The 576716-nt window shown below is 37.0% G+C and overlaps 1 protein-coding gene across 2 annotated transcripts; it reads left to right on the top strand.

The window, feature by feature from the left end:
* The first annotated feature begins 211909 nt into the window (after window positions 1-211909).
* On the top strand, window positions 211910-456787 carry SEMA3A (semaphorin 3A). 2 transcript variants are annotated; one of them, XM_059847452.1, is made up of 19 exons: window positions 211910-212013; window positions 220834-220904; window positions 291667-291864; window positions 339442-339599; window positions 342291-342353; window positions 358764-358883; window positions 389631-389724; window positions 396336-396455; window positions 419027-419169; window positions 420317-420431; window positions 420534-420603; window positions 421674-421818; window positions 427480-427699; window positions 432815-432906; window positions 435595-435636; window positions 441093-441250; window positions 445331-445398; window positions 451096-451238; window positions 452480-456787. In XM_059847452.1, exons 3-19 carry the CDS (start codon window positions 291753-291755, stop codon window positions 452933-452935), a joined length of 2319 nt encoding a protein of 772 aa, XP_059703435.1. In that variant the 5' UTR covers window positions 211910-212013; window positions 220834-220904; window positions 291667-291752; the 3' UTR covers window positions 452936-456787. The 2 variants fall into 2 exon arrangements, with proteins under 2 accessions (XP_059703435.1, XP_059703436.1); XM_059847453.1 differs by lacking the exons at window positions 211910-212013; window positions 220834-220904 and having other exon boundaries at window positions 291579-291864.
* The last annotated feature ends 119929 nt before the right edge of the window (window positions 456788-576716 follow it).

Here is a 576716-nt window from a genome sequence, read left to right as displayed (position 1 = left end):
TCCCTCTTTTTGCAAGGAAAGATGTAAGGAGAACTTTGCTTAGGTATGACTGCAAAAAGAAGAACATCAGCAGTAAAGGTTATTGAGCTTAAATACAAAAAAATCCTGTACATTTTGATATACCAGTACTTATCTACAATAGTTATAATCTTAATAAATTAATTCAACTACAACTAGAAAGTGAAATTCTTTTTTTTTAAAGTGCTCATTTTATACAACCAATACGGTTCACAAATTTTCATCTTCAGTTTTGCATTTCCTTCAGATAATAGCACTAAATTAATATAGAAAAAGGTTTGTAGATCTAGATGGAAGCATGTAGATCAATGAAAAGGAAAAAAATAGTAAACCTGGTGTTTCTTAGGAGCTATTCTAAAACAATTAAAACTTTATTTCTAATTCCAAAGTCATATTTCTTAAGTCTAACTTTACAAAACTGAATTATTGCTCATTTTTTATTGTTACTGCTTTTTATGTGTTTCAGCAAACTGCCATTGCCAATTATGTAAATTCAGAACAGATACAAATAAAGCCTCTCACATCACCATATATTAAATCTAAATGTACTGTAAATATAAATAGTACTTAATTTGGGTTCACACTATATTCATGGCTGAAAGACATCTTGGTAATGATTGAAGAGGTGCAGCACATATTCTCCTTTGCCCACTTGAGCTGAAAGACTTTTTCTGTCCTTGGAGGGTACTCTGAGGAGCCAAGATTCTCGTGAGCTCTGAGAAGCCTCTCCAAATACAGGAGAGAATGGGCCAAAGTCTCACAGGGTCAGCAAACACAACATGGCCATGTTCAAAATTATTAGTACTCTTCTAACAGATTTTTAGAACATTTAGTAAAAAGCAATTTCAGGGTAAAATGAAAAGATTAGTGTATGTACTGAGTCCTTAATGCCAAGGCTCACAGTGAAATAGGTAGAGATGTCGAAGACCTTTACATTGTCCCTGGGCTTTAAAGGGTTTTCTCCATAAAAATCTATTCTCCCAGTAGATCTCTGATGAGGTGGTACTCCAATCAGATGCACAGAGTAATTATTTCTCTCTCTGGAATCCAGAATGCAAGGTGAATATGGTGATTAGGTTTTTTACCTTTCATATTCTGTTGCAATTTTAACACCTGGGCTACCCTTCATTGTCCTAAAATTACACATTTTTGCTGTTGATGTTTATTTTTTCCTGAGTCAGGGCACTGACCCTGATATTATTCAATAGCTTGATGGAGGGCAGTATCACTCACCCCATGGCCAGGCTATAGGTCAATTTCCTGAACAAAGCCACTGGTGATATTTCCTTTTGTCTCATTCCTTTATCCCACTCAAATGCTGAATCCACTGGGTCTGGAAGTAATGAATTAGATTTGGCCTCTCAGGCTTGATGGATTTGGAAGTATACTAATCCAAAGGGAGTTATAGCACACTGTAAATCATAAATACCTTGAGAAAGAGGAGAAACGTGTAAAATTTGTAGAAGACATGAGTTACAGCACAGTTGTCTTCATAGAGTCAAGTCCTCTTTAGTATACTCTCTTGCAGTATTTCAGTGTGAAAGCAACACTACCCACACCTAATCTGAAATGCATGTAGGTGGTTGTGTTTCAGTTTTATTTCTATTTCACCCACCAAAAGAGGAAAAAATGAAATTTTTATAGGGCCAAGAAATGAGAAATATATTTAAATTGAAAGAAATAGCCTATGTCCATTGTGAATTTAGATGCACAACTGAAATTTTCAGTATGACCATTATCTAACTATTATCTATGGTTTTAATATTTCAGTAACAGCTGTAGTGTGAGTATATATATATATATATATAAACATGTACATATAAATATGGCCTGAACTAAATCATAAACCTACTGCATGAATTTACCTGCATTGAACTTATATTATTGAATGAGGTGTTTTTTACCTTGATTTGCTAGATTAAAGGTGTCTAAAATGCTTGATGCACTCATTTCATGCTTCCTCAACTGGAATATGACCAGGTAAGAAAATGTAGAAGAAAAATAATCAGATTCTGTTGCAATCTGTTTCACAAGAAAAAAGTCACTCCTATTGATGCTTGTGTGATTTTATCACACTATTTAGGAACAGTAAAGCTGTTTTAACTAAAATTTACTTCACTGTATGTAGCATGCCATGTGGAAATAATATGGGGGCATTGTGTCTGGGTAGGCTTCATTGTGTAGGTGGGAACGTGATACAAGGTAGAGTCACACATAATTTTATCTTAACATTTGGTGTAAATTCCCCAAGCAAAGCATGCAGTGGTCACCAGAAGATGCTGAATTCTCAGCATTCATGTAATTTTAGAAAAGTATTACTCTCTTAAACCTTTAGGGAAGGTTATTAACTCAGATCTCATGAATTTCAGCTTTCTTTTTTCAGTTTTTAAGCAGTGATTCTTTCATTCACAACCCCAGAAGGGTAAATAAAAATCAGAAAAAATGTGATCCAGTGTACAAAAAGAATTTAATTCCCTGCATGAAGTGTCCTCCCACACCTTAAAATACATATATAAACAGACAAACATGAGTCATAGCTGAGGGTTTTTTTTCCATATAGTAAAGATTAATCATTATATTTCTATTTTAAATAAGAACTCACCCTAGAGGACAGAAAAAGAGTCACTATGATTATCCAGTACCTCTTTCAGTATTCTGTAACCTTTTCTGCTCCTCTGATCTTTCTTTCTTTAAAAAATCAAAGCCTTTCAAAAATACTCTCCAAACTCATTCTTTCTTTTTGTTCCATGTGTTTGCCCTGTTGGCAACATGGTTCTATTAATTAACCTTTACCAACCTTTCATAGATCTCTTTTCTGAACTTAAACACCAAATAAGAGAACTGTTCATGGAACGTTTAAGGGAGAATTGACTGAAACAAGAGCTTGACATTGTTTTCAATAATGAATTTTACACTGAAGTATTCAACTGGACTTGAGGAGATTTAAAGCACATTCTAAGTTGTGTTACTGCGGTGCAGTGAAATGCTTTTCTTCAGCAGCTGTTGTTTACACCTGAAGCTATTGTACAAATCTAGGATCTCATCAGTTTGGGGGTCTTCTCCCATCATTTTCTTGATTTCTTTTTTTTTCCTTCTGACAAATGAGGCTTTTATAAATTAACTCAGCTGGTGCACGTTTGACCCCAATTTTTGAATGTGTTCTCTGGGTCAAGTACTTTTGTGTGTGAGACTAGAGTCATTCACCTCACCCTGAGGCAACCAGAGTACTCAGGCATTTAACTTACCATCAACACGTTCTTAATCATAAATAATTTTCTACATGTTTAATCTAGGCAAACAAATCATGCTAAAAACAATTACAGGCAATTGCACTTCATTTTCTAGCCTCTGCTTACCATGTTTAACTATGTGCTGAATAATAAATTGCAAATTAAAATCTGTAGAAGATCTGGTATGTTTCAGCATGTTTAAGTGAAAAGTTGTTTTACTCTGAAAAATCCAGTGAATCTTACCCCCTGACCTTTATGTAAATTTAAGAATTATATTCTTGTATCTTTACATCTCTCTCTTCCCTACTTTGTCTTATCAATTCCTTCCATGGCTGGAAGTTTTGCTTCCTCTACCTAAGGGCCAACATATGGTTGCATTCTGTAACATGAACTCATGGCTAAGTCTATGAACTCCATTCCTTGGTCTCCACCTTTGGGACATCAGTAGGTGGTAATCTCAGCAACCTGGAGGTGATATCACCATTGTGGCATTTTCATTGACACTGCTCTGCTACACAGACCCCTTTGCCCCCCAAGTATAATTCCTGAAGAATTAGCCTCTCATTACACACCATTAAATCTCTTGTCACTCAATCCTGTAGGTTGATGGAAGCATAGGGTATGCTGTGGGGGCAAAAGCTCCCCTAAGAGTTAAACTTGGCACCTCCCTGCTTGGTGATACAGACTCTGGATGGGTGGTCCCTCTGGATCTCCTTTCAATAACAGGTTCACAGGTAGACAGGAGCTATAGACAGGATTAGAAAGCTGGAATTCAACAACTCCCAAATTACATGAGATTTGAAGAGCCAACTGTATTATTCTTAAGCTTTTTAAGTTTGGCAAGGTGAAAGAATTGCATGTGATAAGAGTGTAGTTCTTTATTTATTATTTTAAAATATCTAAGGAAAGCTTCCTTCCCTCCTGGGTGGTTTGCCTTTTCCTAACTTAAATTTCCAGTCAATGTTTGAGTTGCCCCTTCTATCCTTCTTGTGGTGATTTAGGTTTGGTGAAATCTAAACAATGTGTTTCATATTTCTTATATGCCAAGAGGGACTTTCAGGGCAAGGCTGAAAGAAAGCAGTGCTTTTGGTTAACATCTCCCATGAAGGCAATATATCTAGAATAATTGTCCTGGGAAAAGCAAGCCAAAGAAATTTGCTCAGCTGTAGACTGACTGAAGAGCTCAACAAAGTGATAAATGGTTTACCTTATCTGAGTACTGAATAATGTCAGCCAGTATATAGAAGCTTTGATAGTCATGCAAATTGTTATCACATTTTGGTAAAGAAGAAAGTTCTTCTAGGAATGCAAATGTTAAAAATGTTCCCTCTCCCTACAAAACACTGGGGATTAGAGTTGAATACTAAGAAACAATTGTTTAATAAATTCCCTCTGGAGCTAAAAATTTTTAGAAGAAATTTTAAAATTTCAATAAATATTTTTGTCCATGTTTCAAGATGCTAAGAAATCAAACAATAATAAGATAATTAGCATAGGAATTATCAGAGAGAGGTGAGACAAAAGATACAATGCTTTGTTCATGGTATCATCAGGAGGTGGTAATTTAGGACTGCAGTTCAGACAGTGTTCAAGGATTTTTCAGAAAACCTAGTCAAAGTCATTGCTATCTCATAATTTGAAATAAAACATGAATTTTGAAAGCAAATAAATTGCTTACTTTTGCATTTGACTGGCAAATTATAATGACATTAACAAAGCAGCCCTGCATTTTTGAAATCAGTTTTTACAGACACATTTTATTTAAACTGTGTTTAAAGTCTGCAATAAATCGCCACAGAAACTGAAGAGAAATAAGAATCCCTGTTTAATTCAGGTAATCCAAGGATCCAATATTTAATTGACTGTGCCATGGGTGGATTGACTTTGACTATATCATCAGCATTTAAATGCATAATTTATAAAAATGAGTAAGAGAGATATTTATTAACCTTAAAAGACAAAAAAATAATAACCCAATAAGCTACATTCAGTTTTTTAATACTGATTCCTGAAGTGGAAGGGCACTCTTTATCATCTATCATCTCCTGACTTGCAGTTTAAATTAGAAGGTCTTACAGACCCCCCCTATGAAAAACCCCCAAAAAACCATATAGACCCCTGTATTTCCAGGTTCTGTTGCCTGTTGGCCACCCCAGTTGGAAACAGCCTTTGGAAGAGATTCCTTCCCTTGAGGTATCACAATAATTTTTCAAGCACAACCACTTGCTCTCTCTGGAGCCTCTTTGATTCCCTTCCAGCCTCTCAGTACAGATGTAAGGCACCTTTTCAAAGCATGTATCAGCAAAATTCTTCTCCTGGCTTTTCACCTACTAATTGCAAGCAGGGAGCAAGTTCTCCTTTTTCAAACAAAGCCACAATTTTTGGATCTTCCCTCAGTATAACTGTGGCTGTAGAGCCATGTACTGCATAAATTGTGATCGTGATAATGTGACACTTTCATCTTAGCTTGAAATAGCATCTGTCTGCTGCAGCATCTTTGAAATCTTGATTGATAAAGGATTTAGACCTGGTTTTAATTATCATCTTATGTACTTGGCAAAGGTTAATATTTTGCATGGGGGAAAAGATCAGGCTATAATTCCTGGATTTAAAGCAAGAGCTCCAGAATTTTTATTAACTATGACTTCCAACGCTAGAGAAAACTTAAATTTTTTAAATGAATAATTTTACTGTTTGTTTGAGAAATATGGAAGGGTTTTTCCATGGCTTCTTCAGTTTATAAACAGACATTTTCAATGCTATGAAAGTAGGAACAAAAATAATTACATGATAAACACAAACTTTTCTGTTTCACATGTATTTCAAATTCATTAGTGAACTAAAGTCGTGGTCCCAAAGTGAAAAAAATTTCACTAGCTCTCATTTGGCCATATTTTTCTGGCAATCCTAACTTGATCAGTCCCAAGCAAAAAAAAAAAATCAAACAAAGTAGTAAACTCACTTTTGTTTCTTCAACTGCTGCCAATTATAGGAAACAGACAATTAAATCTTACTGTGTCATATTAATGCTGGTCATGTCCTAAAATATAGCTTCTCAAGATAAATTTCTTCTTTATTTTAGCTTTCAACATGCCTTAAGTATTAGGGTTTGGGGTTTTTTTTTAGTATGGTTATTTTTTGCCAGATGGATCTAGATCAAATTCCTATATATGGCCTGGATAGGTATTACATGGCATTAGTATTTTAAAGAAATAACAAACCATAAGTAAGAAAATATGAGTTTATATGACAGAAATGTAGTTGAAATATCACGCACTGAGTTAATTTTGCTGTACAAAGATTTTTTTTAAAGTTTAGAAAAATCATGTGCCATGCTTGCTTTTAAAATGTTTCTTGAATTGCTATGGCTAAGAGGACTGATAAAGTGAATAACTGATGTTGAATTCATAGGTTTCTGTTGTGGGTGTTTTGTTTTTTGATTTTTTTTGTGTATTGATTTGTCTTGGGTTGGGATTTTTTTCTTTGTTTGTCTGTTTGTTGTGGGATGTTTTCTTTAGTTTTTTTGGGGTTTTGTTTTGTTGGTTTTGGTTTGTTTGTTTTATTTTAATCAGTATCTCTCAATACTCAAAGTCATCATCCAGACAATATGGCTTTCATAATCCCTTTCCCTGATCTTCAAAAGGAAGCAAATGGGAGCGGAATGGAAGTAGACACTGCTATCATCTTCCCAGTCTCAGCAGAGAGAAAGGAGCAATTTGACATAGAAAACAAGGTATCTTTTGTTCTGTAAAGATGATCTGTCCTCATTTGAAAAGAAGATTTCTAAGAGTTTAGTGTGATCAAATTGGAATCATCATCAAATTACTTGTAAAAAAAAAAATTAATTACTACAATATGGAGTGGGTGGAAGTACTACTTCTTACACAATTTAGTGTGTAATATGATGTCTTCACTCCAAACCTTCAAACTGACTTGCACCAAGTGATACCACTCAGAGACTATGGACTATTTTTAGATGATTGTAGTATGAATGCTTGTGATCTGTTTGCTAAAGGGCTGTGTCTCTACTAGGGTTAGTTTATTCTGAACATGGGAAAAGCTCTTTAATTGAGCAAATATCAAAGTTTTTCAGATGCTTTTTTAACTCTTCAAAACATACAAAACAGGCTTATTCACTGTGGCAATTTCCCAGTTTTTGTGGAGTAGAGACCTGGGTTGATGAAGTCTTTGGTTTCCAGATTTAGCTTGATTCCTTTTTTATGTTTGTCTCAGACTTCTAGATGGGCAAACTCATATAATTCAGTAATTTTGATTCTTTAGCTTTTGATTTTCGTTAATCTTATGTGATATCACACAAAACACATGCATAGAGTAATTTTTTGTTTTATTTAAAATGTGGTAGGTGTTTTTTGTGTTTTTACAGAAGATGTCCTTGGCTGGCTGACAGTTTAGTTGAACTGTTTTAACTACTATGTTAATAAACAGTGCTACTTGCAGATCATGGCAATATGCTTTGCATTTTCATTCCCTGTTTTTGTATTTTTGAGGGATGTAATGAAAACAGTATATGGGGCTGGGTTTTAGGCATTTATTTTTAACTACTGTTTATGGCTCCAAATTCATTCCTTGTGTAAGATGTGCCTAGCAAAGCAATGAATATGGATGAGACTGACCCATGTTCCTATATTTTCACATAATTTTTGCAAAAGACAGTTGTCTGTGCTGGTCTCTGTGGGAAAACTGTATCACATGTTAACTTTGAAAGAGGATTAAAGAGATGATATAATAGTTTTTCTAACTCTAGCTCAATGATTCTTTATGATGTGATTATGAAGTGAGCTGCCAAAAGATAAATAAATCAGGGATGAGCTTTTAAAGGAATAGCTCTTGTTCATTTAGTTTTTCAAAGAATATGGAAGAAGAAATCACATCACTTCATGCATACACAGCAATTCAGGAGAACACAAGCTTCTCTTAAATGCTGAAGGAGTTTTTAGATTTTACTATCCATATTTGTTGTGGAAGTGTCCCTTGCTTAAACTTGCATTTTTCCAAATACTAGGGCAAGAAAAGTCTTTCTCATATCTTAACATCTGTTTCACTGCATCTAAAGAGCTTTTTACCCATGAGCTATTAAATAATTAATTTTTTTATCCATAGAATGTGGTTAAGAACAAAGTCCGGGAAAGAGGGACCAAATTAGAATAAAACCCAAACACAGGTAAAAAGGAGCACAATTTGACTGGTTTTCACTGTGATTTTTTTTTATCTTTGAAGGTTCTCCTCCATACTCTCTCTTAAATGTTGAATCATTTTCCATGAAGCATCTTTCATTAGTCCTGTTTCCTCTAAGATTATCTGCCACCATTCTAAAATTAAACTGTTAATGCAAAGAAAAATGATCATTCCAATTGTGTGGTCTTCTGCAATCTCTGCTGTGAGGCCAATAAACCTGAAATAAGCATTTGCAAAAATGTGCTGCAAAACGCTCCCCAAAACCACTGGTGCCAGCTAAAAAGACATTTTTTACTCTCACAGATAAAGAAAAGCACTTAAGGAATGAAAAGTTTAGTTTGCTGGTTTTGTGCTAACTAAAGCTTGGCTCTAATGGTGAATATTTCAGTATTGGCCTGAGCAATAGAAAGACATTTGACACTTAAACTTCCATAATAGAGCTATTTCAGGGATGAAGCTATTTTGTTTATTGCACAGTATGAAAATCATATGGAAATAGCTCTCCAGGAAAATAATAATAAAGAGAATATCCATATGCCATCAATAATTCTTTACTATATTGTGGAAGTAGAACCACTCCACAATTATCTTAGGCTTGCAGAATTCCTAAAAAGTAATCCTTAGTTATAATAAAGTTGGCTTGTGTGATGATGTCGTGCAATATGGTCTAATTACAGCTAGAATAAACAAAATGATGGTTAATCCGGGCAAAATGTCCAACAGTTTATAGGATTTGGCTTCAGTCTTGCATTCTGAAGGAGCAGAAGCTTTCAACAAAGTCCAATGCTGCTGCATTTGCCCACAATTCTCTTCGAGGCCAGTGTATACACAGTGACCGACTCTGCTCAGTAAAACAGCTTCTGCTGGCAGAGCCTGCATTTGGAGGATGTTCTGCCTTTTATGGGAAAAAAGCAACAATTTTTATGTGGCTCATGAGGAGAAAGTAAAATAGAGAGCTCCTGCATTGTGGTTTTCTCTGGTTTTCCTGGGCTGACAAACCAACACTTCGTTGAAGTTGCTGAGGTGATGTCCATAGACAGCAGGCATAGTACCACTAATGCAGGTGAAATCTCCCTTAACCACATCCAGAGATGAGTAAGGGCTCACAAGAGGAAAGATGCATTTGAAATACTTTTTATTACTTTTTAGTTTATGTTTCTGTGGGGTTTTATCTTTGTTTGTTTGTTTCTGTTGTTATTTTGAATTTTTTTGTGTGTCTTTATATCATTATTATTATTCTAACAGGTCCTTCTGGTCAGAAATGCAATGGAAAAATGGTAGAAGACATAAAATTAGCCTTTTGAATGCATGCCTCATCTCTGGATTTCATTAGGTAATAGATTTTATAGTGTGGTGGTTTATACTGTTTTAATTTAATAGAATTTAATGTTAAAAAGAGTGCACTTTTACTCTATAACCTATGCTGAAAACACAAATAAAGCTTTACATCTGAAGATTTGCCATGCCCTAGTATTTTTGATTGCCTCAATCACTAGTAGCTTACTTTTATTAATAGAAATATTTGAGAAAACCAAGAAGTAATAACTAACAAATGTAGATTTCTTTTCATTCCCACTTACAAAGTAGTTAGAATTCATTCAAGCCATCTATAGTTACAGGGATAGTATGTAAGATTATCCATCCTGTCGCTGTCTTGGCACAAAAGAATATGTTCAGAATATAATGAGCTTAATAATTTTGATGATAAGCAGCTGGTGATTTTTGCAATCAATACAAGAAGAAGTATCAGAGGGAAAATAAATGGGAAAAGAAGGAAAAACTAAAAGAGAAAATTAAAATGAAGAGTTGAATTACTTTTTTTTATGCATATCTGTTTTTTTTATCATATCTTTTAAATGGTTTATACCCTGAGTGTTGAGAAAGCAGAATACTTAACTGATTCTTTGACCTCTTCAGAAATAATTTGTAGTTATCACTGAGGTCTATTCTTATTATAACATCAATGGGTAAAAGCTTGCAAGTAAAAAGAGTTTTATGTTCTTGTACTATTTTCACAATTTTTCATCTTTTCCCTCCATGATTTTCATATTGTTGGATCTTGGGTTAAGATTAAAGGCTGATCCTCTGATGAACTTGAAGAAGATTCAGCCATTATGCTCACTACATGCAAAAGAAATTATAAATAAGAAAATAAGCCAAAACAGTTAGGGAAATGGCAAAAAACCCCAAGCAAACGGATGAAGCCCTTCCTCACCAAAACAAAACTATACAAAAAAAGACCATCATATTTCCCAAATAATGACAGAGATAGGTTATCAAGTGTTTGTAGAAGAAACTTTTATGTACAAGGAAGTTATGAAAACATAAACCTCCCTAAAAACCTAAGAAATTTCCTATGTAATTTAAATGTTTTTAGTTATTAAGATTGATAGGGGTAAAATATACGTAATTGAAAAATCTTGAAAATGGAAATCTGTGTAAGAGAGCAGACTGGAACTGTTGAAAGAGAATAAACATGTGATGTTTAAAAAAAGTGATATTGCAAACACCAAAAGGGTAATAAAAATAGAACAAAATAGAATGATGGAAATTTAAGATGCATATATTTATTCAAGCACTGCCCATTGAAAGGATATTTTATGATGAATGCTCCATTACTTGAAAAAATAGTAAGTAGTGGAATAGTAATAATTTCTGATTTTAGTGCAGTGGGGTTTTGTGTTTTTATCCTAATTTAAAGAATTTATCTAGAATGAGAGCAAGCCCCCTCAGGAACTGAATATAAGCTGAAGCTTCTTAGCAAACCTACAGATCAGATCCTGAGTAGGGAAATAGGTCATAATCCTATAATTATACATGAACACAGCCTTTTTTTACGTGTGGAGGGAGTCCCAACTTATTTTAGCAATTTAAAATTTATCTTCTGATAGCACCTTGGGAGCCTCTTATGGTCAGTAATGGAGCCAAAACCCAAAGTATCTTAGTCCTCACTCAGCTGTATTCTCATTAGTGCTCATGATTTACTCTGACTGTAGTTTACAGCAGAGAGGAGCTGAGATAGTGTTCCATTAAGGAAAATAATTAACGTTTACTTTTTTAGCTTGTCACGAATATGTCTTTTGAATATATGAAGAGATTCCTTCCACCACATGTGACCTCTTCATCTTTCATGACCTCACTGCAGCTTGGAACAGAAACCAGTACTTCCATGATTTAGAGAGTGTGAGGGGGAGATGGAAAAAGAACAACTACTGTAAATATAACTCAAAAAATCATGACAAACTGGGAGGTTTAATGATTCTGTGGTTTCAGTAGACAATGTTCTGTCTGGCAAAAAGCTTTGTCAGAAGAAAGCTGTTACCACGTAGCTTGTGGTAATGCCTTTCACTCAGTATCAGGTTTTTTGTTTGTTTATTTCCTGGGGTTTTTTTGGGGGGGATGTGGTGTTGAAATTAGTTTGGGTTTTTTTCCCCAAAGATTATGTGGACAACATTTGTAGGCTGTCCTGCCTAAAGGCAGATGTCACTCTAGTGTAAAACAAAACTGGCCCAGACAATGGGAATGCTCTTCCTGAATCAAATGTTGGCTTCAACTGCAGCTTAGCTCAGTTCTCAGAGTTCATGGAACATCATGAATCTGCTCAAGGCCTTGGTTTAAATGCACGTTAGCCACAGCAGGGATACTCCCTTTCTCCTTGCAAGGGTACCTTTAACTGCTAACAAAATGGAGCTAAGGAATTCCCATCTCCACATCACACTTGATGTTTGTTCCCAGTCACTTCCCAGAGAAATAACAGCATTCTACATGCTGGTCTTATCATCATCACAAGGTCAATCATGCCTATGTTAAAAAATTACAGCAGAATACTAAATTCTGTGGATGTGAATCTTGTTTTCTGATGCTGTTATTTTCTGATTTAATATTTTAATGAAAATTTATATTGAAGTTCAATATAAGAAGATGCTTATGGTAGACTATTTTCAAAATTACCATAAATATTGTATTCACTCTACAAATAGAATTGTTTAATTTATTAAAAATATTAAATATTGTCTAGTTTATAAAAATGGATTTCACTCAGTTAATTGAATAGGATTATTCAGCTAAGGAAATGTGTTTAATTGTGTTGATTGATTTGAACTTGCAAGATTGGAGCAATAGCCTGAACATTGTCAGACACAGCTGCTCTGGATGCTGCTTTTGCTATCATGGATGGGTGGAGGCAGTTGAATTTTGCTCAGGGTGATGTCAGCATGATGGTGACTGATCCAGTGTCCAGCCATTTCTACAAAAGAATCCAATAAAGCCCTTCCTTGATCTAACTCATAATTAGAAGCATGGACTCTTTTGCACCACAGACATTAGCAAGGATAATTAAATAGTCTTCTTTGCTACTGACACTCCTCCAACAGAACTAAAAACGAACCTTAGAGTTCAAATGCAGCAGTGTCTTTTTCCTCATTATTGCAAATGAGTGTAGGCACAAAGCTGATAATTTTACTGACACATGTGCTTGCATGCATTACCCCATTGGTTTGATTACTCTGTGTACAGGAGGGGACAGGCATGATCAAAGCAAGGGATCAGTAACTTGCTCTGAGTTATTTATGTTCTTTGAAACAAGACACTGTACTTGGAGCTGATTTTTGTGGGAACAAGAAAAACCATTTTTAAAAGTGCCTAGTAGAGGGTAGAAAGAGGAGTTATATTTCTCTATTTACTGTAAAAATAATTTTAATCTCTGTATAACCAAGAAAGACAACATAGTTAAGCTTTGGATGTTGATGACTGGAGCAGAAAATTTCACCTGAATTCAAGTTACTGATCCTAAACTTTGAGACTAAATCTACTTACAGATAGCAGTTTAAAGGAATCCAACTTTTATAAATTTCGGGTGTCTGTAATATTTTAATAAACCTAGGGTGCATGGTGACATGCAGTCTAACCACAGATTAGCCCATCATGCTTTAGAATAAAAAAAATTTACTATACATTTTTTTTGTTGACCTGAACCTGGAAGAGAACACACAGATTTTTGAACTATTAAGAGTAACCATAACCTACAACAAATTGTACTCCCTATGTACTTTTATGGTGTTTTTCCCCTAATTAAAAATACATTCCTGATTAACCTAAATTAACATACTGACATTTTCTAAATACTGACTGATGAAATCTCATCCCTGGAAGGTGAACTAGGATAGCTCTATAAAATAATACATGTAGGCACAGATGAAATATGTACCAAACAAATCTCTGTGTGCCCCTTGGTATCTAACCAGGTCCTGAGGAATGAAGGTTGTATCTTAGAGTCTTTCACTGTTTGTTACTGGTATAAATGTAACAGGTTCAGCCTAAGCAGCGTCTAAGATTTATATTTTTAATCAGTTGTAAATTTATTTTCACATTTCTTCAAAACATCTGTAACTTTTAAGTATTTTTTTTATTTGTGACTTGACAAAAAATGCTGTGTAAAGGCTTTGTTTGAAGAGCTCTTCTCTAAATTAATGTTTTAACTCCTTGGTTCATTTTGCTGTGATGTAGTTCCCTATCCATGCTAAGAATTGTACCTCTGGAAGGAAAATGAAATTGCACATGTGTGTGTCATACTACATGAAAGAAAACATAGAAAAATGCTACACATAAACTAAAGATCCTTTACTGCATGCCATAGCTAATAATTCATGTAAGATTAATGATTTTTTTTACATATATGGAAATTGAAAAACAAAGATGTAGGCTTGGAAAATGCATCCTAACTTATGCCAGTTATACAAGAGTGGGTAAAGAATGTATTTACTTAATCAGAAAATGTGACTAGTGTTGAAAATGTAAAATTAGCTGTCTAGGTTCAATCCAAATTAAAACCAGCAAGCAAAGCACCAAAAATCCTAAGAACAGGGTACCTTGATATCAATACCAGGGTAAGTAGATAAATAATTCTGAAGAAAATATTCTTCTGAGTTTGTAGAAAATTAACTTGGAAAAAAAAAAAAATGTCATCCTGATTCATTGTGGCAGAAGGCAGAGAGTGCTGGAGAAGAGGATGAGGAAAGAGATTTTCTCTATTGCTTGTAATGGCCTTTAGAAATCTACTGGGAGCAATTTTGTTTTCTTAAACTAACTGCTCTAAACTGCCTGACTGCAATCCTGACCTATCATCATAGTAACAGATAATGTCATAACACAGATCCATCACAATTTATTATCTAAATATATTACATATCTTTTACTCTTTTCTCTCAGTGTTCTCTAGCAGTCTGAAGCTGCTTTTGACGACAGTTCTGGAAAATGAAAAAGTCGTGGAATGTGTGGGAACCAAGAGCCTGGGACACTACTAAAATGTCATAACTTGAAAACTGTGTCATCCGTGAAATAACACATGCCCCAGTTTATATTGCACTGTTTAGATTAAAATATAAACTGTAGCACATGGAAATTTCTTCCTATGCACTGTGTGCCAGTGCCTAGGATTAAAGCTGGAGGCTCAGCTCTCCAAGTCTGGGACTATGAACCTCAAAATCTCACTCAGACCTCACTTAGCTCTCATCTTGAAATTAAATAACTGATTATTTTTTACACTGAGGTTCTCCCATTGCTTTAAGTTCCTTCTCTATAATTCAGAAATTGGATAGCCCACGGTGCTTACCTTGTCCTTTTATTTTAATTATTTCCTTTTATTTTCTTTGACTAAATAAATTGTGAGTTGAAGACTGTGAAGTTCTGAATAGGAAATCAGAATCTGTAAATACTGTAATGTGGATATAGTGAAGCAACTGGTAATAACTGTATATTATCATGGAAGTCTAGTGATAACTTGAACAGGAGTTAGAAGTAGAAAAATCGGGTTTGTATTCTTATCACCAGTCACTACTTTATTTGTGTCTCTGGATAAATTGCAGAGGCAAAAGTTTTAACAGGAGCCAAGTTATAAAATGGAGATGAGAGCACTGCTCCACTTTTGAGAAACTCTGTGAGGTCAAAACTACAAAAAATTTGCAAGTAGTTTGGAAGGTGACACCTCAGGTCAGGATTGTGCATTGTGCATTCTTAGATGCTTAGAAGGCAGCCTGATTTTAAGTACTTCTCATTGTCAGGCCTCAAGGTAAAGTTTTCATCAGGTAATTATGGCAAAAATTGCCCAGCTCTTTCTCATTCTGAGACTTGGAATTAGAATCATGTGGAGACCAGAAGTTACCTTCAGGAAAGGATTTTGAGGCATTAAAATGTGTATCATTGGGAATCAGAATCATCCCACAGAAATGCTGGTGTTGTTTGGGAATAATAATAAGAAGGGATTATTGTCCTTATGTTTTCTGGTTGAGAAGTTCTCTGTTATCAGATTTCATCAGGAAAGAATGTTTAATCACTGATCATGTCACTGCTTAACTTTCAATTTTGAAAACTAAACTAGTCTTATGATTGTTTTTTTTTTTTTTTTTTCCTTCTGTAAGAGATGTTCTCCAGTCCTTTAATCATATTCCTGGACTTCTCTAAGCCATTTATAATTTTTCATCATCTTTCTTTAAACACATAATTGGACACAATAATCTAGCACTTATGGCTTCATTGCCAATACAGATGTAACATACTCTCTTCACATATACTTGGCATTTTCTCTACTAAAACTTTCAAGGACTTTTGTATTCCACAATGAAAACTCATGTTCAAGTAATTATCCATGCTGACCTCTAAGTCACTCAATATTTCTCTCATTCCTTAGAATTCCCAATCCTGAAGAATGACTTACATTCCTTATTCATAATGATGTTCTTTCCACTTGGCAATGTTGAAACACACATCACTTTCCCACAGTGTGTTTACCAAGAAACTGAGTTCATTCTGCATATGGGACATAGTCTTTTTGCTGCTACTGATTCTCTTGATCATTATGTCATTAGAAAATTTTATAATAATATATTTATATTGTCTTTTCTCAAGTGATTAATTATTAAAGTTAAATAGTATGTATCCACGAATTGAAATCTACAGGCTGACATTAAAATTATTACTTTATGACAGTAATTCTTAATTTTAAACATATTTAGTTTGTCTTGACATTTTAAATGTGTAATACTGCCTATTAGTTATCAACATGTGTCATCATATATGTTTCTTAAGTTTTTTGCTAAATATTTATCACTATCACATCTTCCTCTTTTCTATCATAATTATTAGTTAATTAACTGATATTTTCAGCTTCCTTGCATGTCTGTTGTAGCTAGCACAGTTTTCTTCCTCAGCAGAAATTCTGACATTTTTGGCACTTTAGGAATTCCCAATTATCCATCACATTTAATTACTTTCTCCCAATAGACTTTGCTCATAATTGTTATCATGTTCATGAAGCTGGCTTATAAAATTTAAATGAACTGTAAATATGGCGGAGGTTGGGAAGCTTCAGACATAATTGACTCCTTATATCTTGTACTCTACCAGTTAAATTTTGCCCTGAGATTAATTGTTCTTTCCATGTGAAGACAATGTACATTGGTTGTCACATTCTTTTCTGATAAAATTTTATAATTTTATAAACTGTGAAATTACTGAGGGGCTCCTTGCATTTGACTTCTGACATGTCTCAGTAAGAATTGAAATCCCTGACAATAATACATCTTCAACCTACACATGATGTATTGGTCTTCAAGAAGTTGATCATCCCATTCTTTAATGTGTTTTGGTGATCTGCAGCCACACACTTACTGCTTTTCATTACCTCAGTAATTCCTAATTGGTAAAGCTTGTTTCATAAGGCTGCTAACTTTGAAACAGTTCAGATTATTTTTAACATATTGTATCTTTCCCTTCTTATCTTTTTCCCACAGATTTCTTCCTGTTTAGGTTATAATCATCAATGGAAAGACTTCAGTAATGTGAATTTTATAGCATGATTTAATTTAGGAATGGGTGAGATATTACAACCCAAATTCAGTAATTTTGAGGTAGGACATACTCATCTCAGACATAAGAAATTCAATTTTCACTTGTTTATTACCTAAAATAGTTTCTCCTTTGTGTCTATTTGAGGCTTGGTGGTGCAGGATCCTTATTTCATGGTTTAGATCCAAGTGCATAGGTGTGCATTTATATTTTTTCACCTCTTCTCTTTCTTACCTTTATCCCTCCTGGCTACTTTAACCATACCATTCATGGAAGATTGATTCCAGGAAGCTCTAACAAGAGCACATCCTTCTTTTGCTGTACAAGGAGGTTATAACTTCTCCTGACCCTTGACTGCTTCTGCTCATCACGTGGGATGAATCTCTGGGAAATGCTTTAATGTTTTTCTTCTTCAATCCCCTTGGAGGTCTCCAAAGTCTTTTGCAATTAGTCATGTATCATGCTATCATTTGTGGCCATGATCATGCTTTTAGGACCACTCAGGCCTGCAAGACCTTTTCCTGGCTACCTCCAAAGCAAACTGGAGTAATTCCAGTCTTGTGATTGCATCTTCTGTCCTGGCCCCAAGGGAAAGCACAACATTCTTTTCTTGGCCAGCTCCTCACAGCACACTTATTATCTTCTTGTAGGACAAAATACCAATGTTGGGTGTTTTCTTTCCTTGGGTCATTGATGACCTTTCTGTGTCCTTTAAAAATAGCTTCATGCCTGTTTGTAACCCCCAAATTCCAGCAGTGGAGAAGGTCTAGAAAGTTCTACCTTCAAGTTAAAATATAGGGCATTCTTTGATGGTGTGTTTTAGCAAGGCCCAGGGACACAGGTTTAACTGAGAAATAGTAACCACTGATTGAGAATGAAACACATGAGGTGAGTTCTGTGGTAAAGATAAAAAGTGACATGAAGTCCAGACTTAATTGCATAAGAATACAATCTGGGTAAATGTGGGTTATATTAAAGACTGAAAACCACATACATGAATAAATAGTACTTGAAAGATCAAATTAATATAATCTTGCTTCTTCAGATTGAAATTTTGTATTCTCTTGTTTAATAATACTAGTGGTGCTAAACAGTAGATTTTATTTTTTTAATAAAAAATTAAATGTAGCTATTAAAATAAATGGTTGTCATTGTTGGTATAGCTTTGATCAGGGTCACACCTAGTAATTTTCTTCTGGAATCATTCCTTACTTCTGTGGAGGGGGTCAAAACTATGAAAAGTACTAACCACCTTGAGATCATTAAAACAAAAAAAGAGGAGAAAGAAATTAAATATTTTCACACACGAGCAATTCTCTGCAGACTTCAGAACTCCCTTTCAGCATATAGAGTCTCTAAGGCCTAGCATTTCATATCCTTTTCTTTCATTTTTGTATGGCTAAAACAGTGCATTGCACTAGAGAATACCCTGTGATTTATCATTGCTGGTTTAATCAGGGAACTGCTCTTTCAGATAAACTGTTTGCCTGAAATGCTGTCCCTGATGTACTATTTAGTTAGATTGGAAAAACAGTGGCAGATTCTGTAGCCCTTTTCAGGTTAAAAACCTGATAATTTTCCATTTCTTTCTAAGTCCTTTTCTAATAAATTTCTGTGTCTGCTTCTCACATTACTCTCCAGCTTCACATTTTGTCCTAGAAGGTGGTTTAATTAGTTGAGGAGCTAACAAGGTGAATAGGTGCCTAAACACTCAGCTATTAAATGTTGTTCCAATAATATCAAATTTTACAGTCAATTCCAGAATGCTCTCTAAAAGTAGGCTTGCCATTCTCAGTCTTTCCTGAAAATGCAGGGAGTGAAGAAGAAGATGAAATTTAAGGTACAGGTTTTAAAACGTCCCTTTTTTTCTGTAGACACGTAAGTATCAATGGAGACACAATTTTTCCTGTCTTGGTACCTGCCCTGTCACCTACTTGGCCAGCTACTGACTATATGAAGTCAACAGAATACAAACTTCTTTGGTTTATGTCATTTTTCTTTATGACCAATTTGATCTGCTGGTACACACTCACTAAAGTCTTATATTGAACATAGTCCTGATTTCCCTTTTTCTCAAAAGAGTATCAAGTGGGTCAAACTTCCCATATAGTTTTATTTCTATAAAATTCAAAATCCCTTATGAACACACAAGTTTTCTGCTTTTACTGCTGCAAGTGCTTACAAAAATTTCAGTTAAATGGCTAAGTAAGCATTGGCCCTAACATGATTGGAGAGGTAAATGGTGCAAGGGAGAGACTGGAGAATTTCCCTTACTGCTTTTGAGCTGTATCTCAGCTGAAGGCTGGCTTAGTAACAAGAAAATTGATGTGATCCTCTAGGTAATGAAGCTTTTAAGCCAAATTGTTAACTACTGAAGTCTGGGAGACAACTTGTGAAGTCAAATAAACTGACTTCCAATTGCACACCCATATTCTTGCTTTCACTGAGACTGACTTTGTGGTTAGAATTGAAATATGTCCTTTCCTAGTTCAGCTTTTAAAGATTTCTTTCAAATTGGTGCAAGTCCCTTATGTTGACATTTTTCATAAGTTTTAACTCTTAACTTAATTGGTTTAGTTTGAGATGGTAAAATAGGAAATGATTGCTTAAAGGAATAAGAAACTTTTTAAAGTATATTTTCACATAGAATTTCCTGTGAAGTTGGACATTAAGCTATTAGAGAGCATCCAAAGGAGGGTTATGAGGACAGTGAAGTGTGTGGAGGGGATGCATTAGGAAGGGTAGCTGAGATCACTTGGTTTGTTCATCCTGGAGGAGATGAGCAGAGGCCTCATGGTGATTTTCAACCTCCCCACGAGGGAAAGCAGAGAAACAGGGTCAGGAGTGGGACTTGATGATCCTGATGGGTCCCATCCAACTCAAAATATTCTATAATTCTATGAAATGTAGTTTAAAATGATCCAGCTCTTGCTGAATGAACAACAGCTAAATGAGGTGTAACTTTGTGGCACCTAGACTTAGTCACATATGTCAATGATTTAGGATCATGATGAAAAACATTTGAATTCGCTATTATTTTTGTTTTAGACAGTCCAGAAAATACAGAAAATATGCATCAAGTCAGAAGCACAAAACATGTGCCAGACCTTTCATGCTGTGTTGAATAGAAAACAAGTGCTAATATCAGGCAGTGTGGCTTTCCCCAAACCTCCAGTAGCATGTCTGCCACCCAAATTGAAAAAATGTGTGTGGTGATATCATTTTAGACAGCAATACTTTGCCTGTAAAACATTACTGCCTGGGAATTGATTTCAATGGTACAAATAGAAGGAGTTATAATAATAGTAAATTAAGTGGGGATTTTAATTTTACTGGGGAAGTGTCTAAGAGATGCTTAGGTCTCCTGTGTCATCTCCTTCATTAATTTTCAGTGAAATAGTTTTTCTTGAATATAAATTACTCTTATCAGCAAATTAAGCTGTTACTAAGGAATGACAAAGGCTCACAGAAAGGAACATCAAGCCAAGAAAATAAGAGTTTGGTCATCTGTCCTAATAAGAGGTCATTGAAACTGGTGTAAAGGAAAAGTACTTTGATGAAGCCACAATTTTATAAATGGATCAAAAAACATATTCTGAGTTATGTGTGGGGATCTCACACTGAAATTCTGCATGGAAATTAAAGTAGGACAATATTTTGTAGGACTAAGCTCAGATAGAGATGGCACTCACTAATCTAAACAGAATTACACCAGATCTGAAAACAGCAATAGACCAGAAGTTATCAGCAGGGTATTTTGTAAGAACATTGATTATTATCAAATTTTAGTACTATACACAAGAATAAAGTTACATTTTTCTTAATGTTGTGTTCTCTGAAAGCCTAAGAATCCTCATTGTGCTATTACTTATAGAATGAACCTTAGACACCAAAGTGAAAATAATTAGGAAACTTCTTCTCTGGGCTTTGGGTTTTCATTTCAGTATCTTTGTTCCCTTTGACACTGCACTGAGGAATGTTGTGAGACCTCAATGAGCTGTGAATCTGGTGCACCAATTCTAATACCCTTAGAAGCATATTCTTTGCATTAACCTCCATAATCCCTTCTGAATAGTTTTTTTTAGTCTCTGCCTCCTACACATTCCCTATCTGTTCCAGCAGCACCAGAAATACTCCACTTGTCAAAGTGATCTGTCACAGTAATGGTAATGTAATCATGGACTAATAATGTTAGATTGCTACAAGTAACACTGTTTACTAGAAGTCTTCATTCAAAACACAAAGAAAAATAAAAAAAGGGTAGTTAGTTAATATGATACAAATGGGTGATGATAAGTTCCTTCCTAGCCTATACAGTTCTGCTCCTTGTCAGAGAAAGTACTTTCCTCAAGCTCCCTCACCTGGTTTTGCTGGCATCTCACTCACTTTCCTGGAGGATGTGTGGGAGTTGCTGTCCTGTTTTCAGCAGAGAAGCTCAATACAGACGGTGAATTTTGTTTGTGGACAATCCTTAGAGTTGTGCTTCAACAAGAAAAAGAGGATTCAAAAATCTACCAAGAAGAATGACCCAATGTACCAGTAATATTGTTGGTTTTCTCTCCTGCTCGTGTGTGCTGTTATTCAGATGCTGAGGGGCACTGGGTGCCTCAGCCTCCAGGGAAGTAGGCATGAGTTTCACACCTACTCTGAAGGCAGCAAAGCAAAAAGTGATCCCTTTGCCTTGTGCTCCCATTTCTCTCACTTCCTATTTCTCTTTCTCACTCATTTAATTTCCTCCTGCTTCTTTCAGCTTGATAGGGCATGACTGACTGGGAAGTGTACATGAATGGACATGAGGTGCTGAATGTCCACTGCATAGATCACTGCATGTCAGTGTGCAAAATTCACTTCTGGATGGGAACAAGATCTTTGCACAACAGAAATACTGCAGCAGACATACTTTTAAATAGATTTGTCATGTTGATAAAAACATTAAAATATACCCAAACTGTATTTCAACAAGAAAAACATATGGTTTTATAGTCTTAACACTGAAATACAACTTCTGTGCCTTTAACTCAGTTCAGTTCTGCAATTCCTGCTAATGTTGTGTAGTTATGTGTTGTTAATTTTTAGTGTGCTTCCAGCTGTAATCACTCTCACATAAAAAGTCAATTTCTACAAAGCTGGCATGCTTCTGTTGTTAGTATTATGAATTCTAACACACTCCACATGGACTGCTCCCATGCCATTGTCAAATATTTGCTCACATCAGAGCTGTGTGTTTAATTGTTTTTCCAGTACATCCATAAAGCTTGAAAAGGAATCCTTCTGGAATGAACTAGTGTGAGTTTTTCATTGCTATCACCAAACCAAGCAGCTTCTGGTTCAGATTGTGTACTTGGACCAAAAAAAAAAAAAACTAATTTGAGACAAAAAGGAACTCATCTGAATATATTTAATAAAACAAAAATAGTTTGTGGACTTTCACAGAACTCAAAAAATAATGATACTTTCAAGTTACAAAATAACTTATATCTGTAGCATTTCCCTATGCTTATGGAAGAACATAGGTTCAACATCCTGCTCTGCTTGAGGAATTTTAAATCAAAGTATGAGAATGTTCTCAATCATCCTGCTTTATATCTGAGATTGAGCTATTTTAGGTCTTTTCTGTTTAAATTATTTCATTTTGTGTAAACTACTTGGATATTCTCTAAATCTGAGACTGTATATCACATCTCTAGGATAAGTACCCTAAACACTGTGTGGCAGATGAATTATCTCACAGTCCTGTTTTGTGCTTCAGTGAACATCTGAATGTTCTGTATGGATGAACTGAGGTAAACAGCTTAAAAGTGTTACCCATACAGTCTTGTGAGTTAAGAGTTCAAATGACTGCTCTTACATGGATATTAAATCTGTAATTGGTGTTTTTGCAGCCTATTTTACCACTTTAGCATAAATTCCTCTTAGTGGGAAGGTATTCAGGTTGTGCATGAAAATCTGCTGACTTTGGTGTCCACCTGAAATATAGGAAACCAGCTTTCTACTCTATATTTCAACTATGAAGAAATGTCAGCAGAAAAACTTGAAACGGAGTTTTGCCTCTAGTATAGAGCCCATAACTCAGCCCTATGTAGATTCTCTTTTTTCCCTCATATGGTTACAAAGTTGTACAGCAATGTCATGGTGAACAGACAGCACACAGGCTCCATTCCTGCTCATGAATCCTCCTATGAAACCCTTGAAACAAATACAGAATGGTTTCTTTTTTTTTCAAGTGTAGAGACACAACAGTGAAAGTTTACACTCTGTTCCTCCAAAATTTCACTGCAGAAATCCATGTGGACTTTATCTTATCTGCCCATGGGGATGAAGGGGATGATACAGTTTACTTTACTTTTTTTTTAATAGGTTCTCATAAAAGTAAGCACTGTGTCAAATGTTTGAAAAACTTGGGATTCAATCCTCTTGTAACCTATATTGGTGCAGATTTGGAATCACTTTGCTGGAGTTTCAATGACAGAACTGTGCCTATAAATTTCTCTAAGTGCCTGAAAAAGTATGTTGCTTAAGAAAGAAAAATACAGTCTAGTCAGCTAATCCTCCACTGTTGTCTCTTCTAAAAGAAGCCTTTGTTTGCCTATGTTGTAGCAATAATTTAGGTAATATGCAGAAACATTCTTAGACAGTTGAACATGACAGTCTCTATTTTCAAGATCTTAGAATATTTCCTGAGATTATTTTGGGAGGTGTCAATTGTCCACTCAGAGAATTTCCAGGCCTGTTCAGAAGCTGGAATTTCTTGTGGACTAAAATCCATGGTTTTTATAGAGCCAGCCTATTTAGAGGCTGAGACGTGGATGAGCACAGATAGAAGCTGTTCTGGGTCATGCAATCTCTGGTTCAAAAACAATTTCAGAACATTTAATTTATTAACTAAATGAACATAGTAAAGTCACATTCTACATGCAGAAGTCAGTTAAAAATTTCCCTTCATTGTCAGAAAAGTTGAAAAGAAAAAACAAACAAAAGCCACTCTCAAAACTTTGGTGTGTATCATGTATTTTTTAAAGAAAAATGATTGGAGGTTTTATAATTGAGTGCATGAAAGACTTCTTTATGTCTCCACAAAAAAAAGCAGGGTCCATCCATTTGCAAAGCAATTTGCATTACAGCACATCCTATGGTCAGCCTTTTCTGCTCCCTACAGAGGTCTGAGAGCGTCGAGGCTTCCACATGTTGGTGTTTGAAAGAAAAACACATTCTCACAGTCATCTCATGGATGAATCTCCATAAATGTGCATGATAATGTCTGAAGGATAACAGTTCCTTGTCTTGTCATTGTATGAGCTAAATTTAAGAGAAGTATATATGAATATATATGAATATATGAATGTGTTTATTGTAGCTTGGCACCTTCACTTGGGTTTCCTTACAGCCTTCCACTGATAAGGTAATAGGGGCAAGTGAAGGGAAGGCCACTGACAGAAGTGTTAACAGAAACACTTCTGTAATGCTTCAGTCCTACAAAAACACATGAACAGCTCATGATTCCAAGATTCATTTACCTGTTTCAACACTGTACAATCAGAGAAAAAGTCTCAATTTTGTGCTAACAACTTTGCTTATATGAACCAGGAGAGGAAGTTGATGTATTTTTAGGAATAAAGTTGCATTTTGATTCCCACAAGATGAGTATAAAATATCTGTATGGACATTAAATGTCTGATTTAGAGAACTCATGATCTGTTGAAAAAGTGAGTCTTTTCCTCTTGAGGGGTGGGGTGCCCCTGCACTGCCAGGACATCAGCAAACTTCAACACTGCCTGGTTATTCCACCTTCCTCACACAAATGCTGTAGCCATAGCAATACATCATTTTGTGATTCCAAGGCTCTGCCATTGTGGCCTTAGCTGAAGGTACAGATGCCTTTTATAGAGAAGGTAGGACTTTATATATGATCTTTTCTGATACTGGTCATGCTACAAATAATTTTAAATTTTGGTGCAGTGTTAAGATCATAGTGATCTTTTTGAAACACAATATCAATGTGTTTGAAAAATGGTTTTTAGTTCTTCTCTGAGAATCAAAGCCCAGGACAGCAAAAAATTGAATCAAATAGCATATATTTGAAAAATGTGTATTCAGGATTCAATAAAAGGATCTAAAATTCTGGGTATGCAGTTCTAATTGACTTAACTGGGAACTTAACCCTAACCTTAAACACATTCATATTTTATTGTTGTTGTTTTCACCTTTAAAGGGGATCCTGCCCAAGCCTACAATACCTCCCAACTCCCAACAAAAAATAAAATAAAAATTTGGATGGACCAAGCACAAAAAGCTTGTAGTTACAGCACAAAATATAGAGGGTAATAACTTCCCCTGTTGCAAGATTGTCTTTTTTTAATGCTATTTTTGACAAAGCAATAAATGCTTCTAAGCACTTACTAAAATTAGTAAAATTGTAAGATTATAAAGGAATGTGAAACAGTGGTGCTGAGAGATCTTTGCAGTTTTTTCTCTTTACAGCCTTTATCAACCTCCAATTTTCCAAGCTGCATTGGAATGCCAAAAATGAACTGAACAGTTCTCTTTTGTACTTTATTTCCACTTGTCTTTTCATATGGCACTTAGTTTTCCCTAGAAAGCCAAAAACTTCCAGATGACAGAAGAGCTGGACATTAATATGGATCATTCCTAAGACAACTGATTGGGGTACATTTTTAGCCAGTTCTAATGAAAGCCACAGCAGTAACAAATAGAGATCTATGTTTATACAATAATTTATGGTTCTAATAATGCCACTTATATGAATAACATGTTTCTTATAAACTGGATAATAAACTATATGCTAAGACCATAGCAGGCCAATGGCACATTAGTTCCTGCATTTTTAATCAAATGTGACTCGGGGGACTAGGCACTACAATCCTGATTTTACATCCTTTCATGGCTGGGCAGGGGGTGAGGGAGGGAAATCACCCCAAATCATAAAGGGAAAGTGTAGAGCAATATTGCTTAGCCTGAAAGCTCACTGAATCTTTCATTTCTATGTCTTTGCATCACAGGAAAGAGAATATAAAGGAACTGTCATTTGGATATGAATGACCTTTGCATTGAAGTAATAAAAGCAAAGTTTTTCAGAATCCTTCCAGATGAAAGATGCTGTGTGTGTAAAAGTAGGATTGTTAGTGGTGGTTTGCAGTTGTAGTGACACTGCTTAGTTATGAGCTAGAGAAATTGGGGAGGGATTTGGGTATTTGTGAACTAGTTTGCCACAAGCATTTTTAGATATTATTGCTTTACAGATCCAAACATTAATAAAATCTTTGCAAAATCTTACTGGAAAATGATTACTCTGGAATTTATTTATTATTCTACAAGCCCATGTATATCTGCAAGGAAAAGATATGAATCATGTAGAAATGGAAGACGTGTTTTGTGGAAGTTTTCATATGGAAACAAAGAAAAAGTACTCTGTCCCATCTCACTGCTCTGAAATAGTTGTAATTCCAGTCTTAAGCTGCATTTTTACAAATTTAAACTGACATAAATAATTTAGCAATAAAGTTTAGAATCGTTTTTCTTTACAGATTTTTTACTTAAAAAATATTGTTATCAACTAATTTTCCCGTTGTTTTACAAAGCTCATTGAAAAGAGTTAGTTTGAACTGATAAAACATTCTCCAGGAAAACCTTGATTCTGATGAAGATTCATTTAAAAGAGGAAGGATTAAAAAAAGTTGCTTTTAAAATATTGCGTTAGGAATTTCTGCATTATTGCTTTCAATAATTTAATTTCAAAACAAATAAAGCAAGTAAGGCCTTGAAAATAGTTCAGTGAATATAACTGAATAGAAGGTGACAGCTAAGTTTGTTGCAAGTGTATAATCCACAGGCATATGTGCCTTGTTATGGTAAAAAATAATATCCATAGGTAAAGTAAGCCTGTTTTAGCATTTTTGTAGCATTTTGTAACTCTAAACTAAGGATAGAAAAATGTGACTGTAATGCATATTTCTTCTAGAAATTTCTTGCCTGACCTCTTAATTTTATTTCATTGTAGTGCACAGGACCTGACAGATTGTGCAAGACAGAGAGTACCTGAGAAATAGTCAAAAATTAACATTGCTTTTTCTTAAAAAATGGAAAATGTGTTTTGTGCTTTTTTTGACTTCTTATTGAAAACCTTTTTTTTTTTTTTAATCAGTTGCTGGCTATGTAAGAATTCTTAAAAATTTCCAAACTGCTGCGGATAATCTGCCATCCTCCATCTAAAGAGCTTTCTGAATATATGAGTTTTTAAAATCAGGATTGTCTCTTGGAATCTCAGGATTTTACATCAGAACCAAAAGTGTAATTGTTGTAATTGTTACTTAGTTTTTACTTTATTAAATTGTTCACTTCTTCCTGGCAAGTAACTGTTGTACATTTCTGTAGGTTGGTATCTTCTGAGCTCTCATGCCCCACAGAGGCATAATTCAGTTAATTTTTATTCTTTTCTATCTAGATACCTGCTGTCCTTTCCCAGCATCTTTCCATTGCTTCATTACCCAAGCAACACTATGAAATCTGTGTAGAGACAATAAAGTCAATTGGTCAGAAAATGGCTCTTGGTTTGCCTAATGCTGCAGGTAAGACCAGAATATTTAATTACAGGATTGTCAAAGTGCCACTTTAGAAGGACTGCAAAGCACAAAAAGAAAAAAAAGTTTCCAAAATTTAAACTGAAATATGCCTAAATGTTACGTCTCGGCTTCCATTACCAATTTATTCTTAAATGAAATTATTTCACCCTAGTTCATTCATGACTGTTTCAGATTTTTTTGCAAGAGTAAATAGCATCCCTATAGCTGAGCTAATCAATCATGTCAGCAAGTGAAGTATATTATTGCATCAATTAGAAAAGATAATTATGGGAAATGGAAGTTCAGAAATTGTGAAATTTTCTGTTTCAGCAGGATGCCTTCCACCATAAAGTAGGTTATAGTTTGTAGGCTGAAGCAAGGCCAAACCCATGGGTTTGGATTGAATTCATGCACCAATAATTGCCATCCTATGTTAATGAAAACTCCTTGAGTGAAGATAATCACTGATATGCCATTATTTTTCTTCTCTTTTGTGTGTGACACATCATTACTGGAAGCCTATTCCCTTTGCCTCATAATTCAGATTCTTGGCACACCATGTTGAAATTTATGGTTAAGGGTAGTGCAAATCATTCACAGCTGTCTGTTGGTTAGGTGTTCTCTGGGCTTAAAAATAGACATCTTGGTGTTGCTTCAACCCAAAATTGAGAATTGCAAGTCTCTGAATTAAACATGCCAATTTTCATACCCAATTTTCTTCTTTCTTTACAATTTTGGACATGTGACAGACACTTTGCAGGCAGTGTTGTCCAAACACTGATGCCTGGAGCCAAACTGGGTCTGAATTAGTAGTCAACAGACATTGCCCCGATGGGAATATTCGTTTAGTTTTCCATTATTGTACTCTTTCTTCAACAATATAGACTTTAATTTCCAATCAAGGTAATAACCATAACAAAAGATTTGAATTAATGGTATTTAAAATTTGGAATGGTGCAGTTGCAATGGTTAGTTGTAAATCCTTTGAGCTTACATTTTGAAATTTGTCTGAGCTCCACTGGCAGTACTTATCCAAATAGATAATTGCTTTTCTTTCCCTTGTGTTGGCAAATTGTAAGCTCTATTTCTAAGCAGAGATATGACAATATAGCCTCCATTTACCATCTATTTATATTTTGGCATCTGTCTGGGTGTTGAAAAGTCCATTTGGACTTACATATGCAGGATATTTCGTTAGGCCTTTTTAAACACATTCCAGCTTGTCCTTTCTCTGATGTTCAGTGGAGCTGTCAGTTGCCCATTTCTGTGCCTGAGATCCAACATCAGAGGCTGTAAAGCTGTGGATCATTTGGCAAGAACACACAGCATGCAGGATGCCAGCTGACTGTAGCCAGCCTGGACTGTGGCTAGAGCTATTAAGAAATAAAACCTGCTTAGGGGTGGCTCTGTGAGGTCTGTGCCTGCTGCAAAATCTGAACCAGTAGCAATCTGAATGGAGATTTATAGCTAATACCTGCTGCCTTGACACGCTTCAGGAAGTGCAAAGGAAATTTCATGAGGGCAGAAATGACTTCTCAGTCAATGAAAAGGGGTCCCATGTTCACTGTTTCTTGGTGGCTCCTGGTCAAGCTTGCTCAGATTACATGCTAAAGGACAGGCTGAGTGGTTTTGTGGGTTGTATTTTAAACTTTCTGCTCTACCAGCTTTGATCTGTGATGAAAAAGTCAACTTGTGGTCTCTCTGGTTCTCATGACTTCTGGAGATATGAAGATTCTTGGGCTGAAACTTAATTGCTTGAGGCTTCTGTGCCAGTAAAAAATTCTGCCTTGTACATACTTTTTGGAGAATCTCTGAAAAGTTTGCCTTCTGGGGGATTTCTGCCCAACTTGACAATGGTGAAATATTTTCACACTTTTGAGTGCTTTGTCAATTAGCCTAAATTAGCAAAGTTCCTTACCGACATCTTTCAGGAACCTAAATGAGAGCCATATATGCTGTCTGAAGAACTGGTTACCAAGTCATTTGGTCTGCAAAGCAACTCCTACAGAAACAGAGTGAATTATTGTAAATGTGTTTTTAAGCTCTTCTACTCATAAAACCCATTATAGTCAGAGCAAATATTTATTGACAGCATGATTTTTTTTGAAAACAATTTATAAAAAAGACAAATTTCAATACCAGAAGAAAACAGTGCCTTTGTATATAAAGTGAGGAGAATGGTGTATATCACTCTAGGACCATGCCTATTGATTTTCTCAAGGGTACCTTTTATCATGGCTTTTCAGTACCTGCATTTGAACCAAATAAATCACTTGCAAAATTTCTAAGATGGAAAAGTTATTCCACTGTTCCCTCTGTGTGTGCCTAGATTGCATCAACGATGGCTCATGCTTCAGTGGATTTCCTATTGAACTCTTCAGTTGGTAGTTGCCATGATTTAGAAAGCCATCCTTTTATTTAACAAAGCACATTTCAAATATGCTACGGTCTTCAAGATCATTATTAAAGACGTTGACATCCTGCTTTTCCTTCTCAGCAGATTGCTGACCTCTTAATGCCTGACAAGCTCTTTTGCTTTCACGGGTATGAGCATCTTGCTTTAGACCATAAAGTGTAAAATATTTTGAACAGATGGACATAGCAGTACAATGGTCTATTGAAGTCCAAAATTATTTAAGATACTTGAGATTTAGTCTTATTCATCTGCATTGGAAAGTGTTTCCCAATTTAATCAAAAGTTCTGTTTATTCACAACTCAGTAAAAAGATAGGTAACCTGGCTGCCATTAGTGTAGGCAATTTACACATAACTCAACTCATAGAAATTAATGAAAGAGAAGGAAATAAAAAATTTGCAAAAATATTAACAGTCAGTATTGAAGAAAAATGCAGAAATAGTTTGAAAAAAAAAAAGAAATGTATCGAAATATAATTTTAAGGTAAAGCATTCACAGAAGATTTTTTGATTGAAAATAGCTTTAGGGATTTCCAGAACAGTTGTTATCAAAATTATATTTAGTCCAAACATATTGCAAAGAGTCTATATTTTTTAACAATAAAAACTCACTTTATCTTTCTTATAATTTTTTTTTTCATAGAAAATAGAAAATTGCATACATGACAAAAAGGTGACACTTTTACCAATTCAGGCTAGAAATTCAGTCTCAACATATCAAAGCCCATTTAGAACTTTGGCCAAGAGGTCAAAGAGGTCTGCTAAGTATTGTAGACCCAGGATCTCATGCTGCTTTTCCTTGTAAGTGCAAGTCAGAGCAATGTAGAGAAACAAGCAAACATTCAAAAATGGGAAAAAAAAAAGAGAGAAAAGAAGAGGGGGGGGGAGAAAAGGAACAGCTTTGAAGCATTTTCTTTCGTCCCCATGTGGATCAGGACCACTCAGAAAATTATCCTTTTCAGGCTTCACTCTTACTCAAAGCAGCTGGATAAACAAACTGTTGAGTCATGAAAAAGGGGGAGAAGGTATATCAGCAAAATTCTTTAATCATCAGAGTTGAAATTAACTCCCCAATAATCTGAGACAAAAGAGGACACAATAAGAAAATTATATTCCTATTCCCTTTATTTCTTGTTAAAATCTTGGTAGGCACGTCATTGTTTCTATCTATTGCTTACAACTGGAACTGAGGATTGGCATTGAAAATTCAGTGAAATTTTGGAAAGAAATATTGCAATACTTCCAAAATTTAGATGAAATCAACATGGGGTTTAAAGTTTACATTCTCATAAATCCTAACAACAATTTATGTATTTATTTTATACTGAACAAATAATTTAAAGTTCTCAACACCATCCCCAAAAAGAAGAGAAACAATCAATGGTGCCTTCAATGAAATAAATATTTTGGGACTGTTGAAAAAACTCTGCTTCTTAAAATGGTGTGCTGGCCCAGCCCTCAGCTGATTCACTGTTTTACTACTGCCATAAATATGGTAGCGCACCACAGAAAAGTTCAAAGAACAGCTGCATATTTGTGCTCTAATCCAGTGATGGGGCAAAGGCAGTCCACAATCAAAGCAAATGAAGGATGGCTAGTATATTCTACAGGACTTGCTCACATTCTTGGAGCATCAGTCTTCAAATAAATTACTGTGATAAACCTGTAACATGGACCCTCCTTAACAGTTACATCTCTGTGAACAGCAGAGAGAATGGCAGAGCATTAAGCTAACAAATGTTCCACATTAAAGCTTCAGGATCAATAACATTTTTAAGATGTTATCAAACAATGCATTCAGTGTTGGAAGTAACAGCCTCAGCCCTATGCAGATAAAAACTGTAGCAGCCTCAGTGTCTCTGCAGAAATGCTGCTGCAGAGCCAAAATTCCCATTGTTCCTTAATGTTTATTTTGCACTATAATGAGAAGATGCTCAATAGGAACTAAAATTAATTGCAGATGGGTTTACAAGGAAGAAAAGATACATACAGGTCCTATAACAACCCTTTTCTGCTTTGTGGAAAGAAGCAGTCTTCCAAGTGTGGAGTACAGGCCTTTCTACTTGGTGCTCTTAAGGGAAGAAGGAGATTCCTCCGTGGCAAGGTTGGATGGGTCACTGGAATGCTGAAGTGTGGGTGACACGTGCCATCACTGTCTACCAGCTGCACAGATCCAGTATTGTCAGATTAGTGAAGCATTGCTGCTTCAGTCCTTGGAAGGAAAACCCTTTCCAGCTGCTGGAATGAACTGATGGAATAAGATTAATTAGAAGCAGAGAACAGTGTCAGCTTCCTGAGACAGAGACAGCTGAACTGTTCTGGAGATGAGATTATGTCCTTGTCTGAATGAATTAGAGGTCTATATGGAAATGGCACAAAAGATTAAATCTGTGTACAGTGCACAAAAAATGCTCTACAAACTCTGTGTGTAATCATTTGGGGTGGGATTCAGCCCTGGATTTAGACACCTAAAGAGACATCTCATGTTCCTTAGGGATGTCTCCATATATGGCCAAAATGTCTCAGTTCCCTTTGTAGTCAGTGCAGACTCATTGATGCACTTTAAGTCTGAAGAACAATAGTGCAATGGAAGCCCAGCTTCTACCCTTGCAGTCAACATTTCTCCCCTATTCAGTGCCCAAAATTTATCTCCTTCATTAAAAAGATAGAAGCTGCTGTAGCGTTAGACTCTCTGTATGTTCCTTTTTTGACAACAACAAAAAAAGATTATTTCAAAAACAACAACAAAAAAGCCTATATATTTATCTGAAATTTTACCTGCAATCAGGAAAATCATGACAGTATCTGAAAAACTTCAAACAATTATTTGCTAAAAAATGATTGTAACAGAAAAGAAATCCATCTTCTCTTTATCTTCTTTCCTTCCCTTCCACTTTCCTGTCTTCCTTTCTCCCTTTAGTCTTTCCATTCACAGTTCATTTTTTCTCTTCTTTGGAAAAAGATAAAAACGTATTTGTCCAGACCTCAGTTTTCAGTAGTCTGGTAATACTCCTTCAAAATTTTACCATTTTAATCTTATTGAAAAGGCCTTCATCTGATTAAAAATTCAGGATAATGCCATGCAAAAAATTCTTCAATTAACTAATTCACTCACTGACTGGTAAGAGATCCTGGTGATTTTCCTTGTGCAAGGGTTAGTAAAAAGGAAGCAGGGCAAAATACAGGACCTGAGAAAAACATGTTCTGAGGAGAAGATTGGTTCAGTAGTAAAATTTTAAAAATTCATAAATTCACATTTGTTTTTCAAGGCTGAAGAGTAGGAAGCTAATAAATTTTAGAAGGTAAAATTAGAATCTATTTTGTTTCTCAGGTACAGTGCTAGAAACAGATTTGTACCCTGGCCATTGATTCCCACTCCTGACTGCATGTCATTTTGCACACCTTTGAAATGGAGATAGTGAAACCCTCTCGCCCCATAGAGTCCAGTTTTATTTGAAATGAGAAATCTTTTGATGTGTTTACTATTGCTGTTTCCAACATTAAAAAAAAATTAAATGCAACATTTAATATTTACATTTCTCAAGTCTAATACTAATAGATACTCTGGTGTTGTATAAATTAAAAATGGATAAATGTAAAAAGTGAAATTCACAAACTTCAGTCCTCTCCCTTTTCCTCTGGGTGGTATGACTAACTTTTGATCAGAAGGTAGGCACTTACTGTTTCTTATTATAAAGGAATATAACTTTTGCTTGACAGTAAAGAATGAGATTTAGAAAATTGCAGTCTCTCAAAAGTCTGTGTTAATTTTCTTAATTAAATTCTGTCTCACTTTAAAGGTTACAATGTCTCTTTATTTACAGAACAGCTTATTCATTCAGCTCTTTTTTCCCCCTCTTGAGCTTGTCAGAAGCTGTTAATGTTGATACAGTTTGACATTTTGCCCAGACTGCATCAAACCACAAACCTGAGAATAGAATGTAGCCATTACCAATTTAATAACCTGTTGCAATACTTAATTTTTTTCCACATCAACAGTGTCACACTTGATAATGGTATGGTTTTTACCTTTCCTGAATGAGAGGAGACTATTTTCTTTACGTGCCATGGTTTTTAAATGTGCTTCAGGACCATAACTAGTCAGAGGTTGCATTTTTGAGTGCTGGCCCATTGGAAATGTCAGAATCCATAAATATACTTGAGCTGAGATTTTTGAAAGGCAAAAGTTTTGTCTGAGGAATAGACATGAAAGTCTTGATTCCATACAGTAGATAAAGAACAGGAATAATCTGGGTCATATGAAAGCCTTTGACATCAGTGGAAGTGCTTTCACACATAATCTTGGGGTATGATAACATGGTTAAATATAAAAATTATACTCATATCTTAGTCTTGGTAAAAATCATTAAGGCCTACAGAACTATTTCATTGATTTCAGCAATCTTTGGCTCTTCCATTGTAATTATAAACATAAAAAGTTTATGTAGAACAAGGTTTTTAGAGCAGTTTCCATTATTAGTGTGCAACAGTAGCTTTTGGCTATAACAATAAGTGTCTCAGGCAAACCATGGCTGAGATAAAGTTCATGTTATTTCTGATGGTAGATTTGCCAAAAAAGATTGAAGCTGACATGAATATTTTCAAAATATTTTGCGCTCCGAGAGTGCGTGGGGGGAGCAGAAATGTCTGTAGAGGCTGTCCAATGTTTTATCAGTGCTTAATATAGGCCATTAATATGGCTGTAGCAGGCAGTGGTGGAGCTTTCTCCTGCCTTTGGAGTGGTTTTTTCCCCTGGTGATACTTAAGGGAAACTTTTACAGATCATTTGTAGTCCAGCACAGCCTGTTGCACCCAAACCTAATCCAGTGATCACAGTCCATTTTCCAAATATTAAAGCTGCTGTAGTCTGAAGGAGCTCATGCCTCTGTATTGTTTCAAATGCATTTCCATAGACTAACATCTGATCTTGGTTATACCTTTAAAAATTCACAATAACTCAATTGGTTTTCATGGAACTCTTGCTAGTTTATATTGGTCTCGCTGCATGCTTTGGCCACATTAGAAGCAAATCTAAAAGGTCTTCTTCCTTTTAAGGCTGGGAAAAGCTTTAAATACAGCTTTTTAGGTACACTTAAAAATTCTACTCCTTTCTAGTCACTGACTCTTAGTGTGATGCTGACTGCTGCATTAAAGTTTGTCATGATATCCCTGTTTTCTCTAACTACATATTTGCTCCTTTGCAACTTTTTGTTATGTATGCTAATTGATAATCTACTTCCTTGTGACTTTTTTTTTAATCAATATAAAAAATATCAGAAAATTTCTTTTGGATTCTGCTGACTGGACATCCTTCTTATACGAAGAAATCTTGCTTCTTTGAGAAGTAAAGAGTGCTAATATTTCTACAGAGAAATAAGTTTTCTTTCTTTCTTAGAAGAAACTAAGAAAAAACCCTGTCAGCCTGACAGATAATACTATAATAAATTGTCTATTTGGAATACTTTTTTTAAGCTTTCAAAGTGGAATAATTTTTGACTTTTATTTTATTGTCAGTCTGTTCTTTCATATTTTTGTGCTTATTTTTGGTAGAGTTCTGTGAAATTCTCTGCAGAGAATCTCTGCAATGTTCATTGCAGGATCATTTTCTTAGATGTGAGATTTGCAGAAGAGTGTTCTGGTTTCAAAATTTCCTTGGGTTTTACAGATTTGCACTCTTGTTGACTGGCATCACCGCCTGAATTCTTGCACTTTCTGTTTGAAGTCATTCTTTTTAGAGGTAGTTAGCATAGAAATAGACAGCAGAATAAAATCTCCCAAGAGATAAAATAACCCTGGACTCTATTATTTAAAGAACGAAAGATGAAGGTCATAATTTCTTTCACTAGCTTCCTCACAAATTGAAGTATTGACCTAAAAAATACTCATTTCCATTTATGCAAAAACATGTACTGGATCCTGTCACAACAGGCTTTTTTTATGAAACACTTTCACAACTTCTGAAATGTGATGTTAATATGAGATTGCATGAGTGCGCCTCTGTGTTGATATCAAAAAGGCAGTCCTAGATAGAAACTTAAACTCATGACTAAAAATAGATAGCTGATTAAAATTAGATTAAAATTCTTCTACTCACTTCTTCAATCACTATTTTCTCACCTTGTGAAAATCTTATCAAAATTTGCACCAAAATGCCTTTAAGTGTAGAGGATAGCTCAAATCAGCTGAGAAAATTGTGAAGCTTCAGTTTAAAGATATTTCCTTTCTTTGTTTGTTGGTTTTGTTGTGGTGGTTTTTTCCCCAGGTTTTTCTTTTAGATTCAATGTGATTTGCCTTGAATTCCTGTTTTGAAAATATCTAATTCAGCAAGCAGGTGCTGTAAACGTTTGGATGATGTGCCTGGAAAGGCACTCAAGAATGCACAGTGCAGTCCTGCCATTTTAGTACATTGGTATTTGTTGTTCAGTATGAACCCCTTCAATAACTGTTCACAAATTTGAACCTTATTTTACAACTCCATTTTGTCTGAGAGACACGGGATCTCATTCAAGGCTGTAGCAGAGTTGATGGCTGCTGCAGGACCAATAAAATACAATGTGTGCTTTAGATGCTTTGTTTCTCTGACAGAGCATTCCTTCAGGACTTAGCAAATTTGTCCATTGTTTTACAACTTAGTTTTGTGTAACACAAAAGACCTTGGCCTGAAATGGGATGAACATTCTCAGACTGCTTTTTGGATTTGTAAATTTGTATTTGCCTTCATAGCACCTTGATGAGATCATAGAGATGCTGTGTTCTGATGTCAAGAGGAATTTTTGTGTCAGTTGAGAAACAGCAACACCTCAAGAACATTAGGAAAAATAGACAATATGATGTATCTCCCCTTGTACAAGCCATGACATCTAGAGTTGCCATTAGTATTCTCTAATACACAACAAAGTTAAAGGTTATCATCTGCTGCAGATTTAATGGATTGCATTAGAATTACAGCAAATGACCCCTGCAGCTCCTTTAAACTTGATCGATCACAATGTAATTGTCAAGGCAGGCTAGCAATTAATTTTCATTAGTCAGGGAAGTCATTAATGCTTGCAGTTAGGGAAAATGACTATTAGATTGGAATGGAAGGGATTCAATAATTTTTTTACAATTAAAAATGTTGGCCTAATTTGCTGGTTCCATATGTGCAGAAGAATCATTGTGGCTCTGTTACCATGTGCTGTTCTTGCTGTGATGCACTGGTTCCAACAAAGAGTGGAGTACATCCCTTTTCATACCAAAAAGAGAGACATTTATTACCAAATTTCTACTGGGAATACTATTTTTAAAGAATGTTCCAACAATATTTCTTTTTCTTTTGCCTTTAAAGACAGGTTGGAATTTAATGCTATGGTGAAAGGCATGCTTCCTCAAGTCAAAGTGCTATTTGCTTTTCCTTTGACATTTGGGGCTTTTTTACTGAATAAGACAGAGGAGTTGAAAGATCCCAGGATCATTCAGCTGCCTTGATAAATACTAAATTGCTTGGTAATGACAATTAGCTGTGATACAGCTGCTCAACATCATGGGTGATAGAACAATGCTCTTCATTCATGGAGTACAACTCATCTGAGAACTTAAAAATATTTTTTCAAACTCTACCTTCTCCTAGACTAGTAAGTCCTAGTCAAATATGAAAGTCAAATTGAAACAGAAAATCAAACACCTAAAACTCCAAGATGAAATTTTTGTAGATGTTTAGTCTTGTCCAATTTTACTTTGATAAATTGGTACTGTTTTGCCACATCCTTGATGTCAGAATACACTTTGCTAAGTTGTTTTTGTTATTGTAAAAGCATTATGTCTTTCAAAGCATCTTCTTGAATACCTTTGTAAATGTGTTTGATGGAGCATTTTTAAAAATAATTTGAGTAGAAAAAAAACAAAACTATCTAGGCTTCATGCAGTCCCTCTGAGACTGAATTCCACCAACATTTTAGGTGCCTAAAGAACAGCTCTTTGCTTTTTTTGTACATACTGCTGTTCTTTGTAAAATAAATGCTAGAAAGCAGTCCTATTCAAACATTTTCATAAAATTGCCTATCTCAGTTTAGGTCAATAAATAAGTTGAACATGACGTGGCTCTAAAGACTTTCAAAAACACTTTATGCTTTTCCTTGAGTAAAGGAATTTAGGCATTGCAATGAGTAACTCACTTAAAATTTATGTCCTTAAAACCTGCAAAAATTTGAGTAAATTGGCTCTTATCATGATGACTAAAACATATTGAAGAAGATATATTAATATTGCTTATTATACTGAGAAGGACTTAGAAAATTTAAAGCCAAGCATGAAAGTGTAATATTCTCAAACATACCTAAGGGAATATGCAGAGGGGTAAGTTTTTAGACTTCAGAAGTTCTGTAAGCTTTTGGAAAGCTACTGAATAACTAAAATTCCATTTATTTCATACATGGACAAGTTGACTTTGATAGTGCTTTATTTTTTGTGTATAAAGTGTGTGAAAGAGAATAAAGTACTTAGCTTCTTTTGTAAATGGCTCTAAGAAACTTATTTTCATTTTTAGCAATTTTCTCCTTAGAACAGGTTTCAGATAAAGTAATTCAATGTATAATAGGTTTTTCAATATTCAGTGAAGGCAAAGAGCCATGCAGGAATTCATCTGGAATTCATCTGATTTATTTTGATGTCAATGCCACTCAGAGGGAACTGGCATCCTAACATCATCCTATCATTTCTCTGCTAATTTAAAAGAAAACTGGAATGACTATCTCAAACCTAGATGTCTACATCACATGTGTGTAAACATGAGAGCCCCTCTACTGGTGTGTATAAATCTGACCTTTTCTTATTCAGGAGCCTGAAACAATTTCAAAAGCTCCCGAACTCAAAGACGCCTAAAAGTCCTTGACGTGATTTACTTGAATCAAGCTTCGAAGTCACTTTTGAAAGGTTCCCCTTTGCTAAAAAGTATTTGCTTTCTCACTTGGAGGATTTTCAATAGCACTTTCATTGCATAGAGTGTATTGTTCTGCAGTTTGATGAATTGCCTCTTTTATAAAGCAAAAATATGTTCAAGATGTGATATCTATTCCTGGTTTTAGGAATGTGACAATCAAGGTGCTCCACTTTTAGAAGAATATTTTCGAAGTTGGGATGTAAATCAAAGTTCTTTCTAGTGTTCAGTGATGGCCAACATTCAGTGTTTCTCTTAGACAATGAAGTTCAGCAATTTTGAATGTTGAATATTTGGGAAACTGAGGCTCCTTACGTCATTAAATACTTTAATCATACATTATATGACTAGACATTTAAGTTACTTTAAAAAATGACACATCTTTTAGCTGGTACTTTACTGAAAACTACCAAGTTGTAACTGGTACAGCCAAATGGTTAAGAAAAAGAAAATTATTAAGATGAGCAGGACTATGTTCTTTGGAATTGATGGAGTGTTCAGATGGACTCAGGTTCCTCACTTGGGTATATCCTTCAGTTTGAATGCATTTCTGTTGCCAGATTGATTACTGCAAGTCAAACTTCCTCCTAGCATTTATCTGTCACTCAGAAATGACTTCTCAAATCATTATGCACATTTTACTTTAAACATTTGTGGTTTCTAAAGAAAAAATTGAGGAATGAAATCTGGCATTTCATTCAATGTATTATATGGTATGCATTAATGGTAAGGCAGTACGTTGTAATCAAAAGATTCTGTGGGAGATGGTGTGGGCAGACTTTTTGACTGGATAAATCCTTTTCTATTATTTTATTTTTTTCATGAGATGAAACACATATAAGCTGCCATAAATCATATTTCATAGTATTAAAAAAAGGAGTAAGACCTTTGCCCTCGTACTTTTTTTACTTTTATTGTTTCTAACTTTTTTTCTGTTTAAAGACTTAATTCTTGCACTACTTAACAATTTAACTCTCTTTTCAGAACCACCATCAAAACCCAGGTATTTGTTATTGTGTTTGATCTAAAGAATCCTACTTATTAATACTCTTATTATTTGAAATTAAAAGCCACAAGATATAGGTCCTTGGACGCTTGTTACACAAAATCTTGAAGGGAGACCCTATTTGTTGTTCTTTTCTATTTTCTAAAGATAGGAAAAGCTTAGGTATAGAGCTATGTCTAAAATTTTGTTGTTTTTCAGAAGCAGATTTTTGCACTCCTGAGTATAGGAGGACTTTCAGAAGCAGAGGGTTGTAGTCCTCCTGGGTTAGACATATATAAAATCCAGATATTAAAGCTTTGATCAGGTGCATCTCTTCATTTGACATCTATCAAATATATTTGGGCCACTCTGAATTAGTACTGGAGGAAAAGAAAATTATAAACCTTAAATTTGGATCAGAGTTTTATTTCTGGAGCATTGACTCTTCTTCCTTTGTCATAAGAAGCCACCCTTCTCATTTTCTATTCTTGTTGGGGACCTAGGAATAGAAGTGATGTATTGGTATTGTAATTACTTTGAAAATATTTAAATATTCCTTTCATTGCTGTATGGACTTGGATATTTAGTTGCCATTGAGATTCAGAGAAAGTTTAAGAAGCTACAATTGAAAATGGAGCATTAATCAGAAACTTTGAGTCAGTTTCACTTCTTAAAAAAGTTTCCATTCCCCAATTATTCTTTCTGTTGTTCAGATCTTCTAAAGAAAGGATATTGAAAGTACACTTTATATCTTATTGCAGAATTCTGTTTCTTCACAGATCTGCTCTACTTATATTTTCTTCTGGTGGCATCTGCTTCTAGTGTGGTCTACTGCTGCTGAAACTTGGGATTTTCTCTTCTGGGTAATGAGAAACACTAATGAGGAAAACCATGTAAAAAGTCAAAAAGTTGCAAAGCAGAATAGGATGTTTTTACAACTTTGGTTTGGTTTAAGTTTTGGTCTTTGGTTGAATGGTTACCTACTATTTTTCCATATAACTCTGAGCAGTAATATTGAGTTAAAAAAGCAGTACTGTAACTAGTTTTTCTTCATTATCTTCACTTCTCACTACCAAAGGCACCCAGCTTTTTCCAGAGATTAATGTATGATAGTTATTTCTGTCATTTTTTAATACTTCAAAAACATTAATTTTCTTTGAGCCAAGAGAATGATGTCTTGCATATGTTTTAGATCAGAAGAGTGAGGATAGAGAGATTAAAGGTCAAAAAAATTTGCTAAAATATAATAAAAAATTTGAGATGTACATGGCCTAATTTTTTGCAAATATATGACAGGAAGGAATTAAAGAATTTAAATCTCCTCAATTTACATTGCAATTTTCAAGCTTATTACTTCTTCAAATACTACTCCCTGGTCTTACAAGGGTCTTCCAGCAAATGGAGAATATGGTGCTAGTGAGCACCAGCTGTAAGTCTGAGGTGAAGCATTTACTTACACATACCTTTGTGGCAGAAGAAAAGATGCAATTAATTATAGGGGGTGGTATCCAGCTCCCTTTTTCTCTCTGGCTGGCTGCTCTTTCTTTGTATATGTGAGTACATTCATAATTTACCAGAGCTAAGCACACTCCTTACAAGAGTAAATGTATTAAAACTATCTATGTGATGAGAAGAATTTTCATGCTCTTCCTGGAGAAGCCAAGGAATATTACTTTGTTTAGATAGATAGATAGAGTTAATATTTATATTGTGTAAAAGCAGATTTGGGAAATTAATTTTACCCATAGGATTGCAAGCTGTGAATAAGAGGCAGAAGAGAAAAAGCAGGGAAGGTGCTGAACTGCTGAACCCCTCATGCCCTGTATGAGTTCACACTGAAACTGCCCCTAAACCTGTTCCCTGCTGAATGGCAAGGTTACCTGGGAGCCCAGTTTCATTTTGGGGTCATTCCATAAAGGGTCTGTGACTGTAGGTCACAAAGGTTCCTGTAGGTTCAGGCTGTAGGTACTCTTTTCTTCAGATACAAACAGGTTTATTTTCCTTGCCAAACTATCTTCTTTCTATTTTAGCAGAAGAGGTGGTTATTCAATAGAATAACTTAGGCTGAAGGTAATCTAAGCCCCTAACTCAAAGCAGGGTTAACATCCCAATTAATCAGGTCACTCCTGCCCTCCTTCAGCAGAATTCTGAGTATCTCCAAAGGGGGAGGTTCCATAGACATTTTGGGCAGTTTGTACCATATACAGTCTCCATGGATTCCTTGAAATACTGTCTTTTTAAAAAATGAAATGCCTTGGTTTTTACACAAACTGATTTCAACTACAGATATTATTTACTCAACTATTTATGGTAATGCAAATTTAGAGATTAATTTATTATAAACAAGAGATTGGTTCCTTTTTAAAATTTGTTTCCAGTAGAAAGGAAAAAATGTCCTTTCAAAGTATAAAAAACAATTAAAATACTGACTCTCTTTCTGTAAAGCTTCTAGCATAGCCTTGAATATAAGTGTAGTGGTGAATGTTTTAAGCCCCCAAGACAGTGACCTAAGGTTTTTAAAGGATTAAGTTTGAGTAGAGGCTGGCACTATGAAGGAATGTCATCCAGATGCTTTGCTTCATATTCACTGCATGCAGTCCCATTCTTAGGTGCATTGGATGTGAAAAATTAGCCACATAGGTCTGAAAATATTTTTTTCTTCTTTTTAAAGTATTTTTGGTCATAATTTGCATTTGAAAATGTTTCCTGATTGGTGAAAGCATTTGTGAAAATAATCTCAATTAGAAATAGATTTCTGTTTTCAACATGTGCTTTTATAATGTGCTTAAGCATCATATTTCCCAAGTAGATATCCCCAAAATGTTGTCAAAACAACTTATCATGGCAGCTTGTTTTCCACAGTTGTTTATAGCTCATGCTTTTATTTTTTTCTTAGACCATGAAGCAACTTGTCCTCATGATCTTCCCAGCTGGTCCTCATGTCCAATACTTGTGCACTAGTAGCTTTTAGTTGCTATTTATATTTAGACACAATTTCTTTGAAACAAGGCACTAGAAAATTACTGCTACTTGCTATTTAGTGCATTAAAAGTTAAAAGAGATGTGCAAAAAAACTTTGCTTAAGGATTAATCACATCTGTGACCCAGGGGATAAGGGATCCTCACCTGTCAATAAGGCTTATCACTACTTATACCAGCTGAGCCTGAGTGTTTAAGTACCTTCTTGTGAAAGTGACTTTTACTTGGTGGGAGCTGAAATGAGGATTTCTCTGGCCCCTAAAGTTATATTTTACAATGAAGATTTCATAGAGAATGGTAATTCTCTATGAAACTCTTTACACTTGATAAATCACATTTTATGTAAAAGTAAAGTAGAATCCCCTGTAAAGCTATTTTTCAGCGTGAGCTACTGCTGTCATTGCAACCACAATACTTCAGGATGAGGAATGGGACAGGGAATCGATTCATGTAGCTGTGACTAGGGAGGAACACAGCCCTCTGGTACACAAACCCATTTTTCTATTAAGGTCTCATCTATTCTAGAACTGCAGGTTCAGTTCACTGCATAAATCAGAGACTCCTTGTATCATTTTCCCTCAACTCCCTTCCCAATTTGAACTGTAGGCCACTGCAAACTCACTTCACCTTTCAAGGATACTTTCTTTTTTCCCCATTTCCATCAATTTTCTCTCTTCTTTAATAAGTCACAGTTGCTGTGGGAGCTCAGCACATCACTCCTGATGTCCAGAGCTACCGAGAGAACCCTTGGGGGGGCTCGGAAGTCTTGGAACGTTGCCAGAAGCACTTGGTGGCTTAATTTTGATCCATCTAGGGGTGTGTCACCTGTGTATGAGGAAATGAAAGCTGTGAGAATCACTCGGGTGTGAATAGTTAAGGGAAGACATAATTATGGGTTAAAACACAGATTTTGGGGTTTTGGTTCAGGGGGGTTATGGAGACAAGATGGAGGAATCAGGGCATGTCACAAGGATCTTCTTTCTTCTTCTTGTCATCCATCTTCTGTGGTGATGTTGGCACTTGTGGATTGGTCTGTGGTGAAGGTGCACGTGGTGACGAGGGTGATAGGTATTGGGAATGAAGGGTAAATATGATAGATGTAGTTTTTACTATAAAAGACGCTACTGCCCCGTGGGCGCTCAGAGTGCCTTTGGCTGCCCTGCTGGTTGGATCCAGGTCAGGCAGAGAAGGAACTTTGTAGATAAGAAATAATAAACAATTCTGAAGACCGAAAAAGCCAGTGTCCAGACTCGTCCTTTGAGGCGCAGAGTGCAAAGAACCATCCTACATGTGTGTGGGAGAAGAGATGGATGACCAAACCCCATAAGTTGTCTTTTCACATTAGCATTGGCACATGACCTAATTTCCACCTAGAAGAGGGCTCTGGGAGCACTTGGGAACTCCCCAAGACTTCACACTATCTATGCACACACCTGTCTCCCTTGCTTGCTTCCTTGCAAAAACTCCAGGAGCTGCTGCTATGACGCACCTGGGTCTGGATGTATCTGGGGTGATAGGAGCAGAGGGATGCCCAGAGACTGGGGAAAAGAACGCCTCCTTTGCAGCCCATAGCTGTATCCTGTCTCTGAAACATGAGATTTTGAGGTTACCATCATTTTCAAACTGTTTAGGGAGGATTCACAATATGAATTAATGGCCTTAATCAAGCTTTTGTGGGTTGGGATGCAAAATCACAGAGGCAGATGCAGCATCTGGTACTGCTAACCTGTCTAAAACCCTTTGTATCCTTCTAATTTTGGTCTGGTTTTCTCTAAAATTGAAAGAAAGACAACAATAAAGAACTGATACTTGAAATGTGAACCATCCTTTCTCTTTGTGTTCTCTCAATAGACATCTTTTATTCTTTTTGTTAAAACCACTGGATGTTCTGCACTCACAGGTCAGCAGAGCAGTAACCTTTGAAAACTTTTAGACTGACATTGGGTAAGTCATTCTTTGTCCTCAAACAATGAAAAAACATACATTAATGCTCTCAGAGGAGGTTATTTATTATTCCAGTGGTGTAAATGAGGGCAGGATTTAGCCCACAAGCAATAAAAGAGGAGTAGAGCGTGTAATTCTTCACGCCATTGTGAGGAAAACTCTGTCCAGCAACAGTAAATTATCTGAAATTCTTTCAGGGTATATGAATGAGTCCATGGTCAAAGAAAGCTTGTGAGGTTTAAAGCATAAAAATGACAACTATAAATAAAGGTGGAAACCCCTCATCCCCCCTGAAATGAGAAAACATAGCATTCCCGAGGCACTGGTGTCTTTGGAAAATGCATTGCCTGGCTGACTGGAGGAAGGGGAGGAGGGAAAGGAAACCCATCATCCTACTTAGGGCTTTGTCTTCCCAAAGTAAAGCTTAATGGTCTTGCAGAAAATGACAGTTTTCTCTGGAAAGATCCATCCTATAAGGACATGCATTTACTGAGTTTGTAAAATCACCAATCAACAACTACATGAACCTGTATTTAACAACTAAGTTTGCCCAAGTGTTTAACAAATGGACAAAATACAGAGAATTTCCACATTATTTACTCTGTAGGGTGCAAGGTAGGAACAAAGAACAGTAAGCATTTTCATAGCAATGAGGCAGTGCATATAGTTTATCCTGGGAGTGTTAAGCTTTCTAGAAAAATGCCTGCTGTACTCTGGACATTTTCAATATCTTCGTTGTGCTAGCCTGGTTGCTTTAATGTCAACATTATTCCACTTCATTGGCATAGTACTGCCCACTGTAGACAATGTAATAAAATAACTTCTCAAAATATGCATCTTGGAAAGTAAAAATCTGCAATCCCTGTTTTGATCTGGCATATTCCAAAAACTTTGGCACGACTGCAACAACAATTTAGAGGATGGAATGAAAATCCATTAGCACTGTGTAAACAGTTCCATAATCTCAACATGCAGACCAATGCTGTGTTGAGTTTAAATGCATTATGATGCTATGGATATGACACTTCTTGCCATCTGATTATGCAAGAATGAAATTTTAACTTAGCAACAAGCTGTACTTGAGCTCAAGCCAATCACAGGAAAGACTTTTGTCAATGATTTCCCATGGTTACAGTAACAGAAGTGACACGTTAATTTTTAAACCAATCACAAAAAAATGAAAAGGTAAAAACACTAAAGAGTGAGATAATTTTTGTAGATGAACAGTAATCAGAGGCAGACTCCCAGTGAAACTTTGTCTGTCTGTCTCCTTTGGTCACAGATGGTCTAAGCTGACACCGTAGTTGCTCTGCAATCCACACCAGGGATCTGTGTTCAGCACCTCATGGAAATGGGCAACTGACTTGATTTAAAACTCTGAACCAGAGATGTTCACATGCCATGCCTACACAACTTTTGGCTCCTTACAAAACCACTGACCATGGTCCACTGAGCCTATGACGGCCTGTGATGAGAGCTGCTGTGATGTAGGTCAGATGTTAAGGAACTAATAAAATGACACAGCAGGTTCACATTAGTCTAGTCCCTATTTCAGCATACATAATTTTTCAACTATTTGTCATGTGCTTAGTCTCAGTATAGAAGTTGTATAAAATTGTGTTGCTTCCTTACTGAAATGTCCTTGTCTTTTTGCACAGATTCCTTTTACTGTATCATATACATAAACATTTATATGCACATATCAGAGAGAACATCCTAGATATAAGAGGTAATGTTGTTTTATAGGAATATTTTTAAAAATTAGTAGAACTGAATTTTTATTCAGAGTTTAGTCTCAAACAATAGACTAACTATAACAAGAATAAAGCTCTTTACTCAGATTTTGAGATTTCTTGCTTTCCTCTTTTTAAATGATCATTGTATAAATATGATTCAAGAGTAGAAACCAGCAGGAAACATCAGTTTTGTTTTGTTTGCCACCTGAAAATTTTACTACAGGTGTCTCCTTTTTCTTTACTCTACTTCCCAAGGTAAAGCCCTCTTTACTGGGAAAGGCAATATTTTAAAAGTAGAAAATAAATTTAAATGTTTGCCTGAACATACTGATTAAAAGAGAGTGGATGAAAATTAGTGTTAGTTTCATACAGCGTGAGTACTTTTTTATATTCATTATCTTTTGATTCAGACTTCAAGAAAATGCTGGAAGGCACTATCATTTTACTGACATGCTGATTTTTTCGTCTTTTCAGAAAACAAATATAATAGAGAAGCAGTATATGATACACCAGCTATGGGTAACATGTTTTTAATTATGTGTTATTATTCTGGAAGGTCTTCCAAACACAGATGGGTCCCTGTGGGATTTTTATCACCATTTGAGACATCTCACTTGGTTCCTTTGCTTTATAGAAAGACATTGGGCTGAGAATTCCAAGTGGCAGTGGGTTTTCCTCTCAGCTGCACCACTGAGTAGTTTAATGCATCAATCTTTGTAATAAGTGCATATCATTCAAATATAATTTTCACTACTATATCATACTGAAATTACTGTTTAGCTAGTGCACATCATCATCTTTAAATACTGAAATTTCTGGAGAAATCTGTCTAGCCAGTACAAATCAAAATTATCAGTATTTTAAATATTTCTTTTAAAATTGAATGCAAGATAACAATATCATGCAGTGGGATTATTGTAATGATGAAGTCCTTTTTTCTGAGTCATTTTTTTGGCTAATTTAGACAAAGACATATGTTGGCCAAGTAATTATCTTATCACACTGAAATTCTTATTAAAACAGACTCGCTCTTTTGATTCATCTAGTATAAATACTATGGCTAAAACTGTAGAGGCCATGAGCTTGAAAATTAGAATGACTTCAAATTTTGTGTGCCTCTTAAATTATTTTATAATATAAATACAGAATAATACAATAAATAATTTCTAATTTCAATATTATGCCAAGAATAATTTTGTAACAGGTTGCTAATACAGAAACAAAAACTATTATAATGGTGTTACTTGAGGAAAAGGATAAAAATTTCAAAACATAAGTTTCAATTATTTGAAAAAATTATGTATGGAATAATTTTGTAAAATTATATGTGATTGGGAAATAATATAATAAAAATATTAAAATATATTATATATAGAAATAGATCTAGAAATACATTTAGAAATAAATGTAAATATATATGATCTATTTTTGCCACTTAGCTGGAGAAAATTGCTGCATTGAAAAATTTATAAATTAGTTAGGTAAGAGGTTGAAGAAAGAAAATACTGTCTTCAGTTTCTAGACACAGCACAAGGAAAAATAAAAACTGAATGCAAGGTTTCAAGGTGCATACACAGAACACAGAGAGGAAATCAACAGGGACCTGCATTTATCCAGGTAGTTTGCCAAATCCCACATGACTGCAGTGACAGTTTATCTGTATATGAAAGCAATTTGCTTAATTTCCAACAGAAATCTATGTCAGAGGCACTTTGTTGCAGCTACCAGAATGTGATGCTGGTGTCTTTCTGGGACAAGCACACACTGTGCTGACATGATTGCACAGAAAAATTATTTCTCTGCTATGAACACTCTGGTTTACAACAAAGGTTAAGTTTTGTAGATGGATGAAAGTCAAAACAGCCCATAAGTGTATTAATCATGGAATCAGACCTTCAAATAGAGCTCCTTGTGCACACACAGGGAAGGAGCTGCCCCCACACGAATTTCTTGTGGGTGTTGACCGATAGTATGATATCTTTGGTCTCACATGCTATGATTAGACAGGCTTTCCTCTTTAAGCACTTTAAGTTCAGAAGCTTAGTGCATTATCTGCAAAAGCTATTTTGAAATAGACCTAATTTAAAAGGATAGGTTTTAGGAAGGAAATAGGAAGGAGGTGTCTTCAGGAGGAGGTCTGAATCCTTGACTTCAGAGCCGAGCATTAACTTATTTTTTCAAATGCATCATTGTTCTTGAAGACCCTATATCAAATAAAGAGTCTTCCACACTCTGCTGCCGAAGTTTATGGCTCAAAAGAAACCATCCCCAGGCTGTAACACAGTCCATATGGCTGGCTGTTTGAAGTGTGCTTAGTGCTCCATTAGGGATTCTCGATTTGTACTTCTCAATCTGATTTCGATAAGACACAGGTTTCCTTTAGTGGCCTGACCTGGTGCAAACACATAATAGATTAATTCTATAATAAATTATGGTGGCAGTAAAGCTTTCTGGACCATTTTGCCTTTTAAGCAACAATTTTTTTTTATGTACTCTTATAAAGCTGAACCAATGTTTCATTTGTAGCTCACTTTATGTATATACAGAACTACTTGAAGCTTGGGAATGTAATTCTGTGCTGTGTGCATTACCTCTGAGTGTATTCCATTTTATTGTGTTTCTGGAGCTACTGACATGTTGAGGAATACTAAGAGCTTTATGAAACAACATTATGCCTAGAAATGTGTTGAACTGCTTTTCAGGAAGTTCCAGCTGGTTTCTATCTTAACAATGGCATAACCACTATTTCTATATGCAAAACTGCATTTCCAAAAAGTCCATTATTATCTTCCACTTTTATGTATTGTTTTTAAATGATACCATTATTTTTAACTATCAAGTTTATTTTAGATTTATTATATACTTGGCACTTTCCATAGTTCTGCTGCCATTTCTAATATCTCTGGTACAGAAAGAGTAAAAGATGTTATTTTAAGTATTGCTGCTAGTCAGAGTTGAGGACCACAGGGTGCTTGCTGTCCTTGTCTAGGAGCCTTCTAGTTATTTCAAAGGAAGGCTCCTAGAGATAAGGGACAGAATGAGAGCAAAGTACTGCAGTGCTTTTAAATATCTTGCCAAGGAGTGACAAAGGGTGTTAATCTGTCAGCTTTTATCACCCTTCCTTTTCAGGCTCATGAGCCCCATGATATCTCTCCTCTTATAGACACCTAAATCCACTTCCTAACTTTACCTCAGGCCTTCTCACAACTGATTATGATGGTGAGGCAGGAAAGAAAGAGTCTGGAAAGCTTTGCAAGGGACTAAATAGTGACTCTTAACCAGAACTAATACACAAAATGCGTGTTGCAAAAGTTTTGATGTTTCTTTTTCTGTTTCTTTCAGGCCACATGCCCTGGAAGACACACCTCTGAAGGCACAAAAACCTCAAAATACATCAGCCACGAAGACAAAAATCCCACTTACCCATGCAGTGTTCCTGGCAGCAAGAAAATGCTGAGATGACCATCTACTGTTTCATCAGCTGTCTGCCAAGACTTACTTGTACACATCAGAAAAGTTCATCCACACCTTACATGTGAGGAGATGAAAAAGCATGGAATGAATGAAAGGGAGGCGTGAACATTTTGGGTTCTGTGGGAGGACAAAGAAAATGTAGATATAGAGGAAGCTAGATGGAAACTGAAGAAATAGGAGAATGATGTCAGATACAGGCAGAGTATTTCAGGGGCATATGGTATGAAATTTCAGGCTCCCTGTATGCAAGGAAGAAGTAGATAACAAGGATTAAAAAAAAAAGAAGGAAAGAAAATACATAGGAAATTAAAATCAGAAAATTAAAGAAAAAAATATAAGATTATATATAAAAGTAAAGGGAAAAAATCTACCAGAGCACGAGGATACAAGAATCCAGAAGAATTAATTGGAAAATACTGATGTAATGTACTAAATATTTCAGTTTACCTATAATGAGAGACAGGGAACATAAGCTTTTTATTATTGGAGAGGAATAAAATAACATAAATAGGACTAAAATAACATAAATCCAAGTACATAACTTACGATTTTCCAATGAAATTTCATAAAGAGAAGCAAAATGTTGTTGCAATAAAGAAAATTAGCATTTTAAATTAATTTAATCTTAATACCAAAATTCAATAATCAGCTGAAATTATGTATTCGCAGATGGAAATGCTTTTTGTTTTTGGGCTAATGGCTTTCAGAAAACTTTGACTTTTCTTATTAAGTAATATTTATTTCTTATTTGAGCTTTAAAAAAAAGCCTCAGTTATCATTACAAACAAAAGGACACTGGCTGGCAGTAATAAGGAAGGATTTTTGTGGATCACTTACCCATGCAGGTAAAGGAAGGCTGAGAACATTCCTTGCCAAATCCTCATCTTACAAAGTGTCATTTCATGCATGAGCAATACAATGAACCCATGGTATTTATCCCAGTAAAAAGATTTTACAGAGGCAAAAAAAAAGGTTGCATAACTCTTTTAAAATTTCCACTCTATAAAAAAGACCCAAAACCCAACCCAGAAAGCTCTAGTTTACACATCATCTTCAGTAAAGATTGATATTATCACTTGCACTGATTAGATTAAATTGATTTACTTTTCAAAGCAGCTAAATATATATATTTATTTATAGTACTAAATAGATATAACTGCATAGATACCTTTCCCAAGTTCCTTGCACTTAGACATACTTTGCCAATTAATTCCAAACTTCAACAGAGCTGTCTGATGACTCAGCATCTACTGTGGAAAATTACTTTCCATCATCCAGATTCTCGGCTTTGTTCATAGCCACTCTCTTTGAGATGACTTTGCCTTTTGCCTGGAAAGTAATCAAGTGAATAAAAAGAATAATCCCTTGAACAGGATAGTGAAAAATAGAAATTCTTTCATTATTTTGATTTTTGAGTGTCAGATATTGAGGTGGGCAAAGCTTACACGTGCTTTCAAAAATCGAATTTCCTTATCTTGAAAGTATGAGATCAAAGCAACACAGAAAGAAATTTTAAACTAAAATAGAGATCCATTTTTAGTATGTGGGATAGTTAAACACTATACTAGCTAAGTGGTTTTGCCACTCAAAACAATCAAAATTATCATTTCAATGGTACATGAGACAAGGGAATTTGTGAAATAGTTCTCACCTCCTACATACAAGTGAATTATTTCTGTATAGTGAAGATACCACAGCCTGATTCAATCCTGCCTAAAATGAGCAGCCAATGAAGTAATAAAAAGAACAGTAATTCATGTTCTCCATGGGAAAGGCAGTGCCTGTCTCTGCAGGTCCCTCTGGGGACCTGGGGCAGGTGAAGCAGCTGTCTCAAAGCTTCTCACCTTTGACCAGGTGCATCAGACAGGCCCTTAAATTGTTGCCATAATTCCAGACCAGTTTCATCTAGAGGTACAGGGGAAATCATGTTTTGCACATTTGTGTTACTAGGTTTGTTTTCATTTTTTTCTCTCCTATGAAGATAAAATGGACTTTGAAAAAAAATTGCACATTTCAGTTCTAAAAACTCCTAAACTAAAAAACTCTTTCAGTTCATATATGTTGTCAAAACTGAAGTATTGATTTTCTCCTTTCAGTTTGGGGTCACAAATACATATTACTGAATGAAACCCACTGTTAAATTATTTCCTCTAAAGGATTCCTGATAATAATGGCAATGATTGGGCAAGTGTGTTTAATTTTTGAGCACAAAATTTGGGTCACTTAAAGCTACCTCAGTGCTGTCATATTGGTTCCTTCTATCTTTTTAATATGTGTGTCAGCACTCCATTTTTGCACACAGTTTGTTCTAGAATTTCCTTCCTCCCTCAGAGAGAAGATAAAGATTATCTGAAGTAGGATAATTCTGATTATCTCAATATCAGAAGATGCTTCAGAGAATGCATCTGCAAACTAAAACATTTTTCAGGTGCTCTCTTTGAAACTTTTTTATTTGAAACTGATTTTAATACGAAACCACTTCTTCTGGGTGACAAGATATCCATGGTTCCATTGCAGGGACATTCCTTCTGATTGGAAGCAGCCTCTGTAGCTGCATCTTCCCCTGGGAACAATGGAGGAAACTCGCCTAACCGGCAAATTTTGAGCCATAACTCTCATTTATGGATCAGGCTTAAAGATTGTCCTTATCTCTCAGCTGGCTCCAGACCAGCTCAGAAATAGATTCACTAATCAGAAATAGTATGTGTCTTAGAAAGCCAAAGTCATTACAGTGAACTTTGCTGAGTCTACAGCTGGGGATAGCAATGTCACATAGGACAGAGCATCTTCTGGCTGCTGACTGAATAAATGGGTACAAAAAATGCCAACATATTCCTGGAATTTCCTTGGACAAGTAAATTAAAATTATTGTTCCTGCGCAATTAGTCATATTTTTTATCACGTTTCTAGACAATTTACTAGTAATTAAAATTTTAAACTGAATAAGTGTATCCCTTTTTAATGTCCAGATTTAAACCTTTATGAGTTTTTAAACCCAGGATTGTTTAAATAAGTTTTCCATTAAAAAGGAGGTGAAATACAAACATGTAAGTGATTTGAGGAGGGGGAAAAATGGGAGCTAGAATTTCCAAATACTCAGAAACCTGGTCTCAGGTATGGTTCTTAAAATTATTTCTTTCATAATCAACCAAAATCTTATCCATCCATTTGCACTGAGCTGTGCAAAAAAAACCATGAAGTTTTTTCTGAACTCATTGCCATAATATAATCATTATATTAATATGCCAAAAGTTTGGTCTGTTTTCTATCCATGTTTAGACCTGCAGAAATACTGCAGGCTTGTAATAATATTATTGAGGATATAGTTTATTCTAATCTGTTTTTGTTCTTTTTTTCCTAAACTGCATTTGGCATCACCAGGTAATGATGAAAGAATCTGGAAGATTATTTTTGCATTTTGATGATTATTTATGCAATTTAGCTGGAGCTCAGAATTCTTTGCTTAAAGAAAATGCTGATGAACTGCTGAGCAAAATTAAGTATTTAATACATGTTTTGCAAGGAAACTCTGAAAAGTGAACATTTAAAAAAATGGCTGAATAGTGAAGATTAACTTTGGAGAAAATTAATAGAGCTGGCATCTTAGACCAGCCTCTCCCCACAAAATCAGTAATATCCAGTGACCTACTGGGAGAAGTCCTAAGTTCCCACAGCAGTGACTGACTCTTGTAGTAGCTGTGGGTTCTACACACTTTTTCCAAATCAAGAGCACAAACACTTTAGGCCTGGAGCTAAGTCCTAAAATTCAACCTAGGTATCTCAATGACAAAAACAAATATTCTGCAGAGCTTGCTTTTTCTGACATTTATAGAATCCTGTCCTTGATTAGCCTCACAAAAGGAAGTGATCACAAAATGTAGCAAAATATAAAAATATGAAGCATTTTTATGCTTTTTCTTGAAAACCATGATGCTAATCTAAACAGAAAATTAAAAGAAATCTAACCAGAGAAAATGGGAATCCATTACTAATGAATCTATGAAATCTAAAATCAAAAATCTCAACTTTAATTTTAATATAAGATGAGGAAGCTTTTCAAGATGTAAGTATAAGTTAAATCAAGTTAGATTATGAGGACATCTAGGCCAGTACCTGTCTTCATTGATGTCTAATTCACAGGTACCTACAGGAGAATACAGCATTTCTCCAGAACAGCCACACAGCTGTAAACAAGTTTTGCATCAGGGACTTCTTTAGCCAGCAACTGTCTTATGTCAAAAGCCATTTTATGTACATTTTAATGCAATGAAGAGTGACTCCAGAATTTCCTCATCTCTTTTTCTGTAGACTTCTATCACACTGGGTTTTGTCTTTCTTCTTGTGTTTTACTTTATTTAATTCTTTCTATCAAATATTCTTCTAATCTTTCTAGTTTTTCTGTTTTTCCAGGAGGAGGGAACATGAGAGATACCTAGACTTACATCCAGGATTTCTCTTTGGTTATTCTCCATCTCTTCCCTAATAATGTTTATAGGTTTTGCCTACTTCTGATTACTGAGACCTTATTTTCATAAAATACATATCATACTTCTAAGATCTTGCCCCTGGGGGACAAGAGACCATTACTTTATTAGCAAGGTCAGAATTGTTTTTCTCATGTGCACCACTAATGAATTGGTCCATCCATCTGCAATGAATTTTGTCTGCCATTCTAATGTTCACTCCCTTTCTCTAGAAAGGGTCTCGTGCAGTTCTGCTCCACAGATTTTTGTCTGTTCTGCTCTGAATAATTTAGTGCCATCAGTAAACTTTATCATCTCAACAGTTGCTTCCTTCTACACAGTTTCTGAATGTATGCAAACCACAAGGAAAGACACCAAGTTTCACGCAGAAATCAACCTGCAATTTTTATTCCTGACAAAACCTGACCATTCACTCTGCTTCATATTTAAATTAATTATAAAACTATGTGAGAATTTTCCATTTTATAATATTTTAGTTTTCCATCCTGTACAAGCTTTGCTGAAGTGTTTTTTTAATAAGTTTCTGAAATCCATGTAATGCACAAAACAAACAGGTTTTGCTATTGAAACTCCTAATTGCCAAGGAAATGGAAAATTTGTCCAAACTTTGTCAGCTCATAAAAAAATCTGGTATAACAAACTTTTTTGGTAGTCAAACCTTTTTTATGGTCTGGCATTCAGAAATCCCCTGATAGTTAGATGCTGGAAAAGAGATAGAAGCACCTAATCTAACGGAGACAAGAAGAATATTTGCCAGGAGCATAATCTCCTGAGACTGTATAATGAGAGTAGGGAGGTTCTGGGAAGGTCGTCAAAGTCAATAATGAGTTAACAATGAAAGAGTTGCTTCAAGAATGCTGCAGAGGTCACAACAAATTATTCTCAGACAGCATAAAAGTAAATTTGAGAGCTAGCAAAATATTTTTAGTGGAGCAAGCAAAGATCAGAATTACAGTGGTGAAAAACCAAAAAAATTAAAAAATGACACTTGGGAATGAAGTACAATAGAAGGACAAGGACTTGGCATTAGAAGATAGAACACAGTGGGTTGAAGAAAATAGGCAACTAAGAAATTTATTAGGGAATAAATGACTAAAAATGTGAGGGCAATCAGCTCTGCAACAAGTAAGGTAATTAAACATTAAACACTCAAGAGTGGTAATTTAAAGTATTTGAGATCAATTACACAATTAAGCAGTTGATAATGAGGCAATTTAGGGAAAATAGAACCAGGGACTATAGAAATAGCTGTTTCTAATCAGATAGTTAGTTATACTGGAATCTAAGAGGAGCAAGACACTCAGCAGGTAATAGTCCTTAAAGGGGAATATGGAAGGATGTCAATATATGGGGCTATGCCCTCAGTGCTACATGGCCCTATAAAGGGTGAGTCCCAGAAGAGGGCAGTGGTGCTCCATAATGGCCATGAAACAATGGTGGCCAAGGGTTTTAGTGACTGTTCTGCTGCCCTTCCTAAACAAGGACTTCCTACATAAGACTGGAGGGAGGAATAAGGAGCAGCAGAGTCATGTCTAAACCTTGCTTCTCCTGGAGGTGCAAGGTTCTCCTCTAGCACAGAATATAAAATACTTAAGCTTTCTATCCTTTGATGTATCTTTATTTTTGAGGGGTAGCACTTTGAAAACGTGGTGAGCTATTGGGCTTCCATACCACAGTTGTGCTTATCTCATTTCTCCTCGTGCTTGTCTAAAGAGACTTGATTCAAAATGACTTCCAGCGTTTGGCCTTCATGGGAGAAATGGTTCACTGAGATTCCTGGGGTCCCATTATAAGTTATAGCAGCTGTAATTTCAGCCACTTTATGGAGCAGTCCATTTGTGTCTGCTCCAGTTCCTAATGCTACCAGCCAGTCTGTAAGATGATCCTAATCTATTACATTTAAGTCATTTGAGTCATCTTTTTGAAGATTGTTGAGAGCAGAGATACCCATAAGGAAACAATGTGAGTTTTCCATATACCGCATATGTTATATGTCTGGTGAGACGTACTGCACACATTTAAAAAAGTGACAGTATTAAAAAACTGACAACTTTTCATGACCTTTTGTATTATAATGTATTTTAAACATATGGCAGGATTCTGGTCTTCTCATGGATGTGTCAGATACAGTATGAATATTTCATGAATTGTCTGTGTATGTGAAAAAAATGTACAAGAAACAAGACATCCAAGAAAACACATTAGCCTTTTATATTTAAAGTGGGAAAATAGCTACTGGTTAAGTATATTATATTGAATATTTATATAGAAACAGTGACTATTTCTTGAGAAGCAGTGAAAATCAAGAGGGAAACAGTAAAACCAAAATTATAGTGTATTGGCATTCTTTGCTTTTTGCTCTAGTTTTAAAATACAAGCTCTATAAACTTTGACTTGGGTACCTTGATCTTCTTACCTGATACCTATCATACTCAGTGAAATTTAAGAGTAATTACAATTAGATGCTTCTCATACCTCAAAGTATTTTATGCATATACTATGGGATTCCCTCTACTAGACATACAGCAATAAAAAGTTAGAATGTGTTCTCTTGTCAGTGTTGTTGTACAGAACCTATTTCTTACATTTTGTTCTTCCAGCTGCATATTAGACAATGCCCAGCGAGTTTTAGTTAGGCTGCTTATACTGAAAAGAGACAAGCAGAATGTAGATTTCTACACTGAGTACTGATTTTTGAGGTCAAATTTGCTTCAGATTAATATGAGAATAATTTGACTGAGTTTTTGGAGGAAGTGTTACTGCAGAATTTATGATTTAGAAAACACCCATAAGAGAATTAAGATCTCAGTGTTTCTCAAGTTTCTTTTGAAGCTATTTTTTTCTCAAATTCTCTAAAATGTAATTTTGAAATACTGCTTGACTTTTAAAATAAATCTAGAGAATAGGAAAGATCTGTGTTTTTTTTAAATTGAAAAGTGTAAATTTTTTTGACAGATGTAAGTATTTTGAGATTCATGTAACGATGTCAACTTGTATTTGGTTGGAATGGCAAGGTTTGCAGGGGTGGGATGAGGGGCTACAGGGGGTTTCTGTGAGAAGCTGCCAGAAACTTTCCCCATGTTTGAGGGAGCCAGTGTCAGAGGGCTCAAGGCAGGTCTGCCACTGGCAAAGGCTGAGCCCAGCAGGAACATGCATAGAATCTCTGGGACAGCATAAGGGGGGGAAAGCCCAAATAACAACACATCAGTTACAACCAGAGAGAGAAGAGAGAGAATATGTAAGAGAAACACCCCTGCAGACCCAGGTCAGTGTAGATGGAGGGTGAGGAGGTGCTACAGGAGCCAAAGCAGAGATTCCCCTGCAGGTGGTGAAGGTTAGAGGGCTGTAATACACAGTACAGGAGAGAATGAGTGAACTACCAGGGTAAGAGAAGGCTGATGGGGGATATATTTGTTTGGTTCAAGTAACATCAAAGGTCCAGTTGGATTCTGTCAGCAGAAAGTCATCTGTGCCAGTGAAAACCTAAAGCCAGCAGGATGAGGGTGGGAGTCACCTGATCCCACCGGGAGGTTAACCCTCTTCCGGAGGGTTGGAGTCAATCACTTCCAGAGCTTCCTCAGCCCCAGTTCCTGCTGTGGTTCCAGGGCTCTATGAGGTAATATCCCAATGCAAAAAGTTTTATCTCTATAATTTCTCTTCCTTAATGTCTGAGAGCATGTGGATGGAAAGGTAGATAGACTGATCTGGTCTTACAGAGAGCAAGGTATAAATTATTGTATGTATGGCGCTCATATTGGGTGGAATTTTCTCTAAAGATAATAATAAAAAATGTGTCAAAACAATTGAGTAATTTCAAACTTTAATAATGCATGAACTGAATTAAATGTTGATAATGAAAAAAATATCATTTTTGTGTAGTTATTGATTCCAGATGGATTCTTGGCAAATTTCTTAGCACTTAGAATACTTAATGGTCTAATCACACTTGACAATCCGTGTTTGGCTATAAAATGGCCAAAAAGCCCTGCAAACCCTAGTAGTAATTTCAGTGTTTGCAAACAATGAAACTTTGAACATATTATGTATTTATGTTTATTCTTCTACCTCTAGTGTCTGTAGCTTGTGTGCATTTTCAGGAAACACCTGCCATGTTTGGAAGTTCTAACATAGAAGACATAAATTATAATCCCTGAAAAGGTCTACTTCTAAAAAAGAATTTTACTTTGTTTAACTCCTGTAGTATAGCTTGTGTTACCTTTTATCTTGCCCGTTCAAGCAAGACCTCTGCTGCTAATTAGATGAAAATCACATTGATAATTCTTTTGGAATTTATTTTCCACTTGTAATTGCAATATAACTTCTATTATCTTTATGCTCCTCGTGCTTTCACTTCAGCTTCTGTGTTATGGCAGTCTTTCATTTTCACAACTCTAATCAGTTTTCTATTACTATTTTAATTACTTTAATACAGTAAGAATGTGCCAGCGACTATAGATGTATTTTGTTAATCAAAGCAGGCTTTTTAATAATGGTTCTTGTCTGGCTATTTCAATTATGCAAATTTTCCAACTCTGTATTGTTCAAGGCTTTGTCCTGAACACTTTATTGGTAATTTTTAAATTTGTGGAATATATACCAAGCAGTTTTAATGAAATACATTGATATATGCAGAAAGTATTAGACCTTATAAAACTGGATAGAGAATGGAAGAGTCCATAGAGAGCTTGTAGATCATCTCTGAGAAGTACTTGGAAATCACAGTCTGAAAGAACTAATAGATAAAAAAATAATATCTCCAAAGTAGTCACAAAACTCCTAATAATGCTGATGAGGTAAATACATGGATAGCACAGCTGTGGAATGAAAGAAAATATAAATGCACTGTCTAAAGGTCGTTGGTTTTCTTGCCCAGAGAGAATCACATGGACTGGGAAGCCACTGAAATGTGTCACAGGTAAAACTCCAGGAGCACATCTGTTGAGTTGGTGAGACCTTCCCTGATTCAGCACAGAGGACTGAAGAGGATTTTGTCTGGTTTTGTCTGAGACAGAGTTAATTTTCTTTCTAGTGCCTGGCACAGTGTTGTGGTTTGGATTTAGGATGAGAATAATGCTGATATCACACTGATGTTTTGGCTGCTGCTGAGCAGAGCTTACTTTAGGTCAAGGACTTTTCAGCTTCTCATGGCTGCCTGCAGGTTTTTTTTTCTCTCAGGTTATTCTTTTCCAGAACCAGTTATTTAGAATGTTGTCAACTGCAGAGGAAGACACCTGAGGGAAGCTAAATTTAAGCTCTGTAAAGAGAGAGGGAGAAAATAATTTAAAAAAAATTCTTTCCCAATGGCTACAGTTTTTCTAAAGTAATCCTAAATACAAGTAATTTCAATAGAATAGTGTTTGAAATAATTAAGAAAAAGCAGCTTATATGCAAATTGTTTTCAATGACTTTCATAGGGGACACTTGGCAAGGAATTGAAGAAAGCAATTTTCAGGGGAATAGCTCAGAAAAATCCTCCCTTATCCTACTTGGACATCTGAGATATTTGTCTTCCTTGTTTTGAACATCTAAGTGCTCATCCCATCCAGTGTTCAGCCAGGCCATAACCCAGTACCTAATTCTGTGTAGCAGCCCAGCCTTCTGTGTGAATTCTAAGTAACCCTTGGGAGATCCATGCACACCTTGCAGAGCAGGATCAAGCACAGAAACTTTTCAATTTCCTCACTAATATCTGGACTTCCTTTAGACCTGGGTAATATCTCAAACTTCCTTTGGACTATTCAGTGTAAACTCACAAGTTCATGGTTACCCCTTTCTTAATTAAGGGTTACCATTGTGGGGGGAATTACCTCATGTTAGGAGCATCCCTTTTTAATCTGTCCTCAGTGTGCATGGGACTGAAGCTATGTAATCCTTTGGCTGTAACTTTGAAAAGTGCTTTTGGCTCACTTTATTGCAAATCCATTAAATACAAGGAATCACCATAACACTATAATATGTTACTAAGGCAAATTTCAACTTTGGGTGCATATCCATTGTTTAGAATATAGAAATATGAATAGTTTAACTATGGAAACATGGGAAAGATTGGGAAAGTAGAATTTTGCCTATTTGGGAGCATGAAGAGAAAGGATTAATCCAGCCATATAATCTAACTGTACATTGACGTGCACTGTTGTATTTTATGTTTCTGTGCTTGGACTGCCCTGGACATAGGTAATGCTTATAAAGGGTTATAATTAGCACACAAAGGTCTGCAAAGACTTTTCTCAGTGAGCTAAGGCTGGACTGAAGATTAAATCAAAACAGAGCTCCACACCTGAGGAGCTTCAGGCATTTTTATAATTTCTCTATTTATATAACTGAAGATTCTGGTCAGAAAAAATGAAATACAATTGTTCTTTCTTATTTTATTTTCTTCTAGTGAAGTATTTATCCTTTTAAAAATAATGAGCTTTTAAAAAAGTTCAGAGGGACACTGGTTTTCTTGGGGTGTTTTGCCAATATTAATATTTTTGATAATGTTAAAATTTAACAGACTGAGTGCAAATTGCTTATCCTTACAAATACTAGGGACTGTTTCTTGATTCATTTATCATGAAATAAGTATCCATGCTTTACCTAATACCCTTTCTCAGAAAACATCCTGAAAATGTTTTTATCTTGTTTTAAACTTCCTATAGTTTTAGAACATTTGAAGAGTGAATTATTGCTTTATGAATTAAAAGTATCCTACAATCTTTGAAAATCTCTGGGCAGATATGACATGCAGGGCAGTCCATGACCAGTGAAGCCCAGTGCCTGAAAGCAAAGAAAGTATCAAACCACTGCAGTGGAACTTTGAACCTCAGGAGTATGATTGAAGATCTTGGCAGGTTTCATTTACTGTGTCACTCACCTTGAAGTTTCCCTGGCCAGACATGTGGTTACTTTACTAGCAAATTTCAGACTGCCAGGGTAGACAAATGTTCTGTCTCTCCAGCTCACTCAGCGCATACATCCAAATTTATATTTGCCCCCTTGGGCGAAAGTCAGTGCTATTATCCATCTGTCCTGTATTTTCTCCTTGACCTCTTCATGCTCACTTCCTGCTCCAATGGGATAGTTTAACTACCTGTGCAATTTCCTTTTATCAGCCTTAGAAATCTTACATGCACTTTTCAAATTCAGAAAAGCAAGAAACTGGAATCAGATCTACTAGCTGATAAATAATTCTGCAGTTAATGGCACGTTTGACATGAAGCATAAAGGACTTTACCTTTAAAGTTATATATGCCTTAATTCAAAAAAGCATACAGTTATATATAATGTATATAAAAGTAAAATCTATAGTTACATGTAGCTTTATTCTTAAAGCATGCTGCCAGCATTTGGCAAAAAAAAGCTAACAGAGATGGTACACTGCTTTGTGTTAAACTCACACCAATTATATAAGTTCTTTTACTCACAGAATTACATTATTCTTTTTTGAAGAGCACAGCATAAAGAGCTATTGCTCATGTGAGACCTGCCCTTATTTCCTTTTGGCGTGCAGGACTTTGGTGAATCTGTTGTGATCACCATTTCCTATTGAACTGTCATGACGGACTTGCAGAGATACCATCCAGGATGCAGGTGTTCAGGGTCAAACCAGAGAGAAGGAAGTTCAAAGGCATTCCCTCCCACAATTCCTGATGCTGTAATGCCAGCACACTGTGTCACGGGAAGTCTCTGAAACACCCATGCGAGGGTGTACTCACCCAGTGAAACAGACATATTTCATTGCAGCTGAAAGTAAAAAAAAAAAAAAAAAAAAAAAGTGAGGTGGTTTTTTTTTTTTCTGTTTGGTAACTGAAAGAAGGCAACTTGTTCAGATAGACTAGGAAAGCCTGCTCAGTGATAAGAGTCTTATACCTTGTCTTCTAGGAGTCAACCTCATCATCCTATCCAGATTTTCTCTCTAAATTGCATTAAAAGTTGTTGTACAATAAGATTGTCTACCTGGCTTTTATCTGATTGCATATAATAGCTGGAAAACTCTTGAAACTCCTTACATCCCTGTTGTTATCAAGAAAGCTAAAATTCTTTAAGATCTCCTGGGGTAAAGAGAGTTGGAATTAATTCTTCCTCCCTCTTCTCCCTGGAGACACACATCGCTTGTGCGGGTTTAATGAAATTTGCTAAGATTTCTCTGTGTGTCATTAAGCAGCTCTGTGAAACAATTGCCACCTTGTGCTGGGTGGTGCACAGCTATCAGTCATGGCCAAACAAGCAGGCAGCTCCTCAGCTCACACCAGCAGGTGACCTGTGTGGAGAAGCCCTGCTCTATGGAGGACTGTGGGGGCTGCAGGGTAATGCAGATGTAAGGTGTTGTTGGGATGCCACTTTAAATGGAAGCCTTTATGTCATCCAATAATAATCCCTATTGAGGCCGTGGGCACTGGTGTTAATATCAGCACGTGGGTAGTAGCTACATATAGGATGAGAAAACATGAAAAGCAGCACTAGAGCAAAGCATGTGTAATAAATAACTTCTGTGTAAGTAATATTTTACAGATACTGAGCCCAGAGGGAAGATGATGCTTACCTTGAGTAGTAGGACTTATTAAAAAAAACCCCAAACAATTTTTACCAAATATTCTATCAAAACATTCCCCGTGCTGTAAAATAGCAAGAAAAAAAAATCCCTTTAAATCTTCAAATGTTGTGGAGAGGCAAAATCACTTCGCTTTTTTTAAACTATGGCTAGTCCAGATTTTTTAAGGTACTCTTTTAGTGTGATCAACTGTGTGATCATGCATTTTATGTTCAACTTCCAAAGCAGCACCTTAATGACCACTGCCCAGGACTGTTGGCTTTCTCTAAATGTTCCCTGGAGTAACGTTTCACTTATAAGCATCATTTTAAATGTAGCCTTCTGTAGCACTTTCCTTGTGATCCTCAACCTCTGCAAAAAGGTTATGCTTTAAAAACATGTGGCAAATGCTGGCCACCTGTTAAGAGCTAATGATGCTGAAAGAAAGCCTGTTATGTCAGGACATTTTCTTAGGGAAGGCAATAAAAAAGACAGAAATCCTTCAAGCTGGAGCAGCATTAACTTTAACCCATTTTGGACTCCGCCCTTATAAAAGCTACTTCAAAGGTAGACATAATCCTCTTGAAAGAAATGGGAGAGGGTAAAAACGGGAGGTTTTGGCATAATAATTGCAAATGTGCAATTTTCTGTGCACGTTTTACACTCCTATCTAGAAGGGAGATTTATTTAATCTTCCTTTTCCTCTAGAGAGTGCTGGATAATAAAAAGATCTATAGGCAGATTAAGATTAATCTGTTCAGTAACCATGGGTCAGTCTTTTCTGGTACTCTTGGCATCCAACATTGTCAGCAAAACAGAATGGACAGTTTCCAAATCCACTTGAAAATGATACCACTCTGGTGGCAGAGATATCCTTAAATTAGCAGACAAGAGAGACCGATTTACATTAGCAGAACTAAATAAATGGATAAGACATTATAAATAAGGATCAAAATAAAGGTAAAAAAATCACTCCCATTTCCCCAGTCTCCCTCTTCAAGACTATACTTTTGAAAGAGTATCAAGCAGATATTTAAATAGTGTCTGCTTTAACTTAATAAAAATGCAGGATAAGATTTTTTTCAATGTATATAAATTTAAGTATGCAATCAGCAGATTTTAAGAGAAAAAAAGAGGTGGGGTTAGGTAGAATTACTTATTTCTGGAGAAACTGGAGCCATAATATTATAAATTTGGCTTCAAAATACATTTTTTCCTTGTCTCCAGATGCCACTAGCAAAATGATAGTTTTGATCCACAAAGAGAAGAAAGGGTATACTTGTGCCAACATGTGTTTGACATCCTTATTTTTGTTTGGCACCTTGAGGAACCAGTACTTCTCATGGGACTCAGAGTTCAAAGTTAGGTGCCACTTCTGTAATTACATACAGATGCATAAGCAGGATTGCAGCAGGCAAATGAAGGGCTCCTTTACATAACAAGGTGCATTTGTCTGTATTTCTTACTAATCAGTTGCAGGGATCACCATTGTTTTAAGCACAAGAAGAAATTACAAACTCAAAGAATGTCTTGCCCAGTAACCTTTTGGAAACTTTTTTTCAGAGTAATCAGCTAAATAACATCCACTTATGTAAAGGATCCTTTTGCTTTCTTGGAGAATTCATGTCTGGATGTAGGTTGTGTCATTCTCTCATTTGTATTCATCCTGAGTAAAACTTTCTTCCATGCCAGTCTAAGTGACATTAGCTATGTAGTGATGCCAGTTAGATTATGATTGATAAATGCTTCTCCTCAAACTTAATGAATAATTCAGAACATAAACATGAATATACTGCAAATTCTTGCTTGTATAAAATAAAGCTAGTTCAAAGAATTTTCCTTTCTTCAATGACCTTCATTTTCATACAGGCCAAAAAATTCCATTTTTGTTTTATTAATATCATATTCAGTTTAAAACAGAAAACAAAGACAACACATATGGCATTAGTATAATCCATAGAAATGCTGCCCTTTGAAGCTCTAAGAGTTCTGCAAGTGCTTTCAATGGAGGTATCTGTTCATAACTATAGATACTTGGGTTTGGAAGTAAAGAACAGTAGCATTTCAAAATGACATTCTAAAATTACACTTGCTGAAACATAAGCAAAGATGCATTATTACAACACCAGCAAAGAAACATTATGATTACTATTTTTAGCAGAAAATATGACACCTGAGCCTGCAATTGTATCTTGACTGCAGCATTGTTCATGGTATCAAAATGTTACTCATTAAATTAGAACTCATTAAAAAGTTTTACATTGCAGTACTTTGAAAACTGAAGTGGTAAAAAAAAATATATAGGAGAAAGTTGGTCTTTAGAAACAAATTAATTGTTCAACACGTTTATAAATACTACAGCTAAAAATTTGCTAATATCTACCTTATTTTTCTGCTCACCTCTTTTCCCAGCTGAGTTTCAAGATGTTTTATATGCATCATTTCAGTGAATTTATATCTATTTTCTGTGGGCAAGAACACTGAGTCTGGAAAGTTCCTTAGGCTCAACACAAGAATTCAAATGTTCCCCCTTCTCTGCAGCCACCACCAGCAGAAGAAGTGAGGAGGCTGCATTTTCCTGCTCTGCACTGGGTGCTGTCAAAATTGGCAGCCCCAGCAGAGGGACCACTGATCCCCATCTGAACAAAAAATCAAGTGGGGAAATCTTCAACATCAGCACATTTTTTACAAAATGTTTTTAACAGGAATACTATACACACATATATAAAACAAATATATGATACAGCATGCATATACAGCAACAAGCCCTGAATTTTTAGCTAAAATAAGTGCTGAATGCCAAATAGGTTTTACCTAAGTGTATATTACCTGACTTTGTCTGCAAGAATCCCCCATTAACTGTTGAATTCTTGCATAAGCAGTGTATTAAATTTTCCACTGAAGTTAGTGTAAACTATTCTGTCTATTATGTTGAAGTGGCAATTTAATGATGTAAAACTCTGTAAGAACATCAGCAATAAGTTTGAAAGAATGGGAAATTCCTGTCTCAGTCCAGCAAATGAATGATGCTTCTGTTAAATATTATTTTAAAATCGATGGAAGTACTATAAAAGAACAAGCAATCATCTCACACTAAATTCTAGACAACAGAGGTTGCTCAGAGCCTAAATTTCACTTGAGCAGAATTTTAGGCCATCTAAAATGTGAATACATAAATGCAACAATGTGATTTCCAGAAATCCTCCTCTGAGTTTCCTATCTATGTATGCTTGCATATTTTCTGTGAGGTTATACTTTTCAATAAGGGGAAAGAATGTAACATCTTCTAAAAGCATTAAATATCTTCTAAAAGCATTTAATTGTCTCCATTTAATGCTTAGAACACTTAGGCATCTGTCTGATTTTTCATGGACCAGGTGTCCAAGGCTAAGTCATTTTTGTGTTCAGAGCCTTAATACCTAACTTGCTAGGTAAATCCAGGAATATACTTTGGGCCTTTGTATTGGCCTTTCAGCAGTTCTAGTTTTACCATGTGCATGTGTTAGTGACTGAAAATTACAGTGAAAACCTATAACTGTAGTAACTATTTCATTATTTCAACCACCTTACCTAAACATTTCCCCTAAGGTATCTGCCTTGCCTCATTTTGTGATAAAACTTTTAAAAACATAACATTGTTTTCTGCAATATTGTCTAACTAAGGAATGCACATTTTATTGCAGGTGTAATAAATCAGATCAGCATTTATGTTGGGAAGTAATATTTCATGGAAACAGTAGCATAGAGACCTATGGTAAAGTTCAGCCTTGTAACTCTTTTTCTCCTTGGTCTTTTTTTGCTTAACAAAACAGGTGTCATTGACATTTGGAGCCAACATTCATGCCTGAACAGCTACTTTCTAAGTACATTTAAACAAAAGACAAAAGCAGTCATTACTTTGGCGTTTCTTTTTTTTTAATGGATTCATACCTTCTGGGGACAAGAGATAAATGAAGGTAAGATAAAACCTTTAGATGTTGTCTTCATCAGTGTTGACAGTCTTCCTTGGGGGCTGACAGCTGCTAATGAATTAATTTTAAACATGACACACAAGAAGAACAAAAATGCTGTTTTGGTTTGGCTTCATTCTTGTAAAAAAATAAGAATAGCAACTAGCATTGATCATAATGTGAAAGTTAATCTGTACTAATTTGTGATCAAATAAAAACATGAAGAGAGTCACAAAGAAATCTTCACATTTTACCAACAAATGAAATTAAGTAGTGACTTTTATTCCGACTTGGATATTCTTGTTCATGCAAAAGTGTTGTAGCTATGATCAAACCAGAGATACAGCCAGATTTTCAAATTTGCTAAACTAATTGCCAGAACTCAGGTATCTGCTGTATTCCCTTCACTTAACAAAGTCCTTTTATTTGGTTCTATTCTCCATCACTAAACCTTTTATATTGAGAATTTTTCTTCTGATATAACAAAAACATTTATGAGGCTTTTGCTTTTCAATAAAATTTGAATTCTTTGTTGAAAACACAATGGTCCACATCTGTAACTATTTGGGATTGCCACTGAAGTTCTCTCAGAATCATAATTTCAAACAAAAAGTAACTTGGTCTTGTAAATTTTTTGCAGTTTGTCCCTGTCAGCTGAGTGTCATTGTTGCCATGAATCAAAGGTCTGACTGGGGCCCACTGGCCTTCTCTTATTGGTAACACTTGGGTGTTTATCTGCACACTGTTCTCTAGCTAAATGAAGGACACAGGATCACAATATATTCCTGAGAAGAATTGTTAATGGCTTTTGACTGCACTACCACAATATACTTAATGGGCAGTACTGATTCCAGCCTTGTCTTCAAAACCTTTTTCATAAGACATGGATAATATGCAAATATTTCACACAGTCAGCAGTTTTCTTAATTCTGTGGTTTTCAATGAAATTCAGGATGAAAAGAATGAGTTAAAAACTTGAGAATTAATTCTGCTGACAGAAATTGCTCACAATTTACTTAAATGTCTTTCTTTTTTTTCTGCAATGTAAATTGTAAATCCAATCAGCAAAGGAGAAAGTATGTTTTCACGTTCCCACTCTTTTCTTTTCGTTTCCCACAAACAAATCTTGTATGTGGGTAGTTATTCTGTGAACTCTGTTTCAAAAAGGGCTCTTTCTCTTTCTGATACTCTGCCGTTAACAGCAGATCCTGCAACAAATTTGATTCACAAAGGTGCCATTTAAACAAAAAATGTTTCATAGGGATATTTTTATATATATTTCTGTTTTTTGTAGAATGCCATTTCTATGTGCAGATACTGACTTTTACAAGTCTGTTATTTCCTTACTATTAGCTCTGATCTACATCCAATGTTTCTGCAACTTTTTGCCATCATTTGAAGGGAGTTGCAATTTTTCCTAAGCAGGCACAATTGATGTAAAAAGCTGTGTGCTGGACTTGCACATTTGATAGAGATTATTTTGTGCCCCTTTTTATTGCCAACAGAGACACCAAGTAACAGCAGCTGTTATTAGAGAGAATGGAACATAAAATAAACTTTTTATTGCTCTAGGAAGAGTTTTTGATTCTTACCTTTCCATAGTGATACATGAGATTTATGCGTGCTTTGGCAACAGATCCCTTATAAAACATTGATTTTTTCCAAATATCAGGCATTGTGCTAATATCTGCAAAAAAGAATCATATACAGTAAAAAGCTAAGCAGTTAGGCAGCATTTAAAGGAGCAGTTCTATTCTTTTCAAAACAGCTGTACTCTTGTCAGCTGCAGGAAAATTTACTGCTAAGGAAAAGTGTCAGGCATCACATCTATTGCTGTTAAGCTTCATATAAATGAGATCACACTTTCTGATCTCTTCCTAGTGATAGTGCCAGTGCTTAACACTTTGCTCAGAAGTTGGGACAGGACACAGTATGATTTTACATTCACACAAGCAATATTATAATCTCTCCCCTCGAGGACAAAAAATCATGAAAATGTAGATTATTTGCAGACAGGTATTCCTGAGTCAAGGAGAAATGTTACTCCAAAAAAATGAAATAAAGGGAATTTTTGTCAGGAGACACAGAATCTTAGCCCTCCCCTTGCATGCATTGGGATTGAGCCTTTAGTATTGAATAGATATGATGCAGAAAAGTTACTCCTAATTTCTTGCCCCCAGAATTGAGTTATAACATTGAATATACATTCACCTTGTTTCCTACATCGTGTCACTCAAAACCCAGAGCACCAAAATAAACAAACTGTCTAAGATCAGTCAAATGCTATTTTTCTCCCCCTCTCCTCTTTCACTCTCCAAACCTTACACCTTCATTCACTGCTACTCTCACTCCTCACAATCTTTCTGCCCTATGCACTGAGATTCAGATTTTGAGAAAAAGCTCCCTTTGCTGTTATGTCCAGTGTTCCTGGTGTTTAAGAGCCCCAAGGTAATATCTTTTAAATAAGAAAGAATCCTTTTCACAAAGATTGAAAGATTATAAAGTCTTAAAGACAGCAATAATTTAGCAGTAGGACATGGGAAGATATTAGTGGCAGTAAACAGAAAGTGGTTTGGGGCCTTTGCCTTTCCTTTTTGCCTTGCCTTGTCTTTCTATCCTGTACTATGGGGCTGAAAGGACCAGTTTAGCTATGAAATCAGGGAGAGGAACATATGAGGCATAAAGCAAGCTGGTGTTCAAAAGTCTTTTCATCAACTCCTGCAGCTGCTCTGCTGAGTTTAACTTCCATTTAGCTTGTGACTGCCACTTCCACAGTTTTGCCAGCTGGGAACAAATTGTTCCACTCTTTGATGTGGGAACTTCAGGTACCACAGAGCATCCTGCATGATCCAGGACACATAGCAAAAGAGAAGACAGACCTTCTATTTGGACCCCATTTTACTCCTGCCTCTCTCCCATTACCGTTGACTCAATTAATTTTCTAACTGTAGTGTTCAGGCTCAGTCTCTCTACTCCCTACATTTTATTTTATCTCTAAGCCTATGCTTTCATTTCATTTTTTAAAGCCATAATAAAAGGCAGAGGCTTACTTTCCACTGAAGAAAAACTGGAGGAGGGAAATGTGTCAGGAAATATCTATGTGGCATCAGTCCTTTCCATGTTATAAATAGCACACATCCTTAGTGAAATAAAGCATTTACGCCCTCAGAAAGAAATCTGATCACTCGTGGATTAAAAGGAGACATCTCCTAAACTTGCCAGAAAGTGGCTGATATAAAAAATAAAAATTTTGGGGTGGAGATAGAAGTTCATTCCTGGGTTAGATTCCAAATGCAATGTAAAATCCTGAAAAGTATTTTACATTTATCTTTCACGGCTAGGACAGTGTTCTTGCTGCCTGTATAAATCTTTAATCTTGAAGACTGTAATTCCCTCTTCCACACAGGTCTTGTCATTAGTTGTTTTTAGCCCAGTGACTTGTGTGTTTAACATTGCATTTTTGTGGAACAATGAGACTCACAGTGATCTTATTTAAACTGAGAAAAAAGTCGGGGGCAATTCTATTAAAATCAGTACCAGTATGACAGTAAAAGACATAGATGAAAAAACCTCCTGGATTTTAATGTTAAAAACACACCTTCAGTTGTGCTAGCATATAAGAAATAAGATACATGGGTGACACTGGAAAACAGAGAGTCTCATGTATATAAAGGGATTACAGTTTAGATTTTCAGAATACTTGATGTGGATTTCATGCGAGATAATTTCTGCCAGAGAAAGTCAAATTGTAAAAGGCCAGTGAGACAGCAACTGTGTTCTGTGCCCAGGGACATGATAATTGCTGCTAAACTGCTTCTTCTTGTCCGGTTTTCAAATCTTGTGTGATTTCCTCTGGTCTATTGCTGGTAAGAGAAAATGTATGTACATCAGAGAGCAGTTTTGGTACAGTTATCAAAATGAATCTGTTTTGTTTTAATTGGACAATTTCATCTTGGGTGAGTGGTCAAAACAAGTTCAGGTCCTTTTGCAATGTCATTTTTTACTTCATCTGTGATCTTGGGCCTTTATGCTGTTGTGTGATAGTAGGTAAAGATGATGCTGATGTTTTGTGTTTCACCATCAGCATCTATCAGCTCTCAGACCTAATGGATGGACCTGCAGACTTTTCCCTCAGTGAATGGGGGAGCAACTCAATCCTCACTTCCTAAAGAAGAGGAACGAGATCTCTTACATGTATTTAGCAAGTGGACTTAATATGTAGGCAAAGATAATGTAAAAACAAGCTCTAAAGCTCTAGCACAGTGTTATCTAATGCTTTCTGTGGCATAAATTTCTGTAAATCTAAGTTAATCCTCCTACGGTCCCATTAAAGTCAAAGAAGAGATACACAACAGACAGAACTTGGTTCCTCTGGCCTGATCAACACATTTATCTTGGGATTGGATGAGCTGCTTTTTGGAGTGAGTCTTTTATCTGCACTGACAGTGAAAGGGACCTAGGATCCCTGGCTCACGCATTTCAGCATTTAATTTTTAGATACCTAAGATATAACACATGAGTTTCTTCCATTATCTCTACTTCTGGCATAAAACTGTTGGGTTTCATTGCTTCACCATCATTCTTTGAATATTTGTCATTTTTACATTGTTATTATAACCTTTTCTTTCCCTAACATATGGAATTCTCCAGTAATGACCTGAATCTACAGGGAGACATGCTAGTAAATGCAATTTGCTGCAATTTTTCAGTGGAATATTGTCATTATAAAATTCACATTTAACAGCTTTTACTCAATACTTTCCCTGCTAATTTCAGTAGTCAGCAAAGGTTTTCTGTGCTCAAATCAAACCTGAAACACTCTCTTGACCTGTTTGTCATTGGAATCCAAGTGAAATTACAGACCACCAATTAAAAATCATTTAAGTGCACTGGTTTATTTTGCTTTGTGGGGTTTTTTTTGGTGTGTTTTTGCACAGTCACAGTCTTAAATACATGTGGTTTTGTAATTGCAATACGCTGGGAAAGTTCAGAGTGCTCATTGGCCTTTTAGCTCCTACTTCCACCTGTGTTCTCATACATTCAGTGTTAATAACTTGGGCTGTGAGTCACACCAAATAGCTGGCTGGAAGCTTGCATTTGTGTTTTCTTTGAATTTACACCATGTCAAATCTTTCCTTCAATTGCTAAGACCCAACAATAAAATATCACAAGAAGTGAAAAACTACCAGGAATTGTCCTCTCAGACTGATTTTTACTCTTTGACTACATTTTTTTCCTCTTCATGTGAACTATCCACTCCTCAAAGCAGAATGCAATGAAGTTTTTGTACCCTGGGTAGCATGTTGAAGGCCTGCTTTTCATAAGGGACTTTAAATTTAGATTAACAGTAATAAACAATCACAAATACTTCCTATAGTTAATAGATTATCCTTGATTAACCAAGTAATATTTATTTAACTACTTTTGAAGACAGAAATAGAAGAGGGCCAATGAATCACGGATCAGTACATGCACTTGGGATGTGTGAGACCAGAGTGCAGATGCATCCCTCAAACCAGAGAAAGAAGGGCTCTGTGTGCTTGCACAGCATATACTGGATAGATTTTGCTTCTTTCTCTAATCAGATATGAGATTGAAACATTCCTGCCTATGCTTCTTTTGATTGTCAGTACCAAATGTATTCATAAAAATGCAATTTAATCTGTGCCCAGATGACTGTTTCTGCCTGTTTTTCTTCCTTATTAATGTGAAATAATGCAATTCTAGGAAAATTGAATGCTATTTTGTTTCAATATTCCAAAGCATGTGAGTCCTAAAGACCATACACAGAGACTGTATAAACACTGTTTTAAAACATTAAGATACATATTGGATAAAACATCTATATATATAATTTTATCCCTCAGCAGATAAAGTCTGGAAAATCAGTTGATCTGACCCATTTCCTTTTAACCCAGTTCACCCTAGACCTTAATAAAGACATTCACACTACACATGGACTGACCAATTTCTTAGTCCCTAGGTATTTTGTAGTAAAATTCAGTTTTCCATCAGCAAGCTGTTAGAATGTCCACCTGCTCTTCTGTGGTCCTGTAAAAATTGCCTTAACTGAAGACTTTATTCTTCACAACCTCTCTTCCAACTGCTTAGCTTTAACCCTCTATCCTGAACACAGCAGTGTCACATGGGGAGTGTTTTCCCTCTGCAAATATTCTATAAAACTACTTTTCAAGGTATTTTTAGTGCAAAACTAATTTTTGCTTTCTATTTTTTTGCAGTTTTACCTATGTCATGATTACTGCTATTGATTCTGCTTTGATTACATTAGACAGTACTGTGTTTTTTCAAAAAGAATCAATGAAGCCTTGCAGGAACCACATCAACTCAAACTTTGCAAAAGGATGCAAAGAGGGTATTTTGTACAGTAAAATGTACAGCAGTGCTTTAGTGTGCAAAAAAGCACAGAAGTGCTTTTAAATGCCATGGGTCACACAATCTCTGTCATATCTATTCTTGGTTATTGAAATTACTCTGTACATATCCTGTAGTAGTTGATTTTCTGTAGCATAGCAGTACCTACAAAAAATTCTATGAAGACATAAATTAAAATGGAAAACCTTTTATCCACATGAAAGTTTAAAAAAACAAATTTAGACGTTATAGCAATATTAGGTGTCTATAAATGGAATTAACTCCTCCTGCAAGAATAGGACACTAAAGAAAATTTAGATCTTATGACCTAGAGAAACATGCATAATCCTGATGTACCCTAGGCAGCCAGATTTTTTATCAGTTTGTGTATCTTATCCTGTGAGCATACTCCATCCAAAGGCAAAAGCTGTTTGCAAAACCTTGAAAAGCTTTTGCCCCATAATTGTGGCTTCTCTTTCTTCCTTCCAGCTTTGACAATGCTATTACTTTACTAATTACATACAAGGAAAACGTGTACAAAAAATTTACCATAAATATTTAGTTTTAGCAATGTATCTTACTTGGAAACCTTATTACTTAACTTTCATTGATAACTATTATTTAAGAAACCAAAGCAGGGAAAATAATTCTGGCCCAAATCTTCAAAGTATTTCACTCCTAATGAAGAATATAGTTCACTCCTTTCCCGGAGAACTACATTCTTCATTAACTCAGATCAGTTCAGTTTTGTTTGAGCCTGTTAAAATGTGGAAACTGAAATTCTAATCTTAATTGCCTTTCTGTTGCTGCTTTTTAGATAAGGCTGTAATTTATCCTCCCTTTTTGGAGCTGAATTAAGTGCATTGTGAGCAAGCCTGTACTACTTAGTGAAAAAACGTACTGGACCAGACTTAGGGAGTTCCTATTCCCAGCCTTGGCATTAGAGTGAGTGAAAAACCCACAGATTTTTTAACTCTTAAATTAAAAATTCTTTTTCACCTGTCAATTTTAGTTTTGTCATTTTGATTTGCAGAAATCATTTGTCACAGTATAAAAACAGAAGCCTAAGGAAACACCTGCATCATAGGCCCTCATTGCTCCTGATTAAGTTACTGTTTCCTCCAGGGTATTCCAGTTTAGTTGTTCAGGGTGGATGTTGAGGATGACAGTGGTGTCTGGACTTCTAGATGATTAATGAAGAAATATTATTGATATTCTCATTCTGCTCAGTTTTTGACATCTCCCTTCCTTTAATAAACAGTTTATCCCAGCGAGGAGCTGGCGAGTGGTCAGATCCGTTCTGCTCCGCACACTAACTGTGTCAGGGATACACTTCCCTCCAGCCTGTCAGCATACAGGGCTCAAACTTGAGTCAGGCCTGCCTCATTCTTCAGCAAAGCAGGAGTAGCTCCTTTGAAGTCAGTGAAATTCTTCTGGTCTCATGTATGGGAAAATGAGAGAAGAATAAGGCCTTTTGTCTTTTTCCAGGGCAGCCATGCTGCTTAATAAATCATTATATCAGCAGTTGTTTTCCACTGGGGAGCAGCACAATAATTGATGCCACTGTCCAGAAATCCACAGAGGCTATTGATCAGGCCAGCTTGTTAGCATTGCTGTAAACCTATGGCATAGGGCTGGAACAAATAGTATTGGAAGAAATGAGAATATAATCACACAGTCATTTGCAAAGTGTATTTTAAAAAGCTTCAAATAGAATTGAATTACCACTTCTGTTTGTATTTTCTGTTTTGTTCCTGTAAATATATCTCTCTACTCACAGAGGGCACCACAGCCAAAATTAACATTTCTGCTTACAAAGCAGGAGACCCTGTAAGCATTTTACTCTGTTTACTCATTGTGAAGATCAACAATTTAGACCTGAATGATCAAGCACATGCTAAGCAATTAAAAAAATAAGAGGAACATGTATTATGAGACTGTCATCTTTTGAAAACAACAGCTAGGGGAAGTTTCTGACTTAGGAAGAGCACAGTTTTCTAATTCAGTCATATTTTCCCAGGCTTTTCATTAGGAATTAATCTGATTTGTAATAAAGCTTATAAATAATATTTAAACAGAGCATGTAAATTCTCTTGAATCCCATCTATCCACCACTATATCTTGAAGACTAGAGGCTATCAAGATTTTTTTTTGCATTTCTAGAAATATCCAAATAACTGCTACTATCCAGTGCTATCATAATACTGCTATTTCCAGTGAAATGTAAAGATAAGCTAGTTTGTCACTGATCAACAATGTTGTAAGAGAAATTTTGACTATTCAAAAAATTCAGTGTGTGTAACACATATAATTAGTAAAACCAGAGAGTGGGTAATAAATCATTTAGTAGCAGTATGTTTAGAAGAGATCTGTGACTTTTTGATGATGTGGTTTCATTAGAAAGATCTGAGATGGAAGCAAGGAAAATTAAATTAAGCAAACAGGACTCCTTCAATATTGTGGTAAAAGCATATATATTCATTCTATAGTTAAGCATTTAAACCACTTCCTTTGAAAGGGTGTCCTGCCTGCCCAGAGAGGATGTGAATGTGATTCTCTGTCCCATATATATGATTCAGGTGTCAGTCTTTTGCTACTTTGCAGTAAAATAGAACTTTGATTCATTCTGCCCCTTCCAATGTTTTTTTATTTTTTATTTTAAATGTAAGCAGACATGACATTCATATTTAAAAAAAAAATTAACATTCATTTCTCAGCTAACAATAGAAAATGAAGCAGAAAATAGCTGCCTATAGGTGAAATTTATGGTCAGGAAATCACTGTTTTCACTTGTGCAGTAGAGCAGGGTCTTATAGGTGGAGGAGGAAAAGAATGCTCATTGGTCAAACATTATCATTGAGCATCCTGGAGGAGAGATTTATTAATTTTTTTTAATATTGTTATTCTGAAACACAAGCCAGAAGATAGTTCTTGCTTGATCCTGTCTCCTTATTATGGAGCTGTCTGTGACAATTTATGAAGCAACACCTGTGCTGATAACTCGCTGTCCTCCCACTTCCTTCCTCCACTTGGCTGTTGGCTCACCTGTTACTTGGTATCGAGCTCCCCATTTAGAGATCTCAGAGACTACAGTTTATTTTTGTTTGTTTTAATGAAATACCATGGTTTATTTTTGTTCATTTTAATGAGATTCTTAATAGGAGACTTTTAAACAGGATTTCCATGGACTCTTGCAAGAAATACAATATAGCTGTTTCTTCTGCAGCAGAAATAAATGTTACAATTAAGGATAAAAATTCAGAAAACCTAGTCAAGGAATTTATTTAGTAAAAAATAATGAAGGAATGAATAGTAATCATAACTCCAGTTTTCCTGGTGTTTTGATATATAGCACACCTGCAAGCAAGAAAGCCAATGGAAATAATAACAATTACAGAAAAAAACTTTTTTGGGTGCTGCAAGGAAAAAAGCATTTATATTCACTCTCTCTGTGAAATCACTGCCTGGACCAGTGTGTTGTATGAACAAATAGTTCTCTGTATCCTCACTGAGCTTTAGTGCATTCTGACAGTTCATGTTCCTGATTGCAATGGAGCTGAGTAGCTTTTTGCAGCTGTTTGTTCAGCAGACCCCAAATCTCTCCTCCCAGAGTCATTACTAATTCAAACAAGCCACACTCAAAACCAATTACATGTCTGCACCTTGGAACAACACAGACCTAATTGTAGAGCTACGTGCCTTCTAGGCTGAGGGAAGGAAAAATCTAAAACATGTCAGTATGGACTCTCCCTGCTCCATGTGAAACCCTGGGCTGTTTTTACTGTGTATCCCAGAGGCTGCACCAAGTGGATACAGAATTCTTAATGGGAGAAAGAAGTGGAGCAGGTGATGTGGAATTGCATGTGTTTGGAGCTGCCTCCAGCTGCACTGGGAAAGTGCTCTGTGTGGGCTCCCTGGAGATGCTGAACACACAAAAATACTTGGTCTTCTTATGGATCAACAATGAGACTCCTCACAAAATAATTAATGGCCAAGCTCTCCATTTCTGACAGCTCACATTAAAATTGCAGGCAGCTGGCACTGCTGGCATGTCTGGGCAGAGGGGATAAAATGGATACGGCCTGCCAGAAGATTGGTGAAAGGATATAGCACTGGAACAGTGTTTGTGCAATAAAGATAGTAAAAAATACAGTTGTAAATAAAACCCAGCTATAAACCTAACTCTAAAGATAGTTTTGTGGTAAATGTCATAGAAGAGTGAGCTGTAGGAAAGAAAAGAATAAGAGTACACTAATTAGAAACTCTGTGTGATATATTAACTACTTAGTAATCTTTGCACCTAACTTTTGTTTTTGTTTGACTTCTGTTATATAGAAAAAATAAAATGTGTGATCATATGGTTCATTGTTCTTATTTATGTTCTAAAAAGAATGAAAATATAATGGTGTAGTCAGAATGGAATGACTTGCTTGTCCACTAGTACACAAGTGACCATCACAATCGGTGACCACAATTTTTCAGGTTTACATACTTTTATTTTGATAGAATTTGTGAGGAACATAGATTGTTACAAGCCAGAAGGTCTCTGAATTTGGGCTGTTTAGAAGAGAGAATTTTTTTTTTCCACTTTTCTTCTGTCTCTGGTTTGGTTTTTCACTTTATCACAAACTTTGTGGTAGTATTTTACCTCTTCATTTTTTTTACCTGAAATTCATTTTGTCCCAGTTACTGATAGTGTTTGGTGAAATTTTACAGAAAGATTTCAGGGTATTCCAAAAATGTTTTTATTGGCCTAAAAGTGTGCTTTTGCTATACCTCTACTGGCCATAAAAAAACCCAAAAATCTGTGCAACAATCCTGAGATTTTCCATCCTGGATTTTTACCTAGCTCACTGCAAACGAGACAGTTTTGAGGGCAATACAGAGGTGATGCTTTCAAAAAGGATATGTGCTGTTTGTAGGGTCCCAGGAGTCACACACAGCACACACCTGTGCATGGAGTGACAAAATTGCAGACTGAGGTAGCTACAGAAGGTGGTAGCCAGAGCACTTGCCTCCATAGCAAACTGCAAACATCAGTTTGCAAATGACCAAAGGATGAACTCTCTTTAGAAATGCAGGGGAATATTTCACCATCATTTGCTGCTGGTTTGGAGAGAAGGCTACCAAGACAGATAAACTTGTCAAGCATGTTAAGTTCCTTTGATCTTGTGCCATGGCATAAATGTACAGCTTAGTGATTAACTCTTTCTTCTTATTAGTCGTTTTATTACCTTTTCTTCCTTTCATATCCTGATTTGAACAGTTTCTCTCAAAATTTATTGAAAGTGGGCTTACAGAAACAGTGCTCAGTTCCTGAACTGCTCAAAGACTAAGATTCTAAATTTGCACTTCAGGAAAATCCCTGGGGAAGGGACTTTTTTCCTACCAAAAAAAAAAAAAAAAAATACAAACCAAAACCACCCAAATAAAACCCCCAGAACAAAACAAAACAAAAAGCTAGTAGAAGCTAGCTAGTCCTCTAAGAGTTATTTCTTCATATTCTCTTTGCAGTTCCTTTCAGAGCATTTCTGATGTACCACACTAAATCTGACATCAAGTTTGCTTCTCGGTTGTGGATCAATTTTTATCCAGTTTACTGATCAAGCCCCTCGTAATAATTCATTTTCTACAAAAGATACAGAAGCTTTGTAGTCAGTTGGATGAAGTGATAGAAGAACTTCTGTAAATTAGCTTTATTTCTTTTGCCTGCATAATAACATTTTTGTTTTCTGTTTCAGGGAAAAAGAAAGTGGTCTAACGTCAACATTTCTGGTTTATACAAGAGCACTGCTCTATGTTTATATTTCTCACAAAATCTCTGCTAACTTGCAGACTACTTGACATACATGTTTATTCACATTCAATTTTCCAAATCAGATTTAGTTCAAGCCAGAACAGAACATGGAAAGTCAACTGTTCTTGTCAGGTTTTCCTTCAGCAATGGTCTAGACAGTTAAAGGAAACAAAAGTTGTTCCAAATTTGTATTTGTTGGTATGTGAAAGAGAACGATACTGAGGGATGACATGGAATTCAAAACTGATGCATAAAAAATATAAAATATATCTTAGAAAGAATAAGTTAAATCCCTTCGTCTAAAGAATGAGAATTTATACGCAAAGATTGGATAAGAAGATATACAAACCCAATATGGGGTTTCATTTGGATTGTGAGTTAATAGTACAAGGAAGTTCAATTTCAGTTCTGGCCTGTTTTTATAAGAACTTTGAGAGGGTTTGGTGATGCTAAATATGCCAGTCTTGCCAGTATATGTATATATGATGAACATGATTATGTTGAAAATAAGTTTTCAATTCTGTTGATTGTTTCAAGATTCTTGAATATTCTGTGAACAGTGAATTTTCTCTTACTTGGTCTGATCTTGAAACTGTTGTAATTCAATACTTTACAGACAGTAACAGTCTTTAATCAGATTCAGAATATGAGGGGAGCAACTACTGTATCACCACAGAGAATAATAAATCTTGATTTCCCTTAGTTTTTATAGTTACATATTCTTCTATGAAGCAGGTGATATTTCAGGCCATTTAGTTAAGTCATTGTTTTATCATTGACAAAAAATATGTGGTTGAATTTTAAATTTAGGGAGTTGAATGTAGACAACTATGAAAGAATTTGATCTGATGAGTTAAATCAAGTTAAATGCAATTCAGGAGAATCTGTCAGATTTTTAAATTTAATCTCCCTAAACTGCCAACTTAAACTTGGTGATCTTCTACATTTTAAAAAGTTTAGCCAACAGCCTAGTAGGTATCTCTGTTTCTTTCAATAGTTCCTGAAATCATCTGTATGGCAAATAACATCATCTGGGAAATGGCAGAAGGACATGCTAACTTCTCCCAGCAGTAAGAAAACAGGGCATATTTGAGAGGTGATAAAGTGGGGAAAAGAAACCAGAGTAGAGAGAAGAAATGGCAAAATATGGATAAGAGAACATGAGAATACAGATTGATTTGGAGATAAATTTCATCATATATTTCAGTTTCTTCTTTGGATTGCATGCAGGAATTGTTAAGTAGATTTGGACTAAAGACTCATTTTGGTATGTCTCATAGAAAAAGCCCCATTTTCATGGTGGCTAGTTTGTAACATAATTTGAAGAATCAGAAGACTCAGTTTTGTGGAATGCTCAATTCCCCCAATTCCCAATGGGGAAAACAAACCCCAACAAAACCCAAGAAATTTCAGCATAAAAGAGTCTCGGAATCTGGAGACCAGTCCCTGAAACCTGAAATCCACATGCTTCTATTTCATAAAGCTATATCATAAAAAATTAAATGGATTTCTCATAAATTAACATTAATTTTTTTATGAGATATCCCCAAGGAGGGGACTTTCTTCATCCTTACTCCTTTTGGAAGGATGTGTGTTCTGTCCCATCCTCTCCTTGCTTGTACACCACAATTGCAAATAGTCATCTGTTGAGTATTCAGTGCAAGAATAAACCAGTATTATCACTTCCTTTTCATGACCAAGATCTGCTATCACATTATTGACATGCTCACCCCATGTGTTAATACTCTGCCACCTTACTCTGCACAGCAAAGGGAAAGCAGATTTTAGGGTAAGGATGAAATGAGGGGCAAGGGAAGATAATTAATAAAATCTTCCTTATGAAGGCAGAAAGGGGGCCTTTATTGTGAATAAATGTATTTCTGTGGGGATGTGTAAAGGTTAGAGCTATGTTAATGATAATGCCTCAGTTCTACTTCATAGTAGTAATAGAAATGGGCTTCATAAAATTAAAGTATATGAAACATTAGGTTTAAAATGCATGTGTGTGTATATATATACTGATAAGTCTACACAAGAGTGTGCTGTGTATCCTTGTTTCCCAATCCCATTCACTGAGATATCTTCAACCCTTTCACCACAATTGTATGCATCCCCTTTTCAGACATATAAAACAGGAGAACACACTTGGGGGAAAGAGGAATTTCTTCAGACTCCCCTAATGTTTCACAGATTGGATTTCTGTGGCTTTTTCCCAACTTCCTTTTCTGGGAAACAAGGTACCAAGTAAAGGGGATGTTTTAACTCTGCATTTATCTGACAAGAATCTAACCTGCATGGCAAATTGTTAATGTCTAATAGGAGTTTGTTCCAAGATGTTTTATGTCAGTTCTACTATACCAGAGCAAGAGAAGCAATGTGACATTGACACTGCAATGTTTTAGGTCCCCTCTTTGCACGGGATCAGATTAAGTTCACTGCATAATTCATGGCTATGTGTTCCATGATTGCCATGTAAGAGTGGGTCTTTTGGTTCACCTCCACCTCAGTTTGTTATATCAAGCAAGTCATACTTGCTTTTGAATTGCAAGCGAAAATTGAGTGAAGAGGAATGCAGAAATACTTTCTGGGGACCTTTTATTCTTTAAAAGGAAGCATGAAATCAGAGTTTTGATTGCTCAAGTGCTGTTTACCATTTCATCTATCTTGATAGTGCAGTAATTTAAGAGTTCTCAACATCTTGCTTCAGACACTTAAAGACTTTGAGTATTTGTGTCCCAGCTGAACTTTTTAACTCATGCAAGGGGCACAAAACAGTGACCTACCCCTGAAATCATCTTTTTAAATCAGAAAAATGTGCACTAGATGACTGGAAAGAGAATTTTCTGAGTATCGAAATGGGAATTATGAATCAAAGCTCATGGGCCCCAGTTTCCTCTAAATGAATAAGCAACTGCACACGACAGGATGTGCATCAGCTGGCCAGCATTTGTGAGATTTGGGTGCAACATTGTTCCTTAATAGAACATGTAGTGTGCATATATTGGATTATATAAACAATCCATGGACTTACAAAAATTATATTTTATGTTTGGAGAGAAAGAAAACTGCATGTAAATTTAGAAAACAATGTTTAAAAGCTGGCTTTAGAAATATGCAAACTGTTCTCTAAAGAAGGGTGCTAAGGAAAATAGCAAAGTTACTTCTATGTATGCTAAAAATGTATCACATTGTTTTTCCTACTCCCTCTACACCAGCAGTGCTTCAGATTCAAGTTACTTATACAGTTTTTCCCTCCAGTTCCATTCTGCCTCTTACCTCCAGTGATTGGGAAGTGAGCACTCTTAGAGCAGATTTTTAAAAGCAGAAGTTTTGACTTCATAGAAGCACTGAGGAATAAGAGGGTTAAACTAGATTATCTCCAGAGGATTTTCCAACAAAAAAATCCTGTGATTTTCTGAAAAATCAAAAAGTGTCCTTGCTTGGATGTAGACTACATCCCCACATGCCTCAGAGCTGTAGGAATGCACACCCAATCACCTTTCCTGTTCCACAAACACTCAGCACAGTGATTTATCCATTAAAAATGGGAAGTTTCCGCACAATTCTTAACCTAAAACAGTCTTAAAAACTAATAATGTCAAAAATTAGAGCTAATAAAGGGTTGTTAATATTCAGATAAAGAATTGTTTCAGTTACTGATTTCAATTATTGATTAAGAAACAGATGTAGCCAAAAACTACTGACCTGCCGAAGTCAGAACCGTGCATACGATTCTATTTCCCTTCTTGCATAGCTTTTCCAGTACTTCACTTTTTAACAACTAACAACTTATTTTCAGGAGAAAAACTAAATTTCAGGTTACAATTTTTCATATAAACAAAGCTACATTAAATTGCATTCAGTCATCTTTGAGTATTCCTTCTCTTCAGGTGTAAATAACCAATGTTTTCATGTGGACTTGAAACAGTTGCTGTTGAGGAGTTCTGCAGATTTTATTTTTCTCTTTTACCTTATACATGTTGATATTAGCACTAAATTTTAATTATCACTGCAAAGATATTGCCTATTAAAAAATCTACTTTTCATAATAATAACAGACAAGGAAATATAGACAAAGGTAGCAATATTAGTAATGTAGAAATGATATTCATTGTGATGATTTTATCAGTGAAGAGTATCTCTAACTGTAATTACAAGGGAAAAATTATGATAATTATACATATAAATCACCCCTGCAATCTAAGATTTTTCTCCTTCATTCCAGTTAAATAGAGAAGATATAGCAAAGCACTGCTAGTGCTTTGAACCTAATTCACCTGGATGAGGGATATACAGGCAGTTGAAATATTCTAAACCTGTTGGTTGCTCTCATTGGAGCTCCATGTGCTCAAAGTTTTGATGATATCTCTACCATAAAATGAGATTATATTTCTATCATGTGAAAAAACCAGGAAACCATATCCAATAATGTGTCCAAATGTTTAAGACTTTTCAGACACTGAAACATGAAGAAATTCCAGACTTCTGAGCACTCAATCCTACTGCAAAGGCTGCAGGCATTCTGATTTGAGGTCTCTGGTCATGCATTTATTTCTTCATGACCTCTGTCATCATCCATGATCATAAAATGGCAAAAAATTGCCACTTACTTTGCAGAGAAATTATAAATAATCTCCCATCTCCAAATATTTGTGAATTATTATTTTTTAACTTTTAGTTTGCAAAGAAAGACTGAAAACCCATAGCATATTCTCATCTGTTGAGCTGGCATGAATTCAGATTAAATCCACTAAAATCAGTGAAGTTTCTGTGAATTTTCATCACAGCTTTCAAGGAAAATCCTCTCAGAAATCAGGAGACATTCAGCACTCTATCATCTGAAGTGATTTGGTCTGCTCTCTATCTGTACAACAGGACAGTGTAAAAACTGGTTGCATTTATCTATGTAATATATAGAGATAGACAATTAATATTAGAGACTCAATGGCACATTCCTGTTTTTGCTGGGATAACAACATCCACAGTGGGGAATTCTCTCTTAATAAATAGCCTGCTGTTGAATACAAGCCAGTTAGCAGATTGACTACAAAGATGCCATCAATTTGAAGCTAGGGGATGCTTTTACAAGCTGCAAATGTTTCCTGACTAATTTCTGACTCATTAAAGCTTTTATGAATCTTGCCAGATGTTTAAGGCCTAAGGGAAAGTCAAATGTACATTTAAAGATGATGAAAGAAAAACAGGTGGAAAGAAACACTGAGAATTATGTTTAGTGGAAGCTGGCTTACATTGTCACAGCTTTCAAGAAGGGCAAGAACAAGGATACCTGTCAGTCTCACCGAATGCACAGTAAAATCATGGAAAAGACTATTCTGGGAGGTATTGGAAAAACACCTGGTGGACAACACAGTCATAAGTCCAACAAAACTGATTATTCATTATCCCTTCAAAATTCATCTAAACATGTTTTATCAGAGAATTTTAGTGAAATTCCTTTGAAATATACAGTATTGCTATTTTCATTATGTATTTCTGGAGCAGCACTGTCACAGCACTCATGGGTGCAATGCAGGAGTCAGGTCCTGAAGTTTAACTCTGCTGCCGTAGAGCGCAGAACACTCCCACTAAGCTTGAAATGCAGAATGAGTCGGCAGTTCAGAGCTTGTGTTAGGCATAGTGGTCTCCTGGTTGTTGCAGACAGACAGTATTTTCAAATCAATTAATCTCAGCAGTGGAGGGGCACCCAGCAGGCTCAGAGGAGTGCGGGTGGCAGCACAGCCTGCAGGAACACGCGGAAGGTGCTTGACGCCAAGGAGATGGGCTCATGCTAAGGCTGTGGCAAGGAATCTCCCTTCCTGCAGCTCAAGAGCACAGAGCCAAAATACTCTGGCTCCAGACTCCAGTAGAATTCAACATTTCCTCTTAAATGATCCATAAAGAGCCAGGAAAACTCTCGCCAGCACAAGCCAAAAAAGAATTGGATGATTTAAAGGATAAAGCAAAAGAGTTTCTGCAGTGTTACAGTGGATATTAATACTTCCATGCTAGGCACAGCTTTGAATTTACTACAGTAGCTTGATTACTTTCCATCTCAGCTAAATCCAGTCAGAATTGCAATAAAACCTTTTAGTCAAAGAAAAGAGGTTTAATATCATATGTCTTTTGCAGCTGACAAAAACCTATGTTGGAGCAGCTCCTTCCAGTGAGGAAGAATGGGATTAGACACTAGTAGAAAATATGTCCCTAGAGAACATCTATAAGACCACAGCTCTGAAGTGATGAATGCTGCATTCCAAGAAGATATTTTACACTAAATAATTAATGCACAGCAACACAAGGTGATAGAAAAGCAATAATTACATTACATTTCTTAGTAGCCTGTTCACTTTTGGTAAATATTTTAAGTCTAGCGTGGGCTGTACTAAACATGTATGTCAAATATCAAAAAACTGTCAAACTGCTTTTCACATAGGAAGTTTTGTGTTAGATTTTGGTGTGCTTCTTTCTATATATAGCCCTTTCTAATCTGGTCTTCTGAGAGAATTCTATTTGCCAAGAAAGATAATTTAAGTAAACCACACAATACTATGGGCAGCATGGTGTAGAAAATAGGGAATTAAACTGAAATGAGGGTCTACTTCAATCTTCTTTATCAATCAGCCTAGAAACAGAAGGCAGCAGCTCATATAATTTGATTCATATGTACAGCACTCTCAGCAAAATAATTAAATGCATCAGAACAGAGTACTGGATAATTACTTCAACTATTGGAAAATCTTGGCATAATAAGTTGTAATTGGAACTATTAAAAGCAAAACTTTTGATTATTGAGAAAAAAAATATGAAGAAAGTTCATATGGTAGGAATAGTTGCACAGACAGACTGGGAGAGACATAATTACTGTCCCACCATTGTCTGTGTGTGAATACTTTATGGCATTAATTACTAAACATATGTAAATGTATTTTTACAACTACTTTAATTGAGAGCATTAAAACCAAAACCACTATACAGCATTTATGTGCTGTTTTTGGCCTGAAATCTTATCTAAGGCAGTTTTCAGAAGTTTTATTTATTTATTTATTTAGAGGGCTAAAGGGTTGACTAGAGGTCATGTAAAGTCTTTCACCTTTAAAGCTGCATTTTGAAATACTCTTTTGCATTTATATTCAGACACCTCATCAGTCACTGCTTGTCCAATTGCATGCATGAATTCTTTTTCTGGTTTCTCCTCTCCCTACCTTCCCTCACTTCAATATGCCTGGGTGTGATTTTAGGCTGTAATGTGAAACAAAAGAGAGTTTCCAGGTCTGGAAGTGCAAAGACTACAATGGCTTCGTGCCTTTACTGTCCCTTTCTCTTCCAGGGATATTTCCAGAGTAAACAGTAACTCCAGCTTCAATTTAAGCAGCACTGAGGGCTCATTTGCACTGTAGCAGTCTCCTCATGCTTTCCATAATACAGTCACTCCAGCAGAGTAGGTTTTTTGACAATATATTCACAGTATCCAGGTTTCCCTTAATCTGGTCTGTTCTTTCTCTTGTTCTTGAAGAGATGGAAAGTGTCTCATCCTTCAGCTTCTGACTCTTTTTCCTAGACCAAAATTATAATTGCAATTACTGCACCAAAGTATTTTTCCTCACATAGCAGGGCCAATATTGATAAAAAGGAGCAGTAAGGAAGTGTCTCACTCCTTTTGAGGTGGATCAGATTTTGGGGGTCAGCTTAGATTTGCTTCAGGTTTATTTTGACTCTGGAACTTTCCAGAGCCAGAGAAAATAGAAATTGTGAGCATGATTCCAAGATTAGTTCTATGTTTTATTAATTTTTGTTAACCAGTGCCAGAAAAAAACCAGTGTTTTTTTTCTTCCCCTAACTTTTATTACAGAATTTTGTTTCAGATGACTTTGGAAACATTAAAATTTCAACCTCCCAAACCCCCACCTCTCTATCCCTTGTTGCCTTTGCCCTGGTACCTGAGGTTGTGTCTGGGTAGAGATACATTAAACAGAATCCTGTGATTCAAAACTCATTTGGGATGGAAAACAACAGGGCATCCTCAGCAGCTGGAAGTAAATTCAGCTTCTGTTCACAGCAAAGGAATTTCTAAGACAAAGTCTGGGGAATCTCTGCAGCCTGATAGACACTTACATGCATACCTAAACCTCTTCCTCTGCTGATCACTCTTGCAAGGATTTTAACAATGATGTGCTCTCGCCAGCGTTTTAGGATGCAGGTTTAAATAGCTTGGTAAAGAAGAAATTTGCTAAGGGACAGGCTCCTCTTCAGAAATCCAAGGAATCATTCCTTACTTAACACAGATGAATGAGCAGAAAACTTTTTAGGCTCAAGCAGATGTCAAAGCTGTCTCACAATTGCCCCGCACACTTCCAAAAGTACACATGGTGCTGGAGGAGTTATAAATAGGATTCAGTTGCATAAAATATCAGGAAAAAAGCTCCCTGAACTATTTTGGAGAATAAAATGTATTTTTTCCTCTAAAGTTCTGTGTTGCTTTGTTTTACAACTGCATGATGTTTTTGTATGAACCTATCCACTGCAGTCTTATTTTATTTTTTCAAATATATTTGCCTGAATATTTGAAGTGAGCACTTTGGTGTTTTAGATTTAATTCTTAATGTGACCTTTATTTTGATTTTATTTTGCATTCTATCTATTTTGATACTCTGTATTAGGCAAAAGAGGATGCTGAATACCCACATAATTAGATACTTAGTTCATTAATAAGCAATTTATTTTAAAATATCATTCATTTAGAGGCTGCCACTTTTTGGGAACATTTTCAAGTTGGAGTCCTTTCGCCCTTCATGCTTACAAAAGTGTGAATGCTCTGTCCCAGAAACTAAATTTAAATAGATACAAAACACAAATGTATTAAACATAACTTTTAATATAAGAAATTGAGACTGAGAAGTGAAAAGATACTTGTCTAACATCACAAAAAGACCTAAAGATATCTTGACCTTTGATGAAAACTTAGTGGTTAAATAGTGAGAGGAACCCTAAAACCAGCCAGAAAAGTGACCAGTTGTTAGTTTATAAAAGCTGGTTCAGGTTTCCACTCTTCACAGAAGCACATAGTAGTCTGGGTTGGAAGAGACCTTTGAAGTTCATCCAGTCCAACCCCCCTGCAATGAGCAGAGCCACCTTCCACTGGACCAGGTTGCTCAGATCCCAGGGCAGCCTGACCTGGAATGTGGCTTGGGCTGGGGCATCTACCACCTCCTCCAGTGTTTTACCAGCTCATTGCAAAAAAAAGTCTTTATCTTATCTGAATTGACCCTTCTTTAATTTAAAACCTCCACTCCCTGTCCTATCACAACAAGCAATTGAGACTGAGAAGTGAAAAGATACTTGTCTAACATCACAAAAAGACCTAAAGATATCTTGACCTTTGATGAAAACTTAGTGGTTAAATAGTGAGAGGAACCCTAAAACCAGCCAGAAAAGTGACCAGTTGTTAGTTTATAAAAGCTAAGAAATATAAGAAATTGAGACTGAGAAGTGAAAAGATACTTGTCTAACATCACAAAAAGACCTAAAGATATCTTGACCTTTGATGAAAACTTAGTGGTTAAATAGTGAGAGGAACCCTAAAACCAGCCAGAAAAGTGACCAGTTGTTTGTTTATAAAAGCTGGTTCAGGTTTCCACTCTTCACAGAAGCACATAGTAGTCTGGGTTGGAAGAGACCTTTGAAGTTCATCCAGTCCAACCCCCCTGCAATGAGCAGAGCCACCTTCCACTGGACCAGGTTGCTCAGATCCCAGGGCAGCCTGACCTGGAATGTGGCTTGGGCTGGGGCATCTACCACCTCCTCCAGTGTTTTACCAGCTCATTGCAAAAAAAAGTCTTTATCTTATCTGAATTGACCCTTCTTTAATTTAAAACCTCCACTCCCTGTCCTATCACAACAAGCCCTGCTAAAAAGTCTGTCCAGTCCTTCCTGTAATAAGGTCTTCCTGGAACTTTCTATTCTCCAGGCTGAAAAATACAAATTTTCTCAGTCTTTCTTCATAAGAGAGGTGCTTTAGCCCTCTGATCAACTTGTTGGCCTCCTCTGGACTTGCTAACATCCCTCCTGTGCTGAGGACCTCAGAACTGGAAACAGCACTCCTGGGGTCTCACCAGAGCAGAGCAGAGGGGTAGAGTCAGCTCCCTTGACCTCTTATGCTTCTTGTGATGCAGCCCAGGACAGAGCTGGCTTCCTCCCATTCTGTTTAAGAAGCAGATATGAAATGGCAGAGATAATTGAGTTACCATGAAGTTCTGCAGGTACTGCAATCTAAAACAGCCCATGAAAAACTTTGGGATTGAAATATTTCTATTCCATTCTTTATTATCCTACAGTAGCCTCACTAAGCAAAGGATTTCTGTGATTTTTTTTTTTTTTTTGTTCCTCTTTCACTTGACTTGATTCTGGTGACAGAAAAGATACTGGTTTATGAAAAGTGTGTTATCAGAAAGGTATACAGAGCAAAATGTCTAAGCAGTCCTTTGTTTTGAAACAAAGACACTAAAATCTAGCCCAGTGACCACTTTTGTATTAACAACATCTTGTGAAAAAATGAGATAGTCCTAAAGAAGAATTCCAGAAATCAAGTTTTGCAAATCTGCATTTGCAACTTTATCTCATCTGAAGATTACTTTTGTTCACAAAATGGAATTCCTAGACTTATTACAAAATAATCTGGAACAAATCTCTAAATACTGTGACAAGGTAAATTTTAACAAAACAAAATGTTACTTTACTATTCAACCATTGCTATGTATGAGGCTTCTGTCTGTCTCTGAAAGCTGTTCTAAGAACAAACAGCTTCTAGGCAAATCCTTCTGTTGACTTCTAATTTCCTAGTAGTGTACACTTTAAACACTGTTTATATCAGAATCCAAGGGACTGATTCTCCGCTTAGTTACTCTAATGTAAAACATACTTACAAGAGATTCTATAACTCCCATTGGTAAATAATGTTGCTTTATTTTGTTCTGGAAAGATTTTGTATCTGGAAGATTTGATTCTTGATAATTTTTTCTTTATCCAAAAATATTTTAAAAAGGTTTTAAAGTCTAAAATCTAGGTAATTTTTTGCTTACAGTGGTAGATTTTATTCTACTTTATTCTATTTTATTCTACTCTCATAAACTATGTAGCCAACAGCTATCACAGAAAATAAGTGAGGTTTTTGGTTTGTTTTACCAAAAGGGTCCTAAGACTTGAAGCTTACAGCAGGCCCTGCAGCAAACATAGTGAGTTTTGCTCTAGGGATTTTGAACCACAGGTATTATTTAACATTTACACCCAAAATTTATTCTACTGAGATACAAATAGCATCACAGAAGCTTCCTGTGGGAAAGGAATTCCTGTGGGATTCTTGTTCCCATGAAGAGCTGATATTCAGTGTCTAATGTGGATTCAGAGGGTTTAGAACCATCCTTCCCAAATGGAGGTTCCCATACTGAGCTTTGTTACTCACAAAGTAAATACAGTTTCCCAGAAAACTGATAGCCCAACTTCTTCACCCACCTACTGAAACCAGATTACTGCAGATAATAATCTTTTGGATATCAGGCTTAACTAATTTCCTGCCATTTTGGGTTTAATTGTTGTAACTATCATTTCCTGTGATGCAGTGCTATTGTAACACCTAGGTCGAACGGATGATGTCAAACATGTTTTTGGTATTTTCAGTGGGTGTGCTACTGAAAAAATAACCGGAACACATATTTCAGCAGGTGTGTTGGTCTTGGCTATTTTTCCAATCTGTATTTCCTGATGGCTTTTGCTGTTCCCACATCTCATGCCATCTCCCACCCTGGATGTGCTCTGTAAGAAGGGGCAGCCCTTTCAGGGAGGAGCGCGGGCGCTCTGACCTTTAGAAGGTTTAGTAAATGAAAAGGGACATGCGAAATCCAACGAGGGATTTACAGCGTTTCTGGCATTGCAGGTTAAACAAATACTGAACAAACTCAAAACAGAGCTGCACAGTTTAACACTTCAGCCCTGCAGAGTGACTCAAGGGAGACTGTTGGAGGGGTATTTGCTTACTCTGGTTTGAAGTATGGATTGAGCGAAGCGATGCCGGAGATTGAAAGGCTGCCTGAGTGTGCCTGCAACGAGCCTCCCTTTGCCAGCCCAGGTCAGGCTCCGTGCTTTGACACTGACACTCAGCCTGTCACATGTGACCATTTCACACCCTCAGCTCACAGTGCTGCTTTCAGCAAAATGAAGGTACAGGAAAAAGAGTAGGGACCACTCCAAATATTTTATTTTGCTGAAACATGAAAAAAAAAAGTATCTCTGTAGTTAGCCATGGCAAAGAGACTCTATTTAATGATGTATTTGAACACAATTTTTTATTTATGACTGGGTCAAAATAAGTGTGTTATAGGGTTTGTGCTCTAGGAAATGTCTTGAGAGATTTCAATCCAAAAATCTATTTTATTGAAATAGATATACCTGAAAACATGCTGCTCTCAGAGCACTTCTGACACACTTGGCAACATTAATACAAACTGGGACTTAGACATTTTTCAGGTTTGGATGCAATTTCAAATTATGACTATGAATTTGTTTAAAGTCTTAGGATCTCAATACAAACTCCATTGAAAATGTATGTGCCCTTATATTACATCTCAGGAACTAATAATTTAGAAGATATTAGTGAACTTTGTAGCATGAGTGTTTCTACAAAGAGTAAGCAATAGTCAGAATGGAATTTTACAATAGCAGAGAGCAAAAGTTTAGGGACTGAGTAATCCTTTCACTCATGAACCTCATAGGGTCATTTTAGACAGTAGAATTTAACTTCCCAAAAGGAAATAAAAAGTAACAACACATGGAAGAATGTTTATCATTGAATATTATTATAGATCTTTACTGTGCTCAAGAGGGGGCTTTATTATTGTCCCAGCAAGATACACCAAAAAGAATTGCCTAAGTGTAATAGAGATCTGTAATCTCATCTATTCTTACAGATGTGAGCTCTCAAGAACAGAGGAAAAAACAAACAAATTTTGGCTAAATAAACTAGTGCATACAATGTACAAGAGCAAACAGACCATTCCCCAATCATGAAAAAGTCTAGGGCATGAAACTCTTTCTTTTATTACTCAAGCTCCCAAAAGGACTGAAGCGTTTACACATTATTCTGCTGATGCTATCAACTTATTCACATGTGCTCAACCTGCTGTGCCAATGGCAAACTTATCTTAAGGTTAAAGGCAGAGTTTCTGACAAAAGAGCCACATTATCTGAGCTTTCCTTTTTTCTGTGTCATTCCTTTGGCAAACTGTAGTTTTATCTGTCATGGCAGGAAGCACCACTGGGTTTTGATAAAACTTCCAATGCAGACATTGAAACACATTGAATGTGCAATTCACATTTGGGAGCCCTGGCTTCAAGGTGTGAGTTGAATAGATCTGTGGGAGGGTGCTGTGTCAGTACATACCTGACACAAGAGTGAGTGCATCTGAGATGTTACCTCTGAGAGACACATTCAAGCCACATTTCTACTACACCTTTCTTCAGACTGGGTTAGGATGACAATTTAGTGATGATGCATTGTTCTGTATTTTCCTCCCAGCTGGGAAAGAAGACAGAACATTCCAGATATTCCTGCAGCCCTCTTACCTTCTCTTATACAGAAGACAAACATGCAAATTTGTAATTTCTGGATTTCATTGGGTCAATGTTCTGGAAATCTGTCAAAGGAGACTGAGTTTCCAATATTCTCAGTAATATTTTTTTTAGATTGAAGTTTTTCAAATATTCAAATAGATTTGGTTTGATTTATACAGTGGTATATTTTTGCTCAATTGTCCACTACCCAACGATGGCAGTTCTGTTATTTACCTTAGGCCTAAACTGGGAAATTGTTTTAAGACAATGAAGAAGATGAAGAAGACAATTTAAGAAGATGAAGTGACTAAGTTAGTGGTGTATTTCTCATTGATTCTCTGCCCACTCTTGGGTTTTTTACATGCTACTGTATGATATACTACAAAGGAGTTGTTTATTATTTTTGCTGTTTCCTATTTATTAACAGTAAGTTTGACCTATGCAATACTGTGGTCAATTTTCTAAGGTCTGTTGTATTTTCATGACTGGTAGGTTATGAGAATAACCAAGTTTCTGTATTTTTTTCCTCTATTATCAAGGGGACATGAGTTATAGATATAGAGGTACCTAAAATTAATAAAATTAATACTTCTGGCCTTTCTGGAGAGATTTAGATATCGTTGTTAAATTTCTTTTGAAGATTCTGTTAAAATGCCTGAAATTCTTGTTGGAACATTCAGCAAATAAAGAATATTACAAAGGATAATCAGCAAACCAACTGACTGAGATTTATGTTCCACTAAAGACTTTGATGGTAAAACCTGAGCATTTTGTTGACAGTCTCCTGCTTTCATTTCCAAAACCTTTGGTTAGCCTTTAAAACTAAATACAATGAAAAATTGCACAGTTAGGTATAATCTTTTGGACAGAGCCTATATGACAAGCCAGTTCAATAACAGATTATTGGATAAGTCTATAATTAAATGCTGGCCTTCAAGAAATTGTCTTTCTTGTTTTTATGCTTCAAGTTCTCTGAAACATAATCCAGCAATGAGTAACACATAAATCTCATAATATACCTGTAATCCTGTTGAGGTAATCTTATCTACTGTTGTATTAAAGACAGAATGTTCTCTTCTTATAGGCCCTTAATATAAAGGTGTATAATAAGTTTTAAATGGCAATCAAGTCGTTTCTCCCAGCTACTCATGGCTGATCCTCCAGGTTTAGGAAACCTTTTTATCTAAATTCTTCAATCTAACATTTTTTGCTGATTTAGCAGACTTCAGCTATTTCAGCATTATTGTCTGCATTGTGCTTTAGGAATCCATTGCTCTCTGAATCATGTGGGAACGTGCAATGCATCAGCTGTTGATACTGATGAATGGAAAGCAGTGGGCAGAGGTCAGGCCAATTTTATAATTTAGCTTTTGACTCAAAATCTGAAAAATAATCCCAGTCCTATTAAAATTTTCCTATGTACTCTTGAGCATATCACTTAATGCAGGATTTGTTGATGCATTAGGTCTAATGCATTAGGTCTTTGCAGACAAAATGTTGTCTAAGATACTTAATTAGATTCTTTACATAGTCTGGAAATCAGTATCTCCAGGATGCAATCCATCTCACTTAATTTAGATCCTTCATTCAGTCTCCCAGTAAATAGATATTTTGAGGATTTTAAATTACCTGATCAAAATTAAAACTCAGCGTTAATAAAAAATAATTTTGAAATTTCACAGCTTGTCAGCAGGTGTTACTAAATAAATATGCTGATTTTTTTTATTTTTCAAATCCTGCCATTTCTTCTACAATATGTATCTGCATTCAGACTTGCAGTTGGACACCACAATTCTTCTGAGTCCCTTCCAACTCAAGATATTCTATGATTCTGTGATTCAGATCACAGCAGAATTTGTGAGGAGGATATGCAGGACACTCTAGACAGGATTTTTGGGATAGATCCACCTGGTCACATCAATGGCTGCTCAGTGGGTTGAATTGGGGGCCACTTCATTTATTTTCCTTCCTGCCTTCATTCCACTCTTCACAGTCTTATCTCAAGCTGAGAAATGGTAGCCCCAAAGGGAAAATAGGGGGGTGGGAGGAGGAAAGAGTGTTTAGACAGGAATTCACAAGGAAATGCTAGTGAAGGTGAAGAGTGTGGTGTCCTGCTTTGTGGCTCAGCTCCTTTCAGCCACTCCAAATTTGGCAGGAGTGGTGATGCACAACAGAGAAAATCAGTGAGGAGGCTGAAAAATGGATGGTGGATGAAAAAACTCACTGAGGTACCATCTAGATTTTAATCTTATTTGTACATTTCATTTCTATTACTTTCAGTAAAATTGGATGGTGGTTTAAACACACTGATTCATATTTTGTCTTTCTTTTCAAAACAGTTACTTTAAAGTCTTTTCATTGACAAAAGAGTCCCTTTACCGTGCTAGGTGAGCTTCTAGAATTTCAACCTAAATTTTCAGTCTGACAAAACCCAAACAGATTTTAAATTGGAACAAAAATTCTTAAATATCATGAAATAAAGCAATTTGACTGAAATCACAAAAATGTTTCATTTTAACTGTGACATTTTTCTTACATTGTTCAAACTTTTACCTTTTAATATCTGTAAATTATAGATATATTTTGTGTGATACCTCTGTTCAACAATATATAATATGGAGCTGAATTAAGCATATTCACTTTATCTATCAAACCTCTGTCATTGACAGTGATGCATTCTTGGACAGTATTTTTATCTTGGTTGAAAAATACTCTCCTGAATTTTTAACTAGGTTTAATTAGTTTCTCTAAACTATCAAAATAATCCTACAAGCAAGGATGGATCTTTTGGAGATTGGTATTCAATTTAAAGGCAGCATCAATGGCTTTCCCACAGCCTGCAAGAAAATTATTTATTTGCTCCATATTTCATTTTTTCTTCCTTAAAATTGGATTTATGCAAAACAGATACCCAGGTAAACTATTCAGGTGCTCAAGATAAATAGTTTAACACATTTTTACTTTGAAATTTTCAGATTTATATGGTCTGATGAACTGTTCATAGATATTCATATAGACAAACAAATAAACAATTTAAATTAGTAGCATGAAAATGTAGCTTTTTTTCTTCAGCCAGCACTCCAGTCCAGTCATTAGTGACTGAAAATTGTTCTCATATGTAGGCTGAGAAGTGCACTGTTTAGTGGTCTTATTTTATTTCTTAATGGACAGAAGTTTATATCATTAAAATATCTTTCACAATTAGCACTAATTGGCATCAATATTGAAAAATTACCTGGGCTTTGAGACCAAACTTCTTCTAAATGGTTAAGGTGAATTCACTAGAACAGAAATGAAAAGTAACTGTGGGCCACCAAAGGAATTTTCCTTCTCTGTTCACCTGCTCAATTACAGATTTCAGAGTGCAGCACAAACAAATTGAATAATTTTAAGCTGTTGACGTGCATCACAAAAAGAACTACTCAGATTTCAGAGAAATATCCCATTCCTTTCCACAGAATTCTTGAATCTATAATTCCACCAGGAAATAATTATTTCTTGCTGCTGGATAAGTAATGCAGTTTAGCATATACTTTCCTTTTTAAGAGAAAGGGATTTTAAAAAATTATTATTATCATTATTATTTGTTGCATTTTTATAACAGTCTCTATTATTAAGCCATCTTCCATTGTAAACAGAGCCTTTCAGGAAGCTATGCCACAAAAGAAAATACAATGCTTTCATGTCTCAGAGCTGGCTAAGCCTTTTTATTTTATTGACTTTTTATGGCACAGTGTTTGGATGAGATGAAAATAATTCAATGGTTAGTATTAATAAGGGTCATCCTTTAACAGTTTGCTTTCTAAAATGACACTCAGCCACTTTCTTCCCTTGAAACATTGATACTTAGAGAAGGCAAACAACTTCAAAAAATGTCGAGGAAATATATCACATTTATTTATAAATATTTATAGCACCAAATATATCCTCCCAGACCACTGAAAGACAGCACTATTATCAAGACAGTTTATTCTGAGGGGTATTGGCATTAGAGTGTAATTTTGGTGAGAAATACTTGGGCAGGATTAAATTGATTAATTTTAACCAACACCATGCTCAGTAAATTAAACCAAAATATTTTCCAGTAAACCTTAATAATTATGGATCTGTCATTAGACACCTAATATTTCTATGCCTTGCAGACAGAGCAAAATAGTTACTGAGTTAAGTTGGTGGGATTTTTTGTACACATTTTATGCATATGTAAATGCAGACTGTATAGTAATTAAATGCCATTTCTTATATTCTGTCACTATGCATCCATTTCTGCACAGGGCAAAGAGACCCTCCATGGTCCCCCAGCACTGGTGATACAGATGATACAGCTGCACAAGGAGGCTCAGGTGCATATGCTACTTTTAAAAGTGGAAGAGAGATGTTTGAGACCGCTGGATTCTTCAAACATGTTGACACTCAATTTATTATTGAAGTTTTTACCTTACACTTAAAATAGATTTGTAAAATGATTTCTTTTTTTTGGAAAAACAAAGCTGCAGGTTGCTTTCAATTTCAGTCTTTTTTTTTTTTTTTTGGTGAGTCAAGACTGCAGAAACAATAGAGCGTCTGCAGCATCCATCTGTGACACAACACCTGGGTGCTCCTACAAGGATTTCATTTTGGCTATGGATTTGGTCATCAAAGCCTTAAATAAATTGGGTCATACCTGCCCTAGACATTATCTCACTCATATTTTGGAAGCAGGAGAGGTAAATTGTAGATTCTTGCACTTTAAAATTTGTCTGAAGTTGAGCCTTCTTTATATTCCAAATTTATTCCTCATGAGCGTGTTTGGATTAATTACAATGTAAGAACAGAACAAGAGTAGAATGATCAGCTATGGTTCTGATTGATCATTGGACTCTCAATGTAAGGAGAAAACTAACGTGGACTTAAATCTGGCACAAGATATAGAGTTTTGTTCAATATAGACTGTAAGATGGCTTGGTTTGTTGTAAATACTGAATATTTGATGTGTGCTGTAGTGGCGTGAAATGATGAATCAGGTTTATGGAACTAACATTCAAAAAGAGGATATTTATAAATAGTAGTTTAAGGAGAAATTAAGAAAATTAAAATCCTGAAAATCATCCGGGAATTTATTCAGGAAATATGGGATCCCTATATTTCTCAAAAAATATATATTTGAGTCCATTGAAAGGAAACATAAAGAGATAAAATAGATAAATTATGTGTGCAAGATTGAGATGTAACATATCCCAGTTTAAATTCTAGAAAGACAGGAGAAATAAAGTTAGCATAAAGGAATGTAAGGGTTGAAAAATAAGACGTAGAAGAAGGTTAAGAAAAAAACTGAAGACATAAAGAAATTCTTTAAATTATCCTGACAAATCAGAAGTATTGCAGAGGCAGCCAGTGGGTCTGCTGGTCTTTCAGAGTAGAGAGAGCCATTCAAAAAGCACAAGATTGCAAGGAATATGAATGGTCTCTTTGCAACTGTCTTCACCACAGTAGGTGCTGGAAAGATGTCTACATCACAGCTGCTCTTTCCAGTTAATTTGATACACAGGGATCAAAAAGAGGGGAAGAAAAGCAAGGATTGGACTTTTAAAGGTTCAGTTATGGGCTACAATCTAAAATGCTGTACTAGAGCAATCTACTATTTGCTTTTGGTGAAAAAAATTAAATGAGGTATTTATTGCTCCTTAGTACAAGGTGTTCAGGTGAACACAGTGAAAATAAAGCAGATTCTTCTCTGTTGTTGCTGAAGCACCTCCAAGGTGTGTCCTCCAAAAGGAATTTTGCATGAAGCTAGGAACATCCATGAATGCTTAGTGTAGGATAATAATTATTCCACATTGCCTTTATAGCCAGTGTTGAGAGAGAGGCAAACTGCACTTCCATTTGATTATTTCCTGAATAGTCTCCTGGAACTGTTTTTTGTAGTAATTTCTAGTTTGCATCTTCAGAATCACAGTCAACACTTTTTTCATTTTGATGGTATTTTTGGACCTGAGAAATTGTTGCAACCAGACCAGTCAGAGAGAAAATAGCTATGAAAGCATTGCAGCCTTGAGCTATACAAACCCTAAATATTATGGATCACCACCAACATAATTTCTTAGGTTTTCTGGAGTGTTTTTTCATGAAATTTTGTAGACAGTGTCTAAGTTTTACCTCTACAAATAGGAGGGTAAAATCTGGAATAATTTAAATTTTAGTTATAGGAATCTAAAAGAATAATGACATTTTCAGTTGGCACCATTCCTTTCATACTGTTGCCCATAAAAAGAATTTCATAGTATTTCCAAGGACCTCCTAGTCTATTTCTCTTAATGTTGTTTGCTGAATAATTTCATTAAAGTGTAGAGAAAATGCCATGACAAGTGATGTTTTATTTTGGAAGATGGCATTCAAAACTGGCAAAAGATAATAGAAAGGATCCAAATGTTGTAAAATTCATTAGTGCTCAGTAGAAGTTCTTATTCAACTTCCTCTTTCATAATCTGTAGTGAATCTAATTTTAATGAGTTCAGCAGGCCTTCTTTAAATAGTGTAAGGAAAGCTGTCCCCATTATATGGACAAAGAACAAGAATGTTTATGTTTATGCAAATTGTTTATAATTTAAACAAATTATTTAAAAGTAAATGAATTCTTTTTTACTTTTTGATGTAAGTAAATATTAAAATAAAATAAACCATAATAACAATATTAGAGCATAATATTATATGTATAAATTTCTCAACTCTAGAGACAAGTGAGATGGATTGGAGCTGGTTCCTGTTTGGCTGTTATTTTATTCAATTTTATTTGCCCCTATGCTGGTTCTTTCAAGGTCATCAAAATTTTGATTATTTTAATTAACATTCAGCTGTCTATTAGCATCCATGGTCTGTATCAGAGACCAGACCAAGCTGCCAGCAATAAGGAGGGACCACACATTTTGGGGAAGAGTTTTTACGTGTCTTCAACATTTTTTTATGGAATGAAGAATGAGACACCTGCCAAATTTGCACAGTGTTAGGTCAATTTTCATGACTCATAAGGCTGAAGGAAGACAGGGTCGTAGCATTTCACTTTCTGACTGTTGACCTTCTTCATGTCTCAGCTCTCCCCAAACCAGAGGCGCAGAGGATCACAGCTTTGAACCTGAGCACACCTGCTTGATGCACACAAGAAAACACGTTTATTCATTTGAAATAAGTCAAGGGAACAATTGCATAGCACTGTCTGGATCTGGCCAAGGAGGAATTGCTTTATTGCTGCAGCATGTGTTGGATCTTTATTTTCTAAACATCCTGCTGGGAGACTTGCAATAAAACCCTTTTGCAATCGTTCCTCTCTCCATGGCGCTAAGGGTTCCCTGTTCCATCCCATTCCAAATAACACATGTGAATGCCTTGCCTTTTGTTTTTAAGTTAGGACAGCTCCACAGGGCACATATTAACACACATTAATGAATGGATTATGGGCTTGTCAGAGCTTCCGGTGCTGAATTGAGAGCCCATTAAAGACGAGGCCCTGATTGCACTGGAGACTGTAGCTCTCTGTTTAATCCCTGGCAGGTGGGCACTGGTGCAAGCTTCACCATCTTGCACCAGCAGTGAACCTCGAATGTGACCTCTCCAGAGGGAGAAGGGTAATTCATTTGCTGTGTTTACTTTATCTTCAGCTTCTTTTCAGAGGGAGGCTTCTAACTGTGCTGGATTGTTCTAAGCGAGGAGTGGCAGATGTGTGATGTGGCTCATGTTTTTGAAGGATTCTGTAGCAGTCTCTGTATGCTTGACCTCCAGACAGTTTAAAGTCAAGTCCCCATGGCTAAGAAATGAGTGTATATTATGAGGTCTGCTAAATTAACTGTAGCTTTCTTGGTGGACTTTCACTTACAGCACATACATTAAAATTACACTCCTGCACAGTGACTTAAATTTCTGTTAGGCGAGAGGACTGGTCAGTTATTGCAGTGCTTTTACAAAATAGTACCTAATACAGGGTGAAAACACACCAAATCAGGACAAACCTGAAATAAATATAATTTTTTTTTTTTGTTGCATACTTTCTTTTCTAACTTCCAATGAAGTCCCAGGCATCCCTTGGATACCGTAGTAGTAATTAGATTAAAAAACCCCAGCCAAACAAAAAGGCTCCCAAAAACAAGAAGGAGGAAGAAACTATTACCTATGAAGTCTAAAGTTTATTTCATGCCAGACACTTCTCCTAACCACCATCAGATACTTTTGTCTTGAGTTTGAAGAGATAGATCCACATCTGGTCCAGGCAGCTGCAAAGGTTAATGAGAAGAGAATGTAGTCCATTGCTCCTTAGATAATTAGAAGGAAGAGCTCGAAGATGGCACGTACTTTCTAGAACCTCAGTGACCAAATTCAGAGATTTTCACATCTATGCATGAGGAATGAATGCTTTATTCATATACAGCCATTAAATTCACACTTAATTCTACCAGATTGAAGGAAAGTGAAATTAGAATTATTTTCTCACAAGAGCCAAAATAGATAATAGTCTTACAAAATAGCAAGGGTGGAAATTATATATGTGAGGGACTGAAAGTATGCTCAAATTACTTTAATCCTATAGCAAATTCAAATTACAATGTTTTTCTTTCTTCCTCTTACCAAGTTGATTTTCTCCTCTTTTGTGACTTAATAGTTGTCATGTTTAACTCTCAACTTTTGGTGATAATTTCTCTCTTTAAGTGACTTTATCAGAGAGCACCTGTGCTTGCAGAAAGTTAACTCTCATGGACTGTTTGAGGTATTCTAGTATATATAATTTCTTCTGTAAAAACTCTCAATTTCCTCATTAACCATGAAAGATGCTTCCCAGATTTCTTAGTTAAAAAAAAAAAAATTAAATCCTTTATTTTGATATTAAAAGTTTGAAGGCCTCTTTTTGTTAGATCAAGGACTTTATGTCCTTATCAATACCTTTACCAAAGAACAAAACTCCTTTTTTTTCTTGTTCTTTGGGGATATTTGGTCACATTTTTACATGGAATGTACCTTACAATGGACTTCATGTCTGTATCTGTGTGTGTTAACCAAGAGATTTGATACAAAACCCTGAACAGAACACATTTATGTCATTCAGCAGCTGGTTCTTGACAGAGGTGAGACGAGGCAATTCACTCTCCCTCTAGTCATGCTACCAGTTATTTTGGGTGATTTTAAGGTATTATTTTCCTTTTAATAAAAATGTCAGACCAAAAAAAAAAAAATTAAAGATGTCAGAAATAAGGACCTGTTCATTTACTTGGAAAGAAAACAAACTGTAACAAGGAGGTATAATGAAACAGGAAATGCCACTCCAAAATATAGATCATCCTAACCTTTTTTAAATCCAACGTTTAATTAAAAGAGTTAATTGTTTTAACTTACACTTTCCTCTTTTCTGTAAGCCTGTCCTTCCTATTTGTTCTTGTTCCCTTTGTTTTCCTAATTGAGACTGTAACTTGATTGAGATTCACTTCTGCAAATAACATCAGCATAGATGCTGAGAACAAATGTTGGCGCAACACACTTAGACATCCAACAGATGAATATCGTGTGGAATTTGTAGCTGGCTCTGGGGAAAACAGGTTTAGATGGAATCTCTTTTGCTCTTCTTTCACTCAGGAAGAGCTGAATTTGTTGAGGCACTTTGATAGGTCTCTTCATGCCATCAGTACACAGTTACAGTTACAGCCATGCATTTCTTTTTCTCTGTGAGGCCATGTACAAAGAACACCAGAGAGCTCTTGCCCACCAGAGATTTGCATTGTAAGATGCTTAAGGGGTTTTAAGTTCCCTGTGCCTCAAGCCTTCCTCTGCTTCCCAACAGCTGGTTAGAGGTCTGATCTTCGTCCTGTTCAGAGATGTTTTATCAGATCTGAACTGGAGCTTAATCAAAGTTTATCTAAATACTGACTTGGAAGCTGTGAGGTAGAGAACAAATCAGTCTATCTTGTGTCTCATTTCCCTTCCTTCCTCTGGCACTGACCTTGTTGATTTCATCACTTCCAATTTCTTAAGAGCATTTCATGTTCATTTTGTGTCCAGAGTCATGGGGGTTTTTCTGTTCATGAGAACAAGTCTGCTGGAAGATTGTATCATTCTTAGCATCTGTCCAAATTTATTAACCTATATAAAAGATTCAGCAGTTTGGAGACATTCAAAGTGTGCAATTTTAGTTCAGTTGATTAGGTGTGAGATACATGTCACAGTGGACTACCTATGCAAGGTGAATGTCATCCCCTGCACCTGCAGGAAAGGGGATTTTCTTTGGCTGAAGGTGCAGGGCCAAGAGATGAAGCTCCGCTGCTCCATCTCGTGGGTGGAACTAAGCACATCATGATGCCCTTGTCAGGCAGATTCAACATTTCTGTAGCCTCTTTAACTGCTCTGAGTAAAGAGATAAAACCTCTGTCTGCTGTGCAGGCAGAGATTCAAACAAGAGAAACAAGTGACACAAACCTGGCAATGTTCTCTGTAGGTGAGTTTTCACTCACATACAAGATTCTTTAAGTCCCCTTTCACATTCCTCAAGAAATTAAATTCCAGATGTTGTAGATGTAGGAACAAAACTAGACCAACCACCTCTACTAGCCTCAGTTAATATGTGGTACCTAAGAGTTCCTGCCTTGTAGCTCTTTTTTAGCACCCAGACTCTCTAACACCACACAATCCTGTGTCTTACATCCTCACCCAATCTTCTGGAATCTATTAAAACTTCATTTAATGAAATCAATGGCAGTCAGGTGATTTTCATGTCATTAATGGTGGTAAATTCTACCTTTGTTCCACTGCTTTCCTTCCATTTGTTTCTAAATCTTCATGTTCCTTTGATCACAGGACAGATGTCTGCTCCTTGGGGTGTGAGGCTTTTGTGTGATTGATTGGTAATGACAGATCACTGTCACAGGAACTCCTCTGTGCTGATTTTACCAGTGACAATTCCAGTAAACTCCCTGTTTCACTAGCATGGATCTGCACATCCCTCAATGACTGTTCTTCAGAGTCCAGCCAAACATCTCAGTGGGATGGAATTTTCCATATAATTCTGTTGCTTAAAAAGTATAAAATGGTTTTTTGGTTTGGTTATTTTGGTAAGAAAGAAATTCCAGCTAATACAAAATTTGAGGGAATAAGTTAAAAATAGTAAAAAAATGTTTACACCTAGCATTCTTAGAAAGACATGAAGTCTCCATACACACCAACACACACGTTCCTTTTGACAAGAATCTATTTCCTCAGTTGCATTTTAATGTGCATCTACATTAATGCATACATAATATATATACATTAATTTATTCCATTTAATGTTAGTTTTAAACAAAATTGTGCAGTCTTCAGTATTGTCTTCAATGTGATCAGATGAAACCATGGAATATTAAAAGGAAATTCAATGTGTTTTTTATATTCACCAATCCTTCAGAAGAGAGTCCTGATTTAAGTAAATATACCATGTAAGCAACTATTTTCCCTTGAGGACTGAGAGTGTAAGGCCCTCAGAATGTATTATTGAGAGGGAAATCAGCTGAACAGCCTCTTTTACCTTAGTCAGGGAGGAATACCATGAAAGCCAAACATGAATATTTTACAGGGGAAGGGAATGACAGTTTGGTTTGCTGTAACTTATTTATGAGTTAAATTTCCAAAGCTTTTTAAGACACATGCATGCTCTTTGGGTCACACTCTGCTTTCATTACATCAATAGAGAGAATAATTGCATTGTCTTCAGTGAGATCATTACACATTTACACATTACTCAGGTATTTACACAGCCATGAAATAAATAAATATTATTAACCAGCTTTGATCTAGATCCTTTCTTTTGCTTAATCACACAAGCTGAAAGAATATCATAGCTTCAGATGTTAGATGTCTTCAAGAAATTTAACACCTCAGGTCTAATGTTCCCCTGTGTCATCCATAGGGAAAAGAGTTTGTGTTTTGCCATGATCTGGAAATATCTTTGTCTTGCCTTCCAACTCAATGAAAGCATGGTGTGGTTGCACTAATTAGTTATAACAAGGTTTGACAAGGATTAGAATTTCCCCCCCCAGTTCAAAAATCTGCCTGCAATTCTCTGACCTCTAGCATGGCATAGGCTGAAATCTGTGACAACCCCATGACACACAGAAAGAAATTCTTGCATTGTTACTTGTACTTGCAGTACAAGTAATGGTAAAATTTGAACTTAAGATTGAAGAACACCTGATGAAAAAGACCTCTAAATTCACCAAGACTTACTTTTTTTAGCAGTGAGTTTATACGGAGGAGGAATTTTCAAATTCTGAGATGTTAGTGAATGATTTATTAGGTGTCCAAAAGCAAACCTGTAAGCCACAAGATATAAAGAAAACAGGCCTCAAATGGTCGGTCCAGATTTCCTGCTAAAGACTGTTATATTCATTAGGGAATCTAACAAAGAAAAACATTACAAGTATCAAAACCACGTCTGATCTAAAGCTGTAAAAGCAGGAGCTTAAGAAATTTCAAGATGGGTGATTTGTTAACATTTGCATTGCCTGCATGACATTGTGTAATCTCAGTGTCACACTCTTGAATGACAACTCTGAAGATCAAACTGGCCCCTTTGCCTCATGCTGGCTTTCCCATCCATTGCTAATTATGATGTTTGCCTTTGTGGGGCTTTTATGTGGTTGGCATTCAAATGCTTTTTCCACTTGTGACCTCAGCTGGTGTGATCCTACTTCAACAGGAAGGCATGAAGCAGGGCTGGTTTCTGTTTCCATGTTTCTCTTTCTGTGCTTTCACCTGCCTGCTAGAGGCTGATGGAATTTTGTCAGAAACACCAGAATTCCCACTAGGTCAGTAGATAAATACTGCGCTCAGGAATATCCCTTACCTACCCTGGGTTGTGAGATTATTAGCTAATGTCTGCAAAGTGCTCCAAAATCCGTGGATGAAAGACAGCATGAATGTGAGAAGTGGTGCTAAATGTGCAGAGAGAATTCTGAATGTATCTGTGTGCATGCTTAAGCCTAGGTACATATGTGTCCCATACACACTTAGGATCACTGCATTTAGGTATCTGTAGCTGCTGCCTATCAACACCTTCCAGGAGACTTCTTGCCACCTCTCCAGAGCCACACAGGAGCCTCCCCTTTTTTGTAGTCAGGGCTGTGATGTGCGTTTTTCCTAAGAAAGCCTGTCCAGAATCTTCACAGGGAAGAGAGTGGAGTTCATCACTGCTACAAAAACTGAAAAAAAGAAAAAAAACCCTTAGCTTTTATAATAAATTTAAATGTTCAATTAAAGAAATTGTAGTCACACCCCTAGAGTTCCATACTCCAGCCTAGAAATCTCCAACAAAAACTCTTTCCTCTTAATTGCATTCATTTCAGACCATACCTCACCTTTGCCTAGGGTGAACTGATTGTGTATCTGAATAGCAGAGAAATGCTCATGTACCCTTGCACAGATGCAGCTGTGCACCCATGTCCTCCTGAACATATAGTCAGATATTCCCCCTTTTTCATTTCTACTAGACCTCAAGTGGTTTGAGATTTCCCTGAGTGTTTCTTGCATACCAGCATCTGTGACTGCAGCATTCTTATTTGTAGGGTCTTTACATTGATCTGGTCTTCTAAAAATTCTGACTTAAAAAAAATCAACCTTTGGAATGTAGGAAAGGGTGTGCTTATGAAGTGGCACTCTTTCTGGATTAATACCTAACAAAGATATAATGGTTTGTTTTACCATTAACCATTTTTCTTAAACTTTTCTTTATTAAAAAAGTTATTTCCAATTCATTTGCAGCCAGTAAATGGAGCACATTTCACATCCTTTCAACTTTTTTTTTCCTCCTCTCAGCATCAGTTCTAGTCAGTAACAGATGTTGTTATGTTTCTTTTGTATCAAATTTGGAAAGTACTCTTGCCTCCTTTGGGATGAAAACTGCTTTATAAATGTAAGCTTATTGTTATTTCTTTATGAGAATCTTTGACAGTTCACTGCTGTTGCCCATGGAACTTTGCCCTGGTAATAAAGCTGTTAATAATACACTATCAGTCAACCTTAAGGAAGTAATGCAGTATTTATTAGGTTAGCATCAATGTTTATCATTCTTGATTCAGTGATATAAATTACTTGTGTTGCATTTCTGATGGAGAAATAGGGTTGCTGGTGAAAAGAGAGGCTTGATTCTGCAGAAGGTTTGGTACAATCTTTGAACAGAAATACAGTATTTTCTTCTTTAGGTGTGATAGTCGTTAGGTTGGGGCTCATTGTATGTGCATCATTTACACACAAACTCAAGCTTGTACAAACAGGACAGCATTCTTCAGTAAATAATGCTGGGATGGAGTGGGAAGAAACCCCCTCTCTGAACATTTGTTGTTTATTGCATGATGATTTTGAAGCTCACAACCCTCAATTCAAAATTTCCATACTTTGGTGCTTTGACAGATCCTTAGGGAGCTGGAGAACTGAGTATAGGAGCAGAGTATAAGAGACTTTTATTTTCAGCAGTGTAGTCTTTAAAATTGTACTGAAATTTTTACTCCTGTTTGGTTGATCAAATTTTTACTCCTGTTTTGCTGACCAAATAATCCACATGTCCATCTGCCCAGACTGCAGCACTGTATCACAGAATAGGAAAGCAGTATGTAACAGAAACAATTGTCAAACTGCACTTTTCTGCCTGCTCAAACTGAACAAAATCTTTTAAACGCTTTTATTGATTTTGTTTATGCAGTTTCCATTTTTACCTTCCTTCTGCTATCACACCAAATGTAACAGAGATGAGATGTCAGTGCCCTAGATGCTTTAAAAACACGCAGATCAAAGACAGCCATATAAAGAGATACAAAGAATGGATAGGCCAAAACAAAAAACAGAAGACACAATGCAAGTTCAAGAATGACATGTTTTAATTAGCATGGAAGTCAGAGTTTTAAGAGAGAATTTGAAAAGGAAAAAATTACATAGCCTTGTCTATCTTTATAAGTAACATAAGAAGCAGCATGGGAGGAAGTAAGAAAATGCCTGTCTGAAAATGTAACACATAGATAGGAGAATAAAGCACCACAAGCCAAAGCCTGTTGCCAAATTCTTGACACTGAATGAGATCATCTTCTGTCCTTGTTTCAATTATTTATCCATAAATCATAAACTCTTTTGTTTCTCCTTCCAAATAGACAATAATGCAGAAATATTTACATTTGCATTGATGTACGCTTTCTTTCATTCTACACCATTTCCTTCTTCCACCAGGAAATCTTCTTCTGACATTAGCTATGGTAAAGCTCAGTTGATCTAAACCTTTTATTCTTGGTCTTTGGGGAATGTACACTTCAGGGACTCAAGAAAGGAAAATAAACATATATTTACAATACAAATGTAAATAGTATTGTAGAAGTATAAAGTGAAAAAGGTTGGAAACTTCTGATATGAAGAAATCACACTCTTCTTTTGTAGAAGTGTAATTAAGAATAGTTTCCAACTGTGATCTCTGCAGGCTTTAGATTTCCATTGAATTAAAACTAGGTCTACCATGTCCAGCTAAGTGAATATCACTGTACTGGAGTTACAGAAAAGCAGAATAACAGACCAAAGCAACATCAAGAATCTTATTCTCCAACTTTTTGGTTTTACATTGTTCCACATAATCTTTGTTGCCATGTGCTTGCTATTATTTAATTCAATTCCTTCAGAACCATCTAACCAGCAAAAAGCCTTGGTGTGCTTGCATGTAAATCCTCATCATTATTTAGTCATTACTAGATGTCAGCATGGAGGACTAAATACAAACTGCACTCTGAGAATGGAAGGAGAAATTCTAAAGCAGGATATATTTGTCATGTGGTCTCTTCTCCATCATCTATAATTTGCCAATACTTTTGTCACAAACCAATAGAAAGTACTGCTCTTTTTATTTTGTTTTAGAAGCCAAGATGGTTCCCTTTGGAAATAGGTTTTTGACAGACCTATTCCTTACATTATTTGGAATGAAGTCCATTTTAACTGATGTCACTCCCTATAATTTTTCCCTTTGAAATTCTCTTCACCTTCATAAACCAATAGATCTAAAATGTCTTAAGACTGATGTAATGGAGAAAAGTTTAAACACAAGTGTGTAAAACCTGTGATTTCATTTCTGTAAACCAAGTTTGTTTCCAGCAGTATAGCTTTGCAATTAAATCTGTTCAAAGTTTCTTGAGAAGAGGTTGTCTGGAAAGCTTGCCTTTATGGTTAAAAGATTTTTTGCTCAATCATTTTAGCCTTGAGTGATGGCTTGTCACTTTCCATCTAGCATTGTTTAAGAAAAGCTCTGATAAAGAATTATGGTAGGGAATCTTGTTCTTAAAACTGTAAAGAGTCCAAGAGAAACAGGAACTATACTTTAATAAACTTCATCACCTATTTAACAGTAGCTTTTTTCATGTCTGAAATACAAGAGAGTTAAAGAAAAGGAAAAACAGAAAAATGTTAAATAGAACCGAAAAAGATACTTTTGTTGTGGATTTTCATTGATATTATCTCTCGTTTTTTTTATGCCAAAATGAAAAAAAAGTTTAACTCTACTAAGACTATGTTACAACAAAGAAAGCTTAATATTTCTGTCTGTCTTAACAATGAAGATATGAAGAGAAAACCACCACTTGATTGCGTTAGAATAAAATGGCAGCTGATATCACTCAAAAAAAAAGTCATTCTTAGTGTTGAAAGATGGTTTTGCTAAGAGACTTTCTTGTTCATTTGTACTGAGATCAAGTACAATGAAGTTTTGCAATACATCATATCGCCCCAACCCACCAGAAATTAAAACAAAAGGAATTCTTTGTATCTCATTGGTATTCAGACCATACAGAATGGTGTCAATTACATAGTAGACCCCAGCTAAAATATCTGCTAACAAATGTAGAATGTAATGGAATTCATAACACAGTAAAGTTCCATCTCCAGGATAAATAACTGTGGTACAGGGAGAGAAAGAAACAATAAAAATCATGTTTCATGCTGACTGATGATAATAGAAACAAGGCACATGGATGCCTTGGAAGCATGGATGCTTTCAAGGTATTGCAGGCTACATAAGCATGTAGTTTAAACTCCTTTTATTTTGTTTTGTTTTGTTTTATCTTCTGGTCTTTCTCTTCTGTTTTCCTCTCCAGTTAGATCAGGGAAATTTTTTGTTGTCACCTGCAGCCAAAAAGACAGCACAGTGTAATAGTTATTGACAACTGAAAATGGATGGATGAAGATAATTTGGAAGGGTGCAATCCATCAGCAAGTAAAATAGATAATGATATTGGTGAGAGAGAAGGTTATTGATATTCACCTATCTCAGGAACTATCCCCCATTTGTAGTGTGATACACTAAATTTGTAGACCCTGGAGAAGTCTCATTGCATAACAAAATCTTTCCAAAATGAATATAGATCTCACTAGGAGGCTTCCTCATCAGACAAATCAGAACAAGCAGGTATAGAGGGTTTAGGTAGGATGAGGCTGGGAATGGTGAAAGAAAAGAAAAAGATGGAAAATGGAAGAAAAAGTACTGAGATAATGAATAACTATAATTGCAAAAATAGTTTTTAGCGCTGTAGATATTGAAAGACAAATCAAATTTATAGAAAGACAAGTCATATTTGGTAGAAAATTCTGCTAAAAAGACCACTAATTAGCAATGTATCTTTTCCCAGATGAGCAGTGATTTTGTTATGGAAACCAAATGTGTCCTGCATTGTTTCCAGCAATGAGTCTAATTTTCATTATATTGCAAGGTAAATAACATTGTCTTTAATTACTAGGGATTATAGTGGCCTGTGTTGCATGGATATGTTCCATACTCTACCTCATGGTACCTGATTTCTTCACCCCAAATTCATTACAATAACCTTTAGAAACCTCTTGCACAGGGCTGGGGTTTTGTGTACTCATAGAATAAGGGGAGATGCCTTTAAACAGAAACAGAGTATATTTAGATTGGATATTAGAGAGAATTTTTTCCCTGTGAGGGTGGTGGGACACTGGAAAAGTTGCCCAAAGGAGCTGTGGATCCTTCATCCCTGGAAGTGTTCAAGGCCAGGTTGGATGGGGCTCTGAGCAACCTGGTCTAGTAGAAGATGTCCCTGCCCATGGCAGGGGTGTTGGAACCCAATAATCTTTAAATTCCCTTCCATGATTCCATGAAAATGTTGCCCTTGACCAGAAACTGAATGCAAGACAGCCTCCTGCAGCAGAAAATATTTCCCAAATAGCAAACTGGAAAAATTAATAGAAAGAAATATTAGGACAGACCATAATACACTTCTACTTGGGGTAAAGGATCACCATAATGAGGAACACACACACACAGACTCAACCCAACAACCCCCCACCATAATCTCTGGTGCTAAACAGTAATCCTTCATTAAAAAGAAAAGATATTTTGGTGTACATTGTTGAAAGATTCTCCTGGAGTCAGCCTGCTCATGATTTAATCTTTTATTGCCTTTGAGGAAACAGTGCAATGCAGTTTATCACATGTTGATGCTGTCAGATTCATATGTTGTTTAAAGACACCATGATTTCTGGACAAGGCAGAATTAAATGAGAAATTTTATAGAAAAAGATAATAGGGGGGAAAAAGTAGCTGCAGCAGTGTCAATCAGAGGCATATTGCAAGTTTTATCATCAGATTTTATGAAAAATATTTGAGTATCTGACCTGCCTATGTAATAACTGGAGAGATACGTGTTCCTAACTTAGGTACTTAGAATTAGTACTTGAAACACTGATGCTGCCTGGGTGCTGAAACTGGACCCACTTCTCTAAACTGGGTCACTGAATTTGGAAAGTACCAAATGTAGTAATTTGAGAATGTTAATTTTCATTTGATATATAGTTAAATTGTGTAGTCTGTTGAAATTACAGCTCTCTGAAAATCTTTTCAAATTTCCTGTTTTTCAGGTGGTGGATAGAATGCAATAAGAAATTAAGGTCCAAAAAGACATAAATAAATAGTAAAAAAGGGTAAAAATTTCATCTTAGTGCTTCTTTTTCTTTCTTTTAGATGAATACACTTGAATATCAAAGGTTTGGTAACAGCATATCATAAGAAAATTTCTTCTCATCTCCAATGCAATAATACCTATTTATCTTTCTGTCTGCTGAGAGAAGTAGAATTTGAAATGGCAAATGTGCACACCAGGTAAGTATGCTGGGTTAATGAGTTAACTTGTCTCTTGTGGTTGCTTTTACAAACAGAAGCAACAGTGAAGAAGGTGGATCAAGTGAAAGGATGGATAAACAGCCTAAGACAATGAAAACAAATGGGTGAACATAGCTGCTGTGTAAAGACCAGTAAAATATAGAAACAGGTTAAACTTTAATGATTTTATCAATCTGTTTTGTAAAAAAGCCAAACTATCAGCAGGTCTGAATGACTCAATTCATCCCTTATGTTTTATGGCTTCTTAACCATACATTCCTCAGTCATGTTTTTGCTTTCTAGTGTAGTGTACATGCCTTCACACCAACAACGTGAAGTATGTTTTCACTTTATCACTGGAAATATAAGCTATTAAAAAACCTATTGGACTGAAATTCAAGAAAAAGATTGGAAATTTCTGTGTCGTTCTGCTTTTCAAAAACCTTTAAAGGATAAGGCCCTTGGAGATATTTCATTTGTGATCAAGGATTTTTTTTCCCCTACCTGGAATAAGTTCTTTTGGCAGAATCATCAGCTAAGCTAACCTGAGTACTGCTAAACTGCTTAACAGCTACTTTCTTTCATATGACAGGTTAGATGAGACACTCTGAAGATGAAATCCATTTTTCTCATTAAAGACAGTATTACTGTCTTAAAAGCAGTTAACCACACCACATTTGATGCTTATTACCACTTATCTGCATAAAGCCCAGAAAAAGCAAACTCACTTCTCAAGAAGAAATCAAATTTTATATACCAGATTAATTCCCATGACATTCAGTGAGGTGTCCTACAAACTTCAGAAGAAATTTCACTAAAATAGTTTAAGCAAATTGCAAAGGAGTTCCCACATCTGGCTTGAACTCATCTATCATTCATTGTAACACGAATAAATGAAGACATTCATCACAAAGCACGCAACAGAAATTGTGTTCTCCTATTGATATAATTAAATACTCATAGAGGGCTAAATGCATAATAGCTTCCAGATCTTTTATTTCATGCCAGAATTCAATGGCTCCATACTCATATGTTCCTAGTCAGAATCATTGTGAACCCTCTCCAGTTTCTAAACATTTATTGCTAGTGCAGTAATAATAAACATCTTGCATTTATAAAATGTAATGTTGCCTAGAATTTTTCATTTTTCAAGAATGTAGATCACACTGTCTAATGGCTCTCATATGTCCAGCATGCCCACGAACAATTTGTCTTCTCAGTGGAGTGTTAATCTGACACCTCAAGGACAGAGCCAGTTTCAAGAAGACTCCAAAAAAAGCTGGAATATTTCACGTCTTGCAATAACTACTGAAAGTCCAAGTATAGTTACTCTGGGATTACCCAAAGCTCTGGATTATATTACTTATGCTTTTCAGTGTTTTATTCAAATGGGAATTATTAAAGACGCCAGGAGATCTGATTTTTTTTTTATATATGCCAAAAATAATTAAGAGAATTTCGTAGTAATAATGACATTTATTGTGAAGTCCTGAACTGGATTTAGGGAAGGGCATGAAATAGGTTTGCTGGATTTCTAAAATGCTCAGACGCACAAAAAAGTGACACACCAAATTCAAACCTCTGAACACAGGGTGTCTTCTGGGTAACAATGAAAATCAAAACATGTTCTATCATGCATGTCTTCTTTTTCTAAAGGACCAAAGGATGGACTGATCTTCCCATCTCACTTCTCATGTCCTTCATGAAATTTGTTCCACTCCAGCAATAATTGCATTGACCTGATCAAAGATCTGTGTAGTTCTATGGAAAGTTGTCTGCTGTCCTTACTGGGCTTTGAATCAAATGCTCCTATGCTTTTAAAGCTACTATTTTATCCATAATAACACTAATCTTATTTTATCCATAATAACACTTATCACTTATCTGGAAAATTATATGTGCTTTACATTTTAGTTAGCAAATAATAGAAAGCAAATTGAGATGTAATGAAAATTAAACTCAGTTAAATAGGAAAAATATTCTGTCCTTCCAAAGTGACATAATTACCCTGCTTGAAGAATGATTTCTCTAGGCTTGTTTGCGTGTGGTCAAATTATAAATGTGAATGCTTGCTTTAAAGAGGGCCCGAAACAGCTGGCAAACAGATCAGCTCATGGGCCAAGGAGCTGAATCACTATTTCTTGCCAGCAACAGAGTCTTTTGTACCAGACAGCTGGTGACAACATCCTGGAATTTTATCACGGTCACGTTAGCCACTGGCTGTGATATGGTCTTGTTCAACCTTAGATGTCAAAAAACCTCATCTACAGTGCAGATCACATAATTTATTGTTGGATATCTTGTTTGGGATGAGATGAATCATTGCATCCATGTTCCTGCTTCTCCCCATGGACTGTGAAGCGAGCCTGGAGTGACAAGCTCAGGAGTGGATATTTACCTGGAGCTACCTGGCCCTTGCTTTGCTTCTCCTGAGTGACAGTAGCAGTAATGGTTACATGTCCATTTGATATTCATACAGAGCTTTCTTCTGCTTTGAAAGCAGAAAATCCATTGTTTGGCTGGGGAAACTTTCTACCCTGATGGTGTAAATTGTATGTTAGCTCTGATCATATAATCCTTTCAAGGAGAGTATAATCTTTCTGACTTTATTTACAACTTTGTAATTAATTTGAGTTCTATTTTCTAGACTTTACTGCCACAGAAACTGCTGACATAGGAGAAAACAGAGGAATGGATTGTAACTGGAGAAGTTTTGTTTTATGAACTGCTCACTTTCTTGTAAGGGCAAGGACAAAATTAATATTTTAGGTATTAAGCTCTTCTCACATGGAAGGCAAAAGAAACTTCTTCATGTTCTCCAGACCATGTATTACTTTATCAGTGGAATTCCAATGTGATATTTCGAAAATCCATAGGTCAATGAGACACAGACATTTAAGAGCTCAAGTCCTTGTTGAACATTAGAGTAGTAGTGTGACAGTCAGGTCATTTAGTTGTTGTTTAAGTGTTAATCAAAAACATTTCTCACTAGCTGCTCTATAAAAGAGTTAGAAATTAATTTAGATTTCTGATTCTAGCTCCGGGACTTCAATGACAAAAATATGTTCCTGAATAACTGGCAAATTTGTATTCTTAAATTGTTTTAAAACACTTTGCATGTTTTCAGTCTTGGATTTCTCATTTCAATTCATCATCTTTTTCTTGCCAAGAAGTCCATTGTCTTTCTAGGGGAAAAAATGTTTATGTGAAGCTCAGATTTTGTTGTTAAAAAAGTGGTTTGATCTAAAAATTCCATTCATGCATGGTCTTTTCCCCAGACTCCATAGAATCCAGAAATTTACACTCAACTGGACTTTGAGATTGTAATTCATATATCTCCAATTAAAGTAAATAGACTTTAATATGACTGCTACAATTTCTTTCAATAAATTCACAAAAAATGCAACAAAGTAAATTGTCTCAACACTCTACAGTGGTGTTTTTAATCACATTTTATTCTGCTTTTAATTTATCTGCTTGCAGAGTTAAGTATTTGTCCCTCTCCTTTTGTTTCTCTGAATTTGTTTTTTGTCTTCTGTTTCTTTGATTTTAGTAGAACTTTTGGTATCAAATCATACTTGAAAAGAACAAAGAGCATACACAGCTTAGACTGAAACTCTGCTTAGGTGTTACATGTAAATGTACCCACAGGAATTGCAGCACTTGGAAAGATTTCAAGTATGAATTCTAAATCACAGCCTCATACCATTTATATTCATGTGATTCTTGGAATACCTTTTCCTTGCCATGATCCTACACTACTGACAAGCAATATTTTGGGTGCTCTCAAATCTCAGGAGAGGAATCTATACAGGATGAGCGTGCACAAGGAATAATTTTATGTGGAGTTTTTCCTTTGAAGTAGGCATAATCTGAATGATTGTCAGTGGCTTAAAATAATTACATATGAGGTTAGTTCAAACAGTTTGGGTCCAAGATATGGCTGAGGGGTGATCTGTGATGTGTCTCCAAAGAGAGCACCTGGTCACAGGGACCAGCTACAGCACCCTGGGGTGACTGGAGTGTAGATGATCTTGACTTAATTTTTTTCCCCCAGTTCAGCACTTGGAGTGTAGCATTTGCATGAAATCTTCAATAGCTTTTTTATCACCTGTGAAAACTCTTTCTGTAATCCATGACCACCTTCCTATGCCAGCTAAAATATCCTCAGGAGGTTTGTCTGTGTTTTATACTCCAGTCATTTCTGCATCCTTCTGGAGAAGCCTCGACCAACTGCTGAACAGCAAAATTGCCACTCAGTGATGTGCAATGTTCAGTAGACACACTCTCCTTATGCTCACTTACTTTCCTGATTTAATGTGGTATTTGCTGGTATTACAAGTGTTTTACACTGATGTCACTTCAGATTTCCCTTTTTGAAGAGAAAGAAGAAAGATTTGCCTAAGTTCACTGTAATAAAAAAAAAAAAAATAGGCATCCTAAAAATGAAAATTTAAGTCTGATAATCTCTGTAGTAATTCTCCTCTGTCTGATTCATTGCTTTATAGGCCAGAAGAACGAAGCCATGAAATTTTTAAGACAGTTGCCATAATGTCATTTCTAGTAAAGGTGTGACATGATAGCCTTTAACATTAAATACAGGAATTTCAGGGGTTTTTGCTGGTGTACAAATTCTGGAGTTCAGGCATTTACAACAGCAAAGTTATAAAGTCAATACAAACCTTAAACCATAATACACTAAGCTGATCTGTGCTACTATAGTCATATCATTTAAGTTCTTCTGGAGGTGCAATTTTAACCATGACCAAATGATTATTAAGATATTCAACTTCTCATCACTAAAAAAATAGTTGGATTTTTTTTTGGTGGAGAATAAGGAAAAAAGTAATATTGAAAGTTTTTTAAATAAAAATTTTAAAATAAAGTGAAATATTCAAAACTATTTTTACAATTAATACATGAGAATAAATTATATATTTGAAAACTTTACCTCTAGTATAATGGGCTATCAGGTTTTTCTAAAAATGATATTCCTGAGATAACCTCAATCCATCACTAAAACTGTAAAAATTATTATAGCATGTAAATGCTCCCTACAATATATTTTTTATTATAATGTCAGACAAAGAATATTCTAATAAAGAAAATGGAATATTTCACATTCATTTTTCATTTTAAATTCTAGGAAACTGAGTGCTTTCCTTTTGTGTCTATTTCCTGATGCGAGTTACATTCACTGAAGATATTTACAGTGAGATTTTTACCTGCAATTTTGAATTATTTTTAATAAGTCTCAATGACTCCTTAATCAATGGACAGAAATGGGCTCTTTGAAGAGAAAATTTGAGAAAGTTACATTGCATTTTTATTCTCCAGCAAAATGATTCAGGGCCTTAAAGAATCTATTTCTGTCTCTTGGTTGTAACTTCTGCACAAGTTTACATGAACATGGTTACACGGCACAGACCTACTCAAGGCTGTAGAATTCTGTCTGACTTTCCATAAAGGTCATTTTGTAGTAAATAGATTTTTTCCATAAAAAAAAAAGGACTGGTTTTATTTGTAAAACAGAATCCAATTTTTGATATTTTTTTGTTATTAAACTAGTTATTTAAAACTAGATTAAAACAACCCCAAAATTCTTTCACCATTTATTCTTTTTCCTAAAAATTGTCTAAAAATTATTCTTCAAGGATTAAGAGAAGAATTACTTGTTAGGTGCTTATTCTGCCAGCAAAAGTGCACTTTTTTTCTTACAAGAACTACTTTTCTATATGTTTGCTTACATCTATTTGATGTTAACCTTACAAAGATATTTGAAATTCCACAATTCAGGAAGTAATAATAGTAAACAATTTGTGAAGGTTTATAAAAATCATGATATTTCAGGTTTTATTGAAACCTCTACCTGATAAAACTAAAATTTTTATTACTCAAACCACGCACAAGAATAAATTCAGGAATTAATTTAGCTGCACATGTTGTACTATGATATATTAAACACAGGCCTAAAGATGTTTTGATGAGATGTATTGATAGTTTCTAAAGCTAAACACTCATGAAACCTCGACAGAAATACAGATCATTACCTAAACATTTGAAAAATTATTTGCACTTGCAATGCACATATATGGTTTCATTTAAAAGCTCTTTGATATCTTGAAATTTCTGAAACACAAATTCAGGCATTTGCTCTGCATTGAACAACTTACAGACCCCAGGAGTTCCTTACTCTTTTCACTCTTAAGGCTACTGTATTTCATTTAGCCTCATTATTTTCAATTACATGGCATAAAAGGGATTTCCAGCATGACACATGGGAAGACAGGGACACAGCTCCTATAACTTGTGAGTGTACAAAGGGCATATAAGTGCTATTTGCCTGATGTTACACTGCAAAGAGTGATGGTGGTGGGATATCTTGTATCTGAATGGGTAGTAAGCTTCAAAATTATTTTCCATTTCCCATCTGTTTCTGTTTAAATTTGCAGATGTATTAGCACAACTCCAAAGTGTGCCTTGTTATTTTGACCCATTGCACTGTAATTTACATGAATAGGGAACAGAAAGAAGCTTCAATCAATAACTGGAATCAAAACAACCATGAAAATCTGGATCCAGATGCTCTTCTCCCCATTGCTATAGAATAAACTCCTCCACATACAATTAGCCTGCAATTTTAAATATTTGTCTCTTTAGATCCATTTTGCACTATCCTTCAGACAAGGATACCTGTAAGACATGAGGAACTACTCTGAAAATCCACCTAATACACAGGTCCTTTATGTGACTCTTTTAATGATATTTGTGGTAGATTGAACCCAAGTTTGTACAATTATGAGTTTGCAGTAAAAATAAGTAAAGCTCGTTAATAATTCACACCATGTGGACTAAAAGAAAATTTCCTAAAAAAATAAAGCACTCTTGTCTCAGTTTCACAATATGAACAGGGATAAAAGCAGTAGCAAAATAAGCAAATATGTTTCTAATTGTGACCATTAGCAATAAGTAAAAAGAGGATGAGGTAAACCACTAATGAAACCAGAAGATTTTGGAACAATGAGTAGTTTCTATGTAAACTTTTCCTATGTGTTGATTCAATTAGAGGTTCATCAAGTCTTTCTTCTGAATTGTCCTTTGGCTTTTTCTATGGTCAAATAATTTCAGATTGTTGTAGATTTACATAAATGTCACAGGTTAAACTGTTTCTTAAGCTTGGAATCAAATCAGCCTGTCTCTTACTGTATCTTTATGGCACTGCAAAGTATTTTACTTAGGGAGTTTGTAAATATTTGAGTCTTCATTTGGCAAAACAAAATGCATCAGAAACTGTCTTCAGCTTACTGAGACAGGAGTTTTGAGTTTGGGCAAGGGTACAAGGTTTTCCAGGTCCTTTCTACAAAGTGAGTCAGGATCTCAGATTCTGAATATCTCCAGAAAAGCACGGATTTACAGATTCTATAACATTAAAGCTACTGAGTATTTTATTTCAGTGATACTTGAAAAAGGAAGAAGGTAAAAACAGCAAACCCCCAAGGCTGTACTCTGTCTATATATACAGTATATGACTATATATACATATACACACACATATATACACATATAAATGTATGTATATAAATCCTTACACACTTCAAAGAGGAAAATGGAATAGCCTTTAACATAGCACTTTCACTGCTGTCAAGCAAGAAAATTGCTTGATCCTTCATGAAAGACAATTTGACCTTGGCTCTTTCCTGGCAAATTCTGTTGTGTTAGCAAGTTGGCATTTCCTAAAGAAATGTTTTCAGAAGGTTTCTAGTTAGAACACCAAACTGTGTCCCAGGTTATAGGCACAACTTCTACCAACTTCAGCAGGAGTTGGAAGTGTCCATTTATACACTTAAGAATGAAGAAATAAAAGTGCTGGAATTTTGCAATTTACTTTTGTTGCACATGCAGCCCTCCTGCCAGGTGTTAGTGGTAGTAACCAGGACTGGGTTCAATAACATGTCTAGAGGACTCCCTCTAAAATAAATATAAATTGTGGCTTGGTCCCCCACCTAAAACACCAACATTTAGGAATTTAATAATTTAACCTTTTACAGGTGTTCTTCTCCCGTTGTAAGTATGCAGGAGTTCAGAGAATATTAAACCTCAAAAAACTTTTATATAGGAAAATATAATAAGTATATAGTTTCAAATAGTAAGGAAAACCTACATAGCATGTTAGGGGTATTGACAGCTTCACAGGTCCATGTGTTAGTCACACAGCTCTTTAAGGTGTAACACTCTTTTAAATGGCAAAATAGCCAAACATCAGCTTGGACCTTAGATGACATTACTCTACAACACTTTGTCTTTATGAACGATCTGCTCTGCTCTTGTCATGGTACCAGTTTGGGGTTTTGTTTATTTGATAATTTGTTTTAATTTTGTTTGGTTTGGGTTTTTTTTGTTTGTTTGTTTGATTTATTGGTTCTTTGGTTCATTTGTTTGTAATTGTTAATTTTTTTTGTTTGGTTTGGGGTTTTTTTGTTTGTTTTCTTTTGTTTTGTTTCAAATAAAAAAGCAGGACATGAACCTGCTGGAACAAGTCCAGAGGAGACCATGTAGATATTCAGAGGACTGGAGCACCTCCAGAATGAAGACAGGCTGAGGGAACTAGGTGACCTTTAAGTTGCCTTTCATCCCAAACCATTCTATGATTCTATGTCAGATATTACAGTTAGAGTGTCACTTTTTGTTCGTAGATGCTGCTGTTATTCTGCTCATGTTAATTAATATCTCACAATATTGACTATTGGAAGTACTGTACACCACTGCCCAAATTTCCTGCTAAAAAAAAATTACATAAAGAAATGGATAATTACAAACAGTTAAAACAGAAGAAACAGTTGTTTCTCTATAAGAATGGAGGATTTATTAAACTATAAAACAGCATTCTATTTTAGGGAATACAAGTTAGCAGAATTGTCTTGCATGTGCTGCTGAGTTTTCTTTCTTAATTTCTATTGAGTTTTTTTCAAGATTCCATTCATTTTCTGAAAAATGGAGTGAAAATATTAAAATTATTATTGTATGTTACAGCGAAATAATTAAAAGGAAAAAGCAGTAAAAAAATGAGAAACAGAAAACATTTTGAGAAATGAGAAATGTCTGACAGGAAATTATAAAACAAAGTTCAGTTAGACATGAATTCTAATGTGCAAAAGGAAAATTAATCAGACACCCCCATTACTTGTAAAGAAAGAATAATGAAAGAGTACATTTCAAAGGTGTTTGACTCAGATAGGAATTCATAGCACAGCGTGATGGCTTAGGTGGGTGTGAGATTGGTCTGTCTGGGAGCATCCCGTTGTGTCTCCTTGAATAAAAGTGATCACACTGCAGCACAGGGACCATTCAAAAGGATGCAGACAAATTGGAAAGGACTTCACAGATGTGAAAGGAAATATATGAGGCCAGATGTTGATTAAGGATTATTGTGCTTTTGTTGGCTCACTTTAGAATTAAATCCATACACATACAGCATAAATACATAAGCACAAGAGGGAAGAATTCTTGTTTGCTGAAATACAGAAAAGTACAGTTGAAAGTGCTTTAGAAGGGAGTTAAAGATAAGAGGAACAGCAGGGAATATCTCTCACACTAGAGGAGTCTTGTGGGTGAGATGAAAGGGTATTTTTCACCTGAAGTACTTAGAACATGCTTGCATGGAGAGAGGTAGTCTCACACCCCTGTGGTTTCATGAAGGAGAGAGTTTGGGAATTTTGGACCAAAATTCTATTCAATAGAGGAATGGTGTTATCAGATAAGGGCATCATTTAGGGGCCTGGGCATTGTTCCAGGGCAGATTTGGAATAACTTTGCTACAAGCTGAAATTCTCTCACCCTTATTTATCCATCTTCGAGTGACACTGAATGATTTGTCAATGTGAAAACAGCAGATCCATTAATTATTATGGATTTTTTTTAGTTATACTCATTTAAGCAGCTAATGAAAGTGACTGGGTTGCCATGTAAACCCTGATGGACATATAATGCTAGCAGAGAAGTCCAGAGTGCTGCTTGTTGTCAGTGATTGTTGTTAAATCTACAGGCAGCTGGATGGGCTGTGGGGCTGACCCTGGCCTGAAATGATGTTAACAGAACAAAGCAAAGCAAATTGCTCAATGACATGAGAAATTGCTTGACATCGAAGGTAGCAATGTAAGAAGTTCAAGAAAATAGCAAACAGTACTGGGAGAAGGGCTGGCTTTCATAGGTGGTTCAAGGGGCATTTTGTGAGGAGCAACCAAAATGAGATAATCAAATTATGTCTGGACTGGGTACTAATCCAGTCTTTGGGGAGGAGTCCTGCATTTGATTGTCACAGCCTTAGCAGTAAAATAAATCCAAACTGTTCTTATGACCTTGTCACATCAGTTGAATCTTCTTCCATGTTCAGAAAGGCTGGAGGACTACGGGGAACTTTCCCAAACTATTGTCACCAGGATGGTGCCCACTACAAAAACACTGATATCTATTCACTGCTCTCTAACACCTATCAGTATAGGAGACAGCCAAATTAAAGCTTCTTCTGTTCTGATTGCAAAATATATTTGCCCTAAACGTCAGATGGAAGTCACAATGTGGAAGACTGAATCCACCCTCAGTTTCAAGACATCCTTGAGGATTTAGAACTTGTTCTGATTTTCATATAACAGTATTAGAGATATTTCTAAGTCTGTCATCTACAAAATAGTGCCAGCAAGTGCTAGAGCAGTAAGAAGAATAATAACAATAGCAACAGCAATAACAATAAAAATGGAAGAGCATCAGCCACCATTAACCACATAAAGAAGAATTTTCAAGACAACCAGAGTTCAGAGGCAAGAATTAAAAGGGTTAAATCACTGGGATAGTAGAGAGCCTCATTTGATCACTCTTGTCTTTCACCACTGTCCATCAACAATTTAATCTGTAAGGCTGAGCTCCATGCACACATTTGCACCTCACTCAGCTATTAGGCTACTCTGGGAAGTTGGTTGAGCAGAGTAGGGCTGTCACAGAAGTTTTTATTTGGCTGACTGGCATTTATACCTAGCATGTCCCACAGGCTTTATAAAGAACACTGTTTAGTGCCAGTAATGTTAGATCTTGGTGGGTGAACATGACACAGCCATGGTGAAAAAGAAAAATAGATTAAACCACAACTTTGGAAATAAATCCTATTTTTCTGGAAAGAATGATTTTGTCCCGGATTATCCTGGGGAGAATCAGTTGTCTTGGGTTTTATTTCTTCCTTTTTTTCCCTTAAATAAAATTAAAAATGTGCTGAGTTCTTTAACTTCCATCTGAAACCACATCAGAGCTGAGCAGAGGCAACCTTGTTTTTTATCAAGATTTGATCTTAAGCAATCAGGGGAGATATCTGGGTTACTGATCAGAGCTACTCCATTGCTCAGCATAACACATTTGTCTGTGTTCCATTTTGTAGCTATTGGCCTTCATCCAACTTCAAACTAAACCATCCTGAAATTATTCTTTTTTTTTCGTTTTTTTTATTCTTTTTTTTTTTTTCCCAGAAAATACAAGCTGTATGAATTTACAGTAAGAATCATGGCATTATTTTAGAATAACCTCCACGTTCCTGGATCAGTATTCTGAAAGGAATGCCAGTAATAAGTCTAATGCAAACCCCTTGATGTCTGTGGGGATCCTTCCTCAGAGTACATTAAGCCTTAAATCAATCCCATTGGAGAAATGTGCATGCTTTTGCACTATGCATTTATGCCTAGTCACAGTTTCCTAAATGCTGCCTTCACTTTTGAAAATATGTAAAAAAGCTGGTTTGGGAGGTGAAGTTTGTCTGGATGCCATTCTGTTACAGACAAAGCCAGAAAAATCCTGAATGAGCTCCAGGAAGAGTGAAATTTGCCAAGACACTAGCTGAAGCAGGAGGTTCCAATTTGTTTGGACACTGAAGTAATAAGTGCATGAGAGCTTCTGAGGGAGCAGGAAGAAGGGAAGAGAGCATGGGGTACTCAAGGATGAGTGAATACAATGTTTTTCTTATCTCATTGAAGTTTTTGGCTCCATTAAAATATAAAACAGATCCCTGGCTGAGCTGATGGCAGTACAGCCATTGAGGTGGTGGCAGCTGCTGTGTCTCTTCACAACCTGTTTGCAAGAAGAGAAGACAGGTGCATTGATAGCCCAAAGCAGGAAAGCAACCAACCTGGAGCTAATGTCTGGATAGTCTAGAGATGGATAATTACAGTGTAATTTTTAGTGGGAGCTTTGCCTGAAGTAGGTTTAGAGACCATGAAACAATGTGAATTCACTGCTCTGGGAAGGTAGGGTAGGAACACTGAAGAAGGGACAGGGAATACATTGACTTCTGAGGCTTCCTCATTCTACAATTAGAAGAGAGCACTAAGCTTCCCAGAGGATTATTAATTCCTTATAAAATAGGTATTCTAGATGTATGAGGAGCTTTATAGCCCATGCCTTTTCTCCCCTCTGTGGAGGAAAATTTGACATCTTGCTTAGATTTACCAGATGAGTTTGGAACAAAGCTAGTGTTCAAGACAAACTATTTGAATGAAATGAGGTATAATTAGCTGGCTGTTTTCTCCCTGGCATTTTCTTATTTCTCTGGAATCATGATCTGTGAAAGATTTAGAAGTATTTCACTGAAAAGATTCAGAAGTATTTCACTGAAACATAAGGTTAATGCATTCCCTGGAAAATCATATTTGATTTATTTGAAACCCTCTGAAAACTAAGCTTTTTCTGTGAAGAGCTTTAAAAGAAAGAAGCATGGCTAAATGTGCCTGGTGAATCCTGTTTTTCATGGATGTACTGCTTTGGTGGGGTAGTAGGAGAGAAAGGGCTGAGGAGGGTGAGTGAACCATTTTGGTTTTACAAAAGGATGTAACTGCAATGACTGGGCATTGATTTAAACTGTGACCAAATTTAGTGTTTAGAAGTGTGGAGTAATGAAAAGAGGATAAGCCCCTCTTGGCTACATATGTATTTCCACAAGGGGGTCTGAGCTAGCTCTTATGTCAGTCAGAAAAAAAGTGTGGAGATGTTTGAATCTTACTTAGAAGAAATTGAAAAGGAGATGGAATAGAAAAACTTTCAGGAAAGAACAGAGAGGAGCATAGGATGTTTTCAAGTCTCTGATGTTCTTGAGCTTGGAATGTCCCATCTTCTCCTGCAATGAAGATGTCAACTAAATTAAGAAAGGTGTAAGAAAAAGCAGTAAGGGTGAGCAAGATGGTAAAGGCAAATGTAAGTGAATAAATATAGTAATGACATCTTTATTTGTGTGGAAAAGATACATGCTATTCTGAAACAAAAAGCTTCAATTTGGGCAGACTGATACTGTCATGAACTACCATGAAGACTTAAAGTTGAACCCATGAAGAAGTTGCAGACATGAAAAGAAAAACTTGTGATAGATACAATAATTTAATTTTTGAGTGAACGAGCCTTATTTCCCTCATAAACGTTCTGTGTTTTGGCATGTGATTTTTTTTATCAAGCTTACATTAACCTTTTATTTTTCATTAAAAAAAAAAAAAGAAGAAATGGGGAAAACAGTTTTTGTAAAAAACAAAATAAGTAAGAAAAAAGCTGAAAACTTTCTTCAGGAAAATAAAGTAATCTTCATAACTGTAATTTTCATGAGGGTTAAGAGCAGATCTTCAATACTTTAATGTGTTCTGGCATATTCTTCAGTGGTTTTGCTCTATGGTAGTGATCCACAGAGATTTTTTTTTTTCCTGTGTCTTAATTCTGAAGACTTTAAAACAGCATGTATAAACTACATATGGAAAGTTATAGCTGCAAAGCAGACAAATCTTATGGCTGATCACTTGAGATTCTTTTAGCTCAAAAGGTAGAGGTTTCAGCTCCAGGTTCAAAAAAAAAAACCTGTGTGTTAAAACAATTCAGGGGAGGAAGAGGGAGCAAGATATCAGTGAGCAAGAAATTGAAGAATTAAAGCTTGAGTGAGAACAAGGAAAAAAGAGAGCATAAAACAGAGACAAAAATTATGCCTGAGACGTAAGGACAAGGAGAAGGGGTGAGTAGATGAGTAGGAATTGGAGCTTGCATTTAAAACCTGAATGATATCATATAATGATAACAATGTAAGAGATCTTAAAAATGAGTGTAGTCCAGAGCTACTCAGAAAAAATAATCAAAAGGCTGTGATAAGATCTGAGCAGAGCTGAGATGAATCTGAGCCCATTCAGTCAAACCACCAATTCCTCTTGGAGCCTGAGCTGAATTTGGAGTAAATTCCAAACCCTAAGTTTTTCATTTTGGTTCCAAAATAAGATCTGGCAACTCTCAACAGGAAAGGATTTATTTTCTCCACTACCCCCAACCAGGGAAAGTCAAAATGTGAGGGCAGAGCGTGGGATGTTGAAGGAGAATTGGCCAGTGGAAAAGCAGAAAATAATTTGGTAGAAGCTGCAAGTATAAGGGTCAAAATGAGAAACCTCAATGGGAACCCAGGCAGTAACACACCACTAAATTATGAATGGGGAGAGAGAGGCAAATGTTATGTTAAAGAAACTGAACTTCCTGTGCTTTCAAGTTGTGGTCATAGCAAAATCTGGACTTACTAAATAGGTTGCATTTGCCTTGTAGGGTTCCACGACATAAATTAAATGACACATGTAACATGCCACTCTGAAATGTGAAATTATTGTAGAATGAGAATTTGAACAATGAGAAACAGCTTCCGCTTCCACTTGAAATTTCCTGTGCAAAAAGGCCTCAAGATTTGTTTCTTTTTATAACAGTTACATGCAAATAGGCCCAAGTGTCTTAATCAAAGTTTCTTGTTCCATAAACTTCAGTAGTTCACATGTGCAAAGTTTTTAAGTAGGGTTAAGGAAGAATTATTCATTATGATTTTATTTACAGAAATACCAATATTATTACTTAAAGGACCAATAGAGTTTTCCCCGACAGCATCAAAGAAGTGGATCTTCAAAGAGACAGAGAATTCCTATGTATAGTAAAACTGATAAAATCCCAATTCTTAGCTAGTAGAGCTATGCTAATTTGAAATAGTTAGAAGTTGGCCACTAATTTTGCTCTCCCCTTGCAGATTTTTGCCCTTCAAGAATTACAGAAAGTACATTACTGTTGAAAAATATGTAAAGCCCTATTGAAGTATGCATCTTGTGACATTTACTGAGCTTGTGGAAGTCCCACCTTGTAATGTAATTATAAAAACTACTTCTTGTCCTGAATTTGCCATCTATAAATCTCTAGCCACCTTCCTGGAGGACAGTATCATTGCCTTTTGACAGATGGTGAGACTAAGGAGTAATAAAATAAAGCAAGTTACCCAAGATCACCCCAAAAGAACACCAACTCCCACTGCTTGTCCAGTTCAGAAGTCATTTTAGAAAAAAATACAGGGGCAAGACTGCAGGGGTGGTCTGAAACATTCTGTCTGCAGAGTTATTTCTGCAAATTCATGGTGGAGATAGAGAGTTGTATGCATAAGTTTGGACTGAGAGAAAAGGCTCTGCTCCTCTGTGCAGACTAGACCCATCCTATTAGTCTGGATTTCAGCCACTTTCACAGAAAAGAAATATATTTAACAGGGGCTACTGAAGGAGGAGAAGTGGGAGGATTAGATGCATGAATCTTAAAACATACTAACTAGTTTTATATACATTTTCACTCTGAAAGCTGAGCTTTCGGTTTTTTGATGCAACTGGTTTGTGGCAAGAGCTGAGCAAGTGACATTTATCAGCACTGCTAAGAAGCCCAGCAATAAGTCACTACAGAAATATTTATTACCTACTGGTAACCACTGGTAATTGCTGAAAAAACAACCTGGAAGACACGTCTATGCTCTTGCTGGAACGACTCACCATGATGTAATTCCCCAAGCACCTCCACTAGGAGACAGTAGTAAAAACTTATGAACATGTTCTCCCTGTTAACATTCTTTCCTTCTCCCTTTAATATAGCTGAAAGAAAAAAACCAACTTTGTGAACCATAAATTCACTACAAAACAAAATCAGTTGCTCTAAGTGGGCACAGCATGAGTACATGTTAGAAAGTCCTATAATGTAACAGTACTGCAATTTTTTTCATCTTCTGTAGTCAAGGAACTTATTTTACAAATATATTTCCCATTTAGTGTTTAAAGGCATTAGCACAGAAATAGAACCAGTTCTCTAATTGCTGTCATTGTCAATCCTGTAGAGAAGCTACTGCTGAAATAATACAAAGTCCCTGGTTTGGGCAATATTCACGTGGTATTTGAGAAAGCTCTCAAGAAATTAATATATCTTTTGAAGCAGTATGAAAAAACAAAAAATTGAATCTTGGTGAGATGCTGTTCTCCACTGTCTGCGGCCTACAGTTCCTTCCTTCAGTCCCATTCAGTAAAAGGAGCAAAGATACCTCCATGTTCAGAATAGCCAAAATATCAGACTGGCCAACATTTGGGCAAAATCACAGCTGCAGAACATGGTCTGTTACCTCTCAGAGGCAAACTGTTCTCCTAACAGGGCAAGTCTTTAATTACCATTCTTCCTCCCCCTTTTCTCCCCCCCAAGAACACTCAGTAATTCCCAGCTCATCTGGCTAGTTTCAAACCTATATTTACACCAACTGGTTAGTTTTGTTCTATTAGCTCCCAGACCATTTAAACCATCTGGTTTTCCTCTGCATGTCCTAGACCCCTGACCTGAGTGATCTCTACATTTGATGTTTGCCCATGTCTGAAGTAACTGTTTTTAGAGGTGACAATCCCAATTTCACTCACTGGTGTGGGCATGGTCCCAGACCATGCTGTGTGGTTACATGATGCCTGTGCATCTTCTCCTCTGCACCACCTCCTGCCACATCTGACCTGGGTTATACAATCCCTACACATGGTACATCAATAGGGAATATGCACATTTTGTAACCACAGAAATAATCTTGAGTTCTAGTGTGCTTTATGTCTCCTATGCTATTTAACTAGGTACAAAATTGTGATATTTTTTCCAGGAACAATCTCACAATAGAGTGTGCCTGGGTTTGATTTCTAGGGATTCTTGCTAAAATTCTTATGTGACATCATCTCAGGCCCTCACCCAGAAACCTGGGAAAATAAATTGCCCTGTCTGGCTGTTCAGAAAAAGAAGTAATTCCTCATTTAAAAACAATAAGTTTACATAAAGGGAGTTAAATGAACAGTTTTATCAGGGGGACAGGCTTTCTAAAACCTTACCTTGGGAAAATTAAGTAGCTAACAGAAGGTGAGACTACTGTCCCCAAGGCCCAGCCCTGGCCTTGAACTTTTCCTTCAGCAACATGGGCACTGTCCTCCCCCCCTTCAGTTACATCCAGCTCACACAACTCATTATCCAGACTCAAAATCCAATTTGAGGGCAGTTAAATCTTCTGGCCCAAGTCACAGGCAGTTTGTAGTACTGTGTGGGCTGTATGGGATCCTCAAAGGCAGGTTCTTGTACCATAGGCAGCCTAGGAGCAGGCAGGAGGTAGGATGAATTGTTCTGGCAATGTTGAAGTTTGTCCCCCAACATTACATTTTCCCTCCATTGCAATTTTCTGCATCCTTCTCCCCATGAGTTCTTCGCTTCTGAGAAAAGCACACAGCTTTGCTGGACACAGATGCCCTCACTCAGTGTGTAACCTGAAATTCTGGGACTGCTGGCTGGAGCGTGACCAAACACACAGATGTGGAAGAGATGTGTCACACAGGCTTCTCCACTGCTGCTTTCAGGGAGTCAGCACCCACCCTAGAAGGCTGTAGCTTCTGAGTTGTGTAAGAGTTCAGAGTTGTATTGCTTCTGTGAGCTTTTCTGCCCATGCCCAATAAAAAGATCAGGCTCCCCTTGCCACAGAGGAGGTGTCAGTGAAACCCACAGTCTGACAGCTGCTCAAGGTGAATTCCACCCTTACACAACCAACTCACTGAGACTCTTCTACTCGCCACCTCATCTCCTCTTGCCTTCCCATCAGAGCCATATTTTGCCATGATTCTGCTGCCAGAGAATCAGTCTCCCCTAAAATACAAATGTCCAATGGGCCAGTTCTTACAATTTCTTGAGAATTTTAGATAGGAATCAGAGATATCTTATGGGAAATATTGACTGAAAATTAGGTTGTTTGGTTTTTTTTCAAAAGACACTTGAATCTTTTAGTTTGCAGTGAGACAGCTGTAACCTGAAGTGTTTCACTAAAGGGAGTATATGGACCCAGTTTCTAAAAATATTTTGTTCTTTTTTTCTTCTTTTTTATTCTGCCAACATTTTTATGAAAAAGGTATTTTCTACATCCTGTAATTCAGGTAAATCTCAGTATAATTACATGTGAAGGAAAAGCCCTTTTCTGGCCCGGGAGAAAATCAAAATGGGAAAAATCAAAGGTTTTTTTGCCAAAAAGAAAAAAAGTGAGAATATTTCCATACAAGGTCACCGTTACCTAAATAAATCACAGCCAGCTTCACACTCCAGACTGTATTTATATTTTGAGCCAGGGAACATCTGTTTAATAGTGGGTGGTCATGTAGCAGTTTCATAGACAACAGGACCATCCAAATACTCTTGGAGATGTCAGAAAGGGACTTACCCTGAAGTCAGTGAGTTGTAAATGGGAGAAAAGTAGACCCCACTGTTCTGGAAGGTTCTCTTTTCAGAAGCTGAGGAAAACTATGTGCCAGAAATTACATAGCAAAAGACAGATTGTCCAGAAAAATTCTTATTTAAAATGTAAAGTACAAACTAGAACTCCACAACAGTTCTTCAGTAATAGCTGCAGTATTTTCTGCATAAATCCACATGAGAGACCCAAGATATGTCAGTGGCTTCCCAAGGCAGCAGAGTGCTGTCTACCAGCATCTCCCAATGGTTGGATGAGGAGCACAGGGAGGGCACAGACCCTGGTAGTTTTCAGCTGTACCTTATACAGGTCAGTCACCTTGGTACAGAATTAGCACAGAGAATAAACACAGCATAATTTTGAGACAAAGAGCATACATATTACTAGAGCTATACACTGTTATTGTCCCCAGTCTGTTTCTACCAGTCTGCTGCCACTTGTAGGCACATCTAATTTCACTGACTACTGAGGGACCTTAGTAGGGCTATATCCCTTTCCACAGCTCCCAAGGAACCAGGAACATGAGACGCCACAGGAAATAGAAGAAGAGATCATTGTTGAACACTTCCTTCTGTGTATCTGAGATGCCTCATTTATTAGTCAGATTGTGTCTTCCATCTTTTAGATGGAAGTCTATGTCTGCTTATTTCACTTCAGGAGGTCAGAAAAGGCAGGAAAAAGGCAAAAATGATGCCTGTAACAGAGATAGATGCCTTTCACTCTAAAATATTTATGTTGAAACCCTCTTCTGAAATATAAATATCCTTATCCTTGGTCCTGTGCTTTCTCTTCCTGAAGGGATTAAATCCATCCTGTCACAGATGGTCAATGTCTTTTTCATCAAACTGTCTTTGATTAATCAGTTTTTAGTAAATAGAAAAACTTAGATTTTCCATCACTTTTGCCTCAGGTGAGTCCCTGTTACCAAGCTAAAGAGTGCAGATTTCCCATGTCAAATCTGAGCCAGGTAATTCTTTCCTATCTCACCCAAAGTGCAAGCATTAAAAACATCTAATTGCAGATAGCTTCTTGCTATTAACTGTACAGTAGGGTGGTGAATTAGGATTGGTTTTGCTGTCTTGGAAATTGGGAGACCATTTCCTACAAGGCTACTCTGCCAGAATTTTAAGAAAATGTTTCAAGACTGAAGATAAACCCTTCACTTTCCAAGATTCCCAAAACTGTAGGCATGAAAAGGACTGCAAACTGTTCAGTGTCATGAGGCCTGAGGCATTCTGCTACTGCAGACTCAGAACTGAAAATTTTTTAGATGTAGATGTCTTTTAACTTTAGGTACAGGTAAGTCTCTTTCATATATGTGTTTTAAGTCTCATTAATCCCTAAATCTTGCTTAATTTCTTTTGTGTGACAGAGAAATTTCATTAGAAGAAAAGAACTTGCCAACAATCTACCTTCTTATACTGAGGGAGCAGTGAAAAATACACACTTGTGAAACAATTCCACAGGGTGGAAAAAAAAAAAGAAACTGCTATGAGAGGAAAAATATTTGTCCATTTTTTATGTTTCCTTTGCTGTTTCAGTTACCTGGATATGAATGGCCCTTATTGAAAAATTAATAATAAGAGCTTAGATGGGAAATATCCATAGGATTTGGTATATAAACCACTCTTGTCTAAAGGTCCTGATCAAACAGCTGGTAGATATTAGGGACCAGCACTCCCTATACACAATAAATAAGTACTGTAGTATCCCACACTGGTATCCTAGAACACTGTAGTAGCATTGTTTTGGGCTGCATGAGGATAATCTCAGTTCTTATAAGACATTGTAACTATATTGATCAATGCTGATTTAAACCAGTTGTAGATCAGGCACAGGGAGAGGTGGATTTACCTTATTAACTCAAAAGGAGATGCCACAATCATCACCAGGAACAAGATGCAATTTGCTCAACCTCTTTTAGATTGCAGATCTTTTAGATCTCTCCATAAGCTCAGACTTGTTGCCTTCTTGCAGTGCCTGTTTCTCACCTTTGACCATGAAGGCATCCCAGGGTGATCATCAGCCCAAATACAGGCATCTGCACTGTGGGATGGAAGTGAAAAAAGTGAAGTCAAGGTTCACCAAGAGAATTGTATCAGGCTCATCATTTCTGAGTAGAAGTCCAGTAAAGAACAGGTAAGCATTATTTAAGTTCCACTTAAACCTCAAAGCAGACAGCCGGTGCACACATGAGCTCACACATGGGAGCCCTGCACTTGGGATCATTTCAGCACTGCACAAGTAGCCCTTCTCTCCTGCCTGCGTAGGAGTGTAACGTGTACTATTACAAACATTGTTGTGATAACAGGGATTCTCCAGCCATCTGCTGCGGCCAAGTTTCAATAACCTGGGAGAAGCCACATGACAAAATCACCCCTGACATGTACTGGTGCGGTTAGGCTGATTTTGGCCCTGTGTATGTCAGACAGAAGTTTGTAATAAGGTTTCCTTGTTCACTTCTCTGACAATCTGCTTCAACCATTCTCAGAAATAACTGCTAACGGCAGATTCACTCCCACTCTTCAGCTTCTCTTTTTCTTTTAAACTGAACCAGACATGAGAGACAATGTAAAACCCTCAAAGTTACTCTAATCCATTTCCAAAAGATGCTTCAGATTGTACGGTAGCCCAGGATTCTGTTTTGAATAAAGCCACGCTCATGCTCTTTGCAACTGAGTATTTCTCATGTAAGTGCCTGCGAGGAGGAGGGGAGAGAGGTTCATTAACAATCATGATGGTTTCAGTATTGTTGCATAACTCGGTCAGTTTGATCATCCTCTGGGCTTTATCAGGTTTGTTTTATTGCAATTTGCTTGTGCCTGTGCAGTTCCCATTTTGGGGAGTTGTAGTTCCTGGGAGCTTTCACGCTATCCCACTTCCAAGCGCCGTAAAGCGGCGGCCTGCTGTTTTAATCACGCCTCTCTTTCTCCAATGTTGTTTGCGCCCTGGTACAACCCATCTGCCTCAGATCGAGTGCTCCTCTGGGGCTGCACACATCTGCCAGCCAGATTACCTTCGTACACAATTACTCAATCCACCGTAAGGCTCTTTAATAGGAAACAAGTGTGACAACGGCAAGCCTTTTTTCTCTCTCTCTCTCTCTCTCTCTCTCTCTCCCTCTCTCCCCTCTCTCTTTTTATTTTTTTTTTCCTTTCAACCACATAGTCAAACTGCCCTAATAGAGATGAAGCTTGATAGATCCACCCAGGTGTAGGTGAAATGGTAGAGCCTCAAGCGTAATAGATGCCGTGCTCTTGTGCTGAAGTTCAGCCCTGTGTCCTGAAGGGTTGTCTGGCAGCACAGAGATGGGTTGCTCTTTGCACAGTTAAAAAGTCAATGTGCTCCCTCCAGCTCACATGTATGACTAATTTAGAAAGCAACCTGGATCTAGGTGAGCGCTGCAGAACTGCCTCTTCTCTTCAGTGCACGGACAAAGCACAGCACACAGTAAGTGGAATATTTGTATTTACTTCTTTTACTTGGGAATTAATTAACTGTGTTTACTTTTGAGGGAATCCTCCAAAGGCCGGTGCAGAAATGAAGCAGAATAATGTTTGCATGCAGATCCCTTGTGTATATCTTCCTGTTTCATTTTACACTGTGCCCTTGTCCTGCCACTTCAGCCTGATTACTCAGCCCATACAGCTGGGCTGAAGCAACTTTCTTATCTAAAACTGAGCTATAAATGGTATTGGTAACACTGGATCTCTCTATTAAAGTATTCATCTGTACAATATCTGATTTCTGACCAGATATAGTGTTTAATCACTTTTATTAAAAAATGAATAAATGAAAATATTTAAACTAAGAAAGTGAAATACTTCAAACCTCCTCTTTTTTCTTTTTTCTTTTTTTTTGGGGGGGTGGGGGGGAGGAAGGGGTTTGAGGGTGAGGAGGGAAAGAGGAAACAAGAATTAGAAATTTTAGTTATTAAAAAGGGATGACATTTAATTTAATGTAAAAAAGAAAGCCACATTATTTTGTATACCAAACCATTAATTCAAATATACTGAGAATGTTGCCAAACTCAAAAACTGTATAAACTACAGTGATAGTAAAACTTGAAAAAAAGAAAAGAAGATTGCTTGTCTAAAATGCAAGAGGCATATTAGAACCAGATGTACAGAATCTCAACTTTGAATACTCAGTCTTTCATGCTTGGTTTAAAGCAGCCTTAAAATTGCCTTTACTTTGCATTTACAACTTTAGATTCGCTGTTAAACTGCACTTGAACTTGAAGTCAAGATTTGATCTTAGCAAGCACATATTATTCGAGCCTCCTACCAGAGATTTACTTTGCTATTGGGAGTCTGTTTACTACTGTACTGTATATCCTGAAGGACATTAACAAGCTTTCTGTGATGGACTTTCAGGTGGAATGTAAAATGTAAAAGAATGTGTCCATTGCATATACAGAATGTTCTCTCTGAGAAATAAACACATTCATTATAAAAGGGATTTGCCATCACCTCAAGCAGATGATGATACACTAAAAGAATGCACACAAGTATGTCTGAATTTATTTTCGGGGGGACCCAATGAGATGACACTTCTCACTTTAGACTTAATTTATTCTGAAATATTACTCAGGTTGGAAGCTGTTGTCAACACTGGAAGTGGAAGAAATGAGTCTGCACAGTTATGCCTATAAAATGTTTTCAGTAGTCTTCCTTTCTGCAGAAGAGTTATTCTCTGTGCTCTTGGACAGACAATTATATATGGTTCTTTTAATTAGCCGTGGCTTGGGGCTGCTACAGTTATCCTTTGTGCATGATAGCCATTAGCCTGATCTGCTGCTGAAAACATCCAGTCTGTTAACACCAAGCTTCTAAATATGGGACTTCAAAAGTTGAGAATTTGGAAAGGTAAAATAACCATTCCAGATGAAATATTTTGACCTGTAGTTGCTGGCATCAGGCAGTGGTCAATGTCTACCCCCTACAGGGAGAGAATCTAATTTCATTGTCTCCGTTACTCATGAGCACTGTAAGAGTTCCAACTCTTATGCTCGAGTACTGAAGTTATTTTCTGGCTCCAGCAACTGCCTTGTAATGGCTGGGACAGACTGTGATTAGTAGAAAGTCATTTACAAAGAACTAATAAATAGCATAACTAATAAATAACAGTAGGCGCTTTCTCTCTCTTAAATTGAACCCAGTGAAAAATGACTTTTAGACTTCAAAAGCCATGGTAAGCAGTGCCTTCTTTCATAGTTGCAAAGTGCAAGAATGAGTTCACAAAACATCTCTGCTTACTTTAAATTGAGGAAAAGTCTAAAATTCTCAGCACCCAGAACTCCAACATTAAGTCAGCTGCAGAATGTATGGATCTCGAATGCAACTTTGCAACAAGGCACAGATAATATTACCATGTAAATCATGGCCCGAGACGTGGCACTATAGATGTGAGGTTAAGGTACAACCTACTACAAGTGAGGTGACAGAGTTATGGGACAGATAGTTTGGGTCAAATTCACATCTATTCTAACAAATTTTGAGTGGTATTTCATAACTGGCTTTCAAGGCAACCCATTGCTCTGTAAGGCGCTTACGCCTAGGAAGAAAAAAGGATAATGATGCTACCAACTTATGTTTCAATTTATATACACATACCTGACAAAACTTATCCCAGTTTGCTGGTTTATTTATTTCAAGAAAGCTAAAGAAGCATCATGTGTTTTGATCATAGTGCTGCGTTAGCTATTGTGCTTTACCCAGTTTTTAATTCAGACATTACACATTTGCATTTAAGTTACACCACCATTTACTACTTTGTAGTGCATTTTTGCAACAGAACAACTTTTAAATATTTTAAACAGGCATCATGTGCTTCCCCCTCTTCCCGTTTATCATATTATGAGTTTTGAGTGTGTGCAGAGTAACAATCTAACCTACTTTTCCTCTTTCACCATCTTTCGGATATATGCACCAACAAACACACACATATAATCACAAGAAATGTTATGCCCTATGCTTCTCACCACTTTGAAATGGAATTCTGGATCTTTCAAGACCTTTTCTGTTGGCTTCAGTGCCCAAATTAATTTCCACAAAAAAAAAATATGGCATTTCTATATTATAAAGTTGAATCCTGACCTCAGCTACAACTCATGACTAACAGAGTTTTGGGTTTATGCCGTTATTATCCTTACTCAAAAAAGAGCAAGGATCTGAAAAAGCCCCATCCAGATCATAAAGCAAATGTTATTTACTTAATTGTTCAGACCTAAATTTTTCTTTATTAGGCCTTTTGTTTAAAGGGATGAATACAACACTGGGTGGCTTAGTTTAGGCAAAGACATTTGAGATTTTTTTGTTCTATGAGTTCCATGTTCAAAAAAGAGCCCAATGGCAAATTGGCAGTTATACTTCAGCTTTATAATGGAAGCATAATGCCTAACACATCAGTTAACTATAGTAATAAAGAATTTGTTAATTACTCAGTAGTCATTTTGAAAATTTTGTTAATAAACATAATCTTACCATACTGTTTACTAACTGAACCACTACAGAAAGAAATATTAACCACATCTTTTTTCTTTCTATAACTAACATTTCAGCAGAAGGCTTTAATTTCACTCCCACTTGCTAGTGTAGTGGAAGCTATAGGTATTGTATGACAAAATGAATCCTGTTTTATCTTCTTTGATACTATTACTCATGGCTGCTAAAGATTTAATGAGTCTTAAACTGAAAAAGATGTAGAAAAAGTGCTTATAGGCATAACAATGTGTTACTGATGAGCATCAAAAGATTACCAGGACATTAGCTAGGGTTACAGGAAAACCTCAAATAGTGTATGTTCCACAAATCTAAAATATTTTCCATAAGCAATCACTGATGAAAGTTTCTCTTCATCTGTATTGTTATTCTTCCTATAAAGAATCAATCCTAAGCTAGTTCAGATCCTTTTTCTGCTAAGTCCAATTTGTTGCAGGTACAGTCAGCAAGCATTGCTAGTGCTATCAATGTTAATAATTCATCAATCATTTGCACCAATGCACTGCAAACTTGAAAATTTTACTTTCCAAAGTCTTGGGTGTTTCTGTGAATTTATGTAGGGGTGAACACAGTTTGATTTTCTTTCTTCTTACATTAAGTAAATATCAATGCTGATTTGATGCATGAACTGCTACTTAAGAGGGCATTTTGGATACTGCCATGGAAACTAAGCCTTTGATCCAGAAAGCTTAAGTCCAGTGATAATTAGGTTTATGGTAGTGAATGTCTGACACATACTTTTCAAATAAGGTTTAATACCAAGTAGGTCTGATTTAAAGATAAACAAATATTTTAGGAATCTGGATACAATAAGATTTCTTGCTGATGTCTATATTAAAACTAAATCATCTTAACTATAAAAAAATGCTTTTCAAAATTTCTAGTAGATTCAGGCAATGTTCTATTTTGTATCTTGCTGCTTTATATCAACATGAAAGCTTTAAAATGCCATAAATCTGTTCTTTTTGTTTATTTAACTCATTGGTATCACAGTAAAGAGGTGTTGATTTGTTGATTGTTGATAATTTTGTTCCTAATATATAGACTTGCAGATGTTCACATAAAGTGCTTGTATGAAATAATGCTGTCATTCTGATTTATCATTCTGATACTTTAGTACCAGTTCGTGAAGTGGTCTTTCTCATAATTAATGGTAGGCTGATCTTCAAAGGAGCTTAGATGCTGATGGCAGCAGGTAAAAATATTCAGGAATAATGGAAGTTAAACTTCAGGAAGAAATAGAAAATCATGCCTTTCTAGAGACAAGCTGCATACTGCCCTTTTTCTCCTATGAGGCATTGGAGTGCAAATGTTATTAAAACAAACAGCAAAGGAGTGCATTTTAAGAGCAACATGCCTCTCTCCTTCTCCTAAAAATGTGACTTCACTTGAAATGATTAATGGGAAAGGCTTTCTGGGGTTTTTTACTGCTGTTCTTTAAAGGGTGATAAAGATATATGAACCCCATGATATGCACAAATCCCATGCACTATGACTATGAGTTTGATTCAGTAGCTTGCACTCTGGTGTAAAACCTCAGAAAACAGTGGTAAGGAAACCATGAATCAGAATAATTTATTTTTCATTATTTTTTTTCCTTTAAATTTAAGAGGGAAAAAATATTCAACTAGACTAGATTATTTTGTGTTTTTTTACCAAATCTTATTTGGGATTTACTATTTTAAATTCAGTTAAGGTGTTATCTCAGTTTCTTCCTTGGGCTTAACAGCAGGGCACAATTTTTATTTTGACTGGTTTTAAAGTAACACCAGCTATGAGTTTTGTTGCTCTGACAACTTTGAAAATCAAAAACCTGTAAAATTGGGACAAATTGGCCAACAGTACTGCACAAGGGAAGGACTGAGGTTAAAAATTAGTTTGTTACATTTCCAGGATGTTGTACTGGACTTTAAAAGCTCCATGAATGTAAACCAGTCTTTCAAATATCCACTCAGCAAACTCACATGGTGCGTGTCACAGATGTGGGTCATACCTGTATAATAATATTAGTGTTATCCTCAAAAATTACATTGAATAAAATGAAAGGCATTGTACAAGGTAATGTGATTTCCACTGGAAGTTTTTTTACCAGGGTAGGTTTTCTTACAGTGCAAATACACCCTTACCTCTGGGGAAATGATACATGACACACTTTTAGTAATGCTGATTTTTAAATCATAGGCCCTATACATCCACACAAACATGGACTTTTCAATTCTATTACAGTGTGAGGGGAAACTCCCCCCTTGTTTTTCTAACTCTTACTTTATAAAATTCCTAAGGAACTAATTTATTATTTAAGTCTGAGTATATTCCTGTTCAATAGGAGGTCTTGTATTTGGCAGAGGGAGGGCAGTGCCTGGCAGACTTATTCTCCTAGGAAAGATTCTGAAGAAGAAAGGCCCTCTGTAAAGACACATAAGTTACATAAGAGTATGTCACCAGCAATACCATCTCTGTCCCATGTGAGTCTTTCAGCATCATTCCAAAAAGTTTTCCTAGTCCTACCTGCCCTAACACAAAATGGAGGATTCACCTCCTGATCCCAGACATCATGCATTAAAACGCCATTTAAGCAGCTGAAACACAGCCTTCACATTATTTCACATGAATCAAGATGAAAACAAAACTAAAAATAATATATTTTAGGGTCATGGTGTTGCCATGTAAAGACATCTGCCTCTCCAAGCCAATGAATAAGCAGAAGGTTTATGAACAGGGTCTGAAGGCAATGGTTTGCAGAGCTTTTTGCTCTGTAGGGAAAAGCATGTTTTGGTTTGTTTTGATCACTGAGACAAAGACTCATCCCTAACAAATCTTCCATTGGCTAATGCACAGCTGAAAAATGATACAGCACTGTGGTGTGGATGGAGAAGGATAAGATAGAACAGAAGTAACAGATGACCACAATTCCAACTATTTAGTGGGAAAAAACCCCACCCTTAATTTAAGAGAGATGGTGTTAATTTCCCTTTGATGAAACAGAGATTTGAGAAGGCTGTGCAGATGGCCAGCACTGCAGAGAACAACTCTGTCAGGGCTCCTTTTGCATCCACAGGAACACAGCTTGCCAACAAAGCTTGATGGTCCATGGATCAGTGCTTCCACCTCCTCACAGGCCAAATTTCCACAGGCTGATGAGTGCATGTATGAGGTGGCAGGGATGTAACAAGCTAAATAAACCCTGTTTGTTGTTTCATGGAACTTCTTGTGGCTCACCATTTCTCCAGGTGACCTTACTTGGCAGCCCTTTTAGCAGAAGAAAGAATTAATGACATGTCAAGTGAGCTACTCTGTTATCACTGCCATGGCTCTTCACACCAAGTTTAGGCACATTTACAGGATATTGTGGGAGAGCAGACACAGCTGATGCCCATGCAGGATTGGATCTGTGAAAAAAAACAGATAACTGCTGTCTCCAGAGGGAAATTTCTGCCAAAATACACCAGCTTCAATAATGTGTGGATTCAGCACACGTTTTTTATTTAGCACCTTTATAAAAATTTAAATCTATATATACTTGCATTCATGAAATAATATGTCAATCACACTTCACATTACTAGATTTAAGATCTTGTAGGCTACAAATTTACCTATTGTTAGCATTTATCAGCATTTTCATGACCAATCACAAATTTGATGAGGATTGACAACACCCATTTGCAGCAATTAGTACAATCTCACAGAAAACACGGGTTTATGAACCTGACAATCTCAAGTGTTTTGGATTTGTTTGGGTTTAAAAGTGCCAGTGGCTACTTGTCAAACTTCATTTGTAAATCAAAACTGTTTTTCAGTTCTACACCTGCAAAACAAGTGTTCAAAACTTGTAAACTTCTTTATGGATATATACTCTTGGCCTTCAGATATAGTGGAAAGTGTCCAAGACAATTTTTTATGGCTGAATTATAAACACCTGAAAAATGGAGTTTGAAATGAAAATGCTGACACAGCTTTAATTATTGCAGCATGAATGATTTTATTATACACTATCCACAGTGTCTATACATACAAAGAACATGCTCTAGTGTTCTAATATTTCATTTAAGAAAAAAGCAATTACTTAGCAGATGTAGAGACCCACGCATAAATGGGCTAAAGCAATACCTTTATGCTGTTTGAAAACCTATATGGAATGTTATTACCACATAAAAGGGTTTATACTTTAGAAGACTCAAAGGTACAGAGAGCCAGCTAAAGCAATAAACTGCTCTGGTGTGCTTAATTAAAAAGCTTCATGTTACTGAAGTCGATTGAAAAACAGAAGGTTTGATTCTTTAAGGTAATTTTGTCCTTTTCTATTAAGTGCTTATCAAGTGTTAAAGAATTAAAATGCTGTCCCAGCAGTTTAAATTGAGAATAATTTGCTTTTCTTCTATTGAAGGCAATTCTTTATGCTGTCAACCTAGACACATGTAATAAAACGGGCAATGTGAATGTAATTGGGTGACATGGTTGGATTTAATTTACCTTTAATTAACCAGAATTGTAGAGGAAGCAGGGAAATCAGTATTGAGACATTTCAGAAAGTAATTTTTTAATGTTACATAAAGCTGGAGAACTTCGCAAAAAAAGAAAAAAATAAACCAGAGAGGATTGCTAAAATGTATTACAAGTTTAAAAGCAGAGAATGTTAGAGTGGATATTGACTCAGTCACATAAAAGACCAACCTCCAGGCTGGATTTGTTAGTGACACTGGAAGGCCTATGAGAAATAATGGATTTCTGTGAACTCTACACTCTTCTAGTGATGTGCATGATCCATTTTAAAGAAGTCAGTTTTTTTCTCTGTTTTTTTTCCTTTTAATTTTTCTTTCTAAAGTGGTGGTACAACTTCATGAAAATGTTTCTTTTTGGGAAGTCTCAGGCTTGCATGCACTTTCTCAACAGATGAGTGTGGGATGGATATGGCTGCATGAAGGCTCTTGTGGCTCCTTTTCTTGGGTGAGCTCTGCATTGTCCTTGGTGTGGTTTGTGCTGTGGGGTGATTCCAGGGGATCCCAAGAGCAGGCAGAGAGCAGCAGCGCCCTGGGTCCCGCTCCCAGGACAGGCTCAGGAGCCCAAAGCCATGAGGTGGTTTGGGTTCCCCAGGGCAGGTCTGATCCATGCTCTGGGAACATCCACCTGGAGAGCTGCCAGTCCCAAAGGCTTTATGTGGAGTGCTCAGCACAGCACAAAGAGGCAGAGCAGAAATCTGCTTCACCTGTAAAAAATAGGAATTACATAGGAATTGTTGCAGTTTCTATGTCTGCTGTCTGTGTTCAAAATTCTGCACGGTTTTACTCTCTAGAACATGTAAAGAGAATCTAACATTCAGATAACACTGACATTAAAAGTGTTAGGAACACATAAGTACACAGTTTGTGGCTGGCTCAAAAGAATGTTTAGGTCCCATCTGGTTCCAGCATGATTTTATGTCTTGAAAGAAGTACAGAACAGGTCTATTTTTAATTTTATTTTATTTTTATTTCAATTATATTTTTATATTTTTAATTTTAACTTTTAATTACTTGGAAGGAAGGGGGACAACTTGGTGGCAGTCAGTTATAAAGCTGTTTAATCAAACTTGTGGGATATAGGTTTACATTCATTCTGAGTTCATTTCTGTTTCAGATCTAATAGTCAGAGAATTAAAACATTTGATAAAAAATTCCAGATTACTACAACAGTTAATTACCATTGCTGAATTACTGAGTTTAATTTTTTCTAACTCCAGTTTCAACTATTCATTTTTGTAACATTAGTGCCCATGCAATTTGAAGTCTTCATATTTTTTTGTTTTCTAAATGTTGTGGTGTTTTTTACAGATACTGGTCCCAGATAAATTTTAGTTCTATAGCCTCCTCTCTATACTCACCAAAGGCAGGTAAGGACCTCCACAGAATAATTAATCTTTTAGGTTGACACTGTTCCCCTCTGGACATAACTCTTTCCTTGCACTGAAAGACCAGTAGAACTGCAGAGGGGCTCTGCAATACTCCATTCCACACTGGAGATGCCTGTATTAGGTGCCTGATGACACACATGATAAACCTGGAGATGGATTCAATACAATGTCATACGTCATATTCTCCATCTCTTTTCTCTCCCATGGAAATCCTCAAGCATGGGCACCAGAACTGGAAACACCATCCAATGGCAGTTACACAAAGGGAAAAAAGTGCAGAAGTAATTTAATTTCAATTTCAGCAATCCGTATTTCTTCCTTTGGTTTTGATTACAGCCCCTCTTTTCATTTCAAGACAATGAAAACAGTAATCCTATCAGTTCTGCTTGTTGTAGAGGTGTGGCTTGACTGGTTTTTGTGTGACTCACATTTTACATCAGATCATGTAAATCAGAATCAGGCTCTGTATATATAAAATTTTAGGTCTCAATGAGTTCATATTTCATTTAGTCCTAACCTTTCCCTTTAATTAACTGCATTATACCCATACTACATAATGCAGCATAATATTTCAATCTTTAAGCTAGTTTCATGAGAGGATATTATGTTTCTTCTGCATGATATATATTAGGTGAAATCAAATACAGTAAAATCCTATATAGTTCACATTCAAAATGAATGTCTACCAAGCAATCTAGCAATCTAACTTGTAACAAGGATGCTGACTAAATTTATAAATAATTTCTTCATTATTGTCAGAATGCTGGAATGCAAACCAGCAGCGGGGCAAATTTTCAAGTACAGTATGGATTTTACACACACTATAAACTAGGGGAGGGGGAAAGAGCCTGGTGAATTCAAGGCAGCAATATGATCTTAACACAGAAAAGAAATTTCCTGTTTTTCAGACAGGTACATTTAACAGTTGTTACTATTTCACTATAGTCATGTACTGAAAAACTTATGGGTACAGAAAAATAAGTAAAGCTTACTTCAGAATACTTAAAAGCAAGCAAAAATTTAAATAGTGTGGTAGCCTAATATTTAATTTTCCAATGGCTACAGTGAGTGTACGAGGAGGTCAGTAAGGAACAATGAATCCATCCTTGTGTTCTCAGTCACCCTGGTGCAAATGCAGAAGTACTTCTTTCCTGCAGAGCTTAATGCCAGAGACCAGCAATGCCATCAAACCCCTGGCATATGAATGAGCCAGAGTCAAGCCTCAAAACAATGAAAACAGAGAGAAAGGGGGCCAATTAGTCATATTATTGAGAAAATTAAATATGACACAAATAGAGCTAATTATGTCCTTGCTCTCAATTCAGATTTTATTAGTTTAGGAACCCTTGGAGGTAGCCTAAATTACATGTATTATGTTTAGTTTGATGGGAATTTTTACCCTGTTTGCTTTATGTCCTCATGGGCTGGATCCCCAGCTGGCACAGAAGGGTTGCTATTACCTTCAGTAGAACTGGGAGCATTTACACAGAGGAGGAACCCCAGCTGGATTTGTTGGCTGAATAACTGGACCCTTGGATAATTTTTTTCTTCTTCTTTTTTTTTTTTTCTCTTTTTTTTACATATGAAAGCATTTAGGTTTTAATCTCACAGTGTTTCTCTGCAAGCTTGAGAAAAATGAACATTAGCATACAACTGCTTTGAAGGAAAAAGGAAAACTAACATCTTAGTCTTTGTAAAAGATGAAAAAAGAAGCTGGGAAAAAACCAAAACCCTTTTATTCTGCAGCAGTGCAAATGTGCTCTGTAGCACAACCTTGATCTCTTGGTTTCCAGATTCTGGAACTAGTTACAGTTCATGACAGTCTTTATTTAGCATGTGCCTTTCCCACACAAACAGAAACACAGACAGGCAGGGGATGACTTGTATCCAGTTCTGGTATGAAGTAGCTCACTTTTATTGTGTCTACAGCACACAGCACATGGAACCAGTGATAATAGGTCTCAGCTGGCACTTTAGTAATATTAGTTATAATTACACCCCCGAAAGATGCATTAAAAGAACATTATTATTATTGTTATTGTGGTGGAGTTAATCACTTCTCTGCTGCAATATCTGGAATCAGTGTCACTTGCTCACATCCCCCTCATGGTTTGCATTTCATGTGTGGTGCCAACTTTGGGAAGACAATTTTCAGTGTTTATTTTTCTCATCATCGCTTCTGTGGATGGATGCAGGACATTGTATAAGTGCAATATCAAATATACTTGCTTTGATGACAGAACTGTGAATATGTCTGTGGGTCTTGCTTCTCCATTATGCCATAAATATAAAGACAAATATGTCTTTATATTTACACCTCACTTTTCAAATAGAAAAGTGCCATTAATCCAATTAAGGAAGGATCCTTCATCAGCAATATGCTCCTCCAGTTGATTTACACTGTACAAAATGTGCATTAGATGATATTTGTAAAAGGCAATTCCTCTTACGGATTTGTTATGTCCTCAAATAATGTATATAACTTTTGCAAAGCATTAACTAAGTTTGTAAATTTTAATCTTGGAGAGAGTCTGGAGAATTCTGAATTGGTGTAATTGTCAAGAACAACCACAATTCATTGATGTTGAATTGTTACATAGAGGTCAGTGGGTAAAGTGAGGATCATACAACAGCACTCCTTGCCCAAATCCATACATGTGACAGAGGATATAGTGGTCAGTCTTGTAAGAGACCAGCTGAGAAACAATGACACATTGGAGAAATTTTAAATCAGTTAAGGCGCAATACTCTTCACCGAGAACCAGCCACTGAATGAACTGTGGTTGTTGAAAGCATATCTTAAAACAAGAGAATAAAGTGAAGAGATATGAGGACAAATGATAAAATCAGATACATTAGAACGAGTACAAGGTTGTGTCAAGAGAAAGAAATAAGAAACAGCATGGGTACTTGATCAGATTCCTTTATGCAAGGGCACAGAAAGAAAAGAATGTTCACAGGGAACTTTCTTGAACTTTTTGCTGCTGTAAATTAAACTTTCAAATTTTCATTTCTAGGTTTGGTCAAAAGCTCCCTAAAACTCCATAAAATTAGTTTTTCCATGGGTTTCAGCAAGTTTTGGATCAGAATCTTTGAAAGTATTCTCTGCACCAGGTAGACTGACAGCAGATGACTTCCTGTAGGATGAGTGAATAGATGAGGAGGGATATTCTAAATTTGAGTGATACATACAGAGACAGAAGTTTTGAGCTTCCACCATCAATCCTTTCCCTTTGAACTATTTTATTCCTGATTAATTACAGAACTGGGCAATGAGGCAATTACATTTTATTGCCTTTAAAGAGATGAGGTTAGGCATTGCAAATGGTTGTATGCCATTTTTAACACCTGTGGAAAGTTTTTCCTAGCTGATCACAAAGGAGGCATTTTCTGCAGATGTTGTTTTCCTGAAAAATTAATAACATAATCTTCCCATAATACCAGCAGCTGTAATAATACCATTAATAACCACTTGACTGCTTAATACACATTCATGGGTTAGCAGCAGCTTTCCACAATGTTTTTTGAAATGATTTAGCACAAAGGTTGGCAGGAGCTTTTTGACAGATTTTTTGTGTGAAGAAAATGCCAACTTCTCTGAAGTACTTTCGAGAGGAACATGTCTCTGCTGGTGACAGTCTAACTAGAACCCATACCTCAAAATAAGGGATAGGATGGGAGGTTGTGTGGAGCAAAAATGTAGAGATAGAAAAACACACAAGTTTTTTGGGTTCTCAGTTCCTCTCTTTAGGATGCTGTTTAGCTTGCTAAAATTTCTGCTCTTCAGGTGAGAGGTTCAGAGATAACTTTCTTTCCACCAGCCAAAGGCCTCTGGAGGGTCTGTGTTGGGTGAGGATGTCTGTTCTGTCTATCCTGATATCCCTCAGCTCAGGCTGGCTGTGGGAGAAAGCATCTCATAGCTTAACCAGTGTATCTCATGGACTTTACACATGGCTTTATTGCTTCTGGAATTGCTTTTGGATGTTACGATTTGAGAATTTAATCTTTTTTGACCTGAAACATTGTGAAATGAAATCACTGAAGAAAAAGATCTGAGAATCCCATGGTTTTGTGTGAGGTTGTTGCTATGTGAGAATTTTTTCCCAGGTGTTTAAGCTATATTTTGAATCCTCCAGTCTTTATCCCTCTTTGTGGAGGCTTCCTTTCAACCAATACCATTCCTAGATTGCCTCTTGCAAAGTACAGTGCCGACCTGGTGAGCTGATGTGCTAATTTCCAAAACTTCCCATCTTGATAAAAAAGAGACACTTTGTTTAGGCTGAATATCTTTTAGAGAAAAAGTACAAAACCTTTAGAAAGAGAAATAAATATGTTATGATTTACCCTCTTTTGCGGCAGCAGATCATCACAGCAGGACCTGGATGTATTGAAAATGTTTAGCAGGAAACAATCAGCTAAATGTAGAATAAGATCTATTTGGTAATTAAAATGATGAATATTTGTACTAATAGGAAGCTTATGGAAAACTCCAATCATTAGAAGGAAGGTGGTTTTATTTTTTGCTGTTCATGATGAGCATAATCAAAATCAGTAATTCTTAAATACCAGAATACTCCTATTGATCAGTGGAAATATTTATATGCCTGATGTGGCTGAGCCCCAGTGAGCTGCTAATCCCCAAGCAGCTCCTCACTCAGGAGGCAGAAGCGTGAAAGGGAGAAACTCATTGGCTGAGATAAAGACAGTTTAATAAGTAAAGGAGAAATGGGCAGAAGCAGAAAAAAAGAGATTGATCCTTGGGCAGACTTCATGTGTTCCTGAAAATTCTGTGGAAATGGCTGCAGCAAATTCTTATCCTAATTCTTTCACTTCATTTTAGATATTTTTAGTTATGTAGGGATTACTTTGGTAAAATGAATTGCTTTAATTACAAAACTTTTATGGCAAAATCAAGATTTTTAAGTAATATTTCCTTAAATCTGAATGACTATTAGACTACAATCATGGACCTGTTAACATACCTAATTTGGAACACTGCAAGATTTTTTTTTGGTGAAAGTCTAATAAATCTTCCAAGATTCTAAGGTGTTTATTGTTTTCATTGTCCTTAGGACAATTTAAACTTTTTTTATGATTGCAGTGCAAAAAAGACATTACTTGATTTCACTTTCTGTCATCAGATTAAGAGCAACCTAAAACATCTCTGGAGACAATAGATTATGAGCAAATGTAAACCAAAGATAGGGTGAGGGACAGAAATTTTTACATAAAAATTTTGAAATCTAAGCCTGAAAATTCTGAAAAGCATCAGTATGTCTTCGACTTTCAGAAGTCTTGATTCCCTTGATCTTGCATTCTCTCACTGGAAGTTTCTTGAATTTCTGTAGCATAAGCATCATTCAGCAGTTATTAATGCCTAATTAAAATCACAGCCATGAAGAAGTTCCCTGAAGAGCTCCTTTAGGGATACCAGTGTATCTGTTCCAGACTTGTGTCTCTTTCTGCTATTTCTGAGATGAAGATAGCTGAGTCACAGTGAATGCTAATTTCTGTAATGACACTGCCTCATGCAGAGGCATTCCCTCTGGAGTGAAGAACTGACAGTGCTGCAAATGCATCAGCTCATTTAGAAGGACTTGAAGCAGCATTAACCTGTCATGTCCTCCAGGAAACACCAGGTAAGGGCAAAAGAAAGAGAAAAGTCACCTCAACAGACAAGCTGTTTTCCATGAAAACAAGCCTGCTTTTGCTTTTCATTTCAACACTTTGGGTCAAAAGTGACCCAGGAAAACATAATCAGGATTTTATTTTAAATTATTTTTTTCTTATCACATTTCATGGACTTCACAGTCTTCCTTCACTCTGTCTCATGCACCTTCTTAATTTCTTTCTCTTCCACTTTTCTGGACTCTACATTTATGCTTTACTGCCGTTATCACATATTTTGTGTCTTTTCACATACTTTTTTTTTTTTTTTTTGTAGCCTTCCTTATGCTCCTTCTTAGCCTCCTTCTGTTTATCTTTACTTTGACTTTACTGGACAATTCTTTTCCTGTTTTCCTGGTTTCCACCATAGTTTGTATGAGATCTCACTAGCAGGATTTTTGATTTCTTATGTTATTTCTTGGTTTTTCCCCTGCTTCTCAGATACCTCTAAAAATGTCTTTATCTTTCCCACCTCTGCCATTTAAAGCTTTCATTTTCGTATCTTTTCCTTTATTTTTATGCCATGAAATGTCTTATGGTGAAGAATTTGCAGCAGATTCTGAATAAGAAAATGGTTAAAGTCTTTCTTTAAAACCAAGGATGTTGGTATTATGTAGGGGGAAGGTGCAGATGAGAGGTGTAAGGACTGAATTAATGTTTCTGGAATAGTTTCTCCTTTAAACTCTTTGTCTTCCTTGTTTAGAAAATACTCAGTGTTTGCACACTATTTACTATGGTATTGGTAATAGTAAGGAACATGGGATGAAGGACAAAGTGACACTTTTATATGCACTGAGAACTGAGCTTCACAAAAGATAGTCTCACAGAACTGTGACATATTACTTCAGCCCCAAGTGTTGGTTTTGCCTCTCTAAATTCCTAAGAATATTCTTATTCTTCCTTCCTTGTCCTAATTTCTTGCATATTGGTATATATACTGACAGGCAGTTGCTACATTTCACCTCAGGGATTTCTGTACTTCTGTGCTTGATGAAGTAATCCCTTTGTCTAGTTTCTATTTAAAATCTCTGGGGATAAAAGGTAACACATGAAGATGTGTAGAATTACACTCATTCCAATCTAGCTGTAAAAAATTGAAAGATATGATAATACAAAAAAAGGTGCAGACAATAAAATTCTGTGAGCACGAGATATTAGGAAAAATTACTGAATTGTCTAATTCCAAAATAACATCCATCCACACCTTTATTTTTAAACAACCTTTTCATTGGGTGACTCATCTGTAAAGTGCTGAGGTCAGCAAATAACATTAACATACAGTAAAAATTACTAATGACCACCCATTCCATGTAAAGTATTAACGTTTTGCTTATTGTATATGACACAGAAGGAGGAAGTAACACAACCTGCATTTTATTACTTGAATCAGATGCAAAAGGTTTTCAAAACTTCAAATTCAACTGAAAGCAGCTGTTGGGAAAATATCATTACATTATACCTTAAGCTACAAAAGCCAATTTAATGGTGACATTTTATTTTATTCAGATGGTCCTTTCTTTTATTCTGTCTAACCCAGTAAAGCCTGTGGAAATTGTATCTGGATGAAATCACCAGAAGGTGAAGGGCCCATGACTAAAAACATTCTTTAAAGATTATTCAAGGTTGCAGTCAAATGGAATAGCAGCACTAACGAGAGCAAAGGTCTCCATAGCTACAGGAAGTAATATTACATCGTTTAGTAGGGCCTTTAGGAAAACACAGTCTTGTTACTAGTTTTGGTTAAATGTCAATTAAAGTGCTGAATGAAACCATTAGATGCTACAGAAAACACAGGTATTGTGAAATGTGGGGATGTAATTTCTCCAAATCAGTGTAGAATGGAGCCTGCAGGTGGAGTTACCTCACATCTGATTCTGTACCAGTTATAGCCATTGCACCAGTTTAACTAACTCTTCCTCTCATTTGACCAAATTATTTTTCTATCTGTCTCTCATCTTGGATAGTAATACATTCATCCTACATGGGGACTGATCATAACTTTAACTTCAATAGATATGATAAAAACTTGAGGGCAGTTGTTCAAATCAGCAGAGATTTGACCTGTGCTGTGTTCAGCCCTGGACTGCCCTCAACTGAGGACCCTTCCAGGAGTGTGAGCACAACGTGCCCTTTGGCACCTCCCCAGGCACTGCAGATGCTTTTGGCAGCCCTCAAAAAAATTTGCTGCCATGGGGCTGTGGTTATTACCTTCTGTAACTAGTTTAGAATTTTCATTTTAAGAAGACTCTGACAGTCATCTTAGTAATTAAAGTTTTCATTTTATGAAAAGAAATACCTCTTTCTTCTGTTTTTAACCTGCTGCCAGATACCTTCATTTGGTGCCCTGCTGAACTTGTTACAAGAAATGCTGAATACTGTGTAATCAGCTATTAAGATCAGAAGAGATTAAAATATAAAACCAAATTAGTCTTTCTTTTATCCTAAGGAGGCAAATCCTGATTAATTTCAAGAACTGAGCCCAAAGGAATAGAAATGCACAAGTAAACTAGATATACAGCTCCTTTAGGAAAGAAAAAAAAATAAAAAGAAAAGTAAAGTAGCAAAGTCCAGAGGCACTGCTGGATAGACAAATTTGTATATCTGCATCTTCATATACCAGATCCAGTAATGCCAGCAGTCTGAAGAGTTGCCTCAATAATGAGAAGATTCTCTTACATGTACATTCTGGTTATTTGGGGCATTTGTAAACTCTTCAGAATAAAATAGTTGACACCCTTATTTAATAGAAAACTGAAGATGCGGGAACTCTGAAGCTTGTCAGGAAATTATCATAGTTGCATTAAAACATGGTCATAACAAAACATTCAAGAGCATATGAACACATACATCTACCCTTCTGCAGATTCATTGTTATCAATATCTAAATTGTGTTTTAATATATTGGTTTCACTTTACTAACATTCTGTGTTAAACAAAAGATAGCAATGAAACCATGCTTTATTCACAAAGCAAACAAAATTATTTAATCTCAATTAATTAATTGATCAAAATTATTGATCCTACAAATTCTATCCCCTGAAATTATTAAATCTTGAGATACCTGTTACTTTTAGTTTCTTTGAAATTCCCCCAAAACAAAGAAAATCTTATTAGATCTGTTAGTCTTTGTAATCTTCAAAAAGTTTCCACATACCTTGAACTTCCTAATTCATAGTGAATAGCTCTGCATGAATCCAACCAATGTTTTCTGGAAGACCTTGGGAAAACAGCTACTACAGATTACAAGCAACTCTGTATTTTCAGATGTGTCCTGAGAAATAGTTGTCCAGTCAGTAACCACTTTCATATGTATTTTACAATGAACTTGAATATAACTGTTCTTTAGTTGTGTGCCTGCACAATCAAACTTTAAAACAGATTTTTTTTTTGCTCATCACAAATACCTTTCCAAACATAAGCATACCAGAAGCTTAAATATACACACACAAAGAATTCTGAGGAGGTTCATGAGAGTTGGTGCTGTTAAAGAAATTTTTGTGAAGAGAACAACCTTCATTCCACTGAATAAAAGTGATGCAGAGGTGGGAGAATTCTTCAAAAATCCTTTTTGATCCAACTTCTTTCTTTGTGGTTAAAAGTTCATTGGAGTGGGGTTTGAACTGATGGATAGATTAGAAGGACAGAATCACTGTCGAAGTTCTGCAACTGTTATGAAGCATAAACATTAGGAAATTAATTTATTTCTCCCAACTGAATTGCATATGTTGTGCAGTGTTTGAGTTGGCAAGGCATAAATAGGTTGGTCATTTTGAATTAGATCATAAAATTTCTCCAAATTATTTTTTTTCCATTTCCCAGACGGCATTCCCATTATTTGCAAAGCCAATGTGGTTTTCCCTATTGTTTTGGAAGTCTTTGTTTGATCAAAAAATACAAAATCATATTTCTTCATGCATGACATGCATCTGTTGACTTATGCATCTGTTCTAATGACTGGTTTAATGCAAAAAAGATGAAGTGAAATAAAAATGAAATTGATAATTTGTGTGCTTTTATACCTTCCAACACATGCCTTTGTTGAAAAATACGGGAATATTCAACTGTATTAAGCTAATTTGTTTATACAGACACTGCCCTGTGCACTTACTGCAAATGATGCACACATTTATAAAACTGGAAAAGTAGATTGACATGTGATGAAAGACTATCTTACCAAAAGCTCTTCCTAGTTCAATTTTTGAGGATTTATAAAGCAATTCTAAAGCAAAAGTATCTCTCACTGAAGACAACATGCATTTGTCAGCTTTATGTTTCACAGTAACAAGGGATCTAATAATGGGAACTGGAAGGAAGGGAAAAGTTAAAAAGATCTACTAAACCAGAATTTTCCTACTATCTTGCTAGGTTGGGGGGCAAGTCTTACTCAGCATTTCTATGTGCAGTAAGGAAGTTTCCCCATGTTCAAACTTTTTTTCTAGCTGACACATTACACAGCATGCATAGTTTGTATTTCCCATAATCTATATTTGATGACTTCCATCGTATGCTGTAAAGGCCACCTTTCTTTGAAGTATTTACAACTCTTGGATAATATAAAGGGTTGTGGATTGTTAGAAGGACAAGAAAAGAAGTTTTAATTTGTCTATTTGCTGCTTGTAGTGAATGCTGTTGACATGAGGAATGTCAAGTGGCTTTTATGTTCATATCTGCTAGCAAGAACTCCAAGCTACTTTTCTATAGAAGTTTTCTTACAGCCAGCTAGAAGAATATTTTAAAACATTGCTTCTAATTAACTTCAGTTTTGAAATAATTCTGCCTGCAGTGACCATATTTTAGTAGAAATCACTCTCAAAGTATAATGAATAGTTTAAAGTGGGTCTGTTTAGAAAAGTTAGGAAAAATCATGTGGCACCTTTTTATAGTTTTGCAATGATTTTCAATCATTTAATCCAAGAAGAAACTAGACTGCTCACCTGAACCAGAGAGAACTTCTAAGTCAGAAATCTCATTACAGAACCAAGACTTCCATGTTATGGATGGTATTCCAGTCTGTAGACAGAAATCTGTGCTTCAGAATATGTGCAAGGTGTGTTCAGTCTGAATCCCACACTGTAGCAGAGGTACAAAGAGTTATATCTGATGCATGCCCTGAACCATCTACAGCTGTAGGTCTTTCTTAAAAAACTGTTTCTAAAAAGCAACAGATTAACATGTGCCAATGGTATGGAGAATAATTTCCTGCCATTAAATTCTTTCCTGCCCCACTTGAAGAGGATGTAGTGGATGATGGAACCTGAACATAACCCAGAATTCTTGCAGCCTTGCCTTTCCTCTCCCCCATCACCACTGGGTGACCAAAAGGAGGTGGAAATTCCTTGAAATCTTTCCTGCAAAATGCTGCTTCCCAAGAAATGGTGACAGCTAGCAGTACTGTGCTAGTCTGTAACAAGGACAAGCTAAAAAAAGGCTGTAATTACTCTTGTGCTCCAGCTTCTGCTGCTAAAGGGCAGATATGGCATCAATACTGGGGCAGGAACCATACAGACTTTGCTTTCTTCCATGTAAGGAAATCCTTTCCCTGTTGTTTAATGGAACAAATGCAACTCCAAATGCTTCCTATTCCTGTGCTGGTGTGGCATAGCATCTGGCCTGTATTTGTTAATTCCTTCATAAATTACAGACTCAGATTTTTAGAGGTTGTTGGGATTTTTACACAAATAGGGTGGGATTGTTTCCCTTGAACACTCTTAATTGTTTTTGGCGTAAAAATTATTTGACTGTGATCAGGATCAGACCTAGAAATTTGAAGTAATGAAGCCTACAGACAGCTGGCAAAAGCACCATTTCTCCTTGCACATTTATCTTATTCAACTTGGGGGGCCTGGGGTTAATTAGAAGAAGAAAAATTCTGTTCAACAAGGCTTTGTAAAGTAGATCTGCGTTCTTCCTGGATTTAAAACTCATTGGTTCTACTCTCTGGATAAGCATAAAAGAGCCATTCAGCTCTTGGTATACTCATTTCATCTCACCATTGACATTCAAGCAACTCAAACACAGCATGAAGTCAACCTTTGGTGATGAAACACTAATGAATCTTTAAAAGGACTGTTGATGTAATACTTTGCTGATTGGATAGTGAAGTCTTTATTTTTGTTTTCTACTTATATACATGCTGATTGATGGAATAGTTCTTTAAATTCCTTAGGAATCTGAGGCTATTTTCTTGCTGAATTTTGATTTTGAAGTTTAGTTTTCTATTTTAGTTAGAAACTGTTTCCTAGCATGTGAGGGAAATGGAAAGGGTTCAGTACCAAAATAAGATGGAGCAGCACTAGCTTTGATAAAAAAAGGACAAATTGAGCGAGTAAACAAAAATCACCGTGAGTCATTTCTTTTTTATCACAAACATTTTCCTACTTATATGGTAAGATTTTAAGCATAATTCCCCACTGAAAATTAATGATTTGGCTGTTCAGTTTCTGTAAACTCATTTGTTCTGTCCTCTTCTGCACTGATGGGTCATTCACATCTTTTGCTCAGAGAAGAATAATATTTCGTGGCTAACAAGAAAAGTTCAAAAAAGGGTAAGAGTTTCACTTTTCCTACAGTAGTAAATTGGGTACATAGGGTTGCTGCATACTGACAATTTCTGCTTTTGCTCCTTTGTAGTACTTTAGAGTAGTTTTGCTCTTGTCCCTCCTGGCATCTTATTGAATGGGAGTTGATATACTCTGTTTTAAGAAAGGATCAAAATATGCCTCCAGTTTGGAAAGATTAGAATTGTGAAAGAAAGTGTCACAAATCCTTAGAGGTTAAAGCTGTGCTATAATAAATGTTTACATAGGTAGAAATCTGCCATTTTCAGCACACAGCCACTCTAACATCAGTGAGAACGGAGCACATACGACAGTGGAAACTGTTCCAATATCCAAGAACAAAAATATTTAGTCAATTAAAACCCACTGGTGGAATGATATTTCAATGGCAGCCAACTGTCTCACTTTGGACACTTGAAGGAATCAGGACTGTTTTAACAAATCAGCACCTTGACAGCTTCCAAAAATGCTCTACTAGTAATGAAATAATATTTATAGAAATGAAATATAAATTAAAACCAGGACATTTTTCAACAAATGCTTACTCTAACAAGTAAGTTATTTTTTCCCAAAGGTTTTTGTATGAAAGACCATGTAATTTGAAAAAAAAATTTAAAAATGATGAGCAAAACAAGAGAAGATTTTCTGAATTGAAAACGTATTTTCAGTTCTATTTTCAAGATGATTAGAATTAATACAAAGGGTAAAATAGTTTGGCACAAAATTGAATGTCCTTCATAGTTCAAAAAACCACAGCCCCTTTATCGATTGAAAAGGCACTTGAGAGAATACAAAACTGGACACCATAAAAAAATACTGCATCCATTCACATTCATAAATCTATTTCTGTATTAGTCCTGCAAGGAGACTCTTCTCAAGTCTGAGCATCTTTCCTAGCATTAGTCAGAAAATTTTTATCTTTTTTTAGTAACATAGTGCCTTTCCTTTGTTTTTAATTTTCTATTATTCCACCAAAAAGAAACCAAACTTGAACATTTTAATTGGATTCAAAAGTCTGAATGTGTATACTGATTTAATATGTTACATTTCACTCCATAGAAAATACAATTTCCAGGGAGAAAAGGTCTTCAATCTTTTTAAAGTTTTTCTTAAGGCAAAAGAAGACATCTTAAATTACACATGCTATAAGATGGCTCTGAAAATTCCATGGAGTCCGCATATGTTTCGGAGTCTGTGTTTAAAATTAATTCTAAAGTGTGAGGCTTGGGAATTTTTAGCAAATCTCATCAAAACATTAAAAGAATTCCAGAATGTGATTTCTTATTGTTACATATGGTATATAAAACCCAGATTCTTTTGATGTAATACTCTTAATGCTGAGAAAACAGTCTGATTATCCTCTAAACTTTTATACAGCCCCAATCTAGAGTGAGTCTAGAAAATAGCACTTTCTAACCCTTATGAAGTAAGTTTTTTATTCACTAACAGTTATGGCAGGAAAAATAACAACTTCTTTATTTAAAGATGGTGCTTAATATAAGTTTAGATAATACAGGTCTTATATACAGCCTCTGCAGTAACAGAGGATTCCTTTTGTTAATAGATGAGGTTTTGTCCAGCGCCACATGCCTGGTTTCCTAATAAATCCATTGATATCTATTTTCAAATAATGGTTTCTCTTCTATAAAATACAATATATTTAAGGCATAGTTTATTTAATTTATTGTGTATCTCAAATTACATCATCCCTCATCACATTTTTAAATATCCAAGAAGTTATATTGCTGTGTACATCCACTGGGACAAATTCTCCTCTAGTATGCATACCAAGAGAAATCCTGTATGAGGAAGTCTACATCGAAGTCAATTAAGTGGCAATCATTTGCAGCACTTAATTTTGCCATTAAACTCTAAGCAGGGACCATAATTTTCCAAATGTGTGTAGACATGCTATGATCAGGAGGTCTCGGTTGGTTAGGGATTAGTTCTAGGAGTTATTGAAATACAAATACGTGACATTCATAGAACAGAACAAGAAGAATTTTTCTCAGTGAGTTTCACCCACAGTTAGTAATAAACTTTATTATGACAGGTACCAAATACAGGCTTACCTTCCCTTCTCCCTCATACAAAACTATTTCATTTACATAGCATATTTGAAAAATAATCTGTGTGAGAACAAACTATTCCATTATGTCCAAACTAGTCACATGTTAATGTCTGGTTCTCTCCTACATGCTACTTAAAGCAAACCAAACCAAAAATAAAACAGCCTGAAAAGTCTCTAAATATTCTTTATCTCTAATCATGTGATAGATAATTTCAGATTCATGGCCATGTTAGCTTAACTTGATAAAACTTCTATACATGCTTCTCTACGAACACCAGCAGAAGAAGGGAAATATGTGACAGTTGTTAAGGATTTATTTCAGAAATTGTGCTTTTCTTTTCTTTCACAAATGGTCAGAGAGAGTGATGAGTGACCTCTTGCTCTGGGTTCAAGCCAGTTGCAAAAGGCAAAGAAAAATGCTACTGCTGGTCACTGAGAGATGAACTTCCCATTTGTCAATACAATTTATTGGGAAAGCAGGTAAGAGCCTTGCCAACATCACTGACAGACTTCCACATCAGCTTTGGCCCACGGTACCTCTGCTTTGCTTACAACTACTGCAGAAATGAGTAATTCAACCTTTGGGCATTCTCAAGAGCTAACTTCATTAATCCTATTGATTATCATAAACTACTGCTGAAGTTTATAATACTGTGTTGGCAAAGAAGGATGGAATCCTGAAAAAAAGGATAATGAAAATATATGTGGAGTAATACTTGGAGTTGCAGAACTGAGTTGTCTCAAAGTACCAAATCCCTCTGAAACTTAGAAAAGGCAGAGACTTAGATTCAATAGTAGCTTTCTTTAACTCCAGTTTTTACTCTAAGCTAAAATCCAGGCTGCCAGATTAGTTAGATAAATCATTACAAATTGATATATTCTGAATTTCATTCAGCTGTTTGACAAAGCCACTCACATGTTTGACAGTTACAGCACAGCAAGATGGAAGGAAATAAGCAGTTTCCTCCTATCATTGCATCCCACCACTCTCCTTTCCAGACCTTCTAGTTCTTTCTTCCATCCTTCATGAATTTAGTTCATACCTCTTCAGTCGTTTCCAATTTTACATTTCTCTTTAATAGCCAAGTATTAAACTAGTAATACTGGGAACTTCTTCAACAGCAGCCTCTAAGGCTCCTTATAATCATCAGCATCACCCATTCAAGACAGTTGTCCCCCCTGTTCTCACAATATTCTGAAACCTTCAAACTCTCTTCACAGATTCACCATTTAGAACAGTCCTACAGTTCTTTCATCTGCACAGATATGAGTCATGACAAGGAGAGTCAGAGAGGATTAATGTTCAGTATTGTATGTTGTCTTATCAGATAATAACATCAATTCCAATCTAGAATGGCAAGAGATCCATCCCATTTGCACGGCTTTTTCTTCTGTGAAAACAATTTTGGTCTCTTTCCACTTCCCAGGGGACATAAGGCTGGTTCCAGGTCAGTTCAGAAGTAGAAGCTTGTCCCACCATTTTATGCAAGACCTGTTAAGTCCACCTCTGCCTGACACTTCTCTGTCTGTGTTCTAGTCCTTGAGCAGCATGCGAAGCTGCTCAGACATTCTTGATTCCTGAGGCTGCTGAGGCAGCTGGGAATCCCTATTTCTTCCCAGTCCTCTCTGTTGACCTCACATTTAGCTGTTTCTTTCATGATGTAGCTCACTGTAGCTCACATATTCTGCTGCCTGGCATTGCCTAACAAAAAGACATTCTATTCGTTGGGTCAGAAAAAAAATGATGTGTCCGTGTCTGGGACTCTAGTAACATTGTACTTTTCATGGATTTACCTATAATACATCATTTAGAATGGTACAGTTGAGACAACATTTTCAATGAAACAGTTTGCTGCAAGATTCCAGAGAATATCAACGTAGTATCCAGAGGATCTGTCTAAACTGTCTGAAGGGGTCCTGCCTTGGGAGTAAGGTAGAAAGTACAGAAATCTCGGGACTATGTGAGCTGAACACACTTACTTGTTAGTCAAACATCATTTTGAAGAGAAGATAGAAGAATACAGTAGGATGCAATGTTATGTTAGGAGAGCTTTATTACACAGAATCACAGAATATTCTGAGTTGGAAGGAACCCATAAGGATTATTGAGTACAACTCTTAACTGGATAGCCTGTACAGGGATCAAACACACAACTTTGGCACTATTAACACTGCTCCACCCAGCTGAGATAATCTCAGGATCTGACTGGTGGAGCAGAATTCAGCAACCCTCATGGACAAGCCTGCTGCCAAAAGGTGCACAAATTTGTCTTTTCTTGTACTCAATCTGCTGATCCAGTGGGGCAAGGTTTTTCCCCATCCTTATCAACACCTCCAGCACCCCAGGAGACTAAACTGGCCCTGAAGTGATAGCATTGAAGTGGCAGCACTGAAGCCAGCACAGCCTCAGTGAAGGTTGTAGTGCTAGCACATAGTGAGGGAGGTGACACTATCCAAATGAAAATTTCATTTTGGCTCTCCTGGTAATCCCTAGCTCTTCTTCCCCCACTACAGCACTGAGGACTTGCAACTTCCTCCTGTTTCAGGTCTTGTCAGCTTCCTGACCTTGGGCACTGTCTGTGGAAATGTGATGAGAAGTTGCGGTGCTGGGCAGTGCCAAAGTGTCCAGGCTTATCTTATCTGTGATTGTGCCCCAAGATGGGGCATGCCCCTGTCACTTGATGCAGTGGGTGGGAGAGAAAAGCTATCAGCCAGCTCTGGGTTGTGACTGTTCCTCAACTTGCTGCAAGCCTTGCAGGGAGAAGCTCTGGTGACCCAGTAAAATGTGTTATGTGTGTATCACAGAGAACAACTGGAAACAACCAGGCATGAGAACATAAAAGTTTTGGAGTTTTAACACAGAATACTCACATATATTACTGTATCTTTGTCTAGACCTCACATACATACTTAGAGGTTCAATATTAATAAATAAAATAAAAGAAGTAGTTATGTACAATTTTAAATTTTTTAACTCCAGTAATTTGCAAACTTGTGAAATCTATATTCCATACAGGTGCATATAGTCCATCATCTTATCAGTGAGTAAGTAGATAGTAGATTCTTTTTTATTTTCTTATTGTTTAGGCCATTTTTACATGTTTTTCAATAATTTTTAATGATCATAACAGACTGTCAACAAAACAGTCATTTATTAATATGGTAATGTTTAAAGTGATGTGAAAATGATCTTAAGATTTTAAATGATTTTAAGAGAGGTCTTTTTAAAATTCATTTAATTCCTTTCATACTACCCTAAAATCAGCACAGGAAGGATACATCTTCATTTGATAGCCTTAATCTAAATTTTCTTTGTGGCTAACCTCTGATGGCCTTTTTGGCCTCTGTTTAGAACCTCATATCAGACCTGTCCACTCTTCTAAATATACCCTGATCCATGTCTCTATTTTAGTACACAGCCCAGAAATTACCTTTCAAGCTCTGTACACTGAGTTCAAAGGTGTTAAACCAGCAGGATCTGCTCACAAGTAGAAAAAAAGCTGCAGGAAATCTAAAGACAGAACAATAGAGAAAATAAGTGATTTGTATTCAAAGGAAATAGAAAACAGTTTTGAATATATTAAGATAAATAATTTTGAGAAAGGTGCTAATTTTTTTACCTTTTTGAAGTTCTCTGTAGAAACAATCCCATCCCCCTCAAAGGCGTACAGTGAAATCTGATAAGAAGGGAACTTAATCTTTCTTTGAATCCAGATGGATTTGCAAGCATTTATATCTGATTGAAATCTGATTGTAATGTCACCAAATAAGCTTTAAACTTACTCTCCCTACAGCAGTGGTAGCCCTCTTGTCCTTTCTCCATGAGTGTATGTTAGGGTTTCTTGGTACAATATGCTTTTCCATTTGGCCTCCTTGAACATAACCCCGAATCCTCCTACAACAGATAAACCTGACCACAGTTTCTGTGGTGGTTTCTGGGTTGATGCTGTGGACATGTTCAGCTTGAACCACTGGTCCAGCCATACCTGAGATCACCAGATAAGGTGGTATGTCCAGGTGAAGCATCACCAAGTTTACGTGGAGAGAAAACCTCATTTGTGAACACCTACTTGTGCCAACCCCATCTCATGCTGAATCAAGTGTCAACCTGACATTATTGCCACGTCTTAGGGCTCCCACAGGCAGGTTATTCAATGGACACTCTACTATGCTGTTTACATGCAGATGTAGCCTCATGAAGAAAGTTTGGGGCAAAGCAGCTGACTCAGCTGGGTATCCTGACTCACAGCCTTGTGCTCTGCCTCTCTGGATAGTGGGTCACTCTCTTTCTTCCACAGATCCGGCTGTTTCTAGTTTTCCTTCAAGGATCTCAACCAAAACCCATTGAAGTGAAAATAAAGAATCCCGCTGCCATCTGTGGGCTGTGGGTCACTTCCAGACCAAAATAAATTTGGCTTTCAGTATTTGTCCTGCATTATTTCTTATTAAAAACACATTTTTTTATTTTTTTCGCTCTCTTTTCCATCTGTCTATTTGTTGGGCTCTCTCTCTCTGTTGACACAATACTGGCTGAGTATGATTAGTACTGTGCCTTCTCCAAGTAGGTCACTCCAAGAGTAGCACTGCAGAGTTTTGGACATCTTTGAGATGAAATTGGCAGCCTGCTTGCCCCAGTCACATACAAAGGATAGAGCAGGACTTGTCTCTTCAAGATGGTGCTTGCACCAAAAATTGTGCAGAGTAAGCAACCTTTGATTTCACACATGCAGAAATAACACTGTGTTGAGTGCTTTAAAGAGGATGTTTGGACTTTGGCAGTCTAGAAAAGCCAGTTGCAATCTTGTCTTTAGAGAATTCTCATCTTTACTGAGGATTTCTTTCCAGCCATACATACGATTCATAGCGTTCACAGTTCACACTGCATTTGTTAGGTACATACCACAGCATAAATCACCTGGAACAGAAACAGTACCACGTGGTGGACTGAGAATCTCCAAAATGAGCTGTTCATAAATGAACTGCAGACCATGGCTTTTTTTCTGGGGGGAAAAATTGTGAACATTTTTGAATTAGAGAAGGAATAAAAATTTTGTGATCTCTTCATGAATACACACAAGAGGAAGGATACTAGGGAAGGCAGCTTTTTCAAATTTTTACTGTGCTTAAAGTTATGAAATTTATCGATATCTGTTACATTTTCTGAGTAAATAACATTAGAGAAAAAGACTGTGTATGAAACAAAAAAAATAAACTTGCTTCACTCAATTTTCACAAGGGTTTGATCATCCATCCTGTTTACAAATGGCTATGTTAATCATTGCAATCTGAGAATTCAGTGACATTTTAGTATAAATAGTTTATGGGTCTAAGCTTTCCTTTAGACCTGGTTCTCATAAACAGTTGGCCTAATTGCCTTTCAAGTGTTCCTGTATCTTCTGACTAATGAAAAATCTCTTTTGTGGCTTACACACCCCTTGTTTCAAACCCAAAGACAAAAAAAGAAAACAAAATTCTAATATTATACATCCTAATGTCACAGACATTCACTTATTCTAGTCTAGAAAGCACTTAGGCACACAGTTTACAGTCCTATTTACATTTTTATTTCTGTTGAAATTAAGCAGGTGCTTAAGTGAATATGCAAGTATTTTTCTGGATAAGAGTGGGTTTTTAATGAATCACAGCGCTTTCAGCTGACGAAAACAGAAGTATCTTGATTGCAACAGTGTTTAAATATAGGATAGATCTATTACTGCACTCCAGACAGCTGGCAAGCCAGACTAGACGTAATCAGAGTGGTCACCACATAAACAGGAAGAACATCATAGCAGTTGATAACATGAATCCATATGATTTTTGCTGGTATATTTAGGTGTGCAGCAAAATAGAAAGGAATTAAGTGAAGTGACATAGTTTGGAGGGTAGAATAAGGTAAAGACGACAAGAAATACAGGGTGAAACTGGTAAGGAAGGAATTTAGAGAAACTGGATAGACAAAAACTGAAATACATTCATTCCCAGTACAGTGAACCTAATAACGGGAGTGAAATTACATGGAGTCTTGCACTAAACTTTTTTAAAGCTGACAGAAGCACATTTGTGGCTTCACTGAAGACATAGAATTTTTTTCCCAACAAGAATATAACATTTCCTCCTAACGACAGATATATCATCACCACCACAAAGAGAAAGTGTAACCTTATTCTGGCTTCCTGTGTGTGCTTTTGAGGTTACACTTAACAAAAATACAAGTAATTCTTTGGAATATTTGGTACCTCTGAAGAATTTTGAAACCTGGAATTCCCAAGGCCAGCTGCTTTCTGAGATGCAAGATGGAATTTTATCTCCTTTTATTTAGAATATTTTCCTTTATAAAAAGTATAAATTTTCTGAACACTGCTGTGAACTCAAACTCTGCCAGTGTCTGCCTTGTCCAATCTGACCCCAATTCAAAACTCTAATCTACATTCTCTCCAGCATGTTTGCTTTCTCCCTTTCAACTTTGATAACTTTGAAGTTGCAAACAACCATAGTTTCGTGGAAAGCTGCAAACTCCATATTAAAAACTGTATCTCAGTCTAAGGGACCAATTCCGTAATTTCTTTTCTTTAAGTCCATCAGTGGAGGGAACAGTCTCTAAGACATCTCATCTGAATGTGTCTTCAATTATAAAGTTCAGTTTCTTCTTCATTGATGACTTTTTTTCTTGGAGCTCATCTCCATTTCAGTTCCTTTTCACTACCAGCAAAAAGATATTATGTGTAAAATTAGAAAAAATTTAATATTTCACTTTATTGTAAACAAATATAGAACTATAATACTTCATGCTAACTCTCTTTGCTTAACTGAAAGCTGTTGAAACTAGTTTGCTTTTTGAAAATTACTGTTTCTTCATGATAATCCATCTACCACACATAAATCTTGCATTACAGGACAGAGGAAATGATGAAAAATGTAGGGCTAAATGAGAGGAAGGAAATGTGTGGGGGTAAGAGAATAAAGTAACTCATCAAACAGCACCAAAGAAAACCATTTTATTGTAGATGAGCATCATATTACTTTACAATTTGACAATGAGAAAAATTACTAATGACTAGGAATTTGTTTATTGGTGTATAAAACACTAGTGAGTCTGCACGTGAACCATGCATACAGACTCTCACCCCATTGCTCTGAATATTCCCTTTAGTGGAGGCCACAGAGCCTCATCCTGCTCAAACTGTAGTCCTAAGGATACTGAGTAACTCCTTCATTGCTGAAAGAGTTATTCCAGGTGCACTTTGTCATAATCCAACAAAACCTTTGACTAGACCAAAGTCTCTTAAATCAGGCTTAATATAGAAAATTTACTTTATTTTTTAAACCAAACAGTTGCCAATAAGTGGAGAAGTAACACAGACTGTGTTACATCAGCTGTGACATCCATAAGACTCAATCTAAATGGAATATGAAGCAATTGGTAGCAACATCCAGAGTTCAACAAAAATGCAGTACAGCAAATTAGCTTATAAATCACTATAATATCTATTATTGCATTTGCTCTAATCACTCTGAAAAAAAGTGTCAGTAATTATCAAGGCCAAAATCTTAATATAACACATTCTGCAGACTTCATTTTCTAAACAAAGGAGCAAAACTCCCAGATTTTTAGAATAGGTTGGATTCATTTATGGTGTAATTGAAAACACATGGTCTGCCATGGAAATGAGTCTGGTTGCTTGTGGTTGAACCCACTTGGAGAATCTAGAGTCATGTCTGTTTAATGCTAGATTCTACATTAGCACGAAATAGTGGAAATGGAAGTCCCATATGTGCTTAGATTAATAAATAGTCTCCAAATAGGTTTATGTCTGGCATATTCAAGAGATATGGAACATGTCCTTACAGCGTAGGGGAAGTCCTAACGGATGTGTTAATTGTAAAACAAACTCAGAAGTAATTGCCTAACAATGCATTTACCATCTAAAGCATTGGTGCTAATGTAGTCTAAGAGAGCGTTCTTAAGTCAGGTGTGACTAAATAGAGAAATTACATGTTTCATATTAATCATCAGCTATGTTGGTAGCACAGAATTTTTCTTCTCTTAATAAAACCAATTCAGGCTTAAGTGACACTCCACAGTAAATGTTATTAATTGTGTGCTTCCTGAATTGACTCCATTTACGTGTAAATATTAATGTTTGAGTATGTTTTATTTACATAAGATCACCCCTTTTTTTTTTTCCAATGGAAAAGCAGATTACCATACCAAGCACAAAGCTACTCAGACATTGCAAAGTGCAGACTGATAAATGAATTGGACTGTTGTATATGACTGAGACCAGGAAATTAAGATAATATCTACCAAGGCCCTGTTGTTTCAATTATGGGTAAGTCAGCTTTGATTCAAAGTATGGCTGTGAACAAAAATGCCTATGCAGTGAGATTCAGCCTCAATTTATTAATCTGTTTTTTATGTAGACAAATTTTTATTATCATATAACCAGGATTCATCCATGCCTTGCATTCCAGTACTGTTGCTACCTTACAGCTCTGTTCTTGAAAATATTCAGATTTTTTTTGTATAAACTGGACTAAGTTGATCTGGGAGTAACTGAGACAATAAATAGAGGAACAAGTGTAATTTTCAAGATCGTTTTTTAGTTATGAGTGTATAATTTCATTACATACAGGAAGTGTTATTTTGGTGTCTAAATACAGCCTAGGAACTGGAGTGTTTAAAATTTCCCTATAACTGAATAAATTCAGATGTACAGACAGTTTATTATATGACACTAAAGGCACTGAATATTGCTCATAAAATAATGGTAGAAATAGAAGGTCTGTAGAATACCTTTTGATAAAAGAAAGGAATAATTTACTTTTTTCATTACAATAGATACATTCTTATATTTTTACACATATGGGGTCAAGTTTTGTTTTCTGATCACTATTGCAGTGTGTTCCACCCAGAACAGTCCAGTTTCTGGGAATCTCTGATCTCCCGACCCTTGTCTTACTGACCACAAAAAGCAAAAAGATTTCCTTGTGAAGTGAAATATTCCCAGCTGAACCCACTATCAGGGACTCTGGATTGTAAAACTGATCATAATCCAAATCAAATACTTACTACTTATTTCAAGTGCTCTCTTTTTATGTGTCAACCTGAATTGGAATTCAAGTCAATGGCAAAACTCCCATTGACTTTCAGGAAAAAAGATTAAACTCTGTAATGTGTATTAAATGTTTTGTTCTGGTACTCAACTCAGAACTGCTGGGTGGGCTCAGGAATACATCACACAAAAATTCATCCATATTGAAGCACGAAAAAAAGAAAAAATATAAAAGATGCTGAAAAATCCTTTGCTCCATTGGAGAGATGTCTGTCATGTAATCAATGCCATATGAAATTTTTGATAAAGAATCTTAGCATTCTTGCTTGTGAGCAAAAAGGAAGCTCAGTAACACAGAAATATTTTCCCAACAGCACATTTATTCACTGTTTTTCTGATCACATGGGAAGCATAATGTTAATAAGAAGATAAATCATTTAAGCACAGTATTAAGATAAATGGTTTAAGCACAGTATTGAACTTTCATTATATTGCCAAGATAATAAGACATATCTTTAGAATGCCACTATGTGTTGCTTAAATTATTTTCTTACTCTTTTTATATTGTGTAGACATGAGGTGGGTAGAAACCCTAGAATGTTGTTCCCAACTCTATAACTATAAATGCATCCATGCAGGATTGAAGCAAAAAGTGGGCTTAATATAGCAGCTATGAATTTACATATCAGAGCCATTTCACTGAGATTTCCAGGGCTGAAATCCATGTAAAATTACAAGGTGTATAAACACCATGAGCTCAGTTGGTTTGAGCATGGTGCTAATAATGCCAAGGTTGTGGGTGGCCATTTACCTAAGAGTTGGGCTCAATGATCCTTTTGGATCCCTTCCAGCTTAGAAAGTTCTGCAGTTCATTATTTCAGCAGGATTGGGTCATTCTTTTGTGTAGCAGGGGTTTAGGCTTGGGCTGGGGGTGACACCAACGTTTATTTTCATTACCAATTCAGACAATATGAGATGAACAGTATCTGGACAATATAGAAGGATACACAAGTTTGTTTTAATTTTTTGTTACATTTTATTTATTTATGATTTTGTATATTGTTTCTAAACCAGAAACTTAGCTGGGTAAACTGCCTGCCCCACTGGCTCTAATAGTGAGCTACACTAGTGAAATACCTGATTCTTTTACGGTATTTCCATCTTGCATTTTATTAAAATGTACATTAAAAAAGTTGATAAATTCCGTTTTAAATGTAAAAAGACTTTTTTTTCTATTTTGAAAGACAAAAAGCATTTGAAGAAATGAAACCTCACTTGTTTGTCCTTTCTCTTTCTCTTTTCATCTAAAAGCTGATTTTCCATCCACCTGAGAAACTGAGAACAGAGCCAAAGCTGTGCTGAAAAGATATTATTTTAAAATGCACTTTGAAATTCTATCACCTCTCAGAAGTGGTGTTTCACTGCTGGACAGTTTGTATGTTCCTGTCCCTGCCTAAGTTCTCTTATGCACAGCTTTAAAATCACCCACCCAGCCCCAAAGTGCACAACAGGGTCAAACAGCCAGGCTGTGAGCAAGGCCAGTACTAAGTTGCCTGGATGGTGATGCATTCTGTCTTGTCATAAAATGTTATGAAATGATAAATTCCTGAATAGCAGCCAGGAGAACATGAAAAGAAAAAAAAGGTCTCATTTAAAAACCAGGTAAGTGGCTAAAGTGGTAATATTTCTAAGAAACATTTTGGCAGAAATTGTATGAGACAAATGTCTTTGCCTTATTTTTGCTGTGCTCTGTAAAGAGGGGTGAATTTTATTTCCTTAAGTTCTTTGTAACAGTTCAAAAATATGTTGACCAAAGCATATTTTGACACCTTCTGCAGGACTGGAAGGCTCCTCTGGGAAATAATTGCATGAACTGAGTAACCCTTAGCTGGACAAACACAAATACTCCTTGACTTGAGAGGGCTGGAGCAGACCAGGCATCACAGGTTTGGAATATTGTTTTCAGCAGACCTGTTCACCTTAATAAAGCTACTTTTACTGAGTAAATGCTGGAGATCAGAGGGAACATCTTGGCACACACTCAATAACAGCTTGTGTATACATGTCTAGATCTCAAACATCTTTAAAACACCAGGAGTATTTGTATTGATTTCAGAGTCTTTTCCCCTGAGCTTGCTTCAAGAAGTTCAAGAAGTATCAGTAGGTTCAAATTTCCGTGACATTTTGAAGGATTTGTGTCACAATGCAAACCAAATTTTAAAAAGGTGTCATTTTTTGACTGATTTGTCATTCTTTTATTCGTCTTTTTAAAATGAAATTAAAGGTTGAGGTAGGTCTTTGATTCAGGACTGGTAATTTTACATTCCTCTGTGTTTTGTACAGCATGTTACAAACAGGTAGTGTTTAGCACATAAGTCATATAAGAAAAATATGTATTATTTCTCTTTTGACTCTGTAAGTCTAAAGGGGATTAAAAACTATAAATAATAACATCAGTCAAGTTTTCATCAGGTTCATTTGTTTTGAAATGAAAAGAAAGATTCTCTCAGATGAGATTTTTTTTTCATTCCAAGGAGTCTGACAATAACTTTTGAAGCTTTTATACAGAAAACAGCTAAGGGTGGGATTAGGATACTCTGCTCAACTTCTACATTGGTTCAATGGGTGGATCACCTATTTTATTCACCTGTTGCTTACACTACTGCAGAGCAAAAGCTGTCTTCAGGTTGCTGATGCAAAGGAAGGAATTTTGGGGGGATTTCCAAGTGACAAGCGCCGTTACTAATAAATTGCTTCAGAATGTAAAAATGTGACCCTCTCAGTTGGTTCAGCCACAGTGTTTGCAAACTGTGAGCAAGTATCAGATTCCTGCCTTTTTGCTTAGCACTTGCCATGGAACAATGTGACTTCTTGCTCCAGCTCTGGTTGTGCAGACCGTAATTAAGGATTTGGGTGAGGATGAATGGCAGAGAATGCCACTGTGCAATTGGCTGTAACCAATGCCACCTAAACTGATCCTAGATCTGGGGGAAACAAAGGGAAGAAGAAAGAGAGAGAAGGAGGGAAAAAAATGACCTCTTGTACCCTCTTCCGTGATCCGTGTATGTAGTTAGCACGGACTCCCCTGCCAGGCTTTTCATCGCCGTGCTTTTAAAACCATTAGCTTGCTTTGTAGTCTTAGCAAGACATACATTTTTGAGCTATCATAAATGAAATCTTAGAAGATACCTTTCAACATATGCCAGGCATAGTTAAAAAAGAAAAAGACCATTATGGCTCTTTAAAGAAGGGGGAAAAAAACCTCAGGGTGAAATGGTGCAGACGTTTTGTGGAATATGGAAAGTTTGAAAGAAGTTAACATATAATAAAGGGATACAAGAAAACAGGGTTGTGTTACATAAAGAGCTGACAACCTGGATAGACTATAGGTTTAATAGGATTCTTTCTCCCTATATATTAGTTTTCATCTTCTATGGTAAGTCAGGTGATGCCATTTTGTCTCCTACTAACTTGCCCTTGATATTCTTTTCTTTAATAAAAATCAGAATACATTACCAATGTGTTGTCTGGAACAATCCAGCTGTTATCTGCTGCCACTGCAGAAATACATGACTGGAAAGAATTTATATCTCGATTTATTTAGGAAAAATTTGGTTTACAATTTTTCCAGTGAAAGTTGTATGTGGCATTTGAATAGCATTGTGTGGAACAGATCCAGCCTCCCATCTCCCAGATTTCCTCAGTATACAGAGAGATCTGCCAAAACTCTTTATCTGAATTCTGGGCTGCCGAGTCTAAACTTAGACCAGATGTAGAACTTTTCTGATTGTGTTGGTTTTGTCTGGGATACACATAATTTTCTTCAGAGTACCTTGTATGGGACTGTGTTTTGGAATTGTGATGGAAAATATGTTGGGGATATTTTATAATTCAGGGATATTTTCTTTATTACTGAGCAGTGGTTGCACACACTCAAGACCTTTTCTGCTTCTCACCCCACACCACCAGCAGGTAGGTTTGGGGTGCACATGAAGCTGGGACCAACACAGCCAGGACAGCTGACCCCGGCTGATCCAAGGAATATTCCAGACCCATCACACTCAGTATAAAAAGCTGGGGGAAGAAGAAGGGAAGGACAGGGGGGCATTTGGAGTGATAGATTTTGTCTTCCCACATCACTGACTTGTGTGATGGAGCCCTGCTTTCCTAGGGATGGCTGAATACCTGCCTGCCCAAGGGGTGAAGAAATTCCTTGCTTGCTTGTGCAGCTTTTGTTTTGACTATCAAACTGGTTTTATCTCAATGCACAGGTTGTTTTCTGACTTTTATTCTTCTGGTTTTCTCCCCTATCCCACCAGCAGGGAGTGAGTGAGTGGCTGTGTAAGACTGAGCTGCTGTAAAAATGGTTCAGACTGACCATGAAGGGGAGTTTTATTGCACTAGAAATATTTTGTCTGGACTTTGAAGTTGGCACACTGTGAACTGGGGGTCAAAACTTTGCTGCACTCCTACACTGAAAAACAAACAGGCAGATTTTAATATTTTAAATCCTACTTGTATCCAGGAGTGATAGAAATCAAGTTCATTTTGTAGCAGAGAGAAACATACATATCAGTGATGGATGTCTGGGGCACACAGAATCAGAGTGGGAAGGATTCTGAGCTCTTTTCATCTTTTTATAGTAAAGAGCTGGGAAATGTGGAGGAGTCAGGGCCCCTCATGGTAAAGATGCTTCTCCCTTAGAGCAATAAACAATAAAAATCCTGTAAGAAAATAAGTAGTTGTTTTAACTGAAAGAAACACAAATAGTGAATTCAGTGAGACACAAAAGCAAAGCCTTGAACAAGTTCATTTATAGAATAGTTGTATTGAATTTTAATGTATAATACTTTTAGTGTATAATACTTTGATTTCATTTTTCTGGTTTTATTTCCCTTTGATACTTTTGTTTTCTTTATAAGTCATGCCTATTTAATGAGTGTGAGGAGGGGAAAGAAAGAAAACCCAAAATGCTTTCTCTTACTGTTTTCTGCCTGTATGGAACAGACACTGCCGTAAAGTCTTGCTCTGCTTATGCTCTGTAATTGTATTTGATTTAACCATGTCAATTCCCTGGAGTTAAATACCCTTTAAAAAGAACACCTTGGGCTTAGGACTCCTGACCTCTGATCTCATGCAGACTGTTCTCTACATGGGATATATCCACAGAGGGAAAAAATTTCCCACTAAGTGATGTTCTCTTTCATGTCCTCTTAGCAGGAAAAGGGCTTTCAGGTACAATTGCACTGGAAGAAGCTTTATCTTAATATAAGAAAGAAATTTTTTTCAGTACAAACAATCAATCTCTGGAACAACCTGCCCAGGAATTTGGTATAACTCTCATCAGTGAAGGTTTTTATGGTATGACTAAACAGGATGATAGATGATCTCATGTAGGATTCCCTTCCAATAAAAGGTGGGACCAGATGATCTTCCAAGGTCCCTTCCAACCTGAGATCTTCTGTGATTCTCTGATTCTCTTTCTATTTTTGAGTCCTTTAGTCAGTGAGGAAGACATTTCTATAATAGTATTATGATTTTTCTTGTTGACAACATCAATGAATTAAATCAAATCCTTATTAGAAATGTTTGTTTCTATGATAAATTTGTGATTTTTGTTTTTTTAGGACAGATGATTAAACTAGATAAGTGAGAGCTTAGAATAGAAACCCGACTCATAGCTTCAAAACACAGATTATTTTTATGCAAGTGCTAAGAGGGTACTCTTGATTATGTTTGAAATGTTGTGGCAATCAGGAGAGGTTTTCAGGACATGAAAAAGGAAAGAACCCCATTTTGACCTCAGGAAGACAAGAAGGACAAAGGGGACTACAGGTTGGTCAGTCTCACCTCAGTCCCTGGGAGGGTGATGGAGCAAATAACACTGGGAATCATTTCCAGTCATGGAGATCAAGAAAGTGATCAGGAGCAGCTAGCATGAAATCAGAAAGAGGAAATCATGCTTCACCAACTTGGGGGCCTCAACAATGAAATGACTGGCATGGTGGATAAGGGGAGAGCAGAAAGTAGCTTCTATTCATTTTTGATAAGGTGTTTTTTCTTCACAGACTGCACAATATGCTGCTACCTAAGTGAGGTGGATTGGAAGTTGGTAGAACCAACAGGATCAAAGGGTTTTCACAAATGTTGCACCCAAGTTTTGAAATGAGGGCAGAATTATTTACTATTCCCTAAGGAATTATTTACTATTTAGTTAAATTATTTACTATTCCCTAAGGAGATTGCTGATGAGATCAAGTGCTCCCTCAGCAAGTTTGCAAATGATATAAAAACCAGGGGAGTTGCTCATATGCCAGATCTGTGTTGCCATTCATGGGACTCAACATGTTGGAGCAATGGACTGACAGAAACCTTCTGAAATTGAGCAAAGGAAAATACCAAGTCCTGTCCATGGGAAGCATACCCCCATGTACACACTGGGGACCAGCTATGTGGAAAGCAGCTCTGCAGAGGAGGACCTGGTAGTTCAGCCAGACAACAAACAAAAGATGAGCCAGCAATGAGTATTCTTGGCAGGAAAGACCAGAAGCCTCTAGGGATTCTCTAGGCAAAGGATTACCCTCTGGGCCGGAGAAGTGATTGCTCCCCTCTACTTGGCACTGGTGGGACCTATCAGGAATGCTGGGTCCAGTGCTGGCCTCCCTGGTGCAAGAAAAATACTCATAAAGTGGAGAAAAACCAAGGAAGGGCTACAAAATTATTAAGAGGCTGAGCTGTCATTTGATGATGTTGGGAGAGCTGGGGTTGTTTAGCCTGGAGAAGTAAAGGCTCAGGGAGCCCTTGCCTGAATAACTGACTGGGGCAGTGAAGAAGACAGTCAGGTTCTTCTCAGTGTTGCCTTGTGACAGGACAAGAGACCATTGTCATTATTTAAAAATGGTGTTGTGAGAAACTGACTGCAGAACTTTAATTTTTTTGCATTGTAACATTTACTGCATGCGAGGTGGTGATGGGCAGCCCAGCTTCTTAACAAATCATGCATTCATGGTAAGCAGGCAAACACAAGCACCTGGCTTACACACTGCATGTGTCAGAGATCAGCTTGCTGAACTTGCTCAGTGAAGTACATATAAAATCCTTCTTATAAAAATAACTTAAAACAGCCTGAAGAAAAAAAACCTGTCCATTTTATTTAACTACCCACCTGTGAAATATGAAAGAACATCCTTAAATACTTTAGAGTGACTTACTGCTTGTTTGGAAACTAGAAATGTTAAAGAGCCCAGCTCAATATAGTGCTTAACACTATGCTTAAATGCAATTACATGTTTAAACCCTGTTTTAACTTATTTTCAAGTACCTCAGTGGTACTTAAAACATGTGTAATTGTGCAATTAAATGCTTTGCTGAAAAGGTGCCCCTGACATTTCTGAGACACCATATAGTCCAAGAAGCTAAATAATGCTGTGATTTGAGAAATGGTTTGTAAATGCAACTACCAGTAGCTATCTGCTGTGCTTAATGACACCAATTTAAAATTACATGGAAGATTTGATCAGTATTTGAGTGTATTTTAAAGGCTGGTTTTCCTACTGTGAGATTCACAGTCAGTTTTCACTAGGATTCTTAACAAAACTGTAAAATCCCATTTTGCACTTAGCATGGACATTATTTCAGAAAAATAAAAAGATGGAATCATGCTTGGGATGTAGAAATGGAGTTAGTTGCTAGGAATACAAGACAGTACAAGAGGCAGTAAGAAAAGGAGGTTCAGTTTCCTGTAAAGAAAGGTCTAGAATTATTCCTTTATTTTCTCAGCCTGGCTTTAATAAACATAGTGTGTATAAGGTAAAGGAGGGTTTGTTCCTTTTGAATTTTTCAATGGACATTGAAAATGTCTGAAACTTATAATATTTTTCCAGCAACTCAAAAAAATCAAAAATTGAAAGAAATTCAAAAGCAAAACCAAACCCCAAACCTCTGAACTAATTACTGAACTTCATTTATTAAAACTGAAAAACACAAAAAGCTGTGTTTTAGCTAATTTTCTTTGTCTATTATGTTCTGTTGTGGTTTTAAATCCCACAGTTTTTAGGTGGAATAATCAATCCATGACTATTTTACACGCATTTTGAACCCCATCTTTGTAGAGAATGAAGTTCCTTTTGAAAATGGTGTTAAATCATGCATAGATTAACAGAGCCCAGATGTTGGTACAGCTCTGATTCCAGCTGAATTCTCTTCCACAGATACAAGCTGATGTGGGCAGGTGGCCTGTGCGCAGCTCACACCTTCACCACTGCTCTTTGTGTTGCAAAGGTTTTCTTCAGAGCCCCTTGTGTAAAGCAATAGCCCAGACCTGAGTTGTGGATTAGTATCATGATTTTCCTTTACATAAAAAGCTGGACTGTGTAGCACACAACCTCTTCTAACATCTCAGCAATATCGCCTGTGATCCCCTGCTCTGTTCTCTCTCTAGGAGTGCTAATTACATGTTTAATGATTAGACTATAAATATCCATCCTGTCAATGACAATTAAACACCTTCATGGACCTGAAGCTAATTTTTTTTTTTATGTCTGACACTTTTTTTTTTTTGTTTTGTCCTTTGATTGTCTTGCACAACAAGGCAGAGTTTATGCCTGAGTTGTGGGTATATTTAGTAACAGTACAATGAGGTTCTGACTGAGGGGGATGTGTGTGTGTGTATTTATCTTAACTAAAAAAATTCAGGAATTTTATTACATCTGCTGTGACTGTATCTTCACTCTCTCTTTTTGTGTCTCACCACCCATTTACTTTTAATTTAAATTGTACTCTCTAGAAATTATCATGAATTTTTCCAGTGACAATAATTGGAACAACTTCAAGCCCTCAAAGACAAACACATTAACTTTCTTAAAACATTTAAATCCAGAAGAGCTTAGCATATCAGGTAGATGTTTTCAGATGTATTTTAAGAGTGGATTTCCCATTTAAAACTAATCCCATCTGTCACCTGAAAAACTTCCTAAAGTGGCCCATTTCTGAAGCATGTTTGTGTATTTTTAAAGCACGCTAAGTTGTGTTTGGAGTAATTCCTACCCTGGGCTTGATGGAAAAGAAACCTTCTGCAGGAACACAAAAACTCTGTGTATTCTGAGTAAACACAATTGTGCCCCTACAATTATGTTGGTGAACAGAAGAAAACTATTGAGCTATGTTTGCCATTAAAATTATTCCTTTAAATGGGTTGTTTCCATTGTGCACAGGTGGTAAACTTATCTCACATGTTTTTTGTATAAAAGTCTGAAATAAGTGAACACTGGCAAACAGAATCTAATGGTGTCATTAAAATGATTGTAAACATGCCTGTTGTTGCAGATGTGTGCTTTCCTTCTGTTGATATACATTCGGGTTGTTGGTCAGGATCAAATACAGCAGGCTTTCAGCATGTCAAAAATGTCTGTATTCTAACAGGTTCTGTTTGGAAAGAAATCTGTTTCCTTAGGGTCAGAATAGCTATAAAATAACCAGACTGCCTGATCAGATCCAATGTCTACTCCTATTTTCTTTGATTAGGGCTGTGTTCCCTGTATTCTCTGCCATCTACGGTTTCAGCTGAACGAGAGATTATGTGTTGCATCATTATGGTTTGAGGAAATGTTTCAACAGAGAATGTAGAGAAATATACAAAACTCAGGGCCAGGAAGTCATCAGCTTTTTCCTCTCTCTAAAAATGTTACCCTTTGCTTAACTACAATTGTCAGCTTTGCAGTGATTATTTACTCTACTACACAAGGTAACACAAGCATGGATGTTGATATCCACCAGAGGATAGGATGAACTTAAACACATTTCCTCAGAGCCAAATTCTCCTGCCTAAACCAAAAGTTGACGGGCAGCTGAGAATTCAGCAGAACCATGTGCTTCCCTCCTGCTTGGAGCAGGAGCTGTGCTCCTCAGCTACTTGCAAGGAAAAGTGCAGCCCTGCAGTGGCTCAATCCGCCTTCAAGCAAAGATTCCTCTGGAGTTTGGAGTAAGGCTCCTGGGGAAAGGAGCCAGAGGATTTACATCCATCTGTCTGTACCCTCCCCTTGGGAAAATGTCTGTGCAGTAGTTATATGTCCCAGATGGGGGATTCCTTCTCAGTGTTTTTTTCAGGCAACGCCTTCTATAAGAAAGGATTGGTTTAGTCATCCAGGCTATAAACTTCTGTTTATCCAGAATAATGCTCAGAATCCTTAAATGTTCACGGTGTCACTAGTACTAAATCCTAGTATTTAGGCTTTATAACTTCAAAATAATTTAGCTCCCTTCAGTGAGCCAAGAAACATTGCTGTAGCCTAACCCACCTCTTATACACTGGCTAACAGCTCACATCTCTGCTCAAGTGCAAAAGGAAATCAGACCTTCACTTTGAGTAAGTGTCTGTAGCTCTACAGGCAGTGATGGTGCTATGCCCAACACAGAAGAGACAGCTGGTTTACAGACAGCTACAGTCACGTCTTGGAAGTTAAGAACTTCTGTGTCAGGAATATACCAGATTTGAGATGTGGGGCCCAAATCTCTTGGCATCAACATCAGTAGAACTCCAGCACAGCTTTGGAATTATGTAGGTGTAATACTGATGACTAAGACAGCAAAATCCATTCCATACAGCGCAATGAATCTTTAGAAATGGTAAAAGGCATACAGTGTCCCTTTCTTGTTAAAACACACAGGGCTTTTTACCTTAAAAGTCTCAGACATCTTGACTTCTTTCTGTGTGGTACACTGCCTGAATATAGCTTGCTTGCAGTGTAACAGATTGCTCTGGCTGGACTGGAGGCCTGATACCAAAGCAATCAGTACCAGCACAATATCTCTATCCAGTTTGCTTGGCTAATGGAGGCACCCTCTATGTTCTGTTAACCAGATGAAGCACAGAAGATCACTCAGGGAAAGTTTCCTTAGCTCAATGTGAACTTCAGTTCCACAATAAAATCTTTTATTTGAGTGCACCCTCAGCATAGATGAAGAATAATGTCAATGCAATTATTTTGCACATTCATTCATCTGAATAAGGATTTGGCTCTTTATAATGATTTCCACTTCCTTACATTTAAAAAACAAGTCCTGCCTCAGTTAAAAATAGCCATGCACAAATTTAGAATGAAAACACTTACCATTACTTGTGGCTTTTGTGTTTCTCTGTTTACAACCAAAATTCCTAAAGAAAAAATGTGGTACATTTCTATATTTAGTAAATTGCTCTGGTGGAGAGAGAGCTAATGAGGCTGTCCATCCACCTTGGTGCACAAATTGCCTCCTTGATTGATGATGTGGAGAGCAAACCTGCACCATGGGTCAGCGCCCAGAACAGCCCTGAACAAGACACATTGCAGAGTTCCTTGTGTAGGTGGAGACACTTCCTACCCCACAGCATTCAGACACATTAGATCTCTCCAGGAGCAAGCTGAGGATTTATCACAATGGAAGTAAAAGTAAGTAATTTTTCTTAATCTCATCTTGGTTTTTAACCTTTTTTGCTTTTTTCTTATGTCATCTTTGGTTTAGAAGATTGAAGCTCTACTTGTCATAATGCTAAGTCATTTAAGAGTAATTTTCTGAATGTTATCTTTCTCTCAAGCTACTAAGAGTCTTATCGTCATTTTGTGCACAGTACAGGATAACTTTTTTAAATAGTACACATCAGCCAGAGAACTACCTAGCTAGAGGTGCTGAGACTACCTACTCCTGGTAATGCAGTATGTCTTAGCAAGAAAGTTTATTACATTTAATTTAACAACACTTCTTTCATTAACTGAGTACTTCTGACTCTCTGTTGCTGGGTAATTCCATATGACAATTTTCTAGGCAGCAGCACCAGTAGCTTACCTGCATAGGGAGGGTTGCCAGCAGCAGCTGGATGATCAGGTAGGCTGCACTCCATATCTCTTGTTGGAGCCAGGCTGTGTCCTTCAGCAGCACTGACCCAGTGCAAAACACTCTGTCCCATCACCACTGTGCCTGCTGTACTTGCTCTGAGAATTTCTTGTTTGAGCTGGGCTGTGTCCTTCAGCAGCACTGACCCAGAACAATGCATGGTGTCCATCACAGAGAGCCTGCAGCCTGAAGGAAGCTGCACTCTGGAGCACTAACACAGTCACTATCCCTGCAGTATGTTCCAGGAGCAGGAAAGAGGTGCTTAATGTAATTACAATGCATCTGAATGGTTTCCCTGCCAGGCTACCAAGGTGGGGATGCTGCTTTAACTGGGAAACTGGTGCAGCTGAGCTTTGTTTCTGCTGGTTCTCTGGCTGTCATTGGCATTTTCTGCTGGTTCTCTGGCTGTCATTGGCATTTTCTGCTGGTTCTCTGGCTGTCATTGGCATTTTCTTAGTCCTTGGTACCTTACATCATTGACAGCCCAGCAGGGAACAGTGCAGGAGGGGTTCAGGCTCCTCTCCTCTTCTCCAGAACAGATCACAGCTTAGCAACCTCTTCTCTGAGGAACAGATTTCAAACTGCTGGATCAGGAAGGATTGCATCCAAGTTTCCCAAGTGAAAATAGAGTTGTAGCCATGAGACTGTTATGGCAAAAACCCAGCCTCCACCTCTCATGCTCAGCTCCAGGCTGCTCACAGTGTGTCCATGGCTCCTCTGTGGGGCTCCACAGGTCAGGTGTGTGTGCCTAAACTCTGAATCCCAGACAGCCTTGAACAGGAGACAGTCATAGCTGCATGCTTAGTTCAGACTAAAGATGCCATTTCTGGTAATTCATACAGTAATAGAATTTTAATTTTTTTTTTTTAAAGAAGTAAAAATTATATTTAGAAAAGTATCAGCTGAAGAATTTTCATTGTACATTTTAGATTCATTGGCCATATTTGTACATTTTTTTGATACTTTATAGAAACAGTTCTAGGTATTAAATTTTTTTTTCAAATTTTGATAGTTGATACTCCTTGTCTTATTTTCTTTTCTTTTTCCACAATGTTAGGTTGTTGAAAGAAGGAAACTGCCTCAAATGAAACCTCCAAAAAGAATTTAAATTTTTAAAAAATTGGCATGCATTTGTAACAAGGCAACAAGCACTTTAATTTTCTCTCAGTTATTTTTCATGGAAAAAATGTCAAGATGAACATTTCTGTGGAAAAAAAAAGTGATGATTATGAAATAGTAGAAAATTGCAAAAGTTTTATGTTTAAATGAGTAAGGAATATGTCACTTATTATTTCAGGATTATCATAATAGTGAATATTCAACATAGACACTTAGAAGAACATATTCCTCATACAAGATATTCTGCTGCTGTACAGATTAACTAACTAATAAATAAATTAATTAATTAATTTTAAAAGTCCAGTCATAAAGGAAGAATTATGTGCCAAAGTCTTACTGTTTGATTCAATTTTAGGTGGCATTGATTTGGAGGGCGGGGGGGTTGTTTATTTGTTTTTTAGTCTTTAAGATTTGTTTTGGTTTTGTCATTATTTTTTATGGAAGCAAATGTTGACTTGCTGCAATATTTGAATTGTTTTCTCCTTTAATAGACCACTTGCCTCCTACAAGTGCCAAAAATACTCTTGGAATAGCTCTGCAGGGAATAGTTTAAAATTACTTTAATCACAAATTGAGATTTTTGGATGCATGTAATTTTTTTAGATTTTGGTCTGGCCCAACAAATGATTATAGTCTAATCCTGACTTCAAGATTATCTTTTTACAAGTGTTTTTTTTTTTGTGAGAGTGAAAAGAGCAACAGTAGTATACACTAGTCATAAAAACCATTGGTCTTCAGCAGAGTAAGATGAACACTGATGTTCTGGTATGGGTGAAGAGTCAAAGGTTAAATGAAATACAGTTTCTCATCACTGATGTTGATGAGTCTTTTTGGTTGGTGTTTTTGGTGGTTTTAGTTGGTTGGTTGCTGTTGATTGTGGGGTTTTTGTTTTCTTTTTTTTTTTTTTTTCTTTGTCCAGGATTTAATATTCTTTGCTGTTCTAAAAGCATCTTTATTTAAAAAAAAATTAAATAAATCACCTTTCTTCTACAAAACTGAACTCTGCAAGTTTGGGTTTCATTAGTTCTTTACTTGCATCCCTGGAAGACTGTTAAGAGGAAGAACTTGTTAAAAGAATAAACATCTGCTGCAGAACTCCAGTAACCAGTGCCTCTGCAGTTATGGCTTTGCATTTTACAGCCAGGAAGTTCAGAAGCTGTCATGTGGAAATGTAGCACTCTTTGCATCCTTCGAGTCAGACCTGTGGTGCAGGACTCAGCCCTGAGCTCTGCTGGGGAGGGAGCACTAAGGAAACCCGTTAATACTTTGGTCTGTGAGCTTTCAAAGAGAAAAGGTGGGAGGTAATCTCTATTTCTTTTATCTTTTTCCCTGTTGTTCCTGTGTATGAAGGCAGTGACTGTTCTTGCAACTCTGACAGAGTGGGACTAAGCCTAGGCTTTGGAATTCTAAAGGGATATACTTAAAATTTATCCAGTATAGCAAAATCTCATCCCTGGACACCTTCAAATCTGTTACTTACTGTCTGATGATGACCTATACTTTAAAATGGACATACAATAAATTAAAATAATTTTGTCACCAACCTAGGCTGCAAAATTGCATTCCTAGTAGAAGATAATTTAAAGAGGAAAGAGCACAGGAAATGATTGGATGTAATTTCAAAAAAATATACCATATGTCTAAGGCATTTTCTTTTCTGAAAAAAACATGATTGTTATCCATACTTAGATTAATTCAGATCAGTGGAAATTTTTAAATAAAATATAATTTTCCTCCCAAATGAGACAGACTCCCTTGCAGGAAAAGCATATGGCCTTACAAGCATCAGTAGTCATGGTTGGTAAATATTGGCATTAGAATAACAGGAAAGTCTCAGTAAGAAGTGAGGTCAAAGCTGGGTGCTCTGCTCTGCAAACATCTGAAGGCACAGAGGTTTTGCTGTCAGACAGTGGTAAATAAATGAAAGGTCATTATGTTCCTGTATAAAGTAGATGACTTTTTATTTTTTTAATCAGAGGGGCTGAACCTACTTAACCTTTAAGGCTTATGTTATCCTCTGTTTTATTCTAAATGTTTCTGCCTCTTCACCTTACATTAAACTACAGTTCTTGAGTTCCCATCCACCAGGAAGAAAAGCAAAAGGAAAATAAGAAGAGAACCTAGTCTCTGCACTGGCAGAAAAGGATGTTAGCAACTTATGAGCTGTGGCTCTTTGTAGTGAAATTGAAATTATTCTAGATATTTTTTGGTGTGGGTATCTCCCCCAGCCCTAAGATGAAGCTAGTGTCCCCTTTTAGGGAAGCCTCCTGTTGGTGCTGTCTGTGGGGTATAGAGCAGGATCAGAGGCTACACAAACTCACAATATTGTGTTAGAACAGGCTCAGTGGATGGAAACATTCTGAAAAAAGACACTTGGCACCATGAAAACTCCTCTAAGGATTTATATGTGCACAGTGCCTTTGCCCTACACACACCCCATGTATAATGTCCTGTAATTTCCTCTTTGCTCTCCCCTCCCAAATTATGTGCAGAAACATCTAATAAACTGTCCTGCTAGGACATACTGCATAACCAAGGAACGTGAATGAGAGAAAAATAGTGTTAAGAAGAATATTCTGTGCTGATGCTTATGTGGACTTGACTTTTCAGAAGGAATGACCTCAGCCTCATTCCTCAAGGCTTCCCTTCTTTACAGTCCAGGAATCTGAGTCAAAATTACTGGGACTCAAATGCCAAACTAATCTAATTTAATACTTTTAGCAATAGCTTGAGTCATGCTCTGAATGCTCTGCCTTGCTTCATTTAATTAAAAAAACAACACAAGGCAAAAATAATACAAAAACAAGGCTGCCAAAACTCTGCAGTCTGCTTGTTTTCCAAGTGGGGTTTGTTTACCAACTTTATTCTTTATATAGAGGACAGTTAAACTGTTTTCACTAACTCGTTTCTAATACTACCACTTCACCCAAACTAAAGGCTATGAACTCTCCATTTCTCCCAACCAAAGAAGGCAAATGGTAGTTTATAATATATCACTGTTTCAAAAAAAAAAAAATTATTTATTTAATTAGGTACTATAACAGTATTAACACACCATCACAGCAGTACAAAACCTGTGTATTCATGTGTCTATTTTCATGGAGGAATTAACAAAAGAACAGAAAGACTAAAACATAGGGAAAGAGTATAGTACATTATTAAGTTTTTCACTTCTCCGAGTACTGAGGAGATCATAACTCCAGTAGAAATTGTTGTGAACCTCCTTTGTTAAGTGGGATTCTCATCCACTTATTCATTTATATCCAATCCCTTATTGTATGGATCATCAACACACCATTATCTGGTAGAGGGTAAGGAGAAATGTCCCACTGAAAATTTCTTGGATGGTTGTCTATTAGGCAGCTTTATACACTTGTTGCTAAATATCTGTTCCTGTCCAATGTCTCATACTAGATGATGATTTAAAGGACCATGCCAACATTTGCACCCATGTAGAGAACATACAACCATAAAAACATTTGGCATTTGGATGTGTACTTGTGGTATCTGCATTCTCTAAAGTTTCAGGCTTAGGTTTTGTAGAGTTATTTTGTGTAAGCTTTTGAAAGAATAACTCCACTCACCTTTAATTCAACTTAGTTCCAGTCTCATCAAATCATTCTAAGTCACTGTGAATATCTTCTGCACAAATTTTGGGATTCACCTGACCCAACATTAAAATCTTACAGTGTGGATACATGTGTATTAACTAGTGTCAAGGCTTCTTTTGTAGACTAACAGAAAAATTACTTCTAGAAAGTGATCTATCTGATCTATTTTAAACAATATATTTACCAAGGGATTACTCATACCATACAACTTTCTACGCCTTCCTTTTGACCATAACAGAATCTAATTATTACTAGCTCAAAAATTCACTGTAAGAGGAATCTTAGCCAATCATGTCTGTAGTCTAGGTGAAGGTGTCACAAGATTATGTTGACTGCAGAAATATTCGTACCTAAGCTACAAAGAGGAGGAATATTTTGATAGCCAAAAGCACCTATCTGTACTTCTTTCAACAGGCAAAGTAAGAACCAAGTTGCAGAAGTTGTGGCACCCTTTGGTTGTGGCACATCTCCCACCTTTACAGCAATCCCTGCGTGTTTCTCTGGGCTGAGCGGCCATGGCTCCCTGGCCAAACAGCTGTTCCACATCTTCTCCTGGGAAAAGGCAGGGGGCCAGATATTTTTCTGCACATACTTTGAAGTAGCTTTACCACTGCTGTTGGTATACACACCATGATTTGATTTAAACAATTTGTTCTTGAAAAAGGAGCTACGGCCAAGTCATATGCAGTTAAGGGAAAATAGGACAATATAATCATTTCCTATTTATTAGAATGAACTTGGATGTCCTCATACTTCAGAAAAACAGTGATATGGATCCAAGCCTGAACTTAGTGGCAAACTCAAGTTCTGTTGTAAGCAATATAACTATATGTCCGAAAGTTCTCAACTTTGGCCAAACAAATTGGATCAGATAATAAATTTTAATTTTTAGGGTCATGTCTTTCTATAAACAAGACTTCAGTTTACACTATCCATGATTGCTGAAGTTTTAATTTCATTACAGAAGGAAAAGTAATCTCTAGTTCAGTAAAACTCAAGATAGATGAAAATATTTAATATTCACCACCTGCAAATGCTTCCTGAATTAAATAACAGGTCTGAAATCTATTTTCATCTGTGTACATCCCTGTCTGGCCCATTGGTAAATTCACTTTGACTCAGCTCCTAAAATCCATAAAACAGACAGAGATAAAAACATTTCTTCCTCTTCTGTGTTTAAATTATTGACTAGGGAAACCACAAAGCAGAAGCAGGTAAGTTAGAGGGCAGCCAGACACTAACTGTAATTGCATGTGAAATATTAGAAAATACTACATAACCATGGCATGGACTTTTGAATGTCTAGTTTTGTTTCCACTGAGGTTTTGTCCGGGCTCCAAAAATACATTCACTGAACTGCTTAAGCACATCTACTGAGCCACAGGTGACAGAAATAATCAGCATTATTGTTAAAGTCTTTTTTGGACTTAAAGCAAACAACATTGTAACCAAACAGAAAAAAGAGAAAAATAGGTATGTGTTTCTAAAGAACATGACTGAATGGCTGGTCAGAAAAACTGTATTTAAGAACATGTGAAAATAAGAAGTACACAGCTTAAAATCACTGGAACTCAATCTGCAGCTATGTTACCGACATGTTTTATAAAAAAATTTTTCTTTAAGATTTTTCTTCTTGAGAAGCTGAAAGGCTTCAAAAACGAAATGTAAACAATAGTTATCTGCTGCTGTAGAATGCAACAAGGAAATCTGTAATTAGTCTCATCTAGTTGTTTCTAATTATTATCCAATCACAGTGCAGCTGTCCAAACTGTCTCTGTCAGAGACAAACCTTTGTTATTCATTCCTTTTCTATTCTTAGCAAACCTTCTAATAAAATCCTTTCTTCTATTCTTTTAGTATAGTTTATAGTATAATATATATAATAAAATAATAAATCAAATCTTCTAAACATAAAGTCAACTTTCTCATCTCTTCCCTCATCCTAGAACCCCTGCGAACATCACCACATTGTCAACTGTCTGTTATGGCTAAATCAGAAGCCCCAAGGACTGCTTTGCAGTCCTAGTGGCCATTCATCCTTGATGAACAAAAATATAAGGGCTGGAAACCATTCTGAAAGCTGAACTTCTTTTAAAAAGCATTACTTTTTCCACCAGTCTGGCCAAATCTCTGCTCACCAAGAACTTAGAGCATAAACATCAAAACCTGCTTTTCCAGACAGGCTCGTAAACAATTACAGCTCCTAACTAGACATTGACCTCACTTGCCATATCACTGTACCACTTTTATTATTCCAAACTATTGTCAAGTGCCAGTAGGCTTTATTTTTACTGCCATATTACTCTGTGATTGCAGTGTGCTGATGTTATTTGAGTTATAACGATTGGTGGATGGAGATCAAAACTCTGACCTCTGAGTCAAATGACCATTCATGAATAATGCAAGTACTATTTGTCTATTGCTTTTGTTTTTAAGTATTATTCCTCATTCTTGTTCTTCCCTATTTCTATGTCACGGCATGCCTCTTATTTAGAGGCAGATAAGCAACTAAAAAAATTCTACTTAGACTGAAAGATTCTTTCAGTTATTGCCATAAAAATACTTTGCCAGTGAGATTTCCTGCTCTTGTGATTTCTTCCTGAAACACGGAGTACATTCCAATATTTTAGAAATAGGTCTTGAATTGCCAATAAAATGAAATCTCAATAATTCTTGACTATCCCCTAAATATTTGAGGGAAATTAATATAAATATCTATGAATGTCAAACCCTCAGCAATAGAAGCGTTTTAATCTAGAACAGCATTTAAAGAATGCAAATGCTAGAAAAGCCATCATCTCTCTCTACATATCCAGCTGTCACAAATCTATGCTAATATATTTTCTCACTTTTAATTTCTTTCCTGTCTCACAATAAATATAATCCAGACCCTTGTATTTCCCTGTAGATATTGCTAAATTCTGCTCACAGGGAAAAAGCAAAAGCACTCTTCTCATTTCAGATCTGGCATTGATATCATCTACTTAGCAGTAAGTACACTATCCCTAAGGGGAAAGCATAAACTACACCATCATACCAATTCATCTTATGGATTTTCTGGCTGGATATACTTTTTCTCTCTTTCTATTCTTAAGACATTTCTCACCTTGAATTCACCTTTATTCCCTGACCTAGCATTTCCAGTCATCATCTGTATTTTGCACCCTAGTAGGTGACACTAAAATCTATAAGAAAAATGTGTAGAACAATTGTGCTTTCAGTGTTAATCTGCTTTTAATGGTGTATTTGCTCTTAGGAGTCTGAAACCATCTCCTTGGCTTGATCTCTTGTTAATCTAATGCATCTGGAGAAATGGAAAAAACTTCACTTTTGTAAATGGATAAAGCATTCCTTGCTCATCTTCTGTGTAGGTGCATTGGAGTGGATTGTATTAATTTCAATTCAGTATTCTGGTAATTCCAAAATTCCAAAATGTACCTAATTGTTTGGATAATATTATTACCTGGCCCATTTGTAAAACTCCTTTGCTTACTCCAAAAGTACCATTTCTGTCCATTTTCATGGAGCAGGAACTTCCTTGGGCATTGTCTGAAATTGACATTTTTGTTTTTAACTAAAGTTACATGAGTAATTTTTTGTGAATTTTTTTAAAATCTAAGTTAACCTTTAATTTCAATCCAATGAACTTTGTTTTAGTTACCATTGCCCTTCAAAATCTTACCTTCATTTTTCTTGGCTCAGCTCAAGAAATTCTGAGCAACTGTCATAAGATAGACTGCTGCACATGGATAACCCATTTTGTAAGAGCAGAGAAATATCTGAGTAGCTAGTCAAGGACTTGATTCTGCAGTTTCTCTGAATGCTGAAATTCCAAAACACTGGCAGGAATTTCTAAATAGATAAAGAATCTTATGCTAAAACAGTATTAGCAACAAAATTGCTGCTTTATTTAGCATGTAACTAGATATTTACAGGCTAAATCAGAATGTCAAATGACTTCTGAGCTGGTGACACCCTGGATAATCAGGACTTGCCAATACATGACTAATTATCCAGTACAAACTGTGCTTGCCTAATTTTTCAGCTGTATAGGGTTTTTCCACATTAATTTTTTTCTATATTTTTTCTATTTGAACTTCTCTGGACAAGCAGCTGTGCATAGCAGGACGCTGGCTTGGTTCAGCAGGAGTGATTTATAAAGGTATTGTACAAAGACACAAATGTCAGGGCCCTTAATTTTTACACAACTTCTCAGACAGATTCTTATTATAGTTGCTGCACACTGTTAAAATATTTAGCTGAAAGCATATTCATTAACTGAATTTTGTGTTACTCTTCATGCAAAACATATCCCTAGTTACCCCCAAAATATTTAAACACTTACAGACATGAATAGTTCCTTTGGTTGTTATTTTATCTCACTGGCTCCACTGCACTCCTGCTTTAAAACAGTGCATTTCAGAGGACCCCTCTGAAGTCAGATGTTTAAATACCTTCCTGATGTACAGCCTGTTCCTGTCCTTGTTACACGACATGTAATTCTTCTGGTTTTTAATCCACAGTAATTCTTTTACTGCCAACCAACATGTTGCAGATGAATTACTAAATATCATTTCTCATCTCCACTTCATAAAAAAAATTCATTGGTGTCACAGCTCTGGGATCCCTTTTAAAGACAATTGCTCTAAAGTGGTGTGTTTAACTACCAGCACAGTGGCACTTACCCATAACTAAGCGATTGCACCGTTTTGAGTGGCAGTTTCATAAACTCTAAAAAAAAATCCGTTTCAAAAATGGCAAGATGAGAAACAAAGCAGTGAATTTTTTAAAAAAAGGAAAGAACAAGCCATGAAAATAATATATATAAATATATATTTATAAATAAGTTCTCCCTTCAACTGCTTCTTTGGGAAAAATTTTCATCCCTTGCTTGCAGTACTTCATTCTTAAAATGAGGAAGGAATTAAGCCAAGTGCTTTCTGCTGCTAACAAGATTTCCTTGAAATGGAAGGTGTTGGAAGAGCATAGGTATGGGTCCATATAACTATGCTTTATGCTGAAATGGAGGAGTTTTGAACTTGATACCTCTTTAGATGTCCTGGTGTCATGTTCCCAGGACATCCAGACGCAAGGCTGGGATCTGTGAAGCAAGACCAGATGCTCAAGAAACAGACATCCTCCAGGCTGTGCAGAGGACAGATTTTCTCAATGTTTTTCTGTCCTATTGCCCAATCCACTGTGTATTGCAGAGCCCACTCTCAGCTGCCAAAATGTCTCCGTTGACTGAGACAAACTTGGGAGCCCATCTGTGAAGTCTATTCCCATCACTAGGCACCTATATTTAGGGACTGTCACACTTATGAGTGCAGAAAAATCTGAGGGGGTTGATTTTTATTTTTTTTTTAATATTTGTCAGGTGGATCAGCACTTTACCTTAACTTTTTAACCAGGTTGTACAGATTTTCCTTTATCTTAAAAAATATTGGGACATTTAAGTACTCTTTCCTTTCATTGCTAAAATCCTGTTCCAAGGAATTTGAAAAAAAATTATATATAAAATTGTGGGACTCAATCAAAATTTCTCGACTGTTCTTTAGTTTTTCCAGTATATACCTGGTTTTAATGTTCTTTAGAATAATTTTTAACCATTTGAGACAGTCCTTTTCAAGCTGGCAAACATAGAAATAAGAAGATAAAAAGTTATGGATCTTTCACTGAAATGAAAGGCACTTTCCATCTTCCCAAAACCTGTCTGTCAACACAGAAGAAATATGTGAAAAATGTGAGACAAACAAGCCATATGTTTTGCTTTTCATGCATCTGGCAAAAATGTGATTTCTTTTGCCATGTTTCTCCTGTGATGAGAATTTATTTCACAAAACTGACATCACATGTTTCCTCTCATTTCTTTCTGAGTCCTTATATTTACCTAAATCTGCTATTCCATGCTGTCCTTTTTTTAGTGTCCTAGGTGCATTTTCTTTAAGGTCATCAGAAAATTTTACTGGTTCATGGCATTTTTAAAATTGCAGGACAGTCTTTCATCCAGTGGAAAATGGATGTAAGAGCTGAAATTACAAGAAAAATAGTATAATAGCCTAATAGGGTAGTTTATTAATAATCTAGGTATTGCTCTTCATCATGATGAGTCTTTTATGATACCTTGCTGAAAGATGTTTACTGGTTCAATCAAAAATTTTGGGGAGAGTGCAAAATCATTGGCTTAATTCTTCTGTTTATGATATGAGAGTTTAAAATGGATAACATCAGCAGTCTCTATTGGTCTTTAAATATTATAAAATAGAACATCTCCAACTATCCTTCAGAAAAATTAGATCATGCCTGATCATCTTAGATTGCTACTTCCTCTCTGAAATGTAGGAATCATATTTTTATTTACATGGTACAGTACCAACCTATTTATTCCCTCATTTGTCTCCTCTTTCATAGCTGGGATATCACATTCATTTCTTACTTTTTCTACTTTCAGTGCTCAGTATCCCCAGACATAGGGTATATTTCACTCTGTTCTATTACATTTTCATGGTTCAAACCCAGACTGAACTCAACCCACACAGTCACTCATCCTCCTCTGGTGGAATGGGAGAGAGAATCAGAAGAGTAAGTGTGAAAAGTTGTGAGCTGAGATAAAGACAGTTCAATAGGCGAAGGTTTTCCAAGCAAAGCAAAGCAAAGCAAAGCAAGGAATTCATTCCCCACTTTCCATGGGCAGGCAGGTGTTCAGCCATCCCCAGGAAAGCAGGACTCCACTGTGACATGTAGTTGTGACTTGGAAAGACAAATGATGTAACTCTGAACTCCTTTCCTTCTTTTCCCACTAGTTTTATATGTTAAACATGACTCCAGATGGTCAGGAACACACTTTTGGTCAGTTAGGGTCAGCTGTCCTGGCTGTGTCCCCTCCAGCTCTTCAGGCACCTCCAATTTACTTGCAGGTGGGGTGAGGTGAGGAGCAGAAAAGGCCTTGGCTGTGTGTAAGTTCTCCTCAGCAATAACAAAACCACCTGTTTCTTGTATGAATCCAAAACGTAGCCCCATACAATTAAAATGGTGGTACACAATTTAAAAAGAAAATTCTTAGTCTTTATTCCTTGAATAGAATCCAAAACACATCACTAAGATGAAATAGATAGTAATTTTATTTTAAATGTGAATTAATAATCACAGTCATAGTAATTATACAGAGAGTAACTCTACATGGCAAAGCAAGTTATAGTAGTTTTTAGGATTTAGTTAGATGGATAAGTTTAGAACTCAGCCATGATATTGCTAGGATCTTCTTACAAACTCTATTATCCTGTTCTATATCATCTGTTCATACCATATGCTGCAAAACATTCATAGTTCAGAAATTTTAGGTTGACTACCTCTGAATTGAGCATGTTTGCAAATATTTGTAAGACAGAAACTTAATTTTAAATGCTAAAATTTTCACACTTTGAAGCTTTCTTCCTTCAGAGCAAAAGCTTCTGGGCACTCAATCAAAAAATTAACTAAAACAACATTTCTAACATTGTTATAGCCCAAATAAAGCAAGAAAAAAGAAAATTAAAGACGCACATAAGGAAATAAACTGTTTTTGTTGACTAAAGTGACACCACATGTGGAGGATGAAATAGCTCAAGCAGAGATTTCTTTCTGTTTCCAGTTCCTCTGTATTTCATCTCTGCATTTGCCACACACCAGCAACAGCCCACAGTTTTGGCATATGAAATTGCCAGACTATTTGGTGCAGTCCTGAGGGCTCAACTCAAAATGAAAGCACTTTTATTTCACAGACTATCAACAGGCAGAAACTGGTGCAAAGAGCTCAATTCTCAGTTATAATAAAATGGCATAATCTCATTGATTTTAAGGGAAATGTGACAGTTTATGCCAGAAGAAAATGTGACTCATTCTTAATAATGAAAATACAATTCTAAACTCCAGAGAAATATTCTGTAAATTTACTGATTTCTGATAGAAATCCAGTATTTCGTTTAAATGAAAGCCTTCCAAACTTCATGCTGCTATATACCTCAAACCTATATCCTTTGGATACAAAAATTTCCTTTGATAATCTAATTAGTTGGAACAGCTAAAATCTGAAAAAGTGCATTGAATATCTGAAAATCTGAAAAGGTCATTGAATACATAAACTAACAACACTGAATCACTAAATTAATGCTTGCTATAAATAAACTCATCCTGATAATTCAGACTGAAGGAAATGCATTTTTTTTCTTACCAACTCTTAGAATCACTGTACCATCAAGGACAGAAAAGACCTCTAAGATCATTAAGTCCAATCATTAACCCAGCTCTGCTGTTTACCCCTAAATAGTGTCCCCAAGTGACACATCCATACACGTTTTGTACACTTCCAGGGATCACCATTTCCCTGGGCAGCCTATTCCAATGCCTTACCAGCCTTCCAATGAATAAAAATTTTTCCTAATATCCATTCTAAACTTCCCCTGGCACAATCTGATTCCACCTCTCTGTCAGTCACTTGCAACCTGTGAGAAGAGACCAATATCCATGGGTAGAATTCATTCACTCCTGAAAGAAATGGGAAAATGACCCCACTTTTTTTGCATCAGGTGTGGTGAGATTGGAGATGTCTGGCTAAACTTGCTACCTGGTTTTTTCACAGCTGCTTTTTGAGGAGGTGAACCCAAGCTTAGACAAAAGAACAGTCTCAGTGATCCCAGATGCATATCATTAAGTTGTGGACAAATGGGTCTCCAAATTGACTTGGGAAGAGAAAAATTATTTCAGTTGTAAATCTACTCTCCAGTTCTCTTCCCTGCTTCTCAATATTGTAATTAAACTTTTTATGAAATTAGTGTGCTATTTATTGCACTTATAATCTTGGTCTTAGTTTGCATTACATATTTGTTATTACAACTAAAGAATTGTACAATCAATCAATTCATATTGCAAGTATACCCATAGACAATAATCAAGACTTGGACCACATATAATCATGGAAAATGCAGCAATTGTACTGGAATTGACAGCATGCATCTGATTTGAAATGCAGGAGATTTACTAGCTTTAGATAAGGTTGGCTGGTATCAAATATTTTCTGAACTATGTAAAAATACATAGTTTACTACTTCTCCTCCTTAAATTCAGCAGAAAATAACCACAAGGGTTATAAAGTGTACATCTGAGCCATTTGTTCACATCTGGGCCTTGTCCTGCAGAGTGTTTTGGGTATACACAACTGCCCAGGCTTGTTTTCATTATATTTATTTTGGAAAACCAATCCTCCACCATGGCAGTGTTACAGGAGAACCAGAACAGTAATTCCACCCTGAGCTCAATATTCTGGAAACCAGGTGGTTTAGAACTTCTATAAGTTCAAAGTTGTGCTGCCATTAGTTTGATCATATTAAACACTGACATGTCTTTGTTTTCTCTATTTTTATCTCAGTAAATGCTGACACCACTCATCATTTGTGAGCCTCCTTAGTGAACACATTACAATTATAATATGAACACATATTATATTGGTTTTACCAATAGCCTGCCATGTGGACTCTAAGTAGTAAACAACAGAAAGGAGTGATGTTTTCTGTAGCCCAGTACATCTGGCACTCATGTATTCACAGCACCTTTAAACATATCGGTCTGATTTGTCTGAAGCTTGCAAAGATATTTACAGTTTCAAATTTTTGCAATACTTTCCAAATGGATCATATATATGTATTTAGTAATTGATAGGAATGGCATTTGGCATCCTTTTCTTGGACAAGTAAAGATGCTGAGACTTTAAAAATAAATTCAGCCTGCAGAAAAATACTATGAATGTGGGATACTTGGAAATACCTTTCTAAAGTAGTTTTAGCTATTAAATTTCAGAGATGGCGTGTTGGAATGTCAGATGGGAAAAGTGGTTTCATCACCATCCTACAAGGGTGGGCAATGCAGTGCAGGCTACAAATATTAACCAGATTTACTTTTGTGGAGGTTAGTCTCCTGGAGCTTTGCCTAGAATGGTTTGCTTTGCTGACTGGGTGAAACAGGACAAAAGCAAATTTCACACCTCTGCCTTACTAGAAAAAAAAATGAGATACATGGTAAGTGTGAACAAAAGATATGAAACAGGATAATTTCTTTCAGGATTTGCTTTGTGGGTTTTTTCTTCTCAAGAAAATCTAAGCACCATTGAGAAGGGAAGGAGTGTTAGAGAGTAGTTTTGCATAAAAGCTGGAGGGTTTTTGGAAAATAAAATTCTACAGAGGAGGTATGGTTTTCTTCTAAGTGTTTCTCAATCTACTTCCATTATACCATTCTGTGAGTAGGTTTACCAATGTTTAAAATATTTTTTATTATTTTACTTTTAGCACTTGAACTATCTCAATGGTTTCTTCCCTTTGTTATCTGAGACAGTGAATTGAATAGGCAGATGCAATGTGTAAACAAGTGTTCAAGCTGTAAATTGAGGAATAAAATATGAATTAATCTCACCAATGCCATAAGTAAACCAGAAAACTTTGCTGCCTTCTAAGAAAAGTTGAGAATGTTGAGAAAATTCATGTAGTTAATTTTCTAATCAAGAAAAAGTATAAATAACAATTTAAGGTCAGAAATTTTTACCTTCATCAATCTAAATATGGTTTTCATATAGTATCTATCTTAAACTATTGTCTAAAAATTTTCATACAGTTTTGTATTGGAAGAAGGTGGTTCTTTGGGAGCCTGTTTTTTTGGTCTTTTTTAACAAGTTGCTCTGTATTTTTAACAAAATTACAATAGAGGAGATAAATTTGCAACAGGAGTGCTGAACTCAATAGCAGTAAATATTGCTAGGATATGGAGATTTTCCAGAAATTCCCTCTATTCAAGAGCTGATTGGGAGCAAGGATTATGAAGGAAATATTGTAAAAGTTATTTTATGTATTGTACTTTTCTCTCGTTAAAATATATGTTGAATAGATCTTTATTATGTGGTTTTGTTTCAAGGAGTCATATTTACATTCACCTAGCGGGGTTTTGGTGACTTGCTTGGAATAATGAGAAAACACATTTCAGAAACTCTCCTATCAAATGTGATTTTCCTTGTTGGAAAACTCCACTGTATGCAAGTTCCTCTTCATCAAGCTGCTGGTAGCTTTAGATGCAATTTTGTTGTGCAGCCTACATTCAGGAGTATTAACATATATTACACTTAGTAAAAAAATATTAATAAATCCCCTGGAAGCAGTAGAATATGTATGATCACTATTATTCTTCCTTTTTAAATCAAAACAAAATTAAGTAGAGCAACCAAAACTCAGAATATCTTCTTGCTAGGAACAGAGGTTGAAACTTATGCTGGTTTTTTTCCAGACTCTGAATTAATGCTCATCTTGGGTTGGTGCCAGTTCCCTAAAGAATAAAAGTAATTCAGAGATATTCTCAATTTAATGCTTCTTATTTTCTCATCTGCAGGGATTTCTCAATATAAAAAGTCTTGGTTGTCTGGTTTTATCTGTGGGGCTCTTTAAGGAATATTTCTTCCTGTGATACACTTTAGATAATTATCAGAAAGACTCTATTGCCTGCTTAGGCTCTTTAGCCAAACTTTTTGCAAAAATATCCTGCATAGGTGAACCAGTCTTTGCCATAGGTGTGATTCAGTCAGTTGATTTTTGAGCCATAGGTGTGATTCAGTCAGTTTATTTTTGAGCACTTCCAGTCTTGCACTGGGTACTGCAAACCCTCCATGTATCCTTTCTTTCTTGCCTAGGGTCATTAAATAATATTGTTGCTGAGGAATGCACACACACACACACATATGTGTATATAAAATAGTACTACTACATACATATGCTAATAGTACTGTTATTTGTTTCTTTCTGATCATAACAGAAATACAGATAAAACCACTGGGGCAGGCAAAGCCCCCTGGGTAGAAAAAAATTTCTAATTTCTAAAAAATAATTTCCTTGGAAATTACTTAGTTCATTCAGAGGGTACAAGATTTCAGAGACTGAAAGCTGGCCAGCAAGGAGTCAAACATCATCGAAAGGTCCCCACAAAACTGAGTGGGAGAGCTTGCTGAGAGGAGCAACAGGCAGAGACAACCAGGGATCAGAACTGAGGAAAGAAAACATCCCCAGGGCCAGAAAGAGCTGTGCCAATTTTGCTGCAATTCAAAGCTACTGAGCTGGCCAGAAGCTGAGAGCATCCCTGCAGAGGCACTGTGGAGAGCTGTGCATAAACCCTTTATTCTGGACTGAGTTGTGATGAGCTGTATTTACAGAGTCCTAACATGTATTCTAATTAAATCTGGCTTTCTTCAGGTTAAAAGTCTTCAGAAGTCTTCCACACTGTCTATGCAGATCTATCTCAAAGCATTACCTGACTCAAGTATCTTCAAAATGTCAGAGGCCCTTATTGTAAAAATTCTGTCAGGGTTTTTGTGCAAGAATGAACCTTAGGCTGCACAGGCTTGTATGTATGGGTTTATTTAGGAGAATATATGTGTTTCTGACACATTCAGCCTAACTTTGGAGAGTTCCCTTGGTTGCAGTTTGTCTGCAACAGCAGAAATTTTGTGCAGACCAGCTTTGGTTTTTTTAAAGACCTGCCTTATCTGCCCAGCTATGATTCAAATGCAACCATACACTGCTCTTTTTCAATACACAAAGCTACAGATGAGAAGACACTACCATTGTATGAGAAATATTGTCTTTTGCTGTCCTATATTTTCACTCCAAGCAATACAAAAACAGTTTCACATACATAATGGAGTCTTTTTAAGTTTTTGGATGGTTCTACAAGAAAGCACCCTGTGGAACTGCACTCAGAAAACTGAGCCACATGTAACCATGTACAGAATTTTCAATGCAGTCAATGCTCACAATTCTAATTCCTTAATGATATTTTGTATTCATAATGTCGTAGTAGCAGGGGGTGGCAGTAATGAGTGACTATTACATAAATGATCTATTTATCTGGTTTGAATTTTGCTTTAACTATTTCTTCACAGTAAATCAAGGATTCTTAGCCAACCTCATTCAACATGCTTGGGAGGAGAGCCAGATTTGACCATGCTTATTCACTGGGAAGTAAGGACAGCCCAGATAACTCTTTGAAAACAATAGTGCTAGTTGCCCAGGAAGGGGCTGCCTTAGGAGTAGCTGAGGTCTGTAGAATCCAGCTCTAAAAGAATAATGAATGAGAGCTAAGAATGGGATTTTAAGGGTATGAAAAAAGCTGATTTCTGATCAATCACCAAAATTCCTTTCATATTATTCAAAAAACCCAAAAAACCTCAGCATGTCCACGCACTGGTTTACCTTTATCCACAATAGAAACCTATGTCTCTGAAAAACCTTGCTTTGTTGCAAATCAAGGATAACCAGCTCACACTTAAGTATCAAACCTCAGATGGCTAAAATTTGAAGTGCATCCTACCCTAAGCTACACATCCATGGGAATGATGCATTCATTGGAGATTTGAAAGTTGGTTGACAAAGAAGGAAGCAACAGTAACAAGAAGACTTATATAAAAATTGTTACATCCTCCCTGCTTTGTATTGATATTTTTAGTTCATTAACATATATAACAGTGAAATGCAATACAGATACAGCAGATCAAATCTTTTGAAAGAAAATGCCTACAGCCAGTTCTGTACCCCTTCCTCTAAATTAGCATCTGTGGCCCAGCTGCATAAGCAGTTTTTCTGGCCAGGATTGAAGACTCCTTCCCACTACCCCATTGTAATTTTTGTGGAGCACAGCCATTTAGCACGGGCTTTACTTCTGCAAGGGCTGGGCCCAAGGCCTCTGACAAATTTTGCATTTGCAATTGATTTGCTCCCTCCTGGGCTTGAGAATAAAAAGCAATGGATAATGCCTCAAAATCAGACTTTTCATGATGAAATAATAAGGATTGGATGAACTGACAGCTTTTCTTCATAATGCTCATTAAGCCAGACATTGTTTTGATTTTTTTATTGAAAAACTCATTTGCAAGGACTGTAGTCAGAAGAAAAAGAATTGGATGAGATAGATAAGTATAGTCAAACTTGCATTATGATCAGATGAAGGAGCCAAGCATCTCTCCCAAGCAACACAGAAAATTCATTTTTATAATGGAGATAGAAGTCCCTTTCATTGAAACTCCAGCTGTTTTGTTGGACTCATGCTCTAGAAAATATCAGTTAAACTTTGTTCTTTCTTTTGGAAATGAAATTAAAGTTACTTTCAATCTCAGTATTTCACACCCTTTTGCAATGAAACAAACAATAAACTGTAATGTCCCATGGACCAGTTGTGAAATGAAAACCCCATGGCACTTTTAGCAAGAATAGGTGAGTTTGTTCCAGTGTGGTTTTGACAATTATATGCTCTCTGGTTTCAGCAAACTTAACATTCAGCTATAAAAAATATTTTCTTCACTTTCTTCAAAGTTCCATGCCATGCTTCTGCTCACTACTGAACAATCTCTGCCAAGGCCAGACAAGAGGGAAGAAATAAAATAAGCAAAACTTTCTGAAATAGGCATGCTGCTAAACCCCCAAATTCTGCAATTTTCACTTCCTTTTATTAAGTTTGTACATCGTACAATATAAGTTTATAATCAAAGTATTGAGACATTAGTATGAGGATCATCTGGTGCTTATGAGTAGGGAACAAAGCTGACTAAAAACTAGATTTTTATCTATTCTAGCTCTTTATAAAGATAAGAGTCTTAAGGAATTATTTTATCAGAATTGTTATGTAGTTCAACAGCCTTTGTCTAAGAAATAACCAATTGGTCTAGTTCTAAGGGAGGCATAAGTGAATATTTTATACATTAATATCAATTAGATAGGTATCAGATATTATTTTAAAACATATTGATATTATTATTAATTTTCTTTGTGTAGGTTTCAGTTGTCTCAGAAGATTAGCAAAAAAAAAAAAAGGCATTATATAAAGAAGAAATATTAGCTAGGTTAATGTGGCAAAAAATCAAAAACTTCAACTGAATGGGAAGAGTGTCTGAGTTAAGCCCTTTCAAGGAAATATTGTGACCTGCACCATAGGTGGGGTGGTAAAATCTGCTGGAAGACACATGCTGCAGATATCCTCTGCATTCCTTTTACAGCCATGGACTCTAGAGAATTTGTTACTACATCATTACAAGTCATATTTTACGTTTGAAATATTTATAATTTTATTTTATTGAAGCTTAATGTTCAGGTAGGACACTGGGACATTTTTATACGCCTCCATTTTCACAGCCTTGCGTACACAGACTACGCCTTCAGGGCCAGTTTTATTGTGCCAGTGTAACATATGTTCCCAATAGGTAAGTGACACATGAAAGGAAAGGAATGTGATTTAATGTTTCAATTTTACTGCTTGCAATTTAACATATGGCAGTGAAGAAGATACAATCAATAAAGCTACATGAATGTGAAAGCACACAATAAAAGATACCTCAGAAGGAAGGTATGATTTAAAGATTTATTGAATTTAACTAGTCAAATAATTCAACACAAAAATTGTATTTATGGTCTTGGGCTCATTTGTTGTTGGCAGCTTGCTAGTGCACAGTTAATGATTTTGCAAACTTCTTCCAGAAATTGGGTGCACATTTTGTACTTCGCCTATTTCCATTTTGCATGCATAAGGAAATTGTAACCCAAATCATCAATGCACTACCATATTTGATTTTATTCCTGCAGGAGGTTAAAATTTTCATTTTCTCATTTTGTAACCTCTTTCAACATTCGTTAATTTTCCTGACCTTCTCTTCTTTCTCCTCTAAATCTCTCCCACACTAACCAAGAATTCTTTCATCAGTTTTGGCCAAAAAACATCCAATAAAATAATATTTCCATTTCTACATTAGTTGTAAATTGCAAAGACCTTTTGAAAAAAAAAAAACAACAACAAATTGAGATACAGAATCAGATATAAAAAATAAAGCCCCCTTTGTTCAAACAAAGAACAATAAAAAAATTTAATCTGATTTTGCAAACATCTCTGATTTTACTGAAAAAATACAATGAAAATTTAAGTTTCTAATGAGTTTTGCAAAAAAATTTTTTTTTTTCCAGAGGTAGAATATCTTTTTTTCCCCAGAATAAGCATCTTGATAAGAAACTGTTTTATTGATAAGGGAAAAAGAAAGAACATTTTGAAGTTTTGTTCTTTAGGTTTCAGATAAGTTAGATGTTGATTCTGAATCTCTTGTTTGCTTTCATTCATAAGTTTACTAAGTTTTACTAAGGACAGCATTTACTGTATGTTATTAAAGCACATTCAGAAGTTAACTCTCCTATAATATTTCACACAATTAACCTGGTTACAATGAACTGAGTATAAACTGATTATGATAGGGAACTGTTAAGACAGTATATTTTTAAAGGTAACCAAAAATTTCCCTGTGCTTTCCCTCCCCTTCTGTAGTAAATTTTTACTTTGTGGAAGGAGAGATATTTTCTGATCCATTTTCTCCTCTATTTATTTTATTAATATTATTTTAGCATGCGTATATGAATGTTTGGTACACACTGTTTCTCATGGTAAGAACTTTGGGGGATGCATGTAGGTGGTTCAATGAGCCTATTACAGCCATACCTGAACAGGTAGCAGCATTTTATGGGAAACCAACACAGTGCCAGCCAGATTTCAGATTTATGGGTCTGCTTCTCCAGCTGCCTCAGTTTATAGGAGGTTTATATGCCTACATTGCCTGTCTCTTGGTGCTGAACATAGCTTGAGGCCAGCCTTAATTGCCTTTCTCTCTAACATCAGTCTCCATGAATCTTCTTCATTAACATTTTCCCCAATCCACTTCCAAAAGCCTAGAAACTGCTATTTTTCCCCCTTTCAGTCACGTAGCCATTAGAAAAAACTGTTCCTAAATCACATTAAGGTCTTGGCATATGGGGAATTTATATATGAAATAGGCATTGAAAATGCACATAACTATTCTAACAATTCTAGAGTTTCTTCATGCTTGGTATAACCTGAATCCATGCAGGTATATCACTGTGATCCCTGAGTGCCTGTAAATGTCTCTCCCATGACTGTGTAGAGCACATGGTACCTATTTGCTTTGTTGTCACATTTTATGGTTCATGAAGCTCCTTAGGATATGTCTTGCAATAAAAGTTCTGTTTAAGAGAAGATTGTAATTTTATATGTATGAATGTGCATATATACACACACAGAGGAGGAGAGAGGAAAGACATTTGTTAGACATCATCTGCATTCATGTGTATAGTCCCTGTCATAATGGCACTAAGGATTATCCAAAACATTTGTAAAATCTGTGGGAGAATGGCATAACTGTCAGGAATTTCCATGAGGTTCCTGTTGCTACATATCACTTCCTCTCTATCTTCTGGCTTTGGTTGACACAAAGACTGCTGGATTCATTCATCCTCATCTATCTTTTAAATCCTGCTTTGTTTACCTTTGCCACAGTGGTGGGAGGTAAGACATGAAATATGTTCAGCACCAAGAGAAGTCGTAGGCATATACACCTCCCATAAACTGATGCAGCTGGATAGCTAGTTCCATAAAACTGCACTGTGTGGGTGCCATATGGAAAAAAATCTCATAATCTGTGCATCATTTAATTTGTATTAAAATTGTCAATGTATATCTTCTACACTTATCTGTAGAAATGAAAATTCCTTACAATGTAGCAATATCATTTTTTTAATTTGTTTTCAATTTGGTCACTCGTGTTTCAGGCAACCACAGAAGACCAGAGTGAAAATAGAATCACATAAAGGCAATTTACATTTGCACAAAAAAAGATACCCAGTAGATTTCTGGACAAATCCCATGTGAGAAGTTTTCTGTCACCATATACCTATATCATTCTCTGCCAAGCCTAATCATCCAGCTATTGGCTAAAAATAAGTCCACTGCACCATGGTAACTGCCTAGAGTTGCAAATAATGTTGCTTTTGAGATCTTAAAGGTCAGCAGCAAAAAAACACTGGGCCTTCTTCACCATGATAAAATTAAAACAAAGTCATTGGCTTATTTGGGATAAGAAAAGAACCTTCTCTTTCTCTCTTAATAAATTGGGAAGTTCCCTTTCATCAGCCTATTATACTTACCCACACGTCTTTGAATAGTGCTTTCCCCAAAATTATGAGTTTGACTGAAAATCTGACTCAGCCTCAGGTGCTGGGAGCCTGAAACAGCAAATGTAAAGCATGAACTATTTGATTACAAACATTCTTCCATGCCTGACCTTATAAGACATATCAAGGAAAATGGCTGAAAAACAAACCCCTCAATAGTTTAGCCACCATCTCTGAAATGCTGACTGCCTGTTAGTTGCCATGAAAATGCCCAGGCTGCCCAACAAAAAATCACCTCAACTATTCACCACATGTGACCAAAGCCACAGCTATGGAAAAAGCTTTATAGAAATTCTTTTCACTACCTTCTCTTTTCCACAGCCCTTGCCAGCCTTCTACACAGTAGGACCCCTGGAAACAAGCTCCAAACCCTCTTCTTGACACATCCATGATGAACAGCTGTAACTCCTTAGGCACTGATTGCAGCTGTCTTGAGCTGCACCATTGAAATAATCCAAAAAGGCAGCAAAAACTGGAAATGTGTTACTGAGTACATGGTTAGTGGTCTTTGTGCATCAGCTAGATGGGTGGCTTCCAGTTTGTATTGCTGCTGGAAATCAGGCACGGAACACAAGCCCGATTCCTTTATCAACATTTTCACTCCAGTTATTTCTGGGCAAGGAAAAAGGGAATAGATCAAACAAGAGTATAATGTTCCCTTCTCTTCCTTCTTGGTTAAATTCTTTATTGATATTATTCCTAAAATTTTACTGTCTTCAAGGGAGCTCTGACTGCATCCAGGAGCTCAGGTGGTGGACACACTTACAGGAGTTCTGTGCTGTTCCACAACATTCAAAGATATTAGGATGCAGAGGGTAGAAGAGGTGCTTTAACATTGCTTTCTGGCTAGGCTAACTGGTAGGCAGGTGAGAAATCGGTTATATCAGCTGGGAAGAGAACTTTATGAGCAACACCTGTATTCTTTCCAGCTCCTGAGGTAGCTCAAAGAGGATGGTGCATTGCTGTGTTGGTATATCCCACATCAGATTATGTTCTGATTTGAATTACTGGTGAAAAAGAGCTTGGCTGTAGGTAACACAGCTGCCCTGAGCTCAGCTTAGCAGGGTATGCAGGCAGGCTTAGGCCTGTACACAGAATTTTATGAAGCTCTGATTTGGCTGGTTCCCTGTGAGGCCTACAGCAATTCCTACCACCAACATTGCAAGGAAATAAAATAAAAGACAACTGTGTGAAAAAAAAAGAGAAAGGATAAAAGCTATTTGAAAAAAAAAAAACAATGCCCCACAGTGTTCTATTCATGGCACAAAATCATCCATCTGGGAAACCTTTGCATGATTATTGCTTGAAAACATTCTTCCTATCTGATCAAGTGTTTCTTAGGAATTTCTTCATAGGCTGGGGTCATAAGACAGGTTCAGAGAGACGTGCTGCTGCCTGGTGCTCAGCATGGCAGCTCCAGCCCAGAGAAAGGACTGGCTCTCAGCACAGGCAGCTCCTTTATTAACACATGAAAGGTATCTGAATTTCAGAAATTAGGGAAGTGATGGAGATATTTCATTTCCTTTTTTGGTTCTATTTATATGAAGCAAGAAGGATATTTCAATGTATATTCTACAGTTTATTTTACCCTTTCCTTTCTGGCAAGAACACCAAATTATTTTGTAGTTCCCCTTTCCTCTTTAAATTCAAGTAAAATAAAATATCTCACTGTATATGGTTAATTTTCTCTTCAGTTGCTGAAATGCTTATTCTTAAACATCCTTTCAAGTAATTCTCTAGCAGTTTCAAGTAGGAAACAGCCAATTGCCTCCCAAAGTAGAGCTGGGAGTAAAAAAATATCGAGTGCTACTTCTTGAGAGTGTAAGTGCTTCTTCAACGTAAGTTACCAATAAAGCAGTACTAAGAAATAAGAAGACAATAGGAGATTTTTTTTATTTTTGCTTTGGGTGGAAGTTCTTTGGAGTTTTCATAAAAGAAATGGAAGGAGGACACATTTGAGTATTTACTTTATATGAAGAGATATTTCTTGATAATTTTTGGAAACTGATAGTTGGAAGATTATTAATTTTTCACTTTTCTTAACTAGGAATAGTACTTTTTCTTTGCTTTGTTTTCACTAGGCCATGAGCATGAAGTGTTAAAATTTACCAAACAGTGAAGTAAATTAAAATAGACTTGTAACTTGTCATCATCACAAAACCAATATATCACAAAACTAAGTTCAGGCTCTCCTTAGGATCAGTATGGCAGAAGCACAAACCAAGGTTCATTGACATGTAAAAGTGCAGTGACATTTTAAAAATGTGCACTGACTTTTTAAGAATACTCATGCAGAGTGGCTAGGAAGGAAACAGATCTGTTAGGGTCCTGTGAACCAGCCTTTCAGTTAGGTGGTGGATGCAGGATTTAGGCACGGGCTCACATAGTTCATTTAAAAATCAGTAATTTTGCTTGTTAAACTGAAGGCAAGTAAAAAATATTTTTTGCTGCATTTGGGTTGAAAGATGAAAGTATGGGATTCATGATTAACTATGCATCTGCCTTGAATAGCAGACAAGAAAGTAATGACTTCTTCTCACCATATAGAACACCTTCCAGAAAAGAAAATCACAGTGGCCTGCAAAACCAGCACATCTTTATAATACTTCAAAGAGTTCTTTCCTAAGAAATACTATTTTCTCTATTTTACAGGTGGAAAACCACAGCAAATAATAGCTACAGTCAACCTTTTCAGCCATTAATTCCCTAAATTACTCCTGTTTGTCAGTCTTCAAGTCTTATTCCAGCACCTGTCAGAATAGTAGCCAAGCTCCTCCCCTGCTAACCCAAAATGTTGGGCGTATTTCAGCCAGACATCTATAATTAGTACCTAAGCAAGTAGAACTGTGGTCAAGTCATCTGTGGTTATTCATCATGAAGCAATCAGGGCATGCTTTAAAGCACCTACATTTACATTTAGAAATCTTCTGGCAGAAGCCAAGTAAAAGAGGAAACTTTTGGGAGTGCCTTAAAGTGTTTGAGCCTGCATCTCACAAATACAAGATCATTCTCCCTTCTGAAATAAAGGATGCAACAGTGCAGAGAATTACATAAGACAATAAATGGACCATAAAGAATGTTTGCAAGTGCTTTCAAATGAATAAATTAAAATTAATAATCAAGAAAATATTTCATAATTTGTTTTGGTACAGAACACAGTGAACAAAAAAATTAAAATAATTTCTGACATTGTACTTGAATACTAAAATGAATTCTATTTATTTTTACTTGTAATTATATTTCTATTATAACCCTCTGGGTTAAATGATTGTTATTACATTCAGGTACATTTTTGGCACATTTAGGATTGAAAATCTTTTCTGATCAAAGAAACTGAGCAATGGGAGAGCTAACTAGTGGAACCAGACAATGGAATCCAAGGTGCTGATACAGACAATAATTCCTAAGAGCTGCCCTACTCTTTTTAGCATTACAATATTCATCAAAGAGAAACTAAATTTTAGAGATTCTCCTGGGGAAGTCACATAGTGTAAATTACTATTGGTCAATTCTCTTAAATTTTGTTGGAGAAATCCCATTAGTATTTTCAGAAATGGGCATAAGTTACTGACCTGGAAAACAACAGTTGCCTCTTGTTCTGCTAATTAATATCCATAGCTAAGCCTTTTTAATCCACATGAGTTATTGTATCAGTGTGGTGCTTGTTTCAAGGTGGGATACCTGGCAGACATTTTTCAATAAATATCATGGAACATGATATTTATTGGAAAACTGGACATTTTTTTTCTCTTGAAGTTGAGGCTGAGCCTCCCAAGCTGTAATTTCTGTTGTTTGCCCCTTACTTTGCTCTCTGCTGCTGCCAAGACACATTTGTCTCCACTGTCAGTGGAACTCCTGTTCACCTCCCATTGTTTTTGTTGCTGGGTCTCTCCCTTTGGCTCTAACACTGCTGACTCTTTCCACTACTGACTTTGATTCTATAACAGTACATTTGAATAAGAAATCTCTGTCCTATCAAATTCTACAGTTCTACAAATGTTTTATATATTTCTATGGATTCTGTTTCTACAACACATGTGCACGTACATACATCCATAAAATTAAGGTATATTTGTGCAAAATGTCTTTCAATATTGACAGCAATTGAAATTTTAGTCTGGAGTGGTCATTTATCCTTGCTGTTGATGATGCCAGATATATAACTTTCAGTTCTTATCTCTTTTTTTAAAAAATATATATTAGAACTGGAAACCGTATACAAACATAAGCATGTGCATATAAACATACAGATGCTCATTCCATATGCACTCCAGGCATGCCAGGCCTTAAAATATTTTATTCAGTAAACAATTTCAGCATGAGATCTGTATATTTTTCCCACTGACAAAGTTGCTTCTTGTCAGTGAGCAATGGCCTGAGCAAACTTTTGGCTTGACAGGCACCCATGGAAACATGTGCAACTATTTGTGACTACAGTGGGAATCATTTTCCTCTGGGCAAAGAGATTTTTGACTAGAGATGGACATCAGCCATGCAGATCAGATCCAAATAAGGATTTCAGGAGATTGAAACTTCCACTTACTGAATGCTGGATCCAGGATTTTAATTTAACGCATTACAAAGATAGGGACTGTTTATGGAATACATGTACTGATCCATCTGGATGTTATTTGCATCTGTGATTTAGTTAAGGGTCTCATTTACATTTTATATTTGAATTCAAGAAAATCTTTAAAACACTTAGCCTAGTACCACTGGGATGGAGAAATTGTTCCACCAGAATAGTGTAAAAAGGCAGAAGGCAGAAAAATTATAAAATCATTAAAATAGTTCAAGCGACTACTGCAATATTTTATAAAAATCAGAAAAAACTTGCTCAGAACAAAAGTCACTTTTAAAATATGATGCAGTACATATTTTCTAGGTATGGTGAAAGAATTTTGAAATCTTTGAATAATGAAACAAACATTTGTTTCTAGAAATAAGCCTAATCCTTTCCTCCAAGTTTTTCTGTGGATGAATGAAAAACATAATCTATCTAAATTTTTGGTTACTCATGAGTAGAGTAATGATCTTTTTTTTGTTGTTTTTCTGCACAAAACCAGACATTGTTGTGTGCTACAAACACCACATTTTTGTCTGGAGTCCAAGGGCTATTTTATTAAATGCTGAAGCAGAGAGTAATATATATGGAGAATAGTTTAACATGTATAAAGACTTTTTTTCCACTAAAGAGAAGGATGATGCCTTAATTTTCAACAGCAGAACTTACTTTCCTTCATCATCAGAAAAATTAATATTTTTATCTTCATTTTACAGGGGGAGTTTCTAATGTCAAGAAAACCAATTAACTCTAATTACACTACAAAACTTGTCCTGTGATTAAGTATTGCCCCATCCCATATGCCATGTGATGATATTTTTAGCATTGTTCTTTAACCTTGCTTATTCTCAGACATTGTCAGTAAAAAGACAGTAAACCCCTCATTTATTACATAATTTACTACTACAATAAAAATTAGTAACAAAATCCTGGAGGAACTTAGCATATTAACGGAAAATACTTTCAATCCAGTGAACCATGCATTAAAAATCTCTCCAATTTTTCAAGGAATGGCCTCAAGAATATGAAAATCACGTGATATATCATGGCAGGACTCAGTAATTATGCAATTTCTGCAGGAAAAAATGCCAGCTTGTGGTTTGCAGCAGAAGTTGCAAGTCTTACAAAGCAGCTTAGTGTGACTCATAAGATCCTAGTGAAACTCTAGGCTAAATTGTAGCTTACCATCACAGAAATATTTTTCAGTGTAAAACGCCTGTGTTTATCCACTTTGCACATCCTGTCCTCCTTCAATCCCATGGATGTCCCTCAGGGCATTAGTAGCACATTTTAACTTTCAATATTAGTTGTACACTGATCTTTGTATTTCTGAGATTAAAAATATCCCCTTAAATAGACAATTATCCCCACTTATAGCTATTGCATTAAGTTTACAGCATAATTTTTAGAGCATAATAATGTAATTCCATGAGTTTTCAAAAAATCAACACTGAAATAGGGAATATATAGAGATTTTTGTCTCTATACTGGGACGGACCACTTTTTAAAAGAACTGAAGATTATACTTTTTTTGGGATCATATGAGAGACACTGAATGAATTTAGAACAAAACGATGATTTATTTTCAAAAATTCTACCATATTTTTTGAAGGAATAACACACAAAAGAGAGAGTCCAAGGAAACAAAGATATACTAATTAGCACCGTGACCAGCAGTAACAACTTGCAACATTGGAAAAAATATAAAGAACAGCAATATTTTTTAACAATTTCTGGCTGTAAAATTATTTACTTTCACAAAAAAACAAACAAATAAACAGAAAATAAAATCTATTAACAAGAACCCTGTATGTTAATTGCCATGTTTTGTTTTATCTGTGATAATATATTGAGATAAATATAAAGAGATATAATATTTAATCGCTATGTACATCAGCACAAAGTAAGAAACTTATTTCTCAGATTTATATTACACATAGGAAAAAAAGTGCTGTTTTTCTGCACTGGTTTTGTCCTCAAATTTTATCAGAATTGATATTTCAGAAAACTCAAATTTTGGCCTAGATATTTTTGAAGACAAAGAAAATAAGTTTATAAAACTAGAAAAAATAACAAGCTCCTTCAAAACTCATTAAATAGGCAGAGTAAGACCTGTAAGAAAGAAACAACTATTTCATTTGTGTGTCCATAAGATTAATACCATATAATGAAAATAAATCCAATGGAACTGCATTGATAAGAAAATACAGACATGAATGTTACATGGTCTGGTCAGGGATAATTTAAACAACTTGACCTTTAAGAAGTTATCATATTTAGTGAAGATCAGCGAGTCCTTGAGTGACTCTTACTTAATGGAGAAAGGATCTACCATTAAGCATCTAAGTTCTCTTAAGATCTCATTCCACTTAACACACATTGAACTTGCCAGCTGATATTGGCTTTTCTCTCATACCTCATTTGATACTGATTTCAGTTTGTCTCATGCCTAAATGGACGGGTGCATGGTAGATTTCCTCTTGCATACCTTAGAAGTGATTCAGTTCAATAGGTTTGTCTTGTGTATTGCATCATAGAGCACTGAAATTGACAAAATTTGCATGACATTTACTCCTGTTAGCTTTATGCAGTGAACAAACATAGCTGGGTAATACAGTTATGAAAAATAACTGCAGGGGAAAACTGCAGAAAAAAATCAGTGGCTTAATGCTTTCCTTTCCCATTACAAACTACACCCTGCAGGTTAAATGTGCAGCACTTCCACCATTTGGGGAAGTTCTGATTTCTGCAGGGTCAGAAGGCTCTGAAGAGGGATCTGGACAGGCTGGAACAATTTGCTGAAGCCACCTGTGTGAGGTTCTACAAGACCAAGTGGCTGGTCCTGCTCTTGGGTCGCAACAACCCCTGGTGGCACCATAGCCTGGGATAAGAGTGGCTGGAAAGCTTCTCAGCAGAAAAGGACCTGGGGTCCTGCTCAACAGTGGCTGAACATGAACCAGATGTGCTCAGGTGGCCAAGATGATCAGTGACATCCTGGCCTGTGTCAGCAATAGCCAGCAGGACCAAGAAAGTGATTGTGTTCTGTACTCAGCACTGGTGAGGCCTCACCTCGAAAACTGTGCTCAGTTTTGGGCCCCTTATGACAAAATATACATTGAGGTTCTGGATAGAGACCAGAGAAGGGCAACATAGGTGGGGAAGGGTCTGGAGCACAAGTGTGATGAGGAGCAGCTGAGGGAGCTGGCAGTGTTCAGCCTTCAGAAAAAGGAGGCTCAGGAGGGACCTTATCAATATTTACAACTACCTGAAGGAGGGTGCAGCCAGGTAGGGGGTCAATCTCTTCTCCCAAATAACAAGGTAGAATGAGAGGAAATTGTCTCAGGTTACGCCAGGGGAAGCCTAAATTGGGTATTAGAAAAAAAGTTAAGAAGTGCATTGACAAGCACTGGAACACGCTGCCTATGGAAAGGGCAGAGTCACCATACCTGGAGGCATTTAAAAAACAATTGCTCAGAAAAGCCATGGATGCCCCATCCCTTCAAGTGTTCAAGATAAGGTTGGATGGTGCTTTGAGAAACCTGGTCTGGAGAAATGTGTGTCTGCCCATGGCAGGGGGATGGAAACTCCGTGATCTTTAAGGTTTCTTTCAACCCAAGCCATTCCATGATTCCATGACCCTATGGGGTGCTTAGGTTAGGGATATGGTTTCCTGATGTGCTTGGCAGTGTCAGGTTTATGGCTGCCCTCAATGATCTGAAAGGTCTTTTTCCAACCAAAATGCTTCTATGACTCTATGATTATTACTTAATTGAATTCCCACCAGAAATAATGTCAAGATGAAAAGGAATATGGGGAAAAGCAAGTTAGAGAAGCCAGAGATTAAATCATCCCCTCCCTACAGCCTTTTTTTAAGAGAGTGAAGTCAGCAAAGGAGCAACTGAAGGAGAATATTGCTAGTAATAAGTTTTCTCCAGAAGGGGATTGAGATGGACTGAGTGTCTACATCTGCTCATTGGTTACAGAAATTTCATTAGAAGATATGGACATCTATTTAAGTTAAAGTTTCATGATATGGGATTGAATTGTGGTTTCTGTGGGTCTGTGGCATGAAGAGTAGGAAAGGCTGCTCTGGGCTGAGAATTGAAGCATTCTTTTTATGCAGTGTCAGCACATTAACAAAAAGTAGACATCTGATGTTCATTATTTTATTGCAAGAATTTTTACAAAGAAAGCAAATTATTTTATATGGTGCAATGCATCCAGCAATGTTCTTGCTTAGGACTGGTAGGATGGAATCTGGGGAAGGATTTGTTTTAGTATGACAGATAGTCCAAGGCATCAAATGCTTGAAGCAAAGTTCTGCAATCACTTTTGAAGGAAGTTAGTCAGAGAGTGTGTTCCTTCCACCAAGTGGTTACTATAAATCTCAGGGGATGTGCAACTGAGAGCAGGATGCCTGTTCTCAGCTTGTGGAGCTGGCAGAGCACTTCTGCAGTGACATAAATCCAGGGGGACCTCAGAGAAACTGAGCATGAACATACATTTTAGGAATGACTGAGTGGGAGCAGAGCATTTCACCACACCCACCCTCTGTATTTTAAGTCATCAATCTGAAAATGCCCAACATAAACAAAGCATGGGCCATGACATTCAAATAGGTCAGTAAAGATTTTAAATTCCTAAGTTTTACTACAAGCTGACAGACCAAGAAATTCCTACTGACTTGTGTGCTACAGCAATAAAACCACTACTCATGCAACAGGCAGAGGCTTGGTAGTGAAGCTTGCTTCTTGCATCATATTTCAAATGCAATTTTTCCAGGCAAAACCAAGTTCCCTGTCTGGCAGCTGGCTGCATTCAGATAGCTCAGCATCATTATAAAGGTATCTGGGCACCCACAGAGCTGGTGTTAAGGCTCTGGACTTGACCATTTGCTGCAGGGTTTGGTGTTCTCATTCTGATACCCCGTGACTCAAATCACCTCAAGTAAACTGGGATCATTTCATGGGGCTCTGGGAGCACTGAATGCCTGATCTTTGTTTCCAGGTTGCTGGTGCTGAATTCATCAGCTCTCTGTGCCACACAGGGCACATCCACTCTCTGACTACACTCAAAGCCAATCCACAGGTGACTGCCAAGGCTGGACTCTGTTTACTGCAGGGGAAGGTGCACAGAGAGATGTTTTTCCCTGTTGGAGTGAGTGATCACTCTGTGTTTGGTTGTGCTGCTCTCAGCATGGCCAGAGAGGGATGGACAGAGCATGAGATTATCCAAACCAGGGCTGCCCTCAGACACGTGTTCATTGCCAGGGCACGTCAGTAAGGATTAAGCACTGTTAGCATGGCAGTTTGCACAGCTGCTTGAACTAAATGTCATCTCATCTAAGGCTTTTGGGGAAGATGTGGAGAACTTCAGCAGGGAAAATAAATGTCTGTGGCATTCAGTGAGGAAGTGTTACTCTTGGTTAAACTCTCCTGACCTGAGCAGAGCTTTGACTTCAGCCTTGATCCCTTGGCTCTGATATTTTGCTTAGCAGACTGAGAAGCTGATTTCTTTAGGATTCTTCTTTTGGGAGACCTCAACCTCAGCTGAGATGAAATTAGCTTTGGAAATATATCTTTAAAAATCTGAAGTAGCAGAGATTGCCCAGCTTCCTTCCAATGGCAAAGCTTGCAATAAAATATTTCTTTGAGCAGAGCTCCTATTGCCAGACCATTTGCAGTGACCTTATAGACCCAAAAGTCATTTATCCAGGCAAGTGTATTCACTGGCACAAAGAAGGTCAGAAAAATAGACATTATGTTCTCTGCATCATCAGTTAGACCTACACTGTAGTTAATTTTAATATTCAATTTCTACTGAACAGAGAAAGAAGGTGATTAGGCTGTAGAATGAGATGCAGTAGATACACCGGTTCTTCTTGTGTTTCAACCAATAAGAGGTTTCAGCAGGGATAAGTGAAATAACTCAATCACCTGTTTACTTTCTGATTCCTTCAGATAGCAAAATGCATCCCTGTGTTAGTGGTTAAGGTACCAGAGACTTTGGTATTCAAACAACATCAACATAAGGAAAAAATAGGCCAAGAACTAGGCAGTGTAGTTTGCTTCCTTATTTTTATATTATCTCTTTTTCTTTGACAACTGCATAGCTACACCCAGGGAAGTAGTAATTATATCCAGAACCCAGAGAGGTCCATCATAACATGAAAATGTTGTGACATCATAGTCCTTGGTTAGGGAAATTATAATGATGGCAAAGGTTAAAGCCACAGTGTAGGACAGGCAGAGAAACAGAAGAGCCTCAGAGGAGAGTTTCTTGCTCAAAGAAAGGACAAAACTCTCCCATTTTGAAGGAGAATTGTCACAAGGTAAGCCACCTTACTTTTAAAATGCTTTTTTGCATGGGGATGTTTTTGCAAAAGTTGTTCAATTGTTTAAAACCACTCATGGGTGAGGTGGAGGAGAGGAAATAATGAGAAACAAATTCAGTGGAAAAACAAGTGTTGATGGTGTGACAAGGCAGTGAAGTAAATTTATGAACTGATTTGATCATGGATATTAGCACCTCCTTTCCTTCCAATATGAGTCAGAATGAACATAAACATCAGAGCTACATGGAAAAATGTAGCACTGGGTGGGGGGGGAGGGGAGCAAAGGACAATTAAAAAGACCTTCCCTTTTTTGCAAGTTTTTCCATTTGCATTTTTAAAATATTTACTACAAAAAGAAACACAAACTCTTGAAATAGCTTTCCCATTTCTCTTCTGACTGGGAGGAGAAAATAAGAGGACTAAATGCAGTTTGTGACACACCAATAAATTTCAAAGATAAATGCTACTAAGACATTAGTGTTATTTTTTCTTCGATATGCCATGAGCCAGTATTTTCTATGCTGTGAATTGTATTATGACAGGACAAAAGTACTTCGTATCACATTGTATTAACTTTTCAAATACTCTTGGATTGGTATTTCTCCAGAAATAACAGAATATGCTAAGTTAGAAGGCTGCTATTTCAATGATGAATTAGATGTTCACTTTGGTTTTCATTTTAAGGAACTAAACTTAATTTGATAAGTTTCAAACATTGATGTACATTGAACCATTTCACTACGAAATGTTTGTCCTCAGACAAATCTTAGATTTCTATTGTCTCAGCCATGTGCTTGTGCCTTTGTGCAATATAACAACCTTGTTTCTCTAAGTTCATTGGAACTGGCAAGAAACAAAGGAAGCTTGAATTCCAAAGCACACTCAAAATTTGCTTTATAACCATGACTAATGTCAAATCTGAACTCTATCTAATAGAAATATTGAGCAACTTCATGCTGATCTCTTCTTGATGCCAGCTATGACTGGCTATAATAGCTGAGGTCAGACCACTATCCCTGATGTGTATGCTCTGCTCACAGAATTTTCTTTTGTAAGGAACTCTACTCAGGAAGAATAGTTCAAGCTGGCCTAATGCAATGAAATTAAAAACATCACACACATCCTGACATTTAATAGTCCTCAAGACTCCAGGAATTCAACAGGGCTTAATTATTAAATTGGTATCTATCCAGATACGTTCATCTATACATATATTCTAAGATTTTTTAAAATATAAAATGTAGACATGTGGATAGCAGAATACGCCATGAAAAATTTTTATCATTATCTTAACCCATATGAAGACTTCCCCCAAAATATGTTCTTAGAAAGAGAACAAGCAGACCCAGCTATGATTAGATTTTTCTTCATAAGAGCAGAAAATTGCATGATGTAAATATTGTTTTTATTGTACAGATGTGCTGTAACAAAGAAAAATGCATGCAATATTGCATTTTCTCTACTAAAAAATGAAAAAGTTACTATAAAAAAAGAGTAATCCTTAGCCTGTGTTATATAAACTTAAAGAAATGGTAATCAACCTTGATGCGTGGCTAAGGCACACATCTGTCTGTATGATTTATGACAGAACACAACCAGAGAATAAACTGCTCTTTTTTTTTTAAAAAAATCCTCCCTGTAAGAGGATATTCTGCTCTACAATGAAGCATAGATATTTTTTCCCTTATTTTCTTTTTCACCAAGCTAAGAATTGTTATTATACATCTACGAGATGCAGTTTCTTAGCAGTCATTATAGAAATCCTTCCCAGTCTTTTCTGTATAGAAGTTGAGAGTTGTTCATGAACAGAGAAATGATTCAACCTGTTTTATTACAAAAGGAGAAAAAATCTTCTCCTGAAAAAACATAATTATAATTAATTAAATGAATTAAACTTAAGGAAGTTAAGTCTCTTTTTATTTCTATCAAAAAGATTAGTGTATGGAAATAGGGCTAGATATTTTCATTATTACTATGTTTTTTTAATGCTCCTTAGTTTGAACAGGACATTTCAAAGGGCTAAAGAGAGTTTCAGCTTCATGTTTATTTGATAAAATTTCCAATCACAGTATCAGCCATAGTAAAGACAACATGGACATTATCAGTACTGGAATTTAATGAAGACCACCTAACTAAACCAGTATAAGCTGCTGAACTATCACAAAGAGATTAGTTTTCTTTTTATGTAGTTATAGACTGTATTTAAAGCAGTAAAACTTTTCAGTTTTTTTGACCACTGAATTTGATTATGAATACAATTTTACTTGAGATAGAGCAGAAGGGCTTGAGCCACTTACATGGACTCCAATGACAAGACTTCCACTATGTTCAAGTGTAAACTAATAAGCAATTTAATGTTTTCGATGGCCTGCAGTCTTATCATCAACCTAATTTTAGATCAAGGTCATTAATGTGGGTTGAAACTTCTTTTACTGTAAATCAGTTACCATCTCTTCAGTGCAGGAAATAACATGACATGATAGCAGAACATTCCACTGAATTTAAAAAAACCAAACCCACTCAGTGAAGAGCCTAAAATCTTTCCCCCAGTATTGTTCTTTGTTTAGAGTTGTAATGAAACACTTTCAAAGGTATATCTCACCAAGTCAATTTATGCTACTGGTGCTGGCTGGACCTGACAAACTGGCTGGCAGGGAGAATGATGCAAGAGACTCCCGTGCAAAATTTCTGGATTCCTGCCTCAGGGAGGAAGCAAAGAGTGCTTATGTATTTGTCACATTTAATGGCCTTTTCAGAAGGAAATTGTGTGTCCTGTGACATCTGTGGGCAGGAAAGGTGACCTAATAGAGAAAGGGAAGGTCTAGCATTAGTGAGAACAGAGTGGCCAAGTAGTAATTCTAGAGTCATGGCAAAGCTATGTGATGATGTTTATGCAATACTGGATTTAGATGGGCCGGGAGGAAGCTTAAAAAGAGTAGGAGGCATGGGAGATGGATTCAGGCCCTGCCTCTGCTTTAAGTCAAACACCTTATAGCATTAAGTTATGTTACTCTACAATTGTATCTGTTTCTGCATCTCTTTCATTCTTCCTGCAACATTTAACACAGAGAGATCAGAAATGTCTTAAGCAATTTTGCATATGGAAGAAATGCAGTTGCTCCGCTTAAAAGACTTTTATTTGGAAGGCATACACCAAAAGAGATCAAAAAAAGAATAGATTTCACAATAAATGATTTGTTTATATGACACCAAAAAATAAATGTAAAACACCTAAACAAAGACAACAGTTTGGAAACTACTCTCTATCCTTTTAAAATCTGTAACATGCCTTTGGAGAAGATTTTACTTTTTCTTCTATCTCCAAATTCTATTATTTGTCACTGTACTGAAATGGCATGAAATTTATACCAGAATGACAAGACAATTGGGAAGGAAATAGAGTCATCATATTATTGATGACTCTATTTCCTTCCCAAATACCATAATATTTAATTATCATCACATCTTAAAAAGAGGAAAAATGTGTGTATGCCTACATAGAAAAATGTAGTAGTACAGAGAGCAGTGCTGGTAGAAGAGACAAAGATTTTAAAAATATGAGTTAGATGCAGAATGTCAGATTCCACAAAGTCTTAATTGCCTGATAGTAAGACAGGGCTACTGCCAGTGCCAAAATATTAAGTAGAGTGGAGACCTCTGCCCAAGGATATTACAAAACCTATTACAGTCAGTTTAGACTCTCTGCTGATAAAACTTTCAGTTGTGCCTCATCTCCAAAGCAATCTTGCATCAGTTCAGGGAATGAAACTCATAGAACCACTTCACTTTGAGTCAGATTTTGGAAGTGCACAATATTACTCCACACCAACTCAAGAGAGAATATAGCTCCTCATGGACTCCAAAGTGGCATCTTGCTTCTGTGGCTGTGGGACCCAAAGGTGGCCATGAGACTTTTTTTTCTTCATTTTTTTCCCTTTTTTTTTTTTTAATGTATCTAGATCATAAACCAGGTTTTTATTTTCTTAGAAGACCACCCATGATGTTTCCTCTTTCTCTTTTACCAAGCTGTTTTTCATTGGGAATAATATGTTTGCCCTTACATGTACCAGCCAGGAAAAGCTTTTCATTAATAAGTGCAGTTCAGAAAATGCCTGTGTTCATTTTCACGAATAAGTTGTAAGATAAGGAAATGTTTCTGCATCTCTTTCCCGGATGGTGGGTTACCAAAATTTTATGCACACATGGAGCAGTATGCATAAAATAGCTTCTGAGAATGTTTATGTCAGCTGGAGACCACAAAACCTGACTAGCAGGAATTCTATGAACTTTCTCCAAAGACACACTGGGACTTTGCCTTTCTGCGAGTCTAATTTTTAAAGGCCAGGTTTTAGAAAAAACACCTTTGCAGGTGACTTGTAGGGTAAAAATGATATGTACAATAACATGCCATTTCTCCATTATTAGAATATTTGCATTCAAATGCTATCACTCACCACGTAATTATTATGTCTGGCATAAAGTTTATTTCTGCAGAAGACAAAAATATGCTTTACATAACTTGCTATCTCCTTGCAGCTTATCTCAAGGCTTTGTGACAAACACTTCCAGCATTGGTTTAAAGCCAAACATCACCTCTTAGGGCTCCTTGCTTATGCAAATACGGATGTTTATGTCAATGGGGAATATTTTTATGAAAATGTATTCACTCGCATCTTTTGTTTTTTGTACTTGTTGAGATGCTATGACAGGACACTTAAATCAGGCATAATTGTGATATGAGCCTCTCCAAACTTTTCTTAGAGTGAGGAAAAAAACCCCAGACCTTCAAAGCTGCATTTGATTTAATTAAAAAAAAAAAAAAGCCTTGGAGAAAGCTCATAGATCATAGGTGAAGGAAATTAAAGTAAGCTGGTTTGAAATCTCCCTCTTGCCCAGTATAGCTTTCAGATCAAGATCTTGTTCCCAGTCAGCACTGGGATTCCCTTCACCTGGGAGAAATCTACTTTTTCCTTTTTCTCCATATTTCCTCTCTGCTACAAACTCAGTCTTCCTTCTTATGCTTCCTCCATCAATCCAGAGAACTTCTCTGACCTTGTGGCATAGGTATGGACTCCTTCATTTGCTCTCAGGAAACAGACTCTCCTTCCAGGGGCTCCTGTCTCATCTCAAGCTCAGTAGCTCAGAAAATGTGTGCTCATGGAATTCCCTCTTAGCTATCACACCTTTCAACAATACATTTTATATAAAATATAATAATCACAGAGTGAAAAAAAAAAAAAGTTCAAACAAGGAAGAGATGTTTCATCCAAATTTATTTATTTCAAGTGTGGTGTATAAGCCCACTAATAAAAGAGCTACCAAAACTAACACTTTGTATGTGGAGTATTCCACAGATGAAACTAACTTAGTGAAGTGTATCTGAAATATCTGCCTTACTTAAAATTGCTGTATGTCTGCAAAAACTCATGGTTGAACAATTTGTTTCCAAATTGGACTTTCAACTGAGTAAAAGCTAATCACATCCACAAAAGGTTCCTCTCTGCTCTCTCTCTTCCTTTTGTCTTGTAAGAAATAATAAAGTGAACAGAATTTCCTATTAAATTTTTGCTGGTTCAACAGGGTGGTCTACTCCTTTCAACCCTAGAGCAGTTGTTAGGGGAGCAGGGAGCTAGAACTGGACTTGGCTGCTTGTATTTGATTATCAGAGCCAGCTGGAAAGGGGTCAAACAGTGCCTATAAAGGACTGAGAAACCTCAGCTGTAAAAAACAGCAGGAGGTAGTTTGGCTCCTGTGATTGGCCATGAAGTTTTGGGAGCACACAAGGAAAAAGCAGTGAGGATTCTACACATTTTTAAATAATGATTAGTTTTTCTTTCTTCATACCTGTGTGTGTACATGTGGGTGGGTGGGTTGGTTGATCTTCACATCGCCATCCCTGAGACATTAAAGCACTTGTGAATTAAAATGTCTGAAAGAGGTACAAGAATGTTTCCAGTCAGTCCTGGCAAGATGACTATGAAAGATGAAAATCAGTGGTACTTGTTCTATTTATTACTGGGATGTTTACATTGAGCTTCATATGCATTAGAAAGAAGTGCATGCACCTGCAATCTGAATTTCACTAGGGATTAATAACATCGGGTGCTTAAACTTTCAATGCCCCTCCTGAGAATCTGAAAAAAACCTGACATTTTCTTCTTTTTTTTTAGTGTATTTTCTGTGATGACAAAAAGTCAGTTTTAAAATTAGGGAAAAAATCTCAGCAGTAAATAATTTATTTAATGGGGCTTTTGTGGCTTAGAGATAAACTGCAGATCTTTTCCACATCTGATCTAAGAAAGTATAGTCTTTTAAACACAGAGTTTTAATCAGAAACTTTTGTTTGGAGAATGCTCTTTTGACCAGATGATAAAAATATAAATATACAGCTGCTACTATATCTCAGGAAAGTGTTGATAGAGCTGTGACAGAAGCATCACCCAAATTCTGCTGTAATTAAGAATATGCTTTATTCAGCTGTTGCATGTTGAAGTCAATAGTTTAGTTAAGTGCATACATATTGCAGGAAATAGAAACTTTGAATATGAAGTGGTTTAAAACCAGTTTGTTTTGGGATGGGTGTTGTACAGCACTGTACAGAGACTGGATTAGCAGGATGGTTACAGAGCTTGTGTAGTGACTAAGAAAACTAGCAGAATTGGAAGGGTCAACCTGTTTAATACTCAGGATACTCTGCTGTCTTCCCAAATAATGGTTTAGAGTCAGGTTAAGAAAAGACAAAAAATAAGAATCCATAGAGCTATATTCTATGGCTTCTGTGCCAGTTTGCTTCTTCAGTAATGTCTTAGCCTCCCCAGATCTAGGCAGTTTGGTTTGATGGTTTTGCATCAAATTTGGGTTTTGTTTCCAGAGACCATTGAAATGTCTCAGTTGGGTTTTATCCAGGGTTTAACACGGGGCAGAATAAGGTCTGAAATTAGTCTTTAGCCTGCAAAGAACACCAGTAGGAAAGGAAAAAAAAAAAAAATTTGCTCTCTGGAGATCAGATCAGCTATTGTTCCCTTTAGCAGATAAAGTAATTTATTTCATTTTGATTCACTGACAGTCTAGGTTGCAGAAGATCAGCTCTTTTATTATTGAGATATTTAAATATTTTTCCTATTTACTTCAATTGTGTGTGCTGTCTTCTGTTTGACACTCAATGTGGGCAAGATCTCAGCACTGTTTTTTCCCACTGGATGAGTTTTCCTCTGCCAGCTCTTTAAAACTAGAGGCTAGAATGTCTCTCTTATAATACATTTGCACAAGAAAATTGTCCCGTAATGTCATTTGTTTCTTCCTTATTTCAAAATATTGTAGCATAGTTCCTCCTGTGTCACTCATATTTATAAAGCCAGAGCATTTCAGTGAAACTGTAAATCATGATGCAAATATAGAAAATTTTTTTGAAAAGCATGTAGCAAACAAGCCCTTGTTTAATTTTACGTGAGAATGTTGCTAGCTTATTTGCCAAGGAATGTTAGGCATTGTGCAAGCACATATTAAAATACAAACTGTATCCTAGAAATCTGTAGGGTCCCATAGCATCTGCCATCAGAAATATAACAAAGTGAACCAACACAGTCTGTGTGTTCCAAACAGAAATCTTTAATTTGAAATTTTCAGTGAAATGAGTCAACTGCAGACCCAACTGGGTTTGATTCCATTTGGACTTGATCTTTCATGGATACATTCCATACAGAGAGTATTGAAAAACCTTTTCTCTGCTCATCCATAGCCCTGTCACTCTCTAGAATCTTGACAACCAGGGTGTTTTCTAAGTCCTGGAGCAGGAAATGACATCCCAGGGTGTCTGTGTTCATGTGATGGGCATCACAGCAGGAAGTTTGTGCCAGTGTCTGAGAAGTCCATTTATGTGAGCAAATTTCTTATAAACAAGTTGCAGAATTTCTTAAATATTTTTTCATTTACTTTATCTTCTTCCACATTTTCAGGTTTAAAATAAAAAGGGGCAGACTGGATGGAGAGCAGATATTCATATAGGTGTAGAAAGTTTAATTATTTGAGTTTTTCCAGTCAAGTGTGTTTCTCTTTTACAGCTGAAGCTTAAACTGCTCTGAGCTATTCCAATTTGAACTTGGCTTTCTGATTAATGTCCTTAGCTGGAGCTTTTGTGAAAACCCACATACATGTCTGAGTAGATATTAAAGTCTAAAAAGTGCCCAGGAGTTCTGCATGCCCCCAGGCATTCTGTGTTGCAGAGCTCTGGCAGAGCAGGTTCCTGGTGGGTTCTCCTGCAGGCTGCCCCTGCCACGGGATGGTGCTTGCAGTGAGCCTTGGCCTTATCCTAAGAGAGATTAAGTGGGTGGGCCATGGTAAAACTGCACTGAAAAGTTTCAAAAAGTGAAATATTTCAATATCATTTATCTAGGCTTGCCTTTATAAGTAGATATAACTTCATTCCAATGAAAATCAATCAGAGATTTGGGGGGATGGAGGAGGTTCCTTGGGTTGGAATTTTTTTTCCAATAATGAGACAATCCTAACAGACCCCAGTTGCAAACCAAGAGGAGCTCACTTAATTACAGCAAAAAAACCCTGAAACTTTAAATAAGTGCAATATGACTGTGTTTCCTCAAAAGAACCCTGCCATGCACTATCCCAAATCTTACTGAATTAAGAATAGTACCTGTTACACAGTCAAGACTTTGGATGCTTTTAAATGATGCTTCTAAACAGTGCTGTAGTAATTGATTATGTTCCTATTTACTGTTCAGAAGTAGGTAAATTTTTATGTTTTTTTTTTTTTTCTGCAAACTGGTTGTATTTTTTAAATATAAAATTATTTTCCTTTAGGAGTATCAAAAGAAACATCAATCAAACTGGATAAATTTGCTTTGACCACTAAACTCTTGTGGCTGTGTGAGGTAAGATCTTTTGCTCTTCTTCTTTTTCTATTTTTTTTTTCCTTTTTTGACATACATTTAAATAACTTAAATCTAACAGTTCCTTCCTGCTTGTTTCTCAGGGATTAAGAATTCTGTGCAAATTTAATATGTTGCTAAAGGGCCTAACTAGTTCTCTGAAATTCATTTAAGTGATTATAATACTGGCTTTGTTTAATTTTCTGTTAAAATCTCAACTAAATTTTCATCCAGACACTACTGATCTGATGGAGACAGATAGATACTTGTAAGAAGGGACAGGTGTGTCCTGTGTCATGATGTGTCCTATAGTTTTGGTGCTTGATTTGTGTCCTGACAATGTCACGCCTGCTTGTTGAGGTGGGACCTGGCACAACAGGACATTGCTTGTACATTTTGATTTAATTTCAGTGAAATTTCAGTGAAATTTCAGTGGATGGCCACACCAGGGGCCTTCCTCCCGTGGAGCTGGGAATCAAGACTGGTATTTCTGCCTCTGGGTCAGAGATGCCCATGGTATGAAAGTGTGATAGGATGGTAAATACACTACTGCTCTGAATTGTAAATGTTGTTTTCATACCTGGTAATCTTCTTGTTCTGGAAGAAGCACCATTTACAAGAGACCACCCTTGCAGGCTCAGCTCTTGGCTGGATACTTGGATATCTGAAATAGTTTCAGGTACAAGAGCTCAGTTACTACACCTATGATTGATTTGACCAGCACAAATTTTTAAAATGAAAACTTCAGATGGGAAAGGAAATCCATTAGGTTAATACCCTTGTGGTTTTTAAAGTTCCCTGTTCTATCGGAATTGTGACTAGGGGGATAAGTTTCCTTGCGTGGACTCTGGAGTAGTAACAATCACTGTTTGTGTAGGTTCTTCTCACAGAGGTTGGCTTTGAGTACTAGTTTTATTTAGATATTCTGAATTCTTTTAGGAGTGTCTCTTTTACCTAATTACACTGTACTTTTTGCATAGATGCAACTTAATATTAAATGGTGCAAATACTTGTTTAGAGTTGCATCCTTCCAGGATATGCTTCTGTGAAAGTATTAAAACACTTCACTGTTTTCTTGGAGAATTTTTTCCTCACCCAATGTATCAGCTGTTGCATATGGAGCAAGGTACACAAAGGTCTTCTCATATTTCTGTCCTTTACCCCTGGAGTTACATTCACAGTGGGGAGAAAGGGAGAGATTTCTCCCCCCTTTACACAACCAAGAAAGAGTTCTAATAATTTAGCCCTAAGTGTTTAAGCCATGCTCCAGTGCTGCTGAATCTGAGTTTGGCATCATTTGAAGGAGCTTGCTGAAGTGTGAAAGGCAATGATGTGGGTATGATTAAAAAGTATTGAAAAATTATAGACCACACTGCAAGAGGCCTTTGTTCAGGTGGATGAGGTCAAGGCAGGTTAATACACAAGGAACACTTTTGTAGCTGATGCCTGTGTATGTCAGGCAAAGGCATATGAAGAGTTGTTTCATCAGGTGTATAGTCTCCTTCACCTTACTGGCCAGACTGCAATTGGCAGAACAAATTTTGCAGTAATAGAAGCTGATCTCACAATTCATAATTTTAGAAGGCATTGCTTCTGCTAATACATAACCTGTACTTAATTGTCTCTATTCTATGTATTTGATGTATTTCATTTCTGGCTAGCTGAGAATGTGAGCAATAACGGAGAAGGAAAATTGAGAGTGGGGTATTTTACATAACCCCACAAAAAACTCAGGTGACTAAAGTCTGAAAGGTATGATAAATTTTAAAGGGGTTCCTGCTTCCTCGAGCAACTCTTTCCATATCTTAATTGAACCCATTAAAACTGTAATATAAAGGTTTTACTTTGGGTTGATTTAAAAGTAAAAGCAGCATGTTAGCAAGTGGCAAACTTCCAAGATAACCACACACTTTAGGATGGGATGAATGTCATTTCCAACACTCTGGAACTATGACTGACCCCAATTTATGGATATTTTTTGATACTAAATAATATTTTAGTCCTATTTTCATGGCTGTATCCCAGACTATAGATGAAAGCTAAGTATCTGTTTTCTTTTTTTGGCAAACAATGATGTCCTGATTTTTCCAATCTAAATTGCCCTCCAGGGCACTAATAAAACAAGTCATGGCTCACAAAGTAAATTTCCTGTGTACTAATTGAAAACTGTTTCAAAATTTATTAAGGTTTCAATCATCTTCCCAAGATCTAATGCTTGCACTCATGGTTCTCAATCTGACTGCTAATATTCTTACCTGAAAGGGGAAAGAAGCATTAAAGATACTTCTCAGGTATTTTAAAATAAAGTGGGGGGGGAAAGGGGAATGAAAATAACAATAACAGAAAACCACACATCTCATATTGTTGAATGTGGTTTAAGACAACATCTGAAACTAAGCACTCATTCTCATGAAATATTTGGGTTTATTGTACTTGCCAAAACCTCCCCTATACGTGTTCCCAGACAGGGTTGTAATGCATGATCTACTAGGATTTGCTGCTAGTCCTCATTCTAAGGTGGTAGAAAAGGCAGAAAAGCCACAACATTGGTTTCTTCTTTTTTGCTAGGCTTTCTGTGTCATTGCTGTGTAAACTGCAGGAGACAGAGAGGGAGCAGGGCTGTTGAAATGTCCCAACTTTCTCCCCCTTCAAACCACATCACAAAGAAGTGTAAGTGCTGTGCAAACCGTCCCACAGCAACCCGCAGAGAGCCTTCTGCTCTGGGCTTCCTCTCTCCAAAATATTGTGCTGGGAGGGAAGGCACTTGTCAGATTTTCTGGCAGCACATTTCATAGCAGAGTTCCTCTAGCAAGGGAACCACAACCTCTTGTGCAGACTGAATTAATAACGTGACAAGAGCATTTGTCCTCCATGTGGATGAGGGCTGGCTGGAAAACTAGAACTCTGGCTTCTGAAAGATTTCAGGGTTTAGAAGTTTGTTTTATTTCCTTCATCATGCTAAATCAAATTGTGTAAAGGAAAAACAGGGTAGGAAAAAATCCTCAACCCCTATGACCTTATTTTCCTAAAAATACCAATATATCAATGCTCTAAAATAGTTAAATTGTTATGAAGATCACCTCTGATTAAAAAGCAAAACAAAACTCTATTTCTCTCATGTCTCAAATAAAACCCAGGATAAAATCAGACTCTTTTCATTGTTTTTACTGCAATTGTTTTGGTTTGTGCAAATACTTAAATATTGGAAAATAGACCAAATGGCTTGATGGGGATATAAAAATGAAATTTCTATGGGCAACTGTTCTGTGTCTCAGGGAATATGGGAGACCACAGCTCAAATCTCAAACATTTTTTGGTTCATGGTGATCCCTCAGGAAGAAGATGGTGAGGTAAAACTGTGATTGTGAAGTGTCTCCAAGGATGTCATTTTGTGCACCCTACGTCCTTGGAGAGATACAGTCTTTCTGATTGTCATTGCATATTTATACAAAATTATCTTCACTGGACCATGACACACATGCATTAATTCTCTATCCTCATGTTTTGTCTAAGTAAAAGTACAGTCAAGGCAAACATACTCCCTAGGGATAGTCTGTTATGGATCTATCTGAGAAAAGTTTCAAACAAAAACCTTCTCAAAAACTATTCATTTTCATTATAAGTAATAATAAAAAATGTTCTAGCAAATCATAATTTTTGGGTAGGAAAGGGACTTTCCTGGAGAAGTCCCATCCATCTGCAATGCAGATGGCCTTTGTTCAAGATCTGAGCCCTGAAAGCTGCATGGAACAGCAGTAAATCCTCATGAGGTGGATTCCAGCAGCAGCTGTGTGTTTGTGCTGTACCTACCATACCTTTCACCCACCCTGCCTTTCCCCTTCCAGCACAAGAAGCAGCACTCAAAGTCTCCCACCCCTGCTCTACTTGGCTCCAATTCTAAATGGCTCCAATGCTAGAGAGGTGTGTTCTCTGCTAGCATACATAACGGGACCACATTAATGTCTGATAGCTATTTTATCCAGCCACAGATTCTCTGTCAAGACTCATGTTCATGGCAGAGGCAGCAGAAGAGCAGATGAGCAGCCGTTGCAATGCTATAAACTAATTCCCAGATGTAGAAGAGTCTAGTTGTAATGGCTGTACTGTACATGTGGAAATTAAGTCTAAACATACTGCAGTCCCCATTCGCTTGTGAGCCAATTAAAATGTCACTCATGACAGCAGCATAGTAGATACTGTGTTTCTCCTTCTGTTCTCTTGTATGCATATCATCTTGGTATGTTCATGATAATTTATGGGAAAAAAAGATAATACAGACATTTCACCATCATATGGTTTTTGCTATGCTGAGTACAATACTACACTTAATTCCAAGAACTTTAAGAGACACCTATTGAACCCCAGAAATAACCATTCTTTTCAAACTGTTCTAAGCAGCAGTTGCACTTCTTCAGTTTTTTCCTATAGTAGTTTCCTTCAGTTTTACATACTATTATTTTCCTATAAAAGCTGCAGTAGATAATTTGTCATTTTACAAATAATATATCATCCATATTTTATGCAGATGCGTCTTTTTCTTGGCAGGATTGTACTCCATGATTCCAATCAGAATCATGATGTGATTATGAAATCTGTCAATAGTCAGATAATGTCTAATGAAAAAAATCTTGACAGCCATTCTGTAGAATCCTTCAGATATGAGCCGAGTTTTGAAGTCATAGCAAAGATACGTTTTAGTCTAATAGACAGTTTGTACAGAGATGATAACATATCTGATTTTCAGCTTTATTTCTCATCAGTATGAGAGAGTAAAATATATTCAAAGTTACATAAATTGGGTCTCCTTTTGTACAATTGCAGTGATGGAAGAGAATAAAGCTAGTTGCTGCCTGGGTTTTTTAATTTAAAAATCCTAATGTTAAAAGCTCAGTCCTCTAACACAGGTAATTTTACATTCAGAGAAAGTAGTATTTTTGATTCTCCTTTGCAAATATTCAGTTTCCCCATTAGCTTTCCCATGAGAAAGAGAAGGAAAAGAACATTAATTTAGAGGGCACTGAGGCTGAGAGAAGAAAGAGTCACTGTCCTCTAAAGTACCACGCATTGATGGGCAGGACTGCTGTGTTTAGTGACAGGCCTTTATCTTTCAGTGAAGTTTAGCTTTATAAGCAAGTTTGTATTTTCTTTGTCTTTAGAAGGGAAGTATTCTCAGACCAAAGTTCCTTCACCACATTTGGTTACTTTTTTGGAGTTCCTATCTCCAATCTAAATTTACATGAACACTGACTAAATCTCATTTCTGATGACTTTTTCAAACAAGATAGGAAAATTACAATGACATCAAGCATTCTGAATAGCACATGAGTTTGGTTTCATAGGTTTGCTCTAGTACCTTTTTTAATTACTTAATTCAATTAGCTTCCTCAATGTTATGAAATTCACTGAAGGAGAACCCCTTAGATAAACAAAGAATTGAGTTTATCCCCAGATATCATAGAAAAATAGCTAGATGTCACTTCAAAAGATTTTAGTATTTGGAAGCAACACTTAAGAATATTAAAAATTGCTGCGAGGTCACCAGTGCATTTCTGTTCCTACAACACTTCTATTTGTTCCAGTGGGGGTCCAAATATTTTGGAAGCTGAGTTCCATACAAATGGTGATTAGAGAACTCTAAAGCAAATAAGCTATACCTTATCCAATTACTTTGGAGCTCTCACAAAGTATTTCCCCCAAGAAAAACACACTCACCAATCCATTTAAATTTTATAATAGCACTTTAATGATATATTAGGCACAGTCAAAAATGGATGAAATAACCAAAGGAAGAAATAAGGGTTCCAATTTAGAGCACAAACTTCTATAAAGTTGCTTGGAATAACTTTTGCTAGATTTATCTCCCTATTGTGTTTCTTTTTGTCTCTGCATTCCTGTGCTAGGAATTAGGCCTGAGAGGGAAAGCTATACTTCTAGCCTAGCCAGGGGCCAAGTACCAATCAGGCTATCTGAACATTCCTCTTCTGTTAAAGGCAAACCTCACTCTAATAGAAAATTTCAGCTATGTCCCAGGACAATGCTACTTCAAAGGTCAACATGTCATTCATGTCTAAGCTCGGGGACATAGTAAAACTGACATTTGAAACCACAAGCCACAGTGTTTCCTTGAGATTCTTCCTAACATATCACCAGGAAAGGCTGCAGAGTCACACAGTCAGAAATAAACTGTGGACTCTGTGAGGACACAGGCATCCAAAAGGAAAGCAAAAGCAAGGCAATGTGTGCAGCAAAAAAATATTTCTAAAATGCCAAAAGAACATAAGTTGCTATTCTGTTCTCAATATATGGTAGCTTGATTCAGGGGGGAAATATAGATTTTTAGGAATGTCAGCATGAAGATAAACATCACACTCATAGGTCAAGGGGTTGAGGAAGAGGATATGTTCACCACATTTTCTGGCTTTCTGCCCTACCTATGAAGCTGAACATAGTTGTACAACAAGTTATATGTGGTTATGATAATCATATTTAGAGACATATTGGCTATTTTGTTATTTAAAAAGTACATCTGTATCTTCCCAGGAGGAAATGCAGATTTGTTTCTGAGCCAGCTGACATAGCAAAATGAAAATCTGGACTGTCCCTTACTCAGCTGCACAGACATCCTTTTCTCCCTGCCTGCTATTTTAAGTCAGTGTAGGATGAACTTTGCAGTTACTAAATTTGTGTTGATTGCTTTGAAGAACAGCTTGGATAGGTCTGTATGGCTTTTTTACTGAATCGGTGTTAAGGGCCTAATTTTTCCTTTTTCATTCTTTTAGTAAATTTTCTTAGTGTTACATGATTCATTATACCATAAAAAATATTGAAAAATTTCTGTGGTACTCAGAGCTTATTTGTATTGTACATGTATGTAATTTATCCTATAACATAGAATATACATCACATATAAATATATCACTTTGCTTTGAAGAGGTATCCGCTCAGAATTCAATGTCATCAAAATTAGGGAGGTTTCAAACTGAGATACTATTTTGTACCAGAAAAAGATCTCTGTGATTAGATGTAGGGATTTTTTTTTTTTTTTAAAGAATGATTAGAAGGGGTTTTCTTGTTGTTGTTTGGTTGGTTTTTTTAAATGGGATTTTTTTAAAATGTTCTGATCTTGTATTTTCTTCAGTTTCAAGTGTTCTTCTATAGGGCATTCTTTATGCATTTTCATCTGTACCTATAGCTGACCATGGTTATTGGAAAAAAAACTAACAAAACAACCTCCACTTCTCATAATGAGAGTCATGTAGAACAGATATATGGGGCAACCTGTGATTGCTTCTGCTATAGATTTTAGCAATTACATGGACATCAACTCTTCCCTTTCTACAATTACAGACTGGGAAATGAACTGTCCATAATTAGACACAATGATCAAGAAACAATCTATTTATGCAGAAATCTCTGTATCTCAGTCTGCTATGGATAGTAAGTAATGATTTAGGAAAGCTGCACAAACAAATGAATACACATTCTCAACTCCCCTCTTAATGAAACAGTGGCAGTCATCGATTCCCTTTACTCCTCTTGACTTCTGAATTGAAATAGACAATTAAGCTATCTTAGCTTTCTCAAAAAGCTTGTCTTCCCAGTTGGAGCAGTGTGAAAGGAAGCTGTGAGAAATATTAAGAAAAATAGGGCAAAGAAAGAGATATAAAGATTGATTTCTCTTCCCTTAGTGAGTGTTAGCAATTAGGTAAACTGATTTTCAGTGAGGTCATCTGTCACAATTGGAAGCTAATTTGAAAATGGATTAGCTTAGGAAGTAGCAATTTCTGCTCCATGGGATTCAGCAGCAAGTGATTCAATTCTGTAACAGAGATCATAAACTGGCTGAGATCAATGCCCACCTAATGTGCCATTACCCCGGGCACACTTCAGTGACAGCACAGGCAGCCCTGGCTGCAGGGAGTTTCCCTGCTGGCTTTCCCCTGCTCCACACTCGTGTTCCACAGGTGTGTTAGCTGATTATTTTGCCTAAGGGAATAAACAGTTTAGGAGCATTAGAAGGGGTGAAACTGTTTCCCCTCTCTTGAGAATGAGCTTTGTAGTCTGAGATCAGTAGCAACAAGTGAGAAGGATTAGGTGGCACACCCTTTTCTTAGGAAAGGGCTGCATCTGCTATGTGAATGCAGGATTCTGCAGCAGCACAGCAGAGACTAATACACAATCTCCTGGAACTTCCCGTGACAAAGGACCTGAGTTTGGTCAGATTTCTGGGCCTGTGTGAGCACGCAGGTAGATAAAGAAAATCTCCTGCCCTGTCCCTGCCTTGTTCCAAGAAGACTCCCAATAGCATTCAGTCATCTTCTCTGAACTGTTTTGTCTCTTGAAAATCACTACAGCCCAATTGCCCCATCTATCCCTCTTTGCTGCCCATCCTCTTTCCCAGCCAAGCTCAGGTGCAGCTGAATCCCCCAGCTGCAGGTCCCAGCACTGTGATCCAAGCCGGTTACAGAGACTGGAGCCTGGGACCTCACATGGTCAGCAAGCAGATGGTGATGGCAGTGACCTGAAGTTGCTCAGGCGTTCACCACCAGTTACCTCTGATGAATATAGAGACATTTGTGTAGCTGTTCAAGAGAGAAACTGACTGTGTTAATTGCCATCAATCCAGGGATGGTGACCCGAGAAGGTCTGAAGGGATTCAGGTGTATGGTTCAAGCAGGCTTTGCTGGGACAAGATTGAAAACCAGAGCCAAGGTCCTCATGGGGAGAAACATCTGAAAGAGTTTTGTACACTGCCAGTGGGAGGAATTCTAGAATTCAATATCACATAGAATTATTAAGCCTGGAGGCATATAGTTCTCTTACCGTGAGAATTTTTAATATTTTGGAGAACTTTTTTCTCTAAGCTTGGTCAAGATCTTTGGGCCAATACATTTAGAATTTCATATTGAAAGTTCAGCTGGATAAATGAAGAATCTTTGTTGTGATATTTGTACAGTGTTTCCTTGAAATTAATTCTGATATCTTAAAATGCTTACAGGATGAGTAGCTTGCTGTGGAAGACCAGATTTTGAAATGGAAATTGATCCTGAGAAAAGGGAGGGAATCTTTCACTTAAAAATGTGAAAAAGCCAACAACACGGAAACTGAAAAAGAAAGTCTAGAACAAGCTCAGCAGTTTTCTGAGAAAGACTTTTAACAAGCTTTCTAAACCATAGAGATAAATCATGATGATCACCTAGTCATTTAGCTGTAGTGACAATATAAATTTGACAGCAAAAAATGGTGAATAATTGAAGCAAATAAAATATTAAGCTTCACACCCTACTCTCAGGGCATGTGCAATTTATGATTTCATTTTACAATGGAATAACCAGACACAATGCAAACACCAAGAATTAAGACTTCTAAAATTGAGACTCTGTTCACCCAGATATTTGTGGTTGTATAAATACCACAATCCCACATACAGCAATGAATCATAGTTTTCCTTCACATCCTTAGATACAGTTGCTAACACTTCTTTTGTCAAATAATTATTCAGAAAGATGCAATAGAAATCTTAGGATAAAATTCAAATAATTCTTCAAATGGGCTCCTTAGGAATATGAAACATTTCTATTGTTAGACTTTAAACTCTTAGGAGCCCATCTGATTACTGTCTTTTTTAAGGGAAATCAGACAACTAAGTAATATGGCTAGAATCTGGTTCCCCATGACCAAGCCATTTTTAAAAGTGAATTTTAATCTGAAAAGTGGCTTAGATGCCTATCAGAATTTTTTGGGGTATTAGGGAAAAAAAATAAAATAAACAAAATCTGGAAAAAGAGAGTTAATATGGTCTCTGTCTAAAGCATCAGAGCCATCTAAAGATGACACTCAAGTGCACTTCCTTCCTTTCCGTGCTTTCCTTGGAAAGGAAGCACATCCACCTGGAACAGTGCAGAGTCATGGTGTGCTCTGCTATGTCTTGCTTAGTAGCCAGCTGAGGCATCAGGGTTCCATTTCATGCAGTCTAGATACATGCTTAGAAATTGTCTCTTGTGCTATTTTATCTTCTATTTTCCTATGTCAGTAATAATTTTAATGCAGAAAATTTAACAATTTCATGGAATTTCAGAGCAGATGTTTCATATAAGTGTGAAAAGATGTAGTTTCTTTGTTTTAATTGTATTTTGACCTATTGAATCAATGATAATGTCAGGTTTCAGAAACAGTTATTCCATAACACTCTCTGAAAGAAAAATTAGTAGTATCTTGACCCTACTGTGCTTGGAATTTACCACTGAAACAAAACACCAAAATACCAAACAGAATGATGAAAAAAAAAATGGAAATCAAATATTAGGGGACAAAAATCCAACTAATTTTAATGTGAAGCTTTCCAAGTTTCTAAGAGAATTATATTGTGTCAATGACTGAAACAGAAACAACAAAGATGCTGACACTCAGGATTCTCTCTGGTGCTTTGTACCCAGCTGTGCCTTTCTTCATCTTCACAGCAGCAAATACACTTTTTTTCCTGTTTCACTATTTCTTCATAGTTTTTTCTAGTGTGCTAATTTTAGAAAGAACGATAAGAACAAATCCCTGAATTTGATTTCTGAAGCAAATACTATGTATTATTTCCAGAGCTGGTTTTGCAAAGGCTATGTAACCAACAAAAACCCTGTGGCCCTCATTAAGATGTCTTTCTCTTAAAAATTAATAATATCACTTAGAAGTTCTTAGGCTCACCTCCTGTCACACTGGTGCAACATTCAGCTTGACTTTAGCAGTAGAGTGTTGAGTTTAGCAATTGGATGGGGCTGCAGTTGTTTTTAGTGCAAGAAGGGGCATTATTTAAGTCAAACCTAACCTACCAGTGATTGCTATGGCTGGACTGTGGGGTCATTCTCACATGGCAATTGTATGTCAACATACAGTTAATAAACAAAGTGACACTTTGTGATTATTGCACAGCAAGTTAGAAGTGAGGTGAAATTTCCTGCCTTTTCTGTGGAAGAAAATCTATGATGTCAGTGACACCAGCTCGCATTTTTTTAACCATAAAAACTGAAAGAGGCTGGTTGGGTGATTAGATGTAGGAAAATTAGTTTTTGATGAAGTGTTGGCTAAACATGCCAAGTAAAATTCAACCCTACTCTATGTCCATTGAGCACATGGGAATAACACCAAAGACAAAATTTTTCTAACCTTAAACCCAACATTTTCTTTTACTTCTTAAATCTATCCTTCAAAAATCCTAACTGAAGTTCAACTATTCAGTGTGCCTGACTCTTCTACGGAGTGAAAGAACTTTGCAGCAGTGACTTTGAGGCAAATTGGCTTTTTAACACAAAGTGTATTAGCAGATGAGAAATTCTGTTGTCCTTTGTTCATGAAAGTCACAAGTGCTCAAGTATTTTGCTGACATCTTGCAGAATGGAGCCATCAGCAACAGTGGAGTGGGAACATCCTTCTCCACATCAACAGCTGAGGCTTTATTACTCTTTACAGATGGGCATTGTGTCCATGGCATTTCTCAATCCTCCTTCTAGGCAGGGAGCATTTGGGATACTCAATCTGTAACTAACTGTGACTCACCAAATCTTTAACTTATCAAGAGTGTTGTCAGATGTCCTGGAGACACATCCACAACTCAGGATGTAAAATGAAATACACATGCTGCCTGATCCATTTTGCAAAGAAATGAAGGTGCCCAGCTTGTGTTAGCTGACCAAGTTTCACTGAGGTATATGGAGGTGGGATGATCTATAGCATCAGCATGTAGTCTTTGTGGTGTTTAGATTGAACATCTGGGCTTGTGTACTTATCAGAGGTAAGAAAAATTAATAATTAATCTGAGATCTAGCTATACTGTAGTATACTAGCCATGTGCTATATGTGGTAAATGCTGAAGCTTCAAAAAGAATGAAGGAGTTCAAGCCAGCCTAAATGCCTCCTTACCCAAAGAATGTGTGTGACTCACTCTGTAAATCAGGTTGGAACTTTTGTCAGACAGGTTGGCACTTTTGTCATTTTACTGTGAGTACCACCATATTTCACGGAGACTGGTCATCAAATTAGGCTTCCACTGACTTGAAATATTATGGAAGGAATGAAAACATATCACATGTCATAGCTGTATGAGCTCTGCCATACCTTCCCACCAGCTAACCACCCTGAAGATATGTGTGTTTCCTAAGATATTCTAAAGTCAAATTCTCAATGTTATTGTTCTGGTGGGTTTTTTTATTTATTGTGCCTAGCAACTTCAAAGAGAGAAATTGTATCATGGCTGTTTGCATAAAAAATATTTCAGCTTCATATACACATGGAAATATTTAAAATGAAATACTGGTTCAGATAGCTGGAGAAACACCAAGTTCTTGTTATGTACGCTTCTTGGATTCTCTGTACAAACACAAATCTAAAGCAAACCAATAGGCATTTGTATATGAGTTTTCCTCTGAGCTTCTTTAGAGACCATTTCAAATCCACTATGTGTATTAAATTATGAACCATAACTGCCTTCCCCATATCGAATCCAACATCCACAAGTAACTGTTCCGTTATTTAACGCAACTCAGATGAAAAAAACAGCACGTCTTATTCATGTCAAAAAGTATCACTGGAGAAAATACTCCCCCACACTCAAAGGCAGCAGAATACTCAGCTTATGTTGATGAGTATAACTCAGTATAACCCTGTATCCTCCTGGATCACAGATCTTATAGGACCATGAGAAATGCATTCTGGCTAGTAGACATTTTTAAGCAGTTACAACTCTCCTTCTTAATAGGAGAAGAGTACACTTGGCTTCAGAAGGCAAAATGCAGAGACATTTCACTGACACCAGTTCCCCCAAACTCTTTCTTTTAACATCCCCTTGGATGTTTTCATTACTTGAAGGAAAGCCAATATTCATACACTCGTTATATCCTCCTTTACATCTGAGGAGCCCAGAGGTATAGTTTTTACTTGATTGCTTTTACTTTAGTAACTTCACAAAGTTTGTTTTAGGGATTTAGCTTGTAGTCACTGAAGTCTTCTTGGATAGCCACACTTGATTTCTTGTAAATAATGACTCACCATGTTTAATCCTCTGACAGATAGTATTGAAAGTACACTAAGTGGAATCAGAAACCAAGATGTTAAATAATCACCTATTGGATTCATGAGGGACTTCCAAGAATCTAGAACACAATCTAGTCTCTTTCCAACAGACTCAACAGAGTCAGCCAAAAGATTTACACATCAAGATTAGATATTGACTGGGTGTCCAATCCATAGTTACTATCTAAATCAGCATCCCGTCATGTACAGAATGGATAAACACACCACTCCCAGTACTCAGCCTAAGCACACACAATACAGTCAGGCGAACTTCAGATTGTTTATACAGTGATTTTCACATGAATAAACTCTGGAATCTGCCCTGAGATTAGCTCTTCTGATTTAAAAGAAATGTAACAAAAATCCTTTATCCTTCTTCACAGATCATTTTTTTTTCATTCACCCTAGTGAGTCAGAGCTCTGGCGTGCACCCTCAGGCCTCCCATAGCTATGTTTAACATGAGTCTCTAAGACTGGAGGACAAAAGTGGGTTTTTTTCTTAGTGCTTAAGGAAGAGCTTTGATACCAGCAAAGACAGAATTCAAATCCCACAGTCTGGTGGCTTTGTTAGAAGCGATGTGTCAACTGGGTTTAAGTGGCATGTCCATTAATCCTGGATGTGTTCAGCTGACAAACTGTAAGATAGGCAAAATTTTCCTAGCCAGGCAGGTCCATAATGGAGCATTACAAACTGCCTTCAGGTCTGCTCTCCTGAACATTTCTGCTGCCATGTGCTTGGGAACCTGCTGTGTTTTCTGCACGTGTACAGCCATAGATTGTCCAGAATTTACAGCACATGCTTGCCTTGCCTGCCCTGCATACTTTATCATGATGCATGTAATTACACAGGTCTTTTAAAAGGTAAATTTGATATTTTTAATAAGCCCTTTGAATTCACTACTTCAGGTGATTTTCTAGTTATTGGCTGTTTGTTCATTATTTTGGGTACCTCTTTTAAAAATTATGACTGCTATGCACTTGCACTGCAATATTTCGTTTAGTAGTGGGATTTTTTTTACCTGTTCTATTAAACACACTCTAAAATATAACTTTGTTTCCCCTCATGCAGGTGTTATGAAGGTTATTTGTATCCTAAAGCTGGTTATAGTATATACCTGATTGAAATTTCATATTCTCCTCTCCTTCCAAATTAAAAAAAAGATTGTTATTAATCATGGTTTAAATTTGTCTATTTAATACATCTCCCAGGAACTTGAAACACCTGCTGTGTTAACCTATGCCTTATAAGAATAGAGAGGTTATATATTAGATTTAGGCCTGTGGATTAAAATAAAGCTTTTCTTTATAGGAGTTCCACCTGGGAATGGTTGCTCTACAATTCTATAAAAACCATGAGAAAATTTGTTTCCAGCCCAAATGACTTCACAAAATAGAAGACATTAACATGAAAATGTAACTGAAACAAAATTGACAAAAAAACTAAGTGCCATGGGAGAATCACAAATTTCACCCTGCCAATAACATTTTGAGACCTGCTGGTTTTCCTCTAGGTGTCCACATGGCTCTGATTTTCCCCTGATTAGAAAAAAACATAAACATTGGCAAAGGTAGTGAAGAAAGAGTGCTGACCCCACTCTGTGAACTAGCACTTGATGCTGTCTGCCTTGGTTGAGTCTCAGTTTGACTATAAAGATATATTCATTTGGTTTTAATTTGAGGAAATTTTATATTTCAATAAAATCAAAATTAAACTCTCTTTGTTCAGATCAGTAAACTCTGACAGTTGAGTTTTACATAGATTTGTTGACAGTTAACCATGGCTCTGTCACTGCTTCAGTCATGTTTTTTCCTTAATCATAATTTTGTCAAGAATATACAAAAAAAAAAGTAAAGAAAAATGGAGGAAATCTATGGAACAGTAAATCAACACTTTTCAATTTTCTCTGTAGCTTGTGTACAATGGGAGAATCAAATTTAAGGTCATATTCACTTCTGCAGGCAGCTACTTGCAAGAGACGAGGTGACAAATTCAGTCTTAGAAAACTTTGGCCTCCTGGTATTGTGGCTGCAGTTGCTATTTGGCTAAGTTGTGGTGTTGGCAGTGAGAACAGATTTATGCACATAAAGCTGCCATTCTATCAGGGCTTTTATAACACAGAGTGCACTTCTCAAGTTGTACCTTGGTCTGAAAGAGCTGAAAGAAAGAAGCAATTGAGCACCAGGAGAATGGTACCAGATGCTGGCCTTTTGACACCAACCAGTGGGCCATGGCTGAGCACTTCCTTAGCAAGCCCTGCTCTCAGCCACTTCAGCTACCTAAAGAAATCCTCATAATAAAAAACACTATCAAAACTAAGGAGTTTCATGAGCTCCCTGTGACAACAAAAAGAAAAGGGCTTAACTAAACAAGAAGGTGATAAAACAAAGCATGCTGCTGTATTTGGTTTCCAAGCTAGCTGTAGGTTTTTAAGGGACTATTTTTACCTTTCTAACAGCAGTAAAAATCAGTAATTAGACTGAGCAGTGGGAAGATTGTAGAGAGACTCCGCTAACTAAATTCTCATCTAAATTAAGCACTTGGGATGGTCTTTAGGAGATCTGCCTTTACATCCCTGCATCTGCTGCTCCTTTTCTGTGCATCCAAAACCAAATGTGTTGTTCATGTTTGAGATCTTTCTCTGTAAAATAGGGATGATAATTTTAAATTTCTTCTGGCCTTTCATCTGTACTTTCTGCTCAGATGTAAGTTCTTTGGGGCTGAGTGTGTTTTTTATTTCTCAAATTCCACCAGGGCAAGGTGAAAAACCTGCTCATAAACACAGAGATAGACATTAGGAATTGACTCCTGTAATTTCAATTAACTTCTTTACACTTTTACAGTACCTTTTAGCCAAAAATCTCCAAGTAGTTTACAAACCATGACAATGCTGTGTTCAACCTCACAATACTCTTATGAGCTCATTAAAAATTATTGCAGTTCTGTAGATGGAAAAAAACAGGGATACATAGTCTGTGACAGAAAAATCATTAGGCCACAGATTTTTCAAAGTGCTCTGTGATAGTGAATGCTAAAAAATCTGCCATCCCTTCTCTCTTGCCCCCTGCCAATGTATTTGCAATGTAATTGTATGGAGAGAGAGTAGACATGTGTCAAACCACAAGTGATGCTCCCTCTCTAACAAAACCCATCAGCATACATTGCTACAGTATTACACCATCAGGATGCAAATTCTGAGTCATGAAATATATGGAAATTAGTTTCAAAGGTAGAAGTTGAGCACACCCTTCCATGGTTTTGACAGAGAGAGAGTGTGGTAGTCTTCTTTGATGTAGTAAAGGCTCCTTTATATAGTTATGTCAATTTTATCCTTAGAATTAGAGGAGTAGAATGAAGTGAAAATGGTGACTGAAGGGTAAAAACAGAGTGAAGGTTGAAGCATCCAGTTTCTAACTGTTGGAGAAGTCTTCAACACTATTCTATAGACACCTATCCCAAAATGGATACAGTACTTACTTTCTTCCCCTTCTAAAAGAAATTTATTTTCAGAGATGAGATTAGATCATTACATTTCTTTGTTATACAATACATTCTTCATAACGTATGCTTCATTATATTACATATGTCTATACCTTGGTTATATATTTTGCACTATATTACAGAGCGTTTCTTTAGGGAAAGAAATGATGTCATACTGAAAGCTGAAATCTTGAGACCTGGGTTAAGTTCCTGCCTCTGCCAAGGGCATCTTATGTCACTTAATTAAATCCTCTCAGGTTTTGTTCTTTTTTAGCTCCATATATTACATAATTCCTTTGAAAATGCCATAGCCAGTTAAAGCTGAAAAATATTTCCTTCTGCTAAAGAGTCCATTCCAGAACAACTCTAAATATGTTCATGTGTATTTACCCATATATTTATCCATATTTATCCCTATCCAAGCAATCAGCACAAAAACCCAGGCACATAGGTGTGCACGTCTGAAGAAGTTTATATATTATAGATAGAGACCATTGACTCCAATGGGGAAATTTGGCCAGCTCTCAGACACAGACTGGGAGATATTTTCTGCTGGCAATGTTTCTCAAGGAAGAGAAAGTGAAGAATAGCTTCTACAGTTAGGACCTCTTGTAGAATTTAAGGCAGCATGATATCATTACGTAAGCTGGAAGCAAGCCAGGACACTGGGGTTAACACCCCTGCTCAAGTGAAAGGAGCCAGGGGACCATTCACAGCTATAAAAGTGGTCAAGAGCCATGGTTTTAGGTTACATCCTAAATACAGGTAACTCAAGGACATTGCTAAATGCATCACTGAGTACAAGCTTCACTGCTGTAGACTGGCATAGCATATTTTTAATACTTATGAATACTTGAAGAAAGCTTTTTCAGTCATTACTGTTTGGGATATATAAAACTGAAGTTAAAGGCAGAAGGAGAAGCTATGTTAAGTCCAAGCAAGCATTCAGTTGTGATTCTGGTGAAACCACTGGGACATTTTCCTACTATTGAGAAAAGCATCTGATATGGTTTCAGCTTTATTGTTCACTGTTAGATGCCTAGCAAATAGAATGTGAGTCTTTCTGTATAGACATCTCTGCATGATGAGTATGTTTTCAGTTTTGTTTTCTCTCTTCTGTCTGTTTTCGAAACACATACAAAACTTGCTTGGGAATAATATGTTTTTCTGTTAAAAGTGGCTATACAGTAAAACTTCAAAGCATTTAAAATTTTTATATAATGTTTGGGAAAGAGATTCGTTGCTCTGTTGAGTATTTTCATTAACTTTCTTGCCTTTGCTCAGGTGAGCTAAGATTTTTTGTGGTTCAGAAAATGCATGCCCTAAATGAAGTATACTCATGGACTTGTTAGACACCTTTAGATCACATCTAACTAGACTAAATTAACTTAAAGCAGTATTGGCACAGGTTCTGATGCAATTGGCAATCATTGCAGTATTGCTTCAGGAAAGACAGGAATCCTTGTTTCCACACCACAGTGGAGTGCCTTCAGTCACTGTCTTTTGTGATGTGTTCTGGGTGAAGGGATTTTTTATCTCTCCCAATGGATTATGACCAGCAAGGCAGGAACAGGGGGTCATGATTCTTAGGTGCCCATATCTAGAAATCAGAACACTCAGCTGGGAAATGGAGTCCTGTTTCTATGGCAAAATCTGCTCCTCACTGCCTATGCTGTTTTCTTCAACCTAGTGATGTGAAATGAGAAAATTATTTATGTAATACATTTAATCCTCTCTAATCAAATAGCTAGCTTTTACTGAATAGTACAGGGCTTCCTTAACTACCTGAGTGATTTTGTTCTGCAGAGGATGCACAGCACTTCTGTGCTCTGTTCCAGAGCCACTGGCTAACATTAGTGTTGCCTATAAAGTGATGGGGACAATAATATCTCACAGTGAGACAGCTGTTTCCTCAGGGGAAGTCAGATCACAAGTTGCATAAACTGTCTGTGGAGATGTGCAGAACCAATTGTACTGATGGAGAACAAGGGATGATGCACATTTTCAGGGAGGAAATGACTGTGCAGAACTCTTTGGAAAATGTCAGTGAGTGATGCTTGTCCTCCATGGATTTGAACCTCATTGAATTTTGCTGCCGTTCCCTTCTTTCCCAGTCAGAAAGGATCAGCGTGGCAGCACTCTGGCATGTACATCATGGAAACTTCTGTAGTAGTCCATGTACAGCTGTGCTCAGCACACACACAGGTGCTTCTGCCTGTACTTTCTGTCTTGCCAACACTGGCAATGTATTTTTAAAGGCATTTTTGGCAATCCCACTCAGATTTTCTGCAGCTAAACAGTGAGTGGAGCCCACCCAGCAAGAACAAGTGAAATCATCCTTCTTCCTCACTGACTTCCTGGTCACTCTCAGCCTTTGAGGAAGAAGTCAGAGGGGTCAGTTGAATCATTGAGAAAATGTTTCTCTATTAGCATGCTTATTTTGCTGTTTTGTAGCTTAGCCTGGAAGGCCTGGGCACAGCATCTGGTGTGCAGTGAGGTCCTGCCTTTCCCCAGCAGTGCTGTTGGATTGCAGAGGTTCACAGAGGTCAAGAGACTGTCCACAAGGTCATCCAATGACTCAATGCCTCAATTCAAACTCAGTCCCAGCATATGCTTGACTCTTGATTTTTTGTTCTGACCAGGAGACTCACCCGAAATTAATTGGTGGAGAATTCAGTGCTAGTTGGATTAAGCAGGTCCTTTTATGTTTGTGACAATAGTATGTCAGTGCTTTCACAATGAATAGAGGAAATCTGGTATGCAGCATCAATCCTTACAGAAAAATGCAGTCCTATTAGGATGATCAAGCTTCAGAAACTCAAACAACAACACATACACAAACAAAGGAGAGACAGTCTTGGGGCTATTCATTGATTCAGTCAAAGGCAAGTTTTCTTTGCTAATAGCTCTTGTGCTTCTGAGGCATTTTCTGCTGTGACCAAGGTCAGCATAACATGGCAGAAATCACTCTGGTAGGAAAGAACACTGTCAGTGCTGGTTTATATCTTTCCCTTTTTCTTTTCTTGTGGTGTTTTGACCCTGGATGGATGCCAAGTGCCCACCAAAGCCTCTGCATCACTCCCCTCCTCAGCTGGACAGAGGAGAGAAAAATATAATGAAAGGTTCATGAGCTGATAAGGGCAGGGAGGAATCACTCATCAATTACTGTCATAGACAGAACAGACCTGACTTAGGGAAAATTAGCTGAGTTTATTACCAATGAAAATTGGAGTAAGATAATCAAAAGTAAAACAAATTTTGAAAAACACCTTGCCCTGCCACTTGCTTCTTCCTAGGCTTAAGTTTATTCTTGGTTCTCAGCCTTGGGCAGGGATGGGTACATCTTGAAGCCAGCTGGTATTGGCTATGTTGGACATGGAGGCAGAGAAGCCACCCCTGGATCTCCCTTCCTCTCATTACCAGACCCTTGCTGTGGAAATCAAATATATTTCTAAATTTTTCTTTTTACTCTTTCATTCTTTAAAATTACAAGTTACACTGAAGTTATGTCTAAAATCCTTCTTAAAGTCATGAAAATGTGAATTGTCAGAGTTTGAGAACATAATGCTTCTTCTCAAAAGAAGTCATTAAGGCACAGAAAAAAAAGTACTCACCTTGATTTATAGGTTTGTTATATAGTTTTATGCCAATACACAGCTCTGTTAAATGTGGGGTTGAGTTGTTATTCCACCAACAAGCTGATATCGTCCAGAACAAATTGCTAAAGAGAAGAAGCTAGAACTATTTTTTTTATTAACAGAGTTTCTTGAAGTCTGCCTTTTAAGCCGTTAGACCTTTGAGGAAACCTGGACTTTCAATGTTACTAATATTTATTTGTTTTTATTTAGTGAATGCTTTCAGATTGTTAGTGTCAGTTGGATATGGACAGGAAAGAGTTTTTGGGAATGGGAGTTCCTAAGAGGATGAAGTAACTTGAGGTCATGGGGTGTTTTTTCATCACCAGCTCTCTCACGAGAGAATTGCACAGGTTCACCATGTGGTACTGAGGACATAGCACCTTATATCAAGAATATTTGTTTCTTTTGTAGGAGGGGTAGGTAATCTTACAGGCCTTTAAATACCACCTTTTCTTTCCATTTTTGCTGGAGCCAAAAAATTGAGCTCTGTCCTAGATTAATCCCAGGGTGTAAATTACATGCACACAAACCATGAGAAATCTCACTCCTTTCCACTCTTTCTGGCAGTACTCCTCCCTGCCTTACTCCATAGGTTTTGAACAGTGTGGGCATTTAAAACTCTCACAAAGCAACACAGCACAGACAGTTCTGGGGGGAAAGCAGAGAGAAGTCACCTATAGCAGGTGTCTGTCATATTGCCTGATGCTATTTGGAGACAGACTAAGTTCCTGAAATGATAGGTGTCAAGAGCTTAGAAAGACTATGGCAGAGTTTCTAGGCCTTTGCAACCTACTTTAACAAATAGATCATTTTGATCATAGCTTTCAAACACATTTTTATGGTTTATTTTTTTCTGCAACCACAGCCTACAACCCCTTGTTATCCTCCTGCTTTTTAAAGAAGATTTAATTTTGAGATATGTGACTAAGTTTCAAAAAGTTAGAAATATCTAAACTTTTTGTATTCTCAGATGATCCAATGCATAAATACTTTTCCCTCTTTAAATAAGTATTTTTAAGCAGTTTCTCATTCAAATTTTTACTAGCTGTTTTTAAATGCCTGGGAATGAAATAGTCTGCTTGCAACTAAGTGGCAGCACTTGTCCTGGAAATGAAACTCACATTGCTAAAGTGTTTATGGAATACCTGGAATGAGAGCATATAAGTCATGGTCTCTCTATGTACAGTTCAAAACCAGTAATTTTAAACATTGCAGATATTACAGTGAATTGTGCTGAAAAATAAGGCACCATTTCATGAAGTCAGGTGGGATGGTACAGACAAAATTCTTACCATGTGTACAAAAAAATATCTAATTTTATGTGGACCCAAATAAAGAATACACTTGATCAAACTTCACTTGAAACCTTGTTTTAAAACTTCAAAGATACCACTTATCACAGCACTGAGACATTGGTGGTCTGAAGATCACACAGTCTCAATTAGCTCTTCACTTAAAAAGTGAAAATAGAACACCTTAATTATAGTAACAGAAATAAGTAAATTTCCATGAAGAGTGACTCAGAGTTGAACAATTTTTTTTACTGTTCTTAAGTTGGGAAAGCTGTCAATTAGTTCTAATCTTTTGATTAATTTGATTTTCCTAACAAAAAACGCAAGTGGTCAGATGAGATTATAATGATACCTATTCCACTGAATTTATAAATGAATTATACATTTTCCAGAAATGGTGTACAAAGCCTGGTTTTGTGAAGGCAGCTCTTAGCAGCCATAACCAGATGGAAAGAAATAGAAGTTTCAACAGGTAGAAAATAGAAATTATTTGTCACAAATTTCATATTTGAGACTCTAAAAGAATGAACTCCACTGTAGACATAAATATAACTTTTTAAGGTATTGCTTCAAATAGCATAATTAGTTTATACTTTTGAACTAGAAGATTATATAGTCTGGTTTTTGATTCTCCTTATCTTCCATTTTTTATAAAAACGGACTGCAGTTTCAGGCCAAGAATACCTGAAGTCAGTTTCCACATGCTGTTCTCAATTGCTGCTAGATAACTGTGTTCAGCAGGAGAGTATTTGGCTTCTCACTGTACAGTACATAAATCTTATGCAATTGCTGTTTCGATTTTTCTCCTTCCTTTGAACTTTTGAATGGAGGGAAAGAATTTCTTAAGGAGTTCAGTAGGAATGTCCCATTAAGAAACATCAATCATCAAATGCCTATTGTACATGGAAAGTGAGGTGACTGTAATAAAATTGACATAACTAAGCAAGCAGCATCTGACCTTTAGGAGCCAGAGCTTATGATCAGAAGACCCAGTCTTCCAAACCTTTAGGAGTTAAGAGTTATCATCTCCTGCAAAAAATACCTCAGTAAATGAAGTGCTACATATGAATGTATGTGATAAAAGAGGTGGAATAAATTTTTCCCTGACCCTTAGTAGGGGAGTGTTGACAGAACAGAGGTAGAGAGTGATTTTTGAAAGGAAGGAAAAAAGGAATGTATCTTTGGGTCTAGATGGGAGCAGCTGCTCCCCTTATCCTAGATCAGTGTTAAAGTAGTTGCTGCTCCTGCCGTGTCAGCCACGTCACAACACAGCGTGCAAGGCTGCCTGCAGCTGATCCAAAGAAAAGAAGCAATGGGTACCATGAAAATGTTTTATCCACAATAGGAACATAAATCTTTTGCTTTGTCAACCTGTTTGCTTTTGTCTATGCTCTGTTTTCCATGTAGCATGCTGTCACTACCATATTAGTCTTCCTTAGCTTGCCAGTTCTCCAAGTGTTTTGAGGGCTGATTAGAGGAGACAGAGCCACTCAGAGTTCTGAATCAGCATCAGGCTGCTGAATTAATGTCTTTTTTGTGCCTGATTTTTTTTTTTGTTTAGTTTCTCCCTCCTTGGCCATTTTATTTAAGAGGAGTCAATTACAAACACAACTGATGCAGCTGATTAGTGCAAACCAAAACATTCAATGTTTTAAACCTTAGTAGAAGGCCCTCAGCTATCCCTGGAAGGGATTGATCTTCCCATTCAGGTGCTTCATGCTTCTGTAAAAGTGAGTGACCACAGAGCAGGTTCAGTTGACTTCATGCATATACTTTGTCAAGAACATAAATTTTACAGGGTTATACCAGTCTCCTCCTAAAGCTTTTGTGTATATTTATATTATTGGTCAAATGAAAATGACAGGAATTTAGAATTTAATATTTCCAGAAATCCTTGAGACAGTTCTCTCCCCACATCATGGAGACCCTTCTTAACTAATCTCTGAGTCAAATGTGTTAACTTTTGATTAGATAATCCATTAAGCCAATAAACAATAGAGTTGAACTGCATAGGGACTTTCACAGTAAAGTAAAAGTTTCAAACATTTCAAAAGTGCTCAATTCTTAGAACAACCTTACAAAAAAAAAATCCTCCAAAAGTTAGATTTTGATGTGAGCTTGATATTTATTACTTCTCTTAGGTTATTCTCTTAGAAATAGTTTGGTGATTTAGGATGACTTGACTACTAGCTTCTGAGGCAGTAAGCAATATTTCCTTATTTCTCCTTGATCTGTGAAAGAGGATGGAGATACCAGAGTGAGAAGTAAGTAGTAGCAGTTAAATCTTTCTATTCTTCTACCTTGCTCTGAGAAATATGAAGTGCAAAGAAAGAAAAAGGGTAGGTTGCCCTCTCTGTGTTTTTGCCTCCATCCCTCTGTCTCCATGTTTACACCACATCCACTCCTGTGGTACTACAGGAGGATCTGACAGTTCACATAACAAATTCAGAGAGCATTTTCTGGCAGAGAGTTACTATGGTCTCTGTTTTGCAAACAGGAAACTGGAACTAAACTGCAGAGCAGATCATCCAAGTAGGCCATAAACAGAGCAATACATTAAATTCTTCCTTGGTCCATCAGTAAATTTCTACTTAAAAGAGCATTTCAGGAAGTGCTTATCTGGTGCTCTCTCTATTTTTTCCCCAAACACACTTTTTTCCCCATGGAGCACAATATTACAAAAAGGATCTTTCACTTGGCCTGGCTTGATAGTGTTTGTGTTCAGGGCAGATTATTAAGTTTCAGAATTAAGGATATTTATATCTCACAAACAAGTTTATGAGCAAAACAAAAAGGGGAACTAACCATATGCCATCTTCCCGTTTGTGTTTTTAGAGAATGCATTTCCAAGAGCTCTTTGAACTTGAGAGCTAACATGCATTTTTTACTCTGCAGATGTTCCAGCAAACTGTAACCCAGCACTGCTTCTCTGGAGTGTGGTGTACTGTGGCTTTAATTCAGCCAAGTACAGCATGTCAAATGTCAGCTTGTTATGACAGCAATAAACTTGTGATTCCCTTGAAGCAGATGTTTTAATTTGTTAGGTGTTTTTTGGGGGAAAAAATCTGCTTGCATTTAAATAGATGTTCAGATTGAGAATGGAATTTTCTTGAAAACATCTTTTCCACCTGTATGAAAACTGTATCAGGGAGGCTTATGACACATGTGTGAAGTGGTGAGAGAAATCATCACAAAGATGGCCAAAGTAGCGAAATCTCCTTCACACCTGAAAGATGACCTTTCTGAAGTCACTTCAGTATAGGAGTCAGATCTGGACCATGGAGGACCCAGTATAATGCATTTCATATTGCAAAAGAGCACTGAAATCCAGAGTCTGCTGAGGCATCTTCTTCCTGAGGTGGTCCTTGCTGCTGTGAATTATCACCATACTCTTCTGATCTCTCCCTTTTTAGTGTGCTATTGGTTTTACCCCTTTTTGTAGTGATCAGTGAGGACTACAGTTTTAAAGCAAATGCCAAAAGAAAAACCTTTGATGGTTTGCAAAGACTAGGAAGAATTATGCACCTGTCTGAGCTTCAGGTAAAGAATGTTACAGCTGTGAGAACACTATTTCAAATAATTAATTGATCTCACTTTGCAGTAAAATATTGGACATTAGTCTGTCCTTGGTAAATGGTAGGATTTACCCCAGGCATAAATTTGACATTAAAGTTCATATCTTGCTGAATCCACATGGAAAGCAAAAATTTAGGGGACACTTTGCCACATTAAACAGTACAGAGACAGATGCACTCCAAAGATCAGTCTAGATTTCCTCTTTTTCTGGGATTCCATGCTTCACATGTGTTCATTATTGTGTCATATGTGTTTGCAGTTCACATTTTTTGCTCCAGTTCTTTATACGAGCTGGTGAAGCCCCAGTTGCTGAGGAACATATGCTCTTTAAATTTCAGACTTTTTTCATTTCTAAAATCTGGTAACTCAAAAAAAAAAAAAGTAAGAAAATTTAAGCCTAATACCAGGCATGAACTTTTCTAGAGTTTCCTTGAAAGAAACACAAAACAAAACTAAACCCTCCTTTGTTTAATGAGTTTCTTCTCTCTGATAAAGTTTTTAGGAGTTCACTCCAGTCCACCTAGGCTTAAAGCAATTCAGCAACTGTACAAAGCTAAAGCCCCACAAACTAACATAATTTAGCCCAGTGTTGACTGATCCCAGAATCACACACTCAGCAGAATTGTAAGGGCAATGTAGACCCATCAGCAGTGGGAGTACAAGAATTTCTCCACATTACTTTGATTTATTTGTTGATATGTCTGCCTACTAGATACTCTAATAACTAAACAATGGGCCAAATTACATGGCTGAATATATATTTTTTTAATGTTTAAAAAATTCTTGCATGTTCTTTTAATCTCAAAACTTCTGACCATTCATACTTGAAAGGAATGGTTAAATCCTGCAGCAACAGCCCCAGAGCCAGAATAGCCAAAGGCTTTGAAAACAAATTTACCTTTTTCTTCTTTTGAAACATGTTTGAAAGAAGAATTTGGGTAATCTGAAGCACTAATATTAACTTAATAGCAATTTTCTTTGGAAACTTCATTTCACCACACAATATAGCTAATAATATATTTCCAAAAACAGCAGACTTGACGAAAGACAGACTTTAAGGAGAGGGAATTCTCTCTTTTCTGATTTCTCCCCTACCCAGGGATGCCCACACATCTGTGGGAGGTTGAGGATTTTAAAACTTTTCTAAATGGATGGCCTCACAGATCCATGCATCATTGCTGTTTTGGTGTTAGAGTGTTTATAATTAAAAATCATGACATGTGACCTTTAGTCCATGGCCACAGCATAATTAAATTCACCTTATGTTATTTATGAATGCAAATCAAGTCAATTTAATTCAGCAATATGATTACTCTGCATATTTTTAAAAGACATTCCTTGCCACAGCATGTCTTTCTCCCAGCCTCCTGCACGTTGTGGTAGTTGCAGAGCACGCTGTCACACTGGAATTGCAGGTATGGATAGTTTGAGTGGGGATGGAGTTTGAGTGGTCTGGAGATGCCTTGGATCTGTCAGCAGCCAAAAGTGATGAGGGCATTTGAATGGCACAGCTTTTTCCTTGGATGGCTAACAATACTCTAGAACATGCTTTAATGAAACTGATATACCTTGGCAATAAAACAAATCCATCTCAACTGAAGTTTTTGTGCTAGTCAGGGAACTAACTCCCAGCTTGTTATACAAGAGAGGAGACTGCAGGCTTTGGAAGGCTCTGCCCCCAGAACTTGTCTATGGAAAGCCATTCTTCATTGTGCCTTTGAACCCACACCGTGCCTCGAGGTAAACTCCTCCCAAGTGCCAGTGGATTAAATAACCCTTGTATGGAGGTGCACAGGGAAAAGCAAGGGGAATTTCAACTGGTCGTTATCAATCACAGAGCACAAACAGTTTGGAGAAGTAATCAGTCTCTCTGTCCTTCACACAAAGAGGTTTACAACACCAGAGGAGTTTATTATTATTGCTGGCCTAAGATCATCAAAGTCATTTTGTTTCGTCTTGAACAGTAGTCAGAGGGGTTAAAGGGAGGTTAAACTGCCTAAACAAAATGGAAGCAATTACACAGTGGGATCATGGATGACTGTTTGCTTTAACCCTCACTGACAAAAAAGGTACTATAAGAAAAAAGTTTCCCCACTCTTCAGAATCATTAAAAGCATCTGTCTATTTAAGTTCATGCCAAGCTTCTTCACCTAAATCTTTGGGGGAATGTCACTGCTTTAAACACTATCAGCTTCCCCACAGCTCCCCACACAGCCCCCATTCAGTGTCTGATCCTTGCAGCATTGTCATCACTTTCCAAGCTGCTGTGCAGGGCAGGACTTACATGGTGCTAGCGATGTGCCTGTAAAAGCTGTGACTTCGCTCTTCTGCTCAGAGACTTGGCAGGAAAAGACAAAGCTCTGTGGAACAGCAGTGTGATGGGGAATGCAGATTTGGCCAGCTCCAGACTTTAGATTGCAAGAAGGGGAATTGACTCTTCTACTCCATTCAAGGTTATATCACAGCTGAGTTGTCAAACTTGGCCTTCCGCTGACCTGCATCATGTGAGGGGATGAGATCTGCCCCTCACTAGCCTTGGTTTTTCTGTTCCTCAAATATGGAAGGTAGTAGCATAAACAACTTTCACTTGCAGCATGAACACTGCTGCTATTGTGGGGCTAAATGCTGCTTTGAAGTCTTTATTCCCTGTAACTCCACCACTGTTAAGAAGAAAAACACTTTAAATAGTCCTGAAAACATGATGTGCTTAAAGAAAGCATAGGAAAAAAGTTTTAATTCCATAAGCAGGCATTGAAACACTGTTTATTGCAACTTGTCTTTCTGAAAGGTAACTAGGGCTTCTACAGATAACCCAAGTGAAGAATTGCATGTCTAATTTTATCATTATGTAAGACACTTGCAAAATGTACCCTGAAGGAATGCTACTAAAATTGCTTCTTTATTGATGTAAATCTTTGCAAAGTTAATGGTGAAATATTTCTGTGATCCTGTGTCACACCTCCAAACATGAGGTGACTCCTTCAAAGAGTTCTCTGTATCCTGTGAAGTGTTTATCTTGTTTGAGCTTGTTGCAAGGCTTAAGGAAAAAAAATCATCAGGGAATAGGATAGGAGGAAAACACTGGGTTTACAATTTTAAAAGAGCTTGCAATTATATGACATATCTTCTGTTAAAAAACAAAAAAAAACCAACAAAACAACAAACAAACAAAAAACAACAAAAATAAAATCCCAACAAGCAAGCAAAAAAAAAAAAACCTCAAACCAATCTGCTTTTTTAATAAAGAGAAAGCAATAAAAACAGCTTGTTGATGGAGCCAAAATATTCAAGCACAAAAAAGATTTAATAGATTCACAGTCATAGAAAGAGGTTGCACAGGGATGGAACAGGCTCTTACTTCTCAAAACATTACTGTAAATGGTAAAGACTAAATAATATTCTTAGACAAATATATATCTATCTCTGATAATTAACCACAGCTTGCACATGAAGGAACATATTTTAGTCTGTCTTGCTTCAGATTTAAAGGAGTGGAAAGCTGTCAGAGTCAATGGGACTATTCTTTGGTTAAAACTCTAAAGCTGCATTGTGCTGTTAGAACAGGCTTATTATTTGTGAGCATCTGCTATGAAAAGGTTGAAACTATAAATAAAAATACAGGTAAAGTCATCTAAAAGGCCACTGATTTGGCTGAGGTTCTGAGCAAATGGAGGAAAATACTGGCACCTGTCCTAGGTTATATGTTAAAGAGAATAAGAGTGATTTTTTCTGACTTGTCTGAGACAAACAGTATGAAGGCCTAGTGGAAATGTTCTTTCTGTTACAATTCAGAAGCATTTGAATCTGAATAGTTAATGCAAAAATGTCTGTTGACTGTGTAACAGCAATGTAGTATGCCACTTGCTTCATTGAATAAATTTCCTTCCCTTCCCCCAAATTAATAGACTACTGGACCATGTCATGATTTATGTATCCTCTAATGCTGGCTCCCTAGATGCAAGAAGGACAGAAATGTGATAGTGCAGGCATTTTTTTACAGCCAAGCAGACAACTAGATATGAGAACACAAATAGGAAATGCTTCCATCATACAATGAACCTGATGTCAAGATACTTGTTTTCGTGTCATGTCAGTGTAGTGTAGGGGAGAGTCTTATTCTTTTTTGCCTCCAAAAGCAGGATATCCAAAGATGTGTGAACCTGAGTTAAGAAACCTGCACAAGCTCATATTCAGCAGCTTGTTTGTTTAATCACAGGATCTTTATGTCATATTTGCATCAATGCTTTTTCCTTGTACAGCCTAAAAATATATCTTTTATTAGCCAGAATAGAACTGATGGCTACCCTGGAAGGTAATTCAGCCTGGCAGGGGTCAGTGGTGCTTAGTGATGTTCAGACTGTAACTTATTGCCACTGTCTCACTGCTGACAGCAGAAAAAAGAGCTACTGAATTGCCCTGCATCTTCCTGTCACTGCTGCACCTCCTCCTGCTCAACCCACCCCCCCAGTGCTGCCTTGCTTAGGTAGAAGGCCACTGTAAATTGCTGTGCTGTATAAAATAAATTCAAGTCAGAATAGGATGCACCAGGAAATGCTGTTGTACAGACTAAAGTTACAGGCAGGAATCAATTCTTGAGGCAAAAACCATCTCAAGAAAAGCCTGTGTACTCCAGTCTCCCAAAGATGAAATTTCCCAAACTTTCACTAAGGAGAGCTGCTGGGTATGTGAGGCTGCAAAATCAGGTTCCTCTCCACAAACACTGAGTGTTACTAATTTTGCTGCTCTGTATGAGCTGGACATCCATCTTCTGTAAGCAAGAGATCAGAGGGGTTGTGCTGCATTCAGGATGAGGGGCAGCACTTTTGTCCTTCATTCTAGCACCAAGAGGATGGATTTACTTAGAAGAGAAAAAGAAGGAGTAATTTTGTCATTTGAGATCTTTATTCCTGAGGCATACTAGCTTGTGCAGAGAGGACTGATGAGACTTTTGGACTGCTCCCCAATAATTTGTTGGGATTTCATTCTTTCCCCTTAAATGGGCAGGGAGAACAAGACTGATAGATATTTTCAGGGCACTGCTTTGAATTAACAGTTTCAGTAGCAGCTATTATAAATAGCCAGTCTGGATTAGGATTTCTGATATCACTTTCTCTTTAGAAGCTCTGAGGCCAGCCAATCTTTTTCTTCTTCTTTTCTTTTTCTTCTTTTATTTTTTTTAAATGTTTTATTTCCTTTCACAAACTAATTCCAAAGGATTCCTAAACTATAAAAATGAAATTGCTCCCTATAAAATATAATTGGAGCTGTATTGTAGTTCAAGTGACAACCAGATGCTGGAAAAGAAACCAACAAACTGTCAGTCCAATTATATAAGTTTCTTAGTACTCACTGCACAAACTCTGGTTCAAAAGAGACTTGCTTCTCCTAAGAACTTGCTGGTAATTTTTATTCATTCCTAACAGCCTTTTTGATAGATTTTCTCCTTCAGTATCTACATGTTTTCTCAATATTCAGACACTAAAACCTGTGTGTGTCCTGTAGGCTGGGAAGCAAATTCAGAAGTGCAATAGGTATGAGAGCAGTTTATATAGAAGCAATAGTGGCAGCTACAGGGGCTGTATTCTCACCATCCCTCAAAACACACAAGCTACTTCACCAGGTCAATGAATTTCCATTCCCATCTAATAAATGCAAATTAAAGAAAATCAAGTCACTTATGTCTGCAAATCTGCATCTTTTTATTGAATGAAAAAAAAAAAAGTGTGGGTTTCCTGCTAGTTAAATGCAGTGGGGTTTGCTTTTGTGTTCTGTGAAGAATTCCAGTCTCTGGCTTTGAGTGGTTGCACCATCCACCTAAACTCTGTTACAACTTATCTAGTTACCCAAGCTGAAAACAGAATTAGAAAATTTTCTTACTTCCAGTGGCTGGCAACAAGCTGAGCAGAATGGTTGCCCTGGCATTTTTAGCATCACCGAGCTGGTGGCAAACTTGTTTTCCAAATACTTGGAGTTTGTGTGTTCAGCTCTATCACTGGATGCAGGTATAACAGAATGCAGCTGAAATGGAGATTTTTGGACTTCCTGCTGTCTAACTCCAAGTTCCTTCCATTTGGTCATTGTAGGAATTAGTACCTTGACCAAGGTTAGTGAAAGGGGCTGTAAAAACTATACTCAATTTAAGTACGGGGAACATTTTGATGAGAGAACACAGTAGATGTGATAAGGCTCTTGCTGCCCAAGTCCAGTGACAGCCAAAGTGAAAGTAAATGACCTTTCTTCAAGTGATAATTTCAAAGTCACATTCTTCCAGTAGTCCAGTAGACATTATCTGTTTCCAAATGTCTGAAAATTATGATAGATGCTCTATTTATCTATTTTTTACTTCTGGAAATGGGAATTACAAAATTCCCATTTCCAGAAGTTGGTTTTTTTTTCCTTTTTTATTCTGTGAAATCTTTTAATGAAAGTGTTTATGTATTATGGCTTTTTGAGCTTCAGTAACAGAAATACTGACTCACATTACCTAGGAAAGTATGTTTATTTCTTTGGAACCTCAATACCTCCTTCTGTTTCTTGCAGGACAGCACTGTACAAATGACCAGGCTTCTCCAACAACTGGTATTACCTAAGGTCAAAAATAAAATACAAAAATATAGCCTGGAATGCTTCAATTTGTACTTAGTATCAAATTTGCTTCTGTATTACATATTTCTTGTAACACTGCATTAGAAGCAGTTTCAGAGTGCTTCATGGGCATAGTCAGAGATGAAGAGCTTAGTAATAATTCAGTTTTAAGTCAATAAAGACACGAGTAGTGGTTGGATGGTTGGAGTCCCAAAGCAGGTGTCCCATCCTGTGCCTGTGCTGAGCACGTGGGTGCCCTTTGCAACCACTGGTCTTTGGATACACAGTTTGCTGTGCTCAGTGGGCAAGTTCAAAGTCCTTTGGAGAGCTCAGGATTTCATCCTTCTCGTTGACTGAGTGTTCATACAACTCTCCTGTGTCTCTTGAAGAACACAGAGCGACCACAAGGTCTTTCAGTCCCTGCTGGCCTGGAATAACTTTTTTAATGAGAAGGGAGAAAATGTTAAAAATGGGTGAATGTAAAAAGAGCCTTTGGATGCTTACCTTGGGCTGCTTTTGAATGAACTTTAACCACCAGGACTGCAAAACCACAAACATCCAACTAACAATGAAGAAAAATCAGAACCACTTGTTTTCTGGTGACTGAGGTGACTTGGTATCTGCTGTTAGAAGCAGCATTAAAACAGGAAAAATAATTTAAAAAAAAACAAACCTAAACCAAAAAAAAAAACCAACAAAAAAATCCCAATAAAACAAAACAAAACAAAAAAAACCCAAAAAACAAAATAGAGCCACGCAAACAAAAAAAAACCCTAAGAAGAGGAAATTGCTTTGAATGGTCAACAGGGTACATGACATTTCTTTGCAAATGTTTATGATCTATATGATATAGACCATCTGCAGCATGGGATGTAAACAACCAAAAGTGAAATTCGGGATGCATTTGCTGTGTTTTTACAAGGACTTCTTGAGCAGTTTTTTATTTCATAGTTCTTGATCCTTTGAACAGAGCCACTTGTAACCAGCAGTGCAGAACAACCCAACCCTATCAAACACTGACACTGGAAAGACATTGTGAGTCCAGACACACATACACTTTGTACCTGACCTGTCTTCCTACGTCCCTCCAAAACTGTGAAATTTGAGCTGTAGCACATTTAGCTATGTTACATACACTTCACGTCCCTGCATAATTGCCCAGTGTGTCCCTGGGAATCTGTCTTCCACAAAACACTCTCTTGGTAAGGGTGACCAGGGACAATGACCAACCCTTTGGGGGTTGGCCTAAATGAGCATTAATGATGCAGTCCAACCCAAATCATCCTATGTTTCTAAGCAAACAAAATCAGGGAACTCAGAATATTCAAAGCATAATTTGGTATTTATTTTTAGGGTCACAGCATTGGCACCTGCATCTGGCTGGAAGTTTGAAATTTATATGTGGAAAAAGATCTTGCTTGACAAAATTTAATGATCATTCTGTTTACTTCCTTAAAGTCTCAATGGTGAATGGTAGACATTTTTTCATTTGTCTTTTCTGATTCCAAGTGCTGCTACTGTCTTCAGCTTTCAGGCACAAGCAAGTACTTGCTTTGATATTTGTAGGTCTAAAAAAAAGTCTCAGGCACTAATGGTTCAGAGGTTTATATTGCAAATTATTTGGGGCAGGAATTCTATATTCCTTGGTGTGTGTAACATCTGAGTCTCTGAGGACCTGGGTCCCAGTGTTCAGTGAAAACAATTGGAATATAATATTTTGCTCAACTGGGTTTTAGACGAGGCTGTCTTGTTAACTGAAATGCAAAATACAAATAGAATTGATATTTTTTTCACTCGCCCTTTCCAAGGAGTGCCTATAATCAGAATTTTCTTTGTCTTAAAGTCAGTCATAAATTTTATGACAGCATACATGCCAGAGAGCTTTGCACATGGACACGTTTCTCTGTTGTCAATAGTGGTTTGTGTCACAGTGGGAAATTTGACTGCTGTCTTCAGCACTCAAATATAAGTGGCAGAACCACAATTCACAGTCATAATTTTATGAATAAATTTACCTTCTCTTCAGATCTCAGGGAAATTACTTATTTTGTTTGGACTGAGCACCAGCTCTTTTGGATGGCTTGTATTTAAATTCAAGGCAGTTCATTCATATGCAAATACTGTGCCAGGGGCAAGTACAACAAAGTAGCTGACATCCTGCTTTGCTACCCAAAGGCTGGTCCATGAGGCCATGTTTCCATTCCTACTTAAGAAAAATGTTCCTCTAGCACTTGTTTCAGAAGTGAGCATACCATTCTCACACTTAAAAAATACCTGTATCCTTCCCTACATTCTGGTATGAACCACATGCCACGGACTGATGGCAATCCTTTTCACAGGTCATCCTAGAATACACAGCTTCCGAAAGCCACATCCTTGTGCTTTCCATCCCATAAACTCACAGTGCAGCTGAAACACAGAACAACAGAAATACAATATATCATCAAGATGGTTGTGACTGCCACAAAATATAATATCTTGGTATGAATCTATCCAGGATCATTTTTCCCCCTCAGACATCCACAAATGCATCAGATAGAAACTCTTTCAAGTATTTGCCAAGTGAATATAAATATGAACAGCTGGGGCCAGGGAGGGAACCTTTCCTTTTATTTTCCCCTCTGTTATGCATCAGTATTTGATTGGTTTGTTTATCTGGTTTGGGGCCTTTTGTTTTGCTTGTTTGTAGATGTATGAATTTTAATGAACAGAGCGCTCTGGTATGAACAAAATATCTGGAGAAAGCACAGAGCTGTGTTTAAGAGACACTGTCTGTGTTAAGTTGTTTAGATGCCATTTCAAGTCCTCTCACCTCTGAAAAATCTGTTCATTCTATTCTAAGCATATGCCCATCACCAGTCTTTCTCTCATTTCTGGTTTTCCTTATGGTGTTTCCGACAATTCTCTTTGTCCCAACTTTTTGCTACACCTTGTTCCACTGTTTGGCCTTTTCTTGCCATGCCCAGTTCAAGTCTTTTTACACAAGAAGGTATAGATAAAGCTAAATTTTTCATCACCTAAGGCTTAGGAGACCGCAGCAAAATTACCAGCTAATACACCTTTTTTTAATGAGGTATCTTTTTGCACATCCATAAAAGGCATAATTTGAAGCTCAATGCTACTGGATTTTGAGCCAAATAAGTAAAGAATAAATGGGATAAAGCAAAAAACCACGGAGAAGAGCCCTATCAGCTGTGCCCTCAGAAAATCTGATTATACTCTTCTGGGAGGATGGTTCCCTTTTTCTTTCCACTTTTCTTATAATATTTCCATAAATGTCTACTGATGTCTTTCACAGAAAGGAACTGGGCTCTCTTGATCTGAACAGCTATGGCAGCTTTAAAAGTTTTAAGTACAGAAAGATTAGAGGAAAAAATTCAGTGATCAAGGTGAGGAAGACATTCTATCTTCATTAAATAGCTATAGGAAGAAATCTTGCAAGAAAAACAGAGCAAAGGGAAGAAAAATTACAAGGCTCCACCAAAGAATATTCCAGTTGTCTTGTCACATACCAGTTTAGACTTATTCCTGCCAATAAACTTCTTATAAAGAGACCAAACTGAAACGCAGATGTCCCATCTCATCAAATGTATATCATGACTGGCCTTAAGCCATGCTGGAGTCTTACTCATAACTGATTGGGCATTTCAGAAATCCCTGTGTCTCAATTGGAACAAACAGCTTTAGGAGTAAGAATTTGCGTGACCGGGAGCTGCCCTTCAAATACTGCTGCTGGCTTTTTTCTTGCAGCGTGCATGTGAGGCCAACCACATCCTGAACCTGAAGACACAGTGAAGCTGAAACCTGGAAGTTAAAACCTGCACAGCCCGGACAAAGCTGTGCCTGGACTGTGCAGTTCAATTTCACAGCACTTTTTCAATGACAGCAGGAAAATATATTGTTTGGCTTTCCGTGTCTTTGCTGAAGAGTATTTGAGAGAACTTGTTCTCACTCCCACTCTTTGGATAGGCTGGGCCTGCAGTACACAGCTGACTTAGTGGCTCCTATGAGTTCAAATGTCTTACAAGAGGTTATACAGGAGCAGAAACTTTTTTTTTTTTTTTTTTTAATAATAACATGATTATCGGGGTGAACTTTTGCAGCACAAATAGTGCTTTTGTGGGGATAGAAAATGCCCCAGTAGGTTTCTCTAATCCTTCTTGAGAGAGACATCCTGGGGCAATCAACTCATTTATACATTCTCTACATTTTTTCCCCCCCTTTTTCTTGAGGAAAAGGGCTGGTTTGCTGCCAAGACCTGTTTAAGTGGTAACCTATGCAATTCATTCTAAAAACACTCATTTATCATACCCAAATTAATCTTGTAACAGGATAGCTGCTCTTATTTTCATTGTCATTTTGCCTTTGGATAAGAGATCACAAACACACAGATATCCAACTCAAAGGCTCTAAAAAGCATATATAAAAGAAGGAAAATAGGAATGGCATTGCTATAATTATAAACAGAAACAAGTAGCCATACATCTTCATTTCTCACATATCACATCTATTAATAATAGAATGAAATGTAATTTGTGCTGAATATTGCTCAGAGTCTTGTGCCAGAAGCATAATTGTTTTCAATCAGATTGGTAGTTGGAAGGAAAAGGCTTTTTTTAAACCCACAGTAAACACAATTTATGCAAAATGATTAAAATATTATATATTCCATTTTTTTCTGGAACACAGAATTCATTTTGACATGAAAATTTATATATAAACAGTGAAGAGTTTGGTATGCAACTACTGTACAGAATTTTAAAACTATATATGCATGCTGTTGTGTATAAAAAATAATATCTTGGCACTGGCAAGAACAGCTTGCTACAATGAAAAAGTTATAGATGTAATTTTTTACTGCAAGCACGCAGCCTTTTTAAACCTATGTCTTGTAAAAGCATTGCAGACAAATTTAAACGAAGGGTCGAGGTTCCTGTGGCAGTCTTGGACTCTCGATTCTTCCTTTTTTGGGGGGGTGGGTGTAAAATTTTATGGGTTCTGCTCACACACTTAGAGGCTTTTCTCTCAAAGGACTTTCTTGTAGAGGAACACACTGCAAAATGTGTGATTTCTGACACCTCTCCTGTTCCCAGAAGCACAGGCCTAAATTTATGTTCTCTGTCCTGCATCCCACTCTGTAGGGACATGAAGAAAATAATGTCTTATTTTTCCTTCATTTCCCCACACACCCCCTTTTCCCTTATGTGCCAACATATATCTTTAAACTGATTTTCCTTGTCTGTGGATATTGAATATCTCTAAGTGTTTAGGAAAGATGGTCCATCTCCTTGCATAGTTGAAAGGGTTTGAAATTGTGGTTTTACAAACAGACTTGAAAGCGGGAAGCATTCACACAACCCACTAAACCGTGATTCTTTCCATTGACTACAATGAGCTTCAGACCAAGACTCAACCATCATTCTTCACTGTCAATTTCTTTAAAAAATTAGTTTCCTCACTAAGCTGTGAGTTTTGATTCTTTAAACAGTTTATACAAACAATTTTAAGCTCATCGATATTTTATTTATTTTATTTGCAAGTGAGAATTTGCTTTCTTTCTCCATCATTGCTCACTGGTTTGTCTGTGATGGGTTGCTGAGGTCAGTGGTACTTTTTCTGCTCCATGAATGGAACGACTCAAGTGTTTGAAAGAGACTAATGACTCTAATAGCCAACAAAGGATGAATTTGCTTATGTATAAACATCTTTGTTTGTGTGCCAGTTGGGACATTTATGCACAGTACATCTATTCTCCCACCATAGGTGTATGCAAATTGAAATAAAGCTGGGGGGGAAATGGCAAATGGAGCTTGAATTTCAGATGGAGAGACTTGGGAGCAGCCCAACTCCCTGGCGTGGTACAGTAGGCGCCTCCGGTCCCCCTGTCTGCGCTCTGGGCTGCCCACAAAAGAAAATTGCTGCAGGTCCCCTCCAGTCTGCATGTCGCAACAAGTCCCTAGTTAGGGTGTTTGGAGCAGAAGGACTGCAGGGCACAGCACCACACAGGCCCACAGGTCACATTATAATGAGCTGGAGATGATCAGAGAGATAGACTGGACACCTCCAATTCCCGAAAACAGCTTGAGCGTGTTTCTGATGTGCATTAGAAAAAGAAAAAACAAGCATAAAAGCAAAAGCCTTTCAGAAGTCTCTGCCATACCTCCAGAGCTGAAATTGCTGTAAAACATATTTTCCTATCATAAGGATCTGCTTTTCAGTACTTCCTTCTTCTTCTTCTCCTTCTTCTTCTTTTTTTTTACTTCTCTCATCAGAAAATGACCACAGAAACCTTGAAATTTTAAAATATCATCAATACAGAGATGCTTCTGTGAAACATCTTAAATAAGCTAGCACATATTGACTAAATTCCCTTTGAGTGAAAGTGTTCCAACTATATACAAAAGCAACCCCGTTCCAAAATTATTTTTCAATTGAAATCATTAAAATTATCATTTTTCATTCTCTTGTGGGTTATTTTCTTCTGTTTTTGCATAGTTTGAATTATTTGTATTGGTTTGTTTGTTTTCTCAGACAGCTGATTTCTTTTTATAAGTTTATCCATGCAAATGTTACATTAAAAAAGAAAAGAGAGGAAATATCTTACTCTAGACCATAGAAAACTTTGGAGGCAGGGGGTGAAATTAAATTTCGAATTATTGTTGCATGTCTTAGGCACAAGCAGCAAAACCAAAGTTAAACATTTTCTATTGAAAAAAAATATTTGCACTCATTCTTCACTGAGTGCTTTCTGATATGTTTTTGTCACATAGCACACTTCCTTGGTAAACCACAAAGCAGACATTGGAGCTCACATCTTAGAACCTTCTAGGGCTCCTAGGGACAGACAAAGCAGAAGTGGAAGCAGCAGTGAAGGACCTGCTCAGGTGAGAGCATCCCATACCCAGCTCCCCCCCATACCTTCAGCTGAGGGCAGCACTGCTGAGGGCCCTTACAGAGGGACAAATGGTGCCTATTAGTGCTTCAAGTCAGACCTGCCACATCCTAAGATCTGTCTGAAGTGAATCTCTTTGGAGCTGAAAAGAAGTATTTTCTGAGATAAGCAAGAGTGCCAGGATCTGGGACCAACATCTCCTCTGGCTCATTGGGATGTCTGTCTGCCTTCATAGCACATCCAAGCCAGTGGGCTCAACACTGGAGCCCAGAGCTCCTGTCCAGGGAAACCTTCACGTAGATATTGCCATAGAAAGTCTTTTTTCTTCAGTAGTGGTGATTCCAAGCTTCCACCCACAGCCTGCTTTAGTGACAGTACTGTGGAGGACAGTGACGCCCACAGTTTGGTACTAAGTCTGTTGTCAGCTCTCAAAGTTTCTCACAGAGTTTAGCTCAGCTATTTAGGGCTGATGAGATCATGCTGTTTAATAGAACAGAGACCACATAGGGATGATTTACCAGCACTTTGGAGAACCACAGTTTGAAAATTGTTGAGTACAGCTAATCCCAGGACTTGATTCTGGCAGGTAAGTTCGGTCACAGGAATTGCTCCTGTCTAAGAGGTGCAAAAAGCCTTGACTAAAGCAGTATTTTCTGGATTTACTTCTGTAACACTGTTATGACTTCATTGATGCCTGCAGCAATGTATGGGAATGAGAGAACCAAACCAGCCATGTTTACCACAGATCCTGTTTTTGGCACTGGTGCTTTCAGAAATGTACACTTGTTCAGTACCTGCTCTCAGTTTCTCTAAAGATGTCTCTTTCTTACAAGCCTTTGCTATGCCTTGTCCATTACTGAATGGAGCTGTGAATTCCCCACAAGAAGGGATCTATCCCTCCTGGCTGAGCGGATATTGCTGGCATTGTACAAACACAAACTATGGGAGTTACTGTGGTATAGGTGATTTCTTACAGCTCAGTCAGAGTGCTAGGTCATGCTGGGTGTTAAGAGAAGAGCATTTGGATTTTCTGCCAGCCGTGAGTGAGCCCCATGGATGTCTCTGCAGCAGGATCAGTGCAGGTACCTGTGCTCCTGTGGGTTTCCATGCAGAGGTGTCAGGGCTGGGTGCATATAAAGCCCCACAGCCTCTGTGTTTGCCTGATGCTCTTCAGTGCAGATCCCAGCCTGGGCTCGGATTTGTGGCTGGGCTTGGAGCCTACAAAGCTAAGGATTCAGGATTTGGCCTGCATCTGTCTGTGTATTGACATGAAGACAGAAAAAGCAAATTCTTTACAAGCAAATATGAGTCAAAACAAAAACACTGTGAAGGTCAGCTGAGCACAGCAGTGAGATGATGTTATCCCAGCCACACTTCTTAAGCTGCCTGACCAGCCAGAGGAACTTGTGGGCAAAAGTCCTGAGAAGATGCCAGCTGGGAAACCACCCACCAACACCCAGCTGGCTGCTCAAAACAACTGGAGCCTCAGTGTTTGACACTCAGCTCCAGGCACAGCTGCAGGGCATAACCCAGCCACAGAGCAATACCAAGGGCTTCTCATCGAGTTTTCCAAGAGAAATACTGCACATGGTAAAACACTGTTACAAATCCAAATTGGTAAGGATTTCCTTTTTTTAAATAAGATGAACAGCAATATATTTAAGGCTACTTTTTTTTTCAAGCTGGCTGGCATAATATTAATCCAGCAAGTCAAACTCTGGTTTAGCATTGCTTTTTTTTTCCTCTTTTTTTTTTTTCTTCTATAAATGTATTGGTTAGCATCTTGCTTTCAGCCAAGATACTATAAACAATTCACAGACACAGATCCAGTCCAGAGTTAATTAAGGCTGATCAAAGCTTATGTGCAGCCCTGAACTCCTAGTGCTGAGGATAAAAGCAGAGGTCTTTGTTAAGGATATGGTGTCCTTGGAAATATATATCCCCTCCTTATTTGTTTGGAATTAATTTAATTTCATTGTAACCTCATGTCTATAAACGGCCTTCCATTGAGTAATAACAATCACTATGCAATTCTTCTTGGAAAAGTTTTGAAACTGTCGGGAGGCATTCACCATAAATGTGTATTTCATTTTTAGAGATGTAGTAATGTGTTTACTGTAGTAATTTTGAGAAGTTACGTTGCATTGTGATCACTTTCCTTGTAGGAAGGCTCCAGCTTTGACCAGTTCAATTGAGTTAGGCACTGTACTTAGATACAATCAATATCTAGAGAAGTTTCCAGGCTACACCAACAAGACAAGCAGGAAGTTTTGTGGACATTCTACCAACTGAATGTAGAGACATCAGGGCTGAATCTAGAATTAAAATCTAAAGTCCTGGCAAGAGGGCTATCTACCCACCCCCCATCCATTCTGGGGCAAATCACCAGATGGACATGCACCAGCCACCTACACTTGTGTTTTTCAGGTGAATGAGAGCCAAACCCAGCAAGGGGAGGAGAATTTAGCAAACAGCAGCTGTTGCAAATAATTTGCAATTTGCATGCTACATAGTTGCCATTCTGTTTAGAGAAAGCCAAATCAGTTAAAATCTGGACTTCTAGCAGTACCCTTGTTTCTTCAATGGCAGACAGAATAAGTATGTTAGTCGGTGCCCCCAGTGTGCACCAGCTTTGTCTCTAAACTGGACTGCCTTTAATAGATAGAGACTCTTAGTGTAGGTGATCGGGTACTTCAGAGTCCCAGGTAACAATTTTAAGCTGTTTTACTTAAAGAAGTATTTTCTGAGATATTCACATTTGCAGAAAGCATTACCAGAAGTCAATAACATCTGCATTACTGCATAACAGGTCCTAAACCATGCTCATCTTCATACCTTCAGACTGTTCTGGGCTAGAACAGGTTTGTTCCTGAAGGGCTGTACACAGAAAATGAGCACTCTCTACTCAGGGAAGCAGTTTTGTCCATGAGGGCAGAATCTGGCATGAAATTGCCATGTGCCCCATCCTTCAACAGGACAAGCTCTCACGTGCTGTAGCCCACAAAAGAACTCTTTAGTGTTATGTACAACTATGCACCAGATGTTTTACCCTGATAAAATGCAGATCAGCTTCTGTTTACGCTTATGTTGGAGGACAGCTTCTCATTGAGTTCATGTGATGCAAACTTAATAATTTTGGCTGCAAATAGTCCTCTCACAGAAATGGAAAATGGAAAATCCTATATCCAGCCTTGTTCACTCCTTGTGAATGGGGCAGAAAACCTCTCCAAAGACAGCAAAATTGGTCCATTTTTCTTTTATGCCCACATGCTAAATTGCACAGATATTTTGCTTTACTTTTTCTTCACTTTTTTTCATGTGTGAGTTTTGCCAATTCAGTTATCTTCAGGACAAACTCTCCTTACTCTATAGCTCCTCACAGTACTTCCATCATGTGTAGAGGTATCTAAGTAGTCTATTCCTACTGTTAAGATTTTGTATGCCCCTGAGTGCTTGATAAACACCCCCAGACTTATTCCAATGAGCACATGGGACACTGAAGGCCATCTCTAGTCCAAAGCAGAGTTTCCATTTGGAAATGGAATATGATTTTGAACTGGGAACTCAGAAGCAGAAGGATTTTAATTTCTATTGTTCTTAGCCTTTCATTGGTCTTCAATTAGTCTAACTGTCAAGTGGAAAAAAAGATTATAGTAAAGTGTAAAGCAAAATGTCAAATTTTATTGTCTGCCAGGTTTTGTTGTCGTAATGGGAGCTGAACAAATTGGTAATGGGTAGAAGCCTTGTGCTCATAGTTACTAGAGAGACAAAATAATTGGTGAACTTTTTGTTCTGCCTAAAAAAATCACTCTGGGCTATGTGGCCACTATTTTACTGTGTAGAAAGAAAACTTTTTTCCCTTAACTTGAAGCAACAGAAGTATTCTCCGCTTCCATGGGAAAAAAAAAAAATTAGAATTATTCCATCACTTTGTTAACAGCAAATCTTAAGTATTTAATAAATTGTAAATATTTCCCTTAGGTTATACTTAAGGAAATAAAACAACTCCTGGGGTTTGGATGAATTTGCACTTAGAAAGAGTGGTTCTATTATCTACTGAAGAAAAGAGAAAGATCACTAGTGGAAACATGACACAACGAAATGTCATGTCAAGTTTCAAATTTGAAATAGGAGAAAGAGCAAGTTTTTCAGCAGATTTTTTCCATCTAGATTTTTCAGAGAAGACAGTTTCTGCTGACTTTAAGATTAATTTCTGGTTTTGTTTTCTGTTATAAATTACTTATTATCTATTAGTCCTCTCTTGCCCATAATCTGTGAGAACAGCTCTATATACATCTGAATTCTTCTGGTGTTTTAATTGGATGTGTCTCCAGTGAGATACCATAAGTCTCTCATTTAGCATCAGCAGTTTAACATCCTTTGGAGCAAAGTGAACCAATGACTTAATTAACTTCCACTTGGGCAGTTATCTGCTCTGGGAACCTGCAGGAAGTATTATTCTATTTGAGGGTGACAAATGAACATACATGAGGTACCACACGCCACCCAGTGGGAGATCTGACAAGAAACATAATTTGTTTCATTAGTGGTGCCAAAATGGGCTTTCAAGCTGAAAACCTAAATATGTAGCAGTGTCTTAGAAGAGGAAACAGCATGGGCTTTGTCTGAAATAATTGATTGTGTACAGTTCACAACATATATTTCCATGGGAAAGTTTAAGTTCTGTGCCAGTCTTCATCCATCATACTGTAGTTTGTTAGATGTCAACCTAAGTGGTGTATAAAATAAACAATCATAAATACTTTTGGAGTTGGTAATACTTATCAATTACATTATGAAATATAGATTTAAAAGAAAATAACTAGCCTTGATTCAAAATTAACTTTGGGGTTTTAGAACATATTTATAATTGCTCTGAGTATTGTAGATTTCAAAACATGGCTACAGTCTCCAACATCCTTGGCTTTCTTCAAATTTATTGTAATTTATAGAGTAAAAGCTAGTGGCAGCCTCTAATTACCCACAGAACCAAAGTTTCCTGAATGAAAACTTGAGATCAAAGGGCATGAATAATAGCCTTAAAGGCATCTCCCCTTACACAGGCTACTCTTAGCCCCTCTGCTGTCCTTTGGTATAAATTAAGCACCTTAGGATGAATAAAACATGAAGCACAGAAGGTTTAGATTTCACAGAAGATGAATGGTTGGATTATTGATGGGAAAAGGAGCATGGGAAAGTATAAACCATGTAGATCTAAAAATTTTAAACTCTGTAAGCAATCACCTTCGCTTTAGTAATTTTTTAAAATTTATTTTTTGTCATTTTGTTCAAATCCTTTCTGTTGATAAGGCAGCTGCGTTGTTCTGTGTCACTGAGCTGCACTTTTAAGCAAGCTCAGAAGCCTTTCACAGTTCATTCTGTTGATTTCAGTGGGCATATGACCAGGCCATAAAACCACAAGAGCAATCACTGGTTGTTAAAAACCATACAAGCACTTACATTCAATTATAATGAAAAAGGTGCATACCTCTTGTGTCTCATGAAACTCAGACTTGAAGGCTGTTTGATTCCCCTTATATATAGCATGAATCCAGTTCCTTCCTGATGTAAAGTTCATTGCCTTTCACTAGTGTTACACGTGTTGAATTTAATTCATTTCATATCCCATCATGGTATTAATGTGCATAACCGTAGGAATTAAGAAAATAGGATCAAAACCCTTTCTAGGGTAGATGTTTATTCATAGACAAAGATTTTCCAGGATGAATGGGTACATCAGGCAAAAGCTGTGTGTTTGTTCTGAACAAAATTCTGTACTTGATTTCTATGAAGAACATTTCCTGTGAAGGAAAAAAAAAAGTACAAAAAGAAAAATCAGCAACAGTTTTGAGAAATGTAAAATAAAATGTTTCCCCATGAGCTGTGAAAATGGCTGACTCTTCATCTTGAAGAAAGATAATTTGTTAAGAATCAAAATATTAACTTTCTGAAATTTGGACATTTGAAAAGTTATTTATTTTATGTTTACCTATATTGAAAGCTATCAATGAAAGCAGACAAATACTCAAAATACCTTCCTTTGTAAACCAGGGAGATGTATGTTATAATCATACCTCATTCAATCCTATGGCCCAGGTATCAGGGCAGCCAAGCAAACCCAGGGAAAGGGGCTCACATACTCCTTATGCTTGATTAACATGCGGGCTTTGAACAAAGCTCATCTGGTTTCCAGGAAGTTGAGTCAGGCTTTGTCTCTCCTCTTCAGGCTGTTCCACTTTTTAGGACACAATTAAAAATTCATTGGCCTGGGAAGGGAACCCAAGTGTCTCACACCCCCTGGGATGGGTCTAACCACTCTCTTACACAGTCATTTTCATGCTCACTTGCTGTCTCAATAAATATTGAAGTATTTTATGCAAAACTAAAGACCCTCTGTATGAGCAATGGAGAAAAAACACATTCAAAGGCTACTGTAGATTGTGATGGCTGCAGCAGCCTTGGGAAGGGGGAGTCCTGCCTTTGACCCTTGCCTTGAACTAGGAAAAAAGAGGTTTGAAACCTCTTTTTTTTAACCTCGTCATGTTAGAGTGTGTTTATTTTTGGAAACTGGATTTAAAAATAGAAATTTAAACAAAAATGTTCACTGCAAAGATCTTGTGCTGCCTCTCTAGCTTTCCTGATTCCAAGTGCAGAAAAAAATACTATTTATAAAATTGTAATGGCAAGGTTAGGGGTATGTTTTTTTTTTTTTTTTTGGATCATGTTGGAATTTGGCTTAAAATATTTTGTTCAGTTCAGTTTAGACAAAAAGTCTTAGAGTAACCTAAATAACACTTCTTCATATTTAGATTTGTTTTTATTTTAAGACAATAAATACATAATCAACTAAAAAAATAGATCAAGAACATTTCCTTGCTTTTTCTAAGATTTTAACTTTTTTTTCAGGTCCATTTATTTGAAGGAAGAGCTGTGAGTCAAAGTTTTCTTGATTACAGCCAAAAAATTGGGTTTTTTTCCCCTGTAAAGTATGACAGTAAAAAGTACAATTTTTCAAGTAGTTTTAATCTTATCTCTGCATAGGTGTAGTTGTACTTAAATTGTCAGGTTTCAGGAAAACTTTGAGCTCCCAAAGCTGATCCAAAGCCCTCTGAGTAGGTGACAGTCTTTCTGTTGACTTAAACTGTCTATAGAGGGGAAGCTATCTCAGCTAAAACCTACGGGTTGAGAATTTGTGCCTCTGTAATCTAGTTTATTAAGACAGAGGCTAACAGGAAGGAGAGATACCTCAAAGTTATCTTAATATTGCAGAAATTTGATTAATTGTGCTCTGAAGTAAGGCTACTTTTATTTACTGTGTGTGTTTTTTGGGGTTTTTTTTCTCCCTGCTGTATTCTGGATATAACATATTGATGGTGAGGATGCTGCAGAGGCCAATGAATTCCAATCAACGGGAATGTTCAGAAACTCCCAGCAGCCACAGAGCTCTGGCAAACAAAGCCATTTTATAATGCATTGACACAGACTTCACATTTCCCTGAGGAATAGAAAGGCTAGTTGGTTTAGGCAATCATGAAAAAATAAATCTCAAGGAGCAAATATTCTCACTTACAACAGTTTTCTGACAATAAGGCCATTTCTGACGGGAAGGGAGTTCACAGGTCATTCTTATTAAGTGCTTGACTGATTTATTTTAACACAACTCTCCCTTCTGCTGGAGCTGGGAGAACTGAGGTGTATTTTTCCTCCAGAAAAGCCTTCTAACGCTGTGCTGGGCTGCTGAGTGGAAAGGGTGAGCACTGCTATGCAATCGTATCAATTGCAGTGTGCTTCCATCAATGCAGCCAAAATGCTCCGGAAGGGAGAATTCTCCAGCTTGACTCCACTCCCTTACTGACTCTCCCTGACCTCTGACTTTGCCAAGAGCCCTTTTAGGAACTGTTAGGTGGTGGTTGTGCTTGTCCTTGCAAACTGGATAACCTGTTCTCTCTAGCCACTACACTTTCTTACAATATTTATTTAAGGCATAAGGAATAACCCAATTCTCCCTCTAGAAGATGGCATTTTTAAATTTGCCTTAGAGCATTTGTGATGTTTCTCAAAGCCAGACTGTACTGAATATTAAAAACATCATATGGGGTAATATTCGTCACTCATATTATAAACCATATCTTTTGGGACCCCAGCTTCACTTTTAATTACATCATTACCCTAATTATCTTATTAACATCCATCCCTTTATGGAAGAATAAAACAAAAGCTTTTTTCTTTGCCCCCGCAGCAGGCTCATGATCAAATATTCGGAAACCATTATACTAATCATAACCATTTCACTGTTAGCTTCCACTTTGCCCATCTGTTTGCCCATATCCACTTGCTTCCTGCCACAGCCTCAGACTGTCAGCTCTCTGAGGCGGGGTGTCTCACAGAGCTTTGCACAGTGCTTTTTTCTGACTGGGGTGTGTGGGTGGTAGAACTGTTACAGTGCTAGATTTGTTTTCCACATTATCAGTAACATAATTGCATTATATTAAGTTGTAATATTTTTCCAATGCATTTTCTTTTCTTATAATCTTGGAGTACTGTGCAGCATCCCCAAAACAATTTGGAGCAGCAATTTATTTATTAATTAAACAGATTGATAAATAGCAACTGAAGCAGTTTGGGTACAATAAAGGCAAACATTCTGTCCTTTAGTGATAGACAATCATGAGTTCAACACGCTTTGCAGAAATGAGATAGGAAGCAATGAAAAGAGACTTTGATTATGTGTTGTCACTCCAATTCATTCTTCTCACATCTCACAATTAGTTTAGGCCCTTCATCTACTCATGTCATCCATGCAACACTTCTGTGCTTGTTTTTTATCACCTCCCTCTTTTATTCCTGCTTTGCAAATGGGAAATTTTTGCAATATTGCTTCAGAGGAAATTATAGATCAGACTAGACAGTCACACTTTTTTTTTCTTTCATTTATAGCAAGAAGAAATATGAATTGAAATCCATGTTCATCAAAAAGAGCATTGGGTTGAGAACACTGGATGCTGGTTGCAGTAGTAAAGGAGTACAAGCTGAAAATATGATACAGCTGTGCAGATAGCTTTGTGATTATTTTGAAAAGCTGGCTGTCTGCCCCATCTGACAGTCTGTGAGCATGGCAAATAATTTAACATTCATGCTGCTCCTGTTTTGGCATTATATATATGAATCATGTGGTCACCACTTTCCAAATTGGTAGTAGATCAGAAAAGAGTTAATGACTAAGGTTTTGGTCATGACTTATTCCACTGTTCCATAATAAAAAACATTGTAAAATTAAATATCAAGGCATAAAGGACATTTGTGTCATGACTCATAGGTCATGGAGAGCTTTTTTTTCAGTACATCTTAAGGAGTTATTTCTAACTGCAGAAGTTTCCTAAAGGGTCTATCAACTGCTGAATGCCAGGCATGGTCCATAGATTCTTTTTTGACATCATAGACTTCTACACCCCCAAATAACCAGTCATTTACTATCACTTCTGTGAGCTGGAAGAGAGTTTGCAGTCTTACTTCTACACTTCAAAATTCTATGGAACATTTGCAATTAGATTTTCTCAATTTAAAAAAAAAAAACCACCACCACCAACAACAACAACAAAACCCCAACTGTTTATCATTTGCCTGAAGTTTGGGTTTGGGTTTTTTTCTGTAGCTGAAATATGTGAGAAGGGAAGCCCTCATTAAATTACATGGTGAAAGGATGGGTTTTATCCTGATGGCTTTATCCCCTTTGCTGAAGCAAGGAGGTGGAGGCTTTTCATTACACTTACACCATTTGTGCTAATCAAGTTTGAGTGTGAAAATCCCCCTGTGGAGTAGCACTCTTGATCCTAAGTCCACCTGGGCACTGTGGTTATGTGAATGCCACTTTGGAGCAAAGCTGATAGCATAATTAGATAATGTGCTGGGCGATTCTCAACACAGCAGTGAGCCAAATCACTTCAGCAGTTCTTCCTCCATGATTCAACAGTTTCTCTGAGCACATGAGTGACTCCAGTAACTGTCTTGAGATGAGCTTCTCTCTGTCAGCATCAAAAATTTGCCCTCTTAGAAAATCATGAGTGTCTGCTTATCTGAATTTTAGCTTTTGTTCTTTATGATGTCTGGACAAATTAAAAGCAGGGGTTTGTGCAAAGACAGAGCTAAAATTACACTGAATGCCAAATAAACTTGGAGTTTTCAGGGCAGGGAAGGCACAAAAGGAGAGTGAGTACTGATGGAGCTATGGGAGACATGGCCTGTACCTCTGTGCTTTGCAATCGCATACGTCATAAGAGCATGAGAGAATATCACATTTACAAACAGGGGCAGGAATAGGTTATCTTTATACCCATTAGTGTAATATCAAATTTCTTTCTTTATCTGTCCTAGAAACGAGCAAACACAGTCCAGGTTCTTGAATGCACAGAGAACAAGGAGGTAGAAAACAGTGTCACCAGCCTTGCTAGTGACACCATGGAAGAGCTACCCTGCATTTCTGACTAAATCTTGTGAGCCACAGTGCAGCAGCCTCTTCAAAGGCACTGTGGGAATTCAGAAGTCTCATCACTACCCAAATCCTTGTCTGCTTATTTTGTCACACAAGGTTCCTAGCTTGCTAGCTGTTTGTGCAGAACACATGGATACACCTGCCAGACATTTCACATCAAAGGCATTGTAGAGCTTATGTTCCAAAGCAAATATACAACTGCTAGCAAAACACAGCAATCAAAAGCAGACAGTTCTTCAATTTGATGTAATGTAAGAAACATGAATTTGTATGAACTATGCTGATTTTATTTTTGTCTTCTACTGCTATACAAGAATATTCTTTTGATGATAATTTGAGCAAAGAAGTCTGTTGAAACTTCTGTAGTTAGAATAGCAGGAATTGGATAACAGTTTTGGCTTGTGGTGTTGTTTGCTTGTTTGTTTTTGTTACTGGTGGCAACTGGAAATGTTCACGTTACCCAAAGTGACAGGGAAAAATTGTCAGCATTGCAGCAGTACCCATTGCCCCCCTCCATGAAGGAAAACACTCTTCTTATTCATCTGAGAAAATTCAGCTTTGATTGGAGACTTGCAAAGTCAGTTGCTTAGGATTAATAATGTTAAGAATTGCATGAGAGGCCTGGAATCCTAGATTCAGACTTTATCCATCTGATATATCCAATCTTTTTTACCCCTCTCTAAATAGAAAATTACCTTTCACATCTAGGATTAAAATAACTCCTGGGCCATACAGAAGGCATTAGAAAGATTTCAACATAAATGAAAAAAGCCTAAAATTTAAGGGATCATTTTAGCTTCCTACTGTAGCAAATTCTATGTCTGACTGGAAGGTTAATAAAAGGAAATAAGAATTTACAGCTTAGAATTGAACAATTCTTTGAAGTTTTCTTTACATGAGATTTTTTTTATTTTATTTCAGGAGTTAGCACTGTCAACAATTCCCGTTTCAAAATATCATATTAGTGTGAAACTAGCAAGGAAAAAGGCACAATAAAGCAAAGGTTTTATGACTGTAAAATTAATCTCCATAGAAATATGGAATTCCCAGCAGAAATGAGCAAGAAATCAATAAAAGTACTGAAGTGATAAAACACAATTGTCAGGGCAGGAGGTCTTGAAGTGCTATTTAGTCACTGCAGTGGGATTTTTTTTCTCTGCACACAGCAGTCAAATGAATAAGGTTCTATACTATAGATGAAATGCAATTCATTCCATCTTCAATATACTAGTTGGTATATTGCTATCATACATACATACACATTAAACTGTAACCAGATCATCTTCAAATACAGTTTTGAAACCCTGGTTTTACAGCAGGAGAATGAGGATTACATGGTTTAACTGCAGCCAGTAACTAATTACCATGTAGCTGCTTGTATGGTAATATTAAAAAACCCCACAAAATAAAGAAAAGAAAAGGAAAAGGAAAAAAAAGGAAAAAGAGAAAGAAAACCCAAGACAAGTGCTGCACAATGCAATTGCTCACCATGCACTGACCAGTGCCCAGCCTGTCCCCTGGCAGCTCCTGACCAAGTCCTCCCAATTTCTGCACTGGACATGACACTCCATGCTGTGGGGTGTCCCTTTGGTCAGCTCAGGTCGGCTGTCCAGGCCATGCTTCCCCCTCAGATTCTTGTGCACCTGCCCACTGGCAGAGCCTGGGAAACTGAAAAGTCCTGGATTTAGACTAAGAATTACTTAGCAACAGCTAAAACATGAGTGTGTTTTCAACATTTATTTTCATACGGAATCCAAAACACAGCACTCTACCAGCAACTAAAAAGAAAATTAACTCTATCTCAGCTTTATTATGTATGAAACCAAAACTGGACAGAATTTTTTATTAATGATCTGAGGAAGCAAAGATAGGAGGCTATCAGTGATACTTTACAGCAGGATAAAAGCTCCAGTTATGTGAACTGCAGAAGCTACAACCTGAGCAAGTACTTTTCCTGCATTTACAAAGCAGCTGAGATGATGATGATGATGGAAGTAGCATACTAGCACATTTTAGACTCTTAGACTCAATGTCTGTTTTTAAAAGTTAGATGCGGCTTGATATGACAATGAATGAAAGCCCTGAAAATAATATATGAACCAACTGTAGCCATTCTGGGAGAGATGTTTCTTTATAAAATTAGTGTCTTGAAGATTCATTCTCAGGAATATCAAGAGTCTATCCATCAGTGGGATACTCATCAGTGGGATTTAAAGAAGAGAAACTGATTCATCCTGCACCAGCCATGTTTACCCTGGTGATGCTAATGCTACAGAAAGACAAATGGGAAAACAAATTATAGAAAGACTTTGCTAGGGAAGTCAGAGTAACATTTTTCAAATGTTTTCAAAAGCAGTGCTAAATATTTCTAAATTTATCAAGGGTATAGGGAAATTTTTTAGATAAGATTAAATGGGTTGTCTGGGAGACACTTAGACATTTTTATTTTTGTGTTGCCTTGGCTTCTTTATTGGTGATGTTTTAACCATGAACTTGAACACTACTAGAACACTACTTTTTTATGCTTTTCTTAAAACTCACTCTCAGATGGGCAAGAGATGAGAAATTATATTGCCCCATCTCTTTTATAACTTTGTTACTACTGTATTCCTTTAAAATTTCCCAGAGTTCAGATATTTGAGTAAACTATGCAGCATTTAGCTCCTGATGTTTTGAACTGAGCAGTACTACTCATGTCAGACACCATGTAAATTTAGCTCTAGCTCAACATACACAAGAAAAGACTTATTGAAAACACAGAATCTTATTTCTTCTTTTCCCAGCAGAACATGAAAAACATTGAAAATCATCATTAAAATAACTCAGAATTTCAAATACGCAAAACCTCTTTTTATTTATATTTTATTCATTAGTTGTAAATGATCTGAAGTGACCAGCAGATTTTGACATGCTGTACCAGAAAACTTTGTGCTGTCCCATTGGGACCATCAGTCCCCTTTATTTTTGGTTATGCCATGCCCACAGGTTTCACTGTGTCAATTTTCTGCTACTCTTACTCAAGAGACACTTCCTTAGGGAAAATGACCTTTTCAAACATCTCTCCAAGAACTGTAAGGACATTACCCTTTCTCTAAAGTTTGGCCGTACAGTTTCACCCAAAGGATGCCACTGGTGACTCTCTTAAGTCTCACAACATATTCTCATTTCATTTTAATAGAATTGTCTTTTCTCTTCATATGTATTTTTTCCTGCCACTACTTTTAGTGTTGGGTCTGTTACTGTCTTCTATTCCCCGGGGAACAAATTACCCTTCATGGCAGACTCACCATAGCACTCCACAAGTTAGTCATGCTTAGCATTGTTAAGAGCATGTCTCCACAGGTTTTTGATTAGTTTCAGGGGTTTTGGGGTTTCAGTCTGGGTATTTGGGTTTTGTTGGTTTTTTGGGGGTTTTGGCACTATTTTTTTGCTTACCTATAACATTTGGGATAATATCAATTAGGGGTTGCATTCTATACCTGTAATGAAAGTGCTTAAAATAACATTAACTAAATTCTGGCAGAATTTGCTATGCAACAGGTTTCTATTAGATGTAGAGCTGGTTTAGCAAAAAATTACTTAGTACATGTGGCTACATGTTCAGCTGCAGTATTTTCTCTGAAAGTAATCTCCTGAGAGTCAGAATTATATTCTAACACAAGTATATTTATCCTTGCCAACTTAAGCAATATCATCTCTGTGTGTTTTCCTTCAAGGTGCTGATTTTTCTTTATCATTAGCAGGAATTTATCACTCTTTCACTTAGTTTTGGCTCAGGTGGTAATCCCTGCCAATGTTCTTTACTTCACGGTTCTCTTTGGGTTGTTATAAAATATTTTTGACCTTCCTCTAAGGTGTTTGTGGACCATCACACAACTTTTACATACCCTTTTGAATACATACATTCCTGTAACAGCCTAGAAATTGTGAGGTTGTTTCCTTTAACCAAAAGCCCACCTAGAACTGAATAGGCTCCCTTGCAAAGCTCTTGGAAAATTCTGATCGTACCATCCCGTGCTGGTAACATGGATAATTTCCCAGTTCTATCTCTGATGTAGTTCTGGCAATTTCAGTCCTCATCTATCCCAAGACCTGAGTTTGTTCATGTGTTGGCTACTCCATAACTTAGTTATAGACATTGTTCCACTGCATGCTTCCCCAACAGTACTACTGGAGATATGAAATCTTTCCCCCTTTTTCATCAGTTTGACTACAAAACTTTGTATCTGAAAATCTAATAATTTTCAGGTTCTTGAACACTGTAACAGTTTTCCAGATCCCCATCTGATAGCAATAAATAATGGCTGACCGAGTTCATTTTAGAAAGGCATACAGAGTTAGAAAGAATGAGTTGAAGCTTCTTATTTCCATTGCTTAAGGTCAATGCCTTCTTTTGAGCAGAATGAATCTCAGTTTTGGTTAGTGGTTACTGTGGTTAGTGTGATACATGAGCCATGGCTGAGCATTTTCAATCACACTACTGTAAGCAGACTTTGCCAGAGGCCTTCCTAGAACTTTCATAAAAAAATTAGATTTCTGCTTTCTGGCATAGTAGGCATCTATTACTGTGTCTTTTAATAAACACATCAGTTTTAGAACCTCTTTAAGCTTCTCCTTGATAGTCATTAGATTTTCTTTGTACAGTTTAACTTAGTTAGAACATTTATCACAAATTTCCTGTTATGATTTAACATTGAGAAGAACTCTGAAAGCATTATGTGGCATCAGGCATTTCGGTGATGACTTCAGCTTTATTATAAACTGCACATATACCTAGTTGTGTAAAGATTTAGTTGTGTTAAGATATGTTATGTCCAATTATGAATATTCAGATTTGGGCCACAATCTCTGTTTCTTTTCAAAATTCCAACAGCTCAGAGCTGTTAGTCATGGCTAACGTTTTCTTTTCTAGCGCAAATATTACTTGGACAGGCCCTAGTATTGTCTATAGCACAGATGTACAACTTGTACTATATAAACCAGCTATGTACAGCCTAAAGAAATATATCATTTAGTCCCTGGCCCCTTTATATGTTTTCCAAGATAAGCTGGTAAAAGTCTACTGTGAGACAGAAGGATTTCCCAGATGATGCACAGTCCAGGTCTCTACCTTCCTCAAGAGTCTCTTAGGTCATTCTCTCTGTCATGTAATTTAATATGTGCATAATGAATGTAATTACTTTTTTAGAAATGTTCTGTAAATCCATTTTTGGTCAAGAAGGCCATTTTTAATGAGGGTGCACTCTGCTTTGGTTCTGCACTTACACAATAAATCTGATATTCCTGGGAAGAGTGTACAGTATATCTGGAGAATGAGCATAGCAAACAAAGGCTCTCATTGCTCATCTTTTAGGAGCAGGTGCTACATGAGCTCAGTGGTGACAGGGACAAATATTCAAATATACCCAAGAAGGCGACAGAGAGCTCCATGAATGCCATCTTCTCAAAAACCCTTCTTTTCTTGAGTTATTCTGCAAGGGTGATAGGGGAATCACTCTGTTTTCACTAAAAACTTAGTTTTTACTACCCCATGCCTCTTAGGGGAGGAAATATTGACCCAAGCCTTTAGCAACCAAAATATATAAACTCTGATATCAGTGTTAATTATTCTGCTAAAGTTAAAAATGTAAATTTATTTCCCAGTTTACATTGAAAAATCCCCCCTCATTTAAAAATTTTTAAAAAGACCAACTTAAAATTTAAAATTTTTGTGCTTTTGCTCAGATATACATGTTCAAATGACTGTGTAGGGTGGGAACATTTAATGTGAAGCCAATTTAAGAACTCTTCCTTCCTAAGTTTACCCACACCCAGATTTATTCAGCTACTGGAGCTGTACTGCTTATAGTTATTCCAGATTTCTTTGGCTCCACAACTGCACATGATTCCTTTATGTCATGGGATTTAGGGTATAAGTAAATGCAATACACAGATTATTCAGGGCAGCTTCAGAAGTTCCATGGTGTCTGGGAGGTGGCCTCTACCTTGATCCTGAAAAATTAGAAGTGACTGAGAGGGCAGGGGCAGGTTGGATATTGATGACAGTATTTATCACAACTTTGGATTTTTTTCTGGGGTTTTTGGTCTCCTTTTCAAGTATCACAGTTTCCTATTAAGGCTGCTGCTCTTGCATATGGCAGGTGAATTATTTCTCCTGAGCGTAAATAGGATCAACCTTCTAATCCTGCTATATTTTATATCCATATCTCAGAGCCATTTCCACATACAAATGAACAGAGTATCGATATATTTTTCAAAGTGAAACTGCAAGACAGCTTTTAGTCAAGCAGAGTTCCCTGATACACACTATTAATTACTATTTTTCATTGCATTAAGGTGATAAAAATGCCACCTGACAGTAGCATTCTTTTTGGTTACACTTACATAGTTCACAGCAAATAGCTCACACAGCATTTTGCTCTGCTGCTAAAAAGATATTACAGAGAATATATCATACGCATTCTAAACACAGGTAATTAAAGGCTGAAATTCATACAAAACTCTTTAAAAAATAGTGATTAAATTCTTATTAGTACTTAAAGAGCTTTATTGTGAAGCAGCCCAGTTTCCAAAGGGTGTTGGAAGAAGATAGAGATTGTTCTTTATTGTTGATTTTTTAACTATCTACCTCCCCAAAGCTGAAGGCTGTTTTTTTCTGGCCAGTAGAAAAACAGAGCAGAAACAGAGAAGCTGTGGTAACAGTAGGAAGAGAGAATCTTGACATGATTTTCTTTTCTCCTGAACTGACTCTTCAGGCTCCTGAGATATTCGGGAAACAGTTTTACTTTTGAATAATAGGTGAAATGGAGTGTGTGAAATGTTCTTCCTAAAAAACAAATTCGGTGAACCTAGGGTAGTTTTTGAAAGGGAATTTATTACTCACTGAAGAATAACATCCTTTTAAGTACACAGTAAGAAGCAGCAGAAATACAGATAGCAATGTAAACACTAAATCTTGTCCCATTCACTGTGTTGTGGATTCATCACCTTCTGCTAACACAGCCTAAGATGGTGTTTAAGCTTGTGCAGTTTTTGTTTCTCCTTTGACAATCAGTGTTATACAGATTTTTTCGTAGTGAATTGTTGTCACAGAAAAAGCAGAATGAATTATAAACTCCATCTGCCTTGGCCACCCTCTTTAGTTGACTGATGATCTGTGACCCATACTATTGGCTGCTCTGAGGTGAAGTTTGTGTTACTTCTTTATCAGTACATTAACCTGTCTTGTTCCAGACACTGCTGATATTCTGCTTTACATAACAAAGGCTGCCTTCTGGAATGAGAGGTGTCCCAACATAAATTGCTGAAATTAAATTGCAGCATGTCCACTAACTCCCAACTGCTGTGAAGGAGGCTGAACCCTCCTTTTCTCTCTAACACAATTTCCTTGGTTCCTGAAATCAGCTTTTATCTGATGCTAACTGTGGTAGTAAAAATCCCAAGTCGGAAGTGGATCACAGCCAACTCTTCCACTTGTGCACAAGATAAGTATGCCATTAACTATGTCTCCTAAAGTTATTTATCTCAGGCAAGCAAATGAGTTCAAAGCCTTCCATTTACTGTTATATGATTGTAGATATCTGCTGTCAGGTCTTCACTGGCTGGAGCTGGGCTCTTGACAGGGCCAGAAGCAGAGTATGGCCCACAAATATAGATTTTTTTTGCAAAATATTATGGCAGCTGCTAAAAAATGTAAGTCCTCTTTCTCTCTTTTTTTCTCCTCACTCTCTAGGTGTATACAAAGCACTGTATCAGCAGCAGCCCTCTCCTTGACAGGTATGTGTCCTGACATTGTGCTTTCCTCCATCAACTTGAGAGTTCTCAGAGACACAAGATGGACCAATGTATAGAATACTCACATTGGTTTGAGTTTATAGCATCTCATGGTTTGAGTTTATAGCATCTCATTTCTTCATCTCTGTTTTTCCCATCATCTGTCTCTTTCAGACTTTTTTTCTCTTAGAGGATGTACAGGATCTAGTACAAACATCAGCTCAATGCCAGTACGAACCACAACATTCTCCAGAAAGAGCTTCAATTTCTTTTCCCACCACTTGGTCTCTGAACTTAGAAAGCCAGGTTTTGGGGATTTTTATCCATTCCTTTCTGCATCATCTTCCCTTCTGCTTCTGATGAGATTTCCAACTATACTCTTGAGTGATGGGTAAATTGCTTCTGCACTGTGCTGCACTGACAAGAGTAAGGCTTCAGCAGTGAATAGTTACTGTGCAGTGGAGGCAAAAGTAGACCCAGAGGTGTTTTTTGCATTGGTGGCAGAGGTATGAGCTCACACTTTTACAATTTCACATTTTTACATTTTTACCATGAACTGAGCACAGGCTGTGCTCACATAATCACATGTTGCATAACAACTCACAGTCACGCAGCACTGTACCTCAGCCCTACAGCCTAAGTCTCAAAACATGCAACCTGCTGAGTAGCCTTAAAATATTCCATATGGCAGAAAAATCCCATATATATAACTATCCATGTACTAGGCTACCTGTTCTGCTTCCCAGGCTCTTTCCATACACCCAGAGCTGTTCCTAGGTAGGTCATATTAGTCCCATTAAAGCTTGATGTTCAAAGGAGCTTGCTACACCCCACTTAGGGTGAAAAATATACTCCTGACAGCCTTGAATTTAACTCCATGCCCTAAATCTTTCCACGTCTTGCTTCAACCTAAAATTAGCTTTGAATAGGCCTTTGGTGCTCTAGCTTGCATGAATGATAAAATCATAGAATGGTTTGTGTTGGGAGGGACCTAAAAGATCATCTAGTTCCAACTCACCTGCTGGGGCCAGGGACCCCTTCCACCAGATTGCTCAAAGCACTATCCAACCTTTCCTTGAAGGGATTTGAAAAACTCTGTGGGCAACAGGTTCCAGTGCCTGACCAGTCATCATAAAGAATTTCTTTCTAATATCCAACCTAAATCTACCCTCTTTCAGTTTGAAGCCATTCCCCCTTGTCCTATCACCACACACCCTTGTGACAAGTCACTCACTCTCCAGTTCCCTGGTAGCCCCTTCAGGTACCAGAAGGCTGCACTAATGTCTCCCTGGAGCCTTCACTTTTCTAGATTGAGCAATCCTAATTCTCCCAGCCTTTCCACATAGGAGAGGAGCTCCATCACCCTAATCATCTTCATGGCCTTCCTCTGAACCTGTTTCAACAAGTCTGTGTCCTTCTTGTGCTAAAGACCCCAGAGCTGGATGCAGAACTGCAGGTGTGGTCTCACAAACCCCACACAAGGAAACTTATAAATGCAAAGGAAAGGTTTCCACAGAAGGTACCAAAATTCCACAGAGAAATATGTTCATTTTAATTTCAGATATTGAAAATAAGACTCTTCCTTATTTGTCTGCTTTCATACAGAGACCCCATAAGACAGAATTTTAAATAGCATAATTCCCCAAATTTAAACCCACAATTAATGCTTTCCAAGAGGTTTCCAGAAATGGTAGCTAACTTTATTTGGCTACAAATGTAACATTCTGTGAAAAACAGTTTTTAGGACACCCGTTAGTGCAAATTCAGGAACTTTTAATTTGGTTCAGATGGAGGCACTCAGAATTTATACATACTTTTGAAGATGATGGTACATATTGCACAAGAGCAGATGTGTTAAGGGGGCCTATGTAATACATTTCTCAACTGCCAGCAAGAGGATGTTAATGATGTGTTGTCAGCAACTATATTGTTTTAATGTAGCTGCTTGGGGATTTTTACCTGTAACATGTTAGGTACAACCATTATAATGCTAAGCAAGAAAAATGCTTGAAATAACAATAACAGTAACAATAATAGTATCACTTCAGGTATCTTTATTCCAAATGTTAGGGAAAAAAAAGATCTTTTCTAGATCACACACACATAAAAGATCTAGAATGTTTTATAACATAAATCATGGCAAGATAAAATTGAGGTCAAATGTGTGAGGAAGAAATAGCGTGCACAGAAACTTGCAAACCAGCTCCTAGTTTCCAGACTTGAAAATGGCAGAGAAGAACATGTGGCAATTACAGCACCACTTTTATGGCTTTAAAGAAACACAGTTTAATTGGTTTGATATAAACATAGGAGCATATCTCAACTATGAGCAAAGCAGTGCACTCAATCATGTTACTTTTAATGGAAATAGTCTTGAAAATAGATTGCGTAAGGAACATTTGTCATAATGGCTGGTCTAGCAAATCATGCAAGCACAACTAGATAAATAAGGTAATGTGTCCTGCCACTTGTAAGTTAATCCTCCAGTATATTTCATTAGAAGGATCTTAATTTTCATCTGAATGTCTCCGCCTTAACGAGAATGAGACTAGAGCTTGGCTGGAGCCCAGATCAATTTCATGCAAAACCGACAGTAACCATCTCAAACTTCGCCTTTCCAGTAATTGAACTATATAATATGCTAAAAAAAGAGGAAACACACAAACAAGCGAACAACTTAATCTCTATCCTAAACTATACTTTGAAACCTTCGTTTCAGGAATCTGGAAAACACGATCAGTGGAGAAATACGGCTTTTGAGGCAGTGGCTGTTTCAGATACAAAATGTTGGAAGAGATTAGTGAAATAGCTTTTGCATTTTTCATGCTGATTCCACTGGAGATGTGCTGAAAGCCATAAAGATATGCTTCTTTCTCCAACTCATTTATTTCACATATACAATAATTTGCGGTCAATAAATCTAGGATGGATTTGCATGGTGAGGCATTGGTGTGGCAAACAGAATGGATAATAACTTTATCCATAATGTGGTTGCGGTATTTTTATAATCAGTTTCGTAATGTGATATTACTGGAGAGTATCATCAACCAGTATTCAATATGAAACAAAGTTTTCCAAAGCAACACATGCTATGTACTAATTCATGTCATCAGAGATCCATCTTCTGGTCTGTGAGACTCATCTTGTGTGCACATGGCTTTCATGGAGATGATAGCACAGAGAAATTTGCTTTAACAATTCTATAGCTGGGCACTCCAGATGGATCATTTTACCATAGCAGGACATCTTACCAAGAAGAAAATAACTCCTTCACAGGCCAGAGTTCTCTTGATTTTTCAAGATAAAACTTGTGGAAGGGTGGAAACTTCTTAGATCTTTCATGAGATTTTAATTACTTCTTTCATGGGCTCATTTGTATGTTTAGTGTCTTAGAAAAATCAGAATATTTAAATTAAGGAAGTAATTTCCTTAGAAATATCTGTTATAGAGGAAAACATTGAAATCCAGTCCTTTAAACAAATGAGAGTTTAATATTTGTTAAACACAATTTACAGTTCAAATCTTGGTATAATGGTCTACTTACGTATGAAAGTTTGAAATTCTAGAACTCTTGGTCCTACATCTAGCTGAGTTAGTCAGTAGGCTTAAGTTTAAGCAGTCTTCAGCTTTCAAGTGCTATCAGCTATCAAGAAGGTAAGGTTTAGTTTATGCAGCATCTGATAACCTGCTTCTCTAGATACCTATTTTTCCCAGAGGTCCTTCCTTGAAGTTTGAAGTGCACTAGAAAAGAAAACTTGGCTCTCCCTCATTTTGGATTGTGCTGTCTGTCCTACTCTTTACAAAATTTCAACACACATAGGCACAGATCCAGCAAACCATGTGCATAATTTGAAACCCATGAGTAACTCCAGTTAAAGCTGCCAAAGATGGTAGGATGAACAGAGAAACCACTGAATTTCAGAGCAAAAATACAGGATGAAACTGTATCCTCAAACGTAAGACTGCAAACTTTAGAAGGGTACTCACTCAGCACTTGTCAAGAAGGATGTTGCTTTTCAAGTTATTCACATAAATCACTATGGTATCTGAAATTCATTGAACAATTCATGAGAAATATATTTGCATTTGATTTTCCTTTCCTTAAGCTTCTGTTTGCTGCAAATTTTAACTCCCGTGGGAGACTGGACTGAACTGTATATGTAATGTTTTCTTCTTCAACAGAATCATTAGACTTTTATCACCAAGCATTGGGCAGAAAGTGGAAATATTTTGAAAGGTCAAATCATAAAACTGTGAAGTCTGGAGGAATTTATCTCTAGGGAGTTATACCAAGTGTACCACTCCCTTGTATGAAAACTTAATTGATGTCACTTGGTTGAAATTATTATCTCTTGAGACAAAATTTGATATGACGTTATGTAAGATATCAGAGTAAAAGGCATTTTTTGGATCAGATTTTAAGCCCAGCTTGCAGAATCACAATTGGTCATTGTAAAAATGATTATTATATCACAACCAAGAGGATTATGATGTCAGGTGGGGAATAAGTGCAGAAGCAGATAAATTCTTAGGAAACAACAGTGATTCTGTTTTAAAACAGTCTTCAGAAAAAATGACCAGAACAAAAGAGGTACAGGGAAATAAACTGCACAGAAGAGTGCTTGTTTCCAAATAAGATATTTCATAAGTTTTCCATAAGGTGACAGCTGCTTTTTCAAGCACCACATTCTGCTCTCCGTTACATCAGTGTGAGTCCAGAGGAACTGCATTTGAATTGCTTTGCTAGGGACTGACATCAGGGTAACTGACAGTAAAATTTGGCTTTAATACATTTTCTCAGAAATAGAACCCATTTATTCCCCTCAAAATAAAGAGAGAATTACCACACATCAAATGATGTCATGTATCATTCAACACTTAGGAAGAAAAATGGGAAGCAAGATTCATTTGAAGTATGGAGTGCTGGTTTTGTCCTGTTGTCCTTCCAAATTTCACAATTTATTGTGAAAGCCCCTATTGCTGAAGCACAAAATAGACCTTTTGGGCACAAGGCAGCTCTCCTAACAGTCAGGTCTGCCACCACAATAAAACCTTTAAGGACACTAATTCTAGGCACACTGTTCCTTGTTAGCCACATCACAGAATTAGTTTCAAGGCTCTTGATGAGCAGCTACAAGGGTGAGTTAAGAACAAAACTGTCATTGGCAAACATAAGTCTGACATGGAACATTGCTGCAAATGGGTAAAGACTGAGTTTTTGCACACATCATACTTTGCAGTTTCATGTAAAGTAACCCTCCTGGGGTGACAATGTTTTCTTTAACTTTATCCTGCGGTGGAGGGGGAGAGGAGCTGAGTGAGGTTTCAGTCATTAAAAGCAAATGACAAGTAGCTTCAGAGCCTAAGAACTCACACACCAACCTGCTGCCTTCATTTGTATTCAACAGATGCCTCTATTTTTTTCCCCCTCACTGCCTAGTCTGTGCTGATCACTATAAACAATGGAATTTTTGTCTTCATGAACATATTTTTGTTCGGTTTCACTTGAAGGTAGAGACAAACATTAAAAAAAAAAAAAAAAGAAAGGAAATATAGAAGAAAAGCAATCTTCATAGACACATTTATAATTTTAAAAATTGATAGGTAAAACTTTAGGAAAGAATTAAGATATTTAAGAATTTGGCTGAGAGATTCATGAAATGAGTACATGATGTTTTAAGATTTAAACAGAAAGAAATAAAAAACAGCAAAAAAGAAAACCAGAGGGATTAATCTTTGAAATACTGTAAAGTGCCAGGGGAAATGAAAATGGCTAATTATGCTATATATGGTCTACTACCAATATGGAACATGTATTGTCTTTATGTATGTATATATACAGATACATATATCATATATATATATATATATATATAAATAAATATATAAATAAAAAATATATATATTATATACATAGTGTATAATATATTATAATATACATAGTGTACATATATACATAGAGTGCCTATATGAGTTCAGCCTTCTTCCATGACTATTTTGGTATAATATATTATTTCTTTTAATTAAAGTACTTTGCATGAAGCTGGCTTATTAGTATATAATTTTTTTCTTTCCCAGTCTGATCACAAGTCACTAAGGTGTTGCTAAGTGGATACCTCTGGTCCAGAATTAAGAATTTCTACTGTTGTGGGAAATACTGGGAGTTCCAGCATCTTTGTCTTTCCTTCTCCTCATTAAAGGGAAGAGGGCAGGCTCTGAGAGAGCAAGAAGGTGTTACACAGTGTCAGCAGAGCTCCATTATCATAGGATCTCCACCAAGGTGTCAGGCTGGCTTGGTGCAGCGCTCCTCCCTACATCTGGCCATATGTTCCCCTTCCTTTGCCACTTTTACACCTCTGATACTATGGTTAGTCCCCACTCACAGGGTGAGATGCTCCAGGGAGTTCTGAGCAGCTTCACAGCCTGCCTGCAGAGAAAAGAGGGAAAGGGACTGCAATTGTTCAGACTTGTGTTTGACTACACTTTCTCCAAGACTAAGAACGGGTGTAAAAATCCTCATTGTAGAGTCAGGGATGTTTGTTTTAATACCTGATGCTCTTTGTAGTCATTCTCTCTGTGTGCACATACAATTGTCACAGTACCAAAGTATGTGAAGTATTTCTAGAATTTCTGAGAAACAGAAACCAAGCTGGGTTTTGAACTATTTTCCTAAAAAATTGTTCTAATGGTAAATGTATGTGCATGTGTCCAACCTATGTTTGGATTTCCACAAACAAGATTTATGTGACTGACTTGTTCAGCTCCATACTAACTTTGTTTTGGATTTCAACACTTCAGGAGAGAGAAGGAATCTTTCTTTCCAATGTCTATATTTACTTGCCTAAAATATCATGAAGTCTGATGTCAGAAAAGCAAATAGAAAAATAATGTAGTGTAAAGATTTTCTGAAATAGTTACAAATGCAATCTAGAGGAGAGATAAAGTTCCCCTCCCCTGCTGAAGTCCCGATTCACTGGGGATTCAGAGAGGGAAAGAGAGAGTTAGTTAATGCTTTCTCAGAGCTTGTTTTTCTTTGAATTCCCCTCTCTCCTCTTCTAGCACACATTTGTACATATTGCTGACTCTAAAAGCATTCCCAGAGGTCAAATTATTGAAAGCTCAACCAAGTTTTCCTAAGCTATCACAGTTTACTTACCATTTCCAGTTTCCACAGGTTACCTGAGCAGTGATTAAATACCTATCAGTTTTTGGAATCAGAAGCCATAAACTGACTCTTTAGCCCCTACGTTTGTGTGATATTGTTTGATCTTGCAAAGACAATTTGCACTCACAGGCTCTATGCAACAGAATCTGACTTGCAATGTGTCTATGAAAAAAAACATCCTCATTAAAAAGTTTCCAGTCTAGAAAATCAAATAAGAAATATATATGAAGATGGCAGTTGGTGGTTACATTTTTGTTGGGTTTGAATCTTTGTCATATACTAATGAACCAGTCAGCACAAGAAGAGAAAAAAAAAAATATAAGAAAGTTCCAGAAAAGAATGATGATCTTAGCAGATGCTCACGCTTGCAGTTTGTGTTTGCTGCAATTCACCTGGAGTATTTAAAAACCTGTGATGAATGGGTGGCACAAAAGATAGCATTGTGTCTTTTAAGCCTTTGATAGTTAGCAATAAATGTAACTCAGCAAAATTACACAGGGCCAAAAGGTTGGCCATGATGGATCCCAGATACAATAGAACTGGGGATTTTCTGTATATGGAGTGATAAGGAGGGACTTCTAGGGTTGACAGGAATGACTTGCACACTATGACAAATGAGGAGGGAAGGATGTGGCTGTTGGTATGGTACACAAGAAATGCAGGATCAATTTCTTGTCATGTTAACGTCTCAGTGTGCGGCCTTGAGGAAATCCCTCAGGATCAGACCTTAAAAGGTACACAGGGGCCTAAAGATGCAAAGCAGAACAGAACACAACTTTCAAAGACAAGCAGAAAATCCTGACCTTATTTATGTCTTATTTTTCTGATCATAAAATCATGGTTTGTTGGGTTTTGTGCAGGAAAATATTTTATGTATCTCAGTTGTTCCAATTTGGAAAAAAAACATGATTGATAAAATCCAAAATTGGATTTGAAGGCCAAAGTAGCTGAATGTGTAATGCATTTGTGTGTAATACACCTTGCAAGTTGTAGCCACTAGTAGAGAAAAGGACAGAACTATTTTCCAATCTGTCTTTTCAGAGATCCACCAACCATTAAATCTGTTGGGATAGAGAAACAAGTGATTCTGCAGCTGGTCATTTGGGAGGAGACCTTCCGGCTTGATTAGACTTCCCCCACAAGCTGCTGCTTCTTTGGTTTTCCCTTTCCCTTTTCCCTTCCCCTTGATTTTTCTTGAATTGGCTTTTTTTCCTGAAGAATTAGAACATCAAATATTTTTTGCATTTCCCTCATCTCCTGTAAAAAAAACATATGTCCAGTACTTCCTCAGCAAAGGCCCAACAGCCAATAAACATAAGCAATTGGAGGGACAGAAGTCTCTGTGCTTGCAAGTTAAAAGACTTGGAAGTTTTGTTCAATTTGCATGAGTACCCTGGAGTTAATCCACTGAAAACAGAAGCTACTGACCCATACCAGGAATTGGGGAAAGTAAACTTTTTGTAACTCTAAAAGTCACATGCCTGGCACTGAGCTGTTAAGGTGGGTTTCTTACCATGGCTCTGGAAATCACAGGTGCTGTACATCTGTGTCTGAGATGAACATCAGGCAGCAGAGGCCAAGGGAATAGAAAAGATTTGTTTAGGTTTGAAGAGCAATCTGAAAATGTTGCTGCTCAGACAGGCATATAACCTGTCTACAGAACAGGATGCAAAGAAAATTTTTGAAGAATTTAATGAGGTGTTTAATAGACCTGAATGCATTGTGAATAAAACACATCATACTGATACAGATCCCATTGTGCTGCCAAAAGTACTAGCATCACACAGAGTACAGTCTCATTAGTCCTGAGAAATGAAGGAAAAGTTGATTGTGACAAGATGGTAAGATGCAGTGTTATTGAGAGAATGCAGACACTGACTGGTGTGGTTAGCAACCCAATCACTTTCAATAACAAGAAATGTTAGGAGTTTATGTAGATTGAGGAGATTTGAATAAGGCTACCAAATGCAACACAGCCCAAGGGAAAGCTGGGAAAAGACATGTCTAGACTTCCATAGGTAAGACTATTTCCAGATCTAAATGCAAGCCTGTGATTTTGGCAACTCCAGTTTCACAAAATTTTAAACTCTACACCTGTACATCTCTTTGCCAATGCATTTTTAAATAATTTTGCTCTGTGATTTCTTCAGAACTCAAAAGTGCCACTCAACAGAATTTTAAATCCCCTAAAAAACAGGTGGAAACAGATACTTATAACCACTCAAGCTAATGTGATAATCATCAACACTGTAAAAGTAATAGCTGATATCCAGTTCAGCAGGTCTGGCTATTAGAAGAATTTTTCTTCCCTGTATAGGCCTTTTATAGGTTTCCTCCTTTTTTTTTTTTTTTTTTTTAAACTTCCATGAGAGAAAGAGAAATGTGCCAGTGATAAGGTTCATGTCAAATAGATTCCAGGTTTAGATTTCTTACACAGGCATAGATTTATTCCTTACACAGATGTCTTACATAGGCAAATGACTTGAACCTCAGAGGTAGAGCTTCATGACACGTTTCCTTCAAGAGAGAGAACAACATCTGAAGTTCCTCTGCATTGTTGTTGTTTCACAGCACCACTTGATGATTCTTTTTACTCCATTAGCAGGTGCATGCACTGAAACTGTATGAAAAACAACCCCTTTCATATGCCCAAAAGGATTATTTCTAAACATTCTTGTTCACCATGTTTCTAGTATGTTCCCACAATACTTTGTAGCATCCCACATGAGAGAGTGGCAGCCTGTGACATAAGGGTAAAATGTGGTCGATGATGTCTGGATACTCTTACAGGAGATTTTGCTTCTGAAGTTGTTAGGTTGTGAGACTGCATTCTGGGTCTCTCACACATGAAATGAAAAATGCACTTAAGATTGTTTTCTAGACTAAGACTCCTTTTGGACCAATAATGATTCAGTTATTTGAAAGCACTTTCAGAGAATCATTATATATACAGCTGGAGAATTTCAAAGGGACCCTTTGCAGAACTGTAAACATTCTGCTTATCAAGCAATTCACCTGCTATAGATAAAAATAGCAGGGAGTGTATCTGAGAAGATTTCACATTTCCTGCATGAGTGTGCTCTCTAAGGAGGTTTTTAGCAATCAGATGCAGAACGAAAAGTTTTGGGTTTTTTTCTCTGATTTTAGACAGAAATTGCACACTCAACCCAAGAAATCTTTGTCTCAAAGATTACTGAATTAGTACCAAGTGTCAAAACCAGATTCCGGTAATTCCTGCGTAGTTTTGAGAAGGACCTGATCACATCCATGTAAACAATAATGACTCATCCAAAACACAGGAAACAATCCTGAAAACAGAAGTACTTTTCTAAAGCACACTAACAACTTTCTTAGAGCAGTTAAGCATTCAAGAGCTTCTAAGCATAAAAATCACAGCAAGCAGCAAGGTTTGAAGTAATCCTGAGTCAAGTAACATTGGTGCTTCTCATTACTCAGAAATAAACGATGCCAAATTGTAAGTGATTGTTAGAGTAATTCTGCATGGATGGTCAACAGTAAAAGCCCAGAACCGTCCAACTATAACTTTTTGTGAGATCTATCAATGTGAACTTGCTGCACATATTGGAAGGTGGCATAAAAAACCTCCAAATCATAATGCAACACAGCATGAGAGCAGAAATGTTAAACAGAGCTCACAAGGGCCTATCTGGGGTTTAAACATAAAACACTATATAGAATGTCTTATAAATACCATTACAGAAAATAAAATCTGCAACAAATATGGGAAAACATGCAGAAGAACTGTTATTCCTTTTGAACTTGTTTCCCCATAATAGAAAAATTCATTAAGCTAATGAGGGTGGCCTTCATTAGGGGCTAAGGGTACTATCTGAAGAACTGAGTAAGTCTGGATTTTACTTTTTTGCCTCTCTCCAAATTCAGCAGCTAGATCTCTTTAAAAAGACCAAAGAAAAAAGGTGAATAGATTGCTATTTGAGAGTGAGTTGTTGCCCACCCTAAATTCCCAGAGTTGACGTTTCTGGCACTGGCTGTAAGAGCGTTGGCCAAGTCATTCCTTCCAAGCAGAGCCCAGTTTTGCCTTGGCAGAAGCACCATATGGCAATGGGTGCCTGTGAGATATAAAGCCTCTTCAAGCACCACTGAAGTGCTGCCATTGCCCCTGTCCTTATAAGGGGGTGTAGCATATGCTCTCCTGATTAGCTGATTAGCACTACTTAGAGCTAACTAGCAGAAGGATCAGGTTTTACCCTTCTCTATGTCTTTGGACTGTCATATCCCACAGAGGAAGGCAAAATGTGAGTGGTCTCTCACATGAAGGATGTAAAAAGTCTCTGTCATCCCTCCTTAAATAATGATGTATTATATTTCTCAGATGCAATCTTGGATAAGCTAGTGTTCATGGTATCCAATCCATATGTTTTCTGGGGAAAATATATATTGACTGGGGATGTGGTTTGTTTATTTGATTGATGTAAAATAGTCTGGAGTGTTACACTTTCATTCTACATGAGAAAGATAGGTTTTTAACTTTGTGTTATCTCCTTATAAGAAAAAAAAGAGATAGCTGTGCCTTCTTTATGCAACTAGAAGTAAATTGAGTGTAACAACATGATTGTAAAATGATGTGCTTTATAAAGTCCTGAATATGGTGCATCTTTTGTGTTTTGTTTCTAATTGTTTGCTCAATACAAAAGGATAATTCATTAGGCCAATTCCCCAAATAATCTCAAAGTGACATGAATTCCTTTGCAGAGTGAATGTCTGTAGCAAGTAATCCATGGAAAACAGACAGGCATCTCTTGTCATTTTGGAGCTCTAATCCACTGCCTGGAGCATGAAAATGCTCAGGATAACAAGTGTGGGAATGACCAAAATCAACATTATTTTTTTATTTTCTTTTCTTAACAATGCTGCTGATCAATAGAATTGCTGAATCTGGCAGATACAATGCCACAGGATTAATGAACTAAGCTCAGGAAGCAGAAGAATTTGTTAAAAAGGAGAGGGGAAAAGGCCCTTCTTTTCCACTGGTGTGTGAATATCAAGCAATGAAAGCAGCAATGACAGAATTTTAGTCCTTGTTTTACCGTAGTACCAAGCCTTGTTCTGCACAAGTCTTTACATTTTAATTAGAACTATACTGACACCCGCTTTTTCAACTATGAACTTCACTTCTAAATTGAAAACTATTTCCTAAATGCAGGTTTAGCAGCTAGGTCTGAACACAGAAGAGAGATGCTGTGTTTGTGTAATTCAGCGTGTAGTGTGGTCACCATTAGTGGGACTAGATAACTGGTTTTAAACCACACTAAATAGTGGTAAAAGGAAGGAAGAGACTCCCACTGAAATGCCATAGACTCTGTCACCATAAAGCATTCCCATGCTCTGGAAAATCATGGAATGAAATACAGAGGGGTCATCACACTTTGATGATGCCAATGTTTTACAAAGGTCGATTGCCAGTGTTTCTGTCAATACTGCATTAGAAATGTAACACAGGGTACATATCTGTGTAAGACACTACATTCCAAAATACACATTACATTGATATTAAGCACAGCATGGAGATTTTAATAAACCACCACTGACTAGAAGGGAATTGCTCAGATATGTGGGAGGGCAGAGCTTGAGTTTGCTTATGTTTGTATTTACACCTCCTTAAAGACCTCTGGGGATTTTGTGTGTCCTTTTGTCTAAACAAACAAACAAAAAAATCTTTATCTAGTTTAAATGCACAAAAATATATTACAATAATCACACAGTCCTAGAATTTGGAAGGTTTGGAACATTTTCAACTTGTAAGAACACTTTAGAGAATACTCCTGTGTAATTTATGAGCCCCTATAGACCTGTCCATGTCTTGAACTGATTGTTGAAGTGGGCTTTACTAGGAATTTCTTTCCTTGAATTGGAGTAGTGCTGGAGGTGGGGAGGGAGGGAGGTTAGAGCAACCTTCCCTAACAAGGCTTTAAAAGCTTCAGTGGTAAAGTTATGCTGATGGGAGATTTTGTTACTTGTTTTTAACTGGGAACAACCCGAAGAGGATTACGCTACGGGCAGGAGCTGTTATTTAAGTGGGTGGCAATGTCGTGGGCTGTGTTGTGCTGTTGTTGTGTTTAAAGTGGGACGTGCATCTTTTGACTGGAACTGCAAAATGGTTTTAAAAAACCCAAAAACCCCCGAACAACCAACCAAACCAACCCCAAACAAACCCCAAACCAAGCAAAACCAAACCGAACCACCTGGACAATGACATGAAACAGCTGGTGAAATGCCTAGCTCCGTGCCTTCCCCAAGCGCGGCGGAGCGAAGGTTTCTGTTCTCTCATCTCTGCCGCGATGTGTTTGTTTTTTTTCCCCCCCTTTTTTTTTTAAGCTCCTTGCATGTGCTGTGACAGCCGGGGAAGGAAGGGGGGGCGGGGGGGGTCGCGCCGCCGGCGCTCCCATTGTCAGGCGCTCCGGGAGCGCGGGCAGCGCCGCTGTCCCCCGCGCCCGGCGGAGCGCGGGGAGCGCGGGGCCGCCCCCGCCGCCGGGACCCGCCCGCCCTCCGCGCGGGGAGCGGAGCGGAGCGGGGCCCGCCCCGGCCCGGCCCGGCCCCGGCCCCGGCCCCTGCCCCCGGCCCGCGCCGCCGCCGCCGCCCGCACCATGCCGCCCCCCCGCCGCACGCCGCTCGCGCCCGGGGGCTGCCTCCCTTTCCGGCCCGCGGCGTGTGCGTGAGAGGGGCTCCAAGTTGCCCCGGCGGCGGCGGCGGCAAGCGGGGGGCCGGGGCGGCAGCGGCGTCGGGGCGCGGCGGGCGCGGAGCGGAGCCCACCCCCATCACCTGTTACCTCCGCTCCCCAGGTTGCCTGAAGTTCCCCGGCGGCGCCCGGCAGGACGGGGAGCGCCACGGCTGCGGCTGGCGGGGACCCTACAGTGGCTGCTGCAGCATGGGCTGGCTCAGGGGGATTGCCTTGCTTTCCTTGGGAGTATTACTAGCAGGAAGAGTCAACTGCCAGCATGTGAAGAATAATGTGCCAAGGCTCAAATTATCGTATAAAGGTAAGTCTGTTGTTCTCTCTCATTCTCGGTTTTCCTCCGAACCTCTTTTCTCCTTGCCCCGTCTCTCCCTCCTCACCTTCCTCACTGCTCTTCCTTATCTTCCAAAGGGGAAACTGACATTAGAAGAAATTCCTGAAAACATTTTCTTTAAAAGCCTCTCCGTGCTGCGGTCGGTACCAGGCAGTTTAAACCCAGACAAAGAAGAGTTAGTTGCGATTGCAGACGAGGACTCCGGATCGTGCCGATCCCTGTTAAAGCATTTTTTCAGTCTTGTGCTATTTCACCGGACTTTACTCTTCAAAACGATGAGTCGCGTTTGGCCACCCAGCTCACCTCCCCCGTGCTGAGCGTGCAGTGCAGCCACAATTTCAGATCTGCTTTAAACATCATGGAATGGATAAAGATTTATTTTTTTTTTTTATTTTATATTTTAGGCATGAAGTGGTTAATTTTCAAGTCATGAATATTCAGTTTGTACAAATCTGACAATCAGATGCCTAACATAAGCAGTAGATGGTGGGTTTGCCAAGAAACTATAAACTGAAAGGAACAGATCAGTCCAGAAAAGGAGGAGAGGACTGCTAGGCACCAGAAAATGCTGCCTATGGATGTTTAATGCAGTGCGATTTATTTGAACCAGGGTTGTTTTCGATGAAGTCTGATGTGTGTCATTAGAGATCACAGGGAAGGTGTAACTGAAGAAAGAGAGCTGTGAGATTACGTTTATGTTTGAAATTGTGTAATGCCACTCACACTGCAGTTGTCAGTAATTAACTTTTGTATAATAGCGCTAGTATTAAAGGAGAACAGTGAAGTAGACAGGCTCTTCTCTTTATCAGCATAGTTCCACTCTAAGTACATTTTCAGAACAATTCATTAAATCTGGAGAATGTACAACTGGGAAAGAAGTTTAAAGTGTAAGAGCTGTAGAGTATTTTTTTTTAAACAGAGAGCTGTACACCTAGGTACATACACATCTCTCTGAAGAGCTGTCTCCTCATAATTCTTAGATTATTGATGGCTGAGAGAAGGAGCTGCAGCTACGGTTCTGAAAGGAGAGAGGAAAAATGACACATTGCTCTTACAGAGGGAAAAAGAGAACATGTGTGTGCATGCCTGGTCATAGATGTCAATCTCAGTTTACAGCATAGTGTCAGTACATCTCTTGCCAGTAGAAATACGTTTTCCTTCTTTTTTCATCTTTCTCCTGCTGCAAATGAGAGGGGGGGAAATCCTCTCTGATACCGGGCAGGCGTCATTTCACACTCTAGATGAAATAAAGAATTAAGCACCTGCAAAACTTGGATGCTTTGTGTGAAATAAATGCATGTGCCGGGTCTTCTTAAAGAACACATATGTGCATATTTGTGTGTATTTAAACTTGAAAATATATGAATAAAAAAATAGTTTAAGGGGTTCAGAGTCTGTTAATAAGAAAAAAAAAATTGTATTTAACAGAAAATTGGTTTTTTTGAGTAATGGAGTCTAAAGAAAGGTTCTACAGTAACTACTTGTCATGTCAGAAAACTCATTAAAAAACTCTTCATTGCTTCCAAACTTCTCCAATCATATTGAAACTCAGATTAGTACACAGAAGCATAAATGCTATAAAAATATACTGTAAAGGGATTTAATGGCTAATTAATTATTGTTGGGGGTTTCTTTTCACCTTTTAAAGTTTATCTATAGCTCAAGTCTGCTACCCCTGCTCATATTGGCTAAATGCACAGAAACTAATTTCAAAGAGTTGCCAAATGTGACTGATGGTGCTTTTTTTTTTTATCTTGTCTCTTTTTTCTCTTAGTTTTTTTTTTTTCCACCCCACTGGTGCTGTATCTATGGACCCTTTAAAAAATATTTTGCTACTCTGCCGATTGGTTGTTTTCTAGTTCTGCTCTTGCTGGGATAAAGAGTCTCATTTTCATTTTTTAAAATATCAGTTATCAAATTTTGCTATATGGTCAGTCCTGTATGAGCAAAACAGGAAACTGAGTTGAACATCAAAACTCTTTCATACTTGGTGGGTCATTGTGCAACAAAAATGCGTTCAAATGGCGAGCAACCCTGTTTCCTATCTAGTGAAGACAGCAAATGTGTACTTAATCCAAAGCAAGTTGAAGTCTGAAGACTTACAGGAATTTCCACTGTAGCCTTTGATTCACATATTTGACTTCAAACGTGTAACTCTAAGAGTCAGATGGGACTGCTCGCATGCTTAATGTTAAGTACAGGTGTAAATGCTTGGCCAGGTCAACAGGAGAGTGCTGCTGCATTGATCCCCAGGTATGGGGATATCATGAATAGTCAGGGAAGACTAAGCCTTGTCAGCTGGTGCTTTTCCAGACAAATTTTGCTTCCAGCACAGTGCTCAGTGCACAGATCAGTGTTAACACCTTGCGTAGGAACATCCTTGAGTGCTGTGGGTATTGAAAATACGTCTTTTAGGCACTGACAGAATAGCTCACATGCTAATACTTATCTCTCTGGATATTCTTCACCGCCATGTGACTACGTGATACCAAGTGATTCATCTCTATTTAAACTGCTTGCAAGTAGAAAAAGAAGCTGCTTGGTTACTTACCCATTCCTCATCTCCATGAAGAGATGTGGTTGAGTTAAATAAACTTATGATATTGAAAAAAAACCCCAAATATGCAGGGTGAAAAGAATAACCCAGATGACTTCACTTTTCTGTGACCATCATTGTGCTTTCTTTTAAGATGTATGCTTGTTGTTTGGCTAAACAAATACCTTGGAGCTAATTGTTGGTGCTTTATTTCAAAAGAAAATCAAGGATGTATTTTAACTTCTTGTTTGTCTCGACTAATTAGATGTCAAACATGGTTAAAAAGCTCCGGCATTTGCTTTAAAAGTTAGTAAAATGAGTCATGAAGGGTTAAATCCCTGCCAACCTTGATTTCCTATGGTCACTTGCTTTCAAAGGCCTAGTATTAGCTCTGCCATTTCCCAAGTTGCTGAACAGAAGTTTTGGTGAGCTCCTGTTCTTACTTCCTCTTAACTTCTTATCGTCCAGTCTTGCAGAAGATTAGAAGCATCATACGGGGCATGGTTTGGATGGGAAATGGCAGAGAAAGTGTTTAAGTGTGTATGTTAAGGCCACATCTGTGATCTGAAAAGATTCTTTCTGTTTATTGTGAAAAAGAGTGCTGGTTATTTGGTTTATATCACCTGGATTCTGCTGGCACATTAAAGAAAAGAAATTTGAGGAGAGCCGTAGGGAAATCCTTGTCCACCTGAAATCTGTGGTGAAGCTCCTGTTCAGTAGCTTCTGGGTTTTGCCCTGTACTTTATAAAGTTTCCAAGCATTTTCATCTTTGTACATGGATTGGAAAGGTTTTGCTCAGATGATACTCATCTCCCCATTTCAGTCAAAAGGAATTAATATTGTTAAAAGCCTGATCCAAAGTTCCTTGAAGTTACTAAATGCTGGATCATAGCCTAAATGTGGTAAAACCATCCATGAAACTGAAAGCTCAGTTGAGTTCTTCAATCACTGAATTTCTCTTCTTGTGTCCTTCAAAGACTTTGTGTCCTTATTGTAGGGTAACAAGAAATGTCATTCTTGATGTATCAGAAGAAAAAGGATCTTCCCTTAAAGAGTGTGAGGGACTTTGTTCTTGTCTTTTTGTGTGTGTGATTTTTTCTAATATCATCGACTTCAATTCTGATGTTGGTTTTAAGTCTCTGTATTGTGTCACCAGGTCACAGATTCTGTTCAGGAAACTCCTATTGAGCACAGAGTTCTCAGAAACATGGTGATCAAGTTGAGTGTGCAAAGTTTAAAACAATAAATATAACCTTAACTCCAGATGGATTTCTTGTATTGTTTATTGTTTTGTATTTTCTTTTGCTGTCCTCTGCATGGGGAGGTAACAGCGTAGAGATGGAACCAGCTATAGTACCCTTTAAATATAAACAAATAAGCCCAATGAAAGTTTCCATTAACAATTCCTTGATTTCCAGATTTTTTTCATAAAGCAACCCTGAATTTTGCCTCCACATGAGTAAATCTTGTCAACCCAACTTTCTCAAATCCATCTGTCACGTCTTATTTGTCTATTGAAAATTACTAAATGCTGTAAGTATGTTTTGCAAGAGTACATGTGTGGTTCTCCTTTGTTATTGTTGCTCAATTGGATACATATTACTTGAGAAAAAGTAAGTGGAAAAGCATTGCACACAGATTTAGCTCTATTACTCTCTGGCTTCAATTCAAGCCATATTAAAAGTAAGTGTCTTGTTTAAAGTTGCAGTGATAGTGACAACTACTCCATCCTTGATGTGCAGTTGATTTACAATTTTATAGCATGGATTTTTATCCAGATTGAATCCTGGCCCTAGTGAAAGCAATGGCAAAACTCCTGTCTGTTTCAATCAGTCCCATGTGGGGTGATGAGGAGGAATGGCACCACACTGAATTACCTGTATGTAACTGATGTAAATATGATACCTGGCTTGTAGTTTGTTCACCCAGTCTGGTTGTAGTTGATGACCTGCCAGTGGGTTTGATTGTGGTTTTTCCTTTCCTTCAAACTTTATAACTCACAATTCAATACCTCTGCAAATATTGGGAAAGCAGGACAAAGTGGGTGAAGGAAATGGGGAGAGAAATATTGGCAAGGGAGCCTGTTTCTCTTGAGCTTGGACCAGTATTGGAATTTGTCTCAGATTTCAAGGTGTCTGCTTAAAAACCTTTGCCTAAACTATCTTGTAAGGGTACTGTCTGAGGAAAAAGCCTCTCTGACATGCCTGAAAGTGAGAGAACAGCCCTGACTTAGGAAGAAGACTGTGAAGGAAAGTAAACCAGGGACATTTGCATCTCTGTCTTCCACCATTTGTGACAGACTTTCTGCACAGCTCCAGTGCTCTCAGACCTCACAGTTCAGTCAGTGCAGGAGGCTGCAGGACAGAAGGTACCAGATGCATCCACAGCCATATCAGCTTTTTTTATTTGCCCAAAAATAATGAGTCTTTCAGGGAAGATCTGTATATTGGTCTTTCTACCAACTGGTTGATTGGAGTCTTCCAAAGACCTGGGAGCTCTCAGTGAAATGGTGGGACTACCCTGCCTGGCTCTGACAGCTCACAGGCTGACAGGAGGGAGAAGCTGATGAAGGAAGTGCCTAAGCTCAGATCTTGCCTATATAGGGAAATTTTCAGCTAGCTAATTAGGGCCTGAGACTGGCAGTGTAATTGGAACAAGCAGGGTGAAAACCTAGCCCAGCATTCTCATTTTGCATTTCCAACTTTCCCATTTAATTCCAGTGGAAAAAGTGGTTTCTGAATTACAGAGCCTCTCTTTTCTGAGAAGCTGCAGTTCTCTATAATTATTTTTACTGTATGGTTTGCAAATGACTGAATTATTCATGGAAGGTGCTGTATTGACAGCCATGGAAACTCTACTCTTTTGCTGTAGACAAGGTGTGCAGCACTTAGTTGGATTGTTTGTAACAGCATCTTTAAAACTCTGACCTAGTGGAGAATTTAAATATCCATAGTTACACTGAGCTCAGTGAATCTTCTGATATGTGAAATCTGCCTTAAAATTTACTTCTGTGCTTGAAGCTTTTGATCAGGACTGAGGTACTTACCTATTTGCTTAGGGTTTATTCAGGTGTATACTTATCCCATAACATCTAGCAAAACAGTATTTAAAATGAGAAACCCACTCATAGGAGGTTGTTACAATGTAAATGGGTTATTTTTTATAATCTCTCCTGCAGGCAACTCTGTATGCACAGAAAGCATTTCCATGGAGTTCCCACCTGAAAAGAAACCTTGAAAAGATTTGTATTTTTAACTCATGCTTTTTTCTTGGAAGTGTTTTTTAGTTTTAATTTAATACATTGCTGTACTGTGATCCTTTTAATATGGTTTTGGTTTACTTAATCACTGATTGTGCATATGGCCTTTAATGCCCACAGCTGCTGCTAGAGAATCTTCTTTATTTACTTCCTTTGGCCCACAGGCTTTTCCCTCATGTGCATACCTGGAACACTACAATGGAAGTGCCTGCAATACAAAGTTGTTCCAACATTTTCAACATTTTCTTCATCAGCTGGAGCCTGAGTTGACCCCAGTTCAGTCTGAAGCAAAATCACATCTTCACCTGAGGCAGTGCCTAAGTGACTGAGAAGAAAACAAATCCTTCTAAGCAGTGTCAGTGGTTGTGATGCTTTCCAGTTGTTTGACAACTAAAAAGGGTAAAGTTATTTTCAGGCTCCCTCACACTTATTTTTAAGCAAATGTGTGGGGTAGACCCTCGGAGATCTATGTCAAACTTTTAAATGGAGGTACTGTAACCTGTTACGGTGCTCTTGTTAACTAAGGTTACATGTAAAAATTGTTGCTGCTGTTGTACTGGTGAGCGATTCAGCAAATTCCTTCTTTTGCAGGATTAAAGCTCCCTTCAGAAATGTCTGCAAGTTCACGGTCCTCCCACATACAGCCTTCATATAGGTTAGCTGCTCTCTTCTAGTAACAGCTGTGAATAGTGAGAATAACTGTGGGGATAGTACTTTTACTTGACTTTTCCTGTTTTTTCTAAGTGGGATAGCATCTGAATATACAAGAGAGAAAAGGATGGCCACAGCTGTTGAGAGCACCAGAAATCTTAAGAGTCTTGTAACCTTTCTCTTGCGCCGCAGGAGGTTCTCCGTGGTGTCTTTCTCTTTCTTTGTGACTGACACAGTCAGCCACTTCAGGCTCTTTTCACTCTCAGGGGAAGGAGAAGTACCTCCAGAGAGCTAATCTTGGGTTAGGCAGACTGAATGAGACTTTAAGGGCGCTCATCACTTGTCATTGACAGTACCAGGAATTAAGCTTCTTGTTCATTTATTTAGTTTCTTTCTCTCTGGGAATGTATCAAAAGAAGGTACTGATTAACTGCTATGGAAGAACTTAAGCTGTATTCTGATCCAAGTCTTCCTAATTTAAGAAACTGTTTTTTGCCTAAATGAGTATTTAAAGCAGTGTAAAAATTGAGCTCATTAAACATACATAAGACCTTGGTATCTGTGATCTTGAGGTCACCTGTGACTCTGTCTAAATTTGCACCAAACTTACAGTGTAGAAAGAAATAAACAGTACCACTACATTTTTCACTTTCTTAAAACAATTACCTTATTTACTTCTCATGTTTTCCATGTCTCACCTCCTTAATAAGCTCATCCCAAATCCAGTGACACATGCTGGAAGTGGCTGTCTGGGGCTACAGAGCTTTACTAATTTAATGGCTTAATCATTTAGAGCTTTCAATAAGCTGTCCCCTGGCTAGCTCCATTACCATCTGAATGTTTCTGTGCTTTAAAGAGAAAAACATATTCAAGATTCAATTTCATAGAGCGTGGTTTGCAAATAAAAATCCGTGTGTATATGTGCAATTCAAAGGACAGGTGTTGTGACCCTGAGTCTGCATTTTTTAAGCTGAACTATTTCAATAGTGAGAGAGGGATGAAACCTAATTTATTGATTTCTAAAAATTCTGAATAGATTTAAAGTTTGGGGGATTCTTTTCTCTCTTTGGGGATTACAGATCCCCCTTGAACTAGACATATCTACAGCAATCTGTGAAATGTGTGAGCACTACTCTACTTTGTGTCTAGTTTTCATCCTTTGCTGTTTGATAGCCAAACACAGTAAAGTCAGAAGTTTTTGCCATTCTTCTAATGTTTTAAAGTTGTTTGACATTTATTGGGCTGCCTGCTTATCTCTCCAGCTGGATGTTGCTGAAACTTTAGAAGCAAGCAGTCAAATAAAATTCTCATCTCTTATAAATATTTTCATGCAAAGTTGGATCTTGCAGGGAGCAATCTGAGGAATGAAGTAGTTATTTGCTTTCATCTAACTTGTGGAAGGAGGAAAAAGAAAGCTCTCCTTTACTCCTCACTCTAATGAAGCAAAGCTCATGTTGGTTCTGACAGCCCCTCTTGGCTCCTTTTGAAATTCCAGCCTTGTATGAGAAAAGGACACAAAAAAGCTCTGTGAGATAATTTAAAGGATTTAGAGCTGCCTTTCAAGGGGGATGGGTTGGTGGCCTTTTCCAGAGGAATCACATGATAAATACAACTCACAAGCATCCAAAAGAGCTGTAGAGAGTGCAGGGCACAGCTTTAATCTCCAGCTGATGATGGAATGGCAGTAACTCTGCTTTGCTAGAGACAGGTCCCATGTGTGGCCAGGGCACAGAATGAGGTCCCCTTAAGATGAAGTGGTGATTTCAGGGTGTTAATATTACTTTGAATTTTTTCATGGATTTCCTAGTGCAGCTTCATTACTTTTGTATGAATGTGTAGTTTGAAATAGTTCCGACTCCTAAGGAAGCTCTTTTTCTCAAAGCACAATAATGATTAGTGTTGCTCTGTAGTATCTGAAGGCCAACTTTGTCTCTCCTCCACCACACCAGGTCCTTCCCAAGAACTTCATCCTGCTAGGCCCATGTGAATAATCCAGTTCCTGTCAAGTGATAGGAGGAACAGCAGGAATGATGTCTCAGGATCTGGGAAAAACAACTTTATCTTCAAGATTGTGTTTTACCCTGTATTTACTTCTACTGCAGCAGATGAATGACTCTATCAAAACTTCTTGCTCTGATCACCTTGTAGACAACAACATAAATGTTGAGGTACCTGAAAATTGCAGAGTTAGGAAATCTCTTCATTCTGAATTGCTGCTCTTCCAAGAAATGTCAAGAGTCCACCCAACAAGATCAAGTGTATGTTCAGTTGTACAGGAAGGTGTGATTTCATTTTCAAAGAGCTCTAGTTGTCACTTCTCTGCAAGGTCACAAACATCAGCAAAGCAGTATTCCAGGGTGTCGGCTGTTGGGTTATCAGTATGGTAAACCTCAGTCTGTATTTTCGTTCCAAATGTTGTTCCCTAGTTGTTTGTTCTCTAGCTATAAAAACTGACCTGCAACAAGTTGGCAAGTGAGATTTCTTCTCAAGTGAAAAGATTCAGGAATTTGTTAAAATTGAAGGAAACTTTTAATAGCTCATTCTAAAGAAGCTTTATGAAGTAAAGTATTAACAACAATATTATATGTTGATAATTTTGCTTTTCTCTCAACCTTGCAGTATCGAGACCAAAAGTTACATACATTTCTAATTCTAATTGTTCAGATTTTTTTTTCCTCATCTGTAGTGGGAAACTACTGGATATTCCACATCCTTTTACAAATTTGTGTGTTTCATCATTCTTTAAACCTGAATTGTGACTAACTTCTTTACTGGACAATAGTCATAAATCAGAAAAGTTTTTATTTAATCTCATCTACATCACCTACAAATGGAGGCTAGACATTAACAGAAACCCAGCACCACAGCTGATGATACACAGAAACTCTGTAATGTAAAGAGAATCAAAGAAAGTACCATAAATGTGAAATCCTATTAATTCCTTGGCTATTCTCTGTCAGCTTCTTCACCTGTAAAGTGGTATTAAGTGATTTCCTGAGGAATTGCTGGAGGTCAGAGATTTGCCATGCTTATTCAGAGCTGTATCCTACTCTCAGAATAAGCCCATTAATGTGTGTATTCAAAGTTGAGTCAGAACTTATTTTTGATCAACATAGAAAGGCCTTACAGGTACTTTAAAGTGATTATAATAGTAATATTCACAGCTTGGTGTATCTATGACACGAAATACATCCCTATTATTCAGGAAGCATATCTAATTTAATTCCATTTGAATATTCCAGACAATTTTAGACAGGAGCCCTTCAAAATGTTTTTGGAGTATCCACCTCTATTTCAAGCTAAACACACTGTGAAGGTGATTACAGATGGCTCTGGAGAAGAGCCTTTGTGTTCAGTCTTTGCAGTATTGTCTACCAATGGTGTGTGTGTGTGCTCGTGAGATTCTGGCCAGTTTCTCTGAGTTTAAGCTTGGGGTTTTTTTAAATAATGGCTGATAGTCATATTTTAAAATTAGGAGGGATTAAAAAGTGGTTTGAGGTGGTTTTTTTGTTTGTTTGTTTGGTTTTTTAAAATTTTTTTTCTTGTGATTATCAGCTGAAACTAATGGCAAATTTCTCCCTTTCTACTCAGTCTGAACATACCTTACCAAGCCACTGGTGCTAAACATTCCCTGGCTCCTTCAAGTGTATGTGTTTCCTTCCCAAGAGATTGTGGACAAAAACTTTCTTATTCTTTGGGCACACATCCTTTTTTATGACTTTCCATACCCCAAATATTCTCCAGCCTTCTCCAGGATGAGGGCAACCTTTCCTAGACACTTGGGGAAGTATTCAGTAATCAGTTGAGTCAGTTGTAATTGCCTATCATTTGTGACTCACTCACTGGAAAACTGTTGCTTGACAGCCCTAGTTCAGACCTAATAATGAGGATAAAGTGCTATAATAAATTCATAAGTAGAATTTTGCATCTCAGAAAGATTCACATCCTCATTCCGAAAATAAATAAGAAAGCACCTGTTGCCTTTGTCAGCCTGGCCTATGAAAATAAAGTTTGTGTCTCATATATTCCACATACCTTAAATGCAGCATTTAAATCTTATCTTCAGTGAATTATCTCAAGGAATGTTTTTCTTTGCTTTTATACTTCCTCGTGCCACTTACATGATGTAATTGTTGTTTTGAATAGCATTCTTTTTCCATAATAAGCTAACCATTTTCATGCCATTAATTAAGAAATACAGGGAAAATACAAGTTTTCGTGTGATTTTGATGTTCCTTTAAACTTCAGACACAAATTGGTAATTTAACATGTTAAACCATGGTGTCTTACTTGACCACAGGCTACATAGTTTTCTTACAGTTTTGCAGGTGCTAGAAGAGCCAAGTTCAGTTCTTGAGGCTGGCAAGCAGACCAGCTGAGAGCAATGAAAAGGTCCTGTTTACTGGTGTCAAAAGACTTTTTCGTATGTTTTCAGAGAGACAAATGTCAAGTGTCATGTGTATTGTTATTCTATAGTAGAAATTCTAAGCAGTATGAACTATTCTGGTGTAAACCAAATGTAACATCATAACTGTGACTGCAGTGCTGCATGTTTAGACCCCTGATGCTGCTAATTGACTTTTTCCAAAGGGAATGAGGACATGTCTGAGCAATGCAAATTGTAGCTTTTTAATACAATTTCCATAGCTGAGACCATAAACAGCCCCTTAAGGTTGTTTCTCATAACTGCCACTCTCTCAATTTTTTTTTCTGCCAGTATGTAGGAATATGATAAATACTGAATTTTGTTTCACTGTAGGTTCACCCCCATTACTATGCATAGAAACTATTTTACCTTATGCCAGACATATGGAAGTGATCAATGTATGTAAATTGTATGAGGAGAGGTGAAATACAGCTTTCTAGACAAGGAAATGTGTACTTGTTTCTGGTTATAAGATACTGAGAGCTCACCAGGAAAGACTTTAAGTCTTAAGACAAGTTTTCCTTTAAAAGTAAAAATTGCTGAGAGGGAAGAATAGTGATGATTTTTGATAATCACCATGAAATCACAGTTTTGTCCTGAGCTGAACTGCCCAGTCAGATCTCAGGGTTTAAGAGGCAATTGCTTGCATGTGCAGGGCCAGGCCATGGACCTCCTCCTGAAATGCAGAGGTGAATTGTTCTGGGACCCACTCTGCTCAGTAGTACAAGTCAAGTTTCTTCAAACACAGGGTTTAACTGGCAGGGCCAGTTTAAATATCTGCTTTTCATTTTCCTCCTCTGATGTCATGTGCCCACAGTGCAATGACTTGAGCCTATTTTAAAAATCAGGTTTTGAGGGGCAGAGTTATTTTTTGGAGGAAAAACCAAGAGCTTACTTCAGTTATGCTTTTCAAATATGTTTTAAACTTACTGTCCCCCAGGTGGTGACTAAGAAATCAATACTCATTTTATGACTAATAGACATTCATTGTGCTCCCCAAATTTTCCATTCCAATAAAGTTGTATTTTTTTTTCATATTCAGTATTACAGAATAAGAAACTAACCTTGAGTCTGGCAGGCTTTTATTGTAAGGCACTGACATAGCTTTCATTCTGAGTTGAAAAATGGACAGATCATTGGGTTTCATAAATGTGTGGAGGAGCTGTCAAAGTTTCCATTTGCATGTGAATGGTCAGCTGAGGTAGGAAGGGGGATATGTAAATAATTCTCTAGCTAGCTCCTGGCAAAGATCATTGCATTTCAAAGTACTGTGAAAAGCAGCACCATAAAACTTTAACCTATTCACTGGTATGGAAACTCCCACACCTTAAATTGATCTACTCTAATAATGACCACTTGGGGAAAAATGAATCTTAAAAAGCAATATCAGATCTCCAAGTACTATACATTTTCTGCCTCTTTTAGTATTTCATAAAAGATAAGCTAAAAAAGCCACTCTTCCTTCTCCCCCAATGGAGAGGGGGGAAAAAAGCACAAGATCTAAGCAGTAAGCAGATGCAGACCTTCATTGAATATCTGGCAGATAACTGTGATAGGAGTGAAAGAAATGTAAAGGATTTGAGTATTATTCTGTATTATACCAGTATCTGACCCAGGAGCCACCCAAAAAAATCATTACTTTAATCTTCCTTACAAACTGTCCAGCATTTCACTATTCTGTTCTGCTGCCATACTTCAGTACAAGCTCAGCTAGATAAAGCTGAATGTTGTAGTTTAAAACCAAATGTGTCCTTCAAAATACACAGTTCTTCTTGGCTCCAAAAAGGCAAAAAAGTAAAAGCAAACAGTAGAAAAATGAGGAACACAGCGTAAAATAAAATCTTAATCGGCTTGGAGTCAGACAGTTTTCTACATATTTTATTGTGCCTCATATCTGTTTAGATAGAATTGGCATGTGTATATATGGAGAGACGATGATTTACTGAGCCCTTTATGCCTGAAACAGCTTCAAAACCTGTGATTAGGCAGGCACAAGGACTAGAAAATGTTTCCAAAGTAAAGTTCACCTCCAAAATTGATACGGGTTATGTACCTACCCCTTGGTAATGAGGTAGCTTCTGACTGTTGCTGTAGTTTAGCAGTATAATTTCCCTGATACTGTTTTGTAGTCTCCATCTACTTACCTTAAAATACCACGGTGTATTTCATTCAACCTCCATATTTCAGAAAATAATTTATGTCACCTCTGTAATCATTTACAGCACACTCTTTCTTTCTCGCAAAGCTTCTGTGCACTTATTTGGTCTGGTTACACTGTTCCAAAAAACTTACAAAGTTAAATGCAATTTAATTCCCTAAATTTACAAAAGGCTGTTATTCAAAGGCTCTGGGATTTGTTCTATTACATAATATTCCTGTAATGAAATGTGATTTGTCTTGGTATTTGCCAGGAGATTAAAAACAACAACAAAAAAGGACTGATCTAACAAATTCCTATTCACATGAGTAGTCCTTTTGATTTCAATGTACCTGGCACTTGCAGGGTGAAGTGCCCTTTTGAGAGGCTATGCAAGTTATTCTTCACTTGGAAAATAATCGACCAAGGAACCCAAGGAATTGTAAGGATCACTTGAAATTTTTGAGCTCTGCCCATTTAATGGGAAGAAATGATGCAAAAACTGTTCAAAATGTAGTTCTACTCAAATGAAAGTTTTCATTCAGTAATAATCCCTCTTGATCTGTTTTATCCAATGTTTCTGCTGTGCTCCACTAGAGGAGCATTCCCTGCTTTGCTGTGGTTGGTTGTATCCTCATGTCCAGTGGGACAAAACATCAGTTAAAGTCACTACGAAAGACCCTTAGTCTGGTAGATACCTGAGTAGGAATATGAAATGTGATCTGATTTTTCAAATGGCCAGGCTATTTTAAACTGAGTTTTTGAGGAAAGGAATGTCATATCTTATCCAAGCCCTGTCCCATTTTCCCTGTTAGTGGGTCTTTCCATTAAACCCTCTGCAAAAGCCCATCTGTGTGACTGTACATGGAGCACACATTAGGCAGTTCTGCTGATTCAAGCACAGTAACTTTTGATAAAGTAATACCACAATATTGGAATATGGTTTCCACAATGCACCAGTTCTATTTCAATAACCATTCCAAATCCATCAAAAAAGGGCACAGCATTGTGGAAACTTTTATCCTTTGCTGGAGTATTATTTATTGTAGCTATGGCTCCAGGCACTTTGAGTGAAAGTTGCTCTGACTGCTTCTCACATGAGCCTGTTGGAGAGAGCCCAGGAGATCTCCCCACAGCAGGAGACTCCAGAGCTGCTTTCCTGCCACTCCAAATAGCTGCTAAGGCTAGCAACTGAGCAAGGAATCCCTGCTCCTTTTCAAACATCAGTCTGTCAAAGTGGGACAGCAAGCACGGGGCCATGTGCTCCCTCACCCCAGACGTCTTGTCAGTGGGCTCTCAGTGCTCTTTGCAAAACAGCAAGAGGAATCTCAGATTGCAGCCACTCAGATGTAGCCACTTGTGCAGACACTTCTATTACTCTAAAATTTATTGTGGTCTGTGTCACATGTTAAAGAAACACAGAAAGTCTCAAATACAGTAGAGGGTGGTGAGGCAATAAAATTTTTCAAATTTAATGATAGTTATATATTTAAAGAAGGAAGCAAAAATAATGTTTTCTGTTAAAAATAGGAGCAGAAACCATTTGTGGCACAGAATCCAACAGGAAACACATTTACCGAACTTCTGGATATGGTGCAGTTGACTGTGAAGTTCTTCAGTAGGCTGTAAGGGACATCCATTTAATTAATGAGAGCTGTTACTTAAATTATGTTAGCAATCAGTGAACAACCCACAGAGTAGCTCATGAGTAAGTCTATGATGTCTTGGAACAGAGGTACCCTAACGCTTCTGTAATGCTGGCCATGGATGATGTTGGAAGGCAGAAATGGCATTATTTATTACCATACATGCAAGAGATTGATATATAAGAAAGGCCACGTGGTGTATGGGAGCCCCTGAGCCTGTTCAAGTGTTAGCTAAAGGACATGTGACCACCAGACATCTGTACAAAACTGCCAGCCCTGTGGGGTGATGGAGTACATCACCAGGGTACGTGGAGTGTAAATGCAACATGAGAAACCCCTTCCTTCTCCTGTTCTGTCCTACTGAGACCAGAAGCTCTCTCCCACTGCTCTTGCAAAGGGATTTTTTGGATCTGGCAAGGCTCAGCCTATCCCTCTGTGATGCCAAGCAGAGGGAAGAAGCATACCAAAATCTGAACTGTGGAAATATCCTTAGGTGCATGCATGCATTTGCCTACATAATGTATACAAATATGAAGCTATTTACACACCCCTACTTGGCCCAGTTCCACAGACAGTGCAAAATTACACCACACCCGGCTGCAAGTTATTTTTAGCTCCTCCTCAATGTAAATGTCTAGTGCATAATTAAGTTTCAAAATAATGAATGATGTGTTTTGTGTTTCAGTGGGTACAAACGTTTGCATTGCATAGTGAATGATTTAAGCATGAAAGGTCTTGCATTCCTAAATCTGTTACAGAATGTGGGTGGGAGGTGGATCTTTGCTCATACCAGGAAACAAAGACTGAATGAATATTTGTCATGATGTTTCATCAAGGCAGTGTTAGTTGAAGATACCTTTGGCAAGACTGACAGCTTGGTTACTGTAAAGTTTTCTGAAAACTGGGGCATTTTGTAAAGGGTATTTGTAAAAGGTATTAGCAGTGTTGATACTGTAGCAACCCAACCATGAGCCTTGTGCAGTACTCAGTTAATTAAGACAGAAATTGAGGAGATCAGCTGCTATTAAACCACACCCCTAAAAATCCCCCAAAAATCAAACCAAAGAGCAAACAAAAAAAAATCCAAACTCAAAAGACAGCAGCAAAAAACCTAAACCCAACTAACCCCCCCCCCCTACCTGAAAACCCAGCACAGTTTTCTCTAGCTTTGACATAAGGGCTGGAAGGAATTATGTCTTATCTTGTCCTCATGTACTTTCCTTAATCATTTGTGGCTGGTCTTTAGTATTAGGGTGCCTTCCTCATGAGGTTGCCTTGTGGTCTGGCTGGATAGCCCTGTTCTGATGTTCCCATCTCCAAGATCAGTGTGGACATTTTGCCATAAGTCCTGCACCTAGAGACAAGGTGATCCCCGTGTACACCTGCTAAAGAGCAATTGCAAGACCAAAGAAATAAAGAAAGAAAAGAAAAATCAAGAAAGAAAAGGAAAGAAGGGAAGAAAGAATAATTAGAAGAAATAAAGAGTTGTTTTCTTTGTTTTCTTCAGCAGTGTCCTTTTGTCTTAAACTGGAATTGTAATGAAATGTTATCCTTACATGCATTGAAAAAAACAGTACATAACAAAACCCACAACAACAACAACAAAAACCCCAAGGAGAGCTATTTCTAATAAAAACATTACTCATACTAGGATCATAGCCCTGACCTTACATTTATTGGCATAAATGCGAACTTAGAAAGCTGTGTGGATGTTTGCCATATGCAAATCCATCCATCCATAAATCAGCATACAGACTGGAGACTGCACAGCTGAAGTGACTGTAATGGTAAATGAAACCTTTCACCACCAGGTCAAATGCAGTTCAGCATATGTGGTAAATGGAAAAGCACTATCATCCAGGAATTGATCTGTGGCCTGTGTAAAACGAGTGACTGACCAGTTCACGCTGTTTACCACCACAACTGGCTCCCCAGGTCGGACCTGGCAGATAAGTTGGAGCTGCAATGGCAAAGCAGTGAAGCAACCTGGCAGAGAATTTGTCTTGTGGGACTGTCTGGTAGTGTATTACAAGGATTAGGCAGGCGTTTCTCATCAAAATGAATTGTCAATGAAAAAGGAAGTTTCCGTTTAATCCAAATTTTCCACCAGTCCTATCCAAATGAAAACATTACTTTGGACTGTGGTGCTGATCTAAGGCACATAATATTATATTCATCTGACATTAACCTCTGTGTGTTCAGGGTAGCAGCAGAGTCTGTCAAAGCTTTGTGTGGTTTTCCTGCTTTCTTGCCCATTCTTTTCTGAACAGGACAGTTAACTCCCATTAAAATCTTTGAGAGTGCTCAGAGATCAGCATAAGGCTTATATGATAGCAGGATAGCAAAAGCCATACAGATCTGTCTCAAATCCTGGGCAAGAGGTCCAAGTGAGGGATGAGGCAGGCTTATCATTTGTATGCGGTGGAGTTCACTGTCAGAGGGTGCTGTGTGAGACAGGACACAGCCAGAAGCATTTCCAGGCTTCTTGATTCTGGGATATGACTTGGCCACACCTGAACTGGGGAGTGTATTTTTCCTTCTTACAGTCTAAAGAAGTTGGACACCCTGACCAGAAAAAACATAGATAAAATGATAAAAACCAAGAGTCACACATTCCCGGGTTTATTTTTTTTCCTAAGTTGTTGCTCTGAGAAGTTCAGTATTTTGACTGTTTGACTTAATTTGAAAACAGATGTTGGAATATTGTAATTTCCCTTGAGACAAAAAAAAAAAAAAAAAAAAAATCCTTACTTTTCTCAGCTTTCCTTATTTCTGCTATGAAACTGTGTTGTCACAGAGAAACAGTGCTTCGTAAAGCTCCTGTGTGAGTTGTGAAGCTCCAAACCAGCTTGACACATTCAGCTAGGTGTTAATGTCAAAACATAGTTCTCATCCTTTATTGCAGCTAAAACAGCATTAAAAATTTATGTCTGATTCTTTGATATAATTCAATACGTTATTTTAAAAATGAGTATTGTTATTGGTTATAGTGCTTAACAGAACATTTGTTCTACTTTTAAAGAATAAATCTTTTAAGACATTGATAAGTTGAGATATGTGTTCATCTTCATGTTTCAAGGATGTTGTTAATGCCAGGAAGATTGTTCTTGTGGCTAATATGTGAATGGATAGATGTTCTTCAATTCCAGGATCTTGCTCAAACATTTTAAGTAATGTCAGACCATATCCTTGTGCCTCAGCTTCTAATCTGTACAGGCTTTTTGTACATTGTTTTATTTTCAGTGACACTGTATGTGTTTGAAGGCAAGGACTGGGCTTTTGTGCAATGAAATTCTATCTGGACTTTCAGAACAAGTAGTACAACTGATAAATAACATAATTATTTAGTTCAAGGCTCAAACGAGCATCTCGGCACTAAGAAAATGACTCTTAGTCTTGCTTTCTGGTACAAAGAGATTTAAAAAAAAATTAAATTTAATTTTTGATAATTCCTTAACAGTATAATCAGATTATTTCTGGAAATCCAAGAAATTCAGTTACTTTAGCAACTTTAGTTACATTTGTTGCCTGATACCTTTCTGACTGTATTGTTTTTGCCACTGAGAAATTAATGTCTTTAGGAACCTATTGCTTTTAGGGGAGGGGAAAAAAGTGTTTTTAGTTAAAAAGATTACTTTTTCTACCTGTCTTAAAGATTCTTTAAGTTATAGTGCCACTACATATAAAATGCAAAAGCTGAAAATTTTCCTCCTCAAAATTTTTCCCTTACAGTCTTTTTCATGTTATGCAGTCCTCTGGATATAAAGGCTGGAAAATTATTCAAGTTTGTTACATACATACATTCATTACAATATGAAAAGATATGTCTGTCTTACATTTCTGGTGAGGAGAAGCAGTTCCAATTTCAGTTTGACTGCTGCTGAAACTCTTTCTTTGTGTATTTTCTTTCTTCTTCCCTTTTTTTTTCTTTTTTTTTTTTTTTTTAATTTTAGTCTGTGGTTTCAAGTGCAGTTTGTCATATCAGTTGACTGGAACCCTGTAGATTATCAGGGGACTTCCAGGTGTCACACAAGAAGAATGACTGTTTTCCAAAACAAGCTGTGCAGTCCTCTAGGCTCTGGCACAGATGAATATGTGAGTATTACTAGGCATAGAAAGCAGTTCTGAAAAGGTAATCCCATGTTGAATTTGAATGTTAAGGAAACCATCTACTCATTCTGAGGGCTTAACCTTTCTTCAGGAGGTAAGTCTGGAACAATGGTCCTTATTTACAAAAGGTTTCCTTTATTTCCCATAAGGAATACAAAACCAGAATTTCTCCTGTGCTAGAATTGCTCCTTCCTTGCTGTAAGTACGCATTGCCATTGTTGATTCATTCAAATACAGATTATTACAGTAATAATTAGTGACAAGTTATGTGTTATTTTGAAATAACACACATTATGGTTCACATCATGTCTTCGGAGACCCGAGCAATGTGTTGTTTCACATTGACAAATGCTAGAAAGTGTTTGCACTTATGAATAAAATATTCTCCATGCATTTTGACTTTCAAGTGTGCTTTGTGCAAGAGCATTAAGATGTGGCTTCATCACAGGCATCCTAAACCTCTGTCACCTTCTGGGTGGATTATAGCTCTCCCTTCTGTGACACTTGTTGCAATCTTTTGGAAAAGCATCAGTGGACTTTGATCAGTCCTTTAAACTGGTTGTGCCTCTGCCTTGGTCCATTTGAGGTTCTGGATGGGATTCAAGTCCTTGGTATTGTTTTTTGGAGGTGCAGTCTGAACCCTACTGAATTCAGTAAGAATTTGCCTATTGATTTTGGTGCCTTGCAAACTAGACCACAGTCTTTAGTTATAGCTGATGTTCCAACATGCCTTCTCTTTCTGACCTCAGCCCCAAGAGCTTGCCTTACCTGCAGGGACAGCCCAAGGTGTGACACTATTTGCTTGCCAGGGCTTTCTGACAAACCCCTTTAGGTGATACATCAACAGCTATGCAAGCTGGAAAGTGCTTTAACATACAGGAGTGATGCAAGTGCCAATTTTTGCACGTTCGCTTGCCAGCTAAATGCAGCCCTTGCTTTGGTCCCCTGAAACTGAGCTATTACGTGTGTGTGACAGCTGAAATTAAGAATGGTAACATTGAGCAGTGTAGGACCTGGTATTACACAAGCTACCTCAGGCTTGGAATGAAATGTGTTGTGTCACTGTGTCTTTCATTAGACTGTTCGGGATGCTGCAGGTCTGCTGGGGCAGATCAATGTTCAGTCCAAGCAGGCCAGTGGAGCCTTTTCCATTGGACTGCTGGTGAATTTGTTCTCACACAAGAAATATCCAGGACTGTATTTTGTAGCAAAATCCAGAAAAAATGTGAATCAAATCATCAGCACATCTTTTCCAGTTCCAGTGCAATTTACCTCCTACATAATGTTTCGAATATAGAAAGTATTTCAAGAGGAAAATCTCACATGGATTAAAGTTTGTTGGTTGCCAAGGCAATAGTTTGGAGACCTCTCTAGCACAAAACAGATAATATTATAAGCAGAAGTAGATTAGTGTGAGGAGAAAAATTATTGATGTTAGGGAGGACAATGAGTGTGTGTCTGTTATACCTTTTAGAGACCATATTAATTTTGCTTTGGTCAGTTTTCCACTCATTGACATACTTCTGTGCTATTACTTGGATGTCAGGAGAAATTAAATCTCCCCATGAAGGCTGGATGCCACTGTACAGTGGAAAACAATGTTTCTGTTTGGAAAACCTGACAGTCCATTTAGCAAGTCAGCCCAAAGGTAGGCTGGGAGCTGAGACACTGTTGAAATAATGGTCATGCCAAGGTCATACTGTGACTCCCTGGGAGACATGGGAAAAGGACACAACCACATCAGTCCTCAGTTATTCAAATCTTGAACAGGCAAACAATAAAAAAGCCAAACTGAACTCAACCAAAACTAAAAAAAAACCACCATTATCAATCTATTTTAATTATGAGGAATAAAATGTAAGGCACATTAGCAGATGCTACAGAGATTGAAAGCTGACAAGAAGCAGTTGATATATAAAGATGGCAAATAGACTCTGAGAATTTCTGTATTTATTTATTGTTAGAAAGTCGTGTCTTCTCTTCTGTAATCATAAAAGAGTATCAGTATATTGAACTTTTCCAAAGCAAATATCACCATGGACCTAACCAAAAGAAGGCATCAAGACAACATTCACTCTGAATCATTTCAAGCCTAGCAAGAGATTACAAGGACATTTCTGACAGGAATGGGAGCTGTATCCTGCACAGTTCTGTTCCAGAATACACCTGTAACAGCTCTTCCTCCCTTTTTTTATAGTCTCCCTACCATCATGATCCAATCCATATTATAGAAGAAGGTGTAAAGTAACCATGTTTCTTTAGAGCTGAACATCCCTGACTCCTTGCCATTTATTGCTTGGTTTTGTCTCTGCCATCATACCTCTGCAGCTCTCTTTACAGCTCTTCTAAGCAAAGTCAGGACAAAGTGATAATGAATTTTCAGATTCTTTGATTGACTGATTTCAAATTATATTTAGTTTCATCTATACCCTTTGATATTTCTAAAGCAGCTCAGAACCTCACTTTTTCAAAGGTAGCTTGTCAGTAGAAGTGTTGGATGTTTAACACCTTTGAAGCTACTGTCTTTTGAAAGACAAACCATATCAAAATTATATTGTTCATTCATCCTTTAAAAGTTATGTGTTCTTCTCATCTCTGCCCCACATTATAAATTTTTAAAATCATGTTCAAAGTTCACTTTTAATAAGATGTCCCAGTAGTCTTTGTGCCTTCTCGTGTATATATGCATGTGTATATTCTGATATATATATTGTAAAGTAAGATAGAAATAGTGCAAGTACATTATGTTACAATGTCTCCTGGATACTAGAGAGAGATAGAAACAAAAAAAGAATTAAAAAAAAAAAAAAATAATCTTGAGCCTTTTACCAGAAATCGAAGCAAAACTTTTCAGACCTTGAAACATATTACCTAATGGGTTTTTTTCTGTAGTATTTTCTTTTAGTTGCTGTAGTGGTTTTCACTGACCTGAAGAAGTAGGCTATACCAGTTTTCTGATATTTTTCACTCCACTGGATCAGAGGGCTGTTAATCTCTCTTGCCATGAGATTTTATTTGTCTCAAGTCAGATAGAATCTCATGGCAAGAGATAGATCAAATAGATCTCAAGTAAGAATTTTCTGTCTTGTCATCTTAACTATTTACCTGAGAGACTTATTTACCTGAGAGACTTTCAGGTGATATCATCTCACTGCCTTCATCAGAGAGATCTGGCAAGGTGCTAATGTTGTCTAGCATTTTCCAAGGACGATGCACAGACAGTATCCTTACAGAGTCTAACACATTTTGATATGTAATTGTCAGAGAACTCAGATATGGGATGCTTTCTAACTCAAGAACTGAAGGTTTTACAAATTTTATTCCGTACAGAGATTTTTTAATCGTTTGTTACTGTGGCCCCCTACTCCTCAAGTGCAATTATGTTGCACCAGCCGGTGTTTGGTTTCTCCTGCTGCTGCTTCTGCCCCAGATGAATTCGGCACATTTTTCCCTGGAATGTGGTGGGCTGTTTCTTTTTCCTTTGTGGGTTTGGCTCAAGGTCATATTTGGTCAATCAGGGGACAGTGGCACCAGGCATGTACTCAAGTTAGAAGTGTTTGCACTGCATCACCCAGATGTCCCATTCTTAATTGCAATACTTTTATTAGAGGAGCCTCCCCGCGTGAATGTCTGTTATGGATTATGACTCTTTGGTTTTTTGCTGAACAAATAAGATGTGTATGAATGTCACAAGGATTCCAGACAGGGCTGCCAGAAGAAACCTGCATATTACAATAGTCTGGGAAAGCAGTTTGAGTCAGGATCCACTCAAGCCACTGTTAAGATCCTGTGTATGCAGTGAACGTTATATTTTCTTGCATGAGGGGTAGAAAATTACCCTAGATGTTAGTCTGTCATGCTTGGTAGGAAATGTATATAGACATGTTACAATATTCCCTGTGATCACAAAACTCCCAGGAAATGTGTGGCATTATGCCAGCTGGATTCAGTGCAGCTGCAAAATGTACTCAAAGATCATCCATGAGGTTACCAAGATGGTTCATGCAGTTGTCAGGATGTTTTTGACTACAAAAGGCTCAAGAATAAGGACCCCCTTCTACTGTTCTTTCTGTGAACAGGTATACTAAGCCCAGAGTTTTGGAAATTATTCCAGGTATCTGCTAGTGGTGTCTGATGAAGTAGGTGTTGACTAGTGGTCAGGGCTAGCAATACAAATGGACTGACATTGATCACCCCATCCCTGGGGAGCATGAGATAAAGAAAAGTAGCAAGAAGCAAAATAGGGCCCAGTGATCAGTAATAAGATATACAGGCCTTAAATATTCCTAAGGATGTGAATATAGTTTTTCTACACAGATCTTGAAATAAAATAATTTTTAGAAAGTAGAAATGGGTAGTGCAAACCTTAGGAATATGGCCTTATATTGTAAAAATCCAGAATAAAGTGATGCCAAACACTGGATTCCCCATCTCTCTATTGAAAGCAAGTGCTAAAGGAGTCTATGGACTTCACAATATGAGTTTTCCACAGAGGTTAAAGCATCAGGCTCTATGAAGTAGAGCCCAAGGCTTCAGACCAGTTTTCAGGAAGAGGAGCTGAGTCTGAAACCATGATTTTTACCTTCAAAACCAAATTAAACTTCATGCTTCAACTGTTAAGTGGAGCTAGTGCTACCACATCATCTTTGAACCATGTCTGGAGGCTAAAGTGTGAAAAGTATTGATGTTTTTAATAATAAATAATAATAATAGATGTTACAGAGGATTTTTCTTCACTAACTTAACTAAAATTCTCTTGAGACAACTACACTGATATTAGACTCTGTTTACCACATAGTGCTGTTGTTTGGAAGAACACTAAGTTAAAGAAAGAGGAGAACATTGCAAAGCCAAAGAATTTGTAATATCTGAAAATTAAACCTCTCTTACCTCAATTGATAAAGTACCAAAGTGCCTGTGACCTAAATGCTGATCAGATCACATTAAAAAATTGAAATATTACTGAAGACTTAAACTGTGAATTCCTGAAAAGTTATATATTTCTTTACCAGGGCAAAGTTTGATATTGTAATATTACTTCTGACAATAGGGGTACCTTGCACAGTGTTCACATGAACACATTACACTTTTTTCTGATATGCATTGATTTTTAACAGTAACAGCTTGTTGTTTCCAAAGTCTAAAGATATAAACAAAACAAGATTTTGAGTTGAAAGAGAACTTTTTTAAAAAAAACTGGAAGGACTGGAAAATTATGTTAAGGCTTCAGCCACACATACGTATAGACCTTCAAATCTGCTGTAGGGAGGAAGGACTCTTGAAAAAGAAAAGTATAAGGTTTTTGATTGATTTTACAATACTATACATGTTCTGCACTGGAATGTCTGGCTTGTGGGTGAAGACTGTGAAAAGGGCACCTTTTCACTTTTTTTGCATCTCTTTTACATTGCTTTGGATTTCTATTTTGAATTTATGTCGGGATCTGTATTGAAAAGAAAAGCTCTGAAAAATAGTATAAACCAAAATAATCAGATATGAGCTTCAACAATATGAACCTCTTCTACTGGGTGTAAGAGCCTATTTAACGGGATTTCTGTTCATCATGCTTTATAATTCAGTGTGATATTGTATTCCATCACCAGCAGCTTAATTTATTTCTTTCACCATCTGCTCTTTTTTTTTTTATTCTTCCATGCCAAAAATTCAATAGCACTCAATGAGCAAAGTGAAACTATTCTGTATTTCAACTAAACTGGTTTTGTGCTGTTGTTATTCAGAATATATTGGCCTATTTCTTACACTGGTTTGTTTAGCTAACCAAGCCTTTTGTTTTCTAAACCTGCAAAATGTGAAACAGTAAATACTGTGTGAGCTATTAGTGCCAGCACTTCTGCAGCCGTTACTTTATGAGACCAATATCAGGCCAGTTGGTTTTTTAATTACAGGCAATAGCTGAAGCTTAATAAGTGTGACTGTCCTTGCCACAGCTCTATCCAGCCCATCCCTTGCACAGAGCAGGCTGAGCCACTTGCACAAACACAGACCAGTAGTCAAAGCACTCTCCATGCCAAGCCTTGTTAATCTATCAATATCTCAAAATGTCCTTGTTTGTTCCCTGAGCCGCCAAAATAATTATGTAAGTTTTGTGAGCTCCTAGAACTACAACTGTGCTCTCATTAACACCTTCTGTTCCTGTGGAGAGAGAGAGATGTACGAGCCTTGAGAATACAAAGTTTTAGATCAGACCACTCTGCTCAATACAGGACTAAATGAAAACTAAAACCAGTAGCACAGAAACTTTCTTGGAGGTTTGAAATAGGACAGTGGTAAGGACCACATGAAGGCAGTGTCCATCCATCTGTGACATGCTTACATGCAGGGTTTCAAGCCACATATTGTAAAGAAATGATGGAAAATGAGTTCAGAAACTTTGCTTTGGGGCTTCCAAACTGCGGTTCCTATTCTGACCTAAATTGGAATATATTTGACCCACGTCATTTAACCATTCATGTGCCACAAAGCCCTTTAGTATTTAGGTTGGGTTAGACATTAAATTCAATAATGTTAATCTTGTTGCTTCTTTCACGTAACATGATTAAATTTCACATCATGGTATCTTTAAGTTGGTACTTTCAGCTGACTTGTTCTGAATGATATGCAAATGGTAGACTATATGATCAGTCAAAAAATGCCATGGCAGAACTCTCATAGTTCTTCCAATATAGGACTCATGCTCTTTTGTATAAGAAACAAAGGATAATAAAATATGTTTTACTAGGGAAAATAGAGCTAGCTGCACAGAATTCCTTTCCACAGGCACTTATAATTTAATACAATTCTTTCTTCTACTAAATACTATTACTGTAATGCCAGGAATTATGTTGGATTTTGGGTTCATATCCCAACTGTACAATTCAGGATATGCTTCAGACCTGTTTATTCAAATAATTTTATTCAGACTGTGGCTAACATAAACAGAGAAGCAATTTAAGGAAATTTGACGCAGGTTGTTCTGAAAGTCTAGCAGACATAATGATTAATATTTCCAGGAAGGCTGATGATTAGACAAAATAATGATATAGAAAAGAGCTTAGAGAAAAAAAAAAAAAGAGGGAAAAAAGAGATGGAAAAGTACTCTTACTGAAAATTATTGGTAACCTAAACCATCTGAAAAAATAGTGTTTGCAGTAGAAGCCCTTAAAGTTATAACAGAGGTGAAAATAATACAATTATTAAATTAAGGATAATTGAGAGATAAAATAATGTGATTGATAAGTGGCTGTTGTTTTTCCTCTCTGATTTCAAACAGAGCACAAGATTAATTTAGGATTCATCAAACACATGTGATGAAAGACAAAGAACTTGTAGGAAAAATACATTGTGCCTTACACAGTCATCATTATAAGATGTAGCTCTTTGTCAGCTACCAATTTATCAGCACTGAGGGTGCTTGCCTGCTGCACCTAACAACATCCTCATGCCAACAGTGCTGTTTTCTCTTGAAGTCTCATTTATCTTCCTACACAGGTCATTAAAGTTTGAACCTGCTTGCTTGAAGTTGTGTCTATGGTTGCCACTTTCTCTGTATCCACCCCCACAGTGTTCTTGTGCTCCTGAGATATCTTTATTTCAACAACAGCAGCAGCAGCAAAATTACTGGCATTTTCACTGAAAATGCCAGTAAACTGGGAAAAGCTTTTGTGTTAGTTTTATCTCAGTTTGCAGATTTAACTAGTTGCAATAGTTTTCTCTGAACTACAAGATCTCAATTTTAGGGGACTTGATCAACCTTAGAGTTTCTTCTCTCAGCTGCATCACACATGGCACACATACACTGCTATTATCTTGGGTGTTTTAGCTTGTTTTGCCCCTCTGATTCTGCTTTAGGTGCCTGTGTGCCCTGACAGAAAAACCTAATTCATCATTGTGATTGTTCTTCCCTACTCGGGGAAAGAAGTTTACCATGTTGACTGCTGTAGAAGTGGTGGGATATATATTAAAAAAAAAAAAAAAAAAAAAAAAGCCTGTGTGAAAACAACAGTAGCTGTGAAAAAGAGAATATAAATTAGAGCTTGCTTTACTCAGTGGGATGGTGTATAATTAAAAATCAGAGTAATTTAGGTTGGAAGGGGCTGCTGAAAGTCCTCAGGTTTAAGATCCAGCCCCTGCCCCAAGCAAGGCTGACTGAATCAGGTTGTTCAGGGCTCTCTCCAGGCAACTTTTGAGTATCTTCAATTTGGAAATTCCAGAGGTTCTCTAGCCCTCTGTGCCAATGGTTGACAATCTTCACACTGAAGAAGCTTGATCTGGTTTCTAACCAAAATTTGCTGTGCTGACTCTTGTCACTGGGCACTTTAGGGAGAGTCTGTGTCAACCTTTTCTGTAATCTCCCATTCAGTAGTTCGAGCCAGCAATAAGGTATTGCCATAGTAGAAAACCAGTATGTGTATTTAGGGATCAGTACAGCAATATACTCTAGCAGAAAATAATTGTAAAGATTACAGGGGATCAGCTAGTACAGAAAGTGCCAGCCCAGTTTCTGACTGGGAAAGAATAATTATGCATGTTCTGTACTGAAATGCTGACTCCTGGATGACATACAAACTTAATTCCTTGACTTGAAAGCAGACAGCATTTTATTCTAATATAATTCTGTATTATTATTAATTTTTTTATAAAATGTAACTGGATTCCTGTAAAACTTAGGTATTTGAACATTTTCCTAGTCCTCCTTTGTTTTGATAGACACTGTGTGTATTTTGATTCCTTGATTTTTTTCCTAGTATTGTGCTACCAGAACTGTTTGGCACATGACTGTTCCAAATGACTGGCTACCTGTATTCCATCTCTGGATCACATATACTGTATATATGAGATCTGATTATTCTGGCACTGCTGAGACTGCATCTGGCGTCTGGGTAACATCACCTCTTCCTGAACATAAATTGGATGGAGTGAAACCAACAGTCTTTCAGTTCCTTCATGCTGTCATAGCTCATTTTGATTTGTCTGTGTGCAGTGCAACTTTTGATACCAAAACCTGCTTACCAGGGTGGACAGTAGGGTTATTGTAACTTGTGTGTCTGGTGTGGAGGAGCTTAATTCTTACAGTTTTCTCTTTTATTGCACTGCTTATTTAGGTAAAATGTAAATAAATGTTATTAATAGTAGAGACAGGTTTGTTTCTCGTTCTGGCTCAGAGTTCTGGAGATGCTGAAGGAAGACAGCTGGTATAGACATACACTCCAGTAAGTCAAGGAATTGAGGAAGAACATCTGTAGGAGATACAAGAATATTTGATTTCAGCAAGGCAGACATACCAGTGTCATCTACTCTTCTTAGCCAAATGACTTAAGAAAAATTTGAGAGCATTACTATATGTTATGCCCTTTGGAACAGTATGTAGGAGTAATTCAGAGGAATCTGAACAGGCAAACTGAGTGCTCTGCTCTCCTCCACATGAATGCTTTTTAATTACAGGTTACTGGAATAGGCAAAAATGCACAGCAAAATCTAGCTTCTGTGGCACATGTCTTTAAATGTGGTAAAGAGGAGCTCAGGTGTGCCTTATTAGGGCTCTAAAAATACTGCATACTCAAAGCATTCCAAGATTTCTTGGCTCTATGAGACCACAGTTGGCACACATCACATGGAGTCAGGCTTTATTTCCTCTTGCCTTCATTTGATATCCTTTGTTCAGGAACCCAGCTAGGAGGGTTTGTCTCTCCTGGAATCACAGTACAATTTTTTTTTGGTAAAAGAGCTTTTACTCTCTACCAGTTTTCTTTTTCATACCATGTATTCACTGAGATTTCCTTTTTAGCAGGTAAAATTATCACTTGAAGAGCTATGGAAATTCATAGTTTCTGCTATGATCCTAATGATGATGTTACCCCTTGATCTATTCTATTCCCAACAAAAAATCAGAGGTTTTGATTTTTTATTGGGTCATCTACTTCACATTTTTTGCCACAATCACAGAACTTACATTTTCATGGGGAAATCAAAGAGCAAAATTTTATTTTTGTAAATTAGTTTAAAAGAATAATCTTCTTCAGATTGTTGATACAAATCAAGTTGATGCAATACTGATGAAGTACAGGTTGATTATGTCTATTCTAGGCAAGGCTGGAGCTGTGAGAGCTCAGATTTTGAGAAGCTGCTGTCTCAGAAATTTTCATGGGAACTGTATGGGAATGAGTCCTTTCCACCTAGTATTCTGCCTTATCAGATCCTGCAAGCTTTTAAAAATTTCATTAGGAGCCAGATTTCCATTGTGAGGATTTGCTCATCACCAGAACTACCATCCATGGAAAATGTCAGTAGAAACATTTATTAACCTTGAATAAATCTGTTCCTTCAAAACATATCTCTCTAACTGTTGCTACGAGCCCTGCTTCCACTGCTGCAGAATCTATCTGGAGTCTGAACTGTCAAAGGAATTTAAGACTGGTTGAGCCTGCTCTTCCCTGTATACCTCTGTGTGTGGGAGTCAGGAGAGGGTGAGATCATTCAGTGCTCAGCAGAGCCCCAACAAAGACTCCTGACTTACGGGGTCTGAACTGACATTTGTGGGTCTGACACACACCCCAGAGTGAAACTGCCAGAAACACTCTCTTCTCAGCTGTTCTTTGCTAAGTGATTCTTCTTTTGGTATCTCTAGGGTAACTGGAATCTTTGTGCTTCTTATCTTCTAGTACATCAAATATATCAGGTAATAGTTAAGTGAGAACAATAAGAGATGAGCTGCTGTGTCAGCATGTGGGCTGCAAATGGAACAAAAGAGTTTTCTTAAATTCAGTATGTTCTGAAAATACAAAGTAAGTGGCAATGTTCAGCCATGCAGTAACAGGCCATAAAAGGAAAAGGAGTTAAACTCTTAACACTGCAGTTCTTTTGTCTTTCTGTATCAACATTCCCTTGTTTTTTAAATAGCCACAACAAATTACACTCTGAACTCTGTAAGTACCTTCACTATTTCATCCAGACTATTCTTCTGCAAAATAGGCTGTGAAACCATGTTTGTTAAGTCTCATAGTGTTCTTTATGGCTGTGGTGCACATGCTGTCCAGCAGCTGGAGTGAGATTTGGGGAATGCTGAAGTCAAAAGGACACAAATTTTTTCAGTGTGTTGAGACTGTTACTTAATCACCATTAAGGTGATGTTTACCTGTGCCCCTCTTTTTTGCTATTTACCACATTGTCTCATGAAAATTTTTCATGGAGATTATTAATGTGGTCATGGAATAAGCAAACAGCACTAATACATAAAGGACGATTTTGTAGAAAAATATCAATCCAGAGGAACAGTTGCCTGTTCATGTTTGCATGATTTAAAAATGCTGTTACTTAAAAAGAGTTTGTGTTGTGAATTTATGAGGATACAACAAATGAAAACGTGACAAGTAGATTAAAATCTACATAGCTATATTGCCATCTATTATGGTATTTGAGAATCTGGCCAAAATTGCATCTGAATTCCTGTATTTGACATACATAAATTGCAATACATTTTACAGTTCACATTTCAGTCGTCTGTCTTTTAGGGAAAGCTGATTTGCTCAGTGAAGAAGAAGCTGTAGTGTTTATACTCTGCTGTAGCCCCCAGCTGCTTTACAAGGACCACTGTGTGCTCTGTCTCCTGTTGCCCATTTTGCTTTCTGCTCTTACTTACTATAAGGGAATTCTTACCCTCAGTAATACCTCAGGAAAAATCAGCTTTAAGAGCTATTAATAAGTTTTGGAGGATCTTTTTGTTTTAATAACAGGAGGAACTTGCCAATAATGTCCAATGGGTGGGGTTTTTTTGTTTGTTTGTTTTGTTTGTTTTTTGTTCGCTCCTAATTTATCACAGCTAAATCAATATATTTCATGCATAGGGAAAAAAATATGATCGGGAGGTTCTATTTCAACCTCCTGCTCAAAGCAAGGCTATATTCAAAATTAGATTGGGGGTTTTGTGTCTGATTGTGTCAAGATTTGACACTATCCAAGGGTGAAGACTGTAAACTCTCTGGTTGTTGTTGCAGTTAAGAGTTTTTTCTGTATATCTCATTCAGTATTTTCCTGACTCAACTTGTGCATGTTACTTCTTGTTCTTTGACTGTGCCCAACAGGTAATCAAAGACATCACTTAGATCACCCCTTAGCCATCTCTTTTTCTCCACAGACATTACTCACTCATGCTCGCTAAGTTCCAGTCTTGTGGTGCTGTGTCAGCCTGAAATGCACTTGGTTTTTGTGGTTCAGCATGGTCCAGGTCAGCACGACTTCAGGATTTTTTGCTTCATGTCGCGGAGACAACCCACAATTAGGATAGTACAGGAAAGGTTTAAAACATTTATTTCCATCTTAAAACTGTTCTACACTGCCCAGATAAGAGACTGAGAATGAGACTTGGGTCCTCTTGTTTATTAGATTGCAGTTAGATCCTTGCATGAAGGGTAATGCACAGTCTAAATTAGTATTATTAACTGTGAAAATACAAATGTTTACTAAACTGGCATCTAATACACCTGGACTGTAAATTTTGCTTTCTTTCTCTCACACAAAATTCTCATCTTCATATCTACACTTAATGGGTAGTTCAGTGAATCAGACTCCAGAGTGGAAGGCTTGGACACAATTAGAGTATTAACTTTAGATAGTAATTGCCAGCATAGTTAAATGTTGGTTTATTTAAATATAGCCACCAAATTATAATGGGCTCTAATGCATGGGAGTGAATTGTAGTCTTTTTATGTTCAGTGAATACTTAGCTATATCCTTTATGTAAACATCCTACTCACAGTAATCCAGTAAGGACATAAGGTAGAGTCTGTTTATTTTAAGAGGTAAACCACTCAGGATTATACAGGAATTAGGATGTGCATGCATATATGGAGGTTTCAGATGTGAGGAAACTACAGGTTGTCCATTTCACTCTGCTTTTACTCCATGGTAAAATGTGGAGTGTGTTCCCCTAATTATTGAATAGTCTATATTCCTGACTTGCAGAAACATTTTAGTGTGTAAAATCTAAGTTGGGATTTAAATTCTGAATTCAGAAGAAAGGTGTGTTAATTAAGTTTTGAGGCTAGAAGTCATATGTTTCCTCATAGTAAATGCCTTATTATTTGAACACTAATTAACTGCCTGGTATTTCCTGTGATAAATGGATGGTTTTAGTTTCTCAAAATGTGTAACACTCTGGATTGAAAGTTTGCATGGTGAGTATCTTGCATCTTTCTATTTGGAAATTTTTGGCCAACACTTTCACTTTTGGATGTGAATCTGTGACTTAGAGCCTGTCCTACTAATAAGTCTGAATTCCAGAGAGGAAGCCTTTCTCTCCTCACACACCTGGAGAATTCAGCAGCCCTTTTCATATGCAGAAGTACCTTGCAACCTTTAATTACACTCTTTTCCCCTGTTATTTTTATGGCACTTCTGCATCTCTTGAGCAGAATGAGGCTGGGCAAAGCAGCAAGGTGAGATGTTTGTGTAACACCCCTTCTTCATTTATTGCAGATTCTAGTCTGTGTGATGAGTGAGACAGGGGACAGATTCCTACTGTTCTCAAAGATTGGGGGTTGATGAGTCAGATCAAATGCCTGTTAGTTTAGGGTAATTTTGTTTTCTCTCTTCTTGTGCCTACGTAAGTTAGGAATCGGAACAGCTTCTTTTCAGTTGAATCATGTTTCTGACAGATTTTTGCCTTAATATAGGTGATAAGCAATTTATTAATTCCCCATTCCAGGCCAGCATTTTAAGGGGTGTAGTCATTAGGAGAAATACTGAAAAGCTCAAAAACAAAGATAAATTTGATTTTTCATCCATTCTACACATTGAACAAAATAAACATACAAAAACCCCATGCATTTGAATCTGTCATGATAATAAATGAATACCTAAAGTAAAATACAGCATTCCAGCTTAATTCTGAGGTCTCTTTTGCAGCATAAAATAATAGTTGATTAATTTATGTTCTTACGTATAGGCAGACTTGATCTCTTTGTGAAGATCCTCAGGGGCACCTTGTGACTTCCAGTGACCTACATTAACACTTATTTTCAGCAAACTGCTTCGTGTCACAACTAAAACTTGGGCCCAGATCAGGTATCCAGGTTAGGTGTAATGCACACTGTTTGTTATTTTAGCATGATTCTGAAACAGAGTTCTCAGATAGCATGGCAGACAGTGGGACATGCAAGGGACATGCATGAACCAACACACCAAATCCCAGTTCCTAAAGCCCACTCCGGCTCAGATGAGTTGGACTAAGGCAAAATAGAAAACTCCCGCTGCTGATATTTTCCCTACAGAGATCATTGTAAAGCATGTCAGCTTGAACATTTAGTCACAAAATAAGGAATGTATTTGGAGCTCTGTGCATAAGAGTGTTACCTAGTGACATCCATTGGGACCCTGTGTTTTAGCTTAAAGTACATACTTTAAAAAAAATGTTTCTGAGGTTATAAGGGTAAATGCTTTGGAGGAGGTTCCTGAAAACATAGGTCCTGTAGGAATCATACCCTTAATCCATTGGCTTGATGCAGTTTTCAGCACAATCAGTAAAATCCCACTGCCTTTGCTTGGCTTTGGATTAGACCTCAAGGGTCACAAACTGGTTGAACTAAGCAGTGGAGCAGATGCGAGCTTCCTCAACTTACAGACCTTTCTACCAGATTCCTGTTCAGACTTGTTAGCATCTGAATCTCAGGAGTGCTTTCTGGAATATGCATCTGCAGGAACCAGCAAATGTGTAAATTATTCTCTTAAATCTCAAAGTTTTACTTCTAAAAAGGGCAAAAGTAACTTTCCTTTTAAGGAACTCAGTACTACGTTCACTTACACTTCCAAGCTCAAAGACCTCTTTTGTGGGGTGTTTATGCACTCCTTATGCAGCTGTCATACAACAGTTTAATTAAGCAATACTGCGCTGAACTGCAGTCAGCTGCTATGGCCAGGGTATGTTTCCTCTGCCCACCACGGAGAGTTGGCTGTTCTAATTTCATTTGTTCAAATTAATGTGTTAACTCCCTCTGAGGAGGTAAGTAGTGTGTCACAGCTGGAGGCAGGACCTCTGCACACGAATCCTTTTAGTTCATAGCAGGATTCAGGCATGCAAATGTTGACATTTTGAAATTGTTTCCCCAGAAGGTCAAATTAGTATAACTGGCTACAAAAAGAAAACACATCTACCCTGTTGCTGTTCATAATTAGACTGGCTAGAAATAAACCCAAGTGTTTGCCATTATACTCAAAGCCATGTCAGCTGCTGCTGGAATTACATTTGTTTATGGGAAAAAATAAAACAAAGACTTTATTTTTAATATTTTGTAGCATTACAGGAATGAAATGGTTGAAATGAGTTTTGAAAACTTTGTAAAAAGTAGTGTATTTGCTGTACACTGATTTGTAATGTATTGTTCTCAAGACTGTGAGATATCCATTCCTGAAGGTTTTCAAATATATATGCATCAGAAGGAAAGCTCTTCATCATCAAGACAAGGAATCATTTTCCCAGCTATCTTAGAAGTATGAATGTGGTCTGCAACAGTATGTCATGATGCTGCCTTGTAATGTCTTTCTTGGGTATTACTTAGTCTTCAAACATTATAAACATGTAGGAACTATATTATGACATTAGTTTATTCCAAATTCAATCAAAATCTTGCTAGACAATAAGAAGTTTCAGAGACGTGTTTAGTACTTGTCACTTAAAGTGTTTATCCTATATCCACATCTGCTGTAAATTAATTTGGGTGTACTAAGAGCAATAAAGCAATAGTTATATCAGTTTCTAGTCTGCTGAAATGTGGCTTTAGACCTTATTTGGAACCACCCAGTGCTACTTTAATTTGGAAACATTGAATCAGTGTCCTGTTCAATTTTAGCTGAATTGTAACCTCAATTTTTTTTTAATTTACCCCCTTTCCCCAAATCTCTGGAGTGTACCATTAGCCACAATGTGTTAGTGTATGAGCATCAAGGAAAAATGTGAGTTCTCCTTTAACTTTCAGCGGGGATTTTGTGTGAATGTTCCTCATCTGTCAACAGTGACTCATGGTATCTTGGATCAGTGTGGGCATTTGGAAGCCTGTGTGGCAGTTGACATACACATACACTTCAATATTGCACCCAAAGGAGTGTTCTTTTGGAGGGAAATTAGTAGAGTAACCAGTGGAGCTGCCGAGAATGAATAATATCATTGGGTCTGGAAGGGGAACTGGAAAGTGCCCTGCCTTTTCCCCCACAACATTCCAAGTTTTAATGTGCCCTTTACATGAACCAAACTTACACTGAGGCTTCACAACGTGTGTAAGAAATTCATTAAATTCATGTTGTGCTGATTTGGCAATATGGTGCCAGTGGACAATGTTTCCTAAATCCAGGTGAAAAATGGCCCTGCTTCAAAACACACAAAGTGCAAGTAAGTGCAGAGTGTGGAAAAATAAACTAGGTTAAAGTTTGCAGTACATTTTGCAAAAATTGTTACATTTTGGTAATTCTCATTTTACATAGTAAAGATAAGAAGGCAAACTCTGCTTTCCATTTCAGTGTGCCTGGACCATTTCACTGATACCTTCAGTCTTCAGATCAGTCTCTAAAGGCTTCTGTTCTGACAGGGACACAAAGTAAATGATACGAATGTGAGCTCTGATTTCTGTCTTGGTAAGAAAAGTGCAGTTTTTGTGGCTTGAGGAAAAATGATATAATGATTCTCATTTATATTCCAGTGGAGCTTCAGAAATAAAAACTTCCATTATTTTTCTTTCCTGATACTAACACTAAGGATAACGATGCTATTGCATTGATGCAAGAAGAGCTATCGTTTATTTAGAATGGTGAGACACTAGGATCAGTGGTGTAGACTAGATCACCTTTCTGCTAGTTCAAAGAGAGTGGAAAAGAATAAAACCTCTGCAAAAAGATGGATATTTAGCATGGCAGGCAGCCACACCCGCTTTTCCCCCCTCCTCTCCAAGTTAATTTCATTTAACATAATATTGCTTGGTTTTTGTTGCTTTTGGAACAGTATTTTCACTTTTTCAGTTCTAATTTGTGTGCTTCTCACCTCCCTCTTACTGACATTTGCTGGAGGAGGTGGGAGGAGATGTGTCTGGACATGCTGCAGTTGGGCCATGTCAGCTGAGAGCAGCCACCAGGAACCTGCTATGAGCTGGTTCAGGTGGGACTGGCCAAGTGGTCTCGGAGTCAAAGCATCATAAAGTTACTTTCAGTTGTCTTTGGATCCCCTTCTGAGGCTGCTCTAAAGAGAGGCTGATGTACCAGGTGATTTGTTGTTCAAACAAATCCAACTGTATTTACACTGACATCTTTGAGCAAGTGAACCTGTGCTCTGAGGTCAAGCACTGTGAAGTTGTATCCAAACCTCATCGTGCATTAAGCCCAGCCAGACAGGAGGTGCTACCTGAGTGCTGCTGATAATCCACTCACTTTTCCTCTTCCACCTCTACTGGAAATTGCTGATGGGTCTTTCTGAAGTTCACTTAAAAGATCCAATATGGACAAGTTATTTCAAAACAAAAGGCATTTAGAAGGAATTAGGGGTTGAAATGCTGTTACAGAAACTGAAATCGATCATTGTGACATTATGCTCTTTGCAGATACTTCCACTCACACAGGGAGGGCCCAGAGGGTCTGAGGAGGGAGGTGGAGTGGGGAGGAGGAAGGGTGAAGGAGGTTCCATGGCCAGCTGAGAAAGGAGTTGCAGCAGTCATTTTGCTGAATTAGATTTTAAGTTTTGCATCTTCACTTTCCTTGTCAAGACTCAGGTCATGGCTGCATTTTTATCCACACACGATTAGGAGGGAAATATTTTGTCTCCAGTCACAGCCAAAGCAAACACACAGTATGGTGTTTCCATAACCAGGGTTCTCCATAATAGAAGATAACAGGGTTAGGTCAGTTAGAGAGTGAGAGTTCCCCAGAATACTCTCTGAGTTTTCTGCAATTTGAATTTCTGGAATTTGGTGAGCTAGAGGCTGTGTCTATAAATTTAATAGCCTCCTAAAGTTTTCTTTTTCTTGATTTTGCCACATTATCCTTGAAACTATAACCAATTTTACAATTTACAACAGCCCATGCCAAGAATTTCTACAGCTTAACTTTGTGTTGTGTGAAGTGGATTTAGACAATTTTCCTGGATTTTAAAACTACTTAAAGCTCTTAACACTGTAGTTTCTTGGTGTTGTCAAAATTACACTTGCAAGTTTGCTTCTATGTACTGAAATTGTAGGTAGAAATGCATTCCTTCTAGCCCCTTTAGAGTATGCTCAGAATCCAAAAAATGAATGTAGAAATTCCAAAATTTAGTTTCCATTTTGAATGCTAAGCATTTGAATGTTTAGCAGTTAATTATAAGTTTCTTGTTTCTTATTTGAGCCTGTAACAATTATAAAAATAGTGAAAGTAGATCTAGTTTTGTTTGTGTAACTTGAAAGACATTACAGTTTTGATTGACAGAGCAATATCAGGCATAAAAAAATTAGAAAATTCACTTTGATTTGAGAAATGGGGGGTAGGTGCTGAATGATTAATTATTTTTATGACATTTGGATGGAAAGGAAAAACTGGAAATTCCTTTTTGATGCACAGAAGGTTGTAGATGCAACTGGAAACATTTGATAAATAATGTGTACTAATTTGTTCTAATGAACAATAAATATATTGCACAGATTGCAGAACCACTGCAATCCGAATCTTTTATCAATGCTGTAAATCCATTGACTTTCATTAGGAAAAATCAAGAGCAAACTTGGGCATCATCGCTTTATTTTGGCATGGAAGTCTGCACAAGGAGTGTCAGGGGTTAGAAGTCCCTGCTGTATTTTGCTGCAATTAAAGTGCAGAGTGGAGCTGTGTGTATCTGTGTGTGAGCTACACAGACTGCTTAAATGCAGTCATTGCTTTCAGCCCCTTGCTGAAACTCATCCAAAACCTCACTTACTGATTAGAAGAAACAAGAGCTATCAGAAGGATGTAAATCCAAGCATGAATTTTACTCATCCATTCTATTAATGTTATAAGATAGTTCCTTGAAGTGCTGGATATGTAATCAAAGTCAAGGGTAGATCCATTCTGGAAAAACAAAATTTTAACAGAAGGAGTGTTGATAGCTATGTCTGAAATTAAGAATATGAGGTCACTGATATGTACCCATATATGAAAACCTGGACACAGTCCATCTAAGCCAGCTGCTATATAAATTATGATTATAATGATTTACCTACAAGCAGGACTAACCCAAAGCCCTTTTTGTATCTTATTAATCAGAGGACTTTGAAGAGTCGTTACACAGATAGAGACAAGAGTTTCACACATGATTTTCAAGCATAAAAAGACCTTTTGTGAAGCAGGTCAGATGCATTTTCCATCACAAATCTGCTGAAAATACAAGTGTTACTTATTCTATTTTGTAGTTTTGCATATGCGACTAAATTTCCAGGGAATCTTCCTAACCCTATTGTGCATATTAAATAATTCACCTTAGTAAGTAATTTGTGCAGATTTATATTGTCAGTTCAGTAATAAAAACAAAATACATCAGAGAAGGCAGAGAAGGACTTTGTAGAAACATAGAATGGTTTATGTTGAAAAAGACCTTGTAGATCATCTAGTTCCAAGAGTATGGGACACCTTGCCATGAGCAGGAGCACCTTGCACTAGACCAGATTGCTCAAAGCCCCATCCAGCGTGGCCTTGACCAGTTTCAGGGATGGGTCATCCACATCTTCTCTGAGCAACCTGTGTCTTACCACCTTCATATCAAAGAATTTCTTGCTCCTATCAAATCTAAACCTGCTTGCCATCAGTTTAGAGCTCATTTAATGTCAGATCAAATCTATCTCTGCTGGATTTCCCCCACCCCAGTGTTTGAAGCTGTAGAGACACTCTCTCTTACAGTCTCTTAAGCCAGTGAAAGCACTGACACTCTCACTTACTGATGACACACTCTGCAGGTCACCTTCATTTTTACACTGTCTCCATTTTGACATCTAAATCCTTTACAGACCTACCCATTAGTCTTTCCAAGAGTCAATGGTAGCTTGCTTGTCAAACAGCAAAGTCACACTTGAAATTAAAACCACCAATCTTTCAAAAAATTTCCTCTGATATCCCTATGGAACTTAACAGCTCATATTTGCTAGTTCTTCTAAATGAGCTAACTTACTTTTGAAGTACATTGATTTGGTACCTGAAAGCAGGATTTCTTTAAGAGTTAAAAATACTTTGATACTTTTGTCCTGGGAAAGAAATACACTTGCATGAAGAAGAGTTTTATCATAACTGCAACTGGAGGACACATATGGACATTGTTGTTACTTTTGACTCCTAATAGTCCATGGTGTGTAAATCACAAAGACCCTGACTGGGTTCTTGACTTTGGGGTTCAGTTATTAAGAGGTTCCCTTTTCAGAAAAGAATTTTCTAAAACTATTTAAGTAGTTTTTTTATGTAATAGTCCCCAAATGTCATGACAGGTTCTGGCATTATTCAGTTTTATGTCTGAGTTTTTACTCAGAAATAATGATTCTTTGGAAGATGAACTGACTTTAATAATAATTATAAATAAACCTAAAACTTCTCAAATTGTACTTGTACAAAAGTTATCATGTAGACATTTTGTCCTTGCATTGGGTTTCTCTGACTTTAATTGTCATGATTATGACAAAATAAAATCATATCTTTTGAGCTAACTTAAAAGTAGCTTGCCTGAGAAAGCACCCTAATTATTCAACATGTAGCTTCATCAAGTAGCAATTAGATGAAGAGCAAATCAATTCATCTTTGCTGGCTGCTTAGCCAGACTTGTTGCACACTGTGAGTACATAAGTGAGTTTCAGGGTAACTCAGGTGCACTTATGCTGCAGCTTGGTCAATGTCTGCAGGAAGCAGCTGTACCTATAGAGAGCAGCAGCTCTTTTCCTGCCTTGCTTTTGCTCTGGCAGCAAAAGATCATGAATTCTGGCTTTGTTTGGGAACAATCAGTAAGTAAGAATTGTGCTCCATGCTACACTTGACCCAACATGTGGTGTGCAGAGGATGGGTAGTGACAATCTGTGTTAGTCCCTGCAAAGGTGTTTGTGCCTCTGTGCTGTGATATTTAATGAGACAAGGCCAGTGCTGTTTATAGATAAGGTAATCACTCCTTGAAGTTACAGCTACCCACAGTTTTACTTAATTGATAACCAGTACCGGTTCAGCTCGCTGGAGACTAACTTCATAGAAGTATCATAGAGAGAGCTGAAAATTGATTAACTTCTAACTAGATCTGATAACTGAGTTATTTAATGAATAGGATTTAGCTGGCTGTTTACCTGTGCTAGCTTAGATGGTGCAATTTCAGGTCATGCAGTGCCACATTGGGCTAACCAAACTCAGAGGGCTGAGTTAATATGCCTGCAGTGTTTTTAGTATTTGAGTTAGAATGTTTATAAACTTTGTGTTAGATCATTATTTTGCTGTATTATTGCCACATTTTAAAGAACCTTGATAGTTGTAGATCTCCTTGAGATCTGGGTACTCATTAGTATGATGCATCACTCTCATTATTTCTCCTGGTTCTTATGCCAGCACAAAAGGGAGGTAGCAGAGATGTTACTTACTCAAATCTCAAGACAGATAAATTTTCCCTTAGACAGACAACATCTTAGTAAAATCATGATCTCTTTTTGCCATCATATATTCCTGCCTGTTGCATCACACACACACATAAAAAATGCTATAGGTAGTATAGGTAATGTAAGTCTGTGATTATGTGACAATGTTGGGCTTAAATACTTGTGAAGTTCATGGTTAAATATGTGCCATTACCTTTCTCACAAAGACAAGTTCATAATATGGGATGGTATAATAATTGTACAAATATATGAGATCAAGCTTTACAAGTCTTTGTTTTGCTCAAAGGTTAATAGTTCTCTTGTTTTATAAGAAAATAACTGAGCCATAGGGATAATCTGGATTCACTTTCAGAGACCAAAAGGACAAATAATACAAATAATAAAGAGAAAACAGGTTGGTTTTAAAAATCTAAATGTTTTATGTCTTTGAAATATCATGTGAGCTCTTCAATTACTCAAACCAAAAACACTTTAAGGGCTGTCATGTAGCTAAATAGTGCTGACATTAATGAGCTAAAATCTTCTCTCAGTTTTACAGTATAAAAAACATATGCATCAGTATTTTGAAGTCAAAGGATTCCATGCTTATGCTGGTGCAACTGAAACAAAACATGGGTGTAACATTCCTTCTTCCAGGTATCTGGTTTTAATCAATCTATACTCCTGGCCCCCAAGTTTTCCCTGCTGCAGTGAAAGGTAGGCAGGAGTGTTTCATTTAAAATCCTTGGTTTACATCACGACTGCACAAAAAACTGTATATCTTGTCCTAGCTACCTCTAATTAATTAGTTGTAATAATTCCCTGAATTGTGTTTCTGAGCTACGTGTTCTCTCAGAAGCAAAAGTTTTGCTCAAAAACAAATATGGTACTGTTTTTTTTAATTCTTTTAGTAGAGTTCAGTGAAACCAGGTGATTGGCAGCTGTTATGATAAGGTAGATGAAGAGGATGAAAGCTAGGACTGATTGAACAGCTGTGAGGGGCTCTGTTCCAATTGTATTTTGATTACTGATAAGATAACCCTTCCTTTTCTCCCAGTGATTTATCTCATTCAAATTACAATAACACTGAATTGCCATCAACAACAAACGCTGTGTAGTTTCAAGTTTCTGTGACTCCAGAGTAGCAAAAACCCAAAGGTGCTGATTACAAGTTTTCATGTTACATTTCTAAAAATGGATAAATCACTTACTGCACTATGTGATCTCATACACTTCATAAGCCTGGTTTTTGTTCCATTTGAGATAAAACTGATCACTTTCTGGTATTTCCAAGCAGCATAATTCTAAAATTATCTGAAAGCATAAGTTGTTGGGGTTTTTTTTGGAGGGGAGGGTGTTGATAATTTGTATGTCTCTATTCTCCTGCTCCTAATATGAAATCAAAGACTTACTGGTAAAAATAGTTTGGAAATATTGGAACAGTTGAATATAAATGAAAGACATATAATCTGACCAGTTAAACTAAAAGATGTCACAAACCAAATGTTTCTGCAATTATTTTTTCCCCCTCAGGTGAAATGCTAAAAAAGAAAAAAAAAAAGAGTAAATTTTTCCTTGTTTTGTTTTATAGAACAAACTGTTAACAAGTTATTTTTAATTAGGGTGGGTGACTGAACCACTCTCCTCACTAAGGGCTAGATCCTAAAGTCCCAGTGATGTCTGAGGTGTCAATGGAAGAAAATAATTGTGGTATCAAGTGGTGGTACCACAAATCCTGGGTGGGGGAAAAAGGAGTTGTTATCTTCCAGGCTAATGGTCATTTTACTAAGCATTACACCTGACATGGGGTCAAACTCACCTGATTTCAGACTGGTGTTTTCCATTCTTTATGGAAATACTCCACTGAAGTGTCTCACTCACTGTATGACAGCCATTGTCTCATCTGGGTGGGGACTGGGCTCCCAACAAGTACAGTGCCTTTTCCATGCACATACTGCTGGTTTGGTCACATAGCTCTGCTGGCTCATGCCTTGCAGGAAGCTCTCTTGATTTCCTGCCAGTCCCTGCCTTTTCCATAACTGTTTGACTGGGGCAGCAGTCACCATCTGCACTCACAGCAATGAAATGGGGAAGCTGCTGGAGAGGTTGGAAGTTAAAATACCCACTCCTTTCCTTGTATGTATCTAAGAATTCAGCAAATAATTGCTCAAAGAGTAATGACTAATTTACACCTGGGATTATTTAGAAAGATACACATGCTGATATACAGAACAGGCACAAGATGCATCTGTGTAAGCAAGAAATGCATGTGCAAACATGTGGCCACCTGATCCTCTGTAGCCAAAGTAGAAGCCTGGCGAGAGAAGAAGGAAATGTTCTAGCATGACGTTGTGGGAGGCACTGCTCACAGTTCAGCAAAATCCCTGTTTGATGGCATAATGGCATTGACTCATCTTTTACCTACTGCTGGGAGATCTCCAGCGAGATCTTATCGCTGCTGGCAGAGGAATGCAGGTCGAGAGGTTTGTGAAACCAGCAGCCCACTCACTGGCCTCAGGAGCGTGTTGTGACGAGCAGCACTCCCTGCATGATCCAGTCACTCTGCAAAGTCACCAGGAATAGGACAGGACCAGATTTGAATCCTGCTGAGGAAACTAGGAAACCTTCCCTCTGGTTTTTGGAGAAATTGATGTGCCCTTTTGACCCTTATCAACAAAAACAGTCTTGGCTGGTGTGTGTCATTGTGAAGTCTATAACAGGGACATAGGCCAAAGCCCACAAATTTTCTAAGCTGTTACACAGACAAACTCCCTCTTGCTAAAAAGATTAAAGATAATTTGCTTGCTAGTAGATAAGTGAAAAATAAGATGATTTTCTTTTGTTTTGTTCTCCTCCTGACAAACACCACTGAGGGAACACAGACATAAAACAAGGTTTACAGTGGGATACCAACCATGGATAAACCAAACTTCAGGATCTGCATGAATCTGTATTCATCTTAGCTATAGCTGTGGTTTTCTGGCTTCTTTAATGAAGAAGTGTGATAAAAATAAACCAAATCTACATTCCTTGTGCTTGCATATCTCCATGGATTTCACAGCAGGAATTTGGCCCTCTCTGTGTATATATACTATTAAGTTACAATTCCATTAGCAAATTAAATAACCACGTATTAAAACGAAGGCAAGAGTTAGGGACTGGTTTTCTTCTGTAAATTTGCCAACTCTCTCTGGCAAAGTGAATGTTCTGACACAAGTCAGACTGGATCAACAGACACATCAGTTAATAGAAAAAAGACCATGCAGAGTCTACAGAAAGGCACTTTGAAAGAGGTCAAATACTTCAAGCTTGGACACTGGCTGAGAAAGGAGACTAAGATGGAGCAAGTAAGTCAGGAATGTGAACTAAAGCTAGTTGAAGTGGTTATTAGGGGCATCTAGCCCACAAACACTGAGGAATTCAATCTCCATCTGGTTTCAGTGATCATCACATTCATTATAATATGACTATTTTTAAGATATGGTGCATTTGAAACTCTTAGTTTTTGTCACCTGCAACACTTGATAAATGTGGGAATGAAGCACCAATAACAAAAGCAATAACATTTTTTTTACCTTCAAAACACCACCACCCACTTCAAATCTACCTCATACAGCATTTCACAGACAATGATAGTTGTATGCTGTGGTTAGCTGTATAGGGCTCATTCATTCCTGTTCAAAGTACAGGTGTGACTACAGCTGAGGATGTGTCAAAAGGAAATGAGAAAATTATCTCAGGGCAATTACTGAAGAAATCTCTGGGAAATTACTGAAGAAACGGTGGAGTAATGTTACATCTGTGCAATAAAAATAACTGCACAGATCATAGAGGAGGTAAAAAAGGAAAAAAAGACAGCCATTACCTGTCTGCATAGAACATGGCTAGGCCAACATTTAATAATAAGGAAAAAAAAAGGGAAAATATTTAGGCTATGCTAGTAGATAGTATTAATTTCATTGATTCATTGAATGCATTCATCATTTCCTCTTGTCGTTACAATGCAATCTTTGTTGTAAATCTTGGTTTATGTTATCACTGATCATCCACTAACCTTGCCAGCATGAGTGATGGACTCTTAGTAGAATTGATGGATGCCAGTGCCCTTCTGGGATTGAGCCCTGTCTTTGCTCTTTCTCTCAGCAATAGACACTCATTGGATACTGAAGACACTGGATAGTAAACACTTTAAAATTAATGAATTTGAGGAGGTGGAATACTTAATTTGTATTGATTGTGCAAATGCCATTGCTTTGCTCTTCAACACCCTTTTCCAGGGTGGCCTGTAAAGCCACATTCATCACTGAATGAATATATATCAGTTAGAATCAACAGAAGAGGAACTGCAAAAATGATTGAGGATTTCTCCTCCAAATTTTGATGTAGCTCAAACCTACCTAAATAAGTAGTGATTGAGAATCATCAACACACAAATGACATCTTTCTCCTCAGCCTATATTTTCAACCGGATCCCTGACAAGGAGAAACCTGATGTCATGTGATTTAAAATGCACTGCTTGGAGCATATCAAGACCTAATCTTTTGGGCAACAGATTCTGGAAATCCAGTTATCATCTGCAAAAGTCAGTAATGTTGCAATATGACACATACTGAATTAAAACCTAGGAAAAATGTCCCGTTCTTAGAGAAGAAAATGGAATTTAGCTTTTAGTTTGACTTAAAATTCCATGTTCATAAAAAACCCAAAAGTGTTGGGGTTGCATGCTCTGAAAGTCACAGAAAATGAAAAGAAAAAAACCCTATTATATATTTCCCTGCACAGCCACACCTGGTCCTTTTAAGTTTTACTGTGGAGACTTATGAACAGTGAAGATGATGATGTAATTTACTCTTGGCCATAATAAACCTTAGACTCCAATGCTATGATCTCACATTTTTTCATTAATATTAGAAAGAAAAAAAAAACAAACATCAGTCACCATCTGTAGATGTGAATATTTAGAACTCTGCATTAGCAAAATCATATCAGGCTTCTTTTAAGCCAAGTAGCTGTGTGCCTAACTGTTTTCATTTTTTATTTTTATCAGTTTTACCTTTGTGTAACATCGACTTCAGCAGACACTTGTCTTTACGCTGCAGTCACAAAGGGCAGAATCATACATATATGAGTTCAAACCAACAAAGATGAAAAAATTACAAAGGTTTTTGACAGCCATATTATCAGAAAAATGATCAGATACGGATGACAGCGGAGCATTTCTAGCCAAGAGAGAGTTTTAAGACAAGTTAAGCAATCAATCATCTACATCACTCACTATTCAGCGAGTCGACATTCAACATCTGAATCAGTCATTACAGAGTAAAGAGAATTAGTAAAGTCTCTTACAAAATGCAAATAAGTGAACTGGAGGACAATAGAGTCAAATTCTAGAACTTGGCAGGAAGCCATAAGAATTATTTTGACAAGACTGCTTGAGGTAATTTGATTGTTACATTTAAAAGAAAAATAATTTTTAAAAAGTGAGCTTCAGTCTTGAGCAGTACAATTTGTGATATAAATGTATAGTTATATTTAGTGACAAAAAGTGTAGAAAAGGGAACAAAATATGGGTCTGCTCTGATGCTTTGCTACACTGCTATATGAATTGACTATTTTTGGTGGTAGTGAGAGCTTTTCCAAGTAAATACAAAGAGTATTAAAGCTAAAAGCTATCTTAAATGGTATGCAACTAACAGTGTTTGTCTTCCTTGAGTATGTTGCCTACTAATGTTTTTGCAGGGTTTCAACCTGCTTCAAAATCCACCTGGTATAAGGGAACATCAAAAATAGATTTAACATCTGCAGAGCTACAAAGCTGCAGGTGTGAAATTCTGTAAAATCATGTGTCTATATTACCTAGGTCCAAAAAATCCCCAGCTAACATCTTCCTTGTCCATACAAAAGAATGAGTTAAAAAGAAAGAAAATTAGTTGAAAATTAGGCAGAAACTTTTAACAGCAGTTTCTCCATGATTTCTATCAGTATATGGGATTACTCACTTCTCAGTTGGAATAATGGTGGAAAATGGGAGTGATCTTACTGAAATCCAAAAAGCCATAGAAGATAGGTGCACTGTTAGGTGAATCCTGGACATTCAGGCATTTGGCATATGGTCTGAGAAGAGTTACATACATCCTTGGCTTGCACATGTGGCAGAATTGATGCAGACATTACATGCCTGAAGCTCAGGCCGTGCCCTCTGGCCATCAGCCCTTGGGATGCTGATGTATTCACTCCCTTTCTCATCTGTCTTCATGGCTCCATCAATGGAGCTGCTCCTGCTCCTAATGCTGGATGTTTGCCTTCTTCATTCACAAGCTCAGGGCTAGAACCATGTAGGATTTGTCATCACCAGGAAACTTTCTTATTGATGACTTACTAGTGGAGACATGCCTTATAATGATAAAGATGGTTTGGTTTTGGTCCCAATATGAATATAGATAGGCCTAAAGAAAGTGAGTTCTCACTAATATTTATACTATTATGGTCCATAACTTATGGTAAAAGTATTTTTTAGAAAAATGCATATGACTTTGTTAATTTTTGAGTAGCTAAGATGATTCTGTGGATCCTTGTACTTAAAAAAATCCTGTCTATGCCAAATGCAAATCTCTGTGAGGAATACCAGAACAAAATTACTCTTGAGTTAAAGAGAAGCAAGGTTACTTTCTCTAGTTAAATTCTTGTTCCAAGCAAGGGAACAACATGCTGTCTATGTGAGAAAGCTCAGAAGATAATACATTTAAGAATAGGTGCTACATGTTATTTTATCTCATCAGCTAGTCATTCTTATGGCTTTTCTCATAACTTACAGATCTTTATAAAATGTTTTTTTCTGCTGGAAATAGATTTTGTGTTTAGATGTGGTTATCAGCCCGTTATCCCCAAGTTTATCCTTGCAAATCTCATTGATTGAACAAAATTGAACTTTGTCCAACAGTTGATGGGCTACATGGATAGAATTTTACCACCTAAAAGCTCATACAGGTTTTTAATTGATTTCACTGTTGTTTCAACCTCTTTGTAGATCTGACTCTCACAAGCAGTTTGGGTACTTGAAATAAAAACATTCAGGGGCCCAGGTAAATAATGCTTTCACTTGTTTCTACACCAGAAGCACAAATTCTTAAAATGATATCTGTACAAGTCAAAATAAAAGCCTCTATTTCCTTTTACCATATTAACAACAGTAGTATTACCCTTATCTTACAGAAATGTTGGAATCCAACAATGTAATCAATTTCAATGGACTAGCTAATAGCTCCAGTTACCACACTTTCCTCTTGGATGAAGAACGTGGCCGGCTGTACGTTGGAGCAAAGGATCACATATTTTCTTTCAACCTGGTTAACATCAAGGAATATCAAAAGGTACGTTCCTTAACGTTCTGTACAATGTAAATATGTGCTTCGAATGTTAAAGACTTGTTATTGCTCAAACTACATTGTGCACTGTTGGAATTATATAGGAAGTGTTTGGATGTCAGGAGTACTGCTACGACAAAAATATTTGCTGACTCTATGAAAAGAAATTTATAATGAGCCTGTGACCTTTGACTATATAATCTACAATTTTTTTTTTTTTTAAGACTACAAAAAAAGAGTCAATGATAAGTGAATAATCCAGCTATTTCCCAAACAAGACATACTTTCATGGCAACTGCTAAAAAAGCCAAGCATCTGTTATGACAGCTTAAACAGAAAGGCCTTACTGCTCTGTATTTGTCTGCAGATAAAAGAAGCTATTTGGGAGTCCAAGTGTTGATTTTTCTTCCTTAACTCAGTACTTATAGGCACTCTGCTTTGCGGCTTTTGAACCAAAACAGTTTCAGTATTAATAAAAGAGGAACAAGTCCATAAAATATTGCTGTTCTTGATGGAGATTGTAACTTTCCAGTGAAAGTTGGTGACTAATTAAAAGCGGAAAGCAGTTTAGTGTCATTCTTCTGTTGGAGTCCAAATAAATAATTAAGTTTTCCTTTATTTTAGTAAGAAAAAATGCCAAGAAGGTAAACAATGGGATGGAGGCTTGATTTGTTATATTAAGTATTTTGATGGCACATTTTAAAATCCAGAGAGTACCCTTTTATGAGAGATATATTGCTTCAATACCCAGGGATTATTTTTTTTTCTTAGTGTTCCTGACCTTTTGGCCGTTAGACTATTAGCTTCCTAAGATGATAGCAATAAATACCTTGTGTTTTCTGTTCAGAGGGAGGACAGGCTATTCATTTGTATTCTCTAAGGATAAGAGGATAAAAGGAAAACTGAGTATTTTCTTTTCTATTCTCTTTAGAGCAGCTATAAAGGAAACTAGCTATTTATTTGAATTCTCTGAGGGATCAATAGCTTAATGTGCAAAACATCTGGAATAATTAAAGGAAAGAAGGTGTTTCCATTGCAGAAAACAGCTCTGTAGAATGGGAGCAATTGTATTTTACATACTTACATATTCAGATACTTTTAGAACACAGTTTGACTTTACAAACAGTATAGATTAAATAAATATACTGCTACTATACAAATAGTAATAGATTAAATAAAGAACTGCTGTCAGTAACGTGGAAATGTATGTTAGCAACAGACTTAGAGAATTTAGACTGGATTTAAGAATAGACAAAAGTCTTTAAGAGTTCGGGGATCTGTTTATTGTAGATAGGAGAGTCATGTAAGACACTTCAATCAATATTACAGTGCAGCCAGTGCTACACTTGAGCTCAAACTTCTCCGGTTTTTTCTTCTGCCATCTAAGAAAACTCCTCAAGTTTCTGTCTAAATGCTGATGGCGACATCAAAACTCAAAACTCAAAAATTTTTCAATGTACTGGAACCAGTTTGGCTTAGCTGTCTTTTAAACCGAATTGGAGGAAAAGATTTTACTGTGAAACTAAGGAGAAAGAACATCTGTCTTGAAATACACTCGTTTGAAAAATACTCAGATTTTTGCCCGAAACTTGAACTAAACTTGAACTGGTCCTTTTGGGATATATGAGAAGTTTGGTTAATGTTTTTCAACCTAGTAAATTTAAATTTTCACATCTCTGCACATTTTAAGCTGAGAATAGCAACAGGAAGTAGTGGGAATCCTCTGAGAGAGAATGTGCTCATAAAATTTTCAGCCTTATTTTATAGACTTACGATGTTCGATTGCTGTTTGGATTTCATTCAGAAAATTTTGAATTTAAAAAATATTGCAAAGTGTGTTTCCAAATATTATCTGCAACATCTCTTTTGACCCCTTCAGTCATCCACATTCCATCTTTTTATTAATATTTTGCCTTTTGCTTTCTATTAACAAACTATATTGAACACCGAGACTGTAATCCAGACTTAAGGCCATTCATATTGCATTATCTGAGGCTCCCAAATGAATAGCCTGGCATTTTATGGGAAGATCATGTTTTATTCTATATGTAATTCCTAAAAGCTTTTCAAAGAAACATGAATAATTGACTGTGAGGGTCTCTGGATTTTCTCTGTACGAGGTGAGATCCATTTTCTTCTAAGCAAACACCACAGAAAACCTAGATTTAGGATTAGTTGCTTTACGGTGGCTCTATAGAAACAGCATAAACATTTCTATTTTGATGATGCAATACTTGTCAAATACCATGAGTCCTTTTTTATTATTTATTAACTGAACCGGCAAAAGAGTGAACTATTAATAATCTATTAATACACTCTAATAGAAGAGGCAAACACCTTATTTCTGATGCTGGGAGTCTAATGTGAGATTATCTTTCCATTATGTGAGATTTAAAAGAACACTCAGTCAATGGAGAGTCAACCCTCTTATCATTAGGACTGGAGATTCACAGCTGAAATCCACAATACAGACTTCAAGATTGTTTTTGCTATGACACCTATTATTCCTGGTTTTGCTCCCAATATTTCATTCCTTTGTTGCCAAAATTTTAAGAAAGAAAAGGAAATAAGAAAAGAATGCGGGGTTCTGGGGGTGGAAGATAAATTGGGTAAAGGGACTCTGTAAGCATTTGGCCTGCAATTTGTGAATGCTGAAGCATGAAATAACACAATGTGATTTTTGTTTTGTGTCTTTAGATTGTTTGGCCTGTATCACATTCCCGAAGGGATGAGTGCAAGTGGGCTGGAAAAGATATTGTGGTAAGTACAAATCTTTTTAGCTTTTTTTTTCCTTTTATAAAACATTGTAAATATTTTATTATGTCCTACTGTGTTAATTCTTAAAGTATTTTTCCTACTCTGTAAGGTCACACACCTGATCATAACTTCACTCTTGAGTTTTCTCAGTCCTCTTACATAGAAAGGTTATTACATTACCAAGGGCTTCAATTTATAAATGGAAATCATGCAGATAAAATAAAATTAATATACCAAAAAGAAAAAAAATATAGTAAGAAAGAAGAAATATCAAAATGAGAAATATTAGCCCTTGCATACTCCTGTCCTGATAAGAAGGTACATAATGTTTTGACCCATTTTTGCCCTACTCCAGGTCCCAGTCCTCAGGGAGTTCCAAGAAGTGCTTTCTCTTTGTAGCATCTCTCTGGAGCCAGTGGGTTCCCCAGAGCACTTTCCTGCATGGAGTTCATACCAATATTGAGGTCAAGGTGGTTAAACATTCTGCATCAGTTTTGGTGCCTCTGGAAAGATACTGCTACATCAGGCATCATTTTCTGAACATTTTCCCTCATTCCTGTGTACATCATATTCCCTGTATTTATTAGGTAAGAGAGACATAGCCAGGAGCCCCAAATAGCAATAATTCCACACTGACAGTAGCTGTCTTCTTTATAGGAACAGTGTGGGACACAGGGCTGAAGAAAAGGGGGAAAAACAGATAAAAAATACATGCATGCAATAAGCCAAACAAATACTTGCATAGCAGAGCCAAGTGGGAAATCATCGTGGTTGCCAAGGTAGAAGTGAGAGTGGAACTTGGCCCCGTGTGTATATGCTATTGGCCTGATTTTCAGAGATGATTCTGTAAAATATTCATAATGCCAACCATATGCCTCTGGAGAGCTCCATTTGAATAATTTCCTAGGTCATAATAAAAATAGTCTCATCAGTCTTTACCTAGGCCATAGAGGACAGTTGTCTTCAGAAAATGCCATCTGGGAGCAGTAGAGGTAGTTTGGGTAAAAAGTAAGAAATATGGGCTAAGCTAAATATGTGATAGGACAGCTGAAATGCCAGATACCCAAGCTATCTCATTACATAGAAATAATGCATTTAAAGTAATCCATGCTCATGTCCACAAATAACTTTCAGGAGTACTTTGCAAGGTGAAGCCTAGAATATCTAATATTCAAGGTTAAAAAAAGGGACTAGTGTTAAATATATGAGCAAATTAACTAACCTTCCTGCTTCATCTCATGTGAAGTATTGTGATATTACATTAAGTAGATTTTTTTAATTACTGGAGCAAAAACCTAGAAAACTAATAAGAGATTCAGTACCTAGCATATTCTCAGGATTTTTTAATAATTATTTTTAGAAATTCACCATAGTAAGAAAGAGTATGTTTTAGACATTTGACTGAGCTGATTTTAATTCAGCTTAGTTGTTTAAAATTGTAGAGACACACATTCTGGAGTAAGCTGAGAGGTTCCCATCTGACTGTGGTGAGCTTGAGAGGACTGCTTATGCTGCAGCTTTTATACTCCTTGACTCTTTTGCTTCCTGTGATACTAGTACAGCTACACCTGCTGATCATGGGTAGGTGAGCCCACACCACTGTGCAGTGCAGTGTGTGACCCTGGCAGTAGATCCTGTAAGGTTAGATCCTGTAAGGTTGTTTGGGGTGGTTTTGCTTTTTTTTTGGGGTGTTGTTTTTGGTTTTTTGTAATTTTAGTGTTCTCTGCAGGAGTAGGTGAGAAATAAAATAAACATGTAGGAGGCTATAAAGAGGGAATACATATCTTGATGTGATCAGAACATTGTCTTTAAATATTTACAGTTACCATGCCAGAAAACAGTGCATTACAAGCAACATATTCAATGCAACTTCTTAACTCTAATTACAGATAATTAAAAAATCTTACTTTTCATCTCTTTTTTATTTCTTAAAGCCATTGTCAGTACCTTGGGAGTGTGAAATATAAAGGCCATAAAAATAACTCAACAAACCCTCATTAGATGGAACAGGAGGAAAAGAGGACAAATAAAGTGACTTATGAACCAGGCTCGACATAATACTGCTTTCAGCATGTACCACTTCTAAGATATTATATACTCCTCACTTGTGGTGGTTCAAAACTTTCTACATGACAGACTATACTTCTGCATTGAGGTCTCTTTTTTTAAAAAAACCCTCCTTTTAATTATTGATCTCCAGGGTAAGTCAGTGCTGAAAATGCAACCCCCACTAATGGGCCAGGTGCGCTGCAGCAGCTGCAGCACAAGCACAACCCCAGCCCTGCCCCATTGCTAACCTCAGCCATGACCTCTGAGATTTCCTCTCATAATTAGAAGAGGTAATTCAGCGTTGTTTTCACTCCTTCAGAGGGATTCCTTATCCTGATGCTGTCAGTCATGCCCGTCTCAGCACAGCAGGTTCGTGGCTCAGGATGGTCCACACGGGATTTGGGGAGAGCAGCCAATGGGGCCTGTTCCTGCTCTCCTGCTTCCCCTTTGTTACTGAAACAGTCATTTTAATTTCTGGTTTTAAAGGACTTAGAATATGTTAATTACTTAAGCTTTACTCACTGTTTAGGTGGATAAAACTTTTAAAGTGTGCTTTGGATTTTTTTCCATATGAGTACGCTGAGAAGAGTTGCTGAAGACTCCCCCCCACCCCCAGCTATGCAATACTTATTAAAGCAGGACTTCTCTGAAAAAGGTTAACTGCAAAAATATAGATTTTCCCCAATAAAATCGTAATTACTGACCCGTGTAAGTACTTAGTATTACAATATATTTCCATTTCCTCAGTATAGAGTATCACAAGAACCAAAATAACATTGTTCATGAAAAATTAAAGGCTATAAATAATAAATAGGGTATTTGCTTACGTAATTCAACTAAATGAGTAATTCTGTGAGGATTTCTTGCTATTCTGGACTTCAGCGTCTTATTTGATCTATTCTGGTTTCTGTTAGTCCTGTGAATATTTCTCATGATTCCTGGCCAGACCTTGGTAATGATCAAAGAAGACAAATTCTCTACAGAATAATTCTCAGCTTTTATACTAAACTTACAGAACAGTCATGCTGCTAGTCATATTCCTCACTGGTGAGCCTCAATATTTCATTTAAAAATACAACAGTCACCTACAAATGCACATGGCAACCTCTGCATTAAATGTGGGATAAATAACATGTAACTAACAGAAAAAGAAAAGTGGCTACAATTCTATTTTGACATTCCTGGGATATCATAAACCAGCAAAGCAGAGCTTGGTGGTTTACAAAAGTTATCAGAAACAATATTTAGGTTTGCAGGTAGGCTTAGAGCAAGGATAAGTTCTTGACTGGAAACCTCATTTAGTCCTTAAACTGTTAATTTGTCATTGCTTTGAAAGTTTTGGCTGCTTTGGCTGTTTAGTCAATAAATCTCTGCATTAGATTTGCACTGTAGCAGTAGCTCACAAATTACACAATTAATCAGAGAAATTCCTATTAAAGGGGACAATAGGTTTGTATTACCTGAAAGCTTAAAAAATGTGTTTCTGAAGGGCACCTTAGGATGTTACTTTCAAGTGCAATTTGACTATCCAATTTATATAGCAACTTTTAAAGATTCCAGGTCAAAGTAAATTGTTGAAACCGTCCCTTCTGGCCTTGACATGTATAAATGTATAACATTTCAGTAGGTGCTTTACCAAAGTCACATAGGACAAGCTGCACAATGACAGACACACACTTTGCACACTGTGGGATATCAGCCTCTCCCTGGATGTTTCTGGTGAGAAATACACATTGATGTAAAAACAGATACAAAGAGTCCCAAGTACTTTTACTTGGTACCAGCAAGTTTCTACATCTGCTCTGTCACATGAATGTGGAGTTACTCCATCCAGGTCCAGAAGGAGTTACACTTCTGTGTACACAGCTGAAGTGCACCAGCACGTTTGCATGTTGGTAAGCACTGACTACATTATAATAATAAAAGGAGATAGGCATCTACCTGGGCTATTTAATTGGAATTAAATTTTACCTCATTATTATCTCTCACCTGATTCCAACTGTGCTTAACTTTTTTATACTTAATAGTTCTCTTGACAGCAATTTGGAATCACGTTAGATCAGAATCCTATTTCCAGGGACAAAGTAGTAAGGCTCTTTACACATATTTTATGACATAGCCATATTCTGTGCACACTTCTTTGCATTAAAGTGTAGCTAGCACTTGATTATTCAAGTTATTGTCCACACGAATAGAATCACATGACTGTAATTTACTGCACCATGTCATTTGTTATAGTAATATTTAAAGCCAAAATGTTTGTATATGATCTTAGTTTATGGCTTCTTTAAAGTCTTCCATCCCTTCCCTAAAATATAGGAAGGTGGAGGATTGATCTTTAGGTTTATGGATCCATCAGTGTGCAATTATTTAATTTGGAAAGAGAGAAAAAATAAAAGAACCCAGAAAGTAAAAAGTGACTCAACAAGTGTCCCTCAGCCATATCTGGTGATATTTAGGAAAAAACATAGTTGGCTATAATTCAACAAGTCCCTTTAACTCAATTTATTGCTGTTGTTGCCTTAGGGAAAATAGAAGAACATAGAGGCAGAAAGTAAAAGTAATTCTTTTCATCTGTTATTGTAAACAAAGATCTGAAGAGGGAATCTGAAAATTAAATATACAGTGTTGGCTGGATCTAGAAAGCTTGTTTCTAAATTCATCTGACAGGCACAATTTTTCCAGTCAAGTTACCTCTGGCCCTTTGGGTGTGCCAAGGAGAAGTTCATTCCCTTCTGTCAGGGTTCTTCCTTTGGAGGACATCTCCAGCCAAATTTCCAGCTTTTCCACCATTAATCTTCATTGCCATCCCTTTTTCCTTTCTGGCTTCCTGTCTCCAGCACAGCAGTAAAATTCTTTACCAAAGCCTAAAGACTCAGGACGCCCATCCAGCCTGGGGGAAGGAGGAAGGTGAATGTCTCCTGGGAAGAGGGGGAAAATAAGTTATAATCTTAAACAACAGGTCTCAAATGAGTTTTGGAACAGAATTTATTCTCAGTATGACCTACTAGAAGAAGAAAAGTGGTTTTTGTGACATGTGTAAGATAAATAGTACTGGATCATATTCCTTCTTACTCTCAACTGTTCCAGTCAGTATGCTGGGTTTTTCAACTTTGGGGCTCCTCAGCCCTTCTTCTTGTGGACACAAGGTTCTCTAATGTGGACACAATTTCCTACCAAACAATTCCTTGGCATTTGGGAGTTGAGAGAGTGAGACATTTGTAAGCAGTGTGCAGCTGTAATACTGCTGCTTTGGAAAACTGCTGTGCACAGATTACAGACAAAAGAGAAAGATGGGGGGAAAAAACCCTCTCAAAATGTAAAACCACTTCAACTTAGAGGTGAACTGGGCTTGGTAAAAAAGGAGTTAAGGACATTGGAATCTTTCAAAGTCCTGTGGAGCTCTCAAACAGACCTGGTCCCCCCAGGAACTTCTGGTTGTGCCAGCTCCAGTTCTTGGATGGACCCCCACAACACACCAGCATAAAGCCTCATTTATGGGGTATTTCAGATGTTGATCCTACAGCTTGTGCTCATTAGGCATTTACATATATTTCTTTCTATGAACTGACCAGGGAAAATCAGTTACTGTAAGGTAATAACTTGTGTCCTTGTACAGAGGAAGAATTAGGTTGGCAGTTGTTCATATTTTCATATTTTACTCATTTATGTATCATGGGAAGTCATTTAAGTCTTTCAGTATGGGGAAAAAATTGATATAGATCAAGGAGAAAGCTAATTTTCCAATTTTGGGTTCATTTTTCTGTTATAGGTGTGACTATTGAAATTTGCTTCTGAAGGAAATTTAATATTCAGCAGATTTAATGCAGTCTTGCAGAAATGTTTTCTTTGTTGCTTTTGAAATACAGAGTTAGAAGAGGGAATGTAAAGGAGAAATGATGGAAAAAAAATCTTCCCAAAGTTATGGGGTTTAATTTTCTATCAGTATGTGTTCCTCATGAGCCCTCATTTGGCCTTGGCAAAGTCTGAGAATTATTTATGGCTGAGTTTCCAGCTATTGCTATTTCAAAATATTGTTGGGTAATTCCATGTTATGATTTACTGCAACCCAAGATGGACAGAGTAATTTTACTCTTCATACATTTCTTTCCAGAAAAACACATTAACTGGATGACTGGTAGAAATGATAGATATGTTCTGTCCCTGTTTTGTTTCAGGGCTTCAGTCTGAAGCTCATGAAGTTGAAGAAAAGCCTTTTCTTTGGTGCCAGTTCCTTTTTTTTCCTTAAATTTTCTTCATGTTATGTCTGTTTTCTTTTTGATTGTCTATTCTTTAAATAAAAGTTAATTTCAAAATTAAGGATAGGCCTGCTCTGGAAAAACACATATCACAGTTCCTCCATACTCAAGATGTGGTCACTATAGTACTATTAATTTAGGCCACAACTAATTTTTTTCTGTAGTTCTCTTGCTTACTTATGTCAAAAATAGGTCTACTAAATTTCTCCCTGCTGCACACAAGTTAAAGTATTGTCTTTTTTTCTTTTGTAGTAACTCAGAGAACTAAAGGGAAAGTTCCTAAAATAACCTAGAAAATAATGATATTTTTTCCTCTTTTTTTTTTTGGTGTTTTTTGCAGTTTTTGGTTTTTTGGGGTTTTTTGTTTGGTTGATTTTTTTGTTTTTTGTTTGTTTATTCTTCTGACTGAATGGTGAAATCTCTGTTGTTTTAAATAATCAAATCATCTCTTATTCCTTTAGGTAATTATTTTCAGATAAACATTTTCCAAAGACTTTAGGTTACTATATATACATCATAAATATATATATAGACAGAGAAAAAAAATCCAACCAACAAAAAGATAACAAAAAACCCACCAAAGCCATTCAACAAATTCACATTGCAGCAATTTCACTTGGGTGCCAAGTTTTTACTGAGTGGGAATTTTAAGCTTCTGTCACTTAAGGTTTCTCTGGTTCAGCATCACTCTAGTGTCAAAGCAGTTTAATATCCCCACAGAAATTTCCAGCTTCTCACAGTAAGATATGTGTAACCTCCTAGAGTAGCTTACACAGAGTATTTATTTACAGTCATACACGCTGCTAAGCAGCTGCCCCTTGGAGATGCCACAGTCTTTTGCTTCATTTCAACACTTCATGGCTTTGCCTACACTTTCAATACACAAGTTTGGAGTATGCTTATCTGAGGTGGCTGTGAGTGGAAGTCATTAGAGGATATGTCTATACTGTGCTAAAAAAAAAAAAAAAAAAAAGCAAAAAAAAGCTGACTGATCTGGAGCCTCAGTACCTTACGTGCCTGTAACAGGCTTGGCAACCCGTTTGTCTGAAATACTCCACCCAATTAGCAGGTGTTGATCCAATTCGGAAAGGAGGGGTGTAATCTGATTTCTGCAGGAGACAGGTGATTACTCCACCCAGATGGAAGAGATAGATGAAAGAGACTCCTTAGATCTAGGCTGTGGTTGCAACTTAAATTGCTGCTGGGCTTGGTGAGACTGCCTGAGCTGAAACCCAACATTAGTGTTCATTTCTTTTCTAATAAAGCTGTGCTCTTATTGTGGGGCAAGTTTACTCTATAAAACAAAAGAGATTTTTAAAAGTTATGGTCAGAAAAGAATCAGCTTCTGCTTGACCTCAAAGCTTTCCAATATTTTGAGTTCTTTCTAAAATACTCTTCTGTTCCATAAATAAATTTATTCTCTACTGTAGGAAGTGCATACTGCTGAAAAACATAGCAATTCAAAATAAAGGAGGCCTGCTAGAACTCATGGAGAAGTTTCATGTACAACAGTCATTCTGTGCCTGCAAAACCCCAAATCCCACTTATTTGCTGGACTGCATCCACAGAAGACTTTGGTTTGTCTTGTTAACTGTGCATTAACCAGATGTAAAAAAATATGACATAGTCATTAAATCAGGTATTTTGTGCTGAAGCCTTTTCTTGGCATCCCTCTAGCTGTTCTCAGGTCTGGAAAATTGCATCTTCTGAACAAAAATTTCAGGGCTTGATCCATGTCTTGAAGTTTGAACATACTGAATGCAGAAAAAGTTGTAAAAATTTTACTTCCAAAAATCACTGGGTCAAATGGTTAGTGCTAATGACAAAGGTTTAGAGGTCTGATGTGTCAAGGGAGGCATCTACAAAGCATGGCTTCTAATGACTTCTTTTAATGGCTTTTGGATTAAGATTGTTTTCAGGATGGACCCTAGGGAATATCCCACCCAGCTCAGCTACCTCCATGCTTAGCTTTGCTGGTAAGCCCTGGCCCAAATGGCCAAATACCAGTGGTGACCCAGATTTGCAAGTGGGTAGGTAGAGAGGCAGGGAGACATTTTGTGTTTTGCCCTCACTAACACAAAGGCAGAACCAGAGAAGCTTTCCATCTGCTGTGCAAGTGTGCTGACAGTACAACTGTTTGCTAATATGGCTTGCAGTTTTGTGGCTTGAAGGAATCAGGATATATCTGCCTATTTTTTTTTCTGGCTTTTTTTAATCATCTGCTTTCTTCGCTTCTCTTTTCTTGTCTTGATGCTTTAATGGTTTAAATTCATGCAGACATCCTGCAACTTGAGTAAATTATACACTTTAAATATTCTCAAGAACTCTTGTCATATCAAAAAATCAGACAGATAACAGGCATAACTTACTTGGAAAGATAACTGGAAGCACAGTATATATTTGTACACAGTATGCATCTGAACTATGCAACCAAAAATGTCTTATCAGCCCTCATCAGTCTGAAGTTTCTCAGGGCATATCTTGTCAGCAGAGGAAAATTTAGGTATGAAACTAATCAATGGTTCCTGTGCAATGCTGGCAGTGCTTGCCATGCCTAGGAGTGGAGTTGTTTATGACATCTCCAAAGGAGTCAGATCCCCCAAATCACAATACTATAAAAAATTTTGTAGATCACAGCCCTGCATAAGAGCCATTGAATCTTGGGGATCGGTCAGCTTTGAAAACTTGAGTGTTAACTTGGTTTGTATTTGATTTTTCTGTGTGTGTATGTGTGTGTGTGATGAAATGGACACTGCTTGTAAGGCTTTGAAAAATGGGGGATGTAACTATGCAGAAATAAGTTAATAGAGACCCCTTTCTTAACACAGACCCCAATACTTCAACTGCTCAACTTACTTCACTCAACACTGCAGATCAGCTTTTTCAGAGGGTAGGTCTATAAAACATTGATCCTGCTAATTGCAAGGAACAATAATGACAAAAAGGGGATGTAAATGATGGTATTGATCCCAGCTGCAGGGGGTACACAGTCATAAATCACAGTTTGCAAATATTTTCATGCCAGCTGTCCTCCCCCACTCTAAAATCATGCACCTGCCTATACTGGTTCAGCTGGAAGGTTATCTCATGGAGTACAGGTGCCAGGCAGGATTTCCCCTCCCATTAGGGCCTGCACTCAGCTCCCAGTACATGGGGACTTTCCTGTTCCTGCCAGCATTACCACAACAGCTTTGCAGCACTGTTGCCAACCAGTTTACTCCAATAAAATAAAATTTTAAAAGACCATTTCATTTTAACAGGACTCAAATAGTTTGCTTTTTTCACTGCTTATTCTGGGCCTGTTTAAGCCAACTGTGCTCTTGGACCAGTATTTTTCCAAATGTTACTGTAATAAAAAGAGGGACACAGCAATAATTTTAAAATAATGGTCCTGCATTTTACAGAATCTTGCACCCAAACAAGAGGAGCTGTGAAAGCACACATGATGCAGAGCTCACCCTGAAGAGGCCTCCTCACCCATGTGTACTGACATGTTGAAGTCTTTCCCAGGTCTAGCTGAGAATCCATCATCTGTGTACATGGCAATCACACGTATATTTATTGCACTAACACTTCAGAAATATTTTCCTTGAAACAATGCTGCTCCATGCTGAAAAAGATATCTGCCAGTACTGACTGAAGTGATGGCAGTCAGCAGTAGCCCACCAGCAAAAGAGAGAAGTTAAAAAGCTCCCTGATAAGTCCAGAACATCTTTCAGCTGTGTGATAAATTTGAATGACAGCAGTAATATCAGGGATTACTTATTCTCCATGGATATCCCTGACCTCATCACTTGAAAATTCAACTAATGGGACAGAAGAAGGAAGAAAAAAGTAAACATAATAATTAACCTCATGCATGGGACTTCATATGAAAGCTGTCCATCCATTCTTATTTAAGACAAATTATGTATTTATTTTGCTTGTCCAGCTGTTAGATGATAGTTCTAAATCCACTTGTCCATCCAGTTCAGACAAAATCTTATGATATTTTAATCACTTGGCTATGTGGGAAGACTAATATAAAGGAAGAATGTATTACTGGGTCTGATGTTTATCTGGATTAAATCAGCAGAAAACTGTTAATGATACTGTAAAGGATCATTTAGCCTTCTACTTATTGCCCTGCATAATCTGGCCATTTGCATTTGCTGCAATATCTGAGAAGCAGTATGGACATCATTATTGGTTTAAAAAAATTAAACCACTTTCTTAAAATTAGGAGAAAAATTTGGATATAAGTTAGTCACAGGGACTTATCCTTCAACTTAAAAGGATATCATTAAAACTCTTTGCTGCATTAGTAATCCAGATCGAAGGATGTAACTTCCCAGGCTTCTGGGGGAGAGATAATTACTGGAAACTCATAAAACCCACCTAAATTCTGTTTTAATTTTCATACGCAGAGCAGATGTTTTGACAGATGGATGGACTTTATTTTTGTAACTGTCCGGGAAAAGTCTGCGTAACACAGCCTAATCAGTGTTACATATCTTTTCTGTTTGTTTTTCAATCTTTCTGCATTTGGCTCTTATTCTTTTGGTTGCAGACATTTTCTTTGTAGTTTATTTTTTCAGGCTAATCTCTCTCTGCCTAAGCCCTTCTATCAACTCGATATATAAATATCAGAAAACTCTTAAAAAATAAATCTGCATGTTTGGTTTGTAAGTCAGATACATTGATCTTCATATAGGGGGTGCCTTTCTGGAAAACCTAATTAACACTTTATCTCCTCTTCAAGACAGGTCCTCTGCCCTTATAACTGCCATAGAATTTGGAATTAAACTTTTCAGTTTAAAATTTTGAGTTCACATACCTGTCCAGACACACTGGACCTCTTTGATTTTAATTCACACTCTGAATGTAATTGACAGTCTAATAATTTCTTAACTTGTTTTACAAGTAATATTTTAGCACAGGAGAATTTGCAGCTGAGGTAGTGCTGTGGCTGTGTTACCGTAGTATGATCCAAACTCTTTTAGCCACTTTAATTTCAGTAAATCATCAGCATGGAACTGAGGATCTGAACCCCACAACTTCCTCAGTCTAGTCTAGAGGAAGTGTAGAGAGGTTTATGGTACCTGAAGTTCAATCCTTTTTCTCAGGAATGCGCAGTGACCTTCTGGGGCACATTCTCTCAGGTGGCCAAACGTACCTTTAACTTGCAGATGCAAGGTTGGATACCCTGGTGCACTTATGCCCCAAACTAACCCCAGGAAACCTGTGGGAGCTTCTTGGGCTTTGGTGAAGGTTATGGTCCACATTCCTTCAAACAAAGAAACAAACTGGACTGTGCCTGGTGGTGGTGACTGCTTCAGCTACTGCACATATCACCATTTCTTTGGCCATCCTTTGTAGGTTGTTGGCAATCATGCCATCACAACTGTTTGCAGACACAGATCCAGCAGATCCAGTCATATACATGAAAAAGTAGCTATCTAAAGAAGTTCTCTGTGTCAGAAAAGAGAGGAAGAACTTGCAGGCTGTGCTAGAAGCTCTCAGATATGATGTAGGGATTTAGTTACTTGGATTTTAAAATAGAAGCACTTCTGTACAAGGCCAAAGGCAGAACCTACAGCTCTTGTGGAAACCTTAGAACATTTATTGAAATATAAAAGAAGATTAATCCTCTCCAGGGGTAGGTAGATAAATGAATGGGTATTTTTGAGGACTGCAATAACTCCCACACGATGTACCTAATTTTCCCTTTGAATATCTACTTCAAACATGCCATGCCATATGCAAGCATTCATGCTTTCTGCTCTATGTATGTATATATAAACTCAAGCTTTAGGGCATAAACCAGTGCTTAGCTTCATATAGACAAGAAAGCTTATATTCCTATAAGCTATAATGAGCAAGATTATTAGGAGCAAGAATTTATAATGATTCACTGTGATGATCCCAGTGCTCCTCTTCTTTAACATTTATTTTCATAACCCATCTAAGTAATACTTTGCTGCCTACAGACAACTTTTCAAACCTTGCATTAATTTGTATTCACATTATTAGGCTAAAAGTATTTAAACTCCCACAACACCCTTCTCTCAGGTTTGAAAACACATGGAAAATAATTTTTTAAAGTCTGGTTTTCTTTCTTCATCTGTTTTACTTGACAAAGAACAATATCCAAAGGGTATGGGTATGTCCAGAATATATTCCCTTTGAACAACATCCCTTTCTTGGGAAATAAAAATGGATACAAAAGCACTGGGTGGCTGGACTCACATGCAGGCACAGTGTTGAACTTCCCTGAGAATTTTTTCCTCTCAGCTTCTGCCTCTGGGTAACCTCCTCTTCCTCTGGTGGATGCTTTCTCCTGTCTGCTGTATTTTGTGAGACTCTACATGCCTTTTGTTGCCTTTGTCTCCCTTCCAGTGCCTTAGACTCTGCAGTCCTGCAGTGAAATGCCTCGTCCTGCTGGCACAGACCTCCCCACCAACAATACAGCACTAGCCTGGGGGTCTGGCAGGGGGACACACTGATGCCAAGGGGGGCAAGCCCAGCTGGAGACACCCAAGGCATTCCAGGCCTCCAGCCAAGGGGGCTGGGGAGCTGCTTTGTAGTTGAGCTGATGTAGCCACTAGTGTTGGGACCAGCAGAGCTGCCTGCCAGGTTTCACAAGCAATGGGGCCTGAATGCCACTGAAGTTGTCCTGTGGGAGCAGGAATGGGGAAACAGGATGGGAATGGGAGTCAGTCTCCCAAGTCTCACATGGTGGCAAACCCAAACTGCATTCATTGCACACACACTTTCCCTGATACCTTCTTTGTCATGCCCATGTGCTGAGATTTAGAGTCTCTGCAAGTCATTCAAAGCTGTTAAAGTTGGTTTATCACAGGTTGGTGGGAAGCTTTTTTGTCCCAGAGTCACATAAACCAGGAAAGCCCAATATTCACCAAAGCAAACTCTTGCTAAGTTCAGAATATCAAAGGACCAGATACGACATTTCCACACATATTCCACACATAATGGTGTACCTGTGCAGCTGTGCTTGAGCACAGTTAGACAAAGGAAGGAGTCTGAGATGGAAAGCAATGTGCCTGATGCTATTGTTCCAGGGAGAATAGCACCGTCTCCCAGGCAGGGCAGAAACTTCACTTTGAACTTCCTGAGTTGACAAGGGCTTAAATCAGAACTGTAACTTTACTTTGATGTCATTTATTGTAGTTTAATACCCCTCTTTATTTATTTTTTTACTACCATGTAAAATATATAAAGAAACCTAATCTGGTAGAGAGGTGTATGAGAATTTACTGAATAGACCTTAATGGTTCCGTTATGCAGCTATAAAACAGAGGGGAGCTATAAGAGCAGTCTGAACTGGACTAGGAACTTTAAATGTTATATAAATTTATTTGTCATAGTCAAAGGTTTATTGCTGTAGGTATTTACCTTCCCCGTTGTTTAACTAGGTTGTGTATTTCTCAGACATCTAAGGTAGAAAACATCCTGTACAAGGAATTAGGAGAGCTTGAAAGGATGAATAAGCTAAATCTGCTTTTGGAAATACATTGTAAATGTGAAGTCACTTGGATGATATTTACACTCATTTACACTACTATCAACACTGGATGTTCAAACATGGCTATGATAGGGTTAATCCACCTTCTCCCACGGGTTGATCTGGAATAAGTCAGTGAAGGTGGTGATAGAACTTTTCTTAATTTCATCTGCAGAAATCAAAGAAGACTAAGTAGGGTTTTTCCATCCCACCTTTACAGCATTAGCTATCTAATACCCTGCTGTGTGTTACAGATAAGCTGAAGGGCCTCAGTGGGTTGGAGGATGGTGTTAAAAACACCAAGGCTCTGTGTTCAGTCCCCTTGTGGGCCATTCACTGAGGAGCTGGACTTGATGATCCTTGTGGGTCCCTTCCAACTCAGAGTATTCTGTGATTATGTGATTCTGAGTGCATATACAGTCGCAGGTGCTGTGTTGCTGTAAATCAGAGTAATTCCTCTTAAATCAGCACAATTTATTCACACTGGCTCTAGGTCCAGCCCATCTACTCAGCACATTTTTTCTGTGGCCACCAGCCTCAAACACTTCATGTTCTTCAGGCAGGTAATTTTACCAGCTTTAGTAAAGTAGACCATAAAGATTTTTTTTGAATCATGATACATTAAACCTGATGAGGCAAATCACTGTCCTAGAGAAACAGTGTTGTGTTTATATCAGGCCAGATACAACTCTTAAGTGAGAAATTTCTGATTTATTTAATAATGCACACACATCATTGCTCAGTTTTAAATTATACGGTGTCAAAGTCAGATGCTCCATCTGAAGCACAGAATGTTTCAGAATTCAAGAAAGGATCTGTTTCAATTTTGTTAATGTTAGATGACTTTGGGGTATTTGCCCATTTTACTCTTGTAGGTATTGAATTTTTAATACACTTTCATGGGTTTTCCGTATTTCTTTTACTTAAAACAGCAAAGAATAACAGCATAAATAAAAATATAAATACATATTTTTTTATAATTTATGCCCAGTATTTGCTTAGTACTCTACCATATGACAGCGGAAAGCAGTCTGTGGATAAACATAAATATAACCAATGTATGCTCATGCTTATACTTGTGTGTGGGAAGAATAAGAATGGACCAGAAATTCTGTGTGTTTTCATTAAGAAAGGTCAGAATGGAAAGAATGAAGAGTAACATCAATCTCTATTTCTTTCAATTTCCTGTTGGATTACCTTAACTGTCTCTATGTGTTCTCTTCCATCTCTGTTGAAAAGATAGCAGCTGTAAGTCAGGGCTGCAGTAAGATCTTGGATGCTTTCTCTGGGTGCTCTTTTTAATATGTTGCCATTATCTGTTATGCAAATATGCAATAAAATTGTAAGAGCAATGTCATTCCAGCACAGTCCTTTGTGTGAGGCAGGGAATCAGTGTTTCATCTGTGTAAGTTCTTTGCTTCTCCCTGTGGAGGCCTAAGGCATGCCTCAAACTGCACATGGATTTTCCTGGCAGAGCCTTTATTTTGTGTTTGGGAGTTTCTGGTTTAATTAGCAAGTGAGTTACAGAGAGGGAGGATGCCAGTCAAGGAGATTTCTGTGGGAGCAGTAGCTCAGGTGCTGTTTCAATGGGCCCTTGTCTACTTGGAAAGGTAGAGCTGAGCAGTGTATCAAAAGTCATCAAACACACAGAGAAAAATTTTCCTCATCTTCAACACAGATTTTACTGGAAATACTTAATTTTCATTGTTCTCATCTTCCTTCTGTTTGAAGTCCAGTTTTTTCAATCGTGTCAGCAGACTGACTTGCAGGCATTGACATATTTCTTTTCTATATTAGACCTGATTGAAATAAAAATATTAAACAAATGGAAGAAATTTTCATCTTGACTATCCATTTTAATAACATTAGGCATTAATAATGACAATTTTGCTAACAGGTAACAGATAATGTTTGTACTAAGGACTGTTAGTGTTGCTATTAAGCTTTTATTTGCTGAGAACTAAAATAACTCATGATGGATAATTTACTTAGTAAGAAAATATGAAGCTAAGTCTTGCAAAGCTTGTTTTCTAGGGGTTGTAAATGATTGTATGGAAGTTTAACATATGTATTCATATGTGTAAGACTGGCCCATAGATACAGGCAGTGGGGGTTAGGCAGCATTCATCTGATTGTTAAAAATGCTATATCAATGACTTGGTTTTCATCAACTCCTTCCATCTGGCCCATTTTTCTTCTAATTGTTACTTAATTGAATACAAGCAAACAGTTGGTCCATTTTTCTTCATTATTTCATTCTGACACATTTCTATAAATAGGTTTTGTCTTACAAACACAGCAATAGCATAAATTACAAAGATGAAGCATGTCTGAAACAAAAACTAAGATTTTTTTTTCTGTAATCTTTTCTTCGAGGTTGGATGCTTTATTAAGTAGCAACCAAAGATATTTAAATGAGAAATTAAATCAGGCTATTTATTAAATGCTTAGCAGTAAACAATCTTGTGAACAGCATGAAATGATCACACTTTACAAATCCCTTCATTCAGCCATATATATCTCTAACACAGAAGAGCTCCCATTAGCCAAAATCACTAAATTAACTCTATGAATAATTTTTTTTCCTCCTTTTCTTTGCAGAGAGAATGTGCTAATTTCATCAAGGTGCTCAAGGCTTACAACCAAACCCACCTGTATGCTTGTGGAACAGGAGCTTTTCATCCAGTCTGCACCTATATTGAAGTTGGAAGTCATCCTGAGGTAAACTATCTTAAAGCAATATTTTTCTTTTTCCTCTTTTTAATCTTTATTGGTGTTTAGCCATGATCTCTTCCTGCCAAAATGCATTCTCACTAGTTTCTGTGGCTTGGGAAGCAGATCTGGTAAGACCTGCTCCTGAATCAGGTGCTGACATGCTGATTGATAAATCACAGCAGTATCTCTAATTTTTCTGCCCTGCACAGCATCTCTTCCCCCAGGGGCTTAAATAAGTATAAGTAATTCTACCATTCTACCTGGTTTATGAAGTTAAAAAGCACTAGTTTTTTGTAATTGAGACAAGTACTGGGTATGAGTGGGGTAGTTCAGCCACTGTGTTTATTCTGGGCCCAGCACTGTTTTTAGTTTCCTCTTAGTCAGTACAGTCTGACACCACCTCAGCTTTCTCCCAGCTGAGAATTAAAATAGTGTCACACTTTCATAAATCCCCCTTCTCAGGTTTGTCCTAACATACTGGCAGTTTTTCTTATGTCACCTAGGTTTGTTTCCCTTATTATTTTTGAAATATAAATCACTTTCTTTTCACCCATTTCTTTAATCTCTTGCTGATTTTTGCTTAGTGTTGCAGAATTCTTGCAGTAGCTCTTGTACCATTTTCTCAGTGATCATCATAACTAAATAGATAAGCAGGATCTTCCCTGGTAAAAAGCAGATTCACTCAAAGGAAGCCATGGGACTAGGCTTGTCTTCCTGGCTGAAGATTTGACTAGAATGTCTCTGTGCTGCCCTTCAATACTTTTTCTCCCTAGAGCAGGCTATCTCTTATTTTTCTGTTGAGTATATAATATAAATTAGTCTCCTTTACTGTGTTTTCTGTCTGGCTTACATGAGTATTGCTCAATGGACTGTTTCAGTTTAGCAGTCAGACTCCTGATGTGCTTTCAGCATTTATGGATATGTTTAACTAGTGAATCCATAATTGTGTTACTTGTAGCTTCTGTGATCTTCAAAAAACCAGCTCTTTCAAGTTACCTTATGCCTTTGCAATTCAGGTTTGCTGATTTCTTTGGAAACAAAGACATTGTTGAATGAATGATGACTATTTCTTCTCACAGAAAAATTAACAGAGCCTTTGAGTGTTGACTTCATAGTCTGGGAACTATTTTTCCCTATGAAAATGTCTTTTGATATTTGAAACATAAATCTTTAAAATGTCTTAAGAACAAGGTTTTGAAGGGATAAGGGAGCTGCAGAGCAGAAAGGGTTTTGTTCATATTCTTTAATGCTTTATTACAATGCATTCTTGGCAATTAGTGATTGTCTCTTGACCACACACAGTATGTCATTGCTTACTGCATTAAACAGATTCTCTGCTTCCTGAGATCCATTTGGGAATTGGTAGACATATTAATTAACTCGAGTTCCGTAAGATGTGTGTCAATCAATCCTTGGCTATCTGCCAAGGGAATCTATCTGCACAGAGATAGCTCCTATGAGGTCATTTGCTTCTACATTTGGCTGTTTTATTGCTGTACCATAAAACTAACACACACTTTATCAAGGATTTATAGAAAGGATGATCAGAGATGAGAGGCCAGATCTAACCTTGGTTTAACATTCTGGGTTTTTTAAGTCTTGAATCAGTGATGTGTTTGGCCCTGGAGTGAAAGAGGAGTCCTGTTATAGTTTCTTTTTAACAGTCTGCAACTATTAAAAAAAAATCTAAATTTTCATAGGTGGGGTTTTCGTTTGTTTTTCTTTTATTTTTTTTTTTTTTTTTTCATTTATGCAGTAAGTTTGTAAGTCTCCTTTAGCCTGAATCATTCTCCTGGCCATTGGTCTCCTTGCTGCAAATGAGGGAAATCAGGAGTGTGTTTGTCTGAATTGCCTCAGACACCATTGGCTTTTGTTTTCTTTTTCATACTTAAAATATGAGTGAAATCATCTTCACTTGCTCTTCCAGTGGCACAAGTTTTTGTCCTCTGAATAGTTGTGCAGGAGGATTTACTGCTTTCTCAGGTCAGGTCTGCCCATGTGGAGAGAAAGTGAGGCAGGCAGGATGCAGTGTACCCAGCTCTTCTTGGGCTTTGACAAATCTAACACTCAGCCTGGGTTCTGTCTCTTGAAAGTGTGAAAATCAGATTAATAAATTAATTCATTAGATCTGCAGTGAAAAATAATCTGTCCTTTCTCTCAGCTAGAGTCTGCTCCTTCCGCTCCCATACTACCTAGCCAGGAATTTCAAATGTGCTTCTTCTGTGGGAGATGAGGAAGAGGAGGGTGCTTGATTGACAGCAGCTATTAGAGACCCCATGAATGAGGGGGATACAATCTTAACCCCTGCACCCCTGCACACTGCATCTGTGAGAGCCAGATGGTTTATGTTCTCATGTCAGACAGCAGCCCTGGACGTGTCAAAGGGCCATTGCTTCTGTACCATGTAGAGTTTATACCTCCCCAGCATACTAAAGAAGGTAATAGTATAAGCAGACACAAGCAGTTGATTATGAGTTAAAAATTGCCATCTAAAATACTTCCTGAAGATTTCTTTTCTGCCACAACACTTGTGGAAAATTGACTGATTTCACCATCTGCTTATTTATTTTTCGAGCACTTACAAAGGTAAATGTGAACTGATTAGGGGAATAGTCAGGGAATGTACCTACTCTCTAGCATGACTGCTTGTTTATCTGAGCTCTGAATGTAACCCACCTGCCTGAATCCAAAGAAGAGGAAATCGTTGTGTTGTGCCAAACTGGAGAGGGTGGGAAGTGAAATTTAAAGAAAAGAGTGGCAAGTGATAGAGGAGACTCTGGAAGCAATTGGAGTAGGCTGCAGGAGGCTGGAACATGGTACAATTTTTATGACTGGAGAAAGGAAATAAATTACTTTTTGTGACAGTCATAAAGTAATGGGAATTTGAATTGTTATATCTGTTGAATATGTCTTTGATATGAAGCAGTGTATCATAGCCCCATTCCATACCTGAAGAAAATAATTTCTGGTGATGGAACTAGACAGGTTTAATTGAGGCTGATGAAGTACAGTATCAGAAGTAATAATAAAAAGCTAAAAGGATATGAACGGCATGCTGTGCATCTGATTAAAAACGATGTGCACAAATGTATACAACCTAATATGTTGTGAATTACACCGCAGTCTGAGGAGTAAAGCAGACTAATCTTCACTTAAATCCATTCCAGATGTGTAAGCTGAATAACCACAGTATTTAGAGGGAAGAATAAAGTTAATGTTTCAATAGGCTTTAAGCACGTAAGCCACGAGGAAGCAGGAAAGAACACATTTAGAGAGAACATAGTGTGTGGATATGCAGAAAATACCTGAGGGCAGCCAAATGTAAAGCTTGATATCATCCATTTTATGTGCATGAGTTTAGGGGAGATGACCTAACGCAGACACCTACACAAACTTCAGGGATCTGGGGTTAGGCAATATGTGGCATTCTGTCCTTATAATGCAGTATCATACAAGAAACCAATTACCAGACAAAGAAAGAAAGTGATTAGTAAAGCTGTGTTTTGCACCCACTGACTTCTGAGGAAACAGGGCTGGATGTGTAGGAGTGTTGTACTTAACGGTTGCAAAATTAAACAAGTCAGATCTGTGCTAGAAAGGAACAAATCCAACTGCAGGGAGACACAGAGGTGCATTAAACCCCCTAGAAAATCACAACAGGATGCAGAATGCACCTGCCTCTGCATGCCTGAGCAGGGGGAAGGAGCCCTGCTCCCTTTCCCCGGGGCTCCCTTTGGGGTAGTTTGAGTGAACCAGCAGGGAACAGTCCTGTTTCAGTAAGAACATGATTTTCCATTTACTTAACCCTTACACCCAGGTGGAGGTGAACAGAATGCCCTATAGTACCTTTTTTTTTTTTTTTAAATGCTGAGACAGGCATTGCAAGAGCTGTACAAAATTGTTTGCTAGATCCTCAGCAGGAATACATTAGGGTTTCTTCAGCAGAGGTAAATCACTAAGTGCTGTCTGAAGAACTAAACCAGCTTCTTTACTGTCTCCTAATTCCAAATTTCTTGTCATTGTCCAACAGATTAAAACTCATTTTTAACTGCATGAACTTAAAAGATCTGGGATTACTCTACTTGCATGTTATTTCTCAATCAATAAAGAAGGTTTAAATTCAGTTTAGATTTATGATGTACATAAAACATTAAATTATTGCATATGAAGTTATATAATGCTACCACCTGTAACATATTTGCTTTTCCGGACTCTGTGTATTTTAAAAATCTTTGGTTCAGCTCATAAAATTTTGCTGAAATATACTTTCCACTCTTTTTTATCCCTTCTTTTCTTCATATTAGAAAGAGGTCCAGAGTGCATTTCCTAAGTAATGGACATCTTGTTCTGACACATTTATGCATCTATCAGTTTGTCTGTCTGCATATATTGTATATATATATATATATATATATAGTGATAGAAGAGCATTTTTTCCTGAAAGAATGGCTTTGAAGAAACACGTTAATTGAAGGATCCATGCTACTGCTGGTACTAAACATGGTGTGTTTATCTAATGTAAAAAATCAGGATGAAACATTGATTTCAGTAGTAGTAGATGTGGCATAAATTAGCCTAATTTCATTGAAGACAGCAGACCTGTGTCAGTTTACGTCAGGCAAGATTCTGAGCTGTGGTTTTTAAGTGAAACATTAGAGCAAATGGTTTTTTAAGTTAAAAATCACCTGAGGCTAGTTTTCTTTCTATCTAATTAACTGTTCCTTTATATGGTATTTATATGCTTATGTAGAGAAAGTATGAAGGAAAAGGATACTGCTAATGGTTTATTCTCATTTGAGTTTGAACTGTTATGTGTGACATATTCTTTCTAAGCACCACTATAATTACAGAGAAACACCATTAAAAAGATGATCTGGTTTACAGACTGCAATATCTTCTTTAGTTCACAGGTGCCTTAATCTTTCAAACTCCCAGATATCCTGTTACTATAGTACAGGAAAACAAAACTGAAGAGACAGAAAGCTATTTCAGGCACAGTATAAGAACCTTTTAGAGCACTTATTTCCATTGCATGAGTAGTTTTACCATGGAGAAAAAGAAAACATCTCTTAGATCTTTAAAGACTGATGTACTTCAGCTTGTGTCATAAAAAGCTGAAAAGTGATTTTTGCCATACAGGGAAATCCCAGGCACTAGAACATGCTGCTTGTACTGACATTGTCTGTGGAGGATGGCAGGTGACAGGGTAGTCAGTGATAGGCACACATCTGTCCAGGCACCTCACAGGATCAGTGGCCAAAATCCCAAAACAAAGGGGCTGGATTCCTCTGGAGGTGATGAGACTGTAAACCATCACTTCTGCTGCTCCACATGACATCGATTTCCAGTCCCTCCGGCTACCCCGTGTGAGAGTGCTTCACACAAAGTCAGGCTCTTCACACATGTACAGTTTACCTCCACTTGTTAAAAAAGAATAAATCTTGTCATACCTATCTCCCTCCTAGCATATTTTAAGTATATAGTTTTATATACAGCTATATGTAGCTATATATAGCATATCATTTTTTTTCCAAGCCATAATTCATTATGGCATTGTTTTGGAAGGGATGTGCTATGTTAACTTTTCAATGGCCAAATTTAACATTTACAAGAGAAGTAGAGGGAAAGGGAAGAGAACATGACAGTCCTTTCTCATATGACAATCTAAGTGAATCAGTTGTTCTGGTAAGGTCTGACAAATATTTCAGTAAGGAAACCAGGTTGTGTTGCTGGAAGCTCTATGTGTTTTTAAGCACCATCATGCAGAAGTGCACATTTCTTATAGGGTGAGTGCTACGTCCCAGAATGGCACCTCTTGTTACGTTGCATTATCATGTGATAAAGTTACAGAAGTAGAAGGTCACCATAAAGAGGTAACCTGATTCCCATTTAAAAGACTTTTTGAAAAACTCCATAAACCCCTTTGTAAACAAATATTAATCAGGTTCATGGTTAAATGCTATTATTTATGAAGGCCTGTCTTTGAATACACTGCAGATCTCCTTTACTTTAGCTGTATTTTGAACACTTGCTTTGCTAAAAGACAAGTTAAACCAGGAAAACTCAGATTTTTCAAAACTTCATCCTGTCATCCCCAAGCAAAAAATATTTCCAATAAACATTTACTTCCAGAGCAGATCCTTTAAAGTAAGACTATTAGGCTTTATGCGATAATTTAGCTGTCGGAATAGTTTAATTTATGAAGTAAACTTCTCTCAACTGAATAGCACACGTGGCAGCAATGGCTGACATCTTTCCTACCCTGCACTGTTGGGAAAGTCTACACAGCTGCAGTGGATATTTCATCCTCAGCAAAGTGGAACACTAAAACCAAAGATTTTGATTTTTTTTTTTCCCTCCAAGTATCTTATTTTATGAAGATAAGAATCTATTTCCTAATAAAAATGATAATGCATACTAAACTGTTCATGTAAAAAACACAAAGTATGATAAATTAAATATGTAGCCACTGTTTTTTATCCTGGTATATTCAATTAAGGAGGATGTGCCTTTTTGACAGCTGAATGCTTGACAACTAGCTGATCCATTTGACCTTCCATTTTCCTATTTAAAAGTGTATTTATAAGAATAGGGATATTCCAAATCATAAGTATGCAAAGGATGTGGCTCAGTATCTTAAAATTCACATGCACTACAAATACCAGTTTTAGAAGTAAAGTATTTAGCAAAGGGGTCATGCTTTAATCACTGACAGAAAATATGAACATTGTAAGTTTTCAGCTGTCATTTAATGCATCCAGTCCTGCCCTTGCGTATTTCATAATTACACCTAAGTAATTTGGAATATATTTATGTCTAAAGTGACAAAGTCAGTAATTATGTCTGCATCTCACTCTGAGATTTACAGGTTGAACATTTACATGCAGGAAATCAAGTTTTAAACTAACACAAGTGAGAACAGTGTGGTGGCTATTTTATTTCTTCACCTTTATTCCTCAGACTACATGGCTGAGGGTAAGATGGAAGCACAGTTCTTTACTAAGTCACACTGAGGAGAGGAATAAGATATGATGAAAAACAGAACAAAGACATGGAATTTACAACTGCAAGGGCCATTTGTTGCACAGCAGAAACCACCAATGAAACTCTAATCACTATTCAAGTCTGATCATTTCAGCTATTCAGCAACTAACTTTTGTTTAGGATTTGATAAATATGTCCAAATTGCCAATTTATTCCTGAGAAACCAAGCCAAACCAAACCAAACTAAAAAAAAGAACTCTAGAACAATATTAATTTATTATTATTTTATACAGATTTTTAAGGAAAATGTAAGCGGAAGTCACTCTGCAGGTGATGTTCCGGCATTCTAGAGTTTGGTTTCACACATTGAAACAAGTAAAAGTCTGAGACAAGGGAGAACTAGCAAGGATATAGTCTGGAGACAGTGTTGGTGTTTTCCATGGATCTGGTCTGATCTCTACAGGTATGCTGTGGCACAAAAGGAAGTTTGGAGCTGACAAGATACTGCATCTTGTCCTGCACTGTTGGAAAAAACCAAGTCTAACAAAGTAATTGATAACATAGAATGTTTTTGTAGGTTTTCCCAATACAGAAAGGGTCCAGTGTGAATAATAGTGTCAAATTTGAACCCCAGCTGCCTAATGAGAGGAATGTCTGCAGTGGAAAGCTTCCAGTGAGATAACTGAGGAGACCATTGTTCCCTCACTGTACATGGCTGCCGTCCTTGGTGGCAGAGCAGTGCTGGTTGATTACAGTGGAGAGCTGTACACAGCACGCCACAGCTGAATGGCTTCCATGAATAAGAAACCAAAGCCAGTCGACATATTCATTAGGTTCAAAGAAATAAGTCTCAGAACTGTGGGAAAACTTTTGTTTATGTTGCTGCAGGGGATAAAAAAACGACTGAGATAGAGAGAGACCTCCATGGAAGTAAATTTGCAGAGGGGAGTGTGCACATGTGCACACGCAGAACCTCTGGGTGGACTTTCACTGATACCACATGTGATATCTTGTTGTGTGAGTCCATGTCTTAAAACCACGGGTAACTTTGGATATGCTCAGATAATGAGTGATTCAAGTTTAGGACCCTCTTAGGATCTGGGTTTAATTTATTCTTTTAAAGCATGGGGTGCTTTTTTCTAGAACTATTTGCCTTCAGTGGAGTTCCCTATGACTTACACTGGGGTAGCTGAAACTGAGGTGCACTTTTCCTTTTCATAGTCACAGGGAAAAAATGCTTTAATTTCTAGCATTGTTAGAAGGATTACTCAGAACTTAGTGACTACTTTAAGGAAATTAATTTTAGCGATGACTACCAGAGGAACTGAAAATACACCCACTGTTTGCATTTGGATGTTCGTTATTTCTCCTGTCACTTAAAGGATGCTATGATGAACTATTTGTTCCCATAATGTAAATATTCCCACTGACACATGGTTACCTTACTTTACCATGAGATGATACACTTTTCCTAATTCATTACAGACATAGATTGTACTTTTAAGAGGTATGGCAATCATATTAAGATGTCGATCCAATTTTCTGGGTGGGAATATTATGTTGGCTCATCAACAGAGCCTATAATGTTTCTAGTAACACAGAAGTTCAGCATTTGGGTCTTGTTAGAGTAACAATTGAAAACATTAACCCAACTTCACAGCCATGCAACATATGCAAAATTTCATCCACACACCTCCTGAAACAAAAGACAAGTATGGTCAAATCCTTTGATCTCTTGACCAATATGGGGGAGAAAAAAATAAAATAACAAACCACCATCTGTTGGGAAACCAGTGTAATAAAAACAGTGGAAAGCCAGCTTACAGTATAGACTGACTTAATTGAGGAAATGACCTATAAATAGAATTATTTCTTGATTTAGAGGCACAGGAGGAAACAAAACTGAAAGAAGGAGTTACTGAGCTCAGGTTTGGTTAGATGAGCATCAAAGCAGCATTATTCATTGTGGGATTCACGTCAGAAGGCTCCAGTTGGCAGGGGCTGACCTTATGAAGAAGAATTATAAATGTGATTTCTGCCACTGAAGGAAGTGACTGCATTATGTTTGTAGCTCAGTACCAATATCTTGTCAAATATTCTTTAAACAGCCAAAGTCACAATGCAGCAGGTTTTAGCTGTGGGTGATGCTCCACATACACACCACAGTGCTGTGAAATGCTGAACAGCAAACTAGCCAGTTGTATTAAATACTCAGACATAAGAATCTAACGAAGGCCTTATTGGTGAACTAATTTCTCTGGTCTTTGCCTAAAATTTTATGACAGCTGGCATGCTGTGGAGTGCCTTTCAGGCCTTTTTTAAAGTCTGTGGAATATATTAAACTCTCAGAGATGTGTGAGTCTGAAAGCACTGCCTTTTCCCATGCTTTCAGACCAACCTCATATTCACAGTTTCTGCATGTTCAGATTATATGAGTTTAATGGTACACTGGCAAGGTGACTGGCCTGCAGTTAGGCCCAGGAAGGGCCCAGGGAGGCTGAGTATGGCCATGGCACAGCCTGCTCAGCAGTGATGGAGAGGTCCTTGCCTAATCTGCTCAAAACCTGTTTCTGATGTTGCTTCTGACCACAAGACTCTCACTGATTTGGAATTCCCAAAAAGGGGGTAATTTCCCCAAAGGAAAAATGAGAACACTCATGAATGTAGAAGCTTTCAAACAGATTCAGGAAAGAAAAAGTCACTTTTTACAATGGAATGCCTCCTTGGTGTTCTTTCAAGTCCCTTAGACATCTGTTTCCTTCACCAGCAGTTGCAGTTGGCATGGCAGAAGTGGCTTCTCCACAAGGATAAAATCTTACCTCTTTTTTAATAAAAAGCAAAGCAACTACAGGTGAAGCTGCTATTTCTGTGAGTAAACAGCAGGACACAAGTATTTCCAGCAGCTGCCTGGTAGAACAGGAAATAATTGTTCTTCTCCTGCTATCTCAGCCATCCTCACTTTTATTTACAGACTCGTGTTGATAATAAAAAAGAGCTTTCATAATACTTTCCAGATGCTTCCTTACCTTTAAAAGATTTTAAAACTGAGTTTCTTCTCTACCCTGTTATACAAGGACTGTCTTAAACTTGTTGCCATCTAAATTCATTTAAATAATAAAATTCCACTACTCCATAGTTCAGTAAGAAAACAGTACTTATTTGACTAGTAGTTAGAACTTTCCTTCCTAAGGAAAAAAATTACTGAATCATGTAAGAAAGTGGAAAAGGATTGATCCCATGTATGCCAGACACAGAGAGAAGATGGCTGGAAGAGGAAGGATCTCTGCAAAACAAGAGCAGATATAATTTACTCACTGTACATTTTGTAACTTTGCTAAATACCCTTACAAAGTATAAAGAATATGTTCCCTTGCCAGTATATATACAACCTTTCATCTTTTTTGCCTCGTGTGTTTTGCTGGCATAAGATTACACAAATAAACTAACAGTCAGTTATGTCAAGATCTTGAAAGTCTTATAAGAGAAAAAATCCTTCATCCTACTTTAAACAATGCTCTTGTGAGTACAGACACCACGTACAGGGATGTGTGCTTGATTGCTGCAATGCTACCTCAGAGCAGGAAGAAAATGCAGTTTAAGGAACAGGTCATGGCTTAGACAGACACTGTGTTTTGTGCAGGGAAGGAACATGGGACTGTGCACAGAATTATCTAAAAATAACAGATACAAAAGCAGTGTATAGACATAAATAATTATCTCCATTTTACATCAGTCCACATATCTTCTGCTGTGAAGAGTTAATCAATTTACTGCTGAAATGCTGTGGGAGATTAAGAATAGTTGTGAAACAGGCAGTGTTTTAAATATTTGTGCTTGTCCCATATGCTTACAGCTTGTGTGATGCTGGAAATCAGACTAAGTGATTGCAGCAACTCTTTCTGTTCTCAAAATCTACGAATAAACCCACTGGAAGTCACTTAGAAAAAGAATTGTTTACTCTTCCATTCACGCTGAGTTCCTGCTTACATATCTTGTAACAACTTGTTTTCTGTTTATGGCACTTGGTAAGTCTGGAAATATGCCAGCTTCTCTTGGAGCTCCTGAGCATCAACCATATAGAATCTCTGCACCTTCCCTCAGACACCATTCCTGTGAGGGAAGTGCTCTGTGCCCTTCTGTTCCTTCCTTCACCGCTCCCTCGTTCATGCAAGAAAAATAATGCAATGAGTATGACCTGACTCAGATGAAAGACATGCCTCTGGCTCGTTCATGCCTCTGTGGACTTGGAGTAAATTAGTTTATTTCCTAAGTAACTCATTTCATTGGAAAAGGGTGAGTAACTTTGCAACATTTCTTGAGAACTCAAGGAAAGACTAGTTAATGCCTGCTTTTTCTTTCTCTTCAGCTTCTGTGTTACTTGCTGTAGACAATTCACATATGGTTATTTTTATTTTTTTCCCAGAAAAAAGCTTTATTTGTAAAAATATTTTTCTGTAGCTCAGTGAGTCAGAAAATGTGAGAAACATTTGGATGAAAAAACCAGTCACCATTGGAAAACTTAGCTAAAAAGAAGTATTGTGCAGAATAAATAAATGTTATCATGATGAATTCACGCCTGTTAGAATTGGTGATGAGTTGCTATGTCATCTAATCTATTTTAATTTGTGTACATTTGCAGTCATCTACAAGTCTGGACTGTCTTCTCACCTGCAGTGATATAAATCACAACCAGTGATTCTTGTAGTGCAGCATTAATTTACATCTTAATTATTTCAGTTTCAAATATTGCACTGCTAATCGTAATTGTACACATTGTCCATCCCTAAGCAATTTCCTATTTGGAGCTCACATCAGCTAGGTCCAGAAGAACTGTCTGTATGATTGTATATAGTTTAGTTAAGAAATGCTTCCTGATTTGTGAAAATCTGTGGATTCCTCCAAGTTGCAACATGCTCACACTCAGACAGATATATTAATAAATGTTTGCAATCAGATGAGAACACAAAAATGAACTATGATCTATAATGAATCCTGCATGGGAGTGCTAATAACTACCTTTAGGTTAAAGTGCTCAGATGTCACAGTATAACAAAATCTGTCTTAGATGTGTATCACTATGGCAAGTAATTAAAGGTTACTTAGCTGTTAAATGGTTACCTTGGAGGAATCCTTCAGTAACATGGCTTCAAACATGCCTTCACAGTGAGATTAATTAAGTAAATGAAATATCAGCCTTGTAGTAATTATTATATGTGCAGAATATCAGGCATATAAATGTATAATATTATTGGTCAGAGGACTTGAAGATGTATCCATTTGCTATTAAGCATAAAACAATTTTGGCTGTTCTTACATGTAGAATAAAGCTGATGCTTGTTAAAAAGAACAGTGACAAGACTAATGAAGAGAAATGGAATGTCAAAATTATCACAGTGATGTTCCATGTGCTGCATAAGTACAAAGCTCAGATAGCAGCATTCTGATTAGAGGAGTATTGAAATTCACTTGGTCTTTTTTGCAGCTCTGCTTCTACATGGAGTTAAAACCTGGTACCAAATGACCTGAGTTTTGCTAACAGCTCAGTCTGACTCATCACGAGGATGCTTTCAGGGATTACTAAGTTGCTGCCTTCTTCTGTATTTAATATAAACCACACCAGAAAAGTTGAGCAAGCAGCTTGATGTGGATATAAACATTTTTTGTCACCTCTTAAAGTAGAAATATGACATGGACCACATCAGTGACAGATTTTGACTTAAAAAATAATTTCTTAGTATTATGTAAACTGGCAGTGACAAATACAAATAAAGAAGTACATTCTGGTTTTTATTCTTTGTTTAAAGAGAAACAATCTACTAGATAAATAGATCCTTCATCTGAGACCTTTTCATATGTAAGCAAGAAGATGTAAAGTTCAGATCTCTGCTGTCCTCCTGAAACATTTGCTTTGCTCCAGGCAATGACATTATTAACATACCTTAAGTTTACTCTTTAAATGTTTTGCCTAATTATGTCTTCTGATGAAACAGAAAAGAAATAAAAAAAAAGGAAGTATGTGTTGTGCTACAGAGAACTTTACTCACAAGAACTCATAAAGTATTAGCAGCAGGAAAGGAAATATAAAGAATTTGTGATAGAAATCTGGGGGTTTTTTCATGTTCTGATATTTTGGGTTTCTTATGCCAGTGTGATAATTAACAGTGGTCACTTTCTTATCGGTGATATGGAAAACTGCTGCACATTTTGGTTGAGGATGACAACAGTGTCAGGGGTTCTTTCCAGTTCTCAGGCTTCTGCCCAGGGCAAGTTGTTTGGCCTTAATTGGTTTTGCTCTCTGCAATTTAGATTTCTTAAAAGTTGAAGCTTCAGTCATTGTCATGTGAAGATGGTCTTGTGCCCCCAGGCCAAAAAGAGTCCCCAGAGAGGGTAACTAGAGATGGTGGAACTATTTGTCTGCCAGATAATCTTTAGATGCCCCTCTGCACAGTTATGGGCCAAGCCTACACAAAGTTATCATATGTAGGAGTTAAAAGAAGGTCTTAATACTCAGGTTCTCATAGAATTGGTCAGTTCTCTGTGCTGTAGCTTCTCAGATAATACAGATTTTTACCTCTAAGGGACAGTAAAATATGACTGATTCAGCCTGGTTCCAAACTTGGAGACAGTTTTTGAAGGAGGGTTAGAAAACAAACTTCGTAAGAGAGGAGGGAGTTAGAAAACAAACACTGTAAGAGAGGAAGATTATCTTCTTCCAGTGAGTTCTTTTTCCCTGAGGTATGAGGGGGTTTTTTTGTTGTTTTGTTTTTTTTTTTTTTTCCAATTACAAACCAGTAAGTGTGTAATCAGAAAAACAAATGGCATTGGTTACTTTTTCAAAGCAGTGACTCTGATCATTACATCTATACTTCCAGCTTGTTTGAAATATGGAACCAGCATAAAACCTGAAAGCATTTGCCATTTGTATAAATCAGCATTACTCTGTGTAGCCAGTGTTTATTTACAAGCTTGCAAAGGGTTTCATAAGGGATATTTGTGCACCTACAATACAAACCATGTGTCAGACAGCAGAAAACTGCAGAGCAATAGCACTGGGTTTTTTCCCCTTTACTTGATCCAAGTTTCATTTTTTGTTTGGATAAGCATCAATGGTCATGAAGGTGATACATCAACAATAGTCATGGTGGCATATTTAATCTAATTATAGCTGGTTGAGGTTCTTAACTTCATTTACTCTGAATAACAATTTATTTTATTCTGTTATAACAAATCTTTCTGTTTAAGCATTTCATCATCTTTTGTTATAAGAAACAGGGATCTCATTTCATTATTTAAGTGTGGGGGTAATGAAAATGTAAGTCTTCATCAACTTACTGTTGTTTTACCAAGGGTCTTTATCTGGAATACTTACTGAAGAACAAATCCCTTGAAGTCTGTAGAGTACAGTCTAGACCATTAAGTCTGATTCCTAACTAAAAATCTGTGAAATTTATACTGAATTTGGAATATGGAAGGATTTGGCATCATTTATCATAAAGTGGTTTGTGTTGAAGGGGTCTTAAATATCATCTGGTTCCATCCCCCATGCCCTGGCACCTTGCATTGGACCAAGTTGTTCAGATTCCCATTCAGCCTGGCCTGGAAAGGAATTTAATGCTATTTAACATAGTAAAAGACCACATTCTTCCAACAGGTATAATATAATAGTCAATGATTCAGACTCAAGTACAAGATTTAGGTATTCTCTTGAAGACTGGTGGGGATAAACAAAAAATTAATAGGTAAAGTTGACTTTGTTTAACCTCAGGCAAGAAAGGAAACTAAAAAATGAGAGTTTGGACAACGAAGAAGAAGCTTTGATTGTGAAAGAGCTCTCTGCATGACTTTAGTCTTGTCCATAAGGAAACTTGTGAATGCCTCACGAATTCAGTGCAAATCCCAGCACAGGCATTCTCATTTCAGTTAAAGTAGCATTTCAGATCTGGTCTTAGCTGCCTGAAAGTAGCTGAAAATAAGCTGCTCTTAAACTGAGCTCACTGTGACACAGAGTGCATGTGTTTACTGGAATCTCATTACATTCAAACACGGGGATACAAGTCTGCAGATTAGTGCTTGCCCTGAAAAGGCTGTTTAGCCTTTCAAAGGATTTTGCAGGAAAGCAAGCTGGAATACAAGCCCTTTTTGCTTGTCATTTGTAGGTTTGTGGATTTGGCTTTTATTTCTTTGTGCAAATGTGTTTTCATACGGACAGTGAAAAGCCATGACCCTCTGTAAAAAGGATTACCTCGAAGGGAGATAGTAAGACTACAGTGTAAAGGATGGTTAATGCAGAAATGCTAAATCTTGCTGTACAAAGATTATAGCACAATAAATTTTTAAACTCAAGGTACTTTCCTGACATTATAAAAACAGTCACATATCAGAATCACAAAATAAAAGTCTTCAAGAGAGGGCTAAAAGAAAATAAAGGAAAATATCTTTTTTTTTAAAAAATATGATAGAGAATCCCTTAAAAATGTGTTTTCTTTTAGCTGACATTGTAGCAAGTAGTTTAGATAACATTTAGTGACTTAGATATTATTTTTACAGTCAGTTCATTTCATGGGGTATTAATGAAAATAAATAAGAAAATACTATAAAACAGATAATGCAAGAACATAAAGGAAGCTGAAGGTTTCAGTTGCTTACAAAAAGCCTGGCATCTTACTTATATGGAGCAATGACCACTGCCACATGACCTGTTTGAATAAGAGGAATCAAATCCCAGTGCAGAATTATTTCTCTGGTAGAAAAGTTCCCAAAATGAAGATGGATGTTTTTTAAACATATACCTAGAATTTATTTCTTTTTTGTTTGCCTGAGTAGTAATTAGTATGGTCAGAAAAAAATCCAGAATTAACCCTTCTAAAACTTCCCAAAGAGATAAAAGCAATGTACTTTGGGGTTAACTAGGATCTCAATTACTGTAAGACTTAAACTGGAGCAGTAGTTAAATAACTGTGGTGAGTTGTCCAAACTTCCCCACCTGCTTTTTTCTCTTTTGGCACTCCTGCTTCTAAATCACTTGATCTCCTCCAGGCTCGAAAGACTAAAGTAAATTTCCAAAAAAAAAGGGTGTGAAAAACTGCAACAGCAGCTGCAACTGCACCCAAAGTCTTCACTAAAAGGCAGAAATGATGTTGTAGTAGAAGCCAGTTTGTTGAACAGAAGGAAAAAAAAGGTTGGATTTGAAGGTTTGTGCTTAATATAAGGAGGATTTTAAATGTAGTGGCCATGTGGTAAGGGGTGAGATGAGATCTAACAAAAAGCATAAATAGCTACCACTCTCATTGCATAGGTGAATGAATGAAACTGAATTTAATTGCAATAGCTAAAATATCAGATTATTTCATTAAAAAGAGATTGCAATATTTTTTTCAAGATATTTTGGTGAAAAATTGGAAACCATGAATACGAAAACTGCATATTTGCTTTTAAAGTTACTTTTGAAGCTGAATCTCTGATGCACTGTCATCACTGACTACTTTTGCTTTTCTGTAGAGCTAGCATTAGGCTTTATGTGCCAATGTCAAATTAGAGCATTAATTACCTCTGCAGTTGTGTCCAGTAAGGTACTTTTATATAAAGCATTCTCAAGAGCTCATTCAGAAGGAACTTGAGTAAATTATTTCAATATTTCAGGGAGATTGCTCATGTATGTGAAGTAAAACTGATACTGACAATTTTCAGCATTTAGATCCTTCAAAATGAACAACTTAGATTGGGGTTTTATAGGCTCTCCATAGACAGCATCACAGGCAGGACACTTAGTTTTGAGTTTTATAGGCTCTCCATAGGCAGCATCACAGGCAGAACAGCAAAAGGATTTGGGGTTGCTTAAGGTGCCAGAGAACACAGGTCATGAAATGGAGGGAAAGAGACAGTGAGAAGGATGAGTAGATGGCAGCAGGGAAGTATGTTGGAGGATTGGAGGTGTTCCAGATTTTTCTCTTTCCTGATGTTAAGGCAGTTTATTCCCTACAGACTTAGACTACAGTTTATTTCATAGGGTAGAAGTCATTTTACCTGATTTAATTCACCTGAAACATACTCAGTTCATGTAGTCCTCCAGCTTTTTCCTTAGGCAATGTAGAGAATTCTGCATCTTCAGAAATAGTGCTTATCCTTCTCATCTACCATAGCACCTGAGATGTTAATGAAACAAAAATAATAAAATAAAATGAGTCAGGCACTCAGAAGCAGTGCATTTCAGAAAAGTTCCTGAATATTGATTTATATTTCTCTGAACTAGAAAGAATAAAATTATACATATTGAATCCAAGAAGGGAACTCAGGAAGCAGTATGAAATTTCAGTTACAATTTAATTGTACAATACTCGAGGCAAATTATTGTCCATCTTAAAACAATCCACACCAGCCACCTGAAAACAACATGGACTTAGGTATTCTGTCAAACTTAGGTTTTGAGGTTCCCACTCTTGACATGTAAATTTAAAACCAGAAGTCTTTGGAGTTCTTCCACAGACATTTCCACCTAAGACAGCTGATCAAATCCTCATGCTGAATATTGTATAAATAGCTGAAAACTAATGTGATGGTAAGGTAGATAGCAGTCTAAAGGTGGGAATGCATCAGAAAGAAGAAAGCATATGGCCATTGTAAGCAAGCCTGGTCTGTTTTGCATCCTGTTACTGTTCCTTCATTTTCTGTTTGCAACTTGCAGTTATTAATTTTCTACCAGTAATCTTTACTTTAGCTGCTCTGTAACCGAGTATCCTCATCATAGTGCAATTTGCAATAAATGAGTTTTTAACTTCTTATATTGGTTAAGAAGATTAACAGTACAGAATTTAAAACCTGTGACCAGAATTTGATGAGATGACTTAAAATGAATGACATTTGAGATAGAAAGAGGCTTCTGAATACCAGCAGACAAAATCCAGACAGCAGGAAAATAAGGTTAAAACATTCTATCTGAAGCCATTTCACAAAAAAAAAGAGAGAGGAAATGTGTGACATATGGTATCGAGTGAGGCACTTGAAGTTGAGTCTAAAAATGTTTAAAAAGACAGCTGTTAGTTTGCATGATTAAAAAGGGGAAAGGAAGGATATTATGATACATCAAGAAGTAAGGAAGTTATGAAACCAGAGGTGGACTTGTTGGATGTTTGTTTGCTTTTCTTATCCGGTCGTTTCTAATGTTTTTATTAAATTTATCTTCAAATTCACCCTCCACCTCTATCTTCCGTTCTGTTTCTCCCAGTGACATCAGTGCTGGCTATGAACACAAAAACTGGGTGGATCCTTGAACCCTGAAACCGAATCAAAGGACAGTTTAGGGAAAGAGATAATTACATATCAGCTCTTCTTCCCTACAATATGTTTCAATAGATTAGATTATTTTAATAAGCATTGGAACTGATGGTAACATTTAGAATAATATTGTCACATGAATCTCCACTGGCTGTATATGAATCATAGAAGTCTGAAAAAACCCCAAATATGTATCTATGAAATATTGTTGTATTCTGATCTTTATTCTAAGCTAAATGACTTATTTATTTTAAGTACTTGTTTATATGATAGTTTGGTTAATTAAGTCGCTTTAGAGCAGGAAATCTGTGAGAGGGATTTTTTGCTTCCTCTGCTAGTTTTTGTAAAACTCCAGTGAATAGAAAACAATGGCAATTTGCATATGGCAATTTGTCCATGCATGGGGAACCCAACAGAGATATTCCTTGGGAATCACAGGGAGACTAAAGGCTAACTGTGCACAAAAGCTGATGCACTCTCCCCATCACAAGTGATCCTTACCAGTTTTACTTGGCACATTGTGCGTAGCTTTGCATGTGCTGAGTAAGCTCCGTCGCCATTCGCTTGACTGGGATTTGAGGCAGGACTATATACTTTTGTTTATGGCACTGGGCAAGGCTCAGGAACCAGAACATTAGCTTTTTGCTTTGGCATGGATTTCCTGGCTAAATTACCTAATTTCTCTCTGCCTCATTTCATAAGAACAGTCCAATCTGTTCAGACCAAAGGCTCATTTAGCCCAGGACCTCGGTTCTCACCAGGTCCCATAATGAGTGTCAGTGGAGGAGAATGAGCGGCGAGCAGGCAGCAGTGCTTAGTGATATCGTCTCCCAGGCTCCAGCACTGCTTGTTCAGGGATTTCCTGAACCAGGGGTGGAATCTCTGTGTTTAATGCTTTTCAATGACTTGGTTTTGATAAATTAGTACTGGCATTTCTTGAGCTCATATATCTTTTAAGTATCCACAGCATCCCAAGCCCTACAAATTGCAACATGGGAGAAACATCCCTTTATTTTATTTTAAATCTTCCCCCTGCCAGTTTCTCATTTTGGAAAAAAAAACCCTGAGAATACTCTTCTTTTCTTCTTATTTCCTTCAATGGGTATGTTTTCTGAGTTAGAGGACTGTAACTTCATGCAGTACTGAAAATGCAGGAGTGCCATGCATTTAAAGAGGCATAAAGACACTGTTGGCTTGTTCTTTATTTCATTCCTAAAAACTCTGTATAAGAAATTTGCTTTTTCTGACTGTTACCAGGCATTGACATAATTAATTAAAAAAGAAAAAAAAAAATCCCGACTTTAAGATCTTGAATTTGATCTATTAAATACGTACTGCACTAGTGTTTCTAGAATTGCTTTCTGTGAAAAGATACAGAAGGAAACCATGAACACAGCTTTGCATAAAGTGCACAAGTTGTTCTGGTCTATTTTAGCTGAATAGAAACACTGAAACATGAGAGGACAGTGCCCTGGACTGAATGGCTTTTAGGGAAGAAGATGCTTGGTTATTGATATGAGAATAAAATGCCAATCTTGTGATTTAACTTCTCTGCTACCGCTAACACCTCCTGAAACAGGAAGACAGCTGGGCTATTATATTTCAAATTCCATTTGTGTTAATTTTAATGCCTTGATACAAAAGGAGGCTAAAGGGGAAAGATGCACTTTATTCCCACATGTTTTCTGTGCTTCTCTAAATGAACAGTGTGGCCCCAGTGGACCTTTCTGTCCCTGTGAGATTGTCTTACAAGGGATCTCCAGCACCTTCCAGGTTTTTGGTCACTTTTCCTACAAGGCCATATCTCTGAGTTCTTCCCCTTCAAGGGACTTACATTTCAGGAACCAATTATGGTTGACAAAGTTTCAAAAGCTGTCTCCTATTTCTCAGGGGCCTGTAATCAGTGTTCAAATCTGAGGTAAAAAAAGTTTTGTCTCTAAAGAGAAGATAAGCTTAGCAGAGTTCAGAAGGTGCCTCAAACAGCACAAACACCTTCTCCCATTGAAATGTTTGCATCCAAGGTGATAGAAAACTGAGCGGCATTATCTTGCAGATGGTCTGAGAAGATTTTATTAAATAAATACCAAGGCATGTGTTTTTTACCTACCAATTAGGTTCAAAATTTCCAGATCCAGGGCTCAGTTAAAGTTAAGTCTTGTTGTAAAACTAAGACAAGAAGCAACCCAATTGCTTCTAGTAACTTCAAGAACAACCCAACAGTTGTTCTTCTTGACGATCTAGAAAGCTGACTTTGTTCTTTAGTTCTGTTGGCTTTCACTGTGGTTGCACAAGCGTTGCTGAGCAGAGAACCCAGATCATTGTCTGAAAGTGCTTTTGCTCATGAATAACAAATTAAAATGGTGATTTGGCACAGCAGGTGAGACCATTAATATTTTAGGTCTTATTGTTTTTGTTTGTGGATTTTTTTGTGTTCGTGTATAATTATATATTTCAAGGATGAACAGCTAAATGCAGTTAAACATTTACCATTTATCTGAATAAATGCAAATGAAACTTGTATTGTAAAACAAATAATTGGTATGGATTAAGAACACATATGATTTGTCTTCTCATTGTTTATTCCCATTACGTTAATGATGACAAAAAGCAGAAGGGTGGTGGTACAGATGCAGGTTTAGCAACCATATATTCATCAGTTCAAACCTTTTAAATTGATGGTGATGGAGAACAACTGTTTTAATTCATACTCATTTGGAAGGATTTGCCATGACCTCGACTTAACATGTGAACATGGCAAGGGATATGAGAAAGATTCCTCTGGTGTTCACTGAACTTGAAGGGAATCTCTCTGTGACTTCAGTGGGCTCCATGCTGAAGCTCTGAGAGCAGGGCCAGAGAAGATACCCATGAAAGTCTTGGGGATCCCAGCCCATCTGGAATGGCACCAGTCTGTGGTGTTTAGTGTGATGGTGCTTAACCCTGTGCAGAGCACAGGTCCTGCATAACTCTGTTCATGACCACGAGCACTCCTCACCGTGTCTCTGATCTGGTGGGGAGGCGGTGAAAATGAATTAATCAGAATTCCAGCTTTCTTTGTAAAAGAAAAAAAAAAAAAAAGAAAAGAAAACAAACAGAACCCCCCCCCAAAAAAAAAACAAAACCCCAGAGTCAGTCTGTATTATGCTGTACTAAACCATACTAAACTGTACTGTACTACACTCCACCATACTATATAATGATTCAGTATTTGGAGCCAAAGTTCTGTTGAATGAAAGGCTGCATTTCTTCTTCAAAAATATAAATGTCAGTAACTGGTTTACCTGGTTGGATGCTTATTAGCCTTGCTGACACTGTGCAGTCCTATTTATGAACATAAATGCAGAGACATACCAGCTGAGTGTATCAAATATTCTTACCAGTGTCACTGACTCTCTCCCATTCTGGTGACTCCTGGGTGCTAAAAAAGTAGGAAAGATAGTGAACAAGGAAGTGAATTTTAATATACTTTTTTCACTCACCCTGAATCAAAACCACTTAAATCCATCTGTTACTGTGTCAGTGAAGTTTTTGTTGCACTGGGAAAAGAATATCAAACATTCTTCACTTTTTAATAAACCCCCCCCAACCAGTATGAGAAATGCATTGCTCTTAGTGCCATGAGGAATAATTGCAACTTGTCACAGAGAGAGGTTATAATTATGTCTACTGTTAGTTATGTCTCCATGTGCTCAATAGAAGTTACCTTTTCAAATGCATTGTTCTCTAATGCAATACCAGTTATTAAAATTTGACGATATTATTACTTGCTAATGAAGAAATATGAAATGAGGCTGCAGAAAGTCTGGGTGCTGTAACACTGAAAGCACGTGGAGGGAACAAAGAGGAAAGAGAAGTGCTTATTGCAGAGATTTCAGATCTAAGCTTTGCCTCAGGAAAAGGAAAATTGCCCAAAGGGTCAGAATTTCAGCTTCTGTATTTCAGACTTTGCTTATGTCTTCCTAAAATCTGAATATGTGTCAAACACTGTCTAGATCTGACACTTCATGAGCACCTCTGCATGAAATGCTGCAATTCTATTGCAGTATCTTAGAGACAAAACCAAAGCTTAATAGTTGTTGCAGTAGTTGCTGTGATGTACTTGTCTGCCCCTTTGGTATTGGCACAAATTCTCTGAAAGTATGCTCATAAGGTCTTATTTTAGGGAGAAAGATTAATTGTATTCTTCTAGCCTTGCTCCTTATTCTGTCACTCATTTACAGTCAGATTTTTGAAGCCTTTAATTTAGGTCATGTGTTCATATCAGAGACTTCTTCCTGGGAATTAAAAGGCAGATAGGATAAAACACAGTGCAGACATATGCCTTCATTTTCAGAAGTGACTAACAGCTTCAAGTATCAGAATTTTAAATTGCCCAAGAAAGTATTTGCTGAAAATCAAAGCCCTTGAGCAAGTTTTAAATTGGGTGCCCAACTTGTGAGTGTGCAAAATCACTTGGGAAATTAGAAAATCTTGGCCATATGCTTATATGTTAACACCACTTGACTAAGTCATTTCTGTATGCTGCTTCCCTAATTTGCAGTTGTTTTTGTGTTGTAAATAAGTTATCCTTGACTCAGATGTGAAAGTTCCCCAGGAAAACTGGAGAACCCTTCTCTTGTTAAACAGCACCCTAATTACAGAAGCAATTTTACAAACAATCCCCTGGGGGAAACATTTTTATTCTCATCAGGAAGCCTCTTGAATAAAATAACACCTTTGCTAGCTTCATTTATTTACAACAGGACACAAGACTGAGGCTGGGTTAGATTTATTGCCATTACATCACTGATGCTCAGTAATTCATAAAACATTGGGTCTAGGAGTCAGCACTGCTGTTATTTCCTCTGATGCCTGACCTCACCACAGTCTAATAACATACAGGAAATCCAGAAGACAAAGGGGGAAAGAAGTGGTCTTGAATGCTAAAAATAACCATAGAAAACTTGTACAATCATGTAATAGAGTATGGCCCAATAATTTATTTAACATAATAGTAGGATCTGCTAAAGCAATTAGAATCTGTTCCAAATGTTTTTAATGGAAAATATGCTAGGAGTAAGAATAAGAACACTTAAAGAATGGATACTTTTAGGTTATGTAGATCAATGACATGTACTGGTTTTTGGTTTGTATATCTTATTTCTTACACATGCAGACCACTTAACAACTTGGCTAGAACAGACAGTCATTGTATGGTGGTTATATTTCCAGAGGTCATCCTATATGAGCCAGACAGTCATCTTAGGTGATGTATTACACTTGACAACCCAGAAAGTTGCAATACAAAGGCATTCTAATTCTCAGTGTCCTCTGAGAATTATTCAATATCCTTGATGGTATCTAGTGTCTGGTATGCCATTGGGATGACATTTTTGGTGTCTTTATTAATCAGTCAAGGTTAACGTGTCATTCATCTTAACTGTGTGTTTGGTTTATTTTGAGTTGTTTTCTTTTTTTCTAATCACTCTATACTTGCAGGAATTTCTAAAACAATAAATAGTATAATGACACTACAATGAAACTCATCTCTGCTCATTTATTTGCTGTAGAATTAGAACACATTATCCAAAACAGGCAGAAATTTAAAATTGGTGCAAATAGGTAAATGACATCATCAGGGAAAAACAAAACCAAACCCAAAAAGCAGTTGAATGAAAGTCAGGTAAGTCTGGTGAATTTATTTTGTGAAATATTGCAAAAGCAAGTTCACAAACACACATATCTTTTTTGAACAGCTGCTCGGTTTGACTGTGCCTGCCCTCCCTTTTATTTACATATGTTGCACAGTGATTTGAAAGTGCCTATTATTCATATAAATACCAATATTAGTATGCAGACTGGTATGTTCAGGTGTGAACAAGTCTTCACCATTTGACATTGACACTTGGTTTCTCTCCCAGTCGGAAGCAGAAGCACTTACTGATCATGAGCTAGGAATAATGAATAGATTGAACCAGCTGTTCCTGAACAGCCCAGTTGGCTGTTTTCCCTTTCATTAAATTTATTGGATTATAATTAGATAGATAGATAGATAGATAGATAGATAGATAGATAGATAGATAGATAGACAGATAGATAGATAGACAGACAGAAAACATTCCCCTTTTTGCAAAGGTGTATGGTAAATTAATAAATATTGACAGATTAAATTTCAGAAGAAAGCAAAGTAGTGTGGGGTGTTTGATAATTGACTGAAAGACAGTATGGAGTGGGTGAGTTGTCCAAATTCAGTCTAGGGAGTCGGGTTTTCAAAACTTGTGCTTTCCAGAACTGTCTACTGCATTTTAAGGCATCTTCTGAAGATCAGAAGCTAGGAAAGCTTTCCAGTAGAGGTGATGTATAGGGATAGAAGAAGAAACAGAAACCCGATTTTCTTTCATTAATCTACAGAAATGAAACATGGAGCTGGTCATCATCACACCAGCTCTTTTGTTTTGATTTCAAAAGTAAGATTTTCAGGCACCAAAATGCCAGTGAATATCTCCAAGTCTAGAGAAAAGACTGTCTCTTGTGTCTGAAGAAGAGGACACAGATTAATGCAGAGACTGGTTGAGAGGTTTTGGAGTGATCAGGAAACTGAGCAAATGGCCTGTGGGAGGCACAAAGAGGTGGGCAGATCTTCATAGCTCACGATCAGTTTTGCAGGTAAATACTCCTCAACAAATTCCTTCTCTGTGCCCTTTAGCACAGTACAGCACAGCCATCCCAGAAAGTTTCAGTTCCAGGTCCTACAGAAGCTGGAGTCCTCTCTTTGGGAACACCATTTCACTAAAGATCTGTCACTGAGAGTGATTTCCCATAGGATTTTAAAACTGATTTTCATAATTCAATTCCACTAAGCCTCAAGTTGGAAAAACAAAATGTAATAAAGGTGTTGCAGAGCCCAGTGTCCTCCAGATGTTGCAGGTAAAACCCTATAGCACACGGAGCCTTAATACTAAAAGTCAGAAGCCCACTGTGTGCATTTCTTTTCTTTTTTCTCTTTTTTTCTTTTTCCTGCTTTTTTTTTTCTTCTAATAATTAATGATTTAAAGCAGTTGCATTATTATTTCAATCACTTTTCACCTATTTCCCTAATGGTTACCACTTGCCTCAACATTTACATTTGTTTTAATATTTGTATTTTTTGCATAATTTCTCACATTATATTTATTTGCACTTGCACTTTTTTAAAAATAAAGCATTCCATGGGGATGAGTTTAATAAAAGTTTCTCATTAAAAGTTCTGTAACAGCATGATTCCCAAACCCAAAACCAAAGTCCTCATATTTAACAGTTTTCATGACTCAATAGATTAAGTGTGAAATAGGAAATATAATAACAATAACAACATAGCCATATCCTGCACAGTTGTTTCACTTAAAATTATTCTTGAAAAGTAACATAATTCATAAATAAATCAATTCTCACAGAGTGAAATTTGCTCAAAAAGCTCTCTGAAATAGCCTTGATGTAGTTATTTAATATGTGCACAGAAAGTTGTAAGGGCAAGAGGTGAATCAAAAATTCACTGGTATTAATAAATTGGAAGGCAGGAATAAAAAAAAGAAAGAGAGGGGGGAAAAAAACCCCAAAGAGCAAAATCATCAAATTTCTGTTTTGTAAAAGTCTCTAAGGTGTCTCTAATCAGCTGCCTCTGCAGTGTTCATTTCAGAAACATTCTTAGATCAGACCTAACTTCATATCAAGGTTCCTCTGTGGTCAGTGACGAGACATTGCCCTTGGGAATGCAGTTCTGAGCTGCTCTGGCTTCTCCTTTAGAGGGACCTGTAGCCTTCTGCTGTGACCAGGGCAGCAAATTCAGCCACCTCAACTAATCCTCTATGTAGAGAGGAGAAATCCAAACCTTAACAAGTCTGAAAGTTTTTCCCTTGAGCGAGAAGTGGAGCTTTGCCTTTTGAACTTTCCAATACTGAACAATACAGAGAACAAAATACTTCCATGCCAGCAACTTCTTACTCAGTTAAGAGACATTGCCACTGGCTTTAAAGTCCTCCAATGCACAATGGATGCATTGTTATGCTCCAGGCATTCTGGAAATCATTTGGAAATATTTTTTTCTGGGGTTTTGGGTCAGGGGTGTTACTTTTGGGGTTTGTCTTTTTCTTTTTCCTTGATCAGTTGGTTTTTTAAAATATTTCATCATAGCATGACAGAATCTATGTAGATAGCAAGGGGAATGTCAACATCAAAAATTCTCACAGCTATGACAAACTCTACCTTTTTTATTAAACAAAGATTGTGATAGTTCCGAAGGCTCTTGGCACATTGTATGTTTGTGGACCATTTTTTGTTCAGCAGCTTCTTGTGGAAATCAGTTAGACCCTGAAAGATACCCTGGAGATGTGCTCCTTTCTATTTATGTTTGGGGGTTACAAGAGTAAGGATATGAGTTCATTCCGTTGCACTAGAATGGCTGGGGAGCTTCACTGCTGTCATTCCATGCCTAATAATTTAAACCAGTACTAACTCCACATAGCTGCACACAGTCCATCAACAAAGTCTCTTCAGATCTTTTGCTTTCACCATGTTTATTCATTATTGACCAGCAGTGGTTTTGCTGCATTAGACTCTGCAATTCTGGGATGATTTCTGTGAGAATTGCCAGAAAAGGTTCAGGAAAAAAATCCCCCTGAAATTCAGCAGTCACCACTGTCCAGACTTAGGATGTAGGACCTGAAACTGAAACTTTCTGGGATGGCTGAGCTGCACTGTGATCGCTGGCCACATGTTCACCTGCAAGGCAGTAGTACTAAACTGGGAAATAAAATCTATATTTACCAACAACAGCTAATTTAAGTTTTCCAGACAGTACTGGATGGGCTAGGTATAGGCAGACATACAAAAAAATATGTTTAAGAGGTTATCATGCTAGGTATAAATATATGTATATGTATAAATAGGTATAGAGTTGTTATGTTTATGTATATATAGCATATGTATACATAAATATATATATATATATATATATATATATATATATATATAATGTCTTATTGGCTCGCTGGCTGACTGAAGCTATTCAAGAAGATGTGAAATGTCTAGTCAGATAGCAAGGTCCTGTCACTACTCAGTGTCATGATGTGACACATTGTTTCAGTATGTCAGCTGTTTGGAAGTGAGTCTTTGGAGCTTGGAAGTGGCAGATCGTTGGGAATCACAACAATTTTTTCCTTCTTTTCCCTGACTGAACTGTAGCTCTTTTTGGCTAAATCTTGCCATCTATCACACTGTCTGCCACAGGAAAGCATATGTTTTAAGGAGCCAGAAGCATTATCTCCTTCCATGCAAGGCATTTACTAGGTGAAACAATTCATGTCATACCATGAGCCAGCAGTCAGTTGTTGTCTTTATGGGTTTGTGGAATTTCAAGACCTAAACAATCTCATTTTCAGTGGTTTTACTATGGATTATAAAGAAGCATCAGTGAGATATAAACTTAGTGTTTAATAACCCATAAAACATGCCACAGCAAGGTTTTAACTACAAGGATCTGTAAAAAAGGTTTGAAGTACATTGCAATATCCTTTTGGGATGCCAAGGCAACTAATGAAAGGGTTTAGACAATAAATTGGGCTAATTGCTGAGTTACAAAGGCCTTTCTTTGATTTTTTTTTTTTTTTCTTCTTTTTGCATTTCTTGAAACTTTTCTCCCACCTGGCAATCTTGCTTTGTCATGAATTCCTGTCCTTGATTCTGTAATAGCCCTCATAAAACATTGCAAAATTGAGCATTTGTTTAATACAGAGGGGGTTTTGCTGTCTATGGCTCAGGCATTTGCTGACTCAATGCACTACCATTCTTTCTATTAACTGCAAAACCCAAGAAGCAGCAAAATTACTAACTAATCAGAATTTTTCTGAAAACAATGTGCATTCTTTCCATCTTACAGCTCTTTTCTGTACTGTTCAAAAGAGGAGAACACTCACATAGTCCAAAGATCCATTAAATCTCTGAGCAGAGCCTTGTTCTTGCTATCTCCAGGCAGACTGATGAAATTTGGGTTGAAATGTGACCAGTGTGATCAAGTACCTATCACAAATGAGACAAGTGACTAGTGTGATCAAATACCTATCACAAGTCATATTGCTTCCTAGACTTTTAAAATGGCAGGTGGTATGAAGAAAAGAGTTTATTCCTCTGCTGCCTTTATGTTCTGTTGTAGATAGAGGTGGATTGATTTCAGCACCCAAAAAGCTGTTTGGGCAAGTTGCCCTGTTTGTGACAGGTTAGACTTTCTACAGCATGTTTATCAGACCTGCTTGGGGCCTCAGACTAAGCATGATACATTTATTTGGCATTTAACAGGGATGTATTTATTGTCATTATTACTCACTCATAAATTTGGAAACTTACAGTACGTGTCTGTTCATTGCTTTTTAACTGAAATGTGAAAACACTGTGGGATTTCCCTTTCAGGCCTCTTATTTCAAAGGTTTTATTCCACAAACACAGAGAGAAGGGTAGATCATCTCTGATTTAGGTTGACCTGGGTCTCCACTTGTTCTTGCCTTCTACACACCAATGTCAGTAGAGTTACAGTGACATAAACCAGAAGAATACAGTCAAAAATCTGATCCTTCCTACACCACATCACTTTCCACATCTGTTTCCTATTTGTTTTATAATGACACATGGGATTATTTTGGGGAATATATGCTGCTTTAACTGTCATGCCACTGGCTCTGTAGCCTTATCAGATATTAATTGGTATTCAGGTTGAGCAATTACCATCTACTAAGGAGAAATGCCAAGAAAATGTAGATTGATAATAGCATTTTTCAATAATAGCTTAGTGCCATCTTCTATTATTGTAGTTGAGGTTTAGCATTCTCATCAATTTACTACTTTTATTTATTGTGCAAGATCTAGATATGGACCCTACAGTAGAATTCCAGAAATGCTTTTCTGTTTGCTTATTTATTCATCTCTGGTTAGAAGGAGCCAAGCCAGAAAGCTGGAGAGAAGCAAGCAATGTGTCTGGATTATTAAGAACCAGAAAGAAAGACAACAGGAGAGAGAGAAATGTTAATACTGTGTCAGATACTACAGATACAGGATGACTGTATAAACACAATCAGGCAGGCTACAGGTACAGGAACATGCCTTAGGAGATTGAGTTTGAATTCTGGGATCAAACTTCACTCAGCTGTGTCCAACCTTTTGATCTTACAGTGCAGTAAACCATAGATGGCTATCCTCCTAACAGTTCATTCTCCCTCCATCTTTTTCTTCAGTGAATGGAAGGAAATGTGCAATCCATCTCACGTTTTTTTCTAAAACATGTGATAAATACACACAGATATGTGCTTGTGTGATGTAATTGAACAAGCCTGTAATGAAACTGTGGCCTGTGGCTTACAGAATCATGGGCACAGTGGGTTTAAAACAACACCATTTGGAAGTGTGTTTGGTCACTAGCCTGGCCCATGCCATCCGTTCAGTAAGGATGAGCAATGGGAAGGCAGGGAGCCAAGGAGGATGCTGCTTCCAAGGTGGAGCTTGATCTCTTCTCTTTGGGGCTTCTTGACTAAATCAGGTGTCTGCAAATTAACCACAATGCAGGTGGGAAAGGGAAATCCCAGGTTTTGCTGAGGTCTTCACAAGTATTCTGTGAATGTTGAAGACTTCAGTGCACAAAGCATCTATTATTCTGGCTTTATCCTCAGTGCAAAATGTAAGATAAACATACTCTTCAAATTGATTGGCAGACTTGGTCCCCCAGTTAAAATTAATTAAATGTACTGAAAAGCCTATTGCTTTGGATTTATTTACCTCATTTGACTTGGTGTTGACTGAGGCCCTTTTTAATCTTGGTTTATATTCCCCTATGATTTGCCCTCAGCCTGTATATTTTAAAAGTGTCATCTCAAGGAGTCACCCATCAAGGAGTAGTAGTAGTAGCAGTAGAAGTAGTAATAGTAGTAGTAGTAGTAATAATAATAATAATAATAATAATTTAATTGCTTTCCTGATGCAATTGAAATTGAATTTGAGGATATACTCAGCCTAGGAAAAGCAGAATTTAGCATCATGTTATGTACTAATCTAGAGTGGTGGCACATTTCAGAAAATAATAGTCAGTAAAAAATGGATTTTATCTTTTTTTTAGATAAAAGTTTCAAATTCCTGCTTCTTTAGTCACTGTTACTCAGATGTATTCTCAGTGAAAGCAAAAAGAATTCAATAAACCCATGAAAATTAATATGAAAATAAATTATATGTGAAGTGCAACAGAGGAGACACAAGCTGTTTATGTGTATTTTTGCCTTTGAGCAGCATTTAGCACATACTGATTAGGAGATGGGCACTTTTACCAGATCCTCACCCAGTGCAATTTGACTTCCCTGAAGCCACAAACCCCACTAGCACTCACATACACTGCACTCTTCTTGAATACAATTCAAATTACTTCTTAGATTTCTTTAATCAAATAATGTTGCTTTTGCCTTCTTTTTAATTTTTTTTTAATTTAATTTTTTTTTTTTTATTTCACAGGACAACATTTTTAGAATGGAAGAATCACATTTTGAAAATGGGCGAGGGAAAAGCCCTTATGATCCCAAACTGCTGACAGCTTCACTTTTAGTAGGTAGGTGCCACACAGCAAGTTCAATGAGATGTGTATTCACTGTAAATAATTTGACAGTTTTCTGCCTTTTTTTTTTTTTCTCTTTGCAGCACCTACGATAGGCACTTGTTTTATGCAATTTATTTCCAGGTTAAAGGAATTCTTGTTTACTTTTAGTACAGTTGACCCAAATGTCCTGAGGTATAAACCAAAATTCAGGTGTCACAGGAGCTGCTTTATACCCATGTGGGACCTTGATTCTGCTAAGTGTTTTTCCTTCTCACATCTTGGTGGAGGTATTTTAATCACCCAGTTTACAGGCTGGCCACACTGGTGGTCACAAAAGCACAGCTGAGAGCTAAGTGAGAGCAGGAATAAATAATTCCTTACATCAGTTTTTCTGCCAAGGAATGTCAGTCACCCAGCTGTACCTTGCATGGAAGCTGGAGATCAATGAACAGCCACTGGTCTAGGCCTGAAGGTGATGTTTCAGCTGAAGAGATCTGTCTGACAGTAAATAAAGTTAAATTCCTGGCCAGATCAAAAAGAAATAAATTAAGTGTTTCTGAATTGGTAATACTTCATTTCATGGAATATGTAAATATGGAGCAACTGGACTGTGTCAATCTAATTGAACTAATGCAATTGATTTAATTTATCTAATTGATTTAACTTATCTAATTAAATTAAATATGTTTATTGTTATTACTTCACCTTCACAAAAAAGGCAAAAGGGTGTTTTATGAGACTAAATTAGGAGGAAACAGATTCTTCTTTCCCTGCACTTCTGCATTGGTGTAGCCACCTTATCTTTGACATCTTTACATGTAACTTTATGGCAATTTATTATAACTTCAAATCCAACAGTAGTTTGAGAAAATTGGAGATTCTCATATCTCAGAAGCCTTCAGGAAATTACACATAATGAAATACCATTGGTTTATTCAGGCCTTTGTCCATATTGTTAGCCTAGGGCCTTGCTTACTGTCTGCCCTTATTCTATTTACTTTGCATTTAAAAATTAAGCTATTCAAAATAGACAGCAACAAAAATTTAGTCCTAAGTGTGCCTCATTTCCTGATCTTAAAAGCTCATAATGATCCCAGGTGATGAGCTAACCTGGGGACACATGCTTTTTAACAGGAAAAACAAGAAAGACATCCACATCTTGCTCCAACTTGTACCCTGTACAAACAGAAAGAAAAAAAAAAAAAATGTGTAAAAGGCCAGTGTATAAATTGGTGCCTGGAGCAACTTGAATTTGTGACAGAGTTACTCTCAAGTGAATAGCTCTACTATTTACTTTAATATAACAATGAAGAAGAGAATGATTACAAGCCAGTATTACATGGTATAACTGGTATGCAACTGCACAAAGTCAACAGCATCTAGCTTTTCACATTCCTTTTTTTTTTTTTTTTAACTTAGTCCATCACAAATATGATTATCTTACTTCCCTTGGCTTAGATTTCATCTCTCTAATACATCTTTGCTTTCTTGAGCTCACTTCCTGTCACTATCATTTTTACTCCATGTATATTTTCTTCTAATAAAGAATAGTCTGAGCATGATCATTTGCTTTCAATGAGGCCTCAGTTAGAGCCACTGGGTGTAATAACACAATAGAAAATGGTGCAAATCAAGAATTCAGAGCCGATGAAAAATTTCTGTTTCTGTCACACAAAACTCAGGGTGAAGTTTGAATTAGCATTCATGCATCCTGAACTTGCCTCACAGCCACACTGTGTTACTGGTTATGATGTTGCATTCACTGTGACCCTTTTCTGCAGAGTGTGTATTGCAGAGAGTGTATGCCAAATTCACCGCTGGTTCTTTGCCTAAAAATAACTCCTCTTTGCCAGAAAACCTTTTTTTTTTCATGGTAAAATGATGACCCAAGGCAAAATAATTTCCACTCCCAAAACAGTTGAGAAACAGGGGATGAACTGGCCAAGCAATGGCTGCGTGGGGAGGTTTGGTCCAGCTGCTCTCCACAGCAGGGTGCACAGGAGGGAAGCAGAGAGTGAGGGCATGAAGGACAGAGGAGCCTCTTAACCACACAGGTGTCACAGCAGGGACATGGATACACGGCTGCTTCTCTTCTCCTGGGCTGAGCTGTAACTCAGCTGCTCCTGAGCTGTAACTCAGCTGCTCCTGGCCCTTCACGTGACAGAATATTTGTCCTCGTTAAGTGAACATGGTTTATCTAAGATTTAAGAGGGCAGCTGTGTAAAAGAATTCCCTAGCATTCATTAAAATGCAATGTTATAATTAGTAATTGAAAGTAACTGTCAGGAAAGTAAAAAAAAAAGGCTGAGAAGAATAATGTAGGTGGTTACTGAGAGGAAGGAAACATTATCTCTCTTCTTCATCAGAAACACTAAACAGATATTTTGCAAAGTGTGGAAGGACAATGTTTTTGACACCATAACTAGAAAGTAAATTTTAGGTAAGTGAAATGCAGGAATTTGGGCAAAACATGAATGTTAATTTGCAAAAAAGTAACTTCAGATCTTTAATAGGCACTAGTACCCAGGAGGCCCATTCTGTATTTCAGCTGAAACAAACTCTTACCAGTGTAAAGAGGATCTTCAGTTTTCCCTCTCTCCTAAAAAAATCAATAGTATTAAAAAAAAAAAAAGCCACACTAAAGCAAAGCGAAAATAAACAGTTCATCATTATTAAATTGTTCCAATATTTTTCCAGTATACATTCCTTGTTCCATCCACCTGCAAACGTTTTTCATTATTTTTTTAACAGTTGTTCATTAAAGTTGGTTATTGCTACCCTCCTCTAAAGTGAATGCCAGCTGGGAACATGATACAAGTGGTTCCTAGTAATGTAAGACACTGTGCAGCCATTCCCATCTATGTGCTGCTAGCTAAACAGTCTCCATTGGAGTGGGCTAATGCATGAAATGTAGAGACCAAGAAATCCCTGGGCACCACTCACCAGTATTCCAGTGTGGGAGGAAAATGAGAAGCAGCATGGTTTCCAAGGAATATAATCACAGGAGAAAATATCACTGAATGTGCTAGACTAAAGGAATTGTATTGGGACAGTTGAAAAAAAAATAAATCAAACCTTCAGAAAAAGAGGCAGCATTGTCCCAAAAACTGTTTGTTTAGGAAAATGACCATTTGGGATTTTCAAAAGCTTTGGTTTTCAAGAATCCTCAAAGATTTTTATGCTCCTTTGTCTCACTGATTTTTTTTTTTTTTTACAATTCACAATTCCTTTTAGATTTTAACAATTATTTAACATTTCATTTTTAAAAATCAGTTTAGGGGCCTTAATGCTCCCAAATATGTGTTAATATGATCTAAAAGACAGTAGCTTTTCACTAGGTAAGAACTTGAGTACTCTATTTCTTAGAAATTAGCTAGTAAGCACATATGAGGTTCAAGATTTTGAAATTACTGTACTTTCTGGGACATTTAGTTATTGACTTCAAAAGAAGTCAAACCGCCTCTATATCTGAAAATCTTAACTTTAGTGAATAAACCTTTTAACCAAGGATAGATTTCATTTGTGAACCCTTTTACCATTGAGAGCAGTTGTGACATTCAGGGCTTAGTTTTGCCTATATTCCTCATTCATTCAACTTCCTTACTACTTTGAAAGGAAAGTTTACAGTTTTTTTACTCTCCATAAATTGTTTTCTTTCAGAATGCAATCTTACTTAAAAGCTGAATAGAAACAATTTTTCAAATAGATGCACTTTGCATAGTTTTCAACATCTTTGTATCTCACGACCTTGGGGAGTTATTCAGAGTTCTGTGCTGTTTTTGTAAATGGTTCCTCCCCTCCAAAAATCAACATTACTGTGGAATTTAATTGTTGTCTCTTTATTTAGTAAAGTCAGTATATGTATCTCTGTTTACATTCATGTGTCAGCATGCTATTCCTTTATAATAGTTTCCACTTTCTTCTTAAAGTTTGTAAAACTTCTTTTTAAACTGCTGACAGAAGTAACATGGTGAAGACTATCTCTGACATTAAAGAATCATTTTCCAGACTAGCAATGAGTAAATTTCAGTCCAAAAGAAGGTATGCACAGGAATATAAAGTACTTCTATCTAGACAGGGGGCAAAATCCTCATATAGCTTTTGCATAGCACTAACTCAAAGGATGTGCACATCTGGGACATGACTTGAGGCTCACCCTGAGTTTTGCAAAAATTATCTAAAGCCTTACAAAAATAAATGGTATTCCTTGGTATTTCTGTCTGGAAGAAGTCAAAAATCCCCTTTTTGCATGACTACAGCAGATCAGTTCAAACTGCAAGCACTGGTCTAGGTATACTGAAACTTGGAGGGGCTGTAGGAGGGAGGATAGAAAGGTCAGACAGTTTTCTACAGATCCTTCCTCATTTGCAACATGCTGAAGCCAGTTCTTGGCAAAACTTTTATTCTGTCACCATTGAAGAAAAAGTATCAGCCACAAGAGCCTTGTAGTGTCCTTTTGGGTTGAGCTGAGTCCAGCCTGGAAAACAAGTTGGTTTTTATTTCTAGTGATTTTTATATATCAAGTTAGAAATGGACGTGAAAAACAGACCTTACAATTTTAAATATTTCAAATATATAATTTTCATTAGGTTTCAAATTGCATTTGGTTAAATTCAGCAATATAGTATTAAATATGGATTTTTTTTCTTGACTGATTGACCTTTAGATCTGTTGATAAGTAAGAAGAAAAATAGGCCTTGTTAGTTTTTCCTTCCCTCTTTGATTTCTATTGATTTATCAGAACTCACTAGGGATTGAAAGACAAGAAAATGAAGATAAGGTTAAAGAAAGGTTAAGCATAGCATCAAAGCCCTTTTCACAGGCAAAAAGGTTTTATGATCTTTAAAATCTCAGCTGCATACTCTGTACATAATAATAACTATAATTAAGTGATTGTCTCCCCTTCAAAAAAAAGTTGAAAATGACACAGAAGAATGGTAAATTGTTAATTAATGATATGCTGTTTTGTTTCCCTTCTGATTACACCTCCTGCTGGGCATGACTGGTCTATTTGCTTCTAATCTCTGCTGTGAATTCATTCAATTCCACGCCTTTCCGCTATCATGTTTTCACCCTTCCTGACTTTCACAGCTACCATATGGTTACAGAGCCACTCTAGGTTCACTTGGTGATTTCATGGTGTCAGTGTTCACTGTCAGGGGAAAAGATGACAGTGATATCCAGTAGGCATGCTTGGATCTGGTTGTCCTGCCATGGAAATACCTAAAATTGCCATGAAAATGATAAACTTGTGATAAAGGGTGTTTCAAAATGAGGATATGGAAAAGTTCATCATGACCATGAAAAATGTATTACCTTAGCTAAAGAAAGAGTTATTTTATCCTCAAACTTGTCTTTTTCACGAGGGACCTGTGTAATATGGGTAGTTTGAAAGTAGTAGCTGGAAGGAATAATGCTTTTTAATTCCATTTTAACAGTATAGGGTAGGTTATCTCATTTCACATACAGATGTAGAGCACAGTCCTAAAAATGCATTTTTAGCATTTTTGATTCAGAGTGATTTCATGGACAAGCTGTAAATTAATGTCAGAAAGATATGTGTTGTACTTTGATCCCTGGTTCTTTTCTCTGGGTCTCATTTCAATGTCATTATTATTATTACACTCTCTTCCAGCTGGCAGGTATTTAACTTGACCTGCTCCTTAGAATTTAGACAATCTCTCTTTCCCCACCCGCTCTGTCTCCTCTGTGGCACTTCTAGCTGGCTGAGGAGGGACACACTGGGATGAGTTTCATCTCCAGCTAGGCTGTGTATGTGCCATTTATGGGCTGAAGTATCACAGGTCAATTTTTAGTTCAGTTGTTCACTGTGAAATGTGTGGGGGTCAAGGTAGGAGGGAATGACCTCGTTTATTTTCTCCCTTAGCTGTTGCCCTTTGCCAGTACCAGTTACAAAGGTGGCCAAAGCAGAAAGGCATTTCTGTCTTTCCTGTAAAATATACTGTTTTTTGAGGACCTGCTCAGAAAAAAAGAGTAAAAAAAACATAAGAAAATGGCAACAAACCATAAGAAAATGGCAACAACAACAACAACAACAACAAAATCAAAACACCAACAACAAATCCCAAACCAAAAACCCAAAACAAAACGGAAAAGCCCATTAAACGAACCAAAGTAAAACCCACATAATTTCTATAGGAAAAATTGAAGGGACCTAAGGACTTTCTGAACCAAAAGTGACTGAGCTGGACTCTTTAGCTCCCAGAGTCACATAAACCCAGTAGGTTGGAAGGTCTCCAAACCAAATTCCTGTTCTAAACAGGGCAATTTCACAGTTAGGTAGGTTTTCTGAGGCTGCATACTCCTGCCTGCCAGGGTAGGTACACTGGCTGTCGCTGTTCCAGCCTAAGAATTCAAACACATTTTTGCAAAGCACACCAGCAGTCTGCAGATACAGCTCATTTGCAAGAGGTTACAATTAAGCTCTGCAGTGAGAAATTGGGTCTAAGCTCTATTTTCAATGACAATACGTTGCATATGGCTAGTTGTTTTGTAATTTACTCATTATCCCTATTAGTGAAATATGAACATATGACAGCTTTCTCTGACTTGCCATGACTGGAAAATTGGGGAATATTGCTTACAATTATGTCCTCCTGCAGATGGAGAACTGTACTCTGGCACAGCAGCAGACTTCATGGGCAGGGACTTTGCCATTTTCCGAACTCTGGGGCATCACCATCCCATCAGAACAGAGCAGCACGACTCCCGGTGGCTAAATGGTATGTAAAATGTACATTTCTCTGGTTACACTCATCCAGCCATTTAAGACTAGCACACAGCTCTGTTCCAGCAACATCTGTGACATATACACTCCTCTTTTATTTGGGGCGGAATTCTGTCTTAAACCAGTTAAACTAATCAACAGTGATTTATAAAGAAGCATTTTTTGGTTTAATTACACTAAGATTTGTGGAGTGTGATTAAATTTAAAACATACACAAATACTATAAGCAGCATAGTCATGCAAGTTGGACAGAAGCTCAAGGCATCAGCCACACATGAACACAAAGTAGCTCCAGAGCCTTGGGCAGGATTGTGCTTTGTACAAAGTTTAATTTTTGCTGGATTGAAGGGGACACTGGCCACATCCAGCCTAAAGTCAACCACCAGAACTTCATGAGCCAGCCAGAGTTGTCAGAAGTTTGGAAAAAGGGAAAAGGGTCCTGGGGATTCCAAGTGATTTGGTTTCAAAATATCCAATAGTTTAGCAAGGCACAATAGCTTGCATTATTGTATGGATATTAGTAATCAAGCCTGTGGTTGTTTATTTGCATGTCTGAGGAGGGAAAGATAGTTTCAGAGGAAATTTGATTTTGCCTTCATGTACCAATATACTTTAGAATGCATCTGAGTACTCTATCCAAGTTCTACTGAAGTCAAATTTACAATAGCTCAAATGGAATTACACTTGGCTTTAGCTATACAAGGATATGAGCAGTTTGGAAATGGGAATTCTTTGTCTGAAAAAGCTGACATTTGAATTAAGTAATACTAGCTGTAGTTGCTGAGTTAATTTAAATTTTAATTTTTTAAGTGTTAACTAGCTCTTCTTTGGCTGCACATACTGCTTGCACCTGCAGTCCTGTTTTTGAATTCACAAATTATTTTATTCTTAGACATTTTTTGCTCCTAGCCGTATTATTTATGTCTCTGCTGAGGTTCAGGCTTTTTTATGTGGTTTTACAATTTAGTGCAAACTGTTCACACACATTTTAATGTGTAAGAGCAGAGTATGTTTTAAAACACAGTTTGTTATTAGTTAGTCAAGACCTTCTAGTTTCAAACTGGATATCACATTAGCTGTATATACACTCCATAACAACATCAGCCCCGACTCATAATTAAAACCACAAGATGCTCTTGCAAGTTGAATTAACTCTCTATGTAACATACACTGGATACATGTATCAGATAAGTGTGTATATGACAAGTATGGAGCTGTATTTTAATATGACAAGTTTATGAATCTGCTGCATATCCTGTTAAATTTAGTTTTGCTGCAATTCATGTGGACAGCTATCTGTCTGGAGAACAGATTCAGGTCTACAGCATTTCAGTTCTACAATCTGTGTTTATCCAGTAACGCAAAAATTGTATTCATTGACTTATTTTATTATGACAGTAAACAAGATTTCTGCTCTTCAGGAAACAGTAAAGTACAAGGGTTATACACATACCCATCTATCTTGATACCTGGTAGAGCAATAAAGTGTTAAAGATGACCAGCATCAACTTTAGTTATGATAGTCATGATGACATTTTAAACCAAGTCATGCAAGCAAAATCTGCTTTTGTGCAGTAGATTTGCACAATGACAGCTGAGTCAGGAGGATTTATGCAGTGGGAAAATGCAACCATTGTCCACAGGCCCTCTACTTCACTGCTGAAATTGTGTCATTCCGTTGTGGATTCGGTTATCAGTCTTTCAGCACTACATGTGAGAAGTGCTTTTCTCAAATTAGCACTAAGGTTACATATGACAGTGCAGAAACCACAACTGCTTTGTGCTCAAGGTGGGGAGCTGATGAACCTCAAACTTTCTTGAATTTAAGTATTTTACAAAATGAGCATAAAAGTAGAAAGACAGCATTTCTTGTATCCCAGGGTGAAGGTGATTTCCAACTCTTAAGTTCTTGCACTTCTTGTATGGAAAGTTTCAAACTTAATTTGGAACAAGATAAGAATCAAATTGAAACCTTTAGAAATTATTCTCATAACTCAAAACCATAATTTAATAGAGAACGATCCAATCCTTAAGTACATTTTTGAAATCCCTCTCTCCACTGCAACTTAATACATTTACCTTCCTAATATGGAAAGATTGGCCTAAAATCTGCACTACAGCATTCCTATTAGAGGCTCTGAGGCTTTACTGTTAATTTCCCAGTGATAAGATCCTGGCAGCCTTTCCACACAGCTCTCCTAATTTCAGCATCTAACATGGAAATCCAAAAATGATAATAGTTTGGGTTTGAAACTCTGCAGGCATGCCGGTCCTTTGATTATTGTTTTTAATTTGTCATTTTTCTTTTTAGAATATAATTGCAAAAGAAGGTCTGTGTTTGCACGTTGTTAAAGTGGATATGCTTTTAGTGAAACAAGCTCTCATTGAAGATTGAGGTGTTCACTGCTTTCTTAAAGATCTATACAAACTATTTTTAAGAAGTTTTAACTTTGCAGACCTTATTAAGTTTTTTAGCAAATACATGGTGTATTACACTACATCTGTGTAGTGGTGGGTTTGCTTTCCTAGTTGCTTTTTACAGTGTGCTAAGCCTCAGGTAAAAAAAAAACCAGTATTCTAAGGGGCATATACTGAAAGCTGCAGAGCAAGAGTTCTGGTCAAACTTAGAGACAAATTCCCATCTCTGTAGAGTTTAATAGTTAGGTGGTGAGACATCCAGTTCTAAGTCCTTGCTGGTGTTTACTTCAGTCAGAGCAGGAGCTAAACTGCTTTTTCCATACTGAGGCTAAGGTCAGAGCTGACAGGGTGCAGAAAACAAAGCTGCTTGGTACCAAAAATGGAGAGGAGAAGACAGTTGCACGTGAAGAGCTTGCAGACTTTTCCCAGAAACTGTCTTGCCCTGAACTGGCAGAAAAGTAGAACAATGTTACACAGAGTGATTAAGTTTTTGAGATTTCAGCAGAACCCAGAGTTACTACAGACATCACACAGTCACATTCTGGAGATGCTCAACCTTCTTACAGAAACTGTATGTTTTGGGGAAGAGAACTGTGCCCAGCCCAAGGGAAGGTGCTGACCAGCAGCTCTTAAAGAATTCTTGAGTCTCTTAGAGATATTAAATACTCACAGGCTTCTAAAGCTTTCATTTTGTATAAATAATTAAACAGTCACCAAGCCAAATAAAACAAGGGAGACTGATTCTATAGCCATGTAGTCAGGGCATTCATCTAGAAGCAAGGGAACTATACATCAGTCACTGTAGCAGTGTATACTTAATTATTGATAGGGAGTTGGCCAGATGTGACAAGGAAGCATTTGCAAAAACACAGTAAAATAAGATGGTGCTCAGGGAAGTCATCTTGGACATGAAAAGCTGCAGTTCAGTGCCCCAGACTAAATCATGTGCTTTGTTATAAGCCATGTTCATTCACGCATCGAACATTACTGGTTCCTCTGGTACGTGCATAGAGTTTTCTCTGCACAAAAGAAGCTTTGGCAATCCTACTCAGTCCCAGTGAAGGTCAAGAATTGTTTTGAACTGTCAGAAAAAAAAAAAATCTGAAGTTGGAAAAAATCTTCTGTACAGCTTTACTATAAGGAACAATGGCCTTGATGTTACACATGAACCTTACAAAGTCTTGCCTGTTGGCAAGTACACAATTCCCTTTAAATGTGCCATTGCCTCTCATAGTTCAGAGGCAGAAAGTTATTTTGAAGAAGCGTGGTTCCATGAACTGCTGCAGAAGTTAAAAAAAAAGATGAGTAGAGGCCTGAGCAGGTGGGAGCAGCAGGCAGTGTTTGCTGTACACCATCCCCACGCCTTTGTGCAAGGGCTGAGGGCATGGCTGGAGGCAAGAAGGCAGAACTGGCAGTGCAGTCTACCAGAGCAAATGCTGAGCAATGCAAAGGCAATGCACCCAAGGCAGTTTTCAAGCTGAAGATTAGAGGAGTGGAAGGAGAGAGCTTAAAGCTGCTCTCATCTTCTCTGACTTAAGCACAGGGGATCTGGCTTTAAATTGTTAACATTTTGTAAAATGAATAACCATAAACATTTATTTTAAAAGCAGAGCAGGATTGGACTCAGCAAAATCTGAAAGGAAATGAAATCACAAAAGCTGCATTAAGATAGTATTATGAATCTGGTTTACACCCCAGAAATACTGGCCTCACTCACCCTCTTTACTAGACCTGGGGTTAAGAGAGATTGTCAGTCTGGATTTCCAGACTTGGCTTGGAATTTTCTTGCTTTTTATGGGTTTAAACCACTCCATGATATTATTTTAGCATACTTTCCATGGCTTAACTTTAAAGTGGAGCAGTAACTGTGCTTAGTTCCCTGAGGTTATTGTCCTTGCTAATCTTTACTTTACAGTTACATAAACAGCTGAGAGTTATAGAAGCTGAGCGACTGTTCAATAAAAAAGAAAATGCCCTCCTAAATTTAACAGGGTCCAAGGCAGGAAACATGGATACTCTCCTGGCATTCCAAGAACTGTGGACATCACTTTGTATAGTTTCAATTTCAGACACTTTGTTGAATGTCCCAGCATTGGCATTACACACACGTGATCTTGAGTATATATGTATTGCACAGTAGACTAATGTACGGCAACAGAAAGAAAAGATTGCAGATAGTTTACAGGATTTTTACCTCTCTAATAAAATGCATTAGATGTGTCAAAATGTTAGAAATTAAATTCTCTTGGTGAGACTTGGGTGTGTACATATTCTGATCCTTGAACCTATAATTAGTCTTTGGTCAACCACACCAAACCCTTTTCCTAGCTATACATAACCACTGATGGCCCCCACTGCTGTGCCACTCCCTTGTTTCTAAATGCCTTTCTAGCTTCCCTTTTTCCAGCTCACCTCCTACATATTCTCAATATAGGTATACACCATGCAGTAAATTACAGGTATCAGCTGTGGAAAGGGGCCACAGAACCCAGCCATCCTGGTACCTGGGGTTGTTTCATGAAATACATCTAAGATATTATTGGAGGAAGGAGGTGAGGGATGCTACAAATACAATAAATCTCCATCAAGAAAAGAGCTGTTTAAACAAAGGATATTACAAAAAAAAACCCCAAAATTACCAACCCAAATCTGTGAACTTCATATGAATTTATTTAGTCTTCAGATTAGAAGTCTTAAACTATGATGAGAATGAAATTAGAAAAAGCTGTTCAATAGAAGCAGTCATTGAGGCAGCCTAGCTGGTTTTCAGAGGAACTCAGGTAACATTTTGTGTTGTTATAGAGCACAGTTGCCTGACATCCCAAGAGACAACAGTGAGTAGACTGAGAAGTCTCTTCCAGGTCTGCATTACCCATGAAGTTACAAGGACATATTTAAACAACCTTATGCGTGAAAACACTGAGTGAATTTTTTTGTGTTTGTCATTTTTTTGTTGTTGTTCTTTTGCTGTTAATTTTCCTGTGAAAGGATCTCTTGCATTTAAAATAGGCATTTCTATATTTGAACAGCTGATACGTCCTGTCATGCAGGCTGTAGTGTGGACTGAGTTCCACACTTTCCCACCACGGCTTACAGAAGCATGAGCAACTCCGACCCTTGTGGAACAAAACATGTCCATATATGCAAGTCTCATTTCTCACTCAATAAGTCTTCCCACCCCCCATTCCCACTATCTTCATTGCTAAGAATAGTAATAAATAATTTCACAGTGATAAATTCCATGTGTGACAAATGCTAATGTCACCTAAAACAGTGCTAGGAAGTGCTCAGAAACTATGGTGATGGTGGCATAATACTGTGAACAGAATGGCACACAAACTCAATTTACAAGGTTTGTTGGTTTTTTTCTCCTTAAGTCTGTAGATCCATATTTGAGAGACTGAGTATGAATTTTAAGTTGTTTTTCTCATTGCAATCTAACAGGCTTTATCTATATACATATTTTGTTACAACCAATTCTTTTTTTCTTGGAAGAAACGAAGAATTTCTGAAATCAGAAAATAAAGGGCTCTTTCTTATTGTTATTACTCGACATTTATCCTGTCCCTAATCTGAAATGGTTACAGGTCAGGAAGCCAAAGTCCCTGTTGAAAACTTTACCAGAAGATACTCATGTATTTCGACCAGTTGATTCAGTCAAACCTGTCTGAAAACTGTTCTGTGTGTCTTTATACAAAGTAAGAGGAACATTTGGTTCAGAAATCAAAGACCAAGTAGCAATTAGAATGTGCTTAACAGTTTCTCTGGATGTGAGAAAGGTCATGAAGATGGTAGATGGAGACAATCAGAAACAATAAAATCTTCCCGTCAAGTGGCCTAAATGAAATTATTTGAAATTATTCTAGAAAAAAGATCTTCTTTTTCATTCTCTATCCCTCCTATGGCGCCTAGGATTAGGTCATTTACTTCATTAAATATCAGTGCTGTGGATAATATTTTGTTCTGTTTAGGTTGAAAAGATGGTAAAAGTAGCCAAAGGGCAAGTTTTGAGGTTGGAGTGGAAAAAGCGGATAGGAAAGATGAAGCAGCAGAGAACATTCTCCTGGTCTGACTGCACATTTTGAAAACTTCCTGACACTGTAGAGAATATGACCTGGAGCAGGAAGACTTGCATCAGTAAACACATTGGTCAGAGCTGTAGCCACAGTATTCTCCAGGAAGTTAGGATACAAGTTAGTCCAGGAACCTGACTTAAGATATGTGTATATTACATGGTTAACCATGGGCTCATTTATGGGTTTTAATAGGTCAACCTTACTATCCACACCAAAAAAATGTAGTAGCTGGGAGTGTAGATAAGAAGCCATGCTTTGCTGCAATTCATTCATTCTGTGATTCTCTTTATAGTGCATATAAGATCAAAAATAATGGTAGAGCTTAGAATTCTTTGTTCACTGTTTCCACTGGAGACCAGAGAAGTTTCTCTGCTGCATAAAGTACAATTTCAGAAAAGAAGTTCATAGTTCTCAAAACAAGTAGTGTGGGTGGGATATGACCCCAGTCCCAAGCAGATCACTGCAGCAAAGTCTTTCTAAAAAGAGACTTGCCAGTGATGGACAGTTTGAGATCTGCACTCACTTTTGTGCTCTGAGTTGGTCTATTGGTGATCTGCCTTAAAATTGTTAAATTTTAAGGTTTTGATTTCAATTGTGAATTGAAAGGTCAACATATCAACACATATCAATAATATAGCAACCCAGTAAATCCTGATGAGTCTCATGTTGGGGTGAGATCTGAAAGTGCAACTGTTCCCATTACCTTCTCTGGAAGGCAGTTGGATGAAAGAGCCAGAACAAGCTCTGGGGAGATTCTGGATGTGGATAAATCAATGTACTGGGTAGAACTGGTGATCACATTGAGGTGTTCAGATTCAAATTTGATGATGCAGGTGAGTTGATTTCTATAGTCATCCTTTAGAAAAATAAATCCAAGTCTCATCTGCTTCTTTCAGCAGCAGGAATTCTGTAGAAATCCATCTGCATGAGCACACTCCAGGAATACATTCAGTTGGAGGAGTAGGGCTCTGTGTCCTTCTCACATTGATTAAAAATACCTGCAATTTTCCAATTATCAATAGTGCCAGTGATATTCTATCTCCTCTAAAGAGTGTTTTTTTCTTTCTTTTTTTTTTATTTTAAGATGGAATATTTTCTTATATGGATTTATTTCAGTGGATAACTTATAGAGTTGGCAATGGATGGCTTTGTAAAGTGATGGTCTGCCTACTTAAGGTGACAAACTTAGTATGTTATTCAAGCAGTGGCAATAACCTCGACTTGAAAGCTTTTTATACTACTTTCAGTTAATGTATGATTAAAAAGATAATTTCTATCTATCTATTTATCTATCTATCTATCTATCTATCTATCTATCTATCTATCTATCTGTTACCCACATGCATCACTTCATAGAAGGGCTCTCCCTTTTCCCTGGAGATAAATCTCAGTGGGAAAAAAAGAGTCATTTGTTCAGAAAATGTGTAGTGTTCAGGTTCTAAGTTTTCATTTTGCTTTGCTTTTGGTACAGAACCCACTTTAAATTACACAACACCAGTTTCTTTGTAGTTATCGTTTTTGCAGAGATCCAAATCAGCTTAAGCAAAAGGGAAATTCAGATTAGGTGGCCAGATTCCAAAGACAAAGCCTCTGTGTTACAGACCTTGCAAATTCAAGTAGGTTTCCCATGATCTCTGTGAGAGCTCATCACAGCTCTGATGCTTGAAAACCAGTGACTTTTAACTACCAAATTGTGCCTCCTTTCTTGTTCACAAAAGTCACTAACAAGTTTTTCAGACAAGTTAAGCAGAAATCTGTTTGTAGGAGTCACACAGCAGAATACTAATTGATTTAAACAAAGGAGGAGTGGGTCTGTTACAGCCCCCTTTATTGGGATATGACATACATCCGAATTTTCCTTTTGCATTCTTGTATTGTTTTGTGGTTTTTTCCTTCTGCTCTAGCCATCAATTTAATGAGTGTTGACCCTGTCAATACCAATTTCCTCTTCTCAGGCCACCACGTTCAGAGTTTGGTGGGCATTCAATAGAGATTTACTGTTGACTGGGTAATTTGAGTTCATGTGTGTGGTGAAAAATTAGTGAGGAGAATTACCCAGAAAAGTGGATGCCATGACAATGCATGTCACCATGGTGTGACCAGCTCTGCTGACATAGGTTTCAAAAGCTCTCCCCCTGTGAAAATGGGGCCTGTTTGCAAATTAATTAGTTTCTGGCAGCAGCTTGATTGTTGACCCAAAGTTTGTAGAGTGGAAAAACAATCAGATTAGTGTGTTCAGTATAAAGGCCCAGCGCGGCGCTCGAGTGCAGTTTGCCAAACTGCTGAAGTCGTGAATGGAGTGAAACAAATTCTTCTTTGAGAAGCCAAGGCAAAGGTTAAGTGTGATGTGACTGGAGCACGCTGGCCATGGGGCGGTGGGGAGAGAATTAAAGGTTTCAGCCACACTAAAATAGAGAGTGCTGAGCGAGTTGCATTGAATTTAATGAAATTCACAGCTCCAGACGCAAAAGTGTTTGGCAATGTTTTAGTCTGTGTTAAAGGGAGAAATAAGATGGCTTTGTTTTAAGAAGTTTTCTTTGTACATCCATGTGGGACATCAGGGACTGAGCCTCTAAAGGGTATTAGAGAGACTTCCTGAGCCTGCACGCTGTTTCTAAGCACCTGCAGGCTGAGGTTTGTACCAGTACCTCCCACTCCCCACCACACACTAACTCACTTTTTCTCCAATGATTCAATCCAAGCTTCCCATTCATCACCTCCAACATTTGGACAGGGTTATTCTTTTAAGTGATGCTCATGCAGGGGGTCATGGACAAATATATTGGAAATCCATGCTTATGAATAAATGATTGGTTAAGCCTTGTTGTCAAGGTAGTGAGTCAAAAGATAGATACTAAAAATACAAGACCGGATCTGTAGCTGATAATACATGACAATGACATCTATGCAGCCAAGATCTGATTTCTGATCTCATTTTTGTGCCCATTTCATTGTCACTCTTCATTCCTTTAATGGCTATTCTTTTTTTATATCCTTGCCCTTCATCATCCATTTTTGTCATTCAGTGTTGCTATCACCCTTGTAGTATTTTCTTTATATGAAACAACTCCTATGCATATTTAAAACTGTTTTTTTCCCACTATGAAAAATAGAAAGAAAGAAAATACCAACTATTGTGAAGGAGCACATGTTCATGCAGTTGAGGTATCTTCTCTTGGACCAAAGTCTTAGTCCTGCTGGCCTGGATCAGAATGCCTGGCAGACCCAAGGGAATGGGCCTTGGGAAAATATGAAGGGCTCCACGCAGCCCACCACATAGCCCCCATCAATTAACTGAGATGCCCAGCAGAGTTAATGATGTGAGGACACGGCCCCTTGGTCTGTTCCCACCTCTTTTCCCCATTCCATAAAATTCCAGCTCTTAGCCTGCGACCTATGCAAACTCTGTGATTTGTTCTTGGTAATGGGGCTGAACCTGCCCCCTTCACAGGAACATTCCTGAACCGTGAATTGCTTGTCCCAAAAGGCATTTAGTGTTGCTTGCAATTAACACAACTGATTGCTCAAAGCCGGCACCTGAGGTGGCATGGAGCCAGCTGGAAGCATAATTGGCTCCTTAGCTGGAGAAACATCCACTTCAGAGTGGAGTCTGTGATGACGGAATTATTAGTTCAGAGGAAGCCAGGTATGTGAATACCTGTTCTATGCATTAAAGCCTCCACAGCACGAGACACAGATGAATTATCGCAGACTCAAAGCCTCCCTTTCTCTCTGTCTCCGGAACTTCCCCTTCTCTTTGTTCCTGAAATCGTGCACATTTCAGCCTGAATATTTGTAGGGCTGAGTAATTGCTTTTGTTCTTTGGGTTATTTAATTACAAATCTCAGTAGATGACAGGTCCTCTGCTCTAAAGGAAGACATCACATTTGCACAGTTACAGAATCCCAACACAAATGTGTGTGGCAAATCAGTGACTGCAGATTTATTCATGCCCTCTGGGACCTGCACTGCCTTTTCAGCTTAGCATGCAATATGATTTAAATTACAGCTTGTGCAGAGCTGTGCCTTGGGATTACACTCCATGTTTCCAACTGTTTATAGTTCAGTGAGCTTTAACCTCTGCGATTCTGAAAATTAAATAATGTCACGGCTGATATCAAACTGATGGCTGGTACTAGAATGCTAAACGCTGTGTAGTATTAAAAGCCTATTTTTACAACAAAGTGGACACATCAATGTATTTAAAACATTGATAGCACATTCAGGTAGTTCAAGAACACAATTCAAAAGTTACACTATCAAAGAATGGCAAAGCTAATATTAAACTCTATTATCAAGGATAGTGTTTCAACTCCTGTGTTTAACAGACTTGGGGCTGTGGACTTTACTAGAGCAGGACCGAGCCTAACGCAGGGCTTTGTGATGACACAAAGACTGTGTAAGATCAATAAATGTAGATAGAGCATCTGTTGTTAAATTCACATTTGTTAATTCCTTGCAGAATTTCCATTTTTTCTGAAATACTGTGATATATCAAATGTTACATCTTGAAGATGTGTTTGTGCTGTAACTGTAGACATCTTAACAATTCTGTAGGCTTTGAAGAGGAGCAGAGGAAACACCTAATTAGAAAGCTCTGTATTTAATGACATGTAATTTCCCTTCAGATTACATTCCTTTATTTGCAAGGGTTTAATTGATGCAAAAACATTGACATTTTTTCTCCATTTAGTTCTGCAAACCCATGTTTCCAGGATAGAAACTGTTCCAGTCCCGCTTGAGCCACTTCACCATGTTCCTCCCCAGGCTCTGTCAAGGCAACACTGCGAAACAAAAGGGTGAAACTGATGTCACCAACAACATCATTTAGGCCACAGAGCCTCATTCATGACTGTATTGTGTGGAAGGGGGAGCAGGAAGAGAAGAGGACAAATGGGAGAGACAAATGGAATCTTATTTTTCACTTGTAAAGGCAGCATGTTGGACTAAATAATAGAAAATAAAGAAGAATTCACTCAATTTCAGTTTTCAGATATGATGGACAGATCACAGACACAAAAAATGTTTGACAAATGGTTCCTCACTTGATGCCTTTAAATTTTGACAGTGGAATAGATCCTGCAACTCCCATTTTACTGCATTGCCAAGGTGATGCTTCTTTTTCCCCTGACCTTTAGAATGCCCAATACTACATATTTCAGGCTTCATTGTCCAGCTCTTGGTTATCAAAGTGGTGTCAGAAATATCCCATCTCTTTTTCTTGCATTGATTTCCATGGGCTTGTGTAAATTCATCTATTTTAAAAGGTGGCTGTTAAGTTTGATTTTTAAACATGTAGCTAAGTGCTTTTACATACTATATAGTTAAAAGAAAAAAAATAAAGTGTATAGTAACATTTAAGAGATCAAAGTATGAAGGTGATCACCAGCTAATAGCTGACAGAAGCAGTGAATGCCATAGATGATGTGCTGGTGTACAGATAACATGCAGTGTTGTTGAAATGTGATAACATTTCTTTGAGAATCTCTATATCAGTCTCAAATGTAGCAGTGTTGTCCAAAAAACTGTTAAGTGACCCACCAAAACTGAGGCTGATAAGCCTTTTTTTGCTCTATTTCCCTCTTCTCTGTATGACTGGTGTCTATAGGCTGAATGTTTCTGTTAATAAGGTGAGTTGCCTTTTGGTATTACCAGGGTAAATTACTTCTTTCAAAGGCAAGAGTTAAACTGTAAATCTTTGAGACCACCATTTACTGTACAGCATCCAGTAGAATTTGATGTTCCAGAGCACTTAGAGCTGCCACAAACACACTGAGTTAATGAGGAAAAATAGTTCCCTTTCTGATTTACTTTTAAAGTGATAAACTGGCCTGTGTTTTTGTTCCTAGATTATAGAAAGGAGTATTTTTAACATACCCTCCTATATATAAATTTAATTTCCTTTTGGCAGGCTTTAAAGATTTCTGTTCAGATAAGTACAGCAAGATTTGTAGAAGATTTTGTTAGAGAATTTGGTATAAGCGGATACAAGATAACCTTTTAGAGACAGCTTTTGTACAGATGATCATTCAGAAAAAAGCAGAAGAAAACTTACTTTGAAGACTGGTTTACATATTTTTCCCATTCACTGCACAGGTCTTATGAAATAGTTGCAAGCATTCGGTGATAATACATTGTATCTGTTAATAATGCCACATATCTGAGGATTGGTGTTTATTGATTTTTTTACTGCTGTTTGGGCAAAATCCAATATCCTTGTTAGTCAGGAGTGTTCTATTGATGTCAGTGACATTATTCATATTTCCTGAGCTCTATAGTAACATTTGCCACACCATAAAATTTGGTAGTCATGGGGCACAGCTCTCTTCAGCTACCCATGCCTTCAGTCTCTGTGTCCTGTTCTGTTTCTCTAAAGCAACTTCCAGTAAGGGCAGAAAAAAGCTCCATGGGAGAAGGTGCAAAACCTTGCTCTGTGGTATTTTATGTGGACTTGTGGATCATCAGCTTTTTCACAAGATGGTGTAAATGGGTTGTCATTATCAATACACAGTTCTGTTCCATGTTTGACATACTGTCAGCTTTAATATTTTGTGCCAGACCTGTTGGTAGAAGGCATTCTTTTAAAAAAATCAGTTTCCCATTTATTATAGGGCCCATATTTTTTACTGCTTTTCTTTTTTTTAATTACTTTTTATATACTTCTGTTAAACTTGCTGCCAATTCCTCTCGCTGTGATTTATGTATCACAAGCACATTCCCCCCTCACTGATTTTAAAAAACACAAACATTTTGAGTCTGAGAAATAAATTTTTCATTCTTAAAAGTCACAGAAATTGCATCAAATATTTTTAAATTATGCCAGTGAATAATAATAAAAATTAAAATTGTGAAAATAAAAAAAAAGTTTGCTTGTACAGAATTAAAGTCTAAGCCAATGAAAAGATGTTTGAGAACAAAAACTTTCTGACAGTGCAGGTACTGTTGCAAAACTTTTCTATCTGAAGCAACTTCACAGTTTTCATCTCACCTGTGCTATCAAATATTTTTTTTCTTTTTTAATGAACAGAACTAAGTTTCACATCAACAATACATGAGTACATTATTTCAGTTGTGTAAAACCCTGCTAATACCTGATGTTGACTGAAGCTAGATTAAGTTGGAAACACATCGTGCTCACATGACTGCTGAAAGAGGTTGTCATAACTGATGCTATCGCCCTGAATACCTCAGGTTGTGCTGAGGGGTTTTGCTTCCACTTACAGATGCCTTATTGCATTTTGTGTTGCTGTGCTATACTGACACATGAGCTAAAACCAGTCATTCATCCAGTCCTTTCCTCAGTTTTTGCTGCCATCCCTCATTAATCCTACTTTAATGGATTTTGTGTCAAGTTGCTTTACACTTGTAGCTGTAATAGTTCATTATACCAACAAAATGTTTCTTGTAGTTTGACAAAAGAACCTCAGTTCTTTAGCCAAATCTAAAGGATTTTACAAAGAAATTAAATTACAGGAGATTGGAAAGGTTAGGAGATTGCTGCAGGAGAGTTCTCTACTGGATGACTCCGTGGGAACTGGTGTGGGCTGATGATCATTTCCAAATGAATGAACATCCCTCACTGGGAGTTGAGACTATGGGAGAGGCCTGTCCAGTTTTTGATGTGACATCAGGGAGGAGATCTTTTTTTACAGCTACACAACCCCTTCCACACATTTCAAATTGAACCTGGCAGTACAAAATTTGGAGTTTTTCTTCCTGTTTTAAAAATAGATGATTTTTGACACAAAGGACATATTTTTTCACTTTTTAGGCAGAAAAAAGTAATATTTCTGTGGGCAAAGGGTTCTGGAGACAGGGTTGTGCACTTCATGGAGCTGACAGAGAAATATTAGGAATTTAGCTTTCAGGAGACAGAGGCTGACTATATGCATGTCAAGCCAGTGCTGTTCAGCTTTGCCAGTCTCTCCCATTTTCCCTACACTGGAATGTGTTTGCCATGATAATCCCCAGCTATTCCTCCCACTCAGCCAAGTATTTGCCTCCTGCAAAGTGCTGTGTGAGGAGTTTGGCTGCAGCATGTTCCCTCAGCCTTCAGCACACCTTCTCATGCCCTTAATTTCCAGGTGGCAAAGTGGAAGAATATTCCACCAAGACATAAACACACATCTCTCAGCATTCAGAAAGGCCTGAGAAAATCACATTAATGGAGAGGAACAGGTTTTGGTTTCTGACTTCTAGGATCATCTGCCATCAACTGCTTCAGCATCTCCAGGGACTTGTGCTCCACCTGTGAATCTTCAGAGCTTACAAAAGGCAGGCCTGTAGCATGGCTCTGTATGCCAAAAGTCTGTAACACCCCAAATCAGAAACATCTTTTGTCTTCAGTGCCTCCACGCTCCACTTCCTCCCCTAATACATCACGTCTTAGCAGAAAGACTCTGGTATTTAGTTCTTGTCACTCATCCAGAGCTCTAAAGATGTAGGTTACACAGTTAAGGCACAGGCTTTCTAGTGTTTTTATTTCCAAACATCAATGTCAAAAATTTCAGATAAATGACTGAGAGAGGAAGAAACAGGCTCTTAGCTGGAACTCCCATTACCTTTAAGAAATACAGAAAATTGAGATTAAAGTATTCCTAAATGGAGGCAATGTGCTGCAAGCCTCACTTTCTGTTCTGTGATAGATGCTAGTTTCCTCAGTTGCCCAATTACTCTCTTTGAGGGACAAGTAAATAAGTTTAAAATTAATTGTGTTGATAGATATACAACAACCTTGAAACACTGTCAGTAATGGAAAAGAGGTGTTAATTTTGCTTGTTGTTCTGTAAGGAGATAATAATCACCTCTTTTAAATTAAATAGGGTGGATAGATCATAAGCATTGTTTTGTGAGAAATCTAATTTATGTTGAGCATTAAGCTATAATTTTACTGAACTTTTATATTCACTTTTCTTCACCATATAATTAGTCTTTAACAAGGAATCAAAACTATTGTTGTCTCTTTAGAACAAAGAGTTCAGAGTCTGATAATTGCATCACAGATCAACATTTTCTCCCTTCTGTTTCCTGTGGGAGCCAAAATGGTATTCCCAAGATATGTTCATGCTGAATTATGGCTCTAAGGCAGAGGAGATGAGGGATTTTTGGGTGGTGGCACTGTCTTGGCAGGTACTCAGGGACTCATTTACAATACTCCAGAGGTGCTGAGCACCCAAACTGAGGTTGTGCTCCCCTTACCCTGCATCACTGCCAGCCCCCATGAGGGCACCCACAGCTCAGTCCCCAGCCTGGCCTTGCCAAGTTTGCACTTCTGCTGGCTGCCCCCAGCATGGAGCATGAATGCTTTAGGATGTTGCAACCCACTTTCCCTTTCTTGCTTTTGCCTCAAATACAGATCAGTAATTTAAATTCTATTTTGTTGTCTCTCACAATGAGAATGATGCAGGGATGACACTTATGGTCAAGCCACTGTAAAAGCCACAAGGGCTAGACTCCTGTTGCTGTATATGTAAGTGTAAATTTGAGATGCAGAAGAATTTACATGTGTAAAAATATGGTGTGTCTTTTTTAATTCATGTCTTTTGAGTGTTACATTCCTGCTGCAGCCATGTATTCAAATGACAGAAGAGTGATATGTTGTTGCTACTTTTAATACCTTTCATCTTTGAAAGTCTGTAATTCCTTTCTGTCACACAAGTCACCACTGAAGCATAGCAGTTGGAATCTGCAGAGGAAGGGTTTGTTGGTTTGAGGTTCTTTTTTTTTAATTATGAAAGATTTTGGAATAAAATATTTTTTTTAAAAAGCACACTATTGAAACTAAAAGAAACTTTAGTTAAACCTTACACTTATTAGTGTGTTTTAAAATCTGTCTAACAAAAATTGCCTTTACTAATCTTTGAAAAATTGATAAAAAATAGGATATCACTTCTAGGAAGGAGAAACTAGCTGACATAACTAATGCACTACTCCAAGATCATCTTGACTCAAAGATAAACCATTTGATGATTATCATCAGTCTTTCAAACTCTTTCTGATGGGAATTTCAATTGCAAAATCAGTGAGGGTCCATAGGGCTTCTTACCTTGTAATAGCTGCTGACAGCTTGATCATGCGTGGCCTGCATGCCACACATCCTCCTGACTTTGTAAACAGCATCTTTAAATGACATCTCTACTCTGTGGTCTGTCCTTTCTGTGTTAGCATCTGACAATAAGTTACCACAAAGCCCTCATATTAGCTCCATAATAGCCACAAGTTATCCCTTGTGCAAACAGCGTTCCTGCTTTTGAGGATGTGGTCTGATGCCATCCATGTATTGAGGAGCTTCACTAGAAACAGTGAATCCATGAGAGCTCTGCTGCGTTTGCCTGAATCAACAGCAGCAAGAGGAATGTGAAAGTAGAGGAATTTAGATGAAGGGACTTTGAAAGAGCACCACTAAAAGCTTTGGTGTTTTGTAAACTACATTCGAGTGTGTAAAACCACAAACCATCTTAGCTCTCTCATCACTACATATTAACAGCTTTGTCCTCTGGTGACCTTGCTGAGGCAGAAGCTCTGCTCTGCACATTTGTGACTGGAGATGCAAGTCTCTTCTCTGTGGGTAGTAGAGCTTCAGACTGAGAGCAAGTCCAGATTTTGTGAGGACAGTGTTTGGTTCTCTGTGCTGGGTCCCAGCGGACGGGTGCTGGACGTGGTTATGAAGCTTTGAGTAGCTGTCTATTTTTGTTGTTGTTAAATTTTTAATTTCATCTTCTCTAGCCTTCCTCTCCTTAGGGTCCCAGTCACCCCCCAGTACTTTTCATTAAATTATAGCAATTGCAGTTTTACTGAGCATAAAATTTCCCTAGTTTCCTAGAATTTTCTTGCTGCAAACTGATAAATTAATCATTTTGACCGTAGATATACAATAATAGGGGCATCCAGTTCAAACTCTTTACAAAGCATTTCCTAAGAGAACTGCCCTTTGGTTCTTGTCAAGCGATGAAGAGATGACCCCAGCTTCTGTTCCTTCAGCTTACTCAATCTTGACAGCTAAAGGTAATTTCTGTGCCTTCAAGTTTATAGATCTTCATCAAAATGCTAATACAATTCACTTAGAAAGCCAATTTCTGACTTTTATTGTTTCCTGCTCTTGGGTGTGGGTGTGTATTTGTGCAGTTATTGTTGCTAAAGAGTAACATTAGTTAAAGAACCGGAGCAGATCGATTTACCTTCGCTTTTCCTCAACCTGAAATGCTGAGACAGGCAAAACATGTTTCCATTACTTAAAAAAGCAAACAATGGCAAATAAATCATAAAGGCAGCTGGACCAAGGTGTCGTTTTCATAAAGAGCCAGATTTCTCAGAAAGGACAGTTTAATGGGCTGCTGCCAGTGAAATGTCTGCAGAGCTGGTAATTGCAGGAGGGCACACAAAGGTGTCATGTGGGATCTGAGGAGTAGCACCACAGCCAAGACAACTGGAAAAAGGAGACTGAAAAAGGTGTGGACTTTAATAATTTGCTTCTTAAAGGCTGATTGTTTTAAATAAAAATCTAAGTTTTTATTTTTAGCTTGTTCACTTTGGCTGCAAGATCAGAGAAGTGTTTTTAGCTGTAATTTTTTTTGATCGTGTTTGTGCTGTGGCTTTGTTTCTCCTTTGATCATGCTAAAACACGTTTCAGAAATGTTTGTTTGATGTGTGCTGTTTTTAAAAGCAGTCTTCTACATTGTCTGCCTGTGTTTTTTAAAAGCAATGAATCATTGCAAAATATTTGCTGTCAAATTATTTCTTAAATCCATTTTCTCAAAACAAACTTTCTGGACTCCTAACCAGTGGGAGACTGCTTTCAAACAAGAAAGTGTTGAACTGTTGTTACAGCATTTCTGAGGGCTGCATGGATTGGAGGCAGTTTTAGGGTTGCAGAATACTCTATAATTCATACTCAGAAATTTGAAGTCATTCCATCTACCCCCAATAGCTGCAGTACACTGACTTCTACAATTGTTACTGGTGGGTTTGGATCAAACTCCTACTTCCCATTCAGTAAAACTTGCTTGAAGTTCATTCTGGCATTTCTTTTGTGGCTGTGTTGTGCTGAATGTATGAAATAGGTCAACCCTGCCTGAATTATTTTAAACTTCCCATGGGGACCCCTTGATACCAAACCTGTTTAAATTTGCAGGGTAGGGCAGGGCAGTCTCTATACTTGAACATACACATTCATGGATGACATTCTTTCTTCTGCTGCATGGGTGAGCAATTAGGAGAGTCAAGGAGAAGTCCCTTATTCCCTCATCTGTGGATATCTCCCTTCCAGCCCTCAAAGAAGAGCAGTAAAAAAGTGCTGTGCAGTCCGTGGAGAGGGCTGTGTTGCGTGACTGCTGGCCATCTGGCTGATTGATTCATCAAGACCCTCAGCAGCCAGTAGTGAGCATGGTCTGAAGCCCTGGGGTTGAATGCAAGTGTGCATCAAGCCTCAGGCAAATCACACAGCCCCTGTGCTTGTGGAGCAATAAAGAACACACTACAGATCACTGGTTCTTAGCTTCATAAGCCATGAAATTATCAAGCACTTTTCTTTCCCTCTCCCCACACATGGTATTATGATGTTGTTTCTGTAACCACTACATTCATTCTAAACAGAAATTAATCTATTTCTATGTGCAACAGAACACATGTAGCCTGTTCTTCAGTTATTTGGTTCACTGTATAGACATAAGTCTGTTAAAAGGAAGAGGGGGGAAAAACCCAAGCACCACCAGGTAACAAGAGCAAGGGCCCTATAACATGAAGAACCACTCTCTTATTGACTAAAACATATTGATTTAACTAGATGGATAGATAATCTGAGGTGTGCTCAGTAAGAAATGCTGTTCAAGAAAAGCTGTTCCATGATGTACAATGGATGTGTTTCTAATACAAGGTTGTGTGACTGCTTCATTTGCAGGGATGTAGTTGGGATTATTAATCACTTATTGAAAATCTGAATCCATCTCATATGAGCACTGGTAAGAAGTGTATGCAAAGCATACTCACGTGTGCTCTAGCTGTGGCATTAGTTTTATCTGCCTGCCTTACAACCCTCTTCTCTGCTAGCGCTCTGACAGAGTAATTTAAAATACATATTTTCAATTTATTCAACTATTTTTCTATCATTGTTGTGTCAGTCCTGCTTTAATACTAAACTGTCTTACTATTTCTGGTTCACTTGCAAAATTATGAGAGGGAAAGAAAAGAATAATAATATGCTAACCGAGGGCAAGTTTACATAACCAGTGCTATATCAGCAATATTTTTGACTCAAAATGGGGCTCCCCACAGTATCTTCATAGGCCAATGTAAAGTTAGATTTTTGACACCTGATAATATAGTGATTTATTTTAGAACTTGATCTCTTGTGATTTACAAAACCCATTGTGCTAGAAACAAATCATTCAACCATTTGGGAATGTGTTTAGGTTTTGGTTGAATATTTTTTTTACCCTTTTTCATTAAGCCCTTAAGGATATAAAAACAACATATTCAGAAAAGAGGTTCTCCAGATCCAGTAGCCAAGAGCCGTGTCTTCTAATGAGTATCCTCTTTCTCTGATGGATTCTTCCCTAGTGCAGTGCAGAAATTTTCAAGCTGTAACTCTTGTTTCTTGAGATTCAAGTTGCATGCAAAGCCCTAGTATATTGCATAAAAAACAGTTGAGATATTATTTATATTGGGTCTCGTGTCAGTGTTACTTGAAGGCTATTAAATGCACACTAGGAAGTATGGAAGGACATTTAATAGCTTGCATTACTGGGGTTTGGGGTGGAGAGCTTAAGATCTCAGATTTTTCACGTTCTCAGATGTCTAGAAATGTTTATTTAAAGAGACAATAGGAGGTAGACACAGTTTCACAGAGATCTGTTTTGTGGCCTGTGTTGTTCAACACGTTCATAAATAACCTGAAAAAGAGGTTGAATGAGAGGTTGTTTTTTTTCACATGAACCTAAGTTATTTAGCAGAATGAGACAAGGGAAGACTGTGAAGGATCACAAAAGAATCTTAATGCAACTGGGTAGCTAAGCAATCAAATGACAAATTAAATTATTTTTGATGAATGATGTAGTGATAAACCATGGGGAAAACCATGAGGAGAGTGTGTCTATCTTCACAGATAAAAGAATGGGCTATGGACAGAGCACCACCAATGAAGAGTGAGATTCTGGGGTTATGGCACGTAAATTCCAGGACAATTTCAGATTTCTGTTTAGGAGCTGTCAAATCCATATTAACTGCTAGAAATTAATAGAATTTTAAAAAAAAGAAAAAGAAAAAAGGAAAACTGCAATAGAGAATTCAACAAATAAAATTGCTCCAGCCCTTGTTAAAGAGCATATTTCATCCACATCTTGATCACTGAGCATTTTTCCAATACAGGAATTGAGAGGAACCAAATCAAGTTATTAAGATCAATGTTCAAAACAAAAAACAGAAGTAAATTTTAGTTCATTACATTGTGTAGGTGAGGAACAAATTCCAAAAGGACATTCTGAGTTCTGGAAATGTGCATGGGTTCAAGAAGAAACTAGACAGATGACTGGATTGAAAGTCTATTGAGAGTTAACTAAGGACACAGAAGCAGCAAAGCTACACTGAAAACAGTTGAAGGAAGGACTTTCTTCTTGGAGAGTATTATTTTTAATCACCATATTCTTTCTTCTCTCGAATAATTACTTCTGAACAATCTTAGGGATTGTGTATTGATCTCAGTGAACTTTGGTCCGAGCCAGTAGAGTCATCCTTCTGTACTTATATCTGAATATATACATGTATGCACCTCCACACACAAATACATGAGAATAAATACATATATATACACACAGAGTACGTGATAATACACACACATACACACAAAATTATGCTGTATATATTCATATAATAGAAACATCTAAACTTCTGTGTACGTAACCTGTCAAAGTATGTTGCTTAAAAACACTGCCATCCTTAATAAGGCAATTGTTTGCACAGGCCAGCTAGTGCAAACTGGCAAAACATAGCAAAGTTCATTATTTCCATGACTATATAGCAATAAATATACACTGAAAATGCTGTCTGTTAATACAGACACTAAAACAGCTTACAATTTCACATAGGACCAGGACTCTGAGTAGTTAAATATAGTTCTTCTACAGTTAATTATCCCAGCAGGATGTAGAATGGTTATAAAACAGATTGGTAAATCTGTTGGATATGCCTTCTTTTTCCAAATATAGTGAAAGATACCAGCTGAAGTATCTCTGTAAAATACAGCAATGAGCCAGATGCACCACTGGTATGAATTTATTGATATGAATTCTATAAAATTCTCTCTGCCAAAACTTCTTTACAATATTTTTTATGTGGCTCATCAGTATTTCCACATTATATGTATTTTCACTTCTTGATGTATCTTTTTTACCACCAAATAAAGTTGTCACTCTAATCGTTAAGAAATAAAGTTTATGTATGTAAAAATAATATTTTACAAAAATGGAAAGACAAAGTATTTCAACAACTTGAGTAGAAATTCTAAAATATATTTCTCTTCTGAAAATAAGACAAAAATTTGGGAATTTGGGGTATCATGTGAAGGTAGTATCAGTCAAAATGTGGGTTTCAACTTAACTTTTTTAACACTAATGCACTAACAATTTTCTAGATGTAATTTTTTTTAATTGCTAAAATGAGAACTTTACATTTGTCTCCATAATTATTTCATTTTAATTGTGACTTATACAGAAAGATTAACCAAAGCTCAGACATGCAAAGAACAAGAAAAATGTCAGTAATAAATACATGGAATAATGAAACCGTGCTGTAATGTTATACAAACATTTTTAAAGAGATTTCATAAACATTTAATTGCTCCAATAATAAAGTTAAGATTTGTTCATTAAATACCTGTAGCAAACACCTCTCTGTATTAAAAATAAGAGGAATGTAAATACCTGTCATGTATTAGCAGGTGATGATATACCTAATATAGAAATACTTGCCATGGGATGCAATGAGTGGGTCTTGGGAAGAAAAGCGACAGTTCATTTATGTGAGGAAGAGAAGTGATCCAGTTCATGGAGCAGTAATGTGCACAATGGCATTGTCTTCTCAGATCCCAGATTTGTCAGTGCTCACCTGATACCGGAGAGCGACAATCCAGAAGATGACAAGATCTACTTCTTCTTCCGTGAAAATGCAATTGATGGAGAGCACACTGGAAAAGCCACTCATGCCAGAATAGGGCAGATCTGCAAGGTCAGATGATGAATTCTTGGTGTGATACTGAATGCACTTGCAAGCAATTTTAGAAACTGCACTTTCTTGCCTGTGAACTATTCAATATTAACATTGGAATTGTACTAAAGCAGGGGTCATCCCAAGAGAAAAATAGTGTGGGGATGACATACAGAAATGAATAGCATTCAGTTCTTTTTTGGGGGGAAACTTCACAAACTATGATGTTTAGTTTAAAAAGTCGTAGGTATCTTCTGAGGCTTAAAAAGTGACTGCAAAAGAAAGTCCTTTACAGGAAATGTGATACTTCCAGGTAGGCCAAAAACATTTGAAGAATTTACTTTTTAAGTGTTAATACCTTTCCATTCCCACATTAGTGAAAATCTTTAAAACAGGGGCAAAGGAAGATACAGCAAAATGTTTGTTTGAGGTTAGCTGTAGAAATGGGCAGCCATTCCAAAGACCCTTAGTGACTGCAAGATGAATCATTTGCCCACACTGATAAACGCCCAGATGGTTTTCTGACAGACTTCCAGAAACATTTCTGCTAATGAAATTTTATTGAAAAATGTTGTACCTTTGGCAACTGTGGTGTTTACAGTAAGATTTTCTGTTAATCCTTAAGCACAACTTCAATTTACCTCCTTGAATTCAGAGGTTCCTACTTTTAAACCAACTACCCCACAAGTATGAAGTCCCTGTGGCCCTTTGTTTCTAGGTTTTGTGGCTGTACAGCTGATCCCACTGTGATGGCATTCTTGTCTACTTTGTTCCATTGCAAGTTTAAATTCTACTTTGTTGCTACCCAGTTAAGCATAATAAGCATCTTCAGCTTTTCCAGGACATGGCAGATTTGGAGCTTTGGAGCAAGATATTCTGCCAGTTTCTTTGTTCCCAGTGTCGAACATGTATAAAGTTATTAAAAGAGATTTGAGGGTTTCTGTTTTTAAATTATGGACTAGTATGAAATATGACACAGTCAGTGTAAAATAAAAATAATTCAGATTTTGTGTCTTTGCAACGTAATATTGCTTTTGTACACAGAGAGTGAATTGTTCTCTCTTGTTTTCTCTAAACGTCATTTTATTTACTATATTTTCTCTGTACTCTGTTGATATTTAAACAAAGATTGTTGCTAAATATTAATGCAAAACACTTGTGTTATTAGAATGACTTTGGTGGACACAGGAGCCTTGTTAACAAATGGACAACTTTCCTCAAAGCACGTCTGATTTGTTCTGTGCCAGGACCCAATGGCATTGACACTCACTTTGATGAACTACGTAAGTGGCAGAAATGGCTGGAATATAGAAATGTCTTCAGGTATTACCTGCATGAATTTAACCTGATTTTCTTTTATTTTCTTTTTCTTGTTGTCGTTACAGAGGATGTGTTCCTAATGAACTCAAAAGACCCTAAAAATCCAATAGTCTATGGAGTGTTTACAACTTCCAGGTACAGAGCATATAATTTTCTTGCATGGAAACGTGGGTGGTGGCTGGTTTTAGAGAGGTCTCTTTGTTAAAAGTGTTTTTAAAAAAGACAAAATTTTCTTAACCTTTGAACTTAGAAGTCAATGTCAGTAAGAAGTAATGAATTAGGTTTCTTTCTTATGAGCAGTGTACATCATCACCCTGAAGCTAGCAAACAAAAAGACTATCAGTTTCTCAGGCTGTCCTTGCCATTGAATTGACTTTTTAAAGCAGGGATCAACACTTGTAGCCCTTTTCACACAGATTTGGCAAATGAATGCAAGCATAAATAAACTTGTTTGGGGGCAGTGTAAAATAGGAAATCTGTGGAGTGAGAAATTGGCTAGTCAAGGAGATATTAATAAAAAATATTGCTGAAATCTAGAAAGTCTAATGATCTTTCAAAGGTTCTGTTATTGAATCACATGTAACTGAGACGTGAATGTTTTTGTTACATTGTGCTTTCACCAAGAACAAAATATCCTTGTAGCTTTGGCCTGAGGAGAGTTTACAGTACTGGTTGTATTGCCACATTTGTCTATGAAGGAAACAAGTTTTAGTTTCTAAACAGAAAGAATGTTTCTAGTGATACCAGGCACAGAAGAGGGAGATTTACAAGTCCTTTCTGCCTTCTGTAAAAAATGTCAGGGTAAGAAGCAGCACTGAAGTTTGTGCTTGTGCTGCTCAAATGATGGAAATGACTGCTAAAAAAAGTAGAAAAATGTAGAGTGTAGGAAAAAAATTGAATAGTTCTCTAGGGAAAGCCTTACTGAAATTTACTCAAATTTGGGCTTTGGCCTTCTGGGGACAAGATGTTTTAAATAGTGAAATAGCAGCCATCTGCTAAGGAAAATGTCTGGGAGATCATATCAGTTTTGCTGAACTTTCAGAGGAGGTGAGTGAGGATTGCTCTGAGAGCATGTCAGAGGTTTGATAATCATCACATGCAATAAATTAGAAAGCATCAAGCTGCTATTCCCATAGCTTAGCACTTGATTAAATCGACTGATAGTTTAAAGAAACTGATTTGATTTCTTCTCCCCTCTTTTTCAGTAATATCTTCAAGGGGTCAGCAGTGTGTATGTACAGCATGACTGATGTCAGGAGGGTGTTTCTTGGTCCCTACGCCCACCGAGATGGCCCCAACTACCAGTGGGTTCCCTACCAAGGGCGAGTGCCATACCCACGGCCAGGCACTGTAAGTACCCCAAGGAATCTGAACTGGGAAAAACGTGGAAGATATTTTCACACATGACATGGTCCTTGAGCTGAGATCCAGGAAAGAAACTTACTCAGATAACGAATTGGATAGAGTGGCAGAAAGGAAAACTAGCAGTTCTTCCAGGTCCAAAATGTACTGATTTTCTTGTAACATATGAAACTGCTGTAACAACTTCATCTGGATTTTAATTTTGGCATTCATATTCACAACTTCAAAAGAAGTCTTGGTAATGGCTGGAGAATTTTACTGAAAGTCAAGTGTTTCATAAATTATATTGTATTATGCTTTCCTTGGAATTTGGTTTTTTTTTCAAATATTGGCTGACTGAGCCATTCTTTGTGAAAATGAATGGAAAACAGAGGATTTGCCTCACTGTTAGGAATTTTCAGTCAACATTAAATCTAGGACAGTAAAACAGATATTTCTGCAACAGATGATAGAGTGACTACAATAGTTTATAACTTCCATTGGGAATTTTAAAAAATATCTTGTTTTACCTGATTCTCTGTTTCTGGTTTATAAATGAGTAAAATATCAATCCATATAAAACATCCATATTTCATCTGATATCATCACATTCTAGAAATATTTAACTGCCTCTGAAATTTCTAGTAGTCTGAGGAAATGGGACATTTATGAAACAAGCATTAATTGTATACATTTGGCTTGCTCCTTAGCTTGCATATGTCAGCTTGGCCCATTTATGTTGAGAACTGTCATTGCAGAAGATTACAAATATATGTACACATGTATACATAAAAATGTATATGTGTAAATATTATGTATGTCAACAACATTCTTCTCAAAGTCCTCTTATATATATGGCACCAAAGAAATAATTTTGAAGGTTAGGAAATAACCTTGCAAAAGGAATAACTTTGCTTCTTTAGTTGATCATATTTTCTACTTTTCTCTGGGATGTTTGAAATTGTCCTTTCAAATCTGATCTTTCAACTGATATATATGCTCAGCTAATGAAAATTACTTCCTAAGTAAAAGAAAACAGTGGCTCCCTGACAGCTGGATTCCTCAGCACTCCTCACTCCTTTGCTGTGACTAAAGGAATTTGTAATTTTTTCCAGAGTTAAAATATCAGCTATGCAGCATAAAAGAGGTTTCATTTCTCATCTGATGGTGAAGCTTTTTTTCCCCACTTATTACAGTTAATTCTGTTATGTCAGGGAGTTGGGGTTTTTTTTGAAGTTCTATTGTGTTACTACTCTAGAAAATGTGAATGAGTAGATATTTTTGGTATTTCTTGTATAGCTATTCTCACCTTTTCAGTTTAACAGACTTAATGTTCATTATTCTGTTCCTTTATGCTCCTCTTTGATTGCAGTTTCAATTAACCTTTCTGAACAAAACCAGATACTAGATATTATGTAGAACTATGGACAAAGAGGAATGTTGCATGTTTCTATTACAGAAATAGACTGAGATAAAGAACTGACTGCTGCACACAGACTCTGCTGCATTCATTCCTCTGCAGAGATCAGACACAGCTCTGTTGAGATTCTAAATACACAACTCAAATATTTGCTCTTGACACTGGCACTTTGTGTCCTGAGACAGAGTTCTGACCTCAGTTCTGCCTGGGGTTACTCCACAGCTTCTCTGAGGGTCTTGATCTGAGTGCATATGAGAAAAGAATAACTTGATCAACTTCCCCAGAACAAGCAGAAAAACAAGGGCCAGAACCCAGCCCTTAAGTGGCAAAGTGAGCTAAGACACCAGAGCCTTTGTCAGATTAAGGAAATGCAGTTAGGTTACAGATACTTCTATTTCTGCTACCCTATCAGAATGGAGTTTACCTTTACGATTTCATTATAAAATGCTTTTCTTAAGATTCACAAAGTGCAAAGATGTTCAGATTCCACCATAAGATGTTTTCTTGCCTAAAATCAAATGTAATCCCAAATTTTCCAGGTCTGCTTAGCCCCACAGATGTAGTGCAGGAGGCCATGCCACTGTAAATGTTGTTAGAGTAGCTGAGGCCAGCAGTTTGTCCTAGCACAATGCCAGGACTCTAATCCTGGGTTCTGCCACTTTAAAAAAAGAGGACTGCCTTCACAGTAGCTAAAATAATTCTGTTGTAATAATAGGATAAAACTGAATTTTAAAATGAGGTGCATGTCTGGCTGGAAAGAAGCTTTTTGTTTATAAAGTGGTGTGTGTTTTAATGATTTGAAGATCTGTTGAGAATAAAGAAGAAAAAGATTTTTGAAGTTCCTCAGATGTCAGACCTTTGGACTCCTTTTCCAAGAAATGCAGAAAGAGATGGGAGGAAAAAACCTGATGTTAGAGTAATTCATTTCCAGATTGCACTGCAGTTAAAAAGTTCTGAATTATCTCAGGAATTTAAAAGGTGAGGTGCCAGTAAACTTCTGGAACCTCTGGTGATTTGCCCAGTATGAGTAAAAGAAAAGGAAAGTAAATGTTTTTTGAAAAACCAGAAAGCTTTGTAAACAATTCTGCATCAGCTTCACATGCAACAAAGAAATTGCCAGAATTTTTCCTGTGAGATCTACAGGACTTGGTTTTCTCTTTTTTTTTTTTTTTCCCTTTTTTAAACTCTTTTAAAGTATACTCAGGTAGCTCATCCCGAATTCCTTTCTGACTTTCTGTGAATTCAGCTACAGAGCTCAGGTTGTCTCTGCTTCATGGCACCAAGAGTTATGATCAAAGAGCTTTTTCTTCCGACCAAAATGTAGATACTGATTTGTTCTGTTGGATTCCTTACTGGGCCTAGTCCTGGTAATGCACTATAAACTTCACATGTAAAGACACAGGGTCACAGTAATTTTTTTATTCTCAGAAAAGCAGGGGATCCAAGGAATAATAGGGGTCTTAGAATTGAGAGTCTTGCTCAAACACACAGAATTATTACTCTAATTCTAGTTTTATGAAATTTCTGTGCAAAGTATATCTTGGTCCATAGAATGATTGAATATCCTGAGTTGGAAGGGAACCACAAGGGTCTGTGAGTCCAACTCCTGGCTCTGAACAGAACAGTCCCAAGAGTTACACCCCATGCCTGAGAGCATTGTCCAAATGCTTCCTGAGCTCTGGCACTCTTGGTGCTGTGACCATTTCCCTCGGGAGATTGTTTCATATTGCTGCAAGTAAAATCCTTTGTTAGAAAATGAGCCAGAAAGAAAATATTCAAGCAGTTGAAACACAGCTGAAATTCATTTGCCTAAAATTAAAATGAACACTCATTTAGTATTTTTTTCAGTGTTTGCCCAGCTGCAATTAACAATACTTACTTCTTTTGTAGTGATTTTTATGCATAGAGTACTTTACAGCTATTATCTAATTAATTGTTATCTAATTAATCCAAGTAATTAGTATTGAACTGTAGCTAGAATATTAATTGAGAGGCAAAGCAAACTTAAATGTAGCATTTGAAACACTATTTTTGAGACAGAGAATGGTTTGCTCAATAATCATGAAAAGTCCATCTGATTTTCTCTTCATAATATTTTTGTACAAAACAGCAACAACATATAATAAGAAGAAAAAGGTTAAAAAAATCTTGAAAAAATAAAATAGCTAATTTGCTTTCTGCTTTGTCTGCTCCACATGCCTTAATCAATTATTCTTCTCTCCTCTCTTACCTTCCATACAAACAGAATTTGCTTACTAACAAATATGGAATTTGCTTACTAACAAATATGGAATTTGCTTACTAACAAATATGCCCGCAAGGGACAATTTGCACTTTATATGTCCATGCTGGAAGTGGCCCTTTGCTGAGTACAGCAACTACTTTTTTTGACATTGATTTTTAAATTTCATTTCTGTTGAATTATTAATAATTTGGATCAAGGTGATAGCAAAGACAATTGATTTCTTCTCTTGAGCATCCTGCAAGGTCTGGATTCTTCCTTAATATGCTCTTGTCCGCTAGGTTTTTAATTTAATTGGAAGGTATTTTATACCTGGGTATGAAGGGCAAATTATCTCTGGCATTTTAACACCAGTTGTTTATATTTGAAGGTCAAAAACTACAAAATAATTCATTTCAGTTGGGATTCAGTGTTTTGTCTTCAAGAGTTATCTGAACAACAGTTGTGGTCCCCAAGGTCTTTGACAAGTGTCATTGACTTGGTGTCATTGTGGCTCTTTTCCTTCACCCATTCAACAGAACTAATATACTTATGTTAATGTTAAATATAACTTTTCATGAAATACTTACCAGTTCTACAGAAGAGATGAGGGCAAATGGTGGAGGTCAGCCACAGTTCTTGAGTCTCCTGATGGGGATATGTAATAGCTGAAAGTGGAGGAATACTTTTGTGGCTAGGAACACCATGGTCTTACCTCTCCTTTCCAGAAGCCTCTGGTTTCTGCTTACAGTGGGAGAACATCAGCTAAATGTGAGAAGTAGAACCCTGTGGTTCTCACAGATGAGAGGCAAAAATGTCTGGCCCACCCTTGGGTATATACAGGAGAAAAGTGACTTTTTTCTGTGACCAGATTCATCCCAATGGGACACCAGCTGTTCCTGCACCAGCTGTGCAAGACAGCGAGGAGTTACTTCAGGTCCATAATGAGATCCTCTCACCAAAGAGTTCACATGGACAGTACAATGAGTATCACTCACTGAAGGCTTTCTTTAGAATCAGAGGGGAGGAAAAAAGGATACATTTAAGACATGACTCACTAGATATGATTTAGGGTAACAGGATCCACATTATCAGGACTACATGGAGGACACAGAGTTGTTGAGACGTGCAGGGGTTTGAAAAGTCAGTAGAACAGGGCATTGTCCCAGGATTTAAGGATTTGGCTCCTCACATAGCAATTTGGACTTCCAGTCAACTTCTGAAGACAGTACTTTGAAACAAAGGTGATGGCGTGACAGATGAGTAATGCGATGGTTGGCTCTCACAATTAAGAGACAAATATGTATATGTGTTAAGAGAAGTTTTATAGACTTAGAATTATGTTTTAACCCCCCCTTGCATTGTTATCAGTGGGGGGCCTGGGTTTGGGACATTTGGGCAGGGTTGGCTTGTTGCCATGGCAACATCTGACCTCCAATCAAGATTTAAGGAAGCAAACTCCACCACTGGAGCGCAAAGAAGGAGTCAATGGACAGACCTTTGGGAGGGGCTAATGGGTTAAAAGGTGGAACATCCATTATGTGGATGAGCACATGGTGGGAAAGATCCTCTGCCCCTGGAGCCATAATATTTTCTCTATTCAGTCTTCTGTTGTATTTTTGATAAGGTTTTAATAAACCTTTTAAATTTTTTGGAAGTGAATATCATTTCTCAAAATGGCATAATTAATTAATTTTTTGTTGTATACATAACCAAATTTAATTGCTTGCCTTGTATTAAATGATTTAGATACTTCAGGATTTCTTCCTTCTGACAATTAAAAACTAATACTAATCACAACTGGATTTAAAAGCCTTTTGCACTGAAAAGGAATAAGAAAAGTTATGTATGAGGATCATTTGCATTCTGTTAACCAAATTGGTTTAAATCCAAAATAAGTTAAAAAAATAGAGACCTGCTGCCTGTCACAAAACACTTAGATTCCCTGACATATTTAATTATAGACTGCTGTAGATGGGATGATAAATAATAAAATGTAAAACATTTCCTTTTTTTTTTTTTTTCCTAGTGTCCCAGTAAAACATTTGGAGGTTTTGATTCCACCAAGGACCTTCCTGATGAAGTTATCACATTTGCCAGAAGTCATCCTGCCATGTACAACCCAGTATTCCCCATCAACAACCGTCCCATCATGATCAAAACAGATGTGGATTACCAGTTCACACAGATCGTGGTAGATCGGGTAGAGGCAGAAGATGGCCAGTATGATGTGATGTTCATTGGCACAGGTGAGAGGTCTAGAATCTACACTGTAATGCTCCTCCAGGATTGATGGACACCTAAAGCAGATAAAAATTCATACTCTGGAAGACAGAGCATTGACTGAAGAACGGTGTAAACATGTGAAAATTTGGGGCTGGACCCAAAACTGTGCATGTGGGGAGGTCTTTGTTACAAGCATCCAATGTTACAGGTTCAGGCCGCAGCCTGCACAGCTTAATTCTTCAGGAGCTTTGCCATCTGGATTAAGATCAAACCACACTCTTTCCAACTACTGCTATTAGGGATTTTTATTAGAAATGTCTTGCCTTATTAATTATAATTTAGTATTAAAATGAGGGGTTTGAGGTACCCATTTTGAAATGCAGCATAAAAAGTATTAATGTGAATGAGGCAAATATCCAGGTATGGTAAAAATCTTTTGTACCTTTCAAGTATTTCAAGCATTGCCTTAAGATGCTCAGCCCTTCAGCCAAGAGGTTGCATAATTTTACTTAAGATAAAGATATCTGGCACAAATGGAGTGTTTTCAGAAGAGCTGGTATTCAAATAGAAAGATGATATCCTTTCCAAAGCATTTGCAGAATCATACAGCTTAGGCATCCTCAAGAAGTGTAAATATGGACTCAGAAAAGACATTTTTTCAGGAAAGGTAATAATGAGAAGAGTGTCCAAAAATTAGCTGATATGCATTTTCCTAAATTCAGTGGTTTCAAAACTCTGTTGAGTATCAGTTGGATCTTGTGGATCTGTTTCTTCATCTATGAAAGCTTTACATCAGTTGGCTGATGTTTCAGTTATGTTGAATAAAAGTATTTTAAACTTCTACTGAACATAATTACTAGTAATTAGACATTGGCATTGTGAAGCCAAACCAAATCAAACCCTACTGCTTCTTTTCAGCATTGGACCAAAAAAATACCTCTATGTCTGTCTTATAACAGTCCAACTTTTTACATACTTTAAATACACTTCTGGTACTCCAAACCTGGGGTCAGATTTCCAAAGCAATAAATGTAAGATCTCTTTCATGTTGATGCCTGAAATATATTATGAGTAAACTGAGAACTGTTGAAGCTTTGTGTACCAAACACAGTGCAAGCATAACAATTCAGAACTTACTGCAGAAAACACAGCTCTGCAAGAAGGGTTAAAACACTTCAAAGCTGTAAACGGAGTTATTAGATACCAGTGCTACAGTATATTCTTGCATAAAACATTGACAATATTTTCATATGATTTTACATTACATATATATTTTCCATCACACATTAGAGACTTCAATGCCATCCACAATTCACAGTGCTTGGTGCCTTTCAACAAGTCCTCTATGACCTGATTTGGCCCACAAAAAAACAAATTAGTGGCATACATGGTATGATGCTGAACAGACATAAGGAACTTATTTAAGTATATTTCTTGAGCAAAAGAGGTGGCATTTAACTCTCCAAAGTCTGGCCTGTGGGCTAAGAAACATGCATTGGTTTCTGCAAGGGAAAGCATAAACTTCCAGAGATTCACTGTACTCAAGACTGCTGTTAGTGTAATATGAAAAGTGAGACAGAAGATCCTGTCTGTTTCAGGCAGTGCAGGAAGATTTGCTTAAAACTGAGCTACAGATTCTAGGTTATCATTGCATACACTGGTTATTTAGGTATTATGTCTAGAAGTTCTTAGGTAAATCAGTCAGGCAAGATCTCCCTCTAAAAGAACCTAAATGATAATTTTTCCTTCTGAGTTTAGGGTTTTCCTAAACTACTAATATTCAGGTGTGTGGTAAATGCTCAGGATTTCATCCAATGCTGGTGATAGCTCTGTCCACAAATTGTAAGAAAAGTGATGAACATTATTACTTGCACTTACCAAAAGATATTTCAGCACTAAAATCCTGTCTTTCTAAGTGCAGAGTGTCATTATTTTTTGAAATACTACTTTTGCCTGCAGAAGCCATTCTTCTTCCACCAGGAGGTCATACCCTCATGGGACAAGAACAGGCATTACAACACTCGTGCCTGGAGCTGGAGCACAGAAACTGCTTCATGTTCTTCTGAGCTCACTGTCCTTATTGTGGTTTTCAGAATCAGGAAAAGGTGTCTTCCACGTGGGGGGAAAGGTGAAGAGGCAGCACTGAGGCCCTGTCTGCCTTCTGCCAGAGAGCTGCCCTGAGCCAGCTGCTCAGAGTCAGAGGAATCACGAACAGATACACAATCAGCATGTATTACTTCTTCCCAAGCAAAGAACTAACTGGGAAGCAGATTAGGGACTCCAGTCACAGTCCATTTTCTCACTTGGTGATCTGAACCTATGACAAAACCAGAATTATGCTCCCTGGGTTATGACTGGGTTTTTCTGTGCAGGTCTGTCCCATCAGATTAGATAATATTTCTCTGTATTTTCCCATTGCTGTTAGAGCAATCTACATTATTCCCATGTGCTGCTGAACTGCACTATGTTGAAGAAATACTTTTTTTTCCCTTTTCATTGAATAACTGATGATAATTGAACACAACATAATTAATAGCCATCCAGTGTGGTCACATTTTCCGTTCCTGTGGGGGAAATCTTGAGCTGAGCAGTTTCTTTCCCACTCTGATTGTACCAGTGTGTTTCACAATGAAAATAAAATCCTATCAGTGTGCTTGAAAGTAATCAGAAAAAACAGGATTTCATGCATATCCTGATGGTCTAATGTTTGGCATCCTTTGGCACAGTTAAAGTACCTCTGTCAGTAAAGCCAATTAATAACAGTAATCTTATCTTCCTAAGCAGAGCCTATTGATCCTAAAGGAGATGCCTGATTCTGTTTGTGTGAAATTGTTTGAAATACTACTCTGTAAAACTTGATGTAGAAGTCAGATAAAGCTCCACTTTGGTACCTGTGGCCTGACCAGAGTCTCCACAGTGATTAACTCAGTGTATCTTTGACCTCAGAGGCTTTCTAGAGATCAGGCAACTGTAATTGTTGCAGGAGCCACTTAAAAGTCTGACCTTTTGTTGAAACAACATTATGGGAAACTTGTGTCTGCTCAATGCCCACTCAGTCTGCTTTATGAAAAATCTCCCTTTATTTCTAGGATATGGCATTTGATGGGCTGGGACTGAGGACAGCCCTAGTCCAGCACAGAATAGAGTTGTGACACTTTGCTACACTGTTATGTTTATTATGTCAGAGTTCTCTGTTCTTTGCCCATAAAATATATTTTCCTCAAAACCACAGTCATCATGTTATCAGGATAATTAAGGAAATTAACTCATCAATTAAATTACAAATCTAACTACTGTTAGATTTTCTGTCATTCTGAATTACTCTGTAGTAGAAATGTGGGTTGTTTTCTTATTATTTAAAAATTTATATTGCATTTGTTCTGTAACATTCTCAATATTTCTTGTTTTAAATATGGTCAAAGAGTAGTACCCACCATAATGAAAACCAATCAAAACCCACTTATCTAGTATATTTTACTAGCTTAATTTGTTCATGTAGATTCCTAAATAAAAAGAAAGATGTGCTTTGCTTTGTTGTTGCTTTAAGAAATAACTGTTGGTTTGTGTTTTTTATAAGAATATATGAATTTGTGGCTAATGAAAGAAAACAGTGATGTACATATTCCAGGGGAAAAGAAATTGCATCTTTCTAAAATTCCAAAAATATATATCTAGAAACCAACATCTGCTTACAGGGAAGCAGATGGAAAAAATGAAAAATCTCAGTTCTACAGGATAATCCAGGTTTTCTAGAATATTTAAATATAAAATCATATGCAGAAGTTAAGTACAAGAAATTTCTTATTGAAACAATAGCATTTAAGTCAGTTACCCTGTAAAAACATTTCTAATGCATGCGATCTCTTTGTCTCAGTTTTATGTGTATTTTAGATACAGAAGTAGAATTGTCATCTTTTTATTCAGAAATTTCAGCTAACACCCACAAACTATACATACTTATAAAATGTGTATATATATATATATATATATATATATATATATATATATATATATGCTTTTGTGTAATTGATGGTTAAATTCTTGTTTTAAGAATGTCAACCTTTATAGTTATTTTATTTTTTAATTTTATCCACTTAAAATGCCTTGTGTTTTCCTAAACCATTGAAGCTGTAGGATGTGCCACATGAAGAGTCCTTAGGGACATAGTTATTCTACCTGTGATACATTTACATGGCACTACACTTGGCTGGTTAAAAAGAAAAGTCGCATACAGATTGTTTCCATTTCAGAGAGTCTGCAGTGATGTGTGCCAACCCAGAAATGGTTCTTTGTGTTTTTGTTGTTTCCTGGAAATTGTGTTCGTAGAAACAAAGAAATAAATTACAGATGCAGAAGCTGAATAACAGAGATGGTCTTTAGTCTCAACCATGTTCACAAAACCGAAGGCTGTGGCTCTGGAATTTCCAGTGCTGGCCTTGTTAATTTCAAAGCTTGTTGCAAAACTAAAAAAATGTAATTTGATATAATATTAAAATGCTGGCACACGCCTATTTCTAAACCAAAGGCACAAATTGTATGCTTTTCACCCCTCTGTGAAGAACCAGCATCTTACATACAGAGAAATATGGATGCCTTAAGGGGCTTATACATCTTAGGTACTTTGTTTGACACAGGGAAGTTCGCAGGTACTTAAGAGACCTAACAGCTTCATCTGTCTAAGAACGTTTGTCCAGATGGTTTTATAGCCATACTGCAGTATCTTCACATGCATTTTTAGAAAGAAAAATCATATTCAACATGGACTATAAAACACATCTGGGTAAATTTAGAGCATTTCTTTCCCCCATCATGAATCTGTCATATTTTACTGTCACTTAAATACTATTTCAGTCCTGTCTATTCCTTAATAACTATAATAGTATGTGTTTTCTTTGTTGCACTTTGATAATTCAAATACTTAAACGTCTTACTGAAATTCATTGTTTGCTGAGGTTATTTTAAATAGCAGTTCTTTTGAATGAATGCTGAGAGATATGTAGCTTCATAGTCTTTATATGTGAAATAATTATATACTACAAGAAATTCTGGCTGCTACAAAGCAGAAATATAAAGCAGAAATATTCATCTTAAGCACCTGAAAACCGTTTTCTTTTTTTTTTTTTTTTTCCCTTTTCAAGATATTGGAACAGTTCTTAAAGTGGTTTCAATTCCTAAGGAGACTTGGCACGAATTAGAGGAAGTCTTGCTGGAAGAAATGACAGTCTTTCGGGTAAGTGCAGCTAAATTTCAAGTGTCAGGCTGTAGATTTCTCTGTGGACAGCTGCGAACTCAACTTCTTGCAGTCTAGCCAAGGAATAGCCTGGCATACCCCTCTAATTAGCTTCTCATTTAGAGACTCTGACACCAGTCTAAATAAACCTTGAAACTTTCAGTGCGAGCTGGAGGTTAATGATAAAAGAAATGGCATTCTGGGCTCTTGTTTGGTCGTTTAAAAAGTAAATTAGTATTTCTGAATCTTAGAGCTGTTGCTGGAGTTAAATATCTACCTGTGCAGGTCTGGGAACACTGCCTGTTTTCTCCCACAGTGATATGCAATATATGAATTTATAATTGCATCAATTCTCAAAACTACTCCGACTATCAGCACATTGTAACTAGGATCAGGCTAAACTGATCTGCGCAGATTTCTTATGCTTAACGATTTGAGGAACAAAGTGTTTATATTTTCAAAAGTCACTTTGTGGTCTCATTTTCATGGTTCCACACAAGGCACCATAAACACCCCCTAACTCTAATACTTTTTGGTGAAATCAATCTTCTCCATTTTTCCTGTTTGAGCCACCTAAAAAATACAGCATCCCATAGGCAGCTCTGCAAGGCAGCACTGAGCAAACCTTTCAAACACTTCCCAGACAGAACCCAGGGATGTCTGGTGGTTTGTACACAACAGCGAATCATTTACATTCCCCACGGTACTCTTCCTGTCAGTGCCGTTTTATGGCACCACTTCCCCATCTCCAGGCAGCTGGGGGTTATCCCTGGCTGGGAGCACAGGGTTGGTGTGACAGTGTGAAGATGCTGCTGGCACACGCCAGGAGAGTCTTGCGCTGACAGGGACCGTGCCTTGGCCCAGCCACCACGTCCTCATCAAACTCTGTTGCCATCCCTTCACCTTCTTTTTCTGAGCAGAGACAATCTTGTCTCTGTCAGCCATCTAGCTGAACAGAGCTTCTTATAGGCATTCCTGCTGTTACTGGTACCAATCATGCTCAGAAACCTCTGTTCTGAATGCAAGATACCACTGAAAAATATGTGTCCCTGTTCTTGCAATCCATGGGGTTTTTTGAGGACAGAAATCTCGGGTACATTTTTATTTCTTTCTTAACATAGAAACTATGAGAAGAAAATGAGACAAGTTTTTTTTTTTCCTTTTTATACATGCAAAAGTCATTACATGAATGCAGGGTAATTTGGAAATTGTTGATAATATCTGATTCTCTTCCCTGAAACAGGTAGAAGTGCCAAGCTAAAGGAGATCAGAAAAATATAAAAGTGAAAGAAGGAAAATACATGGAAATAATTTTACTTCAGAAAGGTTTTACAGAAGTAGAATAGTTAATGTCAAATTCAAATTCGGAATTTTACTTTACAAGTGTATTTTTTTCATTGCATGGAAGTATTTTGGTGTTCTGATTAACTTGAAAGTTCAATTATCTCTTTAGACATGTATTTAAGTCTTAAAGAGGGCATTAATGTATTTCAATGGAATAAGCAGAATTGTTATGTATAAGATAGTAATCTTTCAATAGGGAATTTCCAACAGATTTTACAAGTACTTCATCCAAATGTAAGTTTACTTTAGTTTTAAAGAGTATATGTGCATCATGAACAATGTATTTTGATTTTAAGATGCAATGTGCTGAGTGCAATGCTTTTCATTTAAAATTCCACAGAGCTGAAAGTCTTTCATATCTGTTACATTGATAACAAATGCCTCTTCAAACCCCATTTGTGCAATATTTCTCTGAACAGCTGAGCAAACAAACTAATGAGTTCAATTTTCATTCAAATGTTACATTTAATTGATGTTTTCTAATATAAGGCCTATTAACCCCTCTGTAAAGGGAAGTCCATGCTTACCATCCACTGACCCATATCAAATTCAATCAGGATAAGCACGTTGAAAATTATACACCTGTAAAAGCTTAATTAACACTTTCTTAATGTATACAACCAAAATATGATCATCAAAAGTATGATCAATAGCAGATTTCTAGGTGGAATAAAGTTCATGAAAAATTAGTTGCACACTTTTAAAATTAAAATACATCCAAGAACCTGGACCTAGAAGTTGTAACATTGATTAAATGGATGATATTCCAGAAAGCAAAGAAACTCTTGCTCATTTTGGTTGCATGTTCTGAAAAAGCATATAACTTCTTTATAAGTGAATAGTGAGGAGCAGTTAAAAAGTTGGGATTAAAACTTGTTCTTATGAATAAAATTTCATAGGAATGGGGTTTTTCATCTCAATATACTTAAAATGAGTTGCTTATTTCAGTGTTATTTTATCTTTAATAAATAGTATCTATGAATTTTCATATAGCCATTATTATTTTCATATTACCTGGAAAGTTCTTGAAATGCAATTTTAGCATTAAGTGTAGATTAAAAATTCAAGATGTGGAACTAGAGACAAAGTGATCACAATTAAGCTGTGTTAATAATGGAAAATTATATATCTACAATCAACATAGCAATCAAAATGCATCCAGATATGTACATGCATTCTAATTCCTTTAAAGCTAGAAATTATCCTACTGCACACGACAACATGAAGGACTATTACTAGGGAGTTTCTAGTTTAATTTCAGAGTTTCTACCTCGTGCAAAAAGTATTGTAACAGAATTTTTATGTTTATAGCTCATTTTAAATTTTAACTCTGTTTTTCCCTAGGAGCCCACAGTTATTTCAGCAATGAAGATTTCCACAAAGCAGGTAATATGTGCACAAATGTTAAATACCTTTCAAATATTTATTGGTCTCTGTTTTTTAGAGACAGTAACTTGGCAGTCAGCAGAGACATATTAATTGCAGCAGCAGCATCCCATCTCTTTACATAAACAGCAGTAGTTTCTCAGGAAAATGTGACATGCCATGGGGAAAGGAAAAGCCTAGTTTGTTTTACTTACTGGTAAGGTGGAAACTAAGTGCAAACTAACCAGCTGTCTGGTGACTCTCTAGAAAAAAGAAAAAAATGTCCACATTATAGAATGCTCCCATAACAGAGAGACTGTTCAAAAGGAGTGGCCAAACTTGGTGTCTTTCTTTAATGGGACTAGTTCTAGTCACTGTAGAATAGTCTGGTACAAAATGCAGATGGTGAAAGCAAAGGATGGAAATGAGACATCCTGCTGTCTTTCTGTCCTATATCCATTCCATTGCGTCATTCGGCTTTAACAAAAGATCAACAGATCTGATGCAGTCCAAATTTTCCATGGCCTTCTTGTTCAGTGATGTGGTTAAGATAAGGGTTTCACACTCCAAAATTTATATTTCCTACTTTCTGTTGAGTGCATTAATAGCTAACTGCTTATAGAAAAGATATGTGCTGTAAAATGAGACCATAACTAAAATGAACTGAGCTTCTTGATGGATAGAGGTAAAGTTTTGTCTGACTTACAGTAAAGGTGATTCCTGCATTTCTAAGCAAATTTTTGAAGCAGTTGATAAATTATGTGGTTGTGCAAAGAACATTGGTTTGCAGTCCAGGAATGAAGTGAGTATTAGGGGCCTGTCTCCCAGTTTTGCCTGGAATTAGGTGGATGTATCCCAGCCACTGTCATTTCCTGTCATTTCCTGTCTCAAGAGTCTGAGACATAAAATGTAGTGTCAAACTTACTTTTTTTTTTTTTTTTTTCTTTTTCATATATGTGCTGATCTGGAAGCTAATTTGGTAAATAAAAGGAACTTCTTTTCGTTCATGTCATTGTCAGGAAAGAGGAGATGTGGTATAACTTTCAGGACTAGGTGCACTAAAAATTGTGCATGTTATAAGTAAAATTTAGTTAATTCTACCCCACTCTATACATTATTAAACAGAAGTCAAATTCATTCTGTAATGGACAGAGGCCAATATTATAGTTGAAATGCTGCATATTTAACTCTGAATTCACTGTCTTTAGGAAAGTTGTCTGAAAGCCTTCAAGTATTTGACAGAAAATGTTTGGGGGGGACAATGTTCTAGCGGTTTACCACCTAAATCAGCAAAAATGGCAGGACAAAGAGAAAGATACTATTGAATACTGGGATATTTAAAAACAGACCTGTCAAGTTGTATATATGTCCACATCATACCAAAATGCTCTGCTTTGGATTATTTTTATAAGTACATTCCCTTAGAGCAGCCAATCGTATTTGAAAGTTGACCATGCATTTTCATACAGCTTTTCCTCCAAAGCATCTTTAGTTATTCAGGAGAGATTACAATTTTCCCTGAGTTTTCTGAAAACAAATTTACACTGCTAAAATTGTCTGAAGCTAAAAAAGAGCATAAACCACAAGTTATTCAGGCAGAGTAAAACTCATGAAAAATCACCAGCCTCAGGCTAAAAATGACAGAATCATGATACACTATGACAAGCTTTTGGCAGTATGTATGAAATAAGTATATGGCAACATGTTTCCATTTTACATTTATGATTTAAAAATACTGTAGTTCTATAACTCAAACACTTTCTTCATTGTGTTCTGATAAGCAGGATGGTTTTTGTATAAACAGCACGATAATTCTATGCATTGTGGAAAGCCAGAGCATGAAATGTAAATAGTAAAACCAGTATGTTCTATTGAATGCCTTAAAAATAATCACTTCATTTTGTTTTTGCACTAACAAATCTTTCATCCAATTATAAAAACATGGTACATGGAGTTTCTCCTTATTTCTAAATGTTTTACTACTCTGGTGGTTCAAAGCTACCTCTTTTGCCATCATGCCAATACGTTATGTTACAAATTACTCTTCCTAAAGACCAAAATCTACAAATTCTTCAGGAGCAGAACTTAGCTTAGGTTTTAAATTATATTAAGCTCTATAGCTCCTGTCTCTCTCTTCTCTCTGAGGCTGCATTTGGCCCTTGAGCAAGAGTGGCTTATGAGTAAATTCAGCTTTTATGTGCAAGACTAAGCCTTAATACATTCTTTCTCCACTCTGCTATCTTTAACTCACAGGACTTGTGTCTACATTTTCTCACTAAGCTACACATTCCTCCTGATTGTGTTGAGTCCTGGGCTTTTGTAACCTTATCACTTAAACAGTTTATGCTTTGTTAGCAATAGGCACAAACTTTCAGAGCATCCTTGGGCCACTGCAACACCCTGCAGCTGCCTCAGCTCACAGTACTGTGGGAGACATGGTACCTCTTGGCTTTGAGCCTGCCAGGTGAAGCTCCATAATTTTTCCCTTACAAGCATGGAAGCAGGCCAAAAAGGTGACTTTTTGCAGAGCAACCTCTCACCTTTTTCTCAGGGTCAGCTTTGTGATGCTCCTTCAAAAAGCTGTTGGATTTCTGGTGACATGGAAAACGGACAAGAATATTCTTGGCTGAGCAATTCACCTTGTCTGGTGAATTGCTACAAAGAGCTTTGTTTCTCTTGTGTAAGATTTTCAAGCAAAGGCAAGGCAGACACCTTCAGAAATATCTTAGTGACTACTTTTATAGTACCAAAAACTGAATTTTATTCAGAGATCAACATTTCTGTCCATAGTGAGCACATAGAAAAGACCAGCTCAAAATAGATATAGCACTTAAACAGCATGCTGAACTATTCTGCATTACTTCTCAAGACATTAAATTAACCAAATTGTACTTGAATCTCATGCTCCCTAAAGTTCCTTTAAAAATTCTGCTGAAGTTCTTCCTCTTGAGCATTAAATTTTCTGCATTCTGTTATCCCTTTGTCCGACTTTGTCTAGGGAAAGGCTGCTTTTTTGGGCAGCACTGTGGGGCCTACAGAAACTGCTGGATTGCTTAAAATATTAGTCTCCTCAGTTTTTCTTGAGTTCTGATACTTGTGCAAGAATTTTTAGAGGACAACTTTTTTTTTTTTTTACTCTCTGGTTTAATCTGATAATCTCATTTGTTAAATTAACAATGTCTTGGAAGAGACAGCTGAAAAGGCAGTTTGACTGTGGTATGGCAAAGTAAGGTCAGACCATTGATGCAAATAATTCTATTTCTATTTTCTGAATTTCATACTGCCTGGATTTTTTATACTGTTAGTGTCCAGAATAAAGATCACCAGCTGGAGTCTAAGCAATGATCAGAAGAGCAGCAAACGAGGCAGCAGCCTTAAGGCTGTTCAGCACCTGAAACATATGCTGCAGTTCACTGGCTGAGCTATGAACTTATCTACAAGGAATATAGTTTTTAAGTAACCCTATTTTGGCCTCTTTTTTTTTTCTTGGGTTTCTGGTCATTCTTTAATTCTAAAGACATTTATTAGAAATCAGGGAGGGGATTTTTGCAAAATAAAATTGGTTACAGAGGTACATAGGAAACCATTAGACCATTCTTTATTTTCCCATGTGCATTCTCTGGGTTGATTTTTATATTAGCTGCACCACACGTTCCTACATGCTTATACAGATATTAATGCCCCAATTACACAGGACTCAGATCAATACCATCTGGACATTTAAGATACTTAGCCGAAGCTCTAATTTGACCTATGCTGCCTCCATAATCAGTAAAGAGAAGAGGCTTCCCTTGAGAAGCAGTTAGGTCACCTAAGATTTGAATTGCTGCTCTTTTTACTGCAGGATGTAGCCCTAAGGTGGGTACTTGATTAAGTCCCTTCAGTTAGAGAGCAGCAGCTCATCATGTCTGTTGCCTGTCCTCTCTTCTCAAGGCTACAACACTGACTGGGATGGGTTTGTACAGTTCAGGCTTTGTGTAAAGCCCTGTGTGGTCAGAGATTTTTGCCTGGAGAATGTGGGTTTACAACCCAGCTATGAAACTATAATAGATGGAAGCAGCTGCTTAGAAAGGGTTTAGTTCTCAATCTGCCAGTGAATTTTCCTTTGGGGGCTTTCCTTGTCATATGTTCCTTGAGAAAATACCGGTGTTTATATAAATGCACGGGATGTTTCTGTTACAATTAATATGGCTGTATAAACTGCCAAGCTGCTGTCTCTGAAAGAAGTTAACACAACACCTCTTATGAGTGTTTTTGGTGTTGCTATCTCCTGTTATCCAGTGCTCATTATGTCTAGCTGGTAGGTGACCACTGCCAGCTTCCATCCCTGAATTCCCTGAAAATGGTGCCTCTGGGACACTGCCATGCAGGACATGAAGAATTTTGATAACATTTCTTGAAATCCTTTATTTTCACACCACCTCTATGTTTTCAAAGAAAGAAAAATGAAAACAAATTTGTATTTTCTTCATTGAACTGCTTGGAGTAGGACCTTGAAGACAGGTATTCATCGGTCCACTGTGGGTGCTGAGTGTCAAGGTTAGATAGCAATATGTCAGTGTTTCCAAACCAGAAGGATTATACCCTTGAATTTCTGTGTCTATTTATTTAGTGTTCATCCCACTAATACTTGTTTTCTTTGTGAATTATTCCTAATCTGAACTATCTCTCTTTGGACTTTCACATGGGATCAGTTCAGTTTTCTAATATCCCTCTGGGGCAAACTTCCCTAGTGGACCACATGAATTTGATATCAGAGAGGAAATTGAGACAAGATATTCTATTGTGATGCCATGCAAGGCTGTATTTCATTTTGCATGCATGTTTTTTTTATTTATTTCTGCATTTGAACTGCATCTTCTACTCAACACTGGTGTTTATCCAAAATAAAACAAAACCTCTCCCCTCATTAAAGATATGTTCCAGTTAAATTATGACTTATAGAAAAGAGTACAAAACATTGGAATTACCAGGCGTGCAAAGAATTGCATGCATAGCTCCACTTCCAAACTGAAATGTTGTAGCATCAGTCAGAAATAATTTACTTTGGGTTTCTTCCTCACATGCATAAATTGAGGTAATGCTTAGGAAATCTATGTTGAAGGTTTTCTTTTTGTTCAAATTCAAAAGCATGTTCTCCATTGCATTCTGTCACTGACTTTGGGTGTTTTCCCAGTGTGAGGATCTGAATACAAAAGGAAAAATGGAAGAGCACTTTAATTTTCTTTTTGTTTAGGGAACCCACCAAGACCTTAGTGAAAAAATAAAGTTTTTCCTCTTTGATTTTTTTACCCTGGGGACAATTCTGTTCTCATTCCTTTAGCATGCATCAAGATCATGATCCTTTATTGTATTTTAAATGATCCTAACAGATGACTATATAACATTTTTATGCTTTCCTAGAAAAAGAAAATTGTAATTTGCAATATTTTTTTAACTGTTTGTTTGTGGTTTTTTTTTTTTAATTTTTACAACAGCAACAGCTCTACATTGGCTCAGCCACTGGAGTTTCACAGCTTCCTTTGCACCGCTGTGATGTGTATGGAAAAGCTTGTGCTGAGTGCTGCCTTGCAAGGGACCCTTACTGTGCCTGGGATGGCTCCTCCTGCTCACGTTACTTCCCCACTGCCAAGAGGTAGGGACAGTCCTGGATGTCTGCATGGTTTGCTATTTGTTTTAACTGATGGTCTCAGTATGACCAGAGGGCTTTGGAGATTTTCTAGGGGATGGTTAACTGGAGCCCTTTCTCTTCCAAAGAAAACATCGTTGTGGGAGCTACGTGCAATATGAAGTCTTGGTTGATTTAAAGTGACCACTGCTACTTGTTGGGCTGGCTTAAAAAGCTCCTGTAAGAAACATTCAGACAAGAGTTGTCACTGAAATTAGCTCCTAACTTTATATTCATTGGTAAACAGCAAAAAAGAAAAAATTCATTTTCTCTATCATAATGAGGGGACTCAAAATCAAAAAAAAATCACTACTTGCCCAAGGAAATTATCCTGCATTTTCATGAATTCTGATTCAAGGGAAATACTTCTAAAATTTTTGGACATTGATGGAAACATATCTTTTCTAGTGATATACAACATTATTTTATTATTTAAAAGTATAACTTGCATGTGCTGATGTGTGTCCAGGTGCTGCCGGATCAGAACAACCACTGTTCTACAGTCCCTCTGCACTGTTGCTGAAGGCTTTGCAATGCAAACATTGGTGGAAAGCTGACTCCCCAAATCAAAAATAACAGTTTAATCAAAAGTTTACAAGTCTAGTTGCCTGATCTGAAGGTTTAGAGTACTTATTTCTTTGCTTCCTCTTATGTTTGAAACGCTTTCTCTAAAAGTACACAAAGTAGTTAGTGAAGAGCTCCTGGCTATTGAAGTAGAAATCAGAAATAACTGAACAGGTAAACATTTGCAAGTAGAAGCAGACATTGGTGTAGTTTGAGATTCCCTTGATAAATTAAGTAAAATGATTAAATAGTGCTCACATTAAATTGAATGTGCCAGACATCTTGCACGTATAAAGAAACAAAGAATCCAAGGGTTTATATACAGAGGAGTTTATATACATGAAATTAATTGTAGTAAATACTTAGTTGAGAGTGTCAGAATGCCAAATTCCAGGTTTTGATTGGTTCTTGAGGGAGATGAAATGTGGTAAAGGATGAGAAGTTGACTAAGTGTCACAGACATTTCAGATGGAGAGAATTAAAATTTTGAGGTTTGCATTACAGTGTATCCTAAACAAATACTGATGACAAAAGCTGCTCATGGAACATCAGCTTCTATTTTTGCACCAGGAAATGGAGTTAAGAGGAAAAAAGCTTTTTGTGAAATTCTTTAGAAAATAAAGAAGCCATCCCCAGAGAAGAGCCAGTCAAATTTTCTCAGCTACATGGGCTAAATTTTTTTTTTTGCTGGTAGCATTGTGGTTTCTCTGTAAGAGGAAGGAAAGGAGAGGGAACAGTGAAGTTTTCAACGAGAGTCTGAAAGACTGATTTGTTCTGAAAAGTTCTTTAGTATTAGAAATCCATACGGTTGAGTATTGCCCCTGAGCTCAAGGAGACAGTAAGATCAGGAGTCACTGAATCACTGTTTTCTGTTCCTCTCTATCCCTGAACCTCGTCTTTTCTCAGCATTTCTAGCACGCATTTCTACCCCCAGCCAATCTCAAGATCCATAGAGCACATAATCCTTACACTGGTGGAAGAAATAGGGCTCTTTGTCTGTTCCTTATCTCTCCAGCTTACTGCTGCAGGTGGAGCTCACCTTGCCACCAGGGGTACAGTAACTGGGACCTCTTCTTACAGGAATTAAGGGGTGGGGGTTACTGGGGCCAAACTGGGTTGCACAGCTACAGGAAAAACTTGGGGTGCAGAATATATTCTTCTGGAGGCCACTGTGAAAGAAAAAGTTAGTGCTGGAAAGCTGGGATCTAAAAAATGCATAAGAAAAAGCTGCTGTCTCTGCCACTTGCCCCCAGTTTTCCCTTGGCAGCAGCAGCAGAGTAGAGGTGTGTTCACCTCAGGAGAGAGGATGCTCTGTTCACCTGGTACCTCCTGTACCCATTGCCTCAAGTCAGCTTGGAATGCATTGATGACAAAATCAGCATTGCTGGAAACAGCTCAAATATCAACATTTTCCTAATAATAAATTCTTGTAATTTTAGGCTCCAGAAATATTGGGGAAATGGATTCCTGAGGCAATTGTACAGATGTTTTACTGATAGATGAGTTCAGAATTTTGGGTTTTGTTTTGTTTCTTTTTCTGCTTTTTTTTTTTTTATGAGATTTTATAAGCCATGATTTTATTTGCTTTTCTTTCTTTGTGCATTTTACAAGTCTAAATGACAGTTCAGAGCTCCTGTAGTGTGACCCCTTCACTTTACCCCATGCAGATGTTTTCTGGTTCATATTTCATAAATCATTGTGTTGATACAATGGTGATATGAGCAACATTTTCCTGAAATCCCAACTAAACATTTCATTCAAACTCCATTGTCAGTAATATGAGTCTTTCCACAGACTTCTTTTTTACAAATTGTATCTACAAATATGCTGTTTCAAAATTTAGGAAGGGGTAGCAAAATTTTATGGCTCCTTATATCTTGGGTGTGATTTTGTCATTGGTAATGAATAATATGATGATATTGGAAATTATGATTCGTGCATTTTTAATCATACATCATTCAGCAGAAGATTCCTTCTTACTAAAGTGTCCTAAGATGTCCTAACTCATAATTCTAAAGAAGTTTTTATTCAGAAAAATATGTATAAAATGCTCATCTACCTTTTTTTTTCCCTAAGAAAGAAAGCTGTTGCTGTGCTTGATGTAATTAGTTTCAGGTTTAGCGTTTCAGTAGGTTTCAGTGGAAAGAGTACTGTTAAAATCTTTCAGGCAAGAGGACTCAGCTGCGCAGTTGTGCCTCTGTGAGAACTTTGGTATGTGCTGATGCTGGGCTGTTAGTGAGAGCCTGCAAATAGGGCTGGTGTGGAGAAGAAACGTGGTCTCTGCCGCAGAACAATGGCTTTTAAAAATGTGGGCTGTTGTCACAAGGGAGGGACCAACAGGGCTTTTTACAAGGCTACTTGACTTTTGCATATCCGTTGCTGGATACCATAATCTGAAATCACAGCATTGTTCAGCAGCCTAATCCTCTTTGTTCTCCTCTAATTTTGCAAGCCCTCAGGCTTTCTCTGATTCCTAAAGTAAAGTACTCGCACTTGAAACACATCTTTGTTTGCCTGGTTCTTTTTTTCTTTCTTTTTCATATGAAACGCTTTTCTTTGGCTGGGTTGAATTTTGTGTCACAGCTATTGAAACAAAACTAGGAGCAGACAAAGACAGAAAAACACATGCAAAACAAAACTCTATTAAAAAGCTCTCTTCAATGAAATACAACATTTTTTTTTAGCACAGATCAACATGTTTTTCAAAAGAGCCAGTAGAATTCAAACTGGGAGAAGAATATACTGAGTTAAAAAGATATTCAATCAAAGGTAGACTTCACACTCAAGCTACAAAAGAATATAAAAAAAAAAAAATGGCATTTCAAAATCTTTCTTTTCAAGTTTTTGTTTTTTCTAAAGACAATTTAGAACAGTTTTGTAAAAGATTTTATCAGAAATGTTTCGGTGAAACCCATGGTAGCTGAAATGATCTATGCTTTTTAATTTAAATTTTATAGAAAATACAGCACTTTGCCATTCTTTCAAAGGCACCCATCTTACCATTTCATCTATCTAAAAGATGCTGCAATGCTCAAAGTATTCTGTACGTGGACAAATGTGTTTTCAAATACATGTTTTCAAGCATGTTAAACTCTATGCTATATATTCTAATCCATCAGCAGTCCCTGTATCTGTGAATCAAGTAATGAATTTATCTCTGACCAGTATTGCCCACACAGTTAAAACAAACTTCATCTTTTATTTTCTTTGGTATTTATTTAAAACTAATAATTAGCATTGAACATTATTTATTTAGTATCTCAGTGCAAGAGGCCTGTATTCACCAGTTTCTGGAGACTTCACCTGAAAGAATAAAGCCTGAGTCTACAAAATGATAATGCACAGAATATAATACTAACAATATAATTTCCTTCCTAGTGTTGTTTAGGTGCACTTGTGACCTCTGTAATTACAGAAATGTTCCATTTGTTGCTGTTGAGCACTGGGAAGGGCACTAACAGATTTCAAATGGGATCTTTGCAGGCGCACCAGACGACAAGACATCCGAAACGGGGACCCGCTCACCCACTGCTCAGACCTGCAGCATCACAGTGAGTCATGGGGGCACCACTGAAGTGCAGCTCATTTGTATGTAATTTACAGGCTCTGCACAGAGTAGGATAGGAAGCATGTGAATGATTTGTTGGTGACAAGTGTCTGGAACATCTGCAAAAGATGAATGTAATACATAATTATCCCAATTTAGATAGCTTACAATGGCCTGGATCAGACACTGAAGTCTATTTGGGTTTGGTTTTTTGGTTTTTTTGGGGTTTTTTTTTGTTTTCCTCAAATAAACAGTTTAAGCATTTTAATTTTCCTGCTTCTCTTCCCTGATAATACCATGCCATCACAGTAGGCATATTATATCAAAAAAGAATTGTATGTTCTTCATGACATCAAGAAATATGTCCATGTTGCTGTACATAGTTCACATAAGATGATAATAGCAAAATCAAATTACAAACTAAATGTGTTTGTAACTAAAATATGGAGTGACCTTCATTGTACATGCCACACTGAAAGCTCTGAAGACTGGGATGTTCTTGCAGCAGGCATATCCCCATGTGCTTTCAGCATGAGTTTTCTTAGATGTATTTTGGTTTGCTTTTTTAGTCAGCTGTTTCATTTTCACAGTGTATTGATCAGCTTCCTTTTCTGACTTGTTTGACTGACAAACTTCTCACAGTTACTGATTTGTTGCCAAACTTTTCAGAAGACCTTCACTCAGAAAATTAAAAATGTCCATTTTGCTGTAAGGGAAGGGAATACTTAGGCAATGCTTCCCTCTGCTGGAAAAAAGTGTTTTTCATGATTGTGGCACATCTACAGGAACTTTCCACACAGAATATTCTGAGTTTGAAGGGTCCAGCTGGACTCCCATCGAGTCCAGCTCTTAACTGAACGGCCCATACAGAGATCCTCGAGCCCTAAACCGTGGTGTTATTAGCACCATGCTCTAACCCACTGACCTAATCTCTGGGTTAAACCACTGGGAAAACAAGGAGGTGACTGAAAATGGAGATACCTCAAAATCCTCTTGTCCTTCCAGTAATAGCAAAAATTATAAATAGTCCTAAATTTTACTTTTGTGTTAGCTGTAATTCACTACCAATAGTAGTTTTCTCTATCTTCATTTCAGTCATTTGAAACTCAGAGCTGACATTATTATGGCTTTTCTTTTTACTTCTGATTGTCAGATTCAGGCCAAGTTACTCAGAGGGAAAAAGGAGTTTCAAAAGTACACAAATAGACTCTGATCAGTATGTAGTTGTAACATTTTGAGAACTCATGAATGTAGAACTAGTTCAAATTTGAAATAGTCAATTGTGATTAGTAGAAAGCTCACAAAATTCCTTATTGCATGATATCAGGTAATACTTATGCAGTGAAGATAAGACCATCCTTATATTGGGAATGAGATTTTCAATTCCAGAATAGGAAAGTTTCACCAGGTGCTAAACATTTTTTTTAATACCAGCAGAAGCATTTCTTAGTTTCACGTTTTTACTCTCTGAACATTTTACTCCTAACCAAACCTATAAACTGGTCTACTATCACAGGTCTGTTTATTTTAATGCCCTATAACTTTTGCTAGCTGTGCTTTATACAACTGTAGGTCTGTTCTTTATTTTCATACATGCAAAAAGCATTTCAAAATACTTTGGGTTTATATCTTCCCATATTTGGTAAGCATATTTTTCTGAAAAAGGCACTTTCTGTCCAAAGAGAAGAGAGTATTCCAGTTTCACAGTAATCCAGAAATGCAGGTTTTTTTTCATTGATACAATCATGAGAACTCAAGGTCTGGACAAAGTTATTATATGGTACACCTGATCAAAATGAATTTTAGTACAGTTTTGTCAAAATGAGCAGAGCAAATATAAAACACAACAGCATTAGAAGGATCAGTAAGTTACAAAAAATAGTGAGGAAATGCAGTTCTGGATCCTAGACTTGAAGGATACACAGTCATAATACTTAATGAATGGTTTAGATTGGTCTTAAAAGAAATTTTCTTTAAATCACTTGAGTTGTAAATCTATTTCATCTCTTTTTACTTGCCATTTATGCATGATCATACATAGTACAGATGACTTCATGGCCTATAAATTTCCTATACCAACTTATGCTGAGTTGTTTCCTTGTTTGTAACCGATGGTTCCCTGTAAAACAGATGAAGAATTGGTTTTGTCTACTGCCAAAAAAACCCCTTAAAATTAATTTATTTTACTACTTGTCTACAGAATAATTTACAGGAAGTGCCAATTGATTCTCCATGTGAACTAACAAAATCATGAAAAAAAAAAATTATCTTAGTGTATAAGTTTTAAGGACATTGCAGAAATTGCAGAAACCAACTTTGCAATCAGTCTGAAGCAATAATATTTTTAATAAGGTTTATGTAGTGTTTTCAGGTGCTCTTTGGTGCAAATGTATAAGTGACTGCACTGCAACCTTAGAGACAGCTGAGGATCCTTCACTGTGCAACTGTTTCCCCAGACATTAATGTTTAAATCCAAAAGTGTGGTCACCTTTGTGACAGCTAAAGGAAAATGTTACATAAATTGTAACGTACTAGAGCTATCAAGCAATAATAAAGTTGGGGATTTTCTGAAGAAGAACTTGTTAAAGAAGAGGCTTTTTTTTTTTTTTTTTTAAACATGGTTTATCCCAGGGGAAGTTCAAAGAATCACTGTGAAATAAACTGTATTGTGAGATTCATTCATCTGCAGAGCAATCTTGGTAGAAGTACTTAGCCTTTCATACTTCTTTGGTTATGTCAGAAATTATGTACTTAAAGGATATTTATCAGGGTAGTAAACTGATACTGCTGTTGGATTCATTTTGGGAATTACTGCTTTCAGACAGGATTTTGGGCTGAATTTCATTACCAACTTCATGACTTCTATAATTTTCTCATTCCTCCAGCTGCTTTTCTGAACTTCTTAGATTTTCATTCTTCCATCCAGTCTCATCAGCTTCTCAGTCCCAAAGCTTCACTCTGATCCTCAGATTATTCCATCACTGCTTACTTTCTTGCACTTCATGTGCTCAATATTACATGAACTTCATAGACATTTCTGTACCTGCCTTCTGCTCCTTCAAATAATGGAAATAGAAATTGAAGGCTCTCTCAAAGGCTTCCTCTCTCATTGTGTGTCTGTCACCCATAGTGTGTTTTCTATAGCTATGAAGAAGTGTAAAGAGGACTTCACCCACTTTCCATGGTGTTCTCTAGCACACTAGAATGTCATAGACCAGATCCAAGGAAACAGAAATTTAAAATGGTGCCAGAGTGCACATTTTCTAACAAAACTCATTACTAGATTCTTAGATACTAAGAACATTCTAGGTACATAAGTTTTCCAGCATAAACTTCTCTATATACTTCAAAACATCCTGTTGCTCATGGGCCATAGGACTTTTACCAAATACCTGGGTTTGTCCTTTTGACTGATATTTACGATTTAGAAAACTGCCTCCCCTGGATCTAATGAGAGCAGTGTAACATGTGCTCTACCCCTGTGTAGTTCACTTGAGCTAAGTCATGTTCAGGAAAATATAATGAAGTGGAGATACCAGTCCCCTAATGAGTAATCTTCTGGTTAAATTGTCTTTTGCTGGAGATGAGGACCCACAGTTCACTTAGGCTTAGAAATTTGACTTGATATTCCTACTTCCAATACAAATACCCAAACTCTTGGATTGCTGTTGTTGAGGATGGGAGCCTGGGAGAGGAACTGACACAGATCGTGCATCCTAGGGTGAAATCCCTGTGTTATCATTCTTTATTATGGAAGCCTGTAAATCACTGTTTCCCAGAAACACATCACTGGAGCAGTAACATATGTGTCCCAGGCTACAAAAGGGGATATTTTCTACTGTCTTATGCTGAAGGCCTGTGTGTGCTGTCTGTTGTGGATCCCAGTTCAGATATCAAACAGCTTTTCTCTGCGTGAGGATGTCTGGCTGCCTGCTCAGCCGTGTGAATTTTGTTCCTTAAGTAGAGCATCTGACTTGAAACAGAAGAGTTCAGTACATCAGTCAGCCATTCACAGTGTTAAATCTGGACCCATCAGTTATTATTTCTAATCTTTTTTTATCACTTCTATCTTTATTCAGTTAATCTCTTCACATACTTCAAGTTCCTCTGTTTCAACGACACAAATTCACCTGTGCTCCATCCACCTCACCACCTTAGCTATATTCTATCATAGCTGTTTTACCCTTCTCTTGCTCCTTTGCTTTCTAACTCATGCCTTCACTGCTCCCTATCTTCCTGACCCACAGCTGTACTGACATTCTTCATGGGAATATAGTTTATGAGAGATGTCATAAAAGTTGTTTCACTCAGGTTTTAATAGAACACCCCGTTTAACTCACTTGGTTAAAAAGTCCACAACCTAGCAGAGGAAGGCAAGCATTTCCTATTTGTTTAGTGTTAATAGGCCATTGATGTTTTCTGATAACTGGGCAAGCACCAATCCTTATTCAGCTCCACATCCCTTCTGCCATCCTCTCCCAGGGCTGAAAGTCATTATTGAAAGTCACATGTGATTCTGTATCAGCATAAGTCGATTTTACTTTTACCTTTGTCACAGCCATCTAACAAACAGCCTGTGTTTGCTAAACAACATGGCCAGTAGGAGACAGGCACAGTTGGGAGCAAACAAATATGGACAAAGGATTTCTCTTTAAACAGGGTTTTTAATAGACATAATTTTCCTGTTAAGGCATATCAAAACAGTGCTAAAAATGTGAAAAACTTTTCAAATGTGAAAAATGGAAAGAAAGACAAAGAATGGCAAGGAGTCAGGAAACCCCATGAGATCAACACAGTGTTCAGCAGCCTACCCACCCCTTCCTCCTCATCTACTCTTCAGAATTACTGTTCTGTTGCCACTTAAGTCCATACCAGCATTTCAAAGAGCTAAGGTGGAGAGTTGAAACATGATGCCTGAAAGCCTCTGTGGTATTGGAGAAGAATCAAATTCCATATAAGTCCTATAGCTATGTGATATTTCCAGCAAGTTGATGAATATCTTGAAACATTATTGTTACAAAAGGAAGTAATTTATTTAACTTTCTTTTTCCCCTTCCATAATGTCTGGTTTATTAACCTCCTTACATTTCCATAAATTATATCAGTATGAGAGGAAATGATTAATTGAAGATCGTTTCCTCAAAAACATTATTCCTGGTCATTAACAGTTTCAGCAAACTGCAGTGCCATATAATCTAAACACATTATTCTACTTTTAAATAGCCTCATGTTTTATTACTTTGCTCTAAAGTATTATGACCATAGAGCCCAGGAGGCATCTTTACAAACATTCTGCAACTACACCCTGAGTTTTCTCATTGCATACAGTTTGCTATTAAAAATTCCTGTCGTGTCCTAGATGTTTTCCTTGATGAATAATAATGAGGCTTACAAAAATTTCACAATTAAATTCATTAACTTCACATATTGAGATGTTAACAGCTGTTAGGATTTAAAATGCAATTTTAAAAAACCCAACAAAACAATAAACCAAAAAACATACCATGGGTCCTTACAAAGATAGAGGCATTGATGGAGATTTTTCAAATGGTATACTGATATGGGGAAACTTTTTAAAAATTATTTATCTTTAAACACATTAAAGAAGTCCAAATTCTAACCAAAAAATTACATAGCAATTAAGGGTTGTTAAGTTTCATGGGAATTTTTTTTTTCTTTTTTTTTTTTTCATGCTTTACAGATAACCCAAGTGGTCAGGCCCTGGAGGAAAAGATTATCTATGGGGTGGAGAACAGCAGCACTTTCCTTGAGTGCAGTCCGAAATCTCAGCGTGCCGTAGTCTACTGGCAATTCCAGAAGCAAAACGATGATCGCAAAGAAGAGGTACAGTAGAAAAAACAAAAAAAAGATGCAACTAATTTTCTCTATAAAAGTAGACTTCAGTCTGAGTCCTTCCCAGAATAATTTTAGTTGAGCAGAACTTCTCTGTAATATATGATTTGCAGTGTTTGAGTGAAACACACTCTGGCAGGGGCATCCCATGTGCTGCATGCTCTGAGACTTGACTGCAGATAACAGAGTCAGAATGAAGAACTGAGAACTGTAATGGACACAAGAGTATGGAAACTTTTCATCAAAAACAGTATTCAGAGAGGCAGAAACACTTATTTCCCTGTTTGCATTACACTAAGCTGATACTTTATTTTTCTTCTTTTTCTTGTCACTGGCATTCTTTTGTTATTAATCACCCAAGTGTTCAAGTCCTATCAAGCCAGGTCACACACATCTTAGGAGAACAGTCTACTCTGGTAGGTAGGGAGGTCAAGCTAGGGAACAAAAACTGTTTTGTTGCATTAAAGTATTTGTAAGTATACATACATATATTTAAAGCATGTTCAGAATCGTTGCATGAGCTGCTTTAAATGTTTTTGTTTTGTTTGAATAAGTAGTAAATTATTAAGAATTTATTCTCAATGAGAGAACAGCAAACAGGTCTGTGCCTTTTCTGTCTGCAGCAGCATGTGCATTTAGAGAATGAAGTTCCATTGTAGATATTCATTAATTCAGAAAAAAAATGTATTTTGAACACTGGTTTTTGAATAGTAAAATTTTTAGATTTGATCCTTAGTTGCTTTTTTGTAAATTTTCCACTTAGGCAGAACCCACTCCTGTGCACGAGGGTTTTTTTAATAAGGAACAACAGGAAGACAAAGAACCTTTCCTGCAAATGGATCTAGATTTGACTAACAGATAATGAGACCTCAGGAATACAGCCAAATGAATCCATGTGTACTCTGCTGATTACAGGCTCAGATCTTCTGTAATCTTTCCAGCAACTCCATCTGACATAGTTGAAACAGATCTGTGTTCAGCAGCAGTAGTTACTAATGAGTAAAATTCCTAATTCCCCAAACTCTTGGCTTTATATCAGTTTTTCCAAAATATTTGAGCCTTTCATGATAACAGATGACTGGCAAAGGGTTTTCCATTTTTGTGGGTTTGGGCATTCTTGGCCAGGTCTTACCAGTTGAGAGGAGCAGTAATAAAGAAGTAGCTTGGTTAGAGGATAATGTAGCACATGCATAAAAAATAACTATTGAAATTACCACTTTTTCCCAAAACAGATAAAAGTGGGTGATCACATGATCCGGACAGAACAGGGCCTCTTGCTACGAAGTCTTCACCGGAGAGACTCCGGTGTTTATTTTTGCCATGCTGTGGAGCACGGCTTCATGCAGACCTTGCTCAAGGTGACCCTTGAGGTGATCGATAATGACCACCTGGAAGAGCTGCTCCATAAAGAAGAAGATGGTGATGGCTCCAAGATCAAGGATGCGACCAACAGCATGACCCCCAGCCAAAAGATCTGGTACAGAGACTTCATGCAGTTGATCAACCACCCCAATCTCAACTCCATGGATGAGTTCTGTGAGCAGGTTTGGAAAAGAGACCGCAAACAGCGCCGGCAGAGGCCTGCCAACTCGCAGGTGAACACAAATAAGTGGAAGCACCTACAAGAAAATAAAAAAGGTAGAAACAGGAGGACCCATGAATTTGAGAGGGCACCACGTAGTGTCTGAGCTACATTACCTCTAGGAACCTCATCCAAGTAGAAACTTGTATAGACAGATAACTGGAAAAAAATGCAATATTCATGAACTTTTTCATGGCATTATGTGGATGTTTACAAGAGTGGAAAGTTCAAACAGTTTCCACTAGGTTTAAATAAAATCCATTTCTAATTTTCCTAGCAAGTCCTTCCTCTCCACTCTGATTCTAAGTCCAGGAAGACCAGAGTTTCAAGGATGAAAGCTCACCTGGACCTAGGTTACTGCTCAAAAACTTCTGCAAGTATTCAGCAGGCAAGTTTTGCTTTCTCTTTTGACGGAGTTATAAAGAAAATATTGTATTTCATGCTGTCATCTTACAGGAAAGAAAAACAATCCCCACCTTTCATCATCAGCACTCCCATTTCTAGACTTATATAAAACTGCATGAACTCATTAAGCTGATGAACGTCTAAACACGTGATTGGACACAAGGATTTTGTTCTTGTTTTGTCTACCAGTTCTCCTGTTTATATGTGCTAGAAGAGGAAAAAACAACAACTGAATGAGATTGATTGTGGAAATCTGAACAACATAAGCCATCCATCATCTGGAAGAAAAAAATGTGGAGTACACTGGCCTACTACTGATGACTTCTTTCAGCTTTGATCTAAAGATGTATTTTATTAAAAGTATAATTTAAATGTACCATGAAAAAATATGCAGCAAACATTAGCTCCTTTCTAAAATAGATTAGACTTTTTGTCTTAGAAATATTGTACTTTCTAATTATTGGATTAGAGGAAAAAAGACAACTTCCAATTATGACTGCTTTACTCTTGTTTGGGAAGACTTCCAGGGGAGCTGGTCACACTGCAGTTAACCTCCTCCCCTGTCAGTAATCTATATGACATGTAACTTCAAAGCAATTTTAAAACTAGGCTATTTTAACATGAAAGTCACTGTATAGCATGGAAGTATTCTGCATTCTGTTTTTCTAAGTATGGTATTTGAAATTATTCAACTTGTTAATACCTTGCTATAGATTGAACCAATGGAGAGGAGAGCATTGATTTTCAGTTGTATATTTTTTTTAATTAAAAAACCAAATAGCATTAAAATACCCTCTGCTAATTACACTCTTGCTTTCTTGGTTCATATTTGTGAATGCTCATATTGAAATACTGATGCTCATAGACTGTCATATATCCATGAGCAAAGCTCACATTCGGTTTAAGGAGTTGTGTTCCCAGCTCTGTGGTAGAGATTTGTCCACACTACTGACTCTCAGTGCTCTGTTCTTTCTGTGGGCCACATCACCAAAATGCACAGAAACAGCACTAGGCCATGTAAATAACAACCCCAAAGCCACCTCCCCATTTTAAGACCCGAGGGACAATTTTACCAGTGGGTGAAATCTGCTGAAGTGGTAAATAGGTGAAGTTCAGCTTAAAGACTAATTTATACTAACAGAAAATTTGGTCCTGCACTTCTGTCTTATTCTAAATACAGGAGAGCAACAGAGTAAAACAGACAATGTACTTGCATCACGAGTGTCAGTTTAGGGTTATAAGTAGTGGATTTATTCACCTCAGCACAGATGTGCCTTTGGTCCCCAGTTCTATGGTGTCCAGTTCTTTTGAGATCATCTTTCTCCAGCCTCCCATATTTTATCTTGGTAGAGTCTGTAAATGACATAATTTCAAGTAATGTCATTGTGGGGAAAATTACTAGAACAAAATCCTTAGTTTGCTAAAGGAGCTTTTATATAAAAGTGTGTCTGCACTGATGACTGATCTGTTTTGTTGTTATTCACTCTGTGGTATTTAATTTATCAATTTATTGCTACACTATCAACCAGCTTTATCAGATACAATACAACACAACTGCTGTGCCAGCATTTCTCACAATGTGCCCCAGCCTCCTTGCCACTCACTAATTCAAGTATCCTTCTGCTTAGTGAAGCCTTGGCTTCTTGCCTATTGGATTAGAAATTGGATTTTCACTAACAGCTGAGTTACTTCAGTCCCCTTTGAATTCTTTGGAGGGGATGAACTTGCAGGATTTTTTTGTCATTTAATTCTTCAGGAAAAAAAGTCATTGAATAGGCTAGGACAAAGCTGTAGGGCCATGATTTAAGAAAGCACTTGGGAATCTTTTTTTAAAGCAGCTTTAAGTCTCTCTTATGTTTAACCTGACTCTTGTGAACTTCAGTATGCAGATAAATTCCAATTATTTCATGATGTCCTGAATTTGGATGAATTAAAACATATGTTCAACTATGTACTTTTCTGTACAGAAGTATTAATTTTTCAACTCAGTTTATGGTTAATTTCTGAGCACTGTTGTCAAATGAATTATTTAACTTTAATAGCAGAACATTCTTTAGCCTCTTGTGAAGGGCTGTTGTTTACCATCTAGTTACTACACTACTCTTTCTTACAAAAGGAAACAGTTTTAAAATAAACCTCAGAGCATTCAGTGGGAAAATTTAGAATTGATTTCAATAGACCCCAAATCACTTTGTTTCCTTTTTTACAGATTCATGGAATTGCCTTGTAATGTTTTTTCTCTTCCATGTTCATAGCAACTGGTTCTGTAGAAACTCCTTAGAAAAAACCAAACCAAAACCATCCTCTTTCACAATGCCTGAAGAGGAAACATATTAAATAAAGTCAGAATTCCAAGATATGTTTTTCTATACCGAAAAAGATAATCTGTGGGAACAAAATTACGGAAGTTGCAACATTTTTACTCTGACCTGGCAGTCTCATTGAACAATTGATATGATCATATCTTACAAACTTCAGCCCAGTCCTCACTGACATGAGTAGTCTTGTTTAAGTTTTTGTATTTGTTTATATAAAGAAGGGGGCAAAAGATCAAGCCAACAGTGGAAATTTTTTATTTTTAGGTTGATGTTATGGTCAAGTTAAAGCAACATTTAATACCGATGTGAAATGAACTCCTTTTCAAAAAGCATAGGCCTCAATGAATTAATGTATAGAAAGATGCCCTGCAGCCTCAGTAAGATTCATACCCCCATTTCTGTCATTATTGTTAAGGGCAACATAAAGTTTGAAAATAAAGATTAAAATGGTATTTCTGTAAATGGCCAATAAAACCCTTTAAACCTATAGTTACAGACTTTAGAAGAAGTAAGTAAAAAGTTGTGTTTAAGCTGGAGAGAAATAAAGGATTTCATTTATAACCAGAAAGATCTATTTTCATTGTTTTAAGGTATTCATCTGCAAGGAACAAAAATATATTTAATCTTATTCTTATACTCTTTGCACTTGCACAGATCACTGAAATGGGAATTTGTTCTATGGCTCCTAAAAACTGTATGGTTATGTTAAACTATAACATCAAACTGAGAAAACATGCATCCTTGCAAAACAAAGTTAAATCTTCATGACCCAATAAAGTCACTATGTAAAAAATTAAATTAAATGCATGTGAATGCGCATTTACTGTTCCTTTTTATGTATTATTTAGTGAATATCAATGGTATGTGTTTAATAGTTCAGTTTTTGCTACCTACACATTAGTCAAAAGAGATGTAAATATTTTTGACTAGGTAAGGAGGTACAGTGTAAAGTACTGTTATCTAGAGGTACTCCATTTCGGTGTGTTCAGCAAAATATTAAAATGCAAGATTTTGCCACACAGGTGATAAGGTGGTTTATTTGCTATACCAGTGTCTGAGTTGTGTGCTTGTTCTTTAAACGCATTCCTCACTGGGTAGTAAATAATTCCACTTCTGTATTTATCACTTCAATTCAGATGGGAACTAGAAAACTGGAGAGAAAGTGTAATGAAACTGCTGCTGTAAATTATTTCTTTTAGCATGTATTCAGTTGTTAAATAAACATTTCTTCCAAATATTTGAAGTTCAGTGTCTTGACTGTTTACACAGAAATATGCCCTGTAACCTTCATGAGCATATGGAGTGCATTGTTGCCAATATAATGCTATCAATGTGTATGAGCTCTGTTTATTAGGCCACAAGGATTGCTATTAGTATTAATGGCATTTTTTGTTTCTTTTTTGAAGGCTACAAACTAATAAGCCTGAAATGAAAGACATGAACTTATCTTCAGCCTATCTTTTGGCACAGCTGCTGAGCTTGTGCAGATAAAGCCACACATACACACACTCCCACTTTCCACTCTGCCCATGAACCAAACTGTAAATCAGCCTGGAAGCCATGTGAATATGAGCAAGTTGCTGTACTTGATGAAATTTCACTCTGTGCAATGCTAATGGCTTAGGACAGCTATGCTGCTTCCCTTTGGAAACTGGCTTGCACAGACAGCAAGTGGAATAAATCAGGTTCTGTCTTTTACCAGCATACTCATGTATCCTTAGGTAAACTTAGCAGCTGTTTGGAAGTGCTTAGGGGCTCCATCTAAAAGTAATATGCTGTGGAACTAAGCATTGTGCAAACAGCTAATAAGACAAATGTCTGTTCTGGAAAGCATGAAGTTTGAATACACTAGACAAGAAGTGGAGGAAGGAAAGCATCATTACTTCCATTTGGCACCTACAGAACTGAAGAGTCAACCAGTAGTACTGAGCTGTCACTAATCCATTCAGCCTCACCCGTGCTCCTTCCTGTAGAGCAAGGATAGAGGAGTCTGGTCCAAAAGGATGCTGTAAGGATATTTTATGGTTACTACTGTTTTCTGAAATTGCAAATAAGCCCTCAGCACCAGCCAAGCAACTCAGTGGGCTACAAAAGATGCTGCAAATACAAAAAGGACAAAATTAATATGGCAAACCATGAATCCACTTATTGCAAAAGCAGTGACTTTATATTTCTGTGACCAGCTCACAGCTTAGACATACAGAGGAAGAGCTTTGTTTCTGGATGCAGCCACACTGTATCCTTTGCTGGAATCCCTTGCAGAGCACAGCTAAAATGAGTGTCCTCTGTTACTACTCTGCATTGCCAGGAGAGTACAATGCCTAGGGGCCACCTTCAGTGACAATGAGTGGGAGGAAAGAAGAAACATTTCAGATGTTAAGTTTATATGTTCTTTTATACAAATGCACAGATAGGTAGATATACATTTAAACAGCCAGCTTTCACTGAGATTAAATCCTCTTTTCTCTTAAGGATTTGAAGCTCTAGATGTAATTCTAGTACATCTCTGAATGCACTTGGTGGCTTTGGCTGTAAATTGTTATAAATGTTTCCTCTGTGAAGACTGAAACACACTATTCTGTTTCCTTACAAGTCATATCTGAGCTCCCCATCAAACATCAATTTATGGCAGGCAAAGTTATGATGTTGTTTCCAAAGCATAAAACAAAGGAACTATTATCCTTAGAATGCTCAGTAACAGGATACAAGTAGATCAGAGTCATAGTGATTCAGCCAGCTTCTTTGCTCCCCATAAATACTTGCTTGAAAGGCTGGAAGAGCTTCATAGAAAAACTAGAAACTGTGGAGAAGAGGCCTTATTTGAGACCTTTTTGTCCTGGAATTTATAAAAGATTGACATTTTGGAGAGCTTCATGATAATCTGAGCTAAATCCCAAAGCTCTAGTGAAGCAGTATCCAAATGAAAAAAGTTTCACTTAGCTTAAGACAGCCAACTACCCTGTCTCTCTTAGCAATTTTCACCCCTCAGGAAACGGGCTTCTGCTTGCCTCAATACTAACCTGAAGAAGTCATGATATGATTTCTACAGTCCTTGTTGAAGGTTACTCTCTTCTTCAACACACCTGAGGAACCCCATTTCTGACAACCAGCCCTCCTTGAGCTGCTTCTCTTGTGACATCTGTTAGTACTAGGCCTACAAACGTCCTGTTCTCATGCACAGGTATAAAATCAGGCCTTGGTGGGCAGCAAAAAGCATGTCTTCATTGAGCTATGAGGTACCATACGAGAAGATTCCTGTCAGGAAGTTTTAAGGGATGGAAAGCTTCTGGTCTGGGGGCAGTAAGGGGTCTCTGAGGACCTGCCAGCCAGAGCCTGACCCCCACATCCAGGACAGGGCAGGCAAGGGGACACCTGGGGCAGCCCCAGCCCCTGGCCTCTGGCACATTTCCCAGATGTGCATCAGCCCCCGGGTGGATCTGGCTTGATACAGCCCATGGACAGAGTTGTGTGGGATTGGAGATAGAATCCTGCAGCCTCTCTGGGGCAGGCATTGAGTGTCTGGGGCTGTGGGCAGGGTGGGATGAGCCCTGGAGTGGGCTGGGTCATTAGGGCTCCCGAGTGCAGCCAGGTGAACCTGGTGCTTGCAGCCAAGGAGGCTCAAACACCCTGCCTGAATTGCTTTTCATCACCTGAGGTCACTTGTCTTCCACATTCAGAGACAGTTCTCTGCCTTCTGAAAGCCTACAATAAACCAACAGCACAATCTGCTTCCAATTTGATTGGATCAGGTTAGCTGATGTTGAAATAAAAAGGTAAATTTACACCAGACAGTTACTAAGAATTAATGTACACAGGATTTTAACACTTTTTCTTTAATCAGAGACACCCTCATGAAAATAAAGATCTGGCCTTCTCTCCACATGTGAGCCTGCCAAATCTGCCTGTGCACAGCCACATTCCACAGAGCTGCATCTGAGACACCTGGGACAGGTTTTGAAGGATGAATCTGATTTCATGAACAGGCCCAGTAGTTTTTCAGGCCATTCTCCCTTACAGTAAATTAAATCTGATCCTGTGTCCTGGGAACAAAACTTTTCACTTCTCAACATGGGGTACCCCTGCAGCCTGTATTACTTTTATGCTTTATCCAAATATATTGTATTCATTTCTTGTAAGCATGTTAACATGAATTATGATTGTTTATGCAGAGGCAAATGGAGATGCATGTTTTTGCATGGAAAAAGGATAAAAAGACTATGGTAATTCTGTTAGATCTACTACATCAAGTAAATATCAAATATGACTTGAACTTCTCATTTCTTGCTATAGCTGCAGGCAGGAGAGGAAAAGAGCAGAAAAAAGAAATACAGAAAATTTCAGCTATGTTCTGCAGTCATCATTTCCTTAAGCCCTTAAGTTTCATATGTCACTTTTTTTCTGGGCTTGTAGCACTACATAGAGAGCATGCATTCCTACAAACTGCTTTTGCTGAACAATACCACACTGAATAGCTCCATAAATCAGAACAAACAGACTGTGCCAGTTCCTCTGAAGGAGGCTTAACTTACCTTTTCTGTTTGTTATTTTTATTATTACAGCAGGACTGCTGCTTGTCTTTTTGTAAGGGTTTTGTCAGCACTTTTACTCTAAAGCTCTATTGTTAGGGCTTTGTAATTTTGTCTACAAGTTAAAGATTTTAAGTATCAGCTTTTAATCAACATATAATTTTACAGTACCTTGAAGTAAACTGCTAGACTGTGATCAAAATTCCATGTTGAAAACAAACTAAAAAAGATAACAACTTCAGCCATGTCAGGTAGTTGTATTAGTTACTGCACTGCAAAAAAAATATGAGTGGGATAAAGCTTAGGAAGCATAATGAAAATCTACTCACCTGGCTGGATTTTGTGTTTGTTTTAGAAACATCTGTGTACTTATCAGAGGTCCTGAATGAGGACCTCTGATAGGTAGCAGAGCAGCTTAAGCACATTCTTCTCTAATTATTTGTGACTTGATCACAGATGGCTGTTCCTAAGGTGTGTCCTGGACTAGAATGTTTTCTTGCTTCATGCCTGTCTCTTCATTTAAGCTGATTTTAGTTGCTGTTCTCTGTGAAGATAACGTACACTCAATTCTTTCCCCAGTTTAATAGATGTCTGATGTCCAGTACAGATGAAAAAGACTGATTGTGCTGTTTTGTATTCTAGATAGTTTAGGAGAAGTGATGTTTTTTGCTCTGTAGTATTTGAAATTTAAAGGATGGAACTGATCTGGATCTGTTAGAGCACTGTGGAATTTTTCACTGTATTTCCCTTTAGTAATGAAAGATGTGCAAACACCACTCTTATAAACATGCCAGTGCTTCTAGAAATCAGCAAGTTGCATTTTTTGCCTTTAATGCTAACCAGTATACTTAGCTAGATCCTCACCCAAATAAATAAAGCTGTGTGCTCCAGCACCATTTCTGTTGACTGGAATCCATCAAACAGTCAGGGTACTGAAAGGTATGAATTCAATCCTTGTGCTATTCACTATGGCTCAAAATGTTACTTATGAAAGCTAAACAGTTCGATGCCAGTGTAAAGCAATTGAATAGAACAGGGCTTCAAGCTATGATAAATGTCTCACATCAGTATCTGTGATCTTCACAAGCTGGAGGAGGAGAAATGGCTGAATGTAGGAAAATTAAAGTACTTGTAGTTAAGTTCACAGTTGCGTGTCAAAACAGCAGACAAAATGCAGCTGAAAAAATCTTCTTTGGACACAGAGTGCATTGCAGGCACACTTGGCATATAAAGTTTCTCTCCTAGAAATTCTCCCGTTTGGCATCCACTATGCTTTCAGAATATGTTGGCAATTGTACATACTGTTGCCTGACAGAAAAGTATTTCTGCAAATATTTGGATCTATTGTTAACACTAAATCCTTTTTTTTAGCTCTTGGATTTGGAAGAAGCTGAAACCTTAAGTAGAGCTCCATGGATATTTCCAGGTATGGTGCCATCACAAATTACAGTTTGCTTATAATCTCTGTGTAAATCATGACAAATCTTTCCAGAACCATTAAAGGGTTAGAGGTGGTCTGTGAATGGAAATTAAAAATACCACAACATAATATCTGGATTTTTCAATTGATAAAAAATGATAAAAAACCACATCATTTTAGTATAAATAGGGAACAAGAACACAAAATGCAGTTTCCCTTTCAAGTCTCACTGTCTTCTATATTTTATTTTAGTTTTAAAGCTAGAAACATTATTTTCTATTTTTTCACAAGTAAGAATGTTGCTTCTATTACAAGCATTGAATATTTTTGTGTTCCTTGCTAGCCAGATAAAAATAAATGCCACTAAGAAAAGAAATGCTTACCAAGTCTATAAAATAGACTGTATAACTGTTAAACCTTGACTCTTACACTAGTTGGGTCAGTTAGATTCATAAAGTAGAATCAGCACATATACCTCAGAGGTAATGTGATCTGTTGAGGAATACTCTTTTTCTCAAGGCAAGGCAGTGTGCTACTATTTCCTCCCTTCAACTGACTTCCCAAAGTGGAAATTAATTTGTTAGTGCCAAGGAATTGCATTCTTAATCCTTTATTCCAATGACTCCTACCAGACAGCTGATCCTGAATGAAGCCTGCAATATTTTATCTCTGTCACTGCTTCAAGCCAGGAATTTACCCCAACACCAGAGATCTCCATAAGGATTTATCCAAATCATCAAAATAGTATTAGAACTACAATGCTAAAAGAATTAAAAATACGAAATATTTCCATAATAAATACAAGAAGCAGTTACAATTACTGGTAACCTCTTTAGACCCAGTTTTCTCTTAGCAGGATAAAGGGGTACGTGCTCATGCACCAGGCTCTTCCAGTTCATTCGAGTATTACAGGCATAATGAACTGCTAAAAACCAGGAAAAGTTCTTGGAAATTAGTGAAATCTGCTTCCATCATAGCTCCTAGAAACTCCACCATTGTCTTTGATGGAACAGGATCAAGCCAGGATTTGCATTTCCTACCATGACTCACTAAAAGCAATGGCTTGAGGCAAAGTCAGGCTCTTTATAGAAAACTGGTTTGGTAGTGAATTAAAAGAAGGAGGTACAGAAACAGTGTTTCTATGAAATGCAATGAAACTGCATTTTATTCTATAAAATGAACTTGCTATAGATAAGATATGCTTTAGCCCTGATTTTTCAGTTGAATTTTAGGTACAATGGCAAGAAATGTTAATTTGAAGTCCCTATTTGATTCACATAAAAGTTTACTTTTTTTTCTCACTCTGGAATTGTGTGTCAGTCTGTGGTCACTCAGAAAGGTGACTGACAGCACTTCCAACTCCATACAATGACCCCCCAGATCTCTGCAGAAGATCTTGATATTTGAAATAGACTCGGAGAAGAAAACTGAAGAGAGCTGTCAGTTTTTCATATAAACACTTCCAGGGAGTATAAGCTTCTAGCATTACCAAGAAGGATATTTTCACATCATAAAAAGAGCTCAGACTGAATTTTAAGCCAACTGTTTCAAGTCTGGGTTTTTTTCTTGCAGCATCTTCTCTTGCAGCATCTTAGAAATGCTTGCAGCATCTTTTCTTGCAGCATCTTAGAAATGATGCTTTCTAAGAATGGATTAATATGGAAAGTACAATACTTGCCTTCAATAATTGATGTGTGTCACTCAGTTCCTTGTTTCAGAAAAGAAGTACAAGTTGCCTCAGAGAAAAACTGTTCTTCAAGGGTAGTAAGGAGATAAGCTGCTCGCAGGGGTACTTTGTTCCTAGTGCTCATCATAAGGATACCTTATGATTTCAGTTTTCTCTTTTGGAGGAATGTGGAAATGTGGGTTGTTTGGATATGTTCAGGGCTGTTCATTCAGTTAGACATAATCATGTTAGAGCTTTGAGAGGCTGAAATAAATCTGCAACACATTAATTGGCTAGTGGGTTATTATGAAGGTAATGTAAACCAAGGTCTCCTCATGCTGGACTGAATATCTTTTTGGATAACATGGTAAATTTCTGGTTTATTTTAATGAAATATGTGTGTCTTTGTTTATCTGTTTCATCAGATAAATGGTGGTTTAGGCTGTGTATTAATAAAAATGTCTTCACTGAATGGATTGTCAAGATTCAGAATAGGCTTCAAAGGGAAGTGCTTGAGTGGTTAAATCCCTGGAGGTATTTAAAAGATTTTTAGATGTGGTGATTGGAGGTGTGGTTTAGTGGTGGACTTGGCAGGATTTGGTTTACAGTTGGACTTTACAAAAAGACATTTTCCAACCTAAATTACTGTACAGTTCTATAAATTTTAAGTTGCAAAGCTTCACTATTAGGACCCAAGAATTCATTCTTATTAACTCTTTATAAGATGAGAGCAAAATGAACAGTGAACTTGCCCAATGACCCACCTGAAACACTGGTAGAAAGTCAATGTGGACGTAAGACTATAATTTAAAAAAAAAAAAAAATCCCAAACAGATACAGTGATAATTCCTCAGAATAATTTCCTTTTTTCAAATGTTTGATATCTGATAAATTCATATAATGCCCTCCTGTTACTTTTACTGGGACAGTCCTTGGGTAATCCATCTGCAGTCATTCTCTGCCTCCTTTAAATATTTATATTAGTAGATTTACCTAGGCTTTGTTTTCTATCCCTATTTTTTAAGAAGTTTCTTATTTTCCAACCTCTAAATTCTAATGAAGTCTGCTAATTGCATTCTGTATGTCTGATATTCTCAATGTATTTCTGCTTAGGTTAAATGCTAATTTGGTTCTTGTTTCAGCATTAATAATATTTTCTGTAGTTTAACAACTGTTCTGCTTCAAATTGAATAATCTCATTCTTAAATATAAGATCCCAAAGTACACTCTTTGTCTCCACATTGAGAAGCATTTTGCAGGTAAATATATAAACATAACTATCAGATATTGAGAGATATTTAAAACTCCTATGTAGCATTCAGTGCTAGTTTTTATTTACTGGTATATTGCAAGATTGTGAATAAACTTACGAATTACAATATTTAATCATACAATACACAAGTAAGAGGATGACCTGTGCCAAAATGGTAATTACAGTCTAAATCAAGAAGTAGCACATCAATAGAATAGTCAGCTGGGAAGAACTACCAGACAATACTGAGATTCTACTCATTAGTCTAATAATTGCTTTATCACAACAGCTAACAAGCTATTGCTGAGCATTGTCTTATGGAATGCCAAAGACAGTTCCACTGAAGACTGTGAGGAAACCAATTGCACAGCTGAAACTCTGTAGAACAATGCAAAAAATAGGATTATACTTCTTCTATCATTATCCATTTTATTTTTATAAGCATGATGGGAAACCAATTATGATGACAGCTGTGATAAGTCTTCTTTAAAAATTCTACTGATTATGTCTTTTTTCCCATTACCCATATGAGGAATAACTAGAATGAAAAATAAACCTGATCCCACATGCACAGTGCAGCCTAGTGTCTTTCTAATTCAATCTAACAGCTGTTTAAAAACAACTGAATTCAGTGAATAATCAAATTAAAACTATATAAGTAACCACTTTGTTTCTAGAAGTGTGATTCAAATCAATAAAAATTAGGATTAGTTGATGTTGTTTATTATATGCATTGTTCTTCCTAGCTCTGTAACTTCCAAAATGCCCTCATGGATTCATTGTTTCGGGTATGAGCTTGTGTGTTTTCCATGAAGGGGTGAAGGTTGCAGAGGATGTCAGTGTATATATGTGAACATTTAGCACATTGCCCACAATCAGAATTTAGGATTGGAATGTAATAACAGATGACTGAAAGAGGAAAGACATCTGTATATGTTTGAAACCACAGTGATTATTTATCTTGGCTTTTGTTCATAACTAGTAGATTAAAAGTACCTCTTCCATAAAAAGTCAAATCATTTTTTAAAACTAAATTGAAGGATTATTTATTAGATCCTTATCAAACATTAGCTTTTTAAATTTATTATTGAGACAGCCAAATTGATTCAATATTTATTAAAAATCGTGTATTTTTTTAACTTCTTATATGAATGATCTTTCATTTCATGGGCTCCTTTTACTATTACAAGAAATGGCAAAGTTTTTGTTTTGTTTTGTTTTGGGAAAGAGTGATCAACTGAAAAATCCCTTTTGAAGAAACTTGAATTTCTCCTAGAAATCTTCTTAGTATTATTTTTCTCAAACTGTTTGGGGTTTTTAGTTTTCCTCTAAACTTAAGGGTTTAGAGCTATCATATCTTGACAAAGCTAACATTAATTTTTAATAATTATAAGCAATTGTAGCAAATTTATCAGACATATAATGGGACTTGATGTATAAAGGCACTTAGATATCTTATTTTTTCATGCCTTTGGTAACAGATTTCTTTCTTCCTTGTGTCACATGTAGGAAATAGTGCTCTCATTGCTCTCCAGCTGAGAACTCAGGCCAAGGGTAACCCAAGTGGATGGGTAACAGTGCCTGAGTGCCTCAGCCAGAAAATGAACCCAGCTTTTCCAAGCCTAAAACCACAAAACTGTTTGTTCTTCTTTAGTAAATGGGTTTGCAATATATATTTCCACATGCTTTGTGTTTGCACTACCCCAGAATCATTCACAAAATAACCTAATCATCTACAAAATGACCTAAATACCTTACCACAATTTTTGTTTGATATGAAACTAACTACTTTTTTTTTTGTGTGTGTATAATATAGCCTTTCAATTTTTTTATTCATATTCTTACTCGTTTTATAACATATCTTGTTTCACAGCAAAAAGTATATGTGGTATGAGTTCAAGCCAGCTCTGTTTAAACTACTCAGTGTCTTTCAAACATATGAAATATATTTGATCAACTATCTGGGAAATATGATTTTTCCATATGGCTTAGTTTTCACATAAGGGAGTTTAGTGTTTCTTTGGTGAACATAATATGCTCAGACAATTATAATAGGTAAAGAGTTGCAAACCAGAGAGTGGGAGAAGCAGGTGTCCTGCTGGATTTTCACATAGGAAGGTCATGAAGGTCACTGGTAGTGAAGAGGTCTCAGAGATTCACAAATCTGCATAAAACTATTTCTTCCTTTCCCAATACACTAATCTCCTACTACTCTTGATAATCCAGTGACTCAGGAAGTAAGGCCTGTTTTTTTTCCCTTTTGTTTGTCAGAAACAGACTAAATGCCAACAGTTTTCTGAATGACTATTTATTAGGGTAGAACAAGAGCGTTAGCAAAGGTCACCACCCAGAAGAATATTCATTCATTGATGTATCAATATTTGTCTTCCTGCTGTCAGACTAGAGTCTCCAGAGAACAAAACCATAATGGTAGTAAAATTTACAGCCAGGTATGACTTTCCCCACTGCCCTAAAATGGGAACATGAACAATTTGATACCCTTGTCTGGCAGAGAACCGAGTGATGTCAGCCCATTATAAAGGGAATACTTGATGGTCACTTCCTTCTGCTTTCCATTTCCCACAAAGGGGCGACTTTCTTCCACATGAGTTGCTTGATCTTTGTCAGTTGTGTTTTATTCTCGCCTGCCTTTTTTTCTGTTTATATGATTAAGCTTTGCTTACGATCCAAAAAAGTGTTTTTCTTGGTGTTTTCCTCTACCTGTTCTTTTTATAAATTATCCTCCCCTCCCATGATGTCCTCAGCTACCTTCACCTGAAGATTGTTCCCACAAAAGAGAATGCAACCACTGAAGGGAATTGTCTGAGGAAGAAGAACCTGGAACAAATAATATAGCCTTCTTTGATAATTTTATTACTGTTATTTCTCATTCTCAATGCAGCAGACTTCGAACAACTTGTGAAGATTAATGAATATACTAAAGTTACTATGTTAATTTAGCACTGTAAATAGTGCTACTTTTTGGTTTCAAAGAGGTAATAAATGAGGAACACTATGCAGATGCACAGAACTTTTCAGATAGCCTCAGTTACCAGCCTCAGTTTTCAGATAGCCCCAGTTGGCAGGCTTTGATGTTTTCAGATTCAGCCTTTGGTAAATCTGCATCTGGATCTTCACAGTAAAAGTTGGCTAAAAGAAGGAACAGTGAATATCCTTTTTCACATATAATAAGAGAACCCACATCCCCCTGGAAGTACTGCTCTTTCAAAGGAAGATGAGAGCTAACCCACATCTCAGATCAGCTGGGATTTGAGGAATGACAGACAGGGACATTGTTGGAGAAGAGGGAGCAGATCCAGGACGTAAGAATCAGAAAGACACTGCTCTATCTCATTCATGGGATTTGCACCATGTCTGTCATTAAGAAGTTCTGCTGTCAAGCAGTTCTAAATGAAAGTACAGCATCAGGGGGAGGAATACATTCAACCTCAAACCAGAAAAGAGCTGAAGTGGAACAGCTGGGCCACCGGACCCCTGCAGGGGAGAAAGCTGCACTAATGAGGGTCTTGGCTTTGTGTTGACAGGATCCAAGCAAGATGTGCAAAAAGGTATTTTCTGTTTCAGAATGCTTATTCACTTTCACATTTTGTTACAGGATAAGTATAGTAACAGCCTTTCCCTTATGCTAACAATAAATTAGGTCAATTAGTGGTCTTAGGTGGACAGTGTAAACAATCTCAAATTCTACCACTTAAAGAGTGGAGGGTCATACCTTTGCCCAAAACAGTGGCATAGTAAAGACATCTTGTGGTTTTGGGACTGGTTTGTTTAAGTTTGGAAGAAAGAATAACTGAAAAATTAAAGAAATAGAAGACCAGAAAAAGTAAAAGAAGAAAAAATATTTAAAAAATAAGTTCTTGGAATGTGATTCAGAAATCTTATGAGAAATACTAACTGTTTTCAGTGCTATATGTGGTGTTGTTTCTAATTATTTAACTCTTATTCTGTTGTAGAAACAAAGGCTTTGAACATTCTTTGTAGATGATAGTTACGTTTGAAGACAAAAAAACAAAGAAAAAAGGAAAGGAAAAGGAAGGGAAGGGAAAAAGAAAGAAAAAAAAAGAAAAAAGTAAAGAAAAATAAAAGAGAAAAAGGAAAAAAAGTAAGAAAACATCTGTAGTATCATTGATGATTCACCCCACTCAAGAGAAATGATGGCCTGAGGTTTGGTCTTGAACTGGTGACCACTCCAGTAGTCCAGATTGACTGGTCTGGCCTATTTTAAAAAAAGAAAACTAAAGGCTGAACCTTGATGCATGTGGTTCGCTGCTGTCACAGATCCCAGGCACCACAGAGCTGGCTCAAAATTTGAATAAGTAGCATTTTCCAAAATGGAAATTTTTATATTCTGGATAGTCATTGTATTGTAAACACATTTTATTATGTGGTAAGGAAAACAAGACCAAAGGTCATAACTGCAACTAATAAAGTCTATTTTATACATATTTGGTTTCTCGGTTATGTGTCCTTTATAGTCATCATTACTGCCCTGAAGGAGTATGCTATTTACTGATGACTTAAAGAGAATTTTCACTATTTAAAAAAAAATGTTGTTGAAGAAGTTATCCCTTGTCACTGCCAAACCTCCTTTAGCTTGGCCCAGCTGATGTTTACAGTAATTTAGGACATTAAGGGTGGAAAGAGATTTTTTCTTTATTTCCGTAAGATTTTATCACCTACCATTTATAAATAGAAGGTTTACTATGAGGCAATGGCACATAAGATCTGATGAGATGTTTTTAGCCTTAGGCAGAGTGCAGGGTGGATGATGGATTTGCCTCTTCAGATGAAGTCTATCAGCAAAGTCACTGAGGGTATGGGTCTCTTTCACCAGGCACGAGCCTAAAACAGTGACAGTGGCTCAGATTTCCTTTAGCACTTCTCGTGCACTGCACGTTGTGGTGTGCTTGGAAAGGAGCTGGTATGTGCTTTGGACATGTCTCAGTGAATGGTTGTTGCTTGTCTGGGGTTCTATTTCAGATGTGGTAACTGCTCTTTAAAAAGGGTATTTTTGCACTCACTAATGCAGAGTTAGGCTCCAGGGTGGCTTGTGTTCAGATTGCATTGATAAAGTGAGAGAGGATCGTTTGCTCTCTAAGTCTCAGCTGTGCTCAAGTGTTGTAGTAACTTGTTGTGGAGGATTTTAAATTCATCTGATTGTGTTTTCTGCTGAGGCTCCCTCCGGAGGAGCAGAAGCAATAGCTGCATATTCTACAGGCAAATCCAAAGCTCTCCAGAGGCAGCCACCTGGCCAGGCTTGAAGTTTTGAACTTGTTACATCTGCAGCACAGTATAATGCTTTACCATGTGCAAAACAAACACACAGGAACAGAAAATCAGTATCACAGAAATATGCAGTATGATTTGGATAGAAACATTCAGATCTTGATATCTTCATACAATATGTGAAAAAGGAAATAGTCTTCACACTGTGGTTTTAGACATCTAATTTAGGTGACTAAATGACACCCTAGGCACTCTTCTCCACTCAGCAGAGGTCTGGGTCACCAGTTCACTGCCTCAAGCACCTCATCTGCATAGCTCAGCTGAAATGGTGTGAATTCTTTACATTGTCTCAGGCCTTCACCCCATATGAGAACTATGAGGTACAGATACTGAATGTTTTTAAAACTGCTGTGTCTTTTTCCCAGTAACAGACATTTCATTTTACAGGCCTACATGAGGGAAGAACATGCTTGCGTAGCACACACACTTCATTTTGTGAAAATTGTATTTTGCTAGGAATGTTCCTTCTATGGAAGGGGGTTTCCATTAAGTATGCATAAAATGGAACAAGTATTTTCTTCCCTAGACTAAGACTTGGAAACCTGTATGTCAGTTCATTTTTTGATGCAGATTCTCCTTCACTTGGAATGGAGACTTGATGTTTTTGGAACAAGGCTTTTTCAAAAGTTCATAAACAACCAGGAACAGCTTTACTTGGGATTTTTCATGAGCTTACTGTGTGTACTGGCCTTGTTCTGTGGGTATCAGCTCTGGAATTACCACCAGTACTAAAACATCTACTGAATTTCCATTACATGACACACACAAACAAAGGAGGGTGAACAGCTCATTCACAAGCAGATTACTGATTACTTGCTCCTTCAGTGGGAAATGGATGGGGAGACAGGGCAGCAGTCTCCTTACTAATCCTCACTGATTAAGCAGCGTCCTTGTTCTGTTGGGAAAAACTTGTATTAGGTTCTAAATAGCAATGTGAGGCCACACAGGAACAGGCAGAAACCTTTACTGACCATGGATTTGCTCTAGTAGTTCAGAGATGAGATTTAAGGACAGGCTCTACTTCCTTGGTGCTGGAATGCCAAGCACCGAAAGGTCAGCAGACAGCAGCATGGTAAATCACAGAGTGATAATATTGCTGCTTACAGGGTGACAGACACAACAGGGAGCTTCTGTGCCAGCTGGGAGGAGGAGATCATGAAGGAGGGATATCTTGGCTGGGGAAAGCAGCTTGAGAGGGGTAACTGAATACACCACGTGTCCAAGGCAGTAGAGATGAGGTTTCTTCAGCTATAATCTCACCAACATGCTGAGAACTGCACCAAGATCACATTTATTACTGAGGCACCTGGATCCTACAAAGATTTGCACTTGTAGTGTGTTAATCTGCCTGCTCTGACCTACCCTTTGCTTCCATATATTAATCTGGAGAAAGTCCTCTCACAGAAGCATGAACAGATATAACTACTGTAGAAGCAGTAGATTATTGCTGTTTCAAAACACATCTTTCCAGTACAAAGGTTCAATATCAAACGTAGTACATTGATGTCAGCAGGTTTGGGGAATGACAGCAATAGGATACGTGGCATCCCGGCAAAACTCCCCAGCTGTTTCAAGGAGAATGTGGAATTGTACAGGGAACTTTTGGTCAGCTTTTTCTAAGAAGTCTGGAGAACTTGTTCCCACCTGGGGGAACTTGGTCCTAACAACTAATTTGGAGAATAGGAAAAAGGAAATTGCACACTGGCGGGGTTTATGGTAGACAATGGAGCAATCTCCTTATTGCTTAAACATTCAAGCTGGATACTTTTGACTCTACCTCTCTTTTGTTGGGGCACCTCCTTCCCCCCCCCCAAAAAAAAAAAACTGAATAAAAATGAGAGACCAGCGGAGGTATTACATTTTACACAACAAAGTGTGGCTTTATAGGGCTTTGTTACATCTTGAAAAGATTAAGTGCACCTGCATGCGAAGAGTCCCGTCCCTGTGAACAATCAGGCAAAGGTACCTCGGTTACTGCGGGCACGGGCCAGGGACACGCTTGGGTTGCAGGTTTGTAACACAGCTCGCTCAGCCAAGGTTGCAGCCTCTAACTTCTAAGGAGCAAGGCTGCCATCCAGTGGCTTTTCTCTAGCACAAAACTGAATTTAACAGCAACAGGGTTGGAGAAAATCTCATGTTTTCTTGATTTAAATGGGGATCTGTGAATCTCCAAATTTCTCTTTTGTTTTAATCTTTAACACAAATAATACACCAGTGGCAGACTGCATGGAGAAAAGGAAGGTTATGAGCTTACTTTAAACCATCACTAGCTTTTTTTCTTGTTGACTTGGATTGTAACTGTAAAACTTAATAATCTTTCTGCCTACATGAAGCAGTAGATAAGCCCAAAATAATTTTTAAAAATTTCCTCTCTGTTGAATAATAGTGCTCCATTAGTGTATGCATAACATTTTAAAATGGAAGACACACTTATGCATAATTCAAAACTGGTAAGAATAATTTCATTCTTCAACAAGCTTTGAATCAGGTCCTCTTTCAATAGAAAGGAAAATTGAAGTTATGCAATATGGAGGAAAATAATCATGCATATTGAATATATTCATCTCTGGGGACTGACAGATCTACAGGTAGCATTAGAAGGAAATTTCCTGAAGTTTATCCCCTTGCAGATCCACTCAAACATAAATGTTTTTATCTATTGAAAAGCTGAGGCTCAGGCTGTTGGATAAGGCAGAAGGATAATCTGCTCCTGAGGCAAATCATATAAATTCCCTTTGCCTCCATTTCCCTCCGTCTAAAACAGGGATAATGCTTGTCTAGCTTCCAGGCAAGATGTGAGATTCAATACACTGCGAATTACAAAGGATTTCAAGCTCCTCAGAAACAAGAGAGTATTTGTGTACTTCTTAATACTGTTTATACAAGACAAAAATCTATCAAAGGCTTGAAGGAGGCTGCATTGCCCAGCTTCTTCCACTCTGCTTCTCCCCAGCTAATTCTTCTTAGCAGACCCCCTGTCTCCGAGGGCACCAGTGGAGATGGGGGTCTGTCCTTTTTAAGTGTTATTATTAACTTCAAGTACTCTTGTTTCAATAAACTCACTAACAGGGATGAATCAATCTGATTAGTTTAACCAAAAGAAAGCAAAGACATTTTCATCACAGTTTGGGGGCTCTTTATTGGGAGACAGAATTCAGCTAATGAAGAGCTCTCGACCACAGACTGCAAAATTATAGTAACATTCAGTACTAAGTAGAAACAGGGTAAATTCAGATGCAAACAAGAGCATGAGTGCCAGCAGTAAGAATGCTCAAGAGCAAAGCTAGAAGGAGTTGGGGTACATTCAGAGTGAGGACAGATGTTTGAACCAAATGCAGATTTATTTTTTTTTCCTGCAAATCATTCATTTGGAGCATGAATTTACTGGTAGAAATCAGATAACCTCTTTTACTCCACAGATCAAACCAGACTATCACAAGGCTTTCTGGGGGCAGTTTTTAAAAATTGATTCTTTGCTAGAAATACTTTTAAGGAACAGAAGCAATTGTTACAGTTGATGAAAAGAAAGAAGAAAAACATTTGAAGTAAGTTTAAAAATAGAAATACAGTCTAAGGAACAGCTGCTGACTTATTGGGAATTAGTAGAATGTTCACAAATGTGTCATATGGGAAATGTCTAAATATTTCAATCAGATGTATTTAGTAACACAATTAGGAATGCAGATTTTTATAGGGAAAAAAAAGGCTACTATGAAATTTTTTACTTTTCTATTTCCTATAGAGACTACAGGGCATTTTGATGTATTCTTTTTCTTCATACAAAAGTGGAACATTAAAACTTCCAAAATTTTCTGTTTATGATGAGCAAAACTCTTCTCCCATTTCCTCCATCTTTGGTCCCAAACCTTCAGATGGAAGATTCTGATTAGAGAGTTAAAATTCTATTGCTGAAATGAGTGAAATTTTTGATTTCAGCATGTTGGGAGGACATCATTTTTTCTGGGTTTTGGTAATTTTGAGTGAATTAACTTTGCTTCTCTTTGAACATGTAAAAATTGTGAGGCAGTTTCCCTCCACCTTCTGTACCCAGCACAATCTAAATAAGAACCTCTCCTATGATGAACACAAGTGTCTTACTCTACTCAAGGCAGGTTTCATTCATTCAAGATAGATTATTTTTGAAAATTTTAGTCTCTTTTTATTCTAATCCTTTCTAAATCCTTAATTATTTGTTTTGGGTTTTGTTTTGTTGTTTTCTTTTCTTTTGTTTTTAATGTATTACACTTATTAAACATATAAGCATTTTACGTCTCATTGGTAAAATCCAGTCCATTTTACTTAGCATAGTATTCCTATTATTGAGCTTGAGGTCATTTAAATAGAGGGCTTCCAAAAGACCCTCATTTGTAGGAAAATTTAACCCAGAAGAATGAAGGAGCTCTATCTTTCTCATCCAAAATTTACTTCTCAAGAATTACTTTACAATTTCCATACACTCAGAAATTAATGTCCATTTCATACAGCAGTGATTAAGTATCTATGTAAGTTCTCAGATACCAATACTGCTCTGATTTTGAAACATTACTTCTATCCTTAAACAAAGAATTCTCTCTAATAGCATGCTCTTATGCTTATTTCATTGGTCAAGCTACAGTCATGTTACATTTCTTAAAACGAAGAAGTTATTTGAAGTAATTGAATGTAACTGAAAAAATTATAATGCTTGTTCAGCATTTAACTTCACAGGCCCTTGCTGTTTATATTAATAACAAAATTTTAAAAGATGATGATTTTGAAGAGCAAGCAAACAAATGAAATATCCAAAACAAACCAAAAATTCTGCAACTAATCCTGACTGCTGCACTATAAGGAAGGTCCAAATGGCCTTCCTTACAGAAAGACCAAGATTACAATAATGATCTCATTTTTTTTCTAACATTTTATGAATTGTGAAGCTTTATTCTATCTGTCTGTTCCATCTGGGCTCTGGAAACAAGAATGTGCACCTGAATAAGGACAGCAGACAGACCCTGGTTTAATAGTAAGCAGTTTTAGCTGCCTCATGGAAACCTTTCAGATCTGTGCAATGAGAACAACTTGGCAGATGCAGCCACACTTAGATAGCTGTTTTTTCCCTATTACTCCTTGACTTGTGCTTGTGATACGGGATAGTCTCAGTTGGAAATTATTGCAGTGAGCAAGAACACCCTCTGGTGGTAATCCATAGCCCCAGACAGACCTTTGCTTGGTTTTCCTTTTTTTTTTCCATTAAACTTTATTTATCTATTTGGTACCTGGGGAACTTTGGCTGTTTAGAGGCCCCAAGGTAGCAGATCTGAGTCCAAACTCCTAAAACATCCACTGCCTGTGTGGTGCCTCAGGCTATGTCTCATGCTTAAGGCATGGAATGGTGTTCATGAGCTCTCATCCCCCCTGGCTACACCTCCTGACCAGGGTCCTGAAGCAAAGGGTGCCCTTTGATCTGTCCTCCTAGAGCTGAGAATTATACATATTTACATGTATAAAAGGTCTAGTGGCCTCTCATGATCAGAAGACTTTGAAGATGTGCCTGTGCCTTTTGCAATCTAGAACTTAGCCTTTTTATCTGCTGTATGATCCAGGATGTGTTTGCTGCCCCATGACATGATCTATTGTGTGACATTTTGCACACTAGAAAATTAGGTAATTAAGACATTGTGGATCTTGGTCATAGACTCAAAAAAACTTACAAGCGTTGAAGCTGACCAGACCTGCAGGATAGTGAAGACATCAAATACTAAATCTGAAATCCCATTTTATTCTGTCATAAATCTCCATATAGAGCTGACATTTTCCTGAGAGGCTAACTGGTAAGATGCTTCCTAGAAGAGATCTATGACCTGTCAGGGAAAGAGCATGGATACCTGAGAGTATGCTCCTCTGCTATTGGATTTCCAGGGGTTTGGGTGCTTTACTTTGATGGTTCTCTACTGTCTAATGCCATCTGTAGGTACTCATACAGCCCTTGACACTGTGATGATCAGAATACCCAGGTGACTTGGAAGGAAATTCCATGCATCAAAAAAATTTCATAGAAAAAAACATGTGGAGTAGCACATGTGAAACCAACCAAATGTGTTTGAAATGTAAAGCTATTCCAATACATGTAAGGGACAATAAAAGAACTATTTATCTTTGAATAAAAAGAGCAGCTGTGAAAACATCAGCTTTTCTCAACAGGGGCTTCTTCCAGGTGAACTCAAATATTATCCATAAGCATATCAGAGTTGAACATTTATTTTTTTGAGATTTACCGAGTAATTCCTGTGGTTATTATTTATTATTTTTAGACCTACTTGAGTTTTTAGATTTTTTTTCTTAAAGGCTGACAAATTTCAACCTCTGTTAAACTGAAAAAGGAAAGTTCATTTATGGAATTTGTCTGTTTGATTTTTTTTTTAATTTTATGCAGAATATCATAAGAAGAAATTCTATAAAAGCATCATTGCACCATTTCTTTGAGTTTTGTTAAAAATCCTCTTAAGTGCAATCAAAATGTGCATGTATGAAAAAGACAAATTTTATAAAAATTACTTTCTGTCCAAGTATTTCCCTTTTCATAAAAGCATATTTTCATGGAACAGGAGGTTTAAGCAGTTGTACCCAGTTTTGTTATTTATTTTACAGTATCACTTAGAGATTCTGGCTGAAAACTGAACTGTACTAAAAACACATATCACTTTACAGTAAATGGTCATGCTTTAAAACAAACAAACAAAAAAAAACCAACAAAAACTCAGTAATCCAAGAGAGAAAGATCCCTGGCTATCTGAATAGCCATGATGTATATTGCAGAAGAGATGGCAATCTTTCACAATCTGGGCTTCAGAAAAAGTCCAGTCTGACTTTTCAGAACTTTTGAGCACATATAATCCTCAGAGACATGAAGTAAAAAAAAGGCATGATTTTTTCAAAATTAGGACATAGGGGATTTGTCCAGTTCTTTTCAAACAGCAGGAATGAGTAGAAATATCAATCAGTATTCTTTATCCAGTCAAGTACTGTAAATTAAAAAAAAAAAACAACAAAAAAACAACAAAAACCCCCCAAACCAAAATATTACTCTCTAAAGATAATGATTTATCTTACACTTTGGCCTGATCCTGCTTTGTATTTTGAGTTGTTGTTGCTCCTTTGGTTTGTGTACTTGAGTTTATAATTTTTGATCCCACACAGTGCCACATTAACTTTCCTTAATACTTCAGGTTACTTATTCTGTTCTATTCAGAAATATCTTGTAGACACTAGATTTTGGCTCAGTGGCCTAAAGAGTTTTACTTTTTTCTCCCAGTTTTCTAACCACACTGTGAAGAAGAGATGGGATGTAACTGAATGCCACCTGGCTTTTGAATATCTCCAAAGCTTTTATCTGTTCATCCAGATGGCTCAATTTGCATTGACAGTTTTTGTGGCCACTTCAATTAGCTTAAGCTGCTTCATGGTGCATCCAATTATCTCAGTATGCATTTAAAAAGAACCTTGAATTCAAGAGCATATTTTAAATGCTGGAAGGAAAAAAACCTCACATAAAAAAAGGCAAAACCCACAATTGTCCCCAAAATGTTTAAATATGTGGTGAAAAATTTCCCATCCTGTAGGCTGCATAATGTTAGATGTTTTTGGAATATATTACATTGTATTATATTGCATTCTATTCTATTCTATTCTATTCTATTCTATTCTATTCTATTCTATTCTATTCTATTCTTCTATTCTATTCTATTCTATTCTATTCTATTCTATTCTATTCTATTCTAAAAATTTGCTGTGATACAGAAAAGATAATTCATTTTTTCTTACTTGTTTTCTCTCCTTTCTTTTAGATTGTAGCACATTCAGCATTCTGAAAAGCAATATTCCATATAGGACACTGTTATGTATATAAATACCCATATGGAGTGAATTTTACTTTTGTGGAGGTTACTGTAAAAAGATTAAATTGAGATCAGTTTTTACTAATATAGAGGAGAGAATTTTTACACTGTGGTGAAATATATTTGTTTCCTAAATTTCAAGGAAAACACGCTGGAATTTTTAAATTATATTTTGAAGATTAACCAAATCCCAAATATTTAATGAAATAAATTTTGCATGTAGTAGAAAAACAGTCTTCTTCATTAGAAAATAAAATAAAAAAAGACTTTGGGTCAGATTGATCAGGAATACATTTTAATTTTTAGTATGATCAATAAAATGTTTTGGTGTGTCCCATGTAATCAATTCATCAATTCATGACAATGCCTCATTTACATTTGCCAGCATTGACTATTATGGCACTTTTTATATTTTATCAAACTTCTACCATGTTAAATCTGCTGCAAATGTGTCACTGATCTGTATCACAAGTCTATCATATCGTAGAGACTTCAGATTTACCAAATATTCCAATTAGCCAATTTTGTGAGCTAGGTAGAGTTTTCTCCTGGAGTTCTGATCTACCACCAGATAGAGATTCCTTCTCAAAGTTTTAGCTTACCACACAAATTGCTAGAGGTGAAATGCTGCAGTGTGACTTCAGTGAATCATCCCACAATCTCTGCTTCATTGTCTTATTTCAATTACATTTCTCCATTAAGCTTACCTTAATTGTGGAGGTGCTACTTGAGATTTTAATGAAGATATACTGCTCCTTTTGTGCTCATAAGCAATTGGAAAAGTAGAATGGAGAAGTGTAAAAGCAGCAGGAAGAAGAGATAATATAGTCAAATTATTACAACTTTATTCTGGTTTAAGAATAAAAAAAAAAAAAAAATAGCAGTAAGACACAACTTAAGTGGAAGGGAATAGTCTGATTTGTAATTTGATTAAGCTGAAACTGAGTTCCACTGCCTTAAAGTATTTGTTTTTCTGGGTTTGGTTGGTTTTTATCAAGCATGACTGTCCCTGGTTTTTACCCACATAAAATGAAAGATGTTTTAACAATGAACAGAGACTGCTTAAAAATTAAATTGGGCAAAGAGAATAGCTTACATTCATCAGAGTAAGGAACAAATAGCATGACTGGTATTTTTCTCCTTTTCTGTTCCAAAGTACATTTCACATCCCTCCAGTAACACTGTGTTATGTTTTAGTTTGTGATGAATTTGACAAAGCTCCCTCACCAACAGTTTCCACTAGAAGGTGTCATCTCCTTAGCCATGTCTGTGTGACTGTTGATGTACATGTAAATCAATATTGAGACCTACTAAGATGTTGTATTTGCTCCAGCTTCTGGTATAGAAATCAGATAAACACTCTGAGAGAATGATTATTTTTCAGGAAAAGCCTAATGTGACTGGAATTAGTTTAAATAATACAGTTATATGATTTACCCAGAGGTTTCTTTTAATGATCTGATTTCCTTTTAGGTCTCACTTTTTAAAGTCCTGACTTATTCTTTAAAGAATGCAAAGGTAGTAGAGAGTGCCCAAGGAGGGGTCACAGAGAAAGTGAAGGGACTTGAGGGGAAGCTGTGAAAGATTTTACTGTGGTCTGAATATCCTTGGGAGGGGCAGATGAGGGATAGAGATTGGTCTCATCTCTGGTGACCAGTGACAGGACCCCAGGAAATGGCCTGAAGCTGAGTCAGGGGAGGTTTAGGTTGGATACCAGGATAAAGTTCTTCACCCTAAATGAAGATGGCTGAGCCCTGGAATGGGGTCCCCAGGGAAGTGGTCACAGCACCATCCTGACAGAGTGCAAGGAGCATTTGGGCAATACTCACAGGCATGTTAAAGCAGCATGCTACAATTAATAAAAAAATATAACTCTATTTAACAGATCAGGAAAAAAAACCCTGTTCCCATAGATTTACAGACAAAAGTTTTTAGTCCCTTTCTAATATGTAAGCACACAACAAAGACAAAACAATGGAATTTGATAGGTCATGCAATGAAAATTAGCCAAGCAAAGTAACTGGATGTTTTGTTGCCATAGGCTAAGAACACAATTACACTGGTTCATTGCATGCTCAGGAACTTGTTGAGCAGTGGGAATTTGAACATGTGTCTGAGCCTTCTGTGCAATTATTTTATATCTTACAATGCTGATTGATTCTGACTAAGCAGTTTTCCTTTCTGTTATTTGCCATGTGCAGTATGTGTTCATTCTTCTGTATTTTCTGTGTTACATTCTTTATTCCTCAGACTTCTTTCCATCTTTCAAGGTCCACACTGCCCCTTCTCAAAATTCCTGGTTTTTAACAGTGTATTCGCCCCAGCAACAGACAAAAGAAGTCCACCTCTTACACAGCCAAATTGGAAAATATCCCAGAATAAAGAAAACTTTAAATAGAGCAGAAAAAGAAGTCACCATATGGATGCTATTGGTGCAGAAGGAGAATAGCCAAGTGCACTGTAGAAATTCCCACTTGGAAGATAGAAGGAAGCAGTGTTTGTTTAGCTCACACTTCTGCCAGTCCAGAGGACAATGACGACCTGTGAAAAGCAAACCCAGGAGATGGAAGTATTGTCTCATAAAGAAAAACACAAATATTGTAAATTCAGTTTTCCTTGTGACCAAATGTACATATAGAATGAATTAAAAATTTGGAGAATTCCTCTCAGTGCTGCCATATGTGAAAGTATAAATCAACCCAAGATCCAGCTAACTCAAGGTTATGAGGCACCTCTAGTGACAGACTTCTTCAATCTAGAAAGAAGTTGCAGAGCCAACAGCTGGTACAAAGGCAAAAATCACATCAATTTGGACTGGAAGACAAACCCATTTATTTAAAAAATAATTTACCGTCATTAACTACCATCTGACTAGTCATCATTAATGGTATTTTAATAATACTGGTACATTTGCATCTCTGTGGGGATCATATTGAGATCATATAGGTTCCATATTGAATTTCCTAGGGAAATATGTAATGATCTCTGAAAAATCACAGAAAATTGCATGTTTGAGATACAGCGTTAGGTCTGGAAGAGGATGGAGGAATGAATGAGGTATGAATCCATGAAGATGACAGATGCTGCACTCTGTGAGTGAGGAAAGAGCCTGAACTTTTATTTAAAAAATTGTGAAAGAAAATCGTCCAGAGAAAAGAAGAGAAATCAGAACAGTCAGTGAAGCTGACAGTCACAGAAGGGAAACTTAATCTTTGTCTATAGTTTAGCTGGGAGATTATCTTACAGTAGAATTGACTCATTATCATATCTCTCTTCTGAACTGAGTCAAAGTTCATTGTGGTCTCAGAAGTTGATGGAAGATAAAATTCAGTCCCTCCAAAATGCATTGTCACTTCTGGCTGAAGTACTGAATTTAAGAATGTGTGTTTCTGTCACAGTATTCTTGTTGAATAATCTATGTTTTTTGTAAATTTGCTGAGAAAAAGATTCAAAGGAATGTTTTTTGAAGTTGAATATTTGTTACATTAATTTGGGATACATATACATATTCTACTCTCTTTTTTTCACAACTTCAAAACTGGCTTCTGATATTAAGTAACACCTCAAAGTCTGCTGCTGATCTAATACTTGAGCATAATCTTCAAAAAATATCTCACCCTTTTTTGATGAAGATCAAGTAAATATCTCACTTTCTCCATCACCAAAGAAGTAGAAGTAGTTTGTGTAAGTACAAAAATACTGCAGATCATAAAATAGTGGCAAAATAAAAATCTTTCTAAGCTTTTAATGATCAAAACTAAATGCAATCTGGTAAAAAATCCTTAATATGGATTCTAGCATTGATGACTGCGTTCTGCTTTTTCATTAATTATCAGACTACAAAGGTCATCAGTTGCAGCGAAAAATAGCCACAGAGAAATGTTAGGTCCAAAATTATTCACAAGCATGTGCACATTGTCCCATTTGCCTCACAGTTGCCTAAAATCCCCAAATCACCCCTGCTGAGCAAGGACAAGTCTGAAACCACATATGTGTTGTCCCAAAGACCGGGCATCAAATGAAAACTGAATACTTTAAAATTCAGTTTGATTAAAGCATAAGGACAATATGTTTCAATCTTTGGAAGTGAAAGAATTCAGCTTTGAGGAATTTTCTCAAAATTTGGGCAGGTATCATTTACATTCTTGTATACATTTAGCTGCAAGTAAACAAATCAACTAAAGCCAGCAGTATAAGTAATCACTCAGTATTATCTTGCTTGACATGAAATGCATGTAACTACTATATGGAAAGACAAAATAACACAACCATTTAGATTGTATTAATTCTACCTGTCAAATGTAGAACAATTTTAAACTTGCTTTATTTTTGGTTTATATTTCTGCTGCTTCAACACAAGGTAGCAGTCAGGACGTGTCTCTACTAGACTCTGTGCTTAGCAGAGCCTTTATATCCCAGAAATATAATGAAGTTGGGACATTTTAATAGGTTACACAAATAGGGACTACTATATATCCTGTCTTCAACTGTTGTTAGTGAAGGGTATAAAATTGTAATTTAACCCTCTTTTCCTGAACTTTGTTACTCCATTTAACTTCATCCTTACCACGGTTTCAAGTAAATCAAGTATAGCAATATCAATTCCATACCAACTATGTAAAAATCAGCTTCTGAAATTTTTTTAACTTGAAAATTAATTTCTGTTATTCTAGAAATAATTACTTCCTTACCTGGAGATATGCCTAAATCTTAAAACTTGAGTAGTTCTAAGTCTTTCTGAAGTTGTGTAGGGAAATTTACTGTGGCTGCTTTAGCATTCTGAATTAAATAAATGCCAATCACTATTTGAGGAAGTTTATTTCACCCACTTCCTTTCTGTCAGCTGGAAGTCAAGAAACCCAACAGTTCTTTGAAAGATGAGATTTAGAAGCTGTTCCAGTTTAAAGGGTTCTGTGTTCATGTTCTTTTATTATTTCAGTCAAGAATGGAAATAATTAAACATTCATAATAAATCTGTAACAATTGTGCTATCAGAAACATGGTCAAAATTTCAATTGAAAATGTTATTCCTTTGTATAACATAAACTATAATGATTGAAAAAATATTTTTTAAAAATTCATATATTTCTAACATGTCTGTAATTGTAATATACAACATACTACCCCAAACCTATTTTTATCAGACTAGTTAACAGGCTTAATTTAATTTGTTTGTCAAAACTGGAGTTCTGATAACTGTTTCCCATTTTGATTCAAATAACTTCTTTCCAAATAAGGGATAAACGAAAAGAAAAATAAAAACAACAACAAAAAACCCAAAAACTTTCAATATTTTGAAATAATTTCTGATTTTGTGAAAAACACCTTCTCCTGTTTAATGACAAAGTGGAGACATTAAATGTCTAACCAAATTTAAATGTACATTCAAACATATTAAGACAAAATTCAGTCATTGTAACTCAGTGCACATGGATCACTTATCAAAGTGTTACAAGGGTTTATTTGTCTTTCTTAATTCCATGCATCAGATGTTTTTGTAATTTAAAAAGTTACTGAGTACAATAATAAAAGAAATTACATCCCCAGCAAGGTTTCTGCTTGTTTATGGGACTTTTTGGGGAAAAAAGGGGAGCTTTGACATCTTGAAGCTGTACTTGTAAAAGTAAGTTAGTAAAACAGGAGGGTATTTTTCACTATCTGATATCAGGGTTAAACATGATGTGGCTGTGGGTTCAGACTGGAAAAGAGATCATGGGCTGCTCCTCATTCCAGGGCTGTACAAAAACCTGCTGCTCCCTCCAGCTACGGTAATCACAGGTGAGGACAGATTTTCAGAACTTTCCCAACTGGGAAAGTCTCTCTTCACTCAGCAAGCAAGGGAAGATGAGCATCCGACCTTTTGCCTTCATCCTCTGGGGAAGGAAGTTTTTTTTACCTGATTCAGAGTACCCAGAAACAGGCATGTGGCTCAGCAAGACAAGTAAGCCTTAATCATAAGACCAATATCCAGAACAGACTGGGACTTTCTGAGGGATGTTTTTGCCTTTTCTGATAATGCTGCCAGTCTCTCACATAGAATATTTAAGGCTAGTCCTCCACCTTAAAAAAAGAAAAAGCAAGGATTAAGAGATCCAAAAAGATCAAAATTAGCTACAGTTAGTACAATTCTGCCCGAGAAACATGTCTAAGACATCTGGACACAAAGTAACATACTAAGCTTCATATTAGCTCCAAGAGAAAAATCAAACAAAAAATTGTGACTGCAGCAAAAATTCCTGAGTAGAACTAAAGGGTGATATTATTTTTATAAGCTTACATTTGAAGTTCAGTGAATGAAAAATTCAGTGCAATGTTCATCATGTTTGTAATATTGCTTGGAATCATGCAACAGGCTCATAAAGATACTGTAAATATTGATGGGGAGCAAGGTTCTCAGCTTCTTACCAAGTGAGGAAACTGAACAACCATCCCAACAAACTCCTATGAAATTGCCTGAAGCCAGGTCTCTGATGAGACACAGCAGTAAAGTTTGAGGTTCCACAAAGAGCACTGTCACAGCTCAAAGAATCCTCTGGTGTGCTGAAGAAATGAAGATAAGGACAGTGTAAAGGCTTTATTCATTTCCAAAAAACCATAATATTTCTGGTATTATCAAAATGAATTATTTATAATTTTATTCGATTAATAAATTAGGTACAAGCAATAAATCCAGTGGCCATCCATCTTCCAGTTGATAATGTTAAGAATTCTGGAAATTCTAGTAGAATCTCCTGGGGGGGTCAGAAGGGCAAATCTAGTTACCGTGAGATTTCTTTCTTACACTCTTATCCTTTATTCCTCTTAACAACAAGAGATACACAGACAAAAAGATTTTTCTTGAATTTTGCAAAACATTTAAAATGAATATTTGCTTCTAAACAGCTGGATTACCCAGAAGTCATATCTATGTCTCTGTTGATGTCTTTTCCACATCTCAGAGATGCCAGTACACAGCCTACAATTCAGCAGTCAGATGCCCACAGCCCAGCAGTCGGTGGCCCAGCAGACTGTGACCCAGAAGTGCAGTCTAACAAATATCAACTTGGAGTAAGTACTAAATTAATCATTGCAATCCTTTCTTTAGGGATTTGAAGGCTTAGGAAAAAAAAAAAAAAAAAAGTTTGGTGGTCTGTTTTGATACTTCTTTTTTCCTGTTGTTTTTAAAAGTAATATTTTACTTCGAATAAAAATATCCTATGGTCTGTGTTAGGAATAAGGATGCATTCTTAGAATAAATCTTTCTGGCTTGACAATCTCTGCTTATAGAAATAAAGCACAGCATTTAACAATTCACACATCCACCTCTTTCTCTTGACACTTATAAACCTTTGATCTATTAGTTCATGCATTAATGCAACAAAAGATATTAGTTTCTAGATACATGCAGCTTAACTTTCTCTTTTATTATTCATTAAATTTCATTTTCCTTCCACCCAGCCAGTCTCTTTTCTTGATTATGATGGACTCCTGCAGTGCTGTGAAAATGTTAACACAAAAAATATGTCATTGCATGAGTAATATTTTGTAATTAATTGAAAACATTTTATATGATCTATGATTTTTACACTTCAACTACAGCTTCATATGAAATGAAACCTACACACTGAAGGCATAAGACAGAGGAATGATAGACCATTTCCCTTCAGAATTCTATATTTAAAATTCTGGTGGAAGTTTTTGCTCATAGGTTTGCATTTATCTGTTTCTGAAAAAGAGGAAACAGGTAAATTTGAATCTACCTATTCACCAAATACTTTGAGATCTCTGTCCTAAATGATAGTAATCAGAAACATATGTAGAATAAACATAAAAGGCAATTTGTGACCAAGTGTTCAATAAAAAAAGGTAACTCAGAAGATCAACTTTCGTGATTCATGCCACTCTATGTGCAGAAGTCCCTTAAGCAGCCATCCTTAGTATAGTATATCCTGAAAATACCTTTTTTTTTTCACAAGTAAAATAATCTCATATTTTTTCTTCCCTGTCTTCTTCAGCAGTCCTAGACAAGGCAGTATCAGATTTTCCCAGTTACTGTAAGAAAATCACTTAAGAAATAAAAAGTGGGAAAGTATTATTAAAACTTTTTCATGGTGAGTGCAAGGTACATAACTTGTGATTGAACTTTTCCAGGTCACTTCTTCTATGTCTGTACCTCTCTTGGCTCTCAATAGCATGGAGTACCAAAGTGTTGCCAATGCCTTGCAATCAAGTGAGTATCTCAAGTGATCTAAAAGGTGAATAATTTTGTCTTTGTCATTTGTACTGTTTCTTTCTGCTCCTTGCCTCTAATGAAATTTTGTGACATTTTTGTGGAAATTTCTGGGGACAGCTAAACAGACTGGTTTGGGTGTCTGATCTCCTACAGCTGGTTTTCTCACTCTCCTATAATGCCAAACAGCAGCAGGCACTGAGTTATTTCTTTCTATTCATGCTTGCCAGGAGTTTTTCCAAGGATATAGTGCACTTCAAGAACACTTCTAAATATTCTTAAAACCTTTTAAAAATTATTTATGGCTGTCTTATGATGGAAGCCAAACAGAAATGCAAATCCTTTCTTCTAAAAGGATGGAGTAATCATAGCAACCAGAGGCTTGGATCACCCAGGGGTCTTGTTGAAGCAAAAACAGGCAACTGACCAAAACTGCCTCACAGGTCACTTTGCTACGAAGTGACTTACTCAAACTACATTAATTGGTGGTGAAAATCAGGGCTATGAGGCACTGTGGGAACAGATGACAATTAGGGCCATGCTGGGAAAGTGGAGAGAGGTCATAGCTCCCATAAAATACTACAGCAATGGTTTCTTGAATAAAAATTGTACATTAGCAATCTTCTCAAATCCCTGGGTAAATATCATCTCACTGCCTGGAGCTACTGCCCTGAGTCCTGAGCTCAGGAACTTGCCACTGCTGAGGGACAGTACTTAACCACAGACCAGAGGAGGATACATTACTGGAGGCAGACTTGTCCAGCTGGTTACTCTTTGTATGCCTGCAAAGACTCCTTCTTCTTGGCCAGTGTCAGCCTGTAAATGCCAGCATTTCCTGCTGAGAGCCTGTGTTTGGGTATGTACAAAGCATGAGGGCATCATTAGCTGTGATGGTGGTGTTCTGTAATTTTCTTTTTCATGGAGGTACATGGGAAGTGGCTGGATAGAACAATGTGTGCACTGAAGTTATCACTTGGTCCAACCAGACACTGCTTTGGAGCACCAGGCAGCTGCACAACACATGCTGTAGCCTGAACAATCTAACCCAGTGGGAAAGAGATCATTTTCTGACTGGTTTTATCCAGTCCAGAAAGAAAGAAAGATCATGTTTATCTCATATTGTCTGTCATTTCAAGGTAAGCTGCAATCACAGGATTTTCTTAATTAGGACAATGAGTTTTTTTCTGCTATCATTATATCTTCTCTTTTTTGTTTGTCCAGAATTGTTGGAAGACTTTTCTTTGTGCAGTTGGGTTTTTTTGTTGCTGTTTTGGTTTTCTTTCCCAGTTTAATCAAACTGGAAAATCCTTCTTTCAAGGTTGTCTCTAAGCAACACTCATCAGCGAAACAAGTTTGCATCCCTGAGTCAAAGTACATAATGAAACACAGCTTTTTCTTGAGGGCAAAGTGCAAAAAGAAAAAAAAATCACCTTTTATACACTAATATTTGTTTTGTTCAGATTCTGTCCGTCTTGGAGGGACAAGCCTGATCTGATTGACTGTTAATAAAAAAAATTTTAAAAATAAGTTCCAAACAAACAGGCAGAAAAGTAAAAAAAAAAAAAAATTAAAAATCACACTTTAGATGTAGTTTGAGTGAGTCATGTGGAAGAACAGTCACACTGCCCTGGCAGCCATCACTTTGCAGTCCTTATGCACCAACTTGAAACAGAGAAATCCAAGCCATGACCAGAGCAGCAGTGCACATCTCTTTGCAGATGTTCTTCACAAGTGTATCAGGACATATGGAAAGGTAAAGTGTACAGCTATACCCATGCATAACTACAATTTCATTCATATGTAATATATAGCCCATGTATAACATTTATCATACATCTCCTGTGTTCATTAGAATTGGTTAAATAAACTTTGTGCAAGTGATTGTGACAGGGTCAACAATGTTTTTCAGTTCAGCTATAATAGAACCCCTAAGTTTAGCAAAGGGTAAAGACTTTTTAATGAAAAAGCATTTAAAAGTGCTTTTGTTGCAGTTAATGTTCCTTTTCATTACTTTTCTTTCCTGTTTCCTGATATTGATTTACATCTTTAGTGACTCTCATTGGGTACAAGTCAGGTATTTTTTGCTGCAGCTGTCACTTTACAGGAACTGTATATTGCACATCACAGATGAATCACTTTTCCAAGTTATCTATACACTGCAACTTAATGTCATATCAAACAGAGGAGGATACATAGGAAATGGACTTCAGGACTCAGAAAAGTCTTTGGATTGCACGTAGATGTCTTGTTGATTTATTTGGTTCTTTATTTCAGATACAGTGATTTTTCTGCTTGCAAACCCTTTCTTCATAGGGTAGCTCAGCTTGGTAGCTCAGGAAACTCAGGCTGTTTGCACTAAAAAGGGCATAAGATGTTCTAACAAATCCTAAGAGTCACAGCAGGCAATGGTGAACTTCAACTCTTTTAGCATTTGGCTTTGATTGAGGTAAGAATCAAACAGCTGTGGTAGGTAACTGAACCAGTCTGACATCTTGAGTTAGTGATTTGAAGTTGGAAGTCCCCATTTTCAACCTTTCTCAAAATATTTCTGTCCTTTTGCTGTGTTCCTGGCAGAAAGTTGCAGAAGAACAAGCTCTATTCATGCAAATGACAAGGCATCTGTGGTTTCTTTGCTACAAAATATTATTGAGGCCGAAATATTACATGATTTAAAACAAGACTAGACATTTATATACAAAACAAAAAAAGCCAAAAAAAGATCCTTCTAAAAATTAACCCATGTATTCTGCAAAAAATACTGTACAACAAAATTGTACAAAATTGTACAAAAAGGTGAATCATAATGAATGGCATAAATGATTGGTTTATAAAAAGTGATCAGTAAGAGTTGCCACAGGAGCCATTAGGAGGTACCAGTAGGTTATACCGTAAATATAAAACCACTTATGCTACTGTTACACTTTTTTCTTTTCTCTGAAGTTGCTTTAAAGGTTGTTGGACTATTTTCCCACCAACATTCATATGTGAGTAACACTAACTAATGGAGAAGGTGAGTGGGAAGAGTTGAGTAGAAAAGGACACATCAACTTCCCAAGGCCATGGCAGATCCATAATCAAAAACCCAAATGAACTTTGCTCAGGGAAGTTTCCTGAAGGCTTTACCTCGGGAAAACTTCAACTATGAAACAATTTAGGAAAAACAATACACATAAGTGACAGATATTGTTTAAATTGTTTAACGTCCTTCAACTGAAAAAAAAAAATCAAAACAAAAACCCCTCAGAATATATTCAATTCTATCAAATTAGTCCCTTGCTTTCTTTGGGCACAATGTAGGCATGAGTTCTTCCTTCACTGCCTTAAATACTTTCTCCTTCTTTATGGTTCTAATATGGTATGTCATGTAACAATCCAAATAGTATATATATTGTATACTATATAGTGTATATATATATATATAAACAGTACTATATATAGTATATATATACTTGTAATTTCCTTTCTGTTTTCTATCGTCTCATTTTTTGTTTGTCCACATTGAAATTTCTGTTTTATTTAAACAAGTAATTGGGTTAATTTAAATACACAAAAACCCAGGATGAATATCCAGAAAAACTCCTGAAAGCAAACCAAGAAATCAACAAAGTCTCTCAAGGGAAGCTGTAGAAACTCTGGTACTTGGGACTCTTAAATTAAGAGGTACTCTGGGGAACAGTTTTAGGAGATGGGCTTAATAACTTATTGGGACTTTCCTATCATTAAGCCTGGAACAGCAGTCATTATCATCCAGAGTAGGAGCATGGCTCATTAAAGTTTATAACAACAGCTGAAGTACCTACCTATGTGACATGAATGTTGATGAAACAGGAAAAACCAGGAGACACTGAGGGAGCCCCAGCTCTCCTTCAAAGAGTGGGAGAAGAAAGGTGTAAGATGAAGTTTTGTTCCTTTTGCTGGCCCATGTTCTTGTGCACCTCACAAGACTGACCTGAGGGTTTGGGCAGTTACATTCCATTCACCTTTGTGGGCACACAGGGCTACATGCCCATATTGCTATAGTTTAATGCTCCTAAAAAAAAGGTAACAGATTTTATATCAGGGATTTATAGCCAGCTCATCAGGCTGTAAGAAACACTGCAAAATTATGCTAAAGAAACTGAGAAAAAAGTAAGAGCAGATATGAAACCAACTTGGTAAGTGAAAGTTCCAGAGTAGACATTTATGTTTTCAAAGTTGTGAGTCACATGGTTTTACTCTGCTGTACTATGCCCTCTCCAGATTTAGGCTTTCTCATCCAAGACAGCTGATGCTGGGGCGATTAACAACATCTGATATCAGCTGACAAAATGTGGCAGGATCCACTTCCAAGACAGAAGTCTCTTGTTTTGTCTACTTTAAAGAACTCTAAAGTATTTCTGGACTAAAACTGGTGGATAGGGATTTAGCTTAACATTGGAATAATACAACTGTCACAGCTTTTGTAGACCTCATAAATCAGTTAAGTATAGGTCCACAAAGACATGTAAGAGCCTCACTTCTATAATTTCAGACAGACTTAACTGTCTAACACCCTGAAGGATCAAATATTAATTTCTTTGTGCCTAATTCTATATGCAGAATGGGAATAGTAGTATTTCTCACCTCACAGGAGAGAAATACATCAAGACTTAAGACATTTCAGCCCACTGTCAATAAACTGTATAGTCCCTAAACTAGCTCAGTTGTGCAGTACATGCTGACAGTAACACACCAAAGCCTCTGGCCCACTGACTCTAATTCTGCATTGCAAATTGTGATAACAGACTCATTTAACTCAAGGAGAATTTTACTCAGACACTGTCATGTTCTCACCATGCTACAGAAATATTAAGCAAGACTTAAAGAAGATTTAAAGCAGAAAATACTAAATTTTGAATGACTAATATAGAATTAAAAAAAAAAAAAATCTTAAAGTAATGAGTTAGTCAGCCGTGAATCCTGCACTAATTATAGCTACCTGCCACTGCAAATTCTTCAGTGTCCAGGTACCATGCATAAAGTACATAATATCTATTTTGATTTGATTACAGTTTAATTTTCTACCTTAATTATATCAGGCAGAGCTAATCTGACAGTTAGAAAGCTCTATGCCTAGTAATATCATGTAGGGGATTTAACTTGTTTTGGAACAAATCCTCTGAAATACAAAATAACTGTACTGAAATACAAAGTAACCCAAAAATCTGCAATGCTGATTCAATACCTGTGCCTAGATAGAACCAGCAACAACAAAAAAAAATCTTTCCTGACTGGAGGGGGCTTATTGCCATGAGAAAAGAGAACAAGAGGAGGCAGATTTGGCATGTGAGTGCTCAATTGTTAACATGCCAAATGGCACTCAGAGAGACAAAGTCCAGACACAATTTAGGGTATAGCTTGCATGAGGGCATTTAGAAAAAGCAGTATGGAAAAAGTTGCTGTGCTGGTTTTGGCTGAAGAGAACTCATCCCTGGCCGCATGGATGTGATCTGAGCTGCTCCACTTGCTCAGGCAGCCCAAGAACAGATCTTGGCCTGTTTTCCCTAAACCATGAATGTATCTTCTGGATGTGCTCTCTGCCTCCTGTCTTCCCTTCACTGAACCTGGGGAAAAGGTGATGACAGTAAGAGCATGTTGCTAAGTGAACCTGGCTCTTGTGAGGCGTTGGCAAGAGAGAGGAGAAAACTGGCAGCAGTGGCAGCCCTGACTTCATTGCCCTTATCCTTTCTGGTAGACCAGGTGCCTTTTCTGTCAGCAACACATTGCAGACTTGCAGACACCCTCCCTGCCATAGATCCTCAGACTGTGCCCACAAGACCTTGCTATTGCACCTCAGGTAGTCTCTCCTTGTTTTCCCAGCATTTCTCCAGTTTTGCAGCAGCTGTTTCCAGATCTTCCAAGCGCCCAATGCAAGTGCAGTCATTCTCCATCACTCCATTACAGAGCTCTTCACCAAGGAACAGGACACCTGGAAGATATTAGTCAATCATTTTTAATGTCTTTGGCTCCAGAGAGCTGGAAGAACTGGTAGTTCTGGTTTGTTTTGAATTCAGTAAACAGGTTCTTGCACAGGTTTGCTGGAGGCTTACAAAAACCCAACAGTTTAACAGTTGTGCCTCAGGCTACGGGGAAATACAGCAAGTACAGTCAGCTATTAAACTTATCTGTGCACCTATCTGCTTTTACTAGGTGTATTTTTCAAGTGAAACTTAACAATAAAATGTTTGGAGGCTACTCATTAAACTCACAGCAGCAGCCTTGACCTGACCACAAAAGCCACGTTTTTGCTCCCGAGGTTGAATTCTACATCCGGTAATGAAAAAGGAGATATTTTTGAATTTATTATCCAAATATTCTCCTGCTTAGGAAACATCCTTCTGTGGACATCTATAAAGACCTGTTTGAAAACACTCCCTGAAATTGTGAAAATGAAATACATTCAGAAAAACTTCAGACTTTATGGACTGACACAGGGGCAAACTCTGCAGACACATCAATTTCAGCTGCTACCATGGTAAACATCATAGCTGAAGTCTAGTTTGGAGTAGAGATTTATAAGATCCAAGTATGTAGGAAGGAAATTAGAGATTGAGTAGGTAAACTATAACTTATTTTGCAGTAGATGCTAAGAAAACACTGTTTCTAGTGTGCCATCGTTCAGAAAAAAAATAAATCTTGACTGAAATATCAGAAAAGAGCTCAGGGGAAATGTTTGAAGAGCCTTTTCCTTGATGACCTATCCAAATTACCTTTGAGGGATAACATTTTTAAAATTAAAATAACCCTGTAATTTCATTGGTTTACATTACTCCTAATTTCCTTTCCTAAACATGGCATCTCATCTGATGGGATGAGATGTTACATTCACTATCCTTACACATAAGGGGAGATACACAAACAAATTTTGAAGTGATTCATAGTTCTATTTGAGAAAGATAAAAGTAATAATAAAATAATGTTTTATACTTAATTGTGATTCTTACAAAATCTAACTTCCAGGAATGATGTCACTTTTTTAGCCTGGAGTTCTTGGCTGACCTGGTAATGCCATTTCTGGAAATCTGAAAGTAGACTAAAACATGTAAGACTACAAACAATTCAGCAGTGCTCAATAGTTGTGTGATAAAGGAGATAGATCGTGCATAATTCCAGTCTATTTCCTGCCAAATGTTAAGTCATATTGATGTTAGGTAAGATATAACCATGGATTTTTAACTCACTGCTTCAGAGGATTATTTCTGCACTTTGTACAAATTGTGTGTGTGCCTTTGTGGGAAATACAGTTCTTGAGAAACGTGTGCTAATGATCACACCAGGCATTATTAGTGAATCCTGCCCCATCCAAAAGGTTCTGAGCAAAGTCATACTCTAAAACCAAGAAAAATTATTCAGAAATGTAGTTCTGTGGTATGTTTCATGTTTGCACTGTCTTTAGCATGAACAATTGCAAGTACATAAAGCACATATTATAAATAAAAGTAATGTTGGAACAGCAAGGTATCTGTGTGACTGTCACTGACAGTGACCACTGCTAGAAGTTTTTGTTAATGCTATGGGAAAAGCAACATTGTGAGTCATATTTCATAATCTGGCTATGAAGAAATGTTATCCCTGGTTTCCATTAGTTTACTGAAACTTGAAAGATGGTGCTCCACTTCTTCATTTACTTAGCTTTCATGTTATCTCTTCTAAATAAATAAATAAATATTTGTATAATATGTTTTGACTTTATGAGTTGGATTTGTTCCAGCCTAACTTAGAAAGAAAAATGCAAATGCTAAGATTTTGGAGAGGTATCTGAGAGGTATTTTGTTGTAGCTTGAGGCCTTATTTTATTAGAAAATTATTTTGGTTCCTATTTGAATACTTTTTTTCATTCTTCCTCTTTGCTTTGGAAGTTTCATATTATTCTGTTATGCAGAAAGAACAACTTTTTAAAAATTGTTATTTTTATTTAAAATAACTTTATGAGAAATTCTTAGCATGGGGACAATCTTATCTACACTGCAATAAGGTTGGTACATGTCTGGAATCCTGAGCTTCTTCACTTGTAAAAGGCCTCTTTCTTCTAACAGGATTCTTTCTTGTGGAAATACCATCTGATACATATCAAGCAAAGGACACTGAAAAAAGCATTCATTTATCAATACTGACCATCAGATCCAGCTGTAAGAATAGGCCAAAAAACAAAGAGCTATTTGCCTAAAAAGAGACATCTGAGAGCTGTGAAACACCCCTACATCTGCTGCAGAGCTGGAGTGACAGGTCAGGGTTATCAGGTAAGCTGTAACATCAGGTGGAGATGCTTTCAGCCTCTACACTGAGATCCAGCCTCTACACGATGACAAGGCGGAGTTGTTTCTGCTCAGATATGATTTTATGCTGCTACTGCAATAAAAGATTTGTCCTATTAAAAGCTTGGCTGAAGAGCAGAGTGGCATGGAGCAATGTGCTGGTGAAGATGCAGCTTCAGGCTGCAGAGCTATACCAAGTGGGGTGAGAGGCAGAGATGCTCTGTGATGTTTTCAATGGGACAGGGCAATGCAGGGAATGTACAGGAGCACAAGTCAGCCAGGAAAGGGTTACTGTCTACCTGCCTGGGGTATGACTCATGTCTGGAGCTAAAGCTGGCCTCTTGCTCTGGGATATGAAATACAAGAGAAAAATTGTCTGGAAACCTGTTGCATCATTTTGTTAGAGCAATAAATTGTTTTCTGGGAGTGGGGTCTGAACCAGTGCCAGGTGTGGTACTGATACCTTCCTGAGTGAGTGTCCTACACTCAGCAGAGCCAGCAGTAAGCAAGAATGACTGCAGGTTCAGGGAGGGCAGGCAGGAGGTGCAGTGCAAGAGGACAGTCAGACTGACTGACAGGCAGAGGACAGATTTATACATGGCAGAAACATCTTGGTGATGTTTGAACTCCAATCATAAACAAATGGGGATGTTTGATCATATTTGTTCATATGAATATTTCATATGCTTCAATAACACAAATATTTATTGTTTGCATAGTAAAGCTCAGCCCCTTCAGCACATATGTGCTTCTGAAACCTTTGAAGATTTCAGCAGAAGTGACCATATCTGTTTTCAATAAGGGTCAAAGGAGCAGATGTGTGCATCAAAATGCCTTCAGAGACATCTGCCCTAAACTTTAATCTCATTGAATCTTGCTTGCTGCTTAGACTTCCCTTCCTTATAATGGTCAGAAAGCTCCAGAAATTCACCATTAGAATGTTCCCACTTTGATCTAATTTTTGCAGGAGACATTTCCTTTTTTCCCTTCAATCTTTTGCACAAGTGGTGTGACCTCTCCTGCCTTTCTCTGTCCTGTCCTTGTCTCAACCATCTAAGTAACATGGGTTGCTCAGCCCTGCAAAAATCCTGCCTAGGTGCCTGGCACCTGTTAGTGACTAGATCTTGTAGGATATGGGAAGAATAGCCACTATGGGTTTTACTGGGCTAATTGTCTCTGCACCATCAGCATCCTAAGACCAGATGTTATCCCTGTAGAAATCTGTGTACTATACTTTTTGATCAAGTACCCACTGTAGCCACCTCCTCAAGGAATACCACCAGGCTACTAAACACATCTTGTAAGTCCATGTGGTTCTTATACCATCCCCTGGATTGGTCCAGTTGATGCTACTTCTTGTGTTACTAGGCCTAATATTTACAAATATTTTGAGAGCATTAATGTTACAAGCTATGCTTTCAGATAGTGCTAAAAGTTGCTTCTCAGCAAAAATTAACCAAAATTTTTAAATTCTTTTATATACAGAACAGGATGGAAGAAACTGCTTCCAAAAGGTATCACAGCAGCTAGAAGTGAAAGTAAATTAAGTTATTGCCTTTGTCAGGCCAACAAAAAGAGGATCATAGCAGACCTCCCAAGAGATTGGTTGATGTTAGTGGAGGCAGCCTCTCTTGTGTGGATACAATTAGCTGAAGGGGGAGCCTTTTGCTTGGAATGGCCCAACACAGACAGATCACCACTGTATCACAGAGTGGTAACTGCATATGGACTTAATCTGCCACCAAACCTAACCTGTATCTGCATCAGTTCTGAATGTAATTCACCACATCAATTCCGACTTCAGTGAAGCAAATTTCTCACAAAAACGAAACCTTCACCTCTTCCTTTTGTTTTTTTATTTTCCTCTTCCTGCTTCAATGACTTTAATATGCCCCAGATTTCAACACCTCAGTCAAGCAGTCCTGTGATATCTCAGGTTTAATGCAATTTTGCCTTTCAAATATAACTACAGAGGTATTAGGTTTAGCTCACTAGGGTTGTCTGATCTATGTGATTGCAGCTTTGCAAGCATCCAGTTGGCCAAAAGCAATGCTAAATGAGGAGCATTGTTGGCTTTTTATTGATCCAGAGAGTTTTGCCTTAAAAAAAAAAAAAAAAAAAAAGGAGGAACACACTCTTGCATTCAAACTTGTATAGATACATATTCTCTAATCTTTACAGGTCCAAAAATGGGACAGGAAGTAGGGAAAACACTATTTTTTTCTTTATTTTATATGAGGAGATTGGTTTGGTTGGAGGAAAGATCATGACTTGAAGATTTCCATAGAAAAGAACCAAATCCAAAAGCCTTTTATTAAAAAAAAAAAAAGTTTGAAAACCTTCAGTTAACTTTTTATTGAATGAGTTATATTTATACTTTGCTATATGCAGGAACTCAAGTTTCAGACTGCCAAGAGCACAGGATGGGATCATGTGGTTATTGGCTGGTCTACCCTCCAGTACAACAAAGTCGTTATTGATGCTTTTGCTTTTGAAATGGTTCAGTGTATCCACACCAACCAACACTGGTTTGTGTAAATGCTCCGTCTGCCCACACACGCCACTCACAAAATTCCAGACACTGCTCCTCCCTTTCTACCCTGTGCTTGGTGTTACTCAGGATATTGCATTTTTAATAGCTTTTTAAGGAATAAAATTCTATTGTGTCCTGTTTCTCTTAAGTATTATCTTTATAAAGAGTTCTGAAGATTCGGAACAAAAGTTGAAATAATTTCAAAAGGCATCCAATGCAGAAGAACATATTATTATCAAATTTTCTTCCTGAGTTTGACAACTTAGATATTTTATTTATGATTTGGGAGATGGTTGTTCATCTCTCTGCTTTGCTGCAAAACTATTTGTATTATCTTAGGCAAGACAGTTAGGTATGGTGAAAAATAAATATACAACTATAAATATAAACTGAAATAATAGAAATAAATAAAAATGAAGTGAGACTAATTATATAAAGCATAGTAATATATCTTATATTGTCACAAACACAATATTGTAGCAGTTACCAATATATACCATGTCATAGTGAAGGCTATGTTATAAGACAAAATAAAGATTAGCACTGAGAAGCTATTTGAATACTACTCTCTGAAAATTTTTTGGTAATCAAATGAGTTGCATCATTCAGGTTTAACTGCATCAAACCCAACTGAGTTCTTAAAAAAGCTGCACTGTAGTTGATAATTTGAATTGCTCTCTTTGCTGCTTGTTGAAACAGCTACTGAAGGGCAGGCACTGTGAGCCCACACTGAGCAAAGTGGTTGATCCAACCAATCTATATTTCAGTTTAAGGAAGCTTTTTAAGTGATAGAGAAGCACTGCTGCAACAGACTAAACATACTGCAAAGCCCACCCATTGAAATAATAATTCCTGGACTAAGCACTGCCAGAGAGGTTGCATAAGTGTGACATATTGACATCTCCTGTATCTGGAGTCCAAGGATAGGATTCATCTCTCCAAATGCAGACAACTTGAGTTCTCTTGAGCTGCTTTCTGGCTAATGAAAGGCACAGACACTACTGGCTCATGCTATAATAATTTTCTGTGACTTCTAGACCCTTTTCTCTCTTCTGTCTTTGAGGGGTAATACCAAGCTCAAACAGAAAGCCTACATTTTAGATACTTAGAGCAGAAATAATGAAATCCCATGTTCTTAGAGATCAGAAAAGGACAACGAGAACCTACCACAAATAAGTTTGTAACTGACCTTCACAGAGCTGAAAAAAATCAATTTGTGTACTTGTGCTAAAGAGGTCTCGTGTAAAAGACTCTCAGATGCTTTAACTGGTGCTCTTGGGATAGTATAAGTGGCAGAAATGTTACCAGAGAATAACAGCAAAAAAGTGTCTAGAAATGCAACTTGCTGCCTCTTGCATATCTCATTTCAACCTTGCGTGACAAGTCAGTGTTGTAGCTCTTGTAGCACCTTTTTTATCTGAAGCTATCATAATACTTTGTGACAATGGATTCAGTTCATGGGGACTGAGAATACATCTTCCTATTTTACCTGAAGCATCATGGACTTGGAATCACTGCTGTCCTAGAGAAAATCCTCCAGGGCAGCTGGAAGGGGGTCATGCAGCCTCTCCTGCATGTCTTTGTCCAACAGTGTGTCTGCAGGCTCTAGAAAGACTGCCAAGGCAAACTAACTCACTCCATGCAGTCTGACAAGCATCAGGAGAGGTGCAACGACTTCCTTTACCTTGCCAGGAGGCTTCCTTCCAGGCTTTATCCAGATCTTGGGCCAAATGCAGACATGTCAGCTGATCTAAAAAGCAAAATTCATTACTCTGAACTTTTTTTTCCTTTTGACCAAAAGAGGTTCAACAGTTTAATATTCTTTAAATCTTTGCTAGACTTCAGGGTCCTTATTTTGTCTGAAAGGAGTTTGTTCAGATGGCAGTTCTCTGTAATAGATCAAGAACTGAAGACATAAGCAAGTGGGAACAAGCAGACAAAAGAGTCTTTTCAAAACGTGTGGGTTGAATTGAAGGGCAAGATAGAAGTTTTTACTAACTAGTCACTCAGCAAAACTCTCTGCAATTCTTTTACACTTATTTTCAGCCAGATAGGAAAATCAGCAGTGGTTCTGGCAACAAAATATCTCAGAAATATCTCTCAATGAAAACCATATTATAGCTTAATCCTATTCTCACTGGAGTCAGTGTCAGGCTGCTACAGGACTGCAGGGAGGAGATAGGATGGGTTTGTTATGCAGCAGCCATGCTATTGACATGTTCAAAACATAACTTCTCCTTGTAAAGGGAAACCCTAGTGAAGGAAATGTGGCTGTCTTCTTTTCATTTAAAATAATAAAAGGTTTTCCTCCATCTATCTCCAGTGACTTCATCTGTGTGAATTTTCAGTCCTTTATAGACATGTGAAAAGAGTAATTTTGGTTTATCTTAAATTTAGCTAATGTTATCCTTTAAGGCTTTAAAATACCTTTGAAAATCTGTACCAAAGTAGAAACACAAGAAGAGTTCTGATTGAATAGTTCTGATTCTTGAAACAAGCACAAACAAGGAAATCCTGATTTCAAAGGCAAACCTGTTCAACAACATTTTCCTGATAAGGAACTAAGTTTTTCATGTTTTCATTGAATTTCAGTTGAGTTCCTTTTGGCTGCATTCAGTGAGTTTTGGACCTGTGTTTGTTTTTAAATAATGTGTTGAATGCCTCTTGGTTACTTCTGTAGGCATTAAAGGAATCCAAATAATGAAGAATAATGATAATTATTTGCTGTTCCCTGGAAAGGTTCAGGAAGACAATTTTCTTAAAAAGAGCTGTAAATAAGTCTCTAAGAATAACAGCCAGAATCCAGAATATGCCTGGGGACTGTGTCATAGGAGTAACATTTTCCACAAACTCATCAGTGAGGTTCTAATAGCTGTTTTCTGTTTAGCAGAACACTGCTTCTCTGTCTTTGAAAATTATTTCTGCTTTCACTAAGCCTGACATTTTGCTCCCTTTTTTTAAATTATCAGACTGAAACTGTACTTTATTTCTTCCCTTATAAGACACTGTCATTTAGAATTCGATTTTGATCACTATTTTCTCTGAAATAAATCCTACTTATAAAGTTCTATATATGTATATAGCAGATAAATTATTTCTTGACCCCAGGGGTGAAAAGTTATCCAGAACCTCAATGTGGCATGCAAATCAGAATCAGTTCCTGAAAAACAAAGATACTATCTACACCTATTTAAATCACCTTCTTCTGTATGTTAAGCCTATCAAGAACATACAGGCTGATCTTGATCCAAATTTGATTTCTAGCCATGGCTGGCTTCAGTGTAGTTGTAAGGAGAGATGCTGTGTTTAAAAGGGCAAGGTATTTCTTTCTCCCTCATCTGAATTGTAGAAACATTTGGTCACCCACAAAGTGACCATTTACTGTTTTAAAGCTTGGCTCTATTCTTAAATTGCTATAATAGCTCCAAAGCTATTATAGCAATGAGGGTCCTGAAAAAGGAAATTATGAGGGTCCTGGAAAAGGAAACTATCTAGCTAGTCACCTTTCACTTGGAAATGTAGTCTCAACATTTTGTAGAGGGTGCTGAATGTTTTGGAGGGGAAATGGAAATGAATTCTGGAAATGAAACGATTTTAAATTGCTATAGTCAGTTTTGGTCTCCACAAATATTACTGTCAACACATGAAAACCAAGGAATTTGTTCTGTAGATAAATTCATAGAAGAGCTTCAGAGCAAATGATAAAGGAAGTAAACATCCTTCTCCCTTATACACTATCCTTCAGCAGTCTTTGGAATTCACAAAGAACTCTAAGAACTCTTCCAACTCTTCTGCCACATAAGCTTCTCTAAAGTGCCTGAAAATGTCTCCTTTCTCTTATTTCATAACTCTGTGGATAAATTTAGTGGATGGAATAGTAATTTTGTTTAACTGGATTTTAGACATTTGAGTTGCATCAGGAGTACACAACATTTACACACGATAATCTTTTAGTATTTCCCCCCCCAATTATTGACAGTAAATTCAAGATGTTCCTCCAAAGCAGTATTAAAGAAGTATTTCTTGTATCACTTCTGGCTGCTACTTTCTGGGTCAATGGAAGAGACATTTAATTTAAATGTTTTAATTACAATCTACAGATAGCCTGGACAGAAACTTGTGACACAAAAATGTGAAAGCCTGATCTGATTTCTACCAGGAAATGTGAAAGCCACGTCTGATATCTACCAAAATCTTTAGACTACTGTCTTAAAGCCTGCAATAATCTCCTAACTTTTATGCTTCATTCTTACTAACATCAGTTGAGCTCCCATTTGCTGAGCATGCTGTGCATTATATTGAAATGAAGAAGATTCATACTGACATCACAGGATTAAGTCTCACTGATGTGTAATCAGTTATTTTCAATGCAAGTATAGCAACTAGAAATCTTATCAGAAAAGATATTACATTGCACAACATATTTTTTGGTGTCTGAAAACATTAAACAGGCAACTTCTTTTCAAAGTATCTGGAACTGCAATTTCTATACTTAATGGTACAGTATTTTCTAAATTCCATGATAAAATTTTACAGAAAATAAATAAACAGAGAACTTGTGTTTATAATTTATAACTTGTGTTTATAATATAAAATATTGAGTATTGAGTCAGACCAGACTATCACTAAAAAATTAACACATTGCTAAGACATTGTTCTTATGTTAGTTTTTTGCCAAATTCTTCTGGGGATATTCCTAGCTTTGAACTTTCTTCCTTATTTTAACCTGTCAAGATGAATTTTGGAGATGCAAATGAGCATAATTTGAAGTGAAATTTTTGCACTACAAAGTTAGTCTCCTTATCAATGTGAGTCTGAAAACTAGTCATATCAGGAATATTTGCTCAAATGTATAAATACTTCATAAGTCCACCATTAAAGTTAATAGATCCATAGCAATTAAAAACTACTTTTGCAAAGTACCATGGACTCCTTTACGTAAATAATGTGAAGCTCTGTTTCAAATGACTTTCAAATTATATTTATCCATGTTCCATCCTGCTGAAATACTTCAAAACCCCTATACTCTCAACAAGTCATTTGGTCCTGGGTATACTGATTCAGGTTGCAATCATATTTGCTTCTTAAGACATAGTTACAGTATTAAATGTGCTGCTGCTTTCTTAGCTACCAGGAATTTCTGAGTAACTCAAATGTGTAGACCAAGTGATGATAATATACCTTACTATGGTCTTGTGTCACAAAAATACAGTCATGTTGCTTTTTGGGCATGACCTGGACAAAGTCCTCAAAGTCCTTGAATTAGCATTCATTGCAAAGCAAATTTGGGCTGCATTGTGAATTAAATTGCAATTATTATTATTATTATTATTAATATTAGTAATAGTAGTAGTAGTAGTAGTAGTAGTAGTAGTAGTAGTAGTAGTAGTAGTAGTAGTAATTTGATAGGACACAGAAGGAACAAAAGAAAAGAAAAATCCATTTCACAACAAGATGTAACTAAAACTTCAAAGAGAGATATGTGATTTGATAACTTTGTAATGTACTCCTAAAATAACACTACATTTTTATTGTTTGTTGATTTTTATATACCAATATGTCTCATCTGCTCCAATAAATATTCCATGAAGATTTTGCAATCTAAAAGTTTTTAAGTCCTGCAGATCTGGTCAAACTGGGCCTAACCTGTTCCAGATTGGGATTAATCCTGCTCTTTCAGAATTACACACATGGATATTGTTACCCAAGACTGACATCCCATGATCTCTTCTTAGTTAAAGAAGTGGAGATCTCCAGGAAGGATTAAAATTTTATCCTAAAATAAGATAAAATTAGCCAGATATCTTGGCCTCTTCATTTGCCCCTTTCTGTCTCTACCACTCTCCAGTCCTAAATCAACTTCTTGTCTCTATAGATCCAGCTTGGAGGCATGCTCTGGCACTTCTGGGGTGCCTTTTATCTGATCTATGTTAGATGTCTTCTTCAGAGTGAGATGAACCATGCCCTACAAATATCTACTTCTCTCCATTGACTATAAACAAGATTTAAATTACTCCTGTAGGCAGTTACTTTTGGCCAGATGATTGCCATAGCATACATAGCTGGAGGCAGAGTTAGATCATTGCAGAATAATGAACATCCCCAGTGGTTTACACCTCCCCCCTGGGGCTGTATATAACCTCACATTTATTGAAGCTGTTCTCATATACATTAGCAGCCAAGCTGGCACTGGGATCAAGGGAGAGCAGAGATACCCTGAATCAAATCTCATATTTCTACTTCTGGCCAGTCCTGAGAGCAGGTCACATTCAGAGAGTCCTTGCTTTATGAGATATACATCTGAACTCAGGATAAACTTTATCCAAACCCACATTTTGTCACAGGCTAAATTTGTGTGGTGTGCCAGACCCAAGTTTGATGGCATTCCAGTCTGTAGAACCCAAGGATGATTTTGTTCAAGTTTGGCCAAGTTTTAGATAAAGCCTAGACAACAGAGAAATAAAATATAAGTTTGTGGTGTTTTGTGAGGTGGGGGGAAATTTTAGGGGAAATCAGACTGTCTTTTCACAAAATTCCTTGTGAAAACTATCAAAGAGCAGCCTAGCCATTACATACTTATTTCCATAATTTGCTAACACTAAGCTGTTAAGGAAGCTTGAGACAATGTAATGACTTACTAGTTTTTGGGTTTTTTGATTTCCCATCCCTCATTAACTCCATCTGTAGTTCTTCAAGCAGCATAAAAGAGAGATGTATGATCTTCATATTAGGCAGATAGAAAACAGAAGGCATCAGAATGTTTCCTAAGGATAGCAAACAGGCCCTGAAAAATTTAGAATTGCAAAACCTGTTTTTTTAAGCTCTAGGCCAGGCTTCTTTACATGAAACAGCACCCCTAACACTGGAACTAATATAAAGTGTGTGTACTTGCATTCAAGCATGTCTGAATCTTCAGGATGTTGACATGACAGCATTTAAATTTCCAGACTAAACTATATTCCATTTCCATTGCATGGTGTCATAAAAACTGGTAGAGAATATGTTTTCAGGCAATGAATTGCTTTCAGTAATGTAGCAACTGAATACATTCCTGAAAAAATTGTATAGGTTATGAAGCTGAGCAGATCCCAATGCTGCTAATTGCTCTGAGTTGTTGCTGAATTGTTCTAAAAAGTGCTCAATATATTGCATGGCAAAATTTGATGCTCTAGGCATGATTTTTTCTTCATATCACAGGTGTAGGCATGGATACAAAATAATATACTGTTGTGACTTGACTCCTCACTCAAGCTGGCAGAATTCAAAAGCAGAGGATGAATGAAACCCCAGATAAAATTAAGTGTTTAGAAATGAGTAGTTAATGAAAAACAAATAAGGTGGCAACTGAGAGCATACTGTTTTAGACAGGTAGAAAAATGATTACGCTTTGAAGTATGAAATTATTGAAGTAAGAAATACAGGATATGAATCATATAGTACCATTGCAATAAACTCAGGAAACCCCCCAGGAAAGGAACAGAACTTAAATAAACTATCTGTATTTAAGGGGCTCCAAAGCTTCAGTCTTAACAGCTCAAGAGCTTTGTACTTCGCTTTTAGAGACTGCTGAACTCGTTAAAGGGGTTTGGAAAAACGTCTTTAAAGAGCATTTAAAAAATGATAGCTTGCATATGCCAAGCATTACTCCATTGAGACTTGGAAAGGCCAGGAATAGGCTCTGCAGAGAGGCCACCTTGCCCTGTGGGCAGTATGTGCTGTCCCCAGGCTGCACACCATCCCTGCACTGTCAGGGCCAGCTGCACCCACCCTGGTGGAAGAGCAATGGGAACTGGGTTGGGCTGGAGTTGTAAAATTAATTTCTACCCTGGCTTTCTCTTGTGTGAGATACAGTAAAGCCATGAGATGTTTTCTGCATGTCACCTGAGTGTATGTCCTGCAGCAGCTCAAGGGAGATGAACAGAGCATCTCCAAGTCCACATATGACATTCATGTTGCAGAGAAGTCATTTAAAAGTCATTCTGTCTAAGGTAGTAGAACTACACTGTCTTTAGCTTAGGCTGACTGGAACTTCAGGTTTGATTTGAGATTTTGGAGCCAAGTGCCTTGAATATCTTTAACTGTATAGTCTGTGCAGCTAAAGCTTGACAGGGACACTCTTGGCTTTCCCAGAGGACAGCTAGAGCACAAACCAAGACATGGGCAGAGGAGGAACAAGGAGTCCACACTTGAATGTGAGCTCTAAACAAAGTTCTAAGCGAAAATCATAATGCAGATCTATTCTTACCTCTTCTTTAACACTTTTAGATTTATAAATAATGAAAATTTCAAAATTGTAAATGTATTATACCGAAGCTTTAGATACACTTTTCATGAGGGTTAAAGTGTGATTATTTTATGGAGTTTGAAACATATAAACCCCCTATTTTATGTCTTGTTATTGTAGAAAACCATATTTTCTTTCTAAGCCAGAGAGCTTCAGACAGATATAAAGTAAACTAATGTGTAACCCCTCCTTTTATCCCTCAACAATATTGTCCTTAACAGCTGTTCATTCCCTTTCCCACTTTCTCTAACATTGTCTCCTGTATATTGTGCTGTGCAAGCCCATCCACAAAATCAGCACCCTTTCTCCACTGAAGTTACTCAGCCATTTCTGCTGTCAAGTCTAATGTATCCAGTTGCTTCACTTCCCTGTGTTGCACACAGCTATTTTCATGGTACACAATGGTATCTGTGTTTTTCCTGCAGCTTCTACATTCTCTCCTTACTCTTTTCTATCCTTTTCGATTTACGTTGTTCTCCTACGTTACTAGGCTAAAGATTGTGTTATTTGCAGTATCACTGATCTCAGGCATTTGAAAGAAATGTGTTAGCTCCTGAATGATAATGAACTTGGGTTTTGAAATATGTATTTGCATGATCATGTTTACATATTCTATTTGCCCTCTTCAATTTTACATGAGACTTTACAGTTAACATTTTAACCATGAGGGCTAAGGTGAGGGGACTTTTACATGAAGGCTGAGATTCTTATGTAAAAATTTTACTCCAGGAGCTGAAGGTTAGAGAAAATATCAGATATCCCAACATCCACAATTAAATTAAAATACAGTATTTGTTTGTGTTGAGGAGAAATCTGTTTACATACTGAGATTTTACTCTATCATTATTTATCCTCCAGAATCCTACAACTCAAAGTTCTTTTTTCATATTCAAATATTTCTTTGAATATTTGTCTACTGATCAAGAAATGATAGATTCATAAAAGCTGACCCACTGATGAAGTTCTTCACTCTTTAAGGATGAGGAAGCGATGCCAAAACTATCACCCATTCAAAGTTATTCTGTACTTTGGCAATTTGGTATGAAAGGATTGCTAGCAATTGGTATGAAAGGATTGGTAAGGATTGGTATGAAAGTTATTCTGTACTTTGGCAATTTGGTATGAAAGGATTCAGTTCAAGCTAGCAATCTTTTGGTTAATTTTGTTACTGCAGCTGAAAAAATGGGTCTGCAGAGAGTGAAAAGAGGCTTCCTAGATAAGACTGATTTTTTTCCATGAAAACCTGTGATGTGGCCTTCTGAGAGGAGATCTAGTGTTGGATCTGAACCTCAGACATGGTAGAAAAATTTTGCTGCTTCCAGAGAGAGTGCACATCAATGGGAAAACAAATAGCTCACATGCCTGTATTACTATTCTATAGAGAGGATTTAATACTGGAAGTCTGGTGTCATGGTGCTAGCAAGAAATTCAAATTTGATGTATGGTTTTCCTTTTTAATAGTGGAAGGGAAGGAATCTAACACAGTGAGTTCTTGAAGGTGTCCAACTAAAAAGTACAGCCTGGTAAATGTAGCTACAAGCAAATATATTTTCTTAATTCCCTCTATCTAAATGATAATCATAAATTTAAATTTGGAAAAAATTAAATTATGGAAATTTAAATTTGGATTTTTCCTTCTACATTGTCAAACTAATCCCATGTATTTTAAATACTTGTGATTAATATATGAAAAAATACTGTCATTCATTTTAGTGGCAATATGCTATGCATAACATCAAATATCTGCAGCTTATGATTTTTTAGGTACAAATGAATAAATATTAGAGATCAAATCCAGCTGGACAGATTTCAATTCTTGGTCAGAAAAATTTACAGGAAAATCAATATTCCAGGTTTAATGTGATTTAAAATATTCCAAATATTGTAAAATACATGTAAGACATTGTATTTATGACCTTGTTACTTTTGCTGCATTATGCAGGGAAGGTTAGTGTGGAAAATCAATATGGTGCAAAGCTATAGAGTAATTTCATCCAAATAAAAATCAAGTTGTACAATCAGTGAAAGTCCTTACATTCACCCCTCCTTTCAAGTTATGCAAAGAAAACATCTGCTTGAACACTCTAGATGCAGCTCTGGCATGAGAACCCATACATTTTCCTACATGATAAACAGTGATGTGATTCACAGTAGCAGAAAGAACATCATTATGTAATTTCAAAGAAGAATGGGAAACTGATGTTTTAAATAATGATATGACAAAATGATTAGGCTGAGTGGAGCTAAGTTACATCCAGCATCTGGCAGTGGAATGCAATTTCAATTCAACAGCAGCAGTGCTCTTGTGCTCTTGTGAGTACTTGAAAAAGGTAAAGATCAAAAGGTGGTGGGCTAGGCTATGGCAATCTTGTAGATAAAATTCCAAATCTGGATGAGCAGCTTCCGGTTTCTCTCAGCTTTGTGGCCTCTTTTCATTCCATCCAAAATACATTTGCAAAGATTTTCTATGTTGCTCTTTCCTTGTTTCCTTACATATTAAGTTCAAGCTTCTCTTCCTCAGTTTAAAACACTTCACAGGTCCACCCCTGTTTGCACCACTGCCCTCCTCACCTCTTCCTCTCTCTGCAGCCTGCCAGCTCTCCTTTTCTGACTACCCTCTTTGTTTCCCAAACCAACTGAACGTTTTGCACCTTTATTACTATGCCACCCTGTAGCTCTGGAACAGCCTGCTGATTATTCCAGGCCAAACAGCTCCTCTGCTGCCTTTAAAACCTTCTTTGAAAATCCTTTGCACTTATGTTTTGGTACGTCAGGGAAGAGACCTCCTTCCCTTGATTTGATGTATAGAGGGATAACTTCCATGTATAATTCCTGGCAGCCTGCAACCACATAGGAAAGGATATAATAAGTCAGAGTTCATGAATGAAGGTGTACAGGGTCTCAGTGTTCAGCAAACTGCCACAGCCCAGGAGTGAAGACAATTTAAACAAGTGGAGTTAAAACAAGATAAAGGGTGTAGGGACATGCTCACACTATTTGTTTCCCTCTCAATTTTATTTAATTTGAACCATAACTTGCTTGGAAGCCAGCATAAAGAACTCCAATCAATACGTGACATAAACCAGCTGCTATCAATTGATAAATTACTCTCTTAGAGCACTTTCCATCAGCACATGTGAGAACATTATACAGGACTGTTGCTTCTTTGAAGAAGAGGAGATTGAAGCACAGGGATGTGAGACCCATTTGCATGGACACATCAGTCTGTAGCAGAGTAACAGAAATAAATCCAGGTCCTCTGAATTCCAGCTTTGAGGTCTATACACTAGAGTGTGTGGCCAACTGCCTGGTGTATCCTACTTCCTAGAAAAGCTTTATAACTGTAGTAGGTGACAAGAGAATTAAATTCTGTGGTCAGACCATGAGGCCAGTTGTCCTATCAGGTTAGAAGAAGTTTAGGAACTGGCCATAAGGTTCAGAATAGTCCTCTAAAGCAAAGCACTCAAAAGATTTTTTTCTTTGCCCCAAACCCCCTCACTAATTGAATTCATATTTTTTTGACATCTGGGTAACTAAATCCCCTAAATGGGTTCTTTCCTCTAAGAATGAAATGGAACTCAGAAACATTTCCTCCTAAAATGTTAGAAACAAATATCCATCTCTTCAAGGATGAAGAATCAAAATCCCCAGTTACTAGATCCTGCCCATTGCTTTCTAGTTTGGATGTCTAGATTCAGTAGGAAAAATGGTTTTGATTTGGACACTATTGGAGCCGTTAGGAGAAAAATATATTTGGAACGTGAGAAAATCAGATAATGTATTCATTTGCATTCGTTTATGAATTCCTGTAAAATGAGCAGAAATCTGAAATGAAAGCACCCATTTTAGACAGTTATAAATAAACTGGAAATGCCACCCTGCTGACAGAAAGCACTCATGGGGCTCTTTATTTTTGGTTTGCTACTGAAGAAAAGCTCTTGCCTTTCACATATGCTTTACAATGAAACTGTGTTCAGGCTAGATAGTGTTATAAGGTCAATATAGATATATATATATTTGGAAAATAAAACTTGCGGAAGACATATGAACAATTTCCTTTGTTTAATACAGAGGGGTTTTTGGATATCCTATGAGAATATATTGGTGGTTTGATTCTGAGAATGAATAAAAACATGACCTTTTGAGAACCAGAGGTTAATCTAACACAACAGCATCCAGAGGAGAAGTTATAACTACTCAGAAGCCCCACAGAATAGCCTGAGGTAATAACTGGCAAACAGTGAAGAGAGTGGACCAAGTAGGATAAAAACATTTTATTTTTGATAAAAAATATATTTCAGGCTGGTATGTAACCTTGAATTAAGTAGAGGTTACATACACTGTCAGGAAGTTGCATATAGATTCTGTGCTTAGGTCCCTTGGGTTCTCAGGCAGTCAGGAGTAAAAACCAGCCACTCTGTGACTTTCAGGCTTTTTATTAGATGTTAAGGTGGACATAAATAGTTCAGTCTACCAAGCAGGTTTTATTTTTACATGAAGGACATGGCTATTGACTTTTTGCTGTTGAAAGTTAGTTTCTAGAATATGCAGTTCATGCCATAATTAATACAGAGAAGTGAGCAAAGTCCCTGTAAAAACTGAAGAAGCTGAAGTGTAATTGAAGCAGATAAATCTGTAACCATCACAAGAAGCGTGGCCAGCAAGTCAGGGAAGGTGTTTCTGTCTCTCTACTTCACTCTCATGAGACCCCACCTGGAGGGATGTGTCCAGCTCTGGGGCCTGCAATAACAAAAAGGTTGTTGAAAGGCTTGAGTGGATCCAAAGGAGGCCACAAAGATGTTCAGGGGGCTTGAGCACCTCTCCTATGAGAACAAGCTGAGAGAGTTGGGCTCATTCAGAAGAAGAGAAGGCTCTGGAGAGACATTGAAGCACCTTCCAGTACCTAAAGGGAGCCTACAAGAGAGCTGGAGAGGGCCTTTGTACAATGGCATGTGGTTATAAGGTGAGGGTGAATGGCTTTAAACTGTCAGAGGGTAGATTAGGATGAAAATATTTATTGTGAGGGTGGAGAAACACCAGAACAGGCTGGGCAGAGAAACTGTGGATGTCCCATCCCTGGAAGTGTTCAAGTACAGTTAGACTGGGCTTTGAGCAGCCTGGTCTAGTGGAAGATGTCCCCCCTCAGGTGGGGTGACCCTGGCTTGATGCCAGGTGCCCACCAAAGCCACTGACAATGCCTTGGCCATGGTGGGTCTGTCTTGGAGTCACAGGCACGGGCTCTGTTGGACACACAGATGTTGGAGATGCTTTTAGCAGCTTCTCACAAAAGCCACCCCTGTAGAATCCTCACCCACTACCAAAACTCTGCCATGCAAACCCAATACACCTGCCCATGGCAGAGGGGTTGGAATGAGATGATCTTTAAGGTCTCTTCCAACCACACCATTCTATGATTCTATGAAATCCAGTAGAATATATTTTGGACTAATTTTAATTAATTACCTCTGAAGTAATATTAAACAATATTAAAATTCTGTCATTCTGAAACATAATAACACCAAATTTGGTACTGTGATGTTACCAGCTAGCAATCTTAATGCTCCCAAACTGTCAGCTAGAGCTCATGGCAAGTAATACTAATAATTAGTAATTATTATAGTAATAAGCAATAGTAATTTAATCAATTACCATATTTCTAAACAGTTGGATCCTTTTTCTGAGTTTCATTTTAAAGGTTTTAGGTTTCTACCAGACTATCTTTTGGTATGAAGCCCATAACACTACTTTAAAACATTTCTCAGTCTGTCACATTGTGTTAAAATTGTTCATTGTATTCCAGGCTATTTAGAGGCCACAAAGGCAGATACATAAAACTCTCTCTTCAGTTTTCTTAGAATTCAGCCTAAAACCAGGATTCGGAGTTCCTTACTTTCTCTTTTATTCCAAAATTAATGGCCTATCTATAAAAAATGCTTCAGTAGATAGCAACTTACATTATATCAGAAATGTGATGCCTGGGGGAAAAAAACAAGAAATATTTCTGAAGAAATTGAATGTCAAATTTAAAAGAAAGTTCCTGTTTGCATCTACAGTTAAAGAAAAATAAAATCTATCAGTGCTATCAAGTTAATTGTCTGGGATTTAATGTACCCCTAATATTTTTAATTTTATAAATAATTCTCTCTGTAAAATCTCTTTTGTTGCCTTCCTCTGGAACTCCTGGGATAACATTTATTTCAGCTTTCATTAGGCTGTGTAGCTTCAATGCAGATTCTTATGCTTTTTCTTCAGTTACATAAACAAATAATCTATAACAACACTGTGCAAAATAAAAATATCAGCAAAAATCTTTTTGGCTTGGTAAATTAAATAACAGAGTGCAGTTCAAAAAACGAAGTCTTGCTAGGTTAAATAATTTGTTATGCTACCTTAAACAAACTACTTCCATTTTATCCTCTCTAACATGGCGATAATGAAAAGGATTTCTCTGTACAGTGAATTAGGATTCAGAGATGAAGTGCAATAAGAAAAATATAGTGCATGTTTATGAACTTATTTATTCAAGTGAATAGGGTTAATATATATTATTACTACACTAATATTATATAATTTCATAGACATTCATAGAAGGTATCATGAATAGAAGTTGGTCGCTGCTGCCAAGACCATCACTACAGACATATCCAGACTCAGCAAGCTGATGGAAAAAAAATGAAGTATCAAATATATGAAAAGTGCTGCATTGCAAAGTTTTGTGAATATTAAAATGTTTTGTTCCTTCCAGCAAGTAGAATATGAATTTAATAATCCAATACTATTTCTCTTTAAATATATATTCCATTAAAACTGCAGAAATACACAGGTAGTCTGAGAGGAATGATCTTAGATTATTTATACTGATAAACTTGAATAGATCTGAACTCTGAAGGTAAGATGGAAGGCTAATCCTTCTGCCACATGGTTTGGAATAACTATTACCCTTACAGTCTCAGAGGTTGGTCTCAAGTGATCATTATGGTTGTGCATCACAGAGTATCCCCTATGGCTCATTAATTAGCTGAGAGGTTGGAGAGACAACTGAATTGTTATTGAAACAAAATAGTTGAGAATTGCTCAAGTAATAGCAAAAAGAGAAATCTGAAAGGAATTGGTAATGGATCTTATTAAGACCTTGAGAACCACTAGAAAGATTCTTATTCTCTTCTGGAAAAACAAGTGGGAGCTATTTTTCAAAATTTGGCAAACAGTCATTAATTATACTGAACACCAGGCAATATGGGATAGACTTTATTTTTATGTGGCTATTAAAATGGTAAGTAAAGGAAAATGTAAAAAACCCTAAAACTTTAAGAATTGGAATTTATTGAAATATGTGGGGAATGCTCTGTGCCCAGGATAAACTTGACAGCAGAGAATGCTGGGGTCTCTGCTGACTCACAAACTCGCAGGAGAGAATATAAAAATATTTTTTGACATGTTAATTTCTGGACAGGTGACGGTTAGAGGATTTTATATCTGTATCATTAAGCACTCTCCACTTACAAATCTTATTATTATACACAAATACAAAAGCAATTCCTTCATAAGCTGTGAACTTGTCTTGAACAATGAACTGTGAATTATTCCATGGAGTATCAAACTCCACAGACGTTGCTCATAGTACAAAAAATATTTTACTTTGATTCCATTTAGGAATAGAAATTAACTCCCACTCCAGATTGAAAGTTTCCTTACATTTGGCTTCAAAGTTTTAATTGGAACACTCCCACCCCTACAGACTCTAATAAAGAATAATAAATAATTATATTTAGGACCAGTAATCTTTGAAACTGTCTTAGAAAGTAGCATTTAGTTTTAATGACACTTTAATATGTTTCAAAAGATGAAGAAGATAAGAAAGACTGTTAAGTAAGCTGGAGTTGAAGAATAAATGCAGGCTTTTTAGTGAGGTATTACAAACAGGACTTCTTACAAGCCTGTAAATTAAGGTATTCACTTATCTATGAAGGTAAACATTATCCTAAATACTTGTAACATTAGGTGCAAAAAAGTTTTCTAAACATAGTAGGAAAAAAACCAAACCATTGACCAGAAGGCAACTTGAAGTAGGAATTCTTAAAACACACTTACAAAACATTCCATACATTTCAAGGATTATAAGAGGAATTTGTTTGGTACACAGAGAGAAAAATCTACAGCTGAGGCACAAAAGATATGCCTTTCCCACTTTAAGGACATTGATACTTTCATGGGTAATTTTTCTTTTAACCATCAATTTAAATCTTGCTTTTCATTTTTATGCTTTTTGATGGTAAGTGTCCTTATGATTATTTTATAGTTATATTGATAATGAGGCAGTTTTATACTACCTTCATATAATGATCCAGGAAACATTGAACTAGTGGCCAACTGCTGTATGTGCCATGAATATTATCACCTATTGCATTTAATGAGGAATATTTCTAATGTTCTATTTCTATTCAGACAGTTTTGAGAAAGGCAAAGGGATATGTGGCTCCTTGTACTCTTTTCATTTGCACCACAGATAACAGTGTATTTCAGATTTGACTGGGGGATATGGGGGAGTCTTTGCAGCTGCACATCTTCTTTTCCTAATCAGATTAGGGATATTATTGTCTGCATTTTTAAAATGTTAAAATAGGAGAAGACCTTATAGTGAAAGATTTTTATCTTCTAACCACCATATCCACCTGAGATGAAACTAATCACTGTAGGGACAATTAATTTGAACAGATATTTCTTTAAAAGATGTCAAGCCAGATTTAAAAAAATTTCTTGGCTGCCAACTTAATTTTTAAGTATTTAGAAATGATGGAGCTACCTGTTAGCTACCCATTTACTTTATTAGTTATGTAAACATTTTTTCAAGTATTTTATTAAAAAATATGTATTTTCTAGCAGGGAGGCCAATCAGAAAAACCAAACAAGGAGAAATAGTCAGAAAGAAATGATGTGACTCCCACAAATGTAAATGAATGACCAAATCAGGATCTATACAAGTATATTTGTCTCTCAAACAATCTTCCCTGGATTTCTTTCCTGGTTTCCTTATTAATCAATATCCAGTACCTTCATAGGGCTACAATTTGACCCCAGTTTGTAGTTGTAACTTTATACTGGAATAGCAAAAAGGCCAGGAGATGGGAATCAGGAGTTGGCAACCTGATTGCATCCTGCTCAATGCTAATAGCTGTACAGTTATTCATTCCAATTAAACCTAGGCTTTTGAGAGATTTAAATTGTCTCAAAGCTGTTTCTATGATCAGTGGAGAGATGCAAACTCTTCCATGGCAATATGGACTGAGTTTCTGGGGGTCATTAAAGCCACCTCTTACCTGCACTACCTTCAAGGTGCCTCTTTCTGTTTCCTGGACCTGGGAAAAATTCCTTGTTAAATTGGCACCTGCAGGTGGGAGACTCAATCCTGCCCTCAGTGCCCACAGCACCTGTGTGCTGAGGCTCTGCAGGTGGGACACAGAGAGCACAGGGAGCTGCAGTCTCCTGCAGTGCTTAGGGAGAGGACATTCTGTCCACCTTACTCAGTTCACTGAGGAAACCACACAAACTGCCAACACAGTATAATGTTGACATCATGTATCTCCATCCAGGGAAGAAAATCTTCCCCTTCACTGATTTTCAGTAGATTTTTCTATTTTACTGATTTCCAGACTTCTTGAAGAGCAATAATCCTTATTCTTGGAATGGGAAATGTACCTTCCTTTTCACCCAAGAAATTATGACCACAATAAGCAATAATTGCCAGACTATACTTGATTTTGGGAATCTTGTGTTTTAGAAACACAATAAATTCAAATGTATTTTCTTCTCAAATGAAGATATGTCTGCTGATTTTAGCTCTTTATTCTGCTACAAGAGGTTATTTAGGCCTGAGTTTTTAGACAACCCAGTTGCAAGTGCATCACCTATCAAGAAGCTGGGAGTAAATTTCTGACAAATTGGATTTATTTTATAAGAAAAAAGAAAAAAGAGCGAATTTTAAAAGATTTTACAAACCAAACTTTAATTTTGTAAATGTTTGCATAATGTAACAGAAAAATATTATTTGAACTGATCAGCTTCCAGCCTGTAGAATTTTGATAAATTTCTATCCTAAAATTTCATCAGTTTTAATAGAAATTAGTACAACTATATTGAAGTAAAAGTCATTGTTTGCAGGGTTTTACCTTAAGAAATGGATAAAAATGATGAAATAATAGAAAAGACCAAGTCTGTTTTGAATGGGAAGTGCTAATAGGGTCAGCTAGATCTGATACTTCATTCTACAAGGATTGGACACACTGGCCTGATTCTCTGAGCACAGGAAGATTTGAGCAGGCAGTAATTCCAGTGCTCATGCTCCTTTGCTTCTCTTCAAAGGCTCACTCCCTCTCTTGGTTTTACAAGTAGTACTTAAAGGCTGGGTCCCTGTTGGACTTGTGATCTTAATTTAATCTTTGGAACTTTAATGGAAGTCAAGAAAATTTAAAAATCCTAAAAATTTTTCTGCCAATATTAACTGTAATAAGCCTAATTTGTCATTGCAAATGTATGGGAACTGTCACATCTGACCTGTGACCATTTTATATTATATTTAAAGACATGATTTTGATTGAAGCTGAGGTAAGAGACTGTTTGGTACAGAATAAATTACATATCAGGGAAAAATAACTTGTATAATACAAGAGTCAGGAAATGTGAATTTGCAATTCAACAATGAATTTAATTTTAAATCTCTTAGTTGTCAATAACAGGAAAGAGATATCTAATGCCACCAAAATATTTTTAAATCTTTGAACTACACTAACTATTACTTTGATCTTTGTTAACCTTGACTTATACAAACCAAAAGATGTGGCTTTTAGCACCACACAAGGGAATTTTACTGTCTATCTTTATACAGATTGGGGCAAGCCAAATGTGCCCCCATGAAATTATTAGTTGTGCAAATAGGTACCAACTTGATCCAAGGAGCAAACATTTCCAGTGTTTGCACAACAAATAAACATCTAGTCTCCAAACTGGCTGAAGCCAGTTGAAAAACATCCCCTCTTAACTATTTATCATTTTCTCCCAAATCCCTTGCAAATTTTGGTTCATTACCCTCACAAAATACTCAGCTGAGCCAACAGCTGCTGCAAGCTGAAGTGTGTGTATGTCACCATGATATTTTCTGAAAAATCCTCTTTGCCCAGGATTTTCTCCTGGGAAGCTGAGAAGCCTCAGAGAGGAACGAAAACAATAATTATCTGATTGCTGCTCCTGTGTTTGCTGCTTTGGAATGTGGCTTGGACATTGTTTGCCAACAGGTGAATGTTTGATTGGTTCCATGAGAATTGTTTTAATTACATTGACCAATCCTGGTCCAGCTGTGTCAAGGCTCTGAGGACTCACGGATTTTCCTTTATCATTCTTGTTAAGCTTCCTGAGGTATCCTTTCTCCTTCTTTATGATTGTTTTAGTATAGCATTTTTAAATATAATACAATATCATAAAATAATAAATCATCCTTCTGAGAACATGGAGTTGATTTCTCATCTCTCACCTCATCCTGGGGCCCTCACAAACAGCACATGTGAATACTTTGAATGCAAAAGTATACACAGTGCTGGTGGCACTGAACAAGAGTGTTTCTCCAGTGGCTAAAGGGGGTAGGGAAGATTGCAGCACTGGTGGGCAGAGAAGAGCAGAGACCCCCAGTTAGGAGGAGCACAGAGGTCCTTGGCTCTGGAGGCTGCGAGGCGTTGCTGAGAGCTGGCACTGGCGCGGCAGGCTTGGCGCGCGGAGTCTGCTGTCAGGGATGAGAGGTACAGGCAAATGGTGAGCGCTCCAAGAGCTCCTGCCTAAGGGTATGGGAAGTAACTCTGCAGAACTGGTAGCAGATGTCCCTTCAGGATTCATTCATGTGTATTTAGGTTCTGTGGAAAGGCCCACAGCTTTAATGACAGCTACTTCCATTTGAGCTGGGCAGGTTCCATAAACTCTGCCCCACCTGTAGAGCTTTGTGTGTAATCCAGACATTCCTCTGCATCTCAAGATAGTCTTGGCCTTTTTGTTAAATTAAACTGCCACAGAAAAGGTCATAAAGCTGATCTAGTTCTCTAACCACCTAAAATTATGTGTCTCTCAATAAAGAGTTGTCTTATATAGTTAAAATTGTCCATTTATCTTTTATTTTATTTCTGTAAAAACTCAAATTAGGGACAAGGATCTGTAGAAAGAGATTGGGAAGTTTAGAGGATATTGTTGGGCTTTAGGGTAAAACACCTCTAGTTAGAAGATGAACCAATGAGGAATAAATTATTTTAAATATTCAGTGTTACTGTTTTAACTATTTTAGAAATGCAGGCATAAACAATTCTGTTCCATTAATTTTTGACTTCTATTGTGATATATTTAATCTCTTCTACCCATTTTTGCACTCCTTTACACTTGTCTTAGCAAATAGATTTTGTTTTAAGGAAATAAACTATTGTATATAATCTATGATGTTTTCTTGATTCAGCCATTTTCCACTGTTGTTTATCTTGAAAATTCTCCTCTAAATAGAAGAACATATTTGAAAGTAGGCTAATGGTAATAGGGACTGAAATAGCAAGAAGCCATCTATGTTCAGCACTGTATTCAGCTCTATGGCAAACTTTGGGGAGAAAGCATTAATAGGTTTGTTAGACTCCAACTGTAACAAAAATATTTGTTACCAAAGCAATTTGAGATATTTTCTCTCATGGTAGCATGATGTTAATGGATTGGAAATTTCAGTCTTTGCAGAATCTGTGCTTAAAATGAAAGCTTTTGCGAAAAATGAAAGAAGTAGCACTTCAAAGTTTTAGTTTGGTATAAATGGTATTTTAATGTATTAATGTAATATCTAAGCAATAGCAGTTTCATCTTAAAAATGTGGCAAGAAGATGATTAATACAAACTGTCATTTACCTTCTCTTTCAACAGGAAAACAATTCATTTCAATAGGAATGTCAAAGATTCTATAAGGGAAAAATGGAACAAATAAATAAACATGGGTCTTGCCTGTTCAATAGCATGATGAAGAATACAAGATATGGAACTTCTTGTCACAACTTGTTGGTGGTAAATTCTGCATTAATACAGGAATAGGCTCAGGAATTTCCTGGAAGGGAAAGCCATTAGGGACACCATTTTAACCTCAGGAAGACCCAGAATCAAACTGTTACAGGGTTGTAAATTTTGTTTTTACTCTCTTATATTTAGGCATTGACATCCAAACTTTACAAGCGGCTGAATAGACTTTTGTTCAGATGAAATACATCTACTATACACTTATACTATATTATATAGTAGTTTCTCAAACACCAGAAAATTACTTGGTAAAACTTACTTGAAATTATATATTTAAATATAATAATTATCAAAACTTTTAGCAAATATTTTCCTGGAAGTTTTAGATATTGGACCTTGCTTCCCTCTATGAAAGGTTAAAAAATATTTTGAAAAGTCATAATGAAAAACTAGAAAACTGATTGTCCTTCTGGTAAGCTTACAAAAGCTATAATTTCACCTGAAACCATACCAAAATCTTGAAAATACAGGCATAAAACTGAAGTGCAATGGAAAGATGATTTTAGAAGAAAAATCTGTTCAATATTTCGTACATGTTTCTCTTTTTAGGTATTGTATGCCTTTTCTGCTGTATTCTCCATTGTGATTCTTTTCTTTGAAGTTCTGAGTTAAATCAAAAAGTGCAGTGACCAGAGTGATGCATTCCTATTTCAGGCATTACTTTGGCTTTCATTAGTTGTGATTTGGTTGAGATTCCTTAGGTCTTGCTTTGTGAGGCCAGCTTAACTGTCCCAGTGTGAAGAGCTATGAAGTGTAAGGAGTGTGATTACAACAGCTGAGAAGTAATTGAAAAATAGTCACAGTCTCTGAGATTCACAGTAATTTGCATTTTTTTTTTTTTTTTTCAGAGAAGGTTTTCTATTTCCTCAGTAAAAGTCATTGTTTGCTGGGCTTAACTTTAGGAAATTTTCACTATTCATGGAAATTACCAGAATAAAAGCTGGAACTACAATGATGCAAGTTCATTAAAACCTCACAACTACATTTCTTGTTTTTTCCACTCCTCGATCTTTTCAGTAATTTAGCATGATATATGTCTAGATATCTGAGGAGAATTTTTGTTAACTATTTCTACCGCTGATTTTTGGGTTGTGTTTTTCCTTGATGGTTATTAAAATCCATTTCCATTAATTTCTTCCATTCCAACAGCCTAGTACAAGCTCCTCTCTGTGTTAGTGACACACACCTTGCAGCCAGAGGGCCCCCTGTACACAAGTTAGGCAACAAGGATTTCTCTAACTCCCCTTTCCATCCCCATCTGCACTCTGCATTGCTGTGATTCCCCTCCATGGAAACAGCTTGTAGTCTGCACCAGACCTAGCACAGAATTTCCATAGCATTTAAATATGAACTTTGAGCTGTTGAAACACAGCCTTTTGAAAATTGACTTAATAGGAGCCAGGACCTTTCATCCCTGAATTTTCCATGAATTTTTACTATGTCACTTGTGTGCACTGAGAAGAAGACTTGGCTTGTTAATCTGTGTGCAGAGAAATTCAAGTGGTGAATTTCTTACCCCGAAGCCTACCCAGGTCTTTGTAGCAGCAGCGAGAAGGTTTTTATCCTGGGATGGACCACACAGGATTCACAACAAAATTTCCTGTTACATAACACTGTTTCATCTTTCAGGAGGAAGCCAAAGACTAAATGAAACTCCATTTTAAATGCTTATTAATAAACCACACCTTTGTGAATTATTTACTCATGGGCCAGAACTTTGTATCTCTGCAGTTTAGGATTATTCCAGAAGGAAACTGAAAGGAGTGCAGTGGTCTGATTTATACAATGAGAAGTAGGAGAAGAATGGAAATTCAATAATTAGTTTAGTATAAACTCTCTGCAGTATAAATAATGAAATAAGACATCTAATATTTTTCAGCCAGTTACTTTCCTTACTCTGTTTTTCTCTTTTCAGGTATAATTAATTCCTCTGGGATCAGGCAGGCACATCTGGGACCCTACAAACATTAATGAATGCATCCATAAACAGACCTTCAAGTTTAGACGTGGGTGCTATGGCACAAAACAAAGGCAATTTATATAGACTTGGAAAATCTGTGGCAACGCTGAAAACAAAAGGAGTATCTTACACTTCTAAAATTTTTCTCTACTTTGCATCCATGGGGGATCAATTTTAATGATAAGAAACTTAAGCAAAGCTGTTTGAACAGCTAATATATCATTAGTATTTTCATCAAAAGTTTTCATAGTGTCGTGTTGAATGAGCACTCAATGCAGTGTGGCCCCCCATTATGCACTGCATAGTCTGAGGGGTCCTTATGTCATGAATGTACCACAGCCTGCACAGCCCACAGCTCCTACCACTGCAGGTGGGCTCAGCACACCTGAGAGCACCAGAGCTCATCCCAGGAATGGTGTTAGCCAGAGCCTGGGCCTCATGGAGTTGTCTATTCCGCTCTCTGAAGTCAAAAAGGATGAAAATGTGTCCTCAAGAGGACATAAGGAATTCATTAAGTGCAATACAAAGTCAGCACAGACAGGTCTGTATTTCTTCTTTCCCAGTGAAAAAATGCCTAAAGGAAAGATGAAGAAAGGGTGGTGGAGCAGATCTTGGTGATCTCCAAGTTTGACAGGTGAGATGCTGGCAGAAAAACCTTTTCAGTTCCACCTTAATTACCTCCACTGAGGAGTTTAACTTCCATGTCTTTATTTGTCATACAATGGCTTCTACAGATTGCAGTCACATTGACTGCCAGTGATGAATTAAAAATAAGCTGAACCTCAAATATAATTACCTCAACAGCTGTGTGGTGTACTTGCAAAACATTATTCTTTATATTAGGTAAACAGAAAATGTGATTTCAAATTTCTTATGAAAAGATTTTGCTGTCTTGAAGTTGAAATAGTTTAGGAAGTACAAACACAGCAAATATATTGTTGACTTATTGGTTTAATCATCACAATTTGGATATCCAATTCACGTGTTATAAGTTATATCTTCATCAGTATGTCTTTTATACCTACTATTTCCTGAAGGCACTAGTATTCTTAGCTGATACAATTCTGGAAATAAGTTTTCATTTTTGTCTGACCTTGATTCTAATAAAAGAGAAGATAAATAGTGAGGTTCCAGGTGCTTTTTAGTCTTGAATATCACTCAATAAAGTTGTTTGGTTTAAGAAAAGAAAAATAATACAAGTTTATTCTGATTTCCTTTTATAAACCTTGGTGCAAACATAAAAGCAAAAGCACATTTCTAATTTGCTGGTGTGCTGTGAAGACAATGTAGGCTGATCTCTCCTGGATTTGAGTTCTTTATGACCCAAACCTTCCTCCAGCAGTAACCATGGCAGGACACAGGCAACAATTGGAACAGATTTAACATGTGCTGGTGATAATCCTGAGTACACATGCTCTTTGTTGCCATGCTGGCAGGCCAGCCATCTGTCTGAGTGCAATATATAGTGCTGTCTGATCTAGGAGCCTTATCTGTCTGAATTTGATCTGTCTTTCCCACAATGGGACTGCCAATTCAAATCTCTTTCTGAGAGGCAGATGACTGTTTTCACAAAACTTGTAGGAATTTAAATTTTTTTTTAGACTTTCTGCTTTCAAATTTGTTTGAAATGTTCAAAGGTGATTAGGAAGAGAACACAGGGAGAGAAATTAACAGATGGATAGGGAGGCAGCCAATTCAAATGTACATACCTTTTATTCCTGGGGAAATAGCAACACTACAGAAATGGCAACAGAATTGTCAGTTTTTAAAGATAAGAGAAAAAACCAAACTTGTTCATTTCATATCCTGTAGGGCATTTCAAAGGAGATGATGATCAAGGCAGATACCAGGAAATAAGGGTAGTTTATAGAATATAAAGTCAAAATCCTCATGCAGTGAAATTCTTTCCACTGAATAAAAGTTCAAAATTCCTGAATGTGAGGAATTTAACAGTAATATCAACATAACATCATGTTTGCCAAAGAGATTTGTGGTGAGGGGGAGGGAAATCACCCCTCCCTAACTTCCAGGGATCAAAATACAGGACTAGATTGGTCTGTATTGGTACACCCTGGATAATGAAGTTTTGATCCTTGGAGATTCCTTAGAAAGACTGGCTGAATGTAGTGTTCTTCATCCTGCAGGGTCCCCATCAACCTATGTAAATGAAGGTGGATTTTGGGACACATTAGTTGTATACAAGCAGAGAAGTTCCACTCTTTTTCTTTATGAAAAGCCCTAGGGAAACTCTAGAGTTGGAAGCATTTGAAGGGATATTTTTTTTCCCCCCTATAGAAGTTAGTTTCCTGGTCTTACATACTGAAAACAAGCTCTGAACAGTCTCTGTAACCTGAGGCAACTACCCTTGAGTTCCTCAGCTTGCACTGTATGCATAAACATGCAGGTGGGCATGGAAAAAAGGCTCCTAAATCCCACTGGTGATTTACCCATCTTAAACTTAAGGTGATTACAGCCTTTAGACTAAAATACCTTAGACATTTAAAATAGAAAAGTGCTAGTCCTACTCATTTCATGAAAATTTTATTACATATAGTTTGATCTGTATAGTTGATCCACGTAGCCTAATGTCTATGAAACCAGCTGTAAAAAGTGACTTTTTATTTTCTACTCCTTTTTTTTTTGTTTCATTTTACTTAATGACTAATAATCCATCTATTACCTTGAAGGTATCCAGGAATGGGACATTCAACACCTCTCTGGGCAACTTTTTTCAGAGTCTCAACACTTTCACTGTAAAAAAAAAATTCTTCCTTATTTCTGACTTAAATTTACTCTCTTTTGATTTAAAACCATTACCCCTTGTCTTATAGCTACAGGGTCTACTAAAACATCTGTCCCTGGGTATCTTCAAGGTAAAATTGGATGAATCTCTGATCTATCTGAAAATGTCCCTGCTTATTGCAGGAGAGTTGGACTAGATGACTTCTAAAGGTCCCTTCCAACCCAACCCATTCCACCATTCCCAATGATTCTTCTAAAAGGCTTTTAAATTAATTTGGAGCATTACATATCATTATGCATTCTTCCTTGGCATAAATCAGGACAGTCCAGTTTATTGTGATTTATACCATCTGAACATTGGTTGTAAATGTTGATGCTAGACATGCTAGTTCTGATGACTCACTAAGACAGCTGCTACCTAACAAGATTTTTTTCTAGAGAGGGAAGGAAAAGGAAGTACTGAAAGATTTTCAAGCCAAAAAAACCCAAACTACTTAAGATCTGTAACACCTAGAGAAAGTATAAATCTGTAAGTTATTTTTAGTTACCCTAAGGACAAATCCATGGTGAGCAAGGCAGAAATTCTGACCCTCCAAAATGAGAAAATTTTATGCTAAAGCATACTGGAAAAATTGTTACTCAAAGACCTTAAAAAAATTATTGTATGTGAATAAAAGTTTTTCCAAAGGCCCCAGTTTCCCTGTGGTATTCTGAATTACATGGGATTACTGAAATACAGTAAAAGTATCTAGGAGATCAGAAAAATTGCTGTTTATGATCATTTGCAAAGCTGATGAGATTTTAGGATTTAGTCACTATGAGAATCTGTGTGGCATGAGAGGAAGGAGCTCATTAGGAGTGTCCCTGCTATGGATTTCCTCAACAAAGGAGAATAATAACTGACTGCTTCTCAATAGCAATTTAAAATTTAAAATTAACATATTAAAATATTATTTATTAGACCAATGTTTCAAAATTCCTGTCAAGTAGAGACCAAGCAAACACCCAGGGTCTGTGCATAATCAGTAGCTGGCACCTTCTTTAAAGAATTCTTTAAAGAACTCATCCAGTGTAGTACAGAGGAAGCTTTAAAATTTCCTGGATTTTCTGTTTTACAGATTTCCAAACTCTGGATTTCCAGCCCAACAGATGGTATCATATATGAAACTGAAACACAAAGACACATATAATAATCTTTGGCTTAAATAAATAAGCACTTCTAATCAGTTCAATAAAAATTCTGTGTCCCCATCATAGCAAAAAGGTTTTCCAAGAATATTGGAAAATTCTTGTGACACGTGCCAATGGCATTCAAAGTTCAAATCATTCACTGGACTTGAGAATCAACCACAAACTCAATCTCTTTCAACTGCATTAGGAATGTGGATTTTTATTTGTATTTGGTTTCTTACTAAAGCACCTCTATCAGCAGTTTTGTATTGCCTTTGTATTTTAATGTAGCTGAACTGGAATGAACCCTTCCAGCTGTGGGGGAGCATAGGCTGGTGGGATAACAACACACCTCCTCTTCATCAGCCATTACAGGTGGTAACTAACACTTCCTGCTGCATGAAAGAAAGATTCTTCTCCTACTGGACAACTTAGGGTAAATCTTTAGTGCCTTGCTCATCAGTACTTATTGACTGTTCTGGATAGAGATGCTGATTCTTTTTTTGCTTCTGGATCCAGATTCTCACTCATAGTCTTCATGGGGAATGCTGTGCAAAATCTTGGTGCCTTTCTCTGTAATCATCATTGGCAATTCAAGGTTCTAGAGTTAACATTACCCAGGTGTGTATTTAAGGTATTTAAGGTATCCTTCTATATACATTCGAGACTAAGTTTCCAGAATGATGTTTTGAAATACCACTTGAGATTTTTCTCTTTTTTTACATGAAATAACATATATCTAAATATCAGTGTGGTTCTCAGTCAAAATTTTATTCCTCCTTTAAATGTAATGAGGTTTTCCTCGTAATGATATTATGGGTTTTTTTGGGTTTTCCCCCCTTGATTAGAGAAACACCAGAATTATTTTATAGTTTCTTGGAATAGAATACTTCTACATTTTTAATGGATGGAAGCAAGCCCAGCATAATTTATTTAACTATTTTTAATCTCAGAAAGTATTTTCTGCTGTATTTGTTTGACTAAATAAGAATAATTCCCACTTACCATTAGTCACTTCCAGAAAGACAAATGAAGCTACCACTGTTAAAACCCTTTAAAGAGATCAGCTCTCATCAGAGGTCAATCAGAAGACAGACTGGACATTTTTTAAACAATTGAACAGGAAAATATTCCATTATAGATGTCAAGAAGAGATGTGACTAATGTCACAGAAGTTAGAGGTTAGGGGCTAATCCACTGAGAAGTCATTCATGGATCATATTTAAATTTCTTCAGAGACATAAAAAATGCTTCCTCACAGGGTCTCTGGTCTCTTACCAGAGCTTCAGCTACAGATGAGAGCAGACTTCCCTTAATATCTGTGCTAGCATTTAAATTCTTGAACTTGGCTTTTCCTTAAAAATAGAAGGAAGACCTTTTCGATTAATTAAAAAAAATCTCTTCCAAATTATTTCAATTTAGTAAGACCAATTTTTTTTTTAAATTCATTTAATCTTTCAAAATCAAAAGCAATTCCATTAAAGCATAGATCTAAGAATGTTAGTTTGGTGAACAAATTCTAGTCTGAAAAAGACTATTTGCTAATTTGTAAATATATTTGCATTTAATAAAACTTCTTCAAAGAATATATCTTGAGAGAAAATGTTAAAATTCATATATAGACTCTTTTCCTAAATATAAGCTGCCAGAAAATCAAATTAAACAGTTGACGAAAATGTAATGAATCTCAGTTTTTTTGGGTTTGGGGGGAAAAAGTAGTATTCCTTTATATGCAAATGATGCTGATTAAAAATAGCACCATGCCACACATTTGAGGACTAAGCCATGCCCTTAAATATCTTTGGGCCACTGACATGGAAGTTTTAGTGGGAAGAATATCATTGGATAAATTGGATCATCGCCAATATATAATTAATCCATCATGACACAATGTTACAGTGATTTTGAGAAAAAAATACTGGGATTCAATGAATAAGTGTAGATTTGTTTAATTGTAGATGTATGATTTAGTCACCATTGTTCTGTTTATAGACAGTAGACCAATGCAGAAACATAACTTGATCATAAAATGAAGTAATATTAAGGAAATTCAAGATATTTACCAAAAATTAGGATAACCAGTTTAAATAGAAATGATGGAGTGCTTCAGATGCCTTTCTACAGCCTAATTAGAAAGGGAAAGAGATGTTTCCTTTCCTCCTACAACCTATGCAAATCTGACTTCTAAAAAAGATACTCAGACAAAAGACTGTGGAGAACTGGAGGATTTAACTTTTAGTGAAAATCACAAAGAGACTGGAAATTGTTTGGCTTGATCTGTATAAAAAGGAAAATAGAACTATTGATTATTACAGTTGTGTCCAGATATATGCATATTAAAATACATAAAATATATTTTTGATGGATACCTCCTGAATTTGCATTTGGGAAGATAAAGAAAACACTTTGTTTATACGTTGATATTGCCCTAATCTTTGGGAATTTAGAAGTTTTCTGAATATATTGCAGAGGTTTAAGGTTTTCTGCTAGAAAGACAAATAGAACAAAATGCTTATGCAATAGCAGCTCTGAGTATTTGATTTGGAAAGAAGGGGAAAGAGTCTATTTTCCCTTTGGGGAAGTAACTATACTAATATTTATGGCTGTTTGAAACCATGCAGCTGGCTTTTTTGTTGCCTTTAAGCTGTATTGTAACAGAATAGCTGAGGACTGTGTGATCCCTCATCTGTTTTCCTCTTCAGTCCCAAAATGTGTCATAGCAGTGTTGGTAATTGTTCTGATTTTCAAAATACTGTGATACTTTATATGGAGTTCACTGGGTTGGATAAAATATCTTTTGAATACTCATTTTTGACAGTTTGCAGACCTTGTTCCTACAATCATATAATCAAAGGCTGGAAAAGGCCTTGGAGGGTCATCCAGTCAGCCCCAACAGTCTGAGCAGAACTAATTTTAACTCCATAGCTCAAGGTACACCATCTCAAAGATGTGCTCCCTGCCTTCTCTTTCCACAGATGCAGCGCAGTTCTCTGAGCTGCTGCTCAGACATCACATGCTCAAGCCCCAACTCTCTGACCTGACCCCAGACTTGCCCAAGTGAAAGCAAAAAGAAAATGAGTGAAAGACTAACTGAACACTGCTTTCACTGTTTCTCAGAGGTAAACTGGTTGGGGAAAATTTCTTCATCACATAGATTTTAATTTCAAATGCTACCTCCTTTTCCCTTGGAGATTTCAGTGCTTCCATGAGATGGGAAGCAAGAACAAGCAGTTAAATGCCTGTTGGAGTGAGATTTCTGCCTGGTACTCTGAACCAAAATATGTGTCCCCACACTACCTTCCTTGCGAGCCCATGTATTTCTTGTACTTTTTGCCACTCTTAAGGGTCAAGTTTGTTTCATTCTGCCTCAGCAGCACCCAGTACAACAAAGCCATGCCCTGGCAATGCTGATCTTGGTGCTGGCATTGCTTCCCCCCTCCTCTGCCCTTGTTGCAGGCATTAGAGGTAAATTAAGGAATGTTCCAGAAATGTGTCCTCTCAGCCACGGTGTCTCCCAGAGCTCTCCTGGCTTCCATGCCACACATTCCAAGTGCCTTAATGCACTCCCCAGTCTCAGCATACAATTAATGAAAGTCTACAATTCCTGCTATGAGCAATTACTGAATCTCTCTGCTCAAAATATGCTCTGTTCAGCTGGAGTACCCCACTCAGAGTTTATTAAGACTTGGCTCTGTTATCATCTGTTTCCCAGCCAGGAACTATGAGAGTTATGACACAGGAGAAAAACTGAAAAACAGAACTGACATTGATTTCCATGTGTGCATGATCTTGCTCCAAAGACTAGTAACATAGCAACAAGGGTTGGATTTTTTTCCTTCTTTTTCCCTTGTTTGTATAGCCCCATTTATATTTTTTAGGACTAGGTTTTAGGTTGTATGATTTCTTCAGGGTATTGTGCTTATATTCAAAATAGGGGATGAATTTACAATACTTTGTTCACTGCACTGACTTCCAAATGTATTTTGCTTATGATAGTTAAATCCTGATGTAGCATATGGTTTTGATGGAGTTTCTGCTTTTATTCACTAATGCTGTTGGTCTGACCAGGTCATCACATGTGACTTCATCTGATATCAAACAGCACGGTTTAATTGGTTTATTTTACATCCAAACCTCAACATCTCCATTTCATTCTTTACAGCACTCTTGTATAACTTTCTTCAGTAACACCAATCAAGAGCTAGTTGACTTTTAGAAATGCATTTTATTTCCATTTTCCACTTCCCTTTTCATGTCAATACAATATTATCCTCTCCTAACCTCAGCAGAGGAGCAGAGCTTTCAAATTAAGTATGAGCGTTAAGACATATAACATGACAATAGCAAAGTCTCAGCCAAATGTTTTGCTATCCCACTCCCTGGACACCTATGTACCAAGGATAAGCATCAGGTCTCATTAAACAGTGCATGATCTTACTACAAAGGGGAATTTCTGTGTAGCTCCAGCCTCAAGAAGCTGAACAGTCAGAAATGATAAAGAAACATAAGGTAGTTTAACATTTACCCTTCTGACAATTTGGCAGGTACAGGTTTCAGCTTAGAATTCAAAACTACAAAATCTCTCAAAGCTTTCTTTCCTCTGAGAGGAAAAAGTAAAGATCATATTTTGACAAGATAAGATTTTCTTCTAATGCAGAGTATTTAGAGAACCTTGTGATAGTGAAGGAGAAACCACTATAAAATGGGAAAAATCCATCATACACAGTATTTTTATCACCCAAATTCGCTAACATGCCTAAGCAGCTTTTGCTGTCAAAGAGACAGGATGAATCAGAGCAAAACCAGTTACAAATTGACCTAGTTATTTGTAGCAATTTCAGAATGTGCTTGTGAGAAAAATCAAGCTCTTGAAAGGAAAGGTCCCTAACTATAAGTCCCCTATCAAACCATAATCAGGTGAAATACTCCCTAGTAAGAAAATTTAGTGCTTTTTGCTCAGACATGCAATACAACTGTTTCAGAAAAAAATAGTTCAGCAGAAGCTCAAGCTATCAATCATGATCTTTCCATCAACTCAAACCCTTCCACCAGAGCCAGCCTGAATATCTACATCTCCCTCCCCACCAAGCTTCTAGCAGGCTTTTATGAGGTCCAGGTGATCTTCAAGGTATTATTTGATCCCTGTCTTACACGTACAATCAGGAGGAAGCTGGTAAGTTGCAGATGGAACTGGTTTAAATTTTAAGAACTTTAACAACTACCTCCATTCATTGTACCTAATGCCAGATTTCAACTAAGTGCCTGAGCTCTGCTAATATGTTTGATCTCCAGATGTGCCCACATTCACAAACTGCTAATTTCACAGTTTCTAACTAAAGATCTCCCAAACATGGGAGGGGACTAAAAACTCCTATAGATTTCAGTCAGCTTAATGATACCATGGTGACAAGAATCAGGAGAACAAAAGAAAAAACAGACAATATATTCAACTGTTACTGAATTTCAATTGTCAAAGAAAACAGGCTTAACAGCAGAAATTGATCACATAATTCTCTCTCTGAACCTAAGCACAAATATGAAAGAGAAGGTTTTGTGGTGCTGTTATCAATGAATCACTTTGAAAAGGAAAACTGGCTTATTAGAATTTGCAGGTAACAAATTTCATACTGCCCCCAAGCAGAAGGTCTGTGCTAGGTCTGCTTTGGACCCACGTATTATGCAGGTGGCATGCGTTATTTTGAAGCAACAAGCAAATAGTAAAACTGATGAAACATGAATACCTTGTGTCTTTTAATGTTTTTTTTTGGTTTGTTTCGTTTTGTTTTTTTTCTTACCATAAATTGAGTTAATGCACCCAGTGATTATGCTGTTTGATATAAATTAACAATTATATTTAAAAGGTTCTCCTGTATTTTAATTCCTGGGAAACTGCAATATAAAGACCAATGAACAATAATACACTGATAAATTCAAACAGACATTTCAGCACTTTGAATAATTTATTGATACTTAGAAAGGAACAGATAAATACACAGGCGGCTAACTTTTAATGTGAGCCTCTCAATGATTTACTAAGAACATCTGCCAGATGGTATAAGTGTTCCATTCAGTACTCAGGTGCTCATAAAGGAGTTATCCTGAAGGAATGAGAAAGTGTTTCAGAGTGGGCATGATCTGTACAGTGCAATGCCCATGCCAGTGCTGATAGAGAGATTAAGTTTCTCTCAAGGATTCTTGAGAACAAATGGACTTTTTCCCCTCTTTGTCATGACAAAAATCAGTCAGAGGGTGAAAAATATGGATAAAGGATTCAGTGGAGATCTTGTGCAGACATAAATTGTATAACTACCTATGAACCCATGAATGAAAATATTTTTATGAGCTAGTAAAACTTTCTTCAAGAATCTGTTGCAGTTTCAGCAAGGTACCTTTAGTATAGTTGCATATTTTCTTTGACTGCATATGTGGTTCTACTTCCTTTGGCTGAACTTACACAAAACTCATGAATGAATTTAATCCATGAGGGAAGTCAAATAAAATTGTGATGTTAAGTACTCATGGCTGAGGACAGTTCTTTTCAAAATAACTTGTACATAATTATGTGAGTTTTATAGAGAAAAACTGAGCCTTTGGCACAGTCACATGTCACAGAAGTCAGTCTCACCCTGAAACACATGATCTTGCAGTGGATTAAAGCTGTCACATACCTGTATCTCCAAACAGGCCAACTTATTAAAGCTAAGTCTGTGGACAAGTGCTCCTTGAAATGCAGTTGCTTGATGGAGGAATTAGGAAAACAAGCCCTGTCCAGTGGAATGGCAGGCACTACAGCAAAGCACTTAAATACCTCTGCAACTTAAAGCAAACAGTGCAGCCCCCCCTGACTTCCAAGGGAAGGGACAGCCCTTGGAGGAGACCCATCTTTCACCACTTTGATATCCCTGGCAAAAATAGACAAGTGCAATTTTTAAATTAATCTATAAAAGAGAATCAGGCTATTTAAAATATTGTTTTCCTTCACTGATATTCTTATTTGGCTGTTTATTTGGACTGGGTAGCCCAATACAAATCCAAGTTAAATACATAATTATTCAAATAATTAACTGGCAGTCTTTGTGGAATTAACAAGTAGCAGCATTTCTTTGCTAACATTACTGTGCTGAAATACTCAAAGGATACCTCAGCAAATAATGTAGTTGTACTTAGAATAACTGAAATAACCCTGATTGCTGCCATCAGAAGCAATATTTAATGGCATCAATATTTTCCATTTTTTTTTTTTTTAAGCAAAAGAACTTACCTATTCATCACTTAGCCTGGATGCAACATGGAAACTAATATCCCATTGTACCAAATATATGAATGTGCCACTATTCCTTGTTAAAGCTATGAACTAAATTAAAGAGTCATTTTCTTGATGACTTGTCAGGTGGACTGAGTTTCCCTCCTCCTGTGTTTTCCCCTCTCCTAAGTTTTCCTCCCTCCTCTGCTTCTTTTGCCAAAAAAAGATTTGTTTTTATCATTATGTCAAATAGAACTCACTTATTACAGGCTTGGAACCTGAAACCTTCAAAAGTGAAGATGAAGAATGTAGATAACTCTGAGGATCCAGACCACTGAGCTCCTCTGTGAATCTGCCTTTTGTGTGTTGCATTAAAGTGTTGAAATACTTCTGAATACCTTGAAAATAGCAGAGAAAACAAGTAAACAATAAATTTATCCACCCACCCACAAGATTCTTCTTCTCTCCTCTGTGGAAAAAAAAAAGCTAAAATCCTGTCCAAATCTTTCAAACAATAAAAAGAAACTCCAGACAATAGAAAGAAACTATGAAGGTGGAAGCCTGAAAAAAAACCAACTCAAATGGAAGCTATCTGTGTTTAGTGTATCTTTTGTCAGTTAAGCCTACAGCTATTTACTTGACTAAAAGGAAGCAGAGCTACAATGCTTATCTTCCTATCTTGTAATAAGTGTTCTCAGGAAGATATTCTAAGCAAAATCATTCACAGCTAACTGTGGATGAAAGGATGATATAAATAGGACATAGTGATGGTGCTTCTGCTCTGTAAGATTCCACCTATTCTAATCTGTTTTCACTTAGTATCCACCTGCCCTATAGTCTTGAGTTCTTTTACATTTTTTTACCACATTTAATGTCATCCTAAATAGAAAAATAAAAAGAAGAAATCTCAGGTTTTATAGCCAGGATTGTGGAACAAAGGGGAAAACAGGTTTTCGGTGTGCAAATCAACACTGACAAAAACCACTGCTTCCTTGTACAAACAAACCAAAGCAATTAAAAAGAAAGTTTAAACTCTGTATGAAGTCTGAACAGACATTTTTGTCTGCAGCAGGTGTAACATTTTAAATTTTTCTTTAACATTCTTGGTAAGAAAGTCTTCAATAAAGTAGGTCTCTCTACCTCTCAAACTGAAGTTAAATAAATAAAAAGCTATTTAATGGTAGCTCTTAATGCATGTTGACATAGTAGGTAATGGCTGATTCAACATTAAAAAGCTAATGAAAATCAATGTAAGGATGATGCATGATCTGGAAAATACACCTTTGACTTTCTACTTTATAACTTTTTATCATGAAGTCTTGAGAAAGTCTTATCTGTCAATGAATCAGAAAAAAAAAAAGATTAATGAGGTGGTTTTGACTTTAACACTTTGTCACTGCTCTTTAATCTCTAGCTAGGCTTTAAGTCATCAAAGCACTTAATCAAAGCCCTAACTGTAAACACAACAGTGTTAAGCAGATGTTTCAAAGTAAATCAGGTTGCCACTGTGCTTTGTCAAATTGGAAATGGATTATCAGGTAGCATGAAGTGGTACATAATCCTCCTGTGTGAGGAGTCAGTGTGAGACACCTGTGCCTTTGCTGCAGTGCTGGCAAACAGCTGTGCAGCCAGCAAAACTGCCCATAGATGGTGTGGTGTCCCACTCAAAAGGGGAAGGGACCACTCAAGATTCAAAATGTTTGTGATCAAAAGGAAAGATGAAAATCACAGGTTCCACAAAAGCTTACAAAGTTGTATCAGTAAATCTCACACTTGGTGTGAAAATTGGTATCATCCAGCCCCTGATCTCCTAGCATAAGCACACAGCAGCAGGAAGAGAGGAGCTGTATTAAAGAGGGTGGAGACAAAGAAAGGAAGAAAGGAAGGGAGATTACCAGTTCTGGCTCCAGTTTTGATTCATCTGGGCTTTGTGAGTGATGCTTTTTATAGATATGTTTTCCCTGCCCTGGAGATAGACTTCTGCTTTTATGCCAATTGATTATCACGCACAGTTCATTTTTAAGACTTTCTGGAAATGTGTTTGAGGGCTTGAAGGGCCTTGGGTGGTCTTGTTCCTCCCCCACATCCCATATCCATTTCTCAGTCTCATTTGTGCCCTTGTGCTGGACAGTGTTGTGCTTATTTCCAGGAGCATTTGTCAAGAGCAAGTGTCCCAGAAAAATGCTGCCCTAGCTCTGTATGGTCCCCTGCTCACCTTGCATCAAGTCCTTTCTCACAATGTGTTATTACCAAAAAACCTTATTTGTTCCTACCAGCAATCCTTGGTCGGCTCCATGGTCATGTTTGAGATGGACACATGAGCCACCTCATTTTCTAGGCTTCCATAGATGCAGAGATAACCAACACTTTCTGTTTCAGTCAAGGTCTTCCTTATGTCTTCAAATTCCTCTTCATCTAAGTGGTCTCTACCTAGATAACCATCAGGTTGAACCAACTCTCAGCACCTTCTTTTTGGCCTGTCTACCTTGCAGTCAAATATAAATTGTAAGACATAAAGAAATATTGGGCTGATATAGACCATGCAGCAATAGCCATAACCTTGTAAGTAGCACAAAATGTCAAGATAATTTCATGGTTGAAAAAATAGTGCAGGTCTAAGGGCACTGTGTTTCACATCCTATGTGTATGATAAAATCAGAAGTAATTTTAAATATCCATACATATCAGTGCACATACATGCTACAGAACAGACACAGCCTGAATATATCCTATAGAAAAGGATTAGAGAACAAACTGCTCCCTGGAAGATGACAAATATGAGCTGCAGTAATGAAAATCATAGCTTAAATAAACCCAAGCTGTTGTGGACACAACCCAGCATCCTTTCTGTACCAATGGCCTGTGCCAAAGTCAGTAGGGAGCTTGCCTTTACAAATATGGAAAGATCATGTCAATTCCTTCCAATAATAGTCATTAGTCTTTAAAAATATGTAAGGAGTAATAAAAAAGCAAACAGTGTTTGAAAGCTGGTATTACTTTTACCCCCATTGTAGGAAATCTGAATGCTCTCTGTTTCCTCAAATAATAAAATTCATCACTTTTTTCACTTCAGAAAATAATTAAATCGCTTAGTAAACTTTCATATTTGCTTTCTTTAATTCTTGTTTCTAACCTGAAAATCTACAGGTCCTTTGTTTTAGAAGCCCCACAACATTCTTTCACATATTCTTCCAGCACTGTGGATCCAGGCACAACAGCTTTGTGTTAGTTCAAGAGACAGCAAGACAGATCCATGTATGTGTCTGCCAGCATGCCAGGGTGCAGGTCCTGACCAGATTGTCACAGATGAAGATGGAAGCATAACACATAAGGTAATCCCATTTCTCCAGGCCTTGAATCTCTCTGTTTCCACCCTTTAAGGAAGAATGCTCTCATTTTCCACCCTTAAAGGAAGAATGTTCCCTCCTGCTCATTAAAAGGACTCAGTTTTCTTTTGTTAATATATACCTCAAATATACAGAGTACTTCAGATATCTGAAGGTTTCCTAAAAGAGCAATTCTGTTTAACTCTCCAGTGCTTTCACATTCCTGCCCATAAAATAGTTTGGTCTAAATCCTGTACTCTTTCAAGTCATTGCCAAAATTTACAAGAACATTTACAGCTGGGGCTTCAACCTATTTTTATAATTGATAATTGTTTCATGGAAGACCATTTAATAGAAGTTGAGGTATTCTTTAAAAGGAATTTTTTTAACCTGAGCACTATATATTTGGAAGATCATTTCAATAAACTGTCTTTAAAGAAGCAGAAAATTTTATAATCAAAAATTGCATGACCCTTTATTTTTTTTTTCTTGGTAAGCTGACCATAGTTTGTTCTTGAAATCAGTGAGATTTGCCCCAGGTGTCTTCTAGATTTTTCTTGATTCTGAGGATCTGAGCCAAAACAATTCACAGTGAGTGGCACATGAACCCAGTATTCTCTGTTTCCTTCTTTTATTGTAGGAAGCAAACAATTCAAGGGAGTGAAAGATCTCAGGATTAAATTTTACTCTAGTAATATTTTGTTTAGCTTACATACTTAATGGGTCAAACTACCTCACTCTAAGTTCTTTATTTTCATAGGAGCCAGTAAGTGTGGCTGTCATCACTCTTATGCTTTCACTTATGCTATTTCCAGATTTCCAGATTATGTGGTTATTGTCTGAGAAGCTTTTGAAAAGTATTTGGCTTGCTATATTTAATGCAATAAATGTTTTGATATAGTAGTGGACTTAAAATAATGACAGTGTTTCTAGTGCTATTATTGAACATAGTGAAAATGGAGTTGTTAATGTAAAGAGAACTGCATTAAGTAAAACAAAATATGAAGGAGAATAAAGCTTTGCTATTGGCTGAGTACCTAAGAATGGAATTTTCCTTACACATTTTATTGTGAATCTGTTCCTCAATTACTTTCTGCTTTAAGTCACTCTTGAACTGTAACTAGAAGAATAAAAAAATTTCTTTTATGTGCAGACTATACATAATTCCTTGCCAATGTAGAATTACTGTAGGGTTTTTTTATTTAGGTTCTTGCTTGCTGTGGTAGTGATTCCCTTTCTGATAATTTTCCACTGCTTCTTGTATATATCTTTTTGACAACTACCCCAGCTGAGGTCTAAAGTGAAAAGATGCTCAAGCTCTGAAACTTAGAAGAGAAAATAGGACTTGGATTTTGTTATAGTTCATTAGCTTGTTCCATAGCAGGTAGGTAAATAAGCTTGGGTTCAGGAGTTTGCTGTTGGACTAAATTAGAAATTATTATTTTCCTAATTTCAAGATTCCCTTTTTGATGCTAATAAATATTTTTTTAACTACATAAACTCAAATACTGCTCATTAATGTGATGCACGTTTTTCTTCTTAAGCAAGGACAATTCATTATTTTGAAAAGTTCTGTTCAAAGATCTTTTGGAGACCCCTTTTGTGTGGCTGTAATTAAGACATTAATAATTAGTAGTTCTTTTTGCCTTTCAATTTTTTGTGAGTTGAAACTTTAAAAATGCAGATGCTATATTCCCACATAGGTTTTTTTTTCACCAAATCAGGAAATTCATAATGGTTCCCACTACAAATGTAACTTGCTTTCAAGTATATATTTCATACACTATTGGATATCTTACTAAATTTCTATGCTTATACAAAGTAAAAGCTGCATATCAAGGAAAATTTATTGTAATTTCAGCTCAGTATTTTCAATCCTAATATTTGTTAGATTTTTGCAACTTGTTTTCCAGTAACTTTCAAGATATTGAACCTGAAAATATTCAAGAAGATATTCTAAATTCCTACCAGAATCTATCCTTACTTGTTTTTCTTTCCAGAGCCTTTGATTATGGAGTCACTTCTCTATCAATGAAGCTCTGTAAACAAATTCACATCTTTTATATTGCCTAAGGAGCTGAAGAATGCTCTGTCTTGGAAAACACACGGCCAGAAGAAGCTGGTGGACTCATCCCCCTCCAGGATGTGTGAGGTAAGGGTTACAACCTTCTGGAAGCTGCTAACTTGAGTGACCCACTGTCAGACTGCACAAGCTTCAAGAGATCTTTTCGGGTAACTGAACATTTAATTTGCCTGGATCTGAGGCTGAACAGTGTTCAACATAAACTTAGGAAATGAGACCACAGCCTGCATACATCCAGCACTGTATCAATCCTAATTTGGTAAGAAGTTTTGGAGCTGTCTAATGTCTATGATTAGGGATTTTCCCACTTCTCTGCTGGAAGTGTCATAAGACAGTAAATGTGTTATCATCTTCAGGTACAATTTTGCAACCCTGATTTAAGCCTCAGAAATTTGATAAAAATAAGAAATCAGAGTAATTCAGTGTATGTAGGAGCAGTTTCTGAGGAAGCCAAGGAGTACAATCTAGGACATGAGCAGAGTAATGTGTCAGAGCATTTGTGTCAGGTTGGTAGGAATGGCCAACAGTTAACAGCCTATCACAGCAACATACCATGAAAAAAAGTAAAAGTTAAGGTTCTTGTTTATTTTTTCCATTCATGTTTTTTATTTTCAGACATTTTTTCTTCTTTCAGTAATCTCTTTGGATCACTGGCAACACAATGCATTTTCCTGATGGTAGAAACACTCCTGATCCCACTCTAAAATTGGTTTAATATTAAAATTTTACATCCTTTTTAGGACACATGCAAGATAAATTGTCTTGTTCTGGTAGAGGATGTGTGATATTGTTGCTGACAGGATTTCCATGGACTTCCTCTAATTGTTTTTTAAGGGTGGAAAGGGAGAGTGGGGCATGTTAAAATAAAATGGGACACAGGATTCTGGCTGTGGGTGTGCTAATGGATCACTATTTCAAGCCCTAAGGATTTAGGAATTCTTTATTTAAAAATATTAGGGGTTCCTGAATCCATGAACAATGAAGGTGAGGTTGTTGTGATTCCATGTTCCAAGGTCCACCAAGGCTGAGCATGAATGAGTGTCCTTGGTGGGTTTCTCACCAAAGACAAAGCTCCCAGCCTTCTTGACTATCCTCAAGGAAATGGTTCCTGGTGCCCCCTTCACTGAGCATTCTCAGCCTGGCAATATTCCTCTGAATGCTGCTAAACTTCTGTGCTTCTAGTGATTAGTTTTTAATCTTATCATCTAACACACATTTTGCAAGCATTTTTCTACCCATATCATGGGTAATTGAATTTACAAAGTAATAATTAGCCTTCATGGTCAGGAGAAGAATATAAATGCAGATTTCTTCACAGACATTTTGAAGGCTTGCTTAATAGGGTTGTATGAGCTGTTCCTGTCATGTGTGACCTTTATAATCAAAATTACATTGCTCTTGTCTATTCCAATATTTTTTTCCTATGCTTCCACCTATGAACAGTAAGGTTTATTTAATCCTACTTACACATAGTCATGCTGCAATATGTTTATGTTAGAGATTTTTTTTTTCACTCACGTTTGACATAAGAGCGAAATTATGAGGACGCATGGCTTGATTCATCATTTCTGATTTATCCTTTGATCATCTCCAATGTTCTAAGGAGAAAATCCTTACTTTTGTTCTTGTGTAGCAGAATTTTTTGCCAACAGATTATTCATCTGCCACCACAATATCTTTTAGACTTATTTAAGTGACAGGGTTGAATGACATAAAAATAATACCCAGGCCCAACAGTTTTATTTGATAGTCTGTTAGGATGGCAGATTAAAAAGTGAAGGCTTAGCATGCTTCTGATTGTCTGTTACTCAGGGAATATGTTTCACCTTTTAAAACTATTCTGACTATTCTGACAAGCTGAAGGTTTCATGTCTTGTTAATTTTCTGCTGTATCACTGCTAATAGCATCTGGTTTTGAATTTGGGATGATGAATTACCTCATGCTGGGACTCTCTTCTACCTTTGTTAGGAGATTCACATCTATTGAGAGAGGCAGGAAGAGAGATTCATTTTATATTGACCATAGTTCAGAAATTTAGTATAAGAATTCAAACATGGAGATAAGTTTTGATATTCTTCATTTATGAAGCATACAGACTTTTTAAAAAAGATTACAACAATTCTGAATCCTGAGTTTTATGGGGAAAAAAAAAGAAAAAAGACAAGTTTTGGTCTTATTTGAGTACTGCAGAATAATTATGTGAATTTGGTTTTGAAAAATTTTCCTTCTGGTCAAAGACAAGACAGAGTTTGGTAGCAAGGTAAGTGGGAATTTACTGACCCTAGAGCCTTCTTTTGAAGTGCAGCCAAGTATTCAAATAACAAACCATACAGCCTGTAGAAATGAGTTAACTTCCCACAGAGAAATATCTCTTTTTCACCCTTACAATGAAGCTTTGTAAACTGCTATGAAGCCAGTATGACTGAAGGACATGGCAGAGGACTTGATTTCACTTTGTGTAAGAATGAAGAACACAATATATTATTTAGAGGAGGATATAGCTCTTAATTTTTTTTTAATACAGAAATAATGGATAATTATATGTTATTTTAAAGAAACATTGTTTTGTATTGTGTAACATTCAGTCTATGTATATCATAAATGAGTCATTTAAAGTGTTTATGATTTCAGTGCACTTAGGGCCAGAACATGAATTATAAACCAAGTATCATCTCATAAGCATGAGAAACAGAAAATATTGTGGAAGCCAAATTCCATCTGGGATGTATGTAGGAACTTCATTACACAAATTCCTTTTGTCCTAATATAAATAAGATGACCCAGTGGTTCTCATTTGTCTCTCATTTGTAATTGTGTCCCTTTTTTCTCCCAATTAAGAGGCCAAAGTGACAAATCTGGTAAGGCCTGCTAAAATGAAAATTTCCCTACTCAGGGGGATTCTACATCGATGCAATGTAGTGTGCCCTAATAAAGACCAGCCACAGAGACACAGGAGAAGCTAAAAATAATACCAACCATAAAGTGTTGGCCTAAAATATGAGTTAAAGAATATCAGTAACAATTTCTGAGTAAGATAGTTGATAATTAAGAATATAAGGAGAATGGGAATGTCCTCAGAGCAAAAGAGGAAACACCAATTTTTTATTGTGATGTTAGAAGAAGTGAAGGAATTTCGGAAGGAAAAATATGTGTAAAACAAAAGAGAGACAGCAAACAACTCCCAGTGGAAAGGGCTTGGGAGGCTACAGACAAGTTAGAAAAGTAGGTAAATGTAGAAAACAAAATTAATTAAATGCCAAAATTAAACTATGCCGATACAAAGCATCAAAGAATAATCCAATATATAAGCAAGAAATAACCTTGGAGAAAAGACTGATAAAGCAAATGAAACCAATGTCCACATGATTTTCAAATATACTACAGTAGATGGACAGATTTGAAATGAACCAAGATGAAGCTTCTGAGCTTAATACTCTTATTGCCTTGAGAAGACTGAGATTAGTTTATAACAGAGTGATGCAGAAATGCCCTTTCTCAAATTGACACTGAACATTCTCCAAACCTTAAATTCAGTGATCTGAAATTTGGAAAAAGATGAATCATTGTGCAGGTGCCTTTAGTGGAATTTTTTAAGCTAGAAAAAATATTTACTTTTCCATTCGTTCTTATTTTCTTTAATATTCCTCCTGGAAAGCTGGCACGAACAATTTTCCTAATTACCTTTGTTGGCCAAATTCTTGAAAGAAACAGGCTTGCCCATACTTCATTAGAGAGCTACAGAGAGGTGTGTAGAAATATAGATACTGTTAGTCAAATAGTTCCAGCAAAAGCTGTAAAAATTGAATGAAGAACCAAAATTACACAGGGTTTAAAAGAAAAAATTATTGGGCCTCACCCAATATTGAGAATAGTTAGAATGTTTTCTCTGTGGAGAAAACAGAGATTTGGAGGGGATAGGTTTTTAATGTTTCTGTGTGTTTTCTCCAATTCTCAGTGACAAAAATCAGGGAAATTTTGCATTAAAAAAATATTTAAATTAAAGTGTTAACATTTCCTGTGGTGATCTTTTGTAGCCAACATTTCCTCATGAAAAGGAGACAGCAAAGAAAACACTTGGGAAAACAAAGATATGAGAATTACTGTTACAGAGAGAATTTTGGTTGAATGAGAAATTTAACTCAAGAACAACTGTTCAAAAATACACGATTTTAAGTTTTAGATTTATAAGCTTTTAGTACTTTGATTACATCTACATAGCAGACTATGAATGAATCTAAACTCAGTCAAATGTTAAATGTTTCCTGAATCAATGTCTGTCACAAACTAGAGCTACTGACTCTTCATATGCTGAATACAAATGGTGAACCTGGGTCTAAGCATGTTAAAAAAATTTTAATTAAAGTGCCTCACCTTATATTTATGAAGGAATTTGGATTGCTTTTCATCAGCACTATGTTTGAGCTCTGTATCTGCAAAACAGTAACACGGGACTCCTCTCCTTCCAGCAATGAAGGAGAAGCAGTCAACCAATGAGAAGCAGTAAATGGAAACAAATTTATAAGAGATTAAGATAATGGTTTTTTCAGCACTGTATGTTTATTAAATGTGTGTCTATGTTAAAACAGGATTGTTAAAAAAGCCTCAGACAATTAAGGAATTAGAAAGGTTAAGTTTACTTGTGTAAAGATAAATAAACATCCTGCGGTGATATACTCCTCGGACAGAAGCAAAATTAGCCATATATTTAAAGACTACATCATATTTCAAATGAAAAAGAAGTCTCCTATTTACTAATTTTTAGAGTGCATTTAAAGAGTGTTTTAGGTGCCTAGTATGAACATTTTGAAAATGAGACTGACTAAAATAAAAATTCTGTTACATAATCATTTTCTCAGCCCCTAACAAGTGTGAACTGTAGATTCATTGTTCAGACAGGTTGACCAGCACAGGTAAACACTTATTAACTCTCGTATCACAGGCTGTTATTCTTTATGTGTAACCATTCTTCTCATTTCTACTCCAACTTTCTTATCTCTTTCAAGATTCAAGTGGCACATTTCAGGTCTTGCTAATTCCACTTTATCTTCTCCCAGTTTTAAGTCTGGCTGTAGAGCCCCTTGTCTCTTTCTGTTTCAGTAAATTTTCCCCTGTATGAAGGTTTGGTGGCTTTGTTACCTCAGCTGCTTCTGCACCAAACACAAAGGTCATATTCCAGTTTCTTTCATACCATTTTGAATGCTTAAGGCAAGACCTTCTCAAAGATAGGGAAGACAAGAATTTAAACAGAGTCACAAAGTATTATTTTCAGACTTATTCTTGTTTGTTACATTTTCTTTTTGTTTCAATAATTGGAACATTTTTGTGTGACTGAAACCTTCAGAGGAAAGACGTAACCTATGGCAGACGTGCACATTTACTCTAAATTACCAGCTATGTCAGAACTGAAAATAACTAAAGGCAATGATGGAAATTACTGGGTGCTCTTGTTAGCGAGATGTGAAAATAAAAGTAGGTGAACCACACTTGTACTTTGCAAGTACACTTCCTGAAGTAGCTGTGAAACAAATTTGTTCTCAGGTCATCCAGCCCTTCTTTGGTTCTGAAATTGCTCTGACAGGTTTCCAACATCCATGTTTTCTTCCACCTTACTTCCCAAAATACGCTAATCTTGCAAACAGGACTCTCTGGCCACACATAAGTTGAGAGTTACTGCTGTGGGATTTTGATGCCAAGGCCAGGAAGGTGTTTTCCCACCAAGAATAACACAAAATATGGTACAAACTTCCTGTGTGATCTTATTGCTTTTGCCATTTTGGACCAGCATAAGAGGCCACTGCAGAAAGGTTCTCCTCTTGAATTGTTATTTTTCCTAATGGCATTTTCCTTTGACAAACTTCAATCTGAAAAAATTGTTCTATTCTAAATGTTATATTGCCAACTATATGGAAAATACACTTATGCTTCCAATGTGCTCTTGATACACTTTAGAAGTGAAGAAGAAAGTTGGGCAACTTGAATTTTTTGTTGTAAAATTTAATATTTCTATGTTTTTAAAAATATTCAGAGTACAAATAGGTTTCTGTCACAAAAATTGCTACAGCTCTATTTCCACATGCCAAACAGAGTAGCATTATCTGCTATGCAGAGAAATGAGCTGAAAATTTTACATGGTTCCTATCCTACCTTTGGGTTGTTAGACAATTTTTGGGAAGAAATTTTCCATTTCTGCCTTTAAATTTCTAGTGTTTAAGAAGTTAGAGATTTTAAAAAAAATTGATAATATTGAATAGTCAAGCTGTAAGATTCAACTGCATATCCCATGTTTAGCGTGTGATTTATAACATGATAATATTTTAAAATGGAAATATCTTTAGTTGGCAACAGTGTTGTATTTTTAATCTGTGTGAATGAGTCAAGCAAAGTGGTATTATTTATTGAACTTCCTTTATTAATACAGAAGTTTCAAAAAAAAAAAAAAAAGGACACCTGTTGGGTCCTGATGAATTTACAATCACCTGATGAATAGACCCCCCCTATTATGAGACCCCTTGGGCCTGATGAGTTTACAATCATTTAAGACAAAAAGGGAATAGGAAAAAAGCAGTATTATCCCTTTTCAAGAAGTAGAGTTATGGGCTTAGGCACACAGACAAGTTCCCACAGAGATAACAAGCTACTGAAGAGCAACCAACCTGTTTTAACTGTCCCTTTGTGTTCCCTTGGTTTGTGGCAAATATGAAGTAATTCAAATAATCCTCATCCTCTTTCATCACATATTTTGTTGAGGACCAAAGAAATGTAAATCACTTCACACTTGTCACAGGCTAAGAGACTGAAGATAAATGCTGCTGCAGTTCAGCTATATTGGGTAACTCATTATGGCACTGTGACTTTCCACGTGTCTCTGACTCGAGACCTAGGTTGACTCTCTGTGTCAAACACTGAACCTACACTTTTTGAGCCTCACTCCCATGTCTAAACTAAAGACAAAATGAATACTGCTTTTATGGGTTGTCATTTCCAATCATGAGGACAAGAGTAACTCAGGAAAGCCTAGCCTTAAAGTATAAGTAGCCTGGCAAAGTAAAAAATAAATCGAATGTATTAAAAAGAGTTAGATTTCCAGTCATCATCATTGACTCAAAATCTTGCATATTCTGATAAGCAAGTAACATTTGGAATATTTGTTCAGTGAAAATGAATTTGAAACTTTTGGAGGTTAGCCAGTCCTAAATCCCTTTTTTTTTATTAACATGATTTTATTAATAACAGTAATCCCTTTGTTGATGAGGTTATGATTGCATTTAATAATGAATCTTGAGACAAAAGAAAAATTCTAGCAATGCATTTGCAACAGCTTCTGAGTTTCAATACTGCCACTGTGATTTTTAAATAATTTCTCCCACATGCCTTCTGTTTCTTTTTTACTGATTTGTGGGGAATAAAGGGTTTTGAACTGTGATTGGTTTTGTGGGGTTTTTTTTTGGTTTGGTTTTTTTTTTTTTTTTTTTTTTTTTTTTTTATTTCTATCATAAAATTCCAGAATACAGTTAGACATTGGGAATAGAAAATGGGAATATTAGTGCTTGTTCAGAACACCTGCATGATCAGCTACATTTTTTCTTCTTCCAAGAGATTGCCAATTATTTGGGCTCAGGAGAAAGAGGTCATCAGCTGTTAAGTTCTGTAGCATTTCGATGGTGTTATCACAGAAACATAGAAAGGTTTGGGTGGAAAGGACCTTAGACATCATCTTGTCCCTGTCATTGGCAGAGCCACCTTCTGCAAGACCTGGTTGTTCAAAGCCCCATCCAACCTGGCCTTCAACACTTCCATGGGACATCCAGCACTTGTCTGGGCAGTATATACATAACCTTTGTATTTCAGAAAAAAGGTGAGTTTTAAAAAGTAAAAAACCCCTGACTTAGCTGGAAGTAAGTGTATAATTATTACTTCCTTACAAAAATATAGACGTGGTAAAATCCATAAAGTCCATGAGTCCTGAACAAATCTGTGGTCCATATTCTGCTGAAATAAGCTCTGGAATTATATGCATCAGCAGTAACAGCTCCTCACGAGGAATAAATAGTCACACAGACAGATCACTGACTACAGAAGGTTTATTGTGAAGTCTATTCACCACATTATCTAATTTAAGCTAAACTTGGTGCCTGGAAATAACTCCATTTAACTGGCTTCGAAAAACGTCTGGAAGGAGATTTGCATTAGTTAATGTGCAAGAGAGAATATCTTTTTTTGGGTGGATACAATGATTTATTTCAGAACTTGATTGGTTGTGCTTCTGAACATTCTAGACTTGCTTAAGGCCCTTTCCTCTCTTTCCCAAACTTTATCCTCCAAACCTCAGTCTTTCATGCATTTTAGTCTTTATGATGGGGGAGATGTGTTTAGTATTTTTTCTTGGTTATGTATTTTTCTCTTTTAAGATTAGGTGAGATGGAATCACCTGGCAGAAAAGACAGAAAGTTTCAGACTTCAGAGGGTGGCAGGCAAAATCTTTTCAATGTGGGACTGAGGGAATGCAGCTCAGAGATGATGAAGGTGCTGTGAAACACATGGACTGATCAGCCAAGGGTTAGATGAAACAAATGAGAAACTCCCTAGGGAGACGGTGGCATGAAAAGTTTACTGCATTTCAAAGACCACTGAGTTAATTGCAACATCATATGAAAGCAAAATTCTACTTGCAAGGGCACATGGGGAAAAGGGGAAGTTTGTGCAAAAATATTTTTCACCTTTTCTGTACTCCTTGGATAAAGATAGTTCTCAATTATTCCTCTGGATAAAAAGAAATCTTAGTTTCCTTTCTTATGAAAATGTAAGTTTTATGGACTTTAAAACCATGTAGTCTTCTTCAGGGAGCTAATTATAAAGGAAAGGCCTAGATAAATCTGTTTCTAGTAAAAGTTGGTTTCTCATCATTACTTTTCCAAGAAAAACCACCTGAAGTCTGTGCACTTTGACTTTACTCTTTCTCTTTCTTTCTGTTTTTGTCTGTGCATACATATACATAATCAAGAAGTGTAATTATATATTTGTATGCATGCATATATACATCCATATATATGTGTAAATACACATGAAAAGAGATATATATATTCATAAGTACATCAATTACCTCAATAAACAGAAACTTCCTTAAGGAAGTTTCATTTTAATTAATTTTTATTTGTAAAACATTATTGAAAAATGCATTTCAAGGCTAAAGGCATTATCACACTGATTTGGCAAGAGCAAAGTCAGTTAATTGATCCCAATTGCTATGAATAGAATTTCTTTCCCACCATTTCACTTTTGCTTTTGGAAGTACTTTCTGAAGATAAAATTGCACATGTGGGGTAGACCTGTTTTTAAGCAAATGAGTTCTGTTAGCACAGTCATTAGGTTTAAATTTATGTGAACAGGAGACCAGAAGCATTCTACTAGCCCCAGTGGATTCCTTCAGTTTAGATTCACAATTTGTGTAAGTTATGATAACAGTCTAATTAGTGGTTTGGACGTACAGTTTTCCATTTGGCAGATAGACTACAATAGCTCTTTCAGAAATTCTACTCATTATGTCTTATTAGTATCAGGCAAGACAATATAAGTCTCATTTCACAAGAGGTTTATAAGAACTCCTACTGGGAAGTGGTCCTTTTTCAAATGACCCCTATTTATTTTTTCTGTGTGTCAGCTGGATATTTCTGGAATAGTGTTTTTAACATCAAATATAGTATATAACTGAAAATGTCTGTGTCTGAGAGAGTAGATAACATTTCTGAAGCTAAAACTGCTATGAGGGAAAAATAATGCTAATATTAGTATATTGCCAAATTACTGTATCAGAATAAAAATGTTCTAGTACATATGTCCTACTCATACTGCAAAATTCTAAATGGCCTTAAATGTAAATCTCCTTCGCCCATGCAGCTGAACATCTTGATTCTGGATAGGAATTTTTTTATTTTGTTTTTAGATTTGAAGACTCTTTGTTCCATTCCAATAAGTTTCAATTGTTTTTTCTTTAACTGAAAATTTATTATCCCCTGATCTTTGATTTTTTAATCGTCCTAGAATTGCCTTATATTCATTCTGATTAGCTTTTATCAGACTACAAAAAGTCTAATTAAATGTTGATAAAGTATGGACATTCTTAAGATAATTCTATGCAGTATAATGGAAAAAGAAATTGGAAAGTAGTACTAATTCTGCTTCTGGTAGAGTTTGAGTAGCAACAGTTGTACCATAAGCATAAGTTTCCCATCCTATGGAAAGATTCAGCTCCTTCCAAACCACGGCCAGAGGGTGACTCAGCATGGAGCTGTGTTAGGAATTTGTACCATGACTTGGTAGATCTGGAGTACAAGCAGCTGGATCTTGGAAGAGCTGTACAAAGAATAATTTCAGTATAAGGTATGACAATTGTTCTTCCACAATAACTTTTGCAATTTCTGGGGGGTTTGCTGCAGTAGTTGGTTGAATTTGAACAGCCTCCAGTATGTTGCATATGTTGGCATGTCATTGAAGTGGCATTTGTGTAAATTAGAAAGGAATGGGCTGCTGTGTTTCACACCGTGTTGGTAGGAAAGTGCACATGGTTTAGCAAGCCAAATATTCATGGACAATCTATACAGTTCAAATCATGCAGTTGCCCAGACTTCCTGTTTAGTGACAACTCCTACAGGAAGTATTTGCTATTTGTTTTTAGGAAAAAACTATGGTGTCTATTGCACTGTAAAGGATTATATATGTCTTGATGGTAGTTCCCATTTTAGTGTCAGCAAAGCAATACTTTTGTCTGTGTGAGAACAGAAAGGCTAAGATGCTTTTGCTCACATCTGCATTGGCCAATGACTCATGCTGTATTTGAGGAAGAGGCCAGTTTTCAGTCTTTGATATCTGTGAGCTGAATAACAAATTTGCAAAGTCAAAAATTATTTAAAAAAAAGTGTGAGTTTTTCTGTTGAAACTAGGTACAGTGGACTTAATAACAATGAAAAATAAATGCATGGACCTAATTTGGGTTGCATACAACAAAATTTATTTGCAATAAAAACTTTGAATGTACTTATGGTAAAGCATATGTGAGAAGACAGATTTCCCTGTTGCCCTGAAGAGGGGATGAAAGCAAAATCTGTAAAATCAACCAAGTGATCATTTTACCTGAACAGAGGTGAGTTAAATAAAAGGTCTCAACTGTCTCATGGATATCTTTTTAGCATATTTGTTCAATTTGATGAGTGGTTTGTTGTATTTTTCTACTACTTCTCTCATGGCACTTAGTACTCAAAACCCACCTGATTTTGTAGGAAAAGCTGCAAGGTGTGGAACAGCAATGGTTTCTGCAGAGAATCAGTGGAATTGTCTGAGGATATGTTCGAAATACAACTCATTTTTTCAGATGAAGAAATATTTTTTTAAAATGTGCTTTCAATTGCAATTTGCTTTGAAATGAGAGCGTTCTTGTACAGCTCAAAAAATTTTACTAGGTCATTTTTATCATAAACCAAGGCTCCTTGGCACACTGCATGTTGTTAAGGAAGTTTATTTCCTGATAGATAAGGAAAATAATTTATGCATGTCTTGTAAGTGCATGTATTAATTTTAGCCAGGTCTTGGGTAATCAGCATAAAATGTCTGGGTGCAGGGTGGGGAGGCAGGAGCACCTCTCTTATGAAGAAAAGCTGATAAAGTTGGGGATGTTCACTTGTAGAAGTGGAGGCTGCAGGGCCACCTTAGAACAGCCTTCCAATAATTCAAAGAAGTTTAAAAGAATAACAGAGTGTGCTATAGCAATAGCACAAAGGGTCATGGTTTTAAACTGAAAGAGAGTAGATTTAGATCAAACAGAAGGAAGAAACTCTTCCCAGTTGGGTGGTGAGGCACTGGCACAGGTTGCCCAGAGAAGCTCTGGATGCCCCATCCCTAGAAGTGCTCAAGGCCAGGTCAGTTAGAGTCAGGTCTAGTGGAAGGTCCCTGTGTGTAGAGGAGGGGTGTGAGAGTGTGGACCTCAATTATCTTTTAGACTTCTTTCAACCCAAACCACACCAAGATTCTATGTTTCTATGACTTCACTGCAACCTTTCTTTGCATATGTGGTCCAAACTCAATTTGCTGAGAGCCGTTGTAAAGAAAGCTTCAATGAATATCACAGCAGCTTTTTAGTCTGTGCTAACAATACAGCATTGCAAACCTTTCTTTGCTTTTGTTTCAGCAGTGAACTGCAAGTCTTTACAGTAATGCTTCAGGACAGAAGGAGGCCACTACAGTCCTTCCCAGTAACACATCACTGATGTTTTCAGTGCTTCAAAGTGCTTGTCTTACACTTTGTTGAATCATCACAGCTGTGGTTTCTGGTGCCGTCTCAGTTGGTCCGTTCTCCATGTTAATCACCTCTTTGTATTCTGCTGATTGCCATTGTGCTTTATTTTCTCATTTGACCTTGTGTCTCTCAGCCCTAAAACTTCTAAAATTCTGTGTAAGTTTCCCACATTTCTTGATTGTCTCTTTTCTCTTGAATGTTCCCAGTACATAGGGAAGCATGAAAAAAGGTTATGCTCCTGCATGGTGTGTATTAAAGCCTGACTCCCTGCATGTGAACTTGGGATGGATGGCAATGAAAATCCAGGTTTCAGATTCTTTACCTTGACTTACTTGACAATGCCTGCTTAGAATTGTCATTCTACATGTCTCTGCTCAGGCAAGGAACCTTCCATCTTCCCCTTGGGTACAAAAAACTACACATAAAAATTCAGAGGCCAAATTCATACCTCATTGCAGTCTGCAGCTTCCTCATGAGGGGATGTGGAAGGGCAGGCACTGATCTCTTCTCTCTGGTGATCAGCGAGATGACCCACATGAATTGCATGAAGGTGAGTCAGGGAGGTTTAATTTTAATATTAGGAAAGGATCTTCACTCAGGGATTATTGGGTGCTGGGACTGGCTCCCCAGAGAAGTGGTCACAGCAGCAAGAGCTCAAGAAGAATTTGGACAATGCTCTCAGACACACTGTGTGATTCTTGGCATGTTCTGTGCAGGGCCAGGGGTTGGACTGGATGACCCTGATGGGGCCCTTCCAACTCAGGATATTCTATCATTCTATGATCCAAATACCTGCCCCATCTAAGGCATCTGCTCCTGTCCCCATTGTGTTCCTGTAAATAATACGGAGAGGAGTAACTGGGGAATTGTTTTTTCTCACATAGGAAAAGCACCAGTGCCCAGGTGTTCTGCTACACCTTGTCCCTCTACAAGGCCATGGCTCCCAGGCTTTGTCTCCCAGATGCTCTCAGCTCTGTTGAGTTTTCAACTCTTGGAGAAGCAATGTCTCTATGAGAGGCAGCAGATACAAGTCACAAATATTTTTATCCTGGAAAGTATTTTCTGCATTCATTTCCTGTTCACTTTTCATAAACATTTCGTGTTTACTATTCACTAAATATTAATAGCATAGCTATTATTCAAACTTCTGTTTTGTTTCTGCATTTATTTTTAGAATAAATACTTTGGGCTGTGTCTACAAACACACTTTCCCAAAATAATTTGTTTTCAAAGACTCCTTGAATCCTTTCACTCTAGTTTTCAGTATCTTACTTATCTGTTCTGGTATTTTAAAATATACATAATGTCTAAGAGTCACCCTTCTATTTCAGCAGCCTTTATAATATTTTTCCTTACTGTATCTCTAGACATTTGTGGTTCAAAAATTAACTTCAAGCACTGTAGACTATCTCTTTCTTTGGACAGTTGATAAACATTTGGCACCAGGAAAATTAATGAAGGTCAATGAAATTTAAAATTCACTCAAATATGAATTGCTTGCTATCCATGTGGATTCTTCTTCCCATTCAACTCTTTTTACTTATAGTCATGATCTGAAAAAAACACTTTGAGGAGACAAAGAAGTACAGAACACAGTTTAGTGCTATGTATATTCTTCATAACTTGAGTATTACCCTGCTGAGTAAAAATACCTGTTTTCACCCTGTTTGTAAGCTGCAGATTGCAGAATCTTCTCCCAGTTGTGAATCATAGTGATAAGATTTTGCCACCTTCTGTTTCTTGTTCCTGATTAATATCTTCTTTATCTCCCAGAGTTTTATGTCGTTTGCATAGGCTTTTTAACAGTTTTCAGATAATCTTTTGATCTTACAGTTTCCAAAAAATGTTCTATTTTCATGTCTGGATTCAGTTTTGCTCCTAAAATATCTTGTCAGTGGCTTCAGAGGCCACAATGAGCTTGATTAGATGGTACTTGCTATACATGCCTAGATGGCATTTACCTCTAAATACCAGGGGCAAGCAAGCTCTGCCTCTGGGGCAGTCCCTTCCTGTGCTCTGAGCCAGCTCACAGCCATGCAAAATCCAGCAGGACAAAAGGCAGGATGCATGAGCTCAGACTGGGGAGAATGTAACTACACTCCTGTGTCTCCCCTTTGACTGTGTGTGTGAGCAGGCCTCTCTATGCTGGTTTACAAAAGGCAATATGAGCAGCTCCTTTATGACCCTGGTTCCTGTCCTGCCTCCCTGCTCAGCAAGCCTGTGATGTGATATGCCAACGTTACTGAGAGTTAACTTGGCCATGCAGGGTGGTGATTCCCATTAAAAACACGGATGCCCCTCCAATTCCCCAGGAAGATAGCTCTTAACAGTGTCCTGTACAACATATTCACACTTCACTTTGGAGACTTTCACTCCAATGCACTTGACCACACCTAACATGCTGGTTAACTCCCAGGCAATGCCCACTCCTTCTCCAGAAGCTTAATTGCACACTGTGTGCTATTTATTGACAAATAGCAAGTCTCTTAGTTAGCTCTGACAAAGCAGTAAATTGTGGCTTCCTTGCTTTAGGCTTCAAGTGTGTCCAAGGATGACTTTCCCTGGTTTGTATCACATTCAGACAACCACAGTGTTAGCAGTAGTTAACTATGTTCCAACTTTGAGGAGTGTGATTTGTGCCTTTCTCATGTCATTCATTACATCTCATGCATTATATTCAATGTGATTGGAGCTATTGGTCTCTCTTCTAACTGTGGTGAGTTGTTAAATAATTAGTGGCTCTCTGTATGTCCCCATACCACACTCTGTAGCAGCCATTTACAAGTAGGTGAGTCTGAGTGTTACTCAGTGACAATGAAAACATCTTCCACTCAACAGTAGCTGTGATGAGGAATTGCACTCTTCCTTCACAATTATTTTTACTGCTTTAGGAGGATTGGGTTGGGTTTGATTTATCCCAAAATCTCTTAGCCATTTACTCCTACTCTCAGAGAACCCTTTTGCACAGTAATTCAACAGAGCATTTGGTGTTCACACTTTTAAAAACAAAACTACTGTATATCTAGAACATGATTCTCATTGGTGGTCTTTTATTTGGGCCTGTTTCCACAGCATGCATCTCTGTTCTTGCATAATGTAACTTTTCCCATCAACTTGTGGGCAGCTGAGGAGTCAGAGCTAAATAAAGCTCAGATAAATGCTATTATATATGGTGTGGCAAATATAGATGTGAACTGGCAATTCAATAGTGCCCTGGAATTTTTCTGAGCTGTATAGGATTGTGAATCTGGGAGAAGCTGTTCGGTGTTCACAACTAACAAGTAAGTCTTGAATTTAAACTTGGTGATTTATGTGGGTGTAAGTGGATGAAGTGGATGCCTCTGAGAGAGACGAAATAATTTAGTCTAATGGCAGCACAGTTTGATTTGGAGAATTTTAAGACTCAGATTTGAAACCACACAAATGCAAAGCAACCTATGTTTCACCAGTAGATTAATAAACTAAATTAAGGCTTAGCCAAAGATCTATATAAAATCTCAGAAATATTATTAGATATATTCTATAAGTATTACTTGAATTATATACTGAAACCACTGTTGAAAAATTAAAATGAGACCTGGTACAGTTTTAAACTACTCTTAAAACATAACATCCTGTTACTGGATGTTTTACAGACAAATTATTGGACTCAATAGAGGTTAAATTCTTTTGCTTGTGTTGTACAGGTCAGGTTTGATGATCGAATGGTCCCTTCTGGACTTAAAAGCTATGAATCTGCTCCCTTTCTGCAATGTTCACATAAAAGGTCAGATTTCCAAGACTGGAATATTTCACTGGAGGACCAGAAGCTCTCTAAGATGTCTTTAAAATAATGCAAGGGGTAGAAAAGACATAAAATAAGGACAAGAGATGGAATACAAAATGAACTAAACTAAGGAATTTCTGTTCTCAACCTACAAATGGGACTAAAATGTTAAATATCAGAGCATCCCATGTGCTTCCCAAAGTACCTATCTGTCAGTGAACAACTATATTACAGAGCTTAAGCCGGTCTGCTTATGGAAGAATTTATTCTAACAATCATAATCTCTCACCTAACTAGATGCTGCAAATCTTCACTAAGAGGAAAACTATTCTGTGATCTTAATGTGTACATGTCACCCCTTGTATATACATAAGCATAATTAAAGAGTTACAGTGACAGATACCCAGATCCAAAATAGCTACTAATTACATAATGATATTACCACAGTCTAGTATTGGCATCCACCCTCCCATACTGTCCCAAGACTGAAATATACTGAATAACATTTTCATTTTTGGAGTTCATGCTCTAATCTCAGTAGGAATTTCAATGTTCAGAGGAAGTCTCAGTGAGGGTCACTCTAAACAAACGGGATATATGCTCTTTAGGACCCTTTAAGACTTTGTAACTGTGACTTATTTCATAAAGAGATTATATGTTAAAAATAATGTTCTACAATTTTAACTTTAAATACTTATTTGGTGACCCTAAGGAAAAAAAAAAAACCACACTCAAATGTAAACAGTACAAGACTATATCTTCTAAACAATTAATAATTTATGTTTCTCATAGATGACTTATCAAATACAAACAGAAACCAGATATCCTTTTCCTAAATTTTGATGAGCTCGGCAACATTGCACCATTGACTCTTTACAATGAAGGATTTCTAAACTGTAATAAAAAGGGATATATTAAAAATAGTACACATGTTACTTATTAATTCACTCCATCAGTATGATCTGTGTTTTGTGCCCCATTAACCTCCACCACAAGGCAAGGGTTTAATTTCTAATTTATACAACTGCTTTCCTATCAGCTAACTATCTGTGATGGCAGATAAGGCAAAAGTAGTAAGACATGATATTTGGAAGAAAAATGCTGAGCTGGAGAGCACAGTGAGAGATGTTTCATTTAGCTGACAGTCTTGCATACAACAATTCTTATCCAAAGACCCAAGAGCACTCAGATTTTATAGCCAATATGTTAGCTCTCTGTATCCATTAATGAAATTCAGCTATGGCTGAAGAAAAAAAATCCAGCATCCTTTGTGAATGTGCACCAAGATGACACAGAAGGTAGGAGTATAACAAGGAATCTTCATATCAGTGTAAGAAATATAGGAGCAATTAGTCAAGTGAAATTTCATCAAGATCCAAAAAAATTATGGCTCTGTGCCACTTGAATATAGCTTCAGTAAACTCGCATCTTACTCAAAGGATAATATCTCTCAGAATTTCTGTAATAATACAATGTTGTGCTTCTCTTTAATACAACATATTTTGTATTCTTATACATAATTATAATTAATCGTAACTAATTACTCCAGAAAAATTCCCTTATGAGTGGGAATGATGTGCAGTGCAATGATTTGTGATGTTTTTGAAGGGTTAAATGATTTCATTTCTAAATAGAAAAAGATAGATTTCTATGAACTGCTTTTCCTACTAAAGCAGTCCGAAACAATGCTGTTAATCTTCCTGTTTTCCAAGGTACCTGAGCTAAATCCATTTCAGCTTATACTACACAGAGTTTCAAAAATAAGATGAAGAATGGAGCCCTTATTCTGTTTAAATAGAATTCTTTTTTTAGAAGTAGCTGTGATAACATCATAAAATTTCTTGCTGGGTTCCTTTCTGTAAAAACACAAAGCAGGTTTTATACAACTTCTCTTCCTTACATGCAACTTCCCCCCTCCCTCTCCTTCACACACCCATATTTAGGAAAGGGAAATTCTTGACAGCAAGCCCTCAGTGGCAATGACCATCTGGCTTTGTGCTCACTGGTAGGTGCTAATTGGCAGTGGTGAAAAGAGTGGTAATAAACGCTTAGCCCAGTGTAGCCAGCCCTGTTTGACTGAAAAAGAAATTTCTTTGAACTTTACAGAATTTTTCACAAATAGAGCTTTTTTGGGTTATAAATGCTTAGTTCTTTACCAGTATTAGGAACACACTGGCCTGACTCTCTGAGCAGCTTTATAGCAAAGGAAGAAGAATTTAAGTCGTGGTACAATTGCAGCCATTAACATGGCCTTTCTTTTAACAACTGCTGCCCCAAGGGAACAGTTTTGGTGTTTGTTTGCCTACAAGAGAATTATGTTTCAGAGAACAGTCTTGGGTGTACCCTACACCTCCACAGCATGCCCCAATTTAATGGGCAGTGTCTCGAATATCAAGGTTTAAGAGTAATATAGGAAAGTGAAAATCACAATGCTACTTCCTACATGTGTTTTGTATATGAACTGCACAACGTATCTGCTCAATAGCACATTTCTTTCCCCCGATTTGAAATTAGTACCACTGCATCCATTAAGCCTACTCAGGGTAGGGAGCAACTGGCAGAGTCTCATTCACTGGAAATGGTTCTGACTTAATAGATAAATTTTGTTGGTTTTCTCAGACAATATAAAGATACAAGGTAGTGTGAAGGAAAGGTTCTAATTTGTAGGTAGGCAATGTTTGAATACTATTTATTTGTATTTTGGAAACCACTTCACTTGCTTTTATTCAAAAAGTCACAAGTATCTTGAAATATGTGTATTTTTTCTAATTTGTAAGATAATCTGAGCATTTTTAGCATGAGTCCTACAAAATTAATTTTAAATTCCTCCATAAAATTTTCTTAATAAGAGTATTATATTGTGCTGAAAATTCATAGCATGACTTTCTGGAAAAAAGTCAAAACTATATTTATTTATATTTTATTTATTTATAGAATAGTTATTACTGCTGAATACTTAAGCAAATGAAAATATTTTAGAATTTAAAAAGAAATGGTGACTTATTTTGAGAGCTGGTTGTACGTGACTTTTAAGTGATCTGTGTTGCTTATCAGTGTTCCGCAGACACCATGGAATTTCAAGTTAGAAATCTAACTTTCACATGGAAAAACAAAGGTGAGACAAAATTTATCTTTAGTTTCTATTTCCATCAATGATGTTACTCCTCTGCCCTTACTAAATCCTTTCCTGACTTATGCTTATCTTTCTCCATGTAAATTCAAGCCAGAAGTAAAATAATAGATGTAAATTTAAAATGTGACTTTTTCTTCATTCAGTTCTTTTGAAAATTTCAGTAATTACATGGAGAGTATTTCATCTTTGTAGAACATGTTGAGAAGAACTACAGCTTGGCTGGTAATTCCAGTTGCTACTGATATCAAGAAAAGAGCATATATCCTTGATTTCTTATGCCATTATGGATCTGATCCATAGAAATCTCAGCTAAACTTTGGTTCTAGAAGACTAGAGAAAGAAAATCAATTGCTAGCTTTATATTTGCAAAGTGACACTTGCTAGTTGAGTTGTCAGAATCTTATGTTTCTCCAGTTGGAAGGTTTATAAAAGCTACTTCATCCATATTAAATTCTAAAGTGAAATAGATTTGTGTGGGAGAGAACTTAATCTCGGTTTAACATCAGTACAGCACCCCAAAGGATCATAGTTCATGCCTAATTGAGCTTTTGCAGCACAGTCACGATCACTTACATGAGGAGATAAAAAAATGCCATAACTTCAAAAGAGAAAATACTTTACTCTGTTCTGCTCTTTCCCTCTTGCTTCTCTCTCGTCCCCATTCCACCCCCTTTAGAGCAATAAATGCACACTGCATTTTGCACATTCCCACAACAGATAAACATAGACAAATATTCCTAGCAATGACCTTGTTTGTCAATACTTGGAAAACTTAAAACTATCTCTGGCTATAGTTTTATAATGAAAATGATCAGGTTTTTTGCAATTCCCATTTAACTCTTGCTAAAGAAAAGCCTCTGGCAGTTCTGGCAGTTGGGAAGGGCACTACAACACGGATTATTTGGATGGTCACCACTATGGCTCCCACTCTGTAGCTGTGTGCATGACTTTCTCCAATTTGTAATGTGAAAATCAGCCCCTTCTATTGAGCCCATAATACCCTCTTGTCTTCTGTGGAATCAGCAAAAGATGAGGATCAATATCATCCAATTTCTAGAAGCCTGTATTAGGAATAGTAACTAACCAAGAACAAGAAGGGTTATTGCAGGAACTTGGTGTTTTTTCTTTTCCTCTTGCACAGATCAAAAGGAATATATTGCAATAAAATGAAACATATATTATGCACTAACAAGATATGCTATAATGCTTTCTATTGCATTAATGGGCACAGTGAGCTCAGACTGTAGCTATCAAAAGTCACAGCACAATAATGTCTCTTGACCTCCTCACCTGTTCCCAGTTCCCTGCAGAAGTGTGATTGTGTCTGAAGCTGTCAGTGGAAATGATGGCTGTACATTGGAGCTAAGAAATGTTTTGCAGGTCCACTTATTCATGAATAGAAAAGTTGAGGTTACATGTTTTGCCCAAGAGGCCTTGCACTGAGTATCTGAAATGACTTCCTGGGTCTCTGTGAAATACAAGAAGGAAACACACTTGTTATTTCTCCTCATGTCCTGTTTCATCTTGGAAAGAATGAATGTGTTGAATCAACCCAATTGATAGAGAATGATTGAAGGACAAGTTCAACCAGATAGCTTTTAAGGTAGGAACAATGAAGGATTAACACTGACAAACAGGAATCAGTGCCCAAAACCAAGAAGAGAATCCAGATTAAGTCACACATTTTTGTCTGATGCAATGCAAAAACCACTTCCTTCCAAGATACAGCATTTAATCTTCTTTGTAAACAGTTTTACAAAGAAGAAATGAACAGGTGTTATTATACAATATTTATGGATCTTGGCTGTCTAGTTACTTTCATTTCCTTTTTGTCATTGAAAGATTACACAAGAACACAGTTTATATCTTCATGCACCAGAACTTTAGCAAGTTGCTAGCTTGTCTATTAGTGAAGTTAACCCAGTCAGTAAATCTGTCTTAATTCTAAGCTGGTACTCTTGGAATAAACTTTCAGTTTCTTAAATACTGAGTAGAATATTTTCAGTTATTTAATAGCACAAGGCAAGAAACCGTGACGGTGATTGCCACACTTCTGTGTCAACACTTTAATAACTTCTTTGGCTCTAGTTTGTGGTGTCATATAAAATTTTGCCTAATGATTTTAGTCGAGCATTTAAATGGGACAAATCCAAGACATCCAAATAAAAGCTGAAGGTGGCTGTGTGGCTCTGCATAGAGTGTTGCTGTAATGCTTTCCTTGTGAAAGCTTTCTTCATGTCAAAAGTAATCTAACTGATGCTGAATAGGACATTGGGGAGCCTTCCAGAGACTGGTTGTGCACAAGTTTGATGGGACTTAGAGCAAATAGCAAGTGTCACAAAGGTTTTTATTCCCAGATTTTGAGGGAGCTTTTAGAAAGAAGAGAGCAGCATAACTGCTTGAGAAAGGAAATAGGGAAAATCTGAAACACCCATGCACTTACAAGTGGAAAAAATCTGCTGTCTTTCAACTGCCACAACACTGGTAACTTTGTGATTGATATTCAGTAAGCACAGTCCTAAAAATAAATCCATGCACATTTTGAATACTGTCTGTTTGTACAGTCTTCTGGTTTTTAAGTCCTGATAATGAATCTTTGTTCTGATCTTACATTTAACATGGGATTCATAGCTTTAAAGTCATTAGGATTAACATTAGTAAAAACAATTAAGATCCATATTATGAATAAAATGAAAATTTAAAAAAGAACTTTTCTGGATTAGAGATGTGCCTTGAGTATGTAACTTTTTTTTTTTCCTGTTTTCCATTGACTTACAGTCTATTATTACATGTTGCTGGTAGCAACCTTAAAGCCAAAGAATGGCTTTGTATTCTACAGTCCCTTTGGAAGTTAAGCTACTCAGAAGGTTGGCTGATTGTTACATAAATCAGATTTTACATGTCAGTCTTAATAAAAGAACCACTATGACTGTGCTCTATTTGGGGCCATGCTATCCATTTGGAAACAAACAGATTTTTTCCAGGCCCATGCAAGGAAGTGCCAGCCTGCCCTCAGTGCCTCCACAACTGTTTCTAGGGGATTTGATAGCTATAATGCATGATGCCTGCCAAGTGCACCAAATCTTCTGAAAAGTAGCTATAGCAATAAAAGATTATGTCAGATAGGCAGAAGTCAACTGTCATTGCAAACATCAGGAATGCTGCACTGCATAATGGTCACTGTTAGACACAACAGAGCTTTAGCTGGAGTCCTTTGTGGGGATGAAGGAAGAAAACTCCTATGTCATAGGCATCATCACATGGATTTAACATTCTGGAAAATACCTGGAGAATAGAAGGCCTGACATCAAACTCTGCATAAATCTCTGCCTCCAGCTGCCAAAGTATGGGCATGTTCCTAGAAAAGGATGAACTTCAGATATGCCAGACAAGTCTCTGATGAGAATGTCATTCATAAATACTTCAAGAATTATTAACTTACATATTTCTGTCTTTCCGAAAAATTCAGTGTACATCTAATTCAAGGGCAACTCAGCATAAAAATAATCTAGCTTTTCCTCCAGGAAAGCTAATAACTCCATGTGAATACAGTCCAGTTCTCAAAATTTGATTAGCTTCATTTTGAGGATTTAGAAGTGGGGAATCCAATGCCCCCTCCTAGATTGTAACATGATTGTGCTAAGAAGGAATAGGAATTTATAATTTTTAAGAAGGAATTTTTTTAAGAAGGAACAGCAATTTATTAGTTTTATTTGGATCATCACTTTATCTTTCACAGCAAGATAAAAATATTCTTGATATTTTTATTCCTATTTTGTAAAGGCTTAATAACAGCATGGGAAAAACAGCATTAATAAACAGCATAATACACATTTTTGTCTTCTTGTCACTCATCGCTTATGATGATATTAAAGAAATACACAAACATTACTGACATCTTAACTTTGGAAGTATCAGAGCAAACACTGTAATTCTCTCTCCTTGCATAAGTAGCACTTGATTCAATAGTCACAGGATAGTTTGAAGATCTGAAGGAATTGTGCAGCCAGTGGGATAACTTCAGGATATATGGTTTTTAGCATAAAATGTGTGTGATCTATGAATACCATTTCAAGCTCTCTTTAGTTGGATTTTGTTAAAAACAGATTAATTACTTTTAGCAGACTGAGTATCACCTGTATCCAGGAATAGTCTCAGGGCAATTAATGGGACTGCTTATGAACTAAGGATCTAATTTAGGTCAGGATGAGGTGACATAGTTTGATACTTGACCAGATTTAGTAGGCAATATATTTCTGGACTACTTTTTTTTTTTTGAAAGTGAAAAAATTTCTGTGCAGTCTTGAATAAGAGTGATCAACAGACCAGAATTGCCTGAGAATGTGATCTCATAGCCAAGTAAAATCATTAATATAATCAAAATAAAGATATTTCTTGCCATCACTCAATTGATCTTTTATCTTCTTCTGCTCTCTCAAAAATCTCTTTCCTGATCTTGACAGAATATCAAAGTATCAATGCATTTGAACTATTAGAGGATGCACTATTAAAAAAAAGCAATTTTAATCTTTCGGATATAGGTAATATAGACAGGATTACTGGTTTCTAACTAACTTTTCCTCCTTGTTATGAGAATATAGACATCAAGCATTGTTGGTTGTTGTTGTTGTTATCATGGGTGGTAGTTCTTATCAAACAAGGCAGAAGGAATAATATTCTGTGAAAAGTTTCTCCATGTTTCCCAACAGTTTTCTTGAATCCTCCTCTGAATTATTCCTCTGTGGTTCCCTCCACCACAGAGGAAAAAATTCTGGGCTTGACAACTGTGATCCACCGCAGAAGTTTTACTTCAGGAAACATATCAGTCATTGAAAAAACCCCAGTGATCTTTTGCAGCCACTGTCTTTCATTCTCTAGAAGTTCATTAAGTGAATATGAACTCAGTATTCTGCTCAATCATTTTATTAGAGTATTTCTGTTAGTAGATGGGCCAGAACCACATCACTATATCCTCAAGGGGAGCTAATGTGATTTTGTCTTTGCCTAACTCTTTCATTAAAAGTTCACTTCTCACTTGTGTACAAATGATCTGGCTGACCTGAGAAATTCAGACATACTCTGAGCACATTCTACTTCAGTGAGCAATTTAAAGAGCTGAATTTTTATGTTTGAAAAGTCTAACAAGTGTCATTAGAGAGTATACAGATTCTATTACTTTCCATTTCCATTCACTACACTGCTACCTCTGGTCACCCCACACAAATTTTTTCCTGTTTTCTGAGCAGCCACTTATGACATTTATGCATAGAAGTGAGACCATCAGTTAGTCTGTTGCCTCTAAGTCAAAAGGTGCTCATCCACTAAGGAAAGAAGAGATATCTTGACAAATCAAGACTCCACTGCCTGTAAATATCCAATTGTTTCCAGCTGCAAATAGATATTGCTTCTCCTGCTTCTCCCTGTTCCCTGTTTAGCAACTCTGCAAAGTTCCTGGGAGGCTGGTTCAGAAGGTGGGGAGGGAATCTGCATCACAGAGGAAATGACCTTTCCATTGGCAAGATCTGCTTGAAACCACCCTCCTTTTCTGGTGCAGATTAAAATGCCAGTTGACACAGAGAGAGGGAAGGGAACAGGGTATTGCTGTTAGTATTTGTTACAGCATAAAAAGCAAAGAACTGATCAAAGTTAAATGATGCTGATGAAGCAGAAACAGGAAAAGTTGTCACTAAATAAATAGCACAATGTCATTTGTATAGTAAAAAAGGATAATATATTCCATGTAACTCTAAATATATATTTTTTAATTAACAAAATATTGGACTATGATTTCATATAAAAGTCAAGATAGAACACATGTAGACCAAAAATCGAAACTAAAAGTCATGGTCCAGAAAGACAGAAATGAAAATAAATATTCTGTTTCCAAGGGTCCTCAACATGAAAGTTGAGAAATCTTAAAGAGCCATGTGGAAAATTTCTGCCTGTTTGGAAACCCATGTTTTCAACTTTCTATGCATGGAAATGATCAGAAATACATGAAAGCTGTACTTTGTTTTACTGTAAAGCAAGAAAAAAACCACTATTTTTGAACATTTTTTCACACCCTATTTTTCAGATTTACTTATTAATGTTTTGCTTAATTGCAGGATAGAATGTACTTACTTTGGCATGGTGTAAGATAAGAGCATGTTCAGGATTATCACAAAAACCACGTTTGCAACACATGCAGCTGCACACTACAGACTGTGTGAAAAGGACACAGCTTTGCCAAGCAGAGCTCTTGCTGCTTCCAACAGGCTCTGTGAAATCCCACTCAGCCACTGGGTCTGGCAGGCTCTTCTTACAAAACAGCCCAGCACCAGGTAATTTGGAGAGTTTAGGCCACAAGTGGTTATTGTGTTCTTTATATAAAAGATCTTCTCCTGTGGCAGTTTCCTGTACAAAGAAATTTGTAAATATAATGTTAACTCAGGTACAGATTTTTAAATTTGTTAATTATTTTTCATTTTTAAATGGTCTGTCCGTGTATTTAGGAAAAAGTGTGTTTCACTTATGCAGATGAAACAATAGATAGTGAAAATATTTTCTTTTTTTTTCTTTTTAGTTACAAATCAAGCATTTGAAACATGAAATTTCATATGTAAGTCTGTAAACTTTGATGGATTCTTGTTTAAAGGGTCTGTATTTTGTCTCCTTACTGTTTAAATGCTTTACAATTTCTTTGAATGTCTAGCTTAAGTTGAATAAATATTTAAACTAAATATAGGTAATTCTCACCCAGAGAGAGAGAGAGAGTCTCCAATTTTGGAAAGGGAATTCAGTTGCAAATCAAAAGCAAATAATAAATTAAAAATTTTGATGAGTTTGACTCTGGCATTTATTTGCTCTCATTTTTTACTTTGAATTTGTCAGATAGTGGTTTTCTATGGAATTGAATTTGAAGGAAGAAACACAAGTCCTGTGCTGTATTAAATGGTCTTTTCCCTTTTGTTATTCTATCATTCTATGTGGTTTTATTGCAATTATTATTTTGATATATCTACACAGTTTTAAATCTTGTAACAATCCCATAATAAGGGGCAAAATTTAATATAAAAATGGGTCAAAGTCATGATTTGTAAAGAACTGCAAGTATGAAGGAGTGGGAAGCTGGGATACAGCATGTTGGTTTATAGAGGATGCTGGGAGAAAAAGGGCTGACACAATTTTATGTCAATACATTTGATATCTTGGGAATTCTGGATATAATTGAGTGCAAAATAAAAAGAATAAAACCCCTTTCTAGCTACTGATATTTCAGCAGTTGGGGTTGGTGTCTATAATATCAGTTCACACTCAGGTGTGCCATAAAATATGTTCCGTCAAGCAGCTGAGAAAGGAGTGGAAGGAAGGAGAGAAAAGTGACCTTTTCAGGTTATTAAGACTAGCAGGGGTAGCCAGTGAAGCAGAACCATGTCACACTGACTTGTTGGACTCTGTCACAATTTGTCACTCTGTTCTAGTGCAAACTTCATCCATTTTGTAACACTGTAGAACCAGAAATCTACGCAACAGAAAAAGTCTTTTAGATAAAGAGAACTGAGAGGTGTAACTTACAGAGATTTCTCCTGTAACCATTTTTTTAAAGGAAAAGCAACATTCCTCCTTACTGAAGAGGATGTTAGGTTTACACCTCTAGCAAAAACAACACATTGTAATTTTCTGGTTCACTTACAGTGCTACTGCACTTTTTTATGCTTTTACACGGTATGAGCATGGTCTCTATTTGATAATTAATAACATCTGTCTCCCTCACATGACAAATGATGTTTCCTAAATGGAAGTTTTTTCATTTTTACAAGTTTTGCATGAGTCTTTTAGGTAAAGTTTTCAAATCCTTAGTTTTGTGCCATTTTTAAAAGTTTCAAACATGTAGGAGAGCAGGTTATCTTAGCCTTTGAATCTGAAAGAAGGTGATTTATTTAAAATTCAACCTGCTTCTCTTGCTGCTTCTTAAGCAGGGAATATATGAATAAGAAGAATTAGTCTTACAGTATGATGTGTAAAGTGTTTTGAAGTATAAAATGTATGCATTTTTATAAGATGATTGACTGTCCCAAAGGTGTTTGTATTCCAGACTTGATATGTTTTGATTCCATAAATATTCAAAGAAATATATTTGCTGAATACTTTTAACATGTAAAGTAACATCCCCTTCTTTATTACAGGGAATCTCAGACACAAAGAAATTAAATGACCTCAACAAACACCACAAAAGCAGACACAGGAATTGAATCTGTATCTCCTGAATGTTAATTATTTGGTTTCATTTGCAGAATTAATCCTTTAGTGTGTTGCTGTTCAGTATCATTCATTTGACATTCGTGCAGTTTTTTTGGCTCCAGATAGAGGAGGTTTAGAAAGCAGCAAGAAGCTGTGTATTCATTTCAGCAATTGTGAAAGGAAGCAGCTGGCTAGCTATTATTCAAGTAAATTCCATTTTTCTGGACCTTGAAACTTACTTTTTTCACCAGACAATGAAATAACAAAATGGATGTCCATGAACCATGGTGCTGTGTCTGGGTGCTGATTGGAAGAAATGGGCTTGCAAGCAGGAACCACATTTTCTGTTGAACAACACAATGCATACAGTCAGTATTTTAGGGAGACTGACTGCATTCTTCATAAAGCTAAGCAACCCAGGTAGATTTTACCTCAGCTAAATTTAGCTGCTTTAATAAGTTCAGCCAAGCAGAAGTTCTATAGAGCATTTAAGAGTTTGCTGCAGACTGTGAAGTAGAAATAAGAAGCCATGCGAAAAAGAGGTACCTGCATGGAGCAAAGAGGTAAAAAAATGAAAAGGACAAATAGATCTAAGACATAGTTGGTTTTGTATGTGTCAGTTCTATTCAAGAGGTAGTTTTTTTAAAAACTTGCTTCCTCGGAGAAAAAGACTGCTAAGCAATTTTATTTATGCTCTGAGAATTATGTACCTGTTATTCTGTCTATCTCTGTTTACATGTGTTCTTTTCTTCCTTGGATGCAAATTTTGGCTGTTCCATAAAACCTGTTAATCCATTTTTCTGTCAGGTTAGAAAATTAGATCATACAACAGTATTAGTGTTTGTACAATTTTCCCAGGTTTCTGGAGGGAGTAAGTGGGGCTTTTTAGCAGTGACCACAGCAAAATTTAAACACAGCTTTTGTTGCTGCCAGTCAAATTATAGCAAAAGGAAGTTTTTTATCTCACAATCTCAATCACCAAACATTCAAAATCATAAGCTTGTTCTCCAATACAAAAACAAACTTTACAAATAAAATCCTTTTTCCAATTTTTGCTTTTAAATTTTATAATTAATTAATTGTAGAAATTATCTATATGAAGAAAAATTACAGAAAAAGATGAAATTGGGGAGATTGAAATGCGTGCCTAAAACAAGTTGTGCATCACAAAAGGCAAATAATTATTAATTAGTTTGAACATTATACATTTTATTTTTATTATATTTTTATGATGCGGGAATTTCATCCAAAATGTCCAGAGAGATTTGGAATCCCATTTTTCTATCTGGTGATAATAAAAATATTACCTTTAATAGACAGAACTCAGACACCAAATGTTATGTGCTATTTATAAGGTGGAAAGAAGGGAGGAATTCCAACCCTCAAAAAGTTGCATTTTCAGGCAACTTGGTCAATGGTCAGCATTCCAAATGTTGTTATGAGCCTTGACAGTCACCTAAAGATCAGGAAATTTAAATGAGCTTTTGCTATCAAGGGGTCAACTAAATGGGTAAGGCTGTGAAAACCCCACAGGGAAGAATGGCAGCCCAAGTTAAGGAGGAGATCTAAACTAAAGCCAGTTTTCAAAACTGTTACTGATTTTTTTTTAAAATTTTTTTTCCAGATGCTTTGCATTCTCTTTCTTTCAAGCAACGTGGTCTGAATTTACAAATTTATGGAGAATATAATTCTAAAATTAGTACTTTGTACAGAATATAATTTCTGATTCAAATTCACAACTTTCAGAGCACCAGCAGTTGTAGGGATTTGTTCCAGGCCAAATCCTGTTCAGAGCATTAGCAGCTACAGCAGGCTGATTTCCAGTTTTATTGACCAGTGGTTAGTGTGACATGTTTGGGCTGAGTCCCTTTTTCAGCGACATTTAATACCTTAGAATGAACATGTCATCTTGTCATAGCTTCAGTGAAAAAAGGACAAATATAGATTTGATTGCAGAGAATTGTGTGGTTTGTGTGGAGAAGGTTGATGGTGTTTGGCTTTTTCTTTCAACAATACTGCTGTACACTTGAGCACCGAAATACATGCTGTCCATCTCTCCCCCTCTCTCTCTCTCTCTCTCTCTGCCTCTGTGCTGTTGCTTCTAAAATTAAATGCAGGTACATAAAAGCCCAACAGAAGTGATCACTTCTTCCACTGCTGTGGCCATGGAGGCAAACTGAATGGGTCCATAGACATGAACCACCTGCGTCCATCCTCTCATTGGGACCTTAATACCATGACAGACTCTGTTCTTAGCTCCTTTGAAACCTTCTCTTGCAGTTTTACCTTTAATTCAGGATGTTTTCACATCCTGTCCTAAAAACACAGTATCTGAAATAACATTCCTCAATTTCCAGCTTCATTGCTCTGTGTTGGCTCCTCTTTGACACATAGCTTGCAGATTGTTTTTGGCACCAAGGTGCTCTCTCTTTTTTTATTTATCCATAGGAATGTAGACCATTTTCTAGTGAATTCTATATGTATTTCTTGTTTCTTTCAAACAGGGAAGTCCTCTTCATAACTCTTAATTTCCCAGCAAAAAGACAAAACAAAGAAATGAAAAAAAAAAAAAAAAAGATTGGAAAAGGTGATCATGGTGAATGATTTCTCAGTGAAAGATATTTTTTAGATCATGGGGTTTTGTAGTCCAGGTTGTGGGTCTTCTACAGAAATTAAAAGAAAATAATCATAAGATCCTAAGACATTAAAATCTGGGATAAAATACTCAGGGAAACTTTTACCCTAGGAGAAATTCCTGAGAATATCTCTGGAAAGAACCAGTTCAATGACACAAGCTTAGAATTAAGACTTTCCAAAAATTAAGTGCCAGTGAAAGACATCTGTGAGTATGCAATTTTATTTTTAGGGAGATAATTTAAAGATATTTTAAAAACAGGATATTAGCTGTGGAAAATTACTGGACCTTGAACTGAAATAAATAAAATATGACCTCCAGTACCAAATAATTCCTCCCATCTTACAGCTATTCAAACATAGAAGTCAATTGGTCATTTATTGGGTGTTCAGCCCACAGAGAAATAAGCTCCCAGCTATGGCTGATCAAGATTTATGTGTTTATAAATATATAATTTTAGTTGGCAGGCTTTCTTGATCAAGCACACCCCTTTTTTAGAAGAAAATGGCACATTTCCATAAAAGTGACAAGTAAGAATAATCTTTCTCAGACAGGCTTCCATTTTGCTGAGTGTTTTAGTCTGAGGGTCTGAACATGGGAACTGCGTGCCAGATCTGGGGAGGTCTTGTGAACAGTGCTGTGTGAATAATTGTACTTCAGTACTTGAAAAGTGAAAATGAGGTTTGGGTACTTTAAAAATGAAAATTAAGTTTCAAGTTGAATAGAATGCAAAGTCTTATTCTTTTTCTCCACACCAAAAAAAAAAAAAGAAAAAAAAGAAAAAAATGTTTTTGTAGAATGAAACGTTACATATTACTTCCTAAGTGTACCTCAGAGGAAAGGTCCAAGCAGATCTGTGCCGGATAATCCTCTTGTTTGAGGTGGGATGCAAAAATACAGGACCACATATCAACATTATGCACTGGTATATTAAAGAAAATTAACAAAGGGGAGTTCATATGTATGAATTTAGGTATAACGTAGACATAGCGTACAGTTGGATCTCTCAAGAGTGGATATCCAATCACTGATGGATTAGGATTGGTAAAATACACACTCTTGCTTTAAAAGTTTTATGAGCATAATCACTTCCTGGCTTTTTCCATGAAAATAGTTGTATCTGAAATCATTCAATGAATTCAACATGAATTTGCCAGCAGTCAGGCGACAGCAGTCACTGGGACCATTTTTTATAACATTAAAAAGCCCTGACATCTATGACATCTCTATGAATTTCAGGAGCTTAATTTTGGAATAGCTGTGCCCAGCAACATCAGGAGCGTATTGGGTACAGTATTCAAATATATCTCCCAGTTTAGTTTCATCCCAAAGGAATCCACTTTGTATCTTCTCCCACTTCTGTGCAATTTAAACCAAGGTGTGCTGCATGAATCAGAAAATTCACTCCAAAGTTATAGTCTGGATCAGAACAAAAGTGTTCATGTGGACTGAGTCCGCTGTCCTGTTTCTCCCCAGGTAAAGTGTTAGTGCAGTCAAAACAGTATAAATTCCACAGGTTACACTGCTTAGTTCCTTTCCTTTGATAACAATTTTTTTTATTATTCATAACCATCACTTTTAGACAGGCTACAGGCGAATCTTCTCAAACTTGAGCAAGGTTTGACCTTGAGACCAGAAATTACCTGGAGTAAGTGTTGATTAGTCACTAACTCACCTGATGACGTACAATCACAGAAACTTAATTTTGTTTCATAAAATAGCCAAACTAGTGAACTGTAACACAGCCCTCAAGGTATTTTTAGACAGTTTGCAACTAGTAAAACATAGAGAATGATAATCACACATCAGGACCTCAGGATTCTAGGGAAACATTTGGCCCACACTTTCTGTAAGTGGGTGTGACTAATCTGCTCTATGGTATGTTATCCTTAAGCTGTATGGACATAGGTTCTTATAGCCAAAAAACATCCCCCAGTTCCTTTAGCACTGGAGACATAATTCTCAATCCCACTTCCATCCCTGGCCTTCCTTTGTTTGCCCTCACACCTCTGGAATTGGTTCTGCCCAACCAACACCTCAGTTTTTCACCCTGGAACATTTCTTTTACTGTACACTTGCAAAATTTGGATCTTTATCTGGAATTAATTTCACAGAAATGATCATCTGTTTTGGGGAAATTTCCAAGGCAGGATAAACAGGTCTAAAACGAAGAAATATGTTGGTCTTTTCTAACGCCAGGAACAAAATTTTTGTGTTTCATTTCCCATTTTTCTCTTACTAAAAAATATCCAAGATTTTGAAGCCCAACCCAGCAAATCACTGAACATGAACTTAAGGCACATGAATGCCACTGTTAAAGTCAGTGGAACTGTTTGTAGTCAGAAGGGTAAATCTGTTGCCTTGGATTATTGGAACAGAAGAAATGTATTTTATTTCTAGTGATTTCATTTTTTCACAATAATGCTGCAACTAACTTGATGCAACCCCAAAAATTCTGTTTTGTGAATTTAAGGCATAAAATAGTGGTTTTTGAATGAATGTTAATAGCATATTCACACTTCTAATCAACAGTAATAATTTCAGGATATTTGGTGTTCTTAGCTGTCCCTATTAATAGAAATTGAATCAAGTCATTTTACACAACCAGAGAATGAGGCCATCCTGTTTCTGGCCTTTCTGATGATGCAAAAATTTGGCTCTGAATCCATAGGAAAATTTAACTGAAGGAATAAGAGCTACTCAGACTGCAGTGACACACAGGCACCAAAATGAGAGGGTTTCACATTTTACAGAGCACTTCCATATTCCAGATGATTCAACAAATAATCTTTTGATTATTGTTTTTTTTAAAACTTTATCAGAGCAACTACTATGGTAGTTATGCTGAGCATCAACTAGCACAGCAACACCAGACTGTGCAACTTGCTGTATTGTAAATCAGGGATTCCCCCAGGCAGCCATAATTTGTCTGTCCCTCTGGTTTTGCCTACTTTAACTGGTCTATTTTAAGGACTAAACATGTGCTTTGTGTTAGAGTAGGGAAGTCACAGCAGACTAAACTACAGTCTATGGTGACTTTGACTTTTAGGTCGTGCCCTTCTCTGGTCTTGGAGGAAGATGGTCACATATAAAAACAAATTATGATTCAGAGAATCCCTACAGAGACAGTAACCAGAGAAATGTGGTTTTCACTGTGCCTTCACCCAATGTACTATGTCCCTGTAAAAATAGTCTTGTACTGGTCTAATTAATTGGCTCTCTAATCCTTGCCTTGCCCACTACATACAAAGTGGTTTTGTAAATTCAAAAGAGACATGGTCCTGAGCCACAACATTTATAAGATCACGGCATCCAGGGATGGAAAACAACTAATACATCATCCAGTACACCTCCCAGCAGGGCAGGGTAGCCTAGTTAAAAATGCCTCAAATAACATGGCTGTGACCACATCCCGAGGCAGCCAGTCCTCTGCCTCATTCATCCTGCTGCTGTGAAGCTGCCCTTGATTTCCTTGGTAGCTTGTTTCACAGCCTCTAAGTTTGAATTCAGCTCTGCTGCGGAAAGGGAGCAAACCTCCCTTGCCTGAGGACAGCCTTTCACATCCAGACAATTGCTCACCTCCTGTTTATGCTTCTATCTCATTACTGCTCTTTTGAATTGGGGAAATTTGTTTAGATGAAATTTCTATATCAGCCAACAGAGCCTCAGGATTAGATTTTTGATGTTCTTCTCACATCTTGCAATACTATTGCACTTTCACTGCACAGCTATAGCACTGGATTTCTGAGTATTTGTTCTAATGACTGAAACCATAGGTTTCGCTACTGGTACAAAGTAATATGATTATGAAGAGGGCATAATCTCAGTAGATGAGGGTAATACTTGTACAGCCTTAATAATGATATAAATGAACCTTAACAGGCAGACAACACATTCCCCTGAGACAAACAATTCACTTATCTAGTTGTAAAATAGACTGAAACTTCTTTTTCACTTCCTCAAGGTTGTAATTTAAAGGATTTACTTAATGCTGTTTGATACCCTGTCCAGAGACTTGAAAGCTGAAGTTGTTGGCTCTTCAATAAAGGAAATTTATTAAAGCCTTTGGTTTTGGGGTTTTTTTCCCCCCCTTTTTTTTTTTCCTTTCTTTTTCTTTAAGTGAATGTGTGGTTGAAATAAATATCTGTCTAGACAGATGTCAAAAGCGAAATCCAATGATAAAGACTTTCATCATGGTAATAATAATAATAAAGCAGATGAAAAAAAATTGTGGTGTAAAGAACACCCAAGTTCTGAATGTAGAGCCAGATCTTTTTGTTTCAGCTGTCACAGCAAAGGGCAGTCAGTCAGTCAGACCAGAAGTTCCCTTACCCAGAGCGTGGGTGCAGGGAGGGTGTGTAAATACACTAAAGTGGTTAGAAACATAGCAATGGATTTTGTGGTTTTTTTCCTTTGAAAGCTATTATCTGGTTAATGCTGGGATTTCTGAAGACCTCAAGGGAAATAGATTTTTCAGTTTCAGAACCACACTGAGGGTTCTTTTCTTGGAGAGATTTTGTACAGTCTGAAAGGTTCGAGAACTCCTTCCCAAAGCTCCCCACGGGTGCAGTGGGATCAGACACTGCTCACCAGGAACTGCAGCAAAACACTGGGGATTTGTGTGCTTCAGTACCATCCCAGCACCTGGGGGTTAGCTGCCTGACAGCTGTACAGGGATTCAAAGCAGGATATATACCTGGGAACATCTTTAAGCCATGGGGAGAATTAATGCTTTAGCCACTGTGACACAGAAGAATATCTGCTAAGCTTCTTTGTGTGCTGAAGCTGAATACAGACAGCTCACTTCCAAGCATACCCTCTGTTAAAAGCCAAAAGAATTTCTTTAGATTTACTTCTTCTTTCCCTCAGGTTTTGGACCCACGTTGCTGTCACAAGAAATCTAATACAATCCTGAAAGCAGATTATGTCCCACTGCTGAAAATGCCATAGCATATACCAGCTCTCTGAGTTTGGGATCTGTCATGGCAGATGTCTTCCACTACTAGGAGTAAAAACGAAAATTAAGTGTAGCCCAGACCTTGTGTCCAGAACAGATGATGTCATCACCTTGCTCAAATAGGAATGTGAAATATTTTAATGGGCAATAAAACTGGTATTGATTTTTAAATATTCTGCATCAAAATGTATTTGTACCACTAAAACCTGCAGTAAAAATGGGTAATTTTTCAACAGATGCTTTTCATTTCACCTTAAGATGATAATTGCACTAAATGATGGCTTCAGACAGAAAATGTGTAGGTTATAATTTTGCACCTCCGATCATGGAAAGAAAGATATTGTCTACAACTGTCCCAAACAATGGCCAAATCACTTATTCCTCTGCACAGAAATTAATAGCTAGGAACTGAGGCCACTAAACGGCACCTTTAGGCCATTAAAAAAAAACATCCTTTCTAAACTAGTTATTTGTTTGTTGTTTTTTCTCCTTTTCAAATAATGAAGCACCAAGAAGAAATCAACTGGAAGCAAAATCATGTAAAGGGAGAACTAAATGCTCTTTACATTGATAATTTGGGTTAAAAAAGGGCATCATTAATCTTTAATAAAATATATCTCTTACTTTGAGTTAATAGGAAATATCTGACAGCTATAACTACTTTATATTAGACTTTTGAACATTACATATTTATTTCCTGCTCAGTGATCAGGATAGGAAATATGTCAGGCCATATTTCATCTTCAACAAACAGCTATCTGTTTCATTTATATTTTTTTCTTTTGAGAGACTTCAGTAATTATTTGGTAGCAAAAATGTCGTCAAAAATGCATTCCTCTAGAGAAATCAGTAATTTGATTTTCATCCATAACTAACCATACAGATTGCTGTGACCCATGTACTAACCGTAAGTCAGGCACATGGAGTTGATTTCAGGAATAAGATACATTGCTATGCCTGGTTTTTAGCCCAAGCTATAAAGAAATCTGTTAAGCTATAAAGTAATTCTGCCTGAATTTGAAGAAAGAAAAATTTATTCCTTTTTTTTTTAAGTTAGCCAAAATACCCAATCTATGTCCCAAGGAGTATTGACATTCACCTGTAATAACACATAGAAACAATGTTACTGCAAACAATAATGTTCCAAGGACAGTCTGTTTCTATATTTACCTGCCAAAACCCTGTCCTTCTGGAATTGAGAAATGCAATTTAATTGAGACTCTTTTGCTTCTTCCAGAGCATTAATTTATCACGTAATTATGTGGCTATTTTGAAGTACAGGTTCATGTTCAGTCAATTCTTTTGCTTAATGAATATTGTCTAAATTTTATCTTGGATCAAAGAGAATGCACTGTGTATAAAACGAGAGAAATAACACTTCCCTATCCTGGGGACATCTCATACAAACACTTCTAGTTTCACACAGGGTTAGGCTCCAACTCCTGATGACAAAAGCAAAGACTCAAAACACTTCTAGTCTGAAAATTCCACAGAGGACCAAGTCTTATTATTATTTACTGTTATTTCCTTGTAACAAGCAAGATCTGGCAGCATTCTTCTGCTATCAGTTAGCATATCCTCCTGAGGGTCAGTGGTCACTGGGGTCATTGAAGTGGTGGCTCTGCTCCTTTTACCTTGAGAGAGATTCCACAAGATGTTACTGAGTGATTACTCACCTGTAGGATCAGCTTTTTTGCCTTTTTGTTGTGTCTTGCCAGCACTCTTAACAAATGTGTCCATGGAGTTTTTAGGGGTTTCCTGGGAGTCAGGATGCTGCAGTACCTGACACGGTTTGGTGCAACCATCTCTCCCAGGACAGCTCACATGAGAGAGTCAGTGGCCAGTTTGTAACAGAGGCTGGAGCAGACATGAATTCCCACCTCAAAGGCAGAGATAAGGAAGAGGTAACAGTTACATGATGTATTATAGATCTTTGCTTCAAATCCTACATCTGTGTAAGAATTTTGTATGACAGAATTTAAAAGTCAATGTGTCAATGTGAACTGCAATGCCCAGTGGACAAAGCATCATAAAAAGATTTACAGATGAAGAACTGTAAAATAAGTTGTTATCTAAGCTTTTTAAATCTTTTTGTATTAAATAAATGGAGATATCATTACCTGTGTGCTACATCTACTGCAGGTACTGTATTAATGCCAACACAGGTACCATTAGCTTTGGTGAAGGCCACACAGCTCCTTTTGGGGTTGTTCACCTTCCTTAGATCTGCAGTCATAGTCAGACAAAGACAGAAAAAGAGAGAATTCCTGCTTTGGTTCAGTGTACTGTCATCAGAAGAAAGAAGCAGTTTTGTAAATTTTAAACCTGGTTTCTAGTTATGGTTATGGCAAATGTTGGACCACCCCAGCTTTAAATTTTCTAAACATTTCATTTTGCTTTATGGTTATAATGCAACTTGTTACTAGTACTAGTAGCTGCAGATCTACTTATTTATGTCGTGCTCCTGTGTTTACATTTCACTCTATCAGTTAAACTTAAACCAGTTCACACAATATGTCAGAAGTAATTTGTGTTAGAGTTCTTAGATTTACAGGCTCAACAATTTCATTACAATTGCTCTGGATCTGCAGCAGCTGTAGCAAATCAAACTATGGTTCACAGACTTCACATAGCAACTCACAATTAATTTGTAGTTCTTTTAATGGACTTTTTTACTGTACAAAAAGACTGCATATGTACACAGCAACCTTTTTTTCCCCCTTTTGAAAAAACTCATCATCTTCCTCTTCAGGATAGTGTAATTATAGGCATTCTACACTGGCAATCAAATATAGGGTTTGCATTTGAATTTTCAAATACTCTTTACTTACAGGCATGCTTGCAGGCATTTTTTTTTACTTATCTGTCAGCATTTACTTAAATGGCAATTATACTACTGAAACAAACTCAGGTTTGACAGAGATATGTTGCATTTGTCTAATTAAACAGAAAATAAGGAGTAAACCCACCTTGTTTACTCTTCAGAGACCCTTGTACTGTACTACATGAGGGCTCCACAGCCCTGGGGCTTTGTGTTTGCACTGGTCTAAGACTGAATCCTAATATTTGAACATCTGTGTTGCCATCCTTCTATCTACTATTTAAAACTTTAGAGGAAAAAGTCTAACCCCTTGGGGCAAGACTGTGTACCTATTAAATTGAAAAGATGCTGAGGTATAGAGCTTGACTGCCTTGCCTGAGGCCACACATTTCTCTTGGGTTGAAATTGTGTGTACCTTTCCACCTCTTGCTTTGCCACAAATCTTGTTGTGTGAGGGCTTGCAATCCTCACACAGCAATTTGTGAATTATAAAGGGAGGATTCACCCTGTAAGAACACAAACTTAGGGGGAAAAAAAATTCCATCTTCTGCATGTACCTGTATGTGAATTTTCCTTCTCTATTGTTAGGTTACTTTGAGTGCAGGCATCTTTCCCCATGCCCAGCAGCCATTTCCAGATTTGCTGACAGCCAAAGCCTGAGCACTGAGCAGCAGCTCCAGCTTCTGCCTCCCTGCCTTTGCCCCAGCCCTTCCCTCGGCAGGCAGGGAGGGAGCCTGAGGCACCCACGCAGCCCACCCTGCTTGAGAATCAGATTTCAGACAAAAAAGCTTTGTCCTTGGGCACAAATATGAAAATCAGCTTGTTTGGGTATTTCTGACTCCTCTGGAGCTCCAGCCCTGGGTCACGCTGTATTTGTAGAGAGCCAAGGAGTTGTGTAATGGCTGGGATATGTGGGGTTAGAAATGCAAGTGAGTGCATGCAAGCTCAGGTTGGTGGGGGAATTGCCCTTATTTGTATGCATGTGTTTGAATAGACCTGCTTCACCCTACATCTTATCTAAACACAAAACAAGGCCCACAGCTTCTAGCAGCTCCCCTGTGCTCCCTCCTCCAGCTCCCTTTCCCCTACTGGAAAATGAAAACAGAACTTTAATGTTGAGGAAATTGTTTTGAATTTGCCACACTAATCTTTTTGGTACCATCTCAGAATAACCAAGGTATACCTATTCAGCCTGTTAAGCATCTCAGATGCCAGCTGAAGCCCAGGAAAAGTAAAAAATATTACCACATAGCAGCTTGGAGAGGAGTTCTAGAGAGAGACAAGATTTAAAATATTGCACTAATATTTGCTTTACTCACTGAATATGGTTTTAGCTTTCATAGTGTGAGCTCACCATTGGATTTTTGTGTACTTTTTGAAAGTACATATCATAAATTTAAAAAAAAGTACTACATTTTCCACAACAAGATCTTTCAAAAAAAAATTCCATTTGGACTACCTCAGAATCAGAAATGACAGAGAATGATGTCTTATGATGACAGAGAATGAATCTTTGAGAAATGTCTTAATTGTATGTTTGTGGGGTAGTTTTGGTTTGTTTTTTTTTTCTTTAGGAAAAATGCAAGTGTTTCAGTAAGAACTCACAGTATCACAACCAAAGGGGAGTCTTCACTAACCTTAAGAGGCACCAGCTCATGCTGCTTTACAGCAGCTCCTAATGGCCAAAGGCAGAACACCTGTATGCCTCAGTAGCACAGAAAGGTGCCAGTAATAACAATCCCATCAGGTGGATCCAAACTCATCCCTGCTGAGCTCTGTGCTTGCAGGCAGAGCCTGCATTGCCTTCTTCACTCACAATATCTCAAGTACTCATGCTGAGCTACTCCCAGACAGCTGGCACATCAGCATAAAATCCACTGCAACCTGCAACTGTGTGCAAGAATTGGAGCAAATAGCTGTGTGATTTAGCTGGTGCTCCCGAGGTTCAACTGCTGCTGGCACAGCTTCCAACTGATTCAAAGCAAGCCCAGGGATGTGTACATGACCTGCTCCTGGAGAACTAACAGGTAGACATGACCTGCTCCCTGCTCCTGATTATACAGCAGCCTCCAGGAGTCCTTGGGCATTCTGAGGATTTACTTCTGTCCTTTCACCACAACTGCATTTTTTTTTCTCTGTCCTAGTAGTTCATATATTTTATTCTTCTTGAACAGATCTGTCCTCTCCCATCCATGTATCCTGCTATTACATTTATCAGCATTTCATTATATTATTGTTCTGGGTTCTTTTCAGTTTGCTGGCATACAGACATGTCTTATTAAATCTTTCTCTCCAGATATTATTATCTCTGGTTGACTACCAATTTTTTCTTGAGTGCATTATTGTCAAATGCATATATTAGTTTTCATTTTCCTGTCTTTGTGATTCTTTTTCTGT

The sequence above is a fragment of the Haemorhous mexicanus genome, chromosome 5, assembly GCF_027477595.1.
Source record: "Haemorhous mexicanus isolate bHaeMex1 chromosome 5, bHaeMex1.pri, whole genome shotgun sequence".
NCBI lineage: Eukaryota > Metazoa > Chordata > Aves > Passeriformes > Fringillidae > Haemorhous > Haemorhous mexicanus.
This window is presented reverse-complemented; position numbering and strand designations above follow the sequence as displayed.

Coding starts and splice junctions, on each gene's coding strand:
- SEMA3A (XM_059847452.1), top strand. CDS start 291,753: ATGGGCTGGCTCAGGGGGATTGCCTTGCTTTCCTTGGGAGTATTACTA. Junction 396,456..419,026: donor CGACTCCCGGTGGCTAAATG/GTATGTAAAATG, acceptor TTGTCTTCTCAG/ATCCCAGATTTGTCAGTGCT. Junction 451,239..452,479: donor ACGATGATCGCAAAGAAGAG/GTACAGTAGAAA, acceptor TTCCCAAAACAG/ATAAAAGTGGGTGATCACAT.